At 39.9% G+C, this 504,036-nt stretch overlaps 16 protein-coding genes and 4 long non-coding RNA genes across 45 annotated transcripts in view; 8 read left to right on the forward strand and 12 right to left on the reverse strand.

Moving 5' to 3' along the window:
• Positions 1 to 7,647: 7,647 nt before the first annotated feature.
• On the reverse strand, positions 7,648 to 14,814 carry LOC144024112 (uncharacterized). Its single transcript, XR_013284681.1, has 3 exons — positions 14,505 to 14,814; positions 10,274 to 10,429; positions 7,648 to 9,864 (listed from the first exon to the last, which is right to left on the reverse strand). It is a non-coding gene; the product is annotated as an uncharacterized LOC144024112 (long non-coding RNA).
• Positions 14,815 to 15,813: 999 nt separating this feature from the next.
• On the reverse strand, positions 15,814 to 37,085 carry arhgap40 (Rho GTPase activating protein 40). 4 transcript variants are annotated; one of them, XM_077528639.1, is made up of 16 exons: positions 36,824 to 37,085; positions 36,625 to 36,707; positions 28,491 to 28,720; positions 26,967 to 27,187; positions 25,372 to 25,447; positions 25,111 to 25,226; positions 24,744 to 24,909; positions 24,365 to 24,456; positions 23,487 to 23,564; positions 22,608 to 22,764; positions 22,101 to 22,183; positions 20,510 to 20,716; positions 20,287 to 20,430; positions 19,883 to 20,031; positions 19,483 to 19,529; positions 15,814 to 18,552 (listed from the first exon to the last, which is right to left on the reverse strand). In XM_077528639.1, exons 3-16 carry the CDS (start codon positions 28,699 to 28,701, stop codon positions 18,446 to 18,448), a joined length of 1,854 nt encoding a protein of 617 aa, XP_077384765.1. In that variant the 5' UTR covers positions 28,702 to 28,720; positions 36,625 to 36,707; positions 36,824 to 37,085; the 3' UTR covers positions 15,814 to 18,445. The 4 variants fall into 4 exon arrangements, with proteins under 4 accessions (XP_077384765.1, XP_077384764.1, XP_077384763.1 ...); XM_077528638.1 differs by having other exon boundaries at positions 36,625 to 37,085; XM_077528637.1 differs by lacking the exons at positions 36,625 to 36,707; positions 36,824 to 37,085 and adding an exon at positions 33,618 to 33,796.
• A 331-nt stretch (positions 37,086 to 37,416) lies between these two features.
• Positions 37,417 to 121,126, reverse strand: LOC144023337 (uncharacterized). Of its 3 annotated transcripts, XR_013284530.1 has the most exons (10): positions 120,978 to 121,126; positions 117,604 to 117,710; positions 117,316 to 117,428; positions 114,696 to 114,856; positions 92,988 to 93,070; positions 92,317 to 92,549; positions 88,890 to 89,134; positions 81,752 to 81,810; positions 38,637 to 38,749; positions 37,417 to 38,492 (listed from the first exon to the last, which is right to left on the reverse strand). It is a non-coding gene; the product is annotated as an uncharacterized LOC144023337 (long non-coding RNA). The 3 variants fall into 3 exon arrangements; XR_013284532.1 differs by lacking the exons at positions 88,890 to 89,134; positions 92,317 to 92,549; XR_013284531.1 differs by lacking the exons at positions 38,637 to 38,749; positions 88,890 to 89,134; positions 92,317 to 92,549 and having other exon boundaries at positions 37,417 to 38,188.
• Positions 43,598 to 91,613, forward strand: ppp1r16b (protein phosphatase 1, regulatory subunit 16B). Its single transcript, XM_077528640.1, has 11 exons — positions 43,598 to 43,778; positions 57,321 to 57,736; positions 74,848 to 74,918; positions 83,151 to 83,296; positions 83,371 to 83,474; positions 85,148 to 85,272; positions 86,604 to 86,729; positions 86,802 to 86,877; positions 86,950 to 87,079; positions 87,479 to 87,632; positions 88,617 to 91,613. The coding sequence occupies exons 2-11, from the start codon at positions 57,469 to 57,471 to the stop codon at positions 89,079 to 89,081; spliced, it is 1,665 nt and encodes a 554-aa protein (XP_077384766.1). The 5' UTR covers positions 43,598 to 43,778; positions 57,321 to 57,468; the 3' UTR covers positions 89,082 to 91,613.
• fam210b (family with sequence similarity 210 member B) lies at positions 94,664 to 99,386 on the forward strand. Its single transcript, XM_077528641.1, has 3 exons — positions 94,664 to 95,130; positions 96,472 to 96,671; positions 98,212 to 99,386. Exons 1-3 carry the CDS (start codon positions 94,813 to 94,815, stop codon positions 98,426 to 98,428), a joined length of 735 nt encoding a protein of 244 aa, XP_077384767.1. The 5' UTR covers positions 94,664 to 94,812; the 3' UTR covers positions 98,429 to 99,386.
• A 335-nt stretch (positions 121,127 to 121,461) lies between the features above and the next one.
• Positions 121,462 to 140,948, reverse strand: shmt2 (serine hydroxymethyltransferase 2 (mitochondrial)). Its single transcript, XM_077529988.1, has 12 exons — positions 140,785 to 140,948; positions 133,119 to 133,310; positions 131,439 to 131,518; positions 130,645 to 130,845; positions 130,437 to 130,518; positions 128,375 to 128,497; positions 126,397 to 126,536; positions 126,144 to 126,306; positions 124,213 to 124,312; positions 123,175 to 123,330; positions 122,551 to 122,658; positions 121,462 to 122,434 (listed from the first exon to the last, which is right to left on the reverse strand). Exons 1-12 carry the CDS (start codon positions 140,815 to 140,817, stop codon positions 122,307 to 122,309), a joined length of 1,506 nt encoding a protein of 501 aa, XP_077386114.1. The 5' UTR covers positions 140,818 to 140,948; the 3' UTR covers positions 121,462 to 122,306.
• A 3,486-nt stretch (positions 140,949 to 144,434) lies between these two features.
• nxph4 (neurexophilin 4) lies at positions 144,435 to 191,776 on the reverse strand. The gene is made up of 2 exons (XM_077529803.1): positions 191,320 to 191,776; positions 144,435 to 146,012 (listed from the first exon to the last, which is right to left on the reverse strand). Exons 1-2 carry the CDS (start codon positions 191,371 to 191,373, stop codon positions 145,191 to 145,193), a joined length of 876 nt encoding a protein of 291 aa, XP_077385929.1. The 5' UTR covers positions 191,374 to 191,776; the 3' UTR covers positions 144,435 to 145,190.
• LOC144023876 (uncharacterized) lies at positions 185,761 to 236,024 on the forward strand. 3 transcript variants are annotated; one of them, XR_013284628.1, is made up of 4 exons: positions 185,761 to 185,962; positions 187,687 to 187,766; positions 233,464 to 233,591; positions 235,608 to 236,024. It is a non-coding gene; the product is annotated as an uncharacterized LOC144023876 (long non-coding RNA). The 3 variants fall into 3 exon arrangements; XR_013284627.1 differs by lacking the exons at positions 233,464 to 233,591; positions 235,608 to 236,024 and adding an exon at positions 200,583 to 201,205; XR_013284629.1 differs by lacking the exons at positions 233,464 to 233,591; positions 235,608 to 236,024 and adding an exon at positions 191,315 to 192,434.
• On the reverse strand, positions 195,132 to 200,544 carry LOC144023873 (uncharacterized). 2 transcript variants are annotated; one of them, XR_013284624.1, is made up of 3 exons: positions 200,213 to 200,544; positions 195,318 to 200,122; positions 195,155 to 195,227 (listed from the first exon to the last, which is right to left on the reverse strand). XR_013284624.1 is itself a non-coding variant. In XM_077529800.1 (2 exons), the coding sequence occupies exon 2, from the start codon at positions 199,283 to 199,285 to the stop codon at positions 196,001 to 196,003; it is 3,285 nt and encodes a 1,094-aa protein (XP_077385926.1). In that variant the 5' UTR covers positions 199,286 to 200,122; positions 200,213 to 200,544; the 3' UTR covers positions 195,132 to 196,000. The 2 variants fall into 2 exon arrangements, 1 of the variants encoding a protein (XP_077385926.1); XM_077529800.1 differs by having other exon boundaries at positions 195,132 to 200,122.
• LOC144024031 (uncharacterized) lies at positions 211,010 to 213,654 on the reverse strand. The gene is made up of 2 exons (XR_013284657.1): positions 213,335 to 213,654; positions 211,010 to 213,219 (listed from the first exon to the last, which is right to left on the reverse strand). It is a non-coding gene; the product is annotated as an uncharacterized LOC144024031 (long non-coding RNA).
• Positions 233,004 to 257,769, reverse strand: LOC144023874 (SH3 and cysteine-rich domain-containing protein 3-like). 3 transcript variants are annotated; one of them, XR_013284625.1, is made up of 13 exons: positions 254,603 to 254,913; positions 254,102 to 254,258; positions 253,923 to 254,020; positions 253,102 to 253,183; positions 252,870 to 252,967; positions 252,719 to 252,788; positions 252,560 to 252,609; positions 252,369 to 252,472; positions 252,236 to 252,287; positions 251,715 to 251,852; positions 251,499 to 251,599; positions 234,972 to 235,097; positions 233,004 to 233,547 (listed from the first exon to the last, which is right to left on the reverse strand). XR_013284625.1 is itself a non-coding variant. In XM_077529801.1 (13 exons), exons 2-13 carry the CDS (start codon positions 257,022 to 257,024, stop codon positions 251,501 to 251,503), a joined length of 1,044 nt encoding a protein of 347 aa, XP_077385927.1. In that variant the 5' UTR covers positions 257,025 to 257,087; positions 257,477 to 257,769; the 3' UTR covers positions 251,185 to 251,500. The 3 variants fall into 3 exon arrangements, 1 of the variants encoding a protein (XP_077385927.1); XR_013284626.1 differs by having other exon boundaries at positions 254,102 to 254,296; positions 254,458 to 254,738; XM_077529801.1 differs by lacking the exons at positions 233,004 to 233,547; positions 234,972 to 235,097; positions 254,603 to 254,913 and adding exons at positions 256,844 to 256,922; positions 257,008 to 257,087; positions 257,477 to 257,769 and having other exon boundaries at positions 251,185 to 251,599.
• A 1,159-nt stretch (positions 257,770 to 258,928) lies between these two features.
• Positions 258,929 to 298,141, reverse strand: r3hdm2 (R3H domain containing 2). Of its 12 annotated transcripts, none has more exons than XM_077529155.1 (28): positions 297,794 to 298,141; positions 297,358 to 297,444; positions 280,112 to 280,268; positions 278,756 to 278,918; positions 278,442 to 278,667; positions 278,103 to 278,144; positions 277,576 to 277,662; positions 277,348 to 277,471; positions 276,066 to 276,144; positions 275,625 to 275,684; positions 275,218 to 275,358; positions 275,017 to 275,125; positions 274,836 to 274,931; positions 274,599 to 274,648; positions 273,552 to 273,605; positions 270,031 to 270,266; positions 268,921 to 269,096; positions 268,542 to 268,640; positions 267,849 to 268,139; positions 265,818 to 265,953; positions 265,062 to 265,219; positions 264,787 to 264,926; positions 264,036 to 264,136; positions 263,427 to 263,596; positions 263,203 to 263,347; positions 261,745 to 261,839; positions 261,554 to 261,638; positions 258,929 to 259,876 (listed from the first exon to the last, which is right to left on the reverse strand). In XM_077529155.1, the coding sequence occupies exons 5-28, from the start codon at positions 278,598 to 278,600 to the stop codon at positions 259,530 to 259,532; spliced, it is 3,180 nt and encodes a 1,059-aa protein (XP_077385281.1). In that variant the 5' UTR covers positions 278,601 to 278,667; positions 278,756 to 278,918; positions 280,112 to 280,268; positions 297,358 to 297,444; positions 297,794 to 298,141; the 3' UTR covers positions 258,929 to 259,529. The 12 variants fall into 12 exon arrangements, with proteins under 12 accessions (XP_077385281.1, XP_077385284.1, XP_077385285.1 ...); XM_077529158.1 differs by having other exon boundaries at positions 274,599 to 274,630; positions 297,794 to 298,140; XM_077529159.1 differs by having other exon boundaries at positions 268,921 to 269,054; positions 297,794 to 298,140.
• A 3,042-nt stretch (positions 298,142 to 301,183) lies between these two features.
• LOC144024259 (inhibin beta B chain) lies at positions 301,184 to 305,845 on the forward strand. The gene is made up of 2 exons (XM_077530430.1): positions 301,184 to 302,005; positions 303,406 to 305,845. Exons 1-2 carry the CDS (start codon positions 301,663 to 301,665, stop codon positions 304,161 to 304,163), a joined length of 1,101 nt encoding a protein of 366 aa, XP_077386556.1. The 5' UTR covers positions 301,184 to 301,662; the 3' UTR covers positions 304,164 to 305,845.
• Positions 305,846 to 317,433: 11,588 nt separating this feature from the next.
• Positions 317,434 to 369,255, forward strand: gli1 (GLI family zinc finger 1). The gene is made up of 13 exons (XM_077530379.1): positions 317,434 to 317,707; positions 352,841 to 352,953; positions 357,550 to 357,788; positions 358,136 to 358,225; positions 358,301 to 358,499; positions 360,139 to 360,301; positions 360,454 to 360,561; positions 361,794 to 361,934; positions 362,014 to 362,163; positions 362,974 to 363,138; positions 363,218 to 363,460; positions 363,576 to 363,888; positions 364,535 to 369,255. Exons 2-13 carry the CDS (start codon positions 352,883 to 352,885, stop codon positions 367,048 to 367,050), a joined length of 4,398 nt encoding a protein of 1,465 aa, XP_077386505.1. The 5' UTR covers positions 317,434 to 317,707; positions 352,841 to 352,882; the 3' UTR covers positions 367,051 to 369,255.
• Positions 369,256 to 376,692: 7,437 nt separating this feature from the next.
• LOC144023743 (zinc finger E-box-binding homeobox 2) lies at positions 376,693 to 412,805 on the forward strand. Its single transcript, XM_077529524.1, has 8 exons — positions 376,693 to 377,039; positions 402,210 to 402,533; positions 405,915 to 406,148; positions 406,227 to 406,420; positions 406,501 to 406,612; positions 408,327 to 409,594; positions 411,087 to 411,270; positions 411,359 to 412,805. The coding sequence occupies exons 1-8, from the start codon at positions 376,811 to 376,813 to the stop codon at positions 411,850 to 411,852; spliced, it is 3,039 nt and encodes a 1,012-aa protein (XP_077385650.1). The 5' UTR covers positions 376,693 to 376,810; the 3' UTR covers positions 411,853 to 412,805.
• A 2,822-nt stretch (positions 412,806 to 415,627) lies between these two features.
• On the reverse strand, positions 415,628 to 449,454 carry arhgap9 (Rho GTPase activating protein 9). 2 transcript variants are annotated; one of them, XM_077529749.1, is made up of 21 exons: positions 448,505 to 449,454; positions 437,460 to 437,791; positions 436,205 to 436,403; positions 435,760 to 436,127; positions 433,814 to 434,074; positions 433,342 to 433,431; positions 428,883 to 428,948; positions 426,890 to 427,036; positions 426,702 to 426,800; positions 425,504 to 425,565; positions 425,242 to 425,329; positions 424,722 to 424,817; positions 424,518 to 424,616; positions 424,292 to 424,397; positions 422,685 to 422,804; positions 421,524 to 421,622; positions 420,924 to 421,001; positions 419,618 to 419,671; positions 418,970 to 419,104; positions 418,657 to 418,762; positions 415,628 to 416,016 (listed from the first exon to the last, which is right to left on the reverse strand). In XM_077529749.1, the coding sequence occupies exons 2-21, from the start codon at positions 437,712 to 437,714 to the stop codon at positions 415,812 to 415,814; spliced, it is 2,733 nt and encodes a 910-aa protein (XP_077385875.1). In that variant the 5' UTR covers positions 437,715 to 437,791; positions 448,505 to 449,454; the 3' UTR covers positions 415,628 to 415,811. The 2 variants fall into 2 exon arrangements, with proteins under 2 accessions (XP_077385875.1, XP_077385877.1); XM_077529751.1 differs by lacking the exon at positions 419,618 to 419,671.
• mars1 (methionyl-tRNA synthetase 1) lies at positions 449,005 to 462,708 on the forward strand. 2 transcript variants are annotated; one of them, XM_077529747.1, is made up of 22 exons: positions 449,005 to 449,281; positions 450,254 to 450,344; positions 450,429 to 450,507; positions 450,770 to 450,901; positions 451,890 to 451,965; positions 452,164 to 452,351; positions 452,531 to 452,640; positions 452,711 to 452,827; positions 453,108 to 453,311; positions 454,212 to 454,413; positions 454,504 to 454,578; positions 454,671 to 454,841; positions 455,560 to 455,655; positions 456,064 to 456,181; positions 456,303 to 456,516; positions 458,835 to 458,966; positions 459,100 to 459,204; positions 459,411 to 459,606; positions 460,358 to 460,429; positions 460,659 to 460,685; positions 460,936 to 461,058; positions 462,045 to 462,708. In XM_077529747.1, the coding sequence occupies exons 1-22, from the start codon at positions 449,179 to 449,181 to the stop codon at positions 462,192 to 462,194; spliced, it is 2,781 nt and encodes a 926-aa protein (XP_077385873.1). In that variant the 5' UTR covers positions 449,005 to 449,178; the 3' UTR covers positions 462,195 to 462,708. The 2 variants fall into 2 exon arrangements, with proteins under 2 accessions (XP_077385873.1, XP_077385874.1); XM_077529748.1 differs by lacking the exon at positions 460,659 to 460,685 and having other exon boundaries at positions 449,006 to 449,281.
• ddit3 (DNA-damage-inducible transcript 3) lies at positions 462,684 to 467,382 on the reverse strand. Of its 2 annotated transcripts, none has more exons than XM_077529754.1 (4): positions 467,055 to 467,382; positions 465,913 to 465,973; positions 464,999 to 465,210; positions 462,684 to 464,170 (listed from the first exon to the last, which is right to left on the reverse strand). In XM_077529754.1, exons 3-4 carry the CDS (start codon positions 465,152 to 465,154, stop codon positions 463,430 to 463,432), a joined length of 897 nt encoding a protein of 298 aa, XP_077385880.1. In that variant the 5' UTR covers positions 465,155 to 465,210; positions 465,913 to 465,973; positions 467,055 to 467,382; the 3' UTR covers positions 462,684 to 463,429. The 2 variants fall into 2 exon arrangements, with proteins under 2 accessions (XP_077385880.1, XP_077385881.1); XM_077529755.1 differs by lacking the exon at positions 467,055 to 467,382 and adding an exon at positions 466,193 to 466,356.
• A 4,959-nt stretch (positions 467,383 to 472,341) lies between these two features.
• dctn2 (dynactin 2 (p50)) lies at positions 472,342 to 481,090 on the reverse strand. Of its 2 annotated transcripts, none has more exons than XM_077529752.1 (14): positions 480,878 to 481,090; positions 480,521 to 480,589; positions 476,993 to 477,089; positions 476,814 to 476,875; positions 476,513 to 476,611; positions 476,260 to 476,420; positions 475,908 to 476,061; positions 475,007 to 475,078; positions 474,812 to 474,850; positions 474,627 to 474,704; positions 474,239 to 474,310; positions 474,052 to 474,154; positions 473,236 to 473,327; positions 472,342 to 472,958 (listed from the first exon to the last, which is right to left on the reverse strand). In XM_077529752.1, the coding sequence occupies exons 1-14, from the start codon at positions 480,911 to 480,913 to the stop codon at positions 472,872 to 472,874; spliced, it is 1,221 nt and encodes a 406-aa protein (XP_077385878.1). In that variant the 5' UTR covers positions 480,914 to 481,090; the 3' UTR covers positions 472,342 to 472,871. The 2 variants fall into 2 exon arrangements, with proteins under 2 accessions (XP_077385878.1, XP_077385879.1); XM_077529753.1 differs by having other exon boundaries at positions 475,013 to 475,078; positions 480,878 to 481,087.
• Positions 481,091 to 482,070: 980 nt separating this feature from the next.
• The window catches only part of LOC144023838 (kinesin heavy chain-like), an 86,794-nt gene continuing 64,828 nt past the window's right edge, over positions 482,071 to 504,036 (forward strand). Inside the window, exon 1 of the mRNA XM_077529744.1 lies at positions 482,071 to 482,609. Coding sequence (XP_077385870.1) covers positions 482,481 to 482,609 — 129 coding nt within the window. The 5' untranslated portion in view covers positions 482,071 to 482,480. The remainder of the gene's footprint in view (positions 482,610 to 504,036) is intronic.

Consider the following 504,036-nt stretch of genomic DNA (forward strand, 5'->3'; position numbering starts at 1 on the left):
ATAGCAGCAAAGTTTGCCCCCCCCCCTCGCACCCTCATCCCTGCTTTTGGCATTTAAGCCTCCCCTCCCCTTCTCTTCTTCCTTCCACAGTGTCACTGCAGCACTATTTCACCCCCCACCAAACGCTCAGCCACCCCTCCTTTTCACATTACACACATGGGTGAGCTGGCGCAGGGTACCACCCCCTCATCATCATCATCATCATCATCATCATCATCATCATCATCATCACCATCATCACCATCACACACGCCTGTGAACAAGTTCCCTGTGCATGCTAGTCCAAAACGTCGAACACAAAGAGAATGAAAGGACGCAATTTTATGGAAAAGCCATTTGAGCATTTATTCGAAATCCAGTCCAAGGTGCACGTGTGCAGTTTGTCCTCAATAGTTAGCTGTCTCAGCACACAAGATTGTGTCCTTTTCTCCATGCTCCTTGTGAGTGTTTTCATTTTCTATTTAGTCTCAGTTCCATTTCAGTATTTGTTATGTTTGGTCTTATTTGTATTATTGTGTGTTTCCCCCAAATCAAGCCTTTTTTTCAATGCACATGAAGGCGCTAAAGACTCATTTTGGTGAGCTAATATGATGATTTTATTTTATTCTTCCTGCGCGTGTGCGTCATGGATGGACGGACGGCAGAGAAAAGGCAACTCTGAGGGGGGAGACTGAGCACACATCAGGCTAATCAGAGGAGCTGGCTACAGTCCATTATGAATATTTGCATGACAATAACAAGTATAACGCCGCGTTGTGTGTCGAGAGCGTCGCGCTGTCATCCTTGCACACAGAGCAAACATATCATAAAATGTACGGGGAAATATAGCTATTTATTGCTTTGTATGTTTGGGCGCACACTGTAAGTCAGAGTCTGACAAATACATCCAGGTGGTCCGCAGTGAAAAAAAACCCAAAACACTAAGAGCCTTTTCATTAGCCCCTAATGCGCCTATTTAATGGCTTATTATGGCCTCCCAAGGGAGGTCGTCCTCCGGGAGCCCTCTGTGGACGTGCCGCATTGTCTTATCTTACGCAGATCGATATAGATGGAATAGAGCAATCTCATCCCGTTTTAGCTTAGCTTACTTTAGCCTACTTTAGCTTGGTTGATGTGAGCTCATCGTCTCACACTGTGCTATGTCGACAAATACCTTGCATTGTCTTCTATTGTACTGAACATTAACAGAAACCGTATTTTGTTAGCTTAGCGTAGCATAATTTAGCCTAGCTTGGATGAGGTGAGCTCATCTTATCATATTGTCACCCCTTGTCATATTTTGACAAATAAAATATTTTTTTCTTCATCATTCTGGCCCCCAAGGCTAAAATCGGTAAACTGATCATGCAGTTCTAACCCTGAAATTGAATGATTTATAAATGTAATATTGACAGTATTTGGTTTAGTTTTCCGCGTTTTATGAAAAAAATGAAAAACATAACTTGGGGCATTATTTTAGGTAGATGACGTACCTTGTCTCATACTGTGCAGAAACAGCTGATTTATTATTAGCAAAGCTTAGCATAATTTTGTTTAGCTTAGCTTGGTGATGAGCTCATGGTGACACATTAGCTTAGCGTAGCTTAGCTTAGTTGGGGGGAGCTGATAATACTGTATCATAACTTTTCTTACTTAACTCTAGATATACAAACATTATTATATTAAATTATCATATCTTTGAATAGTTAGCTCTGTTATTAGCTTTACTAGGATGAGCTAGTTTTTATCATATTTGATCATTCCTTGCCTTGCTTTTTTATATAGTACAGTATGCTACTTCTGGTATTAGCTTACTTATTGCTGATTAATTTCAGTACTTGAGCCTGTCTTTGATATATTTTTTCCATGAAAGAATCCCTGAAAGTGTCAAGCATATGTGTGCGTATTTCCTCTCATGTCGTGTTTTGCTATGGCCAAGCACTCCCCAGACGCCGTTTTGCTGTTAACCCGCGTTGACTCGAGCCCTCTCCATCAAGCGTTGGACGCGCTCCTCGGGGTTCAGGCTCCCGCTGTGACACATTAACATTGTAATTGGCTTTTTTTTTGCGGCACAATAAACGGAGACGCTCCTATGGGACCTGCAGGAGGCCCGCGGCAAGCACACAAGCTACGTCAGACATTTTTCACACAGCCTGCGCTGCATGCCATCGACAACACACGTGCAATGTTTTGTTGGATGACACACTGGAAAGTCATTTGTTATTTTTTTTTTTATTTATTTATTTTTTCATATATATTAAGTGTTAATATACTTTGTCCCCCCCATAAATCAGCAGATATGGCATTCTAAAAACAAGTACATTGCCAATCATATTATACTTATATAGTACAATTGTTTACTGTTATGACACAAATAACCAATGAGCCCGCACATGTTACATCATCACGGACACTACCTGTATTTGAATAGGTCTGATTAGCACTGGGATGGGGGTGTTGTCACCTTTTAGTTGTCATGAAAGTGTAATGACATCATGTCTGCTCTCACTGGAATTGTCTGACGTGAGCGACACTGTGTTTGACCTTTCACATTGACTTGGCTGACTACAAGCAACACAAAAGAACTCTGAATATGCTCAGAATGTACAGTAATAGCCATAATCATAACAATAATAATAATTTGTTTGTGATTGTTACATCATGGGCGAGTGGTTAGCATATCCGCCTCTCAGTTCTGAGGACTCGGGTTCGAGTCCAGGCTCGGACCTTCCTGGGTGGAGTTTGCAATGTTCTCCCCGTGCCCGCGTGGGTCTTCTCCGGGTACTCCGGTCTCCTCCCACATTCCAAAGACATGCATGGCAGGTTCATTTGGTGCTCCGAATTGTCCCGAGGTGTGCTTGTGAGTGTGGATGGTTGTTCGTCACTGTGTGCCCTGCGATTGGCTGGCGACCAGTCCAGGGTGGACCCCGCCTACTGCCCAGAGCCAGCTGAGATAGGCTCCAGCACCCCCCGCTACCCTTGTGAGGAATAAGCGGTCAAGAAAATGGATGGATGGATGTTACATCATTCAAGAATTCACAAACCTCATCCGTAACAAAAAATAATACATCATCATTATTAGCTGCATTAAGGTAAAAAAATAAATAAATCTTATATATCGTGCTTAAAAAAATGTTAGTTTTAGACTGACTGTTGCATGGCCATCAAGTGCTTTAATGCGGATGTTTTCAATTTCAGGGAGCTCTTGTGTTTTAAGTTTTTCAACAGGAATGCAAAGTAATCTATCATTTCATATTATAGTATGTTTCTATTTGATTTTTCTTTTCTATTTTTTTTGGTAAAACTGCGAATTTGGAATATCCATGGATGATAGTATTAATTATGATATTTGAAGATTAAAACTTGGTTAAAGAGCTTGTGTTGTACATACATACATACAAAAAAATGCTGTTAATTCATTTTAGGGCTAAAAGCTGCCATCGGTGCTGATGTAATACATTTGTTAAGCACTGTATAAACTGTACTGTTTATCTGACCTTATTCAAATGGATACTATATAGGTATCGCTTTAGTGTTTTTTAACATTCATAGAAAGGCCTCCATTTCCTGTTGTTCATTGAAATGCACATCTTGTCTGCCTGCAATTGACAACATTCACAACCTGCTGAAAGCCTTCTTTTCTTTCTTTCTTTCTTTTCTTTCTTTCGGTGGCTTCCCTGTGATGTGAAACACTTTGATTTAATTGCCGGGAGAGCACGGACCATAATGCATGTAGCTTAATGAATAAATACATCCTCCAAAAAAGCAACATGGACTCTTTTGAAAAGCCCACCCCCACGATGGAAGTGTGCGGCCACTTTGGGCTGCTATTAACTGCGATTGTCGAGAGCAGGCGAGAGAGGTGGTGTGGTGGGAAGAAGCCATTATCATGAGCTCACAAACAACATGTGCGCACTCGTGCTGCAACACACGCGCACAAGAACGAAGACACCAGGAGGGAAGATGTTACTATTGATTTGGGAGCTGAGATGTGCGAGACGTCGCACGAGCCACCGGACAAAAGATGTTTTTTTTGTTGTTGTTTTTTTTTTAAATGTCAGAATGGCTTTGCAACACCTGCACAATGACTGCTTTGTTTTTAGGCAGCAGATCAATAAGATGATAGCAGTCAAGTCAATTGAACTAACTTCACAATAAGAGTGAATGATGAAGAGTGATGAAAGAGGCTTCAACTGTTTAACAACGCAAATGCTATTGACATGCTAACGATTAGCGACCATGTATAGTAGGGCTTTTTTTTTCTCCCAGAAAAACGACCATGAAAGGTAAGGCATCCACCCCCCCCCCCCCCCCCAAAAAAAAACGACCGTGTATAGTAAGGCATTCTTTAAAAAAAAAAACAACAACAAAAAAAACAAAAACAAAACAAAAAACGACCATGTATATATAGTAAGGCTTTCTTTAAAAAAACAAAAAAAACAAAAAAAAACAAAACAAAAACGACCATGTATAGTAAGGCTTTCTTTAAAAAAAAAAAAAACATGTATAGTAAGGCTTTTTTTTTTCTCCCAGAAAAACGACCATGTATAGTAAGGCTTGCTTTAAAAAAAAAAAAAAAAAAAAAAAAAAAAAAACGACCATGTATAGTAAGGCATCCCCCCCCCCCCCCCCCCCAAAAAAAACGACCATGTATAGTAAGGCTTTCTTTAAAAAACAAAAACAAAAAAAACAAAAACAAAACATGTATAGTAAGGCTTTTTTTTTCTCCTAGAAAAACGACCATGTATAGTAAGGCTTGCTTTAAAAACAAAAAACAAAAAACAAAAAAACGACCATGTATAGTAAGGCTTGCTTTAAAAACAAAAAACAAACAAACAAAAAAACGACCATGTATAGTAAGGCACCCCCCCCCCCCAAAAAAAAATGACGATGTATAGTAAGGCTTTCTTTAAAAAAAAAAAAAAAAAAAAAAAAAAAAAAAACGACCATGTAAGGGATCCCCCCCCCCCCTCCAAAAAACGACCATGTATAGTTAGGCTTTCTTTAAAAAAAAATAAAAATAAATTAAAATACAATAAAAAAAAAAAAACGACCATGTATAGTAAGGCTTTCTTTAAAAAATAAATAAAAATAAATAAAAAAAAACAACAAAAAAACAAAAAAAACATGTATAGTAAGGCATTTTTTTTCTCCCCCCCAAAAAAAGACCATGCATAGTAAAGCTTTTTTTTTTCCTCCCAGAAAAACGACCATGTATAGTAAGGCTTGCTTTAAAAAAAACAAAAACAAAACAAAAACATGTATAGTAAGGCATTTTTTCCCCCCCAAAAAAATACGACCATGTATAGTAAGGCTTTCTTTAAAAAAACAAACAAAAAAAAAACGACCATGTATAGTAAGGCATCCCCCCCCCCCCCCCAAAAAAAACAAAAAAACAAAAAACAAAAACGACCATGTATAGTAAGGCTTGCTTTTTAAAAAAAACAAAAACAAAAACAAAAACATGTATAGTAAGGCACCCCCCCCCCCAAAAAAAACGACCATGTATAGTAAGGCATTTTTTTCCCCTCCAAAAAAACGACCATGTATAGTAAGGCCCCCCCCCCCCCCCCCCCCAAAAAAAAAAACGACCATGTATTGTAAGGCTTTCTTTAAAAAAAAAAAAAAAGACCACGTAAAGTAAGGCATTTTTTTTCTCCCCCCAAAAAACGACCATGTATAGTAAGGCTTTTTTTTCTCTCCCAGAAAAACGACCATGTATAGTAAGGCATCCCCCCGCTAAAAAAAAGACCATGTATAGTAAGGCATTTTTTTTCTCCCCCCAAAAAACGACCATGTATAGTAAGGCTTTTTTTTCTCCCCCCAAAAAAAGACCATGTATAGTAAGGCATTTTTTTTCTCCCCCCAAAAATCGACCATGTATAGTAAGGCTTTTTTTTCTCTCCCAGAAAAACGACCATGTATAGTAAGGCATCCCCCCGCCAAAAAAAAGACCATGTATAGTAAGGCATTTTTTTGCCCTCCAAAAAACGACCATGCATAGTAAGGTTTTTTTTTTTCTCCCCCCCAAAAAACGACCATGTATAGTAAAACTTTTTTTTTCTTCCAGAAAAAAAACATGTATAGTAAGGCACCCCCCCCCCCCCCCCAAAAAAAACAACCATGTATAGTAAGGCATTTTTTTCCCCTCCAAAAAACGACCATGTATAGTAAGGCTTTCTTTAAAAAAATAAAATAAAAAAAAAGACCATGTAAAGTAAGGCATTTTTTTCTCCCCCCAAAAAACGACCATGTATAGTAAGGCTTTTTTTTTTCTCCCAGAAAAACCACAATGTATAGTAAGGCACCCCCCCCCTCCAAAAAAAACGACCATGTATAGTAAGGCATTGGCTGAGCTGTGATTGGTGGTTGCCCGAGCAACATTGATTTCATCTCAGTCGAGAACAAGTGGCAAAATGGCCGCCCACTGAGATGAATTAAAACGGCTGGATTTTGCTTCATAACACATATTCCACAAATGTCAGATTAATCAGAATGTCATGTTTAGACTAATGAAGTCACATAACATATTATTGTCAAGAAATATTTTAAGTTTGACTTCCACTTTAAATCATGATGGACAAACTGTTTAATTATTTCCATAAAAAATGTTATTAGTACTCCATATTTTCATATAAAGCACTGTATTATACAGGTAGAGTGCAAAACGAAATTTGAACAAGCATTTTTTTTGGTGGGGGCTGCTGCAAGTCTTTGGCAAAAAATGGCATTTTCATTCATATCATGGGGAGAGATGACTTAAGATACAAGTGTTATGAGTTAACAAATTAAACTTGCATCTCAAGGTATCACTGTACCGGCACTTCCTTTATGTTCTATGAGACACACGGCACTTTTGGAAAACTCCCCTAATGGAATCATACATGTTCTTTTTCCATTTTTGTCATTTTGCAGGATAGTAACTTAACGCCACACAACGTACTTTAATAGCATTTATTTATTAATTATAATATTTATGTATTTAGAAATTAGTTTAATGAAGAAGTTAAGTGCAATAGTGGTCTAAATCCCAACATCGAAACTAAGCACAAAATAGGTAACAACACCGTACAAAAGCAGTACATTTCTCACTGTGTGTTTATAGTGTTGTTGAAAAAATAAAAATCTTGTACAGTGACAGAGCAGAGGTGACAAGTCAGTGGTCAATAGAGAGCCGGTTTTGTGCCGTGTCCCAGGGGTGCGCTTGTAACACCTCTCTCATACAACCTTGTCAATATTCTCAACTTTTTTGCCACTCAGCCCAACATGCGCCCTCGGGCCGCCTCGCTGCATGGCCACACTTCTTACACTGATTGCTTTCTCTCCTGCTCTTTATGCTGGAACACGAGAGCTGCGGGCAACACGCGCACTGGACACTTCGGATGGGCTGTTGAATTTATATTCAGAGGTGTGCCTTATTTTTGGTCCCCATGACATGGCGTTTAAAGAGACTTAACCCCATGAATAGACCCTTCCAGTGTGACGTCACGTTTAAGTGCGCCCTTGCGGTGGAGGGCAGGGCGTCAATTTGTTTGTTAGCAGCTAGCAAGCTAAGATAGCTTGAAAATTTTGATAATACAGCAAGACGAGTATATCCGGACGCAAACGATTTCATGAATGACAATTTACAACATTCAGGTAGTGATGTTTCAAGCAAAAACAACATATCTTAAGCTTCCGCTTTCCCTTCCAACAAACTCCTTTTTTTTGTAGCTAGCGGCTCCAAACGGCTGGTTTCAATGAGTCGCAGGAATGTAGTATCCTTCTCGGGATGTTTTTTGTGACACTTGACATATTTCCAACCTTTTAACGAAAACGTTCGCCGAAAATCAAGCTCTCTACATTCATTTCTTATGGGATGTTTGCCCTCCGTGAGGCGCAGCGGACGCTAAGCGGCGACGTCAGCTGGAAGGGTATACAAAGCTACACACATCTGTAAGTTGTTATGTAAAATGTGTTGCACATACAGTGTGGAAATATTATTATATTGATGTTTTATTTATTTGGGTTTTTTTTCTTATGGAGCTGAATTATTATTAGCTTATTGTAAACACTGAAATAAAAAAACAGAAAGCAGCTAACATACATTTCCAATCAGCTTTCCACATTTGGCTTTTGACAGCACATGACAAACGACAGGCAATTCCCACCATTTAATATGTTTCATTGTGATGTTTAAAGGTCTTTGCAACATTATGTTGTGGACTAGAAGAAAAAAAATCCTCTACATCATCAGTGGAAATGGCGTACAGTATATGAAAAGAGATAAAGATCTTCCTGGTGATGGAAAGAGTGTCAATGACGAAGCTCCTCTTACATTTCGACTTTCCTTTGAAAACGAGTCAATGCACGTGTGCTTGTAGCTATCAGATGCTAATAATTCACAGTCTCTTATCACCTCCTCCGCATCGTGTCAATTGTTTCACGCGCCTCAGATGGAATCAACACTGTTGCTTGCTGGAGATAAACAGCCCGCAATATTACACAACTCCATATCTAAACCTCTGTTCAAGTTACACGCACCCACACCCCCTTCATACAAGTGGGGAGAAATAGGATTAAAATGTCAGCTGCCACTGAAGTTGCCTAGCAACAGTCAGTTATGATCATTGTTATGAAATACTTTTCTTGTTTTTGTGTTGATGACTATACAAATGATGTCAATGACAATATGAAAACATTTCCAAGCAGTACGTTGTTAGCTTCAGGCTAAACTGAGCTCATGTAAGATAAACTGAGGGACTTCACTGGCTAATACGTAACAAATTCAACTTTTCAAATTTTAACGACAATAAATCCAAGTCTGAAGTAAACTACGGTAAAGTAACCATAACTAAGCATACATAAACATAAACTAAGCTTGGTAAATGCTGCAAATCTAAGCTAAATTGAATTTAAGCTTTGCTTAAAAAAATAAACAGCTTAAACAAACCAAGAAAAGTTAGACTAAGATTAACGAAACTAAGATCATCAAAGCAAAGCGTCAATAAACTAAGATAAAATAGCCTAAGAAAAGTCTAAATTTAAAATAAGTTAAGGTAAAATAGGATCAGGATAGATAGATAAATAAATAAAAAAAATAAAAAAATACCAAAATAAGGAATCTCAAAAGTTCAACTCAGCTAAGCACAAGAAAAAAAATACTAAACATGGAAAATGTTCTCAGATAAACTGAAATAAACTCGTCAAATCAACAAATAGAAACTGAACCAAAATAAACTGAACTCACCTAAATGAAAATAAGATTATTAAAAAAAAAAAAAGTAGCTACTAAGTCAAGACAAATTAAGATAATCAAGGAAAAATTAAGATAAGCAAAGATAAAATAAAATAATCTCATCAAAGAACTAAAAATCAGCTAACTGAGCTCATCTTAAATAATCCAAAGGAGAACAAGTTCAACTGAGATAATTAAAAATTGTTTTTAGTCAAAGATAAATTCAGATAATCTCGGATTAACTAAACTCAGATTCTTCTGCCATGCAATGGATGCTTTTATTGTGGCTGACGTTCACTCTCTTCATCTCCTCCTACCTGATCTGACCTAAATCTTCTCCTCCTCTTCCTCCTTGGTGATGGCAATCACACACACGCACCTAAGCGCTGATAATCACTGCACGCCACACACGCACGCACACCCACCCACACACACACACACACACACACACACACACACTTTATCTGCCGTCACAGCTGCAATTCATTGTGAGCTGGTGAATGACTCGTGTGGAGAGGCTGGGGGCTCGGTGTTGGTGGCGCGACTGGGTGTTGTGCGTATTAATAGCAGCCCCTCGCTCTCACTTTTCCTTCCATCCACTTTTCTCCAGCTGCCGTCTGAATCGAACAACATCTCAACGTGTCCACTCTGAATGGACTGAACAGCAGCTGGAAAAGAAGAAGGAACAAATGAGCTGGCTCCAAAAGTGTCCATCTTTCAGGACATCCAAATGGACTGGAATGACTTCTCGTCAAGTCATGTAAAAGCACCCGCAATCATAAAAAAAGACTATTTGGGCACCAATTGGCTTTACCTTTAAATTAAAACACACTGACATGCATTTTATATAATTGAATCATTGTTGAAGTACAGTTTTCAATGTTCAAACGGCCTAAAATGCCTTACAATAATGTTAAATACATTTTTTAAGGAATAAAACTGGTCTAATTTTGACCCTACCTTACTATACTGGAATGTAATGTCAGAATGGTGAACTACTGCTACCTAATGAAAAACGTTTGAGAACCAATGTACTATCATTGACCACATCATGGACTTGTACATATCACAACATACCTTAGTTTGTTGTGTAATTGTTTGATATTTGTAGCCATTATTGCAAGTGAGGGTCCAGGGTGGCACTGAACTCGAGTGTGGTGCGACTTGATGTTGATGTTCACGCTCCGCTGAGTCTCTTTGTCCAGCTGCCATTCATCATGCGTCCTCATTGGCCTACATAAGCATAGTATCAAACCATACAGAAGAAGCGCAAATATTACTACTGTAAGGTTCAGCAATGAGTAAGATTTAAGTTGATATTTTAATTTCATATATACTTCTAGAATTATTTACATATATATATATTTTAAATAGAAGTAGCTAAATTGACGTGTTGAATCTGCTGTTCTCAATCGTTTGCATTTGCCTAGAGTTTGCTAGCTCCTGATTGGTTAGTGTTGGTCAGCTGATAAGTTTTCAGGAAGTGCTGTCGCTGTAGCTGCGCGTGTGACAATTAAACAGCGTTGTTCCAGAACAAATCCGTCTTCATCCTGCTTTCTCATCTTATAAAGAATGTTCCATTAACCACCAACGAACCGTCACATTACACTACATTTTAATACCTAGCATATCAAAGTCTAAATATGAACACTAGTTGGCTTTGTGAATGGAGAGCCGGACAGACGTCTGCCCCCACCCCCACAATAATGCGCCAAGCTGTATAATTCCCGCTATTACTGAAAATTGCCTCCAATTTGTCACCATGGTGACTGATGCTCGCTCTTTTTTAAGCTTTGTGCCTCTTCACAGGTTTGAGTCAGAGCACTCGGCGTGTGCGTGCGCGTGTGTCAATAGGCTGCAAGGCAGTGACCTGGTAATAGTGAACGTAACCGCAGGCCCTATTCCAAGATAGTTGCCATGGTGACAATAATTGGGTGGCAGAGCAGCACACACGCACAAGTGTAAGATAATACTATCACCATTTTTATTCATTCGCAAATGCTCCCAGAACGAAAATAGAATACCGTTTTCAATTATATTTGTATTTTATTAAAGTATATCAATGAAACATAAGACAAATGTATATTACTAAGATAATAATAGTAATTTAAACCAAAGCTTTAAGGGTGTTTTATTTATATGGCCTTTGCATGCAGTTGACTTGATATAAGTTAAAAAAAATTACTAAGCATATGCAGTTCAAGCTAACCTTTGACCCTCATGAGGATAGGTATTTGTATGATAATTTTACATACATACAATTAAAACAATATTAATTTGAAAATAGTTGATTTACTTTGTCTCATGTCTCTTCAAAATAAAATTCCATAATAACAATAATAATTTAAAAACACAATCCACTACTCTCTTTGTGTCTCTCGCTCATCTCGCTGTCACGAGAGAGCTTCATCATCGTCATCTTCATTCTGTGGCACACTGCTGCCCTCCAGCATGGAGCTGTCATGTCCGCTTGTCTTTTTTTTTTTTTGTGCGGTCAGGGAAGCCCAGCTTGGAGGCGATGATGCGGCGTGGGAGTTTCGACACATGCGCCACAGCCACATCCTCTGCCACCTTGTGCAAATTAGGGTTTCAAATGATGAAAAAAGAAACGATACATATTGTAATGGAGGAAAACATGCACATGGATGGATTGACATGACAGTCCCCTGACACACGCAGATGCGGCTGATGTGGCGATAAGGATGGCGTGTGACTCCCAACACGCTATCAAAGTATGCAGAAACACGCGTGTAACACGGCACACGTCAAGCGCTCAAATGTCGTTTGGGGGGTGTGATTCCCTATACAACTTCCCTATACAACAAAAAGCAACAAACCTTCAGCTTTATTTCCAAGACAGCCAGCTTGCAAAATTTTCCCATATGAGTAAAATAAAAAAATCTTAAATGTAAACAACACTTTAATCTAATAAAAACGGATACCAATATAAAAAAACAAAAACAAAACACACCTCCAGAACAAAAATGCCAAACCTTGTACATCTTGCAAAATGTGTACCCCCAAAAGTTAGACATGTTTGTATGCATTAACTGTCATCAAATAATTTTGCAGCTTTTTAAAATGTATTTATTTTTTTTTAACAAAAATAGAAAGTCTTTTTCTGACTTAATATCCCGAACAAACAACTATTTTATTATAAAAAAAAATGGACACAAAAGTTAATCTATTGAATCTGTTGTTTACAAATTACAGACACGAGCTGTCAATCGGCCTTTTTTTTTTTTTTTTTATCTTCAGATACAAGCAAAAAAAAAAAAATATATTCTGCTTCCGACAATAAGCAGCAGTTGGGCAATTCAGCTAAAACGAGGCTTCACTCCCAGTCAGGTTTTCTGTTAAATTAAACATCAAACAAAGAGAATTACACAAAATTCGCCTAATTTTATCTTCTGAACTCGCTTAATGCTAATAACGCAAACTAGCTTAATGCTAATAACACAAAACGCCATAGATAGGCTAACAAGACTCGCACCAATTTTAAACTGCGTTAAGAATATTTGATTTATGAGTGTTCTGAGTTATGAGCATGGTCTTGTAACATATTTAAACATGTAAGTCAAGGCACCAATCTTCTATACTGTTTTACAAATCACAATTTTAAACAGTCAACAAAAACTTGGAGTTTATAAAAATGTAAACTTACGATGAAACGTCTATGTGCTATACTGCTTATTTTAGGTATCAATGTCATACCAAGTAAATACAAGACAGTATCATTGATACATATTTTCCCAATAATTAAGGTAAATGCATTGAATTGGTGAATATCAATAAATTTTCATGACCTTTATGTTTTTTTGTAATTTCTTTTTAAAACAGATTATTAGATACTTAAAACCCAGGACAAAATTAGGTCAACATTTAGTAGAACATCAAAACTACTTTATCTAAATATTTTATTCCAGAAACAAAACAACAGTAACTACGTTTTTTTTTTTTATAGGTATTTTAAAAAACTCAAAATGGCCGCCCGTTTGACAAAACAGTGCAAACACAAATACTGAAACTGTTGTATCGATCCCATCCCGTTAGTATCGATCTGATACATATATATATCGATGCTATCGCTAAGGGTATCGATCCGCCCACCACTAATAAACTGTCAAAATATTTTCCGCTTATGAATGTGCTCCTAATTTGAAATGAAGACAAATCCGCTATGTGAGTGGACGGAGGCGGGTTATCAGCAGAGGAAGCAGCCTCCTTTAAACACATTTGCCGCTGATGGCTATGGAAAAGATAAACTCACCTTTTCACGCAATCGTTTTATCTTTAATTACTGTGTCACTAAGGAGACTTTTTATATGGAAATGTGACGATATTAAACATCACACGCTCACACGTATTGTGCTTTTTTTTTTTTTTTGTTACGGCTGCTAGGAAATCAGCGTGGTCCATTTGAATATGTTTGATGTTCCTTTCACATTATTCACCATTCTGGAGCACTGATAGCACTCTCTTCATTACGCGCTTCATTAATTCCAATCATAATTGATTCCAGACCTGACTATATTGAGTGTGTGTGCGTATATGTGTGTGTGTCAGCACTAGTGTCTGACACAAATATGCACTTAAAGATGTTTGGGAAAAAAAAAAGAAAAGTGAATGAGAGTGTGAATCAACACAACGGATGCTGGGATAGTAAAAAATAAATAAATAAATAAATAAATAAAAAATGTTGCTTTCTGTGTTGCTAGGCGACGAGCACGGCTGGATGGGGGAGATAAACGCGGGGACGCCCCCCCCTCCCTCCGTGGGGTGGGGGGGTGGGGGGGGGGACAACAAGGAGAGAGGAGATAGTGGAAAGGATGGGAGGGGGGAAAGGGGAGGAAGTCATGTGACATCACTGATACAATTTTTAAACGTCTTCTGTTTTTTGTTGTATTTTTTAAATGTGTCTTTTATGCACCGGTCAGTGCTTTTGTGTTTAAAATGCTGGAGACGGAATACTTCCACTTTAAATGTAAAGATGTCAGCAGACAAGCTTGCTTTAATTTAATTAAAAAAAAAAAAAAAAAAAAAAAGCTTCTTCTGTTTTCAACTACATTGTTTTGCTCACTAACGCCACCAACAGGACTGGAATGGAACACTATTGACAGCAATTTACAGGATATTTGATAAAGGAAAAGGTTTACAAAATATGTTTACAAAATGACAATTTCAAAAATTAGCATTAGTAACGAAGCTAAGACCACATTACAGTTTTGTTTTTCCTTATGTCTTTCTCCTTAACACCGTCAGACTGAAGTTGTTCATTAACTATAGTTTTGTTGTTGTTGTTGTTTACCTTTTGCGTCTTGATTACTTGTGAATGGGCGGCAGCAGCCCGATTGTGGAGGGAGGGGGTAGGGGGCATTTTTTCGGGGGTGGGGGGTGATGGTAGGAGAAGATGGTCAGGCGAAGTGCCAGCGGCTCGTACAAGGCTGCTGATTGCTATTCATCCCCAGATTACAGTCATTTGGATATGCAGCCCGAAACGGGGGCTCAGACGCAAGCATGGCTGCTCGACAACTGCCGTCGGGGCTTGATAGCGATAGTGAACGGTTCATCTTAGTGCTACGTGAACCGGAAGTAGTTGGGCTACATCAATCCTACTGTCAAGCTGTACTGTCCATTAAAACGCTACCCCCCCCCCCCCCCCCCAATAAATACATAAATAAATGAACTAATGATCAAATAAATAAATAAATAAATAATTACCTGTCCGCCTCTTCCGTGATACTCTATGTCAAGGCACTATATGATGCACTACATGGCAGCCATCTTACGGTGCCACTTTTACAGACGACGTCTCTTTTGTTGTTGTTGTTGCTGAAAACACTTAGTGCTGTTTTACGCTAGGGTTAGGATACCTGAGGTGTAATGAGAGCCTCGCAAAGGTTTTTCCTAACATTTGTTTTCCGTTTTAGCAGAAACCTGAATGTATTTTGTGCCAACATGACTACTATTTGTAACTGTTCATAATTCCCTTTACCATGTCTGATGATTTTCTAGTTCTTCTTGAAGAGCCCCAAGCATGATGCTGCGAACCATCATGCTTTAATTTAGGTGATGGTGTTCTTCTGGTGATCAACAGTTCTGTGTTTGCACCAAACCTACTGTACGTTGGAAATTATGACCATTGATCCAGCCTTGGTTTCATGTTGCACCAAAAAAAAAACATTTTCACAGATACTTTATGTTGCATGTGTTTGTTTAGCCTACGTTAAGATGACCTTTTATCATCTGGGTTAGTCACCTAATAGGCTATAGAGCACACTTTTTTTTTTTTTTTTTTTTAAACACACACCCTTCTCTTTATTCATTCATTGTGATTCATCTATGTGGTTATGTCAGAAGGCCTTTTGGACATGGCGAGAGCTTAAAAAATCAAAGTTGATGAGGCATTTAGGGAAAAATGTGGTTTGTCTGCGAGCTGCAGCCATAATCAAGAAGCGAGTGCGCGCGCGCACGCTAATCTCTCTATTGATTAGAACGACACACCACTTCACCTGCGACTGTGTGACGTGCAGATACGCTTGATAAATGCTCTTCCCCGCTGATTCCATCTCGGTGTCTGCATGCCATTAAGCCATATTGAAGGAATACATCATGCGTCACATTAGATGCACATTTATTGGCTAGAAAAAAGTAAAGAATGCCATTTTAAAAATCAAAACATTGTGATATAGATATACTGTACGTTTGAAGGTTGATAAATTGGCGTCCCCACGCCACACAGACAAACACACAACACACACAAATATGTACACACGTAAACTGATGCACGCACACACACAGACTAGTTTTCGATTCACGAGTTCTGATTTAGAGAGAGGGTTGTAGTCGGGCTGAGTTTACTTTGTTTTTTTTTTTTAAATGATAAATCAATTTGAATCACTTTTCCTTTTCATAACCCAATATCAGTTCATCAGCCATCCTTTGAATGGGCTGTGTCTTTTCCCCATCTAAAAACATATTTTTACATAAGTGAAAATGCTTAAGCAAGTCCGCCTCCCTGCCATGCTGAGGACGTGAGATCGAGTAGTCCTGCATGCAAGACTTCGGTCTTCCTGGTTAGAGTTTGCATGTTCTCCCCGTGCCTGCGTGGGTTTTCTCCGGGTACTCCGGTCTCCTCGGACTCCTCCCACATTCCAAAGACATTTTGGCAGGTTAATTGCTCACCATTCATAACCTCGCATGCATTTAACGTCATATAATCGAGGACCCCGTGCATCCACACAGACGTGGCGTCCAAAAAGAGGGCGTGACATAATCTGACCTGGTCCGGGGCCCTTCGGGACGCCGCCTCAGAGGTGACCTACTTCTCCTGATTGTCAGCAGAAGGCCGCTCCATCAGCTCGCTTTTGTACGCGCTCGCTCAACTGTGTCCCCTGTGATGAAGCTCATCACACACATGCACGCACACGCACACACATGCGCACACTGCTGTCATGGAGTCCTGAATTTATAACAGCCATTTATTAGCTTCCCCCTTTTTTTTATCGGAGAGATGCGACGCCTGTGATGCATGCGCCCGGCAGCCATTACGCTCCATTACAGCCCGGATGACAGCGAGATGGCGAGCCGGGCGATGATGGATGTGCGCGCGTGAGAGCCACAAAATGGCGGCGGCGCATCAACATGGCGGCGACGCGCACCTGGCTGCGAAATGTAGTAGTAAGCGCGTGACAACGAACTATGTACATGGAAAAGTGAAGTCAATCAACAACAGCTAGCATCACAAACTCACATACGACAATGCCTTCACATTCAGATAAATAAACGACCCACAGTAACCCCCCTCGTGCCCCCCGCACTGTTCATAAAAATGAAGACCAGCTTCACCATGTGTCCTTGAGGAGGTGACACCATTTGACTTCAAAATGTCCTTCAATGCACAGGTTAGGAAGTCCATTGATGTTCTTTATAAGGCCCACGAGAGCACCAGGGGGGGTTTCTGCTAAAAAGATATCCATCAGTGCATCAGGGTCTTTTCTTTTTTTTTTAAAGGGCACACAAAAGAGAGGCCAGAAGGAGGAGAAATGCTCTGGACTGTCAATAGGGGGCAGCATAAACATGAAGTCCATCGATTTCATTGATGTCCATTTTTGAGCACAAACTGTCAGGACTGTGAAAATCCCCCAAAAGTCCAAGAGGATAAGAAGCACTTCTGGTCAGTTTTTGCAACATTCGGCTCACGACAGCATTCCATCCGGCCTGAACATTTGGGAAGTGCACCAGATGGAGGACTCCGTACTGTGAATGTCTTCAGGGCGCGCACACACATTAAGACGTTTGTGACCCTGTGGAGTTTGTTTGGTGCGAGTCAAACAGCATTCTGGTTGAAATTTGCTAACAATTGAAGAAAATCTCATCATTGCCAAGGGAAAATGGCTGCTTCAAAACAAAATGGCTGACTTTCTACGTCTTTTCAGGCACAGGATCTTAAGACTTTTTGCCATACCAAACAAATCAGTAAAAATGGCTTCAGGGGCCATATTAAAAAAAATCAAAAAAAAAAAAAATCGACATGTTCACACAATTTAGTAATTTTTCCCCCCTAATTTTTCCCATTTTTTTCACCAGGATGCATGGGCCATCAAAATTGCTGACTTTCAAGAATATTAGAAGAACAATTTCAAGAGGTGATGATATAAAAAGTTAACTGGCAGCGTTCTTGTTTTAGTGCAATGGATAAAAAAAACGTAGCTCAGTCGGAAGATATTTAGAAAAAGAGCCACTTATGCAGCAAAAACGAGCGTTTCCTGCTCCCTTCCCCTTGAGCAAGGCACTGAAACCTTGTTTGTGGACGAGCTGGGATGCACACCATAAAAGCTTGTGTGCGTCAGACTGATGACGGGGTGGGAGGGGGGGGTATGCGTATAGCCAGAGGTGCTCTGCGGGCCCATCTGCTCGCTCTCGACTGGCGATGATTGCCGGAGAGAAAAGATGGCGCACCAAAAAACTGCCCAGGGATCCTCCCGCTCTTTTTCTCTCCCGCTGCTGTCAATGCAGCAGCAGGTCCTTCAGCAGGAAGTAATGAGTCACGTCCAAGAGAGGAGGAGATGGAGGGATGCAGAAACATGGAGGTGGAGGCGGGGAAGAGGGTGATCATGAGGTTTTTTTTTTTTCTTTTTTGCTCCCAGCAGATTGTTCATCTGTCCTCCATCTGGATGCTTCAGCCTTGTTGCTCTCACCGTGAAATGGCCGCCGACTCTTCTTTCGGGCCGTCTTGACTTCATCCTTTCACAAGATTCTGCTGGAGTTGGGCTTCATCTTGAGGACCCACTCGCCTCCTGAGTTGCTGTTGTACAAATCCAGGAGGTGTGTGTCGGGGTGCAGGCGGTGCTCGCCTAAAGCAAACAGGGAAAAAACAAAAAACATTACTTCCTGCTGGTATACTGTGTTCCCTCGTTTAACGTGGGTTCATCTTTCGCAGCTTCGCCGTTTTGCGGATTTTTTACAACGTTCGTTCTGGTTTGTTTATTTATTTATTTTTTGGGCGGCCATATCTCTCGAACCCTACATCCGGAAATAAATGACTAAACTAAAAATCATACCAAAATGAAAACACATAATAAATAAAAAAATATATACTGTGCTGTATGCTGTAATATTTTTTTTTTTAAAACATACTTTTAATGGTAAAAATAAATGTAAATGAAAAAATAACATTTGATGAATGAAAAAGCATTTATAATAAAGTAAAAAAATCATTAAACGAAAAAAGATAACAAAAAAAAAATATATATATATATAATTACCAGATTTTTTTTTTTTTTAAAACACAGATTTCCATTATCATGGGTAGATTATGAACATAACACCCACCATAAACGAGGGAAAACTGTATATATATGTTTTTTTAATATGTGAATAAATTAAGATGATACACTGACACTCAGTCATTAGGTACACCTGCACATTCTAACGAGATCCACTTCACGAGCTGTATTACAAATTTCCACCCACAATGTATTTGTCATGCATTCCAATACAGAGTGGATGAAAACAATTCGGCTGAATTAAGAGTGTCATTGCGCTACCCAGTGGCAACGTTGGTGAATTACAGTTTCTGCAAATCAACTCTCACTCAAGATTATCAGTGGATGAAGGAGACGGAGATGGCTTTCGGCCATTTTGTGATCGCACATAACATCATTCGGATGGAAATAATATTTATAATTTTTGGTACAGTGCTTTAATAGCATGAGGGGGGTAAAAAGTCGAAAACATTTTTCAGTGTGAGGCAGTTGATGTGGGCGAGAAAATGGAACACTTACCGATGTTGCCTCCCACTTCGTACAGGGCGCACTCCATGGTGCCATTCCTGGAAAGAGAAACATTATGTGCTTCTATTACATCTTGGAATGCTCTTCAATTCGTGACCTTTTCCTTCCCCTATTAGACTTGACTTCTCAGGTTATTACATGTAACCAGTACCAAACAGTGGAAATCCATTCCATTACGTCTTGTGTTGACCAATTTTGCCTTCATTTTAATATTTTAAATTGGTAATCAGTGTCATTACACCTGCCTTGCGTGACGAGTTACAATAATAGTACTACAAGCAGGTGATGTCACCATTGCACGTCATAAGCATACTGTACTAACATTGTTTCTCTTGTTCTTGCATCCAAATTCCTTCTATTCTTTCTCTGAAGCAAAGCATTTGCGGTGTACCTTCGCCGTTGGCCCTTCCCAGGTTCAGGGCTGACAAACTGGCAGGAAAACTGGGACAGCAGGTCGGACGCCCGCGAATCCATGTTGATCTGGAAGTCCATGCTGCCGCTCACCTGATCCCCGATGTGGATCTTCACCGTGCGGCGTGCCTGCAGGGAGCAGGGCTACATTTTCAAACAGACTTCGATATACCAAGTTGAAGCTAATTTGCTTTATTGATTTTGTTTCTAGGCTCATATTGGAATAAATGCAAAAATTGGGAACCAATAGTGAAGATGATACTGTTATTGCTTTGGCCAGAGTACAAAAACAGTGAATAGTTTTTCAGCAAAAAAAACAAGCGGATCGACTCCAAAAAGCAAATCCTCAACAGCAGGCGTTATTAACTATTTGTGAAAGCTAACCTCTGAGGTATTTTTATCAGGTTTTTCCTTGCTGTCGGTGTGACTCTTCCTCAGCAGGTTCTTGATGCGGCGATCGTAAAACTGGTAGCGCCGGTTGTTATTTTCGTTCAGCTTCCGCACCTGGTTCATGACGAAGTTTGGAATCTGTGGAGAGAAGACATCACAGCTCATGTCGCATCAGGTAAACAAACTCTGTGAGCAGCAGCAGACGCCGCAAGCGCACCGTCCACAGCAGGTCCTGGTAGAGGATGAGGAGCCTCATGACGTCGGCCGCCTTCTCCACTTGGCCCTTCTCGGCCCCCTCGGTCAGCCTGCTGGGCACGGCCTTGTGAAGGAACAGGTTGGGGGCCATGATGGTCGCCACGGCCCACAGGTTCATCCTGTTCCTCTTCTCGTGGGACACCACCTTGCTGAGGAACTCCAGGATGGCCTGATAAAAAGACGCGCACATGCACCAATGAAGCATCTCAAGTGGCTGTGACCGCTCAAAAAGAGAAACTGAAAGTTAGAGTCAGTGAGGCATGTTTAATATTTAAAAGTGGGATTTTATCAAGTCTTTGTTCAAGATCAGCCACTAAGGTGCCAACTGACAAACTCATCCGAGTAGGTCTTTTATACACAAGGTTTGTGAAGTGCAACACAAGAAAGTGACCTTCTGCAAACTGTTCACATTGGAAGCATACAAATGTCCAAGATGTGCGCAGATACATTGATTCAGGGGGAACATGAGGATGGCGACCCCAAGTGGACAACAATAATACCTACACCTCAAAAGCATTTCTTGTTGTTTAAAGAGGAAGTCAATCCAAAAGTCTTTTTCTGGCTTTAATATGTTCTATGCAGCCCCTAATTCTCATTGTTCAAACCTTCATAAATTTTATAAAATAGGTACATTAGTGTAAAAAAAAAAAATGCATGCAAAATTTCACCTAAAAAAAAAAATTCCACAAAACGAGGCCATGAAAAGTGAACCGCGTGATACTCTACTATAGTTGACTTTCCAACTGATTTAGCAAAGGTTAGTGATAGACTATAGCAGGGTGTAATTAATGTTTTAACAATTAACTACTTTTTTTTTCATTTATTATTATTTTTTATATGGCTAGATTAGTGAGAAGACAATTTCAGGTTGCTTAGGAAAGGAACTTCGTCGAAAACAGAGGACCCCATATACCAAAAATGGCAACAATCAAGGTAATAGTAGCATTTTTTTTTTTTTTAACACATTGATGATACTTCAGTTGGTAATCTAGCAATACTGGAGGTTACATCAACTATACATTGTGAAGCCAGTGCTTTGCAGCCAATAAAAAACCCCCTCCAAGTGACAATTGGGCTGGCGAAACAATAAGCTGTGGAAGGTGGAGGGCAGCTGCTCACTCTCTGCAGGTGCATCCACACGCTGCCGTCCGATCCTCTGATGCTAATCGCCACTTAGCCACTTCACAGATCTGGCGATCCAAATGCGTGTTCCGACTCGGGGTGAAAGTTTACCACACGCTCGCCCATTTGCATGATAAAAGACGGAACCGGCATTGCCAGTGTGCGAACCCAATGGACAAAAGGCTGTGTGTGCTCCGCCTACTTTCACTGCTAAAAGCTTCCTCGTCTTGTTTGTGTTTCTGGTGCTAAACTCAAGTGCAGGCGCACCATTTTGTTTTGTATGACTCGAGAACAGTTGCCAGGCAACTGCTGGAATCTGGAGGAGGCTTGACGGAAAAACAAATGTCTCGTTCCAAACACACTCGAGCTAAAAATGTCACTACGAGTGTGTTTATATTTCGGTTACATGTAATGAAAATGTGCGTGCGCACCTTCAGAGTGTTCCTGTTGGGTTCGGGCAGCAACAGAATGAGCAGGTTCAACACGTGAAGTTTCTGTTTGAGATCGGTGATGTCTGGTAGAGGAACAAAGCAAAAGGTGAGACAGGTTGAAAAAAAACAAAACAACCAACACATGGACACGTGCACTCATTTCCTCTGCGTTTGTGGAAGAGTAATGGGATGTCATAAGATGGATGGCGCGGTGACAGGGGGCCATTAGCTTTGCTAGCTTATGTCTGCGCTCACGTCCGCTGTTTTATCACCACGCACCAACCTCCTCACCAAGTCCCCATCAGTGAGCCATTAATCAGATGATCCTCATATTGATCCGTGTTTTAATAAAATGGATGAAAACAGATGATTGTTACACCTTTCTCGGGACAGAAGATGTAAACATGGAGCTGTTTTATCCTTTGTGGAAAATGTTCTCTGTGGATTTTTTTTTAAAATGCCCTCCCCCAGAATGAAGATAAAAAGTAAAACCGTTTTTCTTCTGACCTCTGACGGCGCTGAAGGTGTTGAGGTACTCGGCGGTGAGCAGAGGAGCGGGAAGCTCTCGGATGAATTTCTTGAGAATCGCGGCGGCGTCGTTGGGTCTCACGTCATCCCACTTGATACCTGCGTAGAAGTTGGCCTCCAGGTTCTGCTGCAGCAACTAAACGGCAGACAACAGGATTTTAAAACATTTTCAGGGCTTATAGATAGTACAGAATATCATATACATTCGAAATACTTGTTGTGTAAACTGTGCGATGTTTCCGAATGCGCCAAGGAATCAATGATCGCAAAAAAGTGACAGTTGGCCACTCACGCCTGCACATTTGGTGATAAAGACACGTTGCAATGTGAACTATGTGAGCCTGTATCGCGTTCTGGGGCTCCTCATGCAATATGTTGTAATGTATCACTTTTTTTTTAAATCAATAAAAAGATGGAGCATCAGTCAAGGAAGACGCAGGTTGCAACAAACTAGGTTGTGAATGGAGACAACATTCTGATTGGCTATATTTATATATATAGAATACAAATATATTTATAATAAACAAAATACAAGCACTGTGCGTCATTCATTACCTACAAATGTCACAATTAATGTAAATATTGTTCTGAAAAGGGCCATGAAAAGAAAACAGAAATTGTCAGGTTGTTTCCCTGAGAGCTAAATGGCGCCCTCTACTGGTAGCTTCAATTACTCATTGTCACGTGTGAGATGAACTAGCACTATCAAATGCGTATCTTTTTTTTTTCTCCCTATAAACTGCAGCTGTTCTTGCAACAAAATAGGAAATGTGTCTTAATAATAAAATAAGGAAACAATCTTTTGGGGATCAAACCAATCAATCATTCGTTTTGGCTTTAGATACTTTAACTGAATACCTTGACTCTGGACAGAGATCCCGGAACCCGCAGGATGCCCTCGGAATCGACTCCATTCTTCTCCAGGAATGTTAAAAGCTGACAAAGACAAGAACAAAGAGATTCAGGTATCAAAGACATCTTAAGCATAAGCAGCATATCTCAATGTCACCTCTGTTGGTGAATTCTCAGCACTGTTGCTGCATTCAAGTTACCGTCTTTGATCAAACAACAAAACCAAAAGACAGGTGGGATTTGTACTCGTACGCTTGATCTGTGACTTTTAATGTTTGCTTATATATAACAATTACTTTTAGTAATCCAAAAATACTTTTTGCATCAGGAATATATACAAACACCTTGCACTTTATTTGGTGCATTATTATCGTTTGTGACTTCTCTCTCGCCCATAAACTAAATGATCACTTTAATTGGCTCTGCTTTTGTTCAAGTTGAATGAAAACAATTCTGCTAAACTGTCACTCCCTTTTTTTGATACACTTTAGCGCTACCCTGAATGCCTTTATAATTACAGTGACGTTTTTTTTTTTTTTTTTTTTTTACTGCACCTTGACATTGTTACTACAAAATCTTTTGGGACATATTCTCCATTCGATATATTTATAACCTCTATGATTGTATTTTAAAAAATAAGAAAAAAAACTTCACCTTACTACAAAATATTTTGGGAAATATTCTGCATCCGACATATTTTTAACTTCTCTGATTGTATTAAAAAACCCAAAACAAAACAAAACAAAACAACAACAAAAAAACTGCACCTTGCAATTGTTACTACAAAATCTTTCGGGAAATATTCTGCATCTGACATATTTTTATCTTCTAAAATTGTATAAAAAAAAAAACACACACACTCTGCAACATATGTGTTGTCATACCTCCTGCAGCAGGAGAGGAGTGGTCGTCGCCACCTTCACTTTCTGGTCGTTCTCCAGCAGAGTGGCCAGTGGCACGCCAAACAACGTGCTCTCTGATAAAAAAAAACAAAAAAACATTCACGTCCTCTTTAAAGGTTTGAACTTCATCTACACTACTGTAGCATTCAGATTGCAAGTGATGGCTTGTCTACAGAATATATAAAATAGAGTCATGTAGAGATTATGATAGAGTCTTTATGCAGGAAGTTGAAGAGCAACCTTGTCCTGCTTTCGTTTTAATGACTTGCTGACTGACAAATGGGAAACAACGCTAACTATGTTTCCTGTGGTGCCAATAGAAATCTTAGACACGCCATCATCTAAGCGTGCGACGCCATACCTGGCATTTTCCTCTTGGCCGTCTTGTGCCTCTTCACCTCCAGCCCGATGAGATCGCACAGCGCCGTCATGTCGATGAGAGCCAATTGGCGCACCTTCTTCATGTCAGCGTGAGACAGGTCTTGAATCTGAGTGACTCCCAGGCGGCACTTGGGCCAGACCACCCGCTGGTGAGACAATGGTGGTGAAGAGGAAGAAGGCGGAAAACCAAAAGTTAGCTGAGGGGTGGAAAGACGACTTATACAACAAAAAGATAGAGGCATCTTAATGGATGTTTTTTTTTTTTTTTGTTTGAAACAAATACCTGCACAGTCAAAGTGACAATTTGGATTTACGGGCATGAGGGAACCGGCATGTGGAATGCTTACAGGCAAGGTGCCGTCCTCCCTCCTCCACTGGATGTTGTTCTGAGTCAGTTTGGCCTGTTTGAGGACGTTGACGGCCTGTTCGCAATAAGCCACGTCGGTGTAGAAGATCTCGGGAGCTGGCCGAGGCACAATCAGATATAAATCAACGCCAGTATCAGGAGAAGTTACTCATTTATTCATTAGCTACAAGACTGACTGATGTTTTTTTTAATGACTTGGTTCCATTAGTTACTTACTCGTTTCCCTTTGTCAAGGACTCACCTGATGTCGGCGTTTTGGAGACTGATGCCATACTGTTCTGGGCCAGTTCTTCACTATGCTGAGACTCAGACAAACCCTGTCGGAAGAAATTATTGATCAGTTGGTAGGCCACAGGTTGGAATCTCAGCTCTTAGGAGTAATTTCCTTTTATCTTGTTATGTTCATTGATAACGAATTGTGATTGAAGTGGGAGACAAAATGGAAGGACAGATGGATGGCTTCAAAAGTCAAAGCCTATTTGTACTGGTCTACAACTCCAGATAAATAATCACTATGCAAGTATGAGCTATGTACGCAGTCACAAAAATTGTGACTCCTTCTGCAACATTATGCAAACATGCACTATACCCTTGTGTGATTCATTGCGTGATTAGCATGGAGCAGCAGTTGTAAATATCAGTCCTCCGCCACAGAGAATACATTTGAGTGTATGAATGACAAGGATCACAAGGAAAGCATGTGAGAGATAAAGTGTGACCTTTACATGGGATTTGCTTTTATTGTCCATAGCTGCATACTGATGATGCAGGTGAGGTCTGTATGCATAGACAAGGGGTCCTCATTGACTGTTTCATATTTATGACCTTGAAGTGTGTTCCATTACAGTAATTCTGATTTTACTATTACATTAGTGTAGATAAGCGTAAACAAGTGAAATATATAAGATGAAGCGACAGACTACCATCGGCCACCTGACTTACAAAGACGGGTGGGTTACTTTGCTGCCTCATAATAGATGACATCATCACAACACATTGCCTGCACAGCAGACCTGGCGTCTCTACAAATGATGCTTAATGTGACTTTTTTTTGACAAATAGATAATGAATGCAGCATAAAGTAAATGTAATCGTAGAAAGAAAGCGTACATTGAAAGTAGCGTGCGGAAAAAAAAAGAAAAATGTGAAATGACTGTTACACAATATAAGCATCATTAACTCATTTGCTCCCAAAAATGTATATGTTCTATTTCAAATGTTTTAAGTGCCCCAAAGACGTATTAATACGTTTTTAAATTTTTTATTTTTTTATGCTAGAGCATACAGAAGGCTTTGATGCAGGCTCTCAACTGCAAAGAATGGTTGAAGCAATGGTAGTTATTACACAAACGGCCAGCAGGTGGCGCAGAGCAAAGGAGATCAACCAGGGCCATGTTGAAAAAAGCTCAATTACTCACAATTCTAAATAGATTTGTGAATAATGATGAAACTTAGCTATATTCTAATGCTAATTGCTGCAAAACGGACACGGATAGAAATATACTTTTTTTTTCCTGATGTAAGAAGACACTTTAATGTTTCTTTTGGTAGGTTCAAGATTTTTATAGCAATAGAACACAATATTCTGTGGGCGTTGCAAAATCATTCAAAATCCAGTAAAACAGCCGGCAGTGACTGAGTGAATGAGTTAATCATTGGCATAAAAAAGAAAGCAATATAATTTTTTTTTTTTTAAATCATTACTGAAAAAGAAAAAAACAAAACGCATTTGCACAAAAACATAACAATGCAGTTATGTCGTTAAGTGGTTACATCATCATGAAACACAAAAAGTGTGCTTACAAAAAGATTCCTTACTCTTTGCATGAGGCTCACCTGGTGGATGGGCACGTCGAAGATTTCCCGTACGTGGCGCGGCGTCTGTTTGTTCCTCTTGCGCAGGGACATGGTGTAGGAATCCACTCGGCGCTGGACCGCCTCGGCCTGCGTCCGCGTTAGCGTGGACAGAAGCACGGCGTTGTCCACATCCTCGCTGCCCTCGCCGATGAGGTTGGACAGACCGGCATCGGCCAGCCACTGCTCCTCCTGCTCACCGTCTGACACAAACAACCAGAAATATCTTCAGTGATATCCAATTTTTCAAAAACAATAGACCAGGGTTGTTATAATTTTGGAATATTAAATTTTCTTATAGTTTTTATTTTGTTTTTCAATTTTATTTAGTTTTAATTAGTTTTCAGGGTGGTTCTGTTAGTTTTTATTATTTGTAGTTTTTTTTTTTTAAATGCTTAGTTTTACTATGTTTTTTTTTTTTTTTTTTTTTCAAATGTGTATTTTATGCGCAATATTTAATAAACACCAAGGTCAAATGAAAAAAGTAACACATTTCTGACCTAGCGTTGCATTTCGGCTGAGTTAAATGAAAAAGCAGGCGAGCCGAGCCATTGGAGCCAAAAGTCAAGCAGGCAAATTTGTTACCGAGTAGCCATGTCATCTGAAGGTGCTTTTTCATTGGCTGCTGCTAGATGACATCACTTCTATGTAACACATTTTCGAAAAGGCCTTATTCTGGTTAATATTGAAATAAAAATACTTAAAATCACATTTAAAATCATCTTCAATTCTCATGTATTAAATTAATTACCAAAGACTAAAACGAAGGACATCTTCGCTATAATTATAGTTTATATATTATAGTTTGCTTTGTAAACATAAAATGCAGTTTCATTTAGTTATTTTTTAAAAAGCATTTTCATTTATTTTATTTTGTTAACGAAATTGTTTTTTGAATTTCAGTTTTAGTTTTTTCCATTAGTTTTCGTTAGCTAAACTAACCTTGGCATAGACGGCGCTCAGAGGAATTATTATCATACAGATTAATGTTATGGATTACAAAATGTTGCAAAAACAAAATATATATATACTGTATAGCCAGTAACTATATCGCTTACAATAAAGAAAGATACTCGTAAGCTGTGTTAGCAGGTTCAAGGAAAAACAAAGACCTTTTGACAAAACTCCTTTTTTAATTTGATTTTTTAAGCTATTGTATAAGGCATCATAGGCCAGCTTTTACACAAAGAAAGTCATGTGACCATACTGCATGTGCATCACAAAGCCGCATGATGGATTTTTTTTTAATTTTTTTTATTCCCAATTGATGAATAAAGCCAACAAGGGTGTCTATTGAACACAACAATGAGTCACATCATTGGGTGACCGTGGACACAATAAAACTGGTGCGTAAATACAAGCCCCTCTCACCCCTCCTCACCACTGGGTGTGTGTCGTCATGGTAATGTGTCTCCTCTGAAACCTGATATGTTGCCATGGCAAAAGCATCATTTGAGCAGCAAGAAGGCAAAAAAGCTACTTGAATGGCCATGAGCAATCTTTTACCTTCCGATTGTCTGGAATCCCTCCGGGCGCTGTCGGGGTCCGCGAGGCCGCCCACCAGTCGGATGTTCTCCACCTCCTTCCAGAAGGAGTCTAGGCAGTGTTTGTCGGGATGCTGCTCCTGGTCCTGGGAGGGCGGCGAGGGCGGCGGTGTGTGTGCGCTGTGCTCAGCGGCGGCCTGGTCCTGCGGGCTGGCCCAGGGCTCCGCGCTCATCTCGGTGGGGCTGGAATCTCTGGCGCAGACATACACACACGGGAAGAAATCACAGGCGTGCATGCAAACAAAAGGCCGACGAGGACGCAGGCGAGCTGGAGGTGAGGGGCGAAGACCGAGGGGGTGGAGCGGGGAAGACGGAGGAGCCGGCACAGAGATGGGAGAGACAAAAGAAGCGGGATGGAGAGGAGATGCCGAAGGGGAGGGGGTGTGTCTATTGTTCTTGACAAATGTGGCTTGGAAGACATCGGTCTACCACTAGATGTCACTCTAAGGACGTAAGCTCCCACTAGCCCACTCAAGTAAACTGTCAATGTAGCACGTGAGGCAAAAAAAAATAAAATAAAATAAAACACAGTCACCTTTTCCTGTGGGATCACTATCTATGCACTTTAAAGCAGTGATTCTCAAAGTGTGGTATGTGGGCTCCCTCTAGTGGTACGTGTAAGAATCACTGATTTGAACATTCAAAATGTGAAGTCAACTCATCTTTATTTATATAGAGAGACATGCACTTAACTGGTACATTTGTTGAGTAATGTTTAATTGCAGTGACCTTTCAAGAACAATACATACGCATTTAATATTTAAAAACTGTGTTTAGGTCTTTTTTTTTTTTTTTTTAATTATAACTTTGAAGACAATTCACTTTTGGGAAACATTCAAAATTAAAGTTTAAAAAAAAATGTTTTTGTGTATTTCTGTAGATGAGTTGGAATTTTAAGAGGGCAGGGTGATGAGTTAAAAGAGCTCAAATAGTACAAATAAATAAATAAACTATGCTAAGAGAATCTAACAATGATGAAGAAAAATAGTTTTAGGAGTATGGCTATTTTTTTTGTGGTTAAACTCATTCACTGCCTGCCCAGTCAAAATGCATTTTGGACAAATAGCTGTCCAGTCAAAACAGATCTTTGACGTCTATCGCCGTCAATGGCAGTGAATGAGTTTTAATAGGACTGTAACACACTGATTATTTCTTTTGGGGAACCAACAAATCTGGTAAACATTTCTTCATGTGTGTTGCAAACAATTGACAAATATGGAATAAATTGCGCACACAAATTTTGGAAATGTAACGCTGGGGTAGGTATGGATTGGTTTGGCTTATTCCCATTCCTTTTAGAGAACTCATTCATTTAATTTAATATAATTAAATCCAGTGATAATGTTAAAATTGTGCATAAGGTCACGGTGGCTTACAACAATTATCAAATACATTTTATAGCAATACAAATTATGCTGCTGTACTTTAATGGCACATGGTGTGCATGCCACAGAGACGAGGCAGAGCTACAGGACGCGAGCGGCTGAGTCATCCCACCCAAGTGGCTCAGTCACATTCCATAAGGCACAAACTGGAGCACCAATCGTGAGCCGAGAAACATAAATTTAGCTGCGATCACAATGTTCTTTGCAAGCCTATCAAAACAAAAAGACAAAGCTTTGTCTAACACCAAGAAACAATCTCAGGTGAGGCGAAGGTTAGGTTTCGGTAAGGAAATAATCTGTGATGTGTATTTTCGTTTCTAAACCATGAAATGCCATTTAATAAAAGCTTCACTACTCAAAACTATTGACTTGATTTTAAAAAGCAGCAAGTAGCGAATCAGTACACAAGCACACACACACACACCACAAGCTCTCATTTACTTGCCTCACTGATCACTTCTTTTTTTTGTTTTTGCAGGAAACAAAAGTGCTAAATTGCCTACTTCCTGATGATTAATCAACACATTGTCTCATTGGTTGCAAAACATGCTGTCATTTGTCAGAGGGGAACACTTACAATGTGATTGGTTTTACATTTACGATAAAAGTTTATTTGCTTTGGAAAGAAACTGCAAAATTGCCCACTTTCTCTCATCTGCTGCATGTTAGAAAAAAAAAAAAAGTGCTGTAACCTGTGTAACAAATAAGTTGACGTGATTTAAACCCTTTACAGCCTTTCATAACTTTTGTTTTACTTTCGAAAGACACCAACTAATTAAGTGGCGATTCAATCAATGCCAGTCCTGTTTAAGCAAGCGGAAGTGTTATTTATGCTTATAGTACACTTTCTAAGCACCTCATCACAGCACACCTGTTTCTGGTCAAAGCTGATGATTCAAAATCACAGTTCCTCATTCAAATCCAGCAACCGGACTTCTGCATGGTTCCTACCTGAATTTCTTCTTTTGTGAGGACTGCCTTATGTTTCGGATCCGCATGGGTTTCTGCGAAGGACGGAGCCTGATATTGTTCCAGCGTGTAAACTGCACGGTGGGCCCACCCGGTACACCTGTCACCATCACCTCCTCCCTGCCTCCCATGTTCACAGCGCCAAAGGAATCCAGGAATTAAAAGCGTCCCGCACGGAACCGAGATCCCGAACACAGCATGTGAGTGAGTTAAGAGTGCTGTTCTGAACTGCGACAGGAAGTTCTGGTAAACTGTGCTGAGTAGAATGCAGTATGGGAGGGGCGACGCCTTGAAGTAAAAGCCATCATTCTCACCTGACCTCCCTCCCGCTCTTAAGGCGACACGCCCCGCTAGCCCTCCTTTGAATGGATGATAATTGTGAAATCATCTCCCTTTTTCTGATTATATGCTATCTAGAATGACTTTTTTTTTTATTGCTCACATCTTGGAAACATATTTTTATGGCCTTGGGAAAAGGCACAAACAGTTACCTTAGCGTGCAATAATGAGCCCTATGGGACACATTAGTGCATATTGGACCTGGAGGGACATAATGTCCCGATTTTTCACAGAGATCATGGCTCTATTTGTGCTATCATCACAGATTATTTTTCTAAAAATGAGTCATGTTATCACGATTACGTCAGCATTTTAAGTTAATCAAACAAGCCAATCAAAGCACGAGCCTTGTAACTCGTACTTGTGCATGGACATGACATGAAAAACAAACCGTCAAGTATGTTAATTGCTTAATTATTTCCATTTAGCATGACATACCTGACAGTTTAGTTCCTGCATGCATACCTGAGCGTCAGCAACAGGTAGACGTAATTTGTGTGAGGCGTGTAAGGCAAAAAGTAGGGTGAAAAGCTTTTGCTTGTTGCTCAAGCGCGACAGGTCTGCGGGTCACCTGTGAAACCCCTCAGTCAAATTACTCTCATTCCTACCTTTCATTTGTCAAATTATGTGCCAAGTACGTAATAGAACACATACCATACACCCGAACAATTGAAAAGTCAGTATAAACATTTCTCCCTTCAAAAATGTACATTTTTCATTCTTCTCTTGTATTGACCTCATTACATTGTGAACCCTGGTTGGCATCTGTACATTATTTCTGTCTGACGTGGCTGAGTATGGCGCAATACAAAGCACTTGAACAATTCAAGCAATGTGTTGTAATACTGTGGGAATTCAAGTGGAACCTGCACTGTAGCTTGTGATGTTTATCAATTTACACAAGAATGACATTGGGGAGATTTAAGATTAAACACAGTATGTTTCAATGTTTAGGTAAAAAAATCAGATAGGAACATCTGTCAATTAAATCAGTCGGGCCCTAATCTTGAATCAAACAAGTTATAGAAATAAAATGCTAATAAAATGTAAAACCAGTAAAACATTTGGTTTTAACATGAATAAAATGCGAAAATGATCCTCTTTTTGCCATTCACCTATTCTCGTTTATCATCCGTGGAATCTATCCACCATGTATTTGCTGAAAGACTCCCTAATTCGCTGTATTGAGCTCTTTCTGAAATACTCTCAGATAGGGCCAAAGAACTTCAAATAGGAAAGTAGTAAACTAATTTGTGTTAAGTACAGTGCTGCCTTGAGATAAGAATGTTTTGTTTCTGTAAGCACGCTCATAATGCAAACAATTGTATCTCAAATCAACTTCTCCTATTGAAATGAATGGAAATGCCATTAATCCGTTCCAGCCTTCCTCCCAAATCGGAGAAAATTGTTGTAATGTCTACAAAAAAAAGCATTCCATAATATTGTTTGCCATAAAACATAGAAATGAAAATAGAATAAAAAGAATATTGTTTTGGTCACACTACATTCATTGAATGGTCACTGTGCTGCTTTCTCTGGTGCAAACTTTTTTTTTTTTAGGTGAGGCGTCAAACTGCTCGAGTTTTCACTATTCACAGCTGGGCTCGGTCACTTCCCCCCAGCAAGGGGTTACTGTCATCACAAAAGTGCAAAAATAAGTCCATAATTAAATGAATCACTTTGAAACACAGTGACAACACATTTGGATGGACGAATGACAGACAGATGAAACCATGTAACTTTGGTGTAGACTCTCCTAGAAAGGTCCAAAAAAACAACAACTCACTATTAGTAATTTTAGACTGCAACTGAACAATTTATGTCATGTTTCAGCTGTCACTAAGGCATATTTTGAACAAATATTTCTTTAGAATGAGCTGACAACTTTCTTGGGGAACCTGTCATATCTTCTTTTTTATTGCCAACAACCGTCCGCAACTACAAAAAAATGCGAAGTTGCTGGTATGGTTTTCATTTGAAGTGCATATACACTCCCACAGGAAACTATAGCTGCTCAGAAAAAAAGAATGGACAAAATGTCAAACGTGTTTTTTGATAGCAATAATAACACAGAGTAACCCCGGCTTGTCTCTGTCAAGGAATACTGTAATCCGCTGGAAAAAAAAAATGTCGAAAGCAAGGCAAGGTTTAATCCTTGTGGAGGAATTCCACTGCAAGCTTCTTAACCTTTACAGAATGTAACAAGCCGTTCATGCATGCTTGATCAAAGGCTGCTTGACAACGATTTGGAGACTGATACTAAAAACATGTGGTTTCAATCACTCTCCTATCTTCAAACAAAGAAAGTCAGCAAAATAACTACAGCAACTGTTTCATAAACTATCTCGGTGCCAAATCTTCAAGTGTAGGTCAAGAACCACCGAGTCTGATCCTACCTGGCCTTGGCCCGCCCGATGCCTCGGCCCGAGAGCAGGAGCAGGGCCACCGCGCCGCCTCTCCCCCACGGCATCCTGCTGACGGTTCTGCCGCTGGCAAGCTGTTTCCTTGCAGTCTTTTCGGCGCGCGCAAACACATCGCTAGAACAAGGACGCTTCCACGCGCGCGTCACTACGTCGCATCCTGCGGCAGGAAAGGGGGGCTGCGCGAGGTGCCGGCTGCTTCAATGGACAGCTGCATGACCATACCGGAGTATGAATAAGTTACGTCGGCAAACATGTTTGGTTATCAGTAGCAACAAGTTGACTTATTATATTTAATGGTTGACTCAGCAGTGATGTGGAGAAACTGCTTAGATTTGTGTGGAAACATGATCTCTGTCTGCTCTTTGGTCCTCATGGTGGTGATGTCACTTATTAACAACACAGTTGGACACAAATTCAAGACGACTTGACTCAATTGCAAATTTTCACTTTTGCATTATGTTGAAAAAAAAAATCAATTATCTCTATAGTGAATTTTAAAAAAATCAATTACACCCCCCCCTACTTACACTATGCTTTATATGGTCACATAGAATTATTATTATTATTTTTTTATTATTATTAATACTTTGTTCTCAAGACAATTTATAAGATTTTAGAAGAAAAGTCATATAAATTTGTTGAATTTATGTGGGGAAACAAAAACCTTCGAAAACTTTCAGACATGATGACTACCCCTCCTCCTCATTTAGGAATCGTTACAGCGTCCAAAATTGAACACAAATAATCCAGGCACAATTGTTTCCAAATTTGTCTAATCGCTGTCAGGAGTTTTGGAAGAGATTACAAGTGTGGATTAAACTTTGTGTTGGGTAATAAATGTGAAAGCATGTGAGTGCAGCTCAGGGATATAAATAACATTGTTGTCTGGAAACAAAAAACAACAAACGAACACGCACAAAACTTAGGAGGTCGCACACGCATGATGGTTGACATCATCAAAATCTCAGGACTTCAGACAGGTGAGCATCTAGAGAATTAACTTCAAATGTGTGTTTTGCGATTCCACCTGACTTTTGGCGCGAGAAGTGGGTCGGAAAACACCGCCTGTAGAGTGAATAAAAGTTGGCCACACACAGACCTTATTGACAACCTAAACCTTCATCTAAGATGCATTTATTGAAAAATGTGTGAGTTAAGTGGGAGATGTGAGTAGCAAAAGTAGGATCAGAAGGGTCATCAGGTTAAGACTGGCAGCGCAAAACCACAGTGCTGTTGACTTTCATCTTAGCGGCATTTTGCCAAATCACCTCCAGGACTTTGTGTCTAACCAGATCAACGCAGATTAATGCAAACACGAGAATCTGTTTGGGGATTTAGCTCTCCTCACCAGCACTCTTCGTAAACGTTTCACCACTGTCACAACCACTTTCCACCTAGAAATTCCACACAGCTCTTTTCTGCTAGACAAGACCTTGATGTGCCAAAAACAATGTATCCACTTTCTCTCAGAGAGGGCATAGCTGATAAGACAAGGCTACCGCTTAAGCCGAGACCTTTACTCGCCTCCTGTGACAAACAAGCTTAGCTCGCGGTTACAGCCCAACGGGAGGAGAGAGTGCTGGAGGAGGCCACGTCACGTTTGTGTGTGACCCCGCAGACGGCATGTGACAGCCAGATCAGCCTCGTGCCCCGCTCATCCACATCTTGGCAAGTGGGCCACGCACGGTCAAGGATGAGGGCGGCGGCAGGAAAGTGGAGCACACCGTGCGAGGCAGGAGAAAAGTCAGGGAAATAGATAAGAGGGCCATGGTGACAGAGGAGGATTGGGGTGGTGGCTAAAGACAACAAGAATGTGGCGGCAGATAGATAATGCAAAAAAAAAAGAAAAAAAAGGGGGATTGTTGTAATGATTCAACTTGTCACACCACCACCAAGTTAGGAAGTAAAATTCATACAACCAGCAGTTGATCAGTGTGCCTTTGCACAAAAAACGAACATGGGCGTTCTCACTTATTATCAATGGCGTTATTTATGCTAGCTCATTAATTCACTTAAATTGACGCTCAACTGGTTCAGGAAACAAGTCGGGCTAATGCTTAATTATCAGCGTGTTCTAAAACCAAATGCCTTTGTGTAGACAAAAAAAAAAAAAAAAGATGTCAACACACAATTCCCAGAACACTTAAATAACAACACCCAACAGTTACAGCAAGTATGATGAAACATGCCAAGATATGAATGGCCTTATGTAAAATACAATGTACGTTAAAGCACCAATTGAGTTTGTTAATCTTACTTGACTTGTAGGCCTAGTGCATAAAAAGTGAGATTTTTAAATTTCACACTAAGTAAATTTGAGGTGAGATGATCATTGTTTTAATATTCAGAACTTTTTGAGACACTTTTGTTTGGTGGTGTTCCATGACATTTTTTTTTTTTTCTAATGTAAATGCATTGTCTCAAAAGGTTGGGAAACATGGGCACACAATAACAAACATGTCAAATACGTCTATGACAGTGTAAATCAAAACTGAATATTATCATCTCTGTCAAATCTTGGTTAAAAGCTCTTCTAGATTAGATGTGGCATGTGAATGTGAATAAAATAATGACAACTATATCTGCTAAAGCCGTTCTTTGGACGTTTTTTCCTCTAATTCGAATATGAACACGCATGCGTAATATTAGTAATTAACTCACAGATAGCTAGCCGTAAAGCAACGCCTTTTGTCGTGTTTCCACGCGACATAATTCTCACTACAGCTGTCGTATTATCAAACAGTGAACAAGTTGAAGCGCTAATCATCACGCGCCTACAAATGAAAATTTGTGGCCTTTCCAAAACAAAGTGGACTCGCTTGAGAATTTGTTTTTGTATCACGACTGCTAGCTAGCCATCTAACAAACACAAAGGAACTCAAAGGCCCGTTACCATGGCAACCACAGACGCAGCAACATTATTTTGACGAGAAAAACATGCTAGCGAAGGTAAAAATGAATGTGAAGGAGTCGTCCTTACCTGGAGAATCAGCAGTGACCCCATCTCTGGCGTGTGAAAGCTCAACTCTTTCTCCATTTGTACCTTTGCTCGTCTTCTTCTTGCTATGGAAATAAACAGATGGCAAAAGTGGAGCTTAGCCGCTCTGCTTGCTTTCCCTGCTTGCCTCCCAGATGATGGTGATGCTAATGAGACTTCGCTCCACCAGCAGTCCCCTCACCTGCTAGCTGACGTCACCACACTCATCCTCCACCTGCGACATTTGCATATTATCGTTGCTGGACATTGAAACGTGTTTACTCGTGTGGTGGTAGAAATGCACTGCATTATAAGAGAAGTTTGGCCTTCATGATTAAAAACAACCAAAAGTCAAGGCTTGACTTTCAAGCACATTTTACTATTTATTTACTATTAAATAGTTTAATAATTTTATTTTTAACGATTTTAAAAAATCGCAATATGTATTAGTTATGTGTTAAAAAAAAACAAACAAACAAAAAACGTTGGAACTAATAGAATATCAGTCAATAATTCAATTAAGGAATTTTGAACTTGACTACAGGAATAGAACGTTTAAGGATCATTATATGTATGTAATTAAAAAAAATATAAATTGTATTGTTTTTTTCCCTTTAAAAAAAACTTTAAACATGCAAAACATAACAGTATACATACATAATACTGTACTGTACATAAAACATTTATGCAAATATTTTTATGCTAGATTTGAATATTTTCTTTTCTTTCTTGCTTTACATGTGTCCAGTAGACGCATAATTAAGAAACATTTTTATACATACAGTAGAATGTGTATAAAACTCGAAATGTGTTTATTGTTTATTTATTGTTTGCGTTTATTGCATTTAAAAAAAATCTGATCTCAAACACCAGTGAAATGGCCAGTTGAAGGTGCACAATAAATTAATAAACATTTTATGAGATTTGGCAAGACATGAATAAACACACTGGATCTAAGTCTTGTGAGTCAACATTCAGCACCTTTTGGAATTACTACGCACCCATTGATACCTAATATGTCGTGACGACACATCTGGACTGTTGTGCTGTACCCTTTGCCTAACTACTCATGATGTCATCATGAGAGTGTGTTGACAAAACTTACCTGTATAGTAACAGGTCATTCTGCATTTTTGAAACAGTCAATGGACTGTGCAGGTGCATCTAATGTTGTAACCAGTCAACAGATCATTTCCTATAATGTAGTAGCATATACAGCAAATCCGTCACAGAGTGGCAGTCTCACATTCCTGACATGCTTGTAAAGGTTAGCTGTTAGCTGAATTGTGTCTGTTTGCACACAGTCAAGGTGGAGAATGTGCTCTGATATTTTCTCTCTGGTATCCTGTTTTTGTTTTCATTGCCCTCCTCACAGGTCGTCCGCTTCATTCCAGACAGACGCACTCACACACATGGATGAAGAGACAGAGCGGTGGAGGTCGCTGAGGGTCTTAACGCAGCCCACTCTCTTCCTGCTATTGTTTGATCTCAGGGACCCTTGCAAGGGCTAATATCCACTCCTCTGGCTGTTCTGTTACCATGGAGACAAACTCGCCTTTCACACTGCCTGTAAAAGCAGACAGTAACCGCACAGATATGAAATGGGGTTACAAAGTTTAGCCGGCGATTTTTCAGGGGAAGTATCAGGGCTATAAACTGTAATTATCGGTTGCCTTCAAAAGACAATTTGTCCACCTTAATCAGAATCGCTATGTATAAAGTTGATTGGTACATTTCAACCCTTGGAGGTAGTATATGACCATGGATTCTGAATATATATTAAAAAGAAAAAAAAAAAACATTGTCAGTGAATTGAGTGAAATAGTCAGCCTGGCATTTTCCACCTCCTGCAAAAGCCCCTTTCAAGCTGTCTGTAAAAAAAAAAAAAAAAAAAAAAATTGGTTGTCAATTTTCCACATCATTTATCAGCATCAACATGGGTGACAAAGTCGACCTGACAATTTTCTCATGTTCAGAGCAATGTTGATGGTCGGGTTGTATGCTGGCTGACTTACTTTGTGACATGTGTGCATTACGCAGGATTGCTAAGTTCCTTAAGGCCTTCAGCTGCTTTAGTCGAGCCTGGGAGAAATGCCAGACATCTGCTGCTCACTCTCCTGTCTCCAAACTAAAACATTCAATGTGATGGAGGAAATGCTGGATTGATGTCACACAAACATTTACTTTTGCTTGTAATAATAATAATAATAATAATAATAATAATAATAATAACAACAACAACAATATTCGCGTGAGGAACCAATTGTTTGGCTTCTTGTTTTGGCCACTCTCAAAATCAATCAACTACTATCACACAAGATTTGACCCTATATCACACAAGATCCTGTCAATTTTATTACTTGCATTCCTCAAAATAGGCTATTTTCAACAAGACAAAAAAGGTGTGTGTAAAGTATTTAATTCTTGCTCCTTGGGTTACTTTGATGAAACCATGTTACAGACAGTTCATAAAAACTGGAAACATTGTGAAACAAAGTGTAATGTCTCCTTTAAAAAGATACTAATGACATTTGTGTGCAAATGCTTGATTAGCAGCGGATTAATCTCGTGTTGTTTCACAAAAAGGAAAGCTTTGAGAGAATTGGTGATTACGTAAATGCACAGACAAAGGGAGCCATACAACCATTTCTATTTTTAACCTCTGCTTTGGGATTAGGCGTCATTTGAAGGGGGCAGCGCACATTGCTGACCAGCGTGCTTGGTAGCACAAGTTGCTGTGACGTCCGACGAGAGAATTAAAAAGATTGTTCTAATTATGTTCTTATTCGAGCCTGTTTGATGGGCACACCCATCATGTGACATTTACAGTATATTCTCACACTGTTATACAGTCCACACAGCAAAAGGATGATCCTTGTTGTCCAATTTGAAATTCTGCTTACTCAGCTACCAGAATTTTATTTATTTTTTTAAATCAAAATCATCCTTATGATAGTTCTAATAATAATATACAGTAGCAGTATCGTTCCATTGTACGGTGTGTGGTGACTGTTGTGTTTCCACCTGTTACCAGGTAGGCGTCCTTGCTTTACAAATCAACAGCACCCCTCAGTGTCTACATGCCTGTATTACACATTTAAACTAATCTCTCCCTCTTATCAACACTGTCGTTGTCTATGCTTTTAATTTCACTACAGCATAATAAACTCAATTTTTTTTTACATCATATTTTGAGACATTTTACCATTGCAATTTCCCAATGTGGCCACTAAAAGGAGCTCTGGTCTTTCAGTTCAGGCAAAACCGATTCACACGATAAACATATTTAAATTTTGGCGGCACAGTGGAACAGTTCACACGTCTGTCCTTCCCTATCTACCTATCTATCTATCTATCTATCTATCTATCTATCTATCTATCTATCTATCTATCTGTCTGTCTGTCTGTCTGTCTGTCTGTCTATCTATCTACCTATCGCTACTTGAGAGAGAGAGAGAGAGAGAGAGAGAGAGAGAGAGAGAGAGAGAGAGAGAGAGAGAGAGAGAGAGAGAGAGAGAGAGAGAGAGAGAGAGAGAGAGAGAGAGAGAGAGAGAGAGAGAGAGAATTCATGAATGGACGCAATGTGAGGCAAATTTGTCTCCATTGTGTTGCTGTGCCAGACCTGAGCCATTTTCGTGAGCTCTTATTGGAGAAGGGTGTTAACAGTTTTAGGAGCCATTTGGAAAGCAAACCCAGTCAAAAAGGAACAGCATCTTTCTTCAGTGTTCCAGTCACGGCCATTAAGTCGGCAGTTTATGACGCGAGACGAGAAAATAAAAGGAAGCGCGAGAAGAGATGCTATTGGTATTTCTGCAAATGCAAAATGATTGGGTTTAGTGTCAAATCGTTCAGACCTCCAGGACGTACTTTAGAAACCAGGTAATATTCCTACCAGCATAACACACATGCAAGTAAAGGCGAGGGAGAAAGACAAAGAGAGCACATTTCTAATTGCACGGACAGAAGAGAGCATGTTGGCTAACAGGCAAAAACAAACAAAACAAACAAACAAAAAATCCAAAACCAAACGCACCCTGATTGAACCTTTAATAACTGCACAGATAATGTTTTAAATAACAGTTTAACATTCTTAATTACTATACAAGGACCTGTGCTATGTACAAATAAACTGCAGAGCCGATGTAGTTCACTTTAGGTGCTCACTGAGCAAAAGTATCACAAGATTTTTGCACGATAATGCTTTGCATTAAAAAAACAACAACTTTTGGGGTACATTACACCACAAAATTGCAGTGGAACTCAATAAATTGTATAACTTTTGGCGTTTCCGCCATACTGCTCGATGTGTGACTTGCATCTCAGCCGAGACATCGCAAGCTTTTTACGAGCTCGTAAAAGATGACTTGCACTGCAGACGTCTTGCATTGAAAAATACGGGAATAAAGCTGTAAAATGTAGTGTGAAATCACTTTCCTTTTGTGTGCCGGCCCCGCAAAGCTGTCCATCACCGGACTGTGGGGAGAGTACTTAAGAGATAAATGCAATTATTCCATTTGAATTCTTGTCCACGGTCGATAGTCTTGTCTATTCAGGGCCGTACGTGCTGCTTAAAGTGCTCTTATTGTCTTATTTTAGCGAACTGTCATTTGCATCTGTCGCATTTGCATTTCTATGACCCCAACAGACTCATTTGTGCATGCACTTGTCCATGTTGCCGACACTTTCACAAGTAGCCATAATGGTGGATGTTGGATAATGGAAATATTGTGAAAACACTCCAGTACAATGACACTAATATATAAAAAACGTCCGGGGATGATTTGTTTTCATCAGGGCAAAAATTTTCATGATTTAAAAATGAAATACAGCTAAAATGTGACATGCAGATTTTGTAAGAACTGGGATTATTATTTTGAAGGCTATGCAGCCCATATGACATGAATTTGAGAGCAGTTAACTTTCTAGCAATAATGCAATTGTGGCGCGAGCAACCATCCTGTCTGTCCACGCCGTCTTCTTGACCACAATAGACAAAGTGATAAATAATAGCCCGAGTGATTAGAAAACAAAGTAAGCACTTGATGATGGGGGCATACTCCATCATTGTTGACGTGCTAATATCTTAATGGTGGGGGCTGACTGTTGGAGAGACAGAGGCAGCGCTGTTGGCGCTCATCCGAGACAAAGATAGATATATAAATCGAGACGCAGGCTCAACGCAGGCATGCCTAGCAGATTTATGATACGCTTTTTAAACGGTGTCTCCTGGAAAATGAGAAGACAAAGTATTGACTATTTTCCTCGCCAGTTTGTAGGAATCTAAGAGTGGCGTAATTGTGCCACTTTTCCAGAGAAACAACAACCAGAAAAAGAAGTGGGACAAGGGAGGCTACGTGGGTGCAAATCCATAAAATATGTAGCAAGTCAAATCTTTAAGCTCGGGACCAGTGAGATTGGGGTTAAGGGGAGAGGGAGCGTTGGGGAGGGTATGAACGAATACCGTACTCCGTCAAGCATTATGGCTTGACCCACATTCTCACTTCACAACACTCCACTAGTTTTATTCTTCCATTTTGTTGGAGGCTCAACCTTGATTGACTTCACGTTAAACGACCAACGACTCGCCTCGTGAAAATGTCAAAGCCGTTAGGATATTGACTGAGCTGGGGTAGTGGTTAGCATTTCTGCCTCACAGTCAAAGACGTTCTTGGTTCAAGTCTTGCATGTTCTCCCTCTAACATTTGCTCTGTAATTAATTGACTGCCGTGGAGGTGGACCTATACGCGTCTCTTGCCCAAAGTTTGCTTACATGGGAGCTTGCGATAAACTGGCGATCGGTCCTGGGTGGGCCCTACGTCTATCCCTAAAATTCTGTATCGATCGGATCCAGCTCACCTCTGACCCTACAACTGACTAGCCTTCAGTCCAGGGTAGACCTTGCTTCTCTCCGTAAAGCTGGGATATGCTCTAACTCCTGCGATTAGATCAGCAGGAAAACATTCAGACAAACAAACAATAAGCAACCGAGACAGGCAAGACCTCCTGGAAACCATCTTTGAAATGTTCCATTTCAAGGTGGACTCTGATGATGCTGTTGTTCCTACTTAATGTTTGCACGGAGACACATACACATTAGGAAACATCGTTTGCCGTGTTTAGAAACTTCCATTGCACAGTCGAGTCATGACTCTGTATTAAATATGAATCATAATTAAAAAAATATATACATAATAAACTTAAATTTGCATAAATTATATAATATGAATTTCTCCAAAAAATAGATACTGAATAAACATCACTGAATCAGTTTTTTCTCTCTTTGGGACATTCATGCACATCCACTTTGCTGTGGAGTCACGACTCTGTATGACATTCATTTTAAAACAAGATAATGCATTTGTATAAAAACTGAGAAAATAAAGTAAATCCTCCCTAAATAGACACTAAATTATATATATATATATATATATATATATATATATATATATATATATATATATATATATATATATATATATATATATATGTATATATATATATGTATATATATATATAATTCCAGAATTCCAGCTGCGTTTTATGAATGAATACGGAAGAAGTGCACGTCAACACGTTAAACTTTTGCCAAACAAGTAAATGATGCGCTAAAGAGTAAGTACAACATAGTTTTGGGGCTGGGGCGGCTTAATTTTATTCACGGGGACACATTACCTCAAATTATTAATGTTTCCGGACATAGGCACATGGAACAAATTAAATTAATAATTTGAGAGTAGACTAACTTTCGCCATTTTAGCCAGGGTTAGGGGTGTTACAGAAAGAGGCAGAAAATATGCAAGCAAGTGATTTTTTTCAGCGACTGGAAACGGAATAAGCATTTGTGAACAGACCTAACTGCAAGTATTAATTTTTCTGCTCAACTGGTGGTGGGGGGTGGAAGCTCCTCGGTGCACCCCTGCCTCGCACTGCGCCTGCATCCTCCTCCTCTTAGCCCCGCCCTCCAGAAGACCAACTACACACGCGCGCGCACACGCATACACACACATTGACTTTTCGAACACACGCGCACTCATGCACGACATAGCTAAGCAGCTCGGCGAATCTCCACTATAACGGGACAAGTTTAACCCACCGGGATAAGCACCGAGCTCTCGCCGTTGCGTTCCCCGCATTGGAGCGCTGGTTCCCGGGCAGAGGTGAGTGGCGACGAGCCGGACGTGTCGTGTTGCCGAAGTCCCCTAGAAGGGATTTCCTTTTCGGGGAGGAACGAGGAGACATGTCTCACTTACTCGGGACTCTTTTCTTCTCCCAATTCGTCTTCTTTTCGGAGCAGTTTTGGCCAGTTAGCTCACTTTTACCGGCTTCCAGAGGGCCACCGAGCATTTAGATGATCGTGGCCGGCGCCTCGGCTGCGGTAAGCCGGAGTGCCGATTCGCGGAGCAGGCTTCGACATCTTTCCCCGGCGCAGATGTTGTAGTTACACCGCTGTTACGGCACACATGGTGGTCCTGACTTTGGCCGCTCCCGGGACACAGACAACTACAACTGCATCCTTCGCACTTTTTAACTTTTTCCCCCCAAAATATGCTTCATTTTTTTGGTGGCTTTGTTAATTTCTCAAATTTTAGCCTTCATATCTTACTCCGGGTACTCCAACTTCCTCTCTCATTCATTCTACTAAAGACCATGATGTAAGTTTCATTGAACACCCTAAAAATTGTTCATAAGTGCAAAACGTAGTGGGAATGTTTTTTTTTTGTATACTCAGCTATTGACTTATTTGACTGGCGACCGGTCCAGGGTGAACCAGCTTTTTACGCCACAAGTCAGCTGCTATTGAAGACTACATTTCTGATAGGTTTGTGAGTGTGAATGGTTGTCTATATGGACCATGTGACCGCCTGGCGACCAGTCCAGCCAAACATCTGCAACAATTGAAGACTGAACTGTCATTGATCGTCAATAGTTGTAGTAGGTCAATTATGTTTACCTGCGATTGATCAGAGACCAGTTCAGGGTGGACCCGAGTTCTCATGCCAAGTCAGCTGGCATTGAAGACTGCAATTAGGTGTTAATGCTTGCTCATCTATACATGCTTTGGAATTGCCAAAAGTCAACTGGGGTAGGATGCAGCTCATCCGTGACCCTATGAGGTCAAGCGCGAGAAAACAGATAGACGTCATTGAAAATGTTCAAAGTGAATATTTGTACGTCTTAATTTATTTCTTGTTAATTTCAGGTAATTCCTCAAATTGTTCTCTTTTGGTTTTTGCACAATGCATCAGTTCCCTTATTAAGCTTATATGATGCACTTTTATAGACAGTCTTTGGAAAATTCACATAGTATAACTAATCTAACAAAACTCAGTAAATTCTACTGTCAATTGAAAAAACAATTACAATAATTTATTATTATTATTATTATTATTATTATTATTATTATTATTATTGTTTACCACTTACAGCTAACCTCAAATTTCCTATCTGAAGAAATTCTTATATGGCTTAAAAAAAAGATTTTAAACATAATTTGGGAAGGTTGTGGTCTTCTGAAAAGTATATTTATGCGTTTAGTTAATCAGTATGAATTTCACTTTTTGAACTAAATCAACTTTTCTGTGGTATTCTAATTTATTCAGATGCACCTGTTATTCTTAAATCTTATGTACCGTATACTCGTTATACTACATGTTTATTGTGGTATATATAGCATTAGTAAGTTAAATATTTTGGGGATTTTTCCTATAACAGTTCCTCTGAGGGTTTACGTGTTTGAGAATTGCATGGTAAGTAGGATTTTGTGGGTCTTCTATGGCCCACAAGCCTCAGGTTACAAACCACTTTTTAAAAATGTATTAGCTCCCGCTTGACTCATTGATCAGTGTTACTGGGTGGACTTGTTAAAATGACAATTGGAATGGTTATTGATAAAGTACATGCTGGCCATAAACACCAAATCACAGCCGCTCTATTTCAAGTTAGCCTCGTTTGCCTCTTGGTCTCACTTTCATGTACTGTTGAACACATGCGCACAATACACACACGCGCTAATGGAAACATATTTGGCTGTGTTTGTCTCACTTTGTGACGGTGGGTGCTGCTGAGGCAACGGCGGTCTTTAAATGTTTGATGTGCCGAGCGGTCCCGAGCTCTTCCTCACCAGCTGCTACTACAGGGATGCTCTTGTCAACATGCATGTGTGTCTGCATACAGACCTGCTTGCCAGCACTCCAGTTTTACCTTGCTATATCTCAATCATTATAAAGTTAAGCATTTGTGTTTTCCAACTTTTTTGCTTCGTCATTGTCATGTGAAGGCCCTCTTAATGTTTGGCATCTCTCCTTGGAAGTTTCGTACAGTATAGCAGGTCCAAAATGGCTCCCAAGAAACCATTTTTATGTGAAGAGGAGTCCAGCGATAATGCCTATCGTTAAGTATTTCTTTTTGCAAGTTTTGCTTTGTTCAACAAGACAGAAAGGAAGTTGAGTTCTCAATTATGGCAATCAGTGTCATCAATCACCATGAGTAACACATTGATGAATGGCAAATTCATGTTATTGGGTTGAGTCCAGGGTCAGTCCATGCTCAGCAAGGGCATTCTCTATTCTTTCCCCGAGATGCTGAAGAAAATATAATGTTTTTTTTTTCTTTTCTTTTCAAGCGCTTATACAAGCAGCATTTCATCTTGAATTTGAAAAGGTTAAAGCGCATGGCTGTGCATCAGCAAAATGAAATTCCTCTGAGCTGTCCTCACCGCTCCGCTGCCTCCAGAAGTACTTTTCCACCCTAACACATGTTTAATTATTCTGCCGTTTTCCGATTAGGCTGTGTCCCATTAAATATTGATAACCACGAGGCCAAAATCAAAGCAAAGAGCTTTGACTTGACCCTCTTGTTTTAAATGTGGCCATTCCTCACAGGAAGTCCCATCCTCACTTTTGCAAAGCTGCTCCTTGACCTCCTGCCGATTAAGACGTCTTCGCTCAGCTGTGCCCGACACCGCTTCGCTTGCTTACTGTGGAAAAAGCGATTACACTAGATCAGTGTTCTGATCGCCGGGCTGTCTGCTAATCTGCAGTCTTGATAGAGCGATAGGCGAGTCTTGGGGACGGCTATGGAGACGACACAGAGGTCCTCGAGCTCGTCCACCCCATTTCTTGGCTATTTGTGGATACCGTTTCCAAAAGCTCTAACTTGTTCTGCTCATGTTGATTTAAACGTGTGTAGGTTGTACCCCTTCCTGTGGGATCAAGGAATAAATTGATGTGACTTTTGGATTTGTGGCCAGATAAAAGTAATAAGTCGGCTTTAAAATAATAGAGAGAGGTAGAATCTGAGGTCTTTGGCTGCACAGGGACTTAAGGTGATCAGCGGCCCCCCAAGTGGATGGATGCAGTGACCACTTGCTGGGTGACTAAAACAATTAGCATTGGCTTCAACAATCTGCTGTCCTAAAAGATGGATGCTACCGTGCAGTACATTTGTTGTATTTTCCAATTCAATTACACAGGAACTGCATGGAAGAGGCTTAGCCAATCACAGGCTGGGAGGCTGTGTTGAACAGGAAGTGATTTCAGGGTTTGTACAGGAAGGTGTTTGACAGAGGGAGGCTGGGGGGTGGTGGGGTTGTCAAGGTTTTTTCCTCACATTGTTGTGGAAACCTCAGCAGACTCCCGACTCTCTTCACGCGGAATTCTCTCCTGATGGCCCTGGCAACACAGCCGTTGAACTTTGAAGACAAAAGTGTTGCCCAGGTAGTCACTAGCACCTTTTTACACCAATTTATCTGATTTTTTTCTTCCCCCTAGTTAATGTTCTGTATAAAACATCCCAGACACGAAATCAAGGGGGATCAAGTCGTTTCGCTAGCAATCCGCGTTTTGGGGATAATAACAAACAGAGCTGCTTCAACACCTGTGCGAATGTCGGGTTGTCAGGAAAGGAAACGGGTGCAAAGTTTCAAACGCAACATTCGGGATGGACATAATCGCTAAGAATTGATTGATTGTTTGAAATTGATTGTTTATTGCATCTATAGGCTTTTTTTTTTTTTTTTTTTTTTTTTTTAAGCATAACTGAAGTCATTATGAATACATTTTTTCAAACAGACAACACTAATGGAGATTTGTTTTTTCCAAATGGGCCTTTCATTGGACTGGTTGTTGGTTGGTTGTTGCCACCACAGGAGCTCAAGTTGAATATTAAGATATACTGTCATTTTTCCATGTAATGACAGGCATGTTGTAATATTTGTTTCCATACATTCATGACGAGAATATTTACCTTTCAACCACTCTATAGTGCACTAAATGCTTTAAACAAGCAGATTGAACTAGTGTGCTGTCAAATGAAGGGAAACATCATGTCGCTTACGGGAAGTTGAGCTTTATTCATACAGACCTCCACTATGCTTTAACTCCTCTGGGCAATTTATTTTTTTTCCTTTTTTTTTAATGAGGGGTAAGCTATTCTTGTTCCTATTTTAATTGTTGCTGTTATTCCTGCGTGTTATGTGATTGTCTAGTTCCGTTCCGTTAAGCACATGGTTTGCCCATGGCTGCAATTAGCTACATTTGCGCAATGTAATTTGTTGCGTGTGCACTTCATTTTGTTTATCCTTTCATCTGTTTCCTCTTTCATTGATGATTGTTGTGTAATATGAATATTTGTAATCAAAGTGTGTTGCTATTTGGAGCGGAGAATGAAGCCGTTTTCTAATGTAGATTTGTATGCTTCCAATAAGTGAATCGGAAATTAGATTTAAGGTCAGAGGCATGTTGAAGGCAAAGGGACTTTGTGAGAAGCTTGTTGGAGATATTTATTTTCATGAACTTTCTCTCTCATGTTGAGTCATTTTTAATGTCTGGTTGGCCTCTGTAACCATTGGCCTAAAAGGGATCACATGGATCGTGTGCCTGGCGGTGGCTGGTCCGGGATAAGCTGCACTCAAAGCGTGCGTGTGTGTACGTGTGTTTCAGTGTTTTGTGGTTTGTTCTGTTGTTAAGTTGGGAGCATTTTACTGCATGTTTTTCCCCATAAACACACACACACTCACTTTGAAGTTTGAACCATTATTTTACCTAGCAGAATTCTGAGGGTTTAAAAACTGGACACACCTGAATGCATCATTTGAAGAGTGCCCAAAAAGCACAACAGTACATTATTAATAAAAAATAGAGTAAGAGATGACACCGGCTCACCCCCACTGAGTGTGTTGACTGGTCACTAACTGGCCAGAGCATTTAGTCGTACTGACTCATGAAGTAACAACAAACTCTACTAATGGAATCATAATAGAGTAAAATGTTATAGATTTTATAGATCAGTTAGTTAACACACTATTAACACATTTGATTCTAATGGCAACATACTAACAGACTGGCGGAATTTAAAGGTTTGAACTGTGTGATTGATCACACGCTGACATCTGGGAGCCCCTTCTTTCTTTTGTCATTGTAACAAGATGAGTCAAACGGCGGTTTCAATCATTTCAGGCACCGCCGGACAACAGACCGTGTAAGTAGCATTTACCGATTTTTGGAATATGAAACGAACGCATATCCGCTCAGTCGGACCGCTAGAGCGAGACAGTCCGCTTGAGATTCATTAACATACCTTGCCTTGTAATTTTTTTCCCCTATTGATTACTTTTTGCCCAAAGACAGAAAACAGTCGATGTACTGTAAGTCTTTGCACACCAGTAATGACAATCCATGCTCTGTAGTTGTCACTGATGCAAGTGTCATTATTGTAAAATATTCACTAAGTCTACAAGAAATTTATGAAGTCACATTTAAAATTTATAAGTGTAGGAAGTCAACCACTATAAGAGTAATTTAATACCGATGTAAGGATGATATAGGAGCCGATAGCTCTTCTGCAAAGAGCAAACACATTCCAAAGCAACCAAAGCAAATTAAAAATTATGATCCCAAATTACTTGAATATTATTTCTGACTGACCTTACATCTTAAAAAATAAATGGCTTACAGATTATTTAATTTAGAAAAACAATGCACCCGAGGTCCACATGTAAATCTCTCTTAACTTCTAACAAGCTCCTCCCCGACAAGCAAAACTTCTGTGGACGGCATTGTAAAATTCACATCTCATCGAGTGTAAAAAACAAGTTCATCACTGTGTCACTGTCTGTAGTAGTTATCTGTTGACTCAGCTATGGATGATGATGATGATTTAACTCAGTTTTTCTGATTATTGATTGTTACATTTAAATATTACTTGTAACGTTCTGAACTCCTGCTTTCATGCCGGCATTGTATTCAGTGACATTCCAGAAATCCAGACGGTTGACAGAATCCAGACTGGGGATATTTCTCCTGTAGATTTAGGTCGAATTCCAAATCTTTCAGGGAGTTTCCAGTGGTTTTACTATTATTATTAGATAACATTTTAAGAATGGTTGGTGCAGTGCTTAATTGCTGTCCTGCTATGAATGTTTTTTTTGTGGTCTGTTAGTGTAACAGTACCCTCATTAAAGTGCTGCTAGTGACAACAAATGAAGTCTGTGGCGGGTTTGGCGGTTGCGGGACAACTGGCCCCCAGTGCATCAAGCGGACTGATGCCAGCATGACTGATGAAGCATCTTCTATTAAAGAAAGGTTCACTATTCGAAGAACACTGGGTTTGTGTGGCTTATACTTTGTAGTTCACTGTTTGTGCTGAGTGAGTACTCTATTGTATTTATGTTGCCCTGGATAAAACCTACAGAGAGAATTTGCCTATGCAGAGCACAAGCTGTCCTGTAAAGGGGAGGGAAAAAAAAACTATTTTGATGGAACGGCCTCATGTCCCTCTTGAGTTTTTATAGCATCGTAAGATAAGAAATCACATCATGGCCATTTTCCCCCCCACCTCCGCTTTTGCGCACTGTTTAAGCGGGCCAGTGCGGCAGACTCAGTGTACGCTCGTCTCGCCTGGGCATCAGATTAGAAGTGACACTTACTGCAGGCTGGCTGAGTCTCAGTCTTGTTTACCCTGGTCGGGCCATCATTAGGCAGCCAAATGACTCAACAGTGAGAGAAAAGGATCCAGACAGGGACAGAGGAGAAAGTGAAAGAAAGAAGAAAGAAAGAATTTTAGAAAAAGAGAAGAAAGAGTTAAAGGGAACTCCCCAAAGATCGTGCAGTGAAATGCAGCAGGAAGCAACCTGGACGCCAGGGCGTTTTTTTTCCACTTCATAAATATAAACACACATGCAGATCTTAACAGCACGTATTGGCCGTGTGGAGCAGATGGAGGAATAACCCCCGCCCAGGTCATGACAGAGGGCTCTCTAAACACGGAAAACCTGCAGGCCGGTCACAGACTTTTTGTTCACTCGGAAAATTGAGTCCTGCAGAAAAAAAGGAGCCAGGCAATGCATTGCTTATCCTTTTGAAGACTGAGTTTGGAGAAAAAGGATCAGTCGGAGGAATTCTCAGGGAAGCCCGTAAAGCTCTGGATCTGGCTGTAAACCTGCTCTGCGACCTCAAACCTGCACATAGCTGATGAAACGATCAGAAATGAAGATGGCAAACCAATTAAGAATGCAGAAGCCAACGGTGACAGCCGCGCTTGTTTGGATGGCCAACTAATTGTAAGCCCAGTGAAGCGCTGCACTGAAGTTACTTGGGTCCTCTGTGTCTCATTAGTGTAGACTCTGTCAAAGCAAACTTCCTTTTGATAATGGATCATAGTTGATGATAATACAGTCGATGGCCTTATCAGGGTTTCTTTAACTTTTTCAAATAAAAAACTACAATACATTGACAAAAAGATATTTTGAAGTCTTGCTTAGTTTTCTTACGTACAATCATGGTTCCTGTGAGGGACTGTTGGGGGGCGGGGCTGCTGAGTATAAAGACGAACTACGGTTCAGCCTGCAGGCTATCACTGATGCCAGTACGTTCCCTTGACAGCCTACTTTACACCCTCTTTTTCCAGGTCCACTGAAATGTGGTTCTGAGTGGGTACAAATCAGCCACTGCTCACCCCCTCCCTTGATTCCAGAACTATAGGAGCAGAGCTAGGGTTTTGCGACGGTGAGAGACTACCAGAGTATGAGTATGAAGCTCACACAATATATTGATTGGAGAGTTACTCGTGGAGGTAAAACTGCTGAATTAGGCTCATCAAGCAATTGTTAATAATTGTTTTGGATGTGTGGAATTGTTTATTAATCGTGTCATGATGCAATTGGGTCAAACCAAAGCACACACCTTAGTGCTTTTGATTCTGTCCTAACTTGTCTTCTGTCAAAAGAATATCAACATGATATCAACTACACCCTACATCAACGCTATGGCACAACTACTCTGGTCAATCCTGGCATTGAAAAGCAGTTCAGAACAATCAAAGAGAGATTCTAGCATAGTTGGGATTAATAATTCATTGATTGTTAATTCCCCCCATGGTGGCTGAAAAAAAAGGTAGTTAAATTATGTAGGTATTACCTGAGATGTTAGAGCTACAGTTATATGGCTTCATCTGCTACAGTAGCTCTGAAAAACTAATAGAATTGCTTTTTCCTAAGAAGCTAATATGGAAATAAAATATTTATAAGTCAAGACAGCGGTGCTACCAACACACAAAAGTAAAAGGAATAATGATCATTCAGTCCACAGATGCAATAATAATAATAATAATACACGAGTCAATGTGACCTTCTGCTCGAGTAGTGCAGTAAAAGGTGTGTGCTTCCAGAGTTTATGTTCACAAAAACAAACAAGAAGTGTACAAAGTGTCCAGTGAGAGCGACTAAACGCTTCACTTTGCTCGCTGCTTGGTAGTCAGGGGCGAGTGTCAACTATGGTGGCCTCATACACGAGCAGAAAATATTTACATCTGTAACATTTGTCAGAATTTGTTGTTAAAACTTGACATGGTGTTGCACTTTTTTATGGTGGATATATTTTTTCATCTTATATATAGGCACAGCACAGTGGAAATCGGTTGTTATGTCTGCCTCACAGTTCTAAGGTTTGAGGTTCGAAACTGTGCTACATTTCTTGTGTGGAGTTTTCCGTTTGTTCTCCGAGTGTTTGCATGGGTTCTCTGTATTCTGTGGCTTCCTCCCACATTCCAAAACATAACATTTTAAAGGCTTTAAATTGTCCATAGGGGTAAATGTAATGGTCTACAGTACATTATGAATTCTCAGCATGCTCTTTAGTGGGTTTTTGAGTGTGAGAAAATATCTCAAAATGTTGTAAAACTTTCTGATGGTTCCCATCACTCAGTTACACCCTCTGTAGCTTTTTATCCAGTACACTGTCCTGCCATCTCCGGGTGTACCCGATCGTTATGACAGGGGATATAACGTCCCAGAATGGAGACGACCCAAGCTCTTTAAATCAAGGCTTTACCCGAGGAGATACGTTCTCCCTCCATGCTGCCAGCGAGCCCAGTGCCAACTAGGACAAGTCACCCAGACAGAATCAAAATGTCCTCCGAGAGGACACCCCGGGGAGAGAGAGGAGGGAGGCAAGATAAGAGATTGTTCAAGTGGTGCATCACTGCAGCAGCTCTCTAAACGCATCTAAGCCTCTTCATCATTGCAGGGTTTATAAGAAGCGTGTCTACAAGTCGGGGTGGGGAGTATTGTTGTTGGCGTTATAGAATTCTTTATTCTTGGTACAGTACAGGCAATTTTCACTGCTGTACAAGTGAAGTTCATTATCCATCCATTGTCTAGGCAGGGGTCCATCACAGTGGAGTTTTGCGAGAGAAGCGTGATAGGCCCTAGACTGGTCGCCACTCGCCAGTATATCTCAGGGTACATACTAAGCATGGGCTGGTCGCTGGTTTTAAACTAAAAGGTTCCAAAGTTGCTAACACTTCCCATTCATGGCACAAGTTTTTTTTTTTTTTTTTTTTTTTTTTGGTGCAGGCAAAGTGACAGTGGTATGTTCATGTCTGTGTTCATACACTCTGTCTCGGGTGCAAACTGGCTGCAGGGTGCATTTTCGGGCTAATGGCTGAGACCAGACAGGTCAGGGTTCAGATTGTGCTGCTCCAGTCAAAAGTGACTAACTTCCTGTTTTAATGGCTGTGTGCTCTGGCCTTTTGTTCAGCGCTCCTTTAGCTCAAGTCGTGGCCTAAAATAGACTTAAATATAAAATGTTAACATACTAATAGTTGGTAGTTTCTAATTTTACATTACTAATATCACAAACAAAAGTTAAGAAAATGCTGATGTTTATGTCATAATAGCCCATATTAAGAGGTGTGCTGAACACTCTTTTAATCTTAAGTATTCCAGGCACATCTAGTGTCCCCGTGTGGCCTTAACTATAATTAGACACCACAGACGTGTAAAACCATAAAAATGGAGAATATACTGTAAATGTTTGACACCGTCTTAAAATGAAGTTCAAAATTAAGTTTTCTTCTTTTTTTTTCTTCCCCCTACTGAGCGAACATAATCATCAGCTTCAAATCACAAAATCTCATTCAGCTCACTGGATTGAGGTCACTGGGAAATCATTATTATAGAGGTGATTATGGATATGTATAATATAGATAATGCTCGTCATCATATATTGTAACTAATCCACAAAAATATCAAATGATTACTGATTGTGCAACATTTACATTGTCATTCCACTTGATATTCATATTGGGATAGTTTTCATTCCTGAAATTGCTACCTTCTCTATGATACCATTTTGACCATTAGCCTGTTAGCATACTACTTGGAAATGAGAAATAATTACAGGGCGTGATGTAAAATATCTTTCTCCACCTCAGCTTATGTGTGGTTTGTTGAAGATGCACACGGGGGAGTCGTGTCATGATTGTTATTATTGTTTTGTTTTGAAGTGAAAATAGCTCAGGAGAGGAACAGCGTCCTCCTTGTCATGTCGACAAATGAGACTTTTTGTATTGTGAATGTGGCTGTCAAAACAAAATACACATTAACGGTTTCTCACCGCAACAAAAAAGAATCTCTTTGACGGCTGGCGAGAATGTTTATCATCCTTCCCGCTATTCTCTCAGATGAGCTGCATCCAATTCAGCCAGTGCCACTTTTTTTCCCCTCCTCTCCATAAAAATGTGCAATGCACTGTGGCATTCCTATCTGCTGCCAGGAAGCTGATTGAGGTCAATCTGTGATTTGCAAGCCTTGGACCCCGGGGAGCGGCCGTGATATCACAGCGGGGGCTCACAGCTCCTCCTTCTCACTTCATATCTTCACATTTGTCTACAAATACTCAGTGCACTCTCGCTTCTTCAACTCTGCCGAGCAATTCGGACATTCAAATCCTGTAATTGCTGTCCAGAAAGTTGGAATCATCTCTGTTAATTCTTGTTAAATACATATCACTTTTTCACAGTAACCACATTGGGGAAGACAAATAAGACTATATCACAATCATTTCAGGGAAATAAAATAAGTAACATTTATACAAACTTTATGAGCAACAGTGTACTGATGGAGGGCTACACAGAGACTGAAGTCTAAGAAATAGTATGTTTATAATAGACTCAAGCTAAAAGGTGAAGTCAACCCCAAATTTTTCTTGACAATATAATATGTTGTACGGGCCCCCACTAGTCTAAACGTGGTATTCTGATCAATATTGCAGTTGGGTAATTTGTTTCAAGCAGCAAAATCCCCCGCAGGGGGTGGCCATTTTGCTACTTGCTGCTGACTGAATATAACAGTTGCTCAGGCCACGCTCAGGTAACCAACCACGGCTCAGCTTCAGAAAAGAGGTGAGCCGTGATTGATGCAATCTAACATATTTACAAGCTTGCAGCTGATGTGATTCATGTGGCATATATCCATCCCTCCATTTTCTTGACCGCGTCTTCCTCACAAGGGTCGCAGGGGGTGCTGGAGCCTATCTCAGCTGGCTTTGGGCAGTAGGCAGGGTACACCCTGGACTGGTTGCCAGACAATCCAGGGCACATGCAGACGAACAATCATTCACACTCACAAGCACACCTAGGGACAATTTGGAGCGCCCAATTAACCTGCCATGCATGTCTTTGGAACGTAGGAGGAGACCGGAGTACCCGGAGAAGACCCACGCAGGCACGGGGAGAACATGCAAACTCCACCCGGGAAGGCCGGAGCCTGGACTCGAACCCGAGTCCTCAGAACTGGGAGGCAGACGTGCTAACCAGTTATTCACCGTGCCACCCTCATGTGGCATATAGCTAATGATAATTCTGAACTAAAGTAGTTCGTGGTCATGATTCTTGGTGATAGGCAAATTAATTTCAGCAGACAGCTGAACTTTGAAGAGTTGGACACTGTCATTGTTATCGCTATTGTTAGCCTAGCAACCAGAAGTTAGGACACGGCCATTCCCCAAACAGGAACATTTTGTACACAGGCGCACTAATATTACAACTATATTCTATGCAATTACTCCTCACTTGCTTCACCAACACTATTTCCCCACATTGGACTGATTTTTTTTTTTTTTAAATCAATTAAGCGATTGGCATTCCCATCCCTACTTTCTTGGCTCTTTCAGTCCTTTGTGAAAAGACGCACTCAACCTTGCCGTCTTGACAGAAGGGAAAAAGAAAATAGCTGTCAGCTTTCATTCAAAATTTCTCCAGAACAAATTGCGAGCCTGCTTCTTTAACCATTGGCCTTGGAAATCATTTCCAATTTGCCTTTGACTTCAAGTGCTATTTGCGTGTGCGTGTGTATGTGTCACGCACTTCTGCACAATCATCACACATACCAGAAGTGATGGTGTGATTTATGACGATTGGTTTCCTGGCCCTGTGCATGTGGCTGTTTGCTGCTGCAAAGTAAACGAGACGTAACATCACATTGCACTACTGGTTGTGGGATTCAGCGGCACGGCAGGCAGTGAACCGAGTAAGTGGCTGATGATTGAAGCATATAAATGCATTTTTAGTGTAAATACACAAAGGGGGGCTATTTGAAGACTTCTTGACTGTTATACATTGACTGTCATTGGCCCAGATCTTGTTTTTGTCAATGCAAATGTAAGGGAATGTCATGTTAACCTTCAAACTCTTTTGAGAAGTTTAAGAAGCAAACAACACAAAAGAGTAGGAGCCTTGCTTTGTCGACATTTCAAAGTCTTTTCGCTTTTTTTGCTCTGTCCTCGAGTGGAATTTTCTGTTGTAGTTGTCGGAAAAATAACTGCGCTGCCCTAGTTTGTGAGCTTATCTTTCATGCGTGCAGCGCAGCATCCAGGAAGTGGTTAACCTTGGTAGAGTGGCAGTAGACGGACGTCTGAGGCTAACGGAAAATTAAGAATGTAAGCTTTTTTTGGCAGCTGTTTGGCTAGAAATGGAGATGTTGACCTCTTTTTTTTTAAAAACTAATTAATTACAGAAATCTTATGTGAAGACAGTACAGTCGTGCAGTCGTGCAGTCGTTGGCGAATTTGCCTCAGGCAGGAGATTATCAATTTGAATTTGAATCTCAGCTCATACAATGAAGTGGTGCTTTGAAATATGAGTGACCCGCAACTTACAAGTTTTTCAAGATATGATCTGTCGTTTGACGGATTATTATTTTTTTTCTGATTTGTGAGTGCCGACTTCAAAGTCTCAAGTCTCGCTCAAGTTTTACCTAAAAAAATTATGTTGCTGTTATTTTATTTTAGTTTTTTTGGGTGGGGTGGAATGGATTAATAGCATTTTTATTCATTTTAGTGAGGAAAGATGATATGAGATATGATATACAAATGATTTAAGATATCTCGACAATGTCATTTCTCTCTCCTTCGCTGTTCTCTCAGATCTCCTGCTGAAACCACGACAACAATGATGATGACGAAGACACTGACAGGAGGAGGCCACTGCCGAAGGTGCAGCCCTCGTTAGACTTCCCCCCCTCTCTGCGCTGCTCTGCCCACCGCCCCCGACCCATCCCAACGCTTCGCCATCATGGCCAACCACCTGGAGCTGATCCAGGAGCTGCAGCAGCTGGACAAGGTCCCCAGTCTGGAAAGGCTTCGGACGGCCCAGAAGCGCCGCACGCAGCAGCTCAAGCGATGGGCCGTGTACGAGAAGGAGATGCACAACAAAAAGCGCAAGGCGGACAGGAAGGGACGCAACGCCAACGGCTACCAGCACGCCGAGGTCAAGAGGCGAGTGTCGTTCACAGCTAGCGTGGCGCTCTTGGAAGCGTCGGCCAGGAACGACCCGGATGAAGGTAAACACACTTACTTGCTGCATATACTTTATATGCAAAGTCGTATCAGAGACGCATTAGCTGAAGTCAAATTGCACGTACTATTGGATCTATTTACGTACGAAACCAGAACATTTGAAATCATATCCAGCTCTTTAAAGAAAGGGAATTATTGTAAAATAAACAAACAGAGAAGAGGTAAAATTTTGTACGAATTTTGCAGGATTAAAGTTGGAATATGAAAAAGAAAAGGTTTTATGATACAAGTTTATGCTCAGAAGCATGCCATTTTACAGGAGGAATAAAGTTGAATACAAGTTTTAAAAAAAGATCATGATTTCACAAGAATGAAGTTGTAATGTAATGGAATTTTAGAGGAATAAAGTTAGAATATTACAAGGAAGATCTTACAAGCAGCATGTATTCAAGAGTAAAACATTTCAAGAAGTGAATTGTAATTTCTAAAGTTGAAACGATCTGATCATGTGATGGGAAATAAGAGTTGATCATGTGATTTTCAATTATGGGTATCGGCTAAAAAAGACCGGATTTTGGAATCTTCTTAATTTCCAAAGTCACGATTAAAATATTTTATATATTTACTTGATTTGAAACACTACTGACTTAAAGCCATATAAGAAGTTATCATGTTGGGGTACTTTTTTTCAAATTTTTACATTTTTTTTTCTTCGTAATGCATTGCTGAGGTATTGGATCAAGGCTCCGTATTGGCGGATACGTCAATAAGTCAGACTTAAAAATAAAGTCGGAAAATGACAAGAAAATTATCATTTTAATGGGCTGAGCTAGTTACCAGAACAAGAAAAAAAGTGGGAATTTTACAAGAACAAGTCATATTTCAGGAATGAAGCTGAAAAATTACAAGAATGACATCCTAATTTTTTACAAGGATCAAATTGTAATATCAAGAGCATAACAACATTCATTTTTGACAGATGAGATGAGACTATAAGACTGATATGGCCAATATAAAATGTTCAAAACCCCGATTCTTCTTACTGAAGCTCACACCATGTCACTCCAGTGTTCGACGGCTGTGTAAGGTCAAAGGTCAGAGAAGCCACACTGAAACAGTCCCTCCACACGTTTGGTGTCACCCCTCCGAAAATACCACTTAGCTTGATCGCGCCCACTTGAGCTGCCAGTTAATGAGCTGAATTTGTTCAGCTAGGCCAGTGTTTTATCACCGGGGGAATAATGGAGTTGTCACGCCGAGCACAAACTCTGCCAGTCTTTTAATTAAAATTTCTTTTACGGATTGGCGCGCCCGGCCCGCCCTTCTCTTTAGCTCGTACAGTAAGTGTTTTGCACTTGGCCACAAACAAAAAATATTTTGCATCAACTCGACTATAGCGGGTAGCTTATCTTTGAGATGTGATTTCTCATTTCAGTTCACTTGAACATACAGTAGACTGCAGTGTGACAAATGGAGCCGCTGCACATCCTTTGCTTGAGCAAGCTGTCTTTAAAGTCTGAGAAGGGGATATTCTCACAAAAAAAGCAATCTTGTGAGAAAAAAACACACAAATCATCAGTTACGCTAAGGCTGTCTCATTTTCCCCCTGTGAATAAGGCTCTCATGTAAACTTCGTGAAATGTGAAGCCACCTTTTAATTTATTTGGAACTAATATTAACAACCAAACAACTTTAACCGTCTTTTTTTTTTTTTCCTACTGTTTCCTTTAAAGGAGACATGTGATCCCAGGTTTCTTAATGGCATGTATGTGACATGTTTTTGTTAAAATACAGAATTACTGCATATCCTATTTCTTGTCTTGGTGAAATTAGTGTACAACCTGATTGTTGTGCCAATAGCGAGTATGCACTCTCTTACCATGACAACCAAGAAATTTATTTTGCCCCTAATCTTATCCTAAAAATAAGTCTTAAAGTTTTACATGAACTTGCATGCATCTCTGTCACTGCCATGGCAATCACAAATCACTACATTTTCATATACTTTATGGACCTGACGGATTATTTGTATTTTCAAATGATTTACAAAAAGTCAGTGCATTCTTATTTCTTGATTAAGATGCCACATTATTATTTACTTGCACTCACAAACACGGCACATTTGCCTCAGTATTTCTGAGAAGGGAAGTGAAAACGCTAAACTACTTAAAATGCTGACACAGCTAACCTAAGACCCTATAAATATCCTATACTTTATTAAGATGTTAATTATTACCTATGCTTGAAGTTCAGAAGAACAAGAGAATTGTTGTATGCCACACACGTGACGGGGGAATAGCCCAAAATGTTATTTACTGTAGACTTTAGGTAGCAATTTAGTTGCTTATGTTTTCATTTAACTTAGGACATGCTGATGACCCTCGTAGCTCCTTGCACTTTCTGTTAGAATTTTAAAACACTGATGAACATTTGTGACGTGTTATCCTCCAAAAAAAGGGCAAAAATTAGGGAAAACCCCCAACTTCCCCTCAAAAAATATATACTACACAGGTAAAAAAAAAAATGCAAATCTGCAAGTGCCAAAACACAAGTGTACTGCAAATATCAGCTCCAACTATTGGTTGTGGGCTTCCTTGACTACTACTAATCAATATTGGTCCAGAAAAAAAACATATTGGTCTACCACTATGAAATTCCCCGTTCCTGTTTAAAATGGCACAACCTCCGCAGCATCCTGAAAGTGAGAATTTGAGAGCATTAAAACACCTCATGATGCCATGAGTGTTAATAATAACCCGAATACATTCAACATGCATGTGGCAGAAGATTTCTCGGGTTTGGTGTCTGCCTTGCACTTGTGTACTTGGCACGGCGGCTCCACTGATCTGTTTGCCGCTTGCGTAATGAAGGCGACCATGTGAGCATGACTGAGATGAAAGAAAGAGGCAGGTTGCGGCCTGGGTGGCAGCTGGATGCTCTTCTGGAGCTTTTTGGGAGGTCGACAACCTCGACTTTCGTCGCCCAAGCCCAGACTGAAGGCAGTTAATAATATAGCGTGTCAACGCCTCCATGACACATGAGATTATACATTACGTTGGTTTTTGTGTCTTATGTGGCACGTTTCGGATTGGCAGCATAAACTGACAGATGGGAGGGTACACATTTGATACAAGCTTGACATCCTCAAAATACCGTTTCTGGTACAGAGTACAATCTAAAGTCATAAAAGAATAGACAAATGGGGTGTAAATTTGGCACTTTAGAGGTGCACGCACCGTTCAAAAGGAAAGCCAACAGCGGCCAGTGGATTAATGCCAAGGTTACCTGCATTTAAACCAATGGGCATTAGGTAATAAATGTAGCCAGTGATATACAGTAAATAGACAGTCGAGAAAATTGGATATGCAGTAACCACTACATTGGAATCTGTGGTGTAAATCCAGCCTTAGGAGGCTCCCATAATAGTGTCTACATTATGGATGAGCCTGCTGGCTGTACAGAATCACACTAAAGAGGCTGCTTTGTAAGGGGGTTTCAACTGGAGACATCGAGGTAGGGGGGAGGATGCATCCTCACTTGACACGGATCTTACACTTCCTCTCACAGTTTTTATCTGATAAAACGATCCAAACAACACGAGGGCTGTCTTTCAAAGAGAAATACAGTGGATGCAAGAATAAGGTGCAGAAAACGTAAAAGATGTGGTGACCCACAAGTGAGAGAGACATTCACCAAGAGACCTAAACCTTTAAGGGAGGGGTGGGAGTATGACACGTTTCTGGGTTCCAATTGGATGATGAACATGAACGGGTTGATAGGGAGTAGTTTGCAACAGTTTTGTAGTGGTTGTCGTCTTCTCATTTATCACATCTCTACGAAGTCTGTTTGTCCCCAATGATGGGATAGTTTCATGGAAATTCTATTATTAACTACAACAGAGAGTCCTCACAGTTTACAAAATTACTGATGTATTAAAGGTTAGAAAAAGGCTATCCAATTGTGCATTGGCACAAGAAGGCATGGCCATCATGTGACACCAGAATGAGGCAGGCTCAGTTTTCCATTCACCATAAGTGAATTTCCAACCTCGAGGTTCACAACGTTGCAAATACACATACAGCAACTGCCTTACTGTATTTAAGCCTTGAGACACATACCCAGGTCTGGTTGTTATGCTAGCACATATTGAAGCTTTAAAAAGGATTGTTTTGCCTACCTTGTTGTGAATAGCAACGCAGCTAGTCACAATTTCACCAGCGTGCGTTCACCAGTGACAGCACGCTAATTACACCTCAATACCACTGGCAATTATAACATCCAACTCCATGTTGGAGGAGCCTCAACCTAAAATCCACAGTCCATTTTTAGACGCTCACATTTGCTTTTGGTTCACTGCCCATTTTTTTCTCCCGTCTTCCTACCGTGTCATTAGCATAAAGCGCACGCAAGGAGGAGCGAGTAGATTTTAGGCTCCAGCAAAAGCCGGGTCGGCCTCATGGAAGAAGGAGTCTCGCTTAGTTATTTGTGTGCAAATGAGCTCTCTCAGGAGCTTTTTGTCTTCTTCTTGTGGCTCCCGTCTCGCTGGAGCGGAGCGGCTCCGCTGCCGAGCATATGGCCGCATGCGAGCGGCACTGGAGCAAGGCGTAATGTGATGCAATTAGAACACATCACCGTGCGTGGGACACCTTGCCGCTATTTCTAAATTGAAGATCAATGAATCAATTCAGTGAGATTTGCTTCACGGGATTAGAAAATGCCTCTTTGAATTAATTGGAGTTGTATTGCAGATCAGAATGACGCACACATTGTCTCTCTGTACAAGTATATAATAATACTCATCTTTGATTGACGCTGTGGGATAATTATTAATCATAGGCAGAGAGTGGTAGTAATTGCATCATTCCAAAAAGCTGCATGCAGAAACAATTCAGCATAACACGCACAATTGAACAGCTAATTGACCAGAACTCATTGACAACAACTTATAGACCATTTTCTGTTTGCGTGCTATTGTTGTGGTTGTAGCTTGTTGTGGTGTCGGGCCGCACTGCATCACACGAGTGCTGCTTCTAACATCTTGTTACCATAATTAGAAGCACGAGTGGGGGCAAACTGTACATCAGTAGTGGCTCTACAAAAAGACCCCTGCAGCTGCTGCTGCTGCCTAACACGTTTCTAATGGAATTGGACCAAGACCAAAGGGAAGAGAGGAGCTTGTTATCCGTTTTAATTCTTCTTTCGGCTCTCATAAAAAAAGAGAGCAGCGATTCATGAGCGCAGCGAAGATAGCTACCATTAAAGTGGATGAGCGCCCATATTGTTTATTAGGGTGCAATATAGTCTAAAACGGAGCCTCTTTTTGTGTGTAGTATTGCAATTTTCTTCTCCTCTCTGCTCAGCTGAGTAGTGATCCATGACAAGGAGCCTGTTTACAAAGCCCATTTCACCTTTGAACTTTGGCAACTGTCATGTGAGCTGCTTCTCCAGTGCTACACTGACCTTGTCACACCTGTACACCAACCCCCCTCCCACCGCTACCAAAATAGAATATTGTGACTCAGCAATTTACATGCAAATACTTGATTTATTAACAGAAGTTGCTTAAGATGACACTTTTCTGGGTGAAATTTACAACATTTTGCACCTTTCAATTAGAATGGAGATGAGAATTTTTGAAGTGGTGTACACATGCATACTGATTTTTAACGTCTTAACTAATTAGTTAAATGTATGATATATTATGACCAGGATACTGGTAACACATTATAATGGCTACAAGTAGGATGCATTACTATAGCTATTATATAGACATCCAATAATGATGTATTTTTCTGTCAAGATGAGGAAAAATGCCCAAATATGTCCCAAATGGTTAGTACGTGTTTAATTGGGGTGTCTTCAAAACTTGTAATTTGGTTTTCTGGGCCAAAGCAGAAAATGACACATTTTGCATTTTGCATTGCACGTGTCTTCCTGTCATAATAAGGCTATCTGTTGGCTTATAGAGACGAGTCTCAACAATAGGACTGCAGAATGTAATGAGATGTAATAAAAGAGCTGTATGAAAAATCCTGCCTTCACAAAGATTACAATGCTCAGTTGTGATTCACATTCATATTGTTGTGGAAAGTATGGTGGTATGTTATTTCTATACCTGAGATGTCAGGAAATGCTTCTGACTTCCTCAAAGAGTGGCCATCCCTCTAATTGGTGTCGTGCTCTATTGAGTCATCCACTTAAGACAATTGAGCGCTACTCTACCTCAAATGGACATCTAATTTTTTCCATCTGGAAAAATCAGGGAGTAATTTACCGTTAATTCTACCAGTTCATGGATGCTGTTCTCCACGCATGGACATGAAAGAGTTAACTGCTGAGCCCATTTAAACGGCGAGAACAGCTGAATTTTGGGGCTAATCAAAGGTATTTTAGTAGCAGGTGTGTGCTGAATTGCCAGTTATAAAGGGTGTGCACACTTGTGCAAACCACATTATCTCAGTTATTTTTACTTACGCTCTTCAAAATATTTTACGTTTGTAATTATTATGCACAGATGACTTGACTTGACAGATTATACATCACAATATTGGAGGAAAAAGTAAATTTGCAGATTTACGGAGAAAAAAAAAACTCAGAAACTTGTGACAAATACACGTAGCCTAGTCGGATGTGCGAAGTCACAATTCCCAAGTGTGCAAAATACCTACGGTGGAAGAACACGTGAAATGATACTTTTCGGTTGGGTTTTCAAATAAGAAGATAGTAACTGCTTTAGTAGAGATTAACTATATCATATTAATTTTTTTTCTTGTTAATTCTTGCCACTTTCTTGCGACTTTATAATGTTGCAAATATTCAAGTTTTTTCTTTTAAATTTGTGAGTTTTTTTTTTTTTTCTCGTAATATTAAGCCCCTCTCTAAATGCGCCATGGTAGTATCCTTTGCCATCCTCATGAAATCACCAGACTAAAGATGGGGAGCGTTCAGGCCGTTTGAGTTCCCCTTGTCGAGCGTTTGTCATTGACTTGATGCAATGAACATTATGCCGCAGTTGATTACTGAAGTGTCATTGGGTGCTTGAAGCCACACCGCCACTACTAGGACTTGGAGATAAGATGTATCCTTGCGCCTGTGACATCTATCACACTGTGTCAGGATTATCATCGTCTGAGTACCAGTCTTCGCCTGCAGACTGCTGTGGAACAGAGCAGCCATGTTTTAATTATGCTCTGTCAGCCTCAACACCGACACAACTGTATTTTCAGCTTATTCCTTCGTCTTTTCCCATCATCAGCCCTCTGTGATCAGCTCTTTTTTTTTTTTTATGACTTCTCAGGGCAGCCTCAAGGCCAGCTCAACTATTTTCTTTCTTATTTATTTATTTTTTTAAACCACCCCCTTCCTCTCATGCTTTGTCTCCATAAATTAAGATTCGGGTAAAGACTCCTCCAGACGTTTGCTGCTCTATTGACTGGCACGGCGAGTTTATGTGGCTCGAGCTCAGGCAAGAGCGACTGACTCATTCTGCTCACGAAACATCATTTAGGATTACTGAGACCAGGCTGACGTTTTTGCTTATTCAGTCGCATCATTTAGCAAATGACTGGCCTGTGTAAATGTGACACATCAGTAATGGGCTGTTTATTATACTCGAGCGGTTCACTGATCCCCTCCGTCATTGTGTCCTTCGCTTTTACAGCCGTTTGCACCACTCGTTTTCATTTCCTTCATTTGATTGCGCTCTCATAGAATCAACATTACTATCAATAAGCCAGGATGTTTGTTTGTCAGCAGGATTACGCAAAAACTCTTTTTCGAGTGTCTGACATTTTCCTTCATTTCCTAGTCAAATGACAACATCGGCATACAGGGAATTATTATTTCGTGGCATTTACCGGGAGTCAGACCATTCCGGAAAGTGCGACATGAACAGAAACACAAGCCGTTGCAAAGCAGAAGACATACCCCCGTTGGTAATAAAATACCAGCCAGACACTTTTTTTGTAATGATCAACGTGTACACATCCTGAACAACGTTACAACCAATTAGTTGTGCTCTAATGACTGTCATGGAGAAAGGCTCATGGCTGCATTAATAGTTAAACGATGGACGAAGACAGTAGACTCAGACATCACACCTAGTTAGTGGTGCCATAATGATTGACGTGTAGATTGATCAATAACTGAGAACACAGACAATGAAAGTAGTTCATTCACTGAATGACATCACAGCCACTTAGTGATGCTACAACGATTGAAAATCGGACAGTGACCGACACCGGTACTGTATCCCGACCCTTTAGTCCAGGGGTCCCCAACTGGCGGATCGGGGTCCAGCTCCGGACCCCGAGACCGTTTCATCCGAACCTCCAAGAATATGTACTGGTCGGAAAATATATTCAGTTTTAGCGATAGATGACTTTTAAATAAGCGTGCATGAGAGCAGCTATGCCTGAGCCGGGGTTCGGTAAGCTCGCCAACTTTAATTTGTTTCTCGGTGTACACGCTTTCTCACGACAAACGTGATGAAGTATGGCGTTGTCAAAAGTCAGAAAAGTAGACACTGAAAAGTGAATGGACTGAGGCGTATGCTTTAATTTTACCGGCATCGAGCGCTACGACCACCGTGTAGCTGCCTACGAGTGCTCACTACGTGTGCAGTGGATTTTGGACAAATCCTGTGTGTTTGATTGGAAGCAATGGCAGACATGTTTTTTTGAAGAGAACGAAGGAGAGCAACTTAAGGTCCGCCAAGTTCCCTTGTCATCCACAACAACAAGGATGTGCACTCCCAGATGGACAGCGCCATCCAAAGTGCCTGGTGTATTGCACTCGCTGCGGATCAATTAATCAACTGATGTAAGTGACAATCCTCGCTTTTGGTGCATGTCCGATTCTATCACGGGGAGACTAAAACATTTATAGAGGACATTTTGCACATCACAGCTTGAAAACACATATGAGAGGAAAGGACATATAATTGGCCATAAAGGAAATGCTGAAAGAGGAAAGAAATAATGTGAAAATTGTTGCATCCATAACTAGTGACGGGGACACTTCCTTGAAAGATTTAACAATTGCATATTGGCACAAAAAAAGAAATGAATGAAAAAGATATTTGAATGATAGAATAAAAATAAGTTGAATTATTTAAGAAAGGGAAGCTTTTGTCAACTCATTGAAATGTTTACAATTGAATAAAAGAGCAGAAAGTGAAATTATTGCAACCCCGGACAATTGGGCTGATCGTGTTAGTGGACCTCTTGCCTATTTAGTTCGGGACCCCTGCTTTAGTCTCTCTCTTCCTACTTCCATGGCAACTGAGGTCACCTTGGCCTGGAGCTACTCAGCGGCGGTTCTCATTTTGCATCCTCATGGCTGCCACTTTGGCCTAGGGCTGGAGGATAATCAGACTGATTCTGGGTTTAAAATTTTTTACTTCAATCAGGTGGCGGAGCGTTGTGGGGTGTTGGTGTTGCCAACAGCTACTTCACATCATTGCTCATTTGGTTCCTAGTTACAAAATACAGAAGTCATCCATTTTCTGAACCACTTGCTTCTCACAAGGGTCGCAGGTGGTGCTGGAACCTATCCCAGCTGGCTATGGACAGTAGGCGGGGTAGACCCTGAACTGGTTGCCAACCAATCGCAGGGCACACAGAGACAAACAACCGTCCACACACACAAGCACACCTCGGGACAGTTCGGAGCGCCCAATTAGCCTGCCAAAACACCCGTCAGATTTTTTAAATTGAACAATTTAGCCTTAAATGATTCACCCCCACCTCCACAATAGTCAACGACTAGCCCCTCCTCCCTTCACATAATCCTGAAATAGGATTTTGGATTATCCGCCGAGGATTAGGCCTCACCAAACCAAACCAAACTAAACCAAACCAGAATGCCTCATTAGCGGGACACAAAGCATCAGAAGCACAAAAGGCGACCTGTATTGATTGAAAACGTTCTTTGGAAACCTATTTGGATTTTAAACTTAAATTAGATTTCAAACGATGATGCTGATAGAACTATCAAGTCAATAAAAAAAAAAAAAAAGAACTATCCAGTCAATTTGTCACTCCTAATCTGGATGTTTTTTTTTTTTTTTAATCTTAATATTTAAAGAGCAGATAATTGTTTTGTAGAAGATAAATATTATATCTCAAAGTGGTTTCATTGTTTCTATTTATTTAAGACCGTTTGCGTGAAACCAAATAAATGCCCCTACCCCAAGACAATACACCAATGGACCCTTGTACCACTCACCAGGTGGTACCAGAATTCCACAACCATGGTAGAACTGTATAAGAGCCTACAGGGATGTGACATTCTCCAGTCCAGCCTTATACTGTGAGATAAGCCACTAAAAGCTTTGGCCGGTGCTTGCCTCACATATGTACTTGTCGAGATGGGACTCTCACAGTTCGGGTTGACTCCCCGCTGGCCTAACTTTTCGTTCCTCCCAGTAATCAGAGGGTGTCAGCCATCTTTATGGCTCACAGCTGCACAAGGAGAGACGGCAACTCCAAGAAGAAACAAAACAAACATTTGTCTCCCCGAACTTTATTTAGCACTACTTTTCAATCTCTTCACCGCACATAGATCAAACGCCAGTCTGGACTAGACTTGGAAACAGTACCGTGTCGTGTCAGTTGGCCTGTGTGAAAAAAGGAGATTCATAGTTGGGCTGTGATAAATAAGGGACCATTTGTTTCAATCATCTGAGGGCCATAGTGAACGTACAATATTAAAAAAAATATACAACACTATTATGACATACTGTATGTAGCTGGAGTTGAACAGACTAGTCAACTTGTCAACATAAAGCTGCTCTCTGTAACAATTTGGGCAAACATATCTTTACAATTGCCTTTTTATTTGACCATTTATGCCTAAAACATCTTCTAATTAGTAGATTAACACCTTAGTTGTTCACAATGGGTACTCCCGCAAGTCTCTGGCCAAGACTGGATTAAGGTCCGAATTTCCCGTCCTCAGTCTGCGGACGTGACGTCATGTGCGCATTGTGTACGTGAAGAAGGGTGTTTGCGGTTTCATTTTTCGTCAACAGGTGGCAGTAGAGAAATGTAATTTTCTGTGACGTTGTTGCCTTCGGTTGTGAATAAAAGCTTGCATTGCGGAATCCGTCTTGCCACCTGTTTGAATCCCTTGTTGCGCAATACGAAACACGTTATCAAAGTGGAAAGAGAGCGGGGAATTATTCCACTACACAAAAAGAAACACATCAGAACCCCCTGCTGTGGTGGGCCCAGAATGAGGACAGGTTTCCCATTTGGCCAAATTGTGCAAACTTTACCTGGCTTCCCCAGCAGCAAGAACACAAATCAGGACAATTTTCTTCATGGCACGTGCCGTTATTCAACCTGCATTGCTGTGCTTTTATTCTAACGTGTATGTTTTGTGTAAATTTGATCTATGAGCTGTTCATTGTCATCGATAAAGATGATTGCAAAACACTCTCTTACTGTGATTTCTTCACTCATGCCATCAGCGACTAGATGTTTACTTTCATCACATTAGTGTTGACTTTAAACAAAATGAGCCGTGCCCAATATGAAGAGCACTTTTCCAACATGCTCTAATTCCTTAAAAACAAACAAACAAAACAATCACATACCCAGATCTCTACATTTTACAAATGACATTTATCCTGGTTCAGTTTCAACTTGCTGAACAAAAGTTTGTGGAGATTGCACACAACATTCAAAAATCTTCAGTCTCAAGAGCACTTCATTGAGTGTTTGGCAACTCGCGAAAATAAAATCCCATATCCACACAGATAATAACGTCTGGGAATTGCCGGCGTCTGCGACATTTCCTGAAGGATTTGCCCGCTAATGACACCATCGGCGTTACCTGTCTAGAATGAAGCAATCGCCCGTAGCGATCTGTTATGTTTATTCTATTTCGTAGCGACCCCGTACATCGTCGTGTCCTGCAGCGGCGTAGCGTACAATTAACGAACCCTCAATAGGTCATCATGTGCAGGAAGGATAATTATAACGTGTGGCAGAATGCTAATTATATTGCCGCTCTTCTCCCCAAACGTCCTACTAAAACCAATGTCATTTCCATGCTACTTATGGATGTGGCCTACTTTCTGTGTAGCGTAGAGACGATGAAGGCGAATACCTCACTGTGAGTAACACATTCTGATGAACTCCTGTGGCACAAAAAAATAAATAAATACCTTGCTTGTGGTAAATTATGCGTACTATGAGCGGCTCTGGAGCAATGTAATAATGAGCATACAATATTTATCCGAATGCCTCCAAGATTTTTTTATTTTCCATAAAAAGAATTCTGGAAATCTCACTTGTCTTGTCAGCTGGGATAGGCCTCAGCTCACCTGCAATGCTAATGACAAAAAAAAATGCTTGTAGAAAATAGATGGATAGACGACACTCGTCATGATTGTCAGACCTATTTCGTAAATATACAACCGCGCGGTAAAAATACTGTCATGGATTTTTACAGCGTGTCGCTCCCTCAGAGGGATTATAAACCACAGTGACATTTTAGTCATATCACATAAAGCATATCAAGCGTATCTCAACAGCGCCGTTTAAGCGCGTGTGATAGAAGCGGACTCCGTGGCAGATGTTATTGCCGCACAACAAAGATTTACCGCTTCAATATCACAATGTGAACTTCTGGGTGGAAAATCGTCGATTCCCTGTTTCGCCTATTCGGATTACGTGTGTTAGCCGGCTCTAACTTAGCCTGCCGCTCGATGCCTGAGAAGCGAGAGCCCTCGGGAGCCATGCTGTGATTCAGCATCCATCCATGCAATAAAGCGTCCACTGCTCCCATCCCACCAACAAAATGTATTACTGCTCGATGACAAGAGTACTCTTTCATGTTAAGTCACCTCAAGTTGATGAGACAGCTTGGAATAGAGCTGGCCCTCAAGAGAAAATTAGATGAAATTGCATCACGAGTAGTGCTGTCACTATGGAATATTTTTAGAATCTATCGATTATTCACAATTACTGTTGATATGCTGACATAATAGGATCTGGACAATTTTAAATTAAAAAAATGGTTCCAAACGGTTACTCGATTATTAACTCATTTGCACCCAAAAACGTATAAATATGTTCTATTTTAAATGTATTAAGTGTCCCAAAGATGTATTTATACGTTTTTTTTAATGTATTTTTTAACGCTAGAACATACAGAAGGCTTTGATGCAGCCTCCCAAACACAGTGAATGGGTGAAAAAAAATGGTAGTAAATTACAAAAACGGTCAGAAGGTGGCAGCAGAGTATAAGAGATCAACCATGGCTAGATTAAAAAGCTGATTTCCCCACAGTTCTAAGCAGATTTGTGAATGATGATGAAACTTGGTAAATTTTCATGCAAATTGCTGCAAAACGGAAGCTGATATAAATATCCTTTTCTCTTGATGAAAGAAAAGACTCTAATCTTCCTTTTGGTAGGTTCCATATTTTTATAGCAATCGAACACAATCTGCTGTGGGCCTTGCAAAATCAGTCAAAATCCAGTAAAAGAGCCGGGAGCGAATGGGGTTGCTTCAGTGAAAATGGCTGCGAGTGAAAGAGTGAAAATAGTTGTTGATTAATTTGACAATCGATTACTCGATTAATTTCGACAGCTCATTCACGAGCCAGTAAAGATCAACAGTTTGGATTTTCAGGCACTTCTCCATAGATTTTTTTTCAATTAGGTTGTAGGTTACATGGTGGGAAAAGTTTTGAAATGATTCATCTTGATCTTTTTTTTAATATCACAAAAACCAGGCAGAGTGTGTAGATTTTCTTTTATTTTTATATCCACTGAAAGTACACTATGGCGATGAAGCGTTTTAATAAGTGTTATGACTCGGGGGCCCGCAGTGGCGCCCGCATTATTGCCTTTGAACTATGTCTTGGCCCACTTGGGACGGTCCTATCGCTAACGTTAGCAGTATTGACAGCGTGCCCCCGTCGAGATAACAGGAAGGAAGGGTGCGCTCCTTTTCCTGTGCCCTTGTTTGTTGACATATCTTTTTTATCTTTTGGGAAGCATCTTGTCCAGTTCCCCTGCGGCTTGGAATTCACCAAGCCCGCCCAGGAAGTCGTGTGCGAGATGTGTGCGGTGATTGCTTGCGACGGCAGATAATCGCCATGGTGACCCTCCCATATAATGGATTGCTTTTTAAAGACGTGTGTGTGTGTTGTGTTTGCTCATTCTCAAGGCGCGGCGGCACAGACTGATGGAGCCAAGTCATCCTTACTTAAGAAACGTATATTTTATAAAGGGGACATCATTTGGAAAGTTGACTTTTTAATGGCTTGTATGCAAATAATTGGGTCTCTGGAGAGCCGACTCAACCATCAAGTAAGAGATAAAACAACCAAATAAATCATAAAACACACACAAAGCCAAAGAAAAAGCAAAATACATCATCGTGCACTGGGCTCACTTTGTTTTAACGTCTCATTTTGTAAAACCATTTTTGTCTTAATGCCATAAGCCACAATTTCAATTCTATTGAGGTTGTTTAGTTGCTCGTATCTTTTTTTTTTTTTTTTTTAATTACTAACAATGATTTCCAAGTCGCACTCTTAATTTTAAGGCTGAGTATCGATTCTAATTTCTTCAATCGATTCAATTTCGATTCACAAGAGTTTACGATTCAATTCACTTCACTTTATTCCGATATTGATTAAGTATGGAATATAAAGTCTCCTTAAATATCAAGGACATGATAAAAACTCCACACACATTAAATTCCAAATTAAATTTTGCAGAGGAAATAACCGGTTAAATGATTTAGTGTTATAAACACACAAACATTGGCATCAGCAAGGATGAGATAAAAATATTTTCATAATTCAAATTTAATAATTGTTAAATACAAATTAAAAAAAAGATTCTAATTGTTTTAAAGTGCAATAAGTCAGTTTTTTCATAAATGAAAGAAAACACTTAAATTCATGTGAAAAGTAAATGTAAAATACAAAAAAACTTGGCCTTTAAAATGACATTTTCTTATAAATTATGGGAAAAATAAATATTCATATAATTGATTCATGGTCTTATGAATCAATATCAGGCTCGTTAAGGAAACTCGATTCGTTATCGATTATTTGAATTTTTTTAAACCAGCCCTAATTACTTCCTATGATTTTGTGTGTTACTATGACCTGAATGTTCCATCTTGATTCCCATTGATCATTAATGAGAGTCTCCGTGTGTTTGTTGCTGTTGTGATGCTTTGAACGCAGGCTCCCGCCTCCTTTCAATTAATACAGAGCAGCGTGTGGATATGTGTGTGTGTGACAGACCTTGTCCTTGGCCATATTTTCAGTAGACATGACAGACTGACTCTGTCACACTAGTTCCAATGCAGCTGACTACCAAGCAGAACATAGTGGAATAGTTCCACAACATTACATACATAGAGTCCCATTGGAAACGCACGAAGCAGAAAAATCCGAAATAAATGTAAAATTGGAGTATCTTTCTGCGGGACGACATTGTGCTAAAAAGTAATGGGAGTTTTTAAAAAAAAAAAAATTTATGAGCTGTTCTAAACAGACTGGAACACTTGTAGAAAAAAAAGACGCCAGCTCCTCTTAAAGTAAATGCATCCTCAGGCAAAGTCATCTATTTTTACGCTGTGCATAAAGCCAAAGTCACTTATATCCCAGAGAACATACTCAGTGATTTTCCTCCTTCATGAATGTAGATGAACACCGCTAAAAGCTCAAGAAAACCGCATCAAGTCAAGAAGAATACATCACATCAGATAATATGAAGCAGCGACGTGTACAAAATGTTTGACATTGGTTTTAACAGTTCTCTGGCTCGAAATGTAGACAATAGTCTCTCTGTTATTGCCGTGGCAACCATAGATCAACTTAAGTGGTCAGTAATAGCGCGGAGCAGCCAAGACATCTCCCTTGTTAGTGGTGCAACGCTTGTCCAAAGTTTGCTGTACAACTAAGATGTTTATTTAAACACGTTACAGTTACTTTAGGCTTGAGCACATTAGATTGACTTATTCAACCTCTAACCATATCTTCTTTGTTCAATAACAAAACAAAACACTCAAGTCCCTCGCATGTCTCATTCTTTGGCCTGTTGTTTTATTTTTGTTTAGTAAATCTAGACAGATGGCACCCACTAACCATCACTTCCTTGCTCAGGTTTACCTAAGTTCAAATTGCTGATTTATTTTCTGTGTGTGTATTAGTAGAGGCGGAGTTGATCTGTTTTGGCCACCAGACCGGCAGACACTATAATCCTATGTGTCATTACATCACCCCCCCAAACAATAAGCCCCACCCTCAGTTGTGAGTAAACCCTTTTTAACTCATTCACTCGCAGCCATTTTCACTGAAGCAACCCCCTTCGCTCTCGGCTGTTTTACTGGATTTTGATTGATTTTGCAAGGCCCACCGAATATTGTGTTCTATTGCTATAAAAACAACCTACCAAAAGAAAGATTAAAGTCTCTTCTTTCATCAGGAAAACAACAACAACTATATTTCTATCTGTTTCCGTTTTGCAGCAAATGGCATTAGAATATAGCTTCATCATTACTCCCAAATCTTTTTGTGGAAAAGAGCCTTTTGCAACATGGCCCTGGTTGATCTCTTATACTCTGCTGCCATCTGCTGGCTGCTTTTGTAATAATTACCATTGCTTCAATCATTCTCTTCAGTTCAGAGGCTGTATCAAAGCCTTCTGTATGCACTAGCATAATTTTTTTTTTTAAAGTAAAAAAATAAATAAAAATCAAGACATATAAATACGTTTTGGGAGCATGTAAGGCAGTATAAAAAATAGAACGTATGTATATGTTTTTGGGAGCAAATGAGTTAAAAGTATAGGCAGCATAGCAACATACATCCACGGTCATGTACATTTCGGCATAACACGGCAAACTGAAAAGAAGTGGCTTATTTCGTGAGCACACAGCCAATATTTCAGCATATACATTTGTAGACTTTGGGTCAAAAATAAACAAAATCATCCAGCAACATGATTTCCAATTCTGTTCATCTATAACCACCATATATTTCATTATTGTATGAGCAAGAACTTTAAATCTGCAGAGGCGAGCACATTAATTCAAGCCAATGGAAAGATATACCTTAATAGCAATATTTCCCAGCTGTCAGCTCTCATTAATCATTTCCTCTGTCTGTTTTCCACCAGTGCGCTACCTGCTCAAGAATAATGTGAGCCCAGACCTCTGCAACGAAGACGGCCTCACTGCACTTCATCAGGTGAGACCAAGTCTTTTTTAAAAATGGTTATAGCAAGCCTCATTTGTGTCATTTGATGCTATAAGGCAAAGTGAAACTAATTTCTCTTTTAATTATTGTAACATCTTATCCAACACTTTACTATTTCTGCAGAAGACACTTTTTTTATTGTTGGTTGCAAGTATTTTCTGGCCAGCTCATTTCTGTACATATATCCTGTTTGGAAAGTTCTAAATTGCTCTCATTTCAGAGTAAATTGCCATAGCAAAGCACGTAAAGTCAGTTCATTTGTTGCAGGCACAATAAAACCTTAATTAGCTTTCAGCTGAGTGTACTTTTTTTTTTTTTTTTTTTTTTAAATTGAGCTGCATTAGTCGAATTAAACTATGTCAAAACGCTAAGTCAGGGGGTGGGCAAGCAAATGTTATTGTTTAAATAAATTAATTAACCAAACATTTAATGAGAAATTTAAAAAATAAATATATCAATTTTACCAATTTTATGAAAAAAAAAAAAAAATCCTGTTAAATAAATGCAACAAATATTTGAAGACTGACTTGACTCCATGTTGATGATGAAACGCTGGGAAATCAAATCCTATTTTGACTTGCAGGCATTGTGCAGAATGAAATAGATATGAAAGATGTTATTTCATTTTGAGGAAATGATTTCAACACACCGTGTTGGAAAAGGAAATTGAAAGGCGAACAGCTGCTTTCACTCGTTAACGGAGCCATTACTGGCGCTAATACGTGGCTAATATACATTCAGATTGCTCCGTCAAATGTATCGCCTCGTTTAATCACAAATCAACCCAACTCTGTTTACAGTCATCGACTAATTGTCCTTTAGTGTGATTATTAAAATTGACTTTATGATGTAAGGCTTCCAATCGAGTTGCGGGAGCAATGGGATTTGACTGCACGGTTTAATAGATTCCCCCCCCCCAAAAAAATAGAGGCACACCTGAAGAAAAAACACCATGTTCTTCAGTTGAGTTGTCTTGAGCGCAACAGTGCACAGCGTGTGGCGCACTCTCCCCGCAGTACTTACAATGCGACGAGCCACTTAGGGAGACGTCGGCGGGCGGCACGGCAGAGCAGAGGCAGCCTTTTCATGCCGATTCAAACGGGGCAAGCAGAAAGCACGGGCGCAACGAGGGGGTGCTTGAAGGCAAATATTTGCAGCCATATGCATGGGCGGATGGGGGATAGCGGGCGGGCGCCTGTCGTGCCTGAGAATACCGACAAGCTCATCTTCACCTCGAAGAAGAACATGAAACATGAGCGGGTGTTTCCAGGTTTACTCCAGCTGAGGTTTATAGCCAAACTATTATTTGAGTAAGAACGGAAACTCCTGGAAAATTGACTTTGTAATGTCTTGTTATGTCTGGAGTGCCTGCCGACCCATCAAGTGTGAAATTAAACAACCAAGTTGCCAGTGCATTTTTTTGTCTGACTTTCTGAAAATGTGACTTTGAGCAGGAATTATATCCATCCATCCATTTTCTTGACCGCTTATTCCTCACAAGGGTCGCGGGGGGTGCTGGAGCCTATCTCAGCTGGCTCTGGGCAGTAGGCGGGGGACACCCAGGGCTGGTTGCCAATCGCAGGGCACACAGCACACAAGCACACCAAGGGACAATTCGGAGCGCCCAATTAACCTGCCTTGCAAGTCTTTGGAATGTGGGAGGAGACCGGAGTACCCGGAGAAGACCCACGCAGGCACAGGGAGAACAAGGAACTATATAAATATGTCAATAAACAATACATAAAAATAAATAATTAATATAAGCTTCAAAGCGGGCGGCACGGTGGACGAGTGGTTAGCACGTCCTCCTCCCAGTACTGAGGCCTCGGGTTCAAGTCCAGGCTCCGGCCTTCCTGGGTGGAGTTTGCAACTTTGCATGTTCTCCCTGTGCCTGCGTGCGATAGGCTCCAGCAACCCCCGCGACCCTTGTGAGGAGCAAGCGCTTCAGAAAATGGATGGATATAAGCTTCAAAGACTTGCTCAAGGACACTTTGGCAGCAGACTGTCAGTCAGGATTCACACCGATAACAGCAGCATGTTGTGCCGGTGTTCCCAATCTTGTGACCAGTAGTGAGCGTATGAATGTAGGTCGTGTAACCTATTTGAATAAATACAAAAGTGATGGATGGAAAGTATAATATCCATTTTGATTTTATTTCATCACTTTCTTTTTGTCTATCTCCATTTGGGCCTCGCGGCTATTTTTTTTAGTTTTTATTTTTTGCTTCATCTAGCACACGCGGTTTCCTCTCAGAAGCTCCAGATGAATACTCTCGCGCCCACTGAGAGGCACCGAGACAAACTGCAAAGAACTCTATCAGTCACCTCCGGCGTGCTTGCTGTTTTTTTTTTTTTTGCATGAGATGAGCCAAAAAACATCACATTGACCTTTAGGCGTTAAAATAAATGTGTGCGTACGTCCATGCACATGCGGATACCATCATTTTTTATTTGGATCGATCAGTCTGCACATTTTTCTCCAAGACTAGACTCGTTCACTTTGTGATTGAACAAACACGCATGAACTGGACACGTGGACATCATGAAGCGGTATATACGAGAAAACTAGTGACCTCTTTGTTTTGTCATACCGTTATGGTCCGGTGGAATTAAAGGTGTGCGCACATACACCGTGAATGAAGTGGCGTCGATGTCACATCCATCTCAGCAATGCTTTAGCTTTTACCTCGCTGACATGAGGTATTCATAAATATATGGCTTCCATGGCCACACGCATGCACACACGTTATAGTACTAACGTTCGTCGACATGCCTGTAATGTACGGTATTCTCATCCCACCACCATGACCATTAACCTGCTAGCTGTTCTTTGACAATAGCCCATTTGGCACTTCCTGTTCAAGTTGGGATTTTTCTCCCCCATTAAAAAAACAAACACACATGAGATTAGCATATTCATACTTGGTCTGATGGCCATAACATACGATGAGTAATTCCAGCATGCTGAAATGTAAACCAACTCAACACCCTCCTTCACTGACACCCACGTCACTCACCAGGTCAGGCCCCACCTTTTAAAGCCATACACACCCAGAGTCACAGATAATAGTACAACAGTGAGGATAGGGACCCCAAGTGGACAAAAATATCACCTGCACCTCACATGCACGTTAGTTTCATATTGCAAAAATACTCGATCGAAGTGATAATCAGTAGAAAACTCGATTGTGAAATTCGCTACTGTAGTCTTAATGTCTGCTGAAAGACAATTAACCAATTAGCTAACCAGTCAATTCTTTCAAGACATTCTTGACAACGTATACGTTAACAGTTTAGGCGCAGGTGGCATGAGATTAATTTGATGCCCGTGACTTTTTAACCTAAACTCAGCTGGGATGAACGGAATAAGCAGCACAGAAATATTGATGATGTTGTGAAACACACACCGAGTTGCCTGCTGGAGTGTCATTAACTAACATTTACTTCAATGATTTTGCTGCTTAAATATGTATGAGAAGTGCACAGAAGATCTAAGACGGGCGCTTTAATGATCATCAATGATTTTTATTTAACCATGAGATGACATTTTGGTGTGCCTCTACAGTTTATTCAGCAGCGTTTGATGAATTTGAGGGCCAGGGAATCGTACTTGGTAAATGGAGGGTCATTCACCAGCTTGCCACCCCAAATTTGCTGCACCGAAGTCCGCTACATGAACCGCTAAACTACCACTGACCATCTCCAAGCCAATCATCTTCGATACTGCTTGTTATAGTGACTTTGGGCATTCACAATCACACTCACATTCACATGAGTGAAGGGGGGTACAACCTGGACACTCGTCACTTAAAAAAATATTCGAGTTGTGGATGACTGGAGCCTCTCCTAGCTGTCTTTTGGTGAGAGAAGCGGAATACCACCTGGACTGGTAGCCAGTACCTTTAAATTTAAGCGAGTCCCCTTTTAAAAGGTTAACCTCCGACTCAGCACAAGCTCCGGGTAGATCACAAACTACAATACGACCCTGCCCTGCACCCACATCATTTGTCATTCAGTTCATTCTTGCAGGTGCGTCGTAAAAGTGAGAAGAATAACACGCAACAGTGGTTCACACAGTCCACAAATCACGACTGACCGTCCCCTCTGACACCTTTTCCCCACTCCTCACTCTTTTCAGCTCAAACTTCTCTCGCTTCCAATCTTTAATTGCAGCCTCGCTCAGTGGACCAATGCAAGCATACTTCTCCTAACCTCACTGAAGAATCCCAGCCAGACGGTTTTCCATGCTTAAACTGGGCCATTTGTCACAGCCCACACATACTCCCATTGCAGAGGATTTTATGAAAAGTGCACAGGGGTGGTCTTAACGCGACGTAAATGGCCAGGGCCTTAGTGGAGTCAAATGTGGAGAAAAAGATTAGCTTAGCAGGCGGCTAGCAGGTGGGTGGAGTGCTGTACTGTACGTGGGTTTGTGCAGGAGGCTAAGCAGATTATCTTGGCTGTAAATTAGTGTGTAGGTTTGCATTTAAGGCATCTGCCACTGCCGCGGGCTGCTGGAAGCTGGAGATGTGAGATAATCCGCGCCGTCTTTTTACAAGAAGGAGCGGCGTAGCTGTGTCGATTCTTTGAGGCACATCTCTGTTTGATCAGTCTTTTATTTTGACTGATACCAGGAAGTAGATGACGCTCACTACAGCCTGCACAACTGCTAATTCCACTTTTGTGTTGATTTGGGTGAAAAGGGACATGCACACCCATGTGAATAATAAATACAGTAGGTGGAATTCAGATGATTGTATGAAATGTTAATGGTGGGAAAAAAAAGACTAAAAGTTGCACTATTTAGGACCATTCAGCAGTAGTTTTACTGGAATGAAGTTGCAGTACAATTGGCTGGCAACCAGTCCAGGGTGTCCCCCGCCTACTGCCCAAAGCCAGCTGAGATAGGCTCCAGCACCCCCCGCAACCCTTGTGAGGAATAAGTGGTCACGAAAATGGATGGATGGATGAAGTTGCAGTATTAATGAGACAATGTCAAAATTCCTACACAAAACTAAAAGCTTGCTGAGTTTGTGTAATGTCAGCCTTTAAAAAAAACAAACAAAACAAAAAACAACAATAGAACTACAGTTCTTTAAAAATCACATTTTCTCTTCTAATGTTATCAACTTTTTTTTTTTTGGTCTGGACAATCTGTATCCAACTTTTTCTTGTAATCATCCCGAATGTTATTACGCTCAAATCATATTCTTAAAATATTCCCAAAATGTAGTTTTCAATCCACTTTTTCAATCCAAATAATACAACAAAAATACTAAATAAATTCTGTATTTTTCTTAATGTTCTCATACTTGTTTAGTCTAAAGAATATGACTATATGAATATAATCTCTTGCCCATTGTCACCACTTGACAACTTTTCATTTTTTTCAAGAAATAATATCAAGGGAAATTATATTAAGTTAAATCCAATTTGTTTGCATAATGTTACCACCACCTTCCTCTTGAAATATTACAAAAAAATATTCTTGTAAAATTCAAGCTTTTTTTTTTTTTTTTTCCTCAGAATATAATCTTTTTTATTAGAATTGATTTACACAAGAACTAACTTTCCCCCTCATAATTTTGCCCCTCTATTTTTGTCTTTTCAGACTTTTTCTTTGTAAGGTACTGTTTTCTTGTAGTATTGTCGAATTCCAATATTCTTGTTGTGTTATCACTTTTTCTTGTGTAGGACTATTGACTGCTCTTGTTTTATCTGTAACACGTTTTTTTTTTTCTTGAATTATTAAGCTTAATTCTTGTAAAATGACGTATAACATGATTGTCGTGTTATTGTTTTCTTTCTCTTCGGTGTGGCCCTAATATTCAATGGTGGATACATTTTTAAATGACCATAAAATAGAGTACAAACTGTGGAAGAAATATGACGCAAAAAAAAATAAAAATAGATCAGACAATATGGATTAAGGACAAGCTGTCAGAGTGAGTCTCTTTCATAAGAAAGAAAAAAACTAAAGATTGCTAACTGATTGCTGCAATTCTGTACTAAAGCTCTGTTATGTATGAATTGGCCTTTAAAAATGCATTTTTTTTTTTTTTTTTGTGTTTGTTGTCTGCATGCAGACCACAACAATCATTGATAACATAATATACTGTTTGTGTCACTCCTGTCTCCAGTCAATTACTATTTTTGTTTTGCGGGCCTCATTGTCACTTCTTATCTGTTCTTCCTGCAATCCGTGCTTTGCTTCATGCAGTAATTTGATTTCCTCCATGCCTTGTCTAATGATTTTTTTTTTTTTTTTTTTGCTTCCACATATGCACACGGCAAAGTCTTCTTATCTGCCCAGCCTTGTTGGCTGAGGCTACAAAACTCCAGAGGTTACAAACAGCTCTTTCTCTGTTTTGTGCTGATACGGTGAATCCTGATGGATTTATGAATCACAATTTCTGTAGATGCTCGTCAATTTTTTTATATTGTAAATTGTTTAGTCGCGATGCAAAGCATTTCAGCAGTTTGACCATCAGCTTATTTTCTGCCACTTGACTGACAGACAGCCACTGCCTTGCGAGTGACGTGATCTAAATGACGACCAATCAGTGTGGTTTATTCAGTTAACGCCAGTTTAAGAACCTTGTTTTTACAACAGTCATTTTGGCTCGTTAGTCTGGCCTTGGTTGATATAGAAGAAGGTCATCTTGCAACATTTGCATACAGGTACAGTGTGTGTGTTTGTGTGCTTGGCATCATCCGTGTGTTTGCGAGTGCAAGCTGAGGACAGAGTGATGGAGTGGAAGCGTCATGCAGGATGATGCCGGGCAGCGGGGACTGTAGACTGATGTACATAATAGACTGCTCACCTCTGAAGCCTGGCCTTGTGCACGACACATGCTGGGAAATGAAAGGAAAGATCCGTGATCTGGAAAAAATAAATAAATAAAAATGGTGAGAAATGTTCGTTCGGTCCCATACTACTGCATATACCATAGAGAGATTTGTATATTATGTATTTGATATTTTCTACTGCAATTTTTGTTCAATTCGCAACCAATTTCCTTTATCTTGACAATGGATTTAATATATAATAGACTCTGTCATGTGAGTTTGTACATCTAACAATAATGTGTGACAGTCAATGAAAAACCTGGAGGAGAGAAACTGGTCCAGTCTCTTTGGTGATTCCCTAAAGGAAGGTGATAAACATGCAGCTGTTTCTGGGAGTAAAACCAAACTTTTATGGCTTATCTGCCATCTATGAAGTGTAGCGTTATTGGCTTCATGGGTGTTTGATGCACAGATGTTGCGCAATAAATATATTCCTCAAACTGCAAAAAGCTGACTACAAAAGATGGCTGATGGAGTGAGTCAGTGCTCGCTCGTGTTGTGCCTAGTATCAATTAGCTCTGTTGGAGACGACTGCCGCTACACTTTCACCGAGAATACGCATTCCAGAGTTGTAATCACAGCCACACAAACAAGACAAATAGTCTTTTAAGCACCAGAGAGATGTGTGCACAATGATGGCTTTTATGGCTTTTTTTACTCGCTGCCTGTCGTGTTTACATGTTTGATGGCTTCTTAGCTTTCAAACAAACAAACAAAACAAAAAAAAACTCAAGTGTTATCTTTCTATAAAGGAAAATCTGAAAACAAGCATTCATTGTTCCATTCAACCACCCATCCCTGACCCATCATTCAATCGACCAGCTAGGATTAAACAATGCATCCAAAGGCCAGATCTTTATAAACATACAACCACTCAGCAGTTACTATACAACAAGAAGTAACCTTGAGAAGAACCAGAAGAGCGGCACGGTAGTCGAGTGGTTAGCACGTCCGCTTCCCAGTTCTGAGGTCTCCGGTTCGAGTCCAGGCTCGGACCTTCCTGGGTGGAGTTTGCATGTTCTCCCCGTGCCCGCGTGGGTCTTCTCCGGGTACTCCGGTCTCCTCCCACATTCCAAAGACATGCATGGCAGATTAATTGGGTGCTCTGAATTGTCCCTAGGTATGCGTGTGAGTGTGGATGTTTGTTCGTCTCTGTGTGCCCTGCAATTGGCTGGCAACCAGTTCAGGGTGTCCCCCGCCTACTGCCCAGAGCCAGCTGAGATAGGCGCCAGCACCCCCCGCGACCCTTGTGAGGAATAAGCGGTCAAGAAAATGGATGGATGGATGGAGAACCAGAAGAGGACAGACATGCAATCTGCCTCAGCTCACTGGAACTCGTAAAAAAAAAGCTCATTATCCCTCTTCTCCACACAGTGCTGCATCGACAACTACGAGGAGATGGTGAAGATCCTACTGGACCGCGGTGCCGGCGTCAACGCTCAAGACAATGAGCTGTGGACGCCGCTGCATGCTGCCGCTACCTGTGGCCACGCAGGCCTCGTCAAGATTCTCATTGCACAGTGAGACGACACGAACCACGCGCACACAGCTCTAAATGTTGCGCTAGTTCTTAATTAAGCGTCTTCCCCCACAGCGGTGCCGATCTGCTGGCGGTCAACTCTGACGGGAACATGCCGTACGACCTTTGCGAAGACGACCCCACACTGGACATCATTGAGACGGCCATGGCCAATAGAGGTGCGCTGTCGACCTTTAAACGTGACATCTTTTGCTCCACGTCGCGGCGGTCGTCATGAGTAACTAACATTACAGTAATGACTCATCATGCTGAGTAAGTCCACATTTGAACCCTCACGCTAGCTGAACATGTTGGAGTTTCGATGTGAAGTTGGATCGAGCATGGTTCAAGTGGCCTGGCGCGAGTATCCAAGAGACAATTTATGTGATTCACTTCAGATTTTTTTTTCATTGAAAACGTATAAATGGATGCTTCAAATGCTTTGCTATAGTTCAGCAGTAAGCGACGCATTTTAAAGCTAAGTAAGCTAGCCACGTGTTCTTTCGCCTCCTAAACTTGCTGATGTTGAAATTCCCTCAAGTGAACAATACAAGTTTTTAGCCCGGGAGATTAGTTGAAGGAAAAACGACTATGGGATTAGTTGAACATGTGACACCAAACACGTACGGAGGAACACAAAAAAGCTTCTCAGGCACACTCTTTTGCAGCATGCAGATAGCGCTACAGTAGGTGAGAAGAATGACAATAAGAGCATCAAACAGGGGAGCGCGGCGACGCTAATTGCTCTCGTCGCGTTGCCAAAAGCGGCAAGACCTCCAGGGATGACGCAGTGGCAAGCAGACAGGCTCCCCTCTGTCTTTATAAAAAAAACAAAAAACAAAAAAAACATTGCACTTGATGGAAGGCAGACACTTATCTGAGGACATCAGTTCACTGCAGTGGTAAGAAAATGAGTCAAATAGAAATAAATGAACTTAGTTTAGCACTTATAAATAGCAGATAGGATGATTTGGCAATAATTAAAGACATGGAATTTAATCAACTGATGTGGCCTTGCCTGTAAATGAACAATGACGCATTCAATGCAAATGTCAGTGCTATTAAATCTCTGTTAAGAGACAATTATGTAAAAGTGAGTGTAATGGTTTACAAGTTAACTTGTGGAAAAAACAATGTTTTGATTGTCATTTGCTTTTTCTATTAACAAAGGGGAAAAATAAATTGATTACAATCTTAAATTGGAGTTTTGTGAAACAAAATCTGGGATTTTATTTCATATTGAATTGCATTATTGAACATTTGTGAAAAGTTTAATACAATGTTTGTTTGGATTTTTGTGTTGAAATTTTTGCTGCGTAAACTTAATATCATTACTTTTCCAAACAAAAAAGTTTGGTTTTCATATCTTCAACAGTTATTGAGCTATAAGTTATCATAAAGTGACATATTGAGATGAAACACCCTGTACTACCATACATCATCTCTATGTAGACGAAGTACAGGATGGTGTTGCTCACATATTCACTCTACATCCACAGTTTTGTTTATCGAAGCACTATCCTCATCCTGACAGCTAGCCACTTTTCCTCAACAAAGAATAACAATGTAAGAATGGTGTGATATTGATCCATTTGTGATTATGGAGGATTCTTGAGAAGGGGAGCGCTGTAGCGTGGCGTCCTCCATTTTAAGTTGCTGCTGTCAAGACGTTGGATTCGAATGACATTTGGTTAAAAATGGAGTCAGCCCAATATTCATGATTACGCACAGGCCTGTTGTGAAATCAGTGTGAAAAAGGCTCCGGCGAAACCGCGCTTTATAGGCGAACACTTTGAAGAGAGAATCAATAGTTGGGCAATTAGCGCCGTTTCTGTTTCTGTTCGATCGGCAGGCATCACCCAGGAGATGATCAACGAGACCCGGGCGTCCACAGAGAGGAGGATGCTGGGAGATATCCAGGAACTGGTGAGGCTCGGCGACGACGTTAACCATCAGGACTCGCAGGGAGCCACGCTGGTATGTTTTCGGATAGACGTATAGTTGTTACCTTGACTTGAGAGTTTGATTCGTGTAAGCTTGTAACTTGATTTACTCGCCTATCTAGGGCTCAATCATTTTGAAAAATAATCTACTTTCAACTTTTTTTTCCACGTTTTTTTTTTTTTTTAACTCTTTGATCTCCAAAAATGTTAATGTTTGACGCTGAAATCCTAATTAATGCTGCCATAAACGTTGATTGACGTTTACTACGTTTTTGTTTTTTTTCCCCCCTCAATGGGCAGTGCAACTTGTGCAGCTGCCGTGTCATTGGGGTTGTGAAATGTGAAATCCCAAAACACCCACCTACCATGGCCAGCAGATGGCAGCATTGGATCTCTTTTTAATGGGCTGCCGGTTTATGAAATTACAATGAAACATGACGAATCTGATGAAATAGAACGTTTTCAAGGATGACGTAAATGATCAAAGCCTTTGTCACATAAATCTAATTCACAGAGTGCCATTGAACAAAAAATATTAGTGTCAAAGTCACTGTAGTGCAGAGAATTTTCTCTTTATTTTTTTCCCATTTTCGCTTGTCACTCAAATGACCTATTTTCAAATGGAGATTACAAAACGGAAGGTCGAAATAGATTTTTATTTTTTTTTAACTAATAAAATAATGGAATCCAATCTTTCATATGGTATCCACCATGTCATTCTGTTTGCTTTGAATGATGAGTGAAAATGCTTGAAATCAGCTGGCATTGTTGGAGTTGTTTTTTTTTTTGGATAATGTTTGACAGTCAAAGTTAATAAACACAAGCAATAAATTAATCTGTATTACAATAAACTATCAGCTTTACTAAAGAAAAAATGCTTAGACTAACTAGTGAAGGCCCATAGAACATATCATAAAGAATATTTTTGGATTGACATCCCCATTAAAAAGTGGATATCTGGTGAAAGAGGACGTCTGGTCACCCTTTTTGTTTTTGTTTTAGTGCTTTAGAACGTAACATGGTTGTAGTCCCGCTTGTTAATCTGAAAGGTTTATCCTCCTGCATTCTGCATCCGTTTGCTTAATCTTCATCCAGCGCATTGAAACAAAACAGCGTGCCAGAATGTCTGGCAAAAGCCCAGAGAAGAGCGCATGTGGAAATTGTCGGAAGTTATGTAAGGCTAATCTTTTGTTTTCAAGAGAAATGCTTTTTTGGGGTCATTGGAAGACTTTCCTTCCTGTGTAGTCTGTTTGATCTACAAGACACAATAAAAAAAAAAGAAAAGATTTGTAATAGGTCAAGCAGAACTCTGCAAATAAGAAAATAAATAAGTAGAAAGGTGCTATCATTTTTGGCTTTCTGCAGATGCACATCGCGGCAGCGAATGGCTACATGCAGGCCGCCGAGCTGCTGCTGGAGGGCGGCGCTCGCATGGACCTAAGAGACTCGGACGGCTGGCAGCCGCTTCACGCCGCCGCGTGCTGGGGTCAGGTGAGATCGGATGCCGATGGAAAAGCCGACTCCCCTCACTGTCATTGCAAACACTCGCTCGTGCTCTTTTAGATGCACGTGGCTGAGCTACTGGTGTCTCACGGAGCCAGTCTCAATGCCAAGACCTTCCTCGAGGAGACCCCCATCGGTATACTCACATCTCGCTCAAATGTGTCGCTATCGTACCGCGCTAACGTTTTCCCCCATCCTCCATTTTAAGACTTGTGTGAGGACGAGGAGTTCAGAGCCATTCTGCTGGACCTGAAGCACAAGCATGACATCATCATGAAGTCTCAGCTCAAACACAAGACTTCGCTGTGCCGACGGACATCCAGCGCTGGCAGTCGTGGGTGAGTGCTGACACCTGCTGGCTGCTATGTAGATATAATGATGCATGTGTGAACTAAACGGTAGTGTTTGTTTACCTAAAGTGGTAATTGCTATCGCGCTAATGCTAATCACGATTGCTAACTTTTTAGCAAAAGATAAGATGTTTAATAATGCATATCGTCGCTACTTTGTGAAAAACACATTTCCATTTTTTTTTTGACATTTTTTTTTTTTTTTGTGATGAAACTGCAAACATCCCAAAAATGTAAAAATTGAAATTTAAATTGTCTCCTTTTTTTTTTTTTTTTTTAATCTTTTTTAAATTTTTTATTTTATTTATTTATTTACTTTTTTAAATAAACTGTGGCGTTTGCGCAAAATAAGACGGCCATGCATCATCCCTCGTTCCTCATCCGCAGAAAGGTGGTGAGGCGAGCCAGTTTGTCCGACAGACACAACCTGTGCCGCAAGGAGTACGAGACGGAGGCCATCGTGTGGAGGGGAGGCAGGGAGGAGGAGGAGAAGGAGGACAAAGAGAAGGATCCCGAGCAGGAGATCACCCAGGTGCTTCACGTGAGTCATCTCGTCATTTAGCGTCTGTCATAAAGAATATTTGCGATTGGCAACAGAGCCAGATGTCTTATCGCCAGGTTGGGCGGGTGCGTGTCGCTGTCTATTATTAGTGGCAGGGAGGACGTTAATGAGCTGCACATTCGATTTTCTGCGGCCTCTAATGCTCTCTCGCTCTCTCTATGTGCTGAATCTAATCTCCTTCAGGTCACCTCGGTTCAGCCACAGTGCTTTTGCGCTGCCAGACAGTCACGAGCGCCTCTGCTTACAAACGACTGTGATTTTGTTTAGGGCTCCATCGCAATTCAGACCTGCTAGATTTTCCTGTCTATCATATATTGTGACAAGTCTTGACTGAAACATACAGGTCAAAACTGAGTTGTTGCTCAACCAAGCTGGCTTCAGAGTAGGGCTGGGCAATAAATTGAATTACAGTGTTCCCTCATTCCACAATAATGGAAATCTGCGTTAATTTAAAAAAAACAAACAAAAGAAAAACATGTTAGTTATATAGATTTTTTTTTTCATTTGTTTGTTTTTTTCGTTTTGATATTTTTTTTTACTTTATTATAAGAACTTTTTTATTCATCATATACATCTTCTTTTGTTCATTTACCGGTACATTCATTTTATCCATTGAAAGTATGTTTTTTTTTTTTTATTACTTATTATACAGCACAATATATATATATTATTATGGAATGCTTTTTCATTCATCATTTGTTTCATTTTTTCATTTAGTCATTTTTCCCCATTGTTTTCTTTAATTTACTTTTTATACAGCACAGTATATATTTTTTCCTTTATTCTGAATGTTTTCATTCATACTATATATTTATTTTCATTTATTATGTTTGAAGGCTAACACCTCACCACACACTTTATACATGCACTCGATAGATGTTAACATTTTCTCACATACTGTACGTATCTCTTATTTGAAAACAGTAATACTTCAGAGGCTGAATTTTCTTGCTTAATGTGCAGGTAAAGCCCGTGGAGGCAGCCGATCCATCCGACCGGACCAAGCTGCTAACCATCCTCAAAGATGGCAGCAGCAAGCACAACGGCCTCATCTCTACAACTACGTGCGTACCCCCACAACCACCCGCCAACGGCAAAGTGGACAAGAACACGGTTGCTACCAGCCCGTGCGGCCAGGACGAAACTTCGCCCCGCGAAAGAGCTCAGACTCTCTCGGAGCTAAAGAAGCAGCGGGCGGCGGCCAAGCTGTTGAACCACCCCCTGTTCAATGGTCACCTGGGCAACGGTTCCACCGACTCCTTCGGCGACGCCAAATCCATCTCGGACGACCCCCGCATGCCGTTGGTGTCGTCCAACGGCAGCGCCGTGTTCTACACGCCGGCCAGCGGCGACCCGCCGCTGCTCAGACTCAGGCAGCCCGTCGACGAAGAGCAGCCCAAGTCGCGGGCCTGCTGCTGTGTGTCGTAGCGGCATTGTCGTCGCGCTGGGCCCAAGGAACTGCGAGTGTTTGCACAGAAGAGCTGGGGGAAGATCAAGAAAGTGTCACTCAAAAATGTGGACTTTCTACATGAAGGGATGCAGGCCAAATTGAGCCTTTGGATAAAGAAATGCAAAAATGCTCGGCTGGAGATTATTCAAGGCGTAAGTGGAACCTCTGAAGTCGATCTCTTCCGTGACCTTGGTAGACATCCAAGATGTTCAGATTTCAAAACGTTTTTTTAAACTAATTTGCTCCCAAAAATGGATAAAAATGTTCTATTTTAAATATTATGGTCCCAAAAACATATTTACCGTATACGTTTTGTTTTTTTGTTTTTTTATGCTAAAGCATACAGATGACTTTGATGCAGTCTCTGACCTGAAGAGGTCGCTTAAAGCAATGAGAGTTATTACAAAAAAGCGGCCAGCAGGTGGCAGCTGAGTATAAGTGTTCCACAGTGTTTTCAACAGGTTTGTGAATGATGATTAAACTTAGCTATATTCTAATACTAATTGCTGCAAAACGGAAACAGATACAAATATACTTTTTTTTCCTGATTAAAGAAGAGGTTCTAGTCTTTCTTTTGGTAGGTTCCATGTTTTTATAGCAATAGAACACAATATTCTGTGGGCCTCGCAAATTCGGTCAAAATCCAGTAAAACAGCCGGGAAGGCTGTGAAGGGGTTCGCTTCAGTGAAAAAAACAGCAGACTTCTTTTGCCTAATTGGACATTGCTTCTTTAGACATTATTGCGGGTCTACTCATGACAGACATGTCTAGCAAATTTTATGTCACCATGTCCCCTAGTAATTTGGCAGACAAAGCTGACAAAATCTTGTTTGAAGGACCCCTTGAAAAAGTCAAAATGAAACCAAAATAGGCGGAACATCCTAAGTCAAACCACATCGATATGTTGGGAAAAAATGAGGATGGTATATAAAATGGATGAATTCCAAAAAAGAACAACTAAAAAATGTTGACATTTCAGCCTACAAGAGGTCCACTTGGAACTTGCTAAATCCTCAAGAGGTTTCTCGGTCTACGTTTGCAAAATGGAATGCTCCATTCCCGTGGAATAAAAACAGCAGGTCAACCACGGGACGTGAATGAAAATTGTAGTTTGACCCACCCAATCTGACCCACTGCACTGAGCAGCCAGACCCTTTCCTGTCAGCAACGTCACCACCTCTCTCTCTCGAAAAAAAAAAAGCCAAAGAAAACAAACCACACTGGTGGAGTTTAAATTCCAAACGGTACCACTATTTTTTTGGACGTGTTCGACTTTGGAGGTTGTGCTGTATACAAATGAACTATTCAGATATTTCATCCAAGTAAAGGTCATTGAGAAGTACATTCGTCATGGATTTCAACATATCAGAAGAAGCCAACATAGCGCTCGCTTTGAGCGCCATTGATTGGTAAAGGGAAGGAATGCCATAAAAGTATTATCGTGTACTTTGACAAGCCACCGTCCCCTTTTGTATACTGTACATCTGCCCCCAACTTGTATTTGTATTGATCCACTTTGAGATAACTTAAGAGCGAAAACTGTCGAGACTGTACATTTATTTATGACATGATTTACGTGTTCCTACATTGAAGTGTATTTATTGTTGCGGATGGTGCGTGGAGAGTGAGTGCGATTCAGAGAAGAGCCAGCGTAGTATCTCCCCCCAATTCAAATGAAAGCAAAGGTTTTAAACAGAGCACGATCCCTAGAAATAACGCAAAATGGCCGCATCGGAGGTAGAATTATTACATTGTGTTATTGTGTACTTCCGTGTTAGCACTTGAAGTTATTTCCATGCAATTTCTGTGTCTGGTTCATACGTCTCATCGGTGCAAAAATACGAATGACCACATTTCCGTTACCGTACAGTGATCGTCACTCATCAAAATATCATAAATGTTGCCTCATCTCCACATCAGTGCCAAAGAGTCTTCCATGAAAAAAAAATATATAGAATTTAGGTGTAATCTGTTCCTTTAAACCTGCATACCCCCTGACCTCCTCCCTTGTACAGTGTCAATGATTTGTACAGATAAATTTGTAAATACGAATGTTGTCTATTCCCATGAACTGCATTTGTCTGTGTTGTTACTGGTTCACTAATGGAAAATAACATAGGAAAGTACACTTTCAAGATCAACTTTGGTAATCCTGCTTTATGCGTGTCAACTGCCTGCCAAGTACACTCAGGTGTCAGTGTTTAATGTATTCCTCACTGGTGTTGTTTTTTTTTTGTCCTAATATGTCAAGAATTAAGTTTTTGTTTTGTTTTGTTTTGTATTTTTTACATGTCAACTAATCGTCAAGCTGCTGCGGTGGAATAATTTGACACGTCCAATTCCTTCCAAAATATACAGTAGTTACATGTGTGAGCAACAGCAAGTGCCAACAAAGGGACAAAAGGATACAAATTTAAAAAAAATAATAAAAAAAACTACTGATGATGTTATTACTAGACTACACTGATGGCTGCATTGACATATTTTGAATAAATTGTATATTTTGAGAATTGTTCATGGTCTTCTCTAAATTCTTAAAGTTGATCTCATGATGTTATTTTATTTTTGCGTATCTGAAAAGTTTTACATATTAGATCATGACAACAAGCCACGAGTTTAAGGAAAGGGAATTGAAGAATCCAGTTTTCTTCCTATTCCAAAAACATGCTTTTTAGGTTATTAAAGTTTAAACTGTCTGAAATTAGATGGATGGTTGTTGATAGTTATGCTGGTTAAGCAATAATTTGTTAACTGTGAGGCAAACGTGTTAACCACGTCCATATTGACATCAAGTCAAAATTGTTTGAGTGTAATATTTGACAGCTATTAATATTTGTATCATACCACTTATTATACACGAAATTGTAGCACATTCATTATGTCCAACATGGCCTTGGTCTGGTTGCCACGGATACTACACACTTGTCTCACATTATGGTGAATTTTAATAGTCTTTTCTTTGCAGAGTACAAAATGTCTCCTATACACTTAATTGACTTTCACAGGAAGATATAAAGCAAACTAACTGGACAAACCCAGTAAGTGATCAAATACGGAAGTCGGGTTGGACACCACTCAGTGATGTTTGCAAAGCAAATGTTTGAAGAATTCCTTCTGGAACGCGTGCCAGGCCGAACGAGGGTTATAGGCGCGGAGACAAAAAAACCCAAGTGCAAACACACCATGCGGACCACATCCCCTGCATGGCCTGACCTTGCTGCTGCCAGTGCAAGGCGAGCTGGCTGCAGTCCCGCTCCTTCACAGGGCCTCCTCCTCCTCCTCAGGTGGATCAGTGCCAGTGCGAGAGCAATGCCAAGTAAGACGGGAAAGTGTTGGGTGCCAGGAGTTGACCACCCGAATGGAAGAAGGTTCTCACAAGTCCAAATGACATGTGAATGGCGACCCAGAATGGTGGGTGGTTTACTTTCACTGCTGCTATTGAAGACCTAAAAACATAAAGGTGTGGACAAATGAAGGGGGATGTCTGTCCAGTTCTGGGACACCGACCTTCCCACACTTGTTTTAAGACATATTTTCTGTCCAAGGCACACCTCCCTAACAATCTTTCATCTTTACACAGAGGCATTTTGTTAGCCATGTCTGCTCACAGATAGGAGATTTGAGCTTGAATCTCTGTTTGGGGTTGCATGTCACATGACATATTCCAAAAACATCCACTTTATAATGGAATATCTCCCGGCTCTGTCTCGTCGCCATGGTGACGTAATAGCGAGGGCAGCAGGAGCTGTGGGTCATTTGCATAAAACTAGTAATTAAAAATGTTTCATGTTTAAACTTTAAATTCTGGGTAAACCGTTGGACACGCATTAATCACAAATGTTAAACGTTACAACTACGAGCGTAAGAAGACTCTTTAAACAAACCTCTTGTCAAAGCTTTTGGTCATCTTGTCGAGATGAGTGGAGAACAGCAGGCGGGCGGAGGATGTCGACGTGATGCTGTCGGGCTGGTGAAGAAAAGAAAGATCGCCCGTTCTATTAGTCACAACTTAAATGGGTTTTCGGTAACAACGTCATCATGGGCTATTCTTTTTCAAAAGCTTTATTTAACCAAGAGAACAAAAAAAAAAAAAAAAAAGTATTTCAACCTCATTTAGATGAAAAATCCTGATAAAATAAGTCAAGGATTATGAATGGCGAGTCGAAGACCATGTCATTAAACATTCGCCCAAACAAGCATTGTCAGTTTTGTCCCTATTAGTTGTAATTATGCCATAGAAAATAAATGGCGGCCAAACTATCAACCACTGTTTTTATGAATAGAACCGAAACGCCTTACGTCCTGTATGTTCGTCTGAGGGGGCACAAAAGAGGATAAACCAAGATCACTTGAACCGGAGGCAAAGTTTTATACCATTCGGCCATCATGGTTGAAGGTGTTCAACGTTTTATCATATGGATTTGTAGGATTTCCACGAGTATATGAACCCAATAAATGCGATAACGTTCTGTTTTGTTGGCCTGAGAAACTGGCCGAGTCGTTTCTAACAAAGGTTTTGGGTTCTACAGGGGTTTGATTCCAGATCCTTTCTGTTTTTTTTTTGTTTTTTTTAATGGGATTATTTGTCAAATTATTGAAAATGAGAGAGACACCAGGGATCGAACACGGAACCATCGGTACGGGAGTCGTTGCTTTATTCCATCGACAAAAATTAATGGAGGTGATGTGTACCCTTTTTGTAAGGTTGTTTTTTCATGCATGAACATTGTTCTTGGTCTCTGCTGTAAGGCAGCATCTTCTTTCAGGGATGCCATACCAAATGTGGAGGATTCACAGTCTTTGTGAAATGGCTCCTTCACAAAGGTTAGTCATTTCCACTGGGAAAACACGCATTACAAAAACGTCCTTAGAATGAAATAAAAATAATGGAAGCGACAGACAGTGGAATAATCTGTATTTACAAGCGGTAACTAATTTGGGTTCAGTTTTTCTTGTCCACTGTCCAAACGTTCATTATCCGGTTTCTTCTAGAGTATATCATACAAAATAAGTAAGCAATGTCACAAAATGTTATGGCATTTGTGAGATCATAACAGACATGTCTCAGCTGCACTTCCATCACAGTTGATGTGGTTACATTTTCATTTGCATTGAATTCATTGCAAATGGCAGCCCAAGCACTCCTCTTATGTTCAATAGCAGCAGTATGGCATTTACTTTCAATAACAGCATGGTTTCCCACAACTTGTTTCTGTAGTTTTTTTTTTTTTTTTTTAATAGTCTTTATTGTTTTCTGAATGTTATTTTTCTTTCGGGAATGATTTAGGGCCAGAATTTCCTCCGTCAAAGCGTTCCTCAATTCCATTTCAGGTTTTCATGAGCACCATTCTCGTTTAAATTTACTGCAGGACTCCTTAATCTCGGACTAACTAAGAAGTCATTTATGTGGATTATCAGAAATGCAGCAGCACCTCCTCGTGGCCGTTTCTAGCCACGCATGTACATACCTCTCACAACCGCGTGCTTTGTTCTTTTGACGGGAGCCTCCTCTGGTCTAATCTGCGGTTGCGCGGACTGCCTGTCAGCAAGCATTCTGCTCGGGGAAGGGAGGTGGGAGTCAGCCAGTTAGGACTGGAGGAGGTGGGGGGGACACAGTCAGCATGTTCGGAGTCGGACCGCCACTCCGGGTTATCTAGCCTCTCCTAACGTAAACATTTTGGACTCCGCTAAACTCGCTTTGAGGTCCTAATGACGGCCATGTTTCTGAGTCGTGCGACTAGGACGACGGCGCGCGTGCTCCGCCACTCATACTCCGGCTCGTTGACATTAACTTGGGGCTTTCACCCGGACCGGACCTGCTGCGTGGACTTGGCGCTCGCATGCTCTGCGGGACGACGACCGGGGGCGTACCACCGCTACGGTTTGCTAATCCAGGACTGGGGACACTTGAAGCTCCGCGGCGGCCTGGCGGAGCCGGTGGCTTTGTTTTCAAGTAACCGCGGGCTGTCCACCGCGGCGACGGCCCCAAAGAAGACCACCGACATGGATGACAAGAACAAGGCGGAGGTATTGTAATTTGTAAACACGTAGCTGTGTAATGGTGTATTCAAAAAGAGGAAGAAGGGGAGGGTGTCGAGTGCGGTGGAAATACTGTACCTTCACCTTACGTCATTCAAACGTCTAGGGGCACGGGCAGCGCATGCGCACTTCTCAACGGCAGGTGTACTGTGTACAGCGCACACATGACACCTGCCAATGTATTTCACTAAATTCACGGAGCACCAATTGTTCCAACAGTTACCTTCTCTTCCTGTTTTGTTGTCATAACCTTTATTTAATTTCAAACAAGTCTAACAACATTTGCGCAAGACCTAACGTTTTATAAAGCAATGTTTTAAATGAGTACAATGAACCTTAGCTTGGGTGTGATGGCGATTTGCGAATTAACCAACCACAAAACATGCTTAGAATTGCCTATATGGATCATTTTAACCCTAAATTAGATATTATGATTGTGAAGAAAAAAATCAGTGAAGGGCTCTCCAATTACAAGTTAAGTCGCTGACTTACAGCAACCTCAAGTTGCATAGTTTTTTTTTTGTTTTTTTTTCTGGTGTCAGTTTGACCCGTAACAAAAACATTTTTAAACTCTTAAACCAGCTACCTTTCTTTCCTTTAAATAGGATAACCTTTTTTTTTTCTCTCTCTCTCTCTCTTTTTTTTATTTTTTTTTTTATAAATACAACTTTACAAACTGCGGATGCTAAAATATATATATATATATATATATATAAATATATATATATATATATATATATATATAATGCACTGAATTGTATTAATTCATGTAGTTGTGTGACTTAGACTCAACCTGCTGCAAAAAAGAAGAAAAAAAACAATTATAATGAATAAAAGAGACAAAGTAAATGTTAGGCAACTGGCAGAAGGTTGTCGGCCTCAGGGTGGAGGTGAGTCAGTCTGTGTGTTTGTCACCCTGACGACTGTGTTTGTGAGAAGTTATCAGTCACAGAGGTCCCACTGTTCCTCCTCCCATACATCCTCTGTGGCCACCCTCCCAAGGCCACCGCCCGCCCCCCCTTTACTTTGAGTCCGGCCTCAGTGGCCTCTCTGAAAAGCAGAAGGCCTGCTGCCTCGCCCACGTCGGCTTTCTCGATTGTGCTTTGTTGACAAGCTTCCCATTACATGATATTGTACCAGTGGTTTTCGCACTTAAATACTTAACTGTCAAAGTACCACTGTCACCTGAAGTGTCTCATTAAAGCTTGGATGATTACTGATATGTAAAATTTAATGTTAAAGGTGACAAATGAGCTCTTAGTTCTAAATAACAAAAACAGGTTATTTCAGCACCACTGAATGGATTGTGTTTCATTTCATCCCGTCCAGGTCGCTCACAATGAAAAGGAAGCCTCACTAACGCCTCCGCCTGGAGGGGAAGCTCCCAGGGACCTTGAGCCAGAGGGAAATAAGCCCAGCAAGTCTCAGCAACTCAAAAAGGTCTTCAAGGAGTACGGAGCTGTGGGGGTCTCCTTCCATATTGGCATTTCCCTCATGTCTCTGGGAATGTTCTACCTTCTCATATCCAGGTGACAACGCAGCCTATCCTACTACACTATTCCATCAAAAATACTGATAGCATTGATGTGACAAAACAGCAGACTTTTTTGTAAGAAAAGCAGGGTAACACCTTGGATTGGTCGCCAGTCAATCGCAAGGCACAAAGACAACCATTCAAACTCACATTCATACCTATGGACAATTTAGAGTGACAAAATGTTTCACGTTTTATGGTAAATTCATACTGAAACAAAACCAAAAAAAAATAAAAAAAATATATATATATTTATATTTATCCCACAAATCCACATTGTTGAAAAGTACATGAAACTCTCTTGTAACTAGGGGTGTTAAAAAAAAAATGGATTCGGCGATATATCGCGATACTACATCGCGCGATTCTCGAATCGATTCAATAAAAAAAAAATCGATTTTTTTTTTTGTTTTTTTTTTTTATTTTATTTTTTTTTATTTTATTTTTTTTATAAGAGCTCAGAATTGTTCATTCGGTAGTCTTACCGATTCAACGTCTTATCATCATTGCCTTTTTTTTTTTTTTTTTTTTTTTGTGTGAATCGATTTTTAAACTTCCATTTTTAATGGAAAAATATTCAACAAAACGTCTGACTTCGGGTTAGGATTCACACCTTGAGCATGGAAGAATGTTATATGAACGGAACATTAAGCCTTAATATTTTATTTTAATGCTGTTCAAACATGAAACAGATTACAACCTCTATAAGACTGAAATTTCAGATAAATAAATAATACATTTTCATATAAATCTTACACTCTACAAGCGTACTGATTAGTATTTTCTAAATTTGAATGAAAAAAAATCGCAACAATCGACTTATAAATTCGTATCGGGATTAATCGGTATCGAATCGAATCGTGACCTGTGAATCGTGATACGAATCGAATCGTCAGGTACTAGGCAATCCACACCCCTACTTGTAACCATAAAAAAAAATAGCATCTTCAAAATTGTCCTCCAGCTGTAGTACACACAAAGTACTCAGGCAGAGATTCAGAAAACTTAAAACACTTGGCTTCAGACTTAGGAGGAAACATGCGGAATATAAAATCTTAGAACAGCCGTTTTTTTTTAATTGAATAAAAGAGGTGTAAAAACAGTAAAGCCTTTGAGCGTGTGTAGAGTGTGTGACAGTTAGGGCGGCGTGCCAGCATAGCAAGAGATTTGCAGCAGATTAGCAGGGGAGCCCGCAGCCTCTCTCACACAGCTGATAATAAGCCACCCGTGGAGAAGCCACTGTGGCCCGCAACTACGGAGCATTATCGCGCTCAACACTTTTCTGCCTTGTACTTGGCTGATTACAAAAGCTGGCCCAGTGCAGCCAGCTCGATAACGCTGAGGAGTCACTTGCTCTTGGATGGGAATTCAAAAACCCATTCATAATTCCAGAACCACAAAGTTCAACACAACAAAACAAACAAAAATGCAACAAGCAAACATTTTTGATCTATAAGAAATAATAATACATTTAATTTATTTATTTTCTCAAGACAATTTTTTTTCTGTAACTAGCTGTGTGCTTTCATCTCTAGCGGAATCGACATGGCGGCCATGCTGAGCAAGCTGGGTTTCAGCGAGGCTATCATCCGGTCCAAGATGGCGGCGGGGACCAGCACCTTCGTCCTGGCCTATGCCGTCCACAAACTGTTTGCGCCCGTGCGCATCAGCATCACGCTGGTGTCGGTGCCGTTCATCGTGCGCCACTTCCGAAAGACGGGACTCTTCAAGCCGCCCACATCTGCGCACTAATTAACGTCATGTTGACGGCCTAAGACAGACATATGGCCTTCAGCTAGGGGGAATTGGGGGGGTGGGCTTTGAACTTTTTTGACTGCTGTGAGTCTGAGCTTACAGAAACATTACTGAAGGGAAAAAAAAATTGTGATGGATGCCAGACAGTGTACTTGCGTTCAGGGATCTTTTACTTTTAGCTTTTTTTTTTTTTTTTTTTTCTTAACTTAAATCTTTGAAGTTTCCCCACTTGACACTTTCTGTAATGACTCAAAAGTTCATTATAGTCTTTTTATCCAACTTATTTCTCATAAATAAAAAGATTATTTTTATTTTCTGTAGGAAAATACTTTTTTAAAAAAAAATCTCTGTGAAAAATACAATTTACTTTTTTTTTTTTTTAAATTCTTATTTTATTTTTTAAATACGTATCTCTTTTGAATAAGTCAGCAAAATCTATTCCAAGTTAACTCTCCTATTTCCTCTCCTTCATTAAAAAAACAACAACAAAAAACATTTATTTCTGTTTTCCGGTAATCTCTTCCCCCATAAATAAAATATTTATTGCTCTAAAATAAAAACTTTGTGCATTCTAAAAGTACAACCTTTTTGAAAATGAAAAAATATTTAAAATACAAAATTACATATTTTCTCTAATTATCTGACGAAAATATGACTTGTTTTGCCTAAAAATAAAACTTTTCCTCTCACTTGTCATCCTCTAAAATTACTTTTTCTCCATTTTTAAACTAATATTTCGCTTTAAAAATAGTAACTTTTGTTCCACTAAAAATCTACAATTTTCTCATTTCAGTCAATAGCCATGTTTCTTTCTCTTGGATCGCACTATTTGATGTCCCTGTTTTTTTTCTTTCTTTCTCTCCTCCATGTTATGAATGAAACTGTTTTTGGAAGTGTATTTATATTTTCTTTGCTTGTATTTGGAGCTGCACAATAAATAAGAGATTCTGACCAATGATGTCATCCACCGTACTGTTCACTTATAAAATATTATTATAACAACTAATGAATGTGGTGACTATAGACCCAGAGGGGGCTCACCACTTGTGATGAGTCCACATTAAATTATCTGTGCAGACTGTTTTAGCAGCTTTGAGGTCATTTTGGGGTTTAGTGCTCTCAGCACACTTGGCTGCTAAACCAGGAAGCTGGATTAAAGCAGCTGCACTGGCAGAAAGTGAAAAACAGCACATAGTACCTAATACGGAAAATTAGTTTAAAAAGACAGGATTTCCCCCCTCAATTAGTTGCCTCCACTCAAATTGACACCATAATCCAACTAACCCACGTCAATAAATACCACACCTCAAATAGACTCCTTAAAAATAATACAGTAGTATACAGTTAATGTCGTCACCTGGAATTACCACCTATGATAGCAGTTGTATGTTGTGATAGTTATAATTTAACACATGGCATCTGTAAAGCTGACATTTGCAATGGAAGAATTTTGAAAAATAATCTAATTGCAATTTCGCCCCTCCCCCTTATTTTTAGTAGGCAATTTAGTATTTTTCATAAACACAAGCAACAACTTAATCTGTATTACAATAAACTCAGATTCATTATACATAAATATTTTGGTCATAGTTTAGGCTTATGCTAAATTAAAGGAAAATAAGTCATTAATATATGTAAAAGACAATAGATCGACTTCAATTACAGTCATTAATTGACTTAACACTTGCAATCTGTTATGCGTTCACAGCAACAACTTCACAAAAACTAGACTAAGTGTAATTTCTGGAGAAATTGTGTGGGAATGCTGAAAGCTGAATTCTAAGATTTTAATGCATGTGGAATACTTATAAAGTAAATTGAGAGATAAATTATGAAATTATGACCTCCTGGTTACTGGACAATGCACTTTACCAACTATGCCACCGAGCAATATCAGACACTTGGTAATGATAAGTTATATGTATGGAAGTGGGCGTGGAAAGTGATACTTATAAAACTTCACTGTCTTCCCATTGAAAATGAATGGGGGAAAAGTTGATATTTAACGTGAAATTGTGAGAATACTGTAAGTAATGTGGAATCAGACGATATATACCCCAGCAGGCGTGAATTTTTGAAGCAAGTTGAAATTTGAACAGTGTAAATGCTTCAGCATTCCCACAATTAAGTAAAGGCCTTACCCAGGGGTAAAATTGAGCTGATCCACTGATAGAAACTGAGCTTCCCCTGGCTGCACTTCCTGATTTTAACCACACGGTGGCGGTCTTGAACTACAAATGCAATTGTAGCCATTTTCAACAAAATATCTTATATTTCAATATCTAAACACTGAAGACTCATTCAAGAAATAGTCTGATTTAAAAATTAATATTCAATATCAATGTGACCCACACCTCAGCATGTACTCAGGGTCAAATTTTTGGGAGGGGCATGGTTTACATTTTTTAAAGGGTTAATTTGACCCTCAGCATAATACAGTCGTTACACATGTGGGAATGATTAAATTGCTACAAATTTGTATTTCGTCAGCTGTTAGTATGCATGTGATAGTTTTTTTTTGTTTTTTGTTTTTTTTCCCTAACGTGTCAATTGGAACAACATGGAAAGCTACTTTGCCAACAAATTTGTATTTCATCCAGTTCACCCACCTTCAAGATTTGATAGGCGACCTGGGCAGATGTAATGAATGTATTGTATCTAGACTGCGTGTTTTTGTATCTGTACGTGTGTGTGCATGTAAATAATTTATTGAGGGAAAAGTTATAAGGCGAAGTAAGTGAAGGTTGTGTGTACGTATGTGTGTGCGCAAACATCAACTCGGGTTCCTGGGAATGGAAAACCATGGCAGCTGTGTGACACAAATGGATACAAACTCAACACACGCACACACGGGAGAAGAAGAGGAAGTGCAGGCCTCATTAGCCACGAGGAGGACAGGGAGCTGCCATCGCCTCTCCATCCCCTGCATGTCCCCTATGGCGAGGAACAAATTGGTGACAGCGCTCCCGGCCAGGCAGCCAGCTACCTGCCACGTGCGCCCTCCCGCCCGCACGCCGTCCACATCGCTGGACATTTGCATAATATTATGTATGTAATAGCAACAAAAAAAAAAAAAAACACACGGCAAAGGCTACAACTCATGAGCGTCTCGTGATGATACACAACTCATTGAAGAGACCCTCCCCAGTCTGAAGAGTTCAAGGGGGGCTCAAATGCGTGCTTCTAGACGACAGCATCAGCACCGGCTCACACGCACGCTCAGTGAATGTATTATGAGTGCTGCAAAGTCCTGATACTACTTCAATTTATGGAAAACGTGAGTGGTTTTTCATCCTTATATTTGACACTTTTTTTTTTTGCAATTGGTCATTAATTTCTTAGGTAAGTGTGACTGGATGAAATCCACACCCTGCACTTAAAAAAAACAAGTTTCAGTAGCAGTTATTAAACCAACCATTCAACATTCGCCATTCGTGGATTTTTGAGAGAGAAGCAATCTTTACGTTATTCACTGAAAATCTCAGAGCTCTTGAGTACAGTTTTGGATCTAAAATTATTAGTAGTGTTTAAATGTTAAAAGTTTGTTCAATTGTCAAATGTTCTTTATTTATTTATTTATTTAAAGCTGTACTTTGTATCAATTTGTCCAAAAATATCTTCAATAGCATTTTATTTGACCATTTATTATTTTTTAATTCGCCACCTTAGCTGTTCATAATGGGAACTCCTGCAAGCCTCTGGCCAATAGTTTTCAGACAAGATTCGGGTTTGAATTTCCCACCATTTGTCTGTAGATGTGATGTCATGTGTACATTGTGTATGTGAAGGGAAAATGCAGTTTCATATTTCGGCCACAGGTGGCAGCAGAGATTCAAAATTCAGTAGTAGTAGCTTGAATCCAAATTATTCTAATTAGTAACCCCTTGACTATTGTAATTGTTTGAATATAAATTAAAATAATTTAAAGTTATTTAGGTGTGAGCTATATTACACTGTTTTTTTTTTTAACTGATGTTTTTGCCATCGTATGGTTCCAGTACCTGTATCAATGTATCATTATGTTCACGTTTCTATCGTTAGTGGAAAAAAAAAAAATAGCCTCAGAAGTCAGCAAAGGATTCAGCCTTCACGGCAACTCTTGACTGCTCACTTTTACGATTTAACCCTCTTCTCTTTTTTTTTTTTTTGTCCCCTCTTCCAGCTCCCACACTCGCTGTTTTTCCCTCTCTTTGCTCTCCTCCAGAGTTAAGTTTAGCAGGTGCGCTTGGCGGTGGTGTCGGCGTCATCCTCGGAGCACCTGTCAGCTGTCTGCCTTCATCACGACTGGCGCGCCGCTACGGGGGCCGCCAGGAAAGTAAACCTGCAGACGCACCCCCCCACACTATCAACAGCTGCATCTTATTATTTGAAACACACCGATGCCAATCAACTTCCGCCCGAGACGATTTATTTATTCTGCCTGTCGCCTTCCTCCTCCTCCTCGTCACTCCTCGGGATTCGGATGCTCACCTGGTAAACGTGCGCAATTAGAATGGAGGAAGGAGGATGGGAAATAAATGGGTTTTGTTCTCTGTTACTTTGAATGAGTTGCATTTAGCTTATTATTGTAATGCACAATAAAGTACAGACAGACACATACACAATGTGTGCTAATACTGGTATGAGTGCATCCGTACAACACATAAAAAAAATATTCAAACATGGATTTCCTGTCTTTGAGGAACTGGTCCACTATTCACAATTAAACATCAGTGAGTTTGCCTAATTATGTTTGCTTACCCCCCCCCACTTTCAACTTTTCCCGGAGGAAGTCACCTATTTACACTTTCCAATGAATCAATATAATTTCCAGTTAAATTCAACTAAACTATACTTAAAGTCAACCGTATACATTTCTTGACAGTAATATGTTGTATGTGAACTCGCTAGTCTAGGGTTAATATTCCATTTGTGGAATAAGCGTTATGAAGCAAAATCCAGCCTTTTTTATCCATCTCAGGGGGCGGCCATTTTGTCACTTGCTGTCGACTGAAGATGACATCAATGTTGCTCAGGTCTCAGGTAACAACCAATCACAGCTCACCTGTTTTCTGAAGCTGAGCTGTGATTGGTTGTTACCTGAGACCTGAGCAACACTGAATTAACAATATTAACCAGAATACCATATTTAGACCAGTGGGACTGCATAAAACATATTTTTTTTGCTGGTTAACTTCCTCTTTAAAAAGTGATTCATTTGCGTATCACTACAATCTTTGACAATCACTGTTGTATGATTGCAAACCAAAATAGCAACATGGCCACACCAACGTCACTGAGAACGCGTCTCATAAATCCTCCCTAAAATGATTTCCGCTTAAACAAATTTCAAAGATTGTCCGTACGATGGCAGATGCCCGCGGATCAAACCGAAGTCGGCCGGGGTGATGACCGCGGGGGCAACGAGCTAGCACAGGTCCCAGATCATAACAACCGTCGCGCCACCGCTAACACGAAGCAAACAGACAGACAATTTCTTTCAATTAGCCCCAAGCGGCCGCTCCAATACATTTTCGTTTGCTCGTCGAGACGAACGGGCCCTGTTGCATGTCCTGGCCAAAATGAAGACTAATAGGCTATTGTGCAGCTGCTGAGTGTTTAAATTTCACGTCATACCACCAACCCCCTGTTATCGCACCCCCCACCCCCCTCTACTTCCCCACCACAAGCAGACTGCTGACCAGGCGCAGAAGCGACGTTCAATACATTTATTCACGACTTGGTTTCATTTTGTTTGGAGCGTTATTGGTGAGAAACCGCATCTATTCATCACAGCTCGACAACAGCTGCGAACGTAATCATCGCTCATTCGGTGGAGTCGGCCGAGGGCCTTCGAGCAGCCTGCTGATCCCACTCGAGGACACGCCACCTCTTAACGGAAATTTCTCTCAGCCGTAATTAAAACGCGTCATTCTGAGCCTCTCCAGAAGGGTTCATTGCGGAGTTAGAGCAATAGTTTTGGTTAACAAAAAAATAATAATAAAATGTACCTTTAAAATGTTTCTCATTGAGCGACAACGTATGGCGTGCTTTCTTTAATCAGGCACACTGAACAGTTACATTTTTAAGACAATATAAGGAAGATGTCAGCAAACTTTGCTGTCAAAAGAGCAGACCAAATAAATAAAAAATAAAAAAATCAGTCGAGAGACGCAAAACATTTGGACATTTTATGGCTATTTTTGACATTTAAAGCCTTCTTTGCGATCAATTTTCTGACATTTTTGGCAATTTTGTTGTAATTTCATGGATTTCTTGTTTTTTGGGGGGCACTTTATAGTTATTTTTTTAATGTTATCTTTTCTGCCTTTTTTTTTCCATTAAATTCTCTGACATTTTTGACAATTTCGTGGACATTTGGTAATTTTATGCTTTTCCTCTTCCTTTTTGGATATTTTATGGTTACTTTTTGGACATTTTTATCTTTTTTTTTTGTTTTTTTTAAAACTTTTTAATCTACATTTCGTCACTTTTTTGACAGCTTAAAAATTTGGACTCCAATGTTTTTGAATAATAAATTATTCTTTTTTTTATTTAATCGCGGTTTCATTTAATGGGATACTTGACTCATTGAGCCATTTTCAGCAGTAAAACATTAATATTTTGTCTATAATTAATGCGGTAACTTCATAATTTTTCAATTGGTACCTTTTGAAAAAAAAAAATTCTACTTGCTGTCGACTGATAATGACATCACCTGTGCTGAGGAAGTAGGTAGCGACCAATCATGGCTCAGTTTACTGACCACACGCAGAAAAAAAGTGAGCCATGATTGGCCATTACTTACTTCCTCAGCACCAGTGATGTCATCATCAGTCAACAGCAAGTAGTAAAATTACTTTTCAAAGATATTAATTATACATGAAAAATAATGCCGTTATCAGATTCATTCTGGACAAAATATTAACTTTTCACTGCTGAAAATGGTTCAAAGAGTCAAGTATCCCTTTAAAGAAAATTTATCTGAAAAATAACTAAGTAAAAAATAATGATAATAATAATAAAAATTACGACTATTTTATTTTTATTTTTTTTTAGAGATCCACAGGGAGACACTGGAGAGGGACTAAAGAGCCATATATGGCTCCACAGCCGCAGGTTGCAGACCCCTAATATAGGGTGTCCCGAAAGCCACTATACTATTCTTTTTTTCTATTTTGTTTTGGTATCATTCAGACAGACTTGAGGCCATTAGCGTCTGCTCAGTAGTAAATCTTTTTTTTTTTGCAGAGCATAAAGAATATGTCTTAATGTGCGACCAAATTCACCAAAATCACATTGCACTACCTGCACCAATACTTAGACATGGATCCAGCAGAAGTTTAGTCTAGCTTCAGCCACCGAATTGCCCAGTGTGCCAGGGGGTGTGTCAAAGAAAACAGACCGGAATGTTCAACATGGCACAGAGAGGTCCGCCAAATTGCCAATCACGCTCAACAAGACTGGTACAAAAATCAAGATGCACCAGTTTTTACACTTGCGCTCTAAATTCCCCCCCCTCTAAAAACGATCAAGTAGGCACCCTGCAGGTATTCATGCCAGAAACAAACGGTGAGACTGCCGGCCTGTCAAACAGGCAATCAAAGTGGGGAGGGGAGCGTGACAAAAAAAAACAGCCCTCTCCTTTCATAAACGATATTAATAAACCAACGGAAGAAGCCTGTGTAATCCATTGTAATGATTTCATTAAATGCCCTCATCACACCTGCAGATAAATCCATTTGGGTTGTGGCAGTAAAATGAGGTTTTTATCACAAGAGAAAAGGCTATTATTCAGATAGGACGTCATCTGTCGTGGGATGATATTAAGCAATCCGGCAGGATTTATGACACACGAATCCATCCACGCCACTCACAAAACCCGCATGCTTTAAAAAAAAAAAAAAGAAGTTATCATTTTGTACAAAAAAAGGATGTTTTTTTAAATGAGGATGCTGAGATGGCAGAAAATGGTCAGATTCTGCTTTCACTTTTTCAGGTGCCAAACATGCTGCTGCTGAACTTGTTAACAAACTCAGCATTTTTTTTTTAAATGGTGTTGTCCACAAAACAGTAGGTGAAAAACTGCTTGATATGTGATACAGACTCAACATATGGTATGAGGACAGCTCATCCCCCCACTGATGTGACATTATTAGCATATGGCCAAGTTTTAAAGTTAAATGAAATTAGAGTCATTTTATTGCTGTTACCAAGAAAATTGCAACTTTTAATGAGTGCCTCCTTTAACCTTGCTGTTAAGCTGTATGTCAAATTGAGCCATTTCAGAGTTACAAAACAATAGTTCTAAATGTTCGGGTGTTACATAAAGCACACATGATATGCAAATTGGTGACTATTTCCCTGAATAGCTGACAACAAGTTTCACAGGGGGGGAAAAAAAAACATGCATTTGTGAATATTGAACCTACAATAGCCAGGGGTTCAGTTCGCTGCATGGAGGGACTATTATAATCCTACTGCATGTGCTTCTGCATGAACAACGTGACAAAAACTTATGACTAGAAATGGCGAAAAACTCATCTTGAGCGCTGCCACGCATCTGTCAGCAGCCCGTGTGGAAGTTTTCGACAAAACTCGTATTACTGTGCTGGCAAAGAAAACGTGACAAAGGAAGAGTGATGGTCGGGAAACTGTTTGCCGTCTGGAGGAATTGGAAGGCATTGGTGTCACAGTCTTTTAAAAAATGCATCAAGGAGGAACTCACAGGATGACAGAGTCATGACCGGCGTCATCCCAAGCTTGAAATGTGCTGCTCAATAATGAAAACAAGTCCTGCTGGACCACAGTAGCAAAAAAGAAATTAAATAAATTTTCTCAAATTCTGTTCATGATGTTAAGAAGACAAAAGTACAGCAATAGCATGACCTAAAAGCAGTATAAATTGATGTTCTAATGAACCGTTAACTCCAGCTTTATTATACAGTGGTTCACTTCTATTTATGGCAATTTAAAATCGAAAATATCACTTCAAGTTTAATGATGGAGACACATTCATTTACATTGTTTTCAATGGGGGGGAAACGGTTTTCAAATGAAAAGCTCATCAACAACTTATGCGCATCCGTTGACTCTCCATAAGTTCCACTATTAACCCAGGCTAAACTTAGCTCATACCCGACTTACTGTACAAAGCTTGTCTCACAGTTGTTGACTGTTTACACTGCTATGAGGCGTACCCCAAATGAGAAGTAAAAACAAAAACAGAAAGCTGAATTGTGTCGCTTACACCATGCAGCGCAAATCCCGCCTTTGTGTGTGTGCGCGCGCGTGCCTTTTGCCCATTGGGCACAGGGACCATTTGTTAGCTGTGGTGATTGTTATTTTTCGCGCCTCTTGAGAAACTCAGAAACAGATTGTGTTGGGTTTTTTTTCCGTGCTTACCCTCGCACACGGATGTTAGCTGAGGAGCCTTCTGCTTGAAAGAGGGCTCCTCTCCTCCGCCTTCTGCTCATCCAAAGCACAAATAACACAGCTCGCTGTCTAGCGTCAACTTTCTTAGACGTGGCGCACTCTTTTGAACCCCAGATGGAGACAACCCTGTGGTTGTGTGAGTGAGTGAGTGTGTGTGCGTGTGAGAAATAGCTGTAATGCAATCATCTATTATTTGGAGGCAGTCACATGTTGGGGTCAACACATATGTTGGTAAAGCAAGAGTAGAATTCGGATGAGGCTACCGTGTTTCCTGACATTTCACAACGCGATGGGGTTTATGTCTAGGGATGTAACGATATCCAAACATCACGATACGATATTATTACGATATGAAGGTCCCAATACTATAATTATCACGATATTGTTGGCGATATTTAAAAAAAAGATCACAATATTGTAAAAAAAAAAAAAAAAAAAAAAGAAGAAAAAAAAAAAGAGAGAGCTCATACTAAAAAAAAAAACAATATTGTGCTTTTGTACATAACAGCAATGCATATAAACCACCTACAATCGCTAATAACAATATTGAGGCACTTGGTAATACAAGCACACATTGATCGCGTCACAAGCAAATTAGGTTCCCCTTCATCTGACAATTAGCATAGATTTTAAACATAGAAGGCCAAAACATCACTAATGAAAATTAAATTGCACAAATAAACTAGCCACTAGAGGGTGCTAGAACTGCACAAATGGAAATCAACCTGACTTTTCTAACAGATGTGTTCCTTTTAAATATTGTGAACATGATGACGATGATATTGTGGCAGTTTTAATATCACGATATCACGATATTGCCCTTATCGTGACGTCCCTATTTATGTCACAGACGTGCTATTACGGCATCTTGGAACGGTTTTAAATTCTAAATGAAATTCGAAATGTTGCAGGTTTGACCTTGGAGGTCTTTGCTGTAACACTGTCGTTGTTTACGTAGCAAAACTCTTTAAGGGATTTTTGCCAGCGCGAGCGTTCCGGCTCATTTCACTAAACTGTGCAAACACATTCTTAATTGCTCATTTCGACCTGATGAATATCACTTGCTCATGAGTAAATGGGACTAATGGAGGTCCCAAAGTTGATTAATAGGGCCTACCCTTGTTCTGCATTCTTGAGCAAATGAATTCATAAGAAATACATTCATCCATTAATATTCTATACTGCTTATCCTCATCACATAAATAAGCAGTGGCAATTATTAATAAAGCAAACATCGTGAGTGGCAAATTCCCATGGAAAAGTACGTGATCGACATATGTTGATCAGTGCCTTTCATTGTTGATCACAAAAAGTGATCACCCACAGTTTGTACTTTAGTGTTGTGTCCTTTGCATCTCTGCTTAACACTGCACATGGCAGACCAAAACATGTGCATTTTCTGTCAATTTGAAATAATGTCCACTTCTGTATAATAAAGGGATGGAAATTTGAATAGAATGTTATTTTTTTTTTTAAATGTGATTAATCAATCGAAAAATAACTGACAGATTAATCAATTATTAACAACTCATACACTGCCGCTATATAAGTCTGAGCTGGTAATGAATGAGTGTTAAAATAATAGTTAGTGAGCACCTCTAAAACTGAAATATGTGAAGCTAATCCATGTGATCGGTATTGGAATTGGCAGCATAAAACAACTACATTATGATAAGAGAATTTGTGCAAATGAATTATTTCAGTTGTTTGTACTAAAGTAGCCCTTAGAAGTAGCTCTCAGTTTAAAAAAAAAGATTGGTGACTCCTGCCTTATAAGCTAAAGCACTTTTTGTTTGAACCCACCATTACATTTACTTCAAGTTCAATTGAGCTATTTATGGGTGAAAAACGAGCAATACTAAAGTTGAGAGAAGGCGGAAAGTCAATCAGCCATTGCACAAACATTGGTCATATCTAGTACACCCATAAAATGTCTTGAAGAAGAGAGAAAACACTCATTGAGAGATCCATACAGAGTTTAGCGATGAGATAACAGGTGAAAGATTGCAGACTGTTCAAGTCAGTCTGCAGACATAAAGCCTATAGAGCATCCATTTTACTTATTAATAGTGTCTGATATGAGTAACAAAACAAGAATGCGAAGATTTGGTGACGATAACAAGTCACAGTCTGAAATAAAAAGTATTTTTAGCCAAATTGCAGCTGATCCAGCTGAAATAACTGGAAATGAAAACAGAACTTTCCGCTTGCAACAAAAATAAAAGGAATGCCTCAACTTACATTGGGTGGCTTAGACTTCAACATACTGGCCTGTTTAATGTTGCAACTTGCAACCTTATCCACTTAAAGCAAGATCAATGGCAAGTAAGGAATAGTAATGACCACCCTGTTTTCCCCCTAGTACAGCATTTTCATGCTAATCACATTAGGACACAGTTTGCAGTTAAGTGAACCTCTCAGGTCTTGACAGATCGATCGGGACGATCATGACCGGGCGCAAAAGGTCTCGACCCGAGAGAGCTCTGCAAAGACAGCACTCTTTAACTGCCCGCTGAGGGAAGCTTTCAAATTGTCGATTGTTATCTGTAGGAAACAATGGCGAGTCATTTTTGAAGGGACGAGGCACAACGGAACAATCCAGCGGCACAAGGGACTACTGATAGAACAGGTAGCAGGAAATCTGCTGGAATAATTGTCATGGCAGACACGGTCCCCACATAACGTAAAATCATCTTTATTGCTACACCAGGAGCTTGTTAGGTCTCCACACTTTGGAGAGTTTACAGGCTCTGACAGGTACACTTCTGTCTTGGTTAGCAAAGCAGAGTTCAAAACTGCTCAGGAACTATTTGACCTCTGTTTGGAAATCAAATGGCCAGATATTTTACAGTTACTAACTACCCATAAAATAAAGCATGGCACACCGTTGATTACACTGTTGCCCACTATTTGGGGAACCACAGTATTAAATATATTAATATTAAAAAGAGCACATTTTACATATGTGACGAGATAGCGTACTAGATTTTAGAGTGGTGCATCTATATTGTCATGACTGGGTCATGCCAGGGTTAAGTTTGGGTCATGACCGTGAGGTCAAGTGTCTGTTTTGATGTAACCATTACCTGGTTTCAACTGGAAAAATGCTATGTGATGTCAGGAGCTATGTGATGTCAAGACTCTTTAATCTCTTTACTTGATCAACAACCAATCAGATAATTCCATGTCAGTCCTGTTACCCGCATGTCAATTCACTGTCTATTTAAGACAAACCGAGAAGTGTGTGTTTGTCAGATTATTACCTCGGTTCCACTGTGCATCTCCACAGCCCAAGGGGGCTTGGCGCCTCGTGATTCTCGATGCATTCTCATTGTTTGCCGTCTAGTCAAGTTTGTTCTTCGCCTCTCGATGTTATGCGAATAAAGAGTTAAATCTTATTTGTGTCTGCGCTTTTGGGATCCAACCTCAGAACGTAACAAATATAACCCTGAGCCTATCGTTTATTGGGCTAGCTCTGTTGCTAACTTGCTCCAATATTGTAGCAAATGAGACGACAACAACGGTCGCATTTCTATTAAATTGGTCTCGTTCTCTCAGCATGACTAATCAGTCTACACTCAATTCAACTGTATACATTTAGCAGCTAGATTAAGCATATGTTATTTTGTCATGTCTGGAGCGTGGTGCACGGTTGATTAAATGCTAAAAATGTTTTTTGTTACATTCTTCTCTTGCGAGGTGAGTTAAGTAAACAGACTTTGCTAGCATGTATTTATTTTTTGTCGTCTCTATTCCAAGCCTTATCAAACAAGGCTTGTTATCAGTAGGTGCTCACATAATGAACAACAAGGTAAACGACAGCACAGATGTTTAGAGAAAGTTAGAAGCGCCGACGTCGCTCAAGTTCAACCTGTCGATGCGCAGCTCCTCTAGACTTGCGTGGGTTGACAACAGATGCCGGCTACCCATGCGACAGTCTGCAGAGCATACTGTATCAGAAAGGTACATTAAATACGGGCTGTGACAACCACGTGTGTCCAATTACCAATTTTCTTAAGAGGGAAGCAAGAAAAAAAACATTTCACAGAGTTTAAAAACATCTGTTACTCGACAGATTTATATCTAGAAAAACAAGTCAGAGCAATGTGAACAGAGCGCAGATAGTTTTCAAAATGCACCGTCAGTGTTGCCAACTTTGCGATTTATATTGAGCAAGGAACAAATTCATAAATTCAGTTCATATTTTTTTCTTTCGAGAGACGTATGATTGTATGTTGATTTAACACTGAGTTAATTGTCAGTAATTAAAAAAATCCAAATAAAATGAGGGGCTCTAGCAGAGTGCTAGCCTGGGTTAGCATGTAGCAACTAATCTAAAAAAAAAAAAAACTCCACATTTTGATGTAATTTTGTTGCCAGGACGCAAGAGTAGAAACTTCCAGCACCCCCAAAGCAAAGGAGCACTTAACATATTACCGTAATTTCCGGACGATAGAGCACACCTGATTATAAGCCGCACCCAGGACATTTCTAAAGGAAAAAGCATTTTGTACATACATAAGCCGCACCTGACTATAAGCTGCATGTACCCACATTGAAACATCAAATATTTACGTAGAAAGATGGTACACAGAAAGAGGTTTCATAATGAATATGAATGTTTTGAGTTATGAGTGTGGTCAAGGAAGAATAAACTCATAAGTCAATGCACCACTGTATTCAAAATCTTTGCACGGATGTGGAGGGCACCAACAAACTTTTTGTTGTTTTACCTTGCTGCACATCGTTCACAACGTAATGACTCCATCTTAAACATCGCTTCATCCGATAGAGCGATCGTTACGCCGATTCAGAAGTTATGAGCGCGTTCCTTTTGAAAAATATTGCAACCGTTGCGCTACATCTTCATCTTTTGTTGTCATTTTTATGAAATACGTCGCTTAAAAACTGGTTTTTAAAAAATACGTGACGTTATGACAATATTAAAGAGTGGCGATGAAGAATCGATGCCGAGGCGATTCCGCCAGGTTGAAATATTCACAATTGCAATATCACATGACCTCCACACACACCAGGTGTGTTAAAATATTCACGTGTGTGTGTGTGTTTTAGCATGCAGACCGCGTGCACCGTGTATGTATCTGTACGTGACGGTGTCTCTCAGCCTGACAGGTTTATTGTTGAGTTAGAGAGGCATGCACACACACACACACACCCCCACACACACACCCACACGCATACGGCAACGCGTCCTTGCCCGCTCAACCCCGTCTGACAGCGAGCAGCCACACGCATGGCCTGCGCCTCATGCATATGGAGGAGAGGGCAGGAAAAGGGAAAAACAACCATCTGTGTGTGTGCGTGCGTGCACGTTTTGTGTGTGTGTTCTACACTATCTGTCTATGATAAAAATCACCCATCACAGCCTACCACTTAAATATTTGTCAGCGCAACAGCACTATCCGAAGCAGTATTAGGGCCTATGGGAACAAAGTTGGACAACCCCCCTCCCCGCTCCCACAATAGTAAGAAGCAAACGCAGAGTGAGTGATAAGCATTATTGAGCATGCTGTAGTCAACCAGCAATATTAATGAGATGACATCGCGGAGGGTAAAGGAAGGAGTACGGACAGGTATGTTGTATGTTAGGTATTGAAATTCAATTGTTTACATTTAATCGGATTATATTGACTGGAAGACAAAAAAATAAATAAAAAATACAACCATTTTTGTTGACATTGTGTCCTTAAAACAATTATCACTATTCTCAGAAATTTGTTTTTTTTCCCCCCCAAAAAATGTTGTCGTAAGATTACAACTTTTCACTTTAAAACATTTGTGCTATTAAAATACATCCATATATAACATAACTTTATACATATATATATTATTCTTGAATTATTAACATGTACCGGTATTTTTATTACATTTTTTTCTTGACAGAGATACAACAGTGAGCCTTATTTTATTTATCATGAGATTCTAAAAAAAAGAAGAAAAAAAAAAAAAAGATGACTTCAATCTCGTAATATGACGTTTTTCTAATATTTATTAATTAATTTATTTACTTTTTACAAATTTCTGTAATTATTTCTAATGACAATCAATTTTTCTTTCCGTAAAAAATCTATGTAGCAATGTTAATCACTGAAAATCACTGAAAATCCATAATTAGTATAGACTTTTTTTTTTTTTTTTAGCAAAATCAAAATCAATCAATCAATCTAAATCAATAAAAAACGCAAAACAAAACCGCAATTATATTTATAGTGGATGTAGAGCATAACTTGCAAACTGTCATATTTGCGTATTTTTTTCAATATTTTTGTTTTGTTTTGTTTTGTTTTTTCCCCCGATCACCACGTTCTTCGTGGAAAACATATATTGAATGTTTACAAGCGGTTTTTTTTTTTTTTTTAATAATTTTTGGTGTTTAAAAAAAAAAAAAAAAAAAAAAAAGCAAAAAAACACTTCCACCAATGTATTTCTTTGGGCATCAGTTATACACAAATGTTCTGAATTTCGCGGCTTTATTCCACACAAATTGTGGGAATCCAATGTATTATAAGTTATATTCTGATTCAAAAAAATAAATAAATAAAATTCAATTTTTTTCCCCCAAGAACAGTACAATGAAGAATGGGATAAATATCAGTTGGATCCGTTATTAACCAAAACTTTGTGAATAGAGAACTTTAGTCTGGCTATTTTCAGACTCGTGTGAAGGTGAACCAAATTAAAGTTTAACCAGCATCACAGATTGCGGTCAGTATTCGAAGTACAGTACTACAACTGTATTCCTCTAATATCCTCAGTCCCCAAAGATGTAAATGACAAGTTGAAAACTTATCTAGAGACACAATCAATCAGTTCATGCCACTGAATGTACCTTTCGGGGGGATCGGATGAGTCGCTTCCTCATCTGTTCAAACAAAAGTCAGATCCGGCGGAAAGGAATGCAGATTCTGTGGGCAATCATTTGCTGTGCGTCTTCCACAAGGTCACAGCAGGAGAACACTCGTCAAAATATTAAAAGAGTATTTTCGTGACCTGAAAGAAGGACGAAGCGGTACATCTGAGAGTTAGTGGATGTTTTTTTTTTTTTTTTTTTCCTCCCCCACCAAGGAACGGAGCATTTTCTCAGGATTTCAAGGGTGTGTGTTGCGCGCCGACGGAATGAAAGTCGCCGCAGACAAAAAAGGTCGGCATACTGCATGTTTAATTCTCTGCAGAGAGCCAAAGGTCTCGCATAGAAATTCCACTGAAGTCTAAAGGAGGGTTGATTGAGGAAGGGGAAGAGTAGGAGGCGTGATCGTCGGAAGACCAATCAAGCAAAAATACAGGTAAGCGGAAAATAATCCTGGTATATCATTTTCATAGGTGAAAGGCCGCGATGGCATGCTGCATCCGTCCTATGAAGCTCGTCAACCTCCAGTTTGTTTTTTAAAACAAAAAATGTAAATTTAAGTTGTTTTGTGACCAAAACTCAAATCACCTCTCCGTAATGAAATGAATGGAAATGCCATTTATCTGCTCCATTTTTTTTTTTTAACATGAAATGAAATGAAACATGAAAACAGAGTATGAACATAAGGTAAACAATTCAACAGTTAACCATTGAAAATAGAGCATTACAATTACATGTTGTGTATTTGACCAAACCACATGACTCTGCTTTAGTACACTTTGCTAGCTTAATGCGAACACAAATTTCCAAACTAACATCAATGCTGCGGTACTCCTAACCCTATAAACAACTTTTATTTGAACACACGTACATGTAGATAGACAATACAACAGCACTCACAGGCACGTATTCTTTATCCTCTGATAAAAAAAAAAACATTACTTAATCTAGCAGTTTAGTTGCAACCATCTTCAGTTTTATCTGTGTAGTGTGGCTAGGTATCGTAGCGCCCCCTGGTGGGCAAGTAGTGCACAAAGGAGGCCCACTGAATTAAAGCATAAAATCATTGTGCAAAAGCTGCTTTATTTATTGACATTCTATTTAATTGTGATATGCTTTTAAATGTGATAATGCTTTTACAAAGTACAATTCAGTATAGTACTATTTTTATATTTTTGTTGGTGTTTTGGGAGGAGCTGGAATAGTTTAATGGTATTTACGTCCATTGCAATGGGGAAAGATGATTTGAGACATGAGTGTTGAGTTACAATTTGTAAGCATGGTCATAGAGTGAATTAAACTCGGAAGTCAAGGCACCATTGTATCTAATTTAACAAACAAATTACAGTAACTATACATAACCACTATTAGTCTTGTTTGACCATAGAATTCTGCCATGCACTTTTTTCACATATTACAAAAAAAACAAAAAACGACTTTCATTCTTGTAATTATTCCGTTTTTACTGACAGTCGCTTGTAATTTTTTTGCCTGTGGACTGCGTGTTCATGCACGCCTATTTTTGTGTTCTGTGTTCTGCTCGAATAAACATGATTTACACATCTCATCAACAAAGTCGCACATGCGGAGATATGAAGCAGCACATCAGGAGGACGGAAATAGAACGAGAGAATGAGAGATGAATATTTGTGTGGGTCATAGAGCTTGTTTTTGAGCCTTTTTTATTTATTTATTTATTTTTTTAGAGTGGGAGAGAAATCAATGAAGTGTTTGATCACAATTATTATTTTTCCACTTCAGGAAAAGGAGCTGAAAAATAGCACTTTCGCCAAATATGCCACCTGCTGTGCTGGAGGGTTCACACAGTGGTGATTTTTAGTGTTTCAGTGCTTTTGTCCTAAGTGTCCGTGTGTTGTAACATGTCACTCAGTATCAATGGACGCCAGGCAACAAAATAGCCTAAAATCCGTCTCTAATGACTCACAAACAGTCTCAATGTCAGATTCTCGGCCTCTCCTAATCCTGTCCTTAATGGACAATCTACGACGTGGCCATTCGTGTGGGGGTGTGCGTGTGTGTGTGTTTGCACTCCCATTAAAAAGCAATATGCTTGCAGCAAGCGATGGTGACCTGCCCAGTGGGTATTGTCTATTGCCAGTTGCTGATATTTGTGTTGGTGTGTGTGTACAAAAGCTGCTGACAGGTAATCGGCACCACAGCGGGGCGCAATCACAAGGTCGCACACCCGCGGCGTGAACAGCTTCATTCACTAAGTGGTGATTGTGTTGGTAAAGGGCAAAACCTACAGGGCAAGCGGGCCAACACACGTGCCAACAACTTGCCATCAAACAGTTAGGATACATACTTTTTAATCGGGTTAAGTTGGGGACTTTACATTGATCAAGTAAACAGTACGCATGTTTGCTAGTTACTACTTTTTTTTTTTCAGAGTATGAGTACTGAACTCTTGAGTACTCACAGTTACCGATATCAAGTACCAATACCATTAGTACTTTGGGTACATCAATTGTTCCACAAAAAACTATGATACATAATTTTAAAGAAGGACCTATATAGCCCAATATAGCATTTTTCTTTAAAATTGCATGAAATTAATGCCAATTTTATATCCAATTCTTACCTTACGTCTTTTTTTTTGGGGGGGGGGGGGGGGGGTATTCTTGCAATCAAGCGATTTTGCGACCTGTTTGCTGCCGCTGGACTATGACGCCTGCCGCATACTGGTACTACCTGCTAAGGAAAAAAAAAAAAAAAAAAAAAGTCATTTGAGATGGTTTGCTCAACATACACTGTGTGTGTTTGTACTTAAATTTTAAGTAGTGTTTAGCCTCACAAGGCCTTGAGACAAATACCGACCAAGATGAATACAATGTTGAATATTTTGTGCCTTGTAAAAATAAAAACTCACCGTGTGTGCGACTTGAACTATGCGCTGCAATCAGAAACCGAGGGGGCCAATCAAAATGCATTCCATGTAACTGGTCCATAACACCAGAAAGGTTCGAGACCGCTGCACTGTAATAAAAAAAACATACTAATTATGTCATTGACTAAACGTCAACTCAACATTATCATCATCAACAAAAAAAAACGATTAGTCGTGCAACCTCAAGTGAGTCTCGTTTCGGGTGTTAAACTTCAAGTTGACAGTTTGCAAACTGGCAAATTCGTTTGTCGACTTGAACCCACCCCATCAAGCGTCGGGTCCGTACACACGGAGGTGAGGACAAAGATGACCGGCGTGAAAGGGGCTTCAGCTCCACGCACGTCTTCCTACTTGTCAGCAGGAAAATGAGTGACTCTTCCTCAAAGATATTTTTAGACAAGGATTAATTTCATTGGGTGAGATAAGACGCCGGTAGTAGGACGGCTAAATAAGTAAATAGGACATGGTGCGAAAAACAGGAGGCGGCGGCGGCGGCGGTGGCGGGCTAGTTTGGCCCCGGGCTCATCCATTGATGCAGCGGAGATAGAGACGCCTTTCATCGTTCCCTCTCAAGAGCGAGCAAGCACATCAAATTCCACAACTGTCAGTCGGATACTCCAAGTGGGGGTGACCCCATCTAAGCGGGGCTGCTGTTAGCTTAGATGTGGCTTTTTGAAAAAAAAATTCTCATTTGCACTACGTGATGAACTCAAGACTAGATGGAGCGACGGAAGAAGCATTTACAAAAATAAAAAATAAATAAATCATGGAACTGTAGGTCAAAATGACAAAAAGCTGCAATAATAAAAAAAATAAAAATACTATCTGTAAAACCCCAACTTTTGCTTTTTCCTGCTTCATTGTTGTCTAAGTGTCACAGACATGCAATGGGGGGGTGATATTAATAATTTGCTACCTTCGTACCCCCCCATTTGTACGCATTATAACGTCTTAAGACAAACGTGACAATCAAACAATCCCCCCCAATCCACAAATCAGGAGGGGAAAGAAGAAAAAAAAAAAAAAAAACGACCAATTTTTGCCAATTTTTACTTTGTGGTTAAGTTACACAAATACTTAAAAACGGTTAAAAATGTTCTGCCTGTAATTCACATCTTTATTGTCGTGTTAAGGAACCCAAAATAAAAAAGAAGATGCATCATTCATTATGCATTTTAATTAATCGGTAATCTAAATTGTATTTTCCCAATGTTCGGAATAGGCATTGGCCTAAAAAAAAAAAAAACATATCGGTCAGGCACTACTCACTATTTCTGCCCTGTTGTGTCAAAAGCAATTGCCACATCTGACAAGTATTGCAATGAATTATCTGACTGCATTATGTCAGGTCACTGTGTGAAAGCGGCAGTATCCCGCTATTGCTGGGTTGCGTCTAAAAAGCTGACGAATGGTAGATCTGGTAAAGCAATTTTGCTGGATCTACTACTACTTAACCTGCAATAATGACAGTGTCAAACAAAACAGCAAAACTGAGCCTTATTATCTATTGAAGAATGCAGGTGTACCCTTGTTATCTATTGTCCATATATGCCAACTGATAAACAAGTCAATTGACACTTTTTCTTTGACACATTACAGCTGCACGAGTAAACCTCCTGAGCTGATCAATACAAAAGTACAAAGTTGCTGCAAAGGGGAAAAACAGTCCACTAAAAATACATCAAGATGCCAGGTAGCAACCTGCCGATATAAATTCCTGAATATCCCCGTGGCATCTTTATGTCATTGTATGAGAATAGCTTGCACTTCGCAAAAAAGCTGAGCCAACAATTATGCTGCATTGGCAAATTCAGTTTCCACTCTCAGCTGAAAAAAAAAAAGAGAAGTCTAACAAAAAGCTCAGATAAAGGAAATACATAATACCCAGTTAGTCAGTTCTGGATGAAACTTGTTGGCTCATTCCCGAGTAGTCAGACTCTCTGCCTGCTCATTACAAAACCACCATTGTTATTAGCAGCGGTGGGAATGACAGGATTATTGTACAGACAAGACATGCCGTCAAAGCTCTCACAACTGCTGAAACATGAGCACCATTAGGACACAATTACAACGGGTTAGTGCGGCATGGATGTCTCAATTAAAGTCACACTGCTCTATATTTAACTTTTTTTTTTTTTTTTTACACTCACATCAACTTTAATGATGTCAGGTATTGCCGTGACACACACCCTATTAATTGCTGACACTGTCATTTATCCCCCTGCTCATTAAACAGACATGATTTATAGTCGCACGGGCTACCGTAGTAACGGGATTTTATCATCTCGTCCTTAGAAACAGTGTGTGTATTCTTTCAATAAGAACAGCTTAACATGGCCTTGATATATGTGCAACATTAGGCAGGAGCGTAGCAGATGGCCAATACAATGCACTATTATGACAATTACAGACGCAGAATACTTTTTCACACTGTGTTTTCTTGCTTACGGTCCCATTCTTTTAACACGCAATGTCGCCACCATTTTAATCGCTCCTCTTCATAGTGATGGATATTTCTTTCTCGCTAAAGTGTCACCATTTGTTTCCCGGTATTGTAATGGACTGCTTATAAAGTGGTACACATACTTGGTGGTCTAAGTTACATTTACACGTTTATTTTTACCCCTTTAATTTAGAAAATAAAATAATACTTGAAGTGACAGTCGGTTAATTTATATGTGTCAATCTTAGAAGAGGAATATTATACAATATACATACAAAAATACTGCTCATTAACTGTAATTAAGTCCTGTGAGATCTTAAGTTTTTTTTTTATGTTAGTAGTTTTACAAATTACCAGTCAAACATTTGGAGACAGTTTCTTATTGATGCGTGATTAAATAAATAAATAAATAAATAAAGTGTTGAAACATTTGGCTCTTTATCATGTTACCATAGTTGAGTTTTATTTATGTAGTCCATAAAAACTGAGTCAATTAATACATTAAAAATTACTGCTCATATAGGCTACTACAAATCCTAGTTTGCAGTATTAGAAGCATTTTCATGAATTGTTTATTAAACTAATTTTTAGTGCTAACTAAACATAATTTAAATAACTAAAAAATAAAAATACAGTATCTAAAAAGTACAGTAACTAACAATTAACAATGGGGCAATTTAATGGTATATTTTGTACTTATATAATTTTATTTAAAAATGAAAACAAAACCGTTTTTATTTTGTTACTTTATTTTACTTGTGCTTAATTTTAATCGGACTCGAAAACAGGGATTCCAAAATGAGTATTCGGTTTTGGGAAACTTAATTGAATGCATGAATATACAGACAACAACATTTAGCATTATGCTAATTGTTACGTATGTAGCATTATTTCCGAGTAGCATTTGTTTTACCTGAATTGTCACTTGGCAAAAGTCGATTAGTCCCTGGCCATTAATAAAACCTTGACAAACAAGTTGAATCAAAACTTTGTGACAGCAATTAGCAAACAGAATCACACGACCACCAACCAACTAGCTTACATAACTAGCATCTGGTAGCATCTGGAGCTAACATTTAGCATGTCTACAGACAACACGAGCACAACAAAGGCATAGACTTACCGCATTTTGACTTTTTTTTTTTTTTTTTTTTACTAGCGACGTCGAGTTGTAAGTCTTCCCAAAGTGTACTAATGTTTATTTTAATTTTTGGTACAAATTAAACGTGTACACTAGAATGGCCAAAACCCTCACGTGATCAGGGTAGAGTAGACTGGTAGAGAGGCTGCGCTTGATTTGGATAACTAATCAGGATTCAGGAAGCAGAAAACCGCGACCTGTTAATTTATTACCAAAAAAAACAAAAAAAACTTTATATCTGATAAAACAAGACGCATTCTTTTGAATTATTTTATTTAGACTCCATCAATGTTATATCAAACTCTGTTGGCAAGCAAGTCAGTTGAAACAGGAGAAATAAAATGCTGTATTTTGGCAAGGTGTACTTTCAAGAGAAGCTGTGCAAAGGAAGAAACAAGACAGACCTAAACTGATCACTGATGCAGTGATTATGGCGGTCTGTGAACCCAATATAGATTGAAAAGCAATATTTATTTGAAATATGTTAGTAGCTATGGGGGAGGACAAAACAAAAAACAGAAATTAAATTGTCATCGAGTATTATTTTGTGCTTGTCAATTTGTTTTTCCAAACATCCATTTTCAATAGCTCTTGTCCTCATTCGGGCCGTGGGCAGGAGACTATCCCTGCCGACTTTTGGCAAAAGAAATGGATTGCACTCCAAACCGGTTGCCAGTCAAATTGCAAGCCACATAGACAAACAACTGCACGCACATACGTTAACACGTAGGGACAATTTAAAGTTGTGTTTTTGGAATGTGGGAGTAGGCCGGAGAAAACCGAGGCAAAGTGAAAACTTATGAACTCCGCATAGGTTGATGCAAGTTAAATTCAATGACTCGATCAATGTTGGGAAACATCAGGATAAATGAGTGACACTGGTTAAGTTGCTTTATAAAATTAAGACTACAGAGTGTATCTTGATGAAAAGTGGCAACCGTAAGTAAAAGAACAATCTTTTCAATGTACAATAGAAAATAGGTTATTCTGTACTATAAAATCTGGCGATTTTTATTGTTAAACCTCAATACGAGGCCTGCTTTTTTTTTTTTTTTTTTTTTTTTTTTTTTTTTTTTTTTTAAAACAGGACTGGCAATCTTCCTAATGGTCGTGGAAGCCCGGCATGGGGAAAGGCCTGGCGAACGCTTCCACGCGGTGACGCAGCTCAGCGATACGGGCCACCGTCTTGGGGTCCTCCAGTAAGAAGTTCTTAAAGTCCTGGAGCTTTCCTGCGCAGCAACGGGAGAGAAGATGAAAAAGCCGGATCGATGCAGGGCGGCCACGTGATTGATCACTAATTCACAGTTTGTACTTGCATCGCCGCAATGCGTTTCGGAGCGCTCACCTGTCTTTTTCTTCACGTCCAAGGCGATCTGGAAGCCCTCGTCCATGAGCTCCACGACCCGCACAAAGTCGGCTTCTTTGAACTGTCTGGAGGTCAGAGCTGGGGCGCCTGCAACACACACCAGGTAAACACATCAAACTAAAGTAGCGCGGGTAACTTTTTGCTGACTGAAACTTGGCTGAGCAAGATGGAGTCCATTAAAAACAAAAATATGTATGTTACAGTGGCTACTAAAGTCCATTTCCCGGCTAAAATTAGATTTTCCCAATTGAGGGGCTAATAATGGTGTATTCTATTTTATTCTAGAGTCTCTTTGTCATGGTTGCATGGTCACTTAAGAGCAAATCAACATAATCATAAACGTCAACATGTGGAGGTAAAGCTCTAGCCTGGAGATTATGCTAAAAAATAAATAAATAAATAAAAATGAGGCGGTATAAATGTGGAGCTCGTGAACTTCCTGGAAGATGATTAATAAGCTAAACATATTTAATTAATCATGCACTGCTGAGCGCTGGTGGTGGCTGACTCACTTCCGTATGCGTGGCTGTATTTTTACATAAACAAACATAAAAGCATTCTGTGAAGAGGCAGTAAAGCGCAAGATGGTGCGTGTCCCTTTACCCAGCCTGAGGCCTCCAGGGGTCAGTGCGCTCTTGTCGCCGGGGCAGGTGTTCTTGTTGGCCGTGATGGAGACCAGCTCCAGCACCCTTTCGGCCCGGGCGCCGTCGATGCCCTTGGGCCGCAGATCCACCAGGACCAGGTGGTTGTCGGTGCCCCCTGAAACATTTCACCTGAGTTTTGATGTGGCCGAGATGTCTCAAAAACAAGAGAATTGACTTTTGAATGTGGTCTGATTTTCAATTTGAATTGTATTACTGTTAGTCCGTTGATTTGTTTGATCACGTGTATGCAGGATTCAGGGGGGGAAAAAAAAAAAAAAAAAAAAAAAAAAAAAAAAAAAAGATTTCCATGGAATTTTGTTGGGGCTGTCGGAAAAGTCGTGCACAGTCGAAGAAAAATGTGGATCCAAGCAATTATTTTCTCTTTTGACCTTTGTAAAATATTACAAGCTTCCAAGGCTTAATGCTTAAGATATTATATTGATTTTGACTATTCCATCATAAAATTGTGCATGTGGAGACTGTGGAAGCACTACAAAAGCTAGATCCCCATTTCTTGACTGACTACAATGACATTACTCCATATTGTCGCTGCTATGTGAAAAACACTTCTGTCCATTTTTGTCATTTTTATGTTTTTTAGGATGAAACAATCCAGACATCCCAAAATCGTAAACATATTAAAAGTGGAAAAAATGGACATAAGTATTTTCACATAGCAGCGACGATATGCACATGATGAACACGTGAATTATTGAATGACCTGCATCGTCATATTTAAATTAGTTTTAAAAATAAATATCTTTTGTACTAAGCAACTGACAGCTCCTTTTTCAGATTTCAGTGAACCTATTTAGCATTTTCACAGGGAAATTACATATTGCAGTGCCAAGAAGCTATGCTGAAGTGAGTTGAGGAATTTGCTTTGCACAAAAGTAGTGCTTTGGCACACATTGCATCTATAGGCAATTAAAAATGTATTTTGGCGGTGTTGTCAATTTAAGTTTTACTATTCGTGAAACAGGCCAAAATGGATTACCTGACACCAGGGTGTAACCTTTGCTGAGTAGCGCATTAGCCATGGCCTTGGAGTTCTTGATAACCTGGGCAATATACTCCTTAAACATGGGAGACTGAGCCTGAAATCACAGCAACATGCAGATTGTTGAGTAAGGATGTTTGCACAATTGTCGCTGTTATCAGTATAGACTAGGGGTGTCACGATTCGCCAACTCCACGATTCGATTTAAATTTCGATTTTGGGGTCACGATTCGATTTTTTTTTCGATTTTTTTTTTTTTTTTTTTTCCGCTCCCCCACTTTATAACACAGAGGCATATGCTTCTGTAGGCTAAGGCTAGTCTATGATCATTGGTTCTATTCATTGTACAGTAAATCTTATTTCAAAAGATGGGCTACATATAGGTGATGCAATTTCCATATTATTTTTGTGTAAATTTATGTAATATATGATAATTGACATTAGGCAGGAATGATCAAATTCAAAGAATTTATTTACAATATAAAGTTAACCGTCTTGTTCTTACTGAAGTGTAAAATAAAAAATAAAAAAACAAAAACAAAAAGTCACAGTGGGTGCCTGCCATCTATTGACTGTTTTTGGTTACAACAGTGTGCTGTGCGTTCCTCTTAAAATAATGTGCAACAACAACAAAAAATATATTGTATCCAAAGTCATGGAACAAATACAGCCTGAACAAACTATATCCCAACATTTACAGTTGCTGGGCATACTGTAGCGTGGTTCAAGTACACTAATTAAATGTTTGAATCCAGCGTTTTCCAAGGCTGCAGGTCTGCTGCTATAAATAGACCTATGGATCTGGCGTTTCGCGCGAGCTGAAGTGTGTGGAAGTTTCACTGTAAATGAGGATGAAATAGTTGGTTGGACCGTTGTTTTCCCACTTCTAGTTGAATTTGATAAATCTAAATCTTTGTGATGCCTGCGTAAATGTCCCGTCATGTTTGTCGTGTTTCCCGTTGTTACGGCTGGCGGCTCGGGCCCGCCGCCGGCTCCGCTCCCCTAGTATGTATGTGTGTGTTTGTGTCGGCTGGTGCCCGTATAATGGTACTTCAGTTTGAATGCGCCAGCGCGACACTCTGATTGGAGGACTGTGCCAGCGCGACACTCCGATTGGACGACTGTGCCAGCGCGACACTCCGATTGGACGACTGTGCCAGCGCGACGCTATTGTGTATCCGTGTATTATACCCCTATTGGTTATTGTTGTTTCTCCTCCGTTCTGTCAGTTCTGTCAAATGCGGTTATTATTTGTTCACCTTCCACTTTCACTCCCTTGTCAAACCCCTGCCTGAAATTTCAATTAAAACTACTCAGATGTTAAAGTCGACCCGTGTTTATCTACTCTATATTTTCTGTTATTGTGTTACTTCCCTTCCCCTTGACGAGCCGGGCGTAACACCGTGGCCGAGTACAGTACGCGCACATAGCATATCTTGCAACTGTGGTCTTTTTATCGACAACGTGAACGTTGTCGACATAACTCACCGGGAACGCAAAATGTTTCCAAACTGGTGACGAGAGAAGCGGGAGCGGCTTGAAGCACCATTGCTGTGTCTGTCCGCGCTTGCCATCATGACTGCAGGAGAAGTCAGCTAACAAGTGCCGTTAGCTAGTAGCTGAATGGCTGCGTCTCATTTGCTTTCCTGGGAGGTGGCGGCGGTGGCGGCGGGCGCGGGGGGGGGGGCATCGAATCGTGTGTCCTCTCTTCTATTTCGATGCTCGAAATCGTGACGTAATTTCGATCGATTTCGATAAAAAATCGAAATCGTGACACCCTTAGTATAGACACTTTATATATTTTAGTATTTATGTCCTAAATTGTGTTTTCGTGATGGGTTCAAGTAGCAGCGGCAGAATACATGCGCGTTTTAACAAACTTGGTAATTAAAGATGACGGCGATTCTGACTGAATTTGCTTCTTCTACCTGCCGGAGTGCCACGGCAACACCTGCGATGGCGTGGTTGTGAGGACCGCCCTGCAGCGAGGGGAAGACCGAGAAGTTGATCTTGTCCTCCAGGTCGTACAGGACTTCCTTGCCCTTCTTGTCCACGGACTGAACGCCCTTGCGGTAGAAGATGAGACCCGCTCTGAACAAAACAAAACAAGTAAGCAGCGATGCGATTGACGCGCATGTCGGCAACATGGACGTTTCTAGTTTAAGGTTGGTCGCGTGTTACCTGGCTCCTCGGAGGGACTTGTGTGTGGTGGTCGTGACCAGGTCGGCGTGTTCGAACGGAGACGGGATGGCCTTGGTTGCCACCAGGCCGCTGATATGAGCCATGTCGGCCAGCATGTAGGCCTTGATGTCTGTGCACAGCTGAGGAAGACACAAACTTTTTAAAACTTTAAAAAAAAAAAAAAAAAAAAAAAAAAGTAAAAATTTTTGTTGCATAATTGATGTCTGTGTGGATTTGGTGTAATCATCATATTGAAGAAACAGTCTTCTTGACCCCACCACTATATCTACATGTATTCTATTAAGCAGAAACCTGAAGTCACATCAGTAATTTGCGTAGTCGCCTTCTTTGTATTTAATAATCAACGAGTGAGAGGTATCCTTTTTAGTTTTTTTTTTTTTCTTCCCTTAAACTTTGGTAGAAGTGCAGTCCATTGCATTAGGGGTTAGCAGATCTACCTCATAGGTGAGAAGTTCCGGGTTCAAATCTCAGCTTAGGCTCTTCTGTGTGGAGTTTATATGCGCTCCCTGTGCTCTCATGGGTTTCCTCAGACTTCCTCTCCTCTCACATGCCAAAAACGTGTCTAAAAGCGCCCTGCAATTGACTGGCAACAAGTCCAAGGTGTATAGTGACATCTTGTAATCCTAATGAGAACAAACATTATAGAAGACGTGATAAAAGGACGACAAAAGTATCTCAAATGAGAGCTGGTGCATTTAGCATGTCAGCATTCTTCTGAGGAGCCACATGTAATGTATAATACGACACCATGGGACACATCTCCGCCTTCTCTTGCCAGTTACCAGAAAAAAAAAACATGCAAATGATTCGCTGGCGAGGGATCAGAGCCTTGCATCCTTTCAGCGCTCCAGTAAAAATGTGCATTATCATGAAAATCTTAACTGGATCACAACATGTTTTTTAGTGGGTTCTCTGGCGAGAGGGGGGGGGGGGGGGTGATCACTGCCTACGGGAGGATTGGGAGTAGTCGGTATTTTGGTGTTGCTCTAAAGGCTATGCAGGTAACGACACTGGAAATCTGTCGAGGAGTCTGCCGGTTTGTGCCATAAAACAGTGAACGGTTCCACAGAGACGCCGCTAGTTGTGGGGTGGAGAAATATGGCTCCACTTCAGGTGTAGTGGCAGAGTCGTTATGGATCTTAATAAAGACACACAGCGCCGTAATGGCGGGACACTCCGTCTGATGGCACCTTCCCAAAGTGAAGCCGTGCAACCAAGATGAATCGGCGAGCGAGTCTAACACAAAAAAAAAAGATAACAGGCTCTCTGGTGCACTTTGCGAGAGTGAAGTGTGGGTTTGAAGTTCCAGGGAGTGTCTGCCTTCGCTCTGGTTAAGTCGACGAGAGGAAGCTAAGTGGCGTTGGCAAGTTAGAGGAATCCTGCAGTATTGTCAAGTTACAGTGGAACCAAACAGAATCAGATGCTGGTCAACTTCCAGTTTATTTTACACATATAAAAAAGAAAAAAAACTATTTTGAATTTAAAATATTTAATAATAAAAAAAAAAAAAGATTCAGTTTCTGCCCCATGATTTAATGCTGCAATTGAATTCATTGTGCTGCTCCTTCTGGTGTGTCTGCATTGCCCACTATGGGGCAGCATAATAAAGTCATGCAGGGAATAAACAATTCAATTTGAAGCTTTTGGGGGGAACCTATGGAGCGTCATTCACTGAAAAACTTGTCTAATTCCTGCTTTTGTGTTCAGGCCAGAGCCATGTGTCATACAAAATATTCCCTTGACGCCATCGGACAGACGTCATCTTGGTGCCAATCACTTATGTTGAACCGAGGGGACGAGCTCCCTTTCTTCCTCTCAAATTGCCTGAAATAGTGTTTGTAAAGTAGGCCTATTCTTTTGAACTGTACTTGATTGGAGGTTATCTTTGACACAGGAGTTGTAAAAAGCAGGCTGAGACAGGGGTCGTGGGGGTCAAGGGCAGGTGAGGCTTGCGCACCTTCTTGATGCGAGCGTAGTCAATGAGGCGGGCGTAGGCGCTGGTGCCGGCGATGATGAGCCGGGGCCTGAACAGCTTGGCCGTCAGCTCCATCTGGTCGTAGTCGATGAGTCCTGTCGCAGGCTGAGTGGCGGGGAAGCGTTGAAGAGGAGCGGAGAAGAAGAAGACCAGGGGAGGGGTGGGATTTAGTATAGAAATTGGGAAGGAACCAGATTATATTACAAAGAGAGAGGAGAGGAAAAAAAATGTTAGAAAATCTGACGCTCCTTTGCAAACAACATCAAAGAGATTATTTTCATTCGACGCTGCTGCTACCTTAAAAGGAGGAAGGAATTTATTTAAAAAGAGATATCTCGACACGTCATATCAAAGAAGAGCAATTGAGGCGATACGGCCCCTAATGTAACCTTTCAGGGGCCCGCTCAACCGAAGCGAAACACATGGAAGGATGGTTTGGAGACAGCCTGTGCTCTTTTATCGAAATAAGTCAAATTAGAAGGAATGTGTAAAGCTCCCCCTCCTCTCAAGCTTGAGAAAAGAGAGATGAAACCGGCAAGGAAAAAGGGAGGAGGTGAGAGAAAATGTGAGACGGGTGAAAGGAGCAGGAAGGGAGCGCTTTATTTAGACAATCTGATCATCTCCCATCTGCAGAGCACATCTACGGCTGCCCGCTCGCTCTATCAAGCTGGCCGTCGTGAGGGCAGAACCAGCGGTGATGGCCGGCCTGTCGATTTCCCATTATCTTTCCCGCAGAGAGGTCCCGGCTGCCCATGCATCACAAAGGCCCGGGCAGGGTGACTCTCAGGGCCATCCATCAGGCAACTATCGCTAAGCGTGCCTTGATGGAAAAGAGACTCACCATGCAACATTGGTTAGCTTTTTGTTAAATTCCTGAGAATAACAATTAAGGTTTGCGACGTAACAATAATGGCAACATTGTGATATTAAAATTGCCACAATATCGTCATCGCCATCATGTCACAATATTAAAAGCATGTTTGTGCAGTTCGAGCACCATCTAGTGGCTAGTTTTTTTTAGTATATTTTGAATTTCACAAGGCATGTTTTGGCCCTTCTATGTTTAAAATCCACGCTAATGATCAGATGAAGGGGAACGTAATACGTTCGTGAACCAAGTCAATATGTGGAGGAACTCAATGTGTAGCAAGTAAGTGCCTCAATATTCAGTGTTATTAAAGATTGTAGGTTGTTTATATGCATTGCTGTTATGTACAAAAGTACAATATTGGGGGTGGGGGGTGGGTTTCTATAACACAATATTGTGACCTTTTACATACACACATATATATATATATATATATATATATATATATATATATATATATATATATATATACACACACACACATACATACACATATCACCAACCTCCCCACAATATCGTGAAAACAACTGCTGGGGGGGAAAAAAATAATAATCTGATTTGTAAATGTACTAAAATAAAGAATAAAATATCATATTTGTTTACTTGATTTAAACCACTATGGACTTCAAGCCATAAAAATGTATCATGCAGGGACCTTCATTTGAATATTTTTAGTTTTTTACAATTATTTTATTTTCAATTAAGTAATTGAGAGAAGTTGGATGGGCTCTTTTCTTCCCTCTTAATTGCCGAGGTATCAGATTGGCACTCAGTATATATCAAAATTAGGTAACTCTGATATTTGGGTGCAAGAAAATATGATAGGGACATCCCTAATAGTACTATTACTACTACTACCAACAATCATAACATTATTTTTAGGGACCCCTAAAGGGATATGTTTTCACCTGTAAACACACCTTGCAAAAATGTGTGCGAGTTTTCAGGCATTTTGTGGCAAACAAAAACGATGCTACATTTGTCGGAATAAGACGCATAAAAACACAGCAATTGCGTATGTAGCACATAAATGGGAGGTGAGGGAGGTGTCAGCCATTTCATGTTCCCTGAGGGCAGACTGTTGCACACTTGGAAAATATCAGTGAAACGACTGTTTATCATGACTTCAGGATCGTAAACAAGCGTGAAGTAGAGGGTAAAGGGGGCTCCACTTACATTGAGTTTGTAGGGCATGGACTCAAAATAGATGGAGGTGGCTGAGATCCTCTTCACATCTGACATGTAGCCATGGGTCAGACTGGGGGCAGGGGAGGGCAATAAAACACAACATGACTGAAAGAACTGCACTCAAACAGTTAAATCAAGAGTTTTTGTAGATAACGTATATCACGGCATGTAGAGATTAAGTAGAAAAACTACTGACTGTCCTCCGTCTGGAAGGTCCAGTCCCATGATGCGGTCGTGGGGGTTGAGCACGGCAGTGTAGACGGCAAAGTTGGCGGGGGAGCCCGAGTAAGGCTGGACATTGACGCCCCACTTGTCCGGGTCCAAGTCAAAGGCCTCCAGGGCTCGCTTTTGGCACAAGAGCTCAATTTGATCCACCACTTCTGCTCCGCCGTAGTATCTGTACACCAGAGAAACAGAACATTTTTAGTCAACATGAGCAATAATAATACACAGTGGGCATAAAAAGTCTACACACCCCTGTTCAAATGCCAGCTTTTGTATAAATGGATATAACTGTATGGGGCTATTCAAAAATGTGACCGGAGGCATTTTAAATGTGTGCTGATCCCCCATTTAACTTTGAATATGATTGGTTCATTCTGAACACTGCCACATCCCAATTACTTTATTTGTGTTGTTTTTAGTTCCTCATATTTTTTTTTTAATGTTTAAATTCAGTTTCACTCTAATGTGGAAAAAGTTTTTGAAATTATTTCTTTTGGTCACTTTTTTTTTTTTTTTTTTTTTAATATACATCACAAAAAACACTTACTTGAACAGGGGTGTGTGTGATCTTACAAACTTATTTGTGTCACAACAATTTAATCAACGACATTGTTCTTCTGTTTTATTCCATTAACAAAGGCAAAATGTGCAGGAATGGTAGGTTTCCCTTTGCTATTTGGGATGTGCGACCACATTTGCATCCCCATGTTTGCATGTCTATTAACACCACTAACAAGACAGTGTTTGCTAAACTGACACACTCACCTTCTCCCTGGGTAGCCTTCAGAGTATTTGTTGTTCAGACAGGAGCCCTGAGCCTCCAGAGCGGCTCGGCTGCAGAAATTCTGTGGTGAGAACACAAACAAAAAAGTGCCCCGAAGAATTGCACGAGTCAACACGAGAGATAAGGGCGGCAAATTAAAGTGTGTTAGGCAATAAGAGGTGAGACTAAGTCATCATCATTTTTGATAACGTATTGACTCCAGTGGACGGGAAAGTATTCTGTGAATGCATGTAATGTAAGCGTATAAGGTCCTGAATTAATTAAAAACATGGCCATATAATGGACCTTCTAAACATAAACACAAGATTTCAGGTTCATAAGAATATTTGGCCTTTTTCCATTACAAATAGTTTATACAGGCAAAACATGTTCTTGTATGTTATTAATATTTAAAGTGGCTAACTTATTATGAAACTTGATAGACTAAATGTTGCTTAAAACTGGAGACTGAATTGGACTGATGATGGACAAACGTATCGATAATGAAAATCATTGCCATTACTTTTAAATATTGATTTTTATCGATTATCGTTTTGCTGTTGCAGCCCTAATTGCGTTTAATGGCAGAATAAAATTTCATGTTTAACTTTGAAAACAATCACTGTGAAAAAAAAAAAAAAGTATTCTTAAAAAAAAGTGACACTAGTAAAGTGTATCTAATATTAATTAAAAAAATAATTGATTAATGGTTTGTTAATTATCCCAATGGTCAGTCAAGGACATAAAAGTACCTCTTATCACCTATGTATTCAGATGTATAAAAGCAATTTTTTGGCAGTATGCCTATATCTGATTTTATATGGTGGTGGTGGTGGGTGTACGCATTTGCAAGAGCTTGTATAACCTACAATTCAACAGCTCCATAAATCACAGCCACCAAAATTATCACTAAAATAAATGATCATTAAAAAAGATCCCTTTCTCAAACAGATTAAATTAAAAAAATAATCCTTGCAAAAGGGAGGATTTATTGCTGCGGTGAGTTTGATTGGAGTGTAGCATTTATTTATTAGTTTCTGTCATGCCTCACAAGTGCATCCACAGCCCAAAATTTTGTTTCAAGTGCCACAGACGGGATGCAAAAGTCGATATACAAATGAATTAATCAATGAAATGTTTATTTTCTTTTTTCAAGATATTAAGTATTGTATCTCTCCCTCTTCATGTGCATCATCATGTGAATCATGTGCACGTGTGTGGTTGCACTTGTGGGGAAAAATACAGCCGGGAGCCTGCCTGAGCCGCACTGAGCTCTCCTCAGGCCCGCGCTGCACGAGGCGTGGAAGAGGCAGAATAAAGATATCAACGTTATCTCGCACCAGAGCGGCGCGCGGCTTTGTGTGGAGGAGCGGCCGACACACTTCGCTGAACAGCTACTGTGGCGAGGAAGAAGCAGGCGGTGGAAAAGCTTGTCAAGGAAGATTTCACCTCTTCCGGCCTTCAAATGAAAACAGGACACTACCCAAAGCTGCTTTGGTGCGAGTCAAAGTGTTTTTCCACGATACAAGGAGGAGAAATTTGAATGATTAGGCATTGCTTAATAAAGATAAACTGACCTAGAAAACATCAGTTTATCAACAGTGGCGGTTCTTAGCAACCACCAATCAAAATCCAGCTTGAGAACTTTGATCTTCATTGATTTATTTTTATTTTTTTTTTACCTCTGATGCAATTAGCTCCAAGCCACGACACTGTCGGTCCTTCTCCTTTAACAGCAGGTCCCACATCTCCGGGTCGTCCTGAGCCAGACTTTCCTGGCCTGTCCACGACTGATCTTCGACCGCCGCACGGCTGGCAGCGTGGGACTGTTGCCCGCGTGCGCATATGCGAGCTGGGGCACGCTGGCATAATGGCTATGGGGATTGGAAAAAAATAAAAAATAAATAAATAAATAAAAAAAGATTAAAAAAAAAAGATTAAAAAAAGAATGCTTAAAAAATTGTTTGTTTGTTTTACATACAATATTAGAGACATTAAGACGATCTGGGAAAATATCTGGACAGAGAGGTTTCAACAAAATCACTAATTTAGTTACATGATGTTCACTCAATCAGTTATAATAGTCAAATACATTTCCTCTCCTTTCAGTTTTATTTGAAAATTTCTAATATGTAGCCTGATGGAATTGGACACTTGCATGTTTTCATGATATGAATTATCAGCATGGTTGTTCATTACGCCGCCATCAGCACTTTTACAAAGCAATTTTTACAGCCTCAGTGTACCAAAAGAGAGAATGGATTCAGCATTTCCGTCTTATCTAATCTGGACTAGGCCAGTTCCGCTACTGCGACGTTGGATCATTTGAGTCTGTGTACGCTATATATGTGGACAGAAGTATTGAGGCACACTTGCCTTAGCTGTGACTGAATGTGTTTTCCAATATAATGCTTCGAAACTTGTGTGAACACATCATTTTGTGTTCTAGAATGACCTAAAAAAAAGGCATAGTTGGACGAGTTTATTGTGGAAGACGTCGAGCCCAAATTTACCCCCATCAAAAACATGTCCGGTGTAGAGGTGCAACGATTAATCCACAACTAATCGATTATCAAATTAATCAATAATGGTTTTTGATCATCACAGAATCGTTCAGGTATATTTATTTATTTATTTTTTGTCTTTAATTTTAAATTACCCAAATGCTCATTTGAGCTCTTCAACAGTAATGAATTATTCTTCAATTTCTGTAGTCCTGCAAGAAAGCGGTCTTTGTTTTGAACAAAATAAAAATTTCTCTTACTGGAAAACAACGAACAATGATTACCTATTTTCCTCATGGTAAAGACAAAATCAGTAACTGAATCAATTATATTTGGAATCGGACTCATGGATTAATTCAAAAAATAATGGCCAGAAATACAGCAAACTATTCAAGTCAGTTGCTTTCAAGGCAACATCGTTGGAGAGAAATATGTGTCAGGTGTCTTAAACCGTATGAGGAATCAATTGCCTGTGCAGAGTGAAGAGAATACCTCATCACACACAGAAGAGGAGGCTGTATAAGCACAATGAAAAACATCTGAATGCTGATTGGGCTCACAAAAGATTGGTGGCCTTACGTCACTTAATCAGCAGTTGTCGACAGTTAAGTCAAAACCACCCTCGCCGCTGCAGGTCTGTAGTTATCGTCAACCGATTGTGTGCTGGGGTAGCGTCCCTTGAACAGCGTCATTAAAAAGCAATTAAAAAGATCGAGAGTTGGCTGGAAATGAACACAAAAGCACATCAGCAGGCTTAGTCAACGCAGCGCATGAAGATTTGGACGTCACAAACTGAAAGAAAGCAAAGCGTTGCCATGTTTCCTGACAAGATCCCTTTTCTGTACTGCCTATCATGTTCAGCACTAGAGCCTAATGCATCTATTAATATGATATGTGGCAGTGATTCCAACAAGGGTGCCATGACAGTTCATCCGACAGGAAATAATCTAATTTCACTTAATTTGTTTGGAAATTATTTATTAAATTAGATAATATATCTATTTGTAATTTTTCTATGCCAGCAACATATTTTGAGAGGCAGGACAATTAAATGGTCTTGATTTACAGGGCAGAAAGTACAATAAACCTGTGCATCCTATACTGTCCACCTGTTCATACAACTCCATAAAGGTTGGGAAAAGCTGATATAGGCTATGGCATTATCTTTCACAGTACAGTATCGATATACCAAGTTCAGACTGTCCAATGTCCAACTATGCGCATTTGATCAATTAATAAGAAATTAATATGAAAGCCAGATCTCATATTCAGCACTCAGCATCTAAATGACCAATGAAAACATTTTTATCATCTCACTCTGCTAGTCTAAATATTTAGAGGGGACAGAAATATGACTTAAAACTACTTTATGCCCACCAATTAAGTGTCTATTGTGAGCTACCGACAGTATTTTTCTGAAACTGCGCCTATGAAAAAGCCGTTTTGAATTTCACCAGATTATGATGTCACAGTAGGCCTAATTTACATACTACTGCAGTACCGCACCACCGCCTGTGATTTCAAGCAACAGTCGGACAAGAGCATCAGAACTCCGAAACACTTGGGTTATGAAAAGGGATCTGTTTTGAGTTGTTGCTTGTGGTTCGTTTTTATTAGATTTGTCAAATGATAATTTTTTTTTCAGATTAATCACATTTTAGAATTTTGATTAATCACAATTAACCGCTGAATTAAAAAGGTGCCCATAAATAATAGTGTGATTAATCTGTGTTAATACATGATTCATTTTTTTTGGATTAGTTAATGCTTTAACTTCCACACCACGAGTTTTTATGCAAGATATAACCAGCATTTTTTTATGCCACTAAGAAGTGAACAATTCTGTGATCAGATTATTCTCATGGGAGGAAACGGCGTTGTAAAAAGTTTTTGAAAGGACAACCCTCCCCCCTTTTCCTCCAACTTCATGGACACTGTGATGTACCACAGTTGTACTCTTTCTATTTTGACAGCGTGATAAAAGTTACTCAGGTGATCGCAACCCTTCACTGGACTGGTGGCCAGTCGGTCGCAGGGCAGTTGTGAATGGGGAATTGCTCCCATGCCACCTGCTTCAAAGTGAGCAATGTGAAGCGCTACGCTACCGATGACCCCGGCCCCGAAGAGATGTGAAAGAAAGCGCCTCATGATTCAACATCCATCCCGCCGCTAGCTGTGCTCCTGCAGGAGGCGGGAAGGACAATGGTGACACGCCAAGGGAGGCGGCTGGCATGTTAACGGCAGAGGCGCTCGACTCTCTGCCCTGGCCTTCTGTCACCTGTGGCAGTGAAGGCAGAAAAAGGGGAGACAATCCCTCACCCACTTTCCCCTGCAGGGTTCTGGAGGAAGAGGAGGACGCGCAGGGGGGAGTATAGGAGGCGACGAGGGCCCGGCTGCCTCTTGCTGAGAAATCACACGGGTCATTAAACCTTGACGGAAACTGTCCTTTGCTGTCTGAGGGAGGGCCACAGCAGTGGCACAGAAAGCCAGAAAAACTCTTGCCATGCCTCATCCCTGCTTTCCCTCCCTCCTCCTGTCACCTTACGCCGCTAAGCATCCGGTGCCAAGTAGCAGCAGCAGCGTCGCTTTTCTTTTGTTATTAGCTTTTCATCAAATTTGCCTCAGAGTGGAACGGGGCTGCTTTTAAACAAACACATGGGTCAGTTCCCTGAGGTCTATCCGCGCACTCTGCCGACTCATTTCCCCTTCCTGACGGTTAGTGGAGATTAATTAATAATCGTCGGCATAAAGTGATCTGAAGAGCACAGGAGCCGAGGCACGAGCACCAAATGTGTCACACACGCACTATTTTTAGGCAACGGATTACCTTGTCGGTCCAAGGTGAACTTGAAGAAAACTAATGAGAGGCTAGAAATTCAATGAATCTGATTTAGTGTCCCATCACTACTTTGCAGTTTCCACTCTTCTAAACACTTGTAAACACAAATAAATAAAATGAAAAAAATAAATAAATAAATGTAACTTTTAAAATGCAAATACCAAGTTGCTGATTATAGGCTGCAGTCATAAATTAAGGTGAGTGGATGCGCACTCAGTACATGAGGACAATGACAATGAAATGACAGTTTAATAACTATGTTCAAGTTTTTCTTTTTAATCTTAAAATGGCTTACCTTAACCACAAACTCATGTCGCAATGTAGCCAAAACCAGAAACCACACAAGTTGCCATGATTACTATTGCTTCTTCTTCGACATCTTCTGTCTTTTGCCGGTTGATAAACAACTTTTGATGCATCACTGGCACTGCCATTACACAGACCCACACTCCATTTCAGAAGGTGGTGTTAATCCACCAAAGATGTTTGTCAAGTGCCAACCGCCACATGACCACAACAAAAAAAGCGGCGACCGAACCGCGAAGTAGTGAGGGAACGCTGTAGCTCCTTTTCCAATGCGCTTTACCAACTCGGCTGAGCTCTTGCCTCAGTTTGGCAACAGGTCCGTGGAAGAGTGCAAAAGAAAATAATTCCAAATTGACACCATCACGCAGAACATCGGACACTTATAACCACAAAACAACGATGGTCTTCAGTATTTTCTTCTTGACAAGGTAAACCTTGCAGTGGAACACCATTATTTAAGGAATACAAGACTTATGAAAAATTACCCAGCTATTCTGTGAAATGGTTAATTTAAACTCTTCCCTGAAAAAATTGTCAATTCATGTTGAGCGATTATGATTTTGTAGTACTTTTTTTATGAAGATTTTTGTATTAAGTATAGTATTGGATTTTACGCTGAACAGAATTGGTGCAGTAATTGGGATAGAAGACGGCATTTTTTTGCCCATTACGTCAGCAAACTCCCATTTCAAGGAACGACGGCAGCTGTTATTTACGCACGGGATACGTCATCACGGTCACGTGACCAGTATATTGGCGTTCACCACGGTATGTTCTTATTTTTATACTTATCGGTTTAAAAGAAAATACAGGGAATAAGATGCCAGAGATATTTGCACTTTTATTCGATGCACAATGCCTAATCCAATACTGGAAAATTTGTAAGTCTTGTATCGCTTTAATTACAACCAAGAAGATTCAAATGTGTTGATGTTTTATGTTTACCAGGGATAATGCCAGAACATCACGCCAGTGGTGTTCCACTTAAATACATTATGAAAATGCAGCTATCACCATTCCACAAACACACCTCATGGTTTATCGTCCTGGAACTGTACTGCTCAGTACGAATGTGACTTAAGGCAGTTTACCTTCCCCGTCACAAATAAAGGTGTTGGGAAAGAAACGTTAAAATAGTTCCATTCATCCTTCCTCTGTATTATTGTTGCCAATTTCCTGAGGCGACTCTTGAGGCGAGTCAATTTTACAGATGACTGCCGTCCAACAATGGTCATACCAAACAATCAGCCAGGTAAGACAAGAAAAAAAAAAAAAGAGAGGGGATTATAAAGAAGGAAAGTAAGATACGTTAGATAGTAGCAAGAGTAGAAGCATCCGTCAGTCTGACACAGTTTCTTTTGCTCTGTCAGCGGCTAATAGGAAGGCTGTCCGTTACAAATTGCCCCGTGATTCAGTCTGGATGACACTCGACTGAGGAAATCGGAAGGAGCCTGAAGAGGCGTTCAGTGATGGGAGGCAAAGCCCACAGCGGCTTCACTCGATCCGGGTCGGAGGTTTGTCAGAGTGACAATCAAGGCTTTAAAGACGCCAGTGAAGCCGATCGTCAAGTCACTCAGCTGTCCGCTGCCATGGCATGAGTCTACACTCCACTGGGCACCGTTTAAATCCGTGTACTGTTTAATGTGGCTTTTCCCCAGCCTGAAAACATTTTTTAAACTAGCTGAGTGAGTGTCACTGTTGCATTGTGATAGGTAGAATAGAACATCATGTGCATTAATCCAATAGAAAAACGAGCAAAGTTGCATGAATCAGTTCACCTCTGCAACCATTTTATTGTGTTTACATTACGAATGGGCACATTAGACTGAGAATGTGTATCCCAGGGTGAGCGTAGTTGAGAGACCCTGTTCTAGATTATGCTTCAAGTGACCTGGATTCTTTGGAATATTGACAAAGACTGTGTTTCCTCACAGTTGCCCAATAATATCAGGGATATCAATCATTTTATTGTTAAGAAAAACAAAACAATAATGGCAAAGGCAATACTTTTCGTCAATATCTCCATGTCATTTTCAACCAAAAAATATACACTCAGAGAAAAAAACAAAAAAAACAATCCACATTAACTCGGAAGATTTAATTTTTTAGGCTTGTCATAATCACAATCTACAAAGCTGAAGGTCACTTATTTTTATTTTGAGTTTCCCCTTCAGAATTCTGAATGGGTCTACTCCAAAACTGCTCAACTCTTCTCACGTGCATATTGTGAGAACAACGCATGACTTTGCCAAAAGAGACCTTTTAAAAGTTAAGCCTGTGACACTCGCTTAACCAATTATCAGGCAAACCAATTAGAAACAGATGCAAGCATGTGAATCAAAGCAACGGAAAAGTTATGACTTACAAGAATGTCTCTGAATTATTGGCTCGTGACACTTTAGAACCGTGGGTCACTCATTATTCGAAATTAAAGCCTTAAATCAGATTTCTGACAGCATGACCAAGAGTTGGTCATAGCAGTATATGTTGATATATTCATTAATTACTGTTGCAGATGTCAACTCAATGATGACATTTTGCATCTCTTAGAATTCAAAAATGATTTCGAAGGAACTGCAAATTCTAAGTGTTAAGAAGGCAGTTCGCTAATTAAGAAACCACAGCAACCAAAGTGCAAAATCCTGCCAACAAACTGTTTAACAGTGAAATGAAAGCGTTGCTAAAATGTAGGAGTCGTTTGTGTGGACACATTCTTTCTCTCTTTGCCAGTTAGGAAACTCACACTGTTGCCGATCATAAAGAAGGAGTAATTGGTTGTTTTAAGTGTTTCTATACGTGTCTCACAAATCATTCGCCACTATGAGAAGGACAACAGCAATCTGGTGGTTAACAGATGAATGGTCAGTTGCGAATTCTTCTCATCGTTATGTGCGGTTTGCCATTTAGTCATCTTCTCGAGTACACCATACACAAAAAGAGCCATATGCACACACTTGCTGATTTTCTCATCGTGAGTGGATCCATTTGCATTTTAAAAAAAAATAGTTGTGTTTGCACCCCTTTTCAGGTTTGTGTCCTCCAATCACCCCTGGTATGTATTTTCTCTGACACACACAACAACCTTATCTAACTTACCTAAGTATCAATTCCTTTAGTTAATATTTAGTGAGTTCCCTTGGGCGTTTTTCATGCTGTATTTGCACTTTGGAACCTTTATTGAGGCTGAAGACCAAACATTGATAAACCCTTGTATGGTAGTTGACCTGTTGTGGTTTAAAAAAATAAAATAAAAAAATGCCTAGGAGGTAAGTACAGTATTGTCTTCATGAAGGTACTTCTTTTTTTTTTTCAGATTCAAAACTCAAAAAATATTATAAGGTGAAGAACTCTAGACTAGTTGCAGTGAGTGCAACTCATGATGAAACTGAGTGGTGGCTGTTGCATCATTACTGCAGCCACTGCACTGACACAGTGAACACAAGCTGGCTAGCTTGGCGCTCCCAATGAGCCCTAGTCACAAATGTACAGCTAAAACAAAACCCACTACACATTTAAATAAATGCGTGCAATGTGAAATATTCTGACATAAAAAAAAAAAAGAAGAAGCAGGTGGTTAAGAATCACCTCGTTATAAGACCAGAGAACACCTTGTGTTTTAGCTAGCGAGCGATGTGACGATAAAGTCCAATTTCGTACAAACAAAATGAATTTAAAACGCTTTCCTATTGAACCACTCACCCGGGCCAGTTGTCTCACAGCGAAGGACAGCATGTTTCCAGTTTTCCAGGCCGGTTCGGGGAAGAAGCAGCTCAGCCTGCAGCCACACCGGTGCCACACACACTCGGAGAGAGGGCTGGGCAAGTTGTTGGCAACGGATGGTGACGCGAAAACGTGCCCTTGAAAGGCATGACGGGAAATGGAGTCCGCCGAGAGAAATTACACAACCGAGCCAGACGGGCGGCCAAGGTAACTTCCAGCTTGACTTCGTCTTCCTTCCACCAACAATATCCCCACACACTTTGCTAGATTATAGATCTTTTTCTTCTTCTTTGAAATGGTGTCATTTTGACCCTAAAATTGATAGTACAAGTACGTTTTTCATCTACCAACACATTTGGGGCCAGAAAATTTGGTGACGTCCTTTATTTTATTTTATTTTGTTTTATTAAATGTTATAACTTGATTATTTCGGTCCACCCTTCAGCCCATTTATCAGGAATATAGTGAAAATGAGTGAAAATGTGAATATTAACTTTCCAAGGCCATTGTCAGTATCTGCTCCTATTTTTTTATTTTTTTTACATGTATCCCTGAAATTTTACGTGAGAGGCCACTGTGCTCCAAGTAAATAGATAAATAAATAGATAAATAAATAAATAAATAAATAAATGACAGCTTGAAAAAAAAATCACTTTCTGAAAATAAAATGTACAACTTTAACAAATACTAACTACATAATTAAACATTCATATATACACATTTTGTGATGTGTGTTTATTATTAGAAGGCTGACACCTATATCTGACTTCAAATTATATTAAATTGTTTTAGCGAAGAAGCTTGCAGCTTAGGTTTGTCTTTGTTTCATGTATGACAACGCACACTTTAAAAATTATATGGAAAACCTCATTACATCAACAGTTTTTGTGCCCTTTTTATAGTATTGTTTATTTTTTAAGAGTGTGGAGTGTATACCAAATTATTTTGTCACAAATAAAAATCACTGCAGCTTCTGGAGATATAATAAATGGTCTCGAGCGCTTTAGGTACTCACATGAATAGCTTAAGGCGAGACGATTGATTACTTCTGCGTGTTCAAACTGGTTGAGTGCATTCTACTTTATTCGGTCAGCTCATCCAATCTTTTATCCTCTGTCGCTAAAGAAATACATTAATCATACAAAAATAATATATTAAAGTGGACATGCTATGGAAAGTTGATTTTTTATTGTGTTTTATTAAAAGAGTCAGTTCTATGGAATGTCTGTCCACCCATCGAGTGTGAAATTAAACACGTAAAAGTCTTTTCTGTTTTCTGCCTATTTTTGAAAATGTGTCCACGTATGTGAAGGATAGGATCAAGTCGTGGATTGAGAAGATCCCAAATTGCTTTCAAGCAACAGTTGGAGTGAAACACAAGGAACGTATGAGTGCATGTTTGTTAATTTTATTTTATTTTTTTCGATGTGTCCAGTCCACATACATCATACTGTGCTTCCTTCACCAGCTAAAATTGTTTTGTTACAGCCTGGGCTCTGCTACCGCAAGCAGATGCCACTTAAGTCGCAATGCTTAGGATCCGCCTTTAGTTGTTATGGTAACAAAAGCCGGATTGGCGCATGGGTCAGGATGAAGGCTAGCCCCTACAAATGCGCAGACAATAAATAGGGTGTTTAAAGTCATGTGTATATAATTCTTGATCCTTGGGGTAATATGGATGAAAGCATAACAGAAATGTTATTAAAACAACCTTAAAAGTACAATAATACAAAATACTGTACTGTAATGTAAAAGTGCGCAGACGAGCTTCAAAGGGGAACTTGGGGCACTGTGGGCTTTTCATTGGCAGAGTTTAAGGAGGCAGATGCGTAGTCAGTTTGTTGAAATGAAGAGAGTGTGCAGAGCAAACCGCGTTGACACGAAGATAAACGAAAATGAGTCTGTGATTATGAAAGACAGACTATATGGCAGACGGCGGCTTTTTGCCGAAGGTTTAATTAAATCATTGCTCAAATCTGGATGGTCTCGATTCAAATTTAGCATATAAGATCAGGCGGTGAACAGAGGGGGAAAAAAAAAAAAAAGTCACTTGCAAGCACATCATTGTCTGCACAACCACATCACGTCATGAACATAATAAAATGAGCTGAAACCACCTGGATGTTTGTTGCACACAGCAAACAAAACAAGTATATCACATAACTCAGTTTGGCGTCGCAATTTTCTTTCCATTTACCGCATACGCAGTGTGTAATGAAAATGTATATCAAAAAAACCCATCTCGCCTCTCCAAAGAAGTCGAAAGTTATCATTTTTCGAATGCTTAGGGCTTTCTTGTTCAAATTATAAGCGAAAACAAACTTTCTTTCAATAGGTTTCAGAAAATTAAAAGGACATATCTTCACAGCAAGCTGTGCGCGCGCGTATTCGTAATCGTAATGAAACGTTAACTTAATTCATAAGGCTGTCCTTGCTCAGATAACTGGAGTATGGTCGGCAGCTTGTAAATTGTGCTTGCAGGCCTTGAAAAAGAAATTCACTTTGCAAATGGCATACAGTTTAAAATATTTTAATGTGCTTTTTTTTCATACAGCATATTGTATGCATACCCGGCATAGCATTTCTCATACATATAACTCTCTTATAACGGGAGGGTAGAAATGTAGGGCACAAGGGATGATTAACAGTCAATCTATCAAAAAACACTACAGCGACCATAAAGTATCTCACAACAGTGAGTACACCCCTCACATTTTTATAAATACGAGCTGCCAGATTGAACGGTCAGTGACCATCATGAGAGAGTATGTGGGCAATAACACATTTGCATGGGACCTTATAACACTGGCAAGTTACAAGAAACCAGGAAGGGGAAATAGGGCCCAATTTTGGGCATTTACACTTCGAGGTGTACTCACTTTTTGTTGCGAGCTGTTTAGACATTGATGACTATGTTACACTGTTATACAAGTTGTACACTAGCTACATAACATTGAAGCTAAGTGTCTTATTTTCAGTGTTGTCCCATGAAAAGACATGTTTCCGAAAAATGTGAGGGGTGTGCTCACTTTTGTGAGATACTGTTCATATGGTGATGCCTGCCTCGGAGGCTCACTTTGTACTCAGGAGGGCGTACTGGTTTTCAAAAACTAATAACATGGAGAAACAATGATTTAAAAACAATAAGACCGCTGAGGGCGAGATCAATATTTACAGAAAACAAATGCAAAAACAGAAGTTACCAAAGTTTCAGGGAGTTCGGGGAGAAATTACTCTGCCTTGGCATCTATAACTGTTTATACAGTGGTACCTTGACTTACGAGTTTATTCACTCCTTGATCAAGCTGTTAACTCAATTTACTTGTATACTCAACAAAAATATAAAACAACACTTTTGTTTTTGCGCCCATTTTTACGAGATGAACTCAAAGATCTCAAACTTATTCCACATGCACAATATCACAATTTCTCTCTTGTAATGTTTACAAACCAGTCTAAATCTGTGATAGTGAACACTTCTCCTTTGCCGAGATAATCCATCCCACAGGTGTGCCATATCAAGATGCTGATTAGACACCATGATTAGTGCAGACCAGTACTGACTGGTTTTCTGGGTCTTCAGATGCCCCCCCCCCCCCCCCCCCACCTATCTAAAACAATACTGCAACTTTCAAAGTGGCCTTTTATTGAGGGCAGACTAAGGCACACCTGTGCACTAATCATGTTGTCTGATCAGCATCTTGTTATGGCTGTGAGGTGTGATGGATTATCTCTGCAAAGGAGAAGTGCGCACCATCTCAGATTAAGACTGGCTTGTGAACAATATTTGAGAGAAATGGTGATATGTATATGTGGAAGAAGTTTTAGATCTTTGAGTTCATCTCATAAAAAAATGGGAGTAAAAACAAAAGAGTTGCGTTTATATTTTTGTTGAGTGTGTCAAATCAATGTTCCCCATTGAAATGAATTGAAATGCCCGTAATTCGTTACAGCTCCTCAAAAAATGCACCACCATGCATTTTTACATTCCATTTTGAACGAAAACAGCTAACACTAAATTGCAAATTATGACCATTGAAACATAGGACAATAGTACATAAAGAAATGTCCTATTCGCTCTGCTTGGTCATTTACCAAGTGATAAGTTCAGTGTGAGCATCTACTCCATGCTCATTGCAAGTATTTTTTTCATTTTGTACGCTGTGTTTCATTGTTTGTCCGGTTCAATAAATGCCTCAAAGTCCACACTGACACACATAACTTAACATAAGTTGTGACACTTAGAAGTCAAGGTACCACTGTACTTGATTTAAATCCACAATTCACAGCAGTGTAGAGGCAACAAACTGTCCCCTGCTCCATCCTCATAATCAATATGACTATCATTCCCGTCATTGTCGTCATTACCGCTGTCTCTGATTGGCTTATCCAAAGTAAGGGTGCTCACTTTGGAAGTTGTAGTCCGGGCACACCTTCTGAACCAGCTTGTAGTCGATGCTAAAGAAGGAGATGAAGATGCAGATGACTTTGAAGGGCTTGGCGCACAGCCAGGCGGCGTGGGACTGGGTGTGCTCCGTGAAGCACGTCTGGGACGGGTCGTACAGGCAGGGCTTGGGCTTCTTGGATCTGTTGGTTTTCTCGTACTCCACTCGGCAGTTGAACGTCTTAACTTCTTTGGGGTCGAAGGTGGTTTGCTGGGACTCGTGGATCTGTACCTCCTGGTGGGGGTGGGGGTGCAGGAACTGCTGCTGCTGGAGGACCTCAAACTCCACCACTTTGGTCGGCGGCACGATGCTGACCGACACGTTGCCGAGACTGGAGGAATTGTGGCGGAAGTAAACAGTGAACGTCCCATTGATGTGGTCCACAATCTTCCCCGTCACCAACAAGCTGAACTTGAGCGTCTTGACGTTGAAGTAGAAATCCCCCCAGCCGAAGATCTTCTTGGTCTTCATGGCCGTCTTCAGTGAGGGTTTACGCTTGGAGCGGTAGCCTGTCTGGTCCAGCAGCAGTGACTGATTCCGGGCTGCGTCGTAGGGGTTAAAGAAACTGTAAGTTGGTGGCTTGGCTTTCATGGGCGTCTGGTCGAAGGAGGTGGAGAAAATGCGGGTTTGGTACGGCGGCTTAACCGCGCCTCCCGGTTGTCCGACACCTGTGCCTCCACCCATACCGTAGGGCAGAGTCTTCATTGCTGAGTCCACCGGACCCAGGTCTGAGAAGTCCACTCTCTTCTCCAACCCTTGGACCTGGAGGTGGGAGAAACAACACGTTAGTGCATCCTTTCATTTTATACCTGTTTAGGGTCACAACAAAAGCTAGTCTACGCTAACTGCATTTCACACCGTATTCCTGGTACACTAGCGCATCATAGAGGTAAACAGTACTTATTCTCATGTGCCTTTCAGGCAGAACTGAAATGAGACAATGATGTGTCCAAAGTATGTATAGTCATACATCTGATGCAGGTTGCCTTATTAACATAATTACTATAAAGCACGACAACAATTGCTTTCAACACAAAGGGGCCTGGACAGTAACTACGTTTATATGCAGTAAATAAACCTTTCAGAACCCAAATATTGCCAATATAAATAAAAAGTTGCCATGTAAACATGCGCAAAAACCCTTAAAGCCCCAGTGTGTAAGTGGCCGCTGGATGTCGCTCTAAAATGGCACACTACGGTGGCTCAGAGAGACCACACTTTGCAAGCCTACCAAAAATAATATGTTGCGTGAGAAAATGTAACTCAGTGAGCGAGTGGAAGTGAGTGGAAGGTAATCGGCGGTCGACCGATTGGGTCTGACACTCGATGTAAAGCACCACCCGGGCTAATTACGTTTGCGAAGTTGTCCTTTGGGCATTTGTAGCAGGAAGATGGCGGCAAAACATGTCAGCCTCTTGTCAGGTGAGACTCCAGGCATGTTTTATAATTAGAGATTACTAGACCTACGCTGCGATTGGCTGGCGACCAGTTCAGGGTGTACCCCGCCAACTGCCCGAAGCCGGCTGGGATAGGCTCCAGCACCCCCGCGAGCCTTGTCAAGAAAATGGATGGATGGCTAGACCTATGCTTATATATTAAAAAAAGTATCTTGATGTGATAAACATATATTTTTTTGCATATTATTGAAATCAATAGTATTTTTTTTTAATTCAATGAATTATTAGTTTACTACTAGATGGTGCTAAAAATACACATTAGGGCTTTAAATGCTCTTATTCGGGTGTTAAATACCAAACACCAAATATTTGGTCATAAATATTATATGATCAAATGACAAACTGCAAGTACAATGGTAACTGAGCTTTTATTGTTAGCTTTGACTTCACTCTAAGTATGATCCTGAAAATTTCTAAAATCATAGTCAAGCTTAAAAACAGGACATAGAGTCGATGTGCAGTGCTTCCAAACGCTCGCCTCTGCTGGGACCAGCAACCTAAATCCAGTTCTCAATTGGTCTCTTGACCCTCAGTGTCCATAATTAAAATCCAGTTCAACCAAATAGCCCACATACCTCAGTCACAAGACGATTCTGTGATGCTAAATGCTGCAACACTTACAGGCATCCTATTTGATGTCTGCGCTATCATCTATCCAAATTCAAGAAAACATCTATTTTTGTGAACACACTTTTGAATGTTGCTGCTCCGTTGAGCCAAACAAGACACGCGTGTAAGACAATAGACGCGCGTCTGTTTGTTTGCTTGTTTCGACAGCTCTCTGCCTTTAATCCGCTGCCTTTGCTGCTTATTCTGAGGTCTGATTGACGACACATCTCCTTCGACTTTCTTTCATGTCTCATCAGTCACATCACACTCTTGCTGCCATTCGTACGCAAGCGTGTGAAAACACAAACACACAGACACTAAAATGGGGTACAAACATACCAAATTTAGGATATTAACTGATTTTTAAAATGTTAAAGACCCCACACATGACCAGGAAAAAAATCGGCATACACTACACATATAGTATGACCAGAAGGAGACATCATTCACTCACTGTCATTGACGAGTAGCCTTGTCAATAGGGATTTGTGGGGGGTAGTCTGATGCTGCTCCACCATAAATTTCAAACAACTTTCCTTATGCAAAACCACAAGTAGATGGCAGCAATCAGATATGATGAGATCCGCCCAATTTGTGAGTCCATTGGCAGAAATAGCTGCAATTAGTTAAACCTACATTTGTTCTATACTGCTGATTAGAAAAGAACAGAAAAGGGCATGATAAAACTTTTTTTTTATTTATTTATTTTTTTTACCCCGGTGAAATTTCATTTGGTATATTCAATTTGATAAACTACGGCTCGTCATTTTAGAATATGAACTTGTCAGTACTGTATCTACCATTTCCTTCAAAGATATTATACAGTAGTATAGTCCTGACAAAATTTGAAATTAATCTGTAAGTGGATAAAGCAATGGGAAAAAGAAAACATTTTAAAACTCGTCCATTATGGCTTCCTCGCGCGCACACTGCTATCTCCACTCGAGGCTGAAGTGACAGGTCCGCGGCGTAGCTCATCCATCACTGAATCTAATAACAACTCCACTTTGCTATTAGCAGAGGCAACAGTGCATCACTCCGACCAGCTAATGCATTCAGTCATTCAATTAATGTATCTATTTCTGCTGGCCATTCATTAACACAAGGCGATTTATGCGCCGATTGATTGATGGTAGAATAAGTGACGGTGGAATAAGTGAATGCTTATTGACCACTGGAAGAGTGAATTACCACAGAATAAATGCCAGGCACTGATGAATGACTCGTGACAGGGATAATGACCCGCTGAAGTTTTTCGACATACCGCGCGACCGCCTTTCATGCCGTGACAGGAGGCCCGTGCGTCATTCTCTGGATGTTTGCGAAGGTAAGAATAAGCTACGTAAATCAGCACATGCACAATGGCGGCTTCTTACGAACGCGCCGTCAGCAGCGCTGTGAATTAACACCACGCTTTGCCATCTGTCAGGCAAACATTCTGCCGGCGAAGGCCTAATCATTCCTCACGGTCAGAGGTGCCCGAAGTACTCATACTGTGTACTTAAGTAGAAGTACAACTGTTAGTTAAGGCCAATGATGCCTGCTCTGTGCAAACTTATGAGATGGACTCACCTTCATTTACAACCTGAATGTTTATATTGTTTGCATAATAGCACAATTGCCTTAATCATTTTTACTTTCTATGACAAAATCTATAAAATAAAAAAGTACCTATGTATTTTGTCGATAAATTTTTATTAATTTATTCCCAACAGTCTATTCTCCTCTCATTTTGTAACAATTTTGCTTCATAGTGTATGTAAAGCTTCTTTTTTGTTTTTTTTGTTTGCCTTAATCAGATTTCAGCATCTATGTGTTGCCATGTCAATCTAACATGCCGAGGGCCATCACAAGCAATTGTGCTGGCCAGTGTAAGTTAAACTATATTAGATGTGTCCCCACCAAGGTTATTTTAGTTAATTTAAACAAAAAAAAAAAAAAAAAAAAAAAAAAACTAAAATTCACAAAACACTTTCGTTAACAAAATAAAATAAAAACGAAAATGCTTTTAAAGAGTGAAACTAACTAAAACTAATTATAGAAAAATGTCCTTCGTTCTCGTCTAATTAACTTCGTTCTCTGTAATTAATTTAACGCTAATGATGATTTTAAATGTGATTTTAAGTAGATTTATTTTGATATTATCCGTAATAAGGACGATTGAAAATGTGTCACACAGAAGTGATGTCATTTAGCAGCAGCCAATAGAAAAGCATCTTAAGATGATGTCGCTCCCATGGTGTTTTTTGAATATTGTACTTTTTTTTTTTTTTTTACTACAACTATTATTGAAAGTATCTAAAACTAAACTAAAACTAAGCATTTATTAAATAACCAAAACTAATAAAAACTAACAAAGCCAACTTGAAAACTAATTCAAACTAACTAAATAACAAAACAAAACTCAAAACAATCTATGTACATTAGTGCTCATGGCACACTCACACCACAATCACAATCCTCGACTATCATTAGAAGGAGCGTCACAGCTTCAAACCATAAACCTGACTGCACCTGAAGTTTGAGCGAAAAGACATTTTGAAAGTGAGGAGTCAGCAACTTCATACACAAAATTATAATGACAAGATACCTTCCCCGTCTTAAAATGCCAACAGGAGGCAATAAACAGATGGAGTTTACCAGCGAAAGTTCTCGACAGGAAATCCATTTAAACGGTGAGGATTTCGAAGAAAAATAGAAAAATATTTTCTTTTGACACAAAATCCATACACTATGGACTTTTATTTTTTTGTTTGGCCAAAAGTGGATGTTTGCAATATAAGGTCACACCGGGTTGACCGACCCTCTGACAACAAGTGAAGAAAGTTTAGCAACTGATGGAAAATCGTTGCATGCACATGTAAACACACTGCGTTATGTAACAACATATACTACTAGACTGTACAGTTATAGTATGACTCAATTTGTTCAAACAAATATAACATATTCAAACATTTACTGTATAAGGTCATACAGGATGTGCCTGTGGCTAGAAAGCAAAGCATGGAGAGTCTCTGTTAGTGAGCTGCAGTAAATGAGGCAATTGATCATAGCCAACAGCCAACACTCTCTCCTTGACAATCACACCATGTTTTTGTGGTTCAGTTGTTCGTGGAGCCTAAAAACCAAATACAGGGTGACAGTTTTTCTGTTGTAGGCATCAATAGATATGCAATACACAATCAGTTTAATTTTGGTGATGTCCCCTTCAGTTGTGTTTGGCCAGGAGGAGGCTGGAAAAAAAAATTAGGTAAATCAAAGACTCTAAATTGTCTGTACGTGTAAATGTGAGCGTAAATGCTTATTTGTTTATGTCTGCCCACTGTCAGATGGGAGGGGAATATTTCTTGCCTTATGTTTTGGTTGTCAATGAAACAATCATGTAGAATTGCCAGACTATGTACAGACTTGTAGTAAAGAACAAGGCCTGTGGAATGACGCTGTTGCGACCACTCGGGTCCGCCGCTTCGCATGTGTCAACACATCGTCGGGCTTTCCGGCAGTTATGAATGAGTCTCGTGTTTTCCAGAATGCTTCGGGATATTGTAGCGGAAGATGGAATAGGCATCGTGGAGGACCTATACATATGCATGATGGTGGCAACTCAATAACTGAACAATCATAGAGCGCACAATCAAATTACAGAGCTTGTGAGACAGAGGGAGATGGCGAGGAAAATGTTATTAGTGCACAAGTGCGATGAGCGGAGGAGCTCGTGTACATTTCCTAGGAATGGGGGAGCATTAATCATGTTTAACTTCATTTGGGGGGGTTCATCTGAGCAAAAAGTACAGGCGGAGAAGCCTATAAGCTACCTGGGTGAGGACATCGGAAAATGAAATGTAAGGATTGTGATGCGGATCAAAATCAGACGGGCGAAACCCAGCAAAGGGCCAATTTAAAGCTCATCCTGGCTCCGTACAAAAGACCAAATCCTTATAAACCAATTGATTTTTACACTCTATAAATAGTTGGGTCAAAAATGGACCGACCTCTACTTGGGTCAATTTGACCCAACTTTGAGTCAAGAAATGGGTCTTTTAGTGTAAAACAACTCATAAATATTGGTCAGATCCTTTACTTGGGTCAAAAAATTAGTTCATGTTGTATAAAGTGACCCAGAAAGTTGGGTCAAATTCACCCATAAAGTGGATCGGTCCATTTTCGATTCACAATTGGCTTACTTTAGTTTTGACCCAACTGTTTTTAGAGTTTAACATATGTTATTTGGTGTCAAACATGAAAAAATGTGTAAGGGCTCCATAATCATGTTGGTATTTTCATTGCATGCAGCTTAGAGGAGTTAGAAATGGATAGTTCATACCGTTGTGGGCGTGAACACAACCGACTTGACATGCAGACCGTTGAAGCGGCTGCTCTCATTCTATTTAAATACCAGGCATGAGAAGTGCACTGATTAGCTGGAGTCTGGCAGCTGGTCAAAGCACGCAAAGTACTTTTGTAAGAAACAGCAAGCAGACCTCTATGGGCGGATGATATAAAGTTGCGCGATCGATCACAGATCTTGGAGACCACCTTCCACACTGATTGTACGTGTCTGTGTGTAAGTTGTTGCAACATTTCTATTCAAATATACATCAATTAAAGGGTTATAACTACTAACCCAACTTCAATGCTAATTTTGTTAGCCCATTTTGGGGGTTTTATAGCATTAAGCTAGCAAATGCAGTTTAGTTCACTACACTTATGTAATTCTGTTCTAACATCAACTCGGGATGTCAATAAACAGCTCGAAGCAGGTCTCATTTTTTTAAGCTTATTTCACTGTATGCTGCCTGTTTTAGCGTTAATAACTCAAATTTTATTTGAAACTCACGAAGAATAAATTGGCGACGACTTACGCCTCCAAAAAGTTAGGTCAGTCATAAGTCTAGGTACCACTGTATAAAGAATTCACAGAAAAACTTTCTCCTCAATTCTCAAAAAAGGACACCAAAATTGTTCTTCTGCAAGGAAGGTTACGACTCAGAAATAGCGAGCGGACATGACAGGAAATGTGATGAGAAGTGCACGCATGCATGCGGGTGGGCGGAGGGCGCATAGCTTCACACTATTATTAAACAGGAAAAGGTCAGACGAGCTGCAGAATTGAGTGCTGAAAGCTGATATATGACCACAATTAAGATCTCTTTTCATCATTAAGGAAGTGCGGGATCAATGTCTGCACCGTGCAGGTATCTGATGCACTTTGACGCCCACACTCATCAGTAACTTCCAAACCTTCCCGCAACCCCTGGAGGACGGAAGACAAGATGAGAGCTGCCTGTCTGCCAGCACTTTGCCACGCTTGTTCTTTTGTTTAATTGGACTTTTATCGGCGACAATCAATTCATTTCCATCGGCGCTCCGGGCCGCATCGATCCGCTGTCACGGGGAAGAGTCAAAATGAAGAGTTCCACAAGTTCTCATTTTACCCCCCCCCCCAAGAGTGAGATGACCCGTGATCCGCCTTAGAGACGCCCATTAGGGACTGGCATTGCTTTTGATGAATTCATAAAGATGAATTTAGAGATATCAACATTTTATAGTTCACAAAAACTGTATTTACAAAATGTTTGGGAAATTCCGCTTTGGGGTGAAATTTCAGGCTGAACCTAAACTGCAATGTAACCTTTAAAGATGAACTTCTTGAAAATTTTGAATGCACACATCCAACAGTTGAAGGCTCCAGAACTTATTTTATACTGTATTGACACAATTGTTTATACCTTTAATGTTCTGAAGAAATATGCCTCAAAACTGGAAAGAAAAAAAAAATTCTGATTATCTCTGAAGATCTCACAGTGCTGCCTCATTTTCCAATTAACTCTTACTGCCACACGTTATTAAAAAAAAAACAAAAAAAAAACTAATATGACAAAGGCTTTGATCAGTCACAACATTCTTGAAAAAGTTCAATTTCATCAGATTTCATCAGATTTCGTCATGTTTCATTGTAATTTCATACACCGGCAGTCCATTGAAAAGAGATACAATACTGCCATCTGCTGGCCATGGTGAGTGTTTTTGATTCCACAACCTATTGACCAGGCAGCGCTGCATTTAGATGTTGCACTGCCCATTGATTTAAAAAAAAACAAAAACGTAGTTGACGTCATTTAACGTTTATGGCGGCATATATCTTGATTTTACGAATCGTTATTAAACGTTTTTGGCGGTCAAAGAGTTAAAGTTGACTACGAAACATCTTGCAACGGATTGCGTTCCAATTTCCAACCTGAGATTATATCAAAGAGGCCCGTGATCGAGTTGTCCCAACACTTTTGTCCTTTTAGTGTTACAGAACAAAAATATGAGAGACACAAATACGGAAGTGGAGAGGTAAATTGGACATGGGCTTCTAGTGTGGTCCAGTGGCTCAGACATGTTCAATTTTACAGCTCATGGCTCCACTCTGTTTTGACATTTGTCACATTTTGAAAAAATATACAGAACTTTTTTTCGTACACTCAACAATGTGAAACTTATGAAGATGTCATCCTGTAAGACCTCGGGTCAGCGAGGATTTAAAGGGATACTTGACTCATTGAACAATTTTCAGCATTGAAAGGTTAATATTTTGTCTATAATTAATGGGGTAATTATTATTTTTCATGTACAATTAATGCCTTTAAAAAGTAATTTTTCTACTTGCTGTCGACTGATGATGACATCACTTGTGCTGAGGAACTAGGTAACGACCAATCATGGCTCACCTGTTTTCTGGGTTTGATCAGCAAACTGAGCCATGATTGGTCATTACCTACTTCCTCAGCACTGGTGATGTCATCATCAGTCGACAGCAAGTAGAAAAGTTACTTTTTAAAGGTATTAATTGTATATAAAAAAAAATAATGAAGTTACCACATTAATTATAGACAAAATATTAACTTTTCACTGCTGAAAATGGCTCATTGAGTAAAGTATATCTTTAAAGCAGACAAATTGATTCAAAACTGATTCATTTTTGATGTGCTTTTTCTTTAGCTTCACAAAACAAAGTACACTACTTATTGAACCGTTTGCTGTTAACCATCTAAGTACAATTATCAATTTTCTTTGACAACACATAAGGACTGTGATTGGCTGGCAACCAGTTCAGGGTGTACCCCGCCTCCTGCCCATAGCCAGCTGGGATAGGCTCCAGCACCCCCTGCGACCCTTGTGAGGAGTAAGCGGTTCATAAAATGGATGGATGGAATACTTATAAGGATAAGCAGTACATAAGACAAATGGACGTCTCAATTAGATAATTATTATTAGTACCGTTGTTTCCCCCTTTTCTTATATTGAAGAGTCATGTTAATGTTCAAAATGGCTTACAAAAATAATGAAATATACTGTTCTCAAAGATGGAGCATCGAACTCATTGAGTTGCAAATTTTATTTCGGATGTGCTTTTTCTTTGGCTTTTTCATCCATAAGACGGATTGTGCGCCGTCATGGGTGACCTCACTTTCAATTTTACAACCCCCCCCCCCAAAAAAAAATAAAAAATCAAAGTGAAAATGTCATTTAATTACATGACTTGCCATGAAAAGCAGGAGGCTAAAAAAAAAAAAAAAAAAAAAGGCGAGATAAAGCAATAAGGGGGGGATGGATGGACTGAGGGAGAAACAGAAAAGGCAGTCAAAGCGATTTCGCAGTCCGCTGGTGTCACTGGATTATCATGAAAATGAAAGCTAGCGAGCCAGGGAGTATCAGGGAGCACAGAAATGGAGCCCAGACAGATAACAGCAAGCCGGGGAGACGAAAAAGAAGGGGAGGAAAAAAAAAACGAATAAGAGGAACAGAGCGGAGAAAGCAAAGAGAGACAATATGAGGAGGAAAATGTAAAAAGACAATATATATATACACCGACCACGCCGAGATTATAAGCGCAATAAGGCTCCCACCGCAATCACGTCACCCAAAAAGGAATAATCAGAGCTTTCTCGAGAAGTAATATCTGTAATGTTGTTTCGAGAAGACTCGCTCGGCTGTGAAATAATTTCTTCGTTAAAGAAGTGATGGGGAAGAAAGAAAAAACGCCGCCAAAAAGGATTTATGAAGGCATTGTGCGCTGGCTTAAGTGTAATACGCCGCCAATATTGCAAAAATATTACGGGTACACCCTGAAGGGACATGCAGAAATCCGTTCCTGCACACCGTGATGCATTCAGGTGCACAAAGTAAATAGCACGGGTTGTTATTTTCATGTTTTTAATGTCTCGGTGGATGACGTCACTTCTGACCTCTGCTCAGCGAGCATTCGAGAAATTGTTTAGCACATGCTTCTCTGATTTTTGTTTATTGCGATATGCAAAAAAAGTACGTAATGTCCAAAATTCCTTCATGCATACACGCCTTTCTAATTATAAATTCATTTGTACCTGTGGCTGAAAAGCAAAGCGTGGAGAGACTCTGTAGCCAAAATGAAGGCGTGCAGTCAATGAATGCGGCTATCAGTGCCAACATAGTCTTAAACAACCAAACACTATTTCTCACCCATTTTATATTATTACATTATAGCTAAAGCAAAAATGTCAATCCAATTCTTATTTTAAATTTAGTAGGGGTGTCAGGCGATTAAAATTTGGAATCGTAATTAATCACACAACTTCCATAGTTAACTCATGACTAATTGAAAATTTTACATCTGTTCTAAATGTACGAGAAAATGTACAATAAAATATTTTTTCGAAGTTTCATACTGTTGTTAACATAAAAGTGAAAAAAATGTTAAACTAATTTCATTAATAATTCATAAAATTGAGTTAAAATAAAAAGGTTGTACTGTTCTGTAAAAAAAACGAGTGTGATATTAATTTGTGTTGAGGTCATGTTTATGCTACTAGACGGCATAATTGCATTTGTAAGACATTGGTGACAGCTCAGTGCATTTTTCTTTTCATATTAAGAGCTATATAATCTTGAACAAGAAGTAACTTGTTAAATACTGCACATTTTCAAAATTTTAAAATACAACTTCAACCCTGTCTCCACAAATAGATGCGTTATTATTAAATTCATTACTGCTAAATTTTGACGTGTCTGCTGCGTTGTACAGTACAGGCTTTCCAATTAAGGGGCGGTCATTAATCGTGCGTTTAAAAAAAAAAAAAAAAAAAACTAAGAATTTTAACACCCCTAAAATTTAGTAAAAAAATAACAAATAAAACGTGATTTGGGTCATTAATAAAGCTTTGATGTTTACAGTAGTTTGATCACAGAATTAATTCTTTTGTAACTTTTCTCCAAGTTAAAAACAACAACAACACAGTCCTAGAACAAATTTAATTCCAGGTCAGTGTAAGAACATCTCCGGAGACTCTTTATTAAAGCAAAGCCTTCACATCATTGGCCGCAATGACTAACACGCTATTTAAATCCACTTACTTCACTGTCAGGCATTTCGCTTGGTTACACTCATTAACATTTACACTTCAACAAGTTTCCACCATCATGTACGCATTCCTTCACAGCGAAGTGTGAACACATCAGGATGACTATTAATCACACGCTGGAAAAGTGATCAGAAATAGGAACAAGTCATACGAAAGTGTTATTATAATGACAGATCTTCAGTCTCATGAGAAAACGTTTTGTTTTACACAGTAAAGTAGCATAAAGGTGTGCAGTTAGACACAAACAAACCTTTTCAAACACAATTCCAGAAGTTACCCAGCCAAATAGAATAAAATGAACCATGTTATTTGATTTATTGATTTAATCTTGTACAATCCACATTCGCCAGCAAAATCATGTTTCTTGCAACTCCTACTCACAGAATACAGAACAAATAAACACAAGTGACTCAGTTTTTCCTCACCATTACTTTAAGTCTTTGCGAATGTGTGGAGGGTACAAAACGAAGCATAAACACGTCTAAGATGTAAGAATAAGTGAGGACACAGTCACATTGTGACTTCATCATCTTAGTTTCCCACACATGCATAATAACATTGTGTCAGGTAGAATCCTTGCATATCCAAATGCACAACTTATGTGGAATTAAAAACTGTACACTGTTACCACCATCAACACAAATCCACCCCAAAATTATTTTCAGTCACTTATTTAATTTGCAAAAAAAAAGAAAAAAAAAGAAAAAAAAAATCAATATTTTGGTATGGACATGTCGCCATCACCCCCATAACACAAAAGAATTTCAAACTTCACTCACACAAACAGCTCATGTTACATCATCTTCCCCAAATTATTTTTTTTTAAAGGTCTAAAACTGCATTCCATAAAAGTGCAATTTCAGATTGAGCAACCCGTCGCAGGCTCAAAGGGAATGTAAACAACAAAGATGGCTGATCGCAATAAATTGTTTTGTTCCTCAAAATACATTTTGACCTCCTGGCAACATAAATTTGTAATTTAAAAAAATAAATAAATAAATAAATAAATAAAAAATTCGTCTTTGTTTGGCTCAGTGAAATAAGACATGACATGTTATATTTAATGTTTATCAACGGTTTTATTGGGGGGGGGGATTTAAAAAAAAAAAAAAAATTATGAATGTATATATTTTCCATGCATTTCAATTGCCGTAAATTATATGTTTTGTTTTTTTTTGCTATTTATGGAATGGCTCTCAGTCCGTTTCCTTCGCGAGTGGAGGCGATCGACTTTAGAGTAAATATAAAAGTTTTTTTTTTTTTAATACATATATTGCTCCGTCTTCTGATCCAATTGGTAATCAGTTATAGTTTTAACTCACTAATTGGTGTTATGTTTGGTTAGCTATTGTCTTATCTTACATCTCCCCACCCAAAAAGTGTGCAACCCCACTTTAGTCCATAAAGCGCATCTCCCCAATGTCATCACACCTTCAACATCCTAGAAACTCTTTTTTTTTAAATTATTATTATTTTTGGGTGGGGCGGTCTATCAGGGAGCCGGGTGGCATTTGTCGACTGAGGGCACCTCGTTTGCATTCGGGGTGGCAGGCAATGCATCAAAAGATGACAGCTTCTCCCATTCCTCCTTTAAACAAGAGTGGTGGGACTCCCGCTGGCCGTGCCTTAACTTTAATCATTCATCTAAATAACTGTTGCAAGAGTCGGCTGACGTCTCGCTCCTGAATTTCTCATTTGTAAACATATATTTGAGTCAGATTACAAACACACGGAGGAAAAAAAAAAATACCCACTTGCCCTCATCACCTCCCTCCCTCGTAGATGTTTGTCTGGGAACGCATTGAAGTTAGACTAAACAAGGAAGGTGTGGCGGCATGAGTGACACGCCGAGCGACAGTGATTGATGCTCCGACGCATCCAGCGCGCAAAGATAAACATTTGAGACGAATGAAGAATGAAAAGAAGCACAAGGGAGTGTGGCGGCGGAGAGGGCCGACGAAATCTGCATAATGACAAGCTGAGATGAAGATGGAGGAGGAAGAGGAGGAGGGAGAGGCGTCAATGTGGGTGCTGGTGGTGGTCACCCAAGCGGTAAAATCCACCCGGGCAGAATTGCTTGGATTTATTTGCCAGCGGAGGTGGCAAATAGTAGTTTTTCCATGATTGAAAATTTGGTGAATGGCGACGTAATGTGGCAGACGTGACAGCCAGTCATAAATGCTGTGTTGGATCACATGAACAATCAAAATCTAGTATAGTCAAGCCTTGAAATACAAATTCCTTTGTTTCACCCCCATATAGGGATGTAACAATATACAAATATCACGATACAATATATCACAATATGAAGCTCACGATACGATAATTATCACGATATTGTGGAGAGGTTGGCGTTAGTGTAGTTAGTGTAGATTTTAAACATTGAAGGGCCAAAACATCCCGAATGAAAATTAAACTGCATTAAAAAAAAAAAAAAAAAAAAAAAAATAGCCACCAGAGGGTGCTAGAACTGCACAAATGGAAATCAACCTGACTTTTTGAACAGATGTGTAGCGTTTAAATATCGTGAACATGACGACGACGATATTGTGGCAGTTTTAATATCACGATATCACGATATTGCCGTTATCATTACATCCCTACCCCATACTCTTATCTCTAAACACTCGTGTCTTGAAATATCTTTCCCAATCGAAATCTGTTTCAGTTATATTTTATTTTATGCTATAAAAACATATACAAATGACATAATTTAATGTAATAAATAAATAAATTTTTTGCTGCTTTTTTTATTGACTCGGTTCACAAGTATATTATGTTCCGCTTCATCTGACCATTAGTGTGGATTTTAAAAATATAAAGAGCCAAAACATGTCTTGTGAAAATTAAACTGCACTAAAAAAATATATATATATATTTTTTTTAAAACACCAGAGGGTGCTAGAACTGCACAAACGGAAATAAACCAGACTTTTTAACAGATGTGCTGCTTTTACTATCGTGACATGACGACGACGATATATTGTAGCAGTTTAGGATAAAGAATTTACATCTATGAGTATTGTTGTTACTCATCCATTTGTGTTAAAACACTGCAACAAAGATAATGTTTATTTGTTCCCAATATATGTTAGCATTATGTGAGCAAAGGCAAAGTTATGTAATGTAATTCAGGTTTTTTTGTTTTGTTTAGTTTGACAATAAACTTCAACTGGGAGAGGCATGAAACAGCTTGTTTTTACTTTTTTGAAGAGTTGTTTACTATCTGCCAAGCTGCTGCATATTACGAAGTGAGTTGAATTCGCCGTGTGGTGGTTGGCTAAAAAGTGGTTCAAGTGCAGCATGAGACAGCACTGCCCACTCAAAATTGAATGACTTAACCAGGGAAAAAAAGAGGGTGGAAAAAGTTTACTGTAATTCAAGACAAAATCAGGTCATAGACACATTAAAACACTTGGGAATTATTTTAAATTGTAAGTAAAAAGAATAATAAAAAAATGCACAAGTTGTCTCATTTAAGATGTAGCCAGCAGAGGGCCCTCTTGATTATGTCTCAGCAAGTTTCCTGGCTAAAGAAGGAGCTATCCAGATAGCTCATCCCGGGTCAGCCCGTCCTCACTGAGAGCTGATTGTTTGTCATTAATTGAAGAGGAGTAAAGAAGGGAGAGTATACAACTCCATTAAAAGATAATGGCAAAGTAGAGCACTGTGACATTTTGCTTTTCATTCTCAACACAAGCGCACACACAGCAAAGAATAACCCGTGTCTTCAAGGGCCAAATGACTATGCTCCTCTATTATTATTTCCTCCGCCAAGAAGCTTTTCACCCATGCTTGTTCATTACGAAAAATGATTTTGACGAAACTTTGTAGAAAGCTACAATTTGAGAACCAATTCCATTTTCCTGCTGATCTAAAGTACTGTAGTATTATTTCTTGGTTTTGTATTTTTCAAGTAAACCCCAAATATAATGTAAATATCTTCTCAAGAATTCGCTTCAATTAATTTTGAAGAACATTTTTCCTGGATATGTCTCCAAACCACACAGCATTTTTAATAACAAGTGATGATGCATATTGCTAACTGCCAGTTGGCTGCTTGCTAGCTATTGGCTAACTTAATCAGCTAACGCTTGCTGTCAACTCCACTGTTTGGACTTTACAGTCTCTTCGAGCACTTTTGAGGAATATATTTTCCCCCCCAAATTTTTAATTGTTTCTGATTGCCCAAGATTATCTGTTGTATTTTTTTTGTACTACAATTTTTTTTTTTTAATAGATACGTATAGAAGATAACCACTCAACAGTTATTTCCAGCAGCTAAGGTTAGCCCTTTTTTGATCGTCATATCTTCGACAACTAAGGCATGTTCTTTCTTTAAAGTTTTTGGTAAATTTCTGACATTTTTAAATGAGTGCCGATGCATAACTAGAGCTAGCCAGTTAGCGGCTAGCCAGCTGGAAATCAGAGATTGATTGTGACTAGTGATTGCAGTCAATTTCCCAATTTGATGTTCTTCTGAGAGACAAAAGTTTTGTTGTTTTTCCAAATCGTACCACATTTCCACACTTAAGAGACAATACATACGGAAAGACGCAGCTAGCACTAGCAGCTAATGTTAGCATAATGATAGCAAGTGAATTCCACTCTTTATAGGGCTCTAATGACATTTTCAAAACTGTACATACAAATTTCAATAAAAAGTGACAAAATATCCTAACATTCAATAAATCTACACGTCCATCATTGAGCTTTGGCCAATTTTCAGAAAAAAAAAGACCCTTCAAAATGAAAGGCCAGAACAAAGGCAGGTAATAAATGGAGAGGCCGCCGCACTAATGTGTACACACAATGTAGGCTACGACTAAGTTGTGCGTCCTCGCACCGCCTTTCACACGCCTTTGCCGGCGTATAAATCACCCGGCTTTCAAGGGCACCGCGTCGGGACCCCTAACTGGGACCCTTCAAATGCACCATCTGGACGAGCAGAGTGCTGACCAGAGGCTTTGCTCTCATTCTGTAGCTCAGGACGAGCTGCCAGATGAGTTCGGATGCATGCTGGATTTATACACTCACGGCCTCCTGAGGGTCACACTTTCTGGAACCTTTTTCCTGTCAGAGGACATTTTGGTTTATACAGTCCTCCAAGGGTCATTCTAAATGTAGTAATAATAACAATAATGATGATGACGACGATACTACTACTACTACTACTACTACTACTACTACTACTAATAATAATAATAATAATAATAATAATAAATACATACATAAATAATCTGATTTGCATCGCACTTTTCTTAATACGGTACTCAAACATGCTAATGTATGGCACAATAGACTTAGACAGTACAAATCAGTATTAAATGTTATGAATTTGTGGGTGAATTTTTGGGGAGCTTTACATAACAGTTCTTCCAAACAAAAATATTGAATATACATATTCTAAAAATCAGTCAAATTAAATTTATTCAGGATTTGAGGTTGGACACTAACAATTTGGGAAATTTTTGGAAGTATTTATTTGATAAACATGATTAAAATATGATTTAATAAAGCAGAATTAGTGAATTATTGAAATTTTTGTCGGGATTTCTTTAATTAATAAATATAAATACTTTATTCAAAATATATTAGCACTAAAAAAGGTAAAATTAACAGTAAAAAATACATGATGAATATAATAACATGGTTAAAGTATAATTAAAAATACCCAAGAATGCATGTTGTATATAATACATGGTCAAAATAGAATAAAATAACACAAATATAAAATTAAATAATTACTGTATAAAATTTAATTCACATAAAAATATCAAAATATAAATCAATGTATTATGCACTGTCAAATTATTGCATTTAATGACTTATTTGAAAGAAAAACAGTTAAATTAAAAACTGTAAGTAAATCAATAAAAACATTATCTTAAATAACAGTTAAACACATCTGAAAAGTCGTAAACAAATGTACTTTACAAGATAAAAATAAAGTTTCAACCACTGCATTCAATTACACAGTTTGATTATCAAGTATTATTTCGTATACCTCTGGAATAAGCCGGCGTACTTTGACAACCACTCATAAAAAATACAAAATTAAACAAAAACTTAATAGTAAGGCACAGTAAAATGTAAGAAATTATATACATACAGCAAATAAAAATATAGTGCCCTAAGCCCTTAACCACTTCAAAATAATTGCGTCGAGACCTTTCTGGAAGGATTTTTGTGAAGCAAGAGGCTCTTTTTATTTCAAGCATTACAAGACGGGCTGGATGAAATGCTCCCGTAGGCTTGCCCACTACCGGACTCAAGGATATCGATAGTGAGGCAAGTGGCGCTCGTAACGAAGAGAGAGAGAGAGACTTGATTCCTACTTCATACATACACTCTGGAGAGTTGCTATCAAAGCCAACATAAACAGCAGCCAATGAGACGAGACACAATAGACTCCAGTGTGCTTATCCGTAAGAGGTTATCCACCGGCTGGCCTATGAGTCTTGCGTGTCTGCAGAATCTTCCATCAGCTTGAAAACATGACAAAGGATGAAAATGTTCTTATTTTTCTCCTTCCCCGCACCAGACAAAACTGTCATTTTTCTCTCAAAGAGCACAACAACAACAATCACCCCGAGCGAACAATAAACAAGAGAGATGAATTTTCAGTCTTTAAAGCCTCGGCGAGAACCTTTCGCAAGATGAATAGGCGTGGTTCCGTGCAGGTGCTGTATATTTTTTGGTTAGCCGTTTGTCTGTTCACTAAGTGATGCAAAAACTATACAAATGATTCTCCAAAATGATTGATTAGTTTTTAATGTTTCAAATTGTGGTGGTTGAAGTAGAAAATATGAATGAATTGTGCGACTTTTTGTGTATAGCAGCATCTAGCTAGCGGCTACTACGAGTAGCAGGAATTTTGTGCTAAAAGTAATGCACATTGGGAAAATTTATCTACGAATTAAATCTATTTTTGATAATTGACTAATTACTTTTTTTTAATTTAAAATTGTCCAAATGCTCTTAATTTCTGCTTCTCAACAGTAAATACTCTCTGATTTCTACAGCCCAACATGAAAGCAGACTGATTAGCTTTTAGCTTTTACTTCGGGGAACAATGATAAACACTTTTGTCGATTTTCTGACATCATATGGCCCAAACCAGTAAATGGATCATAATATCAATTTATGTTGTGCATTTCTGCACTGGCCGTTTTCAATAGTGTCCTCTTTAGAATAAAGTGGCGGTATTGAAACTTGAAATGTTTTTTTTTTTTTTTAAATTAAATCCTATTCATCAATTAATCAACAAAACAATTGACAGATTAACTCTTTGACCGCCAAAATGTTTAATAATGATTAATAAAATCACGATGTATGCCACCATAAACGTTAAATGACATCAACTGTTTTTATTTATTTATTTTTTTATTTTTTTTATTTTTAATCAATGGGAAGTGCAATATCTAAGTGCAGCACTGTCTGGTCAATGGGTTGTGGAATCAAAAACACCAACTAACAATGGCCAGCTGATGGCCGCATTGTATCTCCTTTCAATGGGCTGCCGGTGTATGTAATTACAATGATACATGACGGAATCTAATGAAATCTTGATGAAATGGAACGTTTTCAAGGATGACGAGAATGATCAAAACCTTTGTCACATTAAACCTAATTCACAGAGCATCACTAAACAACAAATATTAGTGTCAAAGTCACTGTTGTGGAGAAAATGTATCCTTTTACAGAAAGCTTGTTTTCACCTTATCTTTTCAATTTTTGCTCAATGTCACTCAAATGACCTATTTTCAAGTGGTGATTACTAAAGAACGGAATAAGGTCGAAACATACTTTGTTTTTCTAATGAAAGAATACAATGCAATCTTTCATTTGGTACCCACATTGTATATGTAGTAAAAGCACACAATATTCTGTTTGCCTTTAAAGATGAGTTAAAATGCTCGAAATCGGCTGGCACTGTGGTTGGCGGTTGTTGTTTTTTGATAACGTGTGGCAAAACCAAAAATAATTAGTAATTAGTAAATAATTAGTTGCAGCCCTAGATCCGAGTGCCTTGACATCCAAATCTTTCAAGATACGAGTAATAGCTTGGATGATTATTTTTTTTGAATTTCAGACATGTTTTTGAAACCACCACCACGTGACGGCAACATCAAACATAAGTTATTTTATTCATCATATATATAAATAATCTGTCACTTAATAAGTTATCAGGATATTTTTTTCTGTCAAATATTGGAATTAGCATCGGCCTAAAAAAAAATAAATAATAAAAAAATAAATAAATAAATAAAAAAATCCATACGGGTCGAGCGAACCCTAATTAAAATACTAAGTTCAAAGCCAATAACAGTTTGTAAACGATGTCAGTGAACTCGGGGGAAAAAAAATATTTAGTTAATATTGATTGACAAAATTCCCCCACAAAGAAGAAGACAAAAAAGAAGTGCACCCGCACTGCATGTGTTGTTAGCAGCAATAAGAGACTGAGGAAAAAACCGAGGCTGGTGACTAATAGTCCAGCGAACGCCGCGGTTCAATTACCGCGCGGGCAGCTCTCCTCTGTCCCTGGGCTGGACGCCGGATGCTGGAATAGCTTCAGTAAATACACTCCAAGTAAACACACACTGTCTCAATGTGATGTCACCAGTCAAAGGATAGTGATATATTTCTCACCCCCGCTTCAAGAAATGTCCAGAAGAAACACAAGAGAAGATTGGAAATAGGCACTGTCTAAATGATTGTTTTCCACCCTGCGGAGGCAAAAAGCTCACTCAAGTGGCTGAGAAGAAGAAACACAAAAAAAAACAACCAAGAGAGTTCTCATGAAAAGTAAGTTGACACGCAATGAGCGTGAAATACACGGGAAATTAATAGTGACTTATGATGTTTTGATCAGCAAAAATCGATATTTTACAAGTATTATGCAAAAACAAGCAATTTTCCGAGGCCCCAAGATGTCTCGGGCTGATTTTGATTCTGTTTTTCTTGAATTAAAAGCAATTATTATTGGTTTAATCTTAGTTCACATGCTTAAAATGCACCAAAAGACAACGTAGCATAATCATCCCAAGTGCTGCCTCCTCCCTTCCCGGATTGCAATAGTTTTAGATTTATCATTATAGTTAGCTTTTATTTCATTTTGACTTTGTTTTGTGTTTAAATTCAGTTATTTTTTAATTACCGTACCGTTTTAAGTCTGTAACAGAAAATATTTGAAGTGCATCAATTTACCTGAAATAAATAAATACATAAATAAATAAATAGATAAATAAATAAATTATCAGGATATAGAGAGAGTCTGGCCAACTGAAAACACGGACGACATGTTACCCACGGCGACAGGGCGGGGCTTGCGCTCAAGCGTGTAGCCCATGAGCGTGTCTATCGTTTTGCATGCGAAATCATGTGACCAGCAGTTGACCAATCACAGCGTAGTAGCTTTGAAACCGAGTTGGTTAAACTCTCTCTATCTACAGGGTTTTGAAAAAAAGTGCACCACTGCCATCTACTGTGGCGGATGTGCAATCACACTTTATTCTAGTATGGCAAAAAAAAAAAAAAAAAAAAAAAGTTTCTCTGCTCACTCTAGTGCTGTCACTGTAGAATATTTTTAGAATAGATTAATCTATCGATTATTCAATCGATTAATCAACCAATCGGATTCATTTGAATTTTGCATTAAAATGTATTACAAAAGCACTACGCTATTACTTTTTATTAACCGGCGATTGGTGTTCATGTCGTACTTTGTATTTGTATAATGATTAAAAAAAAAGGTACATAAAAACAGGTGTTTGCAAATGTCTTTTTATGATTAAACACAGAAGATTTTAAAGGACTACATAAATCAGTGAACAATTTTTGTTTATATGCTGAAAATTAGAGGACTTGGACAATTTTAATAAAAAAAAAAATGGCTCCAAACGACTACTTAATTATTAAAATAATCGTCGATTAATTTGATAGTTAATTACTTGTCGATTAATCGATTCATTTTGACAGCTCTAGCTCACACTCGCGACGCTCCCACTATTTGAAAAAGTCGAAGCTATGAACAAGCAAATCCAGCTATTAGCCGCCGATGCATTGGCTCTGATGATCTTGTTCATCTTGTCATTTATTCAGTGGAGCAAAATTGTGAGCTTCCGACCAACATGCCACACACACACACACACACACCGACACACACACACACCAGCGCGCTAAAGATGCTGGCGTGCATCCAGAGCAGATGGGTGGGATGTGTAGGAGCCGACGGTGGGCAGGAGGGGTGGCAGGACGCTGGAGAGCGTCAATCTGTCATTCCTAACAAGCCGGGAGACCGGCGAGCCGGGGCAGGTCAAAGAGATAGGACACACACGCACGCACACGCGCCTCCACAAACACACCACACATTCCAACTGCGACATTTCTGCTAATTAGAACACAAATTAATGATCCAAGCAGGGGAGGCAGGCGGATTCCAGTCAACATTTAGCATGTACATCCGCATTTTTCAACACCACCTTTTATCCTCTACTTCGACTTTGTCTTTTTCCACTTTTATAATAAAAGATGTAATGGAGAGGGCCACACAGAAGCGGCGAGTGAATCCTTCAGATCACTGTGCTGAAGTCTGACGAGGTTTGAACTCCAAGTTGTGTTGGACGCCGTTTCACTCCTCCTCCAAACCGTACAACTTTCTGTTGTGTTCCAGCAGCTCTACGTTGACTGATTGTTATGCCATCAAAAGGAGAGTGCAAAGTCACAACTGCAGGAATCATCGCTCCTCCTCCTCTTCATTCGTTCCGCGACACCTCACCCACAATGCATTGGTGCGGTGGTGACCTTGAGTGCTCGGGTGGGAAGGTCAAGAGGCCTCATTAGCACAGCTCCCACTGCTAAGATGCTAAGAATAGCACAAGGGAACAGAGCATCCACTCATCATCACCGTTCATATTTTCTTTTGTTTTGTTTCATGTTGTGTCACTCTCTCCCTTTTTCATGTCATCTTGCATGTGACTTTTTTTTTGTTTCCACCTGTTCACATTCACATAGCGTCAACCAATCAGCATCCCCCAGCCACTCACGTCTTGCCCAGGTGTACCTTGTTTTCTCGTCAGCTTGCTTGTATTTATTTCCCCGCTGCCTCATTTAACAGAGTGCAAAGTACATGTTCTGAATTGTAGCAGTAGCTATTGTTTTAGAACGAGTGAATCATTTAGCCCACTTAGATTGCACATTATTTGTGCATTGATTGAATGAAATCATTTCCTGTTAACATACCTACTGCTATCATTCAATTAGTGGGTTCAATTAATGGCTACAACTATGTTTGGGAAACCATCCATCCATCCATCCATCGATCCGTTAGCTACCATAGCTACCGACTTTGCTAACTAGCTACTTAGCTATCTTGTTAGCTACCTAGCTACCTACTTTGCTAACTAGCTACCTATCTATCTTGTTAGCTACCTAGCTACCTAGTTCACTAACTACCTGTCTAATTAGCTACCTGCTTCACTAACTAGATACCTATCTAACTAGCTACCTATCTATCATGTTAGCTACCTAGCTACCTACTACGCTAACTATGTACCTAGCTATTTTGTTAGCTACCTAGGTATTTAGCTACCTCCCTACCTACTTCGCTATCTATCCATCCATCCATCCATCCATCCTTGTAGTTTCACTAGTTCCTCCCACAAGGTTTTGTATACAAAAGGTTTTGTATTCTAGAACTTCATTCAGCATAATGGTGAGTTGTATCTGCGATTGACTAGCAACCAGTTCAGGGTGTGCCCCGCCTACTGCCCAAAGCCAGCTGAGATAGGCTCCAGGACCCCCCGCTCCCTTGTGAGGAATAAGCGGTCGGGAAAATGGATGGGTGAGTTGTATTTTCATAATTTTCTTGTATTTGTTTCAATGCCATAACCAGTCTGTGGTTGGGGCCACTGTGGCACCGCGCTTCCACCACCCTTCACAACACCTTCCATATCCATTCCCGTCTCTTTCCCAGCCTCACATGGGGCTCTGGCTCACAATCAATACCTTTCATCGCTAAGCCAATCCGCAATAATAAAAGCATTAGGCAGCAAGGGAAAAAAAAAAGTCATGCCAAATCTGATTAAATACAGGAGACGGTATGTTCCGTTGAATGGGGTCGCCATAGTGAACAGGAAGGGTGCCTTGATCCTGAAAAGTCACACTGGTGTGCATAACGGGGAAAGAAGGTTACAGGTGGAATCCCGAGGTTTATCATTCTGCTCATGCCATGCATATTCCGCAGGATTGTTTTTCCACATTCACACTGTGGCCCAGTGGAGCACTCATCTTTATTTCATTTTGCAGTGATTTATTAAAAAAAAATATTTTTTTATTTTTCACTACATCCATCCATACATTCTCCATAACAAACCACTCTGCTGGCTGAATGTGTAATGACATTATGCATCTTGAAGCTTTTAACAACGCAAACCCACTCTGAAATCAACCTTTCCTGTCGGGGGGGGGGGGGGGGGGGGGGAGATCCCAGTGGCAGTATTTTTACCATTATGACTATTATGATATCTGGGGCATTGCGGTGTATGTGTGTGTGTATAGATGATGATGTTTACCTTGCCTGATGCAATAATGGTTGCATCGCCTCAGGATGTCTGAGATGTATCCTGACACAGAAATGTTCAATAGATAATGCATACTGAATGTAGTCAGCTAAAAAAAAAAAAAAAAAGTGTTGTTCTCCTTCGTATATTTTTTTTTCTCTACGTGTATATAAAAAGTTGTATTTTTCTTTGTATAGTCAACATATTCATTGACATTTTATTGAATTTCTAGCACTATTCTTAGAAAAATTACATTCTAATTGATTGTATACAGATGTTTGGATCTCTGGAGAACCTGCCAAGTGAGAAATTACACAACCAAGTAAATCTTTTTTTTTTTTTTAGCAGTTATCTTATCTGTTGGTCCATGTTGTTGCTGGAAAAAACTGGAAAAACTGAGAAAAAACCCCCAGGAAAAAACAGCAACCAGTCTTTAACAATTTCGACGCAGCCAAGTTTATAGTCCATGAGTGTACGTTTATGACTCGTGTTCGCTTGGGCTGAAAAGTGCCTCACAATTTAAGAATTTCATGCCAGTCGTTATCGATAACTGTTGAATTTTGAAATTATTGAATGACATATTGATATCGAATTATTGCTATTCACCCATGCATTAGGTATTTTTTTGTGGTTGTTGCAAAGCATTGGTGTCAAAACTATGGCCCGGGGGCCATTTGTGGCCTGCCAACTATTTTTCAGCGGCCCGCGGCACATGCTAAAAACTCTATTTGTACAGTTGGTGGAGACAAACACTACTAGTATTAAATTAATTTTCTATTTTCTATGAAAAGATGCAATTTAACTATGTTAAATTGTATTGTATTGTATTGTATGTAAGTAAAATGTGAACATGTATCTTCCTAAGACTGAGGTGAATAATTGGGAATACATTTTTAGAAGCAAAAATTGTTTCTACGAATTGTGAACCTATTACATTGATTAATTAACTGCTTTACAAAAAAAATTCCTGCAGATTGCTCTTGTTTTGGTTCTGTATATAAAGATGAGATTCGGCTGCTTTTTAATACAGAGGTGACAAATGGGATAAAAGGCCAGGCCACCCTAAAATTTTGATTAAAAAAAAAAAAAAAACTAATTTACCTCATCTCATTTTACAATATAATATGTTTTCAAACTAACTAATATATAAACAATGGACAATTGCTTGACTGATTATGGCGCAATTTAATGAACTAAAGTTGAACATTTTTAAAAAGGCCCTTGCATCCTTTGATTTTTTTTCTGGATGTGGCCCTCAGAGGAAAAAGTTTGGACATCCCTGTTGTAAAGCCTTACACTAATTACTTGCTTGATTTAGCATGGCCATTGGAAAACACATTTTCAAAAAGTGCATCTGCTGAGAGAGAGAGTACTTTGTTGCATTGTAACTAAATAGATTTTTTCTTTTTAAAAGCACATCCACTATTGAGAGAGCAAATACTTTGTTGTACTGTATAGTTAAGTGGAAGGTATTTTATCCCCCCCGACCCACCATGTGCACATAAAAACGATGTCAGAGAAGGAGGATAAAAAGGATGTGATGCATATAACAGCAACACTAATAGTAGTAACAGTCAGTGTAGGACAGGGGTCACAACCTTTCTGAAGCTGAGAACTACTTCTTGGGTACTCATTCATCCTTTGAGCTACCAGTTTATATGCACTTCTTAAGTAAAGTCAAAAATTTGCTGACATTATTTGTACATCCTCTGCTCATCATTGCTTCTCTCGCTAGCTTTTCTCCCCGAATGCTATGATTTGGTCTAGCTGACCTTTGACCTATACTATTTCATTTTTATTTTCCAAATATCGTTATTACCGTAAACACTACAACCAAGCTATATAGGAACCTGCGATTATTGGTGTCCCCTTACACCTCTCTTAAATGCAGCATTCGCTCGGCCCAAATCATTTTCTGCGTGCAAAATTGCGTACAATTTACAGGGCCGACACGCAATAGCACATTGAGTGATCAATGAATCAGGTGCGAGGCGGCCGGTCGACAGAATGTAATCTCGACGCCGGCGTCTGATGGCTCAATGGAAGCAAAAATTGAAAACATTAGGTCACGCATTTGGCAAGAGAATCTCATCTTTACTACATCAGCGGCGCTAAATGAAAACGGGAGGGTGGGCTGATATGCGGATGATTTGTTATCCCCCTCCGCCCGCCACCCCGATGGAAATCTACTCTTAACAAAATAGACATACGGGTGCATGACACAAGAGATGTTTCGGTGGAGATGGACAAATATTAATACATTTGTAAAGCCATGTCGTTTCAAGCTGCTTGTAATCCACATTAGTGAATAACAATCACACTTAGACATGTATTTACATGGAAAAGAATGAATTACTGGATTGATACAGGATATTCAGGGCCTGACCTTGTGGATTAAGCATCCCAGGGAATAAAAAATAAATATTTGTCACCAATCACTCATGAATCACATTTTAATCTCAAGTTAGTGCACATCCAGTAGATTACAACAAACGTTGCCTCTGTTGGGTGCGATCAACCTTGAGGCCCAAACGAAGGAAGAAGTCTATCTTTAGGTTTTAATAGTAATCAATGACAATTCCTTGTACGGTCCCTTTAAATCCGAATGTTCCAAATGTAAAAAAAATAAATAAAATATGGAATATTTGAAAATACATGTGCGAGATGCGAAGTGCAGCAGCAAGCAGCCTCACTTCACCTCACATTGCGCAATACATCATGAACTGACATGAGGAGGCTTGTAACTGGCGAATGCCTGTTTCTGTCTCGCCACACCTCCAATTTAATACTATCAGACGCTTTTAAGACATAACTAATTTTACGTAGTCAGGCTACTGTATTTGTTACATATGTAGTTTTGCTGATTGCATAAAAACCACAGATACAATGCTTGAGATGCGGCAAACAATACTCTGCCGCACAAAGGAGTACAGTCAACATTCTCAGAAATAAAGAAATAATAGACCTTTCATATTTTTTGAAAAGCAATTATTGTTGTTTTGGTCTTAATTCAAAGACTTAAAGGCCCTGTCTGCCGGTTTCACTCTGGAAAAGGCACTTTTTAAATACAGGATTTAAACAACTTCTCAATTTACAGATCAGGGCTTGTCTTCATTTCTGGTGGTGATTTTGTCCTAAACCTCCACCCCCAAGCCTGTATTTTGCCATTTTGTGTTTGTTTTGTAAACATCTTACTGTGCATGTACAATTAATACCTTTAAAAATGATTTTTTTCTACTTTCTGTCGACTGATGATGACATCACATGTGCTTAGAAGTAGATAACAGCCAATCATGGCTCAGTTTACTGACCAAACCCAGAAAACAGGTGAACCATGATTGGCCGTTACCGACTTCCTCAGCAGAGGTGATGTCATCATCAGTCGACAGCAAGTAGAAACATTACTTTTTAAAAGGTATTAACTGCACATGAAAAGTAATGAATTTTTAAAATTAATTCTGGACAAAATATGACATTTTCACTGCTGAAAATTGTTCAATCAGTCAAGTGTCCCTTTAGCAACAAATACGCAATTCTAGCTTGCAAATTTGTGACTTTAATGTCAGTGCCTTAGTAGCCTTGAACATTTATTTTTGAGAGTGTTCCAAGATTATATTAAAAAATAAATACAGTGTTTAACTCATTTTCCTTTACAGTTAAAAAAAAAAAAAAAAAAAAAAAAGTTTGTTTTTTAATGCCTAAAGTTCTATCGAGAAATTTGATTCCCCCACCCCTTAATGGATTGTGCTGGACGCTGCAGGTTCCAGCCACTGTGCATTCTGTCTGTGCATCACTCCTTCAAGGTCCATTTTTGGATACTTTTCTATCAGACTATTCGTAAGGGTAGTCTGTAATTTTTACAAGGCAAGCAGGTAGTCAATCTCTCACATGTATATTTTTAATCTCTTTCTCCGTGTCCTTGTGGTGTGCACTGGTTTGATTTATGTGGCCCAGCGGGTTGTGCTGGACCCTCGCGAAACACTAAAGTGTCCTCCATGACTTGATACAAGGTAAACAAAAAGTAATTGTAGAAAAAAAAGAGAAAAAAAAGGACAATGTTAAAAGATAACAGAAGTTGTGTAAATAACAGACGACAAGCACAGTGTGCTTAAGATTTCCCAGATACATTCAGATCAGTTCCTGAATTATTATTATTATGGGTTTCAGCTGTAGGGACCTGATTGTTGGTCCCCATATCACAAGACATGACCATAGAAGCAGACCGTTGCCCTCAAATGAGGAATTCCATACAAAAAAAAAACATGCCAAAGGGCCACTGCTAAAAATGCCATAGAATGATACTTTCAAATTATTATGGATGTAGTTTTCAGTGACCGGATTTGGGGTCCCCATACAGCAAGATGTCCTCATGACATGACCGTGGAAAAAGACTTTGGTCCCCATTAAAGCATGAATACCAGACTATACACAAACAGGAAAAATATGACAAAGGGGTCACTGCTAAAAATGTCAAATACCTTCACAGTAGCTATATGCGATTTCCCTCATGGGGACCTGATTTAGGGTGCCCAGGACATGGCGTGTAAACAGACTTTTGTCCTCATAACACAGTGAATACAAGAAAATTCAGTCGCAATGCCACATTGGTCAATGTTAAAAACAAACAAACAAACAAACAACTTTCAATAAACTCCTACATTTAGTTCATCTTCCTTGATTTTTTTGGTCCCCTTAATATGTGCTGTGTAAATACCAGACGACACGTGCACATGAACATAAAAATGTGCAAAATGGGTCAGTGCAAAATATAAAATAAAATAAACTCAACAAATACCTCACAATTTTATTATGTAGGGAACTGATTTATGTTCCCCACATTGCAAGATGCCCTTATGATGTGACTTTTGAAAAAAAAATAAAAAAAAAATAAAAAAAAATATCCTTTGTCCATATATAACACACAGGTTGATGAATAAGATAAACAAACGGGGCAAGAATGGTTCTCATGTTCATATAACGTGATTTCCTTATAGGGACCAAAAAAACGGGTCCCCATACCACACAAGGACGCCATAATGTGACTGTGTAAGCAGACTTTCTACCAAGAGCGCAGAGATATGATGACACTAGGCCCTGTATTCATATAATGCGTTGATGGTGGACTGATTTATAGTCTCCATACTGCAGGATATCATTATGACGTCACTGATACCAGAACACACATTCTGACTCTATGCTCTACTTCTTTGATTGACAGTTTAAAACGCAGTGCATTCATGTGTGTACTATAGTACTAACAGCTGTTAATTACAATTTGGAAAACTGGTTTGTGTACTTGTGGGCCCTTCATCCATTATTTAATCATCTGTATATTGCTTGTGTTATAGTATATATCCTCTTAATTTGCCCTGTAGATCCCTTAATATTCAATTAGAATGAAAGATCACTTGTTTAATTATCCAATATGAGTGAGTTTTAGTGCAGTTTTGTATTACAGTATTTCTTTACTATATTTGAGTACATTGAAGATAAACCATGCCCAATGAACATTAATGACACATTCCTCAGTCTATTCAAGTCAAATATCAACCATTCCCAAGCTATAATTTGGGTCATTTGGGTCACGTGAACTTCTCATTTGGGTCATCAAAAATATCAGCCACAGGAAAGCGTCCTATTCAAAGCTTCAAAATGACATAACGCGATGCACATGGCAAGTAGAAAAGGATGTTTCACATCTGCTTTGATCCATTTTGCTAGTATAGAAAAGGGAATTGGGTCATGTGATTAGAGTGTCAGGAAGTTCTGGGTTCCAAACGTGGCTCAGCCATGTTGGAGGTCTGCACTCCACTAACTGCCATTATAGTTTTTTTTTATGTTATTTTTATTTTTTTACTGCACTGCACACCTAGCATACAGTGAGTGACATATCTGTTATCACACTGGGAGAACATTTGTAACATATCGTATGTGTGTCTGTCACTTCCTAACGCTCATTATCTTTTCTTTGTCTCGGTGCCTCATCGTGCGATTGTCACCGGCGGGTCACTGCAGGCAAGTCAGAGAGTGACATCTGCTGTGTGAAATCTGCTGCTTCCTGCTTCTGTCCACTGAATTCCTTGAAAAAAACAACACCTTTCAAACAAAATGGCTGACATTTTATATTGTAGGTTCTCCGCTGATTTTGAGTGATGTCACGATTGAAATTGTAGTTTTTGTTTTTCCATGAAATAAACATGTAAAAAGTACTCAATAAAGAAGTCAGTAATTATTCCAAAATATAGAAAACAATTACTTATTGTAAATTTTGTATTAATTTGAAAAATTCTGCCTCATTAGCTGAAATTACGCAGGGAGGATTCGGTAAACAATCACCAACAACTCTAGCATAGCAACAGTTGCTATGCTAGAGGTCATGACCCCAAAATACTGACCTCTGATTGGTGCATTGCCATTTGGTCGAGTAATGTAATACTGTATGTAATAATCACAGATATACGCCAGTACATTGTATCCGCCCAGCTAACCGCCGTGCCTAGGTGGCGGCCATATTGGCAGGGGCAACATTCCTCTCAAAGACAATGAATGGACATTGAAAACAAGGCAAAATTAGCTGATTTCTCAAAAGATTGTTTGGTGGTGGACTGTGAGATTTTTTTTTTTGAATGCCAAATATGCTAATTTGTGAAACAATTGTGTAATTAATCACAAAAAAAGGATTTCAGACTAATTACACTGCTAAGTCAAACAAAACAAACAGGCAAACAAACAGGCAAACAAACAAACAAACAAACAAACAAACAAAACTGCACCACAGAAAAAGAAGGTAGACCTTACATGGGTGGAAAAAAATGAGAAAGTGAAATGCTAGCACCACATACCGTGCTGATAGGATGAACCCTTCCTGCCCAATTTTACATTGGCCCAGTGAACATTCAATCAGACACACTGGGCTTGGGGAAGCTGAAGTGAGGAGGCTGCGGGTGTGAGCGAGGACCCAAAAACGTGCGAGAAGCGAGAAAGATAGAGGCCGGATTGTGCCGGTTTGTGATGGGGCAGGTTGCAGGTGAAGACAAAAGGTGGGAGATGAAAGACGAGCGGTGGGAAAGTGCAGGCAGCAGGATGTCCATGCTGAGTGCTCGCCTCTCCTCTGAATTCTCCAATCGGCTTCCAGGAAAGCATCAATAAAGCAGGACCCCACTCGTGGACCTGCAACTTGGCCGAACTATATAACACTCAAGTTCATGTTTTTTTTTGTTTTTGTTTTTTGCCCCATCGTATTGCTGTTCATTGACCTTTCAGCTTTATTAACGAGGACATATGGCAAATAGTATTTTTAATGGTATACTAGTACAGCGGTAGCTGGACTTACTGGTGCTTTTACTTGATTGATTTTGGCCTTCAGTCAAACAAATAAAATATGACAAGGCTCACAAGTAGCTGTAAGCCACAACTCACACCCAGATGCTTACACTGAACTACAACCAATGATGACTTAGTTTCATGATGTCACTTACTAAGCCACACCCCTTAAAAGGCACGCAACGAAAACAAAAAATACTACAGTAATTTACACATTATAAAACCAGTTTATTTCTTTACTTTCTGTACCATGTTTTTATAGAACATGGTGTTGTTTTTTGGTTTAATCTTTTAATTTTTTATTTTTTTTTATTATGTATTTTTATCTGTCTATTTTTTCTGAACAACTCATGTGTGCTCAGCATAAAAAGGCTGCTTCTTCATTTTCATGCTGGGGCAAGTCTAGTTGACCGTGTTTGAGAATTTGGCCGACTACACTGTTTGTCAAACCGAGGGCATTTTTTTTTTTTTTTACTACATGCAGCCGGCACACCTAACAATTTGGTGACAGGAAGTAGGCCTTAGACTAGCTAAAACCAGGTCTAAGTTGTGGTGCAGGTGGTGTTATGCAATACACAATACATAATACACATATGCTCTGCTGATATGTGTGGTGGATGTCAGCATATGGGGTATGGTATTTTGTGGATTTTTTCCAAGTGTGTGAAAAAGTCACTTTTATCTGGATCTGCATTTAAATCGTACCACCCGTTACCTCGTTTAGGTCTCATACCAAACGCAAACTTGACCTCTTTTTGATTGTTGTACATTCACAACAAATAGCAGCTTTAAGCCTAAAAACTGACATCTCACGTCGTGTCTAAAATCCTCGTGGATCAAGCAAGACTGAACGTAATCTTAAAAAGAAGCAAAACAGCAAATCCACAGCAATCTCATACGTGGAGAAGATTTCCACGCCACCTTTTTATTCCTGAGCACAATGTGAGCGCCCATACTGAGGCTTAAGCTAGGAGGTCAGCATCCAAGGCAAGGCGTTTCTTCTTCCAACTCTTGTCCAATAAATCCACCACCGTCTCTGAATTAATGCATTACTGGTCATGCTGAGAATATTAAAAATGATTTTTTTTTTTTTTTTTTTTTAAATCAAATAAATAAAAAGGATCATCCCTCCTCAAAAGTGCCATCTATGGCGGGGGTCTTACACCGCGCTGACCCTTGAGCGTTCTCTCCCCGTCCTGCGCCCAATGAGTTATGATATTTGGTGACTCAGATTGTGCTTTAATATTTCATTACATGCACAAAATCCTCTTCTATATATCTCTTGCAGGTGTGTGATTATTAATCATAAGAAGTCGTGCTGAGCAAGCCCAAGGTCCCCCCACGCCCTCGTGCTGCAGTACATATTAAGAATATGAACAAAAGACATATCATTCATTATTATTGATAAGAAAGTGACTGCTTAAATTGTAAATAAATCACCGAAATAAGGACAATTGGCTGACATTGATTACGACCTGTTTTCAATGCACTGTTTAGTGGCTGACTGTATTTTATTGTATTTCACATCATTATTTTTTTTTTATGTTATTGTTTTTAAATTATTGATATTACTGTTATCGTACTGCATCTATTGGTGGTGTCAGAAAACTTGACTGAGAACCTCGATTGAGGGAACATGGCTGGATGCATGGAAGCAATCTCGGACACAGGGAGGAACAGCTTAGAAGAGTAGAGATAAGAAACCTCCCACAAGGGCAAAGTACACTTCTATACGACAGAATAAAGGCCTATATGTCAAAATAAGTGACTAATCCCGGACTGTATCAACTGCATAGCTTTCATCATTACAAAGGACATAGAAACTGCATAGCAACTTACATCAGCATGACAAGGAACATAGCAACTGCATAGCAACTAACAGCATCATCACAAGGAGCATAACAACTGCATAGACCCGACTGACAACTTTATCACAGGGGACATCAAAACCGCATAGCAACTAACAAATTCATCATCACAAGTATAGGAACTGCAGAGCAACTGACAAAGTCATAATCACGAGGAACATAGCAACTGACAACTTTATCATCACAAGGAGCATAGCAACTGACAATTTCATCACAAGGGACATAGCACCTGCATAGCAAACGACAACTACACCATCACAAGGAGCATAGAGACTGCATAGCAACTGAAAACTTCCACATCACTAGGGACATAGCAACTGCCAACATCATCATCATCATCATCATCATAATACATAGGACAATAACAACACAATGACCCCATGACTCAACCCAAAACATAATTAAAAGGTAGGAATAAAAACATCATTTTAATTTATTTTAATTTTAATTATTTTCTTTATATGATTTTTTGAAATTTATTGTATTTAACATTTGATAATTCAAAATCATCTGAATCATTAGGATGTACGCAATTTCATATCCATCCATCCATCCATTTTCTTAACCGTTTGCTCTGCACAAGGGTCGCGGGGGTGCTGGAGCCTATCCCAGCTGGCTTCAGGCAGTAGGCGGGGTACGCCCTGAACTGGTTTCCAGCCAATCACAGCAATTTCATATCATAATGATTTATTATTACGTATGGTTGAGCATTAAGGAAGTGTGGGAGGCCAAATTCAGATTTGTGCATGAAACCGATAGTGGAAAAAATGTTATGCTGAAATTGGACTGAGCAGCTTTCAGTCACGTTCTTGTTGTTGCAATAAGTTCCATTTCTGGTTTCATGGCGAGCGTCACATTTCCCCCCGTCTTTGCCATCACTGCTACCGGTGTGCTGTCACTGTGGCATCACAAAAACAAAAACACAGCAGTAAATCCAAACCCTTCCTATGTTTGGATAGAAACTGCACAGTCGACACACTCAAACACAACTTGTGTGTACTTTTCGTGCATCCCATCAGCAGGCGCCCCCACACATTAGAATACACAGCAGTTCGGGAACTAGCACAAACATGAGACGCAGCATGCCTCTTCCTCGGGAGAGCGCCGACTCTGCAACGCGCTGACCAACGGGGCCGTGGCTTCACGCCACCGCTGGCGTCCCCACCCCGCGATTCATCATGCATGTATGAAACAAACACGCCGCCCGTTCATCGGGAGCCAAGAGTCCCCTCTGATGTGATCTATTTCCAAAAGCTGCGCTCGGTCTCCAGCTCGGGTGCCACGAAACACTGGGAAGGAATAGCACGCAGCGCGCATCGCAAAGATGACAGGGGACCCCTCAAAAGTGGAGCAACACCAGCAGAGGCGCCCAAAGTAGGACTGGCCACTTCAAACCATGAGCCCTCCCACCCCACTTCCATTTATATCCCCCCCCCCCTGCTTCTTTATTTATGAAGTCATCCTAAAGAGGACAACACAAACCAAGACTGTGACACTGACACTACATTTGATGTTGTCTTGATACAGTACCTGCATATCTGTGTGGCCCATTGTGATTTTAAGATGATAGTCATGATAATGTGTTGATGAATTAGAAGGATTGTCCCACGCTGCTGCCATATTAATCCACCGGAATCGTGTTACAACACCTGCGCCACAACTTAGACCTGCTTTTCAGCACCCTGAGTTGCCTTGCGTATGAAATGTACGATTTAACCAAAGCTGACTACTTTCTGCCACTAAATTGTCAGCTCTGTAGTCTTCCAATTTTCCAAACATGGTGAACTAGACAAAAATGATGATGCGGCAGTTTTTACTCCCAGCGCACATGAAAATGGGGCTCTGTTGGTTTAAACATAAACAACCAACCATATTAATGAATATCTGTTATCTTAATGTTAACATATACTGTACTGTGAAAAGCCATAAAAGACCACAGAACTTAGCATCAATGCTACAGTAATTACAAACCTATAAGCAAGTGCTACTTTAACACAAATGGAGTAGTAACACTTTAAAAAGTGTGTTTTGGTATGTTTTAATGTGTTTAAAGCATGTAGGTGGGGTTATATACTTGTAGAAAAACGTTTTTGATTTTTTTTTTTTTTTTTTTAGGAAACACGCATTCAGAGTTACTGTTACTACAGTGTAGAACATAAAGATGGCGACCCCAGGTGCACATTAACACTCATTAGCTCCCAGCCATTTTCACAGAAGCAATCCCGTTCGCTCTTTTACTGGATTTTGTTTGATTTTGCAAGGCCCACAGAATATTGTGTTCTATTTCTATAAAAACATGGAACCTATCGAAAGAAAGATTAAAGTTTCTTCTTTCATCAGGAGAAAAAAGTATCTTTCTATCTGTTTCCGTTTTGTAGCAATTAGCATTAGAATATAGCTAAGTTTAATCAATTTTCACAAATCTGTTTATAATTGTGAGTAACTGAGCCTATTTTCCAGCATGGCCCTCGTTGAGCTCCTTTGGTCTGCTGCCACCTGCTGGCCGTTTGTGTAATAACTACCATTTCTGCAACCGTTCTTTGCAGTTGAGAGGTTGCATCAAAGCCTTCTGTATGCTCTAGCATAAAAACAAAAAAACAAAAACAAAAAAACGTATGAATACGTCTTTGGGACACTTGAAACATTAAAAAACGTATTTATACGTTTTTGGGAGCAAATGAGTTAAGTATTAAAAATCTCTATATATATATAAACAATTAATCATAGTACGTATATATTTGCATATTTCTGTCTATCTGTACCTGTGACGTATATTCATTATTAGGCAATATGACACGCCCCTTAAAGGCACACAACCAACACATGAATACAATAATAATAACACTTTTTAAATCTAGCTGTTTTTTTTCAATATTAAAAACCTTATTAGCCAAACTGGTTTTCATGATTTTTTTTTTTTTTTTTTTTTTCTCTCCATGATTAACCCCCTTTACGCCAGTGCTACCCCTCGATGCAGTGCAGGATGTTTTCCCCTGTTGGCACCATCAACGTCCCTTTATCGGATTGAGCAGAGAATTCGCTCTCAAGCCGCCTTTATCTCTCAAGTGGGACTTGTTTGTCATCAATCCACTACTTTGTCTCTCCCACTTTGGCCGCCGCAGGCATAATCAAGACCGCTCGATTAAGCCTTCATTTTTACCTATAGTGTATTTGCACATTCGCTTGAGAAAAAATGTTCTTTTTTTTCTGTGGCGGCTCCATTATAGCCCGTCGCAAGTCCTTACGGTGAACCAATTACCAGAAATATTTCCAAATTGATCTCCTTTGCAGCCTCCTCGGGGCCTTTGCAATTTGGAGCCGGCCGATTCTCACGCAGCAATTTTCTGCAGAGAGACTTTTGGGTGAGTCACACACACATACGCGTATAGACGTAATAGTACTGCAGTTGCGCTAATGGCGGCGTGTCCATTGACAAAGTAGTCAGGGATGCATTTACATGCTGAGTACGCGCAGGCCTCATGTACAGTGTGCGTACTAGCGATGTGACGTTGAATAAGTCTTTTGAACAGCTCAACAGTTTAAACCATTAATATAGGTATTAAATGGGTGTGTCCATTACGCTGGCATTTTTTTGTGAGGGTTTGCTGTTCAACTTCATCTGAGCCACTCATTTGTGCCATGTCCTCATGCAGTGCTAAAGCTGGCAGTTCTACAGAGACAGGGACGCCAACTGGGCCAGACTCATGGGGCCCAAGCAACAGCTGCAGAGGCCTTCTTCTCCACAACTGAAGGCCGGCGTGTATGTTCTGATGTGGAGCCCAGCTCCTTTCTCAGTTTGCCTTCTCGCTGAGGTCCAGGATGGGACAAGGGGGGAAATGAAGCAGACCATGGGGAGAGAGGGGATTGTGCTATACCAGCCAAGGCCCATCTCAGGTGGGAAACAAACAAACAAAAAAAAAAAAAAACACTTACTAAATTTATTGTTGGTTTGGAGGAATTTCAATGAAATCTAATCAGAACCAAGAGAATGAATCAATTAAATCTGTTGCATACCTCGCTACAATTGTACACATCTTCCGCTATGGAAAAAAATGCTCCTCCAAATTGTCAAAACAGCAGGATCTCAATAATATTTAATCAGCATCAGCAGTCATTTTTTTTTAAATAATTTGTTTATTTATTTATTATCATGAAATATCATAAAATTTATTTGAAATTGTATTTCTTCGTGTGAGCTGTATTTACAATAAAATTAATATAATGTATTAAAATAATGTACAATAAAAAAAATATTCCAACATAAATTGAATAAAATACATGTAAAATTAATTGGAGCGTCCATTCGTCCATGTTGGGTTTGTTTGTTAGACCCTGCGACAGCGCTGACATTTGCTGGAGTTTGTAAACTCACAAATACCGCGAGAATTCATATTGAGAGAGCAAAGGTTATAAATAGTGTTGTTCCGATACCGTTTTTTGGCCCCCGATACCGATACCGATATCCAGCTTTGCCGTATCGGCCGATACCGATACCATACCGATACTTGAGTATTTTTTTCCTCAACATGAAAAAGCTGTCCTGCTATTGGTTCAGAGCATTCAAGGGCCAATAGGATATCTTAGATCGGCATGCAGTGAACATATCACATATCAGTGAATGTTGTGCACGAGCAAGACACAAGATGCTGCATCCAAAATCCTATATTAGCGTTGGAATTAATGGTATCGGCATGTTACTTGTGAGTAGTCACCGATACCGATACCACTGTTTTAATGCAGCATCGGCACCTCTGCCGATACCAGTATCGGTATTGGAACAACACTAGTTAAAAATGTTGTGAATTGACTGAAATTAAATAAAAAACCTCATACATCAAAAAATAAAGCATTTTCTGATAAGTGCGCTTGAATGTTGACTGTGCTACAGCTTTTTAAAATCTATTTAGATAATTCAACAAACAATACGGTGCTTCACTTTTTGTGTAATCTCCTACTAAATTCTCATTGGAGAAACAGTGCAGTGCAAAATTATGTTTGTTGGCTAAGCTATGATGCAGAGGAGAAAATAAAGGAGAGTTATTGTTTGCAATTAATGTCCGTCTGTTGAAATAAGTGACATAAGACTGCCGTCATGCGATAAAAGCTGCTTGCAAGAGAGCTTTAGCTTACTTGTTTAAAAAAAGTGACGCAGGGACCAAATTTAATTCAGCCAGCAAAACACTTGCAACACACTGTTTTGTATTGCGCACCGCGCTGTAATTCGCAGCAGCGTTTTACATTAATTTGTATAAAAACCCAGACGAGCGAGAGTGGGTGTATTCAAACCGTCAGCCTCCCTACATTTCCATATTTCCCTTTTCAATATAAAAAAGTCAAAAAGGAATAAACTTCCGCCAACATTATTTGCTTTTGTATGAAATCCCACCAACTGGAATTCACAAGCAATTCAATCCGCAGCAAAACAAGACGAGTCAGACAGCTGGAGGCGCGTCTGAAACTAAACAGGAAAAAAAAATATCTAACTTATTTTTTTACCCACTCTTTTTCTTGACAAAATCCTGTTCATTCTTTGGCTGAGTACCTTGTGCTATTTGCACAGCTTCTACCGCAAAGAATAAACAAATTGAAGGGGGATGAAAAGTGGATCAAATCTCGATTAAAAATAAAAAAAGCACAGAATGACTGATTAACATCTGATTAACTGTACGCAAAACAAATGAATGTTGTGACATTAGAAGGCCCACTGGATAAACTGTTACCAAAATCTGTCACAATACAGGTATCAGTGCTCATATACATCTTGAAATAGTTTCATTCCCCAAATTCATAGGTTAGTACTTGATTTATTAAAACAAGTTATGGCAACACTGTCATCAACAATTATGGAAAATTTTTAAAAGTAGTCATTAACTTGTTTTGTTTGTTTGTTTGTTTGTTTGAATTATTATTTTCTCTTCAAATATTCATTTATTATTCATTATTATTATTGTTTTGATTTTGCTGCGTTTACCGTTTTTATATTTGAAGTACAGATTTCATTAAAAAAAAAAAAAAAAAAAAAAAAAAAACTGCCGGTACTTGTTTTAATGAAGCAAAGTAATGGCTACTCCCATTATTCATCATCAGCTCAAAACTTCATATTAATTTTCAAAAGTTGCTGGCACGATTGTTGGCTTGTTTATTAAAACTAACGACTACATTTATTGTCAACAATCAGAGTAACATATGTTCATTAAAACATGTTCATTAAAACAAGATCTCAAACTTTCCCAAAGTCGTCAATTCCTTAGAGTAATGGGATACGCCTGTTCGTCACCTTAAAACATTTTTTCTTTGTCACAGATGTTGGTACTTGGTTAAATCATAGTAATGATAGTCACCAATTACCCTATTTTTAAGTTGATAGTACTTGGTTAATTAAACAAAGTAAAAGTATCACATATTGTCCATCACCAGCACAAACTGTCAGGTTCGTTTCATTTACAAAGTAGTCAATAATTTACTTAAACAACATACTGGGCAACACCTACTATCATCTTTCCAAGGTTGTTGATTCTTGGCTTATTAAAACAAAGTAATGGTTCCACCAATGACCAAATTACGACTCAAAAGTTTATATTCAATTTCAAAGCTCAGCATGTGGTCTATTCAAGCAAAGTAACGGGTTACACCTGTTGCCGATCATCATCTTTAAACCTTACGATCATTTTCACAAGTTGTTTGAATCATCATGAACTTCATTTTGAACGTTTTCAATACGGCAACCCACAAATAGCAATTAAACCATCTTAATCCTCATCATATCCTGTTGGAGCGTACGTTTGAAATGCTCTTTTATTCAAGTGCTGCACTCCAAATGCGAAGGACATCGGGGACATGGATAAATGTCGAACATTATTTATCTCGCAGAACACATTCACTCCTCTTGGAGTCCAATTCCATGTACGGCTTGTACCAAAAAACACACAATTGCTAAAGAAATGAGAAATAAAGTGATGTTATTGCGCTGATGTGGTCTTGGCAACAACGTCCACCAGAAGCTTGGTTGGACCTCGGCGAGGACGATTGAATGAACGCTCGTGCCCTCCTGAATGTGACGGAAAATAGAAAACCTTCATTTTAATTAAAACGTGGCATGGCTGTGTGTTATATTGTGTTTGAATGTAAGTGTAGAGAAGGGGAAGGGCATATTTTGCTATCAATGATAGGAGGGGGGAAAAAAAAGCCATATTCTGTTAGGTAGGTAAAGCTGAAGCTTGTTTTTTTTTGTTTTGTTTTTTTTAACGCATGGCTACGATGTTATGCTGTTTCCTTGGCAACTAGGGCAGATAGTCGTGCTGGCCTACATGGAAGTGAAAGGACACAGCAGCGACACGATATAACGCCACTGGCACACAAATCGCACGACTCGAGGGTTAATAGTAACTCAGTCAGGATATTGCCTGTGATAAGGAGACATTTTATTCAAGAGGAGACTGAGGGGCACCAAAAAATGCAGGGCAGCAACAAAATGGAGACTGGAGTGCAATACTGCGGCATCTGGTTAGCATGTGTTTATTATATTTTATTTCACCTGTATGGCATCAGCTGGTTTGGAACAATATGCGATTATTCATTGATTTCAAAATTTCGGATTTATTCAACTTCCAAAACTTAAAGGGATACTTTAGTTATTTAGCCATTATTGGCAGTCAAACATTAATATTTTGCCTATAATAAATTTGATATTTTCATTATTTTTCATGTACAATTAGTACCTTTAAAAATACATTTTGCAACTTGCTGTCGACTGAAAATGACATCACAAGGGTTCAGGCAACCAATCACAGCTCGGCTTGTGAATGTCACATGACCAAACCTAGAAAACAGGTTAGCTGTGATTGGTTACCTAAGCCCTTGTGATGTCATTTTCAGTCGACAGCAAGTTGCAAAATGTGTTTTTAAAGGTACTAATTGTACATGAAAAATAATGAAAATATCAAATTTATTATAGGCAAAATATTCATGTTTGACTTCCAAAAATGGCTAAATAAGTAAAAATTTAATTAAATTTCAAAATAACATCCAAAAAATAAATTAACAAGGAAATTAATTGCATATTAAAATAATACCAATACAAATAAAGACTTGCTGTGTGCGCCATGGCCTCTGAGGGGCAGTATGCATGCATGGAGATGGACACTAACAGTAAAAGAAGAAAGTTGCAATTGAACTTGATTCATATAAATCATTTTCACAGATTAGGAAGAATATATCCCTGTGAGTATTGCTATATTCCTGTCTGTATAATAATTATTTGAAGGTAAATAAATACCTCCCATAACTTCAAATGCAAATTTTGCTAGCTTGTCAATGCGGTTTCCTATTGACTGCTAGCGATGTTTATTAAATATGTGTTGTCTTTAAATATATAATGTGTTTATGATTTTTGCAGTTCAGTCACACTCCACAAATGGTCGCCTCTGATGGGGCAGAACCAAAATTGCCACAAATGTCAAATCGACCCCGGAAGGGAGTCGAGATTCGAACCTCTCAAGTGTGAGGCAGACGTGCAACCCTCGATGCTCTAACATCTGAAAGTATAGCTTGCACATTTTGCAGATTATGTTTTTAATTAAATCCATATTTTCATTAAATAACCATCCATCACATTTCTGGCATGGAGCACTGATTACCTGACAGACGCGTTCGGTATTGCGGCATTATGCGTGATTACAATATACGGAATGTCATCTTCTTTGCTTAATTAAAGTGGCGTCTCCTTAAGGCTGATGGAAGCAAAAGCTTGGGGTGAAATTGTTCACGTTACAAGCAAACATGCCACGTGGGGGCGAAGAAACGTGAAACACTGGGGGACCTTCCAAAGTGGAACGATCCAAATCCAAATGTGGAATTCAGCTAACTTTCTCAAACAACCATTGATTGAAAAACTTGAACTTTCTGTGACACAGGAAAATATCTTGGATGTAAAAGATTCAATTTTAACACTTACATGACCAAATATTTTGCTTTTTATGTGGCCTGCATGTACTTTTTCGTGGCTGCAAATACAATTTGCTGCTTAATGTGAAACAAACCATGTCAAGAATGATTAAACTAAAGCATTCAATTTTTTTTTCTCCATTTGAAGCTTAAGGAAAGACTTTGATGTGTGGGCACAATTTGCGCTGATAGCGGCAGTAAATGTGATTGCTTCCGTCGTCATGATTCCGCAGATTACATATCAAATCTCTGGGCCGAATGAGTATATATTGTCATTTACGCAGATTACAGCATGCTGGTGGAAAGTGGGCCATTCGACATCATACATGGATGGACAGAAAGACCCTCACTTGGGAGAAGGGTGGTAAGAAAAAACAAAAAAAAACAAAAACGCCAACCACCTGCTTTAATCCCCGTTGAGCAAACAAATATACACACACCAGTTCAAATGTGAGGTTTTTGTGAGATCAAAAAATTTGATCTTTCAAAATTAAAAACTAAATGTATTATTATTATTATACAATTATACATATAAACATATATCTATATTTAGCCTAAATTATATACCACTATATTGATTTTTTTTTTTTTTTAAAGAAACATGTTCAGAAGGTGTAGATTAAAAAAAAACAAAAAATAACTGACTTAAAAACTTTTTAAAGATCACGTTTGCATAAGTGTGCACACCCTCTTAACTCGGGGATGGTGGCTTTGTACAGAATGACCCAATCACATTCAAACTCATGTTAAAAGGGAGTCAGCGCACACCTGCCACTATTTAAAAATACCTCTGATTAACCCCAATAAAGTTCAGATGTTCTAGTGGGCTTTTCCTGACATTTCCTGCTTTCTAGTGGAAACTTGAAAGTTTTGTGGGAACGGTGTTATTTGGAAATGTTCCTTTCACCTTGACTAAGGCTTCTGTTCCCACAAAAAAAAAAAAAAAAAACAGTCCCCAAAAATGATGCTATCGCCACCACCATGATTCAAATGTTGGTCAGGTGTTCTTTTGGTGATGTGCAAAAAGTACAGAACATATTTGACAATATGATTGCTCTGATGCTGTGGAAACTCCCTGCAGACCATAATTTGAATGTAATGTAGCCTCATCCATTGTCATGAGGGTGTGCACACTTTTGCAACCACATCTTTTTTTTTCTTTTTTTTTCTTCATTTGAGCGGTACAGGTTATAGATTACATTGTTGTTGGGGAAAGTTTTTTTTTTTTTTAACCACAAAAACCTGGCATTTAAACAGGGGTGTGTAGACTTCTTATATCTCCACCATATAGACACAATGAAATTAAAGTCACACACTATTTGTAATATGCCCTTGGGTATGAGCATTTGCTAGTTGTTTTATAAGGACGAGGAGGAGGAGGAGAAGGGGGGGGGGGGGGGGGGGATAAGAGGATTTTGTCAGGTTGAGATGGCGGCTAATGCTATTGTTCGTACCGGGACCGCTGAAACGCCAAAGAAGCTTTTCGCACATCTTTGCCGCTTCGCGTCGAGCTGTTAGAGAAGATACGCTTTCAAAAAGCACAAGGTGGGAAAGCGGTGGAGTCGTACGCAGGATGCTTTAAATGAAAACTTCTTAACAAAGTTGCCAGAATGTGGAAAAAGACGAAATATATTGAACCTATACAAGGCTTGGGAATAGATAGCAGCATTTTTTATAGCAGTCCACAGATACAGCACAAATGTGCCCCTGAGCGGCTACAATTGACATCCATTTTTTTTCTTGTCCATGATCACAGAACAGTGGTGCCCTGAGATACAAGTTTAATTCGTACTATGTGACCATGCTTGCATCTCAAGTCAAATATGCCAAATTAAACAGACAAGACTGTACCATTTGCAGTATGGGATGGGCGGGGCTATTCCATTTCAAAGAGATCCTAACTCAAACTGAACTTGACTGATGCTCACTTTTCCACATTCCCTCTTTCAACTTTTCACTCGATAATCCTTGCATAAAAAGTAGAGCAGCTAAGGACGGAACTCGTCATATTGTCAGCTGTATTCTAAACACAAAAGTGGGGTGGGGGGAGGAGCATAAAAATTCACTGGCCCCTGAAGCTAGTGTGACTTAGCTACGTGCAATTTTATTTGCTCGACACGTTTATCAGAAGTAGACCCACAAGGAATTCTCAAGAAGCCATGCCTGAAAAGATACAGGAAGTCGGCCATTTTGGATTACACCGGCAATTTTAGGGTCATTTTGGCCGATTTGATGCATCCGCCAGACAAATTTGTCTTAATATTTTTGTCAGATTGCTACCAATTTTCAACAACAGATATTAAGTGGATGAATGACGCTAACTCGGAAAGAATATCTGTTTTTGAGCCCCTTGAATGTGTTGATTCAGCAACATAAGAGTTGGTAGACATGCCTATCATGAGTAGTCCCACAAAAAAAAAAAAAAATCTCAAAAAGACACGCCCCATAAAACAGTCTACCAAAAGTCTACCATTTTGTGCCCATTTGCACACATCCTTTAATTAAAGCCAAACCTGTCCCAGAGATTTTGAACAATTACTGTTCAATTTGAACTACTTACACGAAACAGAGAAATGAGGTTAAATGGTGAAGAATTACCAACAGTTTCACTGAACAACATACAATTTGGTAAACACATTGATCATGAGAAAACCCACAAAAAAACCCCTCAAGAAGTCATGTTATAAATCGAACAGCCATTTTAGAGTAATTTTGACCATTTCCTCAAGGATGCACTTAGCTTATAGATTTTGTCCAACTGCTAACGGATCTGCAAAAACCAAAAATAATTCAATAGAAAAATCCCAGTAACAAAGTGGGTACCTCGGTCACACTTCACATCTTCAGTGTTGCTCTCTTCTCTTATAAGACAAAGCCAATCGTAGTGCATTCAAACATCGTCGTCAATACTTGTAAGTGCTTTGAATTCTTGAGAGTAAGAAATCAAATTATCCATAATGGAAGAGCGGGAGAAGGATGTAACAAAGGGGAAAAGATCTCTTTTCAGAACATATGATACATTTCCAGCACTTCACACTCCTCCGAGTCGCTATATTCTAACTATAGCCAAAAAACAAAAACAAAAAAACAAAAAAAACCCATTGATAACATGAGGGCGCACATACAAATGTTAACCTCACATATAATCAGCAGCAGAGCCAAACTAAACTCCACTTGAGCGGCGGCGATGCGGAGATAATAAAACAAGCCAGCGGCACGTTCAACTTCAGAAGGAGGAAAATAATGAAAGGAAGTTGCTGCCAGCACAAATAGATAAATAGATAAGGGAGTGTGCACTGTGCATTGCTATACACGACACTGCACGAAAGGGAAGCCCACACAGTAGTATCATTCAGCGATAAACATTGCAAAACAACTATCATTGTTACAAAAAGTCAACATCGACTATACTGCAGATTTATTCAAACATTAAAAGCAATAGCTTAAAAAGTTGCAATGGTGCAAAACTAGGGGACTTTTGCTGTATTTTTATGCAATGCGTTTTTAAAAATCAACATTGAGTTCTAAAGAAAGTGGCCTGTTTGTTTTTTTGTAAACATCAATATGATTGAGACACAAGTGGACACAAAGTCCATCCTAATCTTTTAATTGCTTAATCTTGGAGTGCTGATCACTTTTTTTTTTTTTTAGCTATACTTAAGATAAGCAGTACACAACTGATGTGATTTTAGTGCAAATTGGGGAAAACAATTCAAATCGCAACCAGCATCTGAAAAGTAGGCTAAACATAAATTAAAGTTTACAAGTGTTGTTTATAGATTAATATCAAACCCAATGCGGCTATGTTACACTAACACACGTTGTAAGTATAATAACGGTTCGTGTAGTTTGCGCTTTTACGCACGTCCCCGCATGCGCAATTTGACTTTTTTTTTTTTTTTTTTTTTAAAGCTCACCTTACGCAGGATCCACTGGCAGAGGACGAGCGCGGTCCATCCGAGCACCTGCATGTCACCTTCCGTTCACAAGCGCAACTCTGCGCCTCCTCGTTTGTGCATGCACGGAGCGAAAAAAGAGAAAAAGGACTGAAAAAAAAAGATCCCAACCGCGACAGCCAGCCGGGGGTGACAAGTTGTCTGAAAGTTGTCAGCGCTCCACGGCGCGCGGTGCTGGACGACAACTTGGGTGTCTCGCCGCTCCTCTCCGCCTCATGCGCAACATCCGCGCCGGCCGCCTGCGCTCATCGCCGGGCGTTGTGCGCCAAGTTTTGCGCGCATGCAAAAGTCCGCTATTTACTGATGGCTCGGAAGGAGTGCGCGCGCTTGCTTCATGGGGGGGTTTCGGCTTTGTGAGTGGCTGTTGGAAGGAGGAGAGGAGATACTGTACATCACCTATTACGTCCCCTTCACTCCCTCCTTTTTCTCCTCCCACCTCTTCCTCCTCCTCTTCCTCACTCTCTATACCTGCGCGCGTCACGAGCAAAAGGGCCGCTGCCTTATATGGACAAGTAGGATTTCCCGCTTATTAAAAAAAGAGAGTAAAAAAAAAAAAAGGAAACTAAGCTTAGCAATTAAGTCTCTCGTCATGTTAAAGTTGCACTAAAGTAGTGCCTCTCAAACTTTATAAAAAGTACTTCAAGTTCCACCCCAAAAATATTTTATTGGAAGCCACTACAACACAAGTGAACGGTACTAAGGCAGTGATTCTTTTGCTTGCCACTAGAGGGAGCATGTGTACTACACTTTCAGAATCAATGCTTTGTAACTAGAAGATACAAGTAAATGTGATGTATCGAAGCATCTTAGGTCAGATCTTATTCAAAATCAGTAGGTTTCTTCTCTAAGATGTGGTGGTTTGGGCGGTGGACAGTCATAGACGGGCAAAGCAGAGGGCAAAGACGTGCAAAGTTTAACTTGTACTTGTTTTATCCATCCATCCATTTTCTTGACCGCTTAGTCCTCACAATGTTGTGGGGGGCGCTGGCGCCTATCTCAGCTGACTCTGGGCAGTAGGCGGGGGACACCCTGGACTGGTTGCCAGACAATGTACTTGTTTTATTAATAAAGCCAAAAAATATTTGGTGTTTACGTTTCACAGGAAGCAGTCTTGTACCGTTTAGGTCCATGGCAAAAAGTATACTTTATACACATGCAAATAACTACTCACTTGTCTTTTTTTTTTTTTTTTTTTTTTTTGGGGGGGGGGGGGGGGGGGGGGGGGGGGTCCTTGTCCTTTTGTGGTTTGATCAGGGGATATCATTGAAATTAGTCAACTGTGGGCATGTGAAGCCCTTTGAGACTAATGTGTGATTAAGGGCCATATAAATAAACTTGACTTGACTTGACTTGACTTGAGTGTGTTTTCACATGAGGGGTCCTTCAAAAGGAAATGGTCCCGGAACACCCCCCCTCCCCATTTGCTACTAAATTTGAACGAGCTACACTAAACAGATGCACATTATTATGAACATGTTTTTAATTGGTCAGTGTGTGTGGGCATGACATTGTGGCTCACACAAGCAGGACAACTAATGTCAACTCTGTTGCCCTCTACTGGCAGAACCTGTCACTTCCGATGCTTAGATAAGGCTTTTCTGTCACTCATATCTCATCCAACAGTAGGCATACAGCTATTTTATTTATTTATTTATTTATTTATTGATAAACACAAAAAATAAAAAATAACCAATTCCACTTGCCAAGGGAAGAAATCCAAGACTCAAGTTGTCAGCTCTATTTCTTTCTGCAGCTTTGGTTCATCATGGACATTGACTTGAGATTTCAGGACTTGTTACCCTTGCGTTGTGTCATGAAACTCCTCTTTTCCAAAGTCTCAGAGGGAAATAGTTTCTCCTTGGTCCACATGTCTGACTGCTGTAAAAAGCGTCCATATTTTCATCTCCTCTTTGAGCACGAAAGTCTATCAAACGCGGCGGGATCCCAAGAATGTAAACACGGCTGCCCTCTCTGTGATTTGCGGCCCCGCAGCGGTGGGCTCTGTCCTAACACTCGCCACATCCGCACACAAACACAACACGCCGTGTAGCTGCTTCCGCCGGTGCGAGTGCAATTTCATGAGCCACATTAGAAGTGGCAGGCGAATTTCGCTCAGCTGCTCCACGTCCCTGTTCCACTTAGCGGCAACGTCGGCGACTCAGCTAGACGCAAATGAATGAACAAGAAGCTCTGCATTTCCCCCCTCACAAATATCATCCGGCTGTCAGTATTTGCCTCACCCCACCCACACCCTGCGGTGCAGATGTTTTCACATCATCATTGAAAACGTTCTATTTCATCAGATTTCGTCATCTTTCATTGTAATTTGATACACGGGCAGCCCATTGAAGAGATACAATGCTGCCATCTGGTGGCCATAGTGAGTGATTTTGATTCCACAACCCACTGACCAGACAGCGCTGCACTTAGATGTTGTACTGCCCATTAATTAAAAAAAAACATAGTTGACGTTATTTAACGTTTATGGCGGCATACATTGTGATTTTATTAATCGTGATTAAACGTTTTTGGCAGTCAAAGAGTTAAATACCCCTAGTACAGTTACTTGTCACTCGTGTAGAAAAAATGACCGGTGTATGTACAAAGTTGGGCGGCACGTAGTCGAGTGGTTAGCACGTCCGCTTCCCAGTTCTGAGGTCTCCGGTTCGAGTCCAGGCTCGGACCTTCCTGGGTGGAGTTTGCATGTTCTCCCCGTGCCTGCGTGGGTCTTCTCCGGGTACTCCGGTCTCCTCCCACATTCCAAAGACATGCATGGCAGGTTAATTGGGGGCTCTGAATTGTCCCGAGGTGAGCGTGTGAGTGTGGATGGTTGTTCGTCTCTGTGTGCCCTACGATTGGTTGGCAACCAGTCCAGGGTGTCCCCCGCCTACTGCCCAGAGCCAGCTGAGATAGGCGGCAGCAGCCCCCGCGACCCTTGTGAGGAATAATCGGTCAAGAAAATGGATGGATGTACAAAGTTTTTGCTTTAATTCAGTAAAAGTAAAAAGTATAGACTTTGAAATTTACTAAATATTTTAGTAAATATGTGGTAAATATGAAGTGGGACAACGATGTAAGAAATTTTTGTTTTGTGTTTTGTAAACTTTGCTAGCATCAGCTAACTAGCACTTATGCTAACAGAACAACCATATTTTCTCATGTTCCTCCTCCAGCTTTTAGCGTTCTTGTTCACATCTTCACTTTGTATTGCTGCCGTTGTTCCTCGCCACTGATATGACATTATTAAGGCTCGCAGCGATTAGCGCTAGCCTGAATTCGTTAGCTTTTGGCTAACGTTGGCCTCGCCTGCTAGCTTCTACTGCACATGCATGAGCACTACTTTACTGGAGCCATACGGTTGGCACACTCGTTGCACTGAAGAGTGATGATATTTTGTTGGCCAAAGGAAACAGGAAGAGCAGAATTATTATTAATGAGGTTAACGTTATGATACTGGTGGCCATGATAGCCTCATTTAGCTGAAACATAGTATTTTTTTTTTTACCTTCTGTATTCAAGACTTGCTAAGTTTTCTCACAATTTATTACGGCCAGTATACTATTGTGCTATATATCGACCACAACGTTTTTTAGGTTAAAAAGAATCCTCCAACAGTAGCAAACAGGAAGCAGAATGATCCATAAAGGATTCCTGGGAATAACACACCCCAAAGCATATCCACACACGCCGCCATATCTTATCTGGAGGTTGTTGAGCATAATGCCGAGAGGTCAGCTGGCAGTAATGGAGCCCTTTGTGTGTGGAAACAGTCATTTCACAACGGTTGTAACTCCCTCTCGAGGCAAGACAAACTCAAGTAGCTTTCTTTTACTGGTTTAATGAAGCGTCTCTCCATCTGACCGTGAAAACTGTACAGAAATAATAATACAGTACAATGAACAAAACGTATGGCTACACAATAGCTAATAAATTCACACAGTGAAGGGAAAACAAAATACCTCGTTGGCTGCTGCCACAAAAGAGGGAATTAAAAGGTCTTGAAATCTTGAAGTCCGTGTGTCCTTAACATAAATTGAACTGTACTGACCATGCGGTCACGCCAGCTGCATCGTTCCTTTTCCTCTTGAATGACCCGGAAGTACAACCCCGGAAACGAAAATGCGCGCTCCAAAATAACGCGAGACCTTGTATGCATCCAAAAATAAAGCAAATTTACATCTTCAATTATTGATGCTCAAAACAAACATACATTTACGTAAATGAACTTAACATTTTAAACACCAGAATGAATAATAATGAAATCAAACTGTGGATACACTTACACTCCCACCAAATTACACAAACATTGTGGAATTTCTTATTGAAAGTAACATATACCATTTCCAATTGGCTTCTCAAAGGTAAGTTAGTTGCAAACAGTTAAGTATTAATTAGACTCACCATAGTGTCTTAATCTGCTTCTATTAAAGTCACTATCTTGTGTATGGGTCTCTCTAGGTGGACTGTACTGGTTGTAGCCTTCCTTTTGCTATCGTATGTGGTGTGGCAAACTAGTAGCTTCAGCTTTCTAACCCTACCATCTTGCCCTGGGTAGACTTCAGTGACTCTTGCTAGTTTCCATTCATTACGTGGTTAATGTTCATCTTGAAGAAGGATTATGTCATTTACGTTAGAGTCCCTTCTACTTTTGGCAACTTCTGTCCTTTCTTCGATACTTGTAGACATTTGTGCGTTGCTTGAAACCATTGTGTTTAGTCATTCGCTTTACTCTCGCAACTGCCTGTGGAGATATTGTCCAGTCCAAGAACTTCTTCAAATTGTCTCGCAATGACCGCTCTTCCTTTGTCTCAGTGCAGCACAGGAAACGCTTGTGAAGTTCTTGGTCATCTTTGCTAACTTCTCCCACCTTGCACTCTCTTTGATGTGAACGTCTTTGCGAAACAAACTTGTGAGAAGCAATGTAGGACCACTGTTCAGGCTTCGTGCTGGTCTTATTGATTGGTAACTCTGGTCGTTCCTCTCTAAACGGAAGGGGCATCTCGTAGTGACCATTCACCTTCTGCGTGATGCTCTCCTTTGGCTTTGACAAGAACTTCAGGTCGTCTTGTGAGATGGGATTCTCTTCCTTCGCTCTTTCTGAGAAGTCGGATTCGAGGACCTTGATAATTTCTGTAGCTGTTACTTCTTTTACCTTAATTCGACTTACATAGTGTACTTCTGTACGGAAGCTGGTAGAAGACTCAATATTTGGTGTCACTTGTCTCACTTCCATATGATGACTTATTCCGATGGCATCTCCGTAGTCCACACAGGGACTTCCACATCCCACAATGCTCCATCCTAGGTCTGTGCGTTGCGCGTAGGGCTGGTTTACTTTGCCGGAAACAACTTCTCTTGGTAGAAGTGCTTGTGAGCAGTTGTACCCGATTAGCAGGCCTACTTGACAGTCCAGAAGAGGCGCAATCCTTTCCTGAAGGTGCTCCAGGTGGGACCAGGCTTTCGCATTTTCATTTGTAGGGATGTGATCTCTGTTTGCTGGAATGAACTCCCTAGTATAGGCTGGTGGTAGGGAGATTTTCTTTCTTGAGTAATAGCCACGGATTTGTAGATTGTTCACCTTTTGTGAATTTACTGTTGAAGTTGTCGTCATTGTAGTCAGCTTGAGCTTGATATGATCTTTTTTGGCTTTCAACGTGTCAGCTACTTCGCTGAGAATGAAAGTTGAGTCGCTCTGAGAATCCAGCAGTGCATACACGAGGACTTCTTCAGCTGGACAAGTTGTAGTTGAGAGCCAGACAGGAAGTATTGCAGAGGTAATCGTGCCAGCCTCACCAACAATTGCTCTATGTGCTATGGCGACTGTAGTAGTTTGTTCAGGAGGGACACGTTCAGGTTCCTCTTGACCTTGACTTTGCTTCTCTTTTGTTTGTGTTGGATTCTTGTCAACCTTGACTCTGTCCTCATGCAGGCAGGTTGGGTGCCGCTTGTGGCACACATCACACTCACTTCTGCTGCTGCATTTCTTTGAGTAGTGCCCAGGCTTGAGACAACCGAAACACAACTTATTTTCTTTAACGAAGCTTGTTCTTTTTGGAACTTCATCTTTCATGAATGTTCTGCATGTATGCAAGGTGTGTCCCTTCTTCTCACAAAAGACACATGTAATGACATCCTTTTCATCTATGTTTGTAGCTAGAACCTTTGCTCCCATGGTCTGGTTCCTTTTTCCACTTGTGGTGTCTGCGTCTCCTTGTTTGACTGACTGCAGAGAGGTGATTGGATGACAGGCAATCTTTACTTCTTTCATTAGGAATGTGACGAACTGACTGAAAGTGGGAAAATGTCCATTCTGTTCTTCCATTTCCACAGACATCCGATTCCACCTCGCTATCAACCAGTCCGGCAGCTTTGAGAGTATCTTCCTGTTCTCGTTGCAGTCGTTCAAGATTCCCAATGCCTTTATGTGGGTTATCGCGGCCTCACAACTGCGAAGGAAATCTGTATAGCTTCTCAGCTGTAGGCTTTCCTTAGGTCCTATTTTGGGCCACGTGTGAAGCTTGTCTCGATATGACTGTGCAATTGTGAATGGGTTTCCATATCTCTCATCTAAGAGTTCCCATGCGGCAACATAGGCTGATGGAGTGCCAAGTAAGAAATAGCCCTCAATTGCTTTCCTTGCTTCTCCATCCACATACCTACGAAGGTAGTAGAGCTTCTCATTTTCATTAATGTTCTTCTTCTCAATAAGCGCTTGGAATGACAGTTTCCAGTCACTGTACATCAACGGATCCCCTTTGAATACTACAGGCTCAGGGATTGGGATTCGGTTGGTACTCACTGCATCTGCTAGCACCTTGACGAGCTCTGCTGTACTTTCAGGTGAGGAGGACATCAGGGCCTTTGATGCAGAGAACACATATGGGGACGGAGGACTTGTAGAAGCAGGCACTTGTTTGACTGTTCTCAACTCACCACCCAGTATGTCTTTCTCTTCTTGTGCAACCTCCACCTGATCGTATACTTCGATTCTCGCTTGTGCTGCACTTAGACTTTTCATTGTCTCCAACTGCTGTACCTTTCTTTTCCTTTCATCAAGGGTTCTTTGGAGAGCTGCATGTTCTGCCCTAATTTGAGCTTTGATTTTAGCTTCCTCTTCTTCTATTTGGATTCTTCGTTTCAACTCTTCAGCTTCTCTTTCCAAACGACGCTTTACAGCTGCCGCCTCTTGTTCAGCTAATTTGTTCATTGACTCCTCTTGCAGGCGCTGTATTTCTTGTTGTTCTCTTTCTTGTTCTTGAGACACTTTGAGAACAGCATGGCTTGCAGCAGCCTCAGCAGCAGCTTCTTGTCGTCTTTCAGCTGACCCACTTGTATGTAGTGAGGACCTCTTAGAGCCAGAGATGAGAGAACAGACACTAGAGTTGAACAGAGAACCTACTTCAGGCCATCCATCATCTTCTTCAAATGTATGTCCATCTAGTTGTTTTGCGGCTCTGTGAGAGATGAAATTGGATACTTGGATGCATAGATCAACTCTCCGGCGAGTTTCCTGATCTGGTAATTCGATTTGCCGTAGTTCATCATATATGCGCTGGACATCTGCAGCATAACTATGGTCTTCAGAAATGATGTGATGGAGTTCATCATCCGTCAATGGCTCTGTGACTTGTACTAGTTTCTTTCTGGCAAATTTCACACTGTATTTCCATTTGTCATATGCAAAATTGAATCTTCGTTTAAGACCTTTAATTTTCTCTTCTTGCATTCCTCTTCCTTTCTCTGTCAGAGTTCTGCACCTTTCACTTCTTCTTATTTTCTTTTCAGAAGTGTTACTGACTTGACTCTTTTCAGGCTGCTCTTGAAAGTCTTCATCACTAGGAATATCCCTTAACTGCCTGGTAACCTGTTGTAATTCAACTTCACTATCACTGACTTCTGTATCAGTAAGCTTTCCTTTAGTTGACATCTTGTAGCAAACCTACACTTGTATGCAAATAAAAACTAAGAAAATTAATATAATGAATCTGTAAGCCAAAAACTATTACTGCTTGCTGTGTGACTACTTGTGAAATAAATTGCTTATTTCCTTTTAAATGATCTGAACTTATTTAAATGTATCAAAGAATTATTATTAACTTAAGTTAAATTTGTACTATAAACCTTAAAGCACACTTATTTTCAATACAATGCATAAACAGAAATTCAGTCGGCTTACTATCTTGAAATTCACACAAATATATATGCCCCAGTCACTAAATACTGCAAAATAATGAAAACTTGACAAATGTCGACCCCTATTGACTATTTGTAATTATTACAGTATCAATCCACAATTCACTCACACAGTAAATATAGCACAATTACAAAATCGCCCTTCCCTTAGACTGGTATCTTATCAACAGTCAAAGCTTTTCTTGTGGCTTCTTTATGTAAATGTTGCTACTATGCAATCTTCTTGCCTTGTATGTGTGTGAAATGCGAACTGCGCTTAGCTTTTCCCGTGCGCCATTGAAGCAATGACGTCACCGTTGTTGTCCGACGAGCTGTTCGACGTGCAGCGAAGCAGTCCGCGGCGCCATCTTGTGCCTTCTTGCGGTGGTGAAAATGTCGAGCTTTCTCTCTTGAACGTCACGTTGTCACTCCTTAGCCGCGGCGTTTCAACGTAGCAGCGAGGTTCACTCCTTAGCAGCGAGTTTTCACTGCAGCTTCGAGTTTTCACTGTAACTCCCTCTCGAGGCAAGACAAACTCAAGTAGCTTTCTTTTACTGGTTTAATGAAGCGTCTCTCCATCTGACCGTGAAAACTGTACAGAAATAATAATACAGTACAATGAACAAAACGTATGGCTACACAATAGCTAATAAATTCACACAGTGAAGGGAAAACAAAATACCTCGTTGGCTGCTGCCACAAAAGAGGGAATTAAAAGGTCTTGAAATCTTGAAGTCCGTGTGTCCTTAACATAAATTGAACTGTACTGACCATGCGGTCACGCCAGCTGCATCGTTCCTTTTCCTCTTGAATGACCCGGAAGTACAACCCCGGAAACGAAAATGCGCGCTCCAAAATAACGCGAGACCTTGTATGCATCCAAAAATAAAGCAAATTTACATCTTCAATTATTGATGCTCAAAACAAACATACATTTACGTAAATGAACTTAACATTTTAAACACCAGAATGAATAATAATGAAATCAAACTGTGGATACACTTACAACGGTTGTATGAAAGCAGCCAGTGTTGTTTTCTCTTCTTCTGCAGGTGGCTTCCGAATGGAGCGCGACGGTGTGCACCATTGTCATTCAAATGTGTTGTCGCAGGACAAGGGAATGGCAGAGGAGCGCTAATGGGGAGCACGGGGAGAAGTGGAATAATTGGATGGGATGACGCGCGTCAGGACGGGACGTATTATTGTGCGCACACGGACGGAATCGTGGGTGACGGCGGCGCCGTGTGGACGGCTGCGCGGGATGAGGAGAGTGTGGGAATTGTCGGGGATCATATTGGAGTGATATCTTGTGGGAATATGACAATACAACCTCAAAAACAGTAACTTGCATTTATATTAGGGCCCAAGATGGGAAGTAATGAAGTACAAATACTTTGTTACTTTACTTGAGTAGTTTTTTATCAGTACTTTGTACTTTCCTGAGTATTTATTTTTTTGACTACTTTTTACATTTATGCTAAATTATTCACCCCCTTTTCTCTCAGTGCAGCCAACTGACTCTGGAAGTTCGCTGATCATTTCTGAATGATCCAATGTTGACCTAAATGACTGATGGTGCCTCCGCTGGCTGGAATGTATTGCCAAACAAGGCACTCTGTCCACATGATTGCTGTCCAAATGCCCCCCCCCAAACCCCCCCACGTCCGTTGCATTCTCTCACCTCTATGCGTGTACTTATGGCCAACAACGAGGCCATGCGAGCCTGAAGTGCTGGTCCACATATTTGGATATCCCATTCAGTACCTACTAAAAAATAAATAAATTCTAGACTGCATCACATATTGATCAGGGCTTATTAAAAAACAAAAAAACAAAAAAAAAACACAGACTAAGAGGACTGCGTGGCGATCGATCCAGTCCGGTGTTATTACTCTGCAAGTGTGTGTCGGTGTTTACATTAGACTGTGTGACCTCAACTCACAATGCGCTGATGTGTCCAAATCAGATGATGTACAACATCAATGCCACCCGGCCAAAAAAAAAAAAAAAATGCTGCTAATACATCAAACTCCAGCCACACCAAGGCTGTACACATAACATCCAGTATGTGCTAATGCATCTCTAAATCCATGTCATCAACCTGTCCACACTTCCGAAAAACAACTTCTTCTTTTTTTTTTTTACATTCGGCTTGGATGATTTCGATCTTAAGTTTCCTTAAATAAAGAAATAAATAGAATCGTAGAACATGTTTAACATTTTTGTCATAACTCGAGTCATGCATGAGGTTTGTTTGGGGTCGTGTCATCTAGTTTCAACTAGTTTTAGGCTTTGTGATGTCGATCTTTAATCCTTTAGGTGATGTCTGGACCTTTGTGATGTCTTTCTTTACTCTTTTACTTGCTAGAACCAATCAGATCGATTCACTACCTGTAGGTGCAGTTTGAGAATTGTGTGTGTTTCGACGGATTATTACTTCCCGTTTCTCTGTGCTTCTCCTTTTTTGTTTCGTCAAGCTTTGTGAATAAATAGCTAAAACCTTATTTGTGTCTGCGCTCTGGGATCCAACCCTTCAGCACATGACAATTTAAAATTTAAAATTCAACCAAAATGTTCTGGGGGAAAAAAAAAAAACAACTCAAATTCTGAGCATGTTTTGTGGTCATGGTTCAGTTGCACCACGTGACTGTAGCTCTCGATAGCTGGAGGGCTTTAAGTGAAGATAATATTTCTGGTTTGTTTTTAAAGTCCCAGAACAACAACAACAAGAAGGGAGCTGCTTCAAATGCATGCCTCTTTTTCCGATCTCTTCCTCTTGGAAAGACTTCAGTGGATGATTTCGCTTTTGTAGTCAGATTACTGGGATTTGAGTTCCTTAAGTCGGCAGCATAGTTGAAAAAGCAGTCCAAAAAGTCCACATTTTCAGAAGAGGCAAATATGAGCCTTTGAAAAAGCCCTATCGGCCAAAATAGTTTACAAAACATAACATCATTTCAAACTGCAGTTTTTGGGGGCAGGCCGCACATATTGCTCACGACAGAAAGCGCCACTTATTTCGCGTGGCAACTATTTAAGCCTTGTCAGAGGTAATAATAGCTCAAATGACACTGCCGTCATCCGCCTGTTTGTGGTTCACGGTGGTTGCATCGATAAAGAGGTGATAAAAGCGAGTTCAAGCAGCCATTGTTCGACATTTCCCAAAATAATCAGGCGCAGGAAGCAAACGGGACCTGTCGGCACTCTGCAACTTTCCATCTCTCACGCGCGCACGCACACGCACGCACACGCACGCACACTCAAGCATCTGCTCGACCCTCCTTCATCGCCACCTTATTAAGATTCGTATCCCCGAAAGGTGACTTCGCAGTCGGGCACGGTGACAAGCCGCCACCCCTCAGCAGCCAGCAGCCTGGAGGTATGTAGGCATTGTGACAGGTAGCTGTGCTCCCCTGGGACTCCCGTTCCTGGCTTACTGTGTGTGTGCGCACACGTTGTGCGTGTGTTTGCCCAGTGTGGCCAAGACAAGCAAGATTATCAAGTCAAAGATGACCCCTGACATAAGGCTCTCGAGGGACTGAATTTTATTTTTTTAAAAGAGTTTCTTTTCCGCCTCCAACCGTCTCTCTACTATTTTCATCCCCGGACACTAAACGCCTCCCACCTGCCCCCCATGGACTCTTTGCTGAAGTATTAGCTGCGTGACCCGTCTTTCGGTTTAAGCAAATACGGAAGGCAACCGAGAGCTCGACTGCCTGCCATTCCATTCACATACATTTCATTGTGCTCCTCTTTCTGGCATGCCTGACTGAAACATTTATTCATTCATTCATTCATTCATTCACATATGCTTAAACATCTGTCTGTATAATTACATAAAAAATATAAATGCTAGCCTCCCCATGTTACCAACTTGGCGACTTTCCAAAGCCTCTTGATGACTTTTTCCCCACAGCTCTTGCTTGTGTGTTAGTATATCGCTCGTGTCAGCTGGCATCTTCCGAACGCCAAGAGATCAAAAATAATGTTTTTTGGGCTCCTCTTGGACATAAGCAAACAGTAGGAGCGGCATAGCTCAGGTGGTAGTGTGGCAGACTCCTAAGCTGAAGGTTGCAAATATGTTCCTCAACCCTTGAGTGACTTTTTTTTTTTCCCAATTCTTTATTTTACTCTCTTCCAAGTGTAAATATTAGTCTAATACAGAGTCTATTTGGACCCACTCTAAATAGTAAAATTTACATTAAATAGAGTCAAATTTACTCTGCATAATAAACTGTGCAGACAAAGAATTTAATGAAGTTATTTTGAGAAGTAATGGCCTAATTTATAAGGCAAAATAAAAAATAAAAAAAATAAAAAATAAAAAAACAGAAGAAAGTTCAATTGTATTTTTTTTACTCACTTTTTGCCTCCCCCACAATGTTATTCCTCACTCCTACAGCATGCATTACAATTACATGCAAATTGTCAATTATGCAAATTAGGCGATGATGTCATTTAGCGAGTTTTAGGATAGCCAATAGCTACTTTCCTTACAAGGGAGCTGGCAACACTGTACATGATGCGCCTAGTCACATAATCTTGTATTTTGTAAGAGCCTTTCTTTTGAAATGCTCACATAATATAAAGTTTGACAGTTTCCACCTCTCTATCCACTTTGACACCAGATGAACACGCTAAAAGGCAAATTGCAGCGTGCCGTGCACGATCATGAGCAATATGACAAAAGAGAAGCAGATTAGAAAGTTAGAAGAAGAGATGAATTAATAAGCAACCTTTGAAAAGTCAATAAGACTAAAAGGTCCTCCACATTGGGGGGGGAAAAAAAAGCTCTGTGGGCTGATGAATTGTAGCTAAAAGGGGGTAAAAAAAGAAAGAAAAAAGAAAATCATCTAATGATGGTGCAACACTTTCCTGTTCACAGTTCACAAGTGAAATCTCACGATCACATCACCGGCAATTAAATGTGTTTGGTCGGCCGGAGAGGACATTTTTACACCACGAACAACACGAGTCAAACAGAGACAGATGAACAAACAAGTGGTAGGGAGGAAAACTATGTTCGGGCTAGAAGACAATTTCAACCAAGTAACTCCTTGTTGACAATAGAGCTAAAAAAAAAAAAAAAAAAAAAAAAAGCCATGGTGTTGATTATCATTCAAAGGCCGAGATGGGATACGGGGCTCTCGCTGAGGGCGGAGCAGTTTAGGCCATAACGAGCTCCTCTGTGCCTTCCCACCTGCACAAAACCAGGTTCCCTCTTACACTGCATTGCATTGCATTGTGGGAGCTTGTTAAGAAGCAGTCGACCGCCAACCAACACGTCTGTCATATAGTTGTGTACCAACTTATCATTTGCCTCACTGCCCCCATACATGCAGTATGTCTGCCATATCACAAATACAGTACAAAACATGTAAACAACGATCGACACACATTAAAAAACAAATGTTCTTCCATTCACGTACACACACACAAAAGGTGTGTCTGTACTCATATGCCCGTCACATTCCCACACACCTTTGTTCACTTTTTTGAATTCCCCTCAGAAAGCAAGACGTAGTCAGTGGATGTCTGACCAGGAATCCGAATGAAGAGCAAGTGCCGTAAAAAATGCATTAAGATGAGTAGAAAGTACAAATCTTTTGTTCTGCTGGGAGACAGTAACACTTCTGTGGAAAAGCTTTACAATCCAAATAAGGAAGAATATGGGCTAGACAGTCCAAAAAAAATAATAAAAAAAAATAAAAAATAATAATAATAATAATAAAAAAAGTGTTATTCTCTTTGTTTTGTTCACATCTTGCAACGTTGACAAATAATAAATCATGTCGGGACAAAAGGTGGCTGGTTTGAGGCCTTTTATGGGGATTTTTTTGATTCCACAATTATTTCTATAGAATCTAAAACTTGGTTAAACTCTTGTGATTTTTCAAATTCAAGTTCAAGTGTTAGTTTCGTGCTACTATTAGCTTAGCAGAGGGTGACAATGTTGTAACTATTTTAAAATAAAACAAAAAACATGACTGTCTTTTGAAGTCTTACTTGATAAATGTTTTATTGCTTTTATTTATTTTTTAGTTGTCATGTGTTGGATCCCAAAGCGTAGACACAAACAAGATTTTAACTATTTATTCACATCGAGAGGCGTGGAACAAACTTGACTAGATGAGAAACAAAGAGAGTTGCACAGAGAGACAGTGGTAATAATCCAACAAACACACCCACTTCTCAGACCGCTACTACAGACAGTGAATCAATCTGATTGGTTGTGACTAAGTAAAGGCTTAAAGATTGACATCACAAAGCTCCTGACATCACATAGATGTCACAAATCTTAAAACCAGTTGAAACTAGATGCTGTTACATCAATTCAAAACAGACACTTGTTAAATCAGTACATAACAAACTTAATAGGTCATGAACTCAAACTTAACCCTGGCGTGACCCCAGACATGACATTAGTTTTCCAAATAGTTTTTATATTTTCACCATTTTTTTATATTGTATATACTTTGTATATATTTCTATTTGTTTATAATCAACCTTTTATTGTTCTCTCGATCTACCCATGACCTACTTTTTTTCTTTTAAAAAAAATGCAATAGTTCATTAATATATAGCAATAATAGCATGCACACATAAACTCCGCCTTTCTTTTTACCTACACTCCTTGCAATCGATTTGGTAGTTTACCAGTCACAGTAAACACAGTACACTCCGCACAATGAAACCAGACATTTAAATGCATTTGTATGTACGATACTGCTGCCAGGTGGCCAAGCCGTGCAGATCAGTCCATCGAATGGACAATGTCCATCGGATTGACGCAAAAAAAAAAAAAATGGTGAAAAGTTCTTTACATTCTATTTAATTATGTCACTAGTGTATGTTTTCATAAAGAACAATATTTCTTAAAAAAAAAAAATCTCTGAATTATGCTGTATGAAAATGGGCCTCAAATGCTGCCGAATTACTACAGAATCAAAATCAATCTCCAATCTTGAACATGCATGAATAAACGTACTACGTGAAGAACCCTCACGGCATCTGTGCGTCAATTGGAGGGTTTTTCATGGCGCACCTGTCTAACGAGCCACTGATGGCAACGCTAATTGAAGTGGCCTAATTCCATGTCATCATGGTGAACTCATCATACACTTTGAGCACCAGAGCGAGGAAAAGTGCTCGGCGTCTCAAGATCGCTCCAGAGTCAACTTTTCAATCCCGATGGTCAGCATACAGCAGTGCACAATTTGTACATTCATAAGACTGCAACAATTCAAATGTAAATAATTCAATTAATTAATTTTATTGCATTTTTCATAATTTTTTGACATTTTTTTAAAGGCCCAAAAATATTAAAATTGGTGTTGAAATAGATGATTGTTAAATGTAAGTTCAATATACATATACATAATCATTTAATTATTTACTTCATAGCTTAATTCACTGTTTCCCAGTTATGTGCTGGGGTTGGATCCCAAAGCGCAGACACAAATAAGATTTTAACTATTTATTCACATCGAGAGGCGAGAAACAACAAGAGTTGCACAGAGGAACAGAGGTAATAATCCGACAAAACCACACACTTCTCAGACAGGCTTATTTAGACAGTGAATCGATCTGATTGGATGTGGCTAGACATGTGGGTAACAGGACTGACATGAAATTATATGATTGGCAGTTGAATTAATAAAGAGAATAAAGATTCTTGACATCACATAACCTCTGACATCACATAGCGTCTTACCAGTTGAAACTAGATGCTGGTTACATCCGTTCAAAACAGACACTTGACCACACGGTCATGACCCAAACATAACCCATGCATGACCCTAGTCATGACAGTAAGCATAACCCTTGCATGACCCTAGACATGACAGTACTTGACCCTTGCATGACCCTAGTCATGACAGTACCTGAACCTTGCATGACCCTAGTCATGACAGTAAACATAACCCTTGCATAACCCTAGACATGACAGTACTTGACCCTTGCATGACCCTAGTCATGACAGTACCTGAACCTTGCATGACCCTAGTCATGACAGTAAACATAACCCTTGCATAACCCTAGACATGACAGTACTTGACCCTTGCATGACCCTAGTCATGACACTAAACATAACCCTTGCATGACCCTAGACATGATAGTACTTGACCCTTGCATGACAGTAAGCATAACCCTTGCATGACCCTAGACATGACAGTACTTGACCCTTGCATGACCCTAGTCATGACATTCCCAAAGTAATTATTGTTCAATATTTGTCCACAAAAAAATACTAGAGTTGAAAAACATGATCAGATTAAATATTTCAATTAAAAAAAAATAAAATGCAATTGCAAGTACTCGCATTCCTATTAAAAAAAAAAATAAATAAAAAATAAAAAATGCATGATCAAATGCATTCGAATTACTATTAACGCCACTGGAGTTTTTTTCCGCATTGCTGACATGAAATTTAGGGTTATGGCCGTGGTCTTGCTTTTCAAAGATGAACTTTCCCGTGCCGTTTGTTAGCGGAAGCCCTGCTTTTAATGAGTATTTTGGAGGCCTGGCTGTAGGCTTTGTGGTGGAGCGTCTGATGGATTGCAAGGCAGCGGACAGTGGAGAGTTGTAGCTATGGAGAAGACACAGACCTCACACCCCTCCAGGCTTTTCCATTATCCCACACTTTCTGGATCATATACCACAGGGCCCTGGGTGTGCGCGTGCGATTGCCCGCACCTGCATCTCACTTGTGTGCGTGCAATCACATCAATCTCAGCAAATCCCACCCCTGTCCCCTCCCCATTCATTCTGTCCTCATCCCTTGTCTTCTTCTCTGTTGTGTTCAAGCTAATACAGTCCATCGAGTGGGATGCGCACAAGTCACTTTTCAGAAGCACCCCAGGTCAAGGAAACTTTGAGAGGGAGAAACTAAGAGGAGTGATTCTTTAAACGGAACTATTGGGTATAAGACACTCACAAAAGCGCAAATTGAAAGCGTTCATGGTATTTATGAAGTCATGCAAGCACTCAACGAGTCTCAGATGAAGTCTTCATAATGAGCAAGTGTTCGTAGAACATGATGGGACTGCTTTGCCTCTCACCATGAGTGCAACAAGAATAAATGGATGATGTAGGTTAGTAGGTGGTGGAATGGCAGGTGGAGAGGCTGAATTACAAGGTCCAATCAAGCACAGAACAGCTTCAGACTTTTGTCTGAAAACTTTTGTCTGAACCCTTAAAGGGAAGTCAACCTTCAAGATGTCTTGACAATAATATATTATATGTGACCTCACTAGTCAAAACATGACATTGTGATTAATATTAGACTTGTGGAATATGAGATAAGCAGCAAAATCCAGTCGTTTTTATCAATATCAGGCATTGACCAATCACAGCTCACCTGTTTTCTGAAGCTGAGCTGTGATTGGTTGTTACCTGAGACCTGAGCAACTGTGATGTCATTCTCACCCGACAGTAAGTGGCAAAACAGCCGCCATCTGGGATGGATAAAAAAAAAAAAAAAAAAAATAAAAAAAAAAAAATGCTGCTTAACTCATGTTCTACTAGTGCAATATTAACCAGAATATCGTATTTAGACTAGTGGAGCTGCATAAAACATATTGTCGAGAATTTTTATTTTTATTTATTTTTTTGGTTGACTTTCTCATTAAGCGGTCCTTTAAATACTTTCATTTATAGCTACTTTCATTTAGCCCTAATGACAAAAAAAATGACACTCATCTGACAGCAAATTTGAAATTTCATTAGAAATTGTAGAAAATTATACGGGGCTATTTGTTTTCAGTGAACTTTTTAAGACATGCCGATAACCTTTGGACGCTCCCTGATGTTTTTGTTTGTTGTTTAAAAAAACATATCCTCTATTGTTTTTACTATTAGCATTCCATGATAGTTAACTCATTTAATATTGATTACTAATTTCATCTCCTTCCTCTCACCGGCATTTCTCCCATACAATATTCAATAAGCTGCTAAAGGATACAACGTGCAAGCACTCATACAAATAAAGCCCGTATCTCGCCATGCCGGCACCATCTGGCATTTACCCGTCACATCGCAGGTGTTAAAGGTAGTTCTCCACGAAAAATGCTAATTTACCAATTAATTGGCCACCAAAACAATCAGCCAATTGGGCCAAATGGCCGATTATTTTCCCCTTAAAACGTTATCAAAGAAAACCAAAGTTCCCAACGCTGGGAAAGTACCCTGAATGCACCATTTTACTTGTGTAGCATTAGCAACTAGCAAGTGTATAGCGTATATTATCCTGGTTATTCTGTTGTCCTTAAGCGTCCTTTAAGCTGTTTAATGACACCGCGGTTGGAGTTAACTGTAAAACTAAATACACAACATTACGAATTACATCCACTGTATATTTAAATACAAAACATGCTTTGTTTTTAAAACATTGCTAGCCTAGCGCCAACAGGAAGTTAGCATCGACTTTGGGAGTGTTTTTCCGTCAAATAACACTACGCAAAGGCACAAATTCTCCCCAGTGTGTGGGAAACTAGTTATTTTAATAGTGGCTCAGAATAATAGAATGTACGAAGGGCGACTCGAGCAAGCAGGCTACTAACTGACCAGCAAACCTCGACACTTCTTGTGTTCCCGTCAGATAGCTTGTGTTGTTATCGTGCTCTTCTTTTTGCAAGCCTCTTCAAGGGTGCGCGTGGCTGTCTTGTCTGTCCACCCGCCCGCTTCTGTCCGTCGGACTATTTATGCATTTATGCCGGGCCAGAGGCAGCCTCATTGAGCCCGAGGCATAATTAAACCTCAAGAAGCAAGCAGAGGGTAGAAGGGGGGAAAGAAAAGCAGCGGGAGGTAAATAGGAAGTGGTGAGAAAGTGATGGACCAAGGTGTGCCTTCCAGCTGGTCTGTAATGATCTTCACTTTTCGGGGTGGAAAATGAATCAAGACACACCTCTTGATCAGTTAATTCATCAACCAGGAGGCAGGCTAAACTTCTTAACTTGTCTTATTCCTCCTTTGGTCATCCGTTCTTGTTATTTTTATTGTTTTATTCCATTTGTCCTTTCAATTGCAGCGAGCTCTTGACATTTAGTGAGGCTCATTATTATTTCTGGATTAAAATGTCAAGTTATAGTTAATTACCATTCTTGAAAAGTGGTTGAATGCCTCGATCAGCTGGTGGTTCAAAGGTGACTTCAGATTAAAAAAAAAAAAAAGAAAAAGAAAAGAGCTTTGCTATGGCAAAACGTCAAAAGCTCACTAAGAACGAGTCCACATTAAAGCACTTGGGCTCTGATCATTCCCATTTCGCAGGCGGTGCGTTACATTTGTTACAACTGTGCATGTTAGAAAAAGTCACATGCTGACCTCTTGCATGTACGACTCCATATTTACAACTAAGTTCTCGCATTTTTAATTGGATTCCATGTGTCTCTTTTCTCAACATGCTGCCATCACGCTCATCAAGCAGGCTTGCTGTGGCGAGAGCAGAGCTGTCGCAAAAAAAAACATGAAAACATGAAAACAGATGTTCAGCACCGAGCGCAGTCCTGCATGTTCACACTTTACTGTATGTTTCTGATACATCATAACTTTTCCCTCTTTTGGTCTACGAGGCAGAAGGTGCAAGTGATCAAATGCCTGTTGTACACCCGAGGGTTAATTTCTTTTTATGTGCATTTTCAAACGACACATGAAACACAAATTGCACGTGAATAACTCAAAAAGTGTCAACATCAGGCGGTGATGACACACGCAGAAGTAAACATGAATACAGATATTATCTGTGGTGGGAAGGAATCAATATATTTTCATGTATCTATTCTGATCATTTTTATTTTTCTAGACTTTTTACTTTTAGTCCTTACATTTTAAAACAGATATCTCAACTTTCTGCTCCTTACTTAGTCAAAATAGGATTGTTTTTCCTCTGTAGAAGACAACATAATAAAGATGTAGAGTGCGTTCCAGCCAAACTTGAGATTTTGATTGATTTTGTGGTTAAGCTCACAAGGACTTATTGGCAGAAAAACAAGGACTGCAGCGACATGGAGGTAAGAGAGGCAAGATATAGTTTTTCCCATTAAAAGCTTTCATTTGTGAAGTTTGTTGACTGTAAAAATGGTTCATGGCTAATTCAATATGTTATCAGTTTGAGGCATTAAAACATCTTCCATGTAAACCGAAAAGACACATTTAGCAAAGGTTGATTTAGCATTTTTTGTTATTCAGTCACAACGTTAGCTACTGGAAGACGTTTTGACAGCACAACAGCTAGCACGCGGCATAATGTGATTATGTAGACTAAGAAAAGAGGAAGCATTTTTGTGCAGGGAATATAAATTATAAATCTGGGGATCATACAGTACATATTTGACATAAACATAATTTGTACTTTTGTGGTTCAGTACATTTCAGACTCTGTACTGTCTCACTTAAGTAGTTGGAGTTGAATATTTATTTATTTTTTTCACACAAGTATCTGTACTACTTCTATTTATATTAGCGGTGTCAAAGTTAAAGCGTTAACTAATTAATTAATCACAAAAATCTATCGCATTTAATCATTGTATTACCACAGATTAATCACACTATTAATTTTGAATGCAGATGATCGTCTTTAGCCAACAGTGGATGGTTACATTAAAGGCAGCTGTTGGAGTTTGAACATTAAACATAACTACATGCATTAAAGTAAAGCATTTAATAAATGTTTACATATGCCGTAGGTCATTTTTTTCCCCCATTTTAAATTATGCAAATAATTAATGGATAAGAAAAAGCAGGATGAGCGTGTACAAAAATGTTGGGGGAAAAAAAGCTTTTTTTAAAGTCAGTGATTAATCATGATTAATCAAAATTAGGATTAATCACAACTACGATGTGATTAATCTGATTAAAAAATGTAATCGTTTGACAGCTCTTTTATATGTATGCGAGTACTTTTTCTCCCTCTGAGTATTAAACGTTCTGTAGTATTTATTTGAGCTGAACTGACTCTCCTCACATTGATTTCAACGTTCACATTATTATTAATCAACAAATAAAAATCTAAACTAAATATGTGAGTGACCTCTGATGGGAAAAGTTGAGCGTTTTAACATTGGTCCGCTGTACTGTATTTAGATTTGTAATGGTGTACACACAACACGCCACCAACGAGAGTATTTTGCCGATTCCGACCAATAAATTCCATATATTTGTTCCTCTTTATGCTGCCATAACGCATACCTCACCAAAGCACGTTGAGAGCAAACAAATCAGACCTTCATCATTTAAACCGAGCAGCTAAATCCAGCCTGAAGTTCCATTCAAACCGTACAGTACACAATTAGCTTGCATCAGCATGATTAGGAACAGCGTCCGAGGCAAGGAAAACGGTGAATGGAACAGCAAGTCGTAAATCTTCAGAGACTTTCACAATCGAGTGCTTGCTGAATGGTTGCAGGGGGGCTTTAACCCTTCCGTCCCATCTGCCGGCAGCCTGCTGTCTGAGGCGATGTGGCTAGATGAGAGTGGAGGTTAGCTTGGGAGGGACCAGCTGGAGGAGGCGGTTGAACAAACCGCCTCCCCTTCCCTTTCCCCCCATGTGCAGGGACTCATCTTGTTGCCTCCAGTTATTGATCAAGGAGAGCAGGCAGGAAGCGAACTGAGCAAGGCCTTTACGGCCGAGTAAGCAGCAGCAAACACTCGGTGCAGCTTGCCTTTGGACTCGCCAAACGCTGCCCACTCCCTCTCCCTCTTACACACACACAAAAGAATAAAGACATTTTTCACTGTCAGGAATGCGCTCGAGGAACAAGAGCCGCGGTTAAGTCTGCTGATTTCAGCAGGATAGGGGATTTAAACGTCATACCTGCTCGCCATTGTTACAGTCCGATCGCCCGCTCAATAAAGTCATCCATATAAAGTCGGCCGGTTGTGGGTTCGCTTCTGTGCTGGATCTTGAAGAAGTCGATTAGAATTCCAAATGTCACTCGGAGCGGGGGTCCTCACGGGCCGAGTGCACTGAAAATAAACAGGATTCCCCTCGATTTGCTGAACAATATTGTTTCAGTCAACTTTTGGCTCACTGCAAAGTAACTCATTTAGTGTATTACGCGATTAGTTTGGTAATGATGCCAATTGCATGACCATACAATAATAGATAAATGAGCTCTTTGCACAGCTCGACTACTTCCTGAACTGAATACCACACCTTTGTTTCCTGTCTTTCATGAGTGGACAAACTGATTAGTCCAGGTGTGTCTGGCCAATGTTGTTGTAGTTACTGAGATCAGGCACACCTGGATTAATCAGATTGTCCACACATGAAAGACAGGAAATGAAGGAGTGGTGTTGAGATCAGGAAGTAGTGGATTTGTGCAAAAAGAGCCCATTGGGGGTGCAGGAAACCTACTCCTATATTGGTTAATTAAAAAAATAAATAAAATTTAAAAAAATAAAATAAATCTGTGTATCCAATCTTATTTGAAAAACTTACCCAGTGATGGTTTTGTGTTTTTCCAGTAATGTCCTACAATGCCATAAGATGGTGCTAAAGTCCAGACTAACAGGAATGTAGTAATTGGTGCATGTTTATTTTTGCTGTGGCCAGTTGCTGTTATATAGCTAAAATAAACAAACACCAGAGGTCTTAGTAGTATTTTCACGATTTTTTTTTTTTTTGCAATATCAAACAGATGCAATTATTATTATTATTATTATTATTATTATCATTATTACTATTATCATTATTATTATCTTAATTTGTAAGTCATTTGTTTTAAAGGGTAACGTGTAACATGAATTTGAAATTATATACAATTATTTTGGGATGACAATTTTATATGTATATTTTATGTATTTATGGTAAACTATCAATACAAATTACTATAAAAAAAAATTGGGGTCATGGGGATTAATTACTTTTTCACTTTTCACGGTATTAGAACACTAAATTAACATTTTCTGGAAAGATTACTTGACTTTTAATTTTAATTGACACCACCATAAAAGGGTACTAATACTGGCAAAAAAGAAAGTTGTAATAAAAAATTATAATAATAATAAAAAAAATCATGTAAAAAAAAAAAGTCAAAAAATACAAATGGCATAGAGTATTTAAAAAATTCCGAGCATGCTTAAATCTCTCTAATGCGGACTGTTTCGATTTAAGTGCCATCTCAATGTTGACCATTTTGAACAGGATGGACTTTTTTTTACCCATCTTTTTAATATATTCACGTGGAGACACTCTGCAATTCAAATGTATCTTTAATTTTCAAATAAGCTGAAGCGGCTACGAGAACAAACAAGTCGGGCTGGGTCCGGTTGGTCACATAGCGCCACTTCATTAGCATCCCCCCCTCTCGAAAATTGTCTCCCCTCTGCGGCGACCCCTCAACATCTCGTTTCTTGCACCTTTGCCGTTGGAGTGCGGCAGACGTGCTTGAAACATCCCCTCCGGACTTCAAGTCGTCCGCTCCTTTAATCAGCTCGTTTGTCTTAAGGAGCGAGATTCTGCCATCCTCTGTGAGTTACAAACTTTGCGCACGGGTTTTTATCATCTTCAGCGTGCTGCCTGTGCCCTTTTGCTGGGACCGACGTCTGAGGAGGCTTCGGTTGCTTAACCTTTATTCGGTGATGTATGAGCTGAGGGAGGGGGGGTGACCGCAGGCCTGTGCATCCATTATGTCAGCCGGGAGTCCAGAGTGAAGCACTAGCAGGAGAAAAAGGCTCAACGCTGCACACTGAGCTTTTTCATTGGATTTGAATTATTTAGAATTAACAAGGCCAGGTACAAGAGCTTGGCAAGTCTGTTGCATGACTCTGAGGTAATGGGTTCGAATCTCAGCTTGGGCATTGGTTTTCTAATAATAAATAATAAACACATTCAACTCAACATCACAATGTAGCAGAATGCAATTGTTAAATATTAAGAAAAAAATAAAATAAAATAGGGAGGTTTTCCAGTGAGTGAATTTCTGGGGAGCCTCTTCGATCAGCTTGAGTCAGCTGAATTCCATTCCACAACTCCCTCTTCTATCTGTGCTAGTGTAACAAAATATCAAAAGAAAAAAAAAACTCCATACATGCGCACAGTTCGACTTGTGCTGAAAAAGCCTGCGAATGTGTGTTTTTGTTTTGTTTTTACAAAAGTTGGGAGGCTAAACAAAACTGTGTGTTTTAATCAACTAAAATGGACATAGCCGATCAAGCCTCATTGTCTCCCCCCCATCCTGGTTCCTCCGCTGGGCAGAATCAATGACTCGAGGTGAGCGTGTGTGTGAGCGTGTGCGTGTGTGAGCTTTGTTTTAGCCGGCCGACGTTCAATGAGTCGCAAAGAGTGTCATCCCTCATGGTCCGTCCCACAGGCTGGCCGTGAGGTGGGTGGGACGGAATGGAAGTGGAACAAAACAGGCTGTTCAATTAGGGGCGGAACAGTGTGAAATTGCCTCCGAATGATAAGACTCCGTTACGGCTCGCCGAGGAGTGAGCTTATTGTGACAACGAAACAAACTAATATGTACAGTGGACCGTTCGTCTTCATGTCTTATTTCGGACAAACATGGAATAAATGAAAGTCATTTCGAGTTGTAATAACGAAAAGAGGGGCCTGCACTTAATGAGTATAATCTTATTATACACATCACGATAATCAGGCATTCCCCGCCACCACCTCCCTTTCTGCTCAAAGTCAGCAAAGATTATTTGAACACAATCCTGAATGATTATCCTGCGGTGCAAGTAAATTGAGATTATTTTCTTGATAGATTATCCAGTGGTGTGGATTTTGTTAATTGATTTTTTTTTCGCTACGTCATGATTATCTTGTTTTAAAAGCATTTTTCCCCATAATCATAATTATCCTGTGTTGTGATTGTCATGTCCGGGGTCATGCCCGTGAGGTCAAGGGTCTGTTTTGTACTGATGTAACAAGTGTCTGGAACCATCGTCTGGTTTCAACTGGAAAGACGCGATGTGATGATTCAACTGCTTTTATGCTATGTGATGTCATGAGCGTTGTGATGTCAATCTTTAATCCTTTACTTAGTCACAACCAATCAGATCGATTCACTGTCTGTAGTAGCGTTCTGAGAAATGTGTGTTTTTGTGGGATTATTACTTCTGTGACCACTGTCTCTCTCACTGTCAAACTTAATAGTGTGATTAATATGAGTTAATACATGATTGATGCAATATTTTTTTGTGATCAATTAGTTAATGCTTTAACTTTGACAGCACTCGTTAAGACTATGATTTCCTTTTTGTTATAACAATTATCCTGTGGTGTGGGGTGTTTAAATGGTGACCCTTTTTTTTTTTTTTTTTTTTTTTTTTAACCCTGCTGTGTATGCTGCGAATAACTATTAGTCAGTGGTGTGGGTTGTATTTTTTTGTATTTATTTATATTAAATCTGATAGGGGTGTTAAAAAAAATCGATTCGGCGATATATCGCGATACTACATCGCGCGATTCTCGAATCGATTCAAAAAATTATTATTATAATTTTTTTTTTTTAAGAGCTCAGAATTGTTCATTCGGTAGTCTTACCGATTCAACGTCTTATCATCATTGCCTTTTTTTTTTTCTTTTTTTGTGTGTGTGTGAATAGATTTTTAAACTTCCATTTTTAATGGAAAAATATTCAACAAAACGTCTGACTTTGGGTTAGGATTCACACCTTGAGCATGGAAGAATGTTATATGAACGGAACATTAAGCCTTAATATTTTATTTTAATGCTGTTCAAACATGAAACAGATTACAACCTCTATAAGACTGAAATTTCAGATAAATAAATAATACATTTTCATATAAATCTTACACTCTACAAGCTTACTGATTAGTATTTTCTAAATTTGAATGAAAAAAAAATCGCAACAATCGACTTATAAATTCGTATCGGGATTAATCTGTATCGAATCGAATCGTGACCTGTGAATCGTGATACGAATCGAATCGTCAGGTACTAGGCAATTCACACCCCTAATATAAATCACAATGACTATCCTGTGTTGTGGTTCGTGTACTGACTGATTACCCTTTGGTGTATGTTGTCTTAAGAGCTATTTTTAACCAGCATATTTCCATTCATCTGCGATTGGCTGGCAACCAGTCCAGGGTGTCCCCCGCCTACTGCCCAGAGCCAGCTGAGATGGGCGCCAGCACCCCCGGCGACCCTTGCGAGGAATAAGTGGTCAAGAAATTGGATGGATGGATGAATGGATGGTTGGATTTCCATTCATTTCAGTGGAGAAAGACAATGTATCTAGTAATGTAGTATCTGCCCAGTTAATTTTATGTCTCATTGAAAGTCAGTTGTTCAGTGTGTGGAATACCCCTCCCAAGAACCCCCCCTCGCTCCTGGCGACTGCACACCACCAAAATTTGCAATTTAATTGGGAGATTGTTGAATATTTGTATGCGGAAAATCCCCGCAAGCACCTAATTGGGCAACTGATTGGCCGGTGCTAATTGAAGGCAAGCATATAGACAGTGAGCGGGGTTAGGGTGGTGTTGCTGACACCTCCCGCACAGTGTGAGATGTTGCGCCAATTAAAAGGCACTAAGGATGCGTCTTCCTGTTTTGCTTCTGCTTATTAATTACTGGCGGGAGCGCTGTACAAGCTGCTTCTGACAACAGTCTGTCTGCGAGAATAAAAATTAAGAAAATGAGGAGACTATATGGCTACAGAGAGAGAGAAAAAAAAAAAAAAAACGTGTTCTTGGAAGATTTAAATGTGCAAACCCCAGTTGGAAATGAAAGGTGACGCGGCTTATTAGCAGGACGGCGGCAGCGACGGGAGCAGGAATAATATCAGACGCTGGTCGGTTGGCGCGTGATTGCAATAGATGACTCATGGCGGGAAGTCAAAGTCGTGTTCTTTGCTGTCACGGTCCTTCCTGCAAAAGCGATTACACGAGGAGAGCACAACGGCGGCGCGGGTCTGTAATTATATTTCAAAACAACTCGGGTATGTTTCACACTGCGCTTGAATCAAAGGCCTTCGCGCAATGTCAGCCTCCCGACAACTTTTCCAATGTCTCCAGTGGCTGCAAAACAAAACCGAAGATGCTAGAAGAAAAGCTTTACTCCTACACAGATTTACACACAAGTTAACTTTTCAGGTACAGTTTAGGTAAGACGCCGGCACGGTGGATATAGTGGTTAATACTACTTCGCAATTCTGAGGTTCTGGGTTCAAACTTCGGCTAAAGCTTTTCTACATGGAATTTGTGCAAATTAGGTTCAGTGATGACTGTGAGTGAATTTGAATGGTCATATGTATGTGTGCCCCGTGATTGGTTGGCGACCAGTCACGGGTGTATCCTGCTTCTTTCATCAAAATTGTGGGAGAGTAAAAAGGAGTGTTAAAAGGGGTGTTGAAAATCAGTCTTGAGCCAATCTTAAAAAAAAAAAAAAAAAAAAAAAGTGCCAACAAAAAAGAAAGACAGAAGTGGAAGCCTGGTGGGTCACCTTTCAGCGCCCTTTGATAAAACAAAAAAAAGAAGACGAAAAGAAGAAGAAGGAAGGGGAAGTGGAAAGAAAACAAGGCTCAAGCTTCTAAAGGGGGCACAATAAAAACCTGGAAAAACCTCAGCACATAAATCACATACTAAAAGACATTACAGCAGAATTTTGGTGTGTGACAACCCAAGCGCCCTCTCCAGCAACTACAGCCTTTTTAAGGCGAGCACATCTGCAACACACCTGGTCCATCACACGGAGAAGACGGAGGGAAAGCCAATGAAAAGAGTGATAACACGGATATGTATGGAATGTGTGGAATCGCGAATGTAGAAGTCTAAGTCAGCTGGCATGCCAAAACATATCGTCTTATTGCCATGGAGACAGCCTCATCAGGCCAAATCCGGAACACGGAGCAAAGGAGAATGTGGGAGTGACCGCACCCACATCCAGAAGAAGCGGTAAAGGAAATGGTTGTTTTAGGAACAATTTCAATATTAGTGGTGTTGTGCCAAATTATCAAAACAGGCATTAGCCCAATTCGGATCATTTCCACTTCGGGGTGTACTCACTTTTGTTTCCAGCGCTTTAGCCATCTATACATCTATATAATACTTACAAAAATGTGATGGATGTACTCACTTATGTGAGACACTGCAAACAAAGGTCAAAAGCGATCTTTTTTTTTTTGGTCCCCATTCTAGCTGCTGTGCACAACTTTGCAACATCTTCCCTCGCCTTGTTTCCCGTCTCTTGACATATGATGAAGTGCACGTATTGAGACTCCGGTTCCCATCTTCATTTCCCTTTATCGCCGCCGTTTGGAGTGTCACCGTTATTAATACCCAGGGCCACAAAAGAGGGAGGCGCGCAGCAGTGCCAGGGGAAGAAGGAGCGCGCCACACAGCGGGGCTGGCATGTGGACTTCCGAGCGCAAAAGTAGGCGTGGACGAAACAGAGAAAGGAGGCGCGTCATCCGGGACGTATCGGTGGGTTTCATAAGGCGCCAAACATAAAGGTCAGGTGGACGATGACAGAAAATGCAAACAGTCCTAAGTTAGGCACAATTAACCTTTTCCTCGGCGGTGATGATTGTCCTCGCTGTCACGCCTGACACTCATGTAAGTCGTCTTTTTCTTCTTCTACCTGTTCTTTGCCATTTTAATCCCCTCCATGCATCACATCTTGTATAACATAATGGCCTCTTCTTCTGGACAGACTTAAAAATGTCACCTCGTAAAAAGAAAACTCAATCCATAAAGAGGACAAAAAGGAACGATACTGGGAAGTACAAATGTTGTTTTAAGTTACAGTTTGAACGTTCCTAATTGTCATACAAGTAAAAATACATTCAAGACCCTTTCAAGAAAAAATGTTTGAAACATGTTTTGTACATTTGATAGATCACAGAGAAGAAGTATACAAAATAAATAAATCAAGCTTTTGTCTCTGCGCTCAAATGCAGTGGGCGTGGCCTTTGAATGCACTGAAACTAGGGATGTTCCATACCACTTTTTTTCAGACCGATACCGACACCGATACTCACCGATACCAACTGCCGATACCAGTAGTAAATTTTGACAAATAAAAAAAAAAAAAAAAATCACTACAGGATATTTTCAAACAAATATATTTCCTTTAATTTTGACAAAAAAAAACAAAAAAAACAGCGCAGTCACTCTTCAATAGTCTTAACGCTCAAAATAAAACACAAAAATGCTCTTTTAGTTTAAGATTCACAATTTTGAAGTATTTCCAAACCGGTGAAGTTTTGGTGAAAAACTGCTGCAAGCTAGCGCCAGTTTACAGGCAAGGAGGACTCACTTAATTAACGTCTTCCCCCTCTGCCATCGGTCGCTTGTATTCGTCTGCGTCACGAGTACTCGAGTACTTGAAAAAAGGCAGGTATCGGTACTCGCCCATCCCTAACTAAAACCATGACAACCGTTAACGAATTTGCGCAATATGAAGCCACATATATAACAGAACGTTTGGTGTTCCACAGGGTTCAATTCTTGGGCCTCTGCTGATTTCATCGTATCTGGGCACACTAGTGCGTCACTGGAAAAAAAATTGGAAAACTCAAATGATGATTTTTAATGCTGCATCTCCGCAATTCAGTACCACATAACTTTCAATCTGTTATCTTCAAGGATATACAGTATAATCTATGCAGAAACAAATTTATGTTTTCACTTGAGACTTTAACCAGCGTTAGACAAACTAAAATAAAATTACTCATCATTTGAATAGCATGTCATAAAAGGATATAGAGATGTCAAACATTCTAAGAAAATTGAAAAATAAAAACAACACTATAAAAAGGTAAAACTGCTCACCCTTTGAATAGACACATTTATACCCTTCACATTCCTAAATAAACTTTGAGAATTTAAAGAGAAGTTTAATATTGTATGGCAAAAGAGAAACAAAATGAAACTACTCATCCAGTATAATTTAATATTTTTACTAAAATGTGAAACTAACAAAGAGAGAAGTGAGACCAAATTAAAACAGTCTAAATGACTCACCCCTTGAATAACATGTCAAGTGTAAAAAAATAAATGAGTCATCACAGTGACCTTTGAGGCATATAATATAAGCTCCAAAATAGTATATTTATGGTACAGTATGTGCGTATGCCCTGACATTATTATTCATATTTCTTTTGTCAACAAGTGGCTCCATGAGGAAAATTTTGATTCTCTCAGCTGAGCTGTTCTTTTACTCAGAGTCACCCCCATGCCATGACTGTCGTTTGTTCAATGGTCGCCATGGCAACTTTTAATTAGCCGCCTAATGAGTGGTATGCTAACTGCTCCGCTGCGTTCTCATGTCCGATTGAAGCCATAATTGTGCCATGAACCGGCATGGACGTATTTAGCAAAAATATAAGTCAGATTGTTTACAAAGTTTACAAGAGTCCATGCATATTTTGCTATGAACTATTCAAAGCCTGCAATTCCCTTCAGATGCAAGCAAAAGTAGGAATAAACTGATGTGAGCTTAATTAATTCAATAGGATACAGTAGTGTTGCTTCTTTGCAGAGGATAAGGAATATCTAAGTATAATAGAAGCCAATATAAAATACATTGAAATATCCTGATAGTTGACAGTAATGTGCTTGTGATACTGCCGCTTATAAAATACAGAGACGGATATATTTCGGCAAAATTGGTGTGTGCGTGTGCGTGTGTCTGCGCGTGAGTGAAACAGCAGTGCAGTGCAGCGAAGCGCTAGGTGACCTTTCGGCTGGTGAGGAGGTGGCGTCTCAGTGACAGCGTGACAGAGCGAGCTTGAGCCTTTTTTTGTAATGGATGGCCGCGCTCAAGGTGAACACCTTCTTCCTTCCTCACTTCGCTCTTCATCCCGCATGTTTTTTTTTTTTTTTTTTTTTTTTTTAAACCAATGGAACATCTCACATGGTTACTCGCCATGACATTTGATGTTTTTATGAAAACCGTAAAATGGATTAAAGTAAGTTAGTTCAAAAAACAACCCATGCAAACCAATCATGCTACGATTCACAGTAATTCCGATACAGAGGTACGTATTCATCGCCAACAGAGTTCATGCATGTGGGTAGAACGGGGCTGTTGGGGTGTACAATTTTTTGCTGAAGGTACTGATCAGAGCTTGGATCAGATTAGAGCAAGGCGGGTCACAGCACGGCAACTTATGTGCATGCTATTGATAGGATGCCCATCCACACCTTTGCAAGAAATTATCTCTTCTGTTTATCATTTAAATGGTACAGGCAGTCGAAAGCAGAATATTATTATCCACTTTAAATGCAGAACTAAAAACACCAGACTGTGGTGTCCCACTGGGATAGGTTCTAGGGGCACTTTATTTCTTGTCAATTTTAACTCATTCACTGCCATTGACGGAAAAAGACGTCAAACCATGCATTTTTGCTGGGCTGGCAGTGAATATGTTAAATATAGGATAATTTTCCTGTTTGTATTATGTACAGAAAAATGAATATCTTGACCAATTCCAGCCCTTAAGCGGAACAGAAATTTGTAACTATCACATTGTGTAAGTATTAAAATGATTTATGTTGGTCTTTTTTTTTTTATTTCATAACACAAACAGACATTTGAATAGGAGTGTTTACTACTACAGCAAAAAACAGTGTGAGCGTGAAATGACAAGTGGATGTCATAAAATAAATAGAATTTTCACTGGTGGAGGCAGCACTTCATCTGAACACTAGGGGGCACAATGTCAAAGGAGTACAAACAGTAGATAAGAGATGAAGAATAACGTAGCGTGAGAACAAACGAATATTTGCCAAACCACATATAAATATTGTGAAAAGGAAGGAGAAGGAAATGTGACATTTTGATATTATTTGAAGGGTTGACGATGAAAACTTAACTCTTTGACTGCCAAAAACGTTTAATCCCGATTAATAAAATCACAATGTATGCCGCCATAAACGTTAAATGACGTCAACTACGGTTTTTTTTTTTTGGTTTTTTTTTTTAAATCAATGGGCAGTGCAACATCTAAGTGCAGCGCCGCCTGGTCAATGGGTTGTGGAATCAAAAACACTAACTATGGCCACCAGATGGCAGCATTTTATCTCTTCAATGGGCTGCCAGTGTATCAAATTACAATGAAAGATGACGAAATAGAACGTTTTCAAGGATGACGTGAATGATAACGTTTTGATAACGTGCGGCAGTAAAAGAGTTAAAGTTTGAGCTCCTGACCTTTGACCTCTGAGAAATCCTTGTAACTGGACCCCTTGGAATTTTAATTTAAGATGTCTGTCATAATTAAGTATATAGGAGCATTCTATTTTTTTTTTAATCAGATCGGTACTGATATTGTTATCATATTCAAACATTCCTGATTATTAGAGGAGTTTGAAACTATCTGAATTGGTGTTTTGGAATCGTAGTTTGAGCTGTATTTAGACTTTAAACTATTACTAAAGTGAATAATAATAATAATAATAATAATAATAATAATAATAATAAATTTAGGGGGCATCTGCTATTTGCAAATTGCAAGGGTTCACTTTTTTCACCATTTTGTAGTGGGGGAAAAAAAAAAGAAAAAAAAAAGGAAAATATTATTATAGCAAATGTCCAATCCTTGTATCCCATTGGACAAGCCAAACAGTTGCACACATGATCACATGCTCCATGTCCGACACATCGCTCAGAACTAACCAAATATGTCACACTTGGCTGCTTTAATGGCCCGACGCGTTTGCTTAAGCTCGTCTAAAGAGATTAATCGTTAATTGCGGGCCTCATTAACGATGCGATTATGGCGCGGCCCTGGCAGGGACGGCGGGCGAGCGCGGCGACCGGGAGAAGCGCGATGACAAGCGACGTTCGCCGCTCATCCATCACGCCGGCTAACTTTGACGCTCATTTGAAAGTTTGCCGACGGATGCAACTTAAACACCCCCCTCGCCACTACCGCCTCTCACAGCTTCCATTTCATCAGTTCCACGCTCAAAGATGCTGAGCCCAAAAGAGGCGAGGCAGTGCATTAATTAAAATACAGCAATTTGCTTTCCTCTACTTTTTTTTTTTTTTTTTTTTTCGGTTGCAGGGGCGGCGGTCGGTGAGATTGATGAGGGCCTGTCCCAAACACAAAAGGCGCGATCCATCTATATCGGAGGGCCTGATGGTGATGGAACATCCATTAGAGGCCCCGTATGCATTAAAATGTCAACTTTCATATTATAAACACCGCTCGCTCGTAACAATATTTGTTTGTTGAGCAGGAGTCTTGTAATATGTCACATCACCTGAGCGGCGTTTGCAAAAAATAAAAATAAAATAAAAAATAATCTATATATTTAAGTGGTACTCCGCTATACTGTACAATGAGGAAGAGAAGGATAAATTATCTTCACCTAGAAAAAGAGTCATAGGAGCCCTCCGGCATCTGTGTCCTTCTCATGGACCTTTACTATAGATTTTTGGAGTACTAGCATGACATTTTAATGAAGCTTTGCATTGAAAGAACACACAACAATGAAGAAGAAAAAAACCCCAACAAAATTCACTTCAGATTTACCCGACAGGCAAGTGGACAGCGTACACTCAAAATGTCCTCCACCTCTTCAAGGGGATGTGAAGTTGTCAACCACACAAAAAAAAGAAAAAAAATGTCATTACAGAGCCCCACTAGTCTACATAGAGTATTCTGATTAATATTGTGTTTGTGGTAAAGTAATTAAGCAGCAAAATCCACCCGTTTTTACCCATCACGGGAGCGGCCATGTTGTTACTCGCCATCGACTGAAAATGACATCACAGTTACTCGGAGCTCAGGTAACGACCAATCATGGTTCAGCTTGCGAACGTCATATGACCAAACCAGAAAACAGGTGAGCTGTGATTAGTCGTTACCTGAGCAACTGTGATGTCATTTTCAGTCGAAAGCAAGTGACAAAATGGCCGCCCCCTGAGATGGATAAAAATGTGTGGGTTGTCACCTTTGGTCCATGGGAAGAAGTCAAATTGTTACGGAATTCAGAGGTCAAATGACAAAATGCGAGTAATGCGGCATCAAACAAACGAGCCGGCTGAGAAAGCCTGAAAAAAAAAAAAAAAAAGAGGCAAAGAGTGATAGAAGCAAATAATATGATCGCTGTGACATTTCATTCTTCAAACTAAAGAAAACTCAAACGAGTTTCCAGATGTTCACAAACAGCAAGCACCTGCTTTTATGTGCGTTTTGTCATTTGGACTCATGCATTATTCAGGTCGAAATTAAAGAAAATGTTGATAAATGTCCAATCACGCGGTGTGAAAGAAAATGGCTGGATCCGCACCAATCCTTAATGGGTTCTTGGCCGGAGCACCAACGCTACAAAAAGCTTAGTGGGAATCAATAAAGTCATTTATGCGTAATTCTGCTTATTAACAAACAAACTTGGTAAACAGATGAGCAAAGGCCTCTTCAATCAAAATGCCAGGTTGCATCACCTGAACAGAAATTTCGATTTACGGGTATGAAGCCGGATGACTGTATGTAAACACGATTTATCAAGATCAAGGTCAGTTGCGGTTGTTTTTACACTTTTAATGCATTTCATGACTTCTGATCGGATTGCCAAAAGGGAACAGGTGGGCAGAGAACAGGTTGAGCAAAATAACTTTTTTTTTTTTTTTTAAATAATGCTTTATTTAACAAATTGAAATAAATAGCCAGAACATGGCAAACATAAGCGCACGAGTTTCTAAGTCATGTTGGCGCACCACCTAGTGGTTAATGTTATTTGCATGTGTAGAAATAGTACCAGAAGAAGAAGTCAGAAACCGGAAATGTATCAATCTTACACAGACATGTAGACAACTCCACCCAAACATTTTCTTGCAGTTCTTTCTTGTTCAAGCGACGTCTTTAAGTAATTTGTAAGGCAACTATATGTAATGAACATCCAACACGTAGATGTGAGCCCAACTGTAGATGTTTTGTTGACTTAACATGCTAATCGAAATTGCTAATTGTTAGCATAGGCTAATTTAATTGGTGTCACTGTCTTATGATAATTCACATGTATGTAGTGCATATATTGATTGTACTGTTTCTTTGTTGCAGTTTCACAATATAGACAACTTCACGGCACACCTGGATTCTATGGAGTTTGTTTAGGAATGTTTAGCCGCTGGAAAAGCTAGCTGTTCGACTAGCAAGGCCAGTACTAAAACAAACATTTCAAGATTTGGTGGCAAAAATTCTGATAATGTCAAATTAAATTCAACTACCGTATTTTTCGGACTATAAGTCGCAGTTTTGTTTTGTTTTTTATAGTTTGGCGACTTATACTCTGGTGCGACTTATGTGTGAAATTAACACATTATTATATCATTTCACATGTTATTTTCACACTAAAGCGCAAGAGGGCGCTCTTGTTGATAAGTTCAACATTGCCGGTAGAAGAGCATCGTCTTCCTCCCGAGTTGGGGGAGTTGTTTAAAAGTGACACCAAGGATGGAGATTTCATTGGATTTTCTGATTTGGAGTGAAACTGATAGTTTGGTAAACTTGTTAGCATGTTCTTTATGCTAGTTATATGAATAACTTGTAGTGATGGGAACATAATTCACCCACAGAACGTTGGGACGAAGAGAGAGTTCCGGGTGGGAAGGTTTTGTTATGTGGAAAAGGGGAGTTAGCCTGTTAGCTTCTAGCTGAGTGGGGAGTTGCTGTTGTCAGCTGATGTCAATAAAACGCCAGCCTTTGGCTCCGCGCTTCAACACTCCGCCTCCGACTCCCGTCACTGCTCGCTACAAACTCTTAATATGTTACGTCGTTGCTGACATTACCAGGCATGTCAGTCATGTCACGTTAGTATACCGTACACTTATTCAGCCTGTTGTTCTCTCTTTTATTTTTATTTTCAATTGCCTTTCAAGATGATATGTATGTTTTTGGTGTTGGATTTTACCAGATAAATTTCCCCCAAAAATGCGACTTATAAAACAGCTCGTCAGTGATGTGGTTGCAAAGCTCTCCTTCCAAACACCCACCTCTTTCTCTGCAGTGCCCTCCCCCCACCCTCCTCTCACCTCTTCACTCTAATTGATAGCAGCAGACTTGGTTAAGATGTCACCTGAACACGTCCACAAGCCTCGCAACGCGGCGACAAGCCCGCCCAGTTCTGCGCGGCCGCTAAGTGAGGTGCAAATTGGTGTTGTAAGGAGGGCTGAGGGGTCCGCGCGGACCCCCCCAAGGGAGGGGTGTACCATTTGACCCTCGCTGTCACACGCGCAAACAGGCCGACCTCCATCCATTCGCTTCCACGGCATCTCAATTACGACATGCGCAAGGTGCTGCGGGGCCCCGCCGCTACGCACAACAATTAAACACGGCTGGCCGGTTGTGATTGGTAATTGGTGGCGCTCGTCTGACCCCAGCTGTCACGATCAATGGGTGTGACCAGGTGATTAGACGAGACAAGCGCCCAGAAACCATTGATTACACACATCCACGCTGTTGAATATAGATCTGCGAGGAGCCTCCGCCGCACGCAATGAATGAGTCAACCCGGCGGAATATCTTGTGTAAAGGTTACAAAAGGCTCGAAAATCTCCTCCTTAAGGATTTCCATTTCGAGGAGGACACGAGTGACCTTTCGGAGAAACCTTTGTGGGAATCGTGAGAGATGGAAGTAATTGCATCGGCGAGTATAGATCGCACACTCTTTGATTGGGAAAATCACGAGTTCTGTGTGTGAATCTGGGAAGGAAGCCATGCGTACGTTTTTTCCACAGCGTTTGTCCTCATTGTGGTCACGGGTGAGTTGGTGGATATCGCAGTTTGATGAGAGTAGCTGAGGAGCACCTTTTGGTTGGTCGCCAGTCAATCTCAAAGTGGCCTATCCTAGCAGTGTTTTGGCAAAAGTAGTAAATGGCACTTCATTTATAGCGCTTTTCTTTTGGCGAGAAAAGCTGTATCCAGACTGGATTGGTTGCCAACCAATTAATCATACAGCCAAAAAAAACTAAACAAAAAAACCCCCCAACAACTACTCACATTTACTCTGACAGACAATAGTGAGTCTTTGTGAAGTACTGTAAGCACCCTATAAAGTCAAACGTACCATATTAAATACAAGACATTTTGAGCCCTCTTTCACCATTAAAACCCTGATGTATATGATCTGACACATGCATTTCATGAATAATCCATTAGAGGGCAATATTACCTCCTTACGACCTTGCAAGATCACCCCAATTGCGGAAGACGAGACACCTATACTTATTAATAGTGGTTAGTGTTCTTTCTGATTTTTGGAAATACTAAAATGTTTGATATGTCTGTTTATTAGTACATTTTTGACAGTTATAAATGTACAAATTTAAAGTATTGTGACCGGGTGTATCAAATCTGACACAAATCAAAACTTTTTGTTTGTTCAAAAGGACCAATAAATACTCTATTTACAAATCATCAGAATTTTTCTCTCATGTATCCTCCTGACTACCAGCGATTCAAATTTGTCCTCTGTAGTGGACCTTTTTAAACCTGAATATCTCCAAGTCAGTGCATACGTTTAAATTAACACCTTTTGTACTCTATAGAGGACATTCAGAGCTATGAAATGTGTAGGGGTGGGGCTTTGCTACCTTTGATTGCATCATAAAAGAAAATGGCTTCCCTCAGTGCAAGCACTTTTTTGGGAAGAGGAAAACTAAGTGTATAACACTTTTTATTGAACAAATTTAGGCTTTAAATGTTGTTAGCATGTTTTCTATAAAACTCTTAAGGACACATTAAAGTATTGTTTGAATGATTTTAACTGTATTTGAGCCTAGCATTTAAGTTTTAAAAAATGTCCTCTGTAGTGGACACGTCATAGCTTAAAAATAAAAACGTTTTTGTTTTTCAAAAATTTCTTTTGCAGTATTCCAGTTACTTCGAAAAGGTTGGGGAATATCAAAACATGATTGGACAATATTTTTTTTTTCTTTGGTAGTCAGGAGAGTATATTTCATGGTTCAGGCTTTATAGGGTTAATTAAATTAGAATGTAATCACATATGTATTGTATATATTTTCTTAAATACTGTCCGGTGGCCTTCATTTCCCCAACTGCATTGGGCATTTGTGAAGGAATTTATTTAGGTAGTGGCTGTAGTTTAGCTGTAAAAATGTAGTGTGCATGTGTCTGACTGGCTTTTTTTAAATTTATTTTATTTTTTTATGATGCTGCGCAGTTGGTATGACGTGGCAGCTGTCAAGTAAATGTTGTGCAGGAGCTGTGGTGGGTGGTCTCCCATGGGGGGGGGTTTGGGGATATAGACAAACGCCGCCTGGAGACAGCAAATTGCCAGACGGAGGAACATCTGTTCACCACATCACTCTGTTATTTGAACACTTTCAAGTACTGATACTCAGGTTCACTGAGTTAACAAGTTTGACGGACTGCCAAAAGCGGGTCACTAGCTGTGACGTTCGTTATCCAGAAGCTGAGCTGCACAGTGTTTGTTTGACGGCGTGTGTCTATAGAGCAACAGAAAGTTCTTTGTTTGTTGGAAAAACAGCAAATATGATAAAAGATGAAGGGCATATCTAAAGAAAAGGAAATCATAATAAAGAAAAAAAACTACACATTTAAAAAAATATTTAAAAAATAAAAATATATACTTGTATATATTTTTTTTTCCTGTAATAAATGTACAAACCAGGAAACTGGTATATAAACTAAATTGTTTTCAGTTCCAATAAGTGGTGGTCCCATCTTGAATGGGATCCATTCAACATGCCACTACATTTTTTATTTTTATTTTTTAATGGCACATTGCTGCCCTCGTAGCCATGCAGCTACAGCTGTGCTGTCGCATATAATACAATGCCAATTCTGTACTTGTGTTTTATGACTTCAATTCACTCCATGACCATGCTTGTAACTCCAATCACTCGTATCTCAAATCATATTTCCCTGTTGAAATGAATAAAATGTCCTTAATTTGTTCCAGATTCCTAAAAAATAAAACAAAACAATATTTAACCTGTTTTTTTATTCAGGAAAAAACATTTTGTACATTATCGTACTTTATAAAAACATGCTCAAATTACATAGTTTACACATTTTATGCCTAAATGAATGTCTAAATGTGTTGCTAAACTACGTGTACTCAAATATCAGTTACATAAAGGGTTAAATATGAGTTTCCATTATGTGCTAATGTTAGCATTAAGCTAGCAGACTAAAGACTAAGCCATGTGCTTCTTTTAAATGCAGAATGTTTAAGTATTGTATTATTTTTTAGCAATTTTTGGTCAGTAAACTTTCAAAAATAAAAGCTCACATTTGTAAAGTGCTCCTACTGTATTGTGAAGTAAGTTGATTTTAATACAGTGATCGTATTGTAAGTTTTTGCTAAAAAAAAAAAAAAGAAAAAAAAAGTCATTATCTTGAAAAACTCATATGTCGAGTCACCACTGTACTTTGTATGTGCCAGTACTTTTTTTTTTTTTTGCTACCCTCCATTCTGGCTTCATAAATTCTACCTTGAAATTAACAATAGCACTAACCATGCGTAGCCTAAAAGTACATTACTGTGAACAACTGTACGAGTAGCCGTACTCACGACTGTCGCTTGAAAGTTAAGATTCGGTCTTCTCCAAAATACATAATGCAGCTGCTTGGTCAAGCTTGACCTTTTTCCAATCTGTTTCTTTCTGGTCTGACTGTGTTCAACATGGGCTCGATTGTGGCACGTGGAATTTGAAATTTGGAATCTTCTCTCTCCCCGACCAGATTGCTTTTTATCAATAACATGCTTCAATTGTTACAATGCGACGAGATGTAGCGGCTTGATTCGAACGTACCGTGTCACCAGATGGACAGAAAGATTTCGGATTTTTTTTTTAATTTTTATTTTTTTTACTCCTATTATAGATTAATAAGTATGTGAATACTTCTCTACTTGTGAATAGGCTGTTCAAGAAAAGTTTGATGCTGCACTTTCAGTTTACATAATTTAACTTACAAGACATTACTAAAAATGTATAGGATTATTATTATTATTTATTTTTTTATTTATTTTTTTGGGGGGGGGGTAATTTTATTCTTTAAAATCCCTTTTTTTTTTTTTACTTATTTATTCATATAATTTGCCTTTAAAATGATTTTTACACTGAACATTTTTGTTTCTGAGATTCGGCTGACAATATGATGTCGTACTGTTTAGATGGTTCATCTAAATTCTTTCCATTTCGCCTGGCCGGGAGTTCGCCTCCACTCCGCTGCTGGCTGTCAGCGGCGAGCTCGCAGCCTGTCTAAATGAACAAGGCCGCCTGGTTCTCAGGGTCACCTTCTGCAGCACACAACATCCACGAGGACCAAAACGTGTGATTTACTGCCTGCCGCTTGGTTGCGAAATCATCGGCTCTTGCAGGGACCACACTTTTTTTTTTTTTTTTTTAAATCCAAATTGTTGTGAAATTCAAGTCTGCACTTACTTCCTTGAAGTTGACAATGACCCGCGTACATATTTATAACGACATCCTCAGCAAATCAGAATCCAATTAAAGCGCTGAAACATCTCAGCAAATACACGCCTGCTCTATTTGAATTTCTACTGCAAGTTTTTTTTTTTTTAATCGATCAGAGGATCAATCCAGCAATTAATCACCTCATTAATTACTATCAGGCCCTGATTGCGATCAGCTTGGTGGGGGGGGTCCAAACTCTGCTTAAGACGAGGAGATATGGTCACGTCTGCACTTCAGAAATTAAAAGAAAAAATAAATTTTGATCAGAAATCATTGATTGCAAGCTCTTTCCTCTGGCCAGTATTAAGTTAAAAAGTGTTTACATTTGTGCTGAACTGTGCTGTTTCTAATATTTTGCTTACTTTATTCTTCTAAGCGGAATATTGAGAAATGCCTCTCTGTTGTAGTGCAGTTCTTCACAGTTACAACAAAAAATGTATTATTGACATTATTGTACAATTTATTCAATTTTTAATTGTATTTCTTTCTTGATACTCAAGGAGCTTTGTGTGAAAAAACAGTCATGCGAAACAAAAAGACTGCCTATACATAAAGTAATAATTACACATTCCAATTATTGTCCAGTCAAACTGAGTGTAAACTTTTCAACAAGGGCATAAATTAACGTTTTGTTGGCACATGGGCAGAATAATACATTTGGTTTTCACATACTTTATCCTTGTTATCTTATAAAATTCATTTTTCTCACATTATGACTTGACTCAGAAAATTGCAGTATTTTTAACTGGAGTTGTTTGCACATATTAAATCATGTCTTTATTGTTATTAATACTACTTTCTCACAAACATGATTAGAAAAAAAACCCTCAGAATTGTTACTTTTCCCCCTCATAAAATCACTACTTTTATGAATAGGACTTCATTCCTATAAAGTATGACTTTGATAATATTATGATTTCATCCTTGTAAAATTGAAATGTTTTTCTCCCATTATATTATGCATATAGTACACCTTAATTCTGCTTAAATGGAACTCATAATATTACAACTACTCTTTTTCAATGAGTATTTCCGTAATAGGATATAACAAACTGTCATTTATTATTCTGACAGATGGTGTTTTTATTGCATTTTTTTCCTTGTAAAATTGTGAATTTCTCATAAAATAACAATATTATGGAATGTTATCGAGTACATTGAGTAAAAAAAAAAAAAAAAAAAAGAGTGCACTGTTTGTCTCCACCAGCAGGGGCGCTGTTGCTTCACTCTCAATGAAATTGAAAAGCATAGCAATGAATGTAATCATTGGTTGTCCGTCATCTGTACAGTACAAACGAGTAATCATGTTATCGTTATCTTGCGTGCAAGGAAAATCCCTTTTACAGCAGCCGTTGTTGCTTACTACAAGCGTGAGAAGGAAACAAAAGCGAGATAGCGTCTGTTGCCGTCTCACCTTAAAGCTCACACTGATGAGTGGATAAGCGGCAGGCCGCGCCGCCACATTACTCATCCCGCGCTGTGAAGCGATCTCAGTGATGCTGCGTCTTAAGTGCCCAGCGGGTTGCTGAAGTTTTGTTTTTGCACAGGAAAAAGATGACCTCCTCCTCCTCCTGCTCCTCCACTTAAAGACGCCCACTTGCGCGACACAGCATGCCTCCCATTAGCGTCAGCTGTGCCGGGAAATATGGAGGCAGGTTAGGTGGCTCCAATACAGGTGAGATTTTTTTAACACTGAACTAGAGAGATTCAAGTCATATTTGGATTTGTGTTCTACAAATGGAATCTTTTGTCATACTTGTGTTGTAAAATTGCTCGTCAAGATGCACATTTATAGTCTTAAAGTCTAGTTGTTTTTTTAACTTTAAAAGAGGACATATCATGGAAAGTCACTTTTTTTTTTTGACAACCCATTTTTCACTCAAAAACTGCAGGAAATAGTAAAATTTATATCAATGTCAGTGATTTTTGGGGAACAATTCTGACAATTGATTTCATCCAGTTTTCAGTTTTCAGTTACTACAGCTGGCAGAATGGAAAAAAAAAAAAAAAAAAAAAACTTTGAATTTATGGTGATTTGTCACACATATCCCATGTGTTCCAAAACGAATATCAAACATCAGGTCAACTTACTTGCAGTCTGAGCGACTGTTATGTTCTGAGGTTGGATCCCAAAAATGCAGACACAAATAAGATTTGTGGGGTTGCACAGAGGGACAGAGGTAATAATCTGACAAAAGCATTCTCAGACAGGCGTATATAGACAGCTAATCAATCTGATTGGTCGTAGCAGGACATGTGGTCAACAGGACTGACATGGAATTATCTGATTGGCTGTTGACCAGATAAAGAGATTAAAGATTCCTGACATCACATAGCGTCTTACCAGTTGAAACTAAATGCTGGTTTCATCAGTTCAAGACAGACACTTGACCACAGGGTCATGACACAAACATAACCCTTGCATGGCCCCTAGTCATGACAGGTTGGCTTTCAGTCTATCTAAAAGCGTTAGCGTCTTTAAAAATGTCTGAAAACTGTGACCAATCATCACCAAAATTCACAATAACGCAATATTGTTGATTTTGTGGAGGTGATAATGGCTTTTGTTCATAAAAGCGCACATATAATATCAATAGAATATGAAATATTTCCATTCTCCCTAACAGACACAAGCAGTCCCCGCCCATAAATAATCTTGCAGCTTTAAATCACGACTGATTGGTGGCAAATCAAAATTGGTTTATACACATAAGCACATCTACAATTACGGAAAAATGTAACGTAAAAATCATTAGACTATTTAATATGGTCAACATCTCATTCTCTGACGCACACGTCACTCACCAGGCCAGGCCCCGCCTTCTAAAGCCACACACGCTCATGAAAATACTTTTATTGTCTTTAAGGCTGCTTAGCTAACAAAATTGTAACATCTGCAGGCAAATATGAACCTATAATTTATTTCAAGCGTCTCTCGCAATGTAAAATGCAAGAACAACCAGATTAGTCTCCTCCTATGCCGTCACGGGTTGCAAGAAAAGCAGGCAACACAATGTTTTGAAATGTGATTGTAAGAAAAGGAACACAATCTTACTCGAACCGCGGCGGAGGCAATTCCGATGTGTCTTGAGGGCGTCGCTCGTTGGTCACGCAGAGTTAATGAGGCGCTGCCCTCGGCTCTAAGTCATCCTGCCACCGCCGCCGATCCCGGCCACGATTACTGTAATGAAACGGTCAGGGCATTATTAAGCAAACGCCGCCATGTATCCATTCACGCGGCCGCCGATGGAATCGGGAGACACGCAAGCCGGAAAAAAATAAGACGTGCAATGAAAGGAGTGACAAAAGAGATGGAGATAATGTATAGCGGACGCGGTGACGCTTATCAGAGTGCTTGTCTTTGCTGTGCTGCATGGACCAACACTAGCAACTGAGCCGCTTTTGTGTTTGGATGACTGACACCTTCATACAAACTGGTTAACAATATAAAAGCAGACCAAGAAAATCACAAAAGAGGGAGTTGTTAGCCATAGAGAGAAGCCCTCGTCTGATTTGAACCTTTTACAGGGCGAGGAACTCAATTTGGTGAGCCTTATCTCACAATAAGGCAGTAAGAGTCAGGGTTTCCCCCAGCGTTTTACAAGACTGGCGGTCCGCCAGGCTGGACACCCACCCCATCTCTCATTGAGTAAAAGAAGTAAAAAAATTCTTTTCTTTTGTTCTTCCCCAGCTCTAAACCACTGGTTGTCAACCCCCGGTTCTCGAGTACCCGTATCCAGCCTGTTTTCCATGTCTCCCACAGCCGACACAGCTGAGGAGACCAGCAAAGTTGAACCTAAGCTTTTTTTTTTTTTTTTTCCTCTTTCTTTCTTTTCTTTCTAGATTTTCTAAATGGATCAATTTGACCCGCAACATAACAGGAGGGTTTTAATAACATGAGAAAAAACTGCTTTGGATTTCATATAATTCGGTTTTAGTCAGACTTTCCAGAATGGATTAATAACAAAACAAAAACAAACAAACAAACAAACAAAAAAGATTCAGTAAAAGTGTTTTTTTTTTTGTACCACCACAAATGCCTCAGCACCAAAACAACTAAAAGAACAATAAGAAAATTAAAATAAATAATAAATCTATGACCACAACTAATTCCCACCACAAGATCACAAGTACAAAATACAACAGATAAGATTTAGCTTTATTATTCTTTTTGAAATAAATACTTTTTTTAAACGTGTGTTAATTCTAATTTGGCTCAATTTACAGCATATTGTTGCTGTATGTGTCTCTACTGAGCACCGCAACAATGGCTGCGCGCCTTTCGATAGAAGCATCCCGTTGGTGCATGCTCAGTTGCGAGAAGAATTGATGCGATAAGAGCGTGCGTCCATCTGCCACTGTTGCGCTTCCCCGCGAGAGCCAGTCAGCCAGCGAGCGAGGTATTTTTCACGGAATTCTCTCTTCCTAATGACCAGCGGATTCTAATTAAAGGCGTGATTAGGGCTCGCTCTTAAGCACCTTATTGGAAATTGCGTACAATCCATTGTGGCTGATGGCGACGTCGGAGAGATACGCTTGTGCTGATGGCTCAGGTCAACGTGCTGCTCTGGCGCTTTTGCTTTCCTCAAAAGGGCAAATTTGCATTCCATGGCAGAAGGAATAGTTGCTTACAAGTTGGAAATAAAGTTGATACACCTGAGCACATTTATTTCACAGGTGAGGTAGGGACAATAAGATAGCGTTTTTGTACCTTTGAGAAAATGAGATCATGTAGTCAAAGCAGTCGGGTCAATTTAGTGGAGCTCCCGTCGGATTGTCGAGTCCCGATGCCGATTCAATTATGCAATCCATACAAGAGAAGAACAGCAATTGTCCCACTTCTGCCATTGGAAAAACAATAAAGCTACATTACGTCGCCGTGTTTTCCTTTTTTTTTTTTGCTACGCTGTGAAAACACTCTTAAATGAGTAGCCATTGTGATACGCACACACAACAATTCTATTAAAGTCTTATTGATTTTTCCACATGCAGCCATGGAGTATTGATCCCCTACATTTCATTTGGAGATGTGAAATTCTACTGGTAAAGTCGGATACTTTATACAGTTCAGGGTGACTCAATGAATATTAATTGTCAAAATTATATACAGTACATTTTATACATAAAGCAACTAAGAAAAAAAATCCTTAGTTTGGTTAGGTATCATTCTAAAAATGTCAAAACATTTGTCAGGACACGGCGATTGCGCCAACTGCACCAGAGGCAGGTTAGACCCGGTATTGGTAATTTCGCAGCCCAGTGCAAGCCAACGGTTCAGAGAGAAGGTCTGCTCCACTCTGGGAGTGATCACAATCGACTTCACTCATTCCCTTTACATTTGGTGAGCTAGTCACACACTCACAGTCTTGACATATGTGAAACGGGCAACATGGGGGTCCAAAATAGAGATAGACCAATTTGTTGGTTTTTTTTCCCCAAGGCCAATACTGATAAGGATCATTAGTAGCCAAGTAGGTCAATAACTTATTTGGAACGGATTAAGGATACGTCAGCATGAGGCTCAAAAAGAGACACACAGTTCCCGTTTCGACTGTTTATTTGATCGTTTTGTATTCATGGCATGAAATCAGGACTTTTGGCACATTAGTGGAAAAAATAAAAAATAAAAAATCCCATACCAGAGACATGATATGATGTCTCGAGGTAGATTTCAACTACATATGTCTATTTATAGCCACTGTAATCACATGACACAGAGGTCAACGTACTAACTTCAGACTTCATTCCGATTCTTTGAGTGAGTTACGAGTGAAACAATCTGGCTGGTAGGTTGTCGGGTGGATGCGGCAGATGACCCGAGACCTTGAGACGTATGCTCGGGCGGCGGCATAACGGCGATTAATGCAATTACAGCTCATGTGGCCTTGCTGTCCGTCAAACTGTATCACCAGCATCAGGATCCAATCAGGAGAATTCCATCATTCTTTCCGATTGCAATGCAGGAGTGATATGAAATGTAATAAAGACAGAGTGACGTGAGAGTAGCGGCGTTATCTTTAGACGAGGTGAGTCAGGTTGCGATGAGAGATTCTGGAACGTACGAGTTGTGCCTGAAAAGTTTCAGGACGGGTGTCACAAAAGATATTTTTCATAGATAAACTACAAACTAGGGCCCAACTGGTATGGATTTTTCCAACTTGATGCTGGTAAAAAAAAAATTATTTCACCCACATTAAGAACTCATTTTGCACATTCTTTTCACAAAAATCAACTCACTTAACCCCGGGTTTTCACTGGATGCGGTTGCGGTGCGGTTGCGGTGCGGTGCGTCTTGACTGCGTGCTCCGGACGGGTCAATTTGTTTGTCAATCCACACCGGCTCCGCACAGCTGCGGTCCGGCAGCTCCGTCGCCGCCCACTTCCCAACGTGTCTCGCGGGACCGCGCGCGCGCGATCATGTGGCATTTCACAACGACAAACATACAGAAAGTCTGCTCAACAGAGAAACAGAAAGATATGAGATTCCATGCAGCATCCTTTTTTTGGTTGTCCTTGTAAAGTATATTAATAACGAGAGTCGGGTCAGTGCGGTCCACTCTTTATTTCTGTCTTCCGCGTCCGGCTGCCGCTCAGTACGGCAAGCGAGACGGGCACAACAAGCAATCGCGAACATCAAACTCACAATACATTACAGTCCTTATAAAAAGGATGTGCCGTGTCATATATTATTTTGTGGTTTTCCACCTCCAATATAAACCTCTCCTCGTCCATGTTCGCTGGTGTCTAAACCGTGAATGAGCACATGGCCCGGCGACGCCCACGTCACGTTTTGCTGAAAAACTTGCGAAATAGGAGCTGGCGAGTATTTTATTCTGAAAGGTAACCGGAAATTTATTTTGAAACTGCCTCGGTCTTCCTGTCCCGCTCGATGTGTTTTGTGCTAGCTTGCCATTTGCCGGAGGCCTACCGCTGCGGCGTCCGGCAAAAATAGAAAATAGGTCTATCCTTGCGGAAGGCTTGCGGCACGCCGCAGGCCTTCCGCAGTCGACACGCAACGCACCCGCAAGCGGTGTAAACTGCACCATTCGAATGAATGGAATCTAATTGCTTGCGTCGCCGGACCGCACCGCAACCGCACCGCAACCGCATCCAGTGAAAACCCGGGGTAACATTTTCAACATTGTCCTGCATATCACTCCAAATACAAATATATATTCATATATATATATATATATATATATATATATATATATATATATATATATATATATATATATATATATATATATATATATATATATATATATATATATATATATATATATATTATGCCTGATCATGTTGTATTAAAATGCAGTATAAGAGTCACTGTAAGAGCAACTAAGACATATCTACCATCTAGTGGTGAATGGTGATATTCCAAATTAAAACTCACTTGCCTATTCACAGTTCTGTACCTACAAATTTGCGGATTTTTCTCTTTTTTTCCCTCAATATTTTTTCCATAATTTATATGCCCATTTCTGCTTTTAGTGGAACATTTATATTGAATGTTCATCAGTGTTTTTGAAGAATATCTGGGATTTGTTATAATAATAATGATCATAATAGGAGGAGGAGGAGAAGAAGAAGATGAATTTGGCCAATTATTTTGGCCAAATATTTGAAGGACCACAATCTTGTTCAAAAACTTTGTCACTTGGATTTGAAATATGATTTAGATACCAGTTCTTGAACCTCTTTCTGATAAACCTCGAACATCCAAATCTTAATCTCTTGACTTTGAGGCCGACACAGAAACCACCAGGTTACCGTGATGGCACAAACGTATTTATAAAAACCTTTTAGTGGGGCCCAATATATGATATATTTTGAGGCAGATGCCAATTGCAATATTTGGCATCACCAAGTAACCGGATGATTATTTTCCAAATACAGTATATAATGAATAATTGCTCATATTTGCCGACATAGATGAGCCACACAACCACCACAACAAAGATTATAAAACCAAACGGCTGAAAATGTCCCTCGCATGTCTTGATGAAGAACGGCATCTGTACCACACGGCGGCTCCTCAACCTTGAAAACAAGCGCAAAATAAAGAGCATTCTAAAACTGATCAGTCTCGCAGTGCAGGCTCCGCTCACGCCTCGCTCCTGACAGAGCATCTCTCCCGAGTTTGTGTCGGAGACGCCCGCCATATCCTCCGGAGGCCATTTGTTGATCGCTGGCACCATTCTGTCATTCAACTGATTTACCTGAGGACAAAGACTTGAAACAATCCCGTCAATACGCATCAGTCGCTCCCTCTCTCTCTCTCTCTCGCCCCGTGTCACTCGTCTGCTCTTTCAAAATGACGCCGCTGCCATCACACACGCGCGCAAATATTACTGAAAGTCATCCGGTGAAAAGCAAGAGTTTGGAGTAGAGTTGGAGGAAAAGTCTAGAAAACACACAGTAGAAATCTCACATTTTTAACATAATGGACAGAGAGAGCAAACAATGGAAAACCTGTGCAACCCATCGCTCTGTTTACAGTTCCCAACTAACAAACTTATCTCACAATATACATCAATAATCATGGCCAAAGTTGCACATTATAAAATGAACCTAGAAGCCGTTGCTTTCTGTAGGCGTAAAAAACAGGATTAAAGAGGAGTCAATAATCTCCAGCAAAAATTTGGCCGACTTGAAATACTTCCTCAAGTGGGGAGGGGAAATACAAAGTCAGCCTGCTTTTCTCTTAAAAAAAAAATAAAATGTGTGTCATCAATGCTTTAGTGTCCTGTATGGAGTCCAACATCAGTTCTAGACATATGTGAACTATTCAAAGCCAGTCTGTTGTGAGCATTAGTGAGAAAAGGCGGAAATAAGAGCTGTTTGTGAGTTTATTTTGAGCCCCATTACCCCCATTACAGACGAGTACGTGCTCTCGTATAGGCTGAGGGTGCAGGTGTCCCTGCGAGGAGAGCACCTATCAATCTCTGCCCATTTACACATCAGCTGGTCGCGGCGACAATCGGCCCATCCCGCGCTACTATTTGTCCGCCCGTCCTCCATCTTTTCAGATAATCAGTCCATCAACGCTCACAATCTGAGCAGCCGTCCAGCAATTCATCTATCTGCCCATTTATGTGGCCATCACTCAGCGTTTTGTCCATCATCTAGCCGTGCATCCGCCTTCATACACACACATACACCCGCTTCTTAGTGGCTCCATTAGGATGTCACATGGACTGAAGAACAAATGACTAAAAAAAAAAAAAAAAAAGGACGCCGCTTGGTCAATAGATGAATTGGAAGAAGTGCGAGGAAGGAGGAAAAACAATTAAAAAGCGTCAAATAGAAAAAAGCCGAAGTACAGATGCTGTCGGCGGCCTGGGTAACCGAGAGCCTCTGGAATCAATTACGAGCCCGCAGATAAATCGGCTAATTGAAATGGATTTGCGCTAAAGGATCATTCTGCTGTACAAGCAGCCGTGAACCGGCAGCGGCGTTTGTCCCGGAGAAGAAAGATAGTACGTCATCCTGCCGTTCTGTTAATTTGCTGCTTATTTTAGCTGCGTTGTCTTCCACAATGGCCTCAGTATGAAATCATGAGGCCAAAAATATTTGTGGTGACCAACCACCTTTGGTATCTTACACAGCGGGCAACTTTTAGTCTATTTTTTAAATATTTTTTTTAATTTTATTTTTTTACTTCCAGCTATTCCTGCAATGTACTACCCCCGCTTAAAAAAAAAAAAAAAAAAAAAGCTTTTTTTTTTGTTAGCATTAAGCTAAATAGCATTTGTTTGTGTTAACCTTATGCTAAATCGAGCATTTGTCTGGGTTAGCATTAAGCCAAACAGAGCATTTCTTAGCATTATACTAAGCAGAGTGGATGCTTGTTAGCATTTAACAGCACATATGTTTGGTAGCGTTAAGCTTAACAGAGCATTTGTTTATTAGCTTTCAGCTAAACAGAGCATTTGTTGTTAACATTAAGCTACACAGAGCATTTGTTTGTTAGCATTAAGCTAAACAGAGCATTTGTTTGTTAGCATTAAGCGAAACAGAGCATTTGTGTGTTAGCATTAAGCTAAACAGAGCATTTGTTCACTCACCGCCAAATTTGCATATGACAGACTAATTCCTTGTTGGGGAGAGGGCATAGCTACTGTGTATTAAATACAAAATACATAATACAAGGAGAACCCCCCCAACCGCAGCATCTTCTTGTGGATGTACTACAAACATCCATCAGGGTGCTATCTGAAATACAGTATAAGCAGACCCTGATCTAAAATGCAAAAGTGAATTGTCTATGGCAAAACAATACAGATGTTGCATCATGGGGAGGAAGGATGTCGATACCGTGCTGTCAACGTGACATGGAGATATCATTAATGAAGCCGTTAAACACTCAGCCCACTAATTGTAATGCTCTTCTATGCGTGTGATTGCACTACAGCGCTACTCTTATAAGACATGTGATGTATCAATAAGTCGACACAATGAGCCACTCATCCAGGAAGACGTTGGACAAGGAAGCAGAAGAAGAAGCCATTACATTTTGGTGCAGATCTGGATGGAGCTGCAGATTTTGTTGTGTGAGCCGGGAATAATTGAAAAGAATCCAATGAATAAAGTCATAATATAACAAGTAAAAGATTGGAAACTTACATGGGAAAATTAAGATAATATCACGAGAAACAAAAGTCATACAAAAGCCACAAAAAATTCTCTTTTTTTTTCTAAAGAAAAAAAAAAAAGTCATAACCTTTGAGTTGAAGCGATAAGCTCCATAAAAACTAAATATGCGCGACTGGCATGTTTGTTGCCTGGAACACATCGTAAAATGAATGAGTAAGTTCTCATTGATCGGCGTCCACACGACGCAGGGTGAAAAGGTGCGTGGATGCGTGCCGGAATACAGTAAGACAAGCCTGAGGGCCAACTATTAGCAAGCAGGAGGTCGTGCGCGGACATTTCATCAGCCTTCCCTGCACGCCCTCCGGCGCTCTCTTTTATTCATGCCTGCTCACTACTTCCTTTTTTTCTTAAGTATTATTTTCCTCCTGCATCTCTGCTTTTCGTTCGCTGCCACCTATCGGAGATGCTGGGGACTTCCACTGAGTGAGTAAATGTGCGTGTGACAGAGAAAATGCGAGAGTGTGTGTTTTCGTGAGAAAGTGAGTGTGTAGGAGAAAGTATGTGTGAGAGTGAGTTTCCTAGGAATGCTGTACGAGAGTGTGAGAGTTTGTGATTGTGAAAGAATGTGAGTGAGTGAGTGAGTGAGCGAGCGAGCGAGCCAGCATGTGGGAGAATGATGTGTGAGTGTACCGAAGAGTATAGGAGAATGTATGTGTGAGATTGTACTATGAGAAGTGTGAGTTAAGCGTGTAAGTGTGCGTGAGTGATATGAGAGACCGTGTGAGCAAGCGAGAGTGAACAAAAGTGTTACCCTGAGAGAATGTGGTGTGAGTTTTTCTAACTCAGTGTGAGAAGGCGGGTGTGAGAGTGAGTAAAGAGAAATGTGTTAGTGTGTGTGTGCGTGCCTGTGCGTGTGGGAGAGAGTATGTGTGAGAAAAACAATGTGTGAGAGAAAGTGAGTTCCTGAGAAAATGTGTGTGTGTGAAGCGTTTATGAGGGAGTGAGTGAGAGCGTGCGAGAGAGCGTATAATGTGAGTGTGTGGGAAATGATGTGTAAGAGAGGGTCAAAGAGTATGGGATAAAGTGTGTGAGATTGATTTCTGAGAAGAGTGTGAGTTAAGCGTTTACATGTGAGTGAGTGAGTGAGTGAGTGATATGTACTTACTGTGAGAGAATGTGGTGTGAGTGTTTGTAAGACAGTATGTGAGAGAGTGAGTTAAGGGAAATGTGTTAATGTATGTGTGTGTGTGTGTGTGTGTGTGTGTGTCAGAGAGTATGTGTAAGAAAAACCATGTGTGAGAGAAAGTGAGGTACTTAGAAAATGTTTGTGAAGTGTTCATGAGTGAATGCGTGAGCAAGAGAGTGAACGAATGACGTGAAAAAGTGAGTGTGTGAGAAAGTAGGTGTGAGAGTCATGAGAAAGTGTTAACGTATGTTTGAGAGTGACACTGTGTGAGGAGAGAGTTGAGAGAGAGACAGTGGAGAGAGAGAGACACAGAGAGAGAATTATAGAAGTGCCTGAGATAGTGCTGCCTCTCTCACATGACATTATTTACACACAAAAACACACATATCCCGTCTGGTTGCTTATCTCTCCACCTTATCGGCATAAATAGCCTTGACAGCAGTGGGCCCACCCACACTCTCTTGTAGAGTGGTGGGGGTACCGCATTACGAAACAATTAGGCCCTTAATTGACAGTTAATTAATCTCAAGTCAATTTGACCTTGAGACCGGTGATGCACCAGGAAGACTGATGACATCACCTGTCGGATCTTCAACACCAAATGAAACATTTCGGCGTGTATGTGTATGGAAGACGTCACATCACACCTTTATTGCACGATTGCCAGTTGATTCCGCTGAGTTAGTCGTTTAGGTGTTTAATTACCGAAATATCTCACATACTATTTTAGAACTTTTTCCTCATGAGTGTCATTTACATTTTGAAGAACTTGTGACAGAAAAATAACTAATATATGAAGTGCCGTTTGGGGCATAATTCAGTATTAACCACATCTCATAGCTAAATTAAAAAAAATAATAAAAAATAAATAAAAAATAAAATTAAGAATCCCCCCAACCCCCAAGATTAGGACTTTTTATAAAAAAACAAAAAAACAATAATAAAAAAAAATAATAATATTAATGCCCCCTTTGCATGCCACTGTATAGAAGCGAATAAAAGGTGGCGTCGACTTGAGGTGAGGCACTGATATATTAAACTTACTAAAGAAGCAATGTGTGGAAATATGGTCAAATCAAACACACGTTACATATTAAAGTCAAATCTTTCACATTTATGCGACAGTCCGACCTTCGTCGCACCATTTGTCCCGCTGCGCCCGTTCTTAGCTCGTCAAACACTTCAGATTAAACATTCGACTTCCTGCCGAGCGAGCAGTCAGTCAACAGCCGGCATTCATCAAAAACGATGCGTTTGCCGTTTTTTTTTCGGAACGCGTGGCGAGCGTGACAAATTTGTTTCGGCTTTGTATCGCGCTGACAGGACGGAGGCGACGCGTCTCGGCCGACCGACTCTGTGTGATTAAAGAGACGACGGGCGCAAACCATCTGCCTGTCACGTCCATCTGTCATCGCCCGGCGCTCGCCATCAGCTGCTCATCACTCAAAAAAGAAAAAAAAACAAAAAACAACAACAACAATGGTGAGGAGGTGCAGTGATAGGAAGAGAGAAATTCGTGAGGTGCTACATAGAGGGATGCTGCGACCACTCATTTAACCTAGCAGCAAGTCACCTGATAGTTTTTCAAAAACAATACCAGTGATGATAATTTCGCTGACAAAAATTGTCACATTTTTCGTCACAAATTTTTTTTTCCAGACAAATATGAAACTTAGACGATGATGATGACTAAAATTGACTGAATTTCGTCAATGACTAAAACAAAAACACAGTGACGGAAATTCACAAAAGCCAATCAGAAGAAGCAATGAAATGCGGGTGAAAGAAGAAAACTGTTCACTGCACTTCATTTAATGTTCAAACTTGTTCACTGTAAGATTAATTTCAGGCAATTATGCGCTTCTTTTTTTTTTTAAATTTAGGTGAAAACGAAGTCGATGTTTCACTGAAACAAAGTTGAACAAAGTCACGTGTACAAATAGGTATGTTATAATTTTCTGTATAAAAGTTGAAATGTATGCTGAACGAAAACGACAAAATTGTCAATTTGACTGAAATTGCCCTTTATTTAGTCTAAAATTGCTCTTTATTTTCATCTATTAAAATTTGATTGAAACAAATGAACAAATGTCATTAATTTTAGACAAAAAACTAACTAAAACTAAATTAAAATTAACACTGACCAGATGATGTTTTATCTTGGTCACGTTAACTTTTTTTTTTTTTTTTCCTTTCCTCTCAAAATATGACCTAAAAATTTCTAACATTTGTAAAATTCTGACTTTTTGGGAGACAATTCCGACTTTTTGGGAGACAATTTTGTACATTTTGTTCCAATATCACATTTTCTTTCTATTAATTTATAGACTGAAATTTATGGAAGAGGATTAGGGCCAGTAAAGAGGGGAAAAAAAAAAAAGGTTGGCAGAATTCTGACTTTAAAAGTGAGAATTCAGATTAACTATTAACTACCAATTAACTATTCTCGTAAAATTAGATTATTTTTTTGATTACCATTTTATCAATTACCCTCAGCTAGTGCCCAGCACAGGTCGAAGTGCAGTCTAACTGTGCACATGGGTGGAATTTTCCTCCTTTTGGTATTTCCGTACACAGGCACAAGTATGAAGTTGCATTTACGCCATTGTAGGAGTGAACACAGCAAATGAAAGCTGCTCCACTCATTCACTGAACAGTTGTTGACATTGCAAAAGCAGAAATAAACTCACTGGAGTCCACGCAGAATATCAAAGTACGTATCTAAGACCAGGCCAGAGTCATCAACACAGATCACCGCTTGTAAAGTGGACACTTGGAAACCAACTTGTTCTTGTTCATGTCAAATTTCAATATCACTAATATCACTACTGTTTTTCTAGTAAAATTGTCTTTTATTTTTCATCACTGTTTTTCCTTTTCCCCGGATAAAGACACAGTCAGCAAAGGCCCCGTTGGGAGTTTGTGGGCAAAAGCAGCCCTCATCTTTCATCTTTCGCATTCCTGGCCGCGTTCCCTCTTTCCCCACCTCCACTTCCATCTCTCCCCCTCTGTCCCGCAGCCACATCCCCTCCCTCTTCCTCCCGCCGACTATCTCCCTGGGATTATCGATTTGGCGTAGGCCGTGATGGAGTCTCGCTGGGTGTAATGCAGGGGGCCCCCAAGGTGTCTTCGGAATGGAGAGCATCATGACTTATGGACTAAGTATAGTTACGCTTTCACAACACCGGAATCACACACACCAACACTCACCCCAATGCAAAGAGCACTTGTGCGGAGACAAAAGGAGGTGCACATTGATCATGCACATTGAATTCACATTGTTGAAATAGAAAAATGTCAGGGGAGGAAAAAATGTTATCATTGAATGTCTTCTTGGGTTTGTTTTTGGTTGCATCCAGGTCAGTTTTCAACAATTCTGATAACACTGGGCAGCGTTCTGTTTTAATTCTTCTAAAACGAGACTTGAAGCTGTTTAATGCCACTCCCAGTAGAAGTCATCCAAACATAAAACAAGCCTCCAAAAAACATGTAGAAATGCAGCAAAAGATTTGCTCAGCCCAGCCACGCTATGCTAATACACTAATCAAACCAAGCTAAACCAATAAACGCTACACTAAGATGAGAAAATAAAAATGTGTCCTTACTATGAAGTATGAAGACAAATATGCTAAAATACAATAACAGTACCTCAGAAAAGCTTAGCTAAGCTCAGATAAACGGAACAAAATCAGGCTCCAACAACAAAAATCTAAATCAAGATGACAAAATGTGTTTTTTTTTTCACCAAGATAAATAGTGTAAGATAAAGAGAACAAAATTGTGCCAGAAAACGTTGCAAGGTCTGGTCACCTAAGTCATGCTAAGCTAACTAGCGAGCTAAAGCAAGAAATGCTGCGATAAGATAACAAAATAGTCTGTCGTGACTCAAAAAAAAAAAAAAAAAAGTGACAAACCAACCTAAGGCTGTCTGATAGATAATATAAAAGATAAACTGAGAAACCTCACCTCATTTGAGGTGTGGGTGAGCTGTAGAATCTATCCCAGGTGACTCCCGGCAAAAGAAGCGGGATCCACCCTGGAATGGTCACCAGTCAATTGCAGGGCGCATCCATTCATTTTCTATCAGGCTTGTCCTCATTTAGGGTGGCAAGTCATGGCGTCTGTCCCAGCTAACTTGGCGAGAGAAGCGGGATCCACCCTGTGGTGGGAATGAAGCACACTCGAAATTTACTGAGGTGATGCCGGGAAAATGCTGCAGGGTTGGAACCAATTAGGCCAAGATACACCCCCCACTCTCCACTCGTCCCCCCCCTCCCTCTCTCCCGGGGGTGCACCCCAGTGACAAGATGAGGGATCATCATCATTACTATTATTTATTTGCTAAGCAGAGGCCGACTCTGGGGCCAATCCTAATAGGATTCACACATTTCCAATGAGCGGCCTTTGCTTTTGGGCTTTACCTCACATGCTCCAGGAGAAAGTGTGTTTTGTTAATGCATGGATGAAAGAAGCGTGCGTACATTTTGGAAGCAGCATCACAATAAACGCCTTTTAATCAATTATGCAGCCCCTATCGTAAGCCCCGCAAACTATCATCAATAATATGTGGCGGCAACTTGCGACGTTGTATGAATAACTTCAGCGCGAGGTGGGGGTGTAAAAATCAATTGTAATTCGACTACATGCTCGGCAATCCAAATGAGTTGAGTATTACAGATAGCTTAGCATATAAGGGTTGCTAACATTTGATACCGGGCTGTGTAGATAGAAGGGGGAATAAATGTTGTTTATGTTGTAGTAGAGCATAATGTCCGATTGCGATTATAGGTCACTTTCAGTTTGTTGTTGTTGTTGTTGTTGTTGTTAATATTGTTCCCTGTGTGACGTTAGAATGAGTTATCAATACTAGTTATATTTGATTTTCTGTTGTTTCAACGTGAAGTTGGATATTTTAGATATTAACAATGCTAACATATCACTTGTACCTCCAAAATCATCACTTTTCAGGAGACCCTAAAAATAACATTTGTTCAGCTATTAACATTGCATCGTCAAAAAGAACAAGCCATTTTCAACACTTTAGATTGGGCAATAATTCATTAAAAAAAAAAAAAAAAAAAAAAAGACAAACACGCGTGTTAAGTAAGTTTGCAAGTTGTATTTATCTCACACGAATTGTCCTAGTGCTGACTTCAAAGCTTTCAAGACGAATGTAAACTATAACGATGGCTGATTCCGATAAATTGTTTGTTGCTCTGGTTCACACAGTCAGTACAAATCACATTGTGTAACGCAGGTTAATTATTTTGAATAATTAATGTAACCATAACTAAAGAGATAAATATGTTTATAATGGTGTAAATTATCTTTTGTCATTTATGGTCTGTATCTCCACGAAAGGTTACCATTGCTGAGTGACATAAGATTGAAGCTGGTTGGTGAAGTCCGGGTCCTTTTTATCCCCGACTTCACAACTTGGACCTCCCTTTTCCAGTGCACTTTTCAGAGGTGGAGGTCTTCCAACATTCCTCGAATGCAGCATTACACTGTTTGGTATTGTACCAATTTGGCCCCGTTTTGCTTACATTGATAACAATAGAGTGAATTATTATTATTATTTTTTAAATCTTTGATTATCCTTTGTGGTGAGATGTTGCAAGGTTTTCGTAGTTTGTGAGAGGATGGAGACAGGAAGCAGTCCTGGCAATGTCCTGCCGAGTCGGCCAAATATTTCTCAACCACAAAAAAAAAATCAATAAGAGTCTGCCAGGCAAAGAGAATCTCTAATACAGTTATTGCTTTTCATCACGAAGGTTTTGTAAATACTAAATGTTCAGGGTGATACTTTCTGCAATCTGCACGCAGCATGAAGCGGCAGATCTCCCGCAAATTGACAACATTGTGATTTAATTATCTTCACATTTGAATGTTCATGACATATGATGCATATTATGGTAATTGGCAAACAAGCAATTCTATCAGCACATCAATGCTTCATGCAAATATAATCGCCTGGTATTTAATTAATAGGGTTGACTTGAGTAACAGTGCAATAACATGCTGATACATTTTGGTCCATGTTGAGTTTGTCAAAATGTAGCGCAGGAGAGACCTCTGTTGGCTAAAGGAAACATTGCATGATGTATTGTCTAGTTTTGTTAGGATGAATTGGAAAACAAAAAAGAAGTGATGATTACACAAATCTATTCATTTTATCGGTACGCCATGCAGCATGTTAACTCTTCCCATCCTATATTATTTTATAATTTTTTTTCCCTTCAAAATACAAATAAAGAGAAAGCAAAACAAGGTTGCTGAACCGAGAGTGAGGCATGCTCAGGTGACGTCATGCCCGATGACATCTTGTGCATATTACTTCTGAAATATGTCTGCTCAAGCAGGTTTGAGTTATCCTGTTGTGTGGCAATAAGCAGAGGAGGTCGTTTCTTGGGGTACAAGTGACCCGTGTCCAAGGTCTATTTGCTGTTCCCTCCCGCAGACGACGAAGAGAGAGGAAGAGAAAGCAGATTCGGGACACACGGTGACAACTAGAGCAAAGAGGCGCGGCGTTGACATAAATGTGTCTGTTTCGTTGGTATCCCGGTCTGTGCCGTTTCACCGGAATGCCATTCCCGTCATTCCACATGCCTTTCAACATGGCAAACGGGCCCCTCTGTGCTACTTGTTGCTAATTAAGCCGCACGGAAAATACTTGTAGCTACCCAATCCCCCGAATGTCTTTAAATGCATCATATGAATGTGGCAAATTATTTTTGAACAAGGCCAAAAAAAAATAAAAAAATCCTATACATTCTGGACAGGATTCCGGAATTCCTTAATTTTCTCAATCTCAGAGATCCTGAGTTGTCTGTGAGCTCTATTTTCTATGGAAGATGGGCTACAGGGGTTCACTTTATAATGTTAAGTAGTGAACTGGCCTATTGCTGCACGCAAGGCAAGTAAAACAAAAACCACTAGATTATTCTTGAAGCTACCACGAACTCTGTGCTAGCCAGATAGCTAGCTAGACAAGCCAGATAGCTAGCTTGGAAGCTAGCCAGCTAGTTAGCTATTTTGAAAGTTATCCAGCTAGCTAGCTGGCTTGAAAGTTAGTCAGCTAGCTTGAAAGCTAGACAGCTTGATCTACATTTTTTTGTCAGCTAAAAACATTATCCAAGTACAAATTGTCTCAAAATGTTGACCTAAAATCTGTGCCCTGTAAAAGTGAAAGGCCAATAGAATTACCTTGGAGCAATACAAACATTTCAGCTCGCTAGCTGAATGATTATCTATCTATCTATCTAGCTTGCTTGCTAGCTAGCTAGATAATCATTTACATGAGGATTTTGCACATTTTTTTTTGTTTTTAGCTTAAAGTATATTCACCAATTACAAAATCACTCAGAATGTTGCCCTTATATCTGCTTTGTTCTGAAGTAAATCATTTGCTACAATGAACCACAACAAGATATCAAATGGACAAAAAAAAAAAATAGAAAAAAAAAAAGAGGGAAAAAAAAAAGACATCTGTTACTTTTAATAATGTAGTGTCTTAAATTAAGTTTCAGTTCCTGATTCAGTTAAGAACATCAAACCACGTATACATATAGAAATATCACAGTCACACCCATTAAAGGCCAAAACAAAATACATAGTTCTGACAAAACTGCTGCTACATTAGCATCAGTGCTGATCTCGTCAGTGGCTCCCAATGTGTATAAACGCCTTAAATTGATTGAAATGGAAATTGTATTTATGTGAATGTGATATTAATGATGACTCTTTAGTGTAACGAGCCACTGTTATACTATTAATTTAAAAAAAAAAAAAAAACACCTTCAGATCTCCTGCAGTAAGTTGGCAGGGAAGAAGCCCAGCTTGCGTCCCGTGCTGACCTTCAGGTAACCGTTCACCTCATCACCTTTCTTCACCACAATCTGCACCCACACACACACACACACACACACACACACACACACAACAATGAATTTTGTGCATCTTACACAATCTTCTTGGCCGTAATTGTCATAACGTGCGCATGTGAGCCTTCACCTGGTCTTTCTTCAGTGTAATCTGGCCCATTTCCTTGTTACCAACAAAGGAGCGCGTCACCTTGTACACTCTCTCTCCGGCACGTACTCGGATGATGTAGTTGGCTGGGATGAAGCCCGTCCTCTCGCCTAGCTTCCCCTGACGGGAGACAAATTTTAGCGCGAGATGCAAAAGTTGGTGAAGAGCTATTAGTTTAGTTAACCCCCCATTTATCCGCTTCCCACAATTTATAATTGAGATTATTTTTCCGAAACTTAAGCAGCAAAAAAGGCAGCAATTAGATGTTAGGGGCAGGCAAGACAGTGCCCCACCAGATCCAGCAGATGGCGCTGTGTTGGAAACGTGTTTCTTGAGACTTAAAAAAGGACAAGTTGAGTACAAAATGTTTATTCTTACAAGAACAAATCCAAACAATCTAAAAAAAAAAAAAAACATTCTCTTTAGGCAAAAGTAATACAAGGGCTACGAATCTGAAGGCACTACTATGAGAACACACTTGTTGAAAAGTGAGACATACTTACCCTCCACCACTCCTCATTGGAGTCATCGATCACTGTGATGCGGTCGCCAGCGCTAGGCAACAAACAGGATGTCATTGTTGACTCATTGAAAACAAAACACATGATGTTCGAGGACATTTGACTGCACACTTACTGAACATCCAAGTCATCTTTCTCAATAGCCTTGAAGCGGTACAGAGCCAAGTAGTAATGAGACTGACTGAACACGCCGATCTTCCCTGGCTGAGGCTTTTTACTCTGGCGACACATGAGAGAAACGTTGGCATCATATTTGCCGTTTTGATGAACTAATTAGCGTGATCATTTTAACGTTGTTAGACTGACCTTGTCATCTGCTGGGGCCTTGTCTCCTCGCTTGTCTCCCTCCGAGTTAGCTAAAACACACAAAAATTAGATTTTTATTATTACGATCATTTGACAATGATACTGTTATTAGAAAAAATTTGCAAAAATGCTAAATAGTATCATAAATTGGTGGCTGACCTGCTTCGCTGCCATTCTCCTGCTGTTTGGGCTGGGTCTCGTCTTCCTCCATCATCATCATCATCATCATCTAAAATGAATAGCACGCCATGACACCAATTATTATAACAAATTGAATTGTAAGAAAAACATTACATGCGTTGACACCGACATTCTTTTTGTCCTCTGAGCCTTTCTTGCGCTCCTTGTTGGCCATAATGACGCCGACACGCAGCGTCTCAAACACAGGGTCGGTCCGATTCGACTGCGCTGGCGACCCGAAATCATCCAATCAGTGAGAAGGAGAAACACATGGAAAAACATTAAAGGTTATACTGTAAAAAAAAAATACATTATATTACAGTTTCTTCAGTTAGTTTAGCTTAAGGAATATTTGGACTCACAGAAGGGCAACAGCTGGGAGACTGTAGCATTTTGCTGGCTGCTGTACAGAGGAGAACTGTACGCTCGCCTGAAGCCTGGAGGCTGACAGACACACGACAGACATTATGCCAAGCTTGGACAAAGATAATGACAGCATCATCATATTTTTCAACAATACCGACAAATAGCGATAGCATCGCGGGATTTTGCAAACAATACTCATGATCGTATCACGATACTGATAGTATCTTGATACTTATAAAGCCAACGTGGTGCCCCTAGAGGTTACTGCTGTAATTACAATTTACCTCAGTACCGTCCTAATTTATTAATTCGTCAAAAAAACGACCCAATTATCGCTACAATACTTATCCAAAAATATTTTGTATTTCAATATTTTGTCAAATCCTGCTATTGGCAGTATCAATTAGTCAATTGGAGGTGTAAATTAGTTGAATAATTATGAAAATGTGTGGTTAAATTACATCCATCTATCCATCAATTTCCAATTTTTAGAAATGTCATTAAAGGACTAAATACAAATACAAACAATAATGATATTTTGAAAGAAAATACTAACAGCATCAAGATACTTTGACAAAAGCACACCAAGTATTACGATACTGGTATCATCAGGTTACTTTGGCAAAAATACTGATTAGCATAACGATAATTTGACAGTGATACTGATTGTATCATTCCACTGTATCAATGATACTGACAGTATCATAAAACTCTGGCAAACATATGGGATGCAATGAAAATATTTTGTGAACGATTCTGACAGTTACACAAAGCTGGGAGATACATGTATAGACGTAATAAAGAGAAGAAAGCTCACAATTTTGCCAAAGCACCTCTGGAACTCCACATAGGACTGACACTGGTGGTGGATACTGGTTTTGCAGTTCTTGCAGCGCAATGCAAACTTGTTGTTTACTGGAGACAGAGAAAGAAATGGTTAAAAAAAAAAAAAGTGCAGTAAGTCAACGCTTGCAATGCACGAAGGCAAACACATACAAACGATCATGCGCGCGCACACGTCGCAGAACTTGGGCTTCTTGCAGTAGTGATCCTTGAACTTATGCGGACGTTCGTTGATGGGTTTGATGCACGCTGGCGGGGGCGGCTCGTCTCGCTCCTCTTCCTCCACCTCCTCGTCGTAGATGAAGTAAACCTGCGCCACAACACTCACCACCATTTAGTGAGGTAGCACTTTCTCAAAAAAACAAAAACAAAAAAAAGCCATTTAATTAGCAAATTTAATTTCCAGGGATCCTTTAAGATTCTATCAGATTTAGATTTTGAATGATTGCTAGCAAATTTCAACCCAATTGAGATATAGTGCATTTTTTTACAAATTGGGAGCAACCTACTTTGTAAAAATATACAGCAAATGTCACCCTGACCCTTGATTTATTTATTTATTTATTTATTTAAAGATTCTGCCCCCAGAAGCTAGTTTCACTGGGCATGAGTAGACCAAAAAAACAAAAACAAAAAACAAAGTCAAGAATCCACCCTCAAAAAGACACTGGGAATCAGCCATCTTGGTTTGAGGCAGCTATTTTGCCCCATGTCAGGTGTCCTTCAAAGTCTTATTTTGTTTTGTTTTGAGAGCTCAGAATTCTTCATTCAGCTACAAGTGTAATTTGTCATGAATATTTTGCTCCCAAATTTGAATTACCCATACTCGCCAATGTGTGATGCTACTTTGTGAAGACTTTTATTTTGCTTTGTGATGTGTGGTCAGATGACGTTGGTGAATTTTGGCCCGGCAGCAAACACCATTTCTCATTTTTTCGAAAATTCAAGGGAATAATTCTACTAAAAAAAATAAAATAAAATCCAGCTCCAGCCAGAATCCAGTTTGAATTTCACTTGGCAAGATCACAATTGGTAGGCATGCTGCCATCTATATTACGTCTTAAAAAATAAAATAAGAATAAACATACATGATAGGAAATAATTTCAATTTGAATCCACTTGGGCCATATACAGTATACTATACGCACGGTGACGCTAAATTGCGAAGACTTTTCGCAACGCATCATATTAAACGGAGCCAGACAGCGAGTGTCACCTGCTTAATGTCAGAAAACGAGTTCAAAAAGTAACTTTGTAGACTCGGCATACCACAGGTGGGACAGCTTGAAAACGGCTTAGATCCCAAAATAGCTTTTGACTGCCAAGCGGCAGAATCCCCAAATGAAATGTAACAAAAGCTGTACTACTCTACTCCCAAATATACTGGTGCACGGATCTCGCGGGCAAACACACATTTTAGGCTCCAGCTCTCCATCATTGTCCAGATTAGAGGTTGTGCTGCGCTCGTCAGGCCAATGGATTAGCACCGCAATCAGCGGTAATACAGCACACCGTTCGCACATTACGCCGCCGTGACTCGGCAACCCTATCCAGCTGTCAGCGTTCCTAAAGCCAGCGGCCACAATGGCTCGGAACATTCCGGAATGCCCCCCCGGCCGTACACTCTGGAAAACTGCTCCCCAGTGGGAACAATAGGTGACAGCTCTTCCCAGCGTTCAAAGGTATATGTCAAAAATACCGCGCTGTGTCATGGCATTTACGTAGCGTTTATACTTTCGTTAGGCCCCAAAAATCACCATGAAAATTATAAATTTGTTGTACTTAAGCTTTTACATACAATAACAATATCATCCAACAGAATATAAAGAATTAAAGAGTTTTTGAATCATGATTTCTTCATTCATTGCTAATCCTTGTGTTTACCTTGGCCACCAGGGGGCAGTATAATACATACAGACAAACTACTGTACAATTGAATTAAATATGTAGAATAACAAGAAAATTACAATATTAGTCACTCTTTGCAGAGGATAAAGAACACATGCATCTTTACTATTTGTGTTGAAATATAAATTGTTTAAAGGTTTATGACTACCAAAATATTTATGCTAGTTTGGTTAGCCTGTCAAAGGCATTATGCTTTAAATTTAAGTACTGTGCAAGGTTATTTTAACAAAAACTAACAAAAAAACTAAATCTAAAATTCAAAAAACAATTTTGTTAAAAGAAAATAAAACCGAAAATGCTTTTTAAAAAACGAAAACTACCTAAATCTACAATTTATATTTACAAAACTAAAGAAAATGCTTTTTAAAAAACGAAAACTACCTAAAACTACAATTTATATTTACAAAACTAAAATTATAACTATAGCGAAAATGTCCTTTGTTTTAGTCTTTGATACCATTACTAATTTAATGCATCAGCCTTTGGTGGTGATCTTAAATGTGATTTTAAGTATATTTATTTAATCGGAATAAGGACATTTGAAAGTGTCACACAGAAGTGATGTCATCAAGCAGCAGGCAATTGAAAAGCACTTTCAGATGACGTCGCTCCTCGGCAACAATTTTGCGTGCTTGACTTTTACCTCCAATGGCTCGGCTCGTCCAAAACACAATGCTAGGTAAAAAATGTGTTACTTTTTTCATTTTAGCATGGTGTTTATTAAATATTAGTAATACACTTAAAAAACAAAACAAAAAAATAAAGTAAATAGAACTAAGTTTTTTTTTTTAAATAACTAAAACTAATAAAAATTAGCAAAACCAAAAATAACTAAATTAAAAAAAAATAAAACTCAAAACGAAAATAAAAACTAACTACACTGAAATTTCCAAAACTATCATAACCCTGTTACTGTGTTGATCCAGAACAACTAGTGTATATTTAACTTGGAACACCTGAATAAACAACCCATGCAATATGACTTACCGTGTTATCCTCCTCTTTCACCACATTATCCGGCAGAGGGGGGTTGTCATGAATATCCACAGAGCACTTGTCATCCAGCCTGTCAACATCATATAGTGAAATGCAGCACAGGCAAACTCCATCATAGTAGATAACAGATTTCATAATTGTGAACGTGTACTCACGAGTCGTAGTTGGCCATGGTGCACAGCTGAGGTTTTGGGTCCAAGATGTACAGAAAAGCTGAGGTTTAGGGTCACAGATGCTGGAGTCATAAAAGTATCAGAAGCTGACTTACTAGGTGCAAGAAGTACCAAAAAACGAGGTTTAGGGTCCTAAAAGTATGAGAAGCTGCGTATTTTGGTACTCTGAGAACAAAAGTTGACGTTTTCGGCATCAGACGTACCAGAAGCTGAGATTTGAGATTCAATAGTCACTGCACATGCAAAAACATTTCAAGCAAAACAGGAAGAAATAAATGTGTAATAATGCAGAAAATCAATCAAGATTCTAAAGGAATATTTTTTTCCCCACCATTATGTCACACTTATTTTCCTTGTAAAATGCTGTCAAAAAACATGCAACACCACAAACATCTAAAAACTGACGAAAAATAAGACAGAAATGACTGACAATGTAGTTGATCAAACTGACCATAAGTGTCCAACTCCACTTCTTCTCACGATACTTTCTGGCTGTCGTTCCACATCCGAGGTTCCAAATGAGGCTCCAACAGGTGCGAGATTGGGAAAAGAAATGCCAGCATGGCCAGTCCAGTCCAGCCCTTCCCAGCCCGGCCCGACTCTCCATGGGTGACAGTTTGGGACAGCTGAGCACTTGAAAAGCTTTGAAAGGATCTCCCAGCTGAATGGTAAAGAATTGCACAGCTCCCCAATTGCGCTTGGACCCAATATAACCGCTCATTTAAGAAGATGAGCACAGAAGACCTCCCCTATTACATTGCATTGTAGAAAAACACATTCTCAAACACAATTTCTGTATTAACGGCATCGAAAATGTCTTTTTAAGTTTTGATTTTAATTCATTGTACCGTACTGATGATCCCTTCAGGGGAAATTCATGGAATGGGACACAGGAACATTCCGATTTCTGCGCTAGACAGCTCCTGTAAGTAAGTTATCTTGCTGGCTTAGTGGTAGCTTGTGTCCCATCCTGATACTCATCTTTTGGTTAATTAGACATCTTCAACACACTTTATTTGGCCTGAAGAGGTCGACTTCCCCAAAGGCATTGGCGTGGACGCTTATCCATTGCCCGAGTGGGATAGGTACTAAGGAGAACAACTTCCCTGTGGTGCTTCATTTCATTAAATGGACTCCCATGCTGCTTTAACTAACATTATAGGAGCATCCTACCGCGTGATAAATGTTAACCACTCGGCATCTACTGTATTGCAGCCCGGTCACATCTGCTATCCCTTTTTAAAGTTTCTTACCCCCCCAAAAAAAGCCTAAAATGACCTAAATGCGGACAATTGCTATCCGAAATGCTTTTCTCACCTAATGGAATCTGTGACAGGCTCCAGCCTGCCCGCAATGCCAATAAAGACAGGCAGTACAGAAAAATGGACGAATCTCAACAGGGGGGAAAAAAAAAAAAAGCATCACGTGCCCCTGCATGGTCTCACGAGCGTTGAAGAGAGAGCAGAACTGAACGGCTGAACGTGTACCTACTAAAGAACAATAAAAGCACACCAAACAATACCTTCTTTGATTTTTCACCTTTTATATTTTTAAAAACAAACAGAAAAATAACAGATTAAATAAAATTTACAGTAGACATATGCAATCATTGTGCACTTCAACTACATTTTCTGATACTTTCTGCACAGCTGTCAACAAAAGAACGCAAACACAATGTGGTTGGGGGGGTAGCTGGGCGTTGTGGGAGAGGACAGTAAAGAGGGGCTATGTGGGGAAGAGGAGCAGGGGATGAAAAGGGAAGGAAGGAAGAAAAAAGGCAAAAACGTTTCACTCGGGGAGGAAGAAAAGAAAAAAAAAATCACTGAATATATAGATTTCTTTATTCCTTACATCACTTATATAAATATATTGACCCCTCTCCCCCCCCCCCCCCCCCCGAAAAGAAGAGCGCAATACAGAACCCCACAACAGCAGTAAGGCAAACAGAAAGCGAGAGAAGAGCGAGAGACAGAGAGAGAGAGAAAGAGAGAGAGAGTGCGGAGCAGCATGAGACATGGCGAGATGGTCTCGGGAGAATGTGTAAATCGGCGAGGTGGCGGGAGATGACGGCAAAAGCGCTTGAAGAAGAAAGGACGCAAAGGTGGAGGACAAAGAGGTTCGACTGAGGTCTACTGTCCAGTGTGTTTACTTTTTGTGTGCTACGTGACCAAGTTGTGAGTGCGTGTATGTGTGTGGGTGTGCGTGTGTGTCCTGTAGAGTGTAAGATCGCATTTTACTGTATGATGGCAGCAGAAATTTCAAGGGTGAACCGCATGCTTGCGTGTCCCGTGTGCTCTTCGGCTATATAAATACAAAAAACGAGGAATAAAAACCGACGACGAAATCATAAACGAAAGCAAACACCGACCACCTCAAGATTCACACCTTCCCTTTTTATACATTTGACACGTTTATTTTTTTTTCCTTTGTAATTGTACACCAAGAGCAGTGCCCCCCCCGACCCACCTCAGTCCTCCGTCCTTTTCCCGCCAAGAGTCGTCCTCTCACTGAGAGCTGGCTCTCTCCAGCACGCGCAGGTCATAGTTCTTTTTGGCGGCCCTCAGTTTGAAGAGGCCTGCCGCGCTGTTGTTCAGTTTGAAGGAAGCACTCTGGGCGGCCATGGTGTTGGGGAACACGGCCACCACCGTGTACAGGTGGGCCGGGTCGCTGCCCCCGCCGCCGCCCGCCATGCCCACGGCCCCGGCGGGTCCGCAGCTACCTCGGCCTCCCTGAGGCTCCTTCAGCCACTGGATTTTGGCGCCGCACAGCGACAGCTGGTTGAAGAGCTTTTCGGCGTCTGGACGCGAAATCCCTTCGGGCAGGTCCGTTACTTCCAGCACGCGACTCACCACTGAGACACGAGCAGATGGAGGTGGGTTAATGAGACGAGTGAGAGGTTAGCGGGCCTCGCTGCTCACTAATATCTCGGATTCCCTCGCAACAGACAATCACGCTGGATTTGACAAATCAAAGTGTATACAGGCCCAATTATTTGGGTAGCTTTTAAAGATTGCAATCCGGTGTGAGGTAAATTAAGAGAGATTTTTCTTCATTGTTCTGCTCGGGGCTGACATTAAGTGGAGGAGGACTACAATTAGGTAATGGATGCCCCTTTGTTCACTGGTAAAACAGTGGGGACCAATAATCAAGCTGAATTTGTGCATTTTCCCTTTAAGAATCAAAGACACTAAAGGCTCCATTATCTCTTACGATTATTCTTAATATGCTTTGACTGTGTTTGTGTGTTGCTTGTGTTACAGTCGAAGAGTGTATCGCCATGTGAGCGTATACTACAATTTTATATACAATATTTAAAAAAACAAAAAAATTGCATAAAAAATGTCACATGGTTGCGACAGACTGACTTCCAATATACAGTACAGTTGTGCTCATAATAGTACATGTCCAAAAGCTAGATGCTCCTGAATTACACAAAAATGCTATGAAGAATCATCATCAAAATCCACATGTACATACCACAGTATTTTTGATTTCATGGGCATTTTCGCACCACACCCCAGTTGTGCTCATAAGTTTACATGCCCATAGGGCAGGGGTCTCCAAGTTTGGTACTCGAGAGCCCCTATCCATCCTGTTTTCCATGTCTCCGTCCTTCAGCACAGTTGAATCTAATGATCAGCTAATCAGCAAGCTTTGCAGAAGCCTCATAATGATCCCGATCATAAATCAGGTGTGTTAGTGGAGAGAAACATGGAAAACAGGCTGGATAGGGGCTCTCGAGGACCGAACTTGGAGACCCCTGCCATAGGGTATGTATGTAAACTTATGAGCACAACTGTGGCTCGAGAAAAACCTGTCATATTATTATTGTTATTTTTGCTCTCAAGTGGCGCAAATAGTAAGATGGAGGGCAAACTTAAATGATTTGTTTTTTGTTTTTTTTGTTTTTTTGCAATTGTTACAAATCATATGTTATAAAACGTTTTTGTTTTAGATGAGACCTGTGTTTGATTGTATTTGATGACAAGACCGACTTCATAGTGACATCAGGATGTATGCTGGTAAGTTTCCCCACTTTGGATTTTCTGATATACTGTAGTCATTAAACACTGCCTTTGCCAAGTACACTTGTCAATTATATATATTTTTTGACATTGTTATTTTTAACATGGCTAGATAGGGGAGAATCTGATTATGCTGCATTGTAAATGCCAAATTTGGAAACATTACTTATGTCCAACCACAAGTAGGTGACATAATTTCCTCATTTTATACAAAATAAACACAGTTTGAGAGCCCATGGCAGTAATAGGCTACTTTTTTCTATTGATTATAAAAGAATAGGAAAAGGCAGAAAGGAGTCTATAATGTCACTTGGCAGATTCGGTTTGTATTTACTTACTGAAAATAATATCGTGTGGTGTGGGTATTGGAAATTTTGAAATGGTCTAAATTGGCTGGCGGTGAATGAGTTAAATAAGAATTATGTACCTGGCTGCATTTTAACTTTAAGGGGTATGAATCACTCATCATTTTGCCACAATACCTCTCAGGCAATCAAACTCACCAACATCAGTTGTGCCGAGATCAGTGGATGCAGATTTGAGCGTTTGCTTCTTCCCTCGTGCACCGTGTTTCATGACTCCTTGGCCCTGAACGTGACATAAAACGGATTGCAGGATTGCAGTTAGGACACTAGGTGGCAGCAAACAACGTGGTGGATTTAAGATTCCAAAATTAAGACCCTATGACCCTGACCTGATGGGAGTTATATGACGACTGGCCATGCATGAGCTGAGGAGGGCACAGGCTGTACTGGAGGGGCTGTCCTAATAGAGAGTAGCGTCCGTCACCTGAACACAAGTTCAAAGTTCAAACAACAATAAGTGGTTTATGGCACCCACAAAAGGAAAAAAAAAAAAAGTCAAAGGACACTTCATTAGGTACACTTGTACACAATGAGAACCACTGTAAGAACTGTCTGACAAAAACATTTGATATTTTCACCTTTGATTTACCCTATAAGAGAGATAATAAAATATTCATTAGTGATGTTTGTGTCGCTACTATTTCAACGATCACAGAGCCAATCCAATAAAGTCTTTGTCAGCACTATGCAAGCGTAAATAGATGCCCAAGTGTAGAAGTAACCCAATTGCGGTGAAGATGCTTAAAGTGACACAATGCCAGTCATGTGACCCAATGAGATGATGGCATGACAGCCTATCGACTTAGTCATTACTTTAAAGCGATGGGGACAGCGGAAATAGGTGATCAAAGATCATTGCCTTTAGCATATAGACCAAGTTTTCAAGTTCAATTATCATAAGCAAGCATGCTTTGTGAGATTGTTGGAAGTTGCAAAATATTTAACCCTCCTAATGTCCTTGACCCCATTCAGCCATTGGGGTGAAATGTAATTGAATTTTTGAGGACAACAGGAGGGTTTGGGTCTGCACTAAGATACCTAATGGGACATTAAGGAAATTGTATTTTATTTATTCACATTATTATTGTTATTTTTCTTTTTTTTACAGTTTTGTATAAAACTAGTTTGGTCTCTGAAAGGCCAGGTAAAGTGTGAAACAACAAAGTCTTTTTTTTTTCTTTTTTTTTTTTCTTTGCGATATACTTACCGTAATTTCTGAAAATGTTTATAAGCAAACGGCTCTGAATTTTGCTGAATTATAACATCACATTTCAATGCCATGCAATCTGACCGCAGAGGGATGAACATCTCCTGTTCTTGGGGGAAGTCATCATTTCGACGTCACAAAAAAAAAAAAGTCACTAGAATTCTTACTAGTCCATTAAAATAAATAAATAAATAATAGCACAAGAGGGGTTTGCAAAGTCACTAAATATAGCATCTAATTTGGCAAGAGTGACGAATCCTCACTTTGTTGCTTGACCTAGCTCTACCCCGGTTGTCACGGAAACAAAAACTCTACTCAGAATTTGCATTTGCATTTGACAGAATTACCCTCCATTCTCCCAAATAAGAGTGATTTCAACCAGAATGTGACAAATGGGAATAACTGTGCTGTAATTCTTTATAATTTTGACTATTTTGAAAGCTGAATGTCAATGAGACCTTTTATGAAGACACCTGGTAACTGTTTTAATTATGACAAAAATGCTAACTCTTGAAGGTACAAAAGTGTGTGTCATTTTCATATGTTAGTGCAGTGCTGAACATTGAAACTTCTTGCTCACCTGGAGCCGTCCCACCTGGACGTGGAAACTGAGGAATGAGGGGTAATGGTCCCAGGCCTGGACAGACGCTGCTGACGCTGCCGGAAGGAGACGGGGTGGGAGACTGAGTTGGAGAGGTCAGCGGACTCGTCAATTGGGTGCTGGCCTGCATAACAAGCAAGAGAACATACACAAGATGAGAATGACCGCCTAACGTGCGAAAACTTCACTTGATTTGTTGCAACCTGTGGAGTGTTGTCAGCTTTGTAGAGCTCTCCCGGCTTGCTGGGTCTTGGCTCTATGCTGTAGTACTTGCACGGGTTCCACTGGACCAGTGGAGGATTCTGGGAAGGCTGTGGTCCATTAGGGACACTAAGCTGCATTACCATGACTCCGGGACCCGGAGGCGGGACCCCTAATGACACAGACAACATGATCAATTAATTATCAATGTTGTATTTGTATTATAAATACAGTATATGACATATTGTCCTCATGTGGCAAGGCACAACAAAGCACGAACAATGACGCATCTGATACGTTCAAACATGACTGATAAAATCCATGCTATTTTCATCCACATTGATTCACAGCCAAATGAGTGCACAAGCCACTTGTTTTTCAGGTTTTCCACAAAGTCTTTTAAATATTATCTAGTGGCTAACAGCAGACCCCTTTTGATCCCTGTCTGAACTTTCTCCAAGTAAACCTTCACCTGGATTTTATGTAAACCCTGACAGGACACACAATGACGGGTAAATATGGACAAATTAGTCGAGACATCAACAAAGTGATGATCACCCGTGTTCAATAACCAAAAAGGGCAACATGTCAGAATGTTGGGGTCGTGTCACCTGAATATTGCTGCTGTAACTGTTGTGGGTTGCAGGGGGACGGCGATGGTGTGATTTGATACTGTTCAGAGCTGGCGGGCTGCAGGTAGCCTACTGATGGGCTGTGGGGGAAAAAAATTAAAAAAAATAAAGACATTGGGAAAACTCTTTAATACTTGCTCAATGTAAAACATCAAGGACTTTCATCGTGGTGTTAGAAATGATTGTTATGTACCAAAGGCACAACCAGAAAAAAAAAAAATGCAACCTTGTCCAAATACTTCCATAACCCAACTGAACAATTCTAAGGGGCTGTGTTTGACATATGACATCATTCTTCAGTGCAGTAGATCACATCACACCATTACATAACAAAACTCCAACCACCCTAGGATTATATATATCAACATAAATGAAACAATGTGATGAATGCTTTTTGGACAGTAAAAAAAAAAAAAAAAAAAAAAAAAAAAAAAAAAAAAAACTCATGTAAATACAAGAAATTCACATATTTCACTCAACAAACCAATAAAAAGGAGGAAGGACAGGTAACAAATTCCCTTTATGGTTATTTCACAGCCAGATTAAAACATTCTTTACTGTCGATTTAAGGGTATTTAATTCAGATAATTTGGTACTTGGATGACAAGCTGTACTATTTTTGGAATGGTGTAATTGCATTTTTGCTCAGCAGGGGGCAATGTCCACAATCTACATGGAAACTTCTCAGGATTTGTATTTGCCTTCACAAACCACACAAGTGATTTTGTACCTTGTGCTGTTCTGTTGTGTGGGTGTGATAACACTGTAGTAAACAGGCATGGGGCCTTGGACCGACTGGCTGACAGGCACCATCACCTGCTGCTGGTACTGCTGCTGCACCACCTGCTGACTCTCGTTAGCCACTGGCACCTACACGACACATCAGGATCTCATAAAGCAAAAGCGTTGGTGGGTTTGCGGTTGTTGCTGTTTGGTTTAGTCAAGTCGACGTCACACATTTGAAGCCATTTCATATATTCATATTGTGACCGCTTACAATGGTACCTGATAGGATGGCATCTGCGGATACTGCACCATGATACTTTGCATTTGACCTCCGATGCCAGCTCTCTGCGAGTTGAGCAGAGCAGGGTTTTGTGGCTGCTGCACCCCCATCATGCTCTGGTAGCTGGGCTGCTGGCTGGGCATCATGGTCTGCAGACCTGGTAACAGCAAACAACAATTTCAGAGATAGAGAAAAAAAAACTGATTAAGATTAAATACCATGGAGACCTCTTGTTCACTGGCAAAATGGAAAACGACTAAAGGAACAGGTAGTGTTGAGGGTTATAACGTCATTCACATGCTCAAATAAAATTCCAAGACATGCTACGAGGCCCACGTCGCCCTCTCGTGTATTCTGATGCATTTCATCGGCTAAGAGACCAAAAAATGGTCAAAACTAAACTAAATGACGTATTCGCTCTCCTGGTTTTAAAGGTAAAAGAGCAGAAGAGAGCTCCTGGCTCTAATGGTAGAAACGCTGTAATGCGCTCCCGCCTTAATGGGTTAAAGAAAGGAAGCCTGTCAGACGAGTGTCCCATTTTCTCTCAGCCAAATATCAAACAAGACCATGACCGTGAAGGTCGCATTGACCGAGATCCACGTGGATCTGGCAGATCTTCATTTGTCAATAGTTTCTATCCAAAACATAAACTACCTCTGGAAAATTATAATGAAACCAACTAGTGATATGATGGGATCGTGATTAAGGGCAAAGGTATATTTTCTGTATATGGAGTGTTGAACTAATATACAGACCTGACTGCTGTGCAGGTTGAGGCATGGGCTGCGTGCGTTGAGCAGGGTAAGACACCTGGTGGGAAATGGGCTGGGCCACACGGTACTGCTGGCCTGAACTGGGATATTGACCAGGGGGGTAGTATGAAACTTGTATCTGAAGACATAAAAAAAAAAAAAAATAGACAAAGACGCTTTGCAGTCATATGTATCTGTAAATGTGGTTGTTGGGAGTTAGTTAGTAGTTATTTGTTAGTAGTTAGTTAGTAGTTATTTGCGAAGGCAGGGAACCATGAAGAGGTTCACATTGGTGCATTTTATCTTCCTTGTTAAGTGTGAAAATGATCCCAAACTTTGGCCACTCTATATTTTACAGTCTCCTTCTGCCTGGCTCAACTTATTTCTACATGAGATTAGTCCGTGTGGAAAAATGGCTGTGAAGCTCTAAGAAAGCCATTTCGCTTTGACCTTGTTTTATGCTGGATTATTTGATTGATCGTTGCAACCCTAAATCACATTTTTTTTAAGCTTTCCAGGACAAAAATCAATAGGATTTAGCAAATGTTGCCGTTTGAACCACTTGTGTCTTATACAACGAGGCTAAAAATGGCATATAAAATTTCCAAATGAGACATCCAGCAGGAAGGCAGAGGGGAAAGAGAATGTGAAAGGGGATCGATCTGTTCTTTCTGCACGAAAACATGCAGCCTTTTCTGAGGGTGCACCTGCCAATACCTCCACTCCTGTTACACTGGGGACTGCCCACACGTTGAACAACACAGGGCAACACTCTGTGTCAGTAAGAAGGGAAACTGCTCGTTTGTGTGTCGTAACACAATAAAAGCTTGAGGAATATTACAGACACTGCTTTGCTTTTCACCTGGATGCAACACTATTGGCAAAGACTCACAATGAGTGAGAGCAGCTATTAAGACTCAACTAAAAAAGCCTACTGCTCCAGAATTAACCTACGCTTTTACCTAACACTTCCCATTACGCCCGCTGTTGCGCATTTAATGGCCAGTTTAGAAAGCTCGCCTCGAATAGAGTGCAATTACAACTTTATGGATTTGAGCTTCGGCCTTACTGGGGGAGCGAACACACTGTGAATGACAGTGCGTAAGAGAAGTCATCACCACCGCCTCTAAAATGGGAAGAATGTGACTGGCTGATATTACCATGATATTCCCAATCAAAAGACGATTGGGCAGTGATTTGCAACTACAGTGCTGCAGCACATTCGAGTTCCCTGAGAGATAAGGTGTGTTACAGGAAATGATCCAATTTCACTTGATTGGTCAGACAATTCATTATTTATTTCAAATAAATTTATCTATGCCAGTGACATCGAGTGCCAGGGAGAATTCAATGTTCTTCTACTTGGTGGCAGAAGGTAACATTAAACTATGTTTCCCCTTGTTGGCATTCACTGAATTATGTACTGGCTTTCTGTGATATTAGCCTAAGGCTGGATTAAACAGGTTAGAAATTACACACCGAATACATACATGTGTCAGTAAATAAGTACCGTATTTTTCTGACTAAGTCGCTCCATAGGTTAAGTCGTATTGTTTTGGGGAAAATTATTTATTTAATTTTAGAAAAATCTATTTAACACAATGACAAAACATTATCACCAAAGACCTTACTTTCTGATGCAAATGATGATTGGCTTATGTGTCAAACTGGCACAGTATATCACCAAATACTGTAAAGGAGGACATACTCGATCTAAGATCTAATTTTAATATACGTATACAAGTCACAGATAAGTTACAGAATCAGCCAAACTATGAGGAAAAAAGTTTGACTTTATAGTCCAAAAAAATCCAGTAACTCTTGAGTCAAGTACGCTGTAAAGTTGGCCAATCAGCTGCTCGTGGATGAGATAAATTTTCTAAAAAGTAATGAAATGCTTAACAAATGGACATCAAACATTTAGATAAGTCTAAATTAACTTCACCTGTTCATCCTGAATTGATTTAACCCAAAAGCCGAACATCCCTCACTTTTTCTAAGTAGTGTATATTCTATCTATGATCAGTGACTTGCCTGCTGGGGAGGAGGTGGCTGCATGTAGCCTTGCGGGGGCGGCGCCTGCATGACGGTCTGAGACGGAGGAGGCGGCGGAGGCGGAGGGTGGGGATGTGCCGTGGCAGGCTGGTAGCCAGAGGGAGGAGGCAAGGGCTGGCCGGTGGTCGCCATGATGTAGCTGGTCTGAGGAGGGGGGTGCTGTGATAAGACAGTTGGAGGAGCCTGGTACAAGGGGGGAGGCTCGGGGTTCTCGCTGGAGCCCTGGCGGCTCAGCGTCATTTGGCTGAACTGGGGTGCCAGTTCTTCTCCCTAGGAAAAAACAAAACAAAACAAACAAATGTTAAATTAAATTACGTAAAAAAATATAATATAATTATATGCACTGTTCTGTTTATGGTAATTATTTCACTTAAATATAAATTTAAAATTTGAACGGGAGGGAGAATCTGTAACGGGAGTTGGTCTCTTAAATACAAGTACACATAATTCAAATTTTTATAATTAAGTATTCTCTCCCCACATGACATAAGGAGCAATAAAAATTGTAGTATTTGAATGATTTTTCTTTGTAGCAAAGATAATTAAGGTTAATACCAATATTATTTTAGTAAGAGCGGAGGTTGTGAGTGTGTAAATGTGTACTGCAGTTAGTTAATTGTCTGAATGTGTCAGTCGAAGAAATAGTAATGACGGCACAAATTGGGCGAGTACCATTGTGTACTGCTGGGGAGGAGAAACTGGCAGGAGAACCTGGGGGCAGGAGGGACTGGAGTAGGAGACAGGCTGAGAGGGCTGCAGAGATGCTACGGGCTATACACACGCACAGACATGCATGCACACGCGCACCAGAAGAAGAAAGGAAGAGCACAGCGAGAAGAAAGGTGTCAGAAGCAGGCAGAAGACAGAAGGAAATAAAGATCATGAAGACATTGGATATGTGGGTCAGATCACCGGAGAAAAGCTGTTATTGATAAGATGAATTGTTATGGGAAAACACTTGTTACTGAATTCTGAAAATCTCCATAGCTTTAATACGCTACCAATGACAATGAATTACAAGAACTTGTGTAAAACATGTGTTGAGTCTCACCTGAGCGATGATGTGGTTGCCCATGGGGTGTTGCTGCGGGGTCGGCAGGAGGGCGGTCTGAGTCAGGGCCTGGGGCTGCGGCTGCTGAGGCGGCTGCGTAGGGCAGGGGAGCAGGCTACGGCTGGACTGGGAGGCTACAGGTGGGGGACACACATCAGGACTGACTAGGGGCAGGCCTAGTGATGCAAAAAAGTACATCATGGACACTTTTGCACATTTCTGCACACATTTGCAATCATGTCGAGTGTAATGACAAAAAAAATCATGACTCTTATTTTAAAGTGAATAATATCAAATTTATTGCACCACTACAGGGATAATAGTGAAATGACTGCAATGCTAACATGAAACCTACTTTAAAGGATTTTGAGCTTTGCACCACATGTAAATCATGACTAATAATGACTGTATAAGGTTTTTCTTCTTTTAAATATTTTTCTGCTACTTGTTTATATGTTCAATAAACAAACAAACAAAATAGCTGTTAGTGTACCTTTCAGGTTTGCCAAGGAGCTTGTTTTTAAGTTCATGGTTTGGTTCACATTTGGGACAGTAATGGAACAAAATGCAAAAGGTGCGCACACACAGAAGTGCACATTTTCACTTACAGGTATAGTCCAAGTATTTATTTAACTATTAGTAGCAGTATGTTTTTGTTACTTTGAGGGAATAATACATTTACACTGTTATATAAACTGTACACTGACTACTTTTCTTTCTTCAATGTGGTCTCATAAAAAGATAATTATGTGGCTAGGGCCTGAGGCAGTTAGACTTTTTGTCCCTTACCTAATAATGTTCTTTCTCAGAACCCCATTAATCACCAACATCATGTGAGATCGTTCCCCAGAAATGGCTTATCATTGTTTTAATGATAGTTTTTGAACAGAACAGTAGCCTACTACTAATAAATCAAATGGCAGTTTTCTTGATACTCAGATGATTGAACAAGAAAAGCAACCAAATATATATATTTTTTAGCAAGCCTTCTTGAGTACAGTTGTGCCTAAATGTTCTCCACTGAATCAAACAGCACTCTTATGAATCAAAATCGAATCGATTGAGGAAATTAGAATCGATACCCAGCCCTATGACCACTTCTATACTTACCAGAGCGAGAGCCTTTGCAGCTTCCCTGTGAGCCTTTGTTGCTGCCGAGGCTGTCCCCGCGAGTCAGGATGGAGATGCCGGAGAAGCTGCTGGCCTTGGTGACGGGAGGCCGCAGCGTGCGGTTGGAGCTGTCTGAGTCGGTGCTGCTCCAGGGCCGCGGCTCCAAGCATTTCATATCGCTGTCCGTGCTGCTCTGACGACTGCTGGACGCCCGGCTGGAGCTATCGCGGTTCCCTCTGAGAGGAGACGTAAAAGGAGGGGTGGGATGAAACAAAAAAGGAAGGATTAAAAAAAAAAAAAAAAAAAAGTTACAAAAAAAAAGGGTTAAACACAGAGCCAGGAATGAGGAAGATGTACAAACAATTAACTTGAGAGGTTTGCAGTCAGAGTGGCAGAAAAATAGGATGAAAGGCAGGTAAGAGCACTGGGATCCAGTCAAGTCGTAAACAAGTACATCAGCACTGTGACTGTATGAGTTTTCGGGGTGAGGATACAAATCAGGCAACGAACCACTTGACAAGAATTTTGATTTGAAAAGAGTCAAAAGACATTCAACCACAATCTCTGAGCCACACGTACACACACACACAGAAACAAACCAGAAGAACACATGCATAGAAAGAAAAAAGAAAAGAAAAAAAAAAGACGCTCCAGACTAACACCACACTGACAGTGATAGAGGATGAGATGACACTTGCACAAACAATCCAAGACGAGCGGAAACAACCACGCAATGAATTGAACATGATGCAGACAAATAATGGCAAAGTTTCAAATTGAATACAGTGGAAGCGCAAATTCCGACGCTTTTTAACTCGTAAAAATATGTTGTCACCGCGGTTCCTTCGAGCAGAGAAGAGGGCTCTACCTTGAAAAAAGTTTGAACATCACTAGTCAATCTAGTGGCCGGTGGTTGTGTTGGATGCTCAATGCTATCTTGGATCCACTCAACCAGATTCACCAACTTCCCCAGGTCTGACTTGGACTTGGAGACTGAGATGTGAAACAATGATAGCTAATTAGGAAGCGAGTGCTTTGCTTCCAACATATGAATTATTAGATGGGTAAAATTCTTATTATCATATAGATATATGACATTTAATAGGGTACCTAAATTCCTGCCTGCGCTGTTAATCAGGGTTTATTGATGGGTCAGTTTGTTGACTCAGGAACAAATAATTGCACATAATTAATCTCAATGGAAAACTCCCATTTGCGAATCGGAATGAACTTTGTTTGACTTTGGAGGTTCCACTGTACAAGGAAAACAGCACATGCATTTTAAACAGTGTTGCAGACAACACATCACATCCATAAAATATGTACTTAAACTGACAGATACTGAATACAAAACATATAAAACATTTTAAACTCACACGCACGCACATCATCAACAAAACAATTGGCAGCTACAACTGGTTCACCACTACTACCGTTTATAACACTATGTTGCTGTATAACACATGTTGTTTGGCCTTTTGTGGTTTGGCGTTGTGATGCTGTCAACCTGGATAAGGGCAGCTGTCGAGAAAACCAATGATCACACTGCAAGGGGAAGCACCACTGTGGGAAAGCCCTCCATCACAGTGCAGCTGAGCTTACGCGGGTACCGATGGATAAAGATGAGGAGCGGGTTCAGAAAAAGGCCGAGCAGCTTACTGGGGGAAAAGGCTGTGTTTGAGTCCTGCCCAAGAGTGATGTATATCCACGTAGTGAGCCATGTAGACTAGTGGCGGATGAAAATTTATCTCATCCACTGTAATTAATGGAGGATCTATTTTGGGTCCTCCCTCATTCTCCTCCTCTCTTTCTGCACAACCTATTTTAAGCCATTTTCTAGAGCGGCTGATCCACACGTGTTTACAGATGTAGATGAAATGAAGGATGAGCCATGGGAGAAGGTAATCACATGGTTATTTCTTCTCCAGCCTCTCCTTATGACAGTATGCCCTGCCACACACACGCACAGGCACTCCAGGCATTTCTCGTCTAATCTAAAAACATGCCATCCATTGTTATGCTACAGCAAAAAGGGTGTGCAAGACATAAGGTCCATACATTGAGCCTATGACTGGACTCCACCACCAATAAACAAATGTAGTAGCACATCGATTCTTCAGGCTAGAAAATGAAATGCTGGAGACACATTAAGCTGCTAGATGGAGATGCAGATTCTTAAGTTGGCATTATGAGGTCAATTCAGATATGTGCTCATATTTATGCATAAGGTAAGCTTGGGTGGACATTCAGCATGTGGTTAATTCATGGTTAAAGAGTCTGCCTCAGTTCTGAGGTTTGGGTTCAAATTTGGGCTATATTTTCTCCAGGTATAGCCTTCCACACATATTTTTCATGACAACTCTAAATTGTCCATAGGTGTGAATGTGCATGAATGGTTGTTTGTCTACTCTAAAGGTTCCCTGTGATTGGCTAGTGACCAGTCCAGGCCCTGTTTCTTTTGCCCAAAGTCCGCTGAGATAGACTCCAGTCACCTGCAACCCTCATGAGGAGAATGGTTAAAGAAAACAAATGAAGAATGATTGAATAGATGAATAGGTTATGTATTGGAAACGTAAAGTTTTCCCTATTATGGGATAAATAGTGGTTTCTTCTGGTTAATAACATTCATCTTGTATTCTGCAGAGATGGCCGAGCGCCTATTAAGGGTGGGGTTTTAATATATATTGTAAAGATTAATGTATTGTTTGTCACACACAAATAACTGACAAAACCTCTCTCAAAGCAAAATAAAAGAAAACTGTAAGTAACATCAACATTTATTTGCCAGTCAGACAAACACAAACAATGAGCAGTGCGCAATTGAGGACTGCAAGGGATGCAAATCACTGAAAAAAAATCTCAGTATAATGATGATATCATCTTTAATACGTAAGCCAGTAAGAGAGATTCTGTACATGCTGCCAATTTGGTTAGCAAAAATAAGTCTTAAGTGTGAACAACGGTATTAATGAGGTCAATGTGTGATAGCAAAGGTAACTACAATTACTATGCATTTGTTTGATGCTAAGGGGGTTAAAAATTTTGCTCTCTTGGATTAAGACATCAATGAGAGTGGAGGCCACTAGAAAATCGACTTTAGGCAGCCGTTTGGAAACATTGCATTTTTTTCCCCAGCTCTAGTCTCCTTATGTTGGCTCCAATACATCTTATGGCTGTTGGCGACATGTGACATGCTAACAAAAACTACAAGAATAGGCCAACCACAAACAAACATGTCGCTGAGGAGGCAATGTGAGTACTTTTTACAATGGTTGCAGTGGATGGAAGGTCCAGAGGTAAAGTACATCAGTCAGTCCTCAGTGAAACCACAAAGCAGCCATGCATGGGCCACAGGGAGCCCCACGGTGCAGTAGAGAGTGGAATAGCCATCAATCAACAGACTATGCCAAGCAGAGATATCAACAACAAAAAAAAAACACAAGTCACCACTGTCATCACTAATCCACTTTCAAGTATGGGCATGGCAACACACAAGTACAAGTGCAGCAGCACCCCAATACCTAAAGATCTGCCTCCTCTTTTGAGAGCTAGAGCAGTAGCCCTCGGTGGAAAGTCTGTTGGGGTTAATATTGGGAGAAAATGCTGGCATTACAAGACTGTACTTGACAACGGGGGGAAAGGGGTGGGGGGAGGTCATCACAGTGCAGCACTTTAGATCTTGAAAAGGACGAGGGAGGGAAGGGAAAAAATGCACACAAGGCAACATTCATAACTGTTGAAAGCTCAAGCTTCCCCTTTTGTCTGTGTCAACTTTTATAAATCACGTCACTGGCAGTCATTGAGTGTCATGGATTTGACCAGAGACTCAAGCAGGAGGGATTAGTCAAGTGATTTCAAATGCTAAAATAAAGTAATCAAGAACAATTTAGATAATCAATGATTTAGAGACAACCATTTTCATCCTCTCAACAGTTAAATATCAAATTTATGCAATCCTCCATGAAAGCAGATTGCCTATTTATGTGTTTCATCAAAATAAGATATTTGCAAACAATTGAATTTTCTTGGAAAACAATGATCAACATTTTTGGCCTATTTATTGACATTTTACGGACCAAACCAATAACTGAATTCTAATCTTTTTTTTGTTTGTGCATTTTCTTCATTGTGTATTTGAAATGTCAAAAAAGAACAAAAACAAATGTGTGCCAGCCAATATGTCACTATATTATGATATATGATATTACTATTAAGTAAAGCTCGCTTTGACTGGATAAATCTAATCTGCACGTTTACGTGGCACCCGCATCGCCAGTTATTCGGTATGGATCAGGTTTTTGTCCACATTTGGAAGACGCCTTAATCAATGACGTCCTGTTGACACATATCCAAACTGGGCCACTTTGGGGGGGAAAAAAATGAATTATGTCACTTGATCTATGCAGTATATAAATAAATCCACCCTGAGAAATGTTAACTAGAACTAGACAACATTAACTACAGAATTTGAACTTGATTACGCTAATTATATTTAGTGATATCGCATTCATCTTTTTACGACTGACAATCACAAAAACGAAAGAGCAAGTGGCGACACTTTATCTTACCTGTTGTCGTTGATGTATCCATTCTGAGAGGACTGTAAAAAAAAGGACACCTGCACATTATGAAAGAATTCATTCACCCTGAGGCACCGTCATATTTTACATCAACAGCTTCAGAACTCTTTTAAAAGGCACAATGTGATTTTTCTAAACATGTTGACAGAACTGAGTCATGCACACTAGGTTTCAGCCAGTTGCCTCTTGTGCTTGCTTTACATAAAACCAAGATCTAAAACTTACTTCTCGGGCAAAGATCCGGTCTCGTACCCGCTGATATTCTTCCTCTCGCTCCTCAATGGATTTGCTACGCCGGCCGTCCTGCAGTGGCACACGGATCTAATATTGGCAAGGGGGAGAAGCCTCCGATTAGAGTATGTAAGGGAAAATTATGTGACAATATGACACTAAGGTTGTATCCTACCTGATTATCATCCTTGTCCATACTGGCGTCATCTCTCTTAAGAATGAATTTCTTCTGGAAGTCCATGTTGCGCTCATCCTTGATGTGTTCCGAGAACCTTTGCTCGGGGCTGAAAGATCATAAAGCAAGTTTAGCTATTTAGTGCTATGCTACAGTAAAAAAGCCAAACGGCCTTGGCTGAAGTTCTGAATGGACGCTCACATGCGCGTGTTGCCTGTCTTGTTGATGATGACAGCCTTGCCCGTCTGATCCACGTTGTGATCCATTCCAAAGTAGGCGGCCACACGGTGCAGCAGCATGCGGTGATATGATGTCATCTGAGGAAACTTCTTGTACTGGTTACTATGAGGAATAAAACACAGTTCAGTGAGGATTTACACTTAATGGAATAACGCTTTTTCATAACAACACAAATAGTGTCATCTTGCCACCATGAAGAATCGTTCTCGGAAATTTGACTACCAAAGGGCTGATAAAGCAACATCTTACGAGATACTGACAGTTAAAAGTAGGCCCGTTTGAACTCAGTGTTGTTTCTCTTAACACCATGACAAGTTGAGAAATGCACAGACAGGGAGGCAAGAGTCGCTCAAAAGAAAGCAACTTACTTGTCGTCATTAATGAACTCCAGGATATCTTGTTCTAGTTTGAGCAGCATCATTCGATCCCTGGCAGTCCGAAGCGGGGAGAGAGAGAGAGAAACAACAGTGCCTGGACTTATTTACTGGCTTACTTTTACATTGAAAACATCTATTGCTCTTGGTTGACAAATGCACTTCATTTGCATTTTGAAGTCTTGCTTATATGGGAATTAAACTCAATCCCTTGGGGAACATTCCTGCCTTCTCAAAGTCTGGTATTTAGTTCATTTTAAGTATCCATGAATCAAAGTGAAACAAATATTCAACTGCAAACAACTAGTGTGCTACAAACAGATCAAGTAGTCACAAATAATTTCTGAATCTAAACAGAATGTTTTACTTTGTTTAATTTATGCCACATATAAAAAGAGTAGAATAAGAACAAGTGATGAAGGAACAAGCTTCCACCTGGGATTGTTTTTCAGTGTGTTGACCAGAAACTCGTGCACGTCGATACCCGTGGAGTCAGTGTATTCCTGACTGGAGTCTGACAAAACAAAAATAGAAAGAAAGCAATGTGGATGAGGACATTAAAGTGCAAAGTCAAAAAAGCTGCTAGTAACAATGGCCAAAGTAGCTTCTGACAGAGTATCAACAATTCCTAGTAGCTCGGAGGAAGACGAACATCAGGAGAAGTCAAGCACACTGTCCTGTACCCCCCCCACACACACACACAATCTACTTCGGGAGATCGTTTTCACTATTTTCCACTACACTAGACAAGTTAAGACAGCCAATTTGATCTCTGCCGCGCTCAGAGTCTAATGACGCCTGAGGGCCACTGCCCAAAGTTGAAGGCAGGAAGATAATGAGAGAGGAATAGCAAGGGCACCCATTTTCTCAAGAATGAAATTACCTTTATCATTTTACTGGTGGGTATTAAAAATACAACTGGGCATCATCTAATAACCAAGAGTCTTGTCTGTGTGTATGTCTTTCAATTTCAACGTCTTTCAATTTCAAACATCACACACAGAACAGAGCACAGACTTGATGCATGTTAGATATAAGAAGCCCTGAAGTGGGATTCTTGCATACCAATAGTCGGGTCGGTTTCTAGCATTTTTACCCATTCCAATCAAAGTCAGCCAAGGTCCGATTATCAGATGTCAGCCAGGTGGGGAATGACGATACTTCAAGGTTAACGCGGATGACAGCAGACCCCCCCCCCCCCCCCCCCCCCCCCCACCACCACCACCACCACCACCACCACCACCAATTGAGCTGCACAGAGCAGAGCTCTAGAAACGGTATGTTTGCCAGACAGCCCACTGGACAACTGCACCGGATGATGAATTCCACTCAGGTGCAGATGGCGGAAGCTGCCTCCATTTTAGTGGACCAGCCGGCAAGCATGGAGTTTCTCAAGACAGCTCTGTTGCTGCTCCACTTGAGCAAAGCAGCTGTACTCCACTAACAAAGCCACGGCGGAGCAAGCCAGCTGGACAACGTACTTCGAAAAAAAGTGCCGATGGTGTGATAAAGTACTGTTTCAGATGTGGTGCTAACAGTTCATAACTGAACTGCCTCGTGTTACTGGCTAAATTTAAGTAACCACCATTGGTGGTTAGACTTTTGTTAAATCAAGGTGTATGGTAAAATTATACAAAGTTTTACACTAAAAAATGTTACTTTAGTGAAATTTATGGCACTCACATTGTCCCAAGTTTAGGCTCCACCATGAACTTACCACGGGACAACATCTTCCGTGGCGCTTTGTCCTTCTTCTCTTTCTCTTCATTTTCATACTCATCCTTGGAGGACTTTTCCTCTTCCTTGTCTGATGGACAGCTGATGTGTAGCTGGATGATATCCTAAGGGAGGGGGGTGGAGAGGGTGCAATTGCGTCATTTCTAAGACGTGACACCCAAACTGACTGCTGGTGCTCAATATTTGAAGTTAAATGGCGGAGCGGTACCGATTCTGGAGGGCCATCATTGGAGAAGAGACCAGAAGATTCCTCACATACCGCCAGACTCCTCACCAGCTTCAGTTTAGCATTCGACTGAAACAGGAAAGACATGTTACCGGTTCTTTAATATGTATTCGCCAAGAAACTATCTAAAAAAATAAAATAAAATTGCAGTTCTGTAAGGAAAGAGTTAAGGATCACATGGCAAACACACAGAGGCTAAATGTGGCAGAGCTCATTAGGACACGCTTTCCTTCGGCAGATTATGGACACTCAAACAAAATGAGGGTGATCCAATTGTGAAGACAGTAAAAGCCACTAAGGCACCAATTAAGCTTATCAATCACCTCAAGAAATGGCGCACATTTAGATATTTCTACGCCATAGTTATCAAAAACAAAATTGAAAAAAAATAAAGGTAAAAGGTCAAAAGAGTGCCATGTACAGAAGTAAAAATAGCAAGTTGGTCATGACTAACTAGCAGGAGTGTCCAATAGCGTACGTAAAAGAGCAGCATGTAATAACACATTTACCTTGGCCCTTTTCCTGCCATGACTGTGGTTAGAAGCCCGTTTCTGCAAGACAATTTCAAGGAAAGGTTACAATAATTGACAGGAAAAAAAGTTTCCAACTTTTATTGTACAAGAAAAGTAGAAATGTCTTAAAAATCAGACATACTGTAGCTATTTGAAAGGTTGTGTGGAATTGTAAGAGGACTTGAGTAGCAGTAAAGACTGAGCGATTACTATATTGATAATGATTTGTGACATTTACATATGGACAAGAAAAAAATAATAATATTCAAGGTGACCTTTGGTGTTTTCAAGCCTACTGGCAAGCGTTACATGTACACTTGATTCACTCCGCCCAACCTGTACATCCTGTGGGGAGCTATCCTCAGGCTCCGGACACTCTCCTGTGCCTTCCTTGGGGGCCTGCGGCTGAGGAGAGGTCTTCCCTCGACCGCAGGGCTCGATGAGTGGCCCACTCTCTCCCTCCTTCTGGATGTCTGGTGTCAGGCTGACTGACATCTTCTTCTGGGAGAGGGAGAGGGTGGGAGAAGGGGAGGGGGCGCAGGGGTGCAGGACCCAGGAGCTTCTGAAAGAAGAAACAAAAAGTAAATCAATAAGAAAACTGAAAAAAAAAATGGTTGTTTTTGTATGAGAATGCATCAATGTCTATCTACCTTTGGGTGGTATCAGATCGTCTGTCCTCGTTTTACAGTGAGTGCGGCTGGGAAACACTGGAGAGGAAGATGCGGTGAAGACGCCACTAAGGTAGTGTACTGGGATGGACTGCAGCAGGAGGCGAAGTGCAGGCCATAGTAAGCCTTAGCCTTCCGGGTTGGGCTGGAGAGGAAAACTATAGTTCATTTGTGATGCTCAATTGCTTGTTACTAGGCCATGATGGACTGGCACTTTCATTATACTAAGTCTGTCTAAGACTAAGACAGATGGACAAATAGAGGTGTTGAGTATTAGCACACCGTGTGTGACAAGAGGAGTTGTAAAACGTATTGTAGTTTTTAGATAACAGTCAGACTAGCTTCTTGTACTTCTACTATGACTGTCTCTTCTTAAGTGCATTTTACAGCATTTTTGATGTCCTGCGACAGTGCTGCTTCTCACAGGTCAGTCCTGGTACGATAACAGACATCTAGTTTGGGGGAGGGGACTCGCAATTGTCTGAGACATCAGACATTATGTGCGCTGTCATCTCGAGTCAAGCCCACTCATCAAAGTGTCGATTTTACCACTCTGTAATGATGTATTCAGCTAAAAATGAGACTAGAAGCACAGTCATGTATAAACTATGGCGGCACGATATTGGAAAAACATGCGATATGAGATATAGTTGTTGAACATTGCCATAGATATCATTGCGATAATGCAATATTTAACATGTACCCAAAGAAATAACATTTTATATCGTGGTAAAATAAGCAAGATTAATGTATTTTTGGTTAATTGTAATTACCCTAGATATTGATAATGTTCAACTATTGGATGGTGATGCACATTTTAGTTGTCATCTGACTGGTCAAATTCAGATAAAAGCATACAACAATTCCATATGAAACTTATTGCATGCATATTGCATGGGCCAATATCGCAAATCCATATTTTTTCGATATATTGCCCAGCCCTATTATAAACTATTCAAATCTACCCTTAAAAATACAGTGTTCCCTCGCTACTTCGCGGTTCAGTTACTGCAGATTCCCTCTATTGTGGATTTTCATTTGTGACCATTTGTAACCCGGTTTCTGGTCAAGGTAAGCCATTTTATGATTAAAAAGAAATACTTGAACGGTTCACAATTTATGAAAGCAGCCTACAATCAGCAGCTATGTATTTTTTCTAAATTTTGCATTTTAAAAGTTGAATTTATTGTTTGATCATATCACTTATTAATATACACTATGAGCTGATAAACAGCCTTAAATTCTCAACGAACGTTTAAATTGTGGTCTTTCACAATTGAAAAACCGGTATAAGGGTAGCTGGTTTTATGCTCTAACACAATGAAAAAAAACATTTACAGCAATCAGGCGAAGTGAAGGGGGAGCAGGTTGCCGGCCAGTCAGTGAGGAGGAGCACACCAGCAGGCCAGCCACCACCTCAGCTCTCCTCTGGGGCCTCTCGCGTGTCTCCCTTCGACTCAGTGTAGCATCATGATCGCTCTTCCACTCGGGAGCCCTGAATAGTCAAAGTGAAAAAGAGGAAGACACGCATGACGTCATGATTCTCAAACATACACACACAGACATACCGAGTGACTCATCTCTGCTGCTTGCTGCTGCTGCTGCTGCATGTAGAGGAGAGGATAGAGGAAGAAGCAGGCTTACATTCAGTCAGGTTCGTTCTCCCTTCATTTCCTGAATCAATCACTCTTTAAAACAACTTTTTAAGTCATCCGAAGTATCTATTCTATCCAAAAATGAACATGACACTGAAACAGCTAAATGGAGACAATGGCAATGGAGTCAAGCCGTCTAACTCGTATGCATGCACTAACGCAAATTACCTCCGTGTGCTGCAGGATCGTCAGAGATAAGCCAACAAGGCAGGGTTTCCCAAAGCAGGGAGAACCCGGGCAATGCTACAGTAACTGCGTCACAGCAGCGGCATTGACCGTGACGCCCACAGCTAGGCTTATACAAGACTCCCACTATTTGCCTTATAGAGACAACCGTCTTTTCCGTTGCGCTACGTCCTCTTTTTTTGTGTGTGTGTGCGTGCGTTTGCGTGTGTGCGTTTGCGTGTGTGCGTTTGCGTGCGTGCGTTTGCGTGCGTGCAAATACGTATAAATTTATACTCATTAATTCACCTAAAGCCTTATAAATATCCCATTACCCTTCGCCTTAACCAGGTACTTCAGATTCTTGCCAGAGTCGTGAAGTTTAAATGGTCAGGAGACCAGAGAAAAGGTCAGAAAAAAATAAGGAGAAAAGAAAGATAAATCAAAGTGAAATCCAGCACCGACCAAACACTTCCTGCCTTCCCCATGATTACAAAATCAAAGTCTTACGCCAACCCCGGAAGCCTCTAAATTCCAGCAAATTTAGCGAGATCTCAAGAGACCAGAGGAAAAACTAAAGAGAGGAAGGAGGGAAGGATCGATAAGGCAGAGTGAGATCCGTAGAAGCCAGTACATCCAATCCATCAAAGTGAAATCCAGCACCAACAAAACCCCTCCTGCGTGGTTACAAAACCAGAGTCTTATGCCAACCCCAGAAACCTCAAACTTCCAATAAATTGAGATCTCAAGTGACCAGAGGAAAAACTAAAGAGAGGAAGGAGGGAAGGATAGATAAAGCAAAGTGAGATCCACAGACCCAGCACCCACTGATTCAAGGGGCTGTGGGAGGGAGAGGCTACTTCTGTTGAGTTTCAGTAGATGCTGGTGCGACGGATCTGGCATGCATAAGGACCACCACCAAAGAAAGAAGCCGTCAACCGCGGTCCAGCAAAGCGAGCACCGCCCCCCCCTGAAATCCCCAGGCCGCGGCAGCACCAAGGCCACCCCCAAGCCACCCGAGCGGACACCGGTCGGCGAGCCGACCCAGACGCCCGGAACACCCCCGCCCCAGCCCCGGCCCACATCCCCGAGCCCAAGGCCGCAGAACGAGGCCCAGCGGGCCCCCACAGCGCCCCACCGGTCCCCAGCCCCCATCCCCCCACGACCCCCCCGCACCCCACCCAAACCCGCCACGACCCAAGCCCCACCACCCCCGGCCCCCAAACCCCCGAACACACCCCGACCCCCAACACCCAAAATACCTCCACCCCCCCCGCGAGCCCCCCCACCCCCCCCCACCCCCGGAAACCGGCACCGGGTAGCAGCGCTACGTCCTCTTATGGTTATGTTTGTGTGTTATACTTGGTGTATCTGATATAACAGGGATGGACAGGAAGTAGGTTGAAGATGTGTGTCACTAAGGGCAACCAAAAAACAAAAGACTTGGGGGTAGAATTTGAAGGCTTGCACTGATGTCAGTCCTCGGGGCCACACTGCAAAAATAGTGGGCTTATGAATAAACTGGCTTCACCTAGTCCCTCCTCCTCCACCCCAATCCTCTTTCATGTTCCCTCCTCACACTCCGCCTGCTTCCCGCAACACACTCGCAGCTACTGGCACACTGGGTTGCCGGGGAGACGGCAACGTCATTCTCAACTGCTGCCATTTGTGTTGAGCGAGTACCAGTGAGGGGTGGGTGGGTGCCGAATGATGGCAAAAATAAATACACAGCTCGTAGCACACGCTGAGAGGAACATCGATAACGGTTGAGAGCAATAAGGAGGAGCAGTCAGATATGCATTTGCCGGAGTTCAAATTTGTGCACGGTTCTTGAACGTGAACCACACGAAATTGGCGGATGGTCGATAAGGGTTACAATAGTAACATGCTCAAGTGTAAAAGAAAACAAACAACATTGTGTTGTTTTCTCATTAATGACAACTTATCTGTGACATGCGTTCCTCAAAATGAAATTAAATCAGCCTGTTTTGAAGGGGTACTGTCTCATGTAAATAATTGCTGCTCACCACGCCCCTTTCTACTGGAGACTACTGCCAAGTATGACTTTCATTCATCATCAGGGTAAATCATCCCCGCCTACTTTAAAGTATGTGCTGGTTTTCAAGCGCTAATGCTAACTGCTTTGATATGTGATACTTCTGTCTGTGGTGCTTGAAAGTGGCAGATCTTGTAGCTGACAAGTCATGGGGGGAGAATTCAGTATTGTGTTGGACAATGTAAATCAGCCCCACAGTTACATCACAATTCAACAAACCTCTTAATTGCTTGCTCAGAGACATTTTCAGAAGTAGGCAGCTCAAAAATGATTTATGTAATTGCACACTTGATGAGTGGGACAGGCACACCATTGAACCACCTATTTGTATACAAGCAATTAAAAGTACAATTACAGCAAGTACAGCGTGTATTATGTTACACTGACTTGTCACATGTTTTCATCTCATCAATGACCAATTCAATTTAAGCACTTATGCAACCAGTTCAGGGTGTACCCCGCCTAATGCCCAAAGACAGGTAGGATAGGCTCCAGCACGCCCGCTACCCACATGAGGATAAGCGGTTCACTGGATGGATGGATGGATGGATGGATGGATGGATGATTAAGTCCAAGCATGTACAGTAAACAGTGTCAAAGAGCAGGCTAATGACAAAAGCTGCAACACTGCTATCTGCCCACGTCGCCACTTCAATTCTGTCTGCTGTCATCCCTTGATATGTACCACACGACAAAGGCTACTTGCAACTATTTTCAAATGATTAGCTGCATAATTAAGCTATGATTAAAAAAACAAAAAACAAAACATAGAACAGAATACAAATGGTAATATCAATGCTTTAAATTACCAACATTGATTACCAACATAATGATTTAGGAAAGATCGAATCTACAATTGGCTGGTTGCAATGCTACAATATGTTTTGTTTGTTTCTATATCTGGAAGTTTTAACATGCAATAGCAGCACACGATTTCCCGAACAGACTACGCTGGCTTATCTTCCATGTATCTATTCAGACATGCTTGAATATTTTAAAATTTTGTTTGTAACCCTTGTGTTATTTATGTTCTGGTCAATTTGACTATTTTAAAACTGTATCTCTGAAAGTTGTAGTTCATTTCTTTGGATTGACCCGAGATTCCATGTCTTTGTCCACTCAGAAAGTTTGAACATAAACTACATTCCATGAATTGGCAATCAGTAATTTTTTTTTCTGCCAAATATCAGAATCGGCATCTGCCTGAAAAAAAAATAAAAATCATGATTAAATGTGTGACAAAGGGTCTCGCAAAAATCCCCTTCATCCCTTGTCGCAGCACTGCAGTGAAAACCGTGCTGACCCATTTCACAGGCACTCAGTATGCACTGACGACTTAAAAATGGGACCCTCCTGATGACAGGCAACCAGCTGAGGTGTAGAGCCTAAGCTGCCCTGCCCAGTGTGTCAAGTTTCCACACCAAAAGATGCTTGACTGGGATGAAACACTGGATTTGTGTGACCATCCATGTGTACCCACTTTGTGAAAGAGATATCAGTTTATATCGGGGCTATTCTAGGCACTTTTGTGTGTTGGCGCTTATAGTCTCATACAGATTATTATGATTGTTAATTTTTTTTTTATGTGGTATGAGCTCACAGTCAGATTTAGCCACAACAGGTCGGGCTGGGTCAGGGACTGAGCAATATTTAGCAGCAGAGCGAGCTATTTAAATGAGAATGATTTCTTCAGAAAGAGTCGGCACCTTATCTGAATCACTAACGAACATGAAAATATTCATTTCACTGACTAATATCCAGCAATGGCGCTTTTGTCACCAGTGTATGGCACAAATGAGTTGTGATGAATCTACTGATTTCAGGGTGCATCTAATTTAAAATTCGACTCTGTAAATAATTTACTCATCGCCAGTCAGTGTGCACAAATAGAAACCAAAAGCAAGAGTCATGTTAAACTCATTTTGCCTTGCATTATGCATATTTGATTTTCAAAGCGACTTACATAAACCAGTGCACTACAGTGAGCTTGCTGCTTGATCCTAGTGCTAGCACAGGTAGTTTTGTAGCTCTCTGGAATGATTATGAGAGTGATTTCAGCACAGATCACACAACTACTTGCTTACTAGACTGTATATACTAGAGACAAACTACCATTCTGGAGACTAGTGATTAAAATTGAGTCACTGAGGAATTCAGTGGATTCTGTAGAATCGATTGCCGAATGCCGACATACTGTAGGCATGGGCCCGATTACCGGTTTCGCCGGCTTAACGTGGTTTTTAAAAGTCATGGTTTCAATTAACACTGTCCGTTACTGGTAATGATAATTTTGACACGCAAGACGTGACACAATGACCAATCACAGCTCACCTGTTTTTCTGAAGCTGAGCCGTAATTGGTTGTTACCTGAGCCCTCAGCAACTATGTGGTCATTTTCAGTCAACAGCATATGGCAAAATGCTCGCCTCAAATTTGCTGGTTAACTCATATTACACAAACTCAATATTTATCTGAATGCTGTGTTTAGACTAGAGGGGACACATACAACATATTATTGTAAAGAAAGTTTGTGTTGACTTCCTGTTTAATTGTATTACTGGAAATGTCACACTTTAGAATGCCTCTCCGTGCTCTCTCCGAGAATGAAGGTGGAGGTAAAGAAAGCCCAGGAAGCGTGTAAACAGGTACGTGCACGCATGGACAAACCCACAGACAGCAGAGGGAGAGCCATCCACAGGCAGCTTGACCCAATTCATCTCGTCTGTATTCAGCCGTGCACCTCGCCCATTTGACGTCACAGAGAAGCCATTTCACAAAAGAAAGCAAGTTTATTCCTCCACACAGTGAAGGTTTCCGTGAGTGTGTGTGCCTGTCGTAACAGCCGAGTGTGTGCAAACTCAGAGCCTCCGCATATCATATATCAGCAGCGTTTGTGGTGTGTGTGTGTGTGTGTGTGCGGGCGCCACGCTCGTCTATGTCAGAGAGGATTCCCCTTTGCATCGGTTACACAATCTCACAGGGAGGGGATGGGGTGATGTGGGCTGGAGGGGACGGCCCATCAGTCTGAGCGTCACAGGAGCAATATCACACACATGCACCTTGGCAACATGACACACTTCCTTGTGTAAAACAGAGGCAACTTGTTCGATGACGACAGGAACACGACATACATGGTCAAGTCACCGGCGGCGGAAGACGGGGTTTCTCTTGAACCGTCTACGTCCTCGGAACCACCCACACTTGTCCTTCCTCTTCCCCGTGCCACGAGGATACCCTTTTCCTGCATTCCCTCGCCCCTCCCCACCTTCACCCCACCCATCGATGCCGCTTGCTCCTTCCGCCCACGACAAGTGTTTGCTCTTTTTTTGCTCCTTTTCTTCCTCTTTTAATGTGTCTTCTTAAATTGTCAGCCCTGTTGCTGACGCCATCCTCCTCCACAGTCGGCCCACTCAGTCCTGTGGGACGAGCTATGACTCATTCGCTCCCTCCTTCCCTCCCCGTCCTCGTTACCTACCTACCTCCCTACCTTTCTGCAGATCCCCTCAAGTCTCTTTTACCGCCCCTCTCGCTACAGTTGTTAGGATCTATGTTTAGTTCTAGGTTGAGTTGCCTGTCAGGGCGTGCGAAAGTTGGGCGGTGCGCCAAACAGAGGACTCGAATAGAATTTGAAGTAAGGTTATTACATGTACATTGCGACTGTCGTGGACTTGTATTAGTGAACTGAAACCCCTAGAGGCTATGTGCATTTATTGTATAAAAAGTATGTATTGCGGTACGTAGTAGAAAGTGTGCGAAAGAAAAAGTTTCACAAAAAATAATTTTTCCACCACACCAATATCTTTGGTGAAACCAACCCATGTTCTCGTTAGCTCACAGTTGTCCATTATTTGCGAATTATTAAATATAATAATCTGGCAAGGAAATTCCTTGTTTCGTCAACGCCATTCCGTGATCCCACTGCCGCTTGGGGCGAACGGAATAGCTGAAGCTAGAGACATGAGGTGAACCCCTAAAGCACATGCTGGACGCAGTTGCGTTTTTCCTTGTGTCATCACAAAAGCAAAGAGGTCTCTAGATACCCGAGGCAAAAATAAAGAATATACTCACAAGGAATGCTGATAGGTGACACTATCCACTACAATTAGGTGCAAAGTGATGGTGATTAAGTCAGAACACACTGTAGTTTACCTTTAAAACACTTCTAGTGCATAAATATGAGCCAATCCAATGAAAAATTGCAGTTGAACACGTCTTCTTGTGTCATGTGTGATGTATTTTTGCAGCGTTCATAACCTTGAACCGTCCAATATCAGCACCACCATAAACAGAGGAACCCCTGAAAGCAAACCAGCGGGTGCATTGATCGTTTATACCATTTCATACACTACACAACTACCTCACGGAAGTACCGATAATCAGTTGCAAAAAAAAAAAACAACAAAAAAAACATCACGTGCATAAAACAGTTCTACTTCATACAGTTGACCCTTTAGTTAATTTCCAGGCATCGCAACTTCTATTTCAGTCTTTCTGGGTAGCCAGTAGGAGGTGAGAAAGACGGAGGAGCGGCGGCTCGCGAGTGAGACAGGAAGAGAGAGGGAAAAACTTCTCAATGATGAAACAATCCGTGCTGTTAAGTGATTGGACCAAGCCTCCGCCAATCGGAGGACCAGATCCATGGCAACAAGCTCTGTCGCCAAGAGAAATCCAGCCATATCCCTCAACACCCCCATATTTTTCACTCTCTTCTTCACCCGCACGACCCCCTCACGTACCCACTCACCTTCTCCTTTCCCCAATTCCAAGGCCATGATCAAAGGCTATCGAGTTTAACACAGATTTAACCGTCGGGAGGGAGGTGGGTGGGGGGATGGAGGGGGACACTTAACGACGCAGCTAAACGGTGCAGACAAAAACAAACCCACACGTGCCATCCTAACATGGCTTGAAGATCCCCCGGACTTAATGAGGCTTACAGAGTGATCAGAATGTGATTCATTCACAAAGAGTCATTAAAATGTGCAGCTTCTTCGCACGCAGACAGTCGTGCACCACTCAGAACAGTACAATTAAAGATGCATTCACACAATAAGTCTCAGTTTGATCCTTCGCTGACATTACAGGCTGTGGTTACCAAGGTAATGCTCACAAACCTCCACATTTTATGACCTATCGGCTTATTATTGTGCGCGGGTTTTAAAAAAAAAAAAAAAGGCTGCATATTTACAGTGATTTTAAAATGTACTCACTACTTCTGTACTTATCCTTACTTATTAAAAATACTGAGTTTTTTTTTTTTTTTTTTTTAACAAAATGATTATTCACACTTGGAACTGCCGTGAGCAGCCTGCTCCTCAACACAACACAGATCGATATCGGCTCAGTCAATTCCCACCATTGGCGCGCGCACACTGTGGTGTAGTCTCAAGTGTGATAGATGAACTCCTCGGGTCAACTGTGAAGAAAATAGAATCGTGCGGCCATCTTTAAACATTAAGAAATGCTTGGTTATAGAAAACTGTATACTGCCGGACAACTTCTGGATTTTTTGCATGCATTTGCTCAAATTTAGGGCAAATGCCTTGAGCAAGGGCTCGCGTTTTGTGCATGAGGAAATTCAGGGATGCAATGAATGCAAACTGAAATGAGGTACAAGGATTTTTGTTTTGTTTTAATGGCATTTCTAAACGTATTAAAAAAAAATTGTCATTCATTTAGATTGGGGGGGGTAGACATCAAGGCTCCAATTTATTCACATCTGTAAATATTCAAATATATATATTAAAATAAATATTTTGTTGTGAGATAAGAAAATGGTATCTAAAAAAAAAAAAACGTCAATAAAATTGAAAATGGGTAGGATTAACAGGTAACACAACTGAAGGACCCCAATTTCAATCATTGTGTGACGTCGTTGTTAGCGAATGACATTGTAAATTTGGGTGGCTGTATCAAGCTAAAACCAGTGTCTTACAGAACATTTACAAATGCATTCATTTGACAACAGCTGGCAGCCTGGCCCGCCATGCCAACAGTGATGGAGGCTTGAGAACTGCCAGCTAGCAGGCTTTACCCAGGAATCAGGCAACTGGCCAGTCACCAAGTCAGGCACTGTTTGTTGCATGAGTGTAAAGTGCTAAAGTCACTCTTACAATGCGACAAGTTGTGCCCCAAAAATAGCCAGTGGGGAGGCTGCAAAAATAACCAGGACATTACTCTATCCATGATTCAGGAATCAAACAAGACAAAGAAAACAAAATGGTGTGTGGTTGCAGGGTTACCTGCAGGATTGCTTGTGGAGACCAACCACTCCTAAAAACGTCTGTCTGCCTTTATATAGTCCCTACTTTGAGTTTTTCTTAGATTTACATTTACTCTCAAAACTGTTAAATCGAAAATTAAAATAATCTGATTAGTTGATTAATCGATTGAATAATCACTTCTAAAAATATTTAACAGTGACAGCACGATAATACACAAACAAAACCTTGAAAAGTCTCAGATTTTGACAATCTAGTTTTAACTGCTTCAAATGTGATGATTGACACATCCAACAATTTCTGCATTGTACGACTCCCTGAGAAGAGCTAATCAAGCTTTACCCCACACGACTAACTACCCCCGATGAGATTTGTAATCAAAAGTGAGCAGGCCCATTCGAAAACGGGCTTAAGTCACCCAGTCCATTCTGTGCTAACTACATTGATTGAATGACCCCGGTGTGAGTGTTTCTTCCAGGCTTCAGGTTAGACGGTGTAAACCTTCTGACTTAAAGGCAATTACAGCAGTGAGTTACTCCAGGGGTTGCCATTGATTATTTTGCACCCCCCTCCCACCATCTCTCTGCCTCTTGAACATCCTCTCTTTTGTGCTGTCTTTTTCCCACGCACTGGCAATTAGTATGCAGGCTGCGGGAGGGCCAACTACCTGGGAAGCAGTCAAGCAAAGTTAAAAAAAAAAAAAAAAAAAAAAAAAAAAAAATTGGAGTACGACTGAAGTTTTCAAGGAACATTTTCCTCGTTACACAAATTACTGGGCATCGTACTGTCATTGTGTGATGACGAGGCACCTCACTTGATTTAAGCCAACATCAAAGTTGGTGTTTCCTACACTTCTTTCCTGAAAGGACAGTACTGTGAGAAGAACCTGGGAAGAGAAGACCCACTGGAGGGTACTTTATGCCTGTTTAGTCAATCTATAAGGGCCAATATGTGAAGAAAATAGAGCCTGATGACTTTTGTACATTCAAGTCGCATCTGTGTATGCTGTCTGACAAGAAAAAGTGATCCTGTTGTAGGCCATTAGCGTTGAGAAAATGGCACGAGATAACTAGGCACAGGTTGGCTAGCTGCCAGACACTTGTCACTTGTGTGCGCTATGTTTCAACATTTTACTTTACATTACAGGCCGATTTCGTTTTATACCGTCTAGGTGCAATGAATTAGCAACAGAATGTTTATTACCTAATTCCCATTCATCATTAAAGTTGAGCGTATTAAAGCCAATTTTATTGTTGCTGACTTGCAACTCCTGAGGTCTGCTTTGCGTGACAATATTAGCTAAAAAAAAATTGCACAGTTCATTAAGGTTTTTTGAACAAATAGAAAATGTTGTCAAGCCATGTCATGAAACATCTTGTGTTTGACTTTGGAGGCTCCGCTATATTATGTTGCAAGATAAGTGTGGTTGACTTACATACCCCAGCTAGCATATGGATTCACAGGGCTAATTGCTTTTTTTGAGGCGGCAACATTTCATTTAAAAATTATGCTTGTTATAGTAGTCCCACCATCTGGCTAATCTGGTGATTTTGATACATGAGATGAGTGTAGCAACTCTCTTTCTCTCTCTCTTTTTTTTTTTATTTTTTTTTTTTAGCTCGAACCTAAGAGCTGTAATGATCTCCCAGATTTCACCTAAACACTCAAAAGTAGATCAGGGCTAAGTAACTCAACAATCTCGAACAAAAGATAATAGGGTAAAACTGAGTCTAATTTTGCAAGGTTGTAACCATCAGCAGAGAGAAGGTCTTGGAAGCCAGGTCTTCTCAACCTGAAACAGTCAATGAGGACGCGTTGCTATTTATAGCCACAGATTTTTTATTCAAGAGGGCTCTTCTGTTGTGCTTTTCTCGCCTCTTGCTCACCTCCTTCTCCCCGCACATTTGGTCTCGACAGACGGTAAAAATACGGACATGCAGATGCATATCGTCATGGGGAGATCAAATGAGATTCGAGCGTGTGTGGCGCACACCTCAACTGTCACGATCACTAGCCGTTGCTGTACCTCCCAGCTAAGATGATCATTGTGGATAAGCGTCAAGGTCTCTTAACGCAGGACTTCCCACATGCAGCCTTATGTAAGCGACTAGGTTGCCCCTCTTTCGCTACACCCCTCCCCTCGCTTCTCGGCGTGACGGCGTTGCAGCGATGCCAACTTGCGCTGCGACCACCTCCGCCCACCGCCCTCCACCCACACGAGGACGCGGTGGAAGGGAATTCCTCATTACCTCCGCCTTTAAGTGGCCACAAATTAGTGGGGGGTCATCAAGACGCCGGGGTCCATATTTGATGCATAGCATGCGCTAACAATCCAATTACTGCTAATTCAAACAGTACCACACGGACTGAAAAGAAAAAGTTCTAAACTGACAGCAGAACTTTACAAAAGAACAAATCACTACACTACACGGTGTGCCTAGCAGATACCGAGGCATGAACTGATGTACCAAGACACAAACAGTGACTAAAACTGATCATTTCAATAATAGATAACCCAGAGTCAAAACATGCTTACGGTAAGAAGAAGTCAACGCAGTGTATCTCCAGCCAAGTCGAATCAGGTCAGATTGTTGTTTTTCGTTTTGTTTTGAAAATCACAGAAAGAGCATCACGGCAGAAGAAGCAGCAGCTCTGGACCAGAATGAACTCTCGCTGCTAAGCGGCAAAGCGTAATGAATTCCATTTTTTTTTCTGGCGAGTTTCAAGCAAGTTCAGCTCATTCTACTTTGAACAACTTGTCTTGTTCTAATGTTGAGAGGTGTCTCTTCTTTTTTTTTTCTCTCAATGAAACTCACACATGCACCAGGACATAAAATCCTTGCTGGCTGGCGCTTTCCCGCTCTCATACCATCCTATGCACCGTTCGTAACGCTGCCGTCTCTTGCAAACCCTCCTCCCTTTCGCATGGTTTCGAGCGCTCTCTCTCTTTCCACCCTCCCTCGCACATCTTGTTTGCTCTCTGCTACAATATAATTGCAGTGACAGCCAAGCGAAGGGCTCGCGAGCACCCCAGCTGTTTTAAAAGGCTACATGAATCAGTCACCAAGGTTGCTTAGATGTGAACTACTTTTTTTTTTTTTTTTTTTTTTTTTTATAAACGATCATTAAAGTTTAACTAGTCACGACTGATCAATCCCCTTTCGCACTATGTGAAAATAGACATTCTCTGAGGTGGTAACAGATACATTCCGCAATTCCAAGAGAGGGATGTGAAGTTTAAAACCGAACTGACTTCTGCACAGGAGTCATCATGCATCTAATAATCTGACGACAGAATCCCATGTTGCGTCGTGAAAATGCACAGTGGCGGAATTCTTTTCCTTCACTTGGTTTGGTATAAAAACTCAGGGATGGTTGAATGTTGGGATCACTGTGTAAAGAGGCTGATGATTGATGGGAACTTCTCATGCGGATGGCAATATGCAGCACTGCTGTCACGGTTATTAAAAAAAATAAAAATAAAATACAATTGAAATAAAAGGGAAGATGGAAACCAAAAAATAAAGAAAACTCATTAGCCGGGAAAGCCTTAATCCCTCAAGACGACATATTTGCATGTTCTCCCTGCAGCTTCAGTGGCTACGACAGGAGGGAGTCAAAAGTTCAGCTTCAAAGCAACTATCTGCAGAGAGCTCAGGATAAGGTAGACATCGAGGGATGTCTGCTTTGTGCCTGGCTTGGATTGCGTGGAACCAAGATTCATTTGGGGATCCAAGTCCGTCAAGCACCAGGTTTGATTTACCATCGAGATGATCAGCAGTTAACAAAATGATGAAAGCAGTCGTAAACATAAAACAGTCGTCCAATCAATGTTACATAAAAACAATACACTCTCATATTCAAACCTATCCCCTTATGTCTTAATCAATTCATCATTGTTTGTTTACACAATTGGTCAATCGTGTGGAACTGGCAACACATTGTGGCAGCATTATTCTGCTATACACAACATTGGAACAGGAGCCCAACACAACATATAAATCGACACTTTTCCTCCTTCCAAGGAAATTCAGTAAAATGCCCGCCACACTCTTCTCTTGTCAAGTGTTAGCACAGCATGACAGGTTAGTAGCTAATGGCTTTGCCAATGATTAATTTCACCTCCAGAGTGGTTGTGTCTCCAGCACTGTTTTGAAAGATTTCCAACAGACATGCCCTTCAAACTACAGCCATTTATCTTATACAAGAGATGGGATTATGTTAGGGGGACATTGGACAATAAAATATATAATTTCCAAGGGTAGAGTGTCGTCTTAAAAACGGCAAATAGCTTAAATTCAAGAACAGATTTGAAGGGATCTTGGGCATGTTTGCCACACCTTTGACTAAACTACAAGCATGGTTTGCATATCTGACAAGTTGACAACTGTCCTCACAAAATAGCATGAGGAAAATCTCAGGACGGACACATGACCAGGGATAAAGTGGACAACACTAATGCCGTCTAATGCTCCGCTTGAATGAGCAGGGCCACGTCTTTTGCAAACGAGCTCTTCAAGTCTTCCGTGGGACTGCAAAAGAAAGTGGTGAAAGGCTTAGAAAGGAGGATGGATAAATAGGAGAGGCACTAAGCAAGGATCAGTGGCCAAAGATATCGCAGATAAACGGTTCAGCACTATGAACACCATCACCGGACAGGCAGCGGTGATCTCTACATGAAAAACTATTTAAAATAAATAATTACTAACTGTACGGCACACTACCTAATATGGATCTCATTTTGGATTCATCTAATCCATGTACATTTGTGAAGTGACTAGTGCCACTTAAGTCCATCTGTCTGTGCGGTTTGCACGGTACCAAGTGAAGACGTAGACTACGAATCAGCGACATAAGCCATTAGAAAACTAGCTACCATTTGTTTGTCACTTGTGATCAAAATATGTTAAGTGTGTGTCCAAATGAAGTGAGTCCAAGTCCAAATGAAACGCTTATTTTCCTATGCCTTTCCCTACTAAATTGCAGTGTGATCTGCAATCATCTTTTACCTCCAAGAACTACTTTTGTATGCAGTTTCCAGTTGGTGTGAGGTGGCATTTTAATTTTTGGCCAGGATGTATACAGTGACAGGATGGGAAACACAAAAACTCAAAACCCAAGCTGACGCTAAACAAAGTGACACATCACACTAGTATTGGCTGCTACATCTCATCTTTAAAAAGTAAAAACTTTTGAAGCCATTTCCGCCTTAAATTAAAAAGTACTTGCACTACTGAATATACACACATTTAACAACAGTTATTTTTCAGTCAGATGGCGTCCCATATTGACAGAGGAAACTGTCATCCAACTGGCCTTTCCACAGGAAATGCTTAATGTGTTGCCTTCAATAAGGTCCACTAAAGTAAATGCACACGGGGACAAAAATGTTCATCCCCTTCTGTTATTGAAAGAAAAATCTGCAATGATCACTACTACGGTAATTAAAATTAATAAAATTAAATGAAAATTAAGCAATGAAAGTCAGGAAATCCGCCATAGTCTAACAGAAATATCTTGACTAAGTTGGACATAAACGAGCTAATATTTTATTTCCACAACTTTTTGAAGGAATCACTGCAACAAACAATTGATCTAACTCAAACAGACTTTTGGCTCCGAAACCTTTTCGGATTTGAAGTGTTCCTTCTCCGGAATGCATAATGCTTCTTTCACCAATGTCAATTTTAAAACAGGACATTTCAGAATAGTCTTGTGTTTCATTCCTAGCCAATCTTGTAATTTCAGCTGTATGTTTGTTCGCCTCTTCATCCTTTAGGAGGACCCATGATGTGCATCTCTGAGAAAGCTTTCTGACAGTGCACGACAAATGTCATTGCAGAAAGCCTTGACCGTCTTGAATTTTTTTAACACCCAGACCCAGCACGAGTTCAAGACACCCAGTGACAGTAGGTAAAGTGTTCTTTTCATTGTGCGCATGGCACAGGTAAAACTGTTTGGTAACCTTTGTTCAAGAATGAAAAATCCCACAATCATTATTGAAAAAAAAAAAAAACGAAAATGATGAGACTGGAATTTTCTGCAATGCAAAAAATATTGTTGGCAAAACAATATGCTCTTGCGATTATTTTATCCATGTGTGTGTATGTGTACAAAAAGCACGCTCAGTTGATGATGTCGCTTAGCAGTTTCTTTCATGTCCTGGAAGTGTTTTTCATACAAATATTTACTCCAATTATGACTTTGCTACTGCATTAGCATGGGTTAAATGGCTTGCGTACAAATTTGAATTATGTCACCGCTGAAGGAATGCAACCGAGGACCATTCACATGAATTCCCATGAAATATGAACAAATCAGTGGTCGACCAGCATCCAAGTTCAACACACTGTGTTCCACTTTAGAGGTACCACTGTGTCATGCATATACATCGATTCGTAACCCTCCGAGCTTTGCAGCAACACCTGTGAAGTCGGCCAAGCAAAGATTTAAAGCCCGTCACCTCCCTTCCAACATGATCGATAATTGACTTCAAAGCAAACCATGGAGGATATGAGTGGAAACGTCGGTTTTGGAGGGTGTGGGGGTGAAAACAAGCAGAGTTGAAAGATGAGAAGGAAAGAGTAAAGATGGAGACAGTATGAGAGGAGAGGGGCGAGGGATGGGAGCAGCAGCAGCAGCAACACCACGTATGGTGCTCTGGCAGAGATCTATAAATAGCTCTTCAAATCTCACTAGAAAAAGCCACTCTTCTTCTTCCACTGCTGCTGCAAACAAGACATTCAAAGACACAAGCAGATACGGATAGCGTGTCGACGAATAAACCCACAGATTGCAACCTGGTGGACTAGAGCTGCATATTTCAATGACATCACATCTATAAAATGTACATTTTTACAAATACATTAATGTCAGCCGTCTTGGCTTGTATAAATAATTGATAGTGGGAGGGGAATACAGCTGAGCTAAGCACACATAACGTATTGCGGAGAATGGCCACAAAATCCAGAAATACATAAATAGACAGTTATGGTTCAAGTAGCGATTCCCCCCCCCCCCCCCCCCCCATTTTGAAATGAAAGCGAGCAAATAAAAATTGACACGGGCGAGCGGACAGAAATCTACAGCAAGTAGGCTAATGTGACCCTCCCTATTCGCAAGCATTAGGGACCAGTCTGGATGCCTCTGGAAATTTTTTTTTTTTTTTTTAATAATTGCCCATATTGGTGTGAAAACCTAAATATAACTCAACCTATCATCCCAAACCACTTTAATATCCTTTCAACCTCATATTACACAATTACTCCTAAAAACTGGATTTCTGTAAAATGGAGCAACCTGCTGAGCAAAAAGTCGTTTGAGACCGTTTGCATCACCGACAGAAAATTTGGTCAACATTAGAGTAAAACAGTTTTGATTTCATTACTTCTCAAGATATCTCCTTTCCCATTTCAACAAGTGGCTGCCATCTTTGAAGAATTTTGAAAATATATATATATTAAATGAGCACTTCAAACACCATTAAAATCCTCAATCACAAACAATATAACAACGAAACAATTGATTACTTATTACGTTGCCCACAATGTTCTCACAAATAACATTCAATTGGTGCTATTTAAGTTGAGTTTTGAGAGTGACACCGTTTGAAATATCACAGTAGTGTAATTTTGATGCAGGGACTTGGAGAACCCCTTGGAATTTCTGGTTTTGGATCATTTTAAGTGAAACTTGTCGGCTAATCGGAAAAGGAGTTAGAAGGGATAGAAGATTAAACAAAAAGGTTGAGGAGGTATGTTGAAAAATGATCAAGGAGTAACGTTCCACACTAATTTTAAGGTGTTTTTGACCAGATTTTCAACAGGTGATATCATTACCCAAAAAGGCCATTATTGTTCCAAAACAAGGAACTCGAATTACTCCATTACCTATTATCTGATATTAAAAAAAAATTGAAGATTGAAGTCATTTTTGGGAAAGCGTGTCATATTTCTACTTAAAACAGTGTTTCTCAATTCCGGTCCTCAGGCCCCCGAGCCAGCCTGTTTTCCATGTCTCCCAATTCCCATTGCAGCCGATTCCAATGACAGCTAATCAGCCAGCTCTGGAATGGGTGCAAATGGGTGACATGGAAAACAGGCTGGCTAGGGGGGCCTGAGGACCGGAATTGAGAAACACTGACTTAAAAGGAAGAGCACAAAATTACACTAATGGATGCTAATAAGTTAGTTGTAGCTGGGGGTTCATTGTACTGTGTTCAGATTTTACAATCAGTTTTGTTGCCAATAACCCCTATGTACTATCAAATACTCTACAGTTACTGCTTGGGCACATGTTACATGTGTTGTCAGAGGAAAGCAGGCGTTTTAGCTCCTCCAAGCAGCAACGGCAGCACCAACACCACCTCCTCGTTTCATCCCAATTCAATCCATTACAATGGAGATTTTTTTTGTAAGCATAAGTGTAAACATAAAGGCTGCTTTTTACATTCAGTGGCTTAACTTAAGTCATCAGAATCGTTCGGCTTACCTTCTTTTTTGTTGTTGTTGTTGGGTCGAACGCAGGACGCAGGGTCCGCGTTGAAAAATCCCCCACTCTCCCTCTTTCAAGTTGAGTCTGTGGGAGAGCAGATGTTTGGTGTGTTGTCAGAACCAGGACCGGTTGAGATATTAGCCACACAAGACCAGAAGCTAACAATAGCTAGCACACACGACATTAAGATCCTCGCCTCCTCCTCCCCCGGCGCATATAATTAGCCACACACGCACACACTCAGAGCACCTAGCTAACGTTAGCTTGCTACTAGCCTTTTCTCTAGAGCGAGCTAACATATCCCGTCACTAATAATGCACATTAGCAAGCCAAGCCATAACACGCGTATTCGGCAAGCCACTTGCCAGGCCCCCACGGATATGGGAAGGAGCTAGCTGGTTGTCATTAGCCTAGCTGCCCGTATGTGACTTACCAGGGGCTATTGCTAGCCGCTCGGTAGGTGGTGGTGGTGGTGGAGGTGGTTCACAGCGACCCCCGGACTGTCAAAATAGCGCCGCGTGAGCCGACACGACAGGCTCGCCGCGGTGACTCACCACCGAGTCATTTTGAGACGCCGACAGCAACAGGCCGAATCGACAAAGAGTCCAAATGAATAGAAAGTAAAGGGGAAAAAAAAAGAAAAGAAACCCGATTATCCCCCCCCGCAGTCTCAGGTCCGGCTTGTGAGTGTGTGTGTGTGTGTGTGTGTACACCGTGTGTCGGCGTCACTTTTTCGCCCACCCCCCTCACCTCATCGACAGTTTCCGCCAGTCAAGTACTCCGGTGCGATAGGGGGCGGACGTCCAACAATTTCACCGAAAGCTGCTAATTTTTTTAATTTTTTAATTTTATTTTTTTTTAATTTTTTTTATTTTTTATCACGGTAAATTATTTTTTTCCCTTTTTGTCTCCCTTGTCTTTCCCCCTTGTTCCATATCTACAAAATGCATTTTTAAAGAATAAAATAAAAAATAAAATGTACACAACTACAAGGAAAAAGTTCCGTCACTATCGAATAGTTCGATATTTTGATTTAGAATTGATTAATCTATAGATTATTCAGTCGATTAATCGATGAATCTGATTCATTTTAATTTCGCATTCATGTGTATTACAAAAGTATTTTACCCCCTGATTACTGTATATTAACCAGCCTTTGGTGTTTTTCTTTCATACTTAGTATTCATATAATGATTTGGAAAAAGGGGAATTGATTGTACTATGTTACCGATTCAGTAGGTGTTTTCCAAAGTAAAAAAAAACAAAAAAAACAGATGTTTGCAAATGTCTGATTTTGATTAAACATAGAAAATATAATCAGTATTCTTTCATCGAGGACTACAGAAATCAGTGAACAATTACTGTTGATATCCTGAAATCTTTTGACAATTTTAAATTTAAAAAAACGGCCCAAACGATTACTCGATTATTAGAAATAGTTGTTGATTAATTTGATAATCGATTACTTGTCGATTAAATTTGACAGCATATATATATTGTTGTTTTTTACCTCTTTAGCATTGTCATTTTTTTTTTTTTTTTTTAAACGGACATGCTATTTACATATTTCATTTAGATCAGTTACCAGTTATCAGTCCAGGTATCACATGGATCTGCAGGGGACTGTGCAACTGTGAAGGCTCATGAAATCAGCTCAAGATGCTTTAATCACTTCGCTGATGCTTGGATACCTAGGACAATTGCAATGATAATACATAATTGATGGTAACTTGATGTCTTTCCAGAAGAGGACGAGTATATTTTTAAGTTTGATGCTGTCATAGCTGTGCATTAATTAGCCTCGTGACCAGACGTTAGCATACAAATTTAATTGGGGCTGAATGTTGTGAAGTGTACTGCCGCCATCTGGTGGTGGGCATCTGAAGCGCATTTGTAACTCAAATTTTGTTTGTATCTCAAGACAACATGTGACAACGTATCTTGAAAAAGTCACAAGTCAAGGCATTCAAATCTCAAGGGGCCACTGTACTGGACTGCCGCACACCTAGCAACAAGACTGAGAGCGACCGAACTTTCTTGTGCATGGTTCTGCAATTAGTTTTCGTGATTAGCGTTGGCAAATCGTTTTGCTGCATTTCCACATTTGTAATCGCTGCCTCCCCCATTGAGTCACAATTCGATGTTATGCTACTTCCTTTGGTAGAATGATGTTGTGTAATATTGCTAAAATACAATGATAATAGTTTGACGGTTTATTTATTTAGGAATGTACAATCAATCAAAAATCAAAAAGGGGTGACAAACTTACCTTGAAACAGAAATGCTGCTAATTCCATGTTGGCTCTGACTCATTCCATCTGTCTGTGGCCCCTTAAACTCTCGAGGGGCTGCTTATATTCATGTGTTAACAGGCTAGCAAAAATGTTTGGTGAGTATATGTGAACCTCGTTTCCCTGATTCCTTAAAAGAAAAGGTGCTGGCTGGTAAACTGGCAGCCCAAGCTTTTAGCCTAGCGGTTAGCACACTTAACTTTATGAAACACATCTTAACCTTCCTGACATGTTCACCCCGTTTCACTATACTTCAGTGCTCCTGGTCAAATTTGACCAAAAGGGTTGACAATGCACAAATGCAGTACAATTATTGGTATGCGTGGAGTAAATCAAAATCTATTTTAGTTTGCAACATCTGGCTGTAGCCTATATGCTTTGCACAATGATAATACAACATTTGGTAAATCTTCACCAATTTAGATGCAGGACCACAAACCATTTGGCACATCGATACTTTATTGATGCGTAAAAGGAAGCTATACTGGAACAACAGCAGCCACACAGTACAGCAAGACGTTAGAGGACTCACAATATGCAAACCCTTTTTTTCTTAACATTTAACTTAAGTGTAATACATTTTAAGTGAATTGTGATTTAAGTGCAGTTTTTTTCTTAGGACAGTGTTGAAATTTAAATACAGTAAATCCTTTACTACTTGGGCTTTCAATGCTACGACAGTATTTTTATGTATAGACCATTATGTTAATTTTTGGAGAGCCAAGACTTTGTTGAGGCAGTTTACTGCTCGAAAGGCTTATTTATACTGTATGTTTGAAGAGTTTAGGTTTAACATGCGGGTAACTTCACCACAATAGTGTCATGTAGTTTGACATAGTGTCTTATCAAATAATATGAGAGTGATTGCTTTTTTTTAATTAATTAATTCATAAAATACAAAATGCAAATATAAATAAAAGTAAAAACAAAACAAAAAAAATAAAATAATAAAAATAATTAAACATTCATTATTTAGAATTAATTTTAATTGTTGTAACAAATAATTGCAACGTTGAAATCAAAAAGAGACCTTACCTACATGCCTGACTAGAAATAAAAGGATGCAGTTGCATAGATTCGCCACACACTGGCAGTCGTGCACTGCACTCATGCCGCAATCGACCCTTGTGCAGATCACCAACATCTTTCATGCCATCACACCTTTTCACAGCACGTTCAACAACATCTGAGTTTTAATGAGGTATATTGACCACAGATACATTATGGTCATTTTAAAAAGGAAAAATGCATTTATCATTTTTGGCAATGCATGTGAAAGCATGCAGATGGTCATTTATTTATTTATTTATTTATTTATTTATTTATTTATTTATTTATTTATTTATTTATTTATTTATTTATGCACGTCTTATATAAATACGGTGCAACAGCTGAACAATTTAGCACAGCGATTAAACATGGACAAAATGTATAAGCCTAAATGGTTGTCATTATCGTCAGACATATATGACGTAGACTTGACATGATGCAGTGTGTTGAATGTAGGTGAAAGGGCACCCCTCAATTCAACTTTAGCCCACTGAGATGACGGCACGTTTTCTGCGCATTGAAGTTCAGCCGCACTGCTCACCCCACGTGTAAGGGGCAAATCTTGCACTTTATGTACTTTCCCCAAACAAGGGGGCGCTCGCATGTACTTGTCCTCATATGTTCTCGGTCATTGCCAATCAGTCGCCCACCTTGCCTTGCCTTACACGTCTGCTTATGAGTATACGTACGTGTTTGGACTGCGTGCTGCGTCTGCAGATGCTCTGCCAACAAAGTTCCTCACGGTGCCCCGGTGCGCTCATTGGTGCGTCCCTTTCAACGTGTCACCACTTTTGGTGGATTACCCCACAGCAGATATCTTCACCACCAGGACACCGAGGCATCACTCAACTCTCCGCAGCTGCAGACCAGGACCTCAAATTTGAAGCATAACACCTTTTTGTTGTTGTTGTTGTTGTTGTTTGTTATTCGATTTAACGCACAAGTTTGATTTGACATTCAAATGGCGCAGTCCTTATTGTGCGCGTTTCTCTTTTCGGCCCCGTTGCTCTGGGAGGGTCTCCGGGTAAGCGGGAGCCCCCCGGGTTGCGCGTCCTGCGGGCCCCGGTCCCTTGGGAGGGACGCGGAGGAGAGGCTGATGGTGGAGATCGCCAAGCAGCAACTTTTGGACAAGCTGCACCTGAAAGAGAGACCCAGGATCTCTCAGACTGTTCCCCGGGCGGCGCTGCTCACCGCGCTGCGCAAATTGCACTCGGGGCGCGTCAAGCAGGACGGCACCCTCCAACTAGACAACAATGTGCTATCCAAAGACCAAGGCTATGAAATAGTCAGCTTTGCCGATATAAGTAAGTGTACTAAAGTGGTCTTCAAATGACTTATAGGAAAAGAACTTTGACGTGACGCTCTGCAGGCATGCGCAAAAAGGATGAATCACATGGATTCTTTGAGCTCTACTTGTTAGGTCAGGTTGTGAGGAAAATAGGTGAAAGTTCATGGATACATTGTTTCACCAGTTTTCAGTCAGTGTAATAATAATATAGCAGCGTTCTATTGGCTATTTACTGCTAACTTTGCAGTATTATTCCGCAAGAGCAACTGTTAAATGGGTGGATGGATGGATGGATGGACAGACGGACAGATGGACGGATATTAAAACGAAGACTTGCAAAAGTTTAATGGATGCAAAAGAGATGGTCCAACAGACAGAAAGACAGACTGACAGGTGGAAGATTGAAGGCCAAGCCATCACGGAAGGACAACAGCACATATACAGAAACCACAGACTGACAGATAACTAGCTGTATGAACAGATGGACAGACAGGAGATAGTTTAAAAAAAAAATAGAGAAAGCTGAACGGTGTTACGGATGAAACAAATAACAGATGGACAGACAGATCAAGAGATGAAGCGAGAAGGTATCAAAGTGTGGTAACAGTGGTGATATGCAAGAATCTGAATTAGATTGTGCTTTTAGTTTTATATGGCTTAAACTTTAATTTTTAAATCAGTACGGCTTACAGCTACCAACATTTAAGCAAAGTAATATACAGTATATGCATTTGATCTTTTAGAATGTTGTAAAAATTCAGTTACAATTTTTTATTTAATTTTTATGTGCATCATATTTTCATTGACTCATTCAGTAGACTACTTTTTTTTTTTTTTTTTTTTTGGAGGTGGTGTGAAAAGTTTGAGAACCATTTCTGTAGATTGAGAAGGAAGAGCAGTATGCATGGACAGACAACTAGAAGGACAAATGGATGGACAGAGAGACAGATACATGGATGGACGGACTGCCATATGGACAGATTGGTGGTCTGTGATGTAGGGAATTTGGTGTGCTCACTAGTTGGCTTGACGTAAGTCATGTGATTTCTTTATTATTTTGACCCCTTCATACTATGTCAAGCAAAAAAGAAAAAAGAAAAAAGAAAGTGATCGGACGAATATGTACGACAGTATATGAATTCACATGTATAACGGAGCATGTGGTGTTCCACAAGGTTCAATTCTGGGGCCTCTGCTGTTTTTATTGTATTTGCTGACCCTCCATCCATCCATTATAATAAATATAGAGTTGAGTTGAGTGATAGCACAGACTAGAAGGCAACATTACAGATAGATCGATGCAGTCTATGGACGACCAGTTGGACAGAAAGATTGATAGACATTATCTTGAATTCCGTATCAAGTGTAATCATTGACATTTCCTTACTTTTGTGCCTACTGTGTTTGCCCCAACAGATGAACGTGGGCACGGCGACGAAGCAAATCTCAGCCTTACCTTCCAGTTCTCACAAGAACATGGCCGCAGCGTCCAGGTGCTGCAGTCCTCCCTTTGGATCTACGTCCGCTCCTCCAAATCGCCCTTGCCGGTGCCGGCTCAAGTCTTCCTCGCCGCAGACGGCCGACGGACTTTAGTGATGGAAAAGATGCTGGCGGTCCAGGAGAGCAACTGGCACACCTTCCCCATCAGCCGCACCCTGCAGTCCTTCCTGGACGGCGGCCAGAAGCGACTCCATCTGGAGGTGAGCTGCGACGAGGACGGGAGGAACCTTTGCTCCCCGGAAAACTCGCCCGACAACCCGTACCAGCCTTTCCTGGCGGCCCAGGTGCGCCTCCGCGACGACCCCGCCAGACACGCGATCGGGAAGCGCTCGCTGCGCTGCGGCGACGACGTCACCGTGTGCTGCAAAAAAGACTTGTACATCAAGTTCAAGGACATCCAGTGGCACGACTGGATCATCGCGCCCGAGGGCTACCACATGAACTACTGCGTGGGGCAGTGCCCCCAGCATCTGGCCGGATCGCCCGGCATCGCCTCGTCCTTCCACGCCACCGTCCTGAGTCAGCTGAAGGTCAACGGGATCAACACGGCTGCGTCCTCGTGTTGCGTCCCCACCGAGCGGCAGCCTCTGTCCATGGTCTACTTCAACTCGCAGCACAGTATCATCAAAACGGACGTGCCTGACATGATCGTCGAGTCCTGTGGATGCACATAAGAGTTTGTGTAGATTTGTTTTTTTGTTTTTTTTTGTTATGCAGAAGTCCTAGAGTATTATACTTAAAGTACACAGATGGCCACAAATGGCTTGCCGATGGCTCTAAAATTAGACACATTTGTCGGCAAAAGAATACGGGCGAATAGATATATATTTATCATTTTCAGAGTTGAAAGTTAGAAAATTACAGGCTGATTCCGATATTTGGCTGAATAAAATTCGCAGTCAGGGTTAAAGCTTTAACTCTGCAGTTAACTGGAGTCAAAATTAAAGCTTTAACTCCTGAGTTAAAGCTTTAACTGCAGTTAACTCTGGAGTTAAAGCTTTATACAATATAATACGTAAACTTACTTCTTTTTTTTTTTGTCTTTAATGCTTGCATACTAGAAATGCAAATTAGGGAGGGAGGGGGAGTCATTGTTTGTAATGTGTTAATATGTAAAAAAAAAAAAAAAAAAAAAAATCCAACAAAGAAACCGCAACAGCAAAAAAAACCAAAAAAAACCCCGATTTTTTTATGTGCTGATTTAAAATCGCTATGATCCGCCGATTAAATCGGCTGGCTGATTAATCGATCAAACAAATATAGCTATGGAATTCTACTCAAATGGCTGACTGGAACCAAAATGGTGGGCTTTGTGTTCAGTTTCAAGCATGGGTCCTTGAGACATTTTAGTGCATCCGGTTAAGATAAACATTTTCGTCTACCGGTAATTTTAATTTTGTGTTGATCTGTCAAACGGTTGGCCGGGGGCAATTTTTTTTTTCTCTAACTTTCCAGGGGCACCAATGAGTGAATTTTCGGGCATTGTCTGAAGCACCCCCCCCCCCCCCCTCAAAAAAGTTTACTCAGAATCTCCACTGTATTGTTGTCACAAGCGGTCTTCTCAGTTGGACGACACGGTCAGCATGTGAACCCAAGGTCATGATTTGGCAACCATCGGGACACGATTGCCTCAGTGGTCGGGTAATGTGAAGGTCTGCACGGCGGGTGGGTCAAATCGGCATGTGCTGTTGTACGTTGGCGCGTATAATTTGCCAAAGTCCAAAGTTTACTGGTGTGATGTATAATTAGAAGCTTCCCAGCAAAACACAACCTGTTAATCATTCCACCGAGGAAGACTTGACATCATGCCAGGTGCACAATAGGTGCTCAACTAGCTGTGTTTTGCGTTTACTGGCATTTTGAATGTATCCCAAACTGTAAATTGCAATTCTTAAATTACGTCATCACGAGTACAAATAAGATCTATGACTTCATCCACAAAAAATTGCCTCCAAAGCTGAACTTGTTTTACGGTTTAATGCAGTATGTATTTTTTTTGTATTATTATATTCATATTTTTATTTGCATCTTGTTGCCATCATAACAAAATAAGCACTTTAACACCCCGAGACAATTTTGCTCAAAAATTATGTACAACATAACCAAACTGGGCAATAGTTTACTTCACAACAAAGACCACGGAATACAAATGTCAATCAGTGTATTTTCTCAGGTTCTATTTGTGTTAACATGGGTGTCTTTTGTCTGTAGCGGCATGACTGTAATTATGTTTTTATTTTTTATACATGATATTGGATTTTATTGAATGATTTATTATCAGATTTTTTTGATAATTGCGACTGCAGTTTCAATGTACTGTATGACTATATTTTGGAATAAAAGAAATGAACATACACATCTGTGCTGTTTTTCTTTTATATTGAATCTTGAATTATTAAATGTGTTTCTCAAAAAAAATGAGTACAATATTTCGCAATATAGTATCATTTGCCTATAAAATTGATATATGTATTACTTACGTCGCTGCAGAAGAGCTAATATTCCTTGCACACTCTATGACACTGAGAGGAACATTGCCACCTACTGGAGTGGATTTGAAATGACACGTTATTCTAGTACAGCACAAAACAAAACAAAACAAAACAAAACAAAACAAAACAAAACAAAACAAAACAAAACAAAACAAAACAAAACAAAACAAAACATGTTCCCCCCTTTTGTTTTGACTTTTTCCCCCCTGTTTAGTTTCATTAGTTTTTAGAGTGGGTCTGTGAGTTAGTGAGTTATTTTTTTTATTTTTTATTTTATTTTATTTTTTTATGTTTTATTTTAGTCTAATTTGTATTTGTTTGAGTATCAGCTTTATTTGTATTTTTTAATAATATGTGGACTATTGACAAAGACGAAAACTAATGATATGCTAAATATAAATACTTATTTTTTATTAGTTTTATAAATAAATTTTATAAATGTAAGATGTGTAATTTCATTTTTAATAATAATAATAATAATAATAATAATAATAATAATAACTATTATTTATTTATTTATTTATTTATTTATTTTTACTCTTAAGATATTTTAATTTTTGGTTTTATTTGATTTCATTGCCGAAAATGTGTTTACTATTTTATTTATTTATTTATTTATTTATTTATTTATTTATTTATTTTACTACAACAAAGGCACATATAAGCAACAAACAAAACTAACAATTGCAAGCGAGCATGAGGAGAACTTGCAAACGCCACAGCAGAGGACATAAATTTGAACCTACAACTTTTTGACTGTGAGTCAGACGTGCCTCCATCACCATGCTTGCCCATCATTACAAATTAAGATGTGCAATTATTTCCAACCCCAAACGCCTGTGACCAAACGAGCAATTTTAGGTGGCAGGCTACCTGCCATGTCGACGGTCTCTAAGGCAAAGGGTGTGTTTGCTCATACAAACAGTAGAAGTGGCTTTATCAACCGTCTCTGTTTGATGTGTCAACAGTTGTCACATTCTCTTGGCATGCTGGCGCTTATTTTCATTTCACTAACAGGGTAAATGATCTCTTCATGTGAGCCAGCTCAGGATACATTACGACATCCATGTCTGCTGGCTCTGCACCCCAGGTCAGGGGCCAAATTAGAATAGAAATACATTTTTTCAAGCAGCCAATGGCATATGATTAATTTGCCATTGACACGGCCCGTGTCGTTTGGTTGCATTGTACTCTTTACTTTTCTAAACCGGGTTGCAAGGCAGGGGATGATGTCTACCCAAGCTAATGTTGAGTAGGAGGCTGGGTACCCTGCTAGGTTGCCAACGTTCCAAAGATAAAAACCAACGTTGGCAACTCTTGGGGTCAGCTAACAGAAGTGGAGTTACACCATCGAAATGGACTTTAATAGATGTCTAAGGGGCGACATTGGCTTCAACAGTCTCCATATATTATTTGTTTAATAATAATAAATCAATCAGTCATTTAATCAAGTCCTCTATTTCACGAGAGCGTCATTGAGATTCGAGCCTCATTTCCAAAAACAAAAATCAAAGGAAAAGTAACAACTACAGGACTGTCTCAGAAAATTAGAATATTGTGATAAAGTCCATTATTTTCTGTAATGCAATTAAATAAGCAAAAATGCCATACATTCTGGATTCATTACAAATCAACTGACATATTGCAAGCCTTTTATTGTTTTAATATTGCTGATTATGGCTTCTTTTTTTTTCTTGGTCTGAGGAAATATTCTCATATTTTGAAATAGGATATTTGAGTTTTCTTAAGATTTAAGCCATAATCAGCAATATTAAAAATAATAAAAGGCTTGCAATATTTCTCTTGATTTGTAATGAATCCAGAATGTATGACATTTTTGCTTATTTAATTGCATTACAGAAAATAATGGACTTTATCACAATATTCTAATTTTCTGAGACAGTCCTTTATAATAGTGGGAGTAGAAATCATCGTGCAGGTGTTCCTAATGAAGTGTCCCGTGAGTACAAAGGACTTTCTTAGTGACCACATTACTTTCACAGCAGGCCCAGCGACGATTTAGTCTTATATCGTAAACAGGTGAGTACACCTTTTCACCGGCGTTGGCGCCACCAACGGAAAGCAGATGAGTGACCCACTCAGGGAAAACTAAAAGCCTACTGACTCACTGATATACTGACACACTGACCCACTGTTGGCCACTAAAACCCTAATCCTTCACTCCACGCAATCCCACAAAATCTCCTTTGGGGAGGCTTAATAAGGTGTGACTTTGGCCTGCCTCGTCCCCTTGCAGTGTCATGGTAGGCTAACCTGGGAAGACGCCGTTGCATCCATCCATGCATCCGACTCTCGGCCGGCCAACGGTGAACCGCACTAACATAATGCAAGCTGATCGGATTAGTCCAAGGTTGAACTGTCAACAAAAGTGAAAAGAGCCTGTAAATTCTGAGACAAGGAAAGGCAGTGAAGGCTAATGAATGATAGCAAATTGACATGAAATCTTATTACAATGTCAGAAAACCAATAAACACGAGCAACAATGAATGAGTCCTTGCAACCCCCTTTTTTTTTCAGGGCAACTCTTCAGAAGTATCATCAAACAAAGATATGTAATTTAATGCTGTGCATCGTATACAGTGGCTTCTTCTGATTGGGGCTCATTTGGGCAAATTTAGGCAGATTTCTGTCAACGTACAAGCACTGGAATTTGCTTAAAATTCCGGTATTGTGGGATTTTTTTTTCCTTCTAATTTTGCAGAGGGTGCCACCAAGTGAGTTTTTGGAGGTGGTGTTCAGGGCCCTATTTAAAAAATAAATCAATCAATTTTGGGGAATATTAAGGTCTCCAAAAAAAGCTATTCTACCCTATTGAAATTGCTTTTTTTTTTTTTTTTTTTTAAATCATCATCGAGGGCCTGGATTTGGTGCAAAATCCCTTTGAGCTTTCTATATTTCTAATAAATCAATAAACTAAATTTAATTCTCATACACTTAGCATATTTTGCAGATGGTTTGATTCTGGTGAAAATTAATTAACATTTCCAGCGAGAGATCCAAAAATTGGGTGGACATGCCTATTCCACCAGGACGCGCAAAAAGTCTAAAGAATCGATGCACAAAACTGAACAGGAAGTCGGACATTTTGGTTTGAAGCAGCCATGTTGTGCAAATCACGGTGCTTGTACTGTGACAAACCTCAACTTGGGAATTTGCCCAACTGTGCCCCAATCAGAAGAAGATATTTCTCTATTTTCTTTTCATTTCTATTTGTCAGAATTTCCATCAAATGATTTTTCTAGAGTTGACAAGTGGTACCTTGAGATACGAGGTTACACTTCAACATATTTATTCGAGAGTAATTACTCCCTCCTATTAGCCAGGGCTTTGACATAGTTACAAAAAGAGCACAAAAATGCACTGAGATCACAAAAAAAGACGAATTTGTGATTAGCAACTAGTTCCCTGTACAGTCAAACAAGCATTCTACTGTCCAGTCATGTGCGACAACAACCAACCTGATATAAGGAGGGAAGGTGAGTGAATGTGGTCAACGTTCATGATGGAAGCAGCACTTCAAATAACCTTTAAATCCACGAGGTGATCCCATTAGGACAGACCCAGTTACCTGATATATCTCTACCTTACATCACTCCTGCCTTTACAACATCAACAACGGTATACTGCATCCTTTCATCGCCTCTTGACTGTAGTTTTCCCTTTGAAATAATAAGGTTAGGGGTTCTCAAACTGGGGTAAGGGAATATATTTTTCCCCTGCCAGGACGTTTGATTTCAAACCAATTCAGCTAGTATTAGTGTTTTTGTTGGTCTTTGTTTTTTTTTCCCCACGGCTGCTTGGTGATGGATGTGGTGCTAAAATAATGTACATGAAACAGCAAATGACTAGTGTATGTTTTGGTAATGTGGGTCACTTGATCACATTTACTACCAAGCGGAATCCAATTAAAATGACGCCTGCTTGCTTTACTGTAATCATCCAAAATCCCCTCGACGAACATACAGAAAGATCAGTCAAAACAGCTCTGTGGTTCCATTTACTTGAAGGAACAGCAAAAGGAAGTTCCTACAATTTGCCAAAACAACGTGTACGAAAGGCCTAAAATACGTAGGCTACTGTTGACAGTTTTGTTATGGTTATCAACAGTTTGGACAGCAGAGGGCACTATATGCTTGTTTGTTTCTGGAGTAAAGTATTCCATGGTGATAAAACTACACAAATGTGATGTAAGTTTGTCAAATAGAGGTGTAAATTTGGATTACAGTGTTCCCTCGTTTTCCGCTGGGGTTAGGTTCCAAAAAATACCCGCAATAAATGAAATCCGCGAAGTAGTTAGCTTTATGTTTTACAACTCTTATAAATGTTTTAAGGCTCTAAAATCCCCGACCGCACAATTTATACACTTTTCTCATTGAGGCATTTACATGTTCTCACATTTCTCTCTTGTTCAAACATTGACAATGTTCAAACCTTCATAAATTTTATAAAATGGGTATATTACTGTAAAAAAATATGCAAAATTGCACTTAAAAAAAAAAATCCGCGATACAGCGAGACCGCGAAAAGTGAACCGCGTTACAGCGAGGGAAGACTGTAAATATTGGTGGCGGGCAAACCATTAAATATGATCTAAATATGATAAATTAGAGATGCACAGAGCATTAAATGTTCAATTGTGGTACATTAGAGATGATTTGACCTTTGACTATGGTGTAAGTATGACAAAATAGACGCGTACACGCCATTGAAATACTATACATTTCCAATCCATAGCCAAACATGATCCAAATATGGTACATTAAATAAACACATCTGAAGTTAGGTACAAATTGAGAGTGTGAAAGTAAATAGTGCAGCATCCACAGAGATCACAAGCTGAGGGAATTAATGTCACGGTCCTTGCTTGTTGCACCCTCACCCTCAGGTCTTACAGCACAAGTTCCTGTTCCTGCGGGGGACCTAATTCTGTCAAGGAGGACTAAACACCTAACACCTAATCAGGTTATCGCACACCGGCCGGCCTCACTTTTTAACACTTGGCTGCTGCTTTCATCACTCATTGACTTGCGTGCATGTTGCATCAATTGGAAGATGGCGCCCGTAACCTCATTCTCATGAATGCAAGGTTAACGGCGTGTTTGACGGTTTATCTTGCTGAAACTACTGCAAAAGGTTTTTAAATGTAATACAATAAGATACAATACAATAATAATTACAAGGTGGATTCTATTTTCTGTTAATCGTGAATTAATTGTTATTATACACTTTGAGTCCTAATAGACAGAAAAGAAAGAATAATAGTTTGTAGGTCATTTTGGGAGGATTTTTAAAATTATTATTATTACTAACTTTATTTTATTTATACCATTTATCCAGACCAGGTGGGAATGGGAATGTTTGACGTTCAGATTGATCCTATCATCATCATTAAGCAATGCTGCCCTCTCGTGGCAGTACCACGAGCACACAGCTACGTATTTCCAGTGCAGTACTACTGTATATGCTGCTGAAACAACTGGCTGAACTGCCAGCCGTCTTGGTTTTGAGGATTTTTTTTGATGCACTTACAAGGGATGGCCAACAGGTGGCACACACTGCCAACCACATGATTCCAAATGGGGAGATACTGTACAGTCGTTTAGAAACAATTTAGGGGAATCCAGATGCAGCAGGCTTGAGCCACAGGTGCTTCTACTCAACAGATGTAGATGAGCTCGTTCACCTGCCAGGTGTGATGAAACACTTGTGGCTAAAAAACTGTGGCAAGGTTTTTCTCTGAACCTTGATTCCCCAACCCTGATGGATACCAAACTTTGGATTGTGCATGTGTATCCTAATGGGGTTAAATAAATAAATAAATAAATAAATAAATAAACATAAAAGAAAAAAAATCACATTTACAAAGATAATAATGCTACTTATATATATCCAAACATTTTGTGAATGTACAGTACAAATGGCAAATGACACAAACCAATGCATTTAACTTGACATTTTAAAAGTTGTAAATTTAAGTAAAAACGTTGAGGTCAAAGTGACACAATGTGCATCTGAACATACACAACATATTATGGAGGAAAAGAAAAATGTCATCCTTATGTCATCAACATGTTTAAAAAAATTTTTTTTGCTTTTAAAACGTATTTCATTTGTATAGAATATTTCATGAATATACTTTATATTTATGGAAAATCCCAGAAATTAATTAATGATTGTTTTATATAAAAATTGTGTCTTAAATGTGAGAATGTGATTAATGTATTTGTATATATTTTTTTAATCTACGGATGAAGAAATCCTGGAAATTAACTAAATTATTATTTCCACATTATTATATTACAATTATATATTACATATTATTATCAAATGACATTTCAAACACGCAGAAACTCAATTGTGCCGGTGTACCTAATGCTGTGGCCAGTTACACTTATATCCGGTGCGGTTGCTCCAGTGCAACTGATATGACAAAATATATGCAACAATATTTGCAGTACAGACACACGCATGCACCCCTAAAACATTTGCAATGGTTTCTACTTAATTAATGCCCAACACTTACCTGCAGTTGCAAGTCTTCTCTAGCTGTGTGGCCCATGCATGATTTGCACTATACAAGAAGAGAAAGAGAGAGAGTGCAGCCTTATATAGGAGCCACTGTCACTGCGGGACCCGGACCAATGGGGATGAAGAAAACATGTGCAAGTGACCATCTGCAACGGAAAAACAAATCCCCCTAAAAGATTCTGCTGGATTTTGCTGCATGTGGGAATGGTGTCCAGGTGCCGAGCGACTTAGCAACAGATGCTTTCTGCCACCTCTTATACAACCTGCATGCAGGGACGAGATCAGCAGCATCACATTCAAACATCTCGCAAAAAAACGTCCTTTTTTGTAAGTGTGTTAAATTGACCCATGGATAAAAGAAGTTTTTCTATCTGAGACTTAATCTGTTTTTTTTTTTGTTTTTTTTTCAAATATGTTCCATGTTGTAAAAGTTCTAGAATGCTGTGCATTATAATGAGTGAAATAAGTATTTGATCCCCCATAATTCTGCTGACTGGATTTGCCCACTCACCTTTAATCCTGTCCATTGACAAATCGGTGCGGGATTGTGCACGCCGGCATATGGCTCCGGCATCTGCGGGCCACTTCAGGGGCCAAGAACTCTCGGATTTGGTGGCTATATTGGGGGACTTAAAGCCCCAGGACTCTCGTTGACAAAATGTTACTGCTGGGGGCAGTTGACAAAGCCTCACTGGACTTTTGCCTTCATCCAGGTCACCAACTGTTCAACCATTTCTCCAAAATGACTGCTGCTTTTCAAGCCACTTATTTGGTTATTAGGCTAATATACTATTACTGTGTGTTTGAAAGTGCTATATAAATAAAGATGACTTGACTTGACTTGACTTGATTGGATTTATGTTGACTTTGTGTTTCTGCATACACAAAATTACTTCTTACTCTATGTGTGGCATTACTAGTTTATCCTTATATACATATATATATATATATATATATATATATATATATATATATATATATATATATATATATATATATATATATATATATATATATATTAAATGTGTTAGCATGAAGTTAAAGGTCAGAATTTTATGATGACGAGAGACTGAATATTACAATAATAAATTATTTTTTGACTCAGTTGTAATCTCATGATGTGCAATTATGTCATTAATATATATTTACTTTTTTTTTTAAAGAATAAATCACAGAAGTTGACTTAAATATTGTAAAATTGCTTTCAGATTTTGCACAATGTTGAAATATTTTTGAGAATGTATTTAAAAAAGCAGAAATATTTCAGTCAAAATTTTAAACTAAACCTGTACTACTTGTATTATGCAATCAAAGTTTAAATATTTGTTTTACTTTATTCAAATAATTAGAATATGCGGATAAAACTATACTATTTTTTTTTTATGAGGAATAGATTTTATTTAAAATTAATAATTTATTGTAACTTTACATTTTGTCACAGTCATATGGAAATTATGAAGTTCACTTATTACTAAAGTTTATGAAATAAATTCAAAACACATGAGAATTTAAAATTTAACAAAAATGGTGGGGTGGGGTGGGGGGGTGGTGGGGGGTGAAATTTTGGACAACTAAAGAGAAATATCAACAAACTAAAAATATTCCATAAATAAAATAAAAAAATTTCGAGAAAATATTTCAAATTACTCATTCACTGCCAGTCATTATAGAAAATTTTTACATTTCCAATACTCACGTGATATTACATTCAATAATTATATATAAACCGAATCTACCAAATAACAGAATAGACTCCCTACTTTTTGTCCCGTCCCGTTCTTTTATAATTGACAGCAGAAAAATGTAGGTTTGCCAAAATACAGCCATTTCTCCCATGGACTCTGAAACTGTGTTTATTTCCTATAAAATGGGGCAATGATGTCATCTACCGGTGGTTGGGCATCAGTAAAGTTGTTTCCAAGTTTGATATTTACAGTGGAGCATGCTCAGATTCGCCCCCATTTAGCACCGCTCTAAAAAATACAATTGACAAGTATACTTGTCAAAGGCAGTGAATGAGTTAAATATTTTTGGGAAAATGTTAAATTTTATTCCTCTGTTCAGCCTCAGTGATGAGGAAATTCTGACAATCACAAAAATATTACTCATGTTTAATAAATAAATAAATAAATAAATAAATAAATATTGTATACATTTTTACCATGTGCATCCATCTTATAATATAATTTAAGAAAATTTGGAGCAAAAAATGTTTTACTTGTAGTTTTTCAACCGTTTTTCCACAAGTTCGTAAAGTATTTGAAGAATTGTCTTTTTATTTTTTTTATTTTTTTTTACATGGAGGAGATGATTCAACTTTTGTACAATTTCCAAATAAATTCTTATGCACAGTTTTCACCCAAGAATCCACACACTGTAAAAAAAAAAAAAAAAAAATGCCAGCCACAGTATGCCATTGAACCATGACCTCATCAACCCTATGAAATTATGTTAGCAGTTCAACCAAAAACAGCTCCTGCTTGGACTAAAAAATCACAAAAAAACAATCAATGCTGAAGAGCACAATGAAGTAGTAAAAAAAAACAGTATAAAAAAAAGAAAAAGACAAAATGAAAAAAACCAAAAACCTCAATGTTTTACAAGTGATTCCATTTAGCAAGATACAAAGACAAATGAGTGGATAGATGGACAATCACCGCATATGCCTTGCAGCCACCACTAGGGAACTACAAAACATCTGGGAGGTTGTGTGAACACACTGACAGCGCAGAAGAGCCTCAGCCAGCGAATAATAAGAAACTTTCTTTCTTTTTTTTTTATGGGCGAGGCATTGATCCAGTTATTGAGGAATTGAAATATTATCCAAGGGCCACGCAGCAGAGAGAGTGAGCGAGAGAGAAAATCACAGCCAGTAGAAACAAATCGTCACATAAGCGGCCGGACGCCACAATGGGCCTCTGTCATTCCCGCTTTTCATTTGATTGGTGAAAAGAGGCTAAATGTGAATATTCATTAACACTTGAGGTGATTCTTTCAAAATCTTCAAATAGAACATCCATCCATGCATTTTCTTAACCGCTTTTCCACACTAGGGTCACGGGGGTGTTGGAGCCTATCCCAGCTGGCTTCGGGCAGTGAACTGGTTGCCAGCCAATCCAGGCAAATAGAACATGTGCACTATAAAATTCATGGTAGAATCATCTATAGGAGGCATTTTTTTTTTTTTTTTAGTTTAGTTTAAATTACTCTAAATCCAGCACGACATTTGAGTCCCCAGCATTTGGTTTAAGTTTGAGAGGCAATATTAACTTTTTATTGCTTCAAAGGTTATAACACGGATGCTAATCATTGCCTATAAGCATAAGCTTTATGCTAGCTGACTGAAGACTTGTGGTTGTTTTACATGCATATACAATGTGCATGTTAACAATCATAAATGTTTATTCCTAGGTTTTGTTTAGTTTGACAGGAACTTTTAAATTGGAGTGGCCAACAACTTAAAGAATAGCCTCCAAATTCTCTTTGATACAGATAGCGCTCTAGTTTGTACTCGCAAGTCAAACAAAAAAGAATTTGGCAGAACATCGACTCATATTTCTAAAAAATTCCAAAGTCGGGGAACTTGCATCACAAGGAATGGCTGTATTTGTTGTTGTTTTTTGCAGGGTAGTTAATAGATGTTACTTCTGAGTGTGGCTCTCACAAAGTGACACGTGCAAGTGATTGTGCTGTTAACTCATTTGCTCCCAATAACGTATAAATACGTTTTTTTATGTTCTAAGTGTCCAAAAGACGTATTTATACATTTGTTTGGGGTTTTTTTGTTTTTGTTTTTTATTTTTTATTTTTTTATGCTAGAGCATACAGAAGGCTTTGATGCAGCCTCTCAACTGCAAAGAAAAATTCCATGCTTTTATAGCAATACAACACAATATTCTGTGGGCCTTGCAAAATCTGTCCAAATCCAGTAAAACAGCCGGGAGCGAACGGGATTGCTTCTGTGAAAATGGCTGTGAGTGAATGAGTTAAGAAACCCTGGAAAGTCTTCAGAGAGAGAGAGAGAGAGAGAGAGAGAGAGAGAGAGAGAGAGAGAGAGAGAGAGAGAGAGAGAGAGAGAGAGAGAGAGAGAGAGAGAGACACTTTCATAATTTTATTTTTTTTTAAGCTTGTGTACACTGCTATTTTTCTTTATGTAATTTTTTTCATAGCTAAAAAATAAATCGATTGTCTTGCCATTAATTTAAATGGGGGCAGAACTGAAGACCCGAGTAATTTGAGTTATGAGTGTTGATCACGGAATGAATTGTAACCACGACGACGACAAAAAATAATTCAGCGTGAGATAGTCTGTCACAAATCAGAATTGCTGACCCAACTCTTTTTGGTTGTCGACTGTGAGTGCTGTACCTAATAAAGTGGCACACGCGTGCACATACATCGAAAAAAATCCAGTCCTGGTTTTGTGGTTGATTCGGAGCAACGTGTGCAGCATCCACACGTGCAGTCAACCACACACGCTGAACTTACAACGTTAGAAAACACAGGGGGGGGGGAAACCACTCGCATATTGAAATCACTTATGACAGCAAATGACTATGTGCTTGATTTATAAACATGCAAAAAAAAAAAAAAAAAAAAGTTTTTCGAAAAGTATAGTAAAAGTTATTCAGAATTTTTACAATCGAACACTCGGAAGAGAAAAGCAGAGAAGCAGCATTGTCTTGTCTGTCTTTTTCATTCTTTCATTTTTTTCTTTCCTCCAAGAAAAACAAAAAGTGAACTTCCTGTTTCGGGGTGGTCCGCAGACTGTGGAGGCATGGAAGGAGGGAGGGAGGGAGGGAAAGGGAGTCGGGGAGAGAGAGAGAGAGAGAGAGAGAGAGAGAGAGGGAGGGGGGGGGGGTGCATTACGCATTACGCGTTTGGAGGGGCCGAGCGAGGCAACTTGCGGGACTCCCTTGTTGCTGACGAACATGGGCCGCCGACGCTGGTGCTGCTTCCACTTGGGAAGCCGCACGACGACGTTGGCCTAAAAAAAAAAAAAAAAAAAAAAAAAAGAGCTAAAAGAAGAAGTGAGGAAAGCTTGAACAAAACAGGATACATCGCGCGTGCGCGCGGGAAGAAACAATCCGGACTTCTCTTATCCCGAGAACACAAGGAGAGAAAAGTGGAACCTGGGAACTCTTGCAGGGATTTTGGGAAGTTTGATGCAGGCTGAGGTAAGTGGAGTGACTTTTTCCGGCATCACTTTTTTCATGTGATGGAGTGCCTTCAATTACTGCACTTTTTTTTTTTTTGGTGGGGGTGGAGGTCCATCAACTGGAGTGTTTTTCTGTCTGTGTGTGTCCAACAGCTGTTCCTTGTAACCTGAAATACTTGAGGTGCCAATATCATTCCCAAATGTGCCCCCCACCCCCCACTTCCCTCCCACTTTTTTTTCACCCACTCCCCATTTAAAAACAACACTTCCCAGCCTGCTCGAAGATGTGGACAACTTTCAGGTTGAGGCCGAATCTGAATTGAAGAGGGTTTCTAATGTAATCTGTGGACATATTAGGACCCCCCCCGTACAAGAGCGTAAACACCAGACTCAATTGAACACTAATTTATTTACTGCAAAAGTGCTGAACACACACACACATGTCCACCCAGACGTGTGGGCGACATGGTGTTTACACATGCAATAGAGATAACTCAATTGGTTTGCCTTCAAATAGCAAGGAGATGCACTTTTCTCCAGTGTAGTCCGTTTTAGTCCTATATAGTAAAAAAAAAAAAAAAAAAAAAGGGGGGGTGGGGGTGGATCTATTCAATCTGTCAAACCGTCGCCATAAAAAAAAAACTTTTTTTGAACTGTGATTTATAGGGGTGTGAATTGCCTGACGATTCGATTCTTATCACGATTCACAGGTCACGATTCGATTCGATGCCGATTAATCCCGATACAAATCTGTAAGTCGATTGTTGCGATTTTTTTCCATTCAAATTTAGAAAATGCTAATCAGTAAACTTGTAGAGTGTAAGATTTGTATGAAAATGTATTTTTTATTGATCTGAAATTTCAGTCTTATACAGGTTGTAATCTGTTTCATGTTTGAACAGCATTAAAATAAAATATTAAGGCTTAATGTTCCATTCATATAACATTCTTCCATGCTCAAGGTGTGAATCCTAACCCGAAGTCAGACGTTTTGTTGAATATTTTTCCATGAAAAATGGAAGTTTAAAAATCGATTCAGCCACCTATTGAATCGATTCGAAAATTGCGCGATGTAGTATCGCGATATATCGCCGAATCGATTTTTTTTAACACCCCTAGTGATTTAATAAAATAAAAATACAATAATAATAAAAATAAAAAAAGAAGACTAATAAAATCTTTCACCCCTGAATCAGATGGTTGTCAGAAAAAAATAATCAGTAAAACAACTCACTTTAACATGTCACAGATTTATATCATACAAGTGTAAAAACAAGTTATGTACTGCGCACACATTCCATTTTTTTATTTTGTAACAATTTGACTGCAGTCAGCTGTTCTAAAGAGTGAAAACAATAAATCACACGGTCTTAACTTGAACCACAAGCTCACAAGATCCCTGATGGAGGTTTTAACGTTGTCTCCACCTTCAGAGTTCCCAAAAAGTCAAAGAACAAGAATTTTAACATGTTGACTGCCATACAGGTGTGAGAACAAGTTAATCGCTGTTTATGTTAAAACGTCAAAACAATAACGCAGGTCACAGACGTATTATTTCTGACTGAGATTTGAACTTTTGATGCAATATCACAGTCCCTAAAAGCAAGGCAAGGCAACTTTATTTATATATCACATTTCAGTTTAAAATGCTTTAATAGACCCTAAAGAGATACTTTACATTTTTAGCTATTTTTGGCAGTCAAACATTAATATTTTTCCTATAATAAATGTGATATTTTCATTATTTTTAATGTACAACTAGTACCTTTAAAAACACATTTTGCAAGTTGCTGTCGACTGAAAATGACATCACAAGGGCTCAGATAACCAATCACAGCTCACCTGTTTTCTAGGTTTGGTCATGTGACATTCACAAGCTGAGCTGTGATTGGTTGTCTGAGCCCTTGTGATGTCATTTTCAGTCGACAGCATCTTGCAAAATGTGTTTTTAAAGGTACTATTTGTACGTGAAAAATAATGAAAGTATCAAATTAATTATAGACAAAATATTAACTTTTTATTGCTATAATTGTCTAAGTAAATGAAGTATTCCTTTAATCATATGTATGGGGGAAAAAAAAAAAGTTTTAAACCAGGATTAAAAAAAATTAATAATAAATCCAAAAAGCATTTTTCTAAAATGTCCAAACAAGAAATCACTTGGCTTTAACAATTTTCCTGACAGAGGTTGGAACAATTACGTTTCATGCATAAATTGCCTGACCTAGGTTGAACTACAAACGTTTATAGAGTCCTCAAAAATCCAAAGAAATGTATTTTGATGTTCTTCACAGCCATACAACTTTAAAAACAACTTCACTGTCGTTTACATTCACTAATGTGAAAACAATAACACAATATAACAATATGTGTAAGATCACAAACCAAGGTTTGAATAAATTTTATGAAACTTTTAAACATTTTAAAATGCTTGTGTCATAAAAGTGTAAAAATGAGTTAACCACTGTTAAAAGGTTAAAACAATAAAGCACTCTGTCTTGCCTTGAATGACAAAAGTGTAATAAGCATTTTGGAGCTACAAAGTTTTGCTTGAATTTAGCATCCCCAGAAAGCCAAATCAAAAGCATTTTATCATTTTCCTTTAAAATTAAAACTGTTTTTCATAAAAAAAATCAAAACTCGATTTTAACTTGTACAGCAAATACGTAATATTCCTGATGGAGGTTTGAAGTACGAAATTTTTTTTTTGCAAATTAAGAGCCCTAAAAAGCCAAACAAAAACATTTTAAACATTCCGAACAGCCATAACCGCCATCACAACAAAATGTCACAACAATCAGGCTCAGCCATAACTTCGATGACGCGGAGTTAAAGAATGTACGCATAAAGACTCAGTTCCCATTGTTTTGCTGTGTTTATATATTCTATAAATGTGACATATGAGAGAGAGGGAACAGCAGTAAGTAATCTGATTAAATCCGATGATGATCAAGTCAAGTTTATTTGATTTATTTTCTTCTTAAAATAATGATGACGTAGGCAGCAAAAATAGTCAGCAGGATTGTTTTGATTGAGGTCATACGCAACACTACAAAATGACTTGAAGTTGACTTTTTGTCCTGCCCCATTCAAGGTTGATGGGGGGAAAGTTTAGGGGACAGTATGAAGGGTGCACTTGTCCTTTGGCCACATGTGAAAAGCTCAGCGGGGTCTTCAGCTCTTTATCAAGCGCTTTAAGGCCAAAAGGCTCCTTAATAGGAACTTGTCTTAAACAAATAGAGCACACACAGGAAGGAGTTGTCTTCCTATTAGGAGAGACGCCTCCACTCGGCTTTTATCAGACGCCAAGATGTCGCTTATCAGCATACAGAGCACTGATTGGAGGTGTGCGTGTAAGGTAGAGGAAGTTATCACCGAGGGTGTGTGCATCACGTCACGTGATGTGTGAGGCAGACGGCAACGAGCGGCGTGTTTTTGTCCGGATTCCATTTTGGGCCGAAACATATGTCACGTGACGTGACGCTTGCAATCCTGACCCCCCCCCCCCCTCCGCAACATGCTTCTTCCTTCAACCTTCCTGAAGGGAGAGAGAGACTAAGGAGGGGGAGGGAATGAGAGAGAGAGTGAGACCACCCTCACTGGGATCACAGCCCCTCAATCAGACCCTTTCACACCCTGTGAACCTGAAACAATCAGGCTTTAATAGCAGCTGTCTGTCTGTCCGGACAGAAATGGGAAGGCGATGACGATGATGCCCGGGGATGTTCCGTGCGCTCGCCTTTAGTCCCGTCTCGCTTTTTCATGAGCTCACAATCACTTTGACGGAAAAGTTAGTTTGTGAAAATGTGAACGGATTTGATTCCGCTCACGTAGTAGCAATTCCTGAATTATCAAACATTTCAAGATAGGTATTCGGGATGTTCACTTGGGAAAATTGCACAGAATTGTGTGGCTTGAGGCAAAGCTAGATGTTGATTGTATCTTATTACAGTACTGTACATGTGCTGCTTTTATTCAAGCATACGCCTCAAGCAATGTTTGGTTGTGTGTACATGGTAGCTGTGTGTGTGTGTGTCATTATACAGTACGAATGCATATATTTTAAAGCAGACTCCTGCTCGTATTTGGCAGAGAAACATGCGTTAGCAGCCTTTATTTCTTCCTTAATTTCCACAGGACTGGATTTCTCTCTGCATTGAATCAAAGCGAAATCGTACACTCCAACAATTAAGAACGGAAAAAATAACACAAGTGACACGTGACAGACGTGATGTAGAAAACACAATTTAGCCATACAAACACAATCTTTCAATATTTCAAAAACATTTTGCGTTTTTGGTTTGAAATAAGCATTCATGGTATTCCGTTTTTTCTGATATCTTACTAAAACCGTAGGCACGGTGGCGTTAACTACGGTAAATAAAACTCTTAAGCAGTGCTCTTGGCAGACATTTTGTAGGAAATTGCACAACCTTGTAATGAACAGTGCTATATTTTGCCACTGAGATACGATTATCACTTTCTGTAATTAAAACAACCACATAGCTTAGCCATTAAGTGCGCTAGCTTAATGCTAACACATAATAGTAAAATGCCATGCACATGCTAATGAATAGCATCTGTTTGGGTGTGTTATAAACATTGAAGCAATACATGTAAACTGATAACATAATACTTACAGAAAAATATTTTTGTCTGAGAACAACACTTATAATTTTACTGCTAACAACTTCTCTGTGTTCATATATAACATTTATGCTGCCTGTGTTGTCCTATTCTCAGTAAAATGTCAAAATTTACCAACTGTTACTGGAATGGGCAAAAATATTTAGTGTGAGTTCAAGAAACCAGACACAAAAGATGCCATATTAACAGTCTTGCCACATTTTACTGCTAATGCTAGTGTAGGAAGGCTAACGGGGGCTCGCGCACATCACGCACGCCTGTCTTGAGACGGAGCTTGCCGGCCAACAAGCGTGTTATCTGAGAGGAGATAACATCATTGACTTGGCAGCTTTCCTTGACATGACCCTGCTCCCCATTTAATGTACATGCGGTGTAAAATATCACGATAGCAGGCCATGGCGCACATGAAGACGTCAGCTGCCGTCACGATTATACATCAAATTATCGTTTCCCATTGAAAGGATATTAGGAATAGAGATGAAATTAATCTGTTCCAGTCTTTCCCCCCAAGAAAAAAAGTTGTTGTAATGTGTATTTTAATGAGAAAAAAATAAGACTGTACTTACGGTAATAAAAATATATAGTAATGCCATAATTACATAGAATGAAACATAATTAAGCAGCAAACTATTACATAAAGAAGTTAACTGGGAATTTGGCTTCTATGCATTATGTCGATATATATTCTTCCCGAAAATATCTTTAATTTAAAAATGATGCATTTTCTACTCTATGTATAAATAGAAATTGAGAATATTCCATTTTAAATTATTTATGCAATTTTGTTTACTTTTTCCTCGTTTTTTGTCTTTAAAAAAAAACTTACTTTTTTGTGTATAAATGGGCAACATATATGTATGTATGTGTATATAAATATATATATATATAATATATATATATATATTTATATATATATTAGAGTTGTCAAACGATTACATTTTTTAATCAAATCAATCGCATCTAAGCATTTTGATTAATCACGATTAATAGCTAAATTAAAAAGGCTTTTTTAATCAATATTTTTTTGCCCACCAAATATGAAAAGAGCACCTATTATGTTAATTATTTCAACATTTAATGCTATGAGATCTTCAACATTTTTTGATCCACCGCACACTCTCGTCCTTCTCTTTTTCTAATCAGTTAATTACTTGATTAATATAAAATTAAAAATAAAATAAAATAAAAAGACCCCAGTAGTTTGGCATGAACAAATATTCGGAATGTCATGCGCAAACATTTATTAAATGCTTTACTTTAATGCATGTATTTGGGTTTATTGCTCAAACACAACCTGTACTACCTTACATACATAGCTAACATATGTCAACATAAAGGATAATCTGTGGGCAAAATTATTAGTGCCATTAAGGTGTGTGGTCTTCCTAAAAAGAAATATTTTTGAAAATAATTTAAAAATAATTTTTCACATTTTTTTTTTCAGCCATGCATAAATCTTCCTGCCTCATCGTTTTGACTTAATTTCCTCTTTTTTATTCCTCTAATCATCGTGTGGCGTGCCTGTCTGGCGCCACGTCGAGTAGATCCGATGCCATAACAGGAAGTCTTGGCACGTGTGACTTACGACCGCCGTCACCGATACGCCTACACTTCAACCCACCACGGGTCAAGCGTCCTCAGATTTATGAGCGCGCCGCGTTCCCACCGACCGACGCCCATTCAGCAGACGTTCGCCAGCCTCGAGGCTCCACGCGGAATGTCATGGACGCGCCGGGATGATTACACGGAAAACTCGACACCTTGGGATGATGTTCCAATGATTTAAGACGCTCTGGGAGGTTAAAGTTGACGGCCATGCCTTAGATTTGGACATGAATTAGGGTTTACATTGGATTTTGGGAAAGCCTTAAATGATGTTTGAAGATTACATCCAATTTGGGTGAATCTCATTGGAAGGGGAATGACTGGAATGAGTTGTCGACATCCTAATCTGAATTTTGGTGGACATGTCTATTGTAACCGGACGTAAAAAGAAGTCTTAAGGAAGCATGAGTTGAACAGGAAGTCGGCCATTTTGGTTAGAAGCTGACATTCTTGACAAATTCTGGGGCTTATACTATGATGAACTCCAACTAAGGGACCATTGAATGTCTGCGGAACATGGCATCAAAGTCTGATGATCAATTCGAGGACTTCTAAATTTGACAAATTTTGACCAAATTGTCGTTTTTTTAATTTGCTGACAATGTCAAACTTTTTAAGGATTCACCATGCAAGAGTGGGTGTGAAGGGCTGTCTTCTTTATGTCGACAAAAAAACAAAACATTTTTTAAGTAAAAGAAATACTATGATTGGCTCTGGATGAGACAAAACTTTCCATCTGTATTAAGCGTGGTATGTTTTGGAAAGCGAAGAAGCATTTGACAGTGAGAGTGAGATGCATGTTGTTTTAAATGTGCAGCCGCTCCAGTGTACGCCCATGGGCTGCTGCTGCTGCTTCTTCTTGGGTGGGCTGCAGGCAGGGAGGAAAGGAGGGAGGGAAGCTCGACGCCTGAGCCAAAAAGCAGGGGGAAAGTTGCCGACTGCTGGCCTGACTGCTCGAGGAGCTCGGCTGCTTTTTTTTCCTCCTGCTGGAACACATTTCCAAGTCAAGCGTTCCTGGACCCGGCTGGCCCCGCCTGACCGCCGCACACTTGGCTTGGCTTTCTGACGCTTGTTGACCAAACATGTTTTTCCGCTGTTGTTTTACACTACTATTGCTCCCTTTCCTCCCTCCTTATATCTTTTACATTTAGTGTTTGACTGCCTGGATCCAGCAGTTTGTATTTGGGGAGAACAGATCTTAACTTAGATCAGATAGGACATCATTGTGGCTCCTTTCTATTTTGTTTGTTTTGAGCCCTCATCTACTTGATGACGAGCAAGAACAGCACATAGCGACAACAGTAGGAGATACTGTAGACTCAACTTCATAAGGAAAATTAGACCGCTAATGTATTAGGCTTTCTGATTTAGATGATGGTTGAAACAACATTGATATTGTGTGATTTATGGTTGAAAAGCAAACCTTGACTCAACATTTTATCAACCGTGCGCTTTCTGTATAATTTAAACTTTAGATCTCAACGTAGATTCAACACTTAAGCCGAACTATGTTTCAACATTGATTCAACCACATTTTGCTGTCTGGGTATTAAACATTTTTTGACCACGTGACAAGCACATGGCAGCTAAAAATTATTGGCTAGCGAACAAACAGCTAATGTACCAATCCAATTAAGCCAAGCCAATAGAAACCAAAATAGGAAGTAGAAACGTACTACAATAAAATTGGGAGGCTAATCATTAAAAAAAAGAAAAAAGAAAAAAAAAAGCTTATTCATGTAGGAAACTGACACTCTAAACACGACATAAACTTGTTTGTTCGCTAACCAGTTGATGGCTAGTTGGCAAGAAGCTAATGTAGCAGTCTGCATCTTTACACAATGCTCTTGTCAAACTGTGTGTACCAAAATAAAAGCTAACAACTGTTGTTATGTAATAACGTTCTGCTCAACTGACACACAAGATTCAACTTTTTGTTCAGAAATTACAAGCCCGTGGCAGGTAACCAATCAGCAGGTAGCTAGCAAGAAGCTAATTTAGCAGTCTACGTTTTTTATCAGTGCTCGTACTTGTCAGACAGCACAAAAAGATGGATCAAAACAAATCTAAATGGAAGTCATTTGTTCACAAGAAGTTGCTAGGGCACAGCTGGGAGTCCTATCACGTTAATGGGAAGGCTATTTGATCTTGTGATTGGAGAACAGTAAACAAGTTATTCTAATCCAAGTCCTTAGATTGGAACAACTATGACGTCATTAATCAGTTTGTAATTAACCAACAATAATACCAAAGTGGTACCAACTTCGCTTTTATGATTATTTGTCACAAAATTCAAATTCTGATGTTCCAAACACGCCATTTTCATAAAAGTTATACAGCACACCGGCGTTTCCTTCTCCTAGCAGACTCCTAGCAGACTTGTGTCTGGCTGCTAATTGACTCTGAAGGTATTACGGTTATTGGGAGGCTTGTAAAGCACGCAGCCTTTATTTACAAGAGAAGGAATAAAAAGGCCAAAGTGGGCCGAGTACTGGCGCTGACCCCACTGTAAGTGATCGCGGCAAATGAATGAGGGTGTTCCTTTGCACTGACAAGGAGGGGTTGGGGGGACATCTGGTCCCGTTTGCAGAAAACTGCAGAACACTCCCCGATTACATAATTGTGCCTATTAATTACACTGAGGAGGACCCTCATTTCCTGTTAGCCAAATATGCCAGTAAAGAAGTCTTCTTCATTTTAGTACATGTGCTTGAACACAAAAAACATGGCCTCCCATGGAGTTACAAAAGAAAAAAAAGAACATACACCACACTTGTGCCTAACCGTATGGCCACCATCTTGAATGTGGCGGACATGCTGACATATATCACAGCAACCCGCTCAAGGTATATTTGATGTCAACGGCGAATCACAGCTGCCTGATTTTAACTGGTCGTCGCGCCGTTGTAGCTGACCACACACAAAGCTGACCCGCGGGCCGTTTTCGTCAGGAATACGCCGTACGTGTTGTGACTGGATGGACGCAGGTGTGACGGCCGCGGTGGGTTTCACACCACCACCGCTGCCACGCCGCTGAGGAGAGCTAGTGTGCTTGTGGAATGTGAGGGTTAGCAGTCGGAGGAGGGGTAAACCAAACCTGGAACGGCGCTCAGAAGATCCCATACCTCAGGCAAACCCCCCCAAGAAAAGGAATTTCCTTTCATAGATGTCCTCCTCGTGCATGTATATTAATTAACTGCCCATCATGTGACCAAAGCAAACCCAGCATCGGCATATGAAGTCGTTTTGTGTTATAAAAAAATGATATAACTGTAACTGGAACACAACTTCTTGGGCGTCGCTAATACTTTGACAACGGAACGGATGTCTAGTAGCAATCCAGAGGTTGGTTCCATGCCGTGACGTGACCTTCCCCTGCACTCGGCGTGAAACAAATGTTGGAATGACAATGCGGCTGTCACAGCTGTTGTTGTTTCAGCTCCTCCTCCTGTACTTGTCACTCCTCTCACTGTATTTCTTCCAAGGGGGGGGTGCACCTGGCGGGGTTGGCCTACTACGCACTAGACTGCATAGGAGTTCACTCTGTGGTGCACCTGCTACAAGCACAAGTTTGACGAACGCTGTTGTTGGTTTGCATTGATGATGATTTTCCCAGCAGCCCGACCCTCTTGTCCACCACAATTACGTTCCCGTTCTTGCTATTCACCAAAGAGACATGGCAGTTGCTCTGCCATGGCACATATATTGGCCCTTATTAGGCAGCACCTGTAGTCCATTAAAAGGCCCGGAATAGAGGTTGCGCGTGTGTGTGGTTTTGTATTCTCACCGTGGTGAGAGGAACGCTTCTTTTGGCATGTTCGATCGGTGGGAGAACAATCCCTGAATGTTCAAAGTCTACTGAAGGAACTATTTGAAAGGAGCCTTTTGTTGAAGGTTGTCCTATGGCATGAAATGGGGTGAGTTTGTGTCACTATTGGACAGTTGCTGACATTGGGCTGGAACTTCCTACATGGCTTTCTCTCATTGACGATAGAATGTTAATGGTTGAGCAAACATGTCGTTTTCGGGGTCTCCTGAAAAGTGATGATTTTGGAGGCACGAGGATTCTTCCAGAAACCAGCAATAATGTATTAGGGCTGCAACTAACGGTTATTTTAATAATCAATTAATCTGGCGGTGATTAATCAATATACCAGATTAAAGAAAATAATAATAATTTCCTTCCTTTTATCGAAAAACCCCCCACAACATTATTTACTGAAATAGAAAATACAGAAAATAGACAAAGTTCAAACTTAAGTGATTATGACTCAGGTCATAAAATTGTGAAAAATGTTGATCATTATTGTCCAAACTAAAATAAGATGTTTGCAGATTAAAGAAAATAATAATAATTTCCTTCCTTTTATCGAAAAAACCCCCACAACATTATTTACTGAAATAGAAAATACAGAAAATAGACAAAGTTCAAACTTAAGTGATTATGACTCAGGTCATAAAATTGTGAAAAATGTTGATCATTATTGTCCAAACTAAAATAAGATGTTTGCAAATGTTTTATTTGTATTCAACTCAATGATAATCACTCAGTGTGCTTTCATGGAGGACTACAGAAATCTCAGACTATTTGCTGTTCAGAGGACTTGGGCCACTTTAAAGTAAACAAGGCCGCTGATGATTAATCGCTTAGCAAAGATATTACATTATCTGTCTATATCTGTTGTTCACCACTTGTGTTCAAATCGCCGTTGCTTAGAGAGTTGTAAACCACAACTATGGATGCTAACCATTAGCTTGTCGGGAGGACTTTCCATTTGATTCTATTAAGCTAACGTGGCCGTACGTCAACCGAGTTTGGTTGTTTTAAATATCCAACATTTAATTCTCTGTTTTTCTCTTAGTTTGACTGTAAAAATCAACATTAAACAGTTTGAAGCCCCTTTTTGGATTCACCATTTGCCTACTAAATAAATAAATCATGTCCAAATGACTCGTATCTCATAAAACTCGCAAGTCAGGTCACACAGGCACCCATGCTCTTTATAGCAGCAAGACGACAAGCTAACTGACAAGTTGACGAGATTCCTTTCCATCCAGTCAGTGAAGTCCTTAACAGTCTCAGAAGCCCTCGCCGCCCCTCCCCTCCAGCCCACCGTCACTCGCCTTGTGTGTCCTGGCTCACACTCGGGCTTCCTGTGGCATGGAGACAGAGCCTCGGGGGCTCGCATGCCGCAGCTTGTCGGAGTCGTTCGCCGTTGAAGAGCCCGCTACGTTTGTGCTGCTGTGACGTGTTAGGTCTGTCTGACGAAAAAATTTGCTGGACTTTGCTGAGGTCGCCTAGAAGTGTGCGCAACTTTTCCACTCAGGCAAAAGCAGCGTGTCTGAAACTTTTAGTTGCTAAAATATTGACCTTCTCCTATTGCAATGGAAAACAAACAATAGGAATTCACTCATTCCCAGTTGCGTCTGCTCCCTCACTGCGACAGACAAGAAAGTCTCTCATTAGCGTGTCGTCGAATGTGCTCGCCTTCGAAGTGGCTTTACTTCAGTGTCCTGCTGGTTGGCCATCGAGGCGGACTGTTGATGCGTCTGTGGTGTGTGGCTTACCACTAGTCATTGCCTGGAGGGCCCTTCTTGTCCCACACATACACGCACACACACGCATGCATGCCAATAAAAACTACTTGTTAATCCGCGCTAGTTTAAACGTAGCTGTCACAAGATAAACAGCAAGATACCCGATAGTGATGCTTATATATGCATTTCAGGAAACAGTGCTAAAACACATCAGTCAGAAAACGATACACAAACAGAAAGGAGTAGCATTTCTTTACAAAAATACTCAAGTTAAAGATATGTTGCACATTGATGCAAATAAATGTTACTTGTGCTTGCCTCCATTTTGACATTTGTGTTCCAATTCCAGGCGGATTTCGCCAGTATCAGCATCTCATTTTTTATTTTATTTTTTTCGTCAAGTCAGCTAGCCAATTGTTTGAGGCATGTGCATGTCAATCGTACAGTTGTTCGCGGTACAAACGATAAACCATTTGAAAAGGAATGTAACTGGTAAATCGCGAAAACAATCGTAACTAGAACGACTTCCTGCTTCCGTGTCGGAGAATCATGGGAAATGTAGTCCTGCCAGTCAGACCCAAACGCTAGCTGGACTATTCTCGCTACATATTTCCAATGTTAAAGTGTGGTAGCGGCACGAGGTAATCAGCACAGTCAGCTTCCAATAGCTGCCGAGACCGAGCAAAAAAAAGGTTGGCTAATGGTGAGGACATTGCTTATTTACAGCGATTGTACTGTCAATCAAGACTTAGCATTAGCTAAAGGAATGGCACAACCAGATTGACCAATGGTTACATTTGTTATAAACAGTATTAATATTTGATTTTCTGTGAAATTGTAGTGTTTTTAATTTAGAAAATCTGGTCACCCTACTCTCGCCTAAAGTTTGCTGAAATAAGCTCTAGCTTAAAGTTAGCTGGAAGAAGATCTAGCGCAGACAGAGCAATAAAGAAAATGGCGGGATGGATGGCTTGGACAAAAACAACACTTAACTGCTGAAACCCGAATAGTCAAACACCATAAATTGGCATTTCCTGAACTTAATCCAACCCTGTGTACTCAGCGTACAAGCAAACAAGAGTAGGCCTTACAAATCCAAGCCACTATACGTCTCCGGGTCAACAAGCGTCTTGTTTTAACCTTTGTCAAGTGGTGTATTTTTTTTTTTTTTTTTTTTTTTTTTTGCGAGTTTAGGGGGAAATGAAATTAACGGCGAGCAGATAATTCACTGGCCTTTACGTGTCCTCTCCTCTCAGCAAACACAGTGGAGAGTAAGCGTTCTCAACTTGGAGTGCTAGCACCAGAGCTCTTCTGCTAACTGACCCGGGGCTCTGAAGAGCGCCACATAACAGGCACCCACACTGGCTTTTGTGTGCACGAGGGTCTTTACATAACCCACATAACCAAGCGCATTGTCTAGCAACCAGCCGGCTGCTGAAGGGCCTTGTAAATGGGGGGAAAGGGGGTGTCTGCTTGAGCTTGGGGCCCAGAGGCTAGTGGCGCTAAAGCTAGGCCGTGAGAGCTAACAGATACCTTTACCTGATTGAAGCCAGTATGTTTTGTTTGTGGCAAAAGTTTAGTAATCACACTATACTTAAATAGAAATAAAGAGTGTTGTGTAAAAACAAAAAAAACTGTTAAAGTAGAAGAATTGATTCAACACTTGTACAGCTTTTCTATCGTAGCTAACTAAACTTAGCATTAAAAGTAAGGAAGTTTGTGTCAAACTGTAGTGAACAAATGCAAAAAGTCTTCAGAAAAATAAACTTTTTAGTCAAGTATGATATCTGAAAAACCTACTAAAGTACTTTAGTACTTCCCTCACTTGATCTACGATGATGGAAAACGGCCATTTTGCCTACGCTAAGTTAAAAAACTGCCAAGTTGCTAAGGCCACAAAGGCCTTCTTCACTGTGCCTTCAGCACTTTTGGGTCGCAGCCAGAAATCTCTTGGAGCTACTCAGGATGTTGAGGTAGAATTTTCCTCTCCGGGTCCCAAAGATTCTTTTTCGAAGGTGTTTTCTTCTTGGGGAGAAAAGAAATAAAAAATGTTTGCGTGTCTCTCTCATTGCACACACAAATCACTCCGACATCTTTAATCCAATTTGCCGTCACAGTTGAAATATTTCACCGGTCATAATGATTTTAGGCAGAATCGTATACATAATGTGAGTTAATGGATTGCTCAACACATTTGGGACCCTGAGTATCTTCAGTCAATTTGAAAATTAGAATATTATAAAGTTCATTTAATTCTGTAGCTGAAGTGGAAAATGTGAAGTATACATATACATTAGACATATGGGAAAATATTCTCAGAAGGCCAATTCCTACCTAATTTCCATATTTAAAAACTGTTAATTTCCTGAGATGGGGAATTTTGTGTTTTCTCATTTGTATGCCTTCAAAATGACGCTAATGATGACAAGCAGCTACATAAAATGGGTCGATGACTTTCAATTTCTCAACCTAAAACCATCCCACTGATTTTGATACCGAGGCTCATTAGTGGCCCCACACTTCACCTCAGGTCACATGATAATGAGTCATTTATCACCAACACTTGATGCCGCTGTCATTCTTAACAGCTCCCTGCCAGGACAGAGGAAGCTTTCACTGCCCCGTCCTGAGTTATTGCCATTGTCCGCCAATACACAAAGACAAGGTGTCCCTCGTTGCAACAGGCAGGCTTGCTCGCTCATGTCAGCATAGCCACAGTATCAAGGATGAGGAGGGTGGGCTGGGCTAGTGGATTGGGGTTGTAGGGGTGCTTTGAAAAGATGTGTGAAATAGATGTATGGGTATTAAGGGTCTTGGCTCAGTTGGGGGTCTATTGTGTCACAGGCTGAGCCCCCTACTGCCGTCCATGATCTCCTCCATTGACACACAAGCGCTGGTCTGCTCCCTTTCGTTTTGTCTTCTTGCCCACCCTTTTTCTCACCTCTTCTTTTTTCACTCACTTTCTTTCTCGCCGTTGACGCCTCGCTCCTTCACTTGCGAGTGGCAGTCAAAGGATTCAGTCACTGTCTGGACAAGAAACTTGTACAATGAAATAGAAAATGTAGTTTCTGAAAGTATTTATTCGTGACAATGGAAGGTAAATATTCACATTTGATCCTGAAGGTTTAATGTTCACATATTTATGAAAGAAATAGCTTTCATGAGACCAGCTGTCTACCATGCGCCAGTTTTAGACGTGGTCTGAGTAGGTGTAAGGTTTACAGTATATTGATTTTAAGCCACGAAATTGTCACTCGTCAAAGACACAACTTCTACCCAGCTTGACAGAGACCTGACTGCCAAATTGGCAAACATGCACAGCGAGCCTTGCGCTGATACGGAAATCAAGATCTGACGATTTTTGCGCCAAATCCAGCCCATAGTATATATTTATTGACGTATGATTTCTAGATACAGTGCAATGATTCTGTCTATTTTCACTTCCATTGGTTCCCTCTGTTCTTATTTGCATCTGACTATCAATGAGTATAATGTATAATCTCTCCAATAGAGCCATCTCCCCTTCGGGGTGCTTCACATGGGAAGTATTGAGAGTGTTTGAGAGCGGTTTGTGAATTGTGTGTACATACACCTATTTGCTCAGTGTTATCCAGCGTGTGTGCGAGGCCATCGGGAGTCGCGCGATTGTCAATGGCAGAAGTCTATAAAAAGCCGTCATTGACAAAGTGAGGACAAACAGCCGCCGTTTGTTCAGGATTTCCTAACAAACACTCGACAAGCAGGACGAGAGAGGAGCCCAGTGAGGCAGTGAGGATGTGGATCAAGTAGTTGATGGCTCTCTTTCATCCTGACTTTAACAAGGAAAACAGCCTTTTGATTTTCAATTTGGTCAACATTTTGGGAATTTGGTTAAGGATTTAGCAGGGTAACACAGCAACTCTAGATAGATAACATTAACTAGAATTTTGAAGTTCCATAACAATTTCTTTCCCCAAAACAGTTTAAATAGCGAATTTAGCAAATGTCATACACTGAAATGAGTAAAAAAAGTAACTTTTTAAATTGCTTTTGAAGATCTCATTCACCATTTCATGGCTGTATTTATTTAAATAGATGGTCTCCCTAAATGTACTGAGTGCCTCAGTGTAATGTGACTAAGTGGAAACATCAGTATTTATCCATCCATCCATCCATCCATCCATCCATCCATCCATCCATCCATCCATCCATCCATTTTCTGAACCGCTTACTCCTAACTAGGGTCGCGGGGGGTGCTGGAGCCTATCACAAGCACACCTAGGGACAATTTGAAGCACCCAATTAACCTGCCATGAATGTCTTTGGAATGTGGGAGGAGACCGGAGTACCCGGAGAAGACCCACGCGGGCACGGGGAGAACATGCAAACTCCACCCAGGAAGGCCGTAGCCAGGACTCGAACCCGAGTCCTCAGTACTGGGACGCGGACGTGCTAACCACTCGCTCACCGTGCCGCCCAGTATTTATACATTAACTATAAAATTAAACTATAAAACTGATTATTAATTTTATGCACTACAGAATCACATTTATCAGCCTCTTTTTTTTTAAATTTTTTTACTACAGGTATTACTGCAGGTGTTTTGCATTTTATCAGACTAATTTAATGTGGCTGATTTCAGGAGCGTTTAGTAGAATTTCATACAATGTAGTACACTAATTAGAAGGAAAGTAAGGAAAAACTGACATTTTAATGGGTTTAACATTTGAATATTGGATAAAATCGAGAGTTTTCCCACTACAATTTACAAAAAAAAAAATGTAACAAGTAGGCATAACTCAATATGTTATTAAAAAAAAAATAGTGTTTTCATGACAAAATGGTACCATTGGCTCGCATCCCCATCTTATGCTGGCATATTTTCATGCATTTTGTGTGTTTTTCCTCCTAAATTCTGCTAATGTTCCTGATTTGACCTCATAAAGGTCCTCGCTGGGTGCAGGCCGCAGTAGGCCAAATGTGCAGCGGGCAGGAAACGAGGCAAGGCTTGTAAAACCCAAAACTATCACGCTTGCGTCGCACTTTAGCTGGTGGTTGTCAGGAAGTTTGTCCTTTTCACTCCGCTGCATTGTTGCGGGAGTCATCATTTTCTCTTTGTCACTCATCCCTGTGGCCCTGTGTCATGTTATAGTCCCCAGCGCGATTGTCTTTAGGAGCACCTGCCACGTATAATCGGTGAATGACAACGGTGTCCCTCGGGAGGGGGGAAAAGGCGCCACAGTAGGAGCGCCGCACTAGAGCCCTTGCGCAAACAAAGTGTTCTTAAATGAAGGAGGCTTTTAAAAATGTTGGCTCTCCACTATCATCCCCCATCCATCCCTCCTTCCCCCACTACTCCCCCAACTTGTTCTCACCAGTCCCCTTGGCTGTTACAAACATTTGGCCTATGTCAGGGGTCTGCAACCTGTGGCTCTGGAGCCACATGTGGCTCTTTAGTCCCTCTCATGTGGCTCCCTGTCGATCCACCAAAAAAAAAGTGTAGAAATGAATGTTTCACATATTTATTTGTATTTTTAGTATGTATTTGTATTTTTAGACAAAATATTCTTAAAATGATCAATAATTAAATACTCCAAAAAATGTCAGAGTCCAAATATTTTAGTTGATGATTTTTTTTTTGATTACCTAAAAATGTTCAGAAACTGACCATAAAATGTCCAAAAAGGAAGAAGAAAAGAAGAAAATTATCACAAAATGTCCATGAAATTGTCAAAAAATGTCAGAGAATTGAATTAAAAAAAAAAAAAAAAGCAGAAGAGAAAATGTTGAAACCTAAAATTTTTAAAAACAATTGGAATTGCCAGTCAAGCCAAGTCGGAAAATGTATTAATAATAATAAAAATAAAAATAAGGCAGAAATGAAAACACTAAAAAAGTCTCCAAAAATAAAAGAAGAAACCACAAAAATTACCATAAAATGATCACAAAATTGCCACAAATATCAGCAGTAAATTGCTAGCAAAAAAAGGCAGAAAAATGTAAAAAAAAAAAAAAAAAAAAAAAAAAAAAAAACTATTAAATGTCCAAAAAAGGAAGAAGAGAGACAGTAAATGACCATATTATGTCCATAAAATTGCCTGAAATAACTGGAATTGAACAGAGAGGCAGAAAAATCTGAAAATGTATGAAAAAAGTATGAAAAATTACAAAAAACAAAAACAAAACAAAAGACGAAAGGTAGAAGAAAATTAATGTCAAAGTATCGGATGCTCCATAATTTTGTGTTATGGTGCAGCTCTAATTAGCCCTTGGGGCTAGGTACATTAGGCTAACACTAACACACCATCTCCTTTATAACAATCTTTAAATGTTTTCTGCTCCACACAGTTATTTATTTGTTATTTATTTGGGGAAAAATGTCTCTTTTGAGAGGAAAGGTTGCTGACTACTGGCCTATGCCATATAAAAATCTCGTCTCAGAGAATTTTTGTCACTGAAAAATGGAAGCAAAACGGGTGCCGTACTTATTGTTTTTCGATCGTTTAAGAAACTTCACATTTCCAAAGTCTTCTGTAGGTGTAGTGGCCATACAGTTTGAGTCATAATTTGGGAGGGGGGGATGGGGGGTGGTGTAATTGAAGGTGGAGAGTGATTAAAATTCATCCCACGGTGCAAACAAAAGGAGGAATGAAGAAGAAGGAGGAGAATGTAGGAGAGGGCGACGAATGTGTGGGGAGGGTGGTTGTAAAAAGATTTGGGGTGATCTCCCTCCCAAACGGACGCCTTTGACTCAGCGCACAATTATCCTGGGAGACAACGGACAAGACGTAAAAGAGTGAGAGAAGGAGGGGAGGATGGGGGAAGAGGAGAACGAGATGGACGGAGAGAGAGAGAATGAGAGATAGAGATAGAGAGCATTAATTATTCAGCCAGCTTTTAAAGCAAGTTTTGCTGAGGCAGCTTGAACGGGGCACGGAGGAGGAGAACTGGTGGGGGATCCACAATTGACTCAATTACAAGACAAACTCTCCAAGGGTCCTACAACGCGGACCCCGCGGCTTAATGTTTGGCCCTCTTCAGGTACCCCCCACTTTGGCAGGCGCAGGAACTTCTTCAGCCCTGCGCTTACTCTCCGCTTGAACCTCGCCAAGCACTCCAACGCTCCCCTCTTCTCTCCTCTCCACGTCATGCGAGCCTTCTCTTTGTCAGCCTTTATGGCCGGTAATGAATACCAAACGTCCGCTCGCCCTTAAAGAAGACATGCTTTGGCCTTTTATTGTCGCCCTCCGTAGCCGACGTGGAATTTTGTTTGTCCTTCGAGGACAATTTAGTGGAACCTCCGGTACAGTGCAATCCAGCATCCAAAACCAGTGGGCCAGTTTTAGGTCGACGAATGGAAATTCATCCATCCATTTTTTATATCGGCTTGTCTTCATTAGAGTGGTGGTTAAGACAGACTTTGGGCGAGAAAATAGATTGTATATTTGCAGATCAAAGTCGTAATTTACGTCAAAGTTGTCCTGCTTATGGATGGATGGATGGATGGATGGATGGATGGATGGATGGATGGATGGATGGAAGTCTACACACCTGCTCATGTTTTCATATCACAAAAACCTGCCACTTGAACAGGGGTGTGTAGACTTTTTTTGATTCACTGCAGTGTATATACAATAGGGATGTAACGATAAGGGCAATATTGTGATATCATGATATTAAAACTGCCACAATATTGTCGTCGACCTATTCGCAATATTCAAATGCAACACATCTGTTAAAAAAGAGGTTGATTTCCATTTGTGCAGTTCTAGCACCCTCTAGTGGCTAGTTTATTAGTGCAATTTAATTTTCATTAGAGATGTTTTGGCCTTTTACGTAAATTGTTGTGAAGTGATCATTGTGTGCTTACATTAGCAAGTAAGTGCCTCAATATTGTTATAAGAGATTGTTGGTGGTTTATATGCATTGCTGTTATGTAGAAAAGCACAATATTGTGTTTTTTTTTTTTTTTTTTTTTTTTACAATATTGTGACCTTTTTTAAATATCGCCAACCCCCCCACAATATCGTGATAATTATTGTATCGTGACCTTCATATTGTGATAATATCGTATCGTGATGTTTGGATATCGTTACATCCCTAATATACAATATACTCTATAGTGTCAATAGCAATCTTTTTTTTTTGTTTTTTGTTTTTTTAAGCAAAATGAGCGTCTGTCAGTATTTGTTGGCGCTGACCCTGCAATGATAAGGTGGGACAATACAGTTTGTGAAAGGGGACGCCAACAGTGCTCCTCTTGTCAGTCAAAAGATCCGCTCAAGCATAGCGTCTCTCGCTCTCTCTTTTACTTTCTCTCTGTTCGTCTGCGAGCATCAGCTTCTTTTTCTTCCTCTTTGTCACTCTGTCTTTCTTCCCCCTTTTGGATCCCCTCCGATTCCCTCCATCCCGCCTTTGTGCGGCGGAAAGGAGGCCATGAATACCACACACAGACTCAGTGAGTCATCCGCTACAAAACAACATGACGGACGCCAGATTTGCTTCTTTCACCCCCCCCCCCCCATTTCTCCAGTGATTCACGCGTACTCGTTTTTCTTTCTTTCTTTTATTTCTTTTGGTTGGGATATCTTCGATTTAGCTTTCACTTGCATGTTGATTGCATTACATGCAAACCATCATTAGCGCCATTGTGCTATATGTGAGTGCATCACATTGGCAACTTTTCCGGGAACACTTAGACTTACACAGTTTGTATTTTGTTAGTTAAAAATGTAAATAGTTTAGACTGATATGCTATAATTACTACATACGATTTAGAATAAAATGTTTCACACAATGATTTTTAGTTTTTTTGTTAATGTTCAAAAAGACATTTTAAAGTTATTATAATATTTGTTTAAAAATCTACATTTAAACAAAAAATTAACAGACAAACATTTTACATTTATTTAAATTTAGAATTTTTTTTTAATAGCCAGACATGTTACAATTAATTTTTTAAAAAATACATTTTTTTTTCCAATTGACAGACAATTAAGAAAATACAATTTTAATAAAGTTAAGACATACATATTTTTAAACATTTTACATTTGCAGTAGTATTACAATAGTATTTTTGGAAAAAAAATATGTTTACTAATATTTTAATTAATGCATTTAATTAAAAAAAATAACATTTTAAACAAGTCCTTTTGTTGACTAAATAAATACATAATCATAAATTGTAAATACATATGCTGTGTATTTTTTTTTTAAAGTCTTTTCCACTTTTGACAGCGATAAACATTCCTAATTATGTAGACATACAGTGTTATTTAGACTTTTGTGGCTCTCGACAGAAATCAACATCTATGCAATCATAAATCATAAAGTTCAGACATTTGTAGCTCTAGATAAAAGCGTATTGTTTGTAGCATTAGCATTAGCATCAGCATCCTCCCCTCTCCTAGAGAGTCATTTGTTGGCTTTTAGTCATGTTAATGTATCTTAATTACACTCCAGGTGGGACAGCACATGCACACGCTCACACATGCGTGCACACCCCGCTGCATTGTGACATCAGTCCAGTGTGTGTATGCATACTGCAGACTACACGTGTGTGCCGTATGTGTGTGTGTGTAACCATGCCAGCGAGACAATAAGGCAGTAAAACGAGTGGGGAGGGAGAAATAATTAGTGGATTAATGAGCCAGGCTCTTTGATGGACCACACATGAGAAGAGCTCATATTGTGTACAGCAAGCACATAAGAATACTGCAACCTGATAGTAATACTGTATCTGACTGGCTTTTCAGTTATTTTTTTTAACTTATACCAACAAGAAATATATAATAGGCCTATATGAGATATAATTGATTTTCAAATGATTAATTTGTAACAGCCCTAATCATGTCTCAGTATGTGTACAGTATGTGATTGCGTTGTGTGAAAATGTGCTACGTTCCAGTGTGGTATCATTTGGCCTGCTAGTGACTATTAAGTTAAACTTTTAAGCAGTGAGTCAATAAAGCTGAGCTAGGCAGTATCAACACCTTTGTCGATATTTCGCCGTTAGCCTGTCACGTCATCCTAGCAACAACCGAAGGCAGTTAGCAAACTCGGATGCTGGACCTGAGAGACAAACTAGCTTAGCGCTAGCTAGCATGATGCTAGTACAACACAACAGGAATGGATTTCAAATGGCACCTGTTCGTTAATGTCAACATGTCAGTTTATCACTGTTATTGGCCGTTAGCTTGCGAATCAGACTTGAGAAATAGCAAAGAAACAAAAAAGAAAAGGAATTGTTTAGAAAATGTAGCCTAGCAAAACGTTCCTTTTTACTTCTTCAGCTTGCGAATCAGACTGAGAGATAGCGAAGAAACAACAAAGAAAAGGCATTGCCTAGAAAATGTAGCCAAGCATAACGTTGCTTTTTACTTCTTCCGCTTGCGAATCAGACTGAGAGATATAGCAAAGAAACAACAAAGAAAAAAGGTAACCTGGCAAAAACCAACCTCTCCACAGTAATTTCATCGGGAAAAGGCGGGGCATTCTGTACAATAATTCGAGCTGATTGGACGATGCAACATTCTACACTTTTGTTTTAACCAATCACGTACACGGGTGAATATTTCGTCTTCGTTCTTGCCTAAGGGGGGAAAAGCACGGACATCTTACCAGCTAGAAATCCACGAAGCAGCCCTCGCTGTTCAACATTCAACAAGGAAACGGTGAGTAATTCGGCGAGAACAGATTAATTGTAGCATCCATTCGTCCTTGCTGGGTTTGTTTGTTAGCACCTGTGTCGGCGCTACTTCCTGGGTTGGTCACAGTAGCATATCCCGACCCCAAACACAATGTCGCTCTGTGATTGTTCGTTTGGAATGGCGGTTACCAGTGGGAGCGGTACAAGATGTATTCTCTGGAGTTTGTGAACCCACAAATTACGTGAGAATTCATCTTGTGAGAACAAGGTTAAAGAAAAGCTGTTGTCTAGAAAATTTAACCTAGCAAAACATTGCTTTTTACTTCGATTTGTTGCTTTATATTATGAGTGTGTTGGCAAATGTTGGCACTGCTCCGCCCCTGCAAACCATCCCGCTTGATGGACACTAAGCTGCGATTGCGCCACATTCGAAACGCACGCCAACTCCAACTTCAAAAATCGGAACTGTACCATAGCGCTTGGTGGAAAGGCGTCATTATGACGTAAGGAATTCCTTGAGAGGGAACCACATCACAAAAATCGGCCATTTTGTGTCCATTCATCTCTCTGGACACATTTCATAACACAACTAAACTGACTCAACCGTTAACGCGCAATAAAATCCACATGAAGCGTCCATGCCTGCTACTCCTCCGCGTTGTCATCATGCATGGCCGGCGGTTTCCTCCTACACGCACACACGTACGCGCAAGTACACACAAGTACACTCTGGCTCCTGTAGTGTACGTCGACTCCGCCGTCTTGGCCTTTTCCCGCTTTTCTGCCGCACACATGCGCCGGGAATCCACCCACGCACACTCTGGTGCCCTTGTGTGTCTCTTCCTCCAGCTGTTGCGCAGCAAAGGAATATATAAGTAGCAGCGGCAGCCCGCCTATAAATATGGGTTGCCCACCCAAGACTGTTAGGATTATTATTTTTCTTATAATCACTGCGGTGCTTACGTAAACCCAGTGGATAATGATCTGGTTTGGGCTTCGACTGAGCCGCTGGTGTCAGGGGAAAAAAAAGGCTTGGTGGTGACAAGGATGAGCCCAGGCGACCTAACTGTACAACCAATACAAACTTTTTTCCCCCCACTACTAGTGTCACCTTTGGCCTACTAGCTCATTCACTGCCAGTCATTATAGAAAATTTTTACATTTCCAATACTCACGTGATATTACATTCAATAATTATATATAAACCGAATCTACCAAATAACAGAATAGACTCCCTACTTTTTGTCCCGTCCCGTTCTTTTATAATTGACAGCAGAAAAATGTAGGTTTGCCAAAATACAGCCATTTCTCCCATGGACTCTGAAACTGTGTTTATTTCCTATAAAATGGGGCAATGATGTCATCTACCGGTGGTTGGGCATCAGTAAAGTTGTTTCCAAGTTTGATATTTACAGTGGAGCATGCTCAGATTCGCCCCCATTTAGCACCGCTCTAAAAAATACAATTGACAAGTATACTTGTCAAAGGCAGTGAATGAGCTAGTATGGACCATCAGCTGGATATCAAGGAGATCGAACTGTATCCTTGAAATTCAGCTAAACGTCAATCTACAGTACTAGTACATTTTTTGTTCTCACTGGTAAGACAATCCAGTGCACTAGTAAAACAGCTGTGACTTACTAGTAATGCTTTCCCCCACTACTCTATGACAATGCTGGATACTAGTAGCACAATTGCAGTACGTTACTATAATAGAGAGCAAGCATGGTAAAAATTTACCGTGTAGTCATTTTTTTCACTACTAAATGACATTTTTGCACACTAGTGGAACAATTAGATGTTGCTGGGGACTACTTCACGAGCTAGACAATTTAGAGTACTAGTGATATCCAAGTTGATATCTAGTCAAGTCAAGTCAAGTCTAATTCTAAGTCTAAGTCTAGTTTAAAGTTCATGTACTGAATGACATTTCTGCACCCTAGTATGACAACTACTATAGTGACGTAAAACTACTAGTAAGCATGTTGGTGCTACTAGGAGAGTCCAGGAGGCTAGTATGTTACTCATGGCTACTTGTTCGGTCGAGTAGTGGTAACTAGTGCAGCACAGCTGTTTACTTGTGAGCTTTAATTGTGTACTAGTAGACCAAAGGTGGCACTAGTAGAAGAAAAATGTTTCTCGTAAGACACATTTATTCTGCTTTTCCATGTACTAGTACACACTTTGTCCTCACTTGTGACTCAATTCAGAGGCCTAGTATGATGCCTGCGTCTTACTAGTAACTATACACTCCAATACAACTTTTTGCAACTAACAACTTAAGCCGCTATACTACTAGGACAATTTCATATTACAAGAGAGGCAAAACTGTGCACTAGAGATCGTGATAGACTGATGTTTTTTTTTCAAGGTTGATACGATATTGATTATTAATAGTCAAGGTGACTACTGACCTATATTTCAAGCCAATATTCATTTTCAGTAAAAGAGAAAATATCTGTCAAAATTAATTTTTAAAAATACAATAAGTGTAAGGAGTTTCCAGTGCCAGCATCATTTTTTATAAAGTGAAATTTAAATAAATCCATAAATTAAAAATTCCCTGTATCTCACAAATGCATGCAAATGTAGATAATTTGAGTTTTCGGCAGGGTTTGTAAAAGGTTTCAAAAGATCATCACAGACAGTGGAAATTTGTCTGAATACGTTCGAAATGTCTTTGCGACAAATAAAAACTGGCTGTGAACATCTTACAAATCCTGATGGAAAACCTAAATGCACTACGTTCGCAAGCATTCACCGCTCAATAAAATGTCAGCTTTAACAGCTTTCAGATTTGTAACAATGACGTAAAAATGCCAAATATCAGCACCGATAATTGGCCCGGCCGATAATCGGTCTATCATTACGAGTGGAGCAGCAACTAGTGGCTTTAAAGCTGTTGAAGAATTCCTACGATTTTCTTTGAATTGTCTTCCTTGAAGGCAATGCGCTTACTATTACATGGACCCCAAGTTGGATATCAAGGATATAGAAGAAATGCTTAAACAGCTTTCCATAGAAGAGTGATGATTAATTAGTTGCAGTGGCGGATTTACGATGTCTTTTTTTTTTCTTTCCCCGGCTTCTTCCTTTGTTGTTTATAGATTAGCATTAGCGCAAGCTGCCGTCTGCAGCTGCGAGCCAGCTGTGTGAATCCAGCTCTCCTCATCTGCTCTATGCATCAATCATTCCCGCCCACCTCCGCCGTTGTTTTTTTTTTTCTTCTTCTTCTTCTTCTTAGCAACGTTTCCTCCGGCGCTTCGCCATAAAAGGAGTTCAAAGAAATACTTGCGGTTTCTACCTAGCTGCTACGCGGCTAACACGCAGAAGAACAAGCGTCAAGGGAGAAGGCCAGACAGGAACGGACGTTGCTGAAACATGTCGGACACGTTGGGGAAGGAAGAAAACGTGCGTGTGCGTGTGTAGTTGGGATGGGGTGGAAATGATATATAAGTATAAAATGTTTACAGGAAATACATGTCTCAAAAGTCATTGACAAATTTGGAGTTAATATGGAGATGTAATCCTCAAAAGTTGCCAACGTTTTGGTTTTTTTGTTGTGGAAAAAAATGTGGGAAAAATACACACAAAAATTGACAAGGGGGCAAGACGAGACGAGAGACAACTTTGCTCATACATGTTCGACATGTTTGGGGAAGAAAGTGTGTGTGTGCGTACGCGCGTGTGTCAGGGGGAGGCCGGAAACCGCAGGTATGTGCAGCTAGACGGCTGGGTGGCCTGCAGAGAAGCATTGAAGTAGTGCAGAAGGAAAGTTATACGAAAAATGTATTTTTTTTTCTTTTTGTTCCGCACGCAAAATATTTTAGTTCGGAGAAAAAAAAATCTCGTTTGATACACTTCGGAAGTTCCACAAAACCTTGGAGCTTGGAAAAAAAAAACATTGCGAGTAGTAAGTACACCTGCACATATTTTGGAAGTCAAAGTTTTGGCGGAAAAAAAAGGTATCCCGATCCTTACACAAAATCACAGTTAAGAAAACCAACACGGGAAAAGCAAAACTTAAAATTTTAGAATTGGGAAAAAAATTGTCTTCAAATACACGACTCAAAAGTTGCACAAAACCTTGGATTTCTTAAAAAAATAAAATAAAATAAAATGGAAAAACTATGCCTCAAATTCATATAAATCTTTGGAATTGTAAAAACCGTTAGAAATAACTCAAAAATTGCAGAAAACCTTAGATTTCTTACAAAACATGAACTAAAATAAAAATGTGGAAAAAATACTCCTCAAAATATGATTACATTTTTGGAGTAGTAAAAACATTCATAGAAAAAAAAAAATCAATATTTACACACAATTTCAGACGTAGAAGTCAAGCCAACTTTAAATACACGACTCAAAAGTTGCACAAAACCTCGGATTTCTCAAAAAATATCTGAAAAAAACACCTCGAAATTTACAAAAAAAAAAATCAGTTGTAAAAACAGTATGAAAAAAAATCGCCACAATCGTCCTACAAAATTTCAGAATTAAAAAACTAATTAACACAATTTAAATGATATGCAAATTTTTGGATTTCTAAGAAGACAAAGTCCGGGGAAAATACATCACAATAGTTGCACCAAATTTGAACGTTACATAAAAATACAAATCTGGGAAATATGCAAGTTAAAATTGCCACACATCTTTGGAGTGCGAAAAAGAAAAAAAAATGGGATAAAAATTATTCTCAACAGTGGCTTAAATTTTCCCGGAAATACAATACAAAAGTTGGAAATACAATACAAAAGCTGCAAACAATTTTGGAGTTCAGGAAAACTCTCTGTGAAATATAGTGCAAAGTTTACGCAAATATTACCTCACCAGTAGCATAAATATGAGTGTTAGAAACTCTAAAATATAAGCCTTGTAAGTTATTAAAAACTTTAGGGTTCAGAAAAATGAAATCCAGGAAGAACACATCTCAAAAATGTTCAAAATTAAAGAGCCCTCATATGATGTCAGTGTTATTACCATGTTGTAACAATGTAATAATGCAACATGAATACTGCTAATGATGTTTGACCTCCGCCTGCTACTGTCGGAGTGCCGTCATGAACAAAGTCTTCCGGTGCTGTCGCCATGTCTGTCATCAGTCACTCTGGCTGTGTAGCAACAAGGGATCAACGCTTCATTTTGACAGTGTGCGAAGGTCAACAGAGACAAATCGGCAGCCGCTGTTTACAATACATGAATAGCCGAGGTGTGAATTAGCCCATTTGATGACTGGGCTAAGCCACAAAGCGACGCTAGTAAACATTAGCTTTTACTATTCTGTCTTCTTTTCAACACAGGATGATTTGCGGCTTTCTGTAACCTGAGGGATCAAAGCTAAGAAAACCACTGATTATCCAGGATTATGACCACACTTTCTCAATGAGTGTTCAAAATGGTTGGATGATTTTAGAGGAGCAGTTCAAAAACAATGTTTTTCTTGCTATGTTGCAAAATTCAATATAGTGTTGCCTTGACTTACAAGTTCCATTTCATCCCTCTTAACTCATTCAAACCCAAAAACATGTAAACAATTTATTTTTATACTTTGTCCTTCACTCCCAAAAATGTATTTATTTATAAATGTTATGTTTTTTTGTTGTTGTTGTTTTTTATACAAGATCATACAGAAAGCTTTGATGCATTTTCTGACATGAAGAGGTGACTTAAAGCAATGGTAGTTATTACAAAAAATGGATAGCAGGTGGCAGCAAAGTATAAGAGATCAACCAGGGCCATGTTGCAACAAGCTCTTTTTGACAGTGTTTTCACCAGGACTGTAAATGTTAATGAAACATAGCTATATTCTAATACTGATGGAAACAGATATAAAATACTTTTTTTTTCCTGATGAAAGAAGAGACTCTAATCTTTATTTTGGTGGGTTCCATGTTTTTATAGCAATTGAATACAATATTCTGTGGGCCTTGCAAAATCAGTCAAAATTCTGGAGCAAAGGGGGTTGCTTCAGTGAAAATTGCCCAAGTATTTATTTTATTTTATTATTTTTTGCCTAAATCATCTCCTCCTGATGCAAATGGTTAATTTTTTTTTGTGTGTTTCTAAAATCTAAAAATCTGAAAAACTGACTTCGGCGATTTGTTCCGTGACCACATTCATAACTCAAAACGCTCATATCTCAAATCATCTTTCCCCTTCTAAATGAATTATTGTACTTTATAAAGGCAAACTAAACATAATACAACACTACAAACATAAGTAAATAAAATGTAAAAAGAAAAAGAAAAAAGAACAGTTTATGATATTTCCCTTTGTTTGATATCTTGTGAGTGTCACGCTAAAGCAAAAAAAAAAAAATGGAATTAAAGTCACTTCCATGACGCTCAAAGGAAGTTGAACTGACACTAATCTGGCCCGCAGCAGGTCAGTGAGTGGAGGCTTATTGTACATTACGGTGATGTCTCCAGCCTGGTGGTCACATCGTGCCCCCCCCACCCCCCACCCCCCTCCATCGTCCCATCAAATTACAGCAACTATGAGGAATTCACTAGTAAAAGGGGTAAAAACAGAAGGGATGGACCATCGGGAAAGTGGGCGAAGAGGCGAGGGGGTGGGAGTGTTGAGGGGGGCTGGGGGGCAAGCCCTTGAGAGTCCGTGTCGGGTCGGGCGGGGTTAGCAAAACAAAACCACAATTTAAAAACAAAGTTGACCACTGAAACAAAATAAGAGGGCCACAAAAAGTCAGTAGGTTACAGGGCGGAGACGAGTAAGGGAACGAGAGGGCAGGGTTTTCTGCCCCCCCCGTGGTTGGATGAGGGTTCCCCTGCCCTCCAGCCTTAACACAACACCATCCTCCGCAAGGCCGGCCACATCAGGAACGGCTGGCTACATTATAGCCGCCATTATCGTCTCTCTAAGTCATAACAGCCCCGAGAACACCCACCTCGACTGCACCGCCGCCAGAAAAAGAAGGGGGAGGGAGGGAGAGTAGGAATGAGCCCAGAGAGAGAGCGAGAGGAGGAGGAATGAGGGTGGAGGCAGCAAGCGATAGGAGACAGAGATACACAGTCAAGTAAAGATGGCAGCCAGGGAACACAATCACCCAGTTGAATCTGCGGAGAACTTGAACTTGTAGTCGGCACGATGGCAATCATCGTTTTCCACTTGTTGACGTTTCAGGCCAAACCGCAGTCGAATTTTGATGAACTGTGCTCCGCTCCCATACAAATAACCCAGCAGACGTCCACCATTTTCTTTTCTATTATACTAGACCTAGTGCAATTTCTGGAGAAATTGCATGGGAATGCTGAAAGCTGAATGCAATGAAAGAGTTTGAATGCATGTGGAATGCTTATGAAAATTGAGAGATTAACTATGAAATTATGACCTCCTGGTTACCAACTGTGCCACCGAGCAGTATCAGACACCTGATAATGACGTTAAGTTATATGTATGGAAGTGGGCATGTAAAGTGATACTTAGAGAAAGTTGAATGTCTTTCCCATTGAAAATGAATGGGGAAAAGTTGATATTAAACGTTAAATTGTGCAAATACTGTAAGTAATGTGGAATCAGACGATATATACCCCGGGAGGCAAGAATTTTTGAAGCCAGGTGAAATTTGAACTGTGTAAATTGGAAGTATTATGTGGGAGTTGTTAAGCGGCAAAAAAGTGTGGAGAATAAAAATCACAATAACATAGTTGTGGGAATGCTGAAGCATTCCCACAACTATGTATCCTGTTCAGGGTCAGCCTAAGGTGATGATATATGATATATCTGTTAGTTTTTATTAGTTTTAGTTCTTTAATAAATGCTTAGTTTTAGTTTAGTTTTAGTTAGTTTCAGTATTAGTTTTAGCTCTTAAAAATGTGTATTACTTCTGCGCAATATGTAGAAAACGCTATGGGAGCGACGTAATCTGAAGGCGCTTTTCTATTGGCAATCAAAATAAATCTACTTAAAACCACATTTAAAATCATCCCCAAAGGCTCATGCATTAAATTAATGACCAAAGACTAAAACAAAATACATTTTTGCTACAGTTATAGTTAGTTTTAGTTTGTTTTTTTTAACCTAAAATATAGTTTCAGTTAGTTTTCGTTTTTTTTAAAAGCATTTTCGTTTGAAGTGCTACTTTTGACATCCTGCGAAAAGTGGTGGGCTCGCTCTTTGTTAAAGGGTTAATAAACTCCACAAAAAGTGAGTGAAAAGTCCTGGGTCAGGTCATTTTATCCCATGTGACCGGCGACCTGTGGAAATGCGTGTCCTCTCTGGAGACCACCGCACAGGAAGGAGGATCTGATGATTTAGGGGAAATGTCGTCCATTGTGAATTATGGCAACACACTGCTTGCGTTTTTTGATTTAGTCATGCCTATGGTTGTTATTGTTCTTTTTTTTTTGTTCTTTTGTTTTGCCATTTAAAACATCTTCCAGTTGTCTTAATAACATACAAAATAGCAAAGGATCAACAATAGTTTGAGGGGGAGGTTCTTTTTCATGTAAATACGCCAATGCTCATGGACCTACTAAGCCAAATACAACTTTTGTTACCATGACGACCAGGGGCGGAGCTAGGGTGTTGCGGGCGGCGACTTGTGCTCAGGCAGCCCGGAATCGGAAAAGTGAGTCACCTGAAGACGAATCATAATTGTCATTTTCACTCACGTAGGCAGCACTTTATCACCAAATTACGCTAGTCAATTAGTGTGTGGTTCTTTTTATTTGGCGCATGTAGCGGACACATCGGCAAAACTCAGCGTGGGCGGGTGTCATGGTTTGGGTTGGGTTTGTTTTGATTTTGTTACTATTGTCCACCACATCTCAACCGTAATGGACCTGTTACGGTTGAGATGTGGTGGTGGACCTAAATGCAGGGAAGCAGGGTGAGGAGGCAAAGAATTAGGTAAAAAAGAAAAAAAGTTCAATAAACAAATACGAGGAGGCAAAAATGAGCTATAAACTAAGAAACAAAAAGTCCAAAATGGTGAACGAGACAAGGTGTGGAACAAAACCAGCAGCATGACATGAGGAAAATGACAATGAATCGACGCAGGCAGAGGGGAGACAAGAGACTAAATACACACACTAATTGACACAACGAGACACAGCTGGGCAAGACACAAGTGGCAGAGGGTGCTGATTGGTTGACAGACGGGGGAAGCCCACAAAGACAACATAATACAGATCACGACAAGAACTCAAAGAAACAGGAGGACAAAATCAAACCAAACCAAAATCAAACCAGAGCCATGACAAAAGTAACAAAATCAGCCCAAACCCAACCCAAACCATGAAGGGGGGTGGGGGGGAGGTGTATTATGTAAAATGTTGTCTTGTGTGCAATTAGGGTCAAGCTTCAAGTGTTGGCTCGGTGGACCAATGCATGAATCGCATCCAACCTGCATGTAAAAGCAGATTTTGGATCCCGATGTTGACCATAGTTCCAGCGTGTTGTAAATTTGAGCCGGTTTGTACCCGCTTCCCTCACTTGTCTTGGTCAGTCCTTGGATTTATGTTCCGGAGGTTTTTAATCTGCCGCTGTTATGTCCCTCTCTAAAAGCCAGTGCCGCAATGCTGAGTTTCTCATGAGTAAATGGCCAAAAATAGGACAGTTTCGTCACTGGAGGACAACATGCATGTGTGGAGGACGGAAATCTGGGTAACATTGCTATTCGAATTCTACATGAGAAAATAATTGCTTTGTATAGATTTAGGTTTGTTTATTTATGTAAGAATTGAGTAGATTTACATGCTACGGGGGGGGGGTTTGACTATGCACTTACTAACCAGTTGTATGACAAAATGTTTCGTCAAATGCATGCATACATGCTCTTAATAAATTTCATATTTGATAGTACATTTTTCAATGCATATATACAAAAATCTTCTATCCTAACCCAACAACAACTCATTTGAAGCAAACAACAAATTAACCGCAAACTTCAAAAATGACCATTCAAGGACGGCACAAAACTGCTAAATAAAATAACAACAAAGTGCAATACACCTAATTTTGTACAATTTTTCATAAAAATCAGCTCACTCAAAATTGTAATTCTATCGCAGTACTGTTTGTTGTGCATATCGTTCCAAATCTGCAAAAAAAAAAAATTGTTAGGCCTTCTCATGTTGTAGTACAAGGCAGTATATTAAGTGTACCTAAGACATGTCTGCCATCTAGTGGCGATTAGTTATATTACAACTTAAAACTGCAGTCGACCCCTGCATATTTGCAGTTCGGGATCCGCCGATGCACATAATTGCTGATTTCTTTTTTTATTTACGTATTTTTACAGATATTTTTCATAGTTGGGATTTGTTTGTGTGTTTTTTTTCACTCCATTTTCATGGAACCATATGTTGAATGTTTATCAGCGTTTTTTTGAGAATTTTTTGGGGGGGATTGCAAAAATAAATAAATAAGATAATGAATAGGGAAAGTGAATAGAAGTTTAGTTAGCTAACTAGTTAGTGAGTTAAAAATCCCCTCCTCACCCTCTCTTTTTATTTGTTTTCCACGCCCCTAGTTACGTGGGTGTTCCAACCCTAATAATAAAACATAAGAATACATTGAGTTTGATTATTTTGCCGCATGAAAATTATCATTAGATAATAAAAATGTCATTTCTTAAGGTACATGTTAAATATCGCAATAATAGCGATATCGCTATATTCAGCAACTATATCGCATATTGCATGTTTTTTCTATTCTCCAACTTCAGAAATTATGGCAAAATATTCATCTTTTGATCTCAAAAGTAGGGATTTTAGCTTGCCGCAAGCTTTTCTTGCATTGATTGTTTGCATGGAGTTCATGCAAGAAGGTTTGGTTCAGACTGCACCAGTCTGAATCTATAAATATGATTGCATTTTTAGCTCTCATTATTATAGAACCAATTTTTATCCAACTAATGAAACCGCCATTTCCCACACAACCATGAACACACGCACACACTTGACTTGCACCTGCCACCACACTTACTCACTTGTACAACAGTGTCGCGGCCTCTCTAGACTTGTTGGGCACTCTAATATTGTGATACCCCCTTGGCGCGACTGACAGGTGTGTGTGCGTGCGTGCGCATGCGTGTGCGTGTGTGGCATTTACGAGTTCTGGACAGCTGAAGTGCACGGCGAGATCTCTATTTAGCACTCGCAGCTAATTATCGTACATACATGTCAAGACAGCGGCGAATACATGCAATTAGCAACAGCGGGCCGCCCATGTCATTTAGCCACTTGCTAACTTTACACTCCAAATCCCCAAAGGTGACTCGTTGGCTTAAACAGCTCCCCGCTGCCCTTTTAACACTTGCGCGGACACATAACGGTCCTGGCAAAAGCAGACAGACGCTTTCATGTCGTGGCCAACGCGGCGGGTTTCTTTTTTTTTTTTTTCTTTTTTTTTTGACGCTCGTCACATGAACGGCAGCAACATGATCGTCTGGCCAGGTCAGAGGTGTTGAGTGGAAGAATTAGCAGCAGGAGGTTCTGATTTCTTTTTCGGAAATAGCCGGAAATGCCAATAGATGGCGCCAAAGCCTGATGAGTCGAAATAGGTGAAAATAAGCAAAATCCGGTTGATCAGGATCATCGCGTCGAGTGATTATCTTGTGATGTTGAGGTTTTTTTCCTTCTTCTTCTTCTTCTTCTTCTTCTTCTTCTTCTTCTTCTTCTTCTTTTTCAAAAAATGAAATTAACAGCTAAAATCTTGTGGGACAAATAATGACTGGATTAGAGGTGTATTTCCTCACCTCTCAAGACAGAATGTCTCCTCAAATTTTACAATTAAATGTAATAGTATTTTTTTATAATCTATGTCTAAAAATATAATGTATTGATATCCATGTTAAATAGAAAGAACTACTATTATTTAGGGCTGCAACAAACGATTTACAGCAATCAATTAATCTATCAATTATTTTTTCCGAATAATTGATTAATCTGATTTTTTTTATTATTATTATTACTTTTGAAATTGGGAACATGAAGATGGACCAGTTATTTTGAAATAAGAAATATGCAAAAATCACCTTTAATTAGGTTACTATTAATGTGAATACACCAACCATGTTAATGATTTAATAACGTTAAAATACATTTTTTTTTTTTCTTGAGAAAAAAGTTTATTGAGAGAGTTTTAATCCCTGATCTTTTTTTTTTTTTTTTTTTTTTTTTAATAAAACAGCCTTCTACAACATATCAAGTCAAGTCAAGTTTATTTATATAGTCCTTAATCACACAAAAGTCTCAAAGGGCTTCACATGCCCACAGCTGACAAATAGTAACGACATCCCCTGATCAAACCACAAAAGGGCAAGGAAAAACTAAAAAAATAAATAAAAAAAAACAGGGGGGAAAAAAAAAAGAAACCTTGAAAAGGGGCTGCAGATGTGGTAATCCCCCTCCTATGATGACCAGGCTGCAATGGATGCCGAATGGGCATCAATTTACATAGTTTATGATACTAAACATTAGTACTAGAGTAGATATAAAAGAGTTCCTTTTGCGTTCCAGTAAACGTTTCATTGCGTGGCTTTTGAATGTCAGTTATTCTTGCTATAATTCCTACTTGCACTTCTAATATAATGCATTTCCTAAACCACTCGCGCCGCTTTTAAAATAAACTCCATCTTTGGGAGCGGGCCTTCTCTTGTTTGCTTTTGCTCTGTTATTAACGTCCCACGCGTCCACAATTGTAACTCGGTCCACTTTGGTTTGTTTTGGTTTGGCGCTAACTTAACCCGCGTGCGTCCTTGTATTTGTGCAGGTCGGTGGCGTAAGGGGAGCAGTCGGCCGTCTCTGAGCGCCGATGCCAGTGGAAATGCAGCCACACCAGGGGCTGTATCACTATGACACCTCGCCAGGACAGCCCTCCAGAGGGTAAGAGGTGGTTGACACGTTGTACACTGTTTACTCTTTTCTGAAATTCTTGATTGAAGCATTCATTTATTGTGTGTGTTTTTTCCGGACAATTAAGGCCTTCATTTGGGAAGCAAATGTTAAGGCATCTTAAGGAAAGATGAATAAAATATTTTTAAAATACACCACTTTTTGCCAGCCCAAATGGATATGCATGTACTGCACAATATCCATTCAAAAAAGGACTTTAAAATGACATGCTCTTTTGTAATAGGGATTTGTACATAGCACAACTCATTAAGTAGCCTGAAATCACGTCTTAGAAAGTGCAGACTATTAATTTGAGAAATTCTTTACCAAGTTTCATTGTATTATTGAATACAGTTGCTGTCGTTTTAAGGATAATTACGGCCTTCATTTGGGAAAATAAAATGTAAGGCTTGTTAAGGAAAGATGAATAAAATACTTTTGAAATACACCACATTTTGCCAGGCCAAATGAATATACATGTACTGCACAATATCCATTCAAAAAAGGACTTTAAAATGACATGCTCTTTTGTAATAGGGATTTGTACATAGCACAACTCATTAAGTAGCCTGAAATCATGTCTTAGAAAGTGCAGACTATTAATTTGAGATTTTTTTTTTACCAAGTTTTATTGTATTATTGAAGCAGTAGCTGTCATTTTAAGTATAATTACGGCCTTCATTTGGGAAAATAAAATGTAAGGCTTCTTAAGGAAAGATGAATAAAATACTTTTAAAATACACCACATTTTTCCAGACCAAATGGATATGCATGTACTGTACAATATCCATTTATAAAAAACAACAACAAAAAAAACTTTAAAATGACATGCTCTTTTGTAATAGGGATTTGTACATAGCACAACTCATTAAGTAGCCTGAAATCACGTCTTAGAAAGTGCAGACTATTAATTTGAGAAATTCTTTACCAAGTTTCATTGTATTATTGAATACAGTTGCTGTCGTTTTAAGGATAATTACGGCCTTCATTTGGGAAAATAAAATGTAAGGCTTGTTAAGGAAAGATGAATAAAATACTTTTGAAATACACAACATTTTGCCAGCCCAAATGAATATACATGTACTGCACAATATCCATTCAAAAAAGGACTTTAAAATGACATGCTCTTTTGTAATAGGGATTTGTACATAGCACAACTCATTAAGTAGCCTGAAATCATGTCTTAGAAAGTGCAGACTATTAATTTGAGATTTTTTTTTTTACCAAGTTTTATTGTATTATTGAAGCAGTAGCTGTCATTTTAAGTATAATTACGGCCTTCATTTGGGAAAATAAAATGTAAGGCTTCTTAAGGAAAGATGAATAAAATACTTTTAAAATACACCACATTTTTCCAGACCAAATGGATATGCATGTACTGTACAATATCCATTTATAAAAAACAACAACAACAAAAACTTTAAAATGACATGCTCTTTTGTAATAGGGATTTGTACATAGCACAACTCATTAAGTAGCCTGAAATCACGTCTTAGAAAGTGCAGACTATTAATTTGAGAAATTCTTTACCAAGTTTCATTGTATTATTGAATACAGTTGCTGTCGTTTTAAGGATAATTACGGCCTTCATTTGGGAAAATAAAATGTAAGGCTTCTTAAGGAAAGATGAATAAAATACTTTTAAAATACACCACATTTTGCCAGCCCAAATGAATATGCATGTACTGCACAATATCCATTCAAAAAAGGACTTTAAAATGACATGCTCTTTTGTAATAGGGATTTGTACATAGCACAACTCATTAAGTAGCCTGAAATCATGTCTTAGAAAGTGCAGACTATTAATTTGAGAATTTTTTTTTTTACCAAGTTTTATTGTATTATTGAAGCAGTAGCTGTCATTTTAAGTATAATTACGGCCTTCATTGGGGAAAATAAAATGTAAGGCTTCTTAAGGAAAGATGAATAGAATACTTTTAAAATACACCACATTTTGCCAGCCCAAATGGATATGCATGTACTGTACAATATCCATTTATTTAAAAAAACAACAAAAAACTTTAAAATGAGTATGCACTTTTGTAATATGGATTTGTACATAGCACAACTCATTAAGTAGCCTGAAATCACGTCTTAGAAAGTGCAGACTATTAATTTGAGAAATTCTTTACCAAGTTTCATTGTATTATTGAATACAGTTGCTGTCGTTTTAAGGATAATTACGGCCTTCATTTGGGAAAATAAAATGTAAGGCTTCTTAAGGAAAGATGAATAAAATACTTTTAAAATACACCACATTTTGCCAGCCCAAATGAATATGCATGTACTGCACAATATCCATTCAAAAAAGGACTTTAAAATGACATGCTCTTTTGTAATAGGGATTTGTACATAGCACAACTCATTAAGTAGCCTGAAATCATGTCTTAGAAAGTGCAGACTATTAATTTGAGAATTTTTTTTTTTACCAAGTTTTATTGTATTATTGAAGCAGTAGCTGTCATTTTAAGTATAATTACGGCCTTCATTGGGGAAAATAAAATGTAAGGCTTCTTAAGGAAAGATGAATAGAATACTTTTAAAATACACCACATTTTGCCAGCCCAAATGGATATGCATGTACTGTACAATATCCATTTATTTAAAAAAACAACAAAAAACTTTAAAATGAGTATGCACTTTTGTAATATGGATTTGTACATAGCACAACTCATTAAGTAGCCTGAAATCACGTCTTAGAAAGTGCAGACTATTAATTTGAGAAATTCTTTACCAAGTTTCATTGTATTATTGAATACAGTTGCTGTCGTTTTAAGGATAATTACGGCCTTCATTTGGGAAAATAAAATGTAAGGCTCCAATAATAAAGATGAATAAAATAATTTTAAAATACACCACATTTTGCCAGCCCAAATGGATATGCATGTACTGTACAATATCCATTTATTAAAAAAAAAAAAAAAAAACTTTCAAATGACATGCACTTTTGTAATAGGGATTTGTACATAGCACAACTCATTAAGTAGCCTGAAATCATGTCTTAGAAAGTGCAGACTATTAATTTGAGAATTTTTTTACCAAGTTTTATTGTATTGTGAAGCAGTTGCTTTCATTTTAAGGATAATTACGGCCTTCATTGGGGAAAATAAAATGTAAGGCTTCTTAAGGAAAGAGGAAGAAAATACATTACAAAAGACACTAAAATGACAACTGATGTTTTTTTTTTTTTAAACCAGAACCTGTTCACCCAAGAACTCCTTAAGTAGCCTTTAAATCACATTTAAAAGTGATGAACAACAGAATAGCTTCTCTTTCCTGCTTTACATAATTTCTCCTTACGTCACCATCGCCTCACCTCAGTTACGGTGACATCTTAGTAGACGCTGCTTCTATTTTCGTCCCGCACTTTATTGTGAGGGTGCAATTGTTGTGGGGCGAGCTCGGCCTTCGCAACCCCCCTGCCTTCTTTCCCCATGCCACCCAGGTTGCGGGGCGGACTCTGCCTCTCTGACAGCTGCTAATTACAGGCCGACCGGCCCCCGCTGCGCTCTGCATGACTGCTCCGCGGCCCCGCAGCCCCGCTCGGGTTACCGTATTGAGCCAACGGGCCGGGCCCGAGAGGAAGGTGGAGGAGATAGAAGGAGATCGGCGAGGAGAGGGATCGGAGGGGGCACGGGGAGGAACCGAGAAACTCAACAGATTGAATGGCAGATGAGAAAAGGGGAAGGTTGGGGGGGGGGGGGGGGGGCAGTTGTGGATTAGAGGGTGCAGATTAAGCTCCAGTGGGGAATACATGTTCTCAAAGGCTGACAGAGCTGAAAGGGAGAATTAGGACAAGGTAGGCGGATGGATGGATGGATGGATGGATGGATGGATGGATGGATGGATGGATGGACAGACGGATGAATGTGGCCTCTTTTTGAATGGACAAAGACAGACACGTTTTTCTGGAATGATGTTGAAACCCTAAAGGAGACTGGAAAGTTCTCCAAGTTGGGATGGGAAATACCCAGAGGGCTTCTTTTCCGTTAGCCAGGAGCAAAACAAGGACAGTCTGCCCTCTAGTGGGGAGGAGGAAACATCACAGCCGAGCCCTTGCTGGGCTTGGAAGGTCCACGTTTCCACCTGTGCTTGGACACATTATGCATATATTGATTGATTGATTGATTGATTGATTGATTGATTGATTGATTGATTGATTGATTGTACATATAAACATAAACACATAGTAAAAAGTAAAAAGTAGTAGGAAGAAGTACAAAAACCTTATCTAGTCCTACTGCTTAATACTTCTATCAGAATAATTTACTAATAAGTTGTTCTTACTAAGATAAAAATTAAACAATAGAAAATAAACAAATATACGCAAAGAAGCAAGAGCGGAGGTAAAGCCCTACGATACAATAAATTCCCAAACATCAAGTACTGAACATATGTGGGCAAATATGCACATGCCCATATGCGCACATAATGAGTACATCACTTATAAACATACGTGCACACACATTTATTTACATTTATACCTGATTTGCATGTTTTTCTATCATTATCTTTTTAAACCTCTTTTTAAATTGCTTGCGCTTCATCTCCTAAACTGATTCCATGCTATTCTGGATCCTTCCACAGCTTACTGCCCCCGGACCAGTCACCGTACAGCGACATGCCCTCGTTGCGAGCCCCGATCCTCAACGGGCCCCCCCAGGACTGCAGAGCCATGTACAATCCCCTCGCTCCCGGCATGGCTCACGGATCGGGCCCCGGATCTGCGCAGGGCGTCGGCCATTGCTTGGATCAATACATGAGGCCCCCCCAGGCGCCGCCGCCCCTCGGAATGATGGGCCACAGGAGCATGGCGTCCGCGGAAGGTGAGAGTTCTGTGATGGTCGCCATGGTGACGCTTGAGTTTTTGTTATTGGTCGGAGGTTGGCGGGAAAGTGTGATAATTGTCGTGCTAGGACATCTGTGCCCTGAATTGGGCACTTGGGGAGAAAAATCTAGAAATAACCTATATTGTGAAATGCATGGTAGTCGGCCATTTTGGTTCAAAGGTGCCATGTTATAGGCAATTAGCTCATTCCTAGGGGTCGTACTTGTACTTTATCTTCAAGGAAACTCCTCCCACTATAGAATGAAGTACTGTATTTAAAAATGTAGTTATTACTGTGTTATTACATGTTTATAAAGGCTACTTGAGGACACATTATTTTCACAGGCAACAGCACCCCCTACTGTAACCAGAACAACATGATGACCCATCACAACTTCTGCCAGTCGGCCTCGGATCAGATCGGCTCAGGTGACGGTAAGAAAACAAAAAAAAAAATTAAACGAGTCGATTATGAGCTGATGTATTCTTAAGGACGCCACTTTGAAGCAGGCTCCAGGTTCTCCACGCCGCGCTCCATGCTGAAGCTGAGTAAGAAGCGAGCGCTGTCCATCTCGCCGCTGTCCGACCCCAGCGTGGACCTGCAGACGGTGATCCGGACTTCGCCAAACTCCCTGGTGGCCTTCGTCAACGCCCGTTGCACGCCCAACGGGGCCAGCTCGTACGGCCATCTGTCTGTCAGCGCCATGAGGTCAGATGTCGTAGAACATATGAGATGTTGGTGTGTTATATAATAGCAAACATGGTGGGCTAATAGATTTTATTACAAAGACACTTTCTTCCCTGGCAGTCTTCCTGACCTGTCTTCCTTCAGGGCTGCTTTTATTTATTTCAGCTTCCCTTTCATTGCTAAAACTTACTTTCTTTCCTTCCTTCCTTCACTTTTCTGTCTTTGTTTTTTCATCCTCTCCTTCCTTTCTGACCTCTTTATTGCCCTCCTTGTGTTCCAACTTTACTTAGATTTGTTCTTCACTCAAACCTAATTTTTGGCTTTCCTTCCTTTCCGACCTCTTTCTTGGCTTTCTGCCTTCCTTCCTACTTTCGTTCCTTATGTCCGCCCATCCTCCTTCCTTTGATGTCTTTCCTTGCTTCCCGCCCCTTAGACTTTATTAAACCTTCTTACCACACATTTCCTTCCTTCCTTCCTTCCTTCCTTCCTTCCTTCCTTCACGCATGATTTTTATTTTTGCACTCTTACTTCCATCCTTCTTTGCTGAAATCTTTTCTGCCTTACTTCCTTTATTCCTACCTTGCCTGCATCCTGACTTCTTTTATCTTCATTCCTTCACTTCTTCCTTACCTCCCCACTTCTTGACCTCGTTCCGCCACACCTATTTGTTATTCTTGTACGCTTCATTCTTCCTTCACTAAAACCTACATTTATGCCTTCCTTCATTTTTTCCTACCTTCTTTCCTTCATTACTTTTTCCTTTGTTCCCACCTTCCTTTTTGACCTCTTTCCCATTTTCCTTTCCTTCAAACCCACTTTTATTCATGCATCTTTACATCCTTTCTTCTGTTGCTTCAATCTGCGTTTCTGCCTTCTATTTTAACTTAATTCCTTTTACCCAGACCTTTTTTTTCCTTCCCTTCTACCTATATTTGTACATGTACCCTTCTTTTCTTTCCCACTTTTATATTTTTCATCCTTTATACCTTCTCTTAAGACTACTTTTATATCTTCCTTCCTTATGGAGTGGAGGCTACTTTTTCAGTACTGCTTTACAATCCGCTTGCTTTGTTCGTGACTCATTTGCTAATTAATGTTGAAACAGGAATTGATTAAGAAAAAAAAAGGACTTTTGGAAATTATGGAAAGTTGTTATTTTTGATCGCTGCTTGTTGGTATGTTAGCAGGCTGCTGCTAAATGTGCCAATTTTGAAAAATGTGGTAAAATTTTGCATGTGTAGTTCCGGGTTGATGAGGGCGCAATTGATCAACTTCTCCACTCAGCGGCGCTACAGAACTGTGATTCAGCTTAGTCCAGACTTTTTTTTTTTTTTTTTTTTTTTTTTAAGCCACAATAGTCAATCATTTTATTTGTGTTTTTATTATCTTATAATATCTAAGAGTTTTATTTCACAACAAAATTGTAATTTTAACTGCATTGCTATTTAGAGTTTTTATTACAACATGAGACCGTTCCACATTCCCACATTAGGTTGGTATTTCATGCTCTTGATTGCACTTTAACCAGTTGTGTAATTGGATTACGTGGTGGCCTTCATCTTGGTGGTCCCCAACAATACATATTTAGCTTTACATTCTTACTTCAAAACAATTTTTTTTTATGAATGCATTTTTACCATCATTCTGTGTTTCCCCGCAGTCCGTCCCTGGGCTATTCCAGCAATATGAACTGCCAATCCAGGCCTCAGGGCTCCATGTACGGGGCAGTAGGTGGGGGTACACCTCACACACCGGGCCAGTGCCAGGCTTCCCGACTGCCCGCCCACAATCCTCGTCTCCACGCTCCGCCCAAACACGGACAAGTAAGATTCATTCCCCCATTACCTTAGCTCACCTTGATGCATTGCTACCGTGTTTGTCGTCTACATCTGACAGCTGAGGGGAAACGTGATGCTACAAAAGCGACGAGTCTAAAAATAGTTTAAATGCGTGTATTTTATGTTTTATGCTGTAGCTAAAGACGGAGCCCGGCCTGGGAGTGGTGATGGATGGCATGAATGTGAAGAGCCTGGAAGAGAGATCTGAAGGAGACGTGGCCAGCCCTTCCTCCACCGGTACTCAGGTACTAGAACATGTTTGAATCCTCACACCAGTTGACCTTAAAAACATTCAGCCTTTTTATTCGAGAGTACTTCTTGTTTGCAGTGATGACGGTTGTTACAGCAGTTTTGAACCAACACATGAAGACAAAATATAAATACAAAACAAAACAACCTCCTGCATGATCAAGTCCAGTTCTACTTAAACTACAATCACAACAGAATTTTTGGGTCAACCAAATAAATGAGCGCAATTATTCTTGTGAAGTCAAATTTACATCGAGCTGTTGTCATAATATTGTCATATTTCTAATGGTTTAATGTCTCATGATATTTTTATGATCAGTTCTGATTATACTTTTAATATATTTTTAACGTGTAATGCATTTAATCATTTCTATATATTAAAAAAATATTTAGCTATATTATATCAAATTAACAACTTATCATGTGTTATAATAGATTAACATTTAAATAAATTTTAATCTTTATAATGCATTTAATAATTTTATGTTTTAAAAAAGATTTTAATTATATTTTAAATATTTTTCCATTATGTGTAATAATTGGTCATGTATAATTATTTTGAAATGTTCTAATAATTTTTAATTACTATTTCTGCATATTTTCATAATATTGTTTAAAAAAAAAAAAAAGACAACAACTGTACTTGAACATTTTTAAATGATTTCCACCATTAATTGTGCCTTTAGAAACAATTCTAGAAGCACAATGTTCAACAAAACAACAAAACTTTGTTACAAAAAGTACTGTACTAGCAAGAGAAAATTACTAACAAAAAGGAAGAAAAATAATATAAATAATAATAAAGAATAACCATAAATAGGCCAGTAAAAAGCTGGGTTTTGAGGCATGTTTTAAATTCGATATAAAACACACAGGTACTGTAAAGAAGATATCCCTTTAAATATTTAGAAATTCCCCAAATTCACTTTTTCTTGCTTTAGTGACTTTTCAACACTGTACTTGAAACACTGCATATAAAATAATGCCACGTTATAAAATATGTATCTTTCATTGTATTTAATTACAGTAAAACTATTTTATGAAGACAGTCAGGAAAGTGCTTCGCTTAATATTAACATACTTTAAAAGGTGAAACGAGACATATGATATTGAGAGAGTATTATTGCAACTTGAAGTGGTATATGAAAGTCCATGAATCAAATTCCCCAGTCAGAGGAAAGGAGAATCATTGCAGCATATCTATTGTTTGTTGTGCACGTTTCATCAGGACCCCCTCTTGGGTCTCCTGGACGGCCGAGACGACTTAGACAAGGAGGACGGCAAGCCCGAACCCGAGGCCGTCTACGAAACCAACTGCCGCTGGGAGAGCTGCAGCAAGGAGTTCGACACGCAGGACCAACTCGTGCATGTGAGACCCTATGCATTTGAACACAACATCGAACGCGTCCAAACTAAAAAAAAAACATTTTTTTCTCCCTCCCATGCAGCACATCAATAACGAGCACATCCACGGTGAGAAGAAGGAGTTTGTGTGCCACTGGCAGGAGTGTTCTCGCGAGCAGCGGCCTTTCAAGGCCCAGTACATGTTAGTGGTCCACATGCGCAGGCACACGGGGGAGAAGCCGCATAAGTGCACTGTGAGTAATTGAAATTCTGGGAAAATAAATAAATAAAAAATCATTAGGGAGTTCTGCTTAATTTTGCCACCTGTGAGTCTTAAAGCGGAAGTCAAACCCAATAAATAAATAAATAATTCAATAATTCTTGACAATAATATGTTCTATGCAGCCCCAGTAGTCTAAATATGGTATTGTGGTTAATATTGGGTTAGTGGAATACGAGTTAAGCAGGTCTCAAGTAACAACCAATCACAGCTCAGCTCCAGAAAAAAAGTGAGCTGTGATTGGTTGTTGCCTGAGCAATTGTGATGTCATCTTCAGTCGACAGCAATTGGCAAAATGGCCGCGCCGAGATGGATAAAAACGGATGGATTTTGCTGCATAACTCATATTCCACAAAGGTAATACTAATCAGAATGTCATGGTTAGACTAAAGAAGTCACATATAACATATTATTGGAGGCCTTAAAAGAGACACATTACACGTCTTTCATAATTTAAAAACAGATTTGACAGATTAAGAACTACACTTAATTAATTTCTTATATTGCTGAAATTAGCCTGCTTCGAATCTTGTCTCATGAAAAAAAAAAACCTATTGTCACCGTACTGCTGGGACAAAGGGGCGGAGCTATGACGTTGACATAATCTGGCATCTTTTTCTTGAGGAGGCAGAGCCCAGTGTGAAAAAAAAAACAAAAACAAGCACCCATAACAACAATTGAAGAATATACACTCAGAGGAGCAGCTCATGCAATTAGCAGAGGCGGGAATAAGTCACAAGCAAGATATTGTATATGAATAATAGTATCTGCAATTTTGTTTCAGTTCGAAGGCTGCAACAAGGCGTACTCCCGTCTTGAGAACCTAAAGACGCACCTGCGCTCCCACACCGGGGAGAAACCCTACGTGTGTGAACACGAGGGCTGCAATAAGGCCTTCTCCAACGCCTCCGATAGGGCTAAGCACCAGAACCGAACCCACTCCAATGAGGTAGCGTACCACAAAATGACCCAAACCCATTATAAAGGATTCTGGCTTGATGAGACTTTTCCGTCCTACTGTGGTCCAGAAACCCTACGTTTGCAAGATTCCCGGCTGCACCAAGCGGTACACGGACCCAAGCTCGCTACGTAAACATGTGAAGACGGTGCACGGACCCGAGGCCCACATCACCAAGAAGCACCGAGGCGACACGGGCCCTCGGCCGACTGGCTCAGCCATGACCCCCGGAGGTCCGGGCGCCGAATTACTGTTGGAGAAGGAGGAGAAACGCCGGGAGGACTGCAAACTGATGGCTCCTGATACCACTCTGGTGAGTGTCCTTTTGTCTGCGTCTTTAGTGTCCTGGCTTACGCTTATTGCTACGTGAATCTACAAGCAGTGCGTCTCAATCATTTTTGCTACACAAACAATTCAACCCCTTTCAGAAACCGCAGCCAAGCCCTGGTGGCCAATCGTCCTGCAGCAGCGAGCGTTCCCCGCTGGGAAGCACCAATAACAACGACAGCGGTGTGGAGATGAACCTGAATGCGGCGGGCAGCCTGGAAGACCTCACGGGCCTGGAGGACGGCGGAACGACCGGGGGAGGCGGAGGGGAGCCAGGAAGCGCTGCAGCCACGATGGGAATGTCGGCGCAGGCCCTCAAGAGGCTGGAGAACCTCAAGATCGACAAGCTGAAGCAAATCCGACGACCGACACCGCCGAGCCGTTGTCTCCCCAACAAGCTACCCGCGCTTCCTTGTATGTGATGTTTAACCTTTGCTACCATTGCCAATGTCAGAAAATTCTAAATTGCCCTTTGTTTGGCTGTTTGGTTTGACTGGTTGGTGACATCATCCACAAGGTCAATTTCAAGGTTAACTAAAACAAAAGGTCAAAGAGTAACAAAAAATGTGCACCAATCTTCTAAATTGCAGATTCAGAATCCTTGTTGAATTCCCTTTCCAATGATTTTTGTGATGATTGACCCAGTAGTTCCTGTGATATAAGGGTTTAAATGGCGGCCACGCCCCTTTTTGTCAAAAATAACCAAATTCGGAGGGCCGTGGCGTCCACACCCCTGCTTCGATTGACCTCAGATTTTACATTTAGTGTTGTACCATCACTATCTACAAGTACACTAAGTTTAATTAAAATCTAACTATTCTTGGTTAAATCAAATAGAATGACCAATCTATATTTGCCATGTTATTGATCGGTATCCGGCCCAAGCAATATGGTGGATTGGTTCGGAACAGATCTGCCTCACAAGTTAAACCCTGTGATTGGTTGTTTGTCTATGTGTACCCTGCATCTGGTGACTAGTCTAGGGTGAAGTTTTGCCAGAGAAATAGAGTCCAAATCAGTTCTAATATCAATATATTCTGTGCGATTTTACCATTCCCAGGTTCGGGGGATTCTATGGGAATGTGCGCCCCATCTCCACTCCTTTCAAATCGGCGTGTCATGGAGCTATCAAACCATGAGCTTGGAGGCGGGACTTCCATCGGCGCCAGTGCCAACGATCGTAGAGGAAGCGGAACGAGCAGCCTGAGCTCCGCCTACACCGTCAGCCGCCGCTCCTCCATGGTATCGCCCTACTTGTCCAGCCGCCGTTCCAGCGATGTCTCTCAAATGGGCGTAGCAGCTGGAGGTGGATGCCACCTCCTTGGCCAAGATCAGAGCATTGGGGATCCCCTCTCCCCTGAGACCAGCCATAGAGGAGCTCCCTGTCCAGGAGGCGGGGCGCTGCCGGGTCTTTCTAACCTGACACCAGCCCAGCAGTACAGTCTCAAGGCCAAGTACGCCGCGGCCACCGGTGGCCCACCGCCAACTCCCTTACCCGGTATGGACCAGCCAGCCACTCCCGGCAGAAGAGGAGCTGTTTCGGGCGACTACCCGGGGCAACCTCTGCCTCCTTTCCTTCAGCAAAGTGGTCCACGTCGGCACAGCGCCAACACAGAGTACGGCACGGGTGTGATCTACCCTCACCAGGCTCCAGGCAACACCAACAGGAGGGCTAGTGATCCGGTAAGAACGGCGGGAACAGCAGACCCGCTAGCCCTCCCGAAACGCTTCAACAGCCTCAACAATGTCTCCATGATGAGCCGGAGAAATGCCTTGCAACACCAGGACCACCGCAGCACCAGCATCGCTCGCCATATGTATTCCCCTCGGCCCCCGAGCATAACGGAGAATGTCATGATGGAGTCCATGAGGATGGAGCCCCAATTAACCCCTTTGGATGTAAGAGACCGTTCCATGATGGTTCCACCTGGTGATGGGGGCTTTATGGGATACCAGCAGCAGACACTCGGATCAGGTGGCGGGCCACTTTCAAATCAATTATCGCCAAGCCATGACCCCCTGGGCTGCCCGGACCAAAGTTACATGAAAGCGCATTACCAGAACCAAGGAGGAGAAGTTACTCCAAGAGTTAGTGGAAATTCTATGGGTCAAACAAGACCCGTTCACCCAGAGGGAATGTCTAATACACTTCTTCAACAGGCCGAGTACAGTATGAGCAACTGTCAGCTCAGCCCGTCAGGCCACCATTACCCAAACTTGGGGCAGGGAGGCGAAGCCGGAACTGGCCAATGGCGCAACGGCCACAACCAGCTTCAAAGCTCGTATTCAGAAGCAAATATGCAGCCTCAACAGACACAAGCCCACTTCAACAATCAGACGGGCCTTTACAACAATCCAGAGGGCGCACATAAACTCACCATCAAGCCTGAGCAGCACTTCCATCCTGGCATGGGGAGTGCTGATGCCTGTCAAAGTGCTAAACTTCAGCAGCAGCGCCTACTCCTCCAGCAGGTTCAGGGTTATGCCCTGCAGACTGGCGGCCGAGTTATGATGAGGAACTCAAATGGCATGAGCTGTGACTTTCAAGTCCAGAACCAGAACCCCTTCCCCAGTGGTGGGGGCTTGAGTTTGGGATGCGCTGGCACCGCTCTTTCTGAAGGCCAGAGGCCCGAAACACCCATGATGCAGGTCAAGGAGATGATGGTGAGAAACTATGTGCAGTCCCAGCAAGCTCTCATGTGGGAGCAGCAACAAGAACAGCAGCAGAGTCCAATAAAACCACCTCCACTTTCTGATAACATGGATCTGGCTGGCCAGCAGGGATCAATGATACAACACAGTCCACAGCACCAAAACCAGAACATGTACTCGAACCAAGCTTACCCTTCTTACCCTAACCAGAACCTCGTCATGAGCCCTCCGACGCACAACCGTGGTTCCGCCTCGGCCGCACCTAAAGAGCAACAGATGATAGGGCTCCAAGGCCCTTGCTACGGTCAGGAGATGGTGGTCCCAAGACCACCTCCTCAAGGACGGAAACCCCTGAGTCGCCAGAACAGCTTGTCACAAGTCGGAGGAGGCTACATGGGAAGTCCGCAACAGCTCAGCCCGGCGCACTCCAATTCCAGCCCTCGAAGAGCCGTCCGGTTGCCTCCAGTCCAGCAGCCACAGAATGAAATTTTCTCCCCTTCCAATAATGACATTTACTACTCGGGCCATATCCATATGGACATAGAGAAACACATGGACGCCCAGAATGGACATTGTCGCCCCCAGCAACATAGCATGGGAGCCAACGTAGACCCAACAGTTGGTACAAAATCCGCCCCCATGGCTCCCTATTCCGAGTCCGGCCCCATCCCTAACACCTTAGAAAACCTGGACCTGGACAACGCTCGCATAGACTTCACTTCCATCATTGACGACGCTGAACCTTCGTCCTTCAGTCCGCTCAACCATCCCGTTCAGGGCCAGCCGGGGTCTTCCTCGCAGACATCATCACGTCTCACCACCCCGCAGAACTCCGTCACCCTGTCCAACATGGCGGTGGGTGACATGACGTCCATGCTCACCTCGCTGGCAGGGGAGAATAAGTATCTAAACACTTTATCGTAAACGATGACACCAGGCCAACAATCAAAGACTGTTTTTATGTCGTCCGATAGCCACAGCTTGTCAGCACATACTAGTCCAGTTTGAGGATTTTTTTTTTCTCCCAATTTCTTGGATTATAAGTCAGGGACAAGTCCTTAAATCATACGAACGCATTTTGTACGGAAAAGGAGGCTGAAAAAGATTGTTTACCAACTGGAGACCTTCACTACACGGACAATAATATGGATTTGAATGTCGATCCACTACGTGAAAACTTTAAAACCAAAGGTGCCTACTCGTTCCATCGCTGCCTTACACAGGTGGCAAATCCAGGTTCAGAAAGTAAAAACCCTGCTAGTTTGGCTTTAGCCCCAAATGGTAGCTAGCCAGCTCCCGAGCTAGCTCTCCGGGTGCTCGTTTACCTGCTAGGGAGCTAGCTAGCTAGCACAGGTGGCTAAAGCCAAACTGTGGCAGGGATTTTACTTTCTGGACCTGGATTAGCCACTTCTGTTGCCTTTTATAGCATATTTGTGCCATGTGAGTTTGAATTTGAGTTAAAATGTGAATTTACTGTAATTGAGTACTTTTAATTTTTGAGGTGGAATTTGATTAAGAATTGTTGAATTCAGCATAAGAAATTGAATGGTTGTTTTTTTTTTTTTTTTTAGATTTTTCATGAAAAAAAATGTGTAAAAAAAAATCTACATCTAAATTCAAATTCAAACTTAAATGTCATTTGTCATAAATCCATTCGTTTCTCCTTTTCAGTGTTGGAAACAGCTGCTTTCATTATTTCCCAAAAATGGGGCATTTCAGTGGCAACCAAGGTGACTAGAAGGATACGATGTATATAATTTATACGTACATTTACGCTGTAATATGTTGTGTATACAGCAATAAGACGACGGACAAATCTTTTGTCTCGTGATGTTGCTTTTTGTTTGTCAATGTTCACGCGGGTGTTAATACAGTATGATGAAGTTCTTTTAGTGGTCGAGGGGATAAAACATGTGCTACTAATTATTAATCGTAGTAGTCGGTATCAATGGCCCAGCAGTATTTCCACACGGTGTATTGTACATTACACGCATAGCCTCAGGTTGCCGTTTTAAAATGACTTAGAATTGCCTTTCTGAAAAGTTTGCACTCCACACGTTTACGGTTTAGTGGTCCGAGAGCAGCTCTATTGCCTCAACTGTTTTGCATGATTGCAACTATTCCCTCTGCAGTTAGTTAGCATTCGGAAACAGGTATTTGACAACATTTCAAAATGATTGTTATGTCAAAAAAATGTTTTAAGTGGACAGGAGAAAGGTCCAACAGTCATTATGTAAACACCCAAGGAGGTCAAGGTTGAAGGCCTTTTAAAAGAAAACAAATCAGTTGCAATGTGCCAACCATTTAGTGAGGAAACAGAAATAACGTGGGCAGCACATTGGGCTCGTTATTAGCGTGCCTGCGTCACACTTAATGAATTTGTTTGCTTGTGCTTGCTTGGATTTTTCTCCACCTTCGTCCCACATTCCAAAAACATGCATGTTAGGTTCATTGACGTCTCTAAATTGTTAGGTGGGAATACTTTGTTTGTCTTTTTGTGCCTTGTGATTGGCCGGCGACCAGTCCAGGGTGGACCACGCTTCCCTCGCCAAACGTCAGCCGAGATAGACTGTCTGGACGAACACTTAAAATCGTAACGAAAACACGGTGCATTGAGGTACGCCTTTGCCAATAGGGAAACGCATCACTCACGCTGTGGCTTTGCACTGACCGCAGACTGTTTGCATTCTCTGCAATAACATAAAATGCTATCACTTTTTAAGTCATGCAACACGGCAGCTGGACTTTGAAGGCCACGTATGAACGGATTGCAGAATATGAGCGAGCTACCAAAGACACACTTACTGCCTGAAAGAACGCACCGCTTAATACACTAACAATAATAAAGCATGGACTCAGAGTGCTCTTCATTAGAATGTAAAACATGTTTTGTATGTCAATATTAATAATGAATGTTGATGTGTGCATGTGTGCTTTGTTTTCATCCTTTCTTTGGGACTTCTTTTTTGCTGGCAAAAGAATATCACCTTTAGCAAACGTAAAAGCTATAAGAGTACGTAGCAATAACTATTATAGATAAAAAGCCAAGTGTTATATTTTCTGTAAAATTTTTCTACATGTGTTGTGTTTTTTTTTTTTTATACAAATGTGGTATATTTTAACGGTATGAATAAAGATGTTCAGTTTGCAATGAATGCAGCATGCGTGGAGCAAATCTTTATGGGTATTTTAAAGGGAACATGCTTGACTTTTTAATGGGGAGTAAAACAAAAAATATATATATTCTTGACTATATTTTCTATGCCGCCCCACTAGTCTAAATACAGTATTCTGGTTAATATTATGTTAGTGGAATATGAGTTGCAGCAAAATTCAGCCATTTTTATCCATCATCCATCAAGGAGGCAGCCATTTTGCCACTTGTTTTCGAGTGAAAATGACCACAATTGCTCAGGGCTCAGGCAACGACCAATCACAGATCACCTGTTTGCTGAAGCTGAGCTGTGATTGGTCGTTGCCTGAGCCCTGAGCAACTGTGATGTCATTTTCACTCGACAGCAAGTGGCAAAATGGCCACCCCTTGAGATGGATTAAAACGGCTGGATTTTGCTTCATAACTCAGATTCGAATGTCATGTATAGACTAGTAAGGTCACATGTAACATTATTGTCAAGAAATGTTTGGTTGACTTCCACTTTAATGTCTTGTACGCAAATCCAAGTGCCTGCCCATCCATCAAGGGTGAAATGAAATCATAAGTGAGGCTAATTTGCATAAATAACCTGGGAACTGTTTTAATATGAGGGGGGCGACAATAAGGTTGACTGCCAGGCTATTGAACACAATGCCAATTACATTCACCAGCCACTAGAGGGAAGTATAACACGAGCCTACTCTATTTCTGTATTTCTAAGCCAATTTTGCACACTCACCATCAGGTTATTAATTTGCATCCTCTACAGTTGTGTTTGCAGTTTATTCAAAGCTAAACTGGAAGTCATGTGACTGAAATATCTAAATATGGCGCTGACGTAAGGGCCGAGACGGACTTTGTGTGGTCACAACTGGCTGAGTGCTTCAAGAAGAGGGAGAAGGAGGAGGGGGAAAAAAATGTTTTTACAAATGGAGCTTGTACAATATTATATCGACATCTCGGCTATAAAAAGCGCGGCTGGGCAGTCGCGAGTGGAAACGGGAGTAATGTTCGCCGAGACTCCCAGAGCCTCGCAAGGCCCGTCCAAGTGAAGTCATGTTTTCAGTATTTGAGACCACATCATCATATCCTATGATTAGTGCGAGAGCTATTTGAGTGTTTTCACTTTACTTTGACGTGATGACAAATTACACACAGGCCTTACGCATTAAAACAACAACAACACTGTAAGTCCCCTGCAAAAGGGTTTCATCCCGGTTTCAGAGTGGTCAACTGAGGAAGAACCAGATTCATTTTTGAATGGATTTTGTTATTGTCCTGCATCTAAATAATTTGTCGTGGCTGGCCATGTATTTCGTCAGTGGGGATTTACCCGACTCAATGCACCAGTATCACATCACAATTATAGAAACATCGTTACTGTACAAAAATACAATACATATGCCAGACTTCCTTGACACCAATTCTGATTTTTCTTGTTTAGACAGGGCTTTGGCGCCAACTTGTGGCAGATGAGAGCATTATAGAAAGAATCAGTAGGTGAGTTTTTCAGTGAATAGCTGTGATGGTAAGTTGGAAAAAAAATGTAAATAAATGATGTCAATGTCTTGAATTGCGAACTAGGCATGTGGAAAAGTTCACTGCATTGCAGGGATGCAATCCAGTCTACCGCCACAATAAGTGATATCTATGATATGGATATACCCTATTCAAATACTCCCTGTGCATATTTTTATAGCATTTATGCATGTTTTTTTGTTTTTTAAAATCTTGAATCACACTTTCTGTAGGCATATAAAGCAGGATTAAAGAGGACTGCCATCAGCAAAACTAGGCTATGCTATTTTGTTAGCACTCTTCTTATAAATGTACAGTGACAAACGTGTGCCACCATCTAGTGGGACATAAGGGAATTACACCCAAAATAGCACAACTTTGAACTACGGTTTTCCCTCGTTTTCCGCTGGGGTTAGGTTCCAAAAAATACCCGCAATAAATAAAATCCGCGAAGTAGTTAGCTTTATGTTTTACAATTCTTATAAATGTTTTAAGGCTCTAAAATCCCCTACCACACAATTTATACACTTTTCTCATTGAGGCATTTACATGTTCTCACATTTCTCTCTTGTTCAAACATTGATAATGTTCAAACCTTCATAAATTTTATAAAATGGGTATATTACTGCAAAAAAATGTGCAAAATTGCACTTAAAAAAAAATCCGCGATACAGCGAGACCGCGAAAAGTGAACCGCGTTATAGCGAGGGAAGACTGTATACAATATATATATATATATATATATATAAAAAAAAATATATATATATATATATATATATATATAAAAAAAAATATATATATATATATATATATATATATATATATATATATATGTATTATTTTCTTAGATTTTATTATGAATCTGGTTGATATGTTACAGTGCAGTGCTATTTTTTTTTCTGATTAAAAACAAAAACAAAAAGTTTTTTGAGGGCTGGTGATCTGTACGATTAATGGCATTTCAATTCATTTCAATGTATAAAATTAATTTGATGGGATCAGAAAACCATAACTAGTTGTTTTTTTTAACCAAAACAATCTACTAGGTTTTGATGTGCTATTCTTATACAACGTACTAACCTTAGAATGCATTTTTTTTTTTCCTTCAAGTGCAACAGCGTGCATTATTATTGGCATTGTGGCGTTGTGGCATGGCACGCTTGCCTCCGTGCAGCCACCAAGGCCTGACAGCCCTCGCCAAGGTTGACTCATTTGCTCCGAGGCAAGTGGGGGGAACGAGGAGGGGGTTTACGTTAGAGATGTGCAACAATTGCAAATCAGGGAAGTTGGGAACTCGGCAAGACAGAGGCTGATTGGTCACATTAAGACAAATTATATACACAGCCCGTTTGATATATGACGACTTGAAGTTTTCCCTACTGCGCCCAAACAGTGATGGGAAAAGACAACAGTTTACCCTGGGCCCAAATGAGATAATGAGTGCATTTGTGTCAGTTTCGCGTTACTTGCCGCCGCATAAAAAGCCAAGGCGGCGTTAATGGAAAGTTGTCGACTGCTCGATCTCTTCGGAGTTACAAATGGAAATGGCCCGAAATAAGAAGGGAGGTTTTTCAGATGCAAAGAAGTGGGCAGCATAATGACTTTTCTCTTTTCTTGTCCCGCCATTCAGAGGGAGGCTTTTCTTTCCCTTTGTCACTTAGCTTTGGCATATAATTAACTCCTGCTTAATATGCTGTTTAAAGGCTCTCCTCCCCGGGCTGGAAAGCTTTGAACCCATAGACCACAGGACGGGACAAAACCCCAGTGGGACTGCTTCCTTCCATGCTCCTCCTCGTGAATGCATGCATTTGTCAGTTAGAGAAGAGAGAGAAAGAACTTCAACATTTTCGCATTGTTGTCTTAACACAGCACAACATTGAAACCAGAGTTGGGATTTAACTGCTAACGTGTGTGCTCAAGTGGAATATATGACCTCCCTTTTGTGTTTTGTAAAACATTGCAGATCATTTTTCACAGTTTGGCTCAGGGCCGAATTCAGGATCGTAAAGTGAATTTGTTGATTTGTTGATCAATACATTATTCATGATTGATGATAAAGTGAGCAGTTCTTCTTCTTCAAAAAAAAAAAGGCTTCAAGCTGTTTAATGCCGCTCCGTGATGAAGTTTGCTTTCAAACTAAACATAAAACAGCAAGAATTACTGTTGTGTATACCAAACAAAGAATGGCAACGCAGGCTTAATGCTAACATGTATTGGAAAACTCTATTGACATGCTAACGGTTAGCAACTGATCTTTGAACCCAGACATGTACACTGTATAAAGTCTGACCATTACCTACTTAAATAAATTGTGGCAACAAAGTGACAATTAATATAATTGAGTAGATTTTAACTACTTCATCTTTGATTAAAAACAATTGATTTAACAAACAAAATTTGGTCATGGCGGGCTTTGGCCACAAATGGAAGTGTTTAGCAATTAAAATAAAAGAAATTGATTAGTATTAACTAATTTTCCAACATTGCTGACATTACTGATAAAATATAAATTCTACTTATTGATATTTACCTGATTTTATTCAGACAAAATGAGTTCATATAACTGACTGAGTATTCAAATTTGATTACACCAAAATATTATACCAAACTAAATAGTGTCATTTTATTATGTACAGTTTACTAGAATATATTGTGCAAATATTAATTTAGCCCAGTTATGCTTTTTTTCGGTGTCGACGGATAACAATACTCAACAGGAAAAGCAGAAAATACGATTATTCTTCTTTGGTGTCTGTATGACTGTATTATACTGCCCCCCGCTGGCCAAGGTGGGCACACTACAAGGAGCAGCACATTGAATTGAATTGCAGCATTAAGGTGATCATACTGTTGAGTTTGTTACATTCCATTTCATTACATTATTGCTCTATATTTTTGTGAAGTAAAATCTAGTGCTGTTTGCTTGATTAAAAAATAAAACAAAACACAAACATACTTCAGTTCACTTGACATTGCGCTTCTCCATTTGGTATGCATGCTTTGGCCACCTGGGGGCAGCATAATAACAGAGAGACACACAAAGAAGAGTTTCACAACTGACTCAGTCTTCATTACTCATTTTTTGCAAACCGTTAATATGATCTATTATCTATTGCTTTTCATGAGCCCTTCAAAGGCATTTTGCATTGTTAGCATGAAGCTAAATTTGACTTTATGAAGGAAAAGCTATGTTTCTCTTTGTTTTTTTTATTTATTTGTCCTTTTTTTTTTTTTTTTTTTTTTTTTTTAATTCATTAAATGGTGTATGGATCAAAATGTGGATCTCAGGGTGTTTTAGGGGCCCCAAGACGCTACCTGTGTACTGTATAACCATAAAAGAGTATCAACACACCTCAGGTTTGGATGAATCAAACAGATGGCGCCAACAGCATTGCGAATCCAGCAAGTCAATCAATAAGTGTCATTAGTGCTATTTTGGTGAAAATCACACCCAAGGGGGGGGGGGGGGGTTGCACGTATGACAGACTCCCAGGACCTCTGAAGCACCTCTGCACCTTTGTGACCCTCATCTGTAGCAAAGTTTATTGCCTCCCCCCTCCCCCTAGTCTCTCCTCCTCCCTCCTGTGCGTCCGTCCCGTCAACAAAAGGCGCACGGTGACCCTTCTGTCCTTCTTTCTTTAAGCAAAGCCCTCTTTTTGCCCCCCCCCCACCCTCCCTGCCACCAGGATGCTTTCTCTTCCACAAGCTGTTAGGAAACAAACGGCTTCAATTAACAGATGGAGGACTGGTTTGTTGTTTAGCATTCATTCAGGTATAATTTGCCCTCAAAAACACTGGTCACAATATTAGGTACACCTAAACAGTCAAAATCAGGGTTTTCCCATCTTTTTGTAGCAGTAGAGGCATATGGCATCCATCCATCCATCCATCCATCCATCCATCCATCCATCCATCCATCCATCCGTCGAATCTGTGCAGGTGTACCTAATGGGGCACCCAGACACATTATCCATTGACCACTTGTAGGCAAGTTTTTTCGTCCTTCCTTTTTTTTCTCCATTAATTTATTTCGGATGGTTTTTCTTTCTTTCTTTCTTTTTTTTTTTTTTTTAGTTGCAAAACAGATTACGGTCCAGGTTGCAACACAATTGACTCTCAATGCACTACTTCCTAGAGCCATCCCCGCGTCAATAGGGCGCTCGACGGGGTCCTCCCCCGGGAACTCGCGCAGGTGCGACACGCAAAGTCATAAAACACACCAATGGGAGGCGAGAGAAGGGGGGGAGGGGGGGGGGTCTACCTACTGTCATTAACTGGGTGATAATCCCTTTTTACTTGGTGCAAACTCTGCACTTCTTTCAACTACTAAATAACGACTGTTTGTAAACCGAGTATATGTTTTATTACATATAGTTTATGCTATATTTATATTTATTTGTGTGTGTGAATGCGTGCTTGCTTGCGTGTGTCATTCGAAGAAGTGAATATAATGAAGAAAAGATGAGCGTCAGCGTCGAGAAGCTTTGCAATAAAAAAAAAAAAAAAAAAAAAAAAAAAAAAAAAAAAAGAGAAGCTTTGCAATAAATTCTAATTTGAACAAATATGCGGAAAGGATGGCGTGGGGACATGGTGGCGCGCACACACGGAATTTAAGGGCCTGTGTGATTTCGCGCGCAGGTGGAAGTGGAAGAACTCGACGGGCAAAATATTCATTGAGAGGGCGAATTTATTAAATATTAATGAGGTATTAGTGCAATACACTGAAAAGGAAAAAGGATAGTTTTTGTTTTTATTTAGTAAAAACTGTATTTTAAAGAATATAACGACGTGTTGTTTTCCACCCACATTAAGTTAATTAAACTAATCATAAAGCAAATCAATGTACGTGTACAGTATTTGAAACAACCACATAACGTCTTCGTAAAGACTGCTAGCTTAATGCTAACACGATGTGGCATGAGACAGACGGGCTAACAAATACTATTGAATTTTTGTTCTAAGAAATTGATATTTGCACTCAAATTGCGCAGCACGTGTAGACAGGCTCTATAACAAAAATATATACACACGAAAATATATACACGATTTATGCTCTGGTCTACTAAGCACTTGTAACCTTGGTTTATATACAGTGTTCCCTCGTTTTCCGCTGGGGTTAGGTTCCAAAAAATACCCGCAATAAATGAAATCCGCGAAGTAGTTAGCTTTATGTTTTACAACTCTTATAAATGTTTTAAGGCTCTAAAATCCCCGACCGCACAATTTATACACTTTTCTCATTGAGGCATTTACATGTTCTCACATTTCTCTCTTGTTCAAACATTGACAATGTTCAAACCTTCATAAATTTTATAAAATTGGTATATTACTGTAAAAAAATATGCAAAATTGCACTTAAAAAAAATCCGCGATACAGCGAGACCGCGAAAAGTGAACCGCGTTATCGCGAGGGAAGACTGTATGTAAAATATACTGTCCCCTGGTGGCCAAAGAGTGTGCATCAGAGGGGCCATAAGTAATCATGATGCACAAAATGTTTAATTCTTAATTCTATTTAACTGTTATTATTTTGTTGTTGTTTTTTTTTTAAATAAATTTGTAGGGCTCTATTTTTCATATTAAAATGAACTTTGCTGTTTTTTTTATGGCGGACTGAAACAAATGAAAGCCATTTCCATTCATTTTAGTGGGGAAAGATGATTTGAGATGCAAGACTGGTCATGAATTCAATTAAATTCGCAAATTGAAGTGTTGATCGCTGTGATCTACATTTCCGGAGGTGTGGCTTAATGAAAAGAAAAATTCTAATGAATAGTGGAATTTCGAAATACATAACTTTTTCTTTCCTTTTATATTACATAATGAGGCCTACCGTTTATCACAAAAAACTACAAATAAACTTATGGTGTTATTGATAAGTAGCTCCGTGTTTCCCACCCTTGGTGCCAACCTGTGCTGCGATGATGACGTAACAACAACCAAGTCCCCATTACCACCACCCCACCCGCGTGGAGTCCCATCACGAGCTGTGGGTGTCCCGCATGGGCGTGAATGAGATGCCTCCCTCTCCTCTCTCACTCCCTCTGCCTTTCTTTCCCCTCCATCTACTACTCTTTCCTCTTGTATCCCGAGGCTGCCACGCCGGACGGAGAGCATTTCCACGGGACTCCCCTCCCGAGTGCCCCCCCCCCCTCCCCTCCCCCTCGCACTCGGGCCGCGACCATGACGGAGGAAAGTCGGGGCAAGAGGAGGAAACAAGCCAACCCCAGGAGAAGTCGAGGTAAAGCGGCTATAGGCTGGGGAGAAAGTTTTTGGGTGGAGATGGATGTGGATGGAGATGAGCCCTCACGCGTGGATTTACGTACTTGGGGCAACGGAACGGCTTTAAAACTTTCTGTTCCGGATTCCCGGACTTATATTGTTTAAAAAGTTTTGCGGTGGTTGCGCGCGCACCTTGCTGAAAGATGCTCAGCAACTGGTACGAGGCATGTGTTGAGCTAATAGCTAATATAAATGTTTGGCTAATAAATGACGTCAGGTGTCACTTTGAGGATCGATTATATCTGTTTTACTAAACGCCCCCTGTTAAGTATACTTGGAAACGATAACAAAGGACCGTTGGGTCAAAATTGTACACATGTGAAATCGTTTAATTTTATTTATCGTTGTTTTCACGAGTTTGTACACAAATGCACACACAGTAGGCAGACCGCTGAGCATGGGGCTTTACTTGCATGTCATCTTTTTCCTTAAATATTCAAATAAATAAACAAATACATAAATAAAAACAGCTAATCTTAGACGTGATTTTGGCATAATTAAAGACATGACTAAAAAGTGGACTTGAAAAAGAACACGCACACACACACTGGATTTATATTTATAGGAGTCATGTGGAGGCTGTTTGCACATCATACTTTTGATGGTTAAATCCATTATAGAGGTCACGCGCAGTGGAAAAAAAAAATATGAATAGCGTTTCCAATTACATTAGAAAATAAGTGCGAAGTAAGGAGCGTCCCATCTTATAATGTGGCTTGTTGCTAATGTGCTTCTATATTTACGCCGTCAACCAGCTGATGGAGGTTTAGTTCCAGTGTCTTTCATCAAGGACCGTAAATGAATGTAGTGTACAACAAGTACTTCACTGTTTAGCCAAGTACTTCAGTTAATGCCCTGAAAGAAACTAAAATCATTACAAATTAGAATAAAAATGTATATTAATGTATCCACAAATATGAGGAGACATACTTTAATTCGGACTAAATGAGAATGAAAGGAATGAAACCGTGTATGTGTTTGTCCCCGATGCGACACGTAACCGCCAGCTGTTTACTTCCACGCTGTAGTTTATTGAAACATCCCCTCATTTCATTACAAGTGTCGCCTGAGTGTGAGCAATGACACACACACACAGGAACACACACACTTAGACAGCCACCTTTGACCCTCACTTAACAGTTTGTCGACCGACCGCACTCAATTTCGCAGATCAACAACATCACAGACACGTCGAAGCTGTCATCAGACCAAAAAAAAATAAAAAATTGGACACACTTAGCACGCAACTGACATGAAACAACTCTGGGCTGTTACACTTAATGGGACGTCATCAAAGTATCATCAGGTCCTGTTTTAAATGTATTCCCCGCGGTCGGTAATCGCCTGCGCTGTCAATTGTAGGCGACGTTGCCGTGACGCCAGCGTGCAAATGCGTGTAGCGTTTGGAATGCGCTTGGCTGCGGCGTGAGCGTTAAGGATCCTTGATAAAACCAAACGAATCTGGCAGCTGGCGACTCTCGGGACGGCGATGCGCGGGAGTCTTTCCAAACCAGAAGAGGAGAGAAAAACTGATCTGAGGCGAGGTTGTTTTTTGTTTTTTTACTTTTTCCGAGGCGCCTATCGATTGTGCGTCTGTGTCCGCCCTCCAGTAAAACTGTCAGTGCCGAGCAATATCAAGCAACCTGAGGAAATTAGCACCCTTTTTGTGTTTTGGCGCAGGCGGTGCGGTCTGAAATGATGACTTTTCAACCATTTTGTATCCAAACCATCACAAATTTTGTACATGAGTCACGATAATATCCATTCGTTATGGAGATGACGCCGCCAAGATGTCAATATAACCATCAAACATGACATTGACATGGCTTTGGGGAATATGTTGTCTTCCACCTCGAACATCTTAATAAATGTTAATATCCAAAACAAAATCTTGGTTTACCACGTTGGCGACGTTAGTCGAACTTGTGTGCAAGTGGGAACACGTAGTTTATCGCTAACCTATGCTAACCTAGTAAAATGGGAATGAAGGTGATAACTGGTCATGGCTTCTTGTAGGGATAGACCAATTATCAGCGCCGATATTTGGCATTTTGACAAATATCTGCATCGGCCTTTTTACGAATCCGAAGGCCGATAAAGCTGGTATGTATCTCACTGAGCGCTGAATGCTCACGAACGTAGCAAATTTTGGATTTTCATCAGGATTTGTGAGATCTTCACAGACTTTTCAAACATATTCAGACAAATATTCACTGTCTGCAACGATCTTTTGAAACCTTTTACAAACCCTAATTACCTACATTTGCATGTTTTTGTCGCTCAGTGAGATAAAGGGGACTTTTCTTTTGTGCATTTATTACATTTCCACTGTATAAAAAATGATACTGACACTGGGAACTCCCTACACTTTATTTTTAAAAATAATAAAATAAAATTAAGAAAATATGTTGAAATTTGGAAAACTTTATTTATAGTAGAAAACGTTATGGAATCATTTACTTCGTAATTTTAATTTAACTTGCTGATGACCTTGGACGGGCCCTGCAATTTTTGTTATAATTTTTAAACAAAACTTCCAATTCTTTATATGTTTAAAATTATTATTATTATTTTTAATTCTGATGCAAATATTTTCTCTTTTACTGCAAATGAATATTGGCTTGAAATATCAGTTATCGGTCTCGTTGACTACTAATAGACTTAGACTTGACATTATTGAGCCCTTTGGGATCGCTCCCTCTGGGAAATTTACATATCCAGTAGCAATAAGAACAGATAATACAATAAAAAATAATTCAATCAATCAATAAATAAGGTTACTATACCAGATTGAATTAACAATAATAATAATAATAGAAATAAAATTAAAAAAATAATAATAATTAGGGATGCAACGATATCCAAACATCACAATACAATATTATCACGATATGAAGCTCACGATACGATAATTATCACGATATTGTGGGGAAGATGGCGATATTTAAGAAAGGCCACAATATAGTAAAAAGAATTAGCTCATACAAAAAAAAGCACAATATTGTGTACATAACATCAATGTTATGTTATTATTATTATGTTTTACTATTATTATACTATTATTATTATTATGTTCTGTTGTTAATGCACTCACACATCGAGTTCCTCCACATAATGGCTTGCTTCACGGGGCATATTACGTTACCCTTTATTAACGTAGATTTTAAACATAGAAGGGCCACAACATCCCTAATGAAAATTAAATTGCACTAAAAAACTAGCCCCCAGAGTGTGCTAGAACTGCACGAATGGAAATCAACCTGACCTTTTTTTTTTTTAAATTTAAATAATCGTGAACATGACGACGACGATATTGTGGCAGCTTTTAATATCACGATATTGCGCTTATCGTTACCTCCCTACTAATAATCAGAATTGGTTTGGCATCGGCCTTGAAAAGAACATGCCGGTCTATCACTAATATATGTAGCCATATGTAGGTTATGTAGCCACTTTACGAATGCAACTCTGTCATAAACCGCGGACCCAATGTCTTAAAGTTGAAAATATTAATACATTAATAAATAAATCATTAAGTTTATTAATTCAATAAAAATTGCAGGTTTAGGAACATTTTAATTATATGCCAGCTCACAAGGAGGGATAGCAGCATCTCCGCAGTTACTATGGCAACCTCAGGTGACCTGCAGTATGTCAGTGTTCTTGGAACTCTTGTATTAGCGCTTAGTGCTAGCGTCATAGTTCAGAGTGGCATGGGATGATCACCAGATTGTCTTGTTTCTAATGTCAGTACATCTTTGCCACTCTAAATGATGGCGTTTTCCTTCTATTTAATGACAACGCTGGCATTTTACAGCAACTATGAGCCTTGCAGCAAAACAATTATCACATCATCTGATCATCTGAGGGATGTTTTTTCATTGCGGTTTGCTTAAAATGAAATACAGAGACACAGTGTCGATAAAATTTTTTGAAAATCAGCTGAAAAAGATTTCTAGGTTCATACACCTACGAGCATTTTTATATCATCCTGAAAAAAAATCAATCAATCAATCAAATAACACACAAAGTGACGTTTTAACAAAATCTCACTCATACATACGACATTTATATTGTAGCATGCAAAATAGTCTTGAGCAGACATTTAAACATCAATATTTGTATTCGTTCACCGATCGAAAAGAAGTCGCGTTACGTAAAAAACGACAATGTGAAGTCGTGCTTTGATATATGCTAATAAAAGATGCTGGAGAAGAGGAATTGTAAACATGATTGATGAGAAAATTTGTGAAGTAATTTCAAGTGACAAGTCACCATGACAAACGACTAAGTCATGCATATCCTTAGCGCATGGTTGCCCAAGTCATGATTTGAGTGTTTTCAGAAAGCAAGAAAGAAAAAAAAAACACAACAAATTAAACAACCAAGAAGAGTCCAGTTGCCTCGATTCACCATTGCCAAATTGCCATGACCTGGATTACTCCACAAAGAAAAAAAAACATTTTAGCATGTGCATTGATTGAAAAATCTAAAATAAATAAATAAATAAATAAATAAATAAATAAATCAGACTTTACTGTATTCTCATAAGATTGACAATTTGTCCTTAAAAATGCTAACTTTATTCTTATAAGATGTTTTCCTATAAAAAATACAACTATTATAGGATTGTAAAAAAAAAAAAAAATTCTATTAATTATTCTTGATTATGATTTTTTTTTTGTCAAAAATGATGATGATGATGATGATGATGATGATAAGTTAAAAAATGACTTAATTCTTCAGCGATTTAACTTTATTTAACTTTAGCACTAAGCGCTAATACAAGACTTCCAAGAACACTGTAAACTTTATTTATTTTATTTTTTTTAACAATATGACTTTTAAAATAAGATTGTGATTCCCACTCCCTCCAAAATGACAGCTATTATCATAAGGTTGCAACTTTTTTAGTTTTCAGTTTTTTATTTGAGATTTGTCTTGCCATATGACATAATTCTCATGACATTGCATTTTTTTTAAATATATGATCTTCATACTATTGCGTCCCCCCCCCCCCACACATTAAAGAATATGACAACTTTTATAATACCTTACTTTGAATTTTTTTTTTGTCAACATTTTTTTTCATGAGATTGATTTTTTTTTTTTTTTTTTTAAAGGGACAATCAGTTCAACCCTATGAGATTGAAACATTTTTTTTTCTTTTTTTTTGTTTAGATTTTAAAAGCAAAGAAACATTCTCATCAGGTAATGGCTTTTATCTTATTCATGACTTTTGTCTCAAAAATAAACGACTTATTAGACTTTTATTCTGTGACAAAATTCCTGCATTTGCAGAGATGTGAAGTTTTGCGCTGACGCCTTGATGGCACGCAACTCTCCTGTTGCTCCTCACTGTTGTTTCAAAGTTTTCAGTGAGAGTGAGAGGCGACACACCTCATGTGCTGCCTGCCTGCTCCGCGTTGGCCGCCAAAGAGTGCGCGCATCTTTTCCGCCGTCTGCTCATCGAAGCCTTTGAAGCAGATGAAGGCTTGCGTTACACATTTTTAGCTCCTTTATGTCATCCGTCGAAAGAGCCTCGTCGTGTTGTCGAGCTCATTTGTCTTTTCTCTTTTCTTTTTTTTTTTTTTAAGGAGGGCTTTCTTTATCCTCTCCTCGGCCGCCTCGCTCCCTCTTTCTCTTCTTTTTTCAAGTGCCAATTTATTTAAACTCCTTTCCCCTTTTCTTCTTTCTCCTTCATTGATTTCCAAACCCCAGTCTTTGTGTGCAGCTGGAGCCCAGCTGTGTGTCTTGCGACGGTGTACGTGTGTGTGTGTTTGTGTGGCTTTTTCTGGCACATTGCTGCCACAGTGAGCATAGCGCACTGTACACACAAAGGACCCTGGCCACAAAAAAAGAAAAGAAAAAAAAGGGAGGGGGGAAGTTTGGAGCAAGAGAGATGAACATGCTTGTAACTGTAACAGCGCAGTGGGCCGAGTCGTTTGCATCAGCATTTGGGGATGAGCGAGACGGCAGTGAAGAGCACTGGCACCACGGTTTATTAAGCGGGAGACGTTTTTTGGAGGGGCGTCAGAAGCGGCGGGTGGGGGCACCGAGGGGGGAACGAAAGATGAGGATGATGACAGAGGTGGGGGGAGCTGATGCGGTTGACAGAGTTGGAGACGGCAAAAGCATTTAGTGGGCGTGAGAAGATGGCACGAAAGAGGCTATTTCCCACCAAGCAGTACAATTCCTACAGGTTTTTGCGTTTGCATCGCTTCACAAATGTTTGGTTTTCGCCCAAAGATAGCCTACAATCAGTCACCGGCACACTTTCAATCGCTTTGTTGACTAAACGGCAACAAAATAAATAACCATCTAATGAGCACATTCATTCACAAACTAGTATGGCCACATTAGACACCCAAGCATTCAACATGCTAACAGTTAGCCAGCTAATAGTCAGCCGCTAAACTGAGCTCACAATCGACCCACCGCTTAGCGCTACAACTGCCCACTCTCATTCAGTGACTCCCACGTCACTCACCAGATCAGGTCCCATCTAAAGAGTCACATACAATCAAAATCACAGGTACAACATTGTAGAATGTGAGGATGTCATCTGTTTAGTTTTGTGAAAAAAAGTCACTATCAGTTGCTATCAGTTAGAGGACTTAAATTCTTTAAGTATGTGTTTCTGTATGGGTGAAGAATGTTGGCTACATTCAGCGCAACAATCTGTCTTGTAACACCAAAGGCATGTTGCTTTCGGTTGATAAAGTGCGTCGATCAATGGTCGTTCATTAAATAATTTATGCCCAGATAAACTCGTCTTGATGTATGTTGATGCCTTTCAGGCAAACTTAGCTAGCTAGTTACTTATAAAGAGATGCACTTGTTTGCTCAGCAGACATCAAATCTGAGTATAAAGTGTTGTGGTTATCGTGTGAAACTAGTTAGCGTGACATATCTAATACTACATAATTAGCATATTAATTTTGATCTTATCTGATCTTATCTTTTTGATGATGTAAAGTGGTCACCTCGAAGATTTGATAATTGTGCTCGTCTTCTTTCACGCAACTGCTTTGCAAGTTTACACTCGTTGCCTTAAACCGAATAGGTGTTTAGGTGTTCACCAATGTTGTGAAAACAAAACTGACCGTGTGCCCTTGAACATGGAAGCCTTTGCTCATAGCATACAAATCTGACATCAAACGCGAATACTTGGTTCTAAAAATATTTGATAGCTGTATCCCTACTCGTGATTCTAGCATTGCATTTTAAAGCGTATAACAAAGATATTTAGACAGAGGGTGATTGCTTCTGGAATGTTCTGGAATGCTCTGCCTGTAGTTATCATGGTAACAAAAATCATTCTCACGTTACAATAGCTCATTTGCATGACACAGACCCGCCCCCTCAAAATTGGTTAAACAAAAAGCACTTTTATTTTGGTTTTGATGCTTATTTTTGCTACGGTTATCGCACAGCATTGTATCATGTCGTTTTCCATACATACATTGGAGAGTTAGCCGCAGCCATAGCTAACTAGTTTTCAGCTAACCAAGCTCACCATCAGCATTCTGTCTATGCAATCCTGGATTTCTGATTCGCTTGTTGGCGGCTAAACAAAGCACAAGTTATTCTTTTAGTAAACAGCCACATTGCAAGAAAAAACAAAAAATGAAACACTGGAAGTCCGCCATTGTCCGTCACGTTGTTCTTCTTTGTCAAATTCATTGGCGGGCTCCACTGTGTCACGCTGCGCTACCGTCACGCTAGTAACGCAGCTGCTGCCGCCGCTAGCACGTCCCGCCGAGCAAGTCCAGCCAGATCGGGTTTGAGCGTTTAAAATCGTATTGCTGCGAGCCTAACATGAGCGCTAATCTTCGCGCTTCCTCATTTGCCGTTTAGCGCCGTCTCGAGTGTCGCGCCATTCTGCCGCGCCGCGGCGTTTGATCCCGAGATCTGCGCCGCACGGACGGGGAATCCCTTGATTGAGTCCCTCTGCTATTTCTCACATGTTTATTCAATTACGTCTCATCAGTCCCATGTCTTCCTGTGCATTCCTGCCGCATGGCTGCCACACCGTCCGTCCGGTCCAAGGAGGAGTTATTCGGAAAGATTTACGGTGCCAGCGCAGGATTAGTGCATGTGAAAGCAGTTTTCCCCATAATTGCCCTCTCATGACATTTTTGGAAGTTATAGTCGTAGGCCTACATTACATCCAAATATGAGTGTGGAATTTTGAATCCGAGATAACCGGTCACTGAAATTCAACTCGGTGTCTAAACAAAAAAGCACACAATGGTGAGCACATCAGGCTAAGATGGCTCACGAGTTGCGCGTAGGCGAAACACTAACTACCCCATGTATTTCTATTTTCACATCAAAGGACAAACACATCGGTTTTCATTCTCATCATTGTCCTTTTCCAGAATTATTAGCACTTTCTTTGTCATTGCGCTGGCACGCTCCTCGCCCTTAAGTTCTATTTTGAGAGCCCCCCTCCCCTTGTTTTTGTGCAGACATCCTGGAGATTGCGTGTTTGATATGCTGCACATGTTCTACAGAAGAAAGCGCTCCAAAGCCTCCACTTAGGTCGCTCGCGCGCACAATTTATAGATATGTGCCGTTTTTATCACGCCTCAAATTAAATTTTGAAAACGCAGCTTCAGACGGCATGGATTACCCAGATGGGCGGGAGTGAGGGTGGGGTGGTGGGGCACCCTAGCTCGGGATTAGAGAATTGGACTTCAGGACTTTTTTTTTTTTTTTTTTTTTTTAATATCACATCAGGATGTAGGTGCATGTCTTCATTTTGCAGGAATTTGTACAGAAGGTAAACACTACATTGGACTACTAACCAAAATTGTTTAATTTATCTGAAACAGAAACAAAATCAACTTTGGATTAAAATAATAAACTCTCTACTATTACAAGTTACATGTTGGACAATGACATTCTGCTTACCTTCGTCAGATCTGACATGTATTTTGTATTATTTGGGCAAAAATAAATGAATGGTACTCCAGTGACGATTTCTGGCACGGTTGGAGGTTGGGCGGCAAGGGTTCCTAAAATAAAATGTAACAAATTGCCCCATATAAAAAGTTTTCTACCGTGTAACGGCATGACACGGCAAAAGTGGGGTGGGGGTATCGCACCAGTTGGCTTTCAAGCTAGGCGTAGTGAGTACACGACATTTCGAGGTTACCATGGCTGAGCAGGATGCGAAAGAGTTTTGTTTTTTTTGTAAATGTGTCAAATTAAAACATAGGCGCATGTGTTCATTCAGAAGAAAATTTGACAAGAATGTAAACAATACTTACAGTACATTCAAACAAGATTATTTACACGTCACCCCCTCTCAGTCAATATCGGCACTCAGGGCTTGTTAGCCTGAATGTTCTATTTTGCCAACATATTGTCAGAATTGTAAAGCGGTGAAGGGTGTTCATATACATTGATTAAGTAATAAAACAAAAGCTGTTTCAGTCAACCCACAAAATTGATCACTTTTAAAGTAGTTTTGTAAGTTAGGAGGAAATTGTACACAAATGTAAACAGTATTGGAGGTTCAAAAACGACTATAAACACATCATACACAAAAGGCATGTCAGTCTGAAAACGATATTTGAACAACATATTTATATTTTTTTTATACATTTAAAACACTGAGAGCATATGATTTCATATACACTTTTATACATCAATCTCAAATGTGTCAGTTTTGTAGTGGTTACAGCTTTTAGGGGGATAAAATCCTGCTAAAATATTTAGACAACAGGTTCAGCTACAACATGTTCTAGTTTTTATGTATATACTGTATTATTATGCACAGTACTATGAATAACACATGGTGGATTTTTATACCTGACCATCTTTCAGGAAATGTTGAATTAAAAAAAAACGTTTTTAAATTCTGTGAGATTGAAAACAAAGAAAATGTACTGAATTGTTAAAAAAGAAAATCTAATTTTAAATCACATAAAAAAATTTAAAAAAATAAGTCAACTTTTACGCATTTTCCCATTCAACAATGATTTTATGTTATCTAAGTCAGCCTGGTCTGTGAAGTATTGAGTAAGATTTTGTGCAAAGGAAAATGAACTGAATAATACTTTTTTTGTTGTTGTTGTTTTAGTGCATAGTTTTGGTTTTATTCCTGTTTTTAATGAATACTATAAAAACAACATGAAGAACCACATCCGCTTTGAAGTGACGGCAAAATATGACGTTTACAAACATGTTTGATGACCTTCAAACGACCATTCATATAATGTCTCACAAAGAAGACGACTTTTTGCATCAGTTTACCACTCTGCATAAATCACAGCGTGCAGAATTGCTGACATTGTCATAGTAAAACAAGAAATAGGGCAAGATGCATGCTTTGGCAAGGACAGCGAGAGCCAGCTCCGGCAATTTTACATTGTTGTCTATTTTTTTTATTTTTTTTGTACGTTTTTTTAGATACCTGCTTAGTCGTGTGAATGCAGTGGAAAAATCTAAGTGACAAATAAAAGGGCAGAGAAATATATAATGGCCACCTTCAGCTTTATATTTAAATACATATTAGATAGAAAAACTACTAGGGTTCAAAAGTTTTAGGGTCACTTAAAAAAATGTCTCATTTTTGAAAGACGTTTTTATGTAGAGTTTTACTCACTTTTGTTATTTTGAGGGGGACAGTAAAGTTACACTGTACAAGATGTACACCGACTACGTGTCGTTTCTTCCGCGTTATCTCATGAAATAATACTGAATAATACACTATTTTCACAAATGTAAACGTCTTGTAACGCACCTGCAGCATTTAGCGGGACCCGTGACCACCCAACAAACTGACAAAGCCCATAAAACATCAACAAGTGTATGTGCATAACACCCCGGTGCATATTTCCAATAACTTGGATCGACTCCCTCTTGGGCGAGAAGTTAAAAGCCTCCCTCCTTTCTCGCCGTCTCTCTCCCTGTACCTGTAATCACCTGGTACCACCTCTACTTGACCCGCCATCCCACACATAAACTCACACGCGCGCATACACCTGCAAGGGAGTGAAAACATTCCAGCCCGGGCAAAAAACATGCATACAGAATTTTCTTCCACCTGTCATACACGACGAATGAAAAGGTCTCTTCATGAGTACAGGCATTTATTGTTTGAAAGCTTTATGAATAATATCAAATGCAATAAGCGTGTGAGGTGCAACTATTATATTTGTCAACTTGGGGCCACCATCTTCACATTCTACCGTAAAGTATTTGTGACTGTCACTGAATGCGTGTAACTTTAAAAGGCGGAGTCTGGCCTGTTGAATCTTTGTGAAGTAACTGGAATACTGCAAAAGAAATTTTTGAGAAAAAAAAACGTTTTTTATTTTTAAGCTATGATGTGTCCACTACAGAGGACAATTTTTAAAACAAATGCTAGGCTCAAATACAGTTACAAAAATTCAAACAATACTTTAATGTGTTCTCAAGAATCTTATAGAAAACATGCTAACAACATTTAAAGCCTAAATTTGTTCAATAAAAAGTGTTTCCTCTTCCCTAAAAAGCCATTTTCTTTCTATGATGCAATCAAAGGTAGCAAAGCCCCACCCCTACATTTGGTATCATTGGAAAGCTCTGAATGTCCTCTATAGAGCACAAAAGGAGTGAATTCAATTGTATGCACTGCATGGGAGATGTTCAGGTTTAAAAAGGTCCACTACAGAGGACAAATTTGAATTGCTGGTAGTCAGGAGGATATTCAGGGTTCCGAGCTTATTTTTAGCAAGAGAAGCAATGTTCACCCTTGACTGGTCACCAGACAATCGCAGGGCTCGGAAAGACAGACAACCCATTCATAGATCCGGGACTGGTCGCCAGTCAATCGCATGGCACCTATCGACAGACAACCCCAAACAATGTAGGAGATATTCTTGTTCTTTTTTTTTTCTTTTTTTTTTTTTTAACAGTCTCACATGTCGGCATGTTTGCTTTGGTAATTGTATAGCTATCGTCTTAACGGGGGGAGGCATTTAATTTAAAAATGAAGCACCGATGCATGAAAATGAAAGGGCGAGGAGGCCCATGCACATTTCTGAGGTTTGTACCAAATCCATTTTTTCCATTTTGTGGCCGACTTTGGTACCTCGGCGGGGGAAAGCGCATAGTTGTGATTATATGGTGTGTGTGTCCAACGTTGCTGGAGGGATGGAGAGTCGGGTGGAGGGGGGATTGGGGGGAGTCATAAGACCACCGGGCAGCATATCAGACCCAGAGAACGTCATCTTTCAATGATACACATTAATGAGTAGTTGAGGTGCGAATGTGTCCAGGCTTCATACTGAGACATGGACGCTTCGGTGCCACTTTCATTTCTTCACCCTGTGCACTTTTTTTTTCTTTTACAGCATTTCTGCTTTTCATTCTGCTCTTTCCCCCCCCTCTCCTCGCCTTCTTTTGTCATCCATTTCAATTTGTCTAGATCTTTGCCATCTGTATCAGCTCTCCTGGATTCTATTGCTGTCATTATTTCCACTTTAATCGGATTTTTCTTCTCCTCATTATTGACACACTCGCCCATGCGTTCATCCACCCATCCAGCCAACTCAGGTCTCCTCGGTCCCTGTCCCGCTGCCGACCCCCCTCCACCGTCGCACTGACATCGCACGCTGCCCCCCCCCCCCCCCCCTCGTTTCCCTACCGCCGTCCTCCCCCCTCCTCCCCGAAAACCACTTCAAACAGCCAGCGCCATCAAAGCCCACAGGCAGCCAGCCAGCCAGCCAGCAAGGCAGCAAGTCGGCCAGCCTTCTGCTTCGACTTAAAATTACTGTCGTCCCAGTCGCGAGGCTGCTTTCCTCTTCTGATGCACATCAAAGATCCTCTTAAACTTTCCAAGTTGAAAAACCCTTTCCTCTTTGTCGAGTCGTTCTTCGACGGAGCTTTTGTCCGTTCTCGCGCCCCCTCCATCATTTTTTTTTTTTTTTTTCTCCGAGCAGGCCAGTAATGACAAGCACGCGCCGTCTTGTGAAGTTGTGCTGCCTGTGCATTTTTCTCGGTCACTTTAATTAGCATCTATTTAAAGACAATGGCGAGGCCTGTGCGAGCGCAAAACACACACACGCATTTTCAATTGCATTCAGTCTAAAGTGATCATCGTGACTGAATGTTTAACTCAATATGCAATATGATTTTTTTTTTTAATCAGAGCTGCGTGACCATAAAACACTGAAGTGCGTATGTGCTCATACTTGTTTTTCCCTCATACACAGGCCATTAAAAATTGTTCCTGAAAATAAAAGTATAGAGGATGTGGATTGTAAAACATTCAGCAAGATTTTCTCCTCGATAAATGACACTTTGGCATCACATCAAAAAAGTTGTAATAGTACAAGAAAAATGTAGTTTTATAAAAGAAAAGCCTTTATATTCAGAAGGGGCAAAAAGTCGTAAGAAAACAAGAATAAAGCTATGTAATTACAGGGGTATCATGATTGTGAGAATAGTTGAAATATTATGAGAATAAAGTGTGTCATAAGGAAAACAGTAATACATTAAAAAATTAATTAATAAATAAAAATGAAACAAATGATAATTTTATACAAATAAAGCCACAAAAAAAGAAAAAAAAGTAGAATAAAGTCAAAATGTTATGATTTTCCAAGAATAAACTTATTACAAAAGTCATAATTCTGAGAATGTTTAAATCTTATTAAGGTGAAGTTTTTAAATAAATAAATAAATAAATAAATACATTTGACCAGGAAAAAGTCATTCCGTATTATGCTAAGTCATAATACAAGAAAACTTGGCATTTTATGACAAAGCTATGGAATTAGAACTACGATGAATGAATAATTATGGGAATTAAGCTGAAATATGACAATAAAACGGTAACTCTTCAAGGAAAATATCCCACTTTAATAGTAAAACAAAGTTGTAATTTTATAAAATTGAAGTTCATTTTATGAGATAAAGTCATCAAATTATGATTGAAAAAACTTTATGAAAAGAATACTAACATTTTTTTTTCAAAACGATAACTTTCTTTTTGTAAAATTCTGACTTCATTAAAATCCACATTTTATAAGACAATGTCATAAAAAAGTGGTCATTTTATGCCATTAAAGCCTCAATGTTACAAAAAAAAATAGGGGAGTAAAATTTATATTTTATGAGCAAAAAGTCATTATGTGAATAAAGTTGTAAATTCACAATAAATTTTTTGGGGTGGGAATTATGGCGTAATAAAAGCAAACAAGGGTATCTAATTAAACATATTATCCAACTGAAATCACATATTTTCTTGTATTATTCCAACTTCAGTTTTCTAACACTACAAATGTTTGTTTTTATGTAACGCCCCAATCCTGTCAATGTGGCACTTAACGCCTTTTGTAGTGAGGTCACTGGGGTCACAAGGGAAGTTGCAGCTGGCTGGATGGATGCAATTTCCAACATGAGCCAGAGGATGGCACCCTCTCTGTATTCAACGCCGGTCACAAGAGTTGCCATCTCCCACCAACCTTCCGTGTTCCAAAAACAAAAAAATCACATGAGGCCTGCACTCAATGTCCCCTTGTACGATTTAATGATGATCTGTTGTTTGTGTGTCCCTGCCCACACGTGTTGCAAATACCCACCGATGTTACAGTTAATGAGCGCTAAATGGTGCCTTTTAAAAGCGCCGTTTTGCTCCGCAGACCTCACAGCTTATTTACAAATGTTTAAAAGAGACAAAAACCAGTGGGATGCATTCTTAACTCTTGAACTAACCAAATCCCGCAACCCATAGCTGTTCATTTAAGCTCAGAGACTTTTTTTTTTTTTTTTTTTTTTAGCGTGCAACCCCTATTAAAACAACCTCAGAACCTTTTGCGCTTGTCAGAGAATGTTTTAATATTCAAAGGGAACCACTATTGTGTGTTTTTTTTTCCCTTCGCCTTCGCCGGCGAACAAAATAAAAAGCCACATCAGAAAGCTGTAGAAGTCCCTGAGCATTTTCATGTGTAAAGACAAAAAAAAAAAAAAAAATGAGAGGGAAAACAAATTTGGACGCGGGGTATTTATAGAGTGCTGTGTGAGAGCCTTTGCAATGACAGGAGCCTAATGAAGTGGAGCCTTGCTTTTGATTCATAGTGTGGTGAGCGCGTGGGTCCCTCTGTGACTTGCTCGAGCATTCCTGCGCCGGTCCCTCGCTACACGGAAAACCAGCGCGGGCCACAGGGGAGGGCGGCGGGCCAAGTCCAAACACGCCTTTGGCCAAGGCGACCTTTTCGCCGCCGACAGCGGTCCTGCTTTTAGAGCGGCGCACAGACGGCGGTGGCCAGGTTCTATTCATACGGCACACAACGCTGTGGGGCGTTGCATTCTCAGACGTGGTCTTCTATAATGTTGATATTGTTTGTAGTCCAGTTTACAGAATGCATTAGTTTGACCAAGCCGACCTTGGTTGCTCTTGGACAGCGGTGGTCAGGTTCTATTTATACGGTACACAACACTGCGGGGGAGGCTCATTTGTCAGTTGTGGTGCAATTTTTTTGTATTGCTTATATTTCGGCTCACAGAATTCAACACATTGGTTTATTCTGACCAAGAAAAGCTTTACTGACGGCCTGTTATGTTCTAACAGCACACAACGCTGTGGGGTGATTCATTCATCAGTCTTGGGCCGCTGTGATGTTTTTTTGTTTTTTTTTAAATCAATTTTGTGGCCCGGTTTGCAAAAAGTTTTGTCTGACCAAGCAAACCTTTCTCGATTACCTCATTTCTGTTTAGACAGTAGTGGCTAGTTTCCCGACATATGTCACACAACGCTGTGGTACCGCAGTTGTGGTACTCCACAATTTTGTTTATAGAGTTTGCAGTCCAGTTGACAAAATCCAACGCATTAGTTTAGACTAACCAAGCCAAACTTTACACCGACCACAGGTGCATGCGGACAGTTCTATACGTGTAGCACACAACTCTCTGGGATGGTCCATTCGTCACTTGTGGTTCTCCAAAATTTTATAATGTCTGTATTGTGATTCTCATAATTCAAAGCATCAGTCTTACAAAACAATTCCATCCCAGCAACCTCGGTAGCACAAGTCAGCACTGAACATTTTGTTTTCTAAAGGGACACAATGCTGTGGGGTGGTCCATTTGTCAGTCATGGTCATCTATAATGTTTGTAATCAGGATTACAGATTTCAATGCATGAGTTTAGTCTGACCAAGTCAACATTTCCTGCTGAACACGGTTTCATGTAGATAGCGGTGACCAGGTTTTTACCCGGCACCGACTTCAGTTGTATGTAGACAGCAGCGGTCAGGGTCTCGTTATATGGCCCACCATATTGTGGAGCTGTCCATTCACTTGTGTTACTCTTCCCATAATGTTGTTTGCATTGTTTGTTTGTCTTTTTGACAAATTTCAGCACTGTTAATCTTTTCAGTCTTGCTTTGAGAGCAGCATGAAGACAGTAGTGAGCATGGTCTGTCTATTCATCCAGTACACACTGTTGTGGGGTGGTCCATTTGTCAGTTGTGGAAGTGCATCATGTTTATATTGTTTGCATTATGGTTGATAGAATCTAAAGCATCTTTTAAATGACGCAAAATTATTATATTAAATTTCCAACTGGTAATTTTACCTCATTAAATAAAAAAAGGAAAAGAAAAAAAATACTGGTACTTGTTACTAATTGCTAACTATCCATTTTTGAGGCACGTCCATCCATATATAATTTTTAAGGGAATTAAGTGTAAAATTAGAATATATCAATATCTCAATTTTCATTTTTTGACCCATGAGGACTCTTTCGCTGGAGCCAGTCACATTTCGTGGAGGAAGGGGGACTCATGCCAGACTCCAAACGACATCATGTAGCTCCTTTTTTAATTAATGTAAACAAAGCCAAAAATGAGTCAAACTAAAATGGTGAACAACAGTTAAGTGATGTACACTGGAGTGGGGCGTCTGCTACCCAACAACAGTCATTCATATACAATCATCATCGGTAGTATTTTAGTAGAAACAAAGTTTATTGAGGCACCTGGAAGCCAAAAATCGCTGTGTTGTTTTTGTTAGTGGGTAAATTATTGAATCTGGTAGGCAGAGATCAGAATATTCACAGACTAGTGATGTAATTAATATGAAGTAAATAAAAAAAGAACCTGGTTACAGTTTAAATACTGTAACCTACTTCCTTGGAATCGGTACAAAGGAAGAAACCGCTTGATAGGAAACAACCCGGCTGTAAGTGTGTTAGTTAAGCCTTGCTAACGTAAAAGGTGGAGCAGGTGTGAGTCAACAAGGTGGGCTGTTATTTCAAGCGTGACAGCGGTGGTCTGCAGGACAGGTAGGACACGGGTTGCGAAACCCACGCAGGCGGCAGCGCACAGGAAGCCTCGAAAGGAAGAAGAGCGGCGACCACAAAGGTCGTTTGCGCACCTCTTCAACTCACACCTTGACACTCGCGTTGTGCAAAAAGAGACGAAAACTGATTGCCTTTCTTTTTCTGTCTCCCGCATTGACATTGACGAACAGCTAATCGTCTCGTGCCTGTCATTTGGACGGCTACTCCGCACTTTAACGGAGGTGTGGTGGACATAAGTGACATGTACATATGTGTAATGTGTTAATATGAGGAGGAGTAGATTAGCCAGGGTGGAAGGTGATGGATAGCAATGGCGGTATCCCACTGGGAGAGATAATACTGCGTTCTATCTTCTGAAAAACAGATTTCACCATTATTTGGAACACATGTTGCAATCTCAACATGGCCAAAGTAGTATCGACTTCTTCAAATTCCACAAAAATAATGCAGTCAAGACAGTTGAGCTGGCGGAATTAATGCGCTTTAGGAATTGGTTCCTATCCCTAAAATAATCATTCAGAAGGCGAGCGCTCGGGAGCAGGCCACTTCCTGGCCTTCACAGAAGTAAATCGAGCTACGCAGACCAATTTTTAACACAATGAGGACAAATAAATCATTGTTTGTACCGTTATGTGATATACTTAAGATGACCAACACCGCAGACAAAACAATCGCAACAATCCCAAGTCTCTTGCAGTATCAAGACGACTTGACGTTCAGACCGTCAGAATACGCAAAGAACGAGAAGAAGCTAGGCTAACTTATTACGTAGTTATCTGTGTGTACCATAGATGTGGATGAACAATTTGGGGCTCTGAGGCAATCGTGACTTGAATGGCAAAAATTGAATCCATCAAAAACTAAACAAACAAAAATAAATAGTAGTGTTTGTCTATTTCTTAGCTAGCTAGCTAGCTAGCTAGCTACTTTCTGATTAAAGCAATAGACAAGACTTTACCATTTATTTGCTCTGTGTGACAGACTCATGTCACTGAATATGTTTCACAGTCCACACATTTAGCTGGTTCCCCATCACCTGCCACAACATTTTGCGTAAATGCAGTTGTGCAGTATTTTTATGTAATTCGGCAAATGAAGAAACCAATCTCAATAAAAACAGTACCATCGCAGCTTCCACTGTTGAGGTAAAAATTCAAGTGGTTAGGGTCCAATGCTGCATCTTTTTACATGACGCGTAATTAAGAATTCTTTACAAAACGTTGAAGGTTGGAAATCATTAATTAATTACTTGTTCTTTACCTGACGGTGGCGAGCATTCTGTTTACCTCATAACTGTTCACTGCTGCTTTTCTACCATCTACGAGTCGCATATGCTGTTCACAGTTTTGTTCTTCCTCTATGCCGATGATGAAGAGAAAATCTACATCGTGTTATATTTTCATGCGCATGCCTTGAAAGTGCACTTGTTGCTGCCTCACGCCCCGCGGCAACAGCAGAGATCTCAGCAGTGGTGGTGGTTCGGTATCGCCTAATGAGCGAAACATCTGAAGTACAGAGCGCCTTCTGCGTGGTTTTCTAAGTTTTCTTGCTTTGTGGGAATGTGTCAGTTTTTGGCTCACCAGCGATCCTCACTTGTGTCTTCTGTTTTTTTCACCTCTAATACCCGACTGATGTGTCACTCTCGTCTCTTTGTCTTACTTTCTGTCTTGCTCACTCTCTATTTTCTCACCCTTTGTTATCAATATAAATGGTGTGAAGGAATGTAGTACTGTAATCCCAGTAATCTGTTTTATTTTGGGTGGCCTTCGCTACCTAGCCTGTAGGCCCAGCTTGGCCTGACTTGGACCCTCATGTCAACGTGTTTGTGGCTATTATGACATATCATTAGACAAGAATGTCTCATGCTTCCTCTTCTCTCGCCGCAGAAATGCTATAAAAAAAATAAAAAAAAGACAGAGAGCTTGAAAACATCACATTCCCACAGGTTAACGTGTCATTTTGGGCCGGGTTCCTCTTCAATCCGCTGTCAGCGATCATACGATAATGTATGAAACATGGCAAATTCAAATTAAGTGTCGCATTCCAACGTGGGGCAACCGCCAAAGAGGAGCGCAGAGTACATTGCAACACAAATGATAGCCTTTATGATCATAGTTTGTGTGTTTTTTGTTTTTTTTATAGTACGATGACAAAGCCGTGTGAATGAATCCAGAGGGCTATTTATCCTGCTTATTCTGTCACTCTTAAGTGTTTTTTGTTCAAAATTCAAAGCAAGCGCCACTGCTAAGACGGAGATCAGGTGGGAGGTGTTTGTTCTTGGTTGTGGTCCCCGCCTGAGTCATCACACCAATGTCAGTCGGCATGTATGACTCAACGGGCGGCCACAGTGAGTATTTCTCAATGTCGTGCTCCGAAATATACATAAAAGGATTCAAATCATTCATTTTCCACGTGTCGATATGAATACAGAGTCATTTAAGGTGTGTGAGGTGTTCTCCCGAGGAGCAATGCGTCTTCCTACGCTTTGGTTGTTGTTGTTGAGGGTGTGGGCGTCCGTGACCCTCATGCGGTGCATTATCGAGTCCAAAAACAGCCAGAGTTGACTTTCTTCTGACAGCGACGAGGCCGTCACGGTTTGTGTTGCATTAACGCTACATTAACTACGAGCAGGCATTAGTTTGAATTATAGCATGTCATCGGGAAAAGCTGCACTCCAACTTCCACGCATCATGTTGTTAGTCATGGTTATTGCTCGAGGAGATGATTAGGGTTTTTTTTTTTGTTTGTTTGTTTGTTTTTTTCGAAGTGGCTACAATTGCATGTATTATTGGAAAAAAAAAATGTGTCCCCAAATTATTAGTTAATGTCGCTGTCCAAAAAATAAAAAAATAAAAAAAAAGAAGAGAACACTTCGTGATACATGATGTTTTCTAAAAAAAATAAAAAAATAAAAAATCTAGGTAAACTTAAAGAATTAGCGTGGGGTATGATGTAAGTCATCTTTATTTAAATAGAGCTTTCAAACCGCCTGAAAAACTTCAGTTTAGAATAGTTATGACATTTTGTGAAAATATAGGTCCGTTAGCTCGGACTATGCTAAATGGTCTTCAGCATTTTCTTTTCTAAAGATAGAGAGAAAAAAAAAACAAAAAAACATCAAAATGTACTCCCAATTTGGAAATGCGTGCATTTTGTTGAAGAGTTTGATAAAGCAGGCCACTTTAAAGCAGAATTGCCTTGGGCTTTGCTAAATTAAAAGATAGACTAAATATTTTTTTTAGTAAACACATTTGCAGATACACAGCTTTTACTTGACGACATTATTGGAAAATGTAGTTCAGAGGCATTTGATTGATTGATTGATTGATTGATTGATTGATTGAACATATAAACATACAATCAAAAAGCAGAGAAACAAAGAATTAAAAAAGAAAAAAACAAAAAACCATAAAATCATCACAGTTTACATGTTCAAAAGGGAGTAGGAAGAAGTTAAAAACTTATCTAGTCCTACCCTTATATATTTATATATTATATTATTATTTATATATTTAGACTTCTCTCATTATTAATACAATACTAGGCAAATATTTAAAAATAAAATAAAATGTAGAAACCTAGTTATGAATACAAGTGCACATGGACATGCGTGCATTTGACGGCAACATATGTACATGAAATTCCTAGACATATACCATAATACATTTATAAATCATATACTCATACTCATATATACAATTTTTATGCTCTTATCGGACACAATTAATCTTTTTGAACTTTGCTTTTAACAATTTTTTAAACTCAACAAGTGAGTCACATCTTTTCAGGTCAATTCCATTCATTTATCATTATACTGTAAACGCCTTTTTGAGATACCATACATACTTTTTTTTTTTTTTTACTGTGACGTTAAGCAAAAAAAAAAAAAACACTCAGTAGAATTGACTTTTCTTTAAATTGACTTTTTTTTACTTTTGGAAACATATGCTATTTATTTTACACCAACGCTGTGTAAAAATGCAGATGAGTTAAAATATTAGCGTGGCTTAATGGCTCTTGTTCATTATTTTTGAAGAAAAAAAACGGACCATTTATGGAGATCCATGGTTTTTTTTTCTGAACATGAATAAAGTTTTGCAAACATTCAGGTCAGTTTCAAGAATAAGCATTGGAGTGGATATAAAAAATATTTTGAAAGAAACCAAAATTAGCTTTTTATTTGACAAAAATATTTGTCAAAAATAATATTGCTGGTATGGATATACTGAATGCCTCTTTTTTTTTTTTTTTTTTTTTTTTTTTAAATCCTCCACATTTGGAGGTATACTTTTTTTTTTTGACGATAATAACACTTTTGTTAACAACTTTGTAAACAGAGTATGCTAAAAGGCTCTCCAGCATTAGTTTTGAAGCTTGCCAAATTTGAAGATTGCCTTTTGTTAAGTGGCACCACTTTGGAAAATTTTGAATTGGGTACGCTTGGGGTACGCTAAAAGACGACAACAACTGGAGATATGTGCTTTTTACTTGAAAATTTCATCCAAAAAAAATTGCTTGGGTTATGCTCTCGGGCTGAACAATTAATCAAATTTAAATCGACATTGCACTTTACATGTCATTGTTTCATGAAACATGAAAAGTTGAAGTGAAGTGGTGTTTTCTGGGGTGGAACGACATAATTATTTTTCCAAAATTGTTGGTCTTTGGCATTTTTGGTTTTCTAAAAATGCAGATAAGTTCAAATAATTAGCTTGGTGTGAGGCTAACTTAAAAAGCATGTTTGCTGTAGAGCGTTTTGATTAAAACCCGCATCGAGAGGCTACACTTAAAGTAGCGTACAACATGTTCAAAGGTGCCTGCGACAAATGGGGCCCTACTTATTGCCTCTCAACACCCAAAAACAGAACAAACAAGGTAATTTCTGGGTCATTACTGCACACCACATGATTGCCATGCAAGATCACATGTGCAGACTGTAAAATAAGCCGTCCAGTTGATGCCTTCCGGCTCATCATTTCTGGCGTGGCGAACCGGTTCGTTTGACTCTTTTCACAATAATTTCACTTGACCTCCAGTGAAGTCGCTTCGCTGCGGTTTAGAATTTAAAAGAAGAAAGCCATTCCTCCACGGTGAATGCAAATTTTCACACTTGCTTTATTTTACTGGCTGACTTTTGTAGTACCAAACAAACTAGACAGATCACATGCAATTCTGCTTTTTTTTGTCTGTTCCCTAAGAGGAAAAGCCTGCATCAAAGTTGTTTCTTTGAGGTGCTTCGTTCGACATCATGTGATCAAGCTCATCAAGCATGAAACGGCAGCGTTCTTCAAGCGCGCTCTCGCTATGAGTCACCGTCTTCCCCCTGCACACTTTGTTGCATGTTAAATAGCTCTCGACTGCATGTTGTTTTGTGTTTACCATCTTTTGCGCCGCCACTCTTCGCACTGCATGAATTGATCACCGCCGACCCCTTTGTACCTTCGCACACAAACTCAAACCTCCTGCGCCGTTCAAAGTACAAACAAAGAAGCAGCTATTTGAAGGATGCTCGCGCCATCCAAATAAATAAATCAACAAGGCAGATAATGAAAGCCATGCCTGCGCGGTGCTGCTTCAAATGGGCCGGTGTCATTCACTGTCATAGCGGGGGGAAATTAGAGCCAATTTTACACTAATCCGGAACAGACTTGTTCTCTTCTGAGGGGCCTAGTGGCGTGCCCTATCGTCCCGGGAAAAAAAAAAAAAGTCTTATGGTTGCACCTCGGCTACATTATTCTTAGGATGCGTTCAGACTAATTTCCTGCCTCGTTAGAGCAAGTTCATTCGATTGATTCATTGTTGTACTTTATTAGAACGGGTTGCTCTCACTTCTTTCAATTTTTGTTTGTGTCAGGTGTGCTACCTGTATCTCCTCCCCACTTCCTCTTCCTGTTCTTCACTTCCTGGTTCACGTCAGCCTGTTCAACTTTATGCCTTTTTTTTTTTTTTTAAGAAAACATATTTAAAAGTTATTTTCCGTTTATTCGAAGTTTGCTATTCATGTTTATTTTTCCCTGTGGAATCTATCCACAGCTATTCGCTGCCTGAAGTCATATTGGTGTCAACGAAATGTCTGAGAGACAGATTTTTTGTTTGTTTTTGTCACGACAAACTAAGCTATGTCGAGTCTTGGGCACATGATGTGATTTGTCCTCTGCGGAGTGCTATAAAAGATCATAAGCTATAGATAAGATAGGTCAGATAGCTAAGATAGCTAGTTAGCAAGCGTAGCAAAATAGAATTCCTCTTTTTTTTTTTTTGTTGTCTTTGTCACTTGTTGCTAGGCAGATTTTGAAAAGACCTGAAACTCTGGCTCAAGGCGGAATGTTTATTTCAAATTCAAAGTAACACAAGAAATGTAGATGAACTATGTTGAAGTGATCGTGTCTGAGAGACTTATTATTTATTTATTTGTTTTTGTCAGAACAAGCTAAGTTATATCAAGTCTTTCTTTGGTGCATTATATGATATTTTGATATTTCTTCTATGGAGTGGCTACAAAATCGCTTAAGCTAGTTAAGATATCCAAGATAGCTAAACTAGCTTAGCTATCTAAGCTAGCTAAGCTAGTTAGCAGGCATAGCAAAATAGAAAATAGAATTAGCCATATTATTTTTAATGGCCTCTTGTTGCTAGGCAGACTTTGAAAAGGACTGACTGCCTGATGCCTCTGGCTCAAGGAGAAATGTTTATTTAAAAGTAACACAATAAATGTTGTAACTACAGTTGAACACACACACACACACACAACCTCTGACAGTAGCTTAGCATCGTCTCTGGGTTTATTTCAGTCAAGTTAAGCTGCGATTACTCGCTCGTGATTGGATATTGCCAATCAAATCAGCGACACGGAGGCCTCGGAAACGAGAGCCAACCGTTGAGATCCCGCGCATGTGTTTGTGATTGTCATTTATTGTCTTCACCATGGGAAAATGTACTGCGTTTCTTCCTGTCTGCAGCCGTCTCCGCATACAAGGATGCGATTCAAGTTGAAATTATAGTTTTTCTTGACACAGCTATTGATCTTGCCTTCTGATGGTGACATTTCGTACCACAGCTTGTGAATGATTTACATCGTTCATCAAGTTAGGTGCTTTTTTCGGTCGCACTCATTGTGTTTTAATGCAGACAGTCGGGCGGCCTGTGATGTGAATATTATTTTGAAGTGGAGTGAAAATCATCGGCTTGACACAAATATTCACAAAACGTTTCATTGAATGCATTTTATGTGGTTAAAAATGTCGTCAGTGAAGGCTACAATACTTTTTTTTTTTGTGTATATTCCTAAGTGACGCCGTAATGATAACAAATTATTTTTAAACGTTTTTGAGGTTGCATTACATGGATGGCTTTTGAAAATATTTGTTGGTTCCACATTTTTTACAGTTCGAGCTCCTTTGTGTGTTTACAAAAAAAGTATGCATGTGTTTTGGCTCATGGTACACATTTATAAACCACAAAAAAAAAAGAGCACAAAAATACAAAAATGAAAACAAAGTATGGTGTTTTTTTTTAGTATTGAAAACTGTTGTGCACTTCAGAACTTACTCATGTTTTGTGTGTTTGTGTGTTTTTCCCCTGTTTGGTTTCGGTTCTCTATCATGTTTGCCGCATCATGATGTTTAGATCGATAGCTCAAGGTGCTAAAAGACAACCCACGCATCGTTTTTTTTTTTTTGTCTTTTTTTAAAAGATTAAATAAAAGATTATTGTATTACTTTTTTTTACTCAGTGACTAATGGACGAATTAAAAGAAATGAAAATAAAACGTAATTAAGATTGTCCCATTATAATAACCCATCATGTCTTCTCAATTCTTCCTCCCAGTGGACACAGATCAAGTGGGTTCACTGGGGTCCGAGGGAGAGGATGAGGTGGGCCTGTGGAGCCTGGAGCCCCAGGACTACCAGGAGAGCCTGGACAAGACCAGCCAGACTCCCAGCGAGGGCACGGACGAGCCCGGCAGCCCCGCCCTCTCGGCGCAACCTCACAGCCTCAGTCCCGAGAGCGGCGGCGACAGCAGCAGGAAATTCTGGGCCCAGGTGGAGCCGGAATTCGAGGCCACAGATGACGGCGGCGGCGGCGGCGGCGGCAGCGTCGCCTCTGCCGCCGACAGGGAGGGGGAGCCGGCGGGATCACTGAGGATGCACTGTGAGTTGACAATAAATCACAAGATTTTTATCTGGGCCTCCGTCCAGACAAGTGGGTGGATTTGTACTCTGTTTATGTAGATGGCATCGCAGACACTCACAAACCAAAAGCCAGTGGTGGTAAACTACATGTGCTTTTTAAATTCTTCGTTCTCCACCAACAATAATGTTATGAATCACACAAAAAGACATCAATTTGAATTGATTGTAAAAGTTTACAGCTGCATTTGTTACAGACACAGGAACAAATAAACTACCTCAAATGATTGTGGGGTGTTGTTGCTAGGCAGAATTCAACACAATTAACTCTCCTATTGGGAAATAATGGTTGGCATTTGCTAGCCACGCCCACTAGACTGTTTGAACCAGGAAGTAGCAAGACAAATTTCACTACTGTCCATCCATCCAATTTCTTAACCGCTCACAAGGGTCGCTGGGGTGCTGGAGCCTATCCCAGCTGGCAAAGAAAAACAAAGAAACAAGAAGAGCTAAAACTTTTTTTTTTTTTTTTTTTTTTTTTTTTAAATAAAAGTGAAGAAAGTGTTATTTTTAGTCAAGAAACGTAGTGTTATGAGAAGGGTTTTTCAAATTAAAATAATAAATTGATTATTTTTTCAAAATATTATGAGAAAGCAAATCATATTATTGTATTCTCCTAATATTCATGTATTTAATTCAGAATGCAAATCTGTATTTTTCCAAGACAAAAAAAAGTTGGAACGTTATGAGAATATGTTCTTAATTATCAATGTCAACATCTGCATACAAATTTAAAACACTAGCCTGCCATATATATTAATCAAGTAATGTCATTAAATATTTTGCAAAACATGATCATCACATAAGTGTGAATCATCCCAACACAGTTTAATATTAAGACTTTTTATCATAATATTCTTACTTTATTCCCATAAAAAAATCTTATATAATCACAGCTTTATTTTTGTAATATTAGAACATTTAGCTCATAATACTTCAACTTTATTCTGAGCAGAATGTTAACACAGATATATATATTTATGCCCACAAAATTACATTTTTATTCTCTGTAATATTTTGATTTTATTCTGGTAAAATTGAGACTAATTTATATAAAGATCAGAACTTAATTTTTGAAATGTATTGCAACTAGAAATTGCCAAATTAATGGCATTTTTAAAAATTATTCTAGTAATTTCTAGTTTCTGATCGTAAAACGGTGACAAGAGGGCGGCTGATACTGGTATCAGCCACTTTTACGAGTACCGATACCGATATTTGGTATAGATTTGGTACTTGCCCGTCCATTTTTTATGTATTTATTTGTTTATGCCATTAACACAACCAAAACAGAAGTTAGTTTATTCATTATATATATTTTTCATATTATCTGCTGATATTATCACTTATCAGAATTTTACTCTGCCCGTAATATGGGAATCGGCATCGATCTAAGAAAAATAAATCCATATCGGTCGGGCCAAGTTAAATTTTTTCCCCAGTAAAATGCATTTCTACACTTTTTCAACTTTATTCTCATAGTTATAGCTTATATTGGCATTGTGGTCAAACTACACTTTTGTGGAAATGTACAGTATGCTCTATTATTACTCCGTACAGTGCAGCATCAAAGGCTTGTGAGAACATGACAAAAGGCGGCGGCGGCGGCGGCGGCGGCGTCACACTATTTCCACGCATCAAAGAGGTGACGTTGCGGCCTGCGCTCTCTGCGACGCGAGGCCTTTCCCTTTTTTAAATCCCGGCGAGATGAAAGCGTCACGCAGCCCCGCCGACTTAACGGGCACTTAGCCCGGCCGCTCGTGTGATTTTGGCCTTGCCCCTGCGAAAAGGCACGCCGGAGTTTTTACAGCGCCCGACCGCACGGGCTCGGTCCCCGGGCCACATAAAAAAACATCTCCAAATTTGCCAACATCTGCAAACATTTGAAAAATCCACCTCAAAGTGGAACTGACTGGCTGGAGGTCGTGCGATAGGAGGCGCCGTCGCTCCTCCGCCGACGTCTCGGGATGCTTGTCAGCTATCCTGAGGACACCGAGGAGGAGGTGCACTTACTTTCTTTTTTTTTTCCCACAGCGTCTTTTTAGTCAACAGTTTAGATTCATCCGTGGTGCCAACACTCATGCATAATTCAAGGATATGTTCACAGTAAACATATAAACAAAACATCTAGCATGGTGGAGTAGTGGTTAGCCCATCAAGAGGTTGTGGGTTCGAATCCTGGCTCGGGCCCTCATTCTCCCTGCGCTTTCAATTGGCTCAAAAAAACGGATTGATGATTTCTGACACAATGCGGACTCATAACAATTGTTTTGGATTTTCTGCTTTGCCTGACCTGATAAGTTATAAAGACAACCAGATGAAACATTTTGCAATTCCACATCTTGGCTTCATATGGAAACACGTTTTTTTTGTTTTCTTCAGACGTTCGTTCCTGGATTTAGTAGGATTTGTATGCAAAATAATGCACTGTAATTAGTAGCAAACGGGTTTAGGGGGCTACCTAAATATGATTCGTTTTTCAGTCATAAATGATTAATATGAGAATATTAGGCCTGTAACCTATTATGAAAAATATATATTGCATTTTCAGTATGACCAACAGTGCTTTTCCATTACTTCCTTTGAGTACTGACCCTAAATAAAAAAAAAAAAAAAAAAAAGTAGGGCCACACTGACATGTGAGAAAATTGTACTATAACAAAAATAAATTCTTCATAATTTGGAATAAAGGTATCCTTTTATGAAAATGAATTTACAAAAAAATAAAATAAGCATCAATATTTCAAGAATAAAGTTACATCACAAATGTCAAATTAAAAAATCAATGACGAAAAAGTTTGAATCAAGTTGTAATATTATTAGGTAGAAGTCTTAATTTTGCATGCATTAAGTCGTAGTGTTTAAAAAAAAAAGGTTTAAATATTTCAAAAACTTTTTTTGCAATATTACAGGAATAAAGTCAAAGTTTTAAGTCAAGAAAAGTTCTAATACTACAAGAACGTAGTCGGAATTTAGGAGAAATTGTTATATTAGAAGAATTAAAACTAGTCCTTGCAAATGTTTTGTTGTTTTTAATTAATATTACAGAAATAATTGTTTTTTTACAGAAATAATTTTGTCTCAATTGTTGTAATGTAGTCACAGCTGTAATATTACAAGATAGTCCCTATGCAAAATACAGTAATCATATAAGAGAATGTTTCCTTGTCAAAATTTATATTATGAAAATAAAGTTGTAAAATAATGAGAAATGTAATAAATTGTTTATTCATCGAAAAAAGCAATGTTAGCTTGTCACCATCATTGTTTTTCTTACACTGACTGATTTCAACACAAATCCATTGAAAATGTGGTCTGTTTTTTTTGACGTACCCATATGCAGGTAGGACTTCCGACTCCCACGTTGACTTGGAGGACCTGGCCCATTACGACTTCCTGGCCAAGCTGAGGAAGGCCTCGACCTCCGCCGACCTTTTGGACCACTTTGGCCGCAACGGCACGTCCGCCGTGCAACGTCTGCAGGGCGGCGCTGGCGCCGGCGGCGGGTCGACCCATGAGGAGCTGCCGCCTGCCATTTGGTCCCCAGGAGTTCAGCACCACTCGCCTGAGGGAACAGGTAGGCTCGTGTGGAAAACACATTTGATTCAAAAATCTCACCTTTTTGTCCAATTTTTTTTTTTTGTGTGTGTCCCAGATGTTCGTCGGAGGCTGCAGGCCTGTCCATTCTGCCACAGGACGTACCAGCACGGAGCCTCGCTGAGGGACCACATCAAATACTGCCAGGAGAGGGACCGGGGCCTCACGGGGTGCCCGTTCTGTGGATACACTGCCCCCCATAGGGCGCAATTGGAGCAACACCTGGCGCTTCACCACCAAGTGCAGGACAAGGTGAGTTGGCTCACAAATATCCAATAAGACTGGAAATAAGTATGACGATATTTTGTAACGTTTGTGTGTCAACCTTGTAGAGCGCCGTCACTTTGGATCAAGGCGTGGAGACCAGGAAGTTCAAATGTGTGCAGTGTGGAAAGGCCTTCAAGTACAAACACCACCTCAAAGAGCACCTCCGCATCCACAGTGGTGAGATGAAGACGGAACAAAGTCCACTGCGACTTTTTGATGACATTTTCGCATTATGTACATGATTCGCGCCACTTACAAATACAGGACTGTGAATGTCATGTTTCAAAGTACTACATTTAGCATGCTTAGTTGTCGTGAAAGCACAAAACAGCTCACCTTTGATGAGTCGCACTTTTGGCAATAAGCGCAACAATAATGTTTGTATCTGGATAATAAAAAACTGAATTAGGAAAACTACACTGAAAAGGGGAAAAAAATCACAATATTGAATACAAGCGTAAAATCATAATATTGCAAGAAGGAAGTCTTATTTAAAAATATATACTATTTAAAAAAATAAAATGCTGCTGTTATGGGACTGCTGCTGATGCTGCTGCTACTACTACAATGGGGGGAAAAAAAGGTAAAATTGAGTAAATTCAACACGAGTAAATTCAACGCATCATTTTTTAGTGTACTGCTACTAGAAGGACTAATACTAGTACTAGTACTGCTACTATTACAAGTACTACTACTAGTACAAATACTAAAGTACTACTACAAGTACTACTAGTACTAAGTTCTAGTACTATTGCACATACTAAAAGTACAAGACAAGACAAATAATACAAGTACTACTACAAGTACTACTAGTACTAAGTTCTAGTACTATTGCACATACTAAAAGTACAAGACAAGACAAATAATACAAGTACTACTACAAGTACTGTTACAAGCACTACAAGTACTAAAAGTACTAGTACAAGTAGGCTACTACTACAAGTAAGCTATTGCAAGTTTTACTACTACTACTACTACTACTACAAGTACTACTACAGGTACTACAAGTATTAAACGTACTATTACAATTGCTACTACAAGTACTACAAATACTGCTACAAGTACTACAAGTATTAAAAGTGCTATTACAAGTAGAATCACTGCTACAATTACAAGTACTGCTACAAATACTACAATTATTAAAAGTACTACGACAAGTAGGCTAAGTACTGCTACATGTACTACACTATCAGAGCAGGTACTACAACTATTGCTACAAGTACTATTACTACTACAAGTACTATTACAGGTACTACAAATACTGCTAGTACTCGTACATGTGGCTTTCCAAATACTGGTAATACTACATGTACTACTACAAGTACTGTTACAAGTACTACGTACTTACTTAGTACAAGTACAAGTACTAGGTATGAAAAGTACAACTACAAGTACAATTAGGCCACTGCAAGTACTGCTACATGTACTACTACTGCTACTACTACTTAAAGTACTACTACAGGTACCACAAGTATTAAAAGTACGATTACAAGTAATACTACAAGTACTATTACAGCAGGTACTACAAGTACTGCTAGTACTACTACAAGTACTACATGTGGCTCTCCACCTTACAAGAGTCAGCAGTCCCTTTCAAAATTTCTGCTGGCATTTTCAACTGATTATTGTTAGTATTATTATCATCATTAACTCATTCACTGCCATTGACGGAAAAAGATGTCAAATGATGCTTTTTTGCTGGGCTGGCAGTCAATGTGTTAACCGTCCATCAGGCGGGGGTGGCAAGAGCCCCCATATGCACGATGAATGATTGACACCTTGTCAGTCACTCCTTGTGTATCTTACTGTTTGTTTTGGTGGGGCAAGAAAGTTCTGATACTGAAAGCATTATTTGAGTTCCGAATGTCCCGTCTCTGTGTGTCACCTTCAGGAGAAAAACCGTACGAATGTGCCAACTGCAAGAAACGTTTCTCCCACTCGGGCTCCTACAGCTCCCACCTGAGCAGCAAAAAGTGCCTCGGCAGCAGCGGCGGACCGCTCGGAAGTTCAGGAGGGACGAGCGCCGCGTTTAACGGACACAACCAAAACTCCTACCAGCACTCCTTTCCGCCGTCGCCATCTGCCGGCCGGGAGAGGAACAGCAAGGGCTCTCCTTTGGCGTTGCAAGTCCAAGACGATGCTTCCCATCTTTCGGCTCAGGATTTCAGCTTCCGAACTTCAGAACTGGCTTCCCTTTGCAACCCCTCGGCGGAGTTTTCCCTGAGAGCCAGCATCTTGAAAGGGACCACCCTGCTGCCTTACCTCCAGTCCGGCTCCAAGTTTGAACAAATGCTGCAGGAGATGCTCCACAGGAAGTACGACGGCATGGACAGGAACGGAGGAGGTCCAGACAGGAAGGTGTCGCCGGAGCGGGGGGAGTCAGGGGAGCGGCAGAGAGGGGGTCTCGGCGTGATGTGTCGCTGGTGCTCCCAGGTTTTCCCCAACGCGGCGGTTCTCCTGCAGCACGAGCGCTACCACTGCAAGATGAATCGAGAAGCTCCGGAAGCGCCTGAGAAGAAAGACCACCACTCGCCGCCTTTATTCCTGTCCAGCGAAACAAACGACGTTGCCAACGGAAAAGAATCCCCGGTGCCGAAGTGGCCCTCGGGACCTCATCAGCTTCTGCTGGCGCTGCATTCCCCTCACGACCGCGTGGAGTCTTCGGGCCAGGAGAACGGCAGCCCCGCCCCTCACATCGGAAGAAGATTCCCATCCTCGGGTTCTCCGGTTGGCCTGGACCTCAGCGGCCAACTCTCCTCACCTCACAACCGCTCTCAGAACGAACCTCTGGACCTTTCCATGCGCAAGCGGATGGCAGAGCAAATAAACGGCAACGGCAGCGGCGCCAAGAGGGAGAGGACGGAAGACAGGAGCAAACAGCTGAGTCGGCAGAGTCCCAATCAACTTTCGGACCAATCGTTACATCCTCAGCCCATCTACGGAGCACACGGAGCGCACGTGTTTCCGGGCTCCTTATACAACGGGTTCCCCTTCTTCAGCCAGTCTGCGTTGGGGTTTGCGGGGCACGACGGCATCGCGTCCCTTCCGTTTAGCCCGTCGGCGATCGGCCCCGGATTTCTCTCGCCGTTAGCTTACATGGTGGAAACCGAGTCGGAGGCGACCTTGAAGAAGCTCCACCAGGAGAGACAAGCGCTCATGGTAAGCACGGCTTCTTCAAGTTGGAGCCATAGAACGGCTGGATCAAACAAAAGTATTTTAGGCCCATGATTGACCCGATTCAGTTTTGATAACGATTTTCCACATCAGAACCGAAATAGTTTTTTTCATACGGCAGCTTTTGAGGCTTTCTCAGGCCAACTGTGGAATATTCTTCAGCCCTCTAGTGTGTCCTAGGTCGGCCCCAAGACCTCTTTCAGGGAGGCTGCTGAAGAGTTGCACCTAGTGTTAATTTTGTCAGCCATTTTTACATTTAATACAGTTTCAATCACACTTAGTTAGTTTTTATCAGTCAGCCTCATCTCATTTTTATTTAGTCAACAATAATTCAAGCGTTTTAGTCTTTATTTTAGTTCAAGAAAACATTATTTGACTACTTTTAGTCAACAAAAACTAGCAATAATTTTAGTCTTTTACAGTCATTTTACCCTTTTACATTGAACATTTCCATCTGATATAAAACTTTTTCACATACAATTGCATTTAATTGTCTCTCGTCTCTTTGTTGAAAAACAACTTGACACACAATTACAGTATATCAACAAGTGGCTACCATGGCTCCATGCTACTAGCTAGTAAGTTAGCCAGCGTTACTTCAATCAATCAATCAACCAATCAATCAATCAAATTATACAACACCTGTCATACATTAACATGCACCTCAAGGTGCGAAAAAATCCCGACTACAATCAAAAGACAAAAAAAGCCCCCCGCCTCCCCAACCACCAAAAAAACAAATAGAGGCACAGAGAAACCATGTAAGGAAAGGCACCCAGGAAACACTGGTCAGATTAATCGTATTGTTGAAACGTTACAGCCGTTGGATTAACGTTATGTTATAAACAACCACCACAAAAAAATTTTTTGTTACAGAATCATATAATTTTTCTCTTGTCTTTGTTCATGAAGCAAAATGTCCTTCGATTTTAAGACCAGTTTTTATTAAGTGGACGACATTTTCGTCTCATCTTCATTACTTAATGAAAATGCATACTGATTTAGTTCCAGTTATTGTTTATTCATGGCGGCTTTAGTGTAGTCTAGGGTTGTCATGATACTAAAATTTCAAACTCGATATCGATATTGATACTCAGGGTAATACTCGATACTCAATACCATTTTTGATACCGCAGAGATAACAAAAACAAATACTTTAGAAATACAAAGAAATAAAATCATTAACATAACCGCAAATAATCAATTAAATTAAAATATTAATAATCAGAAAATAAAAAAGAAACACGACTTTTTCACTTGCAAATAAATTATAATTAATACAAATGAAATACTGAGGTAATAATTGAGGTAATGAATAATAATTGAGGTAGCTAACTCCAAGTCATCAGAACTATATTTTGACTATTATAGTCTAGTTTTCGTCCGGTATTTTTATTTTATTTATTTTTTATGGAAAGTACTGTCACGCTCATCGAATCAATTCAAGTTGTGAAAAGATGTTGCTGCGGTCTTGCAGGGGGAAGTTTTGAACCGCGGCGCTCTCGACTACCTCTCGATGATGGACGAAAGCTTGGAGGGCGACGGCGGCGCAGGACGCAAGAGGCTGAAGAAGACGGACGAGGGTCTGTACGCTTGCGACATCTGTGAAAAAACCTTCCAGAAAAGCAGCTCTCTGCTCAGACACAAATACGAACACACAGGTGGGTAAAAACCAAAAAACCCGATTCGTCCCCTCCCCGCGAACACTGCAAACCGACGAATGTTTTTTTTTGTTTATGTCCACTCCAGGCAAGCGTCCTTACGAATGCAAAGTGTGCAGCAAAGCGTTCAAGCACAAGCACCACCTGATCGAGCACAGCCGCCTCCACTCGGGGGAGAAACCCTACCAATGTGACAAGTGCGGCAAGCGCTTCTCGCACTCGGGTTCGTACTCGCAGCACATGAACCACCGCTACGCCTACTGCAGCAAGGACCAGGACCCCGACCAAGACCACGACGACGGGCCCCGGGAGCCCGCCGAGGACACGCGGACGCCGCAGTCCTTCCTCAGCGACGCCAGCCTGGACGGAGCCTCCGAGGCGCCCAAAGACGACGACGAGGACCGGGAAGGAAGGAGAAGCGAGGAAAGCCGAGAAACGCGGCGGGACGGGAGTTGCGCTGGGGGAAACCACGTGGACGGGGCGGAACTGTGGGAGTGTCACGCCCAGAACGTCCAGAACGGAGACTTGGAAAAATGTGAACTGAGCCTGGAAATAACAAATCTACCCCGGATACAAACTTGAGTCCTCAAAGCCAAAGCGTTGCATACTGTACATATCTTTGATTGATCTTTCATTAATATGCCAAAGGAACACGTGGCTACAACATGAAGCGTTCAAGCCAAACACGTCACCAACAAAGTATTTTATCAAACACTTTTATGTATAGTCTTTTTTTTTAAATTGTATGCTAATGCTAATTAAGCCAGATGAGATTCTTGTGCTAGCAGTGCTAGCCAAAAAATTCGTACATTCTTTTGCCTTTGGAATCCATCGGTTCATTTTTTTAGAGCGATTGTCCAAGTCACAGGTGAGCTGGAAAAGACCACTAGGGCATAACTCAAAATTCATCTTTTTTTTTTAAATATACAGTGGACCCCCGCTTTATCGTGCTTTATTTAGCACAGGTTAACAAATTTTTAGTAGGTTTTAAAATTAGAGATGCAAGTAAACTTTGAGATGATATTTTGTTTTTTCAATAATTCCAAATCTGCCCTTGTTTTTCCTCCAGCATATCAGATTTTTAATAATAATAATAATAATATAAAAACAATAATATGATATGTCATATAGTAATATATTTAGCAATATTTATGATTTAATCGTTAGGTTCACCAACAGAACAGTTGGATATTTTGTGTAAGTTGCATGGTAAAATCCATATTGCACAACCTTTTATAGGTCAAACATAAAAAAATTTAATATCTTTAAAAAATAAAATCTTGATGTGCCTAAAAAAAGTAAAACAATCAAATTTCAAAATAAAATTACAAAAATAATTTAAAAAAAAAAACATCTTAACATGCAATGCAATTTTATTTATTTATTTATTTTTTTGGCCATACTAGAATTGTGTAATTCCACATCCGCTACAATAGGTGGCAGTGGCGCTCTCATTGACAGATTGCATGAGGTGTATTGGCTCCTCTGCATTTGTGTACTGTACGTACATCGATTTTATACGCAAATGATACTGCTTTCAGTCACAGTGGAGGGTGGGAGGCGGCACAATAGTTCTTCTGGGCCGAACCTTACAAAAATAAGTTAGAAGTAACTGGTATAAGGAGACAAAGCCATCTCTGATTAATATTTTCTGTTAACCAAGTGTCATTGAGGTCCATTGAAATGTATTGTGTGTAAAAAAAAAAAAAAAAAAAGTCTGGAAAAAAAAATACAAATAAACCTCCAATGAAATTTCCATGAAAATGGCGGTTAAAAACCCCCCTATATATTCAGTAGATACATAACAATACAGTATTGAACAATCTGCTAGTAAGTGAAGCCCCAGGTGGCGAACGGCAATTATGCGGGGGTCCACTGTACCACATGTTCTCATGAGGTCACAGGTGACACATGAACATGTCACCAGTCAATCACAGGACGCATCCATTTTCCTCACTGTCAATCCCAGGTGCGTATTTATACATATATTTTTCAGTTGGTCGGGTAAAGGAATGTTCACCTTGTTCAGACTCTGAACATGGCTGGCACTGATTATGCTTGTGTCCAAATTCACAAGGCTGGGTCCTCCGAAGGGCGAATTTGTCGGCTGCATGACGTCACTTCCGGTAAGACTCGACAGAAACGCACGGACTTACATATGAATGGATTGTCAATGTTGCTTATCGGTACTGCATTGACTGACACTCCAGTCATGTGTATAAATGCAAAGTATTGAATAAAAGAAACAAATAAAATGAAGTAAAATAAAAAAAAAAGTTTGTGCGTGTTGACGAGTCGCGCCGCGAGTGACGTCATGCAGCCCACAAATTCGTCCTTCGGAGGACCCAGCCTTGTGAATTTGGACACAGGCATTGTCAAAGCTAACAGATCAAAATGATGTGAAAAATCCACCTGACGCGAGTCACGTGACACCACGTGATAGCATCTTTTTATCTCCAGCAACAGGTTCTGCTATGCAACTGACTCACGTCTTCCTTGCCTTCAAACGCCTTCAAACACACAAAGTGCACACTTAAAAACTACAGCATGTATGTAACAATCAGTATTTTTGTAATATTTTTTGTATTAATTTTTTTAATTATATATTTGTTTGCATGTTTGTGCATATTTGTAATAAATTGTACATATACTTTACCACCACCCTCCTCGTCTTAACTTTTGGTGAGTGAAGTGGAACCCATGCAGAACCTATCAACTGCGAGGCAGACCAATAGCTCACTGTGTTGCCCTAAAATATACATTTAAAATTAAATAAATAAATAAATAAATTGGACAAAAACGTCTTTTATTCAGAGGATAACAAATAGGTCCATGTGGTCTCACAACACACTTCAAAATGGATCTAAAGTGAACATCAAAAGAGTGACTAGTGGACAAAGGCGAACGACTATGAAACATATGTACATGTGTACACATCTCATCAAAATAGAAGTTCCATCTGAACACTTGTACAGGAAAGAGGAACTTCCAAGGTCCACACACACACACAATATCCACAAAAGGGAACACGGCGGCCCTGTTGGCACATGGAGTCAACACTGTTGTCGGTTGATAGTCGAGCGGTCAGACGCCGCTTGCTTTTCTCTTCCACACCCTCGGATGGGTGAATGTTGAATAGAACCTTCCAAGCATCATTCTAAACTAGAGGTGGGCAAACTTTTTTTTTTTTTTTTTTTTTTGCTCAAGGGTCACATTTTGGTCATTTGTGGATTAGGTTTAAAAAATTAAAAAAATTAAATAAAAAAATAAAGTAAAATAGTTGGAAGTATTTAAAATAATGCATTATATTTTTGTAGATTACATTTATTAAATAAACAAAATTCTATGAGGTTTAGATATAAAATAGTTGGATGTATTTAAAATAAAGCTTATTTTTGTATTAATGTATTTATGATTAATACATTAAAAATTGTTAAATAGCTAATGTATTTTTTTTAACAAAATTCTGTTTTAGAATTCACAACAAATCAAATAATGAAATGAACAACATAAGTGAGCTAAGTTTATTTTAATAAAATAATTAAATAAGTCATAATTGCATTATATTAACTTTATTGAATATGGAACTTCTCTACAATTGGGTCACATTATTAAAAGGGTGGTTTTAGCATCCAGTAATTCTCAGTGTGGTAAGGGCTCCCTCTAGTGGTAAGGGAAAGAATCACTGAATTCAATCAGGTTCAAACGGTGCATGTTAGACTTTTTTTCTTTTTTAAATCCAGAACAGTAAATTTGCTCAGTAGAGTTCAGTTGTATGTAATGCATTCACATTTAATCAGAACAATTTTATTAATTTTTCTATATTTAAGTGGGGTGTTAATGTTTAAACTGTACATAATGTTATTATGGCTGACAATAAAAAGAAAGAAAAAAAAAATCACATGATGCTACTGTATTTTCATGTTGGTCATTTCCGTGTCACAGTATTTTCTGAGCTGCTGCGTGGTGGAAAATGTTTGGCAACTACCGTGTTTCAGTGTTTGACTTCACTTACAAATATTAAAATGTTACTTGAAATGTTTTAAAAGCTAAAATTAAAAAATGCATTACATGAGTTACAATGGCGAAAACATGTTCAATGTCAATGAAATTAGAGCAACTTGAAAGCAGAACTTTTGAAGTTTCTGCTGTGTGTACGGGAGAACCACACGGACGAACGGAGGTGTCGGGCGGGCGCATGTGCTTCACAGTGGGACGGTTTCGGTCCTGGCTTCTTTCCGTGGCATCAATTAAGAGGAAGGTGGTTCTTGGGGGGTGGTGGGGCCTGGGGACGATTATCACTGGCTTGGCTTCAGTCAAGGATAATATCTAGGGGGGGGGGGGGGGGGGGGGGGGATGTGACAGCTGGGCTGCACATCTGCAGTCAAAAGGCAAAAAAGTATGGCAGCTAAAAATGGCCTTGTTGGACTGTATAACTTTTATATGGTGGCCACATGTCTCGCTCTGGTTGTCTCTCTGATCGTAGGGGGGGGGAGTTAAAAAAAAAAAAAATCTATCAGGACGCCGTCCGCTCGGGAGGATCACGACGAGGAGGAGGCGGCGCCGGCGGGCTTCCTGGCGAAGACGCGCTGGTACTCGTTGAGGATGAGCTCGACGGCTTGGTTCTGGAACACCATGTTGACCGCCATGTTGCCGTTGTCGCACTCGGGCCGCAGCAGCGTGGGCCCGAAGACGATGCCGATGTTCTGCGTCGTCATGCGGTTGGCGTCCGAGTGCTCCAAAACGCTGCGGGACACGTGCAAATAAATAAATAAATAAATAAATAAATAAATCAGGCTTATTCAAATTAGTCACATCACTCTCATGAATAATTCAGTATTTATTTTTTTTCCCTATTATTTTAGTTTTTTTTTTTTTAAATACAAAAACAATGCAAAAACAAACTTTTGTCAAATATGAAAAAAAAAAAAAGAAGACTTTTTCACTAAAATTCTCTTAAATTATTAATTACATTATTATTTAAAAATAGTAAATTGTGAACAAGTGTTCCACTATTTACAGCATTATATATATATATATATATATATATATATATATATATATATATATATATATTTTTTTTTTTTTTTTTTTTTTTTTTTTACAAAATCCAGTCCAAAAGCATTTGCTGCCATTTTTTTTTGAAAGTCAGACCCTAAAGCGTTGAATAAAAGTTAATAAAAGTTAAACACTAACAATTCTTGTATGATTTTGTACTAAATTCGACTGATTCCAAGTAGAATAGTCCAATGTGAACAAAGTAGAAATTCAAATTTATATAATTTCCTACTAACTTTTATAGACCACATACGCATCCAAAATTATTAAAATTTGGACTAAATAATATTACAGTATTTGTATGATTTCCTATGAAATTCACCACAGTAAATTCAAGTACCATAGCCACACACCTTTTAAAATTTAGGTGTCTAAATTGTCAAAAAAAAAAATAAAAAAAAATAAAAAAATCAAATATGAACTATGTACAACTTTTTTTTTTTGTACAATTGCGAACTAAAAATTACTGACATGTCTTTAAGTGGCACAATATAGTTTACAAAATACTGTTTCTCTTTTTGTCTGATTTCTTCTTAAAATCTTGGCGCTCGCATGTCGATGCAATTCACAACAAAACAGTGCTTCATTTTGTTGTTTTTTTGGTACAATTTCCTACTAAATTCTGTTGACACGTTTTCTTTGAGCGCCATGTTCATGCTATCAACTTTTACAACATACTTCCACACACCAGATTGCATAAAAATTGTCAAAAGTTTCCCAAATAGTTCTTCTCCTTTTGTATATGTCTTCACGTTATTGCTTTTTACAAGACAGATGGTAAAAAAATCTTTAAAAAAAAAAAAAAAAGTCACATATGAAGAAAATAGTGCTCCATTTTTTTTTTTACTACTAAATTGTGTTTCAATTGTCTTGTGTTGCAATTGTCTAAAAATAGATATAAAATAAAAACAAAAAAACAAATAAAATATTTTTGCACTTTTTTGTATGACTTCATAGTAAATTTAAAAAATCCTAGCGGTGTTTTTTTTTCCCAATCCAATTGTCTAAATTGTCTAAAAAAATAGTCAAACATGAGCATAATAGTATTATAAATTTCTCTAATTCCCTACTAAATACTGGTGACGTGTTTGTGAGCCTTTGCCAAACCAGACGTCCGCACATTCATATACGCGTCTAAATCCGTCTGCTTCCACCTATGCAAGCGTGCATGCTGGGGTGTGCGTGTATAAGGGGGGACTCAGGAATGAGCTGAAGCCGCACCGCACAAAGCATTCTTCTAAAAATGCCGTTCCCAGCGAGCCGCAGGAGCGGCCAGCAATTGCTGCAAACTTCCACATGAAACAGACAGAGGAGGGATGAAGGGACACAGAGGAGGAGGAGGAGGAGGAGCGAGGGAGGGAGCGGCGGCGGCTGTGCGCCTTCCAGCAGACGAACCGCAAGGCTCCCATGGGACCTTCCCTCTCGGGGAGCGGAGGGGGGATGCGAGGATAGGTCGACGAGAAGATGATAAAAAGATGCGGCCCACCCACTTATCACACTACGACTGATAGGAGTGCTGACAAACACACACACACATTTTGTTGAAAAAAAAAAAAAAAATCTCACACAACACCACTGGATGTAGGAATGGCATGAGAATGGTGCCCTCTAGTGGCCACATTCCAGGCAAAGTCATGAGGTTTAATCCATCCAGCCTCTCTTGGTTTAGGGGGAAAAAACCCCAAAACAAAACAAAAAAAACCCGTAATATTTTCCTATAAACTCGTTGCTCGCAAATTTACATCAGTTCGTGTTGAATTATTTTGTTTTAATTGTAGGTTAGCAGTTGAAAGTCCATCTTGAGTGTGTTGTTGGAAACAAATGACATGGCATTATTTGCATTGTTTATATAGTCACTTAATATTTTATTAATTAAACCGTTTATTTTTAATTCAGTTATTTTTGTACATATTTATTTATCCATGAGTTAGTCCAATATTATTTATCTTACATGTTTATTCATTTAAAATATATAGCCGACTTTATTCACCTAAATGATTATTTTATGAGATTTTTTTTTTTTTTTTTTTTTTACATATTTATTTGTCCATGAGTTCATGTTCCATATTATTTATATTACATCTTTATTCATTTTAAATATATAGCCGGCTTTATTCACCTAAATTTACCTTATTAATTTATAGTGATTTATTGTACTAATTTCTTTTTAAGTCTATTTTTTTCCCATGTTATTCAAATATTGCATTTATTTTTATTACACATTTCTATTAAGTAATTAATTTACATCTGGATGTATTTTTATATTTTAAATTACATTTCCCCAGTTTAGACATTTCAATGTCTACACAATGTTTGTTTGTTTGTTACCGTTTGAGGTGTCGGCAAATGAACTGCAGCGTGTCGTGGTTGGGCTGGGGCATGCTTTGCACGACGCTCGTCAGACGCTCCACTTTGTCCGCATAGTCCGCCATCTCTGCAAAAGACACAGATGGATTATCATTTTTGTTCTTTTCCACTTTTTTCAATTCAAGTAATAATAAATTTCTGCGCAATTGATTCATGGAAGACTCAGAATTGTCCACAAGTGCGAATATGAGTGCGGCTTCATTATCGACAGTGGACTAAAAAAAAAAAGGTGAGTGGATGAGGTGTAACGGCCCCGCCCACCACGCCCACTTACTGACGGTGTCCACCACGTCGCCGAAGACGCTGTAGGGCACCAGCGGCTCGGGAAGCTCGCGGAAGAACAGTTTCAAAGCTCCCGTGATGACGTGGATGTCCTCCCACTCGCTTCCGTCCAAGTTGAGCTTCTCCTCTGAGACAGACAAAAGAGACGGCGGGAGAGAGTTTGAGCGGAAGAGTTTGATCGGAAGCGGCGAGGACCAACGCTGAGGCGTGCGGCTGCTGCGGCGAGGAGAAAAAAAAAAGGGAAAAAAAAGATGCTGAGTGAAAGCAAGAGAAGGTACGTATGGACAGTTTCAACATCACATTCAATATTTATCAAGCAGAGTAGCTGGAGCACTTTTTATTTGCTCCACTAGGTGGCAGACTTTGCCCACCGCAAGTAAAGCAGAGGCCTGAGGGACAAACAGTGCTGAACAAATATATTAGACCCGAACCAGTCAAGAAAAAACATTCAACAGAATGATCTACTTTAATGTGGACTCTTTCATTTTCATGTTAAGGGTCTCATACGTTTGTTAAGCACTAAACAGTAACAGAACCAGAAAAACATGTAAGCTAGAGTGTGTGAATACACATAAGCAGGCTGGGCCAAGAACCAAAAAGAAAGAAAAAAAAAAAACAGTCCTCCTCCATTAGGGTCTACCTTGCACCAACTCTGCTGGGAACATGTAACGGCCATCAGTGGTCACCGCCCGCTCTGAAAGAATCACAAAGTTAATCCGCCTGCGTTACCAACTTTAGTGCATAGAAAAGAACAGAGCATGCAACAAAATGAACAATAATGATAACAGAGTTAGCCTGTTTAGTTGTCTGCAATTGGCTGGCAACCAGTTCAGGGTGTACCCCGCCTACTGCCCGAAGCCAGCCGGGATAGGCTCCAGCACCCCTCACGACCCTTGTGAGGAGCAAACGGTTCGGAAAATGGATGGATGGATGTTTAGTTGTTGTAGCTCCAGTCTATCAGCGAAGGAACCATATTTGCTTTCATTAGCTACTGCAAACAACTAATAATAATAATAATAAGAATAATAATAATACGTACATTTGAAGAAATGCACTGTAATTGAAATAGTCACATAATATGTGCATGCACTGTACATGTACAGTGGATATAAAAAGTCTTCACACCCCTATTCAAATGCCAGGTTTTTGTTGTGTTCAAAACAAGTTAAAAAAAAAATAAAAATCAACACCTTATTCCACCATTCATGTGTCATAAAGCCTGTAATGAAACTGAATTTGTAACGGGGAAATTAAATTAATTTAAATATTGTGGTTGCATAAGTGTGCACACCCTCTCATAACTGGAGATGTTCAGAAAGAACGCATCAGTCACATTTAAACTAAATGTTTAAATGAGTGTCAGCACACACTTGCCACCATTTAAAGTGTCTGAAGAACCTAAAATATAGTTCAGATGTTCTAGCAGGCTTTTCCTCACTTTTTGTCTGTTTTTTTTTTGTTTTTTTCTGGCAAAAGCCTGGAGATTTTGTGCAAACACTGACTTCCTTTTCAAACTTTTTATAATTCCCTCCACCTTGTCTAAGGCACCAGTTTCAGCTAAAAATAATTAAATAATAAAATAAAATATTTAAAAAATTTTAAAATGGGAAAGAAAAACAAAAACGAAAAAAATAAAAAGTAAAAAATGCGTGTTATGACAACATTCGGTAAAATTCAGTACCATACATAAACATCAAGAACAACAGAAGAAAAATTATGCAATGTAATGTTAAAAAACAAACAAACAAAAAACTATAATCTAGCTATTCATTAAAATTTAACGTCCAAGTTAGGAATAAAAATACACAATTCCACCAGGAATCATGAACCACATCTACTTAGAAATGTTACTTGCAGATTGGATTTCTTCTAAACAATGCTATAATGGCCAAACGACTGTCTGTACATCATCACGCCTTTAAAAAGCTTGAAGCATAAATCCTCACCGTGGTTGACCAGGTAGCGTAGTTTCTGAATGACCGCCAAGTTCCCCGAAACTCTGTAGAGGCCGTCAGTGTCCAGTCCTGCCAAATTATAACAAAACACAAAATTCATTAGATATAATAGTTTGATATAGAACGAACAGGAAAGATAAAGTCATAGTTTGTTATTTTAGACTTACAAGTACATGTCAAATAAACACAGCAAAAAAAAAAAATGCACAGGAAGCACAATTCTGCACTTTCTCTGAATAACAAATTAAATGAAACAATCATAAGGTAAAGAATTGGGAGGGATGATTGCGTTTTTATTTTTTTAAATAATTTCTTTAAAAAAAAAAGAAAAAAAAAATAGAGAGACTTAACCGACCCTAGTTCTGGCTTGATTATGCTATAACAAAAAAAAAGAGGAAACAATATCCTTTGCAGAGGTGAAAAATCAGAAGATGCATTTTCTCCTACACTGGGCTAAGTCTCAGGACGTTGTAAAAATTGCTCTGCAGAAAGGCACGTGATCTATATTTCATCACACGGCAGCAATAAAGCCGAAAGCCTCTTTATGTGGACGGAGGGACGGGTCGGCCGCCGCGTTGACTTTGCATGTACCTCTCTTCTCCACCGTCTCGGCGCAAAGCCTGACGAAGCGAGGCACCGTGCTCTTCTCCCGCTCGCACAGCATCTCCAGACGACAGCCGAACACCTGATCTGATGGGCAGCGACACACGCACGCACACAACTTTCATTTCGGAAAAGTTAGACGAAAACTGTATTCAACAGAATACGAAAAAAGTGTTGAAGATTAAATGTGAATGTGTTCTACGTAAGTTCAATACAACTGAATTTTACTTAAAGGGATACTTCACTTATTTAGCCCATTATAGCAATAAAAAGTTAATATTTTGTCTATAATTAATTTGATACTTTCATTATTTTTCATGTAAAAGAACAAAAACATTTTGCAACTTGGTGTCGACTGAAAATGACATCACAAGGGCTCAGGTAACCAATCACAGCTCACCTGTTTTCTAGGTTTGGTCATGTGACATTCACAAGCTGAGCTGCGATAGGTTACCTGAGCCCTTGTGATGTCATTTTCAGTCGACAGCAAGTTGTAAAATGTGTTTTTAAAAAGGTATTAATTGTACATGAAAAATAATGAAAATATCAAATTTATTACAGGCGATATATTAATGTTTGACTGCCAAAAATGGCTAAATAAGTAAAGCATCCCTTTAAAAATGTTGACATAAAATAAAGACGTCAGCAAAATCCGCCCATTTTTACCCATTTCATAGGGCGGCCATTTTGCCTCTTGCTGTCGACTGAAAATGATGTCATAGTGGCTCAGTGCTCAGGTAATAACCAATCAGGGCTCACTTGTTTTGTGATGTCATTTTCAGTCGACAGCAAGAGCTAAAATGGCCGTCCCCTGAGATGGGTAAAAATGGGCGCATTTTGCTGCTTAATTCATATTCCACAAACGCAAAATTTTATCAGAATGCTGTGTTTAGACCAGTGGGGCTACATCGAAAATATTGTAAGGAAATATTTTGACTTGACTTCCCCTCTAAAATGGATTATTTAATAAACTCTCTTATTAAAAAATGGTGAATAGACTTATTTAATATGCGGTTTTAAAATATATGTTTGTTCTGTTTAGAATACACGTTTTTCTACATAGTTTTCAATATTTGAAGGGTGTCAATTTATATACGGGTGCATGTTATTCATTGATTTTATGGTCACCAACAAAATGAGATAAAGTACCTTTAATGAGCCCCTTCTCCTGGAGGGCCTGCAAAGGAGGCCGCTTCAAAATAAGCTTCTTCAGCCGGGTTTTCACCCTCTTCTTCTCCGTGTTCTCCAGGTTGGACGCCGAGCGGGGGACTGCGAGGGGAGGAAAGGAAGGGGAGGAAGAGGAAGAGGAGAAGAAGGAGGAGGAGGAGGTGAGTGCGGAGCGTCCCAGCAGATGCGAGGGAATGGTGGTGAGGATGAAAAGCGGGAGTGCCGGGCGACGCCGCAGGTGCGACGAGGCCGACGGCGGGATGAGCTGCCACGGCGGCCAGGCTAAAATGTAAGCGGGCTGGATGGAGGAGAGGATGGACGAGAGGATGGCGGGGTGTAAGAACCCTGCGTGGATGGTGAGAGAAAGTGAAGGTGATGATGATGATGATGACGAGTAGCAGACTAAAACACACTTGTGCAATAATCGTGCTGTCTTATGAGCTTGTCTTGATATGCCACACCTTTGAGGTGGATGGATTATCTTGGCAAACGAGACGTGCTCAGTAAGATAAATTTGAGAAAATGAAGGAAATGTGTGTTGATGGAAAACTAGTTTTTTTTTTTTTTTGAAAATACTAAAGTTAATTAAGTAAAACTTTTTTTTTTTTTTAAGTGAGTGGTTGAAATTGTTACATTTTCTTTTTAATTTATATTTAGTTTACTTTAGTGTATGTAGTTAGAGATCTGTGCACTGTTAAGAAACAATGTTAGCTTGGTATGCTATCATATTAGCCATAACTAAAAGAACGTCAACGTTTTGACTTTGCTTGATTAATATATATTACATCAGTACCTCGATTTATGAATAACTCGATGATGATTTTTAGGATTCCAAGCTGACACTTTTGAGCTCGGAACGCTGTCTGGCTGGCAGCGAACGTCACGCCAAAAAAAGCAGCACCAAGTGGACAATTATTCATTTCCGAGTCCAAGTGTTTTTTTTTGCTATACTCACAATTGAAGGTGACAGTAAAACTAAACATAAAATAAAAATAATTACATGTTGTGTATTTAACCAAACTACAAAACTTGTATGAAAGTCTGCTAGCTTAATAAAGCTAACACATAAAAGGAAATACCACTGACGAGCTAGCAAAACTAGCATCAATATTGAGTGTTACATATAACCCTTTAAAAGTAACAGATAATAGAACACAAATATTACCCATATATTCGTTATCTTTTGTAAGAAACAACATATATGACACTGCAGTTTAGTTACAGTCAACTTCTATATTTCATCATCAAATCTATTCATGTCTATGTATTACACTGCCCCCTGGAGGCCAAGATGCGCACACAAGAAATAGAAGCACAATAAAGCATGAAATCATGAAGGTAGAATCTTCCACGCCAATGTAATGAAGATGGCTGGAAGAAATGTAATGGAGTAAAAGTACACATTTTCTTTAGGAAAGTAGTGAAGTACAAGTAAAAGTTCCAGAAATATAAATAAGAAAGTAAAGATACACGAAGGTTCTACATAAGTACAATAACAAAGTATTTGTACTCAATTACATACCAAGACTGCGATCAAGTGAAGGGAGAAGGTGAATAGGCGGTAAAAAAAGGCAAGCGGTTGCACTTACGAGACGTTCTCCGGTCGTCCTCGTCGCCGCTGTGGTCCAGCATCTCCACACTGCCCGCCCTCCTCATGGAGTACAGCAGGACGTTGTCCAGCGGGTTTTCACGGTCCTGGGAGAACCAGAAAAGCATCACCAACAAACCTCATTGAAACAACCACTAGAGAGCATATATCATCTGTGCAAAAAGCAACTTGGTGGAATTAAGAGGAGTTGTCCTCCTGCACCTCACCAGTCTGTCAATGACGTTCTGGATGGTGTGGTACCATTCCTTGATCAGAGAGTCCGTCTCCGACTGCAGGAGGAATTCGTTGCCCGTCACTGTCCTTAGCTGGAACACACACACAGTTGCAAACACAATTTAGTACCGTGTGTGTACTGTATGTGTGTGCTCTAGCAGTATTTACAGTATTTTCCCTCCCTCTTGGTTGCTCACCTTGAAGACGTTCTTCTTGCTGGATAGTTCATTGGCCCAGTGTAACTTGGCTCCTCTTAGATCAACGCTGCTTTCCGGGCGACTGTTTCCAGGTTTCTGATATCATTAAAAAATAAAAAATAAACGACAATCCCAATCAGATACTAGATAATAATAATAATAATAATAAATCCATATTTTGTTGTCTTAAGTTGATGGACAAAGAGTATAGCTATGCCTCGAGCTGCATATCATAAATCATCTTTTCCCATTGAAATGAATGGAAATGCCAGTAATTGGTTCTACTCTGCCCCAAAAAACATTTTTGTGATTGTTCAACTGAATCAACAAGGGGGAAAAAACATATTGTACTGCATACAAAACAGCGTAATAATATAAATAAGATGTTCAGAATTAAACGGTTTGTATTATCAGTCTCCACGTTGCTTGTTGTCATTGCTCGTTTCTCAAGTACGCGTTCGCAAGTCAGAGCAAAAAAAAAATCTTGCAAAATTGGGTCACTGAATGAATGAGGTCTTACCCAGGTGGAAGGCGTCTGTGATTTTGGATCTTTGAAGAAAACCAAGCTGTTTCCGACCAACACCACCCAGGATGGACTCCAGTTTTTTCTATAAGAAAAGTTGTATTTAATTCATTATTATATTTATTGTTAGATTAGATTTTATTTTCTTGGGTAACATTTAATATTGAAACAATGAGCTACACAAGCTGTTTTTTTTTTTTTAAATTCATATTAGACTTTTGGTCATACTGTTACAAGTAAAACTCTACTTAAGTGTCACCTGAGTTTCCGGCCTCCTTCTGCGATCTTAGTCTTGTTCAAGAGGCCAGCTTTCTCCAATTCCTGCAAGGGGATATATTTGTTTACAAACTGTTGTATCCCTGTAGGGCAGATACGTTACAAAATAAAAAAATAAAAAATATGAAACACTATTTCATGTAGTGTTATAGTGAAAACCACACAACCGAGAAAGACATCAAGACAAGAGAGTATCAAGATCTAGACAAGACCAAGACAAGACCAAGACTTTTGGAGGTCGAGAGTGAGACATGACAAAGAGTTTTGGAGGTCGGGACAAAAAAAAAAAAGTCTTTTAGAGGCCAAGACCGAGAAAATACCAAGGCTTTTGGAGGCCAAGACTGAGTGAAGATCTAGAATTTTGTAGTTTGAGACTGTGACAAGGCCAAGATTTTTGGACATTGAGAGTGAGACAAGAAGACCAAAACTTTTGGTGGTCGAGAGAGAGACAAGACCAAAACTACTTGAGGTCAACACTGAGGCAAGACCAAGACTGCTATCATGTCAAAGCCAAAAGGTAAGCAGAGCTGCAGTGTGATATTTCCAACATGGAGAAGTGGGCGGGGGTGTTGGGCCAAATGGGATTGGGATTTTTCTCAGAATAATCAAATTAGGGGCAACACATTTAGTCCTTAGCACAACTGCCTCACAGTCGAGAGGTTGTGGGTTCAAATCTCTTTGGCCTTCCTGTGTGGAGTTCACATATTTGTTCCACATTCCAAAAACATACCAGTCAGGTTAATTTAAGACTGACTGACTGACTGATTGATTGATTGATTGATTGATTGATTGGCTGACTGACTGGGGATCAGTCCAGGTTGTGCCCCGTTTTTCTCACCTTTAAACTCACAGCAACCTTAGTGAAAATAAGCAATATAGAAAATGTATAGATGATAAAAACTGATTTATAGCATGGAAAATGGCTGTTCGTACATATTTAACTTGAAGTGCAGCTGCGCATCTACTACTTCTTTCCAATGTACTGAAAACTTTATTTTCAGTGAGTTCACAATGACAGTGGGACAGACATTTGGGAGCGGGGACAAATTACTTCAAAAGTTCCCACCGGCCGTTTGATGTGCAGGAGAAAAGAAGTCCTTGAAAAATTATCATTCAACACAAGAATGAATAAACGGGACATTTGATGTGAAAGTAAAAACGTGACGTGGTTCTCCCCTCACCGGAGTGTCGCCATCGCCGTCTGGAGAGCTCTCGGGAGACGGCGGCTCCACGACGATGTTGGTCACGTTGCACGAGTAGTCTCGGCACTGCCGGACGAGCTGAAAGAAACCCGGAGATTGTGTCTGATGATGATGATGAAGATGATGATGATGATGAATAGGACTAGGCCTCGCGAGGTGGGGGTTACCTTGCCGTTCTCGGGCAGGATCATGGACTGCGAGTGTGACAGGTGAAGCTTGGCATCATGCTGGGGGGCGGAGTCGTGACACGGCGGGGCGGCGGTGCCAAGCGCCATCGTGCAAATGGTGTCGGAGGACGCGGCGCGCTGCATGCTCTTCGCAAACACGGGCAAGATGCAACAAACGGGCAAAGAAAGAACATACAAGACTCGTTTTATTGTGTGGAAAATACAACTAAAAAATATTTTTAAAGTATGATTTGTCTTCTCTTTGAATTATTGTTTTGTTTTTAAGCACTTGCCGTACCAAACGCACCAAAAAAAAAAAAAAGAAAAAAAAAAAAAAAGTGCTATGATGTACAATCATGCACATACAGTCACACAAAAGGAACTTTTCATGCCAAGGCAGCCATAATTAAGTACCTTTCCCCAATTCCTGTAACCTACTTCTCACAACAATCGCACCATACATCCCAGAAACTTGCAACTCTTCAAGCAAAGCAGATTAAGCAACTAAGAGCTGAGACCAGGCCTTTACAACAGCGACTTTAAACCAAATGCACCCACACCCCTCTGTGATGCAACATGTAGCGGTAAGAGCTGCTTGGGTAACAGTTTTTTGTTTTGTTTTTTTTTCTTCCACCCTCCGTCTTAACACCATGAGTTGCTATTTCACCACCTTAATATGCATAAATGCTGATCTCCTGGAAACTAAAGCGTGTAGCTGGCATTACTTGAATGCATTCCGCAGGAATACAGTTGGAGAGACGCTGCTGTCGCAAAGCTAATAATGAGGGCTCATTGATTTTCATGAGCTGAATTGTCTCCTTAAAAGTCCCAGTTTGAGTCCTTTCTTTTTTGCCAGGCAAAGGAAATGCAGTGGACTAGGTAAGATGAAAAAAAATAAACCATTTCCTCCTTTGCTTAGAATGAAAAAATAATAAAAAATAAAATAACACACACAACAATGACATAACTGTTCCTAAGTGTACAAAAACAAAAGTAAACGTCATAAAACAAACGCAGTTAAAATGTATAATAAAACCATACAGATATTCACGAAGAAGACGGTCACAACTGCTCAGTAAGCTGCAGTAATATTAGTCATTTTTCACAGAGGATAAAGAATATATGTCTGTGAGCATTTTCATATTTTCTGTTGTCTTGCTATAGTTGTCATCTTGTAGTATCTGTAGGAAATTTTCAAACTTTTTAGTGCCAATTATTCGCAGATTTTCACCATTCACCGGCTCGGTCCCTTATGCCTTAAGAGTAGTGGGGGGGAAAAATGAATCCAAAACACGTGACTTTTTTTTTTTTTTAATTCGCTTTTATGTCTCCTAACATTATGGCATGAAATTATTATACATGACACATCCTGACTTTGAAAACATGTTTCCTAGCATTTACTTGGAACAACCTACAAAATAGAAAAAAATATTTCTTTAAAGCTAAAGTGAAACAAGTGCTTCCTGCCTCCTTCACATGCATTAAACATTTGACATGTTCAAAAATTTAAGAAAAACGTGAAAATGATTCACTTCATGTTTGATCCTTAGTCACTGGAGTCATAAGTTGCTTTTTGGATCGATAGTTGTAGTGGCAAATTACGATTTGGAAACATTGACTGTGCTTTTGTAAACAAGCTTCTTCCTGTTCGCCACCATGTTGTTAGTGTAAGCACTGCACGTCAGCAGGGACACACATTGAAAAATCATCCTTAAAAAAAAAAAAAATTCAAATCGATAAAATCAATCAATCTCCCAGCCCTACTATGGACGTAAATCCCTGCTCGTTTGCTCTCTAGTCAAAATACTAAGTAACTTCTCATGCAGTGGCACTTTCAAAAGTCTTAAGAACCACTTATTCTTCCCGCTGTGCTGGAAAAAGAGCCGGTACAAAGCGCCAACTCTTCTTTCGTGTGCAAGGTGACATTCAAGGTGACACTCAAAACATTCCCTTTTTTTTGCCAGTGATGTGCGGAGAAAGAAGAGACATTCACCTGTTTCATCCGCCAGCTGCCGTCTGAGTTCCTCTGGTGGCTCCCGAACAGGAAATCAGGGGAGAGCTAGAAAAAAAGAAGAAGACAAGTTTCATTTTTTTTGTCCAAGAAAAATGAAAAAAAAAAAAGTGTTGACTTAAACTGGGTAAAAACTAGGTCCGAACAGATTAACCAGCTCAATTTAATCAACTGACTAACTCTTTAAAATGAATAAACAAATTAAATAAATAAACATGACAAAGTATTGCCAAACAGTCAAATGATCATAGTTAATCCTTATCAATTGATTAACTCTTTGACCGCCAAAAATGTTTAATACGATCAGTAAAATCAAGATGTAAGCTGCTATAAACGTAAAATGACGTCAACTATGTTTTTTTTTGTTTTGTTTTGTTTTTTTAATCAATGGGAAGTGGAACATCGAAGTGCAGCACCGCCTGGTCAGTGGGTTGTGGAATCAAAAACACCAACTAACTATGGCCAGCAGATGGCAGCATTGTATCTCTTTTCAATTGGCTGCCAGTGTATGGAATTACAGTGATACATGACGGAATGTGATGAAATTGAACGTTTTCAATGATGACAAGATGATCAAAGCCTTTGTGACATTAAATCTAATTCACAGAGCATCACTAAACAAAAAATATTAGTGTGAAAGTCACTGTTGTGGAGAAAATGTATCTTTTTACAAAAAGCTTGTTTTCACCTTCAATATTCACTCAAATTACCTTTTTTCAAGTGGTGATTACTTAAGAACGGAATAAGGTAGAAACAAACTTTGTTTTTCTAATGAAAGAATGGAATGCGATCTTTCATTTCAATTGTATATGCAGTAAAAGCACACAATATTCTGTTTGCCTTGAAAGATTAGTTAAAATGCTCGAAGTCAGCTGCCACTGTGGGTGTTTTGTTTTTTGTTTTTTTATAACATGTGGCAGTAAAAGAGTTCATTGATCATTTTTATTTATTATGATCATAATTCATCTTAAATTGTTGTAAGCACGAAGGGAGGAAAAAAAAGAAAGAGATATTTTATTGATTACATATGCGACACCTCTTCAAAACCAAAAGGTAAGCACAGCTGCATTGAGTTGTGATGGATGCACAGATTAGCATAAGCTAACAGTTAGCTAATGATATCGTTTGAACATTTTTGACTAAATCAAGGAAATTATTACTCATAGTTCATTATTTTTTTTAAAGTATATGTTTTTTTTGGGGGGTTTTTAAGCAAAGTTTTTGAAGTGTACCGCAAACATCCTGTCAAGGTCAAAAATGTGGTGACACACACGCACACAGTTGGGCCCACTACGAGGCTGATGTACAAAGCCAAACAGCTGAAATTATTCACTCTATTCAGTTCCAATAAAAACTTTACGTATAAAAAGACTTACTGTGAACGTGTTCATCACCACAGAATGTTCGACACCCAAATTCTCGCCACGCTCGCCACTAGTGTGTCCTACGCGTCGTCGCGTGTCACGACGACCCTCATTTTCACGCCACAAAAAAAAAGAAAAAAAAAAGACAAACTGTCTCGTCTCTTCTTCCTTGCTGGGCTGCCCCTACTTCCCCATTGAAGGGGGAAGCAGCTTTTATCAGCATGTACAGCAGCACAAGCAGGAAGGTACGCACTCGACTCTGCCGCTGTAACGCCAGCGACATTACCGCAATTAAGCAGCATGTTATGGTGCCAACGTTTGACCTGTGTGGAACTTTTCATTTAAATTGTAATAGTAACAGAAATGCCAAAAGGAGACCTCCCTCAAGTTCCATATGAGACACTGACAACTACAGTGGGTGAACCCTATTTTTTTTTTGTCATGTTTAAGTTAAAGGAGTTTCATTTTAATATTGGGTTTGTGGAATAATGATTTAAGCAGCCAAATCCACCTGTTTTTATCCATCTCATGGGGTGGCCATTTTGCCACTTGCTGTCGACTGAATATGACATCACAGTTGCTCAGGGCTGAGGTAATGACCAATTACGGTTCACTTTTTATTCTGAATTTGGTTATGTGACATTCACAAGCAGAGCTTGTGATTGATCGTTACATGAGCTCTGAACAATTGTGATGTCATATTCAGTCGACAGCAAGTGGCAAAATGGCCTCCTCCTGAGATGGATTAAAAACAGGTGGACTTTGCGGCTTAATTCATATTCCACAAACTCAATCAGAATACTATGCTTAGAAGGGGGGGGGGGGGGGGCGTGTTAAAAAAACAAACAAACAAAAAAAAAACCTCTCTGCATCCTCTTGGACAGGACAGACTGATGACTGGGGTTGAAGGGAGTGCAGACGGGCATGTGGAGGCCATACAATCTATTGATCCACAATTTGGATCTTTTTTTTTTTTTTCAATTTAATTTAAAGTACCACTCTCAATGCAATTGTCAATGTGTTATTGATTTGGGCTTCCATTCAAAGGGTGGGATGAAATTTATCGTCAATAAAGTTTTCCAAGTGAAATGCTTGAATAAATACTGTGTGACTTTTTTTTTTTTAAACATAAAAAAAAAGAAGTGGCTTTTCCTCATAAGATGGTGTATCAAAATTCAAAATACTACTGTACAATAGAGGAGACACTAAGCAGTAAATTAGACATTTGTATATGTGAAAGAATAATAGACCAACAGTTGAGTGCCTAATGAGGTTTAAAAAAACATATGGACTATGAATTATTATTATTGAGTCATGTGACACCCATCCACAGTACACTGCATTTGGCTGAGCTTCTGCGCATTTACTTCAGAATGTAAAGCGACATATATGGGTCAATGCACCTCGTGCTATCTCCATAGGGGGAATCACGCCTTTGATGGCTTTTTTTTTTTCATTTTTTTTTTTCCATACAATGTATTTTTGATGAGCATTATAATCATTGATACAATACTGACGCAAGCATGATGCAACAAGAAGACGCTAAACACTCATTTAGGACAATAAAGATCAGGCCTAGGATGGCTTGGCATGTAGATGACAACGCCGATATGGCATTTACCATTTCAGCCGATGTAAATGATGCTAAATCAACGTAAAAAGCCGACATTGTGTGCCCGTATAAAAGGGATCAAAAGTGGCGAATTACATCTGCGGGGCTCATGAAGAGGTTCAAGACAGATGAGTGATTTAGATGTAGCAATATTTTGGGTTTTTAAAATACCCACGGGGTCTAATGGCTTCTGCTGGTCCACATCCGATCAAAGAGGCATTACCTCATTATTCCCCGCGGGGGGGATTAGCCCGCCGTAAATGCGTCACGGGGGCAGTTAGAGTCAGTCAGCAATGATGGGGCAACTACAGAGATGTAATCCTACTTTTTAATTTAGTCGGGCTCTTAATCTGCTGCGTTGCGCTCGTCCGGAGCCTCTGTGCACTCTGGATGAGCCTGACAATGACTTTGGAGGCTCGCTAATGTTAATACTTTATCTCACTCTTGTTTTATTCTCGGCATGCAGAGGCCCGGCTATTTGTCTAAGCACACACTGGCGCATGAATTATGGTAATGTCGTTAATAACTCATGATTATTGCAAGGGAGCCTAATTAAAACATTGTTGCAACATCCCCAACCAGCCACCGAGCGCACCGTGGACCATTAGAGCCATAAAAGCACTTGAGAGGAATTCTCACAAGAGAAAATAAACACAGTAAAGTACATGAATAATATACAATGGATATAAAAAGCCTACACACCCTCGCTGAAACGCTATGTGACTCCAATACAAAAAAACAAACAAAAAAACGAGACATCATTTCAAACATAGAATTCAACTGAAAGAAAAAATACACAATAAGATGATGTTCTTTTTCTCCATTATTTTTGACTGGGTTCCACAATTAAAAAAAGAATCACTTTGAAAATTTTGCTTCTGTGTGACACTGTCATGTGATTACTACATACCCACCTCTCACCTTCCAGGATAAAAAAAATATATATAAATAAATAAAAATATTTCAATTGAGTTGGATACAGGTTATGGGTCAATTTGATATTAAGTATTGTCTCATTTTTTTACATCAGTGTAGTCTTTTTATATCTTCACTATGTACTATTCACAGTTTTCTACTTACAAATTCTCCCATTCACTAACTGGTTATTCCATGAGAAACTCACCTATTAGCTGTTGTGCTCTTTCTGAAGAGGCCCTAAGATGCCACAAATGCCACTAGCAAAGAGGTTAGACAGAGAAAAGAAGCTATGGTGCCAAATCCATCTCTAGCTCTCTCTAATATAAAAATATTCATACTTTTGCCGTGTCAAAATGGAAACGTATTCATACTTTTCAATGTCAGGAAGAAAAATATTAATTGCTGCATGTGTATGCACACATCAGGTGATTTTTTTTTTTTTTTAAACAAACAATAAACCCACTTGGCAGGTTTTCATGACACCACCTCATTTAATGTCTGTTTGTTGAACAACACATTTAGAGTGGTAGACGTGCAGCATGCTTACCCTGTGCATAGTACCATTGCCAGTTGCAGGAAGCGGCAGCGTCAGATGGCTTGTTTCTCTTGGTAGTGTTTTGGGTTGCGTTGGAATGACCTGAACGAGGAGAGGAAAGCTTGTGAAAATGAGGGGGAAAAAAAAACCCAAACACTAAGTACAAAAATAAAACGGCGCGCAACAAATTTACATTCACATAATCTTGAATTAATCTCGAATTAAACTGCATCACCCTTATCTAGTGACAAGGTCCCATCAATCCGACAATTTCTGTAAGTACAAACCTCGCTACATGTTGTTCTTTGCCTCACAATAATCTCTAGTCCCGATTTAGACGCACTAAGTGAGCATAAAAATGAGACAACTCTTTCATCTTTAAACCCTGACCCTTCTTTAACCTCTCCTCCGGGAGAATTCAGTGAATCCAGCTCTTAATCTGAAGCAGATTTTTTATCAAACACGTGGAGAATGAACAGCAAACCTGCTGCTTTTTGCCGCCGGTGCCTCCACGGGCTCGCCGAGGAGGCTTCCAGGATCTCTCCTTGGTGATGCTGTTGACGTAGTAGCTTCTCAGAGAAGACGGATCCACGTACTGCTCCCACAGGTCCATGACCTGCAGAGGCTGCTGGCCGGGGCTCGGACTGGGGGGCTCCGTCTGCGAGGGTCGCCTGTCTACCTGCGGTTGATGGTAGAGGGGTGACTCCTGCCAGGATAGCTGGGACAGATAGGCCTCTGTCGGGACCTAGGGAAAGAAAATTGTATAAAGATAAATGAATTTAAAATGTACTGTGATCTGCACAGGCAAATAGATGTGAAATTCATATTAAAATGTAAATGCGGCATAATTTGATCCTGGGACTTTCATGTGAAACTGTGATGATTTACGCGCACAGCAAATAAATCCAACAAGCAGTGCAATCATACGTCACACTGTGGATTAAGACGAGGTTATTGGGAGGACATGAAATGAAGATCTATTTATGACATAAAGCCAAGGCATGTACAGTATTTGCTCTCTAACTGACTGGCTACAGTATTGGTTAATATACAGTACAGGACTGTCTCAGAAAATTAGAATATTGTGATAAAGTACTTTATTTTCTGTAATGCAATTAAATAAGATTTCCTATTTCAGATTTCCTATGTGGAGTTTCCACAGTTTTCTTAGTAATATATTTTCAAAAGTAAGTATATGTTTATGTACCCATATAACTAATACTACAACTAATATATTACAGTAAAACTTTATTTTTAACAAAAACAATAAAAAATAACAAACATCTCTAAAAATAATTAAAACTACCAATTAAAATAAAATAAATTTAAAAACAAAAGTTACAATGAAAATTAATGTGTGTTACGTACCTTAAAACTAAAACTAATACTAAAACATTAAACTAAAACATAGCATTAAAAAAAAAAAATTAACAAACCAGTTCTAAGAAAAAAAAACGGCAAAAAAACACCAATTAAAATAAAAATACATTTAGAAAACAAAAGTCACAACAAAATAAAAAAATAGCCATAATGAAAAATCCAAAACTATTATAATCCCACAAACTACATTTTCATGAGTAATGAAATTAATTTAACTACATTTGCTTTGCGTTACACAACTCTTAATTATTATTAACAATATTGTGCCACAAACACCTGTCAAACGAGCAGTATGACTGTTAGAAAAGTTATTTAAAACATTGCCCATACGGTTAATAAAGGTTTTGGTGACCGTTTCAGTCTGCAAAAGGAATTAAAATCTTTAAAAACGTGTGCTTTTAATATCTACTTTAAACAGACAGCTTCACATGTTGGAAACTGTCCCCAATCTAAAAATGCACTGAAAAAAAATGAGTATTTGTAAAGTGTGCGAGTTCTCTCCTCTACTCCAACAAACTGTATTTGTGAGAGAAATTTCAAGGGATAAAGAGCAGCATGTCCTGCTTACTGGGATTAAGCGCACAATGAGTTCGGTTGGAAGGGAGATGGAGAGAGAGAAAGAGAGAGAGAGAGAGAGAGAATAAAATGACTTGCATGGACCCTGATGTAATTCCAGGATGCCCTGACGTCATTACTGACATGATTGATTCTCTTGGGGGATTATTAAAAGGCACAGACCGTGAATGAAACTCACCCTCAGCAGTCATAGCTACTGTATGTCATACTGGATGGTTGAAGAAGAAACAGACTTTGAACATTTTAATATATACTGTACTATTACTAGCGCAATACTACTTTTACTATTACTATTAAAGGCAAGCAGCAGTTCTGGTGATTAAAAGCATAAAATACAGTAGATTCAAATACGACCTACTTTATATTTTCGATGAATGTTCGGAGATGGAACTTCCATACATTCAAATGCACCAGATTGTTCAATTTGGAAGTCTTTTTTTGGAAAATACGTCTCTAAAAATCCCTACTCCCTACCTGCAGGTGGTTGTTCTTGCCAGAAGATGCCACCATGTCCCACTGGCTGCACGACTTCTTGGGCAGCCTGCAGTTGACGTGGCTGCTGAAGCCGCCGCCCACTTCGTCGTAAGGATTCTCCACCACATTGTCCGTCAAGTTGCTCTGGCTCTGGCTACGAGTGATCATGGGGACCACCCTGGCATTGCATGCCGCCGTTTGCGAGGCGGGGGCGCCCCCGGGGACCGCGAGGTGGCCTGACAGTGAGGCGGAAGGGTTGAACGCGAAGGTGGAAAAACGGACGCCACCCGCGTTGCTGTGGGTGTCAAGACCTCTGAAGGCACTGTTGGAACTGAGGTTCTCCATGGAGCGGTAGATGGGTTTACTCGCTGTATGTGAAAACGGATGTAGAACAATGATTGTGTTGTAAGAAAAAAAATGTTTCGGTGTTCCTTTCTCACTTTACCTTGATGCTGATCGTGATAGGCAACCTCTGTGGGGCTCGGCGTGAGCGCCACTCGGGGCAGGATGCGGACGTTGGAGTTGAGTGAGGCCGAGATGATGAGCCGCTGGGGCGATGGCATGGGCGCGACAGGAACCTCGCTCACGTATGTGGCGGGCACGTACAGCGGTTTCGTTTTACTTGCGGCCCCTATCCGCCGCACCTGTTACACCACAAACACGAACCCCTATTTTAGCATTTGCTGTGGACACAGATAGTTGGAATGTTACTTACTTGGCCAACATATTCCAATTAGCAATGACATATTACATTAACTGTAATGTTTAAAGCTATGAACTCCTGCCCTCATTTGTGCCTCTGTTATTTTACAATTGGAATCTAAATGGGTAGAAACCAACACATTTATAAATGTAAACAATTATCATTAAATCTTAAACTAGGGTGGCCAGATTTTCAAAATTAAAAACCAGGATAGTTTATGCTGAGAATCAAATCTACAATAAATTCTTACCAGGAATTATTTACAACAAATTTAATCCCTAGTGAACCTGTTGACCGATGGTTGTGTTATTGCTTTAGCTAATGCTAAATGCTATCGTGGTTGACAGTTCAATATCGCTAACAAGTCAATTGAGTCAACATTGTCCAAAAACATACTTTGCGGTCCTAAATGGAAACGGCGGGAAACTCTCAGCCCACATTAGTCAGACTACATTACCCATGATTATTAGACAAGGAAGCAGGAAGTAGTTCTAGTTGTGGTAGTTTTGGTATGACGCAAACATGAATGTGGAAGGAAATAGGAGGGAATTTAAGTTTGCAAATGGCTAATCTTATGACTTGCTATGACAACTGTGTGGTTGACATACACATGGACCCAACAATTGGCTTTCTGACTAGACAAAAAAAAAAAAAAAAAGCGCTGAGATAAAAATGCAAAACAATCAGGCTGGTGAAAATCCATCGGCACACAAGGCGCAAATTGGGGACTGTCCCAAATTATTTCAAGCGTGATTGTCTCAAAATCGCAACATCTGGTCACTCTATACTTAGCTAGCTGATAGTTAGCATGCTAGCACAAACAAAGAGTTAGTCATTCGGTTAGTCAAGTCAACATATTAGCTCTTAATTACCTGTTCAGCCAATCACTACATCACATTAACAAATACATATAATTTAAAAAAAACAAACACCACAGATTCCTTTGCCATAGATGGCAGTACATCTGATTGGTAGGCTATGTCCACCATTTTCTCACCTGCCACCAGTCAGCGTTGGTCTTCTTAAGGAGTATGAACCGTTCGCCTTCTCGAATGCAAACCTGCCTTCCATCAGCACCACGGTAGTTGTAATCATATTGGGCCTCGAGAACCACCGTGCCGCTGGGGACCCCGCACAGCGTCACCCCCCTGGCGTTTACCGCCGGCGCCGCAGAAGGCTGCTGGTGCCCCATTGAGCGCCTCCATGTCCCAGACAGCATGGTTCTGCTCTGCTCGTTCAGCGAAGAGAGCATTGATGGTGGATGACGGCGATCCTGGTTGGATTAGCGCGGGCCAGGGGAGGAGACTGGAGCCTGGCTAGTTCCATGCTCTGGAAGAACCACAGGGGAAATTGTAAGAGGACTAAAAATAATAATCGTGCTCTGACCTTGTGGAGTTATTACAGTTTGCAGTTTTATGGAGAGTCATCAAACCTCATTTCCATGCTCTGGCTAATAAGATAACATATTTCAGTTCAAATTCAGCAGCATCCATTCCATATCAAACAAAATCTCTTTTTCAGGCAACTCATGAGATAAAGTATTAAACGAATAGTTGCTGGGCACACCCTAATACGTGCTGCATGGCTCAAGAAGACTTAAGCATTCTTCCCAAAGTGATGGGAGTGCTGCGGCTAACGGCAAGTTATTTTTTACTATTGTAAGAGACTCCTGTATTATTTATAAATTTCCAGGACCATTTTAAAATGGCCCATCACTATGTATCAGAGACGGATACGATGGTACTGTGACACAGAGAAACAGCAGCAGAGCTAAAGAAAATGAAATTTAGCCAATGTTGTTGACTCTTGGCTCTGATCTGTGACAGTTCTCATCACAAGACTCCCCTTTCCCATCACCGCTACCTTTCTATGGTGCAACAATACATGATCATTTCAACAATTTTGATCTTTGTGGTGTATTTTCCCCACAAAAAGGTGAGTTTAATGGTGAATGTTGCAACTTTTTGGTGTGTTTCAACTCTGTAGGGTCCACCTGTGTGTGAATAAGTCATGTGTTTGGAGACATTTCAAGGGATGAATCAGCCCAAAATAGCATCCGTATGTCTTTCCACTAACACTGGCTGAGACCTGCTCACATAATACCAGTCAAACTTTCTACTAGAAACATCACAGCCATGCATGCACACACGCACAACACACGCCTAAAGGGACAAGGGTGGCATCCATTGGCACCTAGTGACAAGGCCTGGTCCCAATGATGCTGCAAGAAAATGAGGCGAAGGAAAGAGAAATCCCAGAGAACTACAAGGCAAATGCTAAGTTAAGACAAGATGGGGAAATAATGATTTAAAAAGAGAGAATGTGAGTGCATAGCTAAAGCCGGGTGTTGTGTGTGTGACAGCAGTGTAATGAGGGCAGGGTCCACTGGCTCAACCTTGATAATCCCACTGTTATTGAAGCACAGCGATGAAGCAATGAAGTCCTAGGCTGCGGTGAATTACACTAAAACCCAAATGTACTACAGTAATGCTAGTAGGTGGCCAGCATGGGCTCTGTCTAAAATGTATACAGTATACTTTTTTTTTTTAAACATCATAGTAATAACAATAAATACAATGGTGCCTTGAGATATGAGTTGATATGGAATGAGGAAACGATCTTTGTCACACTTTGTGCCCACCTTGGCCATACGGTTCATTGAGACCTCAACTCTCCTCAACTCATCAGTATCGATCTTATGTTGGCTGTTATTCGCAGATTATGAAGAATATGATTGTGAGTATTGTTACATTACATTTACACGTGTTGCTCCATCATTTGTGTTCAATCCATTGCTTAAAGGTGATAGCTCTGCAATGTAGATGCCATTTAGTGTTAGCATTAAGCTAACAGACTGAAAAGCTAAGCTCAGCCTTGTGGTTGTTTTAAATACACAGTGTTATTCTTTCGTTTTATGTTTAGTTTGGTGGTAAACTTGAATAAACAGCTTGAAGCCTCTTTTTTTTTTTTTTAAGAACTGTTCAATGTTTGCCAAAGTTCTGCTTATTAAGTTGAAGTGAGTTGAGTTCACTGTCACTGTACAGCGCCCTTATCTCGAGTTCACCAAATTTGTTTGGAAACAATATCTTTCCATTTCCTAATAGATTGCGGTGGTGGTGTAATCCAGCTGCTGCCATGACCCACTTCATAAAAAAACAAGGACCAAGATGTACAGTAATAAGCAATCATACAAGCTCTTGTCACTGTGCAAACAGGAAATGACTCTCGTCTTACCCAAAGCTTAATCTATTTGGGTCTAAAACAAGTGGATATTATAGAATGAACCTACAAGTTTAGTCCACAGGCAAAAGTAGAGTTTTATCAGAACAAGGTGCAAATGTCTGTTGCTATTGTGTGGAATTTGGCACCAATACAAAAGCAGCTCAAGTTGTTGCCTAATAAGAAGCTGGATAAGACTCAGCTTGTGAGCAATTACGTAATTGTCAATGAATCTACTACTGTACTTTGATTGCAAAGCATTAAAATGCTGCATACTTGTGCAATTTTATATCTGTTAAGATCACATTATACATTAAAAATAGTTTCATTGCATTGGTTTGACTATAGGCCACATAATTTAGTATATGTTACAATAGCAGCCTCTCGTACTCATTTGCTGGATCCAGTTAGAAAAGTCAGTCATGATGACATTCATGGCCATCAAAATTAAATGAGAAAAATATCAATAAATAGTGCATGCGTATACAAATGGGGGGATGCCTTTAGGTTGTATTTGTAAAAGAAAATAATGGTGATGAATGATGATCTCTGAAGGAAAAAAAAAAAAAAAAAAAGCACCTTCATATGGTGGAGTGGGCTCACGTGGCATCACGCACCCAAATGCAGCCAGCAGTCCATATGGTACCAGACACAGACATGGACAATGTGTCAGGAGAAAATGAGGGCTCGTGCCAAAGGCTGTTGGCACAGGGCTTATTTATGCTGCGAAGGCATCCAAACATATGCAAAAATGGGCGAATTGAACCCAAACTGATTCTTGTCTGGGTTGAGCATAAAAAGGGACATCAGCTGGCTGTTACGCAGCCATGCAAATAAAGCACATATTCACTCATTATAGCGGGAGGCAGTGAAATTGAGAAACAAACTGGCATCCATAGCAAAAGTAAACAAGCAGCAGGCTAGCTGATTGACTTATTGATCAGCACGCAGGGCTGCTCACGTGTCCTCATGTTTGTCAATTAGCACGGACATTATGTGTCCGACACGTGACGTGATTATCTAATAAGGCCAAAAGGGAAGGCCAATCAAGGGTTTTACAAAGAGAAATGCCAATTTTATAAACTGTACGTTGACCCTGCAGCATATCACCTCTGTCCAATGAAAAATCTCAACAGGAAAATCCAAATCGAAACCAGTTGAGATAGCAGCTTTCACCAAGGCCGAGACAACATAACAGATTCTTTTAGGTCAGGCTGACTTTAATTTCAGTCACCCTTTGCGACTTTGACTTGATCTCGGTGGGCACAATTAGCCCAATTCGTGGTCATTTTCTTTTAGGGGAGCAGTCAACCGCTCCACATTGTTTTCCATCTTGCAAAGGAACTCGGCAATCACAACCAGTCTGCGATTGAGCTCACTCGCCCCTTTTGTCTGAGTGTTGGTAACATGTCGCAAGTTCTTTATCCTAACTGGAAGCTCTGCTCATTCTACAAGTAGTAGTGCGGCCAGCGTCATCCAAACTTTGTGATAAATCAGCAAACTGCCAATTAGTCGTAATATTTTTTTATTTCTTGATGTCAAATTATGAGGTACTTGTATTCCTGAACGGAAAAATTAATGTTTTAGCGGATAAAAAGTTACCCTTGCTTCATTTTTCTGATTTAGATTAGCTATAAAAAGATCAAAACTAGTTTGAAATTCCTCCTTCTAAATGGTATAACGATGAAAGCTCACTGGAAAAGAGGCTGCATCGAAGCACTTCATGATGCTGGATGCTATCTAGCTTGACAGAGTGCTTAACATGAACATTTCAAAATAAAAATCATTCCAGGAATCACTCAAAACTGCCAGTTTGGCAGGAAGCAAGTATAAAATGTGTTGCTGCGTCATAGCCGTTGTCTTTCCATATGTTTGAAGTGCAAAGAGGGCAGCTTGAATAATCAAGGTCTTCAAAGCCAGAAGAGACATGGGTGGAGGGTGGAGGGGGGCAGAGCACGAGTGAATGAGGAACATCAAAGACCTCCATGCGCTCTCTGACACACACGCAGTAGCTACATCTACATGTAAAAGCACAAGGTTGGAATATTGGATTGACGCAATAACTGCAAACAAAAATAAATCAAGTCACTTTAAATTTACATTGAACAACAATAAAATGTTTTCAAAAAATTACCTGAGGTTATGACCTGGGAGGAAAAGTGATCAACTAGTGGCCTGACACTGATATTACACCTTTTCCACTTGCTTTTGCAGGTCCATGTGAATATTGATTATTTTTTATGTTATGTTTGTTTACACATTCGATCTGTATCACGATTCTTAGGTCACGATTCGATCCAATACCAATTAATCCCGATACCAATCTAGAAGTCGATTTTTGTGATTTTTTATTTTTTTTTAACTCAAAATTTAGAAAATACTAATCAGTAAACTTGTACGTGCACACTTTAGGATTTGTAAGAAAATGTGATATAGGCTTAAAACTCAGTCACTGTATTTAACAAACGGTTTCATGTTTGAACAATAAATTTGAAATAAAATATTAAGTCTTAATGTTGTATTAATATATAAATAACATTTGTCGCAAATATGTTCGAACGTACATGTAGGCTACATGCTACAAAGTTAGCATACCTTCCCATAATGCCACGGGGTATTATTTGAGCATGTGCGAGTGAAAACAAAACCCCATATTTGAGGCATTTGGGCCACATTACCAATTCATTAGAAAATTAAGTAGCCAGAAAAGTGTTTATTTGTAACTTTTACGATTTATTATGTCTGCTGCATGTGCATGATTTAGGTTTGTAATTTTTTTCACTCGCGCATGCGCAAATAATACCCAGTGGCATTATGGGAAGGTAAGCTAACTTTGTAGCATGTAGCCTACAAGTACGTTTGAACGTATTTGCGAGTATGTTCAAACATATTTGCGACTATGTTCGAACATATTTGCGAGTATGCTCGAACGTATTTCAATACGTTCAAACATATTTTCAAGTATGTTCGAGCATACTCGCCAGCCAAAAATGTTTACTCCACATTGGCAGCTCTACGCTTCCATAGGAAACTGTTTTGTTTGTGACAAGATAAATGCTTCAGGGTCCAAACATTATGAGCCAAGTTTTGGTGGGCCTGTCAAAACAGTACTGGCACAATATAGTGTATTCATGACATGCTAATTTTTAGTGATTCTTTCATAGAACAACTGCCGTCATTCCAAATCAAACTGTCCGTAGACTGTTTCCCTTCTGGCAATCGTATGATCAATCAACTTGATTTGGTGCAAACGTGCCAAAAGTCAATGCTATTTATGTAACCCGCGTGCGTTCTCCGAGGGGAGCCCGCGCCCTGCGTCGGTTCACTTTGCGCATGGATGCTACAGTTGGAAGGCGTGATGTCTCTCTCTCTCCATAAGAGACACGCGCCCCGAGCCAAAACAGCCTTTCATCCTGCCAAAGCCATGCATTATTGATGATCAGAGCAAGAGCACAGAGACGTGCTCAAACACACATTGCACTTCCCTCTGTGACGGCCCCTAATATGTATGGGAATCTGCGTGTGCGTGCGCGTGTCAGACTTAACAGGTGGGGGCCGGGTTCTTGAATAGCGGCCGGCCAAGGGAGCCAATGAGAGGTCGGATGACGACACGCCGGGCCGTCATTGGCTCACAGGCGTCATGACAACAAGCGGCATCTCTGGCATGTGTTGCTCTTTGTGCCTCGCTGCGCACAACAACACTTCGCATGTGCGATGCCATCATTTCCAGCCGTTTCAAGCGTCAAACTGACGCAACGCCCGTGTTTATAACCAAGCCCCGAGCCGGCGCGCGGCCGACACAAAGACAAACTTCTTCAGAGAGTTGCCGCTTCCTGCAAACAGGAACAAGAACAAGACAGGCCGGCGTTTACCCATCAGACCAGAGCAGCGTCTGAAATTCTCTGGGGGGAACGCAAGCAAGTGCATTCAAGGCCTTGTTTGGGTTTTTCCAAGGAGGTGCAAAATAATAATAACAATGTTATCCATTTTGTTGTGTGTAGTACTGGGACTTGATATTGCTTTTATATAATATGAAGATGACAATGCAGTGAGGTGAACTGTTCGGATATCTGTCTCCCAGTCGAGAGGACCGGGTTTGGATTTTGGCCCAGTCCTCATGTGAAATTTGCATGAAAATAGCTCACCATGTACAGGACATTGACTATGTTTACATGCAGTCAATTAACCCTTTCAAAACCCAAATATTACTAATATTCGGGTTTTGAAAGGCCATGTAAACATGCGCAAAAAAACAATTATGCCACACAGAGATGATACACAACCAGAGATAAACATGGCGAAGTTTAGAAGCGGCGCAGCAACACACGTTTGGAGCGAGGAAATTGACTACTTTATCAGTGTGGAGTGACAGGAAGGATCTTATCGACTGTTGAGAATAAGAAGCGGAAATGTCGTCGATTTGCATCATGACGCTGTCCGTGCGTCGCAGTTTAGAGACGGGAATACAGTACTTTACCTGCCATGTCTACTTACGCCTGTAAACAAATTATTATGGAACTTTAGGAAACCGGAATTTTGACCTTAACCCGAATATTGACAGCATTTAAACGTAGTCATTGATATTTCCTAGGAATGTTGTTATAAGTGGTAGTTTTAAAATGTAAACACTTGCAGATATTTAAAGAAATAAAATTGCATATTGATATTTATGTTTCTTACCTTAATCTAATCCACTTTATTTCTAGAGCACATTTTAAAAACGAGCGTTTTCCAAAGTGCTGCACATTGAGATCAGCACATAAAATACACATAAAATCTATAGTAAAACCAACTATTAAAAAATAAAGTGAATAAAATACAATAATTAAAATAAAAAATAAATACGTTAAAAAGAATTTAAAAAGAATTAATTGGTTAATTTAAAAATAAATACAAAATTAAAATAAAAAAAATGCAAATACTTAAAAAAATAAAAAAATAAAATAGTGGAGAACATGTAAACTTCTCTTATACTCAAACCCCTGAACTGTGAGGCAGACATGCTTTCCACTTGGCCGCTGTGCTGCCTCAAGCATGAGTAGCTCAACACTTCATGTTAGTCTCATGATCACAGGCACTTAACATTGTCTGACACTAGTCAAACTGACTGATGATTTGCTGGTCATAAATAGCCTCCTGGAGCTTGATTTTTGTGATTTTTTTTGTTCTGAAACTTTAAATCTATGCCGCTTTATGTTTACATTTTCCATACAAAATTACAGCAAATGAAGTGTCAAGAATGCTCTTTTCAAGCAACGCAAAGACGGGCTTTGGCAGTGCAAGGGGAGGCCTCGCTGAGCCTCGGGGGATGTGCCCTGCATTGATGTTTCTAATGAAGAGCACCGAGCTCCATTGATCCGCCGGGGAAGAGAGTGAGCTGTCAAAAGCAATCAGACAAGTCAAAGACCCACTTTCTTTCTTTTTTTTTTCTTTTTTTAAATCTCAGCACCAAGCTGCCGAAGTGAGCACGAAAGTGTTGGGGAGAAGGAGGAGGAAGAGCAGCTCAACCTCCCACAGCAGCACACGCAACTTTGATGGCTTTGTAGGCCTACTGTTGTACTGTGCTTGTTCAATACGGGAACGCCACCATCAAACAACGACGGGTTAAAAGGGTATAAACTTACGTGTCTAAGAAACAAATGCAAACAACACGTATAATAACATATAATACTAACTAGGGGTGTGAAAAAAAATCGATTCGGCGATATATCGCGATATTACATCGCACAATTCTCGAATCGATTCAATAGGCGGCCGAATCGATTTTTAAATATCCATTTTTGATGGAAAAATATTTACCAAAACGTCTTAGGGTTCACACCTTAAGCATGGAAAAATGTTATATTAATGGAACATTAAGCCTTAATATTTTATTCTAATGCTTTTCCAAAATGAAACAGATTACAACCTGTAGAAGGCTGAAGTTTCAGATAAATAAATACATTTTCATACAAATCATACACTGTACAAGTTTACTGATTAGTATTTTCTAAATTTAAATAAATAAAAAAAATCACAACAATGGACTTATAAATTCATATCGGGATTAATTGGTAGCGAATCGAATCGTGACCTATGAATCGTGATACGAATCGAATCGTCAGGTACTAGGTAATTCACACCCCTAATACTAACTTATGTCGCCCAGATTCTTTTTGCATGTTTGCCACTTGTTTCTATACAGAATTCAGAGGACATTTAGGAAACACTGAAACCTTGAACGAACCCTGACCTGAAATTAACATTCATTAGCGTTGCAAATGTTTGCAGCTCAATGGGATACAGGATTACAACATGGCAATATTAGCCTCTTTTTTTTTTCTTTTTTTTTTAGCAAAGAATAAAGAATATATATGCCTTCAGTGAATGATAAACAGTGTCGTATCTTTCTACATGTGTTGCTCAGCTCTATTGCTATCCGTTGCTTGAAGAGTTATAACACCGCAACACTGATGCTATTCGTTATTCTGCAATGGTGTTTTGCGTTGCTTGTTAGCTAAATTGAGCAGACATTCCAAAGGCAAAAAAATTCTATACGGTTGTTTAAAATACATGTAAATTATCTTTCTTTTACGTTTGGGTCGTCAGTAAACTTCAAGTGGGAAGTTGAATCACACGCAGAGAAGCAAAACAATGTCCCATTTCTCTGAAACTTCAAGAATTAATCAATCATTAATAAATGGCAGAGAGGAAAAATATTAATACATTTTGAAAAGACCTGCAGTAGATAATCTAATATAGACAGTTACTATGACCAGTTACTTGACAATGGTGTAAAAACAAACAAACAAACAAAGACCTAAGTTTGAATGGAAAATGAACACTATGCAAGGAATAGAAATGACAACTACAAGTATGTATGTAGCAAACTACAATGTGTCCCTGTATTCTAGCTACATAGCTGATAGCATGCTAGCAAGGACACTCCTTTAGTAGACACAGCGCAATTCCCTCTATTGCACAAACATCCCGGAGCTGCACTGTAATCTGACTAGTGACACAGCACCATGCAAAGCGCTTCAGCCTCTAAACCTCTGTGACACTGCGCCGTGGAGCCCACCGCAGTAATTACAGCACAAACTTGCCGGCTCCCTGTTAATACGGCGCGTGGTACAACGGGGGCATTTTTAATCAGCAAGGTTGCGACTGCACAATAATCTTTCCAGCCCGGTGCTTGTCACAAGGCTGGCAAAAAAGGGAGGCATCAAATTTCCTGCTTTGCATAAACTTAAGCGTGGTTACGAAACAAACTCAAATTTGCAATGCATCACTCGAGAACTCGACGTGCTCTTTTTTTTTTTTTCAAGGCCACTTTGGCTAACATGTAGGAGACGTTTTCTCGAGAAGGGCAGCTGTTGTAGTAATATTGAAAGGACACATGCAATAATTTTTTTTCCACAATTTAAAAGAGTTCCCAGATCTCTGCAGCATGTTTTCTTCAAAATACACCTGTGACCAAGACAAGAATTAGTGACATTTGTTTTTTACAACGCATTTCTTGCCATTATGGAATTTCTTATACCATTGCTTACGCAATTTACTCAATTCCTCGCTCTTTACTCCATTGCTTACTCAACTCTACGCTTCTAACTCCATTGCTTACTTGATTCTATGCTCCTTTCTCCATTGCTTACTCAATTCCTTGCACGTTACTCCATTTCTTCCTTCTTTACTTCCTGGCACCTGCGACTTTATTTTTGTTCTTCCACTGTCATTCCATCTTCAACAACTTTTACATTTCTCAATGAATTCAAAACTTTCCAACTTCAACATGTTTAACTAATTCCAGGCCACTGTAGTGTATATCATTCCTTGTCTTTCAACATCATTCCAAAGTAATTTCATACCGCTTCATTCAGCCTCAGAGCCTTCACGCAGACATTATTCCAGAAATTTTGCATTTTGTATTCTCTAGTTATGTTAACTACTAACTAGCCCCAATAATATTTACCTACATTGGGGTGGAAGTGCAAAATGTCAGGACTCATATTTGGAAATATGCAGAAAGGTTAAGATTTACTTACATTTGAGTGTTGGGCAGGTATCCCAAAGACACAATTTGTATACAAACATTAAAAATCACTTTTACATATATGTTCCTTTTAAGGCAGGATAAGTTTAACCTGATGGGCCAGATCTAATGCTCTTGCCGCTCTTTAAAAAAACGTATTGTAGAGTGAAATGTGTTTCCACAGGATGTGGTGGCAGGTTCAAGCATTTGAGAAAATTGTTTTGGTGGCTCTTTGATGTGGAAATACCATGTTTTTATATTGTCTACCAGCAAAATGTAGCCACGTGCATGTTTGACCTGGTGGTGGATCGATAGTGACAGCAGCGGCCTACAGCCTTTTTTTGGCAGTGGCTACTCTGATTGTATATTGATATTTTATCCATGTTTTATGGGCTCAAATCAACTTTTAAAACGTGTAATGGATCTGAACCGATAAACAGCATCACAGCACAAAACATTGAAAAGGTTTCATTTATAACATGGAATTAGTGTTGTAGATGCAACTGAGAAGATATATGGGCGCATAACAATGAATACAGTTTTCTGAACTAAAGCTACATATACCTACAAAGAAGAAGTATTAATACAGCATATGGTACATTTCAGTAAACTATAGTGCTAATTATACACCATATGGTATGATACATTTCAGTAACCTCGCCTAATGGAGAAGGTACTTAGCAGAAACATATTGTATATAGACAGTTTATTGGACTAATAATACATGGAAAGTATTGGCTATCTGATAAATGCACACAATTTCACCCCACAAAAGTCGTATTTACATGTGCAAGAGAGGCGTCAACACTCACCTTGCAGCAAGGTAATGTTTGTATATTGGAGAGTTGCCGCGTCTTCTTGGTTAGTTTACTGCGCTCTTCTCGTAGCACATTAATCCTCAGTAGACTCCAGGAATCATTTAGGCGAATATGTACAACTCCGTCTGGTACTTTTTTTTATTTTTTATTTTGTATTGCAGCGTAATACCACTCGCATGTGAGAGCACTTAAGTTGCCCGGTTTAGTGCATGTTGTTGCCTCCTGTGAGCTCTTTAAGCGGATAAAAAAAAAATATAGCTTGCGCTGCACGAGTTTCCCTGATGATGATTGGCTCAACTCATGCGATATGATTTTACATTCATCCAATCAGATTTCGCGGACAGGCGGTGCCGTGACACGAGGTTCAGAGGTAGGCAGCGAAACAAACACCGCCCGGCTGTGCGGATTTAGAATTTAAACCAAACCACCCTCACCAAATTTCGTAGAGATCCTACACTTTATGGGAAATGTAGTCTCTATCTAAGTGAGCGCCTATACAGTCGCTGTTCTAAAAAACTACATTCCGCCATTAGTCAGTGACGCGCAATCGCTTGCATCAGCAGCGTGTGTGCGTGGACCGCACTTACCGGCAAAGTTGTCAAATATTAGCCACTTTAGCGTGTTTAAAAGTAGACATTCCCCGAACCGTGTCATCAGTCAACGGTCAAATGAAGCTGTTTGTGAGCGAAGGCAACCCACACTGCCTAAAAGTGTTGGCTGCTTTAGAAGTAGCCGGAGTGCAGTGTGACGTCCAGTTTGTCAACCACGAAGGTAAGAGGGAAACTTAAAACTAAACAATGGTCGCCGGTTATAACAAGACAAGTGTCATACTTAACTTAAATACTCGTTTGGCTATGCGTGTGGTTTTGTGTCGTTTGCGCTGAGTTTTCGTGCAAATGGCGTGTTAGGAGACCACGTAAGCTAGCTTGTCTCGTGTCATTCATTGCTGCTTCTGTCAATCAATTTCAGGTGCCTGAACCATGTTACAAGTAGACGGACGTAGATGACGTCACAATTTTTGTTTGCGTTCCACTGCATGACTGTCCTTACTTTGCTTGTTACTTTTTTTAAACTTCCGTGGAAGACGTCACACCTTAAAAAATTAAATAGAGAAAGTCAGCAGTAAAAGGAAAAATAAAAAATAAAAATCATCAGCCGGGTTTGACTTGTGGCAATCTGTCAGTCAGCCAGTCATGTGAAAACATGTTTGAACAACGTCATAAAAATTATGAGATGTGGAAGAACAAGTCAGGCAAATATCTGCAACATAACCCCACCCTCGATTGGACTGCTCATCCCAGATGTTTGTAGTTCCTTCAGCGGCCAGATCCCAGAGAATCATGAAGCCAGCACCATCTGGCATGTCACTGTGCTATATGGAAAATTAAGCATCTGCATTTTCCCTTAACATTTTAAAGGAGGCATATCATGTATTGATTCTGACATTTTACAAGTCTTATGCAAATGAGAAACGTTATAACCCACCTCATAAACTGTTGAGCCAATAATAAGTCTGGCTTTTGTTACAATGACAACTCCATCAAGCAATCTAGTATTCCGTGGTTATCAAACGCTAGCGCTGTGGAGCCAATAATACTGAATGAATGGCACTTGCCCTAAAGTATTTACAATAAAAATGACAGGAATCAATTGATTAATTCTATTACCAAAAAAGCCAAAACAAAATGTCTGCCTCTAAGTTTGGCAGAATCCACTTTTCAATTCATAACTGTTCTTTTTCAGAGAAACTCGTGCCCTTCCTGAGCCATCCATCTTTACCAGTCCTGCTCCTTCCTAATGGACAGCACCTTTTCAGCCCCAATGCCATATGCCGGTCAGTAATGTACAGTTCTCCCTGCTCAATGACTGCATTGATTCCAGAGGATCTAAATTATTCGCACATTTGTTGTTTTCTAAGATACATGTTTGAAGTGAGTGGACAAGAGTGCAGCAAAGCTTGCGATCAGTGGCTGGAATGGGAGGCCACAGATCTCCAGGTAGGCTTCTCGTTGTTAAACATGAGACTTTTCAGTTTTGCAGTTGTACAACAAAGAATTAAACCCTCAGAAAGAAGCAAATGATTTTCAGTTACTGCGTCTGCACTTTCTCGCCTGCTAAATCCTCTTACTGGGCTTCAGCGTGTTGTTGCTGCCAGTGGGGATTTAAATTGTGTAAATAATAATCGTTCAATTGTGCTCTCAGACCCAGCAAAGAGAAAAAGTCATTTTCCGTTTGTAACTATTGTCTTATTTTTTTCAGCCTGTCTTGCTTCAAGCCCTTCACATGGCGGTGCTTCAGGGGAAAGGATCGGATGCTGCCAAAGTCCTCGCAGGGCCCCTCAGCTACTTGGACCAAAGCTTGACCAAGACGACCACACCTTATTTAACAGGGGTACAACAAGAAAATCCTCCTTTAAATTGTAAACACTATTTTTGACAGATTTTCCTCCACTATATAGACATAATCAAAAGAGTCTTCATACCACTCCCATATGCATTTTACTTTCAAACTAAACATAAACAAAGAGAATTACCACTTTGTAGCTTAGTGACGGACATACTATGGTGTAATCCACCATAGGAACAAATAAACTTCTCTTATTTTCACCCTTCAGAACAATCACAGTTTTTTGCCATCATTATGTAGCCTCTTTAACACAGAGATCCTTATTTATTTTATTACAGGTGGTGTAAAGGTGGTTGATTACATACCAACATATGTCACATAAAACGTTGTTACCACGAGCCATACACTGACTACCGAGCAGATGTGGCATCTTGTAAAGCTGATATTCACTGTTGACTTTTACAGAGGAAAGCGCTGTTGCATTTGGGAGCAAAAGATGCTCAACTTTTCGTCACCCATATTTTTTTTATTTATTTATTTTTTTTTAAATCTCTATAGCGCTTGTCTTCAGTAGGGTCAAGGCTTGTTGGCGAGACACCCTAGACTGGTCGACTGTTCGTTTTGGGTTACACGTAGACAACCAACCATTCAGACTGTCGTTTTCACCTACGGACAATTAAGAACTTTCAGTTATGTCGGCTAATCTAACATGCATGCACAAGCACGATCTCCTCACTGGGCGGCTGGAGCCAAGAACTAAAGAATTGAGAAAGAGAGATGTGCTAAAAACGAGTACACCATGATGCCGCCAACATCGTTATTTGTCTGGAAAAACAATATTATAAAGGACAAAAATGGCCTCCTCCTAATAAGTGCTTGGTACTAGCCTGAGGAAATACAGTCCAATATTTGCTATTTTCTTTCCATACTTGCCGAGATGTAAATGTGTGTTTATAATTGATGATTCTAAGATTATTGGACCCGGTGTACTGTGTGCTTTCACTGCAGTCCATCTTGTTTCTTTTTATCTCAGGATGTTGTTTCGGTCGCTGATCTTGTCGTGTGTGCCGCGCTGCATCCGATTTTGTCCGCACCATCGCTCGCTTCAGGTAAGAACAAACACTGTTTAAATGTGTATATCTCTGAGTATTTCAAATCAGGTTACGATTATGATCGCCCTCAGAGCATCTGGTTGACATTTCACCTTCGATAGCACTTAAATGTTTAATCGTTGTCTTTTGTTAGCTATGGTTTTCCCTGACTTGCTTAAATATACATGTGTTCATCTCTTTCCGTGCTTTTCCCAGGTGAGCACAAGTCTGTGAGGGTTTGGTTCGACCGTGTGGCCGCCTCACAGAGTTGCGTGTCTGCCTCTCATAAAGTGCTGCAGGGAAAAGGCCTGCAGGCAATGAAGAGCTTCATGCAGAGGCAGCCTGCGCCGCAGAGCGGCCAGAGCAGAGGCAGCACGCAGCCGTGCAACAGCGGCCCTGCTGAGGTATCTGCCAGATCAGCGCAAATTGACCATTACACTTCAAGTAGTTGGGAGGTGCTCTCGCGATGTCTCTGTGCTACAGTGCCAACACAATCTGACCAGTTGAAAAGAGTGAAAATGTGCACTTTAGCCTCCTAGATATATAGTTTTATTTTATAGTTGTGTTCACTGTGTTTGTTTAGGATGAGGAAGGAGAACGTGCGGTGTCACAGGAAGAAATGGAAGCTGCTGCCCTCACCTGGAACAAAGGTTTCAACGCCTCCCCAGCAGCCACTGATAGACTCCACCCGATGTATGTTATTACATTTGTCACACCATTCTGTAGGGTCCTTATCATGATTAATGTTCTCTTTTTCCTTCAGTCTGCCGCAGGAAGGCAAACGAAACATCCTGTTGACCAGCGCGTTGCCCTATGTCAACAACGTACCCCACCTGGGGAACATTATTGGCTGCGTTCTCAGCGCTGACGTCTTCTCCAGGTGCACAAGAGGGAAAGAGTACAGGGGGTTCTCGGTTTACAACTGTATCGACAAATAGTTAGCAACTAGCTTGCGCAGCGACGTACGAATATGTGGTCACCGTCCGTGATACCAGAACACACGCCCAGTAACTCTTTTTCATTTGATTGACTTACATTTATGGCATGCAAGTGTTTTTCATACAAAGGCCAAATGCTGCAGCATCCTGTACATCACATAGTTATGTACTAACAAGTTATTCAGACACTAGCCTCTCCATTTTAATGTTGTCTTCTACCAGGTACGCCCGACTGCGAGGCTGGAACTCGCTGTTCGTGTGCGGCACTGACGAGTATGGCACGGCCACGGAAAACAAAGCCCGCGAGGAAGGCTTGACACCGCAGCAGATCTGCGACAAATACCATGCCATTCACGCCAGCATCTACAAGTGGTTCCAGATCGATTTTGACTTCTTCGGAAGAACCACCACAGAGAAACAGACCGAGTAAGTTGCAGATTGCTAAGGTTTGTCTTTGTAGAATAAAATATGTAGGATAGATTAAAAAAAGAAAAACAACAGAAACAAAAACATCACTTTGTAGTCTAATGGCATAGTCACTTCTCACCCAAAACAGACGTTTGATAAAAATTTAAAGTTTCCGTTAATGTCAGTTTGTTTTCCTTTTTTTCTTATATTTTTCCAGAGTGAAGAATCACATTCATAAAACATAGCTATTCAGATAGGCATGTATCAAACAATGTCAATTTTGTTGTGAAACTCTGTAGGATGCAATTTTTGCCATTTTGACACCACTTGGCTCAGGTTTCAAAAGGCAAACACGTTTTCCATGATTATTTACATTATGTAACAGTAGATTATAGTTATCTTGGCAGGATTCTGATGTTGAACGTCTAGTCCTCTAAGCCATGAAATCTACTTAATAATTAAATCTCAGAGCACAGTTGTACTCGACAACTTCTACAAGTTAGCTCACTTTTTGTTTAAAACTGTCTTTAACTGTAGCTGGATTTCTGCATTTGTGTGGTGTTAGAGAAACTGAAAAACTAAAAATGAGACCCTCTTCTTCCATGAAGAGCAGACATATTGATCTGCAACAGCACCACAAAAGACATCAGGCACAACAGTATGTGAAATAGAAAACAGGCCACAGACTTAAAGTCCAGAGTGGATTCATGTAAAGAGCTTTTATGTTTTGATCCAAACATAAGCTTATCACCCAACTCCCACCCCAGCAACATTTTAATGATCGCCGGGGCAAACCCTTCCATATTTGTTTTATTATTATTTTTTTTCTGTCTGTCAAAACAGTGATCCCACTCACTGAGGGGGTTCAGTGTTTTTTCTGTCTTAGTATGAATTTGTTCTTGACTTTTTGTCACTCAGGATCGCTCAGAATATTTTCTGGAGGCTCCACAAGAACGGCTTCCTGATGGAAGACATGGTGGAGCAGCTACGGTGCGAGACATGCCAGCGTTTCCTGGCCGACCGCTTTGTAGAAGGCACCTGTCCTCACTGCAACTACCCGGACGCCCGCGGCGACCAGTGCGACAAGTGTGGGCGACTCATCAACGCAGTGGAACTCAAGGTAGGCTCTTGTACTCATGACTTTTGAGACTGCTTATGGAGTGTGATTGCCTATGTATTCAACGCAGCTCTGTCTGTCCATCTCCTTGAGGCACCTCACTGTAAAGTCTGCAGACAGAGTCCAGTCATCCGCTCCTCCAAACATCTTTTCCTGGACCTGCCAAAGGTACAAATTGGCAGTACCACCTAGTTTCTCTGTTAAGGCAGTGTGAGCACTGCAAATCTTTTTTTTTTTTTTTTTTTTTGTCTATTCTCCAGTTAGAGGCTCAGTTGGAGCAGTGGCTGGGCAAGTCTACTAGCAGCGGGGACTGGACGGCAAATGCCAAACAGATCACTCGCTCCTGGCTCAGAGATGGTCTCAAACCTCGCTGCATCACCCGAGACCTGTTATGGGGAACACCAGTACCACACCCAGACTTTAAAGAAAAGGTCTGCTTTTTCTTGCAACAGGGTGGATTTACACTGCAGCTCCAAGTAGTCTATTCCAATTTTCTGACTGAACAATATATTTCCAAAATGGTTTACTCCACTAGCATTGACACAGGGCCAACACAACATGGAAATAAACAATAATACACAGTAACTGAAGATGCCATATTGTTTAGTTGACTGAAAATCTTCATGGTATGTTTTAAGCATACAATTAGCAAATACAATCTCAGAAAATGAAGAAAAACATCTTTTTGTCTTGATCCCCGATCAACTAAAAATCATGTGATCGACCCTGATACTCAAGACAGTGTAATCAGATCGGGACATCGCGAGTTGCGTGTGTTTTTGTCACCAATTGGTTGACATATACACACACTGATATAAATATTGGCAGGGTATATCTTATCTGTGCCTCTGCACTGCACTTGCATGTGAACATATTTGATATGTATCATATTTTTATCCACATTTGCAAGAAGCCTGACTACCGTCAAGATAGCCGATTCCCTGGGTGTTTTTTTTTTTTAATTTATGCTACAATGACACACATCCAAATTATGCCACTTGGGAGCAAAGAATCGGACTCACTTGAACAATGCAGTGTAAATACAACTGAAGTGTGCAAACAATGTTAGTTTTTATTTTTTATTTATTTATTTTTTCCCATACACACTTTTGATTGTGGCAACTCATGGCTCCGTTACTGCTTCCTCAGGTGTTCTATGTTTGGTTTGATGCTCCGATTGGCTATGTTTCGATCACTGCCAACTATACAGACAAATGGGAACAGTGGTGGAAGAATCCAGAGCAGGTAAACAATCTAATGCACTTTGACCTGTCTTGATTCAGCTAGTTAATGACAAACTACTCATTGTATTGCATTGGGTGTCAAGATCCGACAAATAGAATGCAGTAAATCACGCTATGAGTGTAAGTTAACAAGTTTCTACATGCTCATTAAAAAGACATGAGATCTAACAGATGAGGAAAAAAAAGAAAAATCCACCATTTGCCCTCATAGGCAATGTCTTCATTCACATCGACTCATCTCATCTCTCTCCATCTAAAACCCCAGGATTGAGCTGTGAGTGTGTGTGTGTCAGCGTGTGTTTAGGGTGGGGGCTGGGAAGAGCTGATAAGTCCTCTTTGAACGGGATGATCTCACCATGATCTAATATGATGTCATCCTAAAGTTGCAGTGTTGTTTGTGTGCCGCCAGGTGGAGATGTACAACTTCATGGCCAAGGACAATGTGCCGTTCCACAGTGTGGTGTTTCCCTGTTCCCTCCTGGGAGCTCAGGACAATTACACAATGGTCAATCACTTGATTGCCACTGGTACACATTTATAATTGCTACTATTAATACTTGTATTACTTGTTTCATGAATGATTCAAAGTATGCTGAATTATTCATGCTGCAATCACACCGGGCATGTAATATTCTGACTTGTGTGCAGAATATCTGAATTATGAAGACACAAAGTTCTCCAAGAGCCGTGGCGTCGGCGTGTTCGGCGACATGGCCAAAGACACGGGCATCCCGTCCGACGTGTGGCGCTTCTACTTGCTCTACGTGCGCCCCGAGGGACAAGACTCTACCTTCTCGTGGGCCGACATGGCTCTGAAGAATAACTCTGAGCTGCTCAACAACTTAGGCAACTTTATTAACAGGTTGGTCATTGAAGAGCTGAATGAAGACGATGTTATCTCAAGGGACTTTATAATTGGAGCAGATATGGTAGCATGTTTCTCGCATATTCAGAAACCAAGGCAAGTGACAGAGGCTCGTGAAAAACTCCTGTAAGGAAGAATCCTCAAACAGACTGTAGGCTCAGTGCGGGGCAGCAATCTGCCTTGACAAATTGGGTTTAGATTAAGTGATAGAGGAGGAAGAGCAATAGGACAGAGCAGAGGTGGGCAAAATTTTCACTCAAGGTCCATATTTGATTTAAAACGGACAGATGGAGTAAGTCATTTGTAGATGAGTTTAAGAAAAACTACCAATCCATCCATCAATTTTCTGAACTGCTTAAACAATACAATGACAGATCATTTTAAAGTTTTAAAATGTAATTTTCTCTCAAATTGCAAGAAAATAATGGCAATTTTCTATTCTTTTAATTTCTAATTTTTGGTTCCTTCCTGATTTTAAAAGGCCACAAGAGGACGGCCGGTACTGGTAGAGGTTGCGGTTATATTTTGAAGTAAGGTTGGTTATCAGCCCATTACCGATACCTGGCATTGGTATTCGTCCATCACTAATTCATATATTTCAAATAACCACCAGAAAAAAAAACGTGTAAATGAATGCAACAAATATCGCAGGACTCCTGATAAGGTACATGCTCGGACGGAAAGATATTTAAAAAAACAAACAAAACAAAAAACAGTGGGTCTTCTCTCAAAATTATCCCAGCCCTGTGCTAGAGACATTGCAGCAGGGATAAGGAAGCAGTGTGTACAAGATTAATTGTATTAACGATAATAACGACATGGTGATTAACAGTATAATGGAATTATTACTCTTAATTAAATTATAGCAGCTTTATAAGCTGTTGTTGGCAGCACTTCTGGAAGGGGGAAAAGGAAAAACAAAAGTATTAGTGTTGTTTGTGGCACAGAAAGCAGGAGTTACCTGCTAGAAGAGGGGAGAAAGAGGGCGAGGATTGTCACATGGCAGATGGGGCATCCCAGTTAAAACAGAAAAATGCAAATATTCATCATCACAGACATAAATAAACTGAAAAAGTAAAAGAAAATGTCTAACTGGAAACCAGTTAATGCGCAGAGTGGTCTAATACCTAGATGACTGACTTGGAGGGGGGAGAAAAAAAAAATAAGTACACAGCTATACAAAGCACTTGGAACGCCGTAGCCCAGAACAGGAAGTCAGCGGAGATGATGCTCAAACCCTTCGTGGACAGGTGACTAAACACGTCACCCATGTCTGTCCGTCGACGTAGCAGTAAAACAAGAAAATGTAATAATTGTCAACATCGAAATAGCACAGGAGTGTTGTAGTTTTCAAACATCACAGAGCAAGATCATGTTGAAGCTGACAAATTACGAATGTTGTCTTTTTGCTCAAAATCATTGCAGTTTCATTCAGTCAACGTGAAATCAAAAGGAGTGTAATTCGCCTCAAACATCCAGTCCAATTAGGATCGCAGATTGTAGGAGACGTAACTATTTCAAGAGATTCTCTCTGCGTTTTGTAAATATGTTTGGGATGGTGTAATATCACGCCCAATTACACTGCCTCATAATGACTTAAAAAAAAAGATTGGGGTTAAATCCCACATCAAAGATGTTTCCCTCTGATATTTTTTTCCAAAGCACCTTGATCTTCCAAAATTGTTCTCGGGCAGCAACCGTTGCTGCTTAATTGCTTTTAAAAGATCTTAAACTGCATCCAGCCGGAGGTGCTTGGAGGTAGACGGTAGCCTGAAAGCCAGAGCTCAAATCACAACGTAATTAGTTTCAGGATGTCCACCTTGTGAGTCATATGAGCACATATAAATTGAAGAGTGCGGGTCAGGCAAAGTTCATTCTATCCCCACATCAAACCCCCATCGTTCATTGTAAATATGACAATCTTGTCAAAGCGTTTTGGTCGGGCGGAATTCAGTCAAATATGGATGGGCGTGTTGCGTCAGATGCGTCAGCCTCTTACCATGAGCATCCCGCTGATGCGCGCGTCCAACTCGGCTCGATTATTTGCAGTGAAGAGGCTCAAAGGGAGCGCTGTTATGTTCATTTACATCAGCAGAGTGCATTACACATAGCAACACAATCTATAATTTATCATCAATTAGCGTGTCGGCAAGCAGGCCTTTTTTCTCATGTAGCACTTTCTCCCCACTGATTCTTTGCTGCCTTTCTCACTCTCTTGATGACCCCTATGTTTTTTTTCCCCCTTGCTTTTCTGTGTTTTTCGCCCTCCTTCAACCCCTCCGCTCTCTTTTCTCCCCCCTTTCTCGATCCTCTAGAGCCGGCATGTTTGTTTCAAAGTTCTTTGATGGCTGTGTGCCCGCGATGGAGCTGCTGCAGGAAGATAAGAAGCTCCTGGCTTTAGTGGGCTGGGAGCTGCAGCAGTACATCCAGCTCATGGACAAAGTCAAGTAAGACCACTTGAATTACATGCAGTGCATTCAATCTGGCACGAGTGTCTGCTTTTCCATGTATGTGTTTCGTTTTTGTGATGGAGAGCTTATTTGCGCTGGAACTGAAGAGGCGCGTGAATATTTCCACCAGGATCCGTGACGCTCTGAAGCACATCCTCAACATCTCTCGCCATGGCAACCAGTACATCCAAGTAAATGAACCCTGGAAGAAGATCAAGGGAGGAGATGCAGAACGGTGAGATTGCGATGACCAAAGTCAAGCCAAACCCTGTTTGTAATATCAGGCGGGGTTGGACACATTTGCATATACGCTACAACCCAGAATCCCTGCTCTGAATAAAGATACAGAAATTGACCGTTCACTCACATTCTAATATCATCCTGGAAATGTGAAATTCAATTTTACAGGACCGGTAATAAGAATCTATCATTCCCCTTCAGGCAGCGTGCAGGCACTGTCACTGGCATGTCCATCAACGTCGCCTGCTTGCTGTCCGTCATGCTGTTGCCATACATGCCGGAGGTCAGTCAAACCATCAGGGATCAACTCAATGCACCTCATTCTTGCATCAGTGCCATGCTGCGTGACGCCGGCGCCTTCACACGCGTCCTTGACGCTGGCCACCAAATTGGCACCGTGAGTATGAGTGCGCTGTACATCTTGTTTTATGTAAAACACATCTTTTTTTTTTTTTTTATGCGCTGTATTTAGTTTAAAAAATGTCTAAACCGCTGTAGCATTAGGTACAGTCTGTACATTTATTTTAGTAATTATTTTGCGTACCACTAGAGGGAGCCCAGACTTTGAGAATCACTGTTGTAAACAAGAAAGTTTTCCATTCATCCTTTGCACATCCATTGGCGCTAAACATGCTACTTGAACTACAGCAAGATCCAGTACACTTCAAACCACATTTCCACTTGTAGGAAATAATGAATAAAAAAAAAAAAAGTGATATAAAATATATAAATATGAATAACAATGGTCATTGCACCCTCTTCCTTGAAATTATCACCAAACTTAAAACACCATTTCCTGTCCACATTAGATGGTGAAGGGAAAACAAGCTTGGCAATTTAGTGTTGCCCATCCTCTTCCGATTGGGGAATTCCCTTTTAGGCGTTTGCAGGGTTTCCCCCCTCAGAAAACGCTGGGGTAAATGCTGCCATTCGTCAAACTAGGATTCTTGCTCAAAATGGCAGACTTGCATCCACTTATGATACACATGATGGTTTTGGTCAAATTCTGAATTGTACAACCATATCGATGGTTAACATAGAGATTCTGGGTTTCATTTTTTCATCATCCAGAAAGCCTTCGGGCTGATTCTGCTGCATATTATCATACCTGCCATGTATTTTTAAATAGCTCCCTTTCCCACCATCAGGTGAGTCCATTGTTCCAGAAACTGGAGATGGAGCAGATTGAAGCTTTGAAGAAGAGATTTGGTGGACAGCAGGTATGTGATAATCAAGAAGTTGGTTGACTGTTCTATTGTGGTGGAAAACAGCAAGCGGTGATATCTAGCCGTGCAAATGGCCCAGGCAGACCGAATACTCGCTTGCAGCGTGTCTTTTCAAATGTAATACATAGCAACCCGACAATACGTGCTTTGTATATTATGAATTAAATCAAATAGATGAAGAATAATCCTTGTCTAAACCTTCTCATCAACCGCCTTCGTCTAGCCTGAAGATGAACCGCCAAACAAGAAGGTACCGTTAATGTTTGTTTGTGAAGCACACCGGTGCTGTCACCGTTGATTACCGCATGCTTTCACTAATACTAGCAGCTCATTTGAACGTTCTCTTATCACCATTAGTCCAGTGTGTCCTCACGTCTGTTCATTCACCAACCACTCGTGAAATCCCGACGACACTTTGACTGAGAACCGCTATTGTCTGAAATGAAGCCAGTCGTCTCTCTGAAATAATCACACGACGCGTGTTCTGATTGCACCCTCAGACGCCGACTCAAAACGCTGCCAGCCCTCAGTCGGCTGCCGCTGCACCCTCCCCTGCAATCGAAGTGAACGCTGGAGCCGACCCGGAAAAAGCCCGGCAGCTGACGCAGGCTGTGGCTGAGCAGGTAATGTTTTGACCCCTGCAAACAACAATTCTGTTTTCATGCAATAGTCTCTTTTAATTATTTTGTATTGATTAATGGAATTGTGAGGGTTACATGTGAAAATAATTCTGAGTTACTAATTACATGTTTAAAAAAAAAGTTAATGTAATCTTTAGTTATTAATGTAATCCAGGTATTGAAGTAATGTAATTTAATTACATTTAGATTGCTCCAATATGAAATATACTAATGAAGAAAAAAAAATTAAACCTCACGACAGTAAATATATATTTGTATGTAGTGGACCCCCACTATTTGCAGGAGATAGATCCCGGGTCGGCCTGTGTTTACCAAAAATTGTAATCCTGCAAATTAATCCTCATTTTAATGAATGTACCTGTGTTTTATTTTTTCTGTTACTATTATAGAGTGTATTTGCTTTTTTTTTTTGTATCCTGAATACATAAATGTCAGTACATGTATTCCATTACTCCCCAAACAAGTCGTATGAGTCGAAAAAAAATTACATTTACATTTTATATAATGGCATCAAAGATCCCTAGTTTCCCTCGTCAATTATCAGTTTTTTTGTTGTTTTTTTTTTTAAATCTTTTCCAAAAATCGACTTAATAATTTTACTGTAAGACTAAGAATGGACCTTCAATGTTTTTCCGCTTTTGTTGATTGATGCAAATCAAACAACCATTGGATTTTTTTTTTTTTTAAATGGAAACATACTATGCACTGATTTTTCTCAAAGTAATGCATTCCAATGTGTTAAATGTTTAATAGACTAATGAAAATATATCATCTATCATACTTTATTCTTCATCACACGATATAGGTAATGTCAATGGAGGGATGAGATACCCTTGCACTACCACAGTATTAATTGTATTTATTTACATAGTAGTTAATCAAAGTTCGCACATTTTTGCAAATAACGAGAGGATTTACTTGTAAAAAAGAATGCACATTGGTAACAAGTGTTATTTCCTCTTTCTCAGGGAGAAAAGGTGCGAGCCCTGAAAGCTCAGAAGGCCGACAAGGCAGCTGTTATGGCCGAGGTGTCCAAACTGTTGGAGCTGAAGCAGCAGCTGGCCCTGGCAGAGGGCAAGAGTCCTGAGCCCACACCCGTCAAGGGCAAGAAGAAGTGAGACACATTGGGGAGAAAAAGTCAAAATAGTGGTGGTGGTGGTTGTTAGTAATAGACTGGGGGGGGGGGCGGGGGACAAGATTGGAGGTGCGGGAGAAGGAACAAGATGTACATGGCGAGATGAGGATGTTAGCCAAAGGCAAAGCCGTGACGGGATCTGAGACGAACGCGGTGTTGGCACCGAGGGCTAATGAAATGCTAGCGAGGCCGGCGGGGAAATGAAACGCACAAAGGGAGCCAAATGAATTCTGCTACAGAATGGAGGGATTTGGGAAAAATCCCTTACACCAAGAGAAACTGATTTGATACTCTCCCTGTGATACATTCAACATCAGCCTCGGAAGGTGCGCATTTCAAAGTGTTTTTATACCACATTAGAAAAAAGCCTTTGCTACCTGTTTTACAATATGAAAGGATGAAATTATGGTCCCTACCGACGACATGTACTTCCTGTCTATCATGTGAACACTCAATAAAAACAAATCGTGTATTAAGCAAAGAAAAAAATCATTTATTGCAAATTTGAGGTTACAGTGACATATTGATTAAAAAAAAAAACATGCATTACCTTTAACAATTTAGGTGACAAATAAAGTAGAAATGAACAGTACTAAATTGTACAGTTAATGTTATTACAGTTATATAAAAATAGCATGTGGATATACCTCCAGTTCCGGCATTGATTAAAAAAATGGTCACCTATAAAAAGTTTGGGTGCAACCTGCTGTATTTTAAATACACATACAGACAAGCAACGGCTTATAGAAAAAGCAAAAAGAAAAAAAAAGTTGACACTCTCAAAGCGAGGGGGCATATTAAAAACATTCCTGAGCTCCTTGTCTCTCCACAAATTGGGGCAAATAATCTCTGCTAGCCATATTGCAGCCCTTTAACGAGGAGTTACAATTTATTGCAAAATGGCGGGAAAGGACAACTATGAAAAATGCCCTCAATTGAATTCCTTTCTTTGCAACATACAAATCATCAAAACCCTTCCTGCCAACTAACTCATTGTTACAAACCTTGCAACCGCTGTATGATGTGCACTTAAGAGCTTGCTGTTCTTTTGCATTTCACATGCTTTTGTCTTTACAGTTTGCCGCAGTCATATTGCAGCTTTTCTTTCACTCTACCTTGACTTTCATTATCCTTTCCAAACATCTTAAAATCTTTGGTTTTCATACCTTCCGGTCTAAGGAGCGCATACACATTTCTTCTTTACTTCTGTCTACGAGCTCATTTCCTGGTGTTGACAAGTCTCTCAATGAGGGCTCGCCGCGTGCGCTGCACCTCCTCGCCCAACCTTTCGATCTCTGCTTTCAAGCGCTCGTTCTGCTCCGTCAGCTCCTGCACTTTTCTCTCGTTCTCCTGCTCTCTCTCCTTGCGACTCTTTTTGGCGGACAAGTACGACGACGACGAGGATGACGCGCGCTGCTGCGACTGGGAGGGGGCGCCCGGGGACGACGAGGCACCGTCGGGTCCATCGCCCCTCCGCCGCTTGGTCGGGCGCGAGGGCGAGTAGATGGACGGGGACGAAACGGGCGATGACGGGGAAGAGCAGCGCTGGGAAGGCGACTGCGAGGCGGAGGACGAGGAGCAGGACGGCGAATCGGGGACGCAGGGCAACTCCTCCTCGCTGGCTGATGGAGACGCTGGACGGACGCTGTTGACCTGCTGCTGCTGGAGGTGGTGATGATGATGGTAATAATAACTACCACTTGAATCCACCATTCCTCCTTCACTCAGGAACTCAAAGAACTCGGGAGGCAGCAGGTCGCTGTCGCCGCTCCTCGCCTCCGTTTTCCGCTCTTCTGTCGGAGGCAAGCAGGACGAGGAGGAAGTTGAGGTGTGATGCAGAGGCTGGGCGTTGTGGATCTGCTCCGTCGCCCTTTGGACGCCCTCACCCCACGTCTGACCGCCGTCTGTCAGCCACTTCAGGGAGCAACTCTCCAGAACATCCAGGAACTCGGGCTCCTTCTGTAAGTACAAAGACAAAATGTGATGTCACTCTACACTACTGTTGTGCAATCTATGGCCATGGGGGCCATTTGGCAGCCCTCTGTATGCTTTTAATGGCCTGACACATATTCAACATAAGTTCTGAAAAAAAAAATTCTATTCAAAGATAGCCCACAATTGTTTACAATTTACACTAAAAATGTAGAGCTTTAAAAATAGCTTAAAGAATTTTTTTTTTTTTTTTTTTTTTTTTTAAATAAGTGTTACAAGATATGACTAGAAATGTGTCACTTTAAAATTTTATTTTTCAAAATTCTGATTTTTTTTAATGATAGATTAACAATTTTCTTTTTCAATCACATTTAAATTTGTGTTACAAGATTATGTTTATCACACAAAATTTTGTATTTAACATCATTGACTTAACAATCGCGCAAGTTGTTTTTAATAGTGTCACAATATAAAGAAAAAATATCCATGTACTTGCTAAAAAACATTTCTTTGTGTAGATTCTCAGTCATCTACTTAATGGAATTGTGCAAAGGTTGAATTGAGGCAACTGGATGAATTTGTTGTTTTCCGAAAACGTTCAAAAGTGTTTAAGTCAATTGTTATTATATTACACTGAGAAAATGTTTTAACGCGTTTCATAAATTCATTCTAAAACTGCTGCTTCCAACGAACCAAGGTGGTCGAAAATGGATGAAAAACAAAATTAACTGCCCACCCCACACTCCCGACCCTTTTTTTCTCTTTGTAATGCCTGGAAGAAAAACTTTGGACGCCGCTGCTCCACAAGTAACACGCCATCATTACATTTTTATTTATTTCTTTTACATCACTGACCTCGCCATACATAGGGATGCGCGCCAGCTTTGCCTCTCCCGCGTCCGAGCCCAGGATGTCCTGCAGGTCCTCATACCACGCCTCCAACTCTGCGCCACACAGCGGCCCCACGCCGGGGGGGTATGGCGGGGGCAGGTGCAGCCACTCGGCAGTCATCTCGCCAGTCAACTCGCAACGCACTCCACACTCGGCCACACGCTTTCACTCGAGACCTGACGGCACCAGAGCACACAAATGTTCAATGGCTAGTTTGTTGCTGTTGGAATTCAACTGTGTAACAACTGGCAAATAGTGGCAAAAAATTACAAAAAATGAATATCCATCTATTCACAATTTGAGAACAGTTTAATTATGGAAAAAAAAGATATTATTAAGATAAATACAATAAATACAAATAAAAATTTAAAAGCACAAGTAAATTCAATTGAAAATTAAAGCTATATGTAGTTGTGACAAAACTGGAAAGACAGTTACATTAAAATGTAAACTAAAACTACATTTTTTATTTAAAAGGTTTGTAAAAAAGTAATTTTAAGTTTTAAATTAAATTTGAATTAAAAATTAAATTTAAGTTGGTTTCAAAGCTACATCTTTAGAGTTAAGATGCAAACTGAATGTTAAAAATACACCAGCACAAAATCATTTTTAATTAAAGCTATATTTAAGTGAACAATCGATTTATTAAAAAAAAAAAAAAAAAAGCAAATTAAAGCTATGTTTATATTTATAAAAAAATCACAATAAAAAAAAAATATGACAACCACACAACAAATTAAGTTGAACATTCATCAATAGGTAAAATACAAATAAACTGCACACACACAAATTCAAATAAAATAAAATTGGAAATTCAAAGTATTTACAAATTAATAATGCAAAATGTATGCATAACAAAATGAGAAAACTAAGCTTACCTTAGAAGGGCTCCCTTAATCAAGTCTGCAAATCTGTTTGAGATATTTTGCCCCTACAAATCTGGAAGAAAAAAATGTTTTAAGTTAAAAGGCGGGAGGGAAAAACTACGTGATCAAAATCAGACGTTCTTCCCTGAACTCTAAACAAAGACCGAGCGGCTCTCAACTGCGCCCCCTGCACTCCAAAGCTCTTCACAGCAGGCTTCGTAATCGATAAACAAGATGAGAACAACGGCGACCGGACTTTGATTTCAACCTCTCTCGGCCCTGACAGGCTTACCTCTCTCGCTTGCCTTAAACGCGCACTGCAACCACAACCAAAAACAACATGAATATAACCGAAATAATAGTTGTTTTATCGTATATTTAAAATCACTTTAAATGGCAAGTCCCGTTTTGACGCTGCCAAAAAATGACATCAATTTGCACATTCCTTCACAGGCTATCATGCCATTTAGTTGGTGACGAACACTTACATTCTTTAGTTGTGTTAGAAATGTCATAAAGGTCTTTTTTTTGTGTGTGTTCTTGTCCGAGTCTGTACTGGCCGCTGTGAGCTAAGACAATTACGTCATGGAAAAGAAAAGAAAAAGACTTGTGGCTCGAATGGGTAAAACTTGAAAGCGCAAAAAGGTAAAGAACGTTGAAATTGATTTTACTGTAGAAATAGAACATTTGATTAAGTTTCAAAGGAGTTTGTGTATGACGTATGAGTGTAGTTCGGTGTTTTTCTTAAAAAAGAAAAAAGTTAATTTACTTTGCAGCTATTTCAGCAACATAATGTCTCTAATATGAATGTCATTCGAAGATAAAATTTCCAAGTTCATTCAATTGTCTCTTCTACAACGACACGCGAACGTCAAAGCTGAAACTTTGAGTCGTGCGACACCTCCGGAGAAAGTTACCAAGAAAAAAAACGGCAACTTTGTCTAATGTCAATGGCAACATTTCCGAGTGTCATCCTTTAATTAAAAAAATACAATAAAAAAAAAAAAGCACCGGCACACACACACACAAAAAAAAAACAACCCAAAAACTATTTTTCCAGTTGACTGTGATGTCGCCATGATTTGGAAAGCCCCTGTAATAATAAAAAGAAAATGGGGGACAAGAAAAACTAAATGTGAAAAGTTGTCACTTACCCTCTTCCTTTTATTCGTTCGCTTTCTCGACTGTCGCTGGTTCGAATGTAGATATTTTAGTGAGAATGGATGATAGCTCATGTTAACCATTGTTCAAGACTTGACAGCCGAATGTGCTTAAACGGAAACTCCCGGCGGCGCTTATAAAGAGCGAGGCCAACCGAACTATGCCAAGCGACGCGGGCCGACAGTGTATCGTCGACGTGTGGCAGACGAGCGGGCCAATCGCGAAGACGCAGGTAATCCGTTTTCCTTGACGACATCCAATGAGAGCGGCGGAGATTCAGGCAAGGTGGGCGGGGTTTGTTTGACGAGCAAGGTTGAATGTTCCTCTTGTCTGTATAGTTTGTATGAGGCGCAGTTGTGATGCAGTCATAAGACGGCCAGGACGAATTTGGGGCGTATGGGAGTCACATGAAAGGAATGATGCAATGCTTGGCAACCAGTTTCTAGCCGGGGATAACACCGGCAGAATCCGAACATGTTTTATTAAATAGCGTTGCCTCGAACAAAAAAAAAAAAATGTATCTAAAAATATACATATGTGCACGGCGAGTCAATGTCGAAGAATTGTTTGATATTTAACACCGTGACTGTCCACACCCACTTTTTATTTTTATTTTTTTATTAATATACACGTCACAAACTGAGAAGCGGCACCGATAAACGGACGCGTGGCGTGTAGAGAGTGGACAATTCGGCGTTTTCATTGACTTATATGATGAACTCGTAAACAACACGCGTTGGCAGCTTGAAAGCTCCGTCACGTCACGGCCACGCGCGCGGTCTCTGCCACTGACTTCCGGGATGGTATCAAAACAAGCGGGAGCGCGCGCGGATGCGACTTTCTCTTCTCGTAAATGTTTGTTTCCAATTGACAATGGCGAAACTTGTACTTGTGATGATGATATATTGGTGTTTTTTTTCAGATTTTTAACCGGTGTGTTAGTTATTGTACTCAGTTTTTAATTTTTCACTAATGTGCATTAAGTTTCTTCAAAACGAAAAAAGTCAAAACAGACACCAAAATAACTTCAAAGTGAAAAACAAAAGCAGTTAATGGGGCAAAAAGAGGAATATAAGCCAAACCTAACTCCAGGTTTAAACCCAAGAGATATTTACTAAAAAGGACACTGCATCTTGTAAATTCTGTATCAGTTTGCAGCAATGTAGAACTGTACTGCACTTATAATATTCACACACTACATTCTCACAGCAACAACAACAAAAAGAAAACAAAAAGGTATTTCATCTAATAGGAATGATGACATTGCCTATGAAAATAATGTTGATCTCCGGTTTGGCACCCACATATTCATCTTTAAATAATAATAATAATAATAATAACAATAAATTATTCCATAATTCCCCATTCATTGTTTTTGTTCCTTTATTTTTTATTTTTCATTTTCCTTCCTTGCTGCTTTTCTTTGCAGTCTGTATTCCTTCTTTCTTTCATTCCTTCTTTCCTTTTTGAAAGATGGCACTTGCTTGGTGGCTGTACTCTTCCTTCCTTTCATCCTTTATTTTTTCTTTCTCCCGTCATTCCTTTGCACCTTTTTTCGTGATTGTTTATTTACTTTCCTGTTGTTCATGGCTTCTTTCATGTTCGCTTATTTCATCATTCTTTACTTCATTTCTTTTTCCTTCATTCATCCCTATACATGCATCCCTTGTTTCCACCGTTCTTTTCTTCCTGTCTTTCTCCCCTTGTTTCATTGCTGTCTTTATACATTTCTTCCTCTTTCTTGTCGTCTTTCTAACCCTAGTTAACCATTTTCCGTCATGTCTCCTCACTTTAAATAAACTTGAAAATGCTACACCTACTGGTACTCTCTCCCCATCTTGTATTATTATTTTACTAATTCTTAAAGTACTTTGTTTAATCTGTGGCATAAACAAACCCATAATGACACAAAAGAGATTTCAGTCTGATACTCAAAGTGGCCCCAGGGCTTTAAAACAAAACAAATATAATGTAATAATCAGACAAATATTCATTGCTTGGTAGCTTTTTTTTTTTTTTTTTTTTTTTTTGTGGGTTAAATGTTTTTAGAAGCTGAGCCTTTGGTTTTAGAAAAGGGAGTAAATGATGTGACAGCCCACGTGCCGTAGGTTGCCCATCTATGCTACTTTATGTGTGATTGTCAAGGTAATTACACAACTCCAGCCATCCCTTCGGCCATGGTTATTTATAGCCACTGGCGGGTGAATAAACATCCACGGATAATACTCGCGTTGCATAATACACGCGTGTCAAAGAGTTCATGTAAACTTATACGACATTTTTGGTAACAAAGCGTCACGTAAACAAGACGTTCACACCCCATAACTCGCTGCGCGCCAGGCAAATCCAAAGCCGTACGCGTTCACGTGACGGCGGCGGCGCGCGCGCACGGCCCCCTCATAGCAACAGCGGCGAGCAGCGAATCGCGAGCTCAAACACTTGTCTCCAGGACCGGCTTACAGCACCGGCAACGCGTCACGGCTCGGGTGGCTGTTGCTGAGTAGTTCGGCACACTTGGACCGCCACAACCCCAACACCCCACCGCCAACCCTTCCTCCCCCCCACACCCACACCCACTCCCCTCCACCTCCACCTCCACCCCCGGCTGTCTGTTGACTTTGTCAAGATGGGCTCTTTTCATTAGCCGGGGCCTTGTTTACAACCCGGCTTGCATCATTTTCATTTGTTTAACACGCACACACACACACGTTGTTGACTTCATTCATTATTCGTGCACGTGACATCCAAGTCAAAAGGAGGGGACACTTGGTGATCAAAGAAAACACAAATAAGACATTTTTTTTTGACACGCCCCGGGCCCCAGAGTTGTTCATTGCACAATGGCTTTGTTATCAAAAACTTATAAGTAAAAAAAAAAAGTGTACAATAAAACTAAAATATATTGTTGAACCACTGAAGTGGAATTCTAATAGGTAAAAAAAAAAAAAAAAATAAATTCTTTGGTCAAACAGTAGTTACAATATGAAGCTAAAATAAAGTGAAAAACACGCTTTTGGAACCTCTGAAGTTGAATACAATCGAGTGAAGTATGAAAGTAAAGAATGAAGAAGCAAAAGACACCAGCAAATTCTCAAAAGTTAAAAAATTGACGCCACCATAGAGCAATTCATTATAGCGTTATTCTTGCGTCTTACCAAAAGTTGTCTCAAGAATTTAGACCAAAAACCTGAAAGACACTCTTACAAAACCTCTTAAATTGAATACAATTGAGTAAATTCATCCATTCAAATCCCAAACCTTATGTTTGAAGTAATATTGCATCATTCCAAACTGTCACACAAGTCTAAAAACAAACCTGGTCCTGTTAAACAAAACTAAAATAAAGTGAAATATTCCCTGAGAAACATCTGAAGTCTTAACACAATTGTGCAAATAAATCTGTTGCAGATTTCCTTCAGATTTATCAGTTTCATCAATTTCCTTGATAAAACTTAAATATGTAAAGTTGGTAACATTCGTCTAACATGCCATATAAGTGCAAAAACTAGTCAGGTGATTGATAATAGAACTAAAATAAAGTAAAATACTTCCACTGTTGAGTGAATTAATCCGCTCTGGGGACAAACAAAACTCATTTTTAAAAAGTCGTATCATAACATTCTAAAATGCCATAAGCATGACAAATAAGTAAACAAAACTCAAATTAAGTAAAAGCAATCCAAGTGGAACCTCCAAAGTTGAGCTGTGTTTTTATAGGTGTTGCACTGAGCAGCAAGGAGGATTTCCTGCATTGCAGTAAGTTCCATTTCCTGTTCCCAACCAAGCTCGCCACACTGCCTCGGTCAAGACTCACGCCACACCCAGTCAGCTCACCCTATACACACGCGCGCGCACACAAACACAGCAGCTGTCGGAAAGCATCCCAGCAGAAGAAAAAAAAAAAAAAAAAAAAAAGGAAAGCATCCCAGCTCTGAGGCGAGACGGAGCGTTACAGCTGCTCAAGTGTTGATAGAATAAAGCCTACAGTCGAACATGGCCTCACAAGGAAAATGCGTTTTCACTTTTTGTGCTTTATGTTGCATGTTGGAATGGAAGAACATGCAAAATAGCTGCACTGATGTATCGACTAATCATTTTCAAAGTGTTTTATTTTTATTTTTTTTAAAGTAAGCATTGATTTGTCTTTTGAGGCTCCACAAGGTTCTGTTTTCGGGCCACTGCTTTTGTATTTGTTGTTGAATGCACAAGATGTCCTATTGCTAAGATGATGAAAGTTGGATTTGTTTGCCGCTTCAGATGAAAGATGTAGATGTTTAAAAAGTATTTCTTTGAATTAATTTTCTTGAAATGTGTTTTTACATATATGTAATGTTATTTTGAAAGCAATTTTGATTAAATAACATTTGATTTTTCAAATGGTATTTTTTTTATATGTGTATTTTATTTTTATGTATTTTTTTAAAATTGTTTTCTTAATGTGGATTTTTTTTAAATGATCATTTGTGGATGTTTACATTTTTGCAATGTGATTTTTTTAACATACAAATAAATGCATTTTTCACGTTTTATTTAGGATTTTTTTGTCTTTTTTTTTGTGTGGATTAGGTTTTCAATGTCCATTTGTAATTGATCTTTCGATCCAAATTTTTTTTTTTTTTTAAATGGCTATTTTAATGTGAGCTTTTATTTTCTTTATTGTGGCTATTTATAAATTTCATTTTAAATATGCAGTAACTTATGTAAATGTGTATATATATTTTGAATGTGTATTTTTTTCCACTGCTAACGTGATTAATTTTATTTTATGAATCCGGCAGTTTAGGGTTTTTATTTATTTTATTTTTTTGCTGTCAGAATTTCAGTAAAACAGCTTGATTTTTTTTTTTTTTTTTTTTTTTTAAAGGTAATCAACACCTACTACGTGATTAGGAAATTGTGTAACTGTAGCAGCAACATTGGTTTTAGGGAGGCAAATGTGAGCAATGTAGCATTGTAAGTGTTCTAATACTTACGCTTACTCGGAGATTTATCCATCATCAGTCCTCCATTTACTCGACAGTAACAGTGTTGTGTGATCTAATTGAGTGCAGATGGTCTGGCAGCCCTTTAGATGAGAACACATGATACGGCAGACTGTACAGTGAAGACACGCCCTTCTTTCTCTACTGCAGCTGTGGAATACCCCGTATGACTTCCTTTATTAATAAACATGCTTTTTGGACATGCATAAAAAGTTGCGTATGGATGTTTGTCCTCCATATACACGCTTTGTGTCTTTCACCAAGTGCTATACTGCCACCTACTGCTTGGAATCTTAAAACAAGTTAGTCTGTTTTATTGATAATTTTCCGTGATCACAATACAGTTGAATTGAATGCAATGACAAAGCAGATTAAAAGTGTGTGAAGTGTCCCAGTCGTAAGATAAATACAAGTGACTGACTGAACGCAAATAAATATGGTAATGGAAGCATATTTATAGCTTTTCTTTGGAGACCATACAGTTTTATTTTTTTATACACATCGCTAACATATCCTTCCAACATTACCGTCAACCATTTAATTGGACATGTAAACAGTACAAATCCAGACTCGTCTTGAATCTTCAACTCTACTAATAATCATAAAATGCAAACGGTCGTTAAATTAACTTGAGCAAATTTGGTCTTATTTGCAATCTTTCCCAACATTCCACTTAGTGAAGAAGGCAGAGGTGGAGGAAGAGAGCAGTAGTAAGAAGAGAGTGGGTGAGGCGGGGGTCAAAAGAGTCAATGCGGAACTCTCATTTGTCCATATTCATGTCCAAACGGTTTTGTTTTCATGGATTTTTTTTTCTTTCCCCCTCCAGCTTTATTTGGACACCTTTTTCATCCTCTGGTCGAGCGTGGCAAAGTTCTCCTCTATGGCCACCAGGTTTTCCTTCATCGTCTGCTGGACCTGACATGAGCAGATAGAGAAGAGGATGTATTTGAGGTGAGGAAAGCATTATTTTTTTTTTTCTTTAAAGCTCTAACACGGGAGTTGTATGTAAACTGACATTCCAAATGAGGGTAATTGCTTGCTTTTCATTGATCGGCAGATTGTCTATTAATTACAGGTTGCCTGGATTGGTCATCGTCACAAAACCTTGATTAAATGCGCCGTGAATATTTTGAAGTTTTCGCTGTCATCGTATGGAATGGTGAGGGTTACATGTAGCTGATATGTTCCGTACCTGTGTTAGCAGGGTGGTGTTGTCCTTCAGAGAGTTGTTGATCATCTGCTGAGTAGTGTCCAGATGTGTGAGCAGTTGGCCAAACTGCATAGCTGTGACACAGACACACACAAAAAATGTTAATCTAATATCATCCTTATACAAGGAACACTGACTTTTGAATGGTTTGTATATAAATACAGTGTAGCTTGACATGAGACTATGCTCATATCTCAAATCATATTTCTCCTTTGACAAATTCTGTTCTAGCCTCTCCCCAAAAACTTCATAATTTCAAAAAAATTTAAAGCTTTAAATAGTTTGGGCATCTTGTTTTAATGCTGCAATCCAAATGAGCGTGGTGCTCCTTTTAGTGGCCACAGTTAGCAAACAAATGACGAGTAGACTCCTCCTCCTCAGTACGATGCTGTACTATTTGTCATGTTTCATTTAAATGGTGAAAAATCTCTTCAGTGTTTTAAGTTAGCATCATCTTGACTGATCAAGTGGCAGCTCAAAGCTCCTGTTAAATATCCATGATGATAAAATGGCTTCTTTTATAACCAAATGATCAAATCTATGCCTGCTTTGATGCATATTAAAAAAAAAAAAAAAAAAGTTGTGATATAATCATCTCATTCTCCCATTGTCAAGTGTTACCCTCCATTTACTCATAATGACGACATTTCAACGCCGTTCCAACTATTCACTCCACCCCCGCCAACCTCAAAACAATCCCCCAGTCAGCGAGTTCCCGTGGGTATCGGGGTTCCGAGCAACATTACACCAGCGCGTTGGCAATATTGCGCGCGTGCTTGAGTCTCGCGAGTTCGTCACCTTGCTCATGCAGATCCTTGACCGTGACCAGCCTCTGGACCACCTGAGGCACGGAGGAGGACATGGCCTCCCACTTCTGCACCGTGTCGTACAGCTGCGACAGCTGCAAACACATCCGAAGCTGAGCAAACAGCAGCAAAAACCTCGACGTGCATGTCAGGAAAATGAAAGCGAGGCAAGCGGCAACCTTGTTTTGTGTGTCGGCGTCCTCGATGGCCGTTTTGTGTTTGGCGATCTCGTTCATCTTGCCGAGTACGCTCTAAAATGGAGGAAAGCATTGTGCTCGTGTTAAGATAATGTACACACATTTTCTTTGCACAGAGTGGAACCCTCAAAGTCAAATGTGAAAATGGTGATTTTTTTTTTTTTCTTTGTACGTTAGGGAGTCATCTCTCACTATTTGTGGGGGTTAGTGACCCTGGTTTGTTCATTTATCAATGTTGCATTGAACAATTTAAAGAAAACAAGGTGGAAAAAAATAAAAGTATAACTAAAATGTAACTAAAAATAATAGTTTTGGTTCTTGATTTTCCCCATTTGTCCCCAAAAGTTTGCACACGTGACGTAAACCGTACCTGCAGCCTGGCCTCCACTTGATCCAAAGTAGCCGAGTCCAGCGCACTGACCCTGGCCTGCAGTAGTTCCAAAGTATCCTGGAACAAAAACAAGGTCAAGTTAATCAGGAAATGTGACAGGAAGTGACATATCTGAAGTGTGACCTCGTTCTTTGGCTATGATGACAATTAGGTAGACAACTCACAGTCAGACTGACTCCTTGCATGCCGGCGTTCAGAGGGCCCTGCAGTGGAAACGCCAAGGACAACAACGTGGGTTAAACACAGGCAAATAAATCAAGGTGGGAGGTTATGTTTCCATAGCAACGGGAGCATGAATACACTGTGCGTGTCTGTGTGTGAGGTCTGAAGCGAAGGAAGCAGACGGATGGAATTAGTACCGGCACCTGTTTGTCTGATGCCGAGCCAACAGCCATCTCGAGGTCCGCCAGACGCTTCTCCAATTCTGCCATCTACAGAGAGAACCAGGTAGCGCAATTAATTTTGATGACGTTAAATTATATCGAGGTTCAGCCAGCACCTTTTTTTTTTTGGTGAGAAATTCTCTTAGTGTGTTTTTTTTTTTTTTTTTTTAAATCTTCCAATATTTTAGTGTTAAAACTGTATCATGCACAGTGATTAATAATGTTAAATGTATGTTTTTGGAATAAAACCTCCACCTGGGCTTACTACTACTGAAAAGCTCAGAAAATTTGGGGAATGGTAACTAGTGCAAAAAGTTGGAGAACCGCTGCTGTCAATAAATATTGATTAAAATGCAGTAACAAGTATGTAATAGGTAGGTAGTACATGTGTATATGTAAATATGTACATAAAAATAGTGAAGCAGTCTGGCTGGATTTTCTCTCTCTTTGATTGCTTGTTGGTATTATTGTGCATTCTCAGAGAGAACAAGTTTACGTTCCCAATGCAGCTCGCATCTTTGACAAAGGCTTCTGCGAGGGCGCCTAAGGAAAAATCTGGGGAGAAGCTGAATCGCCCACATTAGCTTCAGGAAGGACAGATTTGAGAACACAAAGACAAGGTAGAGTCCACTCACAAAGGCAATGGAACACATACCTTGCACATTACTGCCATCTAGGGGTAATCATTGCACATAGCACTATTTTAATGATTCCAAACGTTTTCATGTATTCAAATGAGTTTATAATGTTTTTATAAAGACTACTACTACTGTTTATAAAAAATATACAAATAATAATTTTCACTGTGTGGTTGAGTCTGGAAATTCACCTCCCCCACCCCCCATAAACTAGGCTTCAACTGTATTATTTATTTTACCTTGGCGGACTCATTGAACTTCTCCTGCTCGGGTCTACTGTGCAGCTCATACAGGACCACTCCATCCGGGCCCTTGGCCGCCGTCTGGGCCTTGCTGTCTCCCGCAGAGCAGCTGTGACTGCCTTTAGCCGCCTCAAGCTGCGTGAGCAAGCGTCTGAGGAACAAGATGCAGACAAATTGTTACAGAGGGTCTTTGTTCTTCCTGTACAGTGACAACGTAACATGAATTTGCACGTAAGCTTGAAAACCCTGTAGTCAATCACCAACACAGTAGTAAAATAAGTCAATGTTTGTCGTTCCACTTTTTTTGTCATGACTTCATTCTCCTCCCCGTACATGTGCGGCAGCTCACCTGGCCAGTGCCCCGTCCGGATCCGCCAGGTTGATGTGCGCCTGCGGTCCCAGCAGCGAGTCAAGGTGAGCGGAAACCAGATGCTGCTTGAGCTGGGCCGCCTGCTGCGCGAGGGCCACTGGGGTCAGCCGCTCCTCTGCGTTGCTTTCCTTTGTGACGGCCTGGCGACAACATGCGCAAACATTTTAACTGTGTTACGCCAAGAAGTGACTGCACTTCAAGAAAGATTGTGTGTGTGTGTGTGACAGGCTACCTGGATGGCGTCCACTTCCTGACAGAGCTCCTGGATCTCGTTCACCAGGCGCTGGTATTTCTGCTGAGGCGTTTCCTTGACACCGCAGCCCTCTCCAAGCTGTACCGCAACAAGGCAAGAACATAAAGAATATGCTTGCTCAGGGATATCATATACACATATTTTGTTTGGTTATAAGTGGACATCCATGCCAAAAAACAAAACAAAAACATTTGTTAGTAGGAAGTTATCAAGTTTTCAATATTTTACTCTCTGATTGCATGCCTCCCAACAGAATCAAAAGCATGTAACATGTACTCACAATTTCAAATTCTCCAGACTCGTAGCCCACTCTTCTGCTTTTACTGATTCTGTCTGAGAAGTCTGCACAAATCAAAGCAAGCAGGCCACGGAAAATAGTCAAAAACAAAGTCTAAATGGAAAAACCTGAGCACTAAGTGGACTTTTTTTTTTGGGTCCATTAATCAAATAGAAACTGACCAAGTCCTTTGGTGTTGACGTGCTTGTCCTTGAACTTGTCGTAAGCAGCGTTGGGGTTGACCACGATTCTCTCCACACTGTCGCTGCAGAGTTCTTCCTATTATTGGGGCGACAAAACAAATCAGACGTGCGTGTGTGTGCAGAATGTATACATGCTGGGGGTCCTCGGTTTACTAGGATCCAGAGTAGACTTGTGCAACGTTCTGAGGCTATGAAAGGTGGGCAATGAACTAGTTTGTGCATACATCATGCTCACTTACCACCATACTTAGTGTTTTATTGTTTTATAGTTATGGCATAGATGCGTTTGTTGTTTACTGCAATTATGGCTTCTGTATTAGTGTACGAGATAAGACGGATGCTGCATTCCAGCATATGTGTACATTCAGGTTTCCAATGTAGGTATGGAACTTTGTAACCGCTGTAAACCAAGGACCCCCCTGTATGTAAGTAATGAAAACTGCCAGGTAAATCTAATCACCACCACCCAACAAACTCCCTTTAGACAGATTTCCTTTCAAATTAAAATGATTGTCATGAATGAATCATAAATGAATGACAAAATTAAAACGATGCAAATTAGTTTGGAGCAGGATTTCCTTTGTGATTTCAGTATGATTAAAAAGCAGTGTCGCACTAAAACCCATCTTCAAAACGTTGAACTCATAATGAACTCAATGGAACATCAAGTACACTACGGTACGTGAATGGAATAAGGGACCGATAGTGTTGACTGGTTGATAATTATGATGATGAACTGAAGACTTTGGATTAAAACACCACTGACAGACAAGACAATATCAAAACGAGGTGACACTCGGAAGGCTACACTGATGGAAGGAGGGGGCGGGATGGAGACGAGCAGGGTTAGTCAGGCTCTTACCAGCTCCTTGGGTTTCCAAAGAGAGTTAGAAAGAGCATAAAACGGTTGCAGGGTGGGAGAGAGAGACAACACGTATTAATGCGGTTATCACAATCACACACACAAACAAACACGCGCACACTCAGAGCAGGTTCAGCTGACTGGGATCAGGGAAAGACGATCAGAAAGAAAGCAGTGAATACTTCAGTGAGCACACAGAAATCATCAAGGATATCTCCAGTTCTTTCTCTCTTCCCCCACTTGTGACAGTGTGAGCGGGGGGTGGTCCTCTTTCACACTATATATACAGACTGCAAATACATGGCCATGGACAACCGTGACATGGCCCACAGGAAATCTTGAAGATTTTCTGATGCATTCCCACACATAAAAGTGGAGCAGTGCAATTTAATTTAGCAGAGTATAAGCGGACGCTCAGAGGGGGAATAACCTTTGTGTTTGTTGGTCCTAAACAATGGAATGAGCTCCTGGTGCAAATTAACAAGCCCCGTCACAATCCATTTTTTCTAAAACCCCTTTTTACGCCTTGACTCCACGTTACGTTGCTGCTTTAGGAACTGAATTCTGTCGTAAACCACGGTGGACCCCTGTATTATCACCACATTTGGCAACTGGAACATCGCAAGACAGAATTTTTTAGGAACAACCTACATGATTTCCCCCACACAATTTGAAACTCAATGCTACATTTCTCTGATCATCCCCAACAAGTGTCAGAAAAGTTCCTGGAATAGTCCCAGAAAAGATGCTTCAAACCCAAACGACAAGTTTTCCCCTTCAGCTTGGGTCAGATGATCAATCAGTACGACCCTGCGGCGTTTGCTTTGTTCGTGCAAGAGAAAAAGTGACAGTTGTCTCACAATACACCGAGCATCTGACATGGAGTGCATGAAGAGACCCCAAGGGGATTACTTTGAAAACTTGCCGTTTGAATTTCAAATATCTTTTGTGACACCAGATGTGGAACTTTTCCTTGTTATAGTTCGATATAGCTCGTGGTGAAAAAAAACTTGTGTCACATGCAGTAAGCCTGATATTAAGATAAGGTGCTATTAAGATGTGGAGCACGTGGAGGCCTTTAAACAGCCCAGTTAGTCAGAGCAAGTGAGGTTAGCCATGAAGCAGCTGCTAGACAGCATGACACGTTAGCGAGAGGGGGGCGTGGGGGTGGGGGTGGAAATACAGTTCTTAACACAAACAAACACTCCTTTCTTTGAACACACGGGCAGGCACTTCATCCTGTCTTTTTGAAAAGTTTTAAAATATCAACACATACATTAAGACTATTGAGCCCTTGCAATTACAATTTGAGTCTCCTAATTCCCTTCAAATGAACACGTAGGAAAAGTGGAAGTGTGATTAGAAAAACCATGCAAGCAAAAACACAGCACTGAAGCCCACCGGGAGTATAAAATAATAAAACGCGGTCAATCTTACTTGCAAAAGCTAGGATCCGAGGGGAGGTGGGTTAGAGTCAAAACAACAAGGGCATTGGGATGGGAAGACCGACATGGAAGGGAAAATGCCAATTAGGTCTTAACTCTTCAAGTCAGGAGTCCAAACATTTGAAATCTATCAAAAAACACTCTTTGAGCTTATAACCCCTATACCATAGTAGTGAGGAAACAACACAAAAAAAAGTTAACATAATTTTGGGATCAAATTTGCAACTAAAACTGATTCAATTAGTTGTACCGACTTCCTCAAATAGTGGCTTCCGCTCTTGTAGAAGCCATGCCCTAATTAATTGGAGAGTGACCCAGACAACTTTTTCCCCACCATGCGTTGAAATGCTGCATGTGTGAGCTGGAAAGCTTGATTATGGCCCTAAAAAGCAGTTAATTCTTCAAAATGAATCTGCCAAGTTAGCAAAGGGATGGACTAAAAACATTTATTCACATTACACTAAGCCAACAAATCACTCAGATTTGAATTGTAATATATCCATCCTTTTCTATAATGCTTGTCCTCATGAGGGTCAAGTATGAGCTTGAGCCTATCCCCGCTGACTATTAACTGAAATGCGGACAACCCTGGACTGGTCGCCAGGGCATACATAGACTAATGACTGATGCTCACATTATTACCAATTGGCAATTTGAAATCGTCCAATTCCATCTGAAAATTTCCAATTACAGGGAAATTGGGTACTCTCTGGACTGGTTAACAGTCAATTAAAGAGTACATTCATCAATTTTCTATGATCTCACGGGGGTCACGATAAGCCGATGAGCACATCCCAGCTGACTTTTGGTGAGAAAAGTGGGGTCTAGCCATCCATCCTGGTAGCCAATCAGAAGCAGAATAAGTAGCAAACACATTCTCACCCATGCCTATGGCTAACTCCTAGGTAGATATTCCAATAAATTATTGGTATTATGCAGTTGAAGAAGGCCACTATCTGAGGAAATATGATACAGTATTTATAGTCATGGTCGAGGTTGGCAATACGGATTAGCTGCAGCAACTTCTACTTTCAAAATGAAGAGTTATTTTGAATTATTATTATTTTTATTTTGAATTATTATTTTTTTTTAATGCAATTGTACTACAAATTAGGATGCGTCCATCAATTATGACGTAATTGGGTTGAAAATACATAATTATCTTAAAAAAAATAAAATAATCTACAGCAAATAACTTACCGACTCGAACTGAGCCTGGTCATCTTCTGGTAGATCACCCGTCTCGTACACATCTGGCTCGTTAAAAGCCTATTTAAAGAACAAAATAACATTTAGAATCAAAATAGACGACCAGCAGCATCTTTTAGCCTGGCCAACGCCCAGACTCATTCAAACAAGATACAAATTTGTCTAGATCTTCCCTTATGATGGCTTTTAGTGCACCACAAGTACACGATTTAGCAGTTAGACTCTTGCATTTATGCCATTTATATCAATTTATAACACTAATAAAACAGCTGACTCAATATTGGCAAAAGCTAGTCGGCTTAGCCGAAGCTAGGCTAACCTGCTAAAGCAATGTCAATGGCCACTTACAATTCCTGGTAAATTTGCGTATTTGGGGTCAGCCATTGTGCGTGAAAACAAAACGCGATACCGACACAACGCAAAAGACGACACTAAATGTGTTATTTATCGATTAGGTGAATCCAAATGTGACCCAAAAAAAAGTCGACCGCTGGCAGAGCCGAGCTGCAGCGACTGGGTGAGGCGTTCACTGGCTTGGCTTCGTCTGACAGCTTGTGCGTTCGGTTTACTTATCGTCTTCGCTCACTGGCGGTGTTGTTTTGGCTCCACCAGGTGTAAGCGAGAAAGACGGCTCATCCCGGTCAACAAATCAAACACTAAGCAATACGTAGCCTTCATGCGCTTGCGCACTGTTTAGCCAAGACATAAACGGATTTAGCGTTAAAATCATCAACTTTTATTGGTAGCCAGTGTCAAAAATCAAATCCAACATTTGTTTTTTTCACACAATCATTAAAAATACCACGTTTCAATTTCTTTGCACAAGTTGTAACAAAAGTAGCCACGCGATGGCGCCAAAGATCCAAGCAAATATCTCAGCCCAACCAGTAGCGGTTGCCAGATTTGACGCCCCGCCCCCTTTCAGACGAGGTCCATAAATGCTGTACGCCAATACTGTATTTCAATTATCGCCAAAAGATCGGCTGGCTGCGCCTGCAAGTAATACGTAACTTACGTTAAGAACTGTGCTAACATGCTAAGATGCCCTCTTGAATATAACCAATATACTGTATTTGTTTTTGTGTGTGTGAGTTTTATGTGAAAGTGGCCACCAACATGGATAAATTGTTCGAAAAAGACATGTATTATCATAGACATCATTTTAGTCGTTGCATCACATTTGTGTTTTAATCTTTGGAGACCAGAGTATAAATGTTGTATTTATTTATTTATTTATTTATTTATTTATTTTAGACAGCTTTATTTACTGTATATAGGTCCACATGTTTTTTTTGTGTACTCCAACAACAAAAACTAAACACAGAGCAAAACTAAGCTGGTGCAAGTGTTCCAAATGAGGGTATTTTAGGAACTGACCTGGCAACCCATTTTAGGTCGAGTACACACATTTGTTTCCGTTTTGTAGTGGTGAACTTTCCGATAAAATAACGTGAAACGATGACAGTAGTGGAAGCTTGAAGCGGGTGTGGAGGGGTGAGGGCTGGATGTTGTCAGAGTGCTTCTTCTTCATCTTGTGGTGCTGATGAGAGGATGTCGGATGCCCTGCCCACTCCTAGAGAGAGAGAGAGTGAGAGAGTGAGATGAGGAAAACGAGAGAGCATGCTGCTTTTGCAGACGCTGTCGACCGGACCAGTTTGGACTATTCTCCCCCAGTGTAACTCCGCCATCTGTTCACCTACCAAATTGAGCCTTGGGGTTGTTGTCTTTCTTTCTTTCTCTTTTTCCAACCCTCTTTGTTTTTTTTTCCTTTCATGCTTTTGAATGCCACAAAACCCCTCGTAGTATATAGTCCAATCTTGCAAATGCACTGCCTTGCGAGTGCATAAGCCAGCATCCACTTGGGAACAGGTTGCAGGGAGATTCTTTTATTGCTTTTTCCATTTTTGGGGGTTAGGGGTGGACTTTGTAATTTTATTTTTTTAAAACAACAATGGCTGACAGTAATGCAGAATGCAATATCAAGGTACTGTGTCGTTTCCGTCCACTCAACCGGTCGGAAATCCTACGTGGCGATAAGTTCATCCCACTGTTCCAAGGTGAAGACACTGTTCTCTTTGGGGTAAGTTGATGTTGATGATATGATTTTTTTTTTTCTCTCTCTCTCTCTTTAATGAGCCTCCACATTCTCACCATGTTAATCAATGCTAATGCACACTGTTGGCAGCTTAAAAGCTTCTGAAGGAGGCATGGATCAATATTGCAACCTAAAAACTATCAATGAACGGGAATGTCACGTTTTACAACATTTTTTTTGCTCTGACCTTAAATGTCACGCTTCTGTCATGCACTTTAAAGCCTCCCCTTGTGTCAGAATTAACTGAGGCCACACTGCAACGCCTTATTGAAAATTACGAGCTGCTGCCAGTCAAATGGGAGTCCTGATTATACGCGTTGGGAGTGCTGTTTCTTTTTTTTTTTTCTTTTTTTTTTTTTTTATATGGCTGTCGATTACCCACGCTGATTTGGAGCAGCAGATGGAAAAGCCACAGGAAGCTGCACACATGTTCAATTACATGGCGATATGCTCGTATACCTGAGGTTGATGGGACCGGGGATTGCCCATGTGACAATGCAGGCAGCAGGTGGAGGATTCGGTTGTGGTGGTGGGGGGGAGTTTAAATGCAAATGTTCTCATTGTTTGAATGGGAGGTCTAAATCCACACCCATCTGGTGTGAGGATTGAGTGGAATTGATAGTGGAGACTGCAGAAAATTGGCGTCCTCACGTACACCCGTCAGTGATAATATTAGCAATCAACATGCATCCATCCGCTTTCGATCTCATTCATTAGGGTGGTAGGTGAGCTGGAGTCTATCCGAGGTGAATTTTGGTGAGAGCAGCGGGGTACACCTCAGGCTGTTTGCCAGTCGATCAACTGGACTCATCCAGCCATCCATTTTCTATACTTTGTGTCCTCATTAATTACAATTGGAAAGTCCCAGTTGACTTTTGGTGAGAGAAACAGGGTCCACTATGGACCGGTCACCAGCCAATCACGGGGAATATCTCTCCATCTATTTTCTATAGCACATGTCCTAATTAGGGTCGCGCTGGGGTGAGCGACAGCTGTCCCAGTTAAATTTTGGCAACAGAAGCAGGATAGAACTCGGAGGCACTGTTCTGCTGTTCTATTAACTGTGAGATAACTATGCTAACATTTTATTATATTTTTAACACTAATTGACTGTTTTTCTTTTTCTTTGGCTAGGGTTGTGCAATTCATCGAAATTCAATTAAAATTTCATTACGCCACCATTACAAAATCAGCATGATCGTTTAAAAAAAAAAAAGGATTATTAATTATATTTTTGAGTCGTTTGAATTGTTTAAATGTACACATTTACACATTTTTTTGTTTTATTTTAAAATAATAAATTTAATAAATTTTGTTTCATCAAAAAGGAACTTGCATAATTAGTGTTTCAAGCTCACGATATGATAATTATCACGATATTGTGCATGGGGAGTTTGGCGATACTTAAAAAAGGTCACAATAGTGTAAAAAAAAAAAGGGCTGATACAAAAAAAAGCACAATATTGTGCTTTTGTACATAACAGCAATGTTATATTATTATTATGTTGTTAATGTACGCACACATTGAGTTCCTCCACATATTGACTTGCTTCACAAGCATATTACGTTCCCCTTCGTCTGACAATTAGTGTCGATTTTAAACATAGAAGGGCCAAAACATCCCTAATGAAAATTAAATTGCACTAAAAACTAGCCACCAGAGGGTGCTAGAACTGCACAAATTGCAAATCAACCTGAGCTTTGTAACAGATGTGTTGCATTTAAATATTGTGAACATGACGACGGCGATATTGTGGCAGTTTTAATATCACGATATCACGCTTATCATCAACATCTCTATTGATAAGTTTAAAACTTAATCCTAACTGTGGTTCAGAAACATTCCTTAAAATTGTGCCTGGAGAGTTAATAATGGTTTTATGATGGCGACAGTTTGACCCTGCAACAGATGACTTCCATTTCCTTTTGCTATTACTATAAAAATGGTTTTATAATCCAAGGCGCCGGCTGTATTATTTATTAGTATTCAGAGCCAAATGACTTGTGAAAGGCAAAGCAGCCTGCTAACAAATTGGCGCTTTCTTCTCCATTCTGACAAAAGTAATCACGAAAGCAATTCTACTCTTGATCTTTTTGCTCTCGTAATTACTTTTTGGGGGGGCAAGTTGAGTGTGAGATGTGCTTAGTTCTGCAAAAAATAAAAAATAAATAAAGCACAGTAGGCGGCACGGTAGTCGAGTGGTTAGCACGTCCGCTTCCCAGTTGTGAGGTCTCCGGTTCGAGTCCAGGCTCTGGCCTTCCTGGGTGGAGTTTGCATGTTCTCCCCGTGCCCGTGTGGGTCTTCTCCGGGTACTCCGGTCTCCTCCCACATTCCAAAGACATGCATGGCAGGTTAATTGGGCGCTCCGAATTGTCCCTAGGTGTGCGTGTGCGTGTGAATGTGGATGGTTGTTTGTCTCTGTGTGCCCTGCGATTGGTTGGCAACCAGTTCAGGGTGTCCCCTGCCTACTGCCCAGAGCCAGCTGAGATAGGCGCCAGCAGCCCCCGCGACCCTTGTGAGGAATAAGCGGTCAAGAAAATGGATGGATGGATAAAGCACAGTAAATGTTAGTTTCTGTAGCCTTCGGTATAATCTCAGAGAAAATTTCCCGAGTGTGTTTCAGGCAGCTGCTATCAGATTAGGACAGGGTTAGAAAATGTCAGGCAGGCACATGCTCATGCTCTGAATTAATTCAGACGGCAACATACATTTTTGGTCCACTTGGAGGTTTAAGAGGTTTAGGAGACAGTGATCCGAGCTGTTGATGGCAGGCTCAGAGGAGATGTGAAGAGGACTCTTGTTGTTGTTGTGCTCGGAATGGATGGAAGAACATCTCAGGGGGTGGGGGAGTCTTGGAGAACATGAGGAAGTGGTGATGCTTGACTGATAAAAGACGTACCATTGCAGTTATTTACTGGCATACTCACAGTGTCATAGTGACAAGTCTTTTTCTTTTTCTTTTTTGGTTAGTCTTTCATGCAGTGAAGCTAAATAAGGCAAACTCACCGTGTTTGAAAATTCAGCCTGAAGCCAGTTTCACTTGGCATCATGAACTTTTGTACACCTCTGTCATGAGTAGACCCGCCACTAAACAAGTCTCGAGAATCTATGCAGTCAGCCATTTTGGTTTAAAGCAGCCATTTTAGGGTCATCCCGGACATTTCCAGGGGTCCTTCAAGAATGAATTCAACTTAGACATTTTATGTGATCACTAAAAGCAGCCTCGCTCTGTATTTTAGATTAGGTAGACTGTTACAGTATTATTTTTTTTTTAAATCATTTATTGATCAAGAAATAAGAATCTAGCAAATGTTCTAGCTCCTCAACTTTGCTTAGTGTGATCTGTTCCAACCTGAAACTGATTTTTACTTCCATACATATGGTTATAGTATTTTCTCTATAGATTGCGCAGGTGTCCCTAATATTGTGGCATGTAAGCTACGTGTTGAAGACATTTTCAAATCTCAGCTTTATCTTTCCATTTGTGAGGGGACTAACCGCGGCATGACCTGTTCATGCAGCTCGCACGGTGGCCTCAATACCATCTACAGCGTGTCACATTCAAGTAGGATAATCAGACTTCACTTCCAGTTTGGCCGGGCCTTTCTTATTTCCTCCCATAAACCTGCCAGAAGACAGCACTTTCCCATATACTTGTACACAAAGCAAGTCTTATTACCGTAGGTCAATGATGAAAAGACACTGAAATGCCACAGTTGATTCGTTCCCATGTAACCTTTCAGTATTGCGGTAGTGTTGAATATGAATTAACAGTCGCCAGCCATGACATTTATCGTACTGTAATTCACTGCGATGAGAGGCGTTCATAATATAGATAAAAGACAAGGTGACTAAAATACATGAAACTATAGGAGTACTATTTAAAACAAAATACTACATTTAAAATGAGCAAAAGTACTGGAACAGAGTGACATAAAATAGACTATATTTGTTACACTAACATTATCTATCTATCTATCTATCTATCTATCTATCTATCTATCTATCTATCTATCTATCTATCTATCTATCTATCTATCTATCTATCTATCTATCTATCTATCTATCTATCTATCTATCTATCTATCTATCGTTAGCTAGCAATAGAAAGCGATAGCTAGCTGCTAGCTAGCTATTGTACATAAGTGAATCACATCAGTGGCTTTGTTAGTTGTGCTTTTTTGTAGTTCTCCCGCGAGTAATTACGACGATGAAGCCGGTCATTTGTTCGGCCCTACCTATGTGACAAAAGGGGACTGAATGTGCTTCTATTATTAGTTTTGGTCCCGGTGCATGGCAGTCGTTCTAACAGCCGCACTCGACCCACACTGCCCTCAGGCACAGCCTTTGTTTTTTCTGCACCCGGCTGTGTAGCGACACAGCTGTCAGCATTATTTCACTGTCTGCAATGATGCAGCATCACACGTGGGGCCTTCTTCTAATATGCTGGGGAAAAGAGTTGGGGGTTGTGGGCGAGGGGAGATGGGTACCATGCTTCAAACTGAATGAATAATAATGGTCGCCTCTAGATAACAATTTTTTTTTCTTTTCTGGTGTTGATTTATCTCTATCGCATGCTCGCCGCCATGCGAGTGGCTCCACACTATGAAAATGGATTGCATGCATCACACCTGGAGCAATACACGACGGCAAGATTTAGGACCGAGATGAGTGTTATTTCCCGGCAGACTTTTTAACTGTCGCTACATCTCAGCATCCTCTTGAGTCTTTTTGCTGGGAAAATGAAGTGATTCGATGGTTCGTTTGCCTGGCAATTGTCGTGGACCCTCGTGATTTAATTCCAGAGATATGCTTGAGTTGAGTGTAGCTGAAGTGGCAAGTGGCATCGTTTTTTTTTTTTTTCTTCTTCACAGTTTATAAGATGGTGAAAGTGTTGGCCAACGTTTAACCTTCCGCTGTGGTGTGAATCTGGTGGCGCTTTTAAAATATAGGTCACCGGCTGTGTGGACGTTCATCGGCGGCGGCTGTGGGTCATTACTTTCTCAATTTAGTGGCTTATTTTTAATGCCCCCGAGGACCGCCTTCACCTCTTAAAAATGATTCTCCCATAAAATCACATTCTCAGGTACGGTATGTTTTGTTCTGAATAATAATGGTGTGTTCAAAAATAAAAGTGCGAAAAGGTCAAAATCCTTCTATCAGCATCATTTCCATGCACATACATCTGTCCATCCATATTTTATAGCGTTAGTTGGGGCCTATACAAGCTTACTTGGCAAGAGAAGCAGGGTCCATCCTTGATCGATCACCAGTCAATCAGAGCACATTTCCATTTTCTTTATCACTTGGTGTTAAAGTTTAGCTGGAGCCTATCCCCTTTTGGTGAGAGAAGTGAGGTCAACCCAAATCACTCAACAGGGCACATCGATTTTCTAGACCACATATTGTCATTTGGATCACAGGTGAGCTGTCGTCTATCCCATCTGAATGTTGGCGAGAGAAGTGGGGTCCACCCTGGACTAGTAGCTGATCAATTACATTACATTACATTACATTTTCTATACCAATTATCTTCAGTAGGTCACCAATGAGCTGGAGACTGGCCCAGCAGACTATTGATGAGAGAAGTGGGACCCACTGTGGACTAGTAGCCCACCATTAACAAAATATACACATCCATCCATTTTCTGTACCACTTACCTTCCAATAAGCTAGAGCCTAGCCCTGCAGCAGACCCTTGATGAGAGAAGTGGGATCCAGCCAGGACTGGTTCCCACTCAATCACAGCACATCTATACATCCATTTTTTTGTACGACTTACCGTTAGTGGAATTTCAGATGAGCTGGAGTCTAGCCCAGCAAACGCATTGTGAGAGAAGTGGGATCCACCACAGACTAGTAGCACCCTCAATTACATAATACATTGATCCATCCACTTTCTATACCACAAGTCCTCAGTTGGTTCACCGATAAGCTAGAGATTAGCCCTGCAGCAGACCCTTTATAAGAGAAGAGGGATCCACCCAGGACTGGTTCCCACTCAATCACAGGGCACATCCATGCATCCGTTTCTTTTTTTATTTTTTATTTTTTGTATGACTTATCCTCAGTGGGGTTTCAGATGAGCTGTAACCGAGCCCAGCAGACTCTTTGTGATAGAAGCGGGATCTACCCCGGAGTAGTAGCCGATCAATTTCATAAAACATCTATCCATCCATTTTCTACACCACTTATCCTACCTCAGTAGAATCATCGGTAAAATGGAGCCTAGCCCCACAGGAGACCCTTGATGAAAGAAATGGGATCCACCTAGGACTGGTTTCCACTCGATCACAGGGCACATCCATCCATCCATCCATTTTTTTTTTTTTTTTTTTGTACGACTTACCATCAGTGGAGTCACAGTTGAGCTGGATCTTAGACTAACAGACTATTGGTAAGAGAAGTGGGATCCACCCTGGACTGTTTGCAAATCAACCCCAGGGTCTAATCTAATATTATACACATACAATATCTTGTTCTTAAACACACATACAGTATATGCCAATGAAGAGTTTTCTATTTGTGTATGCACCACATTTAATGTAATGAAGTGCTGCCACACTGATTGAAATTACAACCCGAGCTTCAGTTGTTTTACTGAGAACTTGCTTTTTTTTTTTTTTTTTACACTCTGTACTTTCCCTTCCACAAGTGGCAGCCACTTTTCTCGTCACAACCTCCGAGCTCCGCCCCACGTAGTACAGTACATGAAAGAATCTATCTTCTTTTTCTTTTTTCTTTTTTTTTTTGCACGTCTGCTGGTGTATTTTGCTCCACTGCGCCAGTTTCCACCCAATAAATCCAATCTCTCCACAAAATAGTCCCAACCTGACCAGTGTTGAAACCTCGTTAAAAACAATAAAGGCTTGACCGTGAACATTATTGGCTTGTCAATTTGCCGCCGATATTTTAAGGCGAGAATGTGAAGTGATTGTGAAGTGCTGCTCAATTCTTTTGCGCTGAATTTGCATCCCTCAGCCGTGTTAACTGGTCCTCTCTAAATGTGCACACAAGAGAGTTATTGATCCGCTATTTTCTGCACACTATTTTCAATTCTATAGATTAGCTCTCCTTGGCTGCCGTTCCCCAGCGTGCTTACAAAGTCTTAAAAGTTTGTATGTTCACTGATGGGGTTGATTGACCAAATTTGATAACTTCATTCATTTTCATGTGCATTACCTTTAAAAAGTAATTTTTCTACTTGTTGTTGGCTGATGATGACGTCACCTGTGCTGAGGAAGTAGCTAACGACCAATCATGGCTCACCTGTTTTCTGGGTTTAGTCAGTAAACTGAGCCTTGATTGGCCGTTGCCTACTTCCTCAGCACAGGTGATGTCATCATCAGTCAACAGCACGTAGAAAAATTACTTTTTAAAGGTACTAATTGTACGTGGAAAATAATGAAGTTACCACATTATTTATAGACAAAACTTTAACTTTTTACTGCTGAAAATAGCGAAATGACTCAAGTATCTCTTTAAAGAAAGAACAGTTTCAGCAAATAGCTGTGGTTTGATTTCACAGATAAAAATGTGAATATGTTAAAAAGTGAAATGCGAATCAGCAGGGTTCACTATCGCCCAAATTTGTATGTGCAGTATCTTAGAACTGAGATCATGAACACAATAAATAATCATAACTATTTTTTTTTTTAATGAATGAATCTGATATAAAATCAAATTAAAGCTAGTAGTAACTAGTAACATTGTTACTAGTTACTACGTTGTATTACAGTATAGCAAAAATGTTCATGTTCATCTTTGACAGTTACTTTTATGCATGAGCGTTTGATGTTGATTTTATATGTAGTATAACGAAAGTTATGAATGTAAATGAGTAATTAAAAAAAAAAAACTACGGTTCTATTTCGTCCCTCCCGACCGCCAGGTGGCGGTGCTGTAACCAGCACGGAATTTGTATGTGTATATGTTTAGTAAATTTATGTATATATGTTTTTGGTAAATGTGAATATGTTAAGTGCACTTGTGTATATGTGTGTATATGTATGTATGTATATGTGTATATGTATATATATATATATATATATATATATGTGTGTATGTATGTATATATGTATATATATAAATATAACTTGGATTATATATATCATTTATTATTATTATTATTATTTTTTTTTTTTTTATTTTTTTATTTTTTTTTTAATAATTAGTAAATTAAAATTGTATTAATAATGAAATAAGTTTAAATATATTGAGTAAAAGGGGTAGGACTAGATAAGTTTTTAACTTCTTCCTACTCCCTTTTGAACATGTAAGTTATGATTGATTGAATGATTATTTTATTGGGATTTTTTTCTCTTTTGATTGTTGTTGTTTTCTGTTTTATTTCTGCTGTTCATTTGTTTATATGTTCAAAAAAATAATAAAAGGAAAAAAAAAAAAAAGAATTCCCCTGTCTCGTCAAGGGGAATTCCGTGCTGGTTACAGCACCGCCACCTGGCGGTCGGGAGGGACGAAATAGAACTTCTGTATGATTCTATGGCCTCTGGAAGAAGGAAAGTCAAATGGTCATTATTTGGGAATTGTACTTTATTTTATTGCACAATACGCTCTGTGACTTTTTATTTTATGTTTTTATCTTGCACTCAACAAATGCTCAATAACAAAACAAAAGTGTTACTAAAACTAATGTGAAGTAAAACAAAGCATAATCGAAAAAAATACAAATAAAAACTAACAAACCCACTCTAAAACTAATTGGAACTAATTTAATTTGAAAAACAGAAGTCAAAGACTAATTCAAAATAATGAAAAGTACAAAACTATTATGCCCTTTGTTGAAACATACCTTAGTCTATCATTGTGTTAGTGTAGATTAGTGATAAATCGTACTAATTATAAAGTATGAAGTAAATATTTGTATATAAAACACTTTTAGGATAAAAATAATTTATAAAAGAAGACCAATCAACATACAGAGACATATTAAGCTCCAATCTTTACGTACGGCTGTTGATGGAAAATCATTGAAACAATATGAATCGCTTATGTTGACGCTAACATATGTAGCCTAGCCGATTTCACATCCCTCGCATCTGCCATCTGCATCGTCTCGCATCCGGCCACCGCTCCCGCCTCGGCGGTGTCTGCAAACCGAGAGCAGAGTCGCAAATGGAATGTCCGAAGGTCTCCCCTGAGCGCCGCTAAAGTGCTCTAATGCTCTCGCTACGCAGCGCACACCCGATTCAATTAGGAAACTGTAATGGGATTTGCGGTGCCGGGTCAAGACGTGAGCTCATTTCTCCTGTTGGATGCCACCGCCGCTGCTTGGCATCGCGGCTAATCCACTTCCGCCGACTTGCGGCCCTGTTATCTCTCACCGTCTACAACGCCGCGTACCCACGCCGCTATATACTTTTGTCGTATTTCATAGTGTAATGACGCTAAAGGCATGACACGGTGGCCATTTTTTTTTGTAAGTGAAGTTCTATTGGGCTTCAACGCCTGCAAAGGCGGACACTCCTATCCATCACGGTTGTGATTATTACAAATACGAGCGGATGGTGTTTGGGAAAGGAGCACGCACGCAATTTTACAGCTTTATTGTCCTCATTAAGGTCACAGGTCAGCTGGAGCCTCTCCCAGCTGAATTTTGGCGAGAGATGCGGGTCTGTTTGCCGATCAGTCACAGGGCACATCCGTCCAAATGTTGTCCTCATTGGCGAGCTGGAGCATATCTCAGTTGACTTTTGGCGAGAGATGTGGGGTCCGCTCTGGACTGGTTGCTTTGCTTTGAGGCTTCATGCTGTTTAATGCCACTCGTATAGTTGAAGCTTATTGTCGCACTTAAAACAAAGAGAATTACAGCCACATAGCTTAGCCTTTCAGTTCTTTAGCTAACATTAATGGTAAATAGCATTTTGTATATAGTGCTCAATTTTATTATTTATTTATATTTATTTATTTATTTATTTATTTTTTTGGGGTGGGGGCGCTGCAACACATCAAAGACACATTAATTGAGATACAAGTGTTTTGAGTTACAAGCGGGGTGGTCACTGATTAAATTAAGCTTGTATCACAAGGCACCACTGTAAATAAAAATTGTATAATACGAAGGTAAGAAAATAAACATGGTTCACTTTTTGCAACATCGCTGTTTCACTGATTTTTTTAATTTTTTTATTTTTTGGTGCAATTTAATGTTTTTTTTTTTTTTTTTTTTTTTTTTTTTTTACAGTGGTATACCTATTTTTAATTTTTTTTTTTAATGAAAGGGATACTTTACTTGGCAGTCAAAAATGAATGTTTTGCCTATAATAAATTTGATAGTTTCATTATTTTTCATGTACAATTAGTACCTTTCGAAGCACATTTTGCAACTTGCTGTCGACTGAAAATGACATCACAAGTGCTCAAAAAACAGGAACTGACCAATCATGGCTCACCTGTTTTTCTGGGTTTGGTCATGTTGTGATGTTATCAAACAGAGCCATAATTGGTTGTCACATGTGATGTCATCTTCAGTTAGTTCGTTAACAGCAACTGGCAAAATGTGTTTCTAAAGGTATTAAACGTACATGATGAAAATAATGACGCAATCACAATATTTGTAGACAAAATAATTTCTTACTGCTGAAAAAGACTCAATGAGTCCTACCCACGTACCTGCACCCGCTCTCCTTCCATGAATACATATTTTTAATATTTGCTTTACATTCCAACATCCGGCACTTTCCCTTGCTCGTCTTTGCAGCCATTCCGCCCGCACACGTGCCGAGCTTAAGATAAGCTCGTGCCACTTCTGTAAACATGTCCACTGCCCGTATCACTCCTTGCAAAGCGGAAGACGGCATGACTAGCAGGCTTTTGGGCTTGAGGGCGCATGAATGCAGCATCCGCTCACCACTCGTGCATTGCGGTGCCCTGGAGGCGGCGAAGCGCACGGTTTCGCACGCGCACGTCTGCTACATTAGCTTGGCATCAGGCGGAGAAAGTGGACAGCGTCAAGTGAGCATCGCTGCCCTCTTAATTAATCACAGATCCATGTATTGAACCCACAATTAAACTGAATTCCAGCCAGTTTTTTTTTTATTTTATTTTAAAATCTAAATCCATTACCCCTGCTTTTAGCTTTCTTGTATGTCTCCCTAAAAAAAAACAACCTTTTATCGCAAATTTATTTTAATCCGTGGTCCCAGTCGACACCCCTGTAGGCTGCGGGCTCGTGATGCTGATGTGTTGCGGCACCCGGTTGGCATGCAGAATATTTAAGTGGAAGCGAGTGAGTGTGCCTTTTTCTTTTTTTTTTTTTTTTTTTAAAGTACCTCTTCACCTCTTCTGTTAATTCATTTTATGCTAATGTGTGATGCCATGCTTGTTTTTGGCCTTTTATGAGCCACATGACCTCACTTCAAGGATCGATGATCATCAGTCTTCTAATCCGCTTGTTCTCATTTAGGTCGCGTGTCCACTGGATTCTATCCCAGATGGTTTTTGGCGAGAGAAGCGGGTAACACTCGACTGATCGGCAGTCAATCGCAGGCAATGCTGTTATCGTTCCATCCATCCATGTTTATAAACTGACAATTGGTGAGAGAAGTGGGATACACCGGGATAGGCCACCAATACATTATCATCATCGTTGATGTATGAATCCATCCTTTTTTTTTTTTTTTTTTTTTTTTTTTACAGGTTATCCACATAAGGTGAACTTCAGCCAATCATAGCGACAGAAGTGGGGTACACATTGATTAGCAGTTAATCACGGGCATCACTCTTATTACTGATCCATCCATTTTTATAGTATCTGTCATAATTTGGGTCGTGGGTGAGCTGGAGCCTATTGCATCTGAATTTTGGTGAGAGAAGTGGGGCACCACGAAAGACTAATTGCCAGGCAATCACAGGGTTTGTTGTTATAGTCGATCGAGCCATCTATAGTATTTGTTGTCATAATGTGGGTCATCGGTGAGCATCGATCTATTACAATTGATTTTTGGTGAACGAAGTGGGGCACACCATCCATCCATCCATCCATTTTACATTTTGTCATCCTAAGGATGGCAAGTGAGCTGAACTCTATCAGATGATTTTTGGTGAAAGAAGTGGGATAAACACTGGAGTGTTTGCCACCCAATCGCAGCACACATGCCTCCATTTTAATAGTGATTGTCCTCAATAATGTGCCAGGTAAACTGGGCCCTTTCTGAGATTACTTTTGGCAAGAGAAGCGGGGTCCTCCCTTCCCTGGTTGCCAGTCAATTACAGGGATTATTATTATCTTCAGCTTTATGTATCACTTATCCTCATTATTCGATTCGAGCTGAATTTTGGTGATAGAAGTGGGGGTCCACCCTGGACTGGCCAGATAATTGTGGGGATTAATTTTTTTTCCAGTACATTCATCCCTTTTCTCCATTGCTCTTCACAGTTAAATTTTGGTGACAGAAGCGGGAACAACCCTAGACTGGTTGGCAATCAGTCACAGTGCACTTAAATCCTTTTTTTTTTTTTCTTCGTTGTTGATATCACTTGCAACTCATTGTCCACAGGTGAAGTGGATGTCGAAGAAATCATTTTCTTGTGTCCTTTTCTAAGAGGAGTTTGTTGAGGAGGAATTTCCCGCAGACACACTCCAACATTTTCTTAAAAAAAAAAAAAAACAACAGAAAAAACAGGAAGTAAAAAATGTCCCAGAGGAGTGAAAGCATCTCTTCCACTTCACCTGTAAGGACTTGATTTTTCTGAACTAATTTTCATTTTATGCTAATTCAAACTGCATGCGTGTTGTTTTTCTTCTCCCCCGAGGCCCTTTTATAATCCAAATTAACTCGCGTCACGGCTCAATGACTACAACAAAAGAACAGACATGATCCCAATGCTAAATTTGACAATTCTAGCCTGCAGTGCTTTTTTTTCTTGGAGTACTGCACCACCACCACTAGCAATTTCCCCCCGACGAGCCACCTAAACGGCTTCTGAGAAATTACTGCTACCTTTATTATTTGACGATAGCATATTTGTATTATTCATGACTAGCCAGATGTGGTCATCAGCAGGGTTCCCACCTGATGGCAGGAAGGCATGCGTCTTCCTCTGGTGGTGGAGGATGGCTCACTACACTATCACAGGACCACACGTCCACACTGCTTAAATCTCGCGTAGAGCACTTTGTTGCACTTTTTGCATTATAGATCGCCCACATTAGTCATTGCTGCCACGCTGATTGAATTAAAAGTGGAGGACAAATGATGCTTTTTTTAAAGGAGACCCAATAGGCATTCTTTTAATTGCATTAATTACAATTTTAAAGTACGTGTCTTAATAATTAATTACAATTTTAAAACAAGGTGTCTTCATAACTAAATATCCCAAGGATAAAAAAAAGATTACTATGCTATGCTGTGCTCTTATGCTATGCTAAGATATACAATACTATATGCTATTCTATACTATACAATCATATGCTATGCTATACTCTACTATGCTATGCTATCCTATACAATACAATACTATGCTATGCTATACAATAATGTGCTCTCCTATACTCTACTATGCTCTGCTAGCCTATACAATACAATACTATGCTATGCTAAACAAAAGTATGCTATGCTAAACTTTACTATGCTATACTATCCTATACAATACAATACTATGCTATGCTATACAATAGTATGCTATGCTACACTCTACTATGCTATCCTTTCATATACAATAATACAATACGATACTATGCTATACAATAGTATGCTATGCTATACTCTACTATGCTATCCTAGCTTATACAATAAAATACTATGCTATGCTAAACAATAGTATGCTATGCTAAACTCTACTATGCTACGCTATCCTATCCTATACAATACTATGCTATACAATAGTATGCTATGCTATACTCTACTATGCTATGCTAGCCTATACAATACAATACTATGCTATGCTATACAATAGTATGCTATGCTATACTCTACTATGCTATGCTATCCTATACAATACAATACAATACAATGCTATGTTATACAATAGTATGCTATGCTACACTCTACTATGCTATGCTAGCCTATATAATACAATACAATACTATGCTATGCTATATAATAGTATGCTATGCTATGCTATGCTATACTCTACTATGCTATGCTAGCCTATACAATACAATACTATGCTATGCTAAAGAATAGTATGCTATGCTTTCCTCTACTATGCTATACTATCCTATACAATACAATACTATGCTATGCTATGCTATGCTATGCTATACTCTACTATGTTATGCTATCCTATACAATACCTATGCTATACTATACTGCCCCCAGTAACCCATGGTAGCAGCAGCAGTTGCTACACTACAACCAATTTTTCCAAACTTTATTTAGCCAACATTTACATCTGCAAAATCTCTCGCCGCACCGCCGACACACAAACGTCACCAAAAGCTAATGATCTGAAATAAAAATGATTTCTCAGGGATAGGGACAGAATCCTGATGCAAATAGTGAAAATCTGGCAGTAACTGATGCCACAACCGTAAAATCTGAATCACATATTAATTGGCCAAGTATGTAAAACACACACGAGGAATTTGTCTTCACAGTCACAAGCAAGTCCAAGAAACATAAAAACACAATGGCCAACAGGGGAGGGATACAGAACGGGAAGCCTGATGGATCGACATCAGCGCGCAGTTTCACCGAGATGAAAAAAGAAAACACAAGGGGGCGGGGGCGTAGAAAAAACAAAAACAAAACAAATCTCAACCTGTTCTCCTTTAAAGTGTAGTGCATGTGAATTTTTAGATGCATACCTGTATACCGTTTCATCCATCCATCCATTTTCTTAGCTGTCATTCAAAACTGTGCCCTGGATGATTGTACATTGTTGTTTACTGGCTGACTGATTTTACACACTCAGCGGCAAGCTTTATAAACAACAACCCGAGGGTTGGAGTCTAAGGGCGCCTTTTCTCTCGTACGGCAGCAAAACCATTTATCGTAGACTGAATTAATCTAGTGGATATGCGGTGTGGGATGAAAAGTATACAGTGGAGCCATTATCCGTTCGATATGTTCGATGCTTTAACGGTGTGCCGACATCCGATATGGAATACCTCTCTGTGGGCGCCTCAGGTTGTAATCAATTGGGCAGCATGGAGAGCAACTCTTTTCCTTTTTTGGTAAATAACACTTTGTGTAGGATTCCTATATAGGCATCTCGAACTGTTTGTGTAATCTATGTGAGTATGTGTACATGCCGGAGGGCTCCATCAAATGTGACACTGCGGGCAAGCCTCTGCAGCCGTCAGCGTTGTCACTTTTCATGACGAAACGTATTAGTCATCTCTGTCTCTCTTCACCACTGTCTAGGATGGATGGACGGACATCGGTTTGGGTTTAGACATTTATTTGCGGTGAAGCCTTTATTTGTATACAGTATTTAATATAAATGGAACATGAGGGATCTCTTGTTGACATTTTTATTGTATTTGTCATACAGTTGCAGAGGACATTAATTTACTGAACTGCAAAAAGTATCGGATGCCAATTTGGGGTAAGGCGTTTATTAGAGCGTCTGACATTATTTGTCATTAAAAGTTGTCTATAGATCTCTATAGATCTTTTTGATGACATTGTCTTTCCCCGTAAACTTGCTTTTATTTTCTCAACTGCTGAAATTAGCAGGTTTCTATTATAGTTAAGATGTTTATTAGGGTTGAGGCCTTTATTTGTTTTTAAGCATGTATGAGATCTTGTTTACCACAGTACCTCATAATTTGTGGATACCATTTGTTTACTAAGCTGCTGACACCTTCAAGGGCTCTAATACGGTTGAGTAGTAGTATGGAATGTTTATTTGGAGAAGACCTTTGTTTGTAATTTTTATTAAATGAACTTACTGTTGTGTGCTGAGAGATAGGATCCCAAACGCAGACACAAATAAGTCTTTATTTATTCACATTGAGAGGCAGAAACTAAGAGAGCGGTACACAGGAACAGTTGAGCAATAATCCGGCAAAACACACACAATTCTCAGACCCTTAACACATTCATTGCCAGACCAGCAAAAAAAATAAAAAAAATCATCATTTGACGTCTTTTTCCGTCCATGGCAGTGAATGAGTTAAATAGACAGTCAATCAATCTCATTGGTTGTGGCTAGACATGTGAGTACGAGTGCAGAAATGGAATTTTCTGATTGGCTGTTGACTCCGTAATCACAGATAGTTCCTGACATCAACAAACATCATATAGCATAAAAGATCCTTGACATCATATAGTCCAGACATCATATAGTCTAAAACTAGTTGAAACTGGATGCTGTTCCATCAATACCAAAACAGACACGTGAACTCTGGCGCACGCTCATGAACTCTACTCAAAATTAACCCAGACGTGACCCCAGACATGAGACAAAACCCAAACATTACTCCTGCATGACTCGAGTCATGACACTTACAGGCTCTACTTTATGATTTTTCTAATGGAGATTCAAACTCAGATCTCCCGATTGTGAGGCAGACATGCCAACCACTATATTACTGTATATTGCCCTAATGCGATGTATTAAAAGAGGCAGATGGCAAATGAACCCAGCTTTTCAATCTCTTAAATCTTTTTTTTTTCTTGACCTCGCCTGACTGAATGCTTTCTAATTATTCTCCCCACCGTCCTCTCCTATCCACATGTTGGCTAATATTTAGCTAAATTTCTTGTATGAAAAGTTAATAAGAACCAATTCTTGCGTTATTTTCCTCCCCTACGTCTAATTTCCTGCCTTGATGAATTATGCAGCATTTTTTTGCTCAGATGGACTCGCTTGTAGATTGTCATCGGGGGGAAAAACACCAAATGTGAGATAACACGTCAAATTAAAGCCGCGAGCTGACTTTTTAATGATGAGTCCTTGAAATGATCATCAACGCTCCACCACATTAAAAGGCGTAGGCCAAAAAGCTTGGCAATTTACTGTCACCCATCTGTCCAATGGGGGTTCATATTTTTTGTAGTTGACTATAGCATATATATTAGTATATATATTAATATATATATTAGTTTAACATTTTTTTCCCACTTTTATGTCAACAAGTGTATGAAAACTTGGAAAAAAAAATATTGTACATTTAAAAAAAAATTGTGATTGAAGTCTTACGATTAAATACGATTAAAAATTTTAATCGCCTGACACTAGGGGTGTGAACCTCTGTGTACCTCACGATACGATACGATATGTGATGCAAGGCTCACGATAACGATTATCTCACGATATGATGATACCGCGCTTATCGATAGATTGGTCAGGTAATAAAATCCACGATAATCTACAATAAAACTAATCATAAAATAATAATAATGACAACAATAATAATAATATTATTATTATTAATAATAATACTAATAATAATAATAATTATTATTATTATTAATATTATTATTATTGTATAATATTGTTTAATATCAAATAAAAATAAAGTAATAATAAAATAAAAAATATATATGTATATATTTATATATAATAATAATAATAATAATAATAATAATAATAATAATAATAATAAAACTAAGCTCACGAGTCTTCTTCGCTTGAAGACTTCTGTCCATTTCGCCACCACTCTTATGAGGCACTCCCCCTAGTGGCTCGCCAAGTAATTGCTCAATAAATAATGAACAATGGACCCGTTATAGTGGCTGAATATTAACTACAAATATTAACTACAAATATCGCGATACTTACGTAGGCATATCGATATTCTATGGGGAGACAAAGTATCACGATTTATCCTGACATCGATATATCGTCACACTCCTACCTGACACCCCTAATAAAAATAAACGTTTAAAAATACAACTCACTTTAATGGTGATATAACTGATTGGTAATGCTAATGATGTTAGTGCATGTTGTTTTTCCATTTTTCATTCCTTCATCAGATGGCTAATAATGAACACACAGATTCCAAGAGGCATCACCACCAGTCTATTTTCTCTTGCACCATGCATCACCACTACTACGCACTCTGCCCTAAAGGCCGTTTGCCAGTCAACTGTGCTTCGTTGGACCTCTCAGAGGAGTGAATTAAGGGGGGAAGAAAAAAAAACGACTGTTTTGCTAATACACTTGGACTTGCAGTCGTAACGAGGAGAGCTGCTAATGATGTTGGGTGCAAGCCTGATGACGTATATTTTATATGCAGCATGAACTCTTGCAAGCAGAGCACAAACACACTATACAAAGCGTGACTAACGGAATCAAAGCGGCAGTCGGTCAAGACGAGGAGACGAGCCACTGAGCTTAAATGGTGGCCTCCTCGTCTGCCTCAGCATGTGTGGGCGGTTTAATCTTTTCATCTGGCATAGCTCAGCCTTTCAAATATTTAGCAATACGTCTCGAGGAAAGTGGAACGAGGGAACGCTTTGTGTTGAAACATTAACTTTAACTACAAGTCCATTTCAGGACACTGGGTCCACTCATATTTGGGTTTTACTGGATTTTTTTCCCTATCCATCTCATTTTTATACTGTATCTTCATTAGCGACATGGCCAATATTTACCCTACCCGCAGGGTATTGCTGTCCTGTGTGCGTGCATGTGTATGTGTGCTCACTCTAAGTAGCATTTCAGTCTCGGGTAATATGTCACCAATTTAAAATGACACGTTGGCCTTTTGTTGATAAGTGACCTTTCGTGGCTGCGCAGATGGAAAAAATTACTCGCAAGCAGATTCTGATTTGCTCATTTTTAATTAGCGATGTCACTTCCATGCTATAATACATATTTTAACTTAATTGAGACTGCAGCAATTAATCGATGAATCGACAGCTGACTATCAAATTAATGGATTTAAAAAATAAAAAAAAACTTTGTTAGTCATTTATATACCTTTATCATTTTTAATGGTCCAAAGACTCAGAATTTCAGCTTCTCAACAGTATACATTCTCCAATTTTTGTAGTACTACATGAAAGTAAATTCCTCCTCCGATTCCTGACCAACCCTGGCTGGCTCATCTAATTTTTTTACATGACAAATTCCCATTGACTTTTTTTTTTTTTTTTTTAAAGATAATTTTAACACAAACCTACCAAATAAAACGTATATGATACATATTCATTAGTCTAATAAAGTCTATTTATTTGAAATGCATAATCCTCAGGTTTATGTATTTAGTATTAATAAAGTATAATTACTCTAAATTAATAATAATGAGAATATTTATTCAAAATAACATACATACAGTATATTGTTAGAATTGCATTATAATCAGGTTATCTATACACGATAAATATACTGCTATGTGAAAAAGCCCATTTATTTTCCCCTTCATTTTTTCCATTTTTATATTTTTGGGATGAAACTGAATGCAGACATCCCAAAAATGTAAAAATAAAAAAAAGTAATTATACATTTTTAATACTAAATACATAAACCTGAGGATTATTGCCTTTCAAATTAAAAGGCTTTATTAGACTAATGAATATGTATCATATGCATTTTATTTGGTAGGTTTGTGCTAAAATTATCTAAAAAAAAAAAAAAAAAAAAAAAAATGAGGAGCAAAGAGTTAAGTGGATGGATGGATGGATGGATGGATGGATGGATGGATGGATGGATGGATGGATGGAATTTGGTATGTAAAAAAACGATGGTACATAAATCTTAAGTTAGACTTGAAATACTTCTGAGTATCCGACGTAACTGCCATTGATGTTGTTTCACTTTGCTGTCTATATTGTAAACTGGAGGAAAATAAAAATTAAAAATATCAGCGCATCTGCCCCAAAAGACGCCAGCCCACCGGGCATCTGCCCTGTATGCCAGTTAGCCAGTCCAGCCCTTCCCTGAATAACACCGACAAAAATATGCTTAAACTGCTTTGTAGCGTGCTTCAGATTTTAACAGGTCCAATATTATGCTTTAATCATGAGTACCTGTAATGCCTTTCAATGACAGCATAAAGCAATTCAAATGATACGAGCTCAAGTGCCGTGTTCCACCTCCCTCTCGTTAAACACATTTCTTCAGCCTCACGATTCCTCGCTCGCTCGCGGTCTCTTTTTGGCAGCGGCGTGCTCTTAAATTGTATTGATTATTCCTCTCACATGGGACTTTCTCCCCCAAGAAAATGACTTCGGCGAGATTATGCAGAAAGAATAAAAACGAGCAGGCTGTGGTTTCGGAAACCTCCCGCGGAGGGGACGGGTGATCCACAGGCATATTTAGACATTTAATTTATTTTTCAGGAAAATGTTCCACGGCTCTTTCTTGTGTCAGACACTTTCTAAAATGTCTTGTGTCAAGTTTGGTGTTTCATGTTTGGTGCTTCATGTTTCATGGCTCATGTTTGATGCCTGATATCACATATCCCCTCTTCCTCCTCCCACATTAAGCATCTCTGTTTTGTTTCCTTATTTTCTCTTAGCCAGCCCCCCCCTCTCTCTCTCTCTCTCTCTCTCGGCAGACAGCAGCAGATTGTTGGTCCATGTGGGCGTTTGACACGGTGCTTACTGTTTATCTGAACCTCTCCATATAAATGCCGCGGGTCTATTTTATTTTTTTTTTAATTAATATGATGCTATGATGCAGTAGCTTTTCTTGCTAGTTATAGCTTAAAGCACATTTCCTATACGTTTTAGTTTTTTAATGACTTTATCTAAGCTTCTTTGGTTGATTAAAGACTTTGGGTTCGACGTTTTATAGACAGGCGCTCGTTCGCATCTAACACTTTAGTGATCAAAAATAGACCAGTTTTTTAGACTACCTAAAACCAGGTCTAACTTGTGGAGCAGATGATGGCACGTGATTTTGGTGGATTTAAATTAAATAAGGCGCATGTAGACAAATGATTACAATATATACACAATATATAAACAATATTTTAATAGCATACCCCTGACCACGGTTAGATTCTAAATTGTCTGTAGGTGTGAATTACTTGGAATGTCTAGATCTGATGCGTATGGATAAAGTTCTTTTTTTTTTTATGTAATCGAAACTGAGCATGCTCATCTTGTGCAAGTGTAGCTACTGTCATGTTGTTATTGTAAGGAAAATCCGTCTCCTCCCTCCCGTCTCCTCCCTCTGTCACAAGCATCAAATCCCTTTATGCAACGCGGCAGCTGTAAAGTGGGAGGTCATTGTGTTATGCTTCTCCCACTCTATGTCTAACTCATTCAGCTGAGTGGAACAAATTACTCTTTTTTTTTTTTCTTTTTTTTTTTCCCTTGCACTAATGCTTGGTGTCAGCATTTCTTCAGGAAATGTAATAGATTAGTCCCAATCCAATGCAACACAAAGAGATGCAGCCCGTATAAAGACAAATGCACTCAATTTTGATGTATTAATTCGACAATTGGCTTACTATTGCTGTTGTAGAGTGTGTAAGTGATATCTATAAAGTGGAACCACGAAAGCAGGTCATGCAACCGGAGCAGCCAAGTGGCTCTTCGGGGA

This window comes from Festucalex cinctus, chromosome 8, assembly GCF_051991245.1.
Source record: "Festucalex cinctus isolate MCC-2025b chromosome 8, RoL_Fcin_1.0, whole genome shotgun sequence".
Classification (NCBI taxonomy): domain Eukaryota; kingdom Metazoa; phylum Chordata; class Actinopteri; order Syngnathiformes; family Syngnathidae; genus Festucalex; species Festucalex cinctus.

Bases quoted from the DNA above. Each gene is read 5' to 3' on its own strand.
- arhgap40 (XM_077528636.1), bottom strand. From the start codon at position 31,013: ATGGGAGGCAGGGAGGAGGTGATGGTGACAGGTGTACCGGGTGGGCCC. The intron at 28,721-30,864 runs GTAGGAACCATG...TGTCTGCGCCAG, and splicing joins TCACAAAAGAAGAAATTCAG to AGATTCCAGCCCCACCGAGA. The intron at 25,227-25,371 runs GTGAGTCCTTGA...TGCCTCGGCCAG, and splicing joins CTCCAAAACGCCGACATCAG to CTCCCGAGATCTTCTACACC.
- ppp1r16b (XM_077528640.1), top strand. From the start codon at position 57,469: ATGGCCAACCACCTGGAGCTGATCCAGGAGCTGCAGCAGCTGGACAAG. The intron at 86,730-86,801 runs GTGAGATCGGAT...GTGCTCTTTTAG, and splicing joins CCGCCGCGTGCTGGGGTCAG to ATGCACGTGGCTGAGCTACT. The intron at 86,878-86,949 runs GTATACTCACAT...CTCCATTTTAAG, and splicing joins CCTCGAGGAGACCCCCATCG to ACTTGTGTGAGGACGAGGAG.
- fam210b (XM_077528641.1), top strand. From the start codon at position 94,813: ATGACGGCCATGTTTCTGAGTCGTGCGACTAGGACGACGGCGCGCGTG. The intron at 95,131-96,471 runs GTATTGTAATTT...CATCCCGTCCAG, and splicing joins ATGACAAGAACAAGGCGGAG to GTCGCTCACAATGAAAAGGA. The intron at 96,672-98,211 runs GTGACAACGCAG...TTTCATCTCTAG, and splicing joins TTCTACCTTCTCATATCCAG to CGGAATCGACATGGCGGCCA.
- shmt2 (XM_077529988.1), bottom strand. From the start codon at position 140,817: ATGCTGTCCTTCGCTGTGAGACAACTGGCCCGG. The intron at 126,307-126,396 runs GTAACACGCGAC...TGTTTTGTTCAG, and splicing joins AAGTCCCTCCGAGGAGCCAG to AGCGGGTCTCATCTTCTACC. The intron at 122,659-123,174 runs GTAAAGGGACAC...TGTGTGTTGCAG, and splicing joins CCCTGGAGGCCTCAGGCTGG to GCGCCCCAGCTCTGACCTCC.
- nxph4 (XM_077529803.1), bottom strand. From the start codon at position 191,373: ATGCAGGTGCTCGGATGGACCGCGCTCGTCCTCTGCCAGTGGATCCTG. The intron at 146,013-191,319 runs GTGAGCTTTAAA...TCCCACCTCCAG, and splicing joins GCCAGTGGATCCTGCGTAAG to GTCCAAGGGTTGGAGAAGAG.
- LOC144023873 (XM_077529800.1), bottom strand. From the start codon at position 199,285: ATGTCAACTAAAGGAAAGCTTACTGATACAGAAGTCAGTGATAGTGAA.
- LOC144023874 (XM_077529801.1), bottom strand. The intron at 252,288-252,368 runs GTAAGTGTGCAG...TTTGTTGCCTAG, and splicing joins AAAGATGACTTGGATGTTCA to CGCTGGCGACCGCATCACAG. The intron at 251,853-252,235 runs GTAAGTATGTCT...GTCTCCCGTCAG, and splicing joins CCAATGAGGAGTGGTGGAGG to GGGAAGCTAGGCGAGAGGAC.
- r3hdm2 (XM_077529155.1), bottom strand. From the start codon at position 278,600: ATGTCAGTCAGCCTGACACCAGACATCCAGAAGGAGGGAGAGAGTGGG. The intron at 265,220-265,817 runs GTCTGTATATTA...TGCTGTTACCAG, and splicing joins TCAACCTGCACAGCAGTCAG to GTCTGCAGACCATGATGCCC. The intron at 264,137-264,786 runs GTACAAAATCAC...TTTCCCCCACAG, and splicing joins ACACAACAGAACAGCACAAG to CCCATCAGTAGGCTACCTGC.
- LOC144024259 (XM_077530430.1), top strand. From the start codon at position 301,663: ATGGCGCAGTCCTTATTGTGCGCGTTTCTCTTTTCGGCCCCGTTGCTC. The intron at 302,006-303,405 runs GTAAGTGTACTA...TTGCCCCAACAG, and splicing joins AGTCAGCTTTGCCGATATAA to ATGAACGTGGGCACGGCGAC.
- gli1 (XM_077530379.1), top strand. From the start codon at position 352,883: ATGCCAGTGGAAATGCAGCCACACCAGGGGCTGTATCACTATGACACC. The intron at 358,500-360,138 runs GTCAGATGTCGT...GTTTCCCCGCAG, and splicing joins CTGTCTGTCAGCGCCATGAG to TCCGTCCCTGGGCTATTCCA. The intron at 363,889-364,534 runs GTATGTGATGTT...TACCATTCCCAG, and splicing joins CAAGCTACCCGCGCTTCCTT to GTTCGGGGGATTCTATGGGA.
- LOC144023743 (XM_077529524.1), top strand. From the start codon at position 376,811: ATGAGATGCCTCCCTCTCCTCTCTCACTCCCTCTGCCTTTCTTTCCCC. The intron at 402,534-405,914 runs GTGAGTTGACAA...ACCCATATGCAG, and splicing joins GGGATCACTGAGGATGCACT to GTAGGACTTCCGACTCCCAC. The intron at 406,421-406,500 runs GTGAGTTGGCTC...TCAACCTTGTAG, and splicing joins ACCACCAAGTGCAGGACAAG to AGCGCCGTCACTTTGGATCA.
- arhgap9 (XM_077529749.1), bottom strand. From the start codon at position 437,714: ATGCTCTCTTCGCTGAACGAGCAGAGCAGAACCATGCTGTCTGGGACA. The intron at 421,623-422,684 runs GTACTTTATCTC...GCTGCCCATCAG, and splicing joins GGAGAAGGGGCTCATTAAAG to ATCAGGTGTTCGGCTGTCGT. The intron at 421,002-421,523 runs GTACATGCAAAG...ATAATTTGGCAG, and splicing joins CGAGACGGTGGAGAAGAGAG to GACTGGACACTGACGGCCTC.
- mars1 (XM_077529747.1), top strand. From the start codon at position 449,179: ATGAAGCTGTTTGTGAGCGAAGGCAACCCACACTGCCTAAAAGTGTTG. The intron at 453,312-454,211 runs GTAAGTTGCAGA...TTTGTCACTCAG, and splicing joins ACCACAGAGAAACAGACCGA to GATCGCTCAGAATATTTTCT. The intron at 458,967-459,099 runs GTAAGACCACTT...TATTTCCACCAG, and splicing joins CAGCTCATGGACAAAGTCAA to GATCCGTGACGCTCTGAAGC.
- ddit3 (XM_077529754.1), bottom strand. From the start codon at position 465,154: ATGACTGCCGAGTGGCTGCACCTGCCCCCGCCATACCCCCCCGGCGTG. The intron at 464,171-464,998 runs GTCAGTGATGTA...TTGTACTTACAG, and splicing joins GCATCCCTATGTATGGCGAG to AAGGAGCCCGAGTTCCTGGA.
- dctn2 (XM_077529752.1), bottom strand. From the start codon at position 480,913: ATGGCTGACCCCAAATACGCAAATTTACCAGGAATT. The intron at 476,876-476,992 runs GTCAGTTTCTAT...TGATTTGTGCAG, and splicing joins CGTCAACACCAAAGGACTTG to ACTTCTCAGACAGAATCAGT. The intron at 474,311-474,626 runs GTACGGTTTACG...CCTCCATTTTAG, and splicing joins AAGTGGAGGCCAGGCTGCAG to AGCGTACTCGGCAAGATGAA.